General features: G+C 41.5%; 51 protein-coding genes and 5 long non-coding RNA genes across 105 annotated transcripts in view; 26 read left to right on the top strand and 30 right to left on the bottom strand.

Moving 5' to 3' along the window:
• The window catches only part of osbpl3b (oxysterol binding protein-like 3b), an 11,152-nt gene extending 4,509 nt beyond the window's left edge, over positions 1-6,643 (top strand). The window contains exons 9-23 of one of the 3 annotated variants that reach the window (XM_085918440.1): positions 114-206; positions 274-430; positions 753-883; positions 1,761-1,862; positions 2,371-2,502; positions 3,010-3,103; positions 3,171-3,400; positions 3,538-3,675; positions 3,771-3,834; positions 3,916-3,994; positions 4,083-4,227; positions 4,786-4,927; positions 5,005-5,131; positions 5,606-5,728; positions 5,882-6,643. In XM_085918440.1, coding sequence (XP_085774566.1) covers positions 114-206; positions 274-430; positions 753-883; positions 1,761-1,862; positions 2,371-2,502; positions 3,010-3,103; positions 3,171-3,400; positions 3,538-3,675; positions 3,771-3,834; positions 3,916-3,994; positions 4,083-4,227; positions 4,786-4,927; positions 5,005-5,131; positions 5,606-5,728; positions 5,882-5,978 — 1,854 coding nt within the window. In that variant the 3' untranslated portion in view covers positions 5,979-6,643. Of the gene's footprint in view, positions 1-113; positions 207-273; positions 431-752; positions 884-1,760; positions 1,863-2,370; positions 2,503-3,009; positions 3,104-3,170; positions 3,401-3,537; positions 3,676-3,770; positions 3,835-3,915; positions 3,995-4,082; positions 4,228-4,785; positions 4,928-5,004; positions 5,145-5,605; positions 5,730-5,881 lie in introns of those variants that run through there. The other 2 variants (XM_085918441.1, XM_085918442.1) reach the window with 2 other exon arrangements.
• A 335-nt stretch (positions 6,644-6,978) lies between these two features.
• On the top strand, positions 6,979-10,337 carry gsdmeb (gasdermin Eb). Its single transcript, XM_085918317.1, has 10 exons — positions 6,979-7,124; positions 7,332-7,586; positions 8,067-8,259; positions 8,330-8,501; positions 8,632-8,752; positions 8,832-8,951; positions 9,094-9,221; positions 9,282-9,459; positions 9,762-9,835; positions 9,907-10,337. Exons 2-10 carry the CDS (start codon positions 7,382-7,384, stop codon positions 10,138-10,140), a joined length of 1,425 nt encoding a protein of 474 aa, XP_085774443.1. The 5' UTR covers positions 6,979-7,124; positions 7,332-7,381; the 3' UTR covers positions 10,141-10,337.
• A 2,657-nt stretch (positions 10,338-12,994) lies between these two features.
• On the bottom strand, positions 12,995-20,089 carry pals2a (protein associated with LIN7 2, MAGUK p55 family member a). 2 transcript variants are annotated; one of them, XM_085919127.1, is made up of 14 exons: positions 19,722-20,088; positions 18,549-18,621; positions 18,166-18,263; positions 17,764-17,882; positions 17,107-17,259; positions 16,540-16,695; positions 16,199-16,426; positions 15,468-15,599; positions 15,261-15,363; positions 15,130-15,201; positions 14,889-15,050; positions 14,372-14,574; positions 14,175-14,303; positions 12,995-14,093 (listed from the first exon to the last, which is right to left on the bottom strand). In XM_085919127.1, the coding sequence occupies exons 3-14, from the start codon at positions 18,194-18,196 to the stop codon at positions 13,917-13,919; spliced, it is 1,665 nt and encodes a 554-aa protein (XP_085775253.1). In that variant the 5' UTR covers positions 18,197-18,263; positions 18,549-18,621; positions 19,722-20,088; the 3' UTR covers positions 12,995-13,916. The 2 variants fall into 2 exon arrangements, with proteins under 2 accessions (XP_085775253.1, XP_085775254.1); XM_085919128.1 differs by lacking the exon at positions 18,549-18,621 and having other exon boundaries at positions 19,722-20,089.
• A 729-nt stretch (positions 20,090-20,818) lies between these two features.
• On the bottom strand, positions 20,819-22,600 carry LOC147051990 (peptide YY-like). The gene is made up of 4 exons (XM_085917996.1): positions 22,499-22,600; positions 22,215-22,389; positions 22,049-22,138; positions 20,819-21,374 (listed from the first exon to the last, which is right to left on the bottom strand). Exons 2-4 carry the CDS (start codon positions 22,373-22,375, stop codon positions 21,347-21,349), a joined length of 279 nt encoding a protein of 92 aa, XP_085774122.1. The 5' UTR covers positions 22,376-22,389; positions 22,499-22,600; the 3' UTR covers positions 20,819-21,346.
• A 2,232-nt stretch (positions 22,601-24,832) lies between these two features.
• LOC147051989 (mitochondrial assembly of ribosomal large subunit protein 1-like) lies at positions 24,833-26,577 on the bottom strand. Its single transcript, XM_085917995.1, has 4 exons — positions 26,195-26,577; positions 25,415-25,590; positions 25,241-25,322; positions 24,833-25,161 (listed from the first exon to the last, which is right to left on the bottom strand). Exons 1-4 carry the CDS (start codon positions 26,487-26,489, stop codon positions 25,007-25,009), a joined length of 708 nt encoding a protein of 235 aa, XP_085774121.1. The 5' UTR covers positions 26,490-26,577; the 3' UTR covers positions 24,833-25,006.
• A 361-nt stretch (positions 26,578-26,938) lies between these two features.
• Positions 26,939-30,540, bottom strand: smpd5 (sphingomyelin phosphodiesterase 5). The gene is made up of 8 exons (XM_085917993.1): positions 30,391-30,540; positions 28,336-29,424; positions 28,190-28,265; positions 27,982-28,122; positions 27,804-27,893; positions 27,661-27,724; positions 27,425-27,584; positions 26,939-27,333 (listed from the first exon to the last, which is right to left on the bottom strand). Exons 2-8 carry the CDS (start codon positions 29,368-29,370, stop codon positions 27,241-27,243), a joined length of 1,659 nt encoding a protein of 552 aa, XP_085774119.1. The 5' UTR covers positions 29,371-29,424; positions 30,391-30,540; the 3' UTR covers positions 26,939-27,240.
• A 155-nt stretch (positions 30,541-30,695) lies between these two features.
• grinab (glutamate receptor, ionotropic, N-methyl D-aspartate-associated protein 1b (glutamate binding)) lies at positions 30,696-33,071 on the bottom strand. Its single transcript, XM_085917994.1, has 6 exons — positions 32,638-33,071; positions 32,453-32,568; positions 31,890-32,090; positions 31,570-31,698; positions 31,346-31,489; positions 30,696-31,232 (listed from the first exon to the last, which is right to left on the bottom strand). The coding sequence occupies exons 1-6, from the start codon at positions 32,933-32,935 to the stop codon at positions 31,080-31,082; spliced, it is 1,041 nt and encodes a 346-aa protein (XP_085774120.1). The 5' UTR covers positions 32,936-33,071; the 3' UTR covers positions 30,696-31,079.
• Positions 33,072-33,296: 225 nt separating this feature from the next.
• Positions 33,297-39,659, bottom strand: rbm24b (RNA binding motif protein 24b). Its single transcript, XM_085919116.1, has 4 exons — positions 39,056-39,659; positions 38,368-38,491; positions 37,905-37,959; positions 33,297-34,971 (listed from the first exon to the last, which is right to left on the bottom strand). Exons 1-4 carry the CDS (start codon positions 39,221-39,223, stop codon positions 34,608-34,610), a joined length of 711 nt encoding a protein of 236 aa, XP_085775242.1. The 5' UTR covers positions 39,224-39,659; the 3' UTR covers positions 33,297-34,607.
• A 1,229-nt stretch (positions 39,660-40,888) lies between these two features.
• On the bottom strand, positions 40,889-66,577 carry kif13a (kinesin family member 13A). 6 transcript variants are annotated; one of them, XM_085918385.1, is made up of 40 exons: positions 66,035-66,577; positions 65,756-65,846; positions 59,380-59,392; positions 57,350-57,410; positions 56,403-56,495; positions 55,920-56,100; positions 53,944-54,031; positions 53,243-53,377; positions 53,049-53,161; positions 52,651-52,762; positions 52,367-52,579; positions 52,186-52,296; positions 51,969-52,103; positions 51,355-51,485; positions 51,083-51,169; positions 50,840-51,015; positions 50,244-50,463; positions 49,595-49,757; positions 49,365-49,508; positions 49,141-49,290; positions 48,900-49,064; positions 48,614-48,787; positions 48,225-48,376; positions 48,018-48,150; positions 47,758-47,904; positions 47,479-47,511; positions 46,919-47,018; positions 46,705-46,831; positions 46,568-46,623; positions 46,279-46,403; positions 45,989-46,165; positions 45,823-45,915; positions 45,591-45,743; positions 45,217-45,294; positions 45,083-45,142; positions 44,919-45,000; positions 44,655-44,806; positions 44,304-44,441; positions 43,158-44,151; positions 40,889-42,782 (listed from the first exon to the last, which is right to left on the bottom strand). In XM_085918385.1, exons 1-40 carry the CDS (start codon positions 66,087-66,089, stop codon positions 42,649-42,651), a joined length of 5,745 nt encoding a protein of 1,914 aa, XP_085774511.1. In that variant the 5' UTR covers positions 66,090-66,577; the 3' UTR covers positions 40,889-42,648. The 6 variants fall into 6 exon arrangements, with proteins under 6 accessions (XP_085774511.1, XP_085774510.1, XP_085774516.1 ...); XM_085918384.1 differs by having other exon boundaries at positions 59,380-59,395; positions 66,035-66,576; XM_085918390.1 differs by lacking the exon at positions 47,479-47,511.
• A 400-nt stretch (positions 66,578-66,977) lies between these two features.
• On the bottom strand, positions 66,978-68,520 carry LOC147051984 (E3 ubiquitin-protein ligase NHLRC1-like). The gene has a single exon (XM_085918817.1). It carries the CDS (start codon positions 68,380-68,382, stop codon positions 67,186-67,188), a length of 1,197 nt encoding a protein of 398 aa, XP_085774943.1. The 5' UTR covers positions 68,383-68,520; the 3' UTR covers positions 66,978-67,185.
• Positions 68,521-70,196: 1,676 nt separating this feature from the next.
• On the bottom strand, positions 70,197-75,572 carry ptdss1a (phosphatidylserine synthase 1a). The gene is made up of 13 exons (XM_085918098.1): positions 75,171-75,572; positions 74,730-74,821; positions 74,355-74,399; positions 74,139-74,263; positions 73,892-74,050; positions 73,669-73,820; positions 73,108-73,249; positions 72,265-72,377; positions 72,109-72,174; positions 71,793-71,892; positions 71,590-71,658; positions 71,313-71,376; positions 70,197-71,228 (listed from the first exon to the last, which is right to left on the bottom strand). The coding sequence occupies exons 1-13, from the start codon at positions 75,353-75,355 to the stop codon at positions 71,134-71,136; spliced, it is 1,407 nt and encodes a 468-aa protein (XP_085774224.1). The 5' UTR covers positions 75,356-75,572; the 3' UTR covers positions 70,197-71,133.
• Positions 75,573-75,748: 176 nt separating this feature from the next.
• On the bottom strand, positions 75,749-77,399 carry LOC147051982 (uncharacterized). Its single transcript, XM_085918099.1, has 6 exons — positions 76,861-77,399; positions 76,659-76,754; positions 76,507-76,563; positions 76,298-76,411; positions 76,098-76,214; positions 75,749-76,019 (listed from the first exon to the last, which is right to left on the bottom strand). Exons 1-6 carry the CDS (start codon positions 77,017-77,019, stop codon positions 75,990-75,992), a joined length of 573 nt encoding a protein of 190 aa, XP_085774225.1. The 5' UTR covers positions 77,020-77,399; the 3' UTR covers positions 75,749-75,989.
• LOC147051981 (uncharacterized) lies at positions 77,054-78,805 on the top strand. 2 transcript variants are annotated; one of them, XM_085918101.1, is made up of 6 exons: positions 77,054-77,189; positions 77,398-77,573; positions 78,166-78,285; positions 78,388-78,444; positions 78,526-78,630; positions 78,698-78,805. In XM_085918101.1, the coding sequence occupies exons 2-6, from the start codon at positions 77,409-77,411 to the stop codon at positions 78,800-78,802; spliced, it is 552 nt and encodes a 183-aa protein (XP_085774227.1). In that variant the 5' UTR covers positions 77,054-77,189; positions 77,398-77,408; the 3' UTR covers positions 78,803-78,805. The 2 variants fall into 2 exon arrangements, with proteins under 2 accessions (XP_085774227.1, XP_085774226.1); XM_085918100.1 differs by having other exon boundaries at positions 77,108-77,300.
• On the bottom strand, positions 77,654-95,000 carry plekhg4b (pleckstrin homology domain containing, family G (with RhoGef domain) member 4B). Of its 2 annotated transcripts, XM_085918096.1 has the most exons (24): positions 94,858-95,000; positions 91,663-91,860; positions 90,000-91,233; positions 87,791-87,988; positions 87,592-87,715; positions 86,963-87,056; positions 86,431-86,520; positions 86,250-86,366; positions 86,079-86,177; positions 85,870-86,012; positions 85,640-85,778; positions 85,455-85,577; positions 85,127-85,291; positions 84,061-84,926; positions 83,739-83,988; positions 83,498-83,587; positions 82,928-83,152; positions 82,364-82,534; positions 82,120-82,297; positions 81,927-82,043; positions 81,141-81,419; positions 80,737-80,975; positions 79,998-80,061; positions 77,654-79,404 (listed from the first exon to the last, which is right to left on the bottom strand). In XM_085918096.1, exons 1-23 carry the CDS (start codon positions 94,921-94,923, stop codon positions 80,014-80,016), a joined length of 5,253 nt encoding a protein of 1,750 aa, XP_085774222.1. In that variant the 5' UTR covers positions 94,924-95,000; the 3' UTR covers positions 77,654-79,404; positions 79,998-80,013. The 2 variants fall into 2 exon arrangements, with proteins under 2 accessions (XP_085774222.1, XP_085774223.1); XM_085918097.1 differs by lacking the exon at positions 79,998-80,061 and having other exon boundaries at positions 77,656-79,404.
• A 3,915-nt stretch (positions 95,001-98,915) lies between these two features.
• Positions 98,916-103,858, bottom strand: LOC147051979 (uncharacterized). Its single transcript, XR_015066894.1, has 3 exons — positions 103,736-103,858; positions 102,614-102,751; positions 98,916-99,037 (listed from the first exon to the last, which is right to left on the bottom strand). It is a non-coding gene; the product is annotated as an uncharacterized LOC147051979 (long non-coding RNA).
• Positions 103,859-104,277: 419 nt separating this feature from the next.
• nkd2b (NKD inhibitor of WNT signaling pathway 2b) lies at positions 104,278-123,285 on the bottom strand. Of its 3 annotated transcripts, none has more exons than XM_085918514.1 (10): positions 122,888-123,284; positions 122,770-122,796; positions 122,596-122,687; positions 107,151-107,211; positions 106,850-106,962; positions 106,014-106,109; positions 105,728-105,863; positions 105,534-105,591; positions 105,323-105,450; positions 104,278-105,246 (listed from the first exon to the last, which is right to left on the bottom strand). In XM_085918514.1, exons 1-10 carry the CDS (start codon positions 122,910-122,912, stop codon positions 104,675-104,677), a joined length of 1,308 nt encoding a protein of 435 aa, XP_085774640.1. In that variant the 5' UTR covers positions 122,913-123,284; the 3' UTR covers positions 104,278-104,674. The 3 variants fall into 3 exon arrangements, with proteins under 3 accessions (XP_085774640.1, XP_085774641.1, XP_085774642.1); XM_085918515.1 differs by having other exon boundaries at positions 105,323-105,447; positions 122,888-123,283; XM_085918516.1 differs by lacking the exon at positions 106,014-106,109 and having other exon boundaries at positions 122,888-123,285.
• On the top strand, positions 114,395-117,600 carry LOC147051978 (uncharacterized). The gene is made up of 3 exons (XR_015066944.1): positions 114,395-114,529; positions 116,431-116,529; positions 116,794-117,600. It is a non-coding gene; the product is annotated as an uncharacterized LOC147051978 (long non-coding RNA).
• Positions 123,286-126,071: 2,786 nt separating the features above from the next.
• trip13 (thyroid hormone receptor interactor 13) lies at positions 126,072-129,568 on the bottom strand. Of its 2 annotated transcripts, none has more exons than XM_085918887.1 (14): positions 129,421-129,568; positions 129,129-129,201; positions 128,831-128,990; positions 128,629-128,755; positions 128,332-128,387; positions 128,119-128,209; positions 127,965-128,064; positions 127,822-127,885; positions 127,664-127,750; positions 127,393-127,499; positions 127,146-127,299; positions 126,964-127,076; positions 126,824-126,893; positions 126,072-126,744 (listed from the first exon to the last, which is right to left on the bottom strand). In XM_085918887.1, the coding sequence occupies exons 2-14, from the start codon at positions 129,197-129,199 to the stop codon at positions 126,649-126,651; spliced, it is 1,296 nt and encodes a 431-aa protein (XP_085775013.1). In that variant the 5' UTR covers positions 129,200-129,201; positions 129,421-129,568; the 3' UTR covers positions 126,072-126,648. The 2 variants fall into 2 exon arrangements, with proteins under 2 accessions (XP_085775013.1, XP_085775014.1); XM_085918888.1 differs by having other exon boundaries at positions 127,965-128,037.
• brd9 (bromodomain containing 9) lies at positions 129,510-133,695 on the top strand. The gene is made up of 17 exons (XM_085918886.1): positions 129,510-129,684; positions 130,121-130,329; positions 130,418-130,543; positions 130,629-130,758; positions 130,846-130,903; positions 131,011-131,155; positions 131,239-131,349; positions 131,557-131,717; positions 131,816-131,948; positions 132,051-132,126; positions 132,312-132,407; positions 132,468-132,600; positions 132,686-132,797; positions 132,874-132,930; positions 133,005-133,110; positions 133,183-133,353; positions 133,421-133,695. Exons 1-17 carry the CDS (start codon positions 129,636-129,638, stop codon positions 133,501-133,503), a joined length of 1,956 nt encoding a protein of 651 aa, XP_085775012.1. The 5' UTR covers positions 129,510-129,635; the 3' UTR covers positions 133,504-133,695.
• Positions 133,696-134,018: 323 nt separating this feature from the next.
• On the top strand, positions 134,019-137,445 carry zdhhc11 (zDHHC palmitoyltransferase 11). Of its 2 annotated transcripts, none has more exons than XM_085918418.1 (11): positions 134,019-134,247; positions 134,865-135,083; positions 135,322-135,500; positions 135,575-135,676; positions 135,753-135,877; positions 135,972-136,127; positions 136,496-136,614; positions 136,688-136,737; positions 136,816-136,879; positions 136,973-137,048; positions 137,149-137,445. In XM_085918418.1, the coding sequence occupies exons 1-11, from the start codon at positions 134,230-134,232 to the stop codon at positions 137,289-137,291; spliced, it is 1,251 nt and encodes a 416-aa protein (XP_085774544.1). In that variant the 5' UTR covers positions 134,019-134,229; the 3' UTR covers positions 137,292-137,445. The 2 variants fall into 2 exon arrangements, with proteins under 2 accessions (XP_085774544.1, XP_085774545.1); XM_085918419.1 differs by lacking the exon at positions 134,019-134,247 and adding an exon at positions 134,685-134,762.
• Positions 137,446-138,891: 1,446 nt separating this feature from the next.
• Positions 138,892-148,561, top strand: tppp (tubulin polymerization promoting protein). 2 transcript variants are annotated; one of them, XM_085917812.1, is made up of 5 exons: positions 138,892-139,001; positions 143,235-143,315; positions 143,478-143,813; positions 146,567-146,720; positions 146,791-148,561. In XM_085917812.1, exons 2-5 carry the CDS (start codon positions 143,302-143,304, stop codon positions 146,998-147,000), a joined length of 714 nt encoding a protein of 237 aa, XP_085773938.1. In that variant the 5' UTR covers positions 138,892-139,001; positions 143,235-143,301; the 3' UTR covers positions 147,001-148,561. The 2 variants fall into 2 exon arrangements, with proteins under 2 accessions (XP_085773938.1, XP_085773937.1); XM_085917811.1 differs by lacking the exon at positions 138,892-139,001 and having other exon boundaries at positions 143,065-143,315.
• cep72 (centrosomal protein 72) lies at positions 148,352-151,352 on the bottom strand. 2 transcript variants are annotated; one of them, XM_085917809.1, is made up of 10 exons: positions 151,138-151,352; positions 150,791-150,918; positions 150,525-150,717; positions 150,373-150,433; positions 150,111-150,262; positions 149,607-149,701; positions 149,435-149,528; positions 149,201-149,358; positions 148,978-149,106; positions 148,352-148,760 (listed from the first exon to the last, which is right to left on the bottom strand). In XM_085917809.1, exons 1-10 carry the CDS (start codon positions 151,211-151,213, stop codon positions 148,755-148,757), a joined length of 1,092 nt encoding a protein of 363 aa, XP_085773935.1. In that variant the 5' UTR covers positions 151,214-151,352; the 3' UTR covers positions 148,352-148,754. The 2 variants fall into 2 exon arrangements, with proteins under 2 accessions (XP_085773935.1, XP_085773936.1); XM_085917810.1 differs by having other exon boundaries at positions 150,588-150,717; positions 151,138-151,351.
• LOC147051971 (kinesin-like protein KIFC3) lies at positions 151,342-159,474 on the top strand. 3 transcript variants are annotated; one of them, XM_085917807.1, is made up of 21 exons: positions 151,342-151,632; positions 151,740-152,870; positions 152,955-153,076; positions 153,266-153,362; positions 153,434-153,591; positions 153,647-153,893; positions 154,931-155,103; positions 155,168-155,233; positions 155,308-155,445; positions 155,512-155,709; positions 155,789-155,962; positions 156,040-156,187; positions 156,256-156,386; positions 156,664-156,775; positions 156,861-157,042; positions 157,111-157,215; positions 157,303-157,433; positions 157,507-157,627; positions 157,775-157,904; positions 158,000-158,229; positions 158,310-159,474. In XM_085917807.1, the coding sequence occupies exons 3-21, from the start codon at positions 152,975-152,977 to the stop codon at positions 158,433-158,435; spliced, it is 2,769 nt and encodes a 922-aa protein (XP_085773933.1). In that variant the 5' UTR covers positions 151,342-151,632; positions 151,740-152,870; positions 152,955-152,974; the 3' UTR covers positions 158,436-159,474. The 3 variants fall into 3 exon arrangements, with proteins under 3 accessions (XP_085773933.1, XP_085773931.1, XP_085773934.1); XM_085917805.1 differs by having other exon boundaries at positions 154,925-155,103; XM_085917808.1 differs by lacking the exons at positions 151,342-151,632; positions 151,740-152,870; positions 152,955-153,076 and having other exon boundaries at positions 153,336-153,362; positions 153,438-153,591; positions 154,925-155,103.
• On the bottom strand, positions 159,308-162,368 carry ccdc12 (coiled-coil domain containing 12). Its single transcript, XM_085917813.1, has 7 exons — positions 162,214-162,368; positions 161,333-161,409; positions 160,107-160,186; positions 159,967-160,028; positions 159,857-159,891; positions 159,718-159,794; positions 159,308-159,639 (listed from the first exon to the last, which is right to left on the bottom strand). The coding sequence occupies exons 1-7, from the start codon at positions 162,295-162,297 to the stop codon at positions 159,560-159,562; spliced, it is 495 nt and encodes a 164-aa protein (XP_085773939.1). The 5' UTR covers positions 162,298-162,368; the 3' UTR covers positions 159,308-159,559.
• Positions 162,369-163,417: 1,049 nt separating this feature from the next.
• On the top strand, positions 163,418-188,298 carry nbeal2 (neurobeachin-like 2). Of its 3 annotated transcripts, none has more exons than XM_085918172.1 (55): positions 163,418-163,810; positions 170,665-170,753; positions 170,886-171,050; positions 171,463-171,544; positions 171,635-171,747; positions 171,910-171,992; positions 172,215-172,300; positions 172,397-172,700; positions 172,771-172,877; positions 173,070-173,132; positions 174,140-174,223; positions 174,638-174,736; positions 174,871-175,505; positions 175,585-175,717; positions 175,946-176,065; positions 176,152-176,482; positions 176,546-176,628; positions 176,707-176,799; positions 176,902-177,070; positions 177,166-177,299; positions 177,445-177,604; positions 177,715-177,817; positions 177,904-178,054; positions 178,144-178,299; positions 178,372-178,531; positions 178,628-178,716; positions 178,791-179,462; positions 179,531-179,712; positions 179,789-179,945; positions 180,032-180,175; positions 180,324-180,650; positions 180,724-180,873; positions 180,957-181,114; positions 181,335-181,459; positions 181,533-181,647; positions 181,727-181,884; positions 181,998-182,131; positions 182,200-182,307; positions 182,380-182,475; positions 182,558-182,682; positions 182,746-182,886; positions 182,964-183,088; positions 183,151-183,260; positions 183,345-183,462; positions 183,550-183,647; positions 183,762-183,875; positions 184,171-184,257; positions 184,347-184,456; positions 184,837-185,009; positions 185,153-185,247; positions 185,328-185,444; positions 185,526-185,681; positions 185,763-185,911; positions 186,344-186,479; positions 186,717-188,298. In XM_085918172.1, exons 1-55 carry the CDS (start codon positions 163,733-163,735, stop codon positions 186,825-186,827), a joined length of 8,361 nt encoding a protein of 2,786 aa, XP_085774298.1. In that variant the 5' UTR covers positions 163,418-163,732; the 3' UTR covers positions 186,828-188,298. The 3 variants fall into 3 exon arrangements, with proteins under 3 accessions (XP_085774298.1, XP_085774297.1, XP_085774299.1); XM_085918171.1 differs by having other exon boundaries at positions 179,528-179,712; XM_085918173.1 differs by lacking the exon at positions 173,070-173,132 and having other exon boundaries at positions 179,528-179,712.
• A 1,805-nt stretch (positions 188,299-190,103) lies between these two features.
• On the top strand, positions 190,104-200,454 carry nradd (neurotrophin receptor associated death domain). Its single transcript, XM_085919269.1, has 6 exons — positions 190,104-190,489; positions 197,538-197,670; positions 197,763-198,116; positions 198,918-199,116; positions 199,180-199,322; positions 199,429-200,454. Exons 1-6 carry the CDS (start codon positions 190,451-190,453, stop codon positions 199,740-199,742), a joined length of 1,182 nt encoding a protein of 393 aa, XP_085775395.1. The 5' UTR covers positions 190,104-190,450; the 3' UTR covers positions 199,743-200,454.
• Positions 200,455-201,518: 1,064 nt separating this feature from the next.
• On the bottom strand, positions 201,519-224,126 carry setd2 (SET domain containing 2, histone lysine methyltransferase). 6 transcript variants are annotated; one of them, XM_085919530.1, is made up of 23 exons: positions 223,922-224,126; positions 222,137-222,237; positions 216,271-216,575; positions 213,637-213,658; positions 209,639-213,405; positions 209,427-209,558; positions 209,219-209,347; positions 209,006-209,129; positions 208,862-208,939; positions 208,680-208,777; positions 208,151-208,283; positions 207,935-208,069; positions 207,731-207,859; positions 206,603-207,652; positions 206,418-206,466; positions 206,043-206,334; positions 205,193-205,958; positions 204,738-204,863; positions 204,272-204,408; positions 204,064-204,172; positions 203,056-203,130; positions 202,875-202,976; positions 201,519-202,600 (listed from the first exon to the last, which is right to left on the bottom strand). In XM_085919530.1, the coding sequence occupies exons 3-23, from the start codon at positions 216,303-216,305 to the stop codon at positions 202,439-202,441; spliced, it is 7,650 nt and encodes a 2,549-aa protein (XP_085775656.1). In that variant the 5' UTR covers positions 216,306-216,575; positions 222,137-222,237; positions 223,922-224,126; the 3' UTR covers positions 201,519-202,438. The 6 variants fall into 6 exon arrangements, with proteins under 6 accessions (XP_085775656.1, XP_085775658.1, XP_085775659.1 ...); XM_085919532.1 differs by lacking the exon at positions 216,271-216,575 and adding an exon at positions 214,958-215,080; XM_085919533.1 differs by lacking the exon at positions 216,271-216,575.
• On the top strand, positions 217,252-223,167 carry gra (granulito). Of its 3 annotated transcripts, none has more exons than XM_085919543.1 (6): positions 217,252-217,353; positions 222,129-222,240; positions 222,328-222,386; positions 222,453-222,510; positions 222,577-222,683; positions 222,783-223,167. In XM_085919543.1, exons 2-6 carry the CDS (start codon positions 222,141-222,143, stop codon positions 222,807-222,809), a joined length of 351 nt encoding a protein of 116 aa, XP_085775669.1. In that variant the 5' UTR covers positions 217,252-217,353; positions 222,129-222,140; the 3' UTR covers positions 222,810-223,167. The 3 variants fall into 3 exon arrangements, with proteins under 3 accessions (XP_085775669.1, XP_085775667.1, XP_085775668.1); XM_085919541.1 differs by lacking the exon at positions 217,252-217,353 and adding an exon at positions 221,126-221,263; XM_085919542.1 differs by lacking the exon at positions 217,252-217,353 and adding an exon at positions 221,203-221,263 and having other exon boundaries at positions 222,126-222,240.
• On the top strand, positions 217,256-220,990 carry rbm12bb (RNA binding motif protein 12Bb). Its single transcript, XM_085919535.1, has 2 exons — positions 217,256-217,353; positions 218,854-220,990. The coding sequence occupies exon 2, from the start codon at positions 218,864-218,866 to the stop codon at positions 220,703-220,705; it is 1,842 nt and encodes a 613-aa protein (XP_085775661.1). The 5' UTR covers positions 217,256-217,353; positions 218,854-218,863; the 3' UTR covers positions 220,706-220,990.
• Positions 223,711-226,529, top strand: upp1 (uridine phosphorylase 1). 3 transcript variants are annotated; one of them, XM_085919540.1, is made up of 9 exons: positions 223,760-223,777; positions 223,847-223,934; positions 224,342-224,371; positions 224,725-224,836; positions 224,921-225,079; positions 225,156-225,270; positions 225,622-225,831; positions 225,985-226,131; positions 226,226-226,529. In XM_085919540.1, the coding sequence occupies exons 3-9, from the start codon at positions 224,343-224,345 to the stop codon at positions 226,369-226,371; spliced, it is 918 nt and encodes a 305-aa protein (XP_085775666.1). In that variant the 5' UTR covers positions 223,760-223,777; positions 223,847-223,934; position 224,342; the 3' UTR covers positions 226,372-226,529. The 3 variants fall into 3 exon arrangements, with proteins under 3 accessions (XP_085775664.1, XP_085775665.1, XP_085775666.1); XM_085919538.1 differs by having other exon boundaries at positions 223,711-224,148; XM_085919539.1 differs by having other exon boundaries at positions 223,714-223,934.
• A 271-nt stretch (positions 226,530-226,800) lies between these two features.
• Positions 226,801-228,997, top strand: LOC147051963 (uncharacterized). Its single transcript, XM_085919537.1, has 3 exons — positions 226,801-226,940; positions 227,375-227,484; positions 227,647-228,997. The coding sequence occupies exons 2-3, from the start codon at positions 227,382-227,384 to the stop codon at positions 228,930-228,932; spliced, it is 1,389 nt and encodes a 462-aa protein (XP_085775663.1). The 5' UTR covers positions 226,801-226,940; positions 227,375-227,381; the 3' UTR covers positions 228,933-228,997.
• A 1,032-nt stretch (positions 228,998-230,029) lies between these two features.
• Positions 230,030-234,579, top strand: stmn2a (stathmin 2a). Of its 3 annotated transcripts, none has more exons than XM_085918184.1 (5): positions 230,030-230,439; positions 232,613-232,708; positions 232,767-232,948; positions 233,026-233,217; positions 233,325-234,579. In XM_085918184.1, exons 1-5 carry the CDS (start codon positions 230,421-230,423, stop codon positions 233,382-233,384), a joined length of 549 nt encoding a protein of 182 aa, XP_085774310.1. In that variant the 5' UTR covers positions 230,030-230,420; the 3' UTR covers positions 233,385-234,579. The 3 variants fall into 3 exon arrangements, with proteins under 3 accessions (XP_085774310.1, XP_085774311.1, XP_085774312.1); XM_085918185.1 differs by having other exon boundaries at positions 230,035-230,439; positions 232,770-232,948; XM_085918186.1 differs by lacking the exon at positions 230,030-230,439 and adding an exon at positions 231,026-231,144.
• Positions 234,580-236,159: 1,580 nt separating this feature from the next.
• Positions 236,160-239,914, bottom strand: LOC147051961 (hairy/enhancer-of-split related with YRPW motif protein 1-like). The gene is made up of 5 exons (XM_085918326.1): positions 238,283-239,914; positions 238,118-238,193; positions 237,950-238,033; positions 237,776-237,857; positions 236,160-237,161 (listed from the first exon to the last, which is right to left on the bottom strand). The coding sequence occupies exons 1-5, from the start codon at positions 238,366-238,368 to the stop codon at positions 236,593-236,595; spliced, it is 897 nt and encodes a 298-aa protein (XP_085774452.1). The 5' UTR covers positions 238,369-239,914; the 3' UTR covers positions 236,160-236,592.
• Positions 239,915-247,388: 7,474 nt separating this feature from the next.
• Positions 247,389-248,221, top strand: fabp4b (fatty acid binding protein 4b). The gene is made up of 4 exons (XM_085918327.1): positions 247,389-247,574; positions 247,647-247,822; positions 247,895-247,996; positions 248,079-248,221. The coding sequence occupies exons 1-4, from the start codon at positions 247,502-247,504 to the stop codon at positions 248,130-248,132; spliced, it is 405 nt and encodes a 134-aa protein (XP_085774453.1). The 5' UTR covers positions 247,389-247,501; the 3' UTR covers positions 248,133-248,221.
• A 1,093-nt stretch (positions 248,222-249,314) lies between these two features.
• Positions 249,315-251,919, top strand: fam8a1b (family with sequence similarity 8 member A1b). The gene is made up of 5 exons (XM_085918325.1): positions 249,315-249,776; positions 249,931-250,051; positions 250,135-250,258; positions 250,456-250,595; positions 250,681-251,919. The coding sequence occupies exons 1-5, from the start codon at positions 249,338-249,340 to the stop codon at positions 250,823-250,825; spliced, it is 969 nt and encodes a 322-aa protein (XP_085774451.1). The 5' UTR covers positions 249,315-249,337; the 3' UTR covers positions 250,826-251,919.
• Positions 251,920-258,356: 6,437 nt separating this feature from the next.
• Positions 258,357-264,954, top strand: LOC147051958 (ataxin-1-like). 2 transcript variants are annotated; one of them, XM_085918323.1, is made up of 3 exons: positions 258,357-258,598; positions 261,908-263,926; positions 264,026-264,954. In XM_085918323.1, exons 2-3 carry the CDS (start codon positions 262,142-262,144, stop codon positions 264,695-264,697), a joined length of 2,457 nt encoding a protein of 818 aa, XP_085774449.1. In that variant the 5' UTR covers positions 258,357-258,598; positions 261,908-262,141; the 3' UTR covers positions 264,698-264,954. The 2 variants fall into 2 exon arrangements, with proteins under 2 accessions (XP_085774449.1, XP_085774450.1); XM_085918324.1 differs by lacking the exon at positions 258,357-258,598 and having other exon boundaries at positions 259,475-263,926.
• Positions 264,955-265,097: 143 nt separating this feature from the next.
• Positions 265,098-298,705, bottom strand: itga8 (integrin, alpha 8). Its single transcript, XM_085918322.1, has 32 exons — positions 298,382-298,705; positions 297,764-297,894; positions 295,920-296,020; positions 295,095-295,218; positions 294,031-294,092; positions 293,645-293,690; positions 291,214-291,339; positions 290,635-290,679; positions 289,802-289,845; positions 288,203-288,259; positions 288,081-288,133; positions 287,815-288,020; positions 284,363-284,560; positions 280,428-280,473; positions 280,246-280,353; positions 277,750-277,805; positions 277,484-277,641; positions 277,273-277,404; positions 276,732-276,799; positions 276,147-276,294; positions 275,892-275,984; positions 274,354-274,433; positions 273,985-274,065; positions 273,121-273,226; positions 272,247-272,405; positions 271,908-272,024; positions 271,734-271,847; positions 271,455-271,556; positions 271,270-271,392; positions 269,420-271,198; positions 268,321-268,470; positions 265,098-267,479 (listed from the first exon to the last, which is right to left on the bottom strand). The coding sequence occupies exons 1-30, from the start codon at positions 298,549-298,551 to the stop codon at positions 271,109-271,111; spliced, it is 3,144 nt and encodes a 1,047-aa protein (XP_085774448.1). The 5' UTR covers positions 298,552-298,705; the 3' UTR covers positions 265,098-267,479; positions 268,321-268,470; positions 269,420-271,108.
• A 236-nt stretch (positions 298,706-298,941) lies between these two features.
• mindy3 (MINDY lysine 48 deubiquitinase 3) lies at positions 298,942-311,970 on the bottom strand. The gene is made up of 16 exons (XM_085919206.1): positions 311,821-311,970; positions 311,144-311,433; positions 310,957-311,036; positions 310,803-310,863; positions 310,528-310,734; positions 310,107-310,158; positions 309,887-310,001; positions 309,726-309,799; positions 309,526-309,605; positions 309,297-309,367; positions 309,136-309,216; positions 304,057-304,129; positions 303,277-303,349; positions 301,874-301,961; positions 301,107-301,178; positions 298,942-300,181 (listed from the first exon to the last, which is right to left on the bottom strand). The coding sequence occupies exons 2-16, from the start codon at positions 311,235-311,237 to the stop codon at positions 300,032-300,034; spliced, it is 1,371 nt and encodes a 456-aa protein (XP_085775332.1). The 5' UTR covers positions 311,238-311,433; positions 311,821-311,970; the 3' UTR covers positions 298,942-300,031.
• A 272-nt stretch (positions 311,971-312,242) lies between these two features.
• Positions 312,243-333,634, top strand: LOC147051955 (uncharacterized). Of its 3 annotated transcripts, none has more exons than XM_085918234.1 (11): positions 312,244-312,454; positions 312,552-312,661; positions 312,753-312,899; positions 312,974-313,126; positions 313,438-313,547; positions 313,648-313,771; positions 314,850-314,942; positions 321,292-321,354; positions 324,782-324,835; positions 328,478-328,630; positions 332,234-333,634. In XM_085918234.1, the coding sequence occupies exons 1-11, from the start codon at positions 312,388-312,390 to the stop codon at positions 332,405-332,407; spliced, it is 1,248 nt and encodes a 415-aa protein (XP_085774360.1). In that variant the 5' UTR covers positions 312,244-312,387; the 3' UTR covers positions 332,408-333,634. The 3 variants fall into 3 exon arrangements, with proteins under 3 accessions (XP_085774361.1, XP_085774360.1, XP_085774359.1); XM_085918233.1 differs by having other exon boundaries at positions 321,289-321,354; XM_085918235.1 differs by lacking the exon at positions 321,292-321,354 and having other exon boundaries at positions 312,243-312,454.
• A 6,867-nt stretch (positions 333,635-340,501) lies between these two features.
• On the bottom strand, positions 340,502-365,939 carry znf804b (zinc finger protein 804B). Of its 2 annotated transcripts, XM_085918903.1 has the most exons (5): positions 365,787-365,939; positions 348,199-348,336; positions 344,405-344,535; positions 344,270-344,326; positions 340,502-343,880 (listed from the first exon to the last, which is right to left on the bottom strand). In XM_085918903.1, the coding sequence occupies exons 1-5, from the start codon at positions 365,937-365,939 to the stop codon at positions 340,502-340,504; spliced, it is 3,858 nt and encodes a 1,285-aa protein (XP_085775029.1). The 2 variants fall into 2 exon arrangements, with proteins under 2 accessions (XP_085775029.1, XP_085775030.1); XM_085918904.1 differs by lacking the exon at positions 344,270-344,326.
• Positions 349,168-365,568, top strand: LOC147051954 (uncharacterized). The gene is made up of 3 exons (XR_015066946.1): positions 349,168-349,237; positions 350,607-350,655; positions 365,087-365,568. It is a non-coding gene; the product is annotated as an uncharacterized LOC147051954 (long non-coding RNA).
• Positions 365,940-381,994: 16,055 nt separating the features above from the next.
• LOC147051952 (metalloreductase STEAP4-like) lies at positions 381,995-389,215 on the top strand. The gene is made up of 9 exons (XM_085918192.1): positions 381,995-382,231; positions 382,313-382,420; positions 382,781-382,851; positions 383,435-383,519; positions 385,595-385,873; positions 385,939-386,033; positions 386,116-386,269; positions 386,347-386,517; positions 388,335-389,215. Exons 1-9 carry the CDS (start codon positions 381,995-381,997, stop codon positions 388,593-388,595), a joined length of 1,461 nt encoding a protein of 486 aa, XP_085774318.1. The 3' UTR covers positions 388,596-389,215.
• A 1,504-nt stretch (positions 389,216-390,719) lies between these two features.
• LOC147051951 (metalloreductase STEAP4-like) lies at positions 390,720-398,198 on the bottom strand. Its single transcript, XM_085918191.1, has 10 exons — positions 397,810-398,198; positions 397,247-397,354; positions 396,309-396,379; positions 396,158-396,245; positions 394,696-394,974; positions 394,518-394,612; positions 394,337-394,447; positions 393,669-393,711; positions 393,416-393,580; positions 390,720-391,718 (listed from the first exon to the last, which is right to left on the bottom strand). Exons 1-10 carry the CDS (start codon positions 398,014-398,016, stop codon positions 391,467-391,469), a joined length of 1,419 nt encoding a protein of 472 aa, XP_085774317.1. The 5' UTR covers positions 398,017-398,198; the 3' UTR covers positions 390,720-391,466.
• On the top strand, positions 396,331-404,957 carry LOC147051950 (uncharacterized). 5 transcript variants are annotated; one of them, XR_015066909.1, is made up of 5 exons: positions 396,332-396,451; positions 397,220-397,691; positions 397,780-398,295; positions 400,870-400,998; positions 403,469-404,957. It is a non-coding gene; the product is annotated as an uncharacterized LOC147051950 (long non-coding RNA). The 5 variants fall into 5 exon arrangements; XR_015066910.1 differs by lacking the exon at positions 403,469-404,957 and adding an exon at positions 401,313-401,412; XR_015066908.1 differs by lacking the exon at positions 403,469-404,957 and adding an exon at positions 401,313-401,386 and having other exon boundaries at positions 400,870-401,032.
• Positions 404,958-408,641: 3,684 nt separating this feature from the next.
• glipr2l (GLI pathogenesis-related 2, like) lies at positions 408,642-413,341 on the top strand. Its single transcript, XM_085918870.1, has 5 exons — positions 408,642-408,947; positions 409,300-409,408; positions 411,100-411,203; positions 411,614-411,691; positions 412,790-413,341. Exons 1-5 carry the CDS (start codon positions 408,935-408,937, stop codon positions 412,963-412,965), a joined length of 480 nt encoding a protein of 159 aa, XP_085774996.1. The 5' UTR covers positions 408,642-408,934; the 3' UTR covers positions 412,966-413,341.
• Positions 413,342-413,442: 101 nt separating this feature from the next.
• Positions 413,443-422,566, bottom strand: nacad (NAC alpha domain containing). The gene is made up of 10 exons (XM_085918869.1): positions 422,471-422,566; positions 420,644-420,930; positions 415,652-420,569; positions 415,360-415,587; positions 414,807-414,892; positions 414,560-414,628; positions 414,337-414,483; positions 414,134-414,268; positions 413,941-414,063; positions 413,443-413,579 (listed from the first exon to the last, which is right to left on the bottom strand). The coding sequence occupies exons 1-10, from the start codon at positions 422,547-422,549 to the stop codon at positions 413,565-413,567; spliced, it is 6,087 nt and encodes a 2,028-aa protein (XP_085774995.1). The 5' UTR covers positions 422,550-422,566; the 3' UTR covers positions 413,443-413,564.
• Positions 422,567-423,537: 971 nt separating this feature from the next.
• On the bottom strand, positions 423,538-427,665 carry tbrg4 (transforming growth factor beta regulator 4). Its single transcript, XM_085919438.1, has 11 exons — positions 427,442-427,665; positions 426,602-427,090; positions 426,220-426,540; positions 425,863-426,037; positions 425,576-425,733; positions 425,392-425,502; positions 425,117-425,261; positions 424,812-425,045; positions 424,630-424,741; positions 424,438-424,552; positions 423,538-424,097 (listed from the first exon to the last, which is right to left on the bottom strand). The coding sequence occupies exons 2-11, from the start codon at positions 427,004-427,006 to the stop codon at positions 423,996-423,998; spliced, it is 1,878 nt and encodes a 625-aa protein (XP_085775564.1). The 5' UTR covers positions 427,007-427,090; positions 427,442-427,665; the 3' UTR covers positions 423,538-423,995.
• A 282-nt stretch (positions 427,666-427,947) lies between these two features.
• Positions 427,948-435,657, bottom strand: LOC147051946 (DENN domain-containing protein 3-like). The gene is made up of 27 exons (XM_085918300.1): positions 435,568-435,657; positions 435,322-435,499; positions 435,140-435,250; positions 434,961-435,076; positions 434,769-434,878; positions 434,537-434,648; positions 434,341-434,460; positions 434,170-434,268; positions 433,969-434,088; positions 433,764-433,879; positions 433,528-433,683; positions 433,161-433,257; positions 432,974-433,077; positions 432,694-432,884; positions 432,468-432,627; positions 432,105-432,300; positions 431,871-432,039; positions 430,673-430,932; positions 430,429-430,599; positions 430,237-430,366; positions 429,738-429,845; positions 429,485-429,624; positions 429,207-429,367; positions 428,995-429,131; positions 428,816-428,934; positions 428,602-428,739; positions 427,948-428,530 (listed from the first exon to the last, which is right to left on the bottom strand). The coding sequence occupies exons 1-27, from the start codon at positions 435,649-435,651 to the stop codon at positions 428,312-428,314; spliced, it is 3,822 nt and encodes a 1,273-aa protein (XP_085774426.1). The 5' UTR covers positions 435,652-435,657; the 3' UTR covers positions 427,948-428,311.
• Positions 435,658-437,250: 1,593 nt separating this feature from the next.
• Positions 437,251-446,251, bottom strand: LOC147051945 (polyamine-transporter SLC45A4-like). 4 transcript variants are annotated; one of them, XM_085918330.1, is made up of 14 exons: positions 446,059-446,251; positions 444,632-444,917; positions 444,189-444,442; positions 441,756-441,944; positions 441,515-441,694; positions 440,520-441,166; positions 440,276-440,434; positions 439,929-440,195; positions 439,717-439,836; positions 439,340-439,439; positions 439,168-439,248; positions 438,963-439,093; positions 438,796-438,864; positions 437,251-438,722 (listed from the first exon to the last, which is right to left on the bottom strand). In XM_085918330.1, the coding sequence occupies exons 3-14, from the start codon at positions 444,391-444,393 to the stop codon at positions 438,441-438,443; spliced, it is 2,430 nt and encodes an 809-aa protein (XP_085774456.1). In that variant the 5' UTR covers positions 444,394-444,442; positions 444,632-444,917; positions 446,059-446,251; the 3' UTR covers positions 437,251-438,440. The 4 variants fall into 4 exon arrangements, with proteins under 4 accessions (XP_085774456.1, XP_085774458.1, XP_085774457.1 ...); XM_085918332.1 differs by having other exon boundaries at positions 439,929-440,177; XM_085918331.1 differs by having other exon boundaries at positions 440,276-440,431.
• Positions 444,775-448,911, bottom strand: gpr20 (G protein-coupled receptor 20). Its single transcript, XM_085918263.1, has 7 exons — positions 448,708-448,911; positions 448,370-448,636; positions 448,030-448,274; positions 447,886-447,970; positions 447,692-447,817; positions 447,350-447,509; positions 444,775-444,917 (listed from the first exon to the last, which is right to left on the bottom strand). Exons 1-7 carry the CDS (start codon positions 448,909-448,911, stop codon positions 444,775-444,777), a joined length of 1,230 nt encoding a protein of 409 aa, XP_085774389.1.
• A 3,038-nt stretch (positions 448,912-451,949) lies between these two features.
• Positions 451,950-460,002, bottom strand: LOC147051943 (diacylglycerol O-acyltransferase 1-like). Its single transcript, XM_085918334.1, has 17 exons — positions 459,610-460,002; positions 459,101-459,188; positions 457,965-458,005; positions 457,605-457,690; positions 456,732-456,784; positions 456,468-456,573; positions 455,006-455,134; positions 454,813-454,881; positions 454,570-454,673; positions 454,407-454,445; positions 454,291-454,332; positions 454,164-454,208; positions 453,962-454,074; positions 453,650-453,715; positions 453,071-453,158; positions 452,900-452,962; positions 451,950-452,776 (listed from the first exon to the last, which is right to left on the bottom strand). Exons 1-17 carry the CDS (start codon positions 459,837-459,839, stop codon positions 452,627-452,629), a joined length of 1,512 nt encoding a protein of 503 aa, XP_085774460.1. The 5' UTR covers positions 459,840-460,002; the 3' UTR covers positions 451,950-452,626.
• A 2,294-nt stretch (positions 460,003-462,296) lies between these two features.
• LOC147051942 (uncharacterized) lies at positions 462,297-511,973 on the top strand. Its single transcript, XR_015066864.1, has 4 exons — positions 462,297-462,353; positions 464,283-464,330; positions 468,400-468,491; positions 510,816-511,973. It is a non-coding gene; the product is annotated as an uncharacterized LOC147051942 (long non-coding RNA).
• Positions 511,974-513,503: 1,530 nt separating this feature from the next.
• Positions 513,504-517,641, bottom strand: LOC147051941 (transcriptional repressor scratch 1-like). Its single transcript, XM_085918494.1, has 2 exons — positions 517,527-517,641; positions 513,504-514,258 (listed from the first exon to the last, which is right to left on the bottom strand). The coding sequence occupies exons 1-2, from the start codon at positions 517,639-517,641 to the stop codon at positions 513,531-513,533; spliced, it is 843 nt and encodes a 280-aa protein (XP_085774620.1). The 3' UTR covers positions 513,504-513,530.
• A 28,764-nt stretch (positions 517,642-546,405) lies between these two features.
• On the bottom strand, positions 546,406-548,187 carry ino80c (INO80 complex subunit C). The gene is made up of 5 exons (XM_085917824.1): positions 547,916-548,187; positions 547,509-547,637; positions 547,314-547,425; positions 547,060-547,127; positions 546,406-546,989 (listed from the first exon to the last, which is right to left on the bottom strand). The coding sequence occupies exons 1-5, from the start codon at positions 548,087-548,089 to the stop codon at positions 546,858-546,860; spliced, it is 615 nt and encodes a 204-aa protein (XP_085773950.1). The 5' UTR covers positions 548,090-548,187; the 3' UTR covers positions 546,406-546,857.
• galnt1 (UDP-N-acetyl-alpha-D-galactosamine:polypeptide N-acetylgalactosaminyltransferase 1) overlaps positions 546,877-558,261 on the top strand; it is a 26,867-nt gene continuing 15,482 nt past the window's right edge. For 4 of the 8 annotated variants that reach the window (XM_085917818.1, XM_085917816.1, XM_085917819.1 and 1 more), the window contains exons 1-3: positions 546,884-547,482; positions 547,578-547,701; positions 549,263-550,629. The gene's annotated coding sequence lies outside the window, so the exon portion shown is untranslated. Of the gene's footprint in view, positions 547,483-547,577; positions 547,702-549,262; positions 550,630-558,261 lie in introns of those variants that run through there. The other 4 variants (XM_085917822.1, XM_085917820.1, XM_085917821.1 and 1 more) reach the window with 4 other exon arrangements.
• On the top strand, positions 550,738-555,960 carry trim35-29 (tripartite motif containing 35-29). Its single transcript, XM_085917823.1, has one exon. It carries the CDS (start codon positions 552,730-552,732, stop codon positions 554,302-554,304), a length of 1,575 nt encoding a protein of 524 aa, XP_085773949.1. The 5' UTR covers positions 550,738-552,729; the 3' UTR covers positions 554,305-555,960.

Genomic DNA, 558,261 nt, shown 5'->3' with positions numbered 1-558,261 from the left:
CAAATTTGTTCCATTCTCTTGCTATATTTAGATCCTTTCAAATCTATTTTTATTTCAATTGTCTATGATGACAGCTCTTTAGTTAGATCCATCCACTATGTTCTGATCACCAGGCATCTACATTTGACAGCCCTAAAAAAGAAAAGAGGCTTCAGAGAAAATGGCGCACAAAAAACTACAACAAAGACATCAAAACAACTCTGCAGGTAGGCTGAAAACAAAAGCCTGACTTTTTAAAAGTCTTTGGTTAGATCATTTTTCTTCCTGCTGCAGGTTCCCAGTTGCATTTCTGGTTCCATCCGCCTCCATTCCTCGAACCCCAACCTCTCCTCTGCGGCGTTGGCCAATGACAAAGTCGACCAAGAGTCTCTGGATTCTCCTTTTGATGCGGCCAAGCTGCAGGAGGATTTCTGCCGGGTTGCTACGAACCGTGAGTGCGGACTTCGATGCCGTCACGTGCGGGAAAGGAGAGCCATAATTGTCGATATGCTTTTCAGCTTTTTTATTGAACGCCGCTAGAAGATTGAAATCCTCTTTCTGGTTGTTAAATCTATTATCAAATATTTTCCCAAGCTGCTACTAAGTGAAAAGTTTCACTCCGCTCTTACGGGAAATATTTTCGTAATTAGAAAAGTGCCCCCCTTTGGGTACTGTTATTCTTCTGTCAGAGTAGCACTCGTGCTAACACTTTGTTGTTGTCTTCCAAATTGCGATGGCAGCGTGTTATTTTGTTTTTTTTCTCTCCCCCTCAGTGCACACCACCATGAAATCGGCTCTGAGTTCACTAGCGTCGGAGAGGGAGCGATTAAAACAATGTGCCGAGCAAGACACCTGTCCGCCAACCTCCCCACAAGTGGTCGGTTTGAAGAACGCGCTGACAACGGTACGTGGGCTCTGTTAGCGAGGCACTGGAGAATCCTTGAGGGCTTAGCGGCGGAGGGGCACCCGCCTACTAACTCTGACTTGAGTCACCAGTGATCAGGCTTTTTTTTTTTTTTTTCTAAAGTTAATATCGATTGTCACGCTGACACATGGCAACACGTTTCTTTTGACAATAATAGTCTGCTCATGACTCATTCTGCCTACATGACCACACAGCGTGGCAATAATGGGACAGTGATGTCTTCTGTCGTACGTTGTAGGTGGGCTTCCCGTCTACAATAACTTTTTTCAATCAGCCTGCACATTGCAAAATGTTTATTATAATGACAAAATGAATCGAACTCAGTAGAGCACTTCATGGATAATTACCTTCTGCTTGCAATTTTGTTATTCATGTTAATTTATTATTCAGAGAAAAAAAGTAATCATAAGGGAGATGAGGAGCATTACTACTGACATTAGAAGATCATAAATGGTAGACCACCTTGTGTTTGTTCATCTGTTTGCCATTTGCTACTTCCTGTTTCATAGAAGATGATGCAACACTTGGCTTTATTCAATTCATGGCATAGCCAGTCAAAGCGTGACAAATTATATAGAATTTCACAACTTTTATTGAGCCATGGCACATCTTTTAAATGAGAAAAATGCCCCCTGATCATAATACTTTTTTTTTTTTTCATTTTCAATTCCAATCCGAGCGGAGCCGGTGACATTTCTGGGCCGTGTTGACGTTTAACGACTTGACCATTGTACTGTCGTTTTCGCTGATGTTTTATTTTCTAGTTTGACCTCCAACTTGTTGTTCTCAGACTTTTCAAAATTATATTATAAATTGCAAATTGATTCAACATTATTTTGGAATGATTCTTTTTCAGGCTTTAGCGCAGAATTCAGAACTGCGAGAGCGCCTCTGCAGGATTCACGCCGAGTCTCACATCGTAGAACCCTCACTACTCAATCTCGCCGCCCCCGTGCAGGTGGGTGCGTGGGAATGCACTGACTCCCATCCCCCCCCGCCCCCAGCATGATGATTATTCGAATTATTACTTCCCTCCCACATCCTTGAATGAGCTGTCATTTCTTTCATTGTCATGCGTACGCGGCGGCCATGTTGCGCTCCTTCCGCCCCCTTAATGACGATAAGACACCATTAAAAAAAGAAGAGGAACACATTGCGGGTCACGGCGTTATGAATCATTTGCATGCGGCCATGTGTTGAGTGTGATCGCACGGCGTGCTTTTGGCTCATCTGCTATTCTGATTTACTGTTTGCCAATCATGCTAATTTGATGATATTTGATTTTCCTGCTGTTTTTATGCATAGAACTAAATAGAGATAGCAGATGCACAGTCGGATATTAAAAACATAAGTGCCATCAACTCAGTGGTTGTTCATTCGTGTTATCAAGCTTCTAATATTCATTTTTTGCACCCACCGTTGGGCCACTGTTTTTATACTCAACATGCGGATGTGGTATCTCGTAGAAATCGGAGGAGCATGCATCCGAATCCCGTTCTCTGGTGCATCAAGAGTCCAATGAAAGCAGAGCCGAGTCGCTGTCTGAGTTCTTTGACGCGCAGGAGGTTCTGTTGTCCAATAGTTCGTCTGAAAATGAGGTAAAATTGGTGTTTTTTATTTCTTTTACACAAATTAGGGACAATAAATGTCAAATATATCGATATTACATATGCTGTGAAGATCCTCTCATATTTTACAATACTATGATGCAATCAGGTTTGCAATACTTTTTTCACAAATATTTTGAAACTTATTTTGACATGCTTTTTTAATTCAATTTAGTCATCTGTATTTGTGCTGGAGGCTTATCAAAGCCTTTTTAATTTCACTGTCATGAATGCTGCACTCTGGCTGTTATTCATTATTTTATTTTTTTCCTCTTGACTTTATTGTATGTGGCTGGTCAGATAGCGACATGCGCGGAGGTGGTGTAAAAATGGAAGTTAATTACTTTCATCTAAAAATACTGCTGTATTGCGGCTCCTAACGGAACCCATCACCAAATAATGTGACAGCAAGAAACCCGCCCTCATTTTTATTTCAGGTACTTTTTATATTTCTCTCATCACAATAGCTAAAGCTTTGCTCTTTTTTTTTTTCTTCAGGTGTCAGAAGATGACTCGTACAACAGCGACGTTAGTGACAACAACTCCATGGACAACTTTAACAATGAGACTGAAGATGACAGACAAAATTCAGGTAACAAAATCCTTACACATGCTCCAAAAATAGAAGAAGACGTTTTTTTTTTTCTGGTTTCGGCCAGGTTCCGTCCTTTGCCGTCGTCGATCCCGTCTGCCTTCACCCAGCCCCAGCAGCAGCGCCGTCAGCCTGTGGAACATCCTCAGGAACAACATCGGCAAAGACTTGTCCAAAGTGGCCATGCCGGTGCACCTCAACGAGCCGCTTAACACCCTACAGAGGTTGTGTGAGGAGCTGGAGTACAGCGAGTTGCTCGATCAGGCCGCCGGCACGCATGATCCCTTGGAACGCATGGTGAGGAATTTTCTTTTTCCACCTTATTTTTGTATGACACCTTATTTCAAGGGGTGGACAGTGCCCCTGCAGGCCCCCCTCTAGCGCTGCCAGTGATCAAAGCTAGGCATTTTCAAAACTGCATCTGTGATTTTTAGGTGTTCATCGCTACATTTGTGATATCGGGTTACGCATCCAGCTACTACAGAACTGGCGGGAAGCCTTTCAATCCCGTCCTGGGAGAGACTTATGAATGTGACCGGCCAGATAAAGGTTTCCAGTTCATTGCAGAACAGGTGATGATTTAAACAAATGGTCAACTTGGATTGTTTTTAATTGTGCTTGATCTTTTTTGGTTTTTGTTTTGCACAATTGTCATCTCCATCAACAGGTCAGCCATCATCCACCAATCTCAGCTTGCCATGCAGAGTCTAAAAATTTTGTCTTCTGGCAAGGTGTGTTCAGTAGCATATATCGAGCAATTATTTCATAATCGAAATCATTGATTCTAAAAAAAATATATATATATTTTGTAGATGTGAGGTGTAAGAACAAGTTTTGGGGGAAGTCAATGGAGATTGTTCCTGTAGGTAGCACCCACGTAACGCTGCCTGGGTGAGCTTTACCCACCAAAACACAACACCGACGTTCCATAGCAAAAAAAAAAAATGTTTTTTCATCATATTATTTGTCGTTGCTGCAGGTCCGGAGACCACTATGAGTGGAACAAGGTGACGTCGTGCATTCACAACATCCTGAGCGGCCAGCGCTGGATCGAGCACTACGGCGAGATCTCCATCAGAAACTCCAACAGCGACGTCTGCCAATGCAAGATCACTTTTGTCAAAGTGAGCCAGGCTGAATTTAAATTTCAATTTAAATTTAAATAAATAAATATTCTAATAGTATTTCCACCAGATTACATTAAGTACAGTACACCATTTTCACTGTGCAGTAAATAATACAAAAGATATATGAACATATTTTTTGTTGTCATTTGCTAAATGTTTTTTTTGGTCTGTTTCCAAATGCTTAATATACAAATTCGAATGACTCAGTACCATAGTAGGGCTTTTATCACTCACTGACCTTTGCTCACAGTTGGTGATCCTCACCTGAATGCAACTAAATAGCACATATGATGTTTTGGAGGTTTGATGTATGGAGCCTTTTCCTGAGCCGAGAAGGTTAATTGCTTTAGCGCTTCTCATTTGAAAGGTCCCCTAAAGGGAGAGTGAGTCAAGGAAAAAGGCTGATTTATTCATCATCACCTCCTGTTAAGTGCACCTGACAAAGTCATGAGACCAAAAGAGGACATTACCATGAGCTCCTGAATGATGAAGTGTCATCAGCTGCTCCAAAATATTGGCCTTCATTTTGATAAATGTGCTTTTTTTTTGCCACAGGCTAGATGGAACTCAAGTGGCAACGAGGTGGAAGGAACTATCACGGATCAGAAGGGAAACGTGATCCATCGGCTCTTCGGGAAGTGGCACGAAGCTGTTTATTGCGGGGACCCGCCCTCGGCCACGTGCATCTGGAGAGCAAGTATGAGCCTTTTGGTTTTATTCCTAATCGTTCAATGCACGTTTGCTGAATACGAATGATGATTTTTATATTTGCAGATGTCATGCCAGTTGAGCACGAGCAGTACTACGGTTTCACCAAGTTTGCCGTTGAGCTGAATGAGATGGACGCTTCCCTGAAAGAACTGCTACCACCCACTGACACCAGACTACGTGTGGACCAAAGGTGAGAAACAAACGTGAGCTTTAATTGTATTTCTTGCTCCTTATTCTGACACCAAATAGTTTTTTTTTTTGGGAGAAAGTATAATGAACAGAAGAAAATGTATCCATTTTTAGGTGCAAAAAAAAATATTCTAATCAACAGTATTTGACTGCGTGTCTATTTCATTGAACCCAGACACTACTTCAATAAAGGATTAGAAATAGTAACCGCTCTTGTCTCTTCTCTGCATATCTTAAGTTAATTTTAGCTCACATTTGTAAGTTTTACAAGTGAGCAGTCAAAAATGTAGGACATTCAAAAATAACAATCTTGTGGAAACTGAAAAATACATTTTAATTTAATACAATATGAATGACACACTGTGCAATAAAAAAAATCTCGAGTTTAAAAAGTGCCATTTCAATCGAGTTACATTTGAACAGATGTTTCTCCCTTATTTGCATGATAATGATGTCGGTGCTGTATGATGTGCAGACTGCTGGAGGAGGGGAAGGTCGAAGCTGCTGAGGAGCAGAAGCAAAGGATTGAACAGCTGCAGAGAGAAAGACGACGAGTCCTTGAGGAGAGCAACGCCGTACATCAACCAAAATTCTTCCGGTAAAAATCATCTCTATTAGTGTGCCTGGATGCTTTACACATGTGAATATGAGCAGTTTTTATATCCTCCTGCAGAATTTATGAGATCCAATACAAGTGCATCTGTCTTAACAAAGATAACAACAGCCGCTTTTCTCTTCTCTCCATTCATAGGAAGTCAAAGGATGACTCGTGGGTGAGCAACAACACTTACTGGGAGCTGAGGAGCGATCCCGGCTTTGCCCGCACAGATTTTCCGACGTTGTGGTGACCTGAACTGAAACATTCACAGACAGAATTTCAGCGCCGACCGTCTTTCTTTTATCGTTGCCTTAACAACAAGTGCTTATTTAAGTTGTGTAAACATGTTATGCACTCTGAAAATGTTGATCTATACAGTTGGGAGAAATGTGAAAAGGATGACGAGTCCACCTCATTACAAGCGCCGACTCATTTAGAAGGTACTAATTAACTGGTACCTCATTAAAAAAAAAAAAAAAAAGTATTGAGTGACACCTCATCCTGTCATTTAGACAATCTCTACCTCAGAGATACAGTAGCCTTGTTATGCCATTGATTAACATTAACATCAAATATTTATTCTGCACATGCCTGATGCCTTGGTCATTATTTTTTATTTGTTACCATGTCATGTTTTAGATGTTTTTTTTCTTTTAAAAAAAATATATAATTTGTAAGGTGCTCTGAAAAGGAAATCAATCTGTACTGGAAGTTTCTTTTTATTTGATAACTGTACTAATTATTTGATGAAATCTGTGAATGATGCAAACTGGAGAAGCTGTAGCAAATATTCCACACTCATTCATTCGTTCACCTCATCCGATGCGCCTTTGGTTCCACCTGCATGGTGGGTGATGCAGGCCAAGCTGTGCTGCGTCAGCTCAAATAAATGCTGCGATGCTTCCCTCTTGTGGACTCTTGTGTGTGGTCAAGTCTTTTTAAAGAACCGTTCTACTTTTTACAAAAGTATTTATTTACAATAGTATTTAACAGAAATCTTTTTTTGGTTATAGTGCATTGTTTGATCTACATTTGAATTTGAAATTAGCAATAGATTCCGCATTGATAGTTCAGTTCTTTCAAACTATTGCAACTTTCTAAACGTTGCAAATATGTCTGAGTTTCTATATATTTTCATTCAATACAATATGTGTCATTATTGTTATTATTTCATACTTATTAACGAGTGTTTTTCTTATTTTAAAAAAAAAATACGGTAAATAACTGCTCTTTGTTTGCTTCCGGGGTGGGCGTGGCTTAGGTGTGTCCATTGTGATAAAGAAAAATCTTCACATTAACTTTGACGTTGTCGTGAGTCTTTAGTTCTTTAAGATTGTCTTCGCCAAAAGGTCTTCCTTCTTTGCTTCGTCGATTTACCGACTGCTTGGTGAAAACGGTAATTTAACGTAGTCTCCGTTTGTTTTCTACGACTTTCGGATCATATTTAATATTTTACTGTTATTGCTGATGCTAGCGTTTAGCCCATTGTCCGTATGCACGAACGACCAAATGCAGGAAATCCTTCAACTTTGTCATTATTCTTTTTGCACGCTGAAAAAAATGCAAGTTTATAGTCCATATTTAAATTGTTTATGCATTGAAGGGTGTGGGCGAGCGTCTATCTGCGGTGCACTTTGACCTCCTTCCGGGGAGATGTTTGCCACAGCCACCAAGAATTTTGTGGAGGAGGTGGACCCCGGAGGCTTGCTGATCCCAGTGAGAAGCCTCAACGACACCATCGCTCTGCTCACTGTAGTGGTGAGCCAGAAACGCTTCTGGTTCTGGCAGAAAGCCAAATATCTCCCCACTGATTTTACCCTCAACGATATCTTGACAGGAGACATGCCCATCACGCCAGGTAAACAAGCAACACATTATTGCCAATTAAAAAAAAAAAAAAATCCTAGCACATTAGGTTTTTGACATATTTTAATTTTGTATCAACAATGATAATCATCATCTGCAGTGTATTTTATTTTAATATTTAATGTTTGACATGACTTGTGAAAGGCTCATCTACCAGCTGTTATATTTTAATGATTTGAATACACCGGTTTTTTTTTATTACCTAATTATTACAACCCAGTAAATCTTTTGTTATCTGCCTAATCACGGCAAATGTTTCATCGCACAGTGGTGACCTCACAAAAGCGCCGTTTAATTTCTAGCTTAGATGTGGAAGTCTAAACATCTGTTGCTAGTGATTTTATCAACAAACCCCAGGAGCTGTTTTAAATTGTGATAAAAATGCATCATGTTTGTCCTTTATGTACTAACTCAGCGTTTTATTGGCTCACTTATGGTAAGTCTGTTAACTGACGCGAGTCTCTGTGTGTAGTTTTAACAGAGACTGATTTTATCAAATACAATGGGACGTATGGTGACAACATACAAGCGACGCTAGATGCCACCTTCATCCATTCCAACATGAACATGGAAGGCAAAGACTCTTCCAAACTTCAGTTTTCATTTGGCAGTTTGAAGAAAGACGAAATAGATGTGCGGCGGCTTCTGCAAGACTCCAAAAATAGGTTGGCTTCCCTTTCGTACGTGTTTTACTGAATTTTCTTTGTAGGTCATGTATTGTTTATGTCCCACTAGGGTGCTGGACATGTCCCACTGTCTGATTCAGCAGACCAAGAAGAAGCGTCAGGTCTTTGGTGTGGTCAAGGAACGTATTGTGACCAGCCAGCCGTGCAGCGTCGTCGAGGAGATACAGCAGGCGGGACAATGTAGTGGCGCGCTCAGCTTCTGCGGGCCCAAAACACCAAAGGTCAAACAAGAACTCAGCACAAACATATTTACGATGATAGCTAATCTTTCCTTAGGTTTCAGTCGAGATGTTGCTTTTGAAACACTCCAACTTGATGCACCCAGTTGAACCTGTGTGTGTTTTTGTTCAGGTGTCCCTGAAAGACAATGGTAGCCTGAGCAAGGACAGCAACGTTACCATGGAGATTCCCACAAACACCACCCTGGCCTATGCCCTCGTTGACCTCGAGGTGAAGCATGATGGTCGCTACGGTGAGAAGTTTGATTCAGATCACTTTTTCTTTGTTACCGTTGGATGGATTTGAACTGACTGTATGACATGTTTGCAAAGAGCTGTGTCTGATGTCCGCCAAGGGGGGCTTCGAGGTAGACAGCCCCACCCAGAAAGGTCTGGTGGGGGTCACCGGAGCTCCTGAGCAAAACAATCCTGACGTCAGCCATCTTAGACAAGGTCAAGTTTTGCCTAGATTTGATGTAACTAATTGTTTCAGAGCACATATATGAATTATTCAGATTTTTTTTAAGAAGCCACCAGGCAAGCAACACTATTGACTATCTCAATTTTGTTTATTTGATTTTTCTTACTTTTGCAGAACTGGAGAATCTGTGTGCTCACTTCCAGCTGCTGGCAGCTCTTCCCGCCTCCAACAAGTCTTCTTTGCTCAAGAGCATCACAGCACTCATTGAAGACAAAGCAGCTCTCAGTGCTCTTCAAAGTGTGGTGAGATGACTCAAATGGTTTTAAACATTTGATTTTATGCTGACTTTGGACCTCTCTCAGCTGGATCAAATGCTTGTGCAAGAGAGCGATAACGTGAGCGACGTTTCGGACGAGCACAAACAAAGTATCCAGCCTGTGCTGGATGTGCTGAAAGAGGCGGAACGTGTGTCAGCGGAGCCGACGGAACGTCACGTGTCCCTCCTTAGTGCACTTCACCTCATTACTAGTGCTTTGGATGGTGAGCATGTTAAAGTTTTGTGCGACATTTAAATATTACAAGACAGTTATGTATTTTCTCTTAACCCTTCCATAAGTGTGTCAAAAATGACCCATATTAGAATCATTATGTTTTTAATGCCATTTTATGTCATTTTGGTAGTGAGTAAATTCACTTCTATGATATTAGGTATTGTATCTAGGACCACACAACAATGATTTAATGTTTGTCAAAATCTTCATCAATTCTCCTTTGGTGACATTTTTCCATTCTTTTCCTTCGTCCTTCCATGTTTGTATCTTTCACCTTGGTTCTCCTTCCAGAATTGACTTGTGACTCCCTTGCTGCGCTGAGCGTCTGCAGCAGTCCTCATGTGTTGAAAATCATGGAGCTTCTGGTTTGTAAACAGAATCCTAACCAATAGGTTTTTAGTTTTTTTTTTTTAATTTTCACGCACATCTGTTCTAGGTAAAGTGCTTGTCAGGAAGCGGGGAGTCGCCGGCGAATGGTGCAAACATCAACGCGGTGCCGGAGGACGTATTGTCTGGCATGCAACAGCTGTTCACCTTATCTGGCGTGAACCTGCAGCGAGACGGTGACACGGCCAGGAGCCAAATCAACCAGCTGCAGCATGTGGGGAACCGCCCTCTCATCGTGTGTATCGCTCTCAGAGGTCTTCATTCACTGGCCTGCTGTGTTTGACTTCACCCTCACTAACAAGTGTTTTATAATAACAGCTTTTTGCACTGAAGAGCAATTATCCAAATTGTATTAGAAACAAGTTTTTTTTCCTACCCGAACTAGTTCAAAGTTCATTGTTCCAAAAATGAAAAGGTTATAAGTCTTTTCTTTCCTGTAATGAAAAAATAAAGGTTGCTGCGAGCTGTTACCCTCTGGTATATTTGCTTTTTATCATTGTTTCTCATTGTTTATCTAAGAAAAAATGCCTTCTATACATGGTCATTTTTTTAAAGAAAAAATTGCACGGTCATTTTTTCAGAAAAAAAAAAAGCCTTACTATACTTGGTCATTTACATACAGGAGAAAAAAAGTCTTAGTATACTAGTGATGTGCATTCCAATTTTTTTTAAGTGAATTGAATCTTTAGAATCAGTTCACTCAAAAGATTTGTTCAAACAAATCGTTCAACCAGTAGTCCCCCCCCCTGCACACACGCACTGATCCTTTTTTTTTTCAGCTTTGATCATGATTTCTCCCTAATGAAGTGGCCTGTTATTAGGAACACCTAAAAATGGCGGTGTACCTAATAGAGTGTCCAAGTGACGTCACAGATCAAATAGCCAATCAGAAAGTGGGGGGTTGTTTGGGTGTGGCACTTTTCACTTTCATTTAAACTTTTTCCCTAATGAAGTGATTAGGTACACCTGTGTCCGTGTGACGTCACAGATCAACCAGCCAATCAGAAAGTGGGGGGTTGTTTGGGTGTGGCACTTTTCACTTTCATTTAAATTTTGACCATGATTTTTCCCTAATGAAGTGGCCTGTTATTAGGAACACCTAAAAATGGCGGTGTACCTAATAGAGTGTCCAAGTGACGTCACAGATCAACCAGCCAATCAGAAAGTGGGGGGTTGTTTGGGTGTGGCACTTTTCACTTTCATTTAAATTTTGACCATGATTTTTCCCTAATGAAGTGGCCTGTTTTTAGGAACACCTAAAAATGGCGGTGTACCTAATAGAGTGTCCAAGTGACGTCACAGATCAAACAGCCAATCAGAAAGTGGGGGGTTGTTTGGGTGTGGCACTTTTCACTTTCATTTAAATTTTGACCATGATTTTTCCCTAATGAAGTGGCCTGTGATTAGGAACACCTAAAAATGGCGGTGTACCTAATAGAGTGTCCAAGTGACGTCACAGATCAAACAGCCAATCAGAAAGTGGGGGGTTGTTTGGGTGTGGCACTTTTCACTTTCACTTAAACTTTTTCCCTAATGAAGTGATTAGGTACACCTGTGTCCGTGTGACGTCACAGATCAACCAGCCAATCAGAAAGTGGGGGGTTGTTTGGGTGTGGCACTTTTCACTTTCATTTAAATTTTGACCATGATTTTTCCCTAATGAAGTGGCCTGTGATTAGGTACACCTGAAAATGGCGGTGTACCTAATGGAGTGTCCGAGTGACGTCACCGATCAAACAGCCAATCAGAAAGTGGGGGTGAGGGCGGGTGTGGCACTTTTCACTTTCAGTTACTTGGACACTCCATTAGGTACACCGCCATTTTTAGGTGTTCATAATAACAGGTCACTTCATTAGGGAAAAATCATGGTCAAAGCTTAAATGAAAGTGAAAAGTGCCACACCCAAACAACCCCCCACTTTCTGATTGGCTGTTTGATCTGTGACGTCACTCGGACACTCCATTAGGTACACCTTCATTTTTAGGTGTTTCCAATAACAGGTCACTTCATTAGGGAAAAATCATGGTCAAAGCTTAAATGAAAGTGAAAAGTGCCACACCCAAACAACCCCCCACTTTCTGATTGGCTGTTTGATCTGTGACGTCACTCGGACACTCCATTAGGTACACCTTCATTTTTAGGTGTTTCCAATAACAGGTCACTTCATTAGGGAAAAATCATGGTCAAAGCTTAAATGAAAGTAAAAAGTGCCACACCCAAACAACCCCCCACTTTCTGATTGGCTGTTTGATCTGTGACGTCACTCGGACACTCTATTAGGTACACCGCCATTTTTAGGTGTTCCCAATAACAGGCCACTTCATTAGGGAAAAATCATGGTCAAAGCTTAAATGAAAGTGAAAAGTGCCACACCCAAACAACCCCCCACTTTCTGATTGGCTGTTTGATCTGTGACGTCACTCGGACACTCTATTAGGTACACCGCCATTTTTAGGTGTTCCCAATAACAGGCCACTTCATTAGGGAAAAATCATGGTCAAAGCTTAAATGAAAGTGAAAAGTGCCACACCCAAACAACCCCCCACTTTCTGATTGGCTGTTTGATCTGTGACGTCACTCGGACACTCTATTAGGTACACCGCCATTTTTAGGTGTTCCCAATAACAGGCCACTTCATTAGGGAAAAATCATGGTCAAAGCTTAAATGAAAGTGAAAAGTGCCACACCCAAACAACCCCCCACTTTCTGATTGGCTGTTTGATTGGTGACGTCACATGGCCACTACATTAGGTATACCGGCATTTTCAGGTGTTCCTAATAACAGGCCACTTCATTAGGGAAAAAGCTTAAGTGAAAGTGAAAAGTGCCACACCCGCCCTCACCCCCATTTTCTGATTGGCTGTTTGATTTGTGACATTACTCGGACACTCTATTAGGTACACCGCCATTTTCAGGTTTGTTCGCGAAGATTCACGATTGAGTGACAAGTATAGTCATTTTTTTAAGAAAAAAAAACCCCTTACTATACATGTTTTTTTTAAAAGAAAATAAGAGCTGTTTGAGCATGCAAAAATTATACCTTTTTAATTGAACGCTATAGTCTATATTTATCAAATGTCTGTCAAATTTCATTTTTCTTCCATTTCTAGTGTTCAAGCAAAAAGCAGTCAGTGTAGTTCATATCATAAAAAAACATTTATTTAAACATTTGAAAATACATCTTATCAGAAATATAAGTAAAATACACTTTTAAAGTCATCATATTTGTTTTAACAGTTTAAGTGGGGATCACATCAAAAGGGATGGACGGTTTACAGAGACACAGCACCCTGTTTAATCTTATGGTCGATTTTTTTTTTTTTTAAGTCAAATGCAGCACCACAGAGTGAGAGAAACGTTAACAACATTCACATTTGTGTAATTTGTGCTTGGCATAGTATGCACTGGGGGAGCTAGAATTTTCTCAGGGGGTTCTCAAAACCTTTCCTTTTAAAAAAAATTAAAAACACAAAAAGTCTTCATTGATAAGGATTCGGGTGAAAAAAGGGGGGAAGGTTTTCAGAAAAATTGAAAAATACCCAAAGGTCAGTTTGGCACCTGGCATATTTGTAAGGGGGGGCTGCTACGGGGCCCCTTCTAACTCCACCAATGATGGTAAGCGAAATGGTTGATGGACAACCCCTTAATTCAACTGAATTTCCTCTGAACTTAAGCGGAGGCAAAACAAGCATCCTTAATGAAGGTTGGCGACGACTACACAGTACGAGTGGCAAAATGAGATGACAAAAGTGTAAACGCAAACACTGAGGTGAGGTATCATTAATAAGCAAGCCCTCTATTATCTTACCAGAATAAATAGACAAGTAACATTAAATAACAGGACATGGCAATCGTATTAAAAATATGACACAAAAGGAGTCCCAATCCATTTGATGAGACGATTAAAAAAAAAAAAAAAAAAGTTTGCCAATAAATAAGTACACTTTCTGTGTGCTGTGACTTGCATAGTGTGCAGTGCAGTGTCTCCTCCGTTCACATGGCAGGCGTAGCAGCTCAGGACAACCCAGTGTCCAGTCAGATGTTAGCAGGGGGGGGTCATCAGTAGACCCAGCTGACCGGGACCCACTGCGGTTCCACCAATAGTCTCTCGACCGCCTCCTGCAACTGATCGAAGGCCTTGTCCAAGTTGTCGTTGTAAATGGTCAAGTCAAAAAAGTGGCTGTAGGCCCGTCGGATCCTGGCGCTCTCCTCCACTGTTTTTTTCAAATCGTTCTCCTGTGGTGACACGGAAAGGGAAAATTGAAAACAAAACGGTTTCAAAGAAGTGGATGGACTAAATTTCCTTGTCAAACTTACAGTAAGTAGTTTGGTTGTCAGTCCGGCATCCACGACAGCTTTGTGCATATTTCTCAAAGTGTCCAGCTCAGGAGCGGCGATGAAGACCACAAAAGGCATGAACTCAGCAGTCTTTAGCACTTTCAAAGCCTGAACACAATTTTATAGTAAGTCACAAAACGAGGCCCGTGTTTGTCGGGTTGTTGGTCAACGCTCACTTGCGGGTTGACGTCCAGGATGCAGGTGCGGCCGGCCGCCACTACTTGATGTATGGAGTCGATTTTGGTGCCGTAGAGGTTGCCGTCGTACTCGCCGTGCTCCAGGAATCGGCTGTCCTTGATGTCCTGCTCCATCTGATGCCGCGTCACGAAGGAGTAGTTCTGGCCGTCTCGCTCTTCTTCTCGGGGGCTGCGCGATGTGACTGAAATGAGGGCAGCAGACGCAAATAAACACCACACTTCTTCCGTCTACAGTGCTCACTCACAAATTCATTTATAAAAAATCTTTTCTCAAATAAATAACATTTAAATAAAAAAAAATAAAAAAAAAATACAAAATGTAATCTCATGTGTATAAACAATAAAGTGTGATTTTTTAAATATTTTTATGATACATTTTAAATGAGATATTTACATGTCTGCATGTTATTTGTAACAAACTCTCCTGCAAAATGCCCCACTCGAGCGTTTAGCGGCTCATTTGACCAAAGCGTTTCCTGGGCGGAGAATGACTCACAGGGCACAGTGGTTCCATATCGCAGAGGATTCATGACGATGAGTCTGTTTTTCAGGCTCCGCCTCCCAACACCCTGCGCACCGATCAGAACCAGCGTTTTCCTCTGAAAGGGCGGCATCTTGGCTACCTCTTCGTAGATCTGCAGTTCGTAGCGGTCAAATTCTGATGATTTCAAAAGAAGCACAATGTTAGACTTCCTTCTCTCGTCTGCAGAGACTTTGAAGTGAATTTTCAAACACACCCGCATTCTTCGCCATCAGATACATTTTTTTCTTCTTCTTCTTTTTTCCCGTGAGACTCCCACAGAGCATCCCTGGATGGTACACAAACATCATCAGTTGTGCTGCTTGAACGTGCCGTGCTTGAAGTCACCTTTAGCCGACAGATGCCAGTCTTTCTTCACAAAAGCTTTCCTCTTCTCCTCTAAGAACTGACTTGGGATGAGACCGGTTGCTCCGCCTACAACGCTGCGTGCCTACAAGAAAATCACCAGCTTTGACTACACACAGAAATTCAATTCTTATCACCAAAAAGTTTTCTTGTTCATCTGCAAATATCAGAACACAGTATCAAACTCACCTGCCACCAGTTAGGGTCCTCCTTGTTCACAACGTGAAGGATATCTCCCTTAGAGAAGGCAAGTCCCGCCTCTCTACAAGGAATCAGGTTGTCTGAGGTCGGGTTATAGTTGAAATGGGACTTCAGGTAAACCTGACGAGAAATAACGCCTCAATAAATGACAACAAGAAGAAATGAGGAGAAACAGACTTCCATTCGCTTAATTCCAGTACTGAAACTCCTAAAGTAATTATTTAATGACCTACAGAGGAAATTAAGTTGAAAGTTTTTCATTACTTGTACACAATCAGCACAATTATATTTAACAAAAAATGGGTGACATGAATCTAAACAAGTTTCCCTTTTCTATTAAATTCGAAACTATTGGAACGCATGTCATGCTCGCCGATCGATGCGATGACAATAATACAACACTTAATGAACTAATCAGTCAACAATTGTCATAACGAATGACATAACGCTGCATGCCGGCACGTAGCTGCTGTGCTCTTACACTAAGTTCCACTGTACGCGGAAGAGAGGGTCCTATGACCCAGATAGTGTGTGTGTGTGTGTGTGTGCGTGTGTGTGTGTGTGTGTGTGTGTGTGTGTGTGTGTGTGTGTGTGTGTGTGTGTGAAGGTTATTAATAGATGTTGCTCGGCTCAGGAAAGCAACGGCAATCGTCAACTGATACGAGGCCTTCAGCAAAAAGTGGCTAGTGGGACTGCTAGCAATTGATTTCATTCTTCACCTGTGGAAGGGTTGGCGAGTCCTTATAGCTGGGCAGCACCTTGAGGGTGACGCTGCCGCTGCAGTCCCTCAGCAGCTCCTGCAGCTGATGCGGGTCGCCGCCCACCTGCTGGCCGTTCACCTCGCGGATGACGTCGCCCGTGTGCAGCATGCCCTGGCGATCGATGGAGCTGTCGTGCAAGATCCGCGCCACCACCATTTCTCCTTGCTCCACGCGGAAGGTCACCCCCTGAAAGAAAGAAGTGCTTTGTTATCACGTCAGAAATTACTCAGCGGGTCCGACGTGTGGGAGAAGTCATTCGGGTCGGCGGGACGTTACAACCCGCGCGGCTGCTTATTTACCAGCGGTTCTCCGGCTTTCTTCTGGATGCCAATCATCCTGATGGCGTCGGCGGGCACGAGACAGCTGGCCAAGGTTGAGGTGCAGTTTGCAGCAGCAGCAGCGTTGGGCATCTCGTAGGACTTTGCAGCCACTTGGTCATGAGCCTCTATCAAAGACTGCGGAAAACACAAAGGGATTTTTCTGACGTGGTTGTTAATTATGGTTAGTTGCAGCCCTAGTTGTTAGCTTTTTTAAACTTACACCAAATACGCTTTTATGTTCACTGATAAAAATCAAGCCAAAGAATAAAAGCAACGTTCTTACCCAGGAGCGACCACCACATTGGCTGCATCGGTAACTCCAAAGAACTGACACAGTGTGCTCTGCCCTTCTCTTTACCCACAAAACAAGGCCTCCCATTGGTCCAAGGAAATATATCCCCCCTCGACTCCCACTTCCCCCTTACCCCTGCCACAGTGACCACAGCGTGGTGGAGGACAGGGAGTGACGTACAACTTCTGACAAGTGTTTCCATATCATGAGAAACCACAAAAGTGTCTCTATGAGGAAGAGGAATAAAATAGTACCTTAAAATGAGGCCCCTGAAGGATTTGGGTGAGTTCCGCGGTGGCAGTGTCTTTTACACTCAGCTTGTTGAGAGAGTCCAGGATGTCAGAGATCAGCTGAATGTTGTCATCTCGGACCGCTTCTAACTTGACCTCCTCGAGACGCTCGTGGGCCTGTCAACATCAAGGTGCAATGTACGCATTATTTAAACAACCTAAAAAAGAAAAATATTGAACATTTTAGATTTAGATCAACGTAGAGGGGGTAAAAAAAAACAACAACAACAACAACCCTCAACCAGATTATTAACACAGCAAAATCAGCAGATAACACTTGAAGATATGTTGAAGCTGCATACTTTCCAAAATACCAGGAATAAAATATTACATAATAGTGGGGCACAGTTTTCTCAGAGCTACACGCTCCGTTATTCTATTAATAGACTGACCGCGTGGCCTCATTCTGTCCCGGAGAATTATAATGCTGGTGGTCTTATTGACTTCAGTTTATTCAAGCAGGGTAATTAAGTAATGTTCACATTATGTATAAACAGTGGCATTTGTTCATCTGAAGTGAAATGACCGGTGCTTTATTTATTTTCATTTGTGAAGAGTTAATACATCATGATGTAGTGCACTTTGGGAGAAATAGAAACTGGATGGCACGTTTTTACGTACCTTTGCAAGGGAGCGGACGACGCGGCTCTCCATGATGCCTCTTAGGAAGATGAGGTCAATGTCTTTGGCGAGCGAGCCTGTGGGCAGGTCTTTCAGGTTATCCAGGACCTGCTGCATGGCTGTAGAAAAAAAAAAAAAAGAGCGGAACAAAGTGGGACAGTCAATCAATGGAACGGTTCATATTTTCCGAAAAAATTCTTGCATATAGGAAACGCTGCTATTGTATAGAAAGCCTTACGAAACGCAGGAACTAGTCAGGGGTTTCATAATAGTATTTCTAATCATGAATTTCAACACATTCAGTAAGGACAACCCAAAAATGTCATTTCGTACGTCTTTCAGTTTGCAGAATGAAAAGGTTGGTGTGCAAGAGGCCCACTGCAGATTCTGGCGGTAGTTTACCTGAGCCTGATTTTTCATTAGCCACAGTCATGTTGTGTCCTCTTCAGTTTCGGAACGTCAAATTCAGTCCTGCGCCCAGCCTACAGCGACCAGAGCATCTGCGGGGCAAGCAAAAGAGAAGACAGGAAAGCCACTTAATATTGTGGCTAACAATCAAAAATGAAAGCATATCACGGCATCTATCACTAACACGACAGAAGAAAAACGCTGTTACACAAATGTAAATGGAAAAAAAAAAAAGGAGTGGCGCTGAATGACGAATGATGACTTCTGAAAAATATTTGCTCACACTCCACCAAGGCCCAAGCAGGACAGTATAAAATTAAACTTGTCTATCATGCAAAAGAAATCAGGGAAAAAAAAAAAAAAAAAAAGAACCTCACCTACAAACTGTGTTCAAATCATTTGCACGGCACTCCAACGTGGAGTCTGGTCTTCTTCAGGCGTTGGGAACCTCTGCACCATAAAATGAAATGGGTCTCACTTTTATGGGTCGTCTTCATATGCAGCTGAAGTAAAGTAGGTCGCAACCTCCAAAGTTGCGAATAAATATTTAGATTTCAAGTTTGAAATTTTTCATGTTGGTTCCTGGACGTCGTAAAGTTGTTGCAGCCAACTGCTGGACGTATACGTATTATGTGGCAGGACGCAGCCATGCCAAACTATCTGGAACTCAGCTTCTCCATTCCAAAGTAAAATGAGATGTTTATAAATGGGAAGTAAGGAGCAACTGTATCAAGTGCAACACTACGTGACAGGCCTTTTAAATGCAGTTGGAATGTCAAATGTCAAATTGTCGCTCCAAAAGAATTCAAATTTGAATGTACTTCTCTTAAGATTTGATGGGACACGAGTATCTGTGCTTAGTATCTGCGCATACTCAAACTTCAGTAGACGTATTCGTACTTTGTTAAAAGTGATATCAGGACATTCATATCACAATTTAAAAAAAAAAAAAAAGGAACACACCGTTTTGCCACTGAGACACTAGCTAGCTTTCTGTTAAAATAAAAACAAAACTTGGATTATGTCAAGCTATTAATCGACAGTTAAATGAACTTACTTGAATTGCGACCTACTTCTGCCATGCCTGAAAATAGCGGATCCGTACACATTTGTATTTTGTTTCCGTTGTCACGTTAAGGCACTCGCTGCACACACGCAACGGTTTTGCAACAACGCGATGTAGCAACTATCACATCGATTAGGACTTTTATATCACGCAACAATATGTCAACAACCCCGATGGCGCCTGATACATTTCTTGTCACAATTTTACTTAGCATCGGCTAATAGTATTCACCATGTTAGCCTAGCAAGCGTACACTCACGTGCGCGTTCAAGCATTTTATTCATCGCTCCCAGTTTGATAAAGAATATCGACTTGGATAGAAATATAAGAAACGCGCCTGTGTGTGAATAAACTACTGGGTAAATATGTATAAATGTCCTTGACATAGATAAATAAATTAACCGAGGGTACAACGCTTGCTTAATTATACTAGATGCTAGCACTGTGTTGCTAACGTGACTCGAGTGCAACATTTAAACGTTACCTGTTTTCCTTCACTGGAGTGCAGCTACGCTTGCTGAATGAATTTTCTCAAAAACGTCCATTATTGTCGTCTTCTTGCACACTAGTTTACGATGGAATGCTCAGTCTGTCAGCCAAGCGGCCATGCCAGCCACCACCCCCTCTTTTTTTTTTTCCTTCCACTCAACTAACAAAGCTTCACTGTGGATTGCGTCGAATGTCCATCAAAGTTGTGGAGAACACATTCAAACATGTACAAGCGGCCGACTCATATTTGCCCTACAATAAAGCTGTAAAGGGGAAGTTTTTGCTTCCTCATGTCCCCGATTTGATAGATCCATACCTTTTAAAATTTACAGCGGACATTGTGACCGAGCTTCAGTTTAGAAATAATGTTGAATTACCCTATAATTTTGATAAACACCAATGTCCATTTTTTTAATTTTTCACCAATGTTTTTTTTTTTAATCTTTTGCTAGTGTAATAGTTTATCAGCGCATCAATATGGCTTCATATTCACCGTCAGCAATTATTATACTTTCGCACATGATTTAAAACTGCATCTCTTATTTTGTTGACATCGTTGAGCGTTGCTCAGGATTTTTATAATACATAGTTGCCTGTTTTTTTTAATTACACCTCAGTAACAGGTCCCACTACTAGTTCCTCTCCATAAAGGGGTGCCACAGGGTTCTGTATTGGGCCCACTCTTATTTGTAATTTATATCAACGACTTAGGTCTAAATGTGTCTGATGTAAGTTTCCATTTCTATGCTGAATACATCGTTATATACTGCTATGGCTCATCTCTATTTCAGCCATTGAATTGCCGCAGAAAGCTTTTATAGCTGTCCGGGACTCATTCATTTATTTACAGCTTGTTCTTGGGAATGATAAAATAAAGTTTATGTTGTTTTCTAAGTGTTAAAACTTGTCTCAAATGATTCCCACAGTGTTTCCTCTAAAGGGCAATCAAATAAAGGTGATTCATTATTATTATTTAACTGCATTTTATATTTGTTTGTTGCTGCCTCTTGGCCTGCACTCCCTTGAAAAAGTGAAGCATCACAAATAAGTCGTTTACAACGACTACATGGGGGAAATAGAAGATAGGTGCCATTTTGTCTATTTTCACATTTATTTAAACGAAATTCACAGTCGACATGGAACAGTTCTCAAACTTTTTCCACCAAGTGACACCACCAAAAAATAAAACACAGTAGTGTTAAAAAAAAAAGGCATTTCATTCATAACATTATACAGTAAGAGCATTTGCCCTGCACTTAAGTACAGAAAAATAGTTTCTACTAAAATGATTCGTTTCAAATGGATAACATAAAATTTACATTAAAATTATCCAAATAAAAGTTTATTTGTATTCATAACTGTTGGTCATTTTTGGATTTTATTCCTGTCTCAAACACAAAACAATCCAATGGTTTGCTGCAGTACCAAAATATAAAGATACCAAATCCTACCACTAGAGGGCATTGCTTCACAAAAAAACGCTGCAAATTGGACTACCAGAAGACGCGGATAAACATGATTAAATTACAATATACACGTAATTCTCGTGAACACAATGTTTCATGCAACACAATTGACAGCTAAACCCAAATAAAACGTTTTTAAGTAACTCCAGCATCATCACCACCACACCGGCAACTCATCGTACCTACAACACAACAAAAGTTACAAATTATTCCAATTTAACAGAATCAATTGTGGCGAGAACAATAAAGTAGCAACTTGTTTTTAAGCATCAGTTTGTAATCATCACTATATTTCTAATAGGACTATTAAGAGGTTCATAAACACCAGGCAAAAAAAAAAAAAACACTACAGTAGAGCAGCTATAACCTTTTATGATGTTTAATAACAATATAATGTGTGATTAAAAATTAATAATTGAAGTGAAACCTACGTGTCCTCTGAGGGACTCACGTTAATGTATACATTTAAAAAAAAACTTAAATAATGAAAAATGTCCTATACATTTATTTGCAGCTGAAATGAGTCTTTGCTAGTGCAAAAAGTCAAACATCTGTCTGAGAATGAATTACATTTTGTCATTAACAAAAAGCAACAAGATATTGAGAGTAAACCGGAAACTATCTAACAAGCGTCTCTGCCTTTTTTTTTTTTTTATTTCTTAATCTGTCTGCTTCTACATTCCATTTGTTATCTCAAGACCCTGAAATGGTTTGTAATCTTGCAATCAGGAGATGTGTGAATGCTACTTTTAATACTACAAAGTTACAAAATATTGCTCAAGTAACATTTAAAGCAGTGATAACAATAACATTCAATTCTAAAAAAAAAAAAAAAAAAAAGATGCTGTGTTCATACCTGCCATAACTGGACTCGGGGATGGCCTCTGTGCTCTCCTTTACAAACACATCAGAAAACATTGTGTCCGGAATTTCTCGTTTTCCATATCTGCACGAGGATAAGAGCCAAAGCAACATGTCAATATTTCGCTGTCAATAATAACAGAGACCGCATTGTCACTCACCTCTGCCTCGTAATGAGGTTGATGTAGTGTCGGAGTGCACTGTAGTATTTGGCCAATTCCTCCGGGGGTGCTCCTTCTTTGGGGCTGACAGGCTTGCGTGGATACGCATCAATGCCCGAGTGAACGCAAGCCAGCAGGCAGAGGACCACAACCAGCGACATCCCAGCAGAGAATCCTGGATCACATCAAAGAAAACAAAAAAAAACTTTAAAATCAGAATAATCATCCAGTACAAAAAAAAAAAATCCAGAAAGCAAATAAGTGAACATCCCGAAGAACCGTACGTTGTTAGAAGATGAAGATTGTGCCTGGAGGTGACTTGTGATGTTTTCCAAGCTCTTGTGTCAGCTTCCAAGCGCCGCCAGGGTTTTATACTGGGTGTGTCAAATGGGAGGAGGCGGCAAATTTCACTCACCAACGACCCTCCTGAGAAACATTCACAACCTCATTCAATTAGTAATCTCCACCAATGACACGAAAGTCAGCATTTGTCATTTTGTGACTAAATAGTAAATGCGTAAGATGACCTTTGAATATTCTCACATGTTGCACATCATTTCACTTGTGAATCACTGTACACAACTTAACACCATTTTTTTTTCCCCCACATGGAATCAAGCCTAGAATCAAGTCTTTTTTATACAACACCACGAAAATGAATTGAATAATAATCAAAGCCATTTTATGTATATGACCTCCATTTTGAGGGTGTAGTGACAATTGTAAATATAATCAAGGCATAGACTTCTTGATTTCAGGCCAACATTTGATTTGAATTCAACTATTAGAATTTCTGTTGAAATACTATGATCATATGAACATTTTCTTAAAGACGGGTTGTTTTCAAAAAACACACACATTCAAATCTAAAAATGGTATAAAATGAAACAATTATATTTTAAGTGGCTTGTTATGACAGTGTGCAAGTAAGACCACAATGTTTCATTATTCTGATACATTTTTCCTAATGACGACAACAAGGGGCACTTAACAGTGACTACTATCTTTGTCCAAATACGTTTGGACCGCACGATATCCACCAGACAGTAGAAATATTGTGGCTAAGTGCATTAGAGTGCAGGGAGTCTACATGTGCACAAGAGGATCAATACCTTTTGAATTGTACACATCCCCAGCAAATGTTGTGTTTTACAACATGATCGGCTCCTAAGCAGCCGGCGTCCATTAAGCCATTAAACTTAAATGAATTGCACAAACACACACTGGCTGGCGTACAATTGATTTCAATTTCAAGCCTTTAAATATTAAAGAAGAAAATGAATGGGGCGACCTGATCATTACTTGTAACGGTGACAAAAATTAGAGAGGCTTTTTTTTTTTTTTTGTCGAGTTTATAGCAATGGCTGATGATGATATGCTTTCACTTTGTGCACAGAGCCTGTGCGAACAAATAACACGATTAATCTGAGGTAAAAGCAAAATGACATCAATTAAACGAGAGCATGCAAACACATCAGTGCAATTTGAATGGATTGTAAACAGCGGCACTACCACCCACACAAAAAGCAACTTGGCAAAAAAAATAAAGCCCCATAATCATCTAAAAATTGTAAGTACCGAAATGTTTGAGGTGTAGGTCATGGAGGTCTCAAACGCTTTCAGGCCTTAAATGACGGGGCCACTTTAACACAACTATTTGGTGAGAATGAGAAAAGCATTACGGTGGATTACAAAGTTTTTGCAAAGAATGTGCAAAAACTATTTTAAGCCATTTATGTATTTTACAATAAAACAAGCATGAGAGAATAATACATTTGCATTCTATTTTAAGAATACAATAAAAATAATTACATGTATTAATTAAAATAATTAATAATATAAAAATGTTCAAATAAATAATAAATATATAATCATTAAAAGAATATATTATATATATAGATGGATACACACGCTGATGATTATTCACACTCATATTCTCACGTTACTTGGTGACGATCAAAGCCACCCAACCCGAAGCAAAGTCAGGCAAGTGTGCCCACTACTCATTAGTGACTCACCAATAAGTAACAGTGTGAGCAAAAAGTTTGATCAACACTTTTGCTTTAAAATCAGTCGGCTGTCTTTAAAAAAGTAATGAGCTGTGGTGTCCGGAGTGAAGAAACCTCATTTTTCTTTCACAGTATGTAAACACAATGGCCATTAAAGGAGATGACTCGAGCTGGTAGAATAACTGCAGTGGCTAATGACAACACGAGCCACGGTAGGACCGAGGTTCTACTAGTAGGATAACATTTGTTTACCTGTTGTTTTGCATTCTTTCTTCATATTTTCCGTCATGCTGGCCAATGATGTAAGTCATTCATCTTCACATCATCATCCTGTGGGGAATAAATATTGAAGAGCAGAAGGCATTGAGTGGGGGTTCTAATCTCTAAATTCATTACTCGGACATTTTGTTAATGTTCTGATCCAGTGAGACGCACAGCGGGGTAAATGACATCAAACGGTCACTTGCCAGGCCGAGAATTGTTTATGTTCTTCAAAGTTAATGACAAATTTAAGGCATTACTGGTATTTAGTGGAAAGAAAAATGTCAAGGAAAAATACTAAATCATTAAAGGTGACTGCTGTCTTCAGTGGAAAAATTGAGCAAAGAGCGATTTAGAAAAATATGAATTTATTTTAAACCGTCCATATTATTTCACAAGGAATTTCTCAAAGAAAATAAAGAAAATTATACAATAACAATAAAATATGCGAGTCATCCCGAGACTTTTGGCAATCAGTCAAATCCGTACAATAATAAAGCATCCGACTGAAAATGTGTTTTATCATTTTGTGTCTTCTAGGTCATATATGAAGTCCTCGGGCAGCTTCTCTTCAGGAATTCTGCTTAGCTGCTCATCGTAGGAGCGCAGAGTCCACAGTTTGTCCAATTCGTACTCTTCTCTAGCTTCTGGAAGCATGAAGTGAACAACTATATTGCCTGAGGGAATCCAAAAAAAGATGAGAAATTTATACTTGCAAGTGTGACCTTCAAAATAAATAAAGTGAACGTTACATACCAAAGTCAATACACATCCAGTTGTCTGCAGTCTTTCCTTCGAGCTTAACGTGAGCATCGTGATCTTTCTTCATGAATTTGTACTAAAGGATGTAGTGGTGATTGTTGGGAAAAAAAAAAAAAAAAAACTGCTGGCAAGTGTCGGAAGTAAATTGATAAATTGCAGGTCACTTACTACTTTAATGGCATAAAGTGCCATTGCGCGGAGGTGTCTCGGTGATACGCCGCTGACAACGATGAAATACTCGGTGTATTTGATGTGCTCGGGTACTTGAATCACGCAGATGTCAGTGGCGTTTTCTTGACGTAGGAGTGTCACAAGCACGTCCAGGTTGAACGTCTCAGGGGGCCCTGCAGATGAGAACAGTCATCAAAATATTTGTGAACAGGGAAACAAATGACTTTGTAATCACTTGCCATGTGAACTACAACTGCAAGGTCATGTAATGCACAAATGAATGAAAGCTTAAGGACGCTAACATTCTTAAAGACTGTAGTTACGCAACCTAGTGGAGAAGGACTGATTTCATCAATATTGCGAGACATTGACAAATAAGTCATCATATAAAGCTGCTTATTTACTTGAACATGATACAACTAGTTACAAATATTGCACAAATAAAATCTGAACTACAATTAGGTCATTTTTTTTATCCGAAGTCCAATGTTTGATACAATTAATGGCATGAAGGAATATCTCACTCCAGAATTATGAAAGACCCACTTATCCCCGGTTCTCTACATATTGCGATTTATGAAAATATGGGAAATTAGGAAACTGACACCATCCAAATTGAAGCCACTTTAATGTGAATACTGTAATGACTTTTTCAACGCTACTTCAATTCCATAAATCTTTGCAATGAAGGAAATTAGCATCTTTCAAAACGCCGAACGGGATAAAATTACACCCCTCGGTGGATATAATGAAATCAAATGGAAGGTTTTAACTCACTTTGGCTCGGGTGACGCTTGTCATTAGAGTCGCCATCCATCTCGAGTGATTCATCCCGAATAACGTCAGACTTCGTCAGTAAATCACGATGGCCGGAGTCCATTTCCGAAAAGCATCTTTTCTTGTTCAACTGGTGCATATGCGAGCATGCGGTTAAACATGTCAAATGTCGACGAATGTAATGGCGACGATAAGGAACTTTAGCAACCAAACACTGCCTTGTAAAGACACAACTCCGCTCTATTAATAATTTCCTTGCACATACAAGTGGGTTAATGCACTTAAAAATATTCATTGTTTGACATTAGTACAATGCGACGCCGACAACCTTTTACCGGATAAACACGGAAGTTTAATATGTGCTTGGAATTTGATTGGTTCGCAGGTCTTCTTCGTGTGCTGCGATAAACCGTGCAGCTGTACATACCGCCCCCTACCAAGTTCAACCGAATCGTGTTGCAGGTATTTTTATGCATTGATAAATTAAGGGCACAGAATGAATTGTTAGAATAAAAATAAAATATAAAAATACATATAACGCAAGGTATGTTTAAAAAAAAAAAAAAAAACAACTTTCTGTTTCACTTCTGAAGTCTCAACACCAGGTGACGTTGAAATGTAACAAATGGAAACCAGATTTTCTGGTCATCCTGGCTGTAACAGAAATGGTTACAGAAAATGTTCTGGAATTAGATTAGAGGGAAAAAAGTGGGTCACAGTGTCAAGAGGGAAAAAGCAAACGCATTTATAAACAATAATTATTGTTTATTTCTGCACAGAATTCCTGCAATGAAATAAAAACTATGTATTTTAAAAAATCCAGAAGAAGCCTTAATGTGCAGTATTGAATACTAAAGTATTCAGAGAAGCCGATACTAACACCACCTGAGATATTTTTGATATTTCTAGTGTATCAGCATTCCATCTTAAAATTGAAATACACCATGTAAACATAAGATTATTATGGCTATACAGCAATGTACTTTTGGTACATTTTGTTCCCTTTCTCTGAAAAAAAATTTTTTAGCGCTAACTTTTTAACAAAGTCAAGTGTCCATTCGGACATTCAGTCTCAAGCCCACAGGAATATGGTCTGTCAAGCCAGCCAGCTGGGTAATAAATGATACCTCTTCCACTTCCTAAAAGAAGAGAAAAAAAATCAATTTTATACATCAACAATGTACAAGCATATGATATCATATCAAAGGATCATTAATAGTGTTTACATACGGTTTGGCAGTGCTTGGAAATGGACTCTTCCCGAAATAGGATATAATCAATCCTCCGTCCAATCCACGGCTGGTCAATTTCGGGGTAAACCAATGGTGAGCCAGCGGCGGGCACGGGAGGGCAGATGTAACGCTTTCTCAGCATGTCATTTTCCAACGTTCTGCATACAGACACAAAAATTATTTTCTTGGCATGATTTCATTTCTGTTGATATTCAGAGGATTTCCACGTTTTACTTTTGCAGCTTTTCTGGGCTGTTTACAGCATCGTCATACAATGTCGGCTGCTCGAGCAGAGTTCCTGTAACGCAGAAACGACCGTTTATATTATTTTTTGATCATCAAACGACACATGACGTATTTTGGCCAAACGTACGCACCGATGACCCAGGGCTTCTCTTTCCCTGGCCCTGCTCTGCAAGGGTCTTTGTATTCCTCAAAGAGACTGTGATTTTGTTCCAAGGTGTCATCTAACAGACGAGAGAGAACAAGGTTGATATTAAAGTGGATAAATTGGGGAGGGGGGGCAAATGGCACTGGCGGAAGAGTAAAACACACCGGGTGAGCAGTTGTCAAAGTTGAAGTCTCCACAGAGCACATCAAAAAGCACTTCTTCATCCGGCTGCCTATTGGCTGCTTGGAATTCACCGATCCACTTGGTGACCATGTTCAGCTGCTCACAGCGGATCGCTCCTTCACCTTGTTTAAAAAGTCAGTCGTGTTTACATTTCAATTTCCTCAGACTCGTCTGGAAATCTTTCTTTACCTTCTGGTGCATGAAGATGGATACAGTTGAAATAACCAACCAGTTTCGTCTGCTTCGGATTTTTCCCGAGGAACACCTGGGGGGAAAAAAAAAAAATTGATTTTGTTGAATCGATTTGTGGGCCTGATGGAGTCGTTAAAACAAACCTTAGTGGAAAGGAGGCCCTTGGCAGCCAGCGCGTCTTCACCTTTACTGTTGGGAAAGCAGTGGTACTCGGCGTCCACGATGGGGAATCGACTGGCCAGGAAGAGGCCGCTGTTGAAGAACTTAAAAGAGGAACAGCTGCACGGGGGTTGGCAGGCGTACCCCCCGATGTCGTACAGTATGTGCGCAAATAAAGGACTCAGCGCGCGTTTGAGTTTCTGCGCGGCCCTTTTATCAAACACTTCTTCTAAACAGAGAATGTCCACATGGGCGGGAAACATGGTGGACACTTCCCACGGCACTTCGCCCGGTTGGCCGAGTCCCTGAGAGAGCAAAGGATTCTGCCGGTTGGAGTTCTGGTTGGAGTTGTGCTGGATGATATCATGGGAGGGTTCGATTGTGTCATCACAGGGGACGTAAACCACGTCGTTGTTGAGATTCGGGATTGAGGCCTGTCTGTCTGTCGCGCCGTACGTCGAGGCGTTCGATGTGGGAAGTATACTGTTGGAAGAGCTAAGAGGACCGGAGTTGCTGGGAGAGTCGATAACGATACGGATATTGGGTCGGCCCACGCCCCGAGCGATACACTCGCCGATAGCAGCCGCTCTTTTCTGGGTGTGTCCCAGATTGTTGAAGCGAGCCAGACTGTCAGGCAAGAGACACAAGTTGGCCGAGGCGAAGACGAACGACCCCTTCCCCTCAAGTTCCAACCCCGTGTGAGTCTCACTCTGGAGCGACGCCGACTCTCGGTGGTAGCAGAAGGGTCTGCGGCACGCTTGCAGCGGGGCCCACAGTAGGAAGCCCAGCAAGGCCACGGGAGCGGTCACCACAAAGAGTACGAAGAACACGATGGAGCCGAAGACGACTTTGAGGGGGTAGAGGTAGCACGTGTCCTCTCGTCTCCGCTCGAGGGTGGTCAGCTTGCACACGGCGATGAGGCGGTCGAGGAACCAGAAACATGGCAGAATCAACACCCAGCCCGCCGCGTGGGTGACTCCAGCACATCGATTAGAGAATGGGGATGTCTGCAGGGCCATGGTGCAAAGCTCACCGGACTAAATTCAGGTGTCGCTGCATCCCTCCACTGAACACTAAAGAGAAGAAAAAAAAAATACATGTTATGACACGGCTTTAGGATAGAATGTGGTATTACAAGATGAGCCATGGCCGTGCTCACTGACCTTTTCGATAAAACAACGTGCATCATGCTGCCCTACATTATTTATTATTTTGCCATGTTGCATTTTCGAATGCAGGATGCAAACTCCACACAGAAAAGCTGGAGTATTCATTTGAATTTCAAAATGAAACTGTGCAAGATAAGACAAAAAAAAAAGGTGGGCGCCAAGAGACAAAATATACAAAATGACTCATGCATTTATTGACATTTAAATTTATTTAGTAACCTACTATATTGTGCGTCATAAAAACGTGCCAGGAAAAGATAACGTCTTACTTCAACAGTATTACAACGCCTGTAATGGATTTCAAATGAGTCAGCAGAATCCAGGGCGGGCGGAACATTCAAACAACCAGGAAGTTGCATATTGACAGTCATCGGTTGAAAGTAGCTTTCGCTCATGTTGCTGTCCTTTTATTTTCTGTATCACATTCTGCTTTATGACTGGCGATTCAAACTTTTCTTTCGTACTCGTTATACTTCCGACATTTCTTCATCCTTCAGGTGTGTACTCCAGTCATCGCTCTTGTGTAGGTATGCTAAGCTAACATTGTTGTTAACACAATAAAATCAAAATACACTGTTAGATATTGCGGGTATGATGTACGATGACGTGTGTTCAAGTTTCCCGATATAATCCCGATATAATGTGCGAATGTATGTCATGTATGCAGTGATGGTTAGCCTTGACGGCTAACTCAAGACATTCCTACCTTTCGGCAAGAAAACTAGAGCGGACCATTTCGACAGCACGACAAGTTGGAGTAAATCTAACTACTCATTTGTGTGATATTTCAAGTCTTGTATTGGCGTATTCAATAATAAACTTTACGTTTTAAGTAAACGAAGGAGTGATTTCATGAAGTAAAATACTTACCACGTAGTCCCTCATTATGGACCGAGTTTTGCCGATCCGTAATGACGTCACACGGGTGGTTTAAACCCATGTCACGTGATCTCACCTGTGGCCACGTGATGAACATACCTGATCCAGGCAAGGTTGACATTGAGCAACACAGAAACTGACTTTCTTAAGGTGGCAAAGTTATGTAGCTCTGTTTAAGGCAAAATAAAGGCATGTTTTTGTTTCACCTTTGTCACTAAAGGCAAATTGTTGACAAATTGTGATAAGAAATGAATTGTGGTCAAAGTACAAGGTGTAAACTGAACCGCACTACAGTTCAAACAAAGTTTTTCAGGAACACCGCATTAGTGGGTTTGGACAATAATAGTTTATATCTTCATCTGCTATGAAATTATCCATTTTGTTTTTTGGGGGAAAAACGTGCAAATATGATCAATTGGTTAAATGTATGACAACTTTTTGCACAAACTGTGATGTACTTAAAGGTTTAATGAGGACAAATATTACAATCTACATAAACTTTCAGAATAGTATCCCCACTGAATAACATTTAGATTTTTATAAAAGACAAGGTGAAGAAAAAAAAGACAATTTACCACTATGATTTGCAACAAAAACAAAAGTGACAAGAAGATCTCACATCCACCAACACAATCAGCAAAAAGGGCACTCTGATGTCATTTTCTTCCACTTTCTGTGGCTCAGTTGCCCCTGGCCCTTCCCACAATGGTGAGAATGTAGAGAAAGATATTGATGACGTCCATATACAGATTGAGTGCTGCAAAGACATATTCTTCAGGATGCAGGGACAGCTTCTTGTTGCCAAGCAGTAGCTGGGTGTCCACTGCTAAAAACTGGAACAAATGAAAGAACTCTTTCGAAATGCAACTACAAAAGCATTTGTATGACATGAAATGGAAACAACTCATAAGAAATTTCAAAATGGACGTGTGTGAGAATGACTTACACAGGTGAAAAGCAAGGCTCCCAATCCAGCATAGAATATGTGCAGGACCTTGTTCTGCATGATGATGCATAGCAGCCCGAAGAGGATAAGGACAACCAAGCAGACAAACATCACACCATAACAGGAAGTGAAGTCATACTTGGTCTGTGGAGGGATGACAAGCATGGCATTTATAAGTCATGCTGCTCCTCAACTTTGTTGCGCTGCATGTGTCAAATAGAAACCTGGAGAGAGAAGATGACCACTGTGAAGCAGACCACCGCTGTGATACCCAATGCTATGACCACTACGTCCGTTTCATGAAAGCTGGCAATCATTCCCACCATATACGAAAGGCTCAGGGTCAGGATGGACTGAAAACAAGACAATTATGAGAGTGAGAATGATAAAAAATAAATAAATAAACTGAAATAAAGGAAATGCACTAATGCACACAACTGCTTCTTATTGGGATGCACAACCTTGACATAATTTGCATTGTAGAATTTGGTTCAAAAACAAAACATGTATTTAGAATAAACCAAAAAAGTAAAATTTTGCTTACTAATGCAATCAGGTTCCATGGATGCTTCCTGCGGAGGTCTCCAAAGCAGCTGATGGCGCACACGCTCGCAAAGAATATGACGTAGGCCACGATGTATGGCCAGAAGTTCGCTCTGGCGAACAGTTTGATTTCGACTACGAAGGTGAAAACCATCACGAAGCTGAACGTAACTGCCAATTGAGCAGTTAGCACCAAGAACACCTGCAGGGTGAATGCAGCAACACATTTTTTGGGTTATATGAAGTACATTCATTGTGTCAGATTGCCCTTATTCAGGTTTGTGTTTTGACCACAGGGGGGCAGTATAATACAATCATAAAGACACAAACAACGACGACTCTCACAACTAAGCAACCCAGTAAACTGCAGTAATATTATTTGGTGGTGGTTGTTTTTTTTTTGCACAGGTTAAAGAATATATCACATTATTGTGACTATTGTCAGATTACATGTGCTTTGGCTTCATTAAGGATGGGTGACATTGTATTAGGCCACTGATAATAATGTATCTATTGATTAAAAAAATTGAAACATTTGTTTCACTGTAACATTTCTCACCGTACCTTCCGAATGAAAGCTCTTCTTATAGTTTTGTTATCCAGTCCGAAACTTAAATCTTCGTTATCATCAAATGATGGCGGGTCCTCCACACTGTGGTAAGCATCACCTGAAGGATCAGCTACCAACAAGAAGATACAAATAATCATTCATGTACAGTCGGAAATGAAACACACACACGGTTTCTTACCGCATATATCGTCGTGAAAGCCGTAGGAAGGTGGCGAATACGGCGAGGATGTTTTATTGCTCATACCGAAAGCCCCAGGTACCCCAGGCCCAAAAGCAGCCGGTGAAGGTAGAGGGACACCGCCGGGAGAGCCCACGAACTTGTTCGGGCCTGACGTGGTATCAGCATACGACGGCGGAGGTAGAGGGACACCGCCGGGAGAGTCCACGAAAATGTTCGGGCCTGACGCAGTATCCTCATACGACGGCGGAGGTATTTCATCGTCCAGCCGAGTGTATGCAGTTTTATCCGTGGCCATTTTAAGATGCAACTAGTTGTTGAGTCGACGTTCCGTTTGTATGTATGTTTACGAATTACACAAGGACAGTAAAGACAGGCGCTGTGCAGGAGTGTCAGTGACAACAGTGGGTGACGTCACGATCACGTGATTTTCTCACTTCCGGGTCGCGTAATTATTTCATCATCATCTACGATAAAGCGTATTATTTTTAAAATTGGGCGTGATAATTGAAATACTATAAATAGCCTCCTGTTGCAGTAAAATAACTCATATTTCCTCATTAGGCATAGTCTTGAGAGCACTTTTATTTTTCTTCATACAAAATATTACATGAATTCAGAGCCTATTAGAAAAAATAGAACAGAAAAATGAACATTTTGTTGGTAGATTTCCCTTTATTTCACATAAAAATTTCCAGATGTGCTGTTTTTTTTATGCATTGTAAAATGCAAGGCAAAATACCTTTGCACTTTACATTCAGTGTCAAGATGAAATCAGATGTTTCAAGTTCATAAGATTCCTTATCAAAGTGGTCAAGTATAGATATATATATATATATAAAAAAAAGCAACATTAAATAGTTTATATGACAAACATAAATCCACAAAAGTTATTGCTACTGTTCCACTCGTCTTTTGTTCTTTATACAAACTGTAGGCTTTAAACATTCACGGCATGCTCTTCATGAACGTTGCAGTGGACCTAACTAAAAAGCAAACACAAAAATACTTTATTATTTGTAAGCTTCCATAATAAATACATAAATAGCATAATTTAAAAGGCACATTCGGAAAGAAAATTTAAGATTCACAAACACCTTTTTTGTTTTTTGCTGAGCTTGCTTGATGTGCAATTCATGAGTGAGGGAACTAAGTGCCCTCTCCTCCATCTTGATTATTGAAATGAATTTTTTGGTTAAACCTAAAAATGCACTACAAATTTCAGAGGTGAACTCAATTTGACCTTTTTGAATATTTTGACGTCGCAGAAGTCCCGCAGTGCAATCAACGTTTCAGTCCTTTTTTGCACAACCTGCTGCTCTGACAAACTGAATGGCAAAATACACAACGGGTGCTTGATGCATGACCATTTCGAGTATTCCAGCCTGACTCATTTGCAAGCTGCTAACAAAACTGACACTTAACTCAATGCCCTGTTGAGAACCTCCTGTTTGCAGTCTCGTACTGCTGATCATGTATTGATTCAAGTCATGCATTAAAAATTGTACATTTGTGGTTCATCTTAAAATTTCGCCCAGAAGCCCAATATCCCTACGTTTTTTTTTTTTTTTTTAATGTACATACTTAAGGGAAAACGGTCTGCATAGATTCAGCTAATACAAATCCTGAAAAATGCACCATGAGTGACTCGCTCATATTTCTATACACGTTTTGGTATATAGTGTTGGGGAAGACACTTCATCATAAGACCTGAATGCGCTAGGAAACACTTAGAGAATATATATATATATACAAAAATGAATCATGAAGTTCAGTTAGTCTGCTTTAGTTAATCTTTTTTTTTTGTCGATGTATAAATATTAAATAATGAAAAAAAAAAATACTGATCTAATTTGAATAAAACACAGCATTTGTTTGCACGTCCTGTGATTTTCTTCACTTTTTCAAGTTAAAAGCTTGTGCGGATGACCCTCAATGTACAGTAACATCTCAACCACGTCATTTTCTTTTCACTGCATACGATCCGTCTGCAGCTGCTGAGGCTGGTACTGGCTGAAGGCGGCGGCGGCCGCCGCCGCACCCGGGGTGGCGGCGGCGGCCAGCGGCTGCTGGAGCGTGTAGCCGTAGCCGGCTGTGGTCATGTAGCCTGTCGGGGCCGGGGAGGCCGCGTAGGGATACTGCTCATAGGCGGCGGCAGCTGCCGCGGCAGCGGTGGCAGCTGCCGCCGAATACTGAGCATAAGCGGCTCCAGTGTAGTCGAGGTATGGCGAGGTAGCTGCGGCAGCTGTCGCCGTGGCACTTGAGGGTTGAACATGAGGGATCACCATACTGGGCTGGACAAAGGCCTGAGGGTAGACATAGTGAGCTGGGATCCTGTGGGACAAAAAAAGGCAATGATGTCAAAGGTAAGCCGTTGCAGGCGCCACAAATACGTCAATCCAGTCCTCAAAAATAAAAAAAAAAACACAGCAAATCCATTCATTAACAACTGGGGGGGGGAAAAATCCCTATCGAGATAAGAAAAGTTAAGAAAGCAGCAAAAACCACAAGCGCAATAAAAGCACCTGAATCTTAAAACGTCTTAAAACCCGGCGCCGCAACCTGGCCATAAAATGCGAGCCGACCGCACGACACCACGTCAAGAAATGAAGTGGACGTGGTGGTGGCCACACGTCAACAGCACACGTACAAGCATGCCCAAACGTGTTAGGATCCTTCAACACAAACAAAATCAATCAACTGCAAACAAGTCCACTTCACTGATTGGGAAACTGAAGAAATGGTAGGGGCGAAGCTACCTTCTGGAGAGTTGCAACGGTTTGAACGATTGAGCAGTGGAAGCCCTTCTAAAACCTTCAAATGTACTAATAAACACAACATAGCGTCATTTTTCGGACTATAAGGTCCTGTTTTGGGAAATTTCCATATACTGTATACAATGGGAAACAAACCAGTACAGCAAATGAGTCAAACTAGATTCGACTTCAATTTGACGTCCATACCTGAGTAAAAGGCACACTTTCAATGTTAGAGAAAATTAAAGGATTGTAAATGTGCCTTACAGTCCAAAAAATGTAATCAGATGCACCAAAAATGCAAAAATAACAAGTATTAAAATGATCTCATCATAGAATTAAAAACAAAAAAAATAGAAAACATTTGTTTCAGACATTAAACCTTTAAAAGAGCCCTCTTACATTACAACTTATTTGAGCTTTGCTTTTTTTTTTTTTCTCCTTTTGTTTTATGACTTCATCTATAAATGACTTGAACCATCTGTGCAATTTGTAAATTAAATGTGGCAAAAAAAAGTTCAGCCATTCTTAAGTATCCCATACTATGTCATTTCTTTTTGGTCAACTTTATAAAAACTTGTGTGCTTTTCACTTTACTCAAGTGATAAAAGTGGAGCAAGTCAGTCAGAAAAATATATTGAAGAGCAGGTGTGAAAGGGTTATATCTGTCCTTCTTGTGGACATACAAGAGCCCCCCCCCCCCCAAATGTACACATGCCAAGTTGATTGACAGGAGAGGCTGGAGGCAAGGCTATTTTTGCCGCCCTTGTCATGTCCAAAGGACACGCTGATCTCTTTTTCATGGCGGGGCACTCATCAAATGAGGCGACTTGGACGTCTCGCATCGCACGGCTTACACAAAATATCAGATTGGGAAATAATCATCTGGCTATTCTTAGTTTTGACAAACCACCTTGACATTTATATGCCGGGGGGGTAAAAAAATGGCGGTTGTTTTTCTGTATTTTGTGGATGTTTTTTTTTTTTTACATTCATGCCATTGTCACAAAGTTCACTTTCCTTGTTGAAGGTTAGGAAATAAGAAAAGTCTCTTCTTTTACAGTAGTTGTCAAAAGTTTGGAAACAACATTATGTAGAAACTTTAATGGAATTATTTGGTCAACACCCAAAAAAAAGTGAACTAAAACAAAATATAGTTTATAATCTAGATTCTTCAAAGTAAGGCAGGCGCCTTTTGCCCTGATTGGTTTTGATTGTAGTTTAGTTCTTATATTCAGAAGGATTTTTTTATATTGGTTTCGTTATACTACTTCTGATGAGAAAATGACTTTGACCGTCAGTTTTCACAAATGTGGCCCTCGACCGTGACTATGTTTTAATCGGACTGCTTTCGCAAAGAAGCCCGTCCTTGCTTTGATGCATATTTTACAGTTATTCCAGTCAAGTGGGCAGCTAAATAAAGGTGCTTTGTAAGTCGCCAGGACGCATGGATAATCTGCAGCGTGGCACCAAAAGGCTTCCACCTGTTGTCCACAGCTGAGCAGCGAAGCCTATGCTATGCATTATTAACAGGGTTTTGTTTTTTTTCCATCCGAATTTGAGAGGCCGCGGAGATCGTCGTAGGAGACAGCTGCTGCCCGTGAGGCGCGCACAGATCTCGTGTCTGCAGCCCGTAACATTTGTCTATTGACCCAGAGGTCTCCAGTTGGCGGAGTTATTTTCTGCCCGGCATTGTAGGCGTACAACCCAACTCAAAGCGATGGGTTAATTGAAAGGAAACCAAACTCCCGCATGCAGGCCGAGTGTTTGTTTTGTTGCAGGGAATCCGAAAATTGTCTCATCAGAATCCTTTTGTGTCCGTTCACAACAAAACATGAACGTCTTAATGTCAACGTCAAGAAGAAAAAAAAAAAAAAAACTCAAAGGAGGCAGAATAAACAGCAGGCTACACTCAGCACAAAGAATTAAAAATTCAACACCGCGTTCGTAGTTACACCGTCCTAGCAAAAACTCAAATCGTGAACAAAAAATAAACTCCCCAGCCCCAAATAGAAATGAGCACACAAGTTAAGCTGAACACCACATCATACTGAAAACAAGGCACACACCAATCTATGTGCTATGAAAACCAACCCAAAAAAAATAATAAAAACACCAAAAATTAAAATAAAAAGACACCCATGCATCTAATCACCATTTTCAGCTCGTTTGTGTATGTTTACAGGTAACACTTTAGCGCTCTGCCCAATAGTAGACTCAGCTATTCCTCAAATCATCATCTGCTATTTTAACCGTTATCGAGCCTGTCAGATCAGAGAGAGACACAAACATGAAGTCAATCCGGCAGTTGGCTAAAGAGGGGGGGAGGGGGGCGGGGGGGAACACATGTTCAATTCCGTCACAGTGATTGCCGAGAGGAGCGCTCATCATCGCTCACATGTCCTCATTCAACGGGGTTTAAACAGGTGATAATCAATACAAATGGCATGATAAAGTGACAATCCTGTTTTTGTTTTGGGGAAGGGGGGGGGCATAGGTTGTGCAACATACCCATAAGGCCTTTGGATGAATGCTGGGTGGATCTGAGGCATGCCAAATGCAAAGCCTAGAAAAGGCACAAAAAAAGTTAAATATGAGCGCTATAAAAAAACGAACAATAAAAATGACAACACAATAAGGAAAAGGTGGAAAATTCCCTTTGAGTGACATTTTTAATATATTAATAATTAAGCAAAAAAAATAAGCATTTCTAACTCGCTTCACTGGAAAAATAATTCTTTAAAAAAGAGACAATTCAAGTATTTTTGTTGGCATTTTTTTTTTTACACTGCCACCTGTAAAGTGTCAATAGAAAACTGTTTTCATCTCCACTTTATACATAGGAGGACAACAGTTCTAGTTTACAGGATTTTTGTTGTTTTTGTTGACATTTCCTGTTTTGTAGCTTTACGATGATATTGAGTGAGTATCCAAATAAATAGCCCTCCTGGAATGAACAATGAGCACCTCTCACCTGGCTGTATGACCCTGGGCTTGGCTCCAAGGTAGGCCAGGTTCACATTGGCCTTTCTGCCATCTATAATGGGGTTGGGGTCTTTGCAGGCTCGATCAGCAGAAGCCCGGTCTGCCATGGTCACCTGTAGGAAGACAATGAATGATAATTCAAAACAATAACCACGCATTTCTATAAATAATGATTAAACCAGTTGATCCCAAAACCGAAGGACGGTACTTAATAAATTGGGTTTTCAATCTCCACAGATGATTCAATGGGAGGAAAAAAAACAAGATATGGAAACAATTTTGAGTGCAGACATTTTTTTTCTTTGTGCTGACATCAACATACATTGACATATCTTTTCTAATATTTTTTTCTTTTAAAAAAACATCAAAATAAATAAACCTGTGTTTTGGAATTAAAGAGTTCTGCTGTCAGTAGGCCTAATGCAGAGAACTTTTTAAGTTTGGTTTGACTCTTAGTCTCAATACAGTATTCTCCAGAGCTGTAAGTGACAGATTAAAAATATATACATATTTGTATTTATTTTGACTTAAGAGTAACTTTGCCACTTCTGCTTGGTGCTCCCAATTAACTTGACACATGGACACATGTCAACAGGTCACATATTGGCAGCAACTGAGCTAAAGCACATGCTAAAGCAACATTAACACCAACTTTTTTTTTTTAAGTGCACACTTACAAATCCATAACCTCTGGACTTCCCCGTCTGTCGGTCTGTGATGACCACAGCTTCTTCAATGTCCCCGAAGACCTCGAAGTACTTCCTGAGACTCGAGTCGGTGGTATGGTAAGGTAGACCTCCCACGAAGATCTTAGTGAAGGTGGTGTCTTTCTGAGCCGAATGCATATCTTATGGAGTTAATTGACTTAGATAAGTTACAAAATAAACTAGATGGAAAAAGGCACTTGGGAGAGCTAAGAAAAAAAAACGTCTGAGTGGAGGCAGAGTGTGTGCAGAGTGTGGCTTAGACAGGACAAGTCCTCCTGTCGCTAGCGAGGAGGAGGAGAAGGAGGAGGAGGAAGAAGACACCTGTTAGTTTGTTGCCCACTTGTCAAAGTATGCGACACGTCGAAATAATTCCACCCAAGAGCCAAGCATCACGCTACAAGTGCCCCACCGCTAGAAGTACCCCACCGGAGGCCAAAGTGTGTAAAAAGTGCCCCAAATAAAATGAACGTAAAATGTACTCTTGTTTATTACATTGTGGGATTTTGTAGCGTTGAAGTGAGGTGGTACTTGTGTGCTGAGCGCCCCCTGTTGGTTGGAGGTGGTAGAGGTGGTTTTCCTCCTCTGGATAAGGAGCACTGCCAAAGTGTGTTTTGTGTGGTTAGGGGTGACGTCGACTCACCTGTGTACGTTCTCTACTTTAATCTACAGGTAAGAAGAGACGTCATGGTGATTTAGGAGGTTTATTAAAGTCAGCTACAGAGGACAAACACAGCCATATTGGCCATCAGGTAGACCTACACACAGCAGGGAAAATAACTTCATGTTAATCACAATTAGACATTGTCCTCCATTTTTTTTTTAAATAATAATTTCAGGTAATTGTATTATTTGATTCCCAAAAGTATTTTTCATAATGTCTGTGCAAGGCCCACTCGCTGCTGGGCTTCCAGCAGTGACCACAGGCGTATGAGAGGTATTTAGAAAACAGAATATGATCTCTATATAAGTAGGATAATTCCAGATCTCAGTATGATGCAGTAAATTAATACCCAATACCACAGCCAATAAAATATTGGCATTGTTTGTGTTTTTCCTCCCAGTTTTTTGTATTGGATCTCATTAGTGGAAGTGGAGCTTAATGTTGCGGTTCAATGAGCACAATTGCCCCCCCCCCCCCATGGAAATGTGACTCCTTCTCCCAAACACACTCCTGTTACACATTTACACACTCAATATGTACTCATTTAACATTTGTCTAATTTATTTGGATCTATTACCATGACACAGTGTCTACTGTGAATGTCTTTTTTAAACTTGAAGTCAAAATTCCAGGAAAGGGGATTCATTTTAAATAGTAGCCACATTTAGATGTATACAGGTTACAAATACAGGCTGTATCATGTTTTATATGTGTAGTGTGTGTCTCTTGAGTACATTTGAAAAGGTCACACAGGGAAAAGCACAGGTGTGCACGCTAAATAAGAGTTACTGCTGTCAAAGTGTCACGGCACCAAAATAGAATGCAGTCATTGTTAATGTTACATGCCCCACCTGTGCTGTCCCTATATGACAACTTAAATGATAAAGAAATAAATCACCTTATATGACCTTACTGTCCTTTATGGCAGTTGTCGTCCTTTTGTAGAAATCTATTGATGTTTATGCTTGTTTTTACAGTTGTGTGTTTGAAAGTAAAGTTTGTATTGTGTCTTGTTTGGACGTTAGCTTGAGGGGAAAAAAATACACTGCAACATGTTAAAACTGATTTTCACGCTTTCATTTACTACCATTGTTGCTGTTAAATGAAAAGCTTGCTTTGATAAAAAAAAAACATTAAAAATGACATTGTTGGTATGAAAAAGTCAGAATTTACAAAAACATGTCCAGAGAAGTTACTGTCTAATAATAAAAGCATGTATTAACAAATATTGGGACTTTTTTCTTTATAGAAAAACTTTATTTGAACATTTATAGAAAAACTTGATTTGAACATTTTTTGACAAATTATTTTCTTTGTGTTTTGGATTTTAGAACATGAAATAATAATGCCCAAAACCCAAATGTTTGACCAAATTCAACAGAAAAAGTCAACACAGTGGTTTGATTGCAAATGTTCTTTTCGAGAACATTCACGTACCAATGAAAACAATTTTTGCGATACAACATAAATACAAATCTGTACATCATAATAGCGTCAATACTATTAAAAAAAAAAACACTTATATTTACATCTCCAAAAGGGAGAGCAGCTGAAAGATCTTCTATTTACAACTTGAACATATACATTATATATAGATGCATCACAACTTCCTTGTCTGCAGTTCGCCACATGTTCATACCGAACAAGCTCATCCTCCGTAACGAGACACCGTTGATCACACTGTCATTCGATCCTAAATAGGACATAATGCATTATTGAGTACCTGTTAATAACGTGCGGTATTACGTATCAGTCAACATATAAATTTCACATGGACGAAAAAAAAACAAAAAAAAAACAAGGATGCACATCAGTCAAGCCAAATAAGGCCGGCTGGCTTCCGGAAAAGCCATTAGGTGTCGTCAAAATAAACATAGGAACACACTTTGATTTTTTTTAAGGTTATGTGTCCACCTTTATGGAAGCAAAGACAAGGCATCATTGTATTCAAATTCTGGATAAAGGCTATAAAATCCTCATCCAAGTGCTCTATAAAATCTTCAGAGATGACATCATACGGCTTTTGCCCTTCCTCTCAGTTGAAAGCGAGTGAGTGAGAACCCGCTCAGTCAGTTCCTTTCCAGTGCAAGCGTTCAAACAGCACGATTTCTCGTGCTGGATAGGGATTGTTCAATCCACAGTGTTACAGTACTTCAACAGGATAATTCAAGAGTCACAAAGTGAAGGCAATGCAGGTTTTCTTGTTGATCTTGAGGATATGTGGAAATTAGAGACATGGCACGAAACTTTGTGTTCTTCAAACAAAACTTGGTATGCAAAATTTGGGCTATTTTTAAAGATGGGAACTTTACAGGGGAAATCATTGGAATTTATAGAGAGGAATATGGAAAATATTGGATAAAAATATAACCCACACAATTTTTTTTTCCCCTGTTAGATGGGGGAAAAAAAATGTCTGGTTAGGACAGTAAATTTTTTACTTTTATGCTTTGGATTAATTCGCCCAAATTTCCAGTTAACTGCCAATAATCCCCCCACCCCCCAAAAGAAATTGGTTGAATTTCCCTTATAAAGTTTCCACCCTTTGCAAGTCAACTACTAACAGCAGATATGAAACTCTTTGGTTGCCCCTGACATCAACGAAAGGCTTATTGACAGTAGTACATTCGTAATGTTCGTATCCCAGATTAATCATCATATGAGCCTCAGGGGTTGTGATCATAACGCCATACAAAAATATGCTTTCTCAAGAAAAAACAAGTGGGTAATATTTCCATATGGACTCCCAGCTAAGCATTTCCTCTTAAAAATATACCCTTATGGAAAAATGTGCATAATGAGCATGTGCATATTCAGTGATTAGCTTCATTAGATCATAAAAGCCTACAAATGACCAAATCAGAATTTTGGCCAAAGCTGTGGCCCAGACTGTGTCTTTGTCTTATCTGAGGAGAGTGGTTGGTTCCGTTTCCATGGAGGGTGGATCTCGGGTCAGACGAGATGGCTTCACAAACACTCCGTGGCCTGGGGGACATCGGAAGTAAACTCTCCCCTGGACTGTACCATTGTGCTTACCTGAGGGAGGGTTACAATACGACAATTTCAGCAATATTCAAAACACTGGAACATCAGACTTGTTTTACTTGACTATTTTATTTTGAAGATTTTAAGAATGTTATATGTTCTTAAGTATATTAGCATAAACGTAAAGGAGCAGTTTAATGTCCTTTGAATTAGATTACATTTTAAATTATATAATTAACTTAAAAAAAATAATAGGAAAAACTTTTAATTGTATCAGTTCAAAAAAAGATTAAAGTATTTTGACTATAGCAAGGCACCACAGCACTTGTAGTTAAAATAAACAGCGCCCTCTAGTGGATATAATCTTCAACTACTTCACTATTATGCAGTGCAGTATTTCCTTTGCTTCACTTTCAATGAACTCACCCACAGCCAGGTCCAGTTTGACACCAACCCAGATACCCTTGGCGAACTCCACCCCTCCGACGTAATGGACCATTCCTCGCCGTTTACCCACCCACACCATCTCCCCGGGCGCCATCCAGTCGGGGAGCTGGGCGACGGGGGTGCACTCATCCCCGCTGGAGTCACCCGAGGGTTCCGTGCTGCTGGGGTTGGGGCTGGGACAGGGACTCCCGTGGGGAACATCTCCCTGGGCCGGTTCGCGGATGGGAGGGTCTCCTCCTCTGAGAGGCGGGGCTTTGGAGAAGGACGTAACAGCGGACGGGGACGTCGAAGACGGGGCGATGGTGCGAATGACAGTGTTGGTCGAAATTGGATATTTGTGTAAAGCGGCTGAGGCGTTGTCGGAATTGTTCTTCATAATAGCAACAGAGTCACACGTTTCTGTCTTGTTGCTCGTCTTCAGTGTCGCGGTCACGTCAACGACGTCTTGCTCCCATCCGTCTGTAAAATGATGCGAGCCCTCTTCGCCAATGGTATCATCCGCCCCTTTAAAGTCTGTGAACTCCTGACTGCAACTGAGATTGCAAATTGGAGGTGGAGGAAAAGTTCTCAGCTTGCCACAAGGAACACTGATAGGTATGGAAGTTGGTGAGTTGAAGACTTGCTGATCTTCACTTCCAGGGAGAACTTTAATTTGCGTGTAGCCCCTCCCGGTATGATATCCGACGGCGTCTTGCGGATCTCTGCAGCTGAGTTGATCGGAGCTCTCGCTGGAACTGAACGGCAAGTCGGATAGCGTGGCGTTCGAGGCGCTGTGGGAAAAGTAACCGCTGGTGCAGCTACTGGCGGTGGGGCTACGAGACACCTCCTTCCGCTCCTTCGAGTCGCCGCGGTTCTCCAGGGTGGCGTTGTAGATGTCAAAATTGGCAAAGTCCTCAGGGATGTACGCCTGGAAGCCGCCGCCATCGCCGTCGCCGTCTCGGACGTCCGCCGCAACGTCCTCCTCGTCGGATTCCTGCGGAGGTCAAAATATTGATGACTTGGCACATTTTTCATCTTCACAATTAGCAGTATAAAAGTAGCCTCGACAATGCTAACGTGATCTCTCTCACCGTCCCGTGACCATGTGACTTTCACTTCCAATAACGTGTTGTGTGTAGCACTTACAGCGGCACCGTGTGGTAGTGTGCGGCTGAGCGGTCTGCGGGCGGGGGGCTTGCAGTGGCCCTCGCTGCCTGCCCTGGGTCTGCGCCAGGGGCAGGGAGGGGGGAGCAGTGCGGGGTTGTCCACATATGAGCGCATGCTCTGCAGATGGGTCAGAACAACAGCACAGACTTCACGCACAAACACATTGCGTGCATACATGCGGCTAGCCGGCCGGGTCAGTGACTTAGTGGGCATGCGTTTTGGAAATTTGTGGTCAAGCTAGAAAAATTGCATGTTGGTATGAGTGGCACAAATTCATGCGCAAGGAGTGAGGATCACATTGGATTCGAAATTGAACTCATTCCTTCTTGCCTCTTTTCCCAGCAGTGGGCGGGCCTCCAGGACTTTCTTCACCTTATTCTCCTCCTTAACAGGCAGAAGGGACTTAAGGAACTTGGACGGCTGAGGGGATAGAAGCTTGAAAGGACTGGAGTTGAAAAATGTAGGACTCTCCGGAACTGAGCCTGATCAGAGACATTCAGTGATATGATGGGGTGGAAAGGAAAGTCACATATGGATCATTTAGAACGTGAAGAACGTGCAGAACTTCTTGTCAAATTCTCTCATTTGGTTTACCTGATCCTTCTTTGTTTTTGATGGGTGTACTGCAGAGAGAACCGTTCTGAGGATTGCAGCTGTCACCATGATCACAGTTATCCTATAAATCAATACATCGAACATATTAGCTGAAAAAATGAGCCCATCTTTCATAAAAACGACAACACGGTGTTGAAGCATACCTCACATACTTTGCGGTCTTCATCCTCACAGCCAGTCAGGTCGGTTTTACTGCAGGAAGACTGGAGAGCAGGGAAATTTGTTATTCATGACACGTGTCAAAACTATTAGTTACTGAGAGGAATGTGCTCATTACATGCGGGACATTTGGTGTGCTGAGGCTTCTTCTGAGATGTCTTCCCTTCGTAGAGAGTGCTTCCTTCACTGTCACAGCCTGTGGAAAATAATATAATATAATATAATATAATGTAAAAAATATAATATAATTATAATATAATATCATATAATATATACGAATAATTTATATACATTTTATAATAATATAATATAATGATAGGGATGGATGGATATACAATACAATAATAATTGTATTTTAATGACATTATTATACTGAGACGTGAATTTGCCAAAATAAAAAAATACATTGTATTTGTCAAATTGGTCAGAATAAATGAATCAGAATTTAGTATTAGGTTGTGACATGGGCAATCCATATGGCTCTAACTGTACCTGCCGCAGCCTCTCCAAGCTTAAGATATTCTCCACTTGCAAAACTCCCCGAGTGTATTTCTCAATGTAGGTTTCTCCATCCGGAGTCTCCTCGACGTCTGCACGAGCAGCCATGAGGGCCAACGTTTCTCTCTCCTCTGGCTCCTCTGAGGCCTGACATGAGGAACAAGGGGAGTTCATTGCAAGACTTTGAAGAGTGCATTTATTAGAATACATCTCAAACATGTTGCACCTTCGGTATGTTCGAAACAATCTCGTAGATCACGCCGCAGGAGTGAAGCATATTCTTAAGCGACATTCTCCTTTTGAGACTCTGTGTAAAACTCTGAAAGAGAGAAATCAAATGAAGTGAACAAACAAAACGATCAATGGAGTTGTAACATTCCCGACACGCCAACCTGCTTGTTGTAGATGTTGACGGCGATCCTCTTGCGGAGCACCAGCTCCATTGAGGCGGGGTGGCTCAGTTGCACTGTGGTTTTCAAGATCAAGTAGATACGCTCGTGAGGAGACGTGACCCGATTGAGATGCACGGAATCGTGGATGGATGAGTCCCAGGAACACACGGCTGACACCTGAAAAGAATGAAATGTCTTAAAAACTCTCAACGATCCACTTGGGATGCGAGTTAGCTGCGCAGTTCCATCTTTGAACACAAGAGGGCAGTAGACGCACAGCGGTGACTCACTTCTTCCTCGCTGTGCTTGATGATGGGGAGATAGAAAAACTGGCTTCCATGCTCTTTGGGTAGGATAGAGTTAACACCCGCAGCATGAGGACCCGTCAGCTGCTCATTCACTGTCAGATTATCAGCTAGTGGAACAAAACATATCTATATTGAGATTCTAAAATATACAATCGTTAATTGTATCAGCACAGTCTAATCGGCGATAATACCAAAAACAAAAAAAAAAGCTTGTTTTTTAGGACTAATGTGGTGAATCCTGATTCAAATGTCAAGAATGTGTGTGACTCACCATTCAAATCAAGGAAGAGAACTGGGATATGAGCTTCTATTCCGAGAGGCGGAGTCCTAACAGGCAGATGTTTGAAACACGGTTTTAAAAAGCAACAAATCAAATGAATTTGACAGAAATATGCTCCAATTGTATACCAGTCGGCGGGAGCTCCGGGGATTCTGCTTCCAGGCGCAGGTACGAGCACGGCGTTTCTCTCCTCGGTCAGGCCGACCCATTGCTCCACCAGACGGGCTTCACGCTCAATGTCTTCCTCTGACTTCTCTGAATGGATTGAGACCAATCACAATAATAAACCATAAGAACCGAATACAAATAAAAAAACTTTTTCGGGGGAGGTTCTAGACTCACCGTGCTTGTTAATGATCTTTTTGATTTGTTCATCCAGGTACTCCCGTCGTTTGATTAAGGCCTCAGACCATCGCTCTCTTACGCAGCTGAGATCTTCCTCCTAGAAGCAGACGAAGATAAGGTGGACCTGATTGGCTGTATCTATTTTTTTGGACCACATTTGTTAATACTGTATCGCAAAAAACACACTCAAAACCGAACCGCATCACACCTTGTGATATCAGTGCACATCCCTCATGCAAAGTAGTGCCAGCCATGCAACACAAGTGTTTAGGTAGCATGTAGCATCATCTTGCAGCTCTTCAGTAATGGCAAGCAAATTAGTGTGCAAATGTAGGCGACGGACGGGTGGAGCTGTGTTTGGCTGCCAAAGAATGGCCGTTATGTTATTACAGCAACGTGTGTGTTTTGTTTAATAAAGCAACGTTTTGGGGGTTTTTTTTTTTAGTCGGGAGAGGCACAGCCCTCTTCCTCCTCCCTCGTAGGCCCTCAAGCAAGGGCCTGATCGCAAACACGTGATCCTTCATGCTGTGTGTTAAATTACAGCAGGATGAGGGTACCTGATAACTATCCGTATCGTCTTGCACCTCTCTCTGGCAGGGAAGAACACACGCTGTCAGATATGTGTGTGTGTAAGTGTGAGCTGACAGCTCAGAATTTCTCTCTCATGTTTTTACAAGAAACAGATTTTTTTTCTTCCCCTCAATATTCAAGTTGTGTAGCATTATAAACTCATTTACCAGCAGCACAGTTAAAATGAATATTTGACTAGTATAGCCGTCAACGGTAGTGAACGACTTAACATTTTCTATTTTTGGTCCAAAATGTATTTCACGGACCTGGTAGGTGTCGAGGGGTCGCTGCAATTTGGAGGAGCGTAGAGTCACGCAACCGATGGAGACGGACAGCATGGCCTCCACCAGCAGAGGCAGGGTGCCTGACTTTTGGACCGGCTTCACGCTGACCTGAAGCCTTCTCGAATGGCCCTGCTTGGACACGTCAACCTCAGTGTGGTGCTTCTGGCACTGGCTTTTAAAATGTGTTCTTTTTTTTTACATAATTACACCAGTCACTGTGTTTTGTGTTTTTTTTCTCCGACCTGGCGCAGTTGGAAGACTCCTCCCGTGCTGATGTCTTTTCCAGGCTGCAGCTCCACAGCGGCGTACTCTCCCTGTTCATTGAGCTCCTGGATGGAGACCCACAGCTCGATCCTACGAGACACCTCGCTCCACCTTCGTGGAACGTGCATCAAAGGGTTCAAATCCTTCCGTTTTTCTCCTTGAGCGTGAACTCAACTTGTACGTACCTGTCTCGGAGTGTCTGAGTCTTGGATTCCAGAGCGTCTAACTCCCACGGAGAACGTCCGTTCCCAGCACAGCAATGGCCCCATACCTCTATTGCCAACGCTCCATCTGATATGAACTCCAGAAAGTCATCGGTCACATGTACAACATAGTCCTGCAAAAAAATAAATAAATTATAATAATCATAATAAATACAATAAAATAATAATAAAATAAATAAAAAGAATATAAATAAAAAGAAATATGAATAAAATATAAATAAATAAAATATAAATACGATTAAAAATATAGCACACTTGGAGACCTTTGCCAAGGCTCAAAAAATCCATCACCTGCAAAATCAATGAGCGTAATCCTGCAAGCGTGGTAAAAAGCAGTAGGTGGTTCTCACCTTGCAGTGGTCAAACTGGACAGTGAACTGTGCATCTGGGCTCCGAGGGGAAGGTCTATCAGGGCTCACCATTGGGGGGGCCACTGTGGGTTCGCCATGTTCCCAAAAGTTGTACTGACAGAAAACAAAGTTGGACAAGTTGAGGGGCAGCCCCGTCGCCTCCCTGATGCGAACCTGTAACGAGAAAACACACACACACACAGCATGAAACCCGACTTTTTGAATTTTCAAGAGACTCGGGGTCACACGAGTCAAGGTATACGCAAACCAAAAATGCGGCTTCTACCCTGATAATGAGCCTCTTGGCCATGTGGACAATTTCTCCATTGGTGTCCAAGACCTCGTAGCAGCCGCTCTCACTGGAGTTCTCAGAGGAGTCGTCCCCACCGCAAAGGCGCTCGGGCACGGCGCCGCTGACCCGCATCAGCTCCACGTGCAGTCTGCCTGCTAACTGTGCGTACAAACGAACCTCCAGTGTAAAACGAATTAAAAAAAAAAAAACCATCAAATGGATGTAAATAAATTACCTCCCCCTGCTGGCTGATGATGGGAACAGCATATTGTAGTTTGACATCATGGAAAAGGCACTCCAGAAAAATGTTCGCCACTCCTATTAGGTTGTGGTTTTCTTGAGCGTCGTAAAATGGGTCAGAGTGTTTACCGTTTGCCTTGCTGCACTGTTAATTGAATTAAACAAATTAAATCAACAAATGTTTTTTGTTTTTTTACTCTCCTGTCTTGTGTTTCTTACCACTTCTTCTGAGCCTTCTCTCCAGTCTCTGTAGTGATCTCTCATGTCCACCAGTTTGTTTTCCAGCTTCTCAATGGTCCACACCTGAGTTGCCCTCCCCTTCCTGCGCACCTGGATGGCTGGTTCACTGACTATGGCTCCACGCTGAATGAAAACAAACAAGTCAGATAGGCCCGCGAGCAGACGCAACAGTTCAAATGATTTGCTTGGCGTGGGCTCAGCCGGCTGACCTTGCGGTTGGCGCTAAGGTTGGCTGCGGGAATCTGAAGAGTGACTTGATAGTCGGTCAGTTTGCTCATCTCCTCTGCCAAAAAGTTGGCCTCTCGCACCAGGGTGTTAGCTTTCAGAACTTGTTCCCTGAGCCGAGAAAGACTCTGTCTGAAAAGTTCATCCCTGACGCACACAAAGAAAAAAAAAAAAAAACAGTTATCCAAAGAGATCCAACTAAACAGTGAGAAAACCGTTGTGTGAATTGGCAGTGGGCAAAAAAAAAAATCGATGAAGCGCAAAATTGGAATTTCCCCTTGGAGCACATTTAAGCTTGGAGACTAAAGGCAGGACAGTAGAATGCTGCTTGGTGGTTTGACCTAACCAGAACTTTAAGCTTGACTTTTTAAGAGGCGGTTATCTTCACTTTATGAGGGCGGTCGTAATTTTGCATTACTCACTCCTTTAAACACTGTTTTGCACTATCCTCAAGTTTTAGGTTGGGATAGAACCTCGTATTATGGGATAACGCTGTTTGGGGAAAAACTAGCATAGCGGAAACCGACTGTCCTACTTAAAAATGCAATAGACGGATTTTCTGTATTGAGTAGCGAGCGAGTGATGAAAAACAAATATTGACGCTTTTGAATGAGCTCATGGTGTGTCACCAACCGTTCCTCCGTCCAAAGTTGCAGCTTGCCGTGCGGTGTGTGCGTCTGGAACGTGAGGCGCTCGCTGTTGCTGCGGTGGTGTTGTTGCGTTTTCTCGGGAGAAAGTTGTTGCCGAAGAGATTCCAGCTCCCGCTCGTACATCAACCTTTGTTCTTCCAGAGCCGTGCGCTTTTCTTCCAGGTACTGCTTCTCCAAAACCTGGACCACATTCTGCATGGGGTCTAGAAAACCACACGCAATGCTCGAGTCTTGTTTACAATTTTAAAATTAAACATTTCAAAAGTCTACACACCCCTGGTAAAATATATAATATATAAATAAAAGATATGAAGAAGCTGCAGAAAATTCTTGGAAGAATTCAAATTAATTACAATACAGATGATATAAAAAGTCTACACACCCCTGGTAAAATATAATGAATATGAAAATAAAATATGAAGAAGCTACAGGAAATTCTTGGAAGAACTAAAAATGAATTAGAATACAGATGATATAAAAGTCTACACACCCCTGGTAAAATATATAAATATGATATATGGAATTTTTTGGTTGCTATGTGCTGGCGACAGAAATGTATCGAGAGCTGAAAAAAATTACCATTGTTTCCCAGAGTCTTCATTATGACTTCCATTTGGGCAAACTCATAGCTGTAGTCCTGCTCAGAAGATGCTTCACTGGCGGTCTCCACATCCACCTCCACAAAGCTGTCCCTGGGAGAGGTCCTTTCCAGTTCCTTCAAACGGTCCCGCCGTTTTCGTTTTGGCAAATTGATCCTGTGACAGATTCCATTTTTAGCCTTCCAACTCATCCTATTGGGTTCCAAGTCAAAATGCGGCACACCTAAAAAAGTGGTTGTTGCCCCATAAGATCCGATCTCCATGCCAAAGATGAACCAAAGAATCGATCATTGTTCCATTCACACAGGTACTGCGAAGAAAACGTCAAGTCGGATTATTATCTGCATCCTTTCTTGAACAATTCATTTGCGTCTAGAGGGGGGGAAAAAAAACACGCTCGTGCTTTGAAAGCAGAGAACTCAAATTCCTCGACAATGAGCTCATGTGAAGCTTCAACGGACAAAGTCGTTGTAGTTTTTTTTTACTGCAGCTCACCGGGCGTTCCCTATGGGCATCAAGGTGACATCACCATCCGGGCACAATTCCAATACACAGTGCAGCGGTTGGATCCCGATCCCAAACAGCTGGATGTCCTGAGAAGTGTCAGCGCCGACATGCGTGCTCTCCTACACACAGGTGGAAGACATATTAAAAGAGGTCTGAAAGGAATTATCTTCGCCTTCCCCATGTTTGGCCTAATTTATTGAGACAAAATGAGGAAACAAGACTGCGCCTGCAAGGATTCAACCGGGGGGAGGAAAAAAAAAAAGTGAGTGGGCGCTGTTAGACAAACATTTCCTTTTTTTTTTCAAAGGATGTCCAAGCCTGTACAAACGAGTCCATTTCACATTGGAGTGGTCATTCCACATTGAAACGGCAGAAGCTAGACAAAGGCCTGTTGTTGGTGCTTGCTCACACGCCTACAAGTCTGTCTTGCAGGATCGCTCTTCTGTTTACAATACTTTTATCACATTACAAATAGGATTCCCTGGCTTTTGAGGTATTTCTGACTTTGGTAGGAAAAAAAAAAAAATCACCTATGAACTGAGCATGCCAACATTTTTTCTACAACTGAACAAATAAAAGATCTCCCTCGGTAAAATGAGTACCTTCAGATAGTAAACGAGTAGCTCATTTAAGGCAGGATCGGCGTTCAGGTTGACCAGGAAACATTTGTCTTCACCCACTTTAATTCCAGATGTTTCCAGAGAGATGCCCATGCTCTCCAGTTGCTTTTGGCGCTCCTGCAAAAACACAGTATGACTTCCCTGTGAGCAAAGTAGATTTATTTCATGAATATTATGTCATATATATATTTATACACACTGTGGCAATCTCTTCTGTCTTCCTCAGTTTCTCCTCCCAAGTAACGGTCATCTCCATTATGAGTTTTTCGGATTCGTGCAGTTTCTCCTTCAGTTCAGGAGCCTTCAAGGACTTGAGAGCAGATCCGGATCATGTTAGGGTAAAGTGGCCATGCAAGGTTGTGCTGATTTCAAAATCTCACCTCAGCCTGAGATAGCTGCACTTTGAGCTTCTCCACTTCTTCTCGGAGCTCTCGGATGATGCGAGCGTTGGGGTCTTCGTTCACGACCGCGTGGTTGACGATCCTCTTGGCTCGATCGGCGTAACGCAGAGTGGAAAGAGTTTCTTCGTAGTTGTCTGCCGCGGGACTCACTGTGGCGATCATTGCCGTCTTGCTGTTCCCACCCAGGTTGTCCTAAAGAGAAATATTCCTACTCTAAATTTGTTCTGATAGACAATAAGAATCATGAATGTTGGGCTACAAACCTTGAGCAGCCAGGTGAGGACTGAGTCTCTATAAGGCACAAATTTGGCCTTCCCTTTTCCTGCAGACTGATCAGCCAGCGCAGAAATCACACAACCTAACGTGGTCAAGGACCTACAACCAAACGCAAAGTTACATTTAAAGACAAGTGGCCCAATCAAGGGATGATGATACAACCACTGGCGGAGCTAGAGAGGGGGGGGCCGCAGGGACACTGACTCCCCCAATATAAATTGACTTTTGTTTTTCCCCCCCATTTTTACATCAATAAATAAACAAAAAAATAAGACCGTTAATAAATAATAAATAAATAAATAAACTAGCTTTCCCGGGGACAACAACCAAATTTTTTAATGACGTGTCCGATGCACGTTGGCTTTTAATCTCGGAATATACCCACTTGTTGATGTTGCTTCCTTCTTTTAGTCGCTCGCCAGCAGCTCCCGTCTTGGACACCCGTTCACTTCCTGCCAGGTCAACTAGACTCATCTTGCTCACCTTCTCCCCGGAATTCTGATAATAAAGCCAATTCATTGCGAGGTCAATATATTCGTGGAACACTTTAGGTCTTAATGCGGAGTCAAAAAGACCCACCCCGGATTGTAGATCGTATAATGTTTGTGTGACGATAATACTGAAGACGGCGTGAGATCGGCTGCTCTCCTCATTCATGTTGGTGGCTGCCACCGTACGAGATTTGTTCCCTTCCGACATGAGCACTTCAATGTCCTAAAGTTGAGGAAGACAAACGAGAGATAAAAAATATTTTTAAACCACATATGACATCACGCATAGGTCATTTTTGAGTTGCTGTATGTTACAAATTGTGCATCCTAGTTGCTGGTTATTGTCGAAATACTGGCAACAGTTTTACATTTCATAAGTTTTACAGTTTGAAAACTTGGAGCAGATTTCCGTGGATTTGAAGAAAAATGTGCAAACAGATCCTTTTTGAGAACAATAAAAGGCAGCCAATGTTCACACGCATTTTAGCGAGACGGAGCTCTAGGAAATCCAGTCTATTGATATCAAACAAACATGGCCGACAGAAAAAGGGTGGGGATGTTTCAACTTAATTAAGGAAAGCCCCGCCAATGCTTGGCATACGATCCACGCCAAAAAACCACACGGGTGCATTCCACATTCACATTATATGTGTCATTAGGAGCTCATGAGAATTAAAACCACATTGTTAAGCTCAGTGCTATTTGGCTGCAACGATTCGATTTTTTTTTTTTTTTTGCATTTGTGAAATTTGAGTGGATTTTGTTCAGTTGTACAAGACAAGGGTATACCTCAAAGTTGGTCACGGCCAGTTGAGACAAACCATCCACGTATGGACCCAAGACTTTGTGCTCACGAACCTTCAGAGACTGTCGGCTCCTTAAAAGAGAAACGGTCTGGTGAATAAAAGGAGTGTAAATGCCTCTCGTGGCACCGAACACATTTCATTTCCTCATTCTTTAAAGTCGCCCTTTTGTGGCTTTTATGGCAATTTGGAGTGCTGACACCATCAGTTTTACCTCAAGCGTAAAATGGGATTGAAGGACAGAGAAGGACAATTTGGGTGGAGTGTCTGCTCATTCATCTAGCGCCAAATTACACAACCAAATAAATCTGCCAAAGAGCATTTAAGACACATGGGAATTGTTTTCAAATGTTGTATTTAAATCAACACCTATTGCTGAAGAAGGAGGAACTTTTCATCGAGATTCGGGATGTCATCTGGATACAATAAAATAATAACATCATGCATAATAACAATAATACTAAAAAATAATGATATATGATAAGAGAAGGACATGTCTGAACTTTCAGTATGTATGGGAGTTTAAACATTGAATTGAAATTGTTGCCAGATGCGCATTCTGGAGGAGATCCGGAGGAAACATGACTTAACATTTAGAAGCTGATGTTAAAAACACATTTCTCTCTTAACTGACAAGATTTGGCTGGGAACAACATCCTGTTCAAAGAATGGCCGTATAAATATAGGTTGACATGACATAAAGAATCTGAAGTGTGAAAAATAGAGATAAAAACTGTCCAAATGTTTATCACTGTTGTTCACTTGTTTCTAATTAGGTTCATTTTCTGTAATAACTAGCTAGCTACACAGCTAGCTCGCTATTGGACAATGCTAGCTATTGCCCAATGAGAATAGCTTTTGGCTCTTTGAAAGCATAAACAACATTGTTTCCCCATTGGACCTGAATACATTGTTCCCTTAAGAGTGCCTCACTTTTCAGTTTAGAACTGTAACCCCATCACCAGACACTATTTTTTCACTTTAAGGCTGCCTGCTAGTTGTTGAAGAGAAATCCAATAGCTCGGGAGGTCATTCTATCTAACTCAGTTGGGCAGACGTGTCCTCCGGTTAACAGCTCCCAGGTTTCCCCTTTCCATGATGGTGACCTACCACCCGCTGCAAGTGTGTTTTTATTTTGGTTTGAACAGCTAAAGTCAGTTAGCTAGTGATGACATGCACTTTGATTTGATTTTCAACATCTTCTTTGGGGAGAATCTTAATGTTTACATTCTTAACAGAGCCTCAGATGTTAGGAATGAAGAGGGACCTTTTTCTACCCATCTGGGAATGAAAATATATTTTGTAAAGCATTTTAGCTACACAAAATATTTGATGTCGATGAAAATTAAGTTTTTGGGTAACAGGTCAGTGGTTGGACAATTTCTTGAATTCAGCCCAATCGTCGGAATTTGCAAATGCGTTATTGATTTCGTCAGCCAATTTACTGCAGACTGGAAATGACTATTTCGCAAAACCAAAGTCATTTTAAAAAGTGGACATGGGGTCTGAGCCGCGCCGCATTTTAACTTTAGCCATCCATCACCCGTACTTTCAAAAATCACAATGCCACTCCAACATCTCCATTCAAACTACGGGAAAGTTCGTCTTTCCATCCTGAATGGAGACACATTTGTGAGACAAGTCACAACAATGGCAGCGGCTTGAAGACCCGCAAGTGTAAATAGTAAACCAATCAACTGCGGGAAATGGCCGAGGCTTCCTACTTGGCTCCGTTACAGTCCTGAGTCAGGCTGAGCCACGAACAGCCCAAGTGGGAGCAGCAGCCAGCGAGGTCACGGCTCACGCTGGAGTCGGAATGAATCAGGAAAAATGACAAAGTTTGTGCAAGCAGCTGTGTGTCACCGCAAGTCCAAAGCATTAGCTCATTGGCTTCACCGAGCAGATTTAGGTCACGTGTGTTTACTACTCAAGAAAAAGCACAAGACCACCCATCAGACTCACCCTTTGGGATCCAGGAGGTCGCGGACTTTCTCGTTGTAGATTTCCATGTAAGACACTTCAATTTTAAAAGTGTGGCCCTCATTGGACTCTTGGTGGACCCTCTCGAACAGCGTGCAGCACAGTCGAGGGATCAAACCCGGCTGCTCCCCGTTTCCCATCATGGAAAATGATTTGCCAGAACCTATAAAAACAACAAAAGTGCTTTAAATTTATTTGAGTCTCACAAGACGTTCGGGCTGATATGATCATAAAATAAAATCTCTGAAGGCAGATTTAATCGATTTTTTTCTCTCCCCCAAAGGTTTTGACTGAAACCAAAACAAGTTTAGCTTTGTTTTCCCCTAATATGATTTGCTTTATTTCTTGAGATATGAAACAAACTTTGGAAAAAATTTTCCCCCTCCAGGCTATTTTCTCCCAAGCATTAGTCCAACTCAAAACCATCTTTCCAATGAGAACTATTCTGGATAATTCAAAATGTACCTGTTTGTCCATAAGCAAATATGCAGGCATTATATCCCTGGAATGCATTTTCAAGTATTCCCTCTCCAAGGCACTTGAACACCACCTCTTGACCTTTTGGACAAAGACTCAGTTACCAAGGCGATTAGTGTAAACAGATAATCATTGCTTTTCATTGGTGGCAAATGAGAAGAGTTAACGAGAACTCTAAACACAAATCCGGTGAGTGCTTGCTGCCTGGTCATGTCGAAAGTATTTGTCTGTGCCGCGCAGTCTCTTGTGTCGTGCTACTTCTAAATAGAACAGCTGTTTAATAAGCTAAATAAAGCCTCGGCTGTGCCAGCTTCAGGCGGTGCCCCGAGTGGTCATATTGTCCTCTCCGTGTAGATGACATCTCCATCACAAAACCGAGTGGCGAGCAAAAGAGCCACAATCCGAATGAAAAATGTTCCACTTGCACAAATGAACCAATTTTCTTGCGTGAAATGTTGCGTAAAGCATTCATTAGCGATATGAATAGTAGTATCTGATTAGATATGCGCAAGGACGTGAATTAAGAGTGCTAGAAAAATAATGCACATGTAAATATAAACACTTTCATATTGTTCCCACGGCCAAGGAGGTTGTTGATATTTTTGTTAGTTGGCAGGAGAGGAGTGAGGCATTTCATTTGTTTCAAAGATGGATAAAGTGTTCGATTTGTTTATGTTTGTGCGAAATGTAGGTTAAATTATTCTTTTTCTAGTTGTAATGTGAAGCCTTGTAGCCATTATTAAATTATTATTATGATCATTATATTTATAATATACATATTATTTATATATTTACATTTATTATTATATTTAAGTGTTTTTTTAATCCAGCACAAGGACATTTGACTCCCAAAGCGCTAGCAGCCAAATTATTGAAATGTAATGCGTGTTTGGAGCTCTCTAGGGAGGAGCGAAGACTTATCACGTGTGACTCACCGGCATATTTGGGAACGTTGGACTCATCCATGGACCAGAAACAGTGGTCAAAGGCAAACACCTGCGGAGAAGACAGCAAAGAGATCACCGACACATTTTCCACACCTGTCCGAGCGTTTACACTCCGACACGACCTGATCCCGCTTCCATAATCAAGCTTATTGTGCCGTGCCGTGCGAATAAATCAGCGGGATAGAGCATGTCTGCGAGAGTAAGATACAGACAAACTGAGCTTATTGTTCAAAGTAATGCTCATTAAGACGCTCTGTACAAATCCACTGTTAGCGCTTTTGTCATCGTGGTTGCGGCTAAATGAATTCATAAATCAGGGTCAGCGCTCCCCCAAGAAATTCCAGCACTCAGTGACCCTTGTCTCCAAGGAAACGGGGCCGGAGCGCTTCCCGGCGGTGCATGCTGGCTCACAGCCCTAGCTGCTGCCTTTCACAACACGGAATTGAGCAGAAGAAACCCTTTGCTATGTATCCTAGAGGCACCTGCATGAGCTAGCTCTGGACGAGTGACATAGAGAGATGCTCTCTACGAGAAAATAGACTCTTATAGCATAAACCCGTCCGTGTGTGTGTTGACAGAACATTCAAATAGCTCATCATTGTCTCCATAAAATCACATTAAAAGATTGCGCTGCTGTCGTCGTTACAAATTGCTTTCAAAGAACCTCCCTTCCCGAAGTTCTTACAAATCACGATAGGGGCTATTTACTGGGAAGCTTCTGCTTTTGCACAGTCAGCATGAGAAGCTGACACAGATAAACCTGTTCTTGTGACTTCAGTCAAATGAGTTTGCAAGGAACAAAAAGTGCCATCATTCTCAATTAGAGCTGCTTTGCTAGCTACTGACCGAGCAGACTCCTCTGGACTGTCCACCAGCCTGTGTGACGCCATAAAAAAAAAAGTTCTTGATTGGACAATAGAGTCTTTTCAAGTCTCCCGCAGGGGTTAGCTTCATTTCCGCTACCTGTTTTTGCACTTGTAATCAGGCATAATCAAAGTGGCCCAGCGTGTGGTCAAATAAGACGTCAGTCCAACGCTAACAACCAAGCGATCCGACAATAACATTTCAATCAGACCAGTACGGACTAAAGGAAGCAAATAGTTCAAGAAAACCACCTGCTGAGGTTGGAAGATGCTAATCAAGGCAGAGAAGCTAGCTAACTAGCCAAAGGCAACAAAGCAACCATTTCTTATCTTGTCGATTTGACAACAAAATAAAAACTATACTACTGTGTATAAAAACCGCCGTTAAAAAACTGTGACAACATTTTTATTTGAAAATATTAATCTTGGCTGTTTGTAGCCGACAATGCGAATGCTAGCAAACGTCTCATCATTGAGATCCGATTTCTGCTTTGGTTTTACCACATCCAAAAACAGCAAAAAATTGAAATTTCTTTTAGAGAATGGGCCATTAATTTGATAAGCATTTTAATAAAACATGTCAAATCTGATACCGCCTTATACATAATTCCGAGTAATTAGACAAATATTGCATATTGGACTACAACGTATGTTGAAACAGTAAAAATAAAATCAGCAGACACGTGCTGGGTCTAGTGTCAGGGTAAATTCAGGTTACAGGCCCGAGAGACCCGATCCCCCCTGGACCCCGTCAACGAGTGTACTCGACACAAAAGACGATCCTCAATGTATGAACCATCCCCGAACCGGTCAAGCTCAGTAGTGAGGCGTCAAGGAGAAGAAGTGGAGGGGGGGGGGTGCATTTGCAACAATGCAGCTTTCAATGCACGCGCACACACTAGCCCAGTGTCCACGCACATCCTGCTCTCATTGTAGCGCCTTTGTGGGTGCTCAGCACATCTTAAAGCGCTGACACATTCACACGGACATCTATCCGGCGCCTGCTGACCAACCCAGAGACTAAAACGCCCTCAATCACAGCCTTTGTGTAAAGACATACGCAGGATGCTTCTCACATCCTCAAGGAAACCATTTTCAGCGTCTCTGATATGTTCGCATGGTCATTTGAAGAACACAAGACAGTAAGGTACATACCTTCGATTGTTTCCTGCTGAATGACGTGCAAATCCATCATACGCAGGAGGAGTCCAAGGTGGGGAACAAACAGAAGACAAAAAGAGCTGTTAGGAATATTGAGCTTTAATAATAATAACATGCTAAAGACAAATTAAATATTCTTGGATGTGGCCAGGAAACTTGCGCGTGTATACACTAAATCAGTCTTTGTTTTTGCTTCTGTTCACTTCCAAGTAGAACTTCCTGCTGGTCACTGCTGTGATTGGGTTCAGGAGTAGGCCAGTGGAACTAAGCGAGGCAAGAGATTTAGCATTCATCGTCCCACTGACTCTGTTGAGTAAATAGATCTTCTGCCTGTGGACTTAACAAAGAGGCCAAGTTGGGGATGGCTGCACTCAGCATACCCAGATGCAGGAAGTAAGGACAAAAAGTTTGACTCGAGTTATGAACGATTACATTTTTAAACCGCGGGTCCACCCAGATCGAGTTAGCCGCAGTATGATGAAATTAGTCAAAAAAACAACTGGCCATTAAAGCGACATGAAATAAAACAGCTTCTACTCTTTTGGGACACGTTCCACTTGGTGTTGCAAAAGTCATTCTGTGGGAATTTTGAGGAACATTTTCCTTCTGGGTGTACAATATAAACGGCCACATGTGGTATGTGGAGAATCCCGAGCGAGACAATAGAGAGAATTGTATCCATCTTGCTATATATAGGTTTTGTTAACACAATTACTTCCTTACTAAAGACAAACGCAGACTCCATTCATGACTTGTACATTATTTTTTGCAGTTGCTTCGATCACTTTAAGAGCCTTCCCTACATAAATTCCAGCACTACTCAAGCCTCCCAATATAATCTTTTAATCTCACCAGATATTTGTCTCTATCTTAACAATGTGCAAGAAATCACTTTTCAATGCATGCAATATTTATTATTGTTAAAAGTCGTGCAAATGCATTTCAGTGCCGGTCGCGGCGACTCGGTCACAAAGCTCGGAAGGTGCAACCTCGAGGCGATTTGTTTAAAATTTAGCGTGTATGACATGTTAAGGTTGGAGGGCTTATGTTGCGGTTCAGCACACACGAGGCTAACGCTGCTGGTTTTATGCGCTTCATTGTACTTCGTGTGAAGTGTGTCGCCGTGGCCGCACATTGGCTCCCGGCCTTCCAGCCAGCCGTTCCATGATAAGACATCCGGAAAATTTCTCAGCATGGCTGGAAGACAAAAACAGTAACAATTCACCCAACCCCCCCTAAAGCAAGGTGATCTTATCGGCCTTATTGTTAAATTTCAAGTAGAAAATATCTCCCTTGAGACAGACTTTGTTTTTTTTGTTTTTTTTCCATTACGAGCTGGTAGGCACGATTGGTTGATGTCTTCTGTAGAGTTTTAGATACTGTATACTCCCCAAATAAAAATTATGAAGGGTGGGAGTGCCCGCAGCGGGATCCCCCCGTGGATATGGAACAGGATTAAGGCCACTGGGTCATTATGTTGTCAAAAAAATGTCCTCTTCCAGCCCAGCGGGAAACAAACACACAAGATTACATACAGAATGCATCATCCAGCAACACCGCATTTATCATAAAATATTTTTAAAAAGCCTCTCAGGAATTTACAGTCACAGACGAGCACGATATACATGACCATCTTCCAATCTCCCAAATAGAGCGTTCACAAGAGCAGATGTGGTCGCTCCAAATTTACAAATGAAGTAATTTCAGATAAACAGTCTAATGAGATAATCCTGCTTCTTAAATGGACCGATGTCAAGTCACACACACAAAAACAGTCTCACACAAACATTCACCAAAGAGATTCAAATTCCATCTGATTGCTAAATCTCGAGCCCTCCAAACCATTTAACCTCAATTTAACCACACATAAGACTCTTTCCCCTACTCGCCTGTCAACGTGTTTCAGACAATTACAAGTCAGAAGAGATTTGAGCCAAACACAACGTAGTGTGTCAGTTTTGGGTTACAGCAGATTGCGCTGCTCTGGAGGCCAGGCTAACATTTCAAATATTCCCCGAGTATGTTTAGAACGAATCAAGCTCCCACCCACTCAAAGTAGGAGATCACCTTGCTGCACAGACTCAGAAAAAATAATACACTGAGTCTTGTGTGGGATTGTTAAAAAAAAAAAATAATTCCATGAAGTAGGCAAGGACACTCAGTCGAGCAGACAAGGCTGAAATGTCAACAAACGTGAAATGTAAATGTTTGCTGCTTAACAGTGAGGCTGGAAATAACAATTTATTTAAAAATAAATTGGAGAATGTGGTCAATTATGTGTAATTAATCATTGTCGAAATGTCTTAAAGCAACCAGCGGAGGCGCTGTTTGTCCAATTGCAACAACCAAAGAAGAACAATATGTGAGCTATGAAAAGTTGAGTTACATCCACTCCGACCTTAGTTTTGACCCCACTCCCTTGGGCACCATTAATTTATTCAGTATGACACTGGCATTCAAATAGGTTCCACAGAGAATATTTTCCATCCCATTATAGAAATAAAGAGTTTAAAATAGGTCATGAGCAGATAAGAGCTGCTGGATGTGCTTCAAAATTAAACAAAAAGCGTGAACTATAAATTACATGTGAATTATGTAACAGAATTATTTTGCACTTGAGAAAAAAAACGTGCATCATTTATATTTTACAAGTCGGCTTACTCCTGCATGTCTCGGCAACAGTTGTTGCTCGGCAACAACTCTGCAAACACGCGGCCAAGACAAACGACCAGCCTTGTGAGTCAAAGTTCCGACATAAAAGCCAAGTTCAGACTGTCAAAAACAGTCTTAATGAGGAGCAATGCGCCGGATGCTCCTGTTGGGGAATTTTCCTTCGCACATGCCAACAGCGCAGATGAAGCAATTCGGCTCCAATCGTGTCCTCTCAAGCATGTGTGACGCCGCAGTGACGAGGTGGGTCCGCGGGCCTAGCATACTGAATGATACGCCGCCCCAGAAGCATTAAATCACTTTCACAAGCGGCGCTTCAAAGGGAATCCAAGTTAGTCAATTTCGATGCAACTCTCTTTCCCAAAAGATATCAAGTGACATTTACTATCGGGACACACCTCTTTTGACCCTGCCTACTTGTAGATGTCACATGTTTGAATAGGTTTGGCGTATGGCCGCTAAGGACAAAAGGTCACAAAAGAAACAAGATGGCTGAGAAACACACAACGAAAGACATTATTGCTGTCACAATTGATTTCTTTGCCGCTAAAGACCGGAAGCCTGCTCGGTTCGTTTGAGAGAAAACCAAAATTGTTGTGTAAATTCCTAAACACCAACGAGAGAATTCTTTGTTCTCATTGCAAGAGAAACCACATCTGAGCTTGATGAGCCACAGACGCAACAAAGATGGACGACGCCATCTTTTCTCCATTGTGTGTAGAACGATGAAAACAATGGGACAAGCCTTTGAACAAATAGGCCTTTTGTGATTTGGACTACCAAGTCAATTTATGTGAACTGTGTGTTTGATAAATGTATTTGTAAGATAGGAAGATCTCAGAGCATCTTTCTACGTGGAAATGTTGATGAGTGGACACAATCATATCTAGACAAAGGGAACATTCCTGAGGGCAGTCACCGGACAAGGCAGCTTGTCATTTTAGAAAGGCGTGTTTTGAAAAGCCAGAGAGCTGCTCAAATCATATAAAAAGAAAGAATGTTGGATGTATGTTTGAATACATTGACATTTTATTGATACAGACAATGATGTGGGTTTAGCATTTAGCAATTTAGCATTTTACATGATGGAAATGATTATTAGTAAAAACTTTAAGCTCTTTTTTTCAAATTTGGTCATGTGACATTCAAAAGCCGAGCTGTGATTGGTCGATACCTGAGCCCTGAGTACGTGATGTCATTTTACGTCGAGAGCAAGTGGCAAAATGCGTTTTTTTTGTTTTTTAAAGGTGCTAATTGTACAAAAAATTAATTACGTTAACAAATCCATTTTATACAAAATAGTAATGTTTTACTGCTGAAAACATCTAAATGAGTTCGGTATTCTATCAAGGCTTAAAAGTTTAACCTGTCAAGCTAACCGCTACATAAACATCTGGGCGCTGTTATCATTATTGTTGATGGGAAACACACACCCAAGTTTGATCATATCTCGCTTTCAAAAGGTATTTTATAAGTCTTGACAGCTTTGTATTCAGTTGTGTTGGCAGGCAGGTTGGAACATGACGAATTGTGATACGTCCCCCCCCCCCCTCTCGAGGGGTGTTTCCTTGTCATGATGCCCCTCCACTCATCTCCACCACAGACAGCAGCCTCAGGTGTTTCTCAGCCCCCCCCCCCCATTAAACCATTGTGTCGACAGAACATAAGCATTCCCATGTCAAATGTGCTACGTGGTGCCAGCATAACGTGCAGATGAAAGGTGAGAAAGACCATTAGGAATTTAGGGAAAACTTAACCTGCCTCCCCAGCAGCTTAGTGATCACGAGTGTTACCATAATACAGTGAAGTGTAAAGAATCAAGCTCAACCATCAAAGCAATTCTCATTTGCTGTGTGGTCCGTCTGTGGAAAACACAATTTTCAATTTTTGACGCGTCATGAGATCTGAATCCCAAACTTAATTCCACTTCTGTATTTTTAGAAAGACAAAAATCCATCCGTACGTCTTTTACTCTCTGTTCCCATGGGAGAAGAAAAGTTCCCATGACTAAGTCCCCCTGCAGCCATATTTGATAGCCACTAAAACTGACACTTCTCCAACACACAGCAACAGGTGTCCTCAAAACATGGCTGCAGCGGGAGCAAAAAACTTTTCTCGCAGTTCCACCATCAGCAAGAGAGAAAATTATATGCCTTCGCAAAACCACTGTAGTCTAAACACAAGGAACCAAATCACCAGCAGCAAGACTGCTTACTTGGTGTCAAGTCAAAATATATGCAGCAAGGCTGGACAACAAAATTTTACATGATTTGTTACAATGGACATCAAATCTCAAATTAGCATTCCAAATATGATAAAGTCGAAAGAAATAACAAGCAGTTTCACACCAACACCTGTTAAACGTGGCAAAATGCACACTTACTTCAACCTTAAATGGATAGTGAATTTATTTAGCTATTTTCAGCAGTAAAAAGTTAAGATTTAGTCTAAAATTAATTTGATCAAGATTGACCAATCACGGCTCATCTGCTTTTTGTTTGGACATGTGACATTAGCCAGGTGAGTCGTGATTGGTTGCTCCATGAGCCCTCAGCACATGAGATGTCATTTACAGTCAATGGCAAGTGGCAAAATGCACTTTTAAAGATAACAAAAGTATATGAAATTTTACCAAATTAACTGATGAAAATATATAATATCCCTTTTAAAATTTCCTATGGGGAAAATCCCACTATATTGCACCAATGGTAAATCAAAACTGTCTAATGTGACAGCTATAATACATCCACTTAAACGTCATCTTAAGCAGCATTATAATGATGTCACACTTTATTTGCTTTCATAAAGTCTGAGTGTGATCCATAATTTTTTACAGCTTCTATTTCTGACATTAAGTGCCCGTCCTCTACCCCAATGCTCAGCACTGTCGTGTTACCCGGCACCCTTCGCTTAAATTAGCTCAGCGGCAAAACCTTGAGAGATTCATCGGGTAGGTTCAAATGCATTACAATTGTTATACTGAGCTATTGGCTATTGGAAACTTAACATGAATGAGACAACATATCAAGTTGCACATACATTGGACTTCATCATGGGGGTCGCATATCACTTGGTTAGCAATTTTACAAACTACATTCAACGTGACAATTGCAATGCACAATTAACAAGTCACAACTTGCTTTGGTGGCAGGAAAATGACCTATTTAAATGTATTCATATTTTACTTTTGCAAAAGGTCACAATATTGGCTTATATACTTGATTTATGTGAAAGTGTAAACATTTTTTTTTGCTGTAAAAGGTCATAATATTGGCTTATATATATTTGATTAATGTGAAAGTGTGAACCAATTTGTTTAAAGTACATGACACCTTTTTAAAAAACAAACAAACAGGTTGACAAGTAAATATTCACAGAATGGTCAACATTCCATCCCAGAAGCTCCGAACTTTGAGGCAGATGTGTTATGACAACACGGTACAACATGATATGACGAAGTTTTGTTATTGCATACTGCACGACAAGCTCGGTGAAAGTTATTTGTGCACTTGCACTTGGGGTCAGACGTTTACATAACACCTCGGGAGCCCCACGGTGCTTCAAATATTTGGTGACACAGTAATCCAAACTATAAAAGTGAAACATTTTGCAGGGTGGGCAACCACAATTCAAATATAATCTAGTTGGAGTGATAATATTTAAATAACACTATGGAGTTGTATTTTTTTTTTTTTTTTACCTGTTGTCTCCTTTTGCATTGGAGGGTGGCGCGTACAGAACCGTCTGGTTGTCCTCCATATCCACCACGCATTTGGTGTTCAGCTCAATTTCTGTCCGAAGATGTTTGTTTTGGAAAACAAAGTAGAAAAACGACTTGATTTGATTCCGTTAAAACTCCATAAGTCAACCCAAGTGACGCTCTTTGAAAAGCGATGGGATGAAAAGTTAGCGGATTTTTACAACACACACAACGCACTTAAAAAAATAATTAAAAAAAAAAAAAAAAAAAAAGACTTACCTCTCCGGTTCATGGGCCGAACCCTCACGGCAACTTTGACTTTTGTATCCGACATTTTTTGTCTACTTTTCGCTTTTCTGCTGCACTCAACGAGGGGAAAGTCTTCAGACAACAAGTCCGAATCTGTACCGTGTCAAAAGGCGACAGATTGCGACTCAAATCGCCCCTAAAGCGTTCGCGCGTCAAAAAGAAACGTCAGGAAAGCGTCCATGCTTATCCTTTATATCCATCAAGTTCGATTTTTAGATAGAAATCCAGAGCTCGACCCCGCTTCCACACAGCATCCCCACCGCCATCTTCCTCCCTCCACCGACCGTCCGGGAGCTCGACTGCTCTCCTCTGGCGTGCTGTGGAGGCTGCACCAAAGCACCAAAAGAGGGGCAAACCATTTTTTTTTTTGCACTGTGCACTAAACAGGGGCGAGCCCACCCCGCCGCTCATTAGACGAGGGCCAGACAGACATGTGATGGAGAGGGTTTATTTTTCACACAGCCGTGAAATTTCATTTTCACCCAATAATAAATGTTTTTACTCACCGCGGGCACGACATTTAGACATGAGCTACACAGTGGTGACCAACCTGTGGCCTGTGGGCTATTTATGGGCCTACTATCCAATTTTAGCGGTTCGCAGCAGTGGAAAAAAATTACACCATTTTAAAAAATCCGGAATGAATATAAACCCATTTTGTTCTTTGTCAATGTTGATCCAGAGTTCCAAGCAGACATGGTGAATTGGCATTTAGCTGTTATGCTTTGTTTTTGATTTATTTTAGAAAACGACTTTTATTTTTCTACTTTTAAATATCATATCACATATCGCTATCTCTTCCCAACACAAGCCAGACATCAAATCTTGATATTGCAACTGCAACAAACTGCACAAACCAAGAAAAAACATTTTCACCACATCACATTTTCAATAAGCATATCCTTTTATTAAATGTGCATATCAATCAATAAATAAAAAGTTCCAAGTTAAAAAGTCAAACTCATATTGCACTCATTAAACACATGGAAAATACATTTGGGAGGTCTAACTCCTATTTTATTGCTAAATTAAGAATCTAAATAGTTTGCTTAGCCAACTATTTGTCTTGCTAAGCTACTATCCATAGCTAATATTTCAATTTAACTACACAGCCCATCTTCTCAAGAGTATAACTTGACTGTGTGGTCACCACCGTCCACAATGATAAGAGTATTGTTAAGTGGCACCAATCCAACGGGTCGAATGAGGTGCTCTGCTACAATTGGAACGAGGGCAGCACCGTTTTGCACCCTCCCAAAAGTCCAAATCATCCCTCGATGGGAGTCGACGACAAGCAGGTGTCCCTTTTTGTCAAAGGTCACAGCGGACATGTTTATGGTGACCGAGGCTGTCAGGCTAAGACTTAAATTATCCGTCTGATAAAGAATGTGGAAATCTGGAGTGAACACGGTCAGTCTGGAGAAACTTTGTTTCTTTATGTGCTCGGTCACATGCTCCATCACCGCCGTGTGACAGCTCGTCCTGCAGCAAGCCACGGCTTTCGGATTGTCCAATTGCGAAGCCACCGTTCCCTCCTCCAGTGTGACGCCATGTTTGTAGTCCACCTTAATGCGGGACAGCGTTCCCGCCTGGACGTCCGAGACCAGGATACGCCCGCCGCGATCCGTGTCCACTCCCCACGGCAGCGAGAAGCCGGCCTTAACCGTGATCACGTGGTTTCCCCTGGATGTAAACACCTTGACGGCTTTATCGCCCGCGTCGGTCACCACCACGTGACCGCAGGGGGTCACCGCCACATCCACCGGGTAACAAACCTCCTCAGCGGCGTGTCCATTTTTTCCAAAAGCGTGCCGCTTCTTCCCTTGAGGAGTAAATACCACCACCCTCTTCTCACCTTCATGCACCACAAACAAAGTCCCTGAAGATGGCATCACCGCCAATCCAGTAGGATTAATAAGAATCCCCCAGCCGCCAAAAGTCAAAGTGAGTCGTAAGGTTTTGCCACTCACACCTGAGGCTTCTTCTTCATCTTCTTGTTTCTCCTTGTGATGAAAAGCAGGAGTGAACAAGAGCAGCTCCTGCAGGTCACAAAGAGGCTGACAGTGGGAGGTGGCGTCAACGGGGCACAGCTGTCGACAGAAGGGGCACTCCAGCTTCCTCAGGAGAGGGTGGGACAGAGCCCCCACGCATTCCATACACAGAACGTGACCGCACGACAGGTTCTGCGGTCTACGCTCGGCCTGCTGAGTGTTGAACTTTTCAAAGCAGACTTTACACTCAAGCAAGTTGATCCGGATCTCTCGCAACGTGCCCTCGGGTTTTGTAATGTCGCCCTGCCTCTGGCAGCTGTCCGTCATGGCTGCAGATGTTCCTTACCTTTTACTTGAGGTGAAGAAAATGGAGTTGAGCTGCATGGAATGGAGCAGAGATGAAAGGAAACGGAGAGATATGAGAAGAGCACTGCAATATTGTTGTGTTGTGCAGTAGGCCCACGTCACGTGATGAAAGGCAACAGATCGCTGTTCTCTGCTGCCCTCTTCTGGAATTAAATTCCATTACATGCTGACAGTAACCAGCAAAATTCTGTCATTCACTGTTAATAGATTAATTCGATGTGTGGAATAAAATTTAAATCAGTCAGGTATGTTATAAAGTAAGAATTTTAAAGTCTTGTCATTTTGTTTTTGTCTAACTAATTTTTTGATGGACTGTTAAATTTTGATATTGTTTTATTTAAATATAACCAATAGTATTATTATTATTATATACAATTATTGATCATTTTAGAGCTAACTCGATAATAATTAAATACATTTTAAAAAAATGAATTGCAACAAACATTTCATGACTCATGTTCCAGGCCACATGTGTTTTCGGGCCAGTTTTCCCACCACTGTTTTGTATAAATCAAATACTGTGCCTCCCTGTGGATCACAAAACATGGTTTGCTTCTTTAAATCACAGGCGGTTTCAAGCGTTTACACGCTACATGGATACTTACCACGCCTCTCAGGAGATTCCAAATTCCATCATCTCCATGTGAATCCACTTCACAATCCCACAAGACTTTTTGCCCTTCGCCGCAAAGTCACATTTCCTTGCAATGCAGTCGTGACGCCGCTTGACATGAGGAAGCTATTTTAGTTTCATGATGTGCAGTGAAATCGGATCTCACACAAGTCGGTGCTTGGGTCAGCCAATTTTGTTTTTCTTTGCTGAAGGTCACACCTCAAAGGTCGACCAAGGGCGTTTTTGATTTCCTTTGTCAAGAACATAATCTACTAACATGACATTTATACATGATGAAGTTGTTGTTTTTTGCATAATGGACTAGCGGTTAGCATGTCAAGCTCACAATTCTAAAGTTCAGAGTTCAAATCTCAGCTGCAGCTTTCCTGTGTGGAGTTCTTCCAGTGCTTGTGAGGTTTTTCTTTTTGGGTAGTCCAGTTTCCTCCCAAATTCCCAAAACATGCATTTTGATGTTTTTTTCCCCTTCAGATTATTTTAGACTGGCAATATTAACAATTAAGATTTTTAATTTTAAATAATGGACACACAATTCAGTTATACGTTCCATAAAATATATGGCATAGTGAAGACCGGTGGTAATAAAAATGGATTTAGGCTAGTTATTAAGGCTGGAATTAAAGAGTGAGTCTTTAACATGTAAAACATTTTAATGTGATTCAGCAATTCACAGTGATATAGAACGGCGCAAGTAATTTCTCATGATGTTAGAATTTAGGCAAATGACATACACATCCAGGAAAAAATTGCGTACCATAGACAGAAACCTTTTGTCCCAAGCCAGTCGCTGGTCTCAAAAATCTGATTTGTCAGGAATTTTTCATTCGAGGTGCATCATCACTTGAATATCACATCATTCCCAAAATGTAAGTATTTAAAAGAAAATAAAAAATGTAAGTACAGGCATCAGAGTACAAATGCAATAAGTGTCAAAGCGCCATCACAACTGCAGTATTCAGACCACCAACATTGATGTACAAATATCAAGACAAATGTGTTTGTATACTTTGCAAGACTTAAAATAAAGTGAACTTGACGTAAAAAAATGCTAGCGAGCAAGCAAAATTTGGCAAACGGGTCAAATACTGCATGAGCGGATGCCCATGGCACGAAATGTAAATAACTCTTCAATTAGCAAAGATGTAACGCGCAAAGCCCCTTTATTAGTTTGAAGACACACCGAAAGAATTGAAACAAAAGGAATATGAAGACAGGCACAAAAGGTGAATTTAAAAAAGACGATGACAGTGGAGAAAAGAATGCCGCCATCATGCTGTGTGGCCTTCATGTGATGTGTAACATTACAACCACGCATGTGGAACGAGATCATCAGCAATCCTGGTTCAACTATTTCATTATCTGTCCTTCGTACCATCACGGTAAAAACAAAAAAACTAAATAGCAGCCATTAATAAACAAGGCGTAAAAACACTAATAATAAACCCCAAGATACTCAAACATTATAAATGTGCAGTTCTTCAGCGCAAACTTTCTGCAAAGTGCGTTCGATGTGTGCTTTGTTTTGTTCCGGGTCAAAAAAAAAATAAAAAATGGTCTCGCGTGGAAGCCCCGCCCACATTCAAGTTCGAGTCATGGACGTACTCGGCGAAACATTTGTAAACCAACAAAACAGAAAACGCGTAATTATTATAATTAATTAAAAAAAACCTATTGATTCCTTCTGTACCATAAATCACAGAGGCTCAAATGATAATGAGCAAATTCTACATGACGGCTTTAAATAGTGAAATGTCTGGAGTAGTCATAAATGGCGGTCTGGAAATGTTTAGCTACACAAGGCATGCAGTTAAATCGAAAAGTTGGCAGTTATTTATGATCATATCTCCTTTTCACGCGCACCTAAACGTGTACGTAGACACACACACACACACACGCACACACCTGGTAAAGGAGCTTTTTATGAGCGCAGCCCGTTCGTTATGGGTGTGACGCTCCGACAACACTGCACTGACCAGTGGTCTCTCCCAGAGGGAGGGGGGGGGGCAGAGCCTCCTAGAATCATCCGATACCTTAACGCCCCCCGGTTAGAACCTCTTTTGGGTGAGTTCAGGAACCGCTTCCTACTGGTTCTCCACGCCATTAACTGATTTGAGCTTTGCTGATTTCTTTTTTCTCAGTCTACTTTTTGGGCAGTTGCCTCCCACTTCAGTCTCTCCTGAAATACACAAAGGCCTCATCCTCAATACACACTTTGTCGCTATCCTCCGTTGAATCGTAAAAATAAAAAAAATCACTTTACCTTTAAGTTCTTCCGGCGCATCGTCAGAAAACTCAAAATTGGCGTCCTCGCATTCGGATAAGCTCTGCGGAAGGTAACACACAGTTAGCATGAGCCCTTTAAATGCTAGCTTAGCAAACAAAAGATAGTATCATATGTTTTTTTTTCACTTCTTCGGGCCAATCGACTCAATACTTAAATGGGCCTGACCTACAAAAGATGCTGATGTCACTTTTTATGTGTAGATACATTGATGTCTTTCTACTTCTCAAGACAAACAAAGCAAAATAAAGCCTACCTTTCCTCTTGGGCCATAGTTCTCGGCGCACGACACCATCCCAAACAAACACAGGAACGTAATGAAGGCCTAAAAACAGTTCAATTTGGAATATGTAATTAACAAGGCATTTGAAAAATTATAATTGCTTGGAAAGTGAATACTGTCAGCAGCAGAATGTGCTAGTTTACTATTAACGCCCCCCAAAAAAATGCTGATCTTACCAAACACAGCAGCCAGAGGACCACGTAGAGGATCTGGGTTTTGGAAAACAGCTCCTGTCCGAATTTGATACACGCCAGCGCCTCGAGAAAGGCTATAGCCCTGGGCAAGATGAAAAGAACAAAAAAAAAAAAAAGAAATCAGACAACAAGGCTTTTAAACACACAGAAAAAGCAACATTGTGTTGCTTCACAAGCCAGAATGATTTGTGGGCTAGTAATACGGCTAGGTTTACAATTCTCACTCAATCAATTTAACACGATAACACGATATTTTGTTCACATAAATGAAAGAAAGGAACTTTTGTAGCAAACTTACCCAAACACCCAACACTGAGTTCCAACTCTCTTACACTGGGTGTCGGTGAGATACGCGTAATACTGCCTAAAGTCAACAAAACGTCAAGTTAAGAGCGAGAAGAACTAAAAAACCTAAATGTTTTGCGCTATACACACACACGCCAGCGTTTTTCACCTGACTGTTGGCGCGGTGATGATGCCGACGAACAGGATCCGACACCAGCTGAGGGCGTGGCTTGCCGGAAAGACGAATATGTGCTTGAGGAAAAACGTGTTTAGCTCCGTCAGCTGGAAGGCAGACAATAAAAGATTGTTAATATAACGCCGTCGCTAATTTAATGCGGAGTCATTATTTCACAATTAATCATTCAGTCATTATTTATAATTGGTGTGTTGTGGGAAATTCTTCCGATTCATTTACAAGAAATAATGTATCTTTTGAGACGACATCATAAGTCTGCAACAACACACTTTTATTTCGATGGCTGAATGTTACAAAACCGAGCCCAGCTAGCTAGTTAGCTAGCTTCTCTCGCTCCCACGCAAACATAATGCGAGTCGAGGCCCACTGCGGCGTTATTCCCTCATTTGGCTCGGAGCCTTTGAGAGTGGACCGGCTCCGCAGTCCCCATGCTGATCCATTCTTCAAGATTGGTAATTACTGTGTGGCGCCTCCAGAGAGGAGAGGCCAAGTGCGGGATGATAGTGTTCCATTAGTGTGCAAAATAAAAGCGAACCCTCAGCGTGTTGCCATGGCAGTGAAAAACGCCAAAGACAAGGCAGCGTGGCACTGAAAAATCGCACCCTCCTTAATTGCATCTGAGTAATCCGCCCCGGCTTTGCCTCTTTATGGGATTAAGTGTTAATACGCAGACAGCAGGACACCCGTGCGTTAAATAGATCCGAGCGAGGTGGCTTTTCGAGTTCATCCAGGCAGCAATTAGATTAGCCCGGATTTACTACACCGGCTGATCCTCGACTAGCCAGGGTTGAGATGACGAGAAGGGACGCGACCCACCTGCCAGATGATCATGAAGAGATAGACGCCCATCACTCGCTGCAGAGAAGACTTTGGATCCAGCCAGCGTACGTAGGTCCAGCTGGCTGGCGTGAACTGTAGAACCGCTCGCTTGATCTTGCCCGTGGTGGTGTGAATGTCCCTGTTGTGGGAAACAGTTCAAGTTTAGTGTGCACACCATAATTGCAGTGAACAATGAGAATTTAACATCGGGGCAACAGAACGACTATAATTACTGGGGAGTTTTGACTCGTTCTATGTACTACACTGCCCCCGTGTGGTCAAGAACAGAACAGGAGGAGCTAGCACAATGTCTATTGAACTGAAGCAAAAAATGTGGCAAACACTGTTTTATTATTTGCGTTCTATTTAAATACAAATACAGTACTATAGAGTACTGTATTTGTTCTTAAAAAATATTTGAAAATGCATTTTTTGGGCTGGATCAGGTCAATGGCATTCCCATTCATTTTAATAGGGAAAGATGATTGGAGAGTGTTATGAGCTAGGAACATAGTCATGGAACATTTTTGTTTTCATTTTCAACATCCCAGGACATACTTAATACTGGCCCAGTGGTAAGTTCTCATCTCCAGAAAGCGGCACACCGTCATGCCCAGCCAGATACCCCCGCCGTTACACAAGAGGATGTCCAGAATCACCTGGTCCCACCAACACTCGGCAAAGTTAGGCAGCAGATGCATGAAGAAGAGCTGAAGGAACCACACGTGAGATTTAACCTCGCAGATGTAACATTCGTGTAGAATATGACAACATGCGGTACCTCGGTGAGCTCCCAGGTAATACTGATGGTCCAGCAGAGGCCGTAGCTTCGGATCAGGAGGGCCTTCATGCCCCAACCCCAAAAATGGCTGAATGCAAAGATGTCAAAATGGCTGAGAATTCTCTCCCAGGTGATGACATGGCAGTTGACTGCGTACTCCTAAACACACGGCAGCACACACACACTCAGCAAATGCTCACACCTACGGTGGAATTAAATCCGCCATTCCAGCGAAGGTGGACCTCACCATTACGTCTGCCTCCCTCTTGGCGTAGCGCAAGTTCGGATCAAGCCAGTACATTAACTGTTTAACCTGCTGCCAGTTCAGGAAGATGATGAAAACCAGGAAGAGGAAGTACAGCACACTCAGACCTTGAACCACAAAAGGGGATCAGATAACAGAGGCTGTGTGATTTAAAAAAATAAAAATAAATCTTTAATTCTTCCACCAATCAGTACTCACCAAATACTATTCTCCATATCGCTGGATGAGGTCGAGTGAATGGACCTGTAGAGAAAGAATAATGTGAATATACATGCAGTTGTCTAAAGTTGGTTCCTAACCACTGTGCTGCAAGATCATTAGGCATGTCGTGGGAAATTATCCAATTCCAGTTAATTGGTCAGGACTCTTTGTTCATTTAACCGCGTCACATTGGGTTTCTTAACTTTACAAATTTTGAACCAACCTCAAATGCTAGAAACGGCTTGAAATATTTTCTTTTGTCTCCACATGTGGAGCTTAGATGATTGATGGGAAGAAGATGTAACTTCAACCATCCCTTGTAACAACAGATGTTTAACATTCAACAAAACAATATTTTATCTGGAAACTCACCGTTGGGAAATGCCAAAACGCTGATAACAAGGAAGAAAGAAATCACCAGAATCAAACCAACCCAAAGATTACTGTCAGGATTTCCATCATCTCTGTTAAAAAAACAACAACAAACAAAAAAAGTTCAACCTGAAATAAGCAGACAATGTTTCTGTGAATTCATTTTGTTGTATATTGCAGATCTAAACTCATTCGCGATGTAACGGGGGAAGACTGTATTGTCATGTATTTTGCTAATGGAGGCACAGTACTAACACGCCATGGTTTCATCAACGATTCAAAAGCTGTTTTAAAAACACCGTCATGAAATATCCCGCATGTTTTATTGATTTAGTTTGAGACAACGTAATCAGGTTCCTTGACTCTTGTCAGAGCATCACATCCCAGCTAGAGCTAGCCACCTGCTAGCACCCCAAGCTAACCTCTTCCCAGCTCGCTTACCTCACGAAAGCAAAATACGTCAAACAGAGCACCGTGCACGTTAGCAGCGTGATGGTGTGCGGCCGGTAGAAGAATTCTATGGTTATGTCCTCGACCTGCTGCTCGTTTATCATTCGGAAATGCATCCTGTAATTCACGTCATCCTTGCTTAAAGTATGCGACCCTCGGCTGTACATTGACGCCATAGGAGCGCAACACTAAGCGCTGCGCTTCCCCACCCTCCTCCTCACCCAAACAGCACCGGGGTTAGCTACTGGCTATCCCGCAACACAAAAGCGAACGTAATGGGAGGAATAAACACACATTTCTAAAGTAACAAGCAGTGTGCGAGTATGAAGAAAGTATGGAGTCAAATGAAAACACAAATCTAGTGATGACTGAGGACTTTTGATTGGCGTGAACGTAACTGGGAGTGTCCCCGAGAAGGATCATGTGCTGGTTGTTTTGAACGTGACCTCTATATGCAATTTATAAAAAATATTAGGAATTACTCAAGTGTGTAATAGTGATGATGTGGTACAAAAACGTCAAATAATATTTGAATGTCAAATGGTGTTTCACTCCAAATATTCAATGTTTCTTCCGCCTTGCTGTTTCTTCGTGTTTGCTGCCCACTAGTGGTTGTTTATTGATTTGCAGGATAAACAAAACCAAAAAGGATGGGCCATGAGCGATGCAAGCCATTGGGGGCTGTTAAAACTACATTTTATTGCATTTTGTATCATGTAAACTTCTGCCAGGCAAGCAAATTTGATGTGCTAATAATGACTAAAAAAGCAGTCAGTTGATCTCATCGGGTTGTTTTGTTGAATCAAGATGTTAGTCCTCCTGTCTCAGCTGAACAATGGGCTGCAGGGTGAGGGGGGGAATGATCCTTATTAGTTAATCGGTTAATAGATGAAATGCATCAGAGAGAAGGCAACACACCAGCATATTGAAATGTTGCCTGCACACAGCTTTACTCTCCCAATAGATGAGAAATAAGGCAATAAGGCTTTCCATCGAAAGCAGGACGGAAGCGGTCACTTTAATCCCCATTTGCAGCTGTGGGAATAAAAAGAGATGAATCTCATTTTCAGTTTCCAGCATAAGTAAAAAAAAAAAAAAAAATCAAATGCTGAACTCACCTTGGCCTCGTGCTCGGCATCCCCCCCATAAGAGTTATGGATGAGCAAAAAGAAACAAAGTAACACAGTGGACTGCAGGAAGCTTATGATGTTCAGACAGAACGACACCTTGGTCTGACAAGTGCAATAAAAATACTCAAATCCACAAACCCAGAGAAAAAAAAACATCTCAGTCATCCAAAGCAACATTTTCCCCAGAGTTCACTTACCACACACATGTTGGAAACACTTCCTGCCGTATAGGTCAACATTCCATAAAGCACAAACTACCATTGATAAAATAAAGTAGAAGATTCACAAATTAACGCAAAAGTCATTTCAAATGTCAATCAAAATTCAATTCGACTCAAAGGTTACGTACCAAAATGCTCGGTAAAAGGAAAAACATGTTGGCATCTTTGCGATGAAACATCACACCAACACTGAAAAGCGTCACTCCAGCAAGACATTGTGCTGCCTACATATTTAAAAAAAAAAAAAAAAAAAAAAAAAACAATCAGCATCGATTTACAACTATTCTTATCCAATTTCTCTCAATTGTGATAATTTTTTTTTCCACTCACCCCAAGAGGTTTTGGGAATCCATTGTAAGCAAAACTCTTATAAGAGTCTCGGAACACACACTTAAATTCTCGGGGCATAACGTAGCCCCGTCCTTCGTTATCTTTCCTGATGGAAATATTGATGATCATGGAGTCGTCACACGCAAACGTCTTCCTCATTGTTCTTCAAAGATTTAGTGTTGATCCACTGGAACTGATGTTCGACAGGTTTAGCGAAGAAATGATGATGATCAGCAGCCAAGTGAGGAAGTGACAAGTGTGACCTCTTTGTCATGACTCGTGCTTTGAAAAAAAGGGGTTTGTTTGAGAGATGAGCACAGTCTGAGATGGTAAGTGACAAACTGCCTGCAAACTTCAACAGCTTGCTTATTTAACATTTTGCAACCCAATGCAAAAAAAAGAGTTTAGGAAGAATTTCATTTCTAGAAGGAGCTGAACAGGTGGTGACAATACCCAAACTAAACCTTATCATTATTACAAAATACATGAAAATATTGATTTAATGTGTAATTGTATATTTTGATGACGTACTTGCAGCTGAGTGCAGTATGGCTTGTTCGCATGAGAAAATGGAGATCCAAGAAATTGAGCAAGGCCTGTGCGAAGATGTTGAGAAATCGTCGAGGGTGGTACGGTACCAAGTCGCAAAAGTCGAAGAGGATGAGATTTGGACTTTGCATGACTTGCTCCGGAATCGAATGGAGATGTTGGGGGTAAGGCCGAGAAGCATGCTTTGGTTAATTTTAATTAATTATGAAGATTTTTGAATAAGATTTTTTGTTTGTTTTTAAAAATCTTTGATTCCTTTTCAAAAGAGCTTTATTTATTTTTTTTAAATGATATATTTATTTGGAATGTGGCTTAATGACGGTGATTAATTGGAGGACAGCATTTATTAAATGAAAATATATTTTAAAACCTCCTTAAGGAATCTGAGTGAATGTTTTGTACAGTCGACAATACTGCAGGTCGAAGTTTTGCGGTGTTCAGTTAAAGGATGTCCAGCCTGTTCGAAAGTCAGCAACAGGAAACTTGGGTTCTTGTGGTCTTCCTTGTAAATGGTAAAAAGAAAAAAAAAAGTTTTGTATGCATTGTAGACTGAACTAGTTTTTTTATTGTAACAAAAAATAAGCGCATGCAATTTTTTGTTTTCGAAAAATATTCATGTGATGGATAAGCAAATGAATGAAACATATTATTTATTATTTAGCTGTGCGAATAATTTCATACCCTATTTTTTTTCATGCTACCACAATATTTAACATCAATAATTCTAACAAATTGATTATGGATCAATCATTGCAGTCCCTGCAGGTTATCAGCGGAGTGCTCAGTGTTGGAATTGGTCTTACGCTGGCCGTAAGTCTGAATATAAACGAGTCGCTCGCCACGCTCTTCAGAGTTTCTCACATGACCGGAATGCTTGTAAGAAGTCTATTTTTTTAAGTCTATTTATTTATTGATTGATTGATTGATTGATTATTTTTTTTATTTTTCACAATCATTTGAAATTCTCCTGCCTTTCAGTTCATTTTTGCAGGAAGTGTTTCCTGCATGTTGGAAAGATATCCAATATTGCTAAGTGTAAGTAAGCCTTCTTACACTGCATGTGCATGAATATTTCTTTGAAATAATAGCCATGTTTTTTTTTTTGTTTTTTTTCAGGCATCCCTCTTCATCAACAGTGTTTGTGTCATTTTTGCATTACCCGGCCTTGGTTTAATAATCGCTGACCTGACACAATGGGCTCACAGAAAACATGATTTGATGGTGAGAGTAATTATGGAAAAAAAAAAAGGATTGCTTCATAAATCGCCAATTTAAAATGTCTTTGTAGATGGCGTTGGAACTTTGCATGTTGGGATTGCAGCTTTTGGTCAGTATAATTCTCTGCGTGTGGATCTCCATAGTGGAAAGAGGAAATAATAAACCAGTTTGCTAACAATCATTTGGATTTTAAAGACTTCTTAGCACCTCATATTTTTTTTTCCATCTCAAATTTCAGTGGTCAATGTGGTTAAACAACTATTTGAATTTTTTTCATCTCAAACTTAAGGGCATCCACCCCGCTGAAAAAAAATGTGGTCAATGTGTGCCTTTAATGGAAAAAGACACCTCCACCCCCACAACACTGCAAAATGCTACATTGCGGTTGTCATAATGCTCTCTTAGTGTCTGACAATATTACACGCTATTTGCATGCAAGACTCAACTAAATGCAGTAAATAATACATTTAACAAATCTTTTCATACAAACTTTTTTTTAATCATCTGTACAAGTCTCACAATGCTGGACAGCAAACAAAAGCAATAACCTGCGGTTTTTTTTTTCGCCTGCATTGGTCTGCCAGCTATTTGTAAATTACACAACAATGACAAAAAAAGAAAAACATCTACAATATAAACAGAGATGCTTACTGTTCAGGAAATATTACAAACCATATGAGTACCATGACGGTAATGTCTTTTTTTTCTCCAATTCATTTGGATCGAACTTGAAATCACATCTTTGTTGGAATTTTGCTCTTTGTCGGGACTTCACAGCTGCAAAAAAAAAAGGAAAGAAATATTTTGAGCATCTAACCGAGTTAATGACACTGACCTACTTTTTTGGGGGGTGCACACATCACATTCACATTTATAAAGCTGAAGACAATCAAATTATATTTTACAAAAGAAAATACTATCGTGGATATAAAAAGTCTACACACCCTTGTTTAATTCCAGTGTTCTGAAGCAAAAATCAAGACAAATCATTTCAAAACTAATAATGTGACCTATAACCTGTACAATTAACTTTTGATACAGATTATAGCTCACATTTATGTTGAAAAAATGGTTTCTCATGATTCTTACCGGGGTGTGTGGACTTATATCCACTGTACCTTCAAAAAGGCAAATCACTGAGTGCGTTCAAGAGCATGCGTGTGTTCACATTTAGAATCGTTCCAAAATGACATCAATGGACTTGAGAAATGGCAGGCAAAGGGAAACACCCAATAGGAGCAAAGCGTTCAAAGCCATACGGCCATGCATGATTTTCACACGTACTGTATTAGTAACAAGGCCATGTTTAGTCGTCACGGTTTGTCGAACAGGCTGTTAACACGACCACAATGGTGACGCCGAATACTTACTGAGCTAAGTGTTAAGTCACACCACTGTCGACAGGCCTACGGCTACTATATGAGAAGACTGGCTCTGGCAAAAAAATAAAAATAAAAAGCGGCAAAATGGGGAGCTTTTAAATGAAGCTATTAACTTCCGCTTGTCCTTAAGACACCTTGCTAAAATTTATCCTTAATTGCTCATACTTCAGTTGTAATTTGAGAGACTGTATAAGGCATGGGGCAATATTTGGCAACTCAAAATGGATGCCGAACACTCTCTAAATGTAGTATAATGAATGTAATGATGTTAGATTTTTGTTCAAGATTATTTGTTTTACTTATTTGTAAAAAAAAACAAAAAAAACAATCAGACAAAAATTAGAACTACAAAATTAATATGCAACACAAAATGACTACCTCTAACTCAGGTAATTAAATGTTTCCTACTTCGAACAAGAAGCACATTAAAGGAGTCATAATCATTTATTTAATGCATCCCAAATTAATGGAAAAATGAGTTGATGTAAAAGATGAGGACGTTAATATCAATCGACAGTGATTCTCAAAGTGTAGCATAAATTCCACTAGTGCTACTCTGGCTCCCTCTAGTGGGCTGTGAAAGAATTATCAGATAAAATATTCAAGCTTGCTACGTTACATTATTTTTATGTTGGTCATGAAGTTGGCACATAAATATTCTAGGTGGTACTTGGGGAGAATTTTTTTTTTGAAAGATTCAAAACAAGGACGCAGAGCAAAGACTCACTGCTGTGATGAATTTGTTGCTCTGCGGTTGGAGGTCTTCACTTTTGGAGAAGAGGGAGGAGGCCTGCACGGAGGCAGGCCCCACGGAGGAGCACAGGAAAGAGGAGGATTCCTCATTGTTGTTGTTATTGTTGTACGAGTCCAGGAGCCCGTCGGAGGGCCCGGGTAAGGTGAGGGTGCTCAGGCCGCTCATGCTGTCATTGGAAGTGCACTGGGACGACGTCTCGGAACTCTCCGTGACTGACACGCAACACACAAAAGAATTTCTTTCATTATGGCAAATAGTACGAATCATCTTTTGTGCAGTCGAGGCAAGTTGGTTTGCTCATTTTATTTTGTTTTATTTAGTCAGCTAGAATTATGTGATGATTTTGCAATAAAATGAAAGCGGGCATCCCAACTCACGCATGGAAGGTTGGCTCCCACAGTCGTGTTCCAGCTCGTCTTCTTCGATGCAGTCGTAAGGCCACTGGGTGAAGGAGGGAATGCCGGCCAGCGGGTAAGGATGAGCGTGAGGGTGCAAGGGCGAAGAGTACAGGTGGAGGTTGAGCGAGCCCAGCAGGGAGGACGACGACTGGCTGCCCGAGGATGACGTGCTGCTGTTGGAGATTGTGGAGTGCGGTCGCTTGATGGAAGCCGAGTATTCGTACGAGGGCACCGCTATGGAGGCCCTTGTCCTACATTCTGTTGGCAACATAAAGACAGAAAAGTGTGATGTTCTGCTCTCTGCAAGATATATATATGTATATAATTTATTTATTTATTTATTTATTTATTTATTTATTTAGTGTTTTAATTTTATTTATTTATTTATTTATTTATTTACTTATTTGCAAGATATATATATATATATATATACATATATATATATATATATATATATATATATATATATATATATATATATAATTTATTTATTTATTTATTATAAAATAAATAAATTTATTTATTTATTTATTATTTTATTTTGTGTTTTGAATTTAAAAATGAATTTGAAAACTCCCAATCAATCCCATCGATTTTTTATTTTTTTTGGACTTCATGAACCTGGAAAAGTCTTTTTTTTAGATCATTAAAAAGGGACATTTTGGATTGTATTGTTCATTTTTTTTTTCATGAGTTTGCAAGAAAAAATACATAGGAAGAAGACCTTGAAAAAAAACAATAGATTAAATGGCAAGTAAGTCTCACCAGACCCCTTCATGATATAGTCGATGGCTCTGTCATTGATGGCTGCATCACTGGGCTTAATGTCCATGAAAGGCTTGCTCCCAATGCCCATTGACACCATCTCCTGAATGCGCAACTCTGCGAGGCAAAACAAGACAGCCCTCGAAAAAAATACTCAACAATCGATGGAGCCGCTTGACGAAGAAACGCTCACGTCTGTTTCGTAACGCCTGCCTCCACAGGATCTTCCCTATGATGGAAGTCCATACCGCCTTGATCTCCACAGAGCTTGCTTGAAGGATAAACGTGTCTTGGGATTTCCTTCGCCGGAACCAAATCTCAAAGCGCAGACCGCTATCGCCAACATTTTCAGTCATACCAATCTCTGCTGTCTATAAAAAAAATAAAAACGACTCAGTTTCCGAAAGCCCGGCCAACGCTGAAAATAAAACGCTTACTTTGTAGGATTGTTTGTAGATGTAAATGTCATATCCTCCTTCTATCTTTTTGGTCTTGCTGAAGAGGATGAGGTCTTCAAACAAGAAGACGTGACGGAGGTACTTCCTTCGTCCGCACCAGACGATGAACTCATCTTGGCAGCGAAGTTGACCTTGTTCCTTTAGGTTCACCTAGACAGGAAACATCTCGGGTCACATGCGTCACACACAACAATGGAAGCTCTGGTGGGATTCTGACCTCACTACTGTATACAAAAAAGGATGACATCAAGTTCAAAAACATGAGCTTCCTTTAAGAATTTCAAGTTTTTCTCTGTAGACTTTTGTTCTTTTGTCTCAAGTAGCCATGCAATGATTAATGGGCAACTAATCATTTTTAAATTAGTAATCAATCGTGATTTCTGAGAATCAATTAATCATTTAGATATTTTAAAATAATTTTCAAAAGTCCAAATCCTCAAATTTTCATTTTATCAACAGTAACATTGATGAATTTACGTCCATGGTTAGCTTCACGCACAATGCAAAACCACCATAGATAGCATCAATGGACTATGTGCTTACGTCACAGCCCCGAATGGCGTCCATGGCCAGCAGGTCGTTGCCATGGCGAAGCTGGAACTTGACCATCTCCTCGGCGGTGCGAAGGTCACTCAGCTCTTGCGTTTGTGACTGGCCGCACTCCTTGATGAGGTCCTTCAGCAGCAGGGCATATTTACTCATCCTCTGGATGGGCTTCAGCAGGTAGGATGCCAAGTCCATCTTGTCCCCCAGATCCAGCTGTTTATTCTGAGATGCGAGAAGACCGTTAGGACGTGTATGTATCTTACTGCCATGTTTTATCTGTTTATTTTTTTCTGTTGTTTTTTTTTTCTCTTTAATTTACTGAGATATTTTTTTTATTTATTTTTATTTAATTGTCAATTTACTGATATTTATTTTGGATTATTTTTCATTTAGTTTTCTTTAATTGTCAATTTACTGAGAAGTACCGACCGGAGACACATTTTGCACTCTCTTAAATACATTTTAGTTTTTTTCTTTGAACAACACACCTTATACGTCGGCACCATTGTGGGATCAGTGCTGACCTTTTTACCCAGCGAAGAATGTTACCAGAGTTTCCAGACGCACCTTAAAGAATTCGTTCCCATGGCTGCTGAGCAGGGAGTCGGAGCGTGGTTTATTCTTGCTGTACAGGGCATACATTCCAAACTGATCCTCCTGCACGCACGCACACAATTAACAAGTTAAAACACTGCGGAAAATAAACCGGCATGTCAGCATGAGCTCCTTCCCACCATGGAAGTGATTTCAATTACGAGCTGTGTGTTATTAACTGTTTAACTGCAAGACTGGATTGTTTGACGCTCACATGTCGGAGAAAGCAGCTGCTGATGGACAGCGGGGAGTGGGCTCGTGCCTCCAGGTCTTTGAGGAAGTACTGGCTGTGAAAGTCCCACAGCTTCTCCACGTTGCCGAAAATGATGCTACGTTTGCCGCGCAGGTCCTGGGGCAGATCCAGACGCTCCATCTCGGGGAAATAATGCTCAATCACGTAGCTGAGAGAACGAACGTACTCCCTCTCGGTGGAGATCATCTCGTCCATGATGTGCTGCATTTTACTGGGAACCCGAAGCAAAAACATCCAAAGTCAAATTCCAAATTTCTTAGATGAATCATAAAAACTTGCTGACCTGCTCGGTTTCTTGCCATCTCCTTCGTTGTTCCTGATATGGATTCTGGAGGGCGTAGACATACTGCGACTGCGTCCTAACGCTGGGCTCGTGACATCTGGTCTCTGCAGCATCTTCTCTGCAGATACGTTATTGGCCACCTCCAAACCTTTGATGTACACCCCCGTGTAACCATGCACGTGGCTGGAGTCCGAATGACAGCCGTCCCTCGGCGTGAGTTCGTAGCTCATGGTCTTCTTCATGATCTTCTTCATGGGTGATTTGCGGAGTCGAGAAGCTGCGGAGAAGATGGGCTCCGAGTGGCACGAGATAGAGGAGTCGATGGTACAGTCGCTGTCTGTGTCGTCAAACATCGACGGGCTCATTTTGCTGTCGGGCGGGAAAGTGAAGCGTGAGGAGGAAGAGATGGAACCCGAGGGGCTTTTGGAGAAAGGCTCATCGCATTGTGGTTTGGAATTCTCGACAGCGAGTGGCGTAGCGGTCCTGCTGGAACAAGAAGAACCTTCGCATAGAAGTCCACCCCCGCTATTGTCCGCTACACCAATTTGGATCTCCGCGGGCTTGAAAACATCCGTAAATTCTGAGGAAATGGAGTCTGAAGATGCCCTCGTGGCTCGGGCCAAAGTGTCTTCCAGTTGCTGCTTGGTCTGCTGACATTTTTGCCACACGGCGTTCCACTGCTGGACTTGCTGAGGACATTCCAGGGAGAGGACCATATCATTGAGTGGGCTGAAGTTGTCCATGGAGAACTTGCAGGCCTCGGCGCAGTAATCCCGCAGGGTCGGGACCACGGTGGGTGAAAGAGCTTCACCTGAAGTGTTGAGGTGACTGACATAGTCCTGGCAGTGCTCCCGCCATTGATTCACCTACGGATGATTCAAAGACACTGCACCGGTTATTTATTTATTTTTATTTTTAATTTTATTTTTATTATTTTTATTTATTTTTTTATTTTTATTTTTACTGTATATTAAGCCAAATTTAAAGTCAGACTAAATAAGCAGCAGAACGTTTACATAAGAGCTCCCCCCAAAAAATGTTCTCTAACTTTTTTTGGCGCATTTACCGAGTCATAAAATTCATAAAGGTTTCCCAATATGTCCAGGTGTGTCTTCCTCTTCTCCACTCTGCTCAGGATGGAGACAAGATGTTGCTTGAATTCCGAGGAAACGGAGCCAGGAAGAGACTGCGGAGAGTCTTTCACCATCTGCAGGGCATGCCTCTGCTGGTGCTGGCAACCCACACAAGGACAACAGATTGCGTTACACTTCTTGATAAATCACATGACGTTGGCAAAGGTTGTCTTATTTTTTTATATCCAGCGTTTTATTGTTTTGCAGATGCACGCAGTTAGCCCTGGGCGTTTGCGCCGTTGTGGGTATGAACACACTTACCACTGACTCTTTTAGAAATTGGTCCAAGCTCTCCTTCATGTCTTTTATGTTGCTGACAGTCAAAGAGAGTGATTCTAAAGGTGTGAGATGTTTATCTCCCTCCACATCGAACCACAGTTTGACCTGAAATAAAACAAAATCGAATAAAATAAACTCAAATAAAGAAGGAAATAGTAATGGCTCACCTGTTGTGTCTGTTCCTCAAACCTGCGCACCTCCAGGAGACTTTCCAAGTCCTTCTGTGACTTATTGGACAAAATGACAAGCTCATGGACCTCTTCATCTACTTGGTTGTACAGCGCACTCAACATATCGACAGCATCCCTGAAGACAAGCAAAAATATTCACGACACGGTCGGTTTTTGTTTTTTTTGGTGCATTAACAGGAAGTGAAAGATCTCGCCTTCAGCAGTACCTGTAACTTTCGTTCTCACAGGCCTCTTCCTTCCTGATGCGTGCGAGGATGGTGCCACCTTCCAGACGTAACCTATTTAGATGGCTGTCATTCAACACGCACTTCATCAGATGTTTCTGCTGCTCCATCATCTGAGACACCTCCTAAACAAAACAAATATTTTGAGTTGATATCCATTTTTGGATTGAACTAATTCATTCAGGTCCAACCTGAGATGTCTTGAGGTTGCCACTGTCACTTAACGTGGCGATGGACTCCTGGAGGGAAGCGATGGCTTCGCTGCAGCTACTGGCAAATGGTTCTATTTTCTGTATGGATTTAAAAAAATATATGAATATGGCTCGAGAAATATAGTGAGCCACAGCGTTAGTCCCATTCACCTGTCTGAAGAACATCCAGTGGTTGTGGTCGTATTGAAAGGTTCCCTCCAGGTCACGCGTGAGCTGATTTGCTTCAACGTGCTTGAGCAGGGCCTTCAACGATGACAATGTTTCAGTCTGCGGAGGGAAAAACACAAATACGTCGCTGGGTGCACACGTGATAATAACTTTATTTACTCACCTGGATGTTGACAATGTCTCTTTCAGGTTTGGTTGCTGCCTCCTTATCCGCCAGGAAAAGAACCGAGTAAAGTGCATTTGGTACCAGTGTCTGAAGAAACATGCATATTTTCGTGATTATAAAATGATTATATATTTCAACTCATAAAGTTAAAAGAGTGGAGTGCCCTAGAAATGTTTTACATATGTAGACAGATGCTATTAAATCTTTTTTTTTTTTTACAATGTCTGAGCATCTCGGCCTCAGTAAGCCAGACTGAAAACATAATCATATGGTTCTTGCGAGTCTTCTGAAAGTCATGGCTTCAAAACAGACGTGTAAGCACACGTTAGCCCTGAGGCTAGCCTTTTCTCAGAAGAAGTGCAGTCATTACAACTTGAAGGTGTGCCTCTTTTTTTCTGAAACGTCCAGCATTAGGGGAAAAATGGAAAAGAATGCAAAAAAAAGGGAGGAAGATAATTGGCTTTGCTTCAACACGTGAGGCCTGGAAATATTTACGGGGTCTTGGAAAGCAGGTCAGTGCACACCTCACCTGAAATTCAGACAGCGATGACAAGAGAGCTGGAACAGGCGGCTGCCTTCTGCTGTCTATCACAACTGTCAGACCTTCATCACGTTTTTCTTTCCTACAACCACAACGAGCATAATCCAGTCATTAGACAAAAAAAATAGAAAAATGAAAAAAAATAAATAAATACAATTATATTTAAAATGTATATATTATAGTATATATTTTATTATATATATATATATATATTATCTATATTTTATTTATATATACATATATACATAAATATAAAAACTAAACAAATACAAATAAAATATATATATAATATAATATATATAATATATATATATATATATATATATATATATATAATCATATTATTTATATAATATATAAATAATATAATTAAAGTAATAATATAATATAATAAAATAATAATATAATATTTATATAATAATATTATTTATATAATATATATTTATTGTATATATATTATATATATATATAATAAATAAAATATTTATGTGCCGTGGGGGAAATCGGCAACAAGATTAAATACTGTGTATTTATTTTTGTCCAACTGGTTTTGACTTTAAGCTGCGGGCACTTACTGACTAAAAAATGAAAACAACCGGTGACTGTTGTCAACATACCGCAGTGTGGAGTGAAGGTAGACCATTAAACTGCTGAGGTCGTGCACTGAGCAACTTTCGCCTGCCCACACCTGAGCTCTGGTGCACACCTGCAATACCGCCCTCCCACCACGATCTCTGCTTCCTGGAAAACAAAACACCAGCTGGGGTAGAAAACAAAACAAAGACAACGACTATTTTTTTTTGGGCTGCTCCTTACCTGGCAAAATGACAGCGCCGGATACCAGCAGTTCCTGATTGACCTCTGACATCCGTCTAGGGAGGGACAAGTTACTATCATTGGAGGAACTTGACGATGACCCCAACCCGATAGCTGAGCCATTGGCTCTTTTGGGGCTATTGGACTCGTCTTCTCCAAGTCTCGACTTCCTGTCATCGCCGCTGTCCTCCTGCTGCCCTGTAATAATAATAATACAACAAAATTTAATAAAAAAGAGTGAAGCTTCCTTTCACCTCGGTGTGTTATAATCATAGTAACCGACACTGACTCATACCGCAAACCAGATGTACCATCAACGTGGGTAATTTTGCCGTTATTAGACACGTCAGCACTTTGCTCCCCGGGGCCCGTTCAGATATACAACTCAGGCTAACAAAATTTCCACACTTAATCTGGAGTGCGGGTTTGTGAAATTGCATCCGAATAGCATTTCATTGTGTATATCAATTAGCACTCATCTCAAATTACACTTGAGGACGATACAAGAGAAGTTGCCGCTATTATAGCTTGTGTGACTCATTCCGAAATCGAATAGGAAACTAGAAACTTTAGTGATATCACTGAAACTCTGGCTTTGATTGGCCATGAATAATATCAAGTGTGATTACTCCCACAGTGACGCAGCCCTCCCTCTTGCCAGATCCATTGCTGTAATATAAGGATAGTGATACTCATCCTAAGAAAGCAGAGTCATATTAAAGTCTGGATGGGATTTTAAAAACAAACAAGATTGGGTGATGGCGTGTGTGACACTGTTGTGTTTGTGGCCTCTTTTTATAGTCCGGCTCACTTGTGTGGAAGTAAAAAGCAGCCAGCACAGCCTCTATTGTCTTCAAATAGTCCGTGCATTTCCTGTGCCACTGTGTGAGCGGGCTTGTGTTTTCCCCACGTTTCCTAAATTGCTTTGTTTTCACAGGAAGTGACAAACGTCGAGTAAAGCCTCTGGAGTATTGTGAAAAATCTGCTTTTTGTGTCCTACGCTAGACACTGTCGAAGCTAAATTTGGAGCGGTCAGTGGGGATGGGAACTTGATCAGAAAGGAAATGTGTGGTTGCTTCGAGTCTTTCACGGAACTTTTTGAATTTGTGTTGTACCGATGGGCCGCCTCACTGTGGGACATTGAGGTTCTTCTGCTTGGTTTACAAAATCTTTTGTTGTCTATGAAGCAAGCGTTGTGGGAAACCTGTTTTGCAACAGCCGAAATGCAATCCCCTCCTGAGGTCATTTTAGGAATGCAATGGGGATGTGATATTTGATTACTTTGATGATTGTATTGTGATTTTTCTAATATGGTGTTGGACTGATCTGATATTCCAAAGTAAGACAATAAGAAGAAGTAAAAAGTAAGATAATCAGTCACACTTTCATGGTGGACTTAAAAAAAACCATTTCACCATTTTAAATAAAAAAAGATCAAAATAATTAACCAATTAAAAAAAAATTATTATTATGATTATTTGATAAACAAGCTGCTTATTTATCAGTTAATCATTTTACTGCCACAACATTGTTAAACATTTATTGGGCACTTATTGGCATCAAATTATAATATTGAGAGTGAATTAAAACATAAATTAAAATAAAACAATAAAAATAATAATAATAATATTATCAAAATTATCCCCAAAAACCATACGCTTTTTCTCAAAGTGATGCAAGACACCAAATATGGCTTATACACCGACAAAAGCTAAGTTCATATTCCAACCCATGACAAATAAGTTCTGCGGAACAACGACAACAACAAAAAAAGCGCTGGAGACGTCACTCCCGCGTTATCTGTTACCTCAGTTACCTTGCGCGAAACAACACAAAACAAAACACACACTCGCCTCGCTGCAAAAGATCTGTGACTTCACTTTGCGGCCCCACCCCCCCTCGCCCCCACCCCCAGAGGTGCCAAAGAACACAGCAAGTCACCTCTGAAAAGCAATCTGTCAACAGTGACGGCATTAATGTTTCAAAGTTGTGAGCTGTCTCACCCTTGATGAGCTGTTGTAGCGAGTCTTGCTGCGGGCTATCGTTACAAAACCTGCCCACGTTAGCCTGTTCTGTTCTCCAGCCTCAAACTTTGTTTTCAAACCCCTGCAGGTGCGTTATTTGAAAAAATCATGACGATCATACATGGAGCACATTTCTTCAAACTAAAATCAACTACTACCAAGATTGCATGAAGAGTGGCACATACCCGCTACTTCTTTACTGCTCCTCTTTTCGCAACCAGGAAGCGAGGCCTCCACTTCCAACTTCCCAAAGCGTAGAACGTATCCATTCATCAACTTTTTGGTGGAGATGCTCGCCGAGCCGCCGGAAGAAGATCTCTCCCGGTGAGCTTTACCCTGGCCGGCTTTGTTAGTCCTCTCCAATGACTTTGAACGGCGTTCCGCCCGTCTTTCCGCACTCCTCAGTCCCTTCTGTAAATAATGCAAAGGTGTGCCGGGTCTGGAATCGTCCCCACTCAGCCAGCCCCGACTCCCCAATCTCCGGGCTAAGTGTTCTCGAGAAGAAGCGCGAGTGTCCGGGCTGCTGCCCGGTGTGACGGAACCTTCTCTGAGGTTCCCGTGCTCGGGATTTTCTTCCAGGATGGACTCGGTGCTGGAGCCGAGGCTCATGGGGTTCTGCAGGGCTTCCATGTAGGATTTCCTGAAAAGTCTTCTGCTTTCAAAAGCCACCGAGTCTCTGGGCTGACGTCTGCGAGGGCCGGGATTGCTGAGATCTGTGCTGAAGGAGAGCATCTTAGATGTCGGTCCTCTTTCTCTCCCACCGCCGTCCTCCCCTCTGTGTTCCATCCCACGCTCTTCGGTGGAGCTGATCTTAATGACGGGAGTTGTTATGTCTTCTCGAGTCATGCTATGGCTATCGCCGCCGGTCTCCGTGCGGTTTCTGCTCGGCGAGGTCGGTTCCGAGAAAGTGGAGTCGGCTCCCTGAGAATGGAGGGACTCGCGGGAGCTGCGGTGGCTGTCCAGGGTTCCCGTGGATCCGCTGGTGCTGCAGGTGCTGAGTTGTCCTCGGAAGCCCACCCTGCTGCACTGCGCTTGCATGATGGCTTCCGCCGTGCTGCTGACAAACAGAGGGTTGACCACGTTCTTCCACGGGGTCCTGTACACGGATTTGCCGGTTGTAAGCAAGCAGTTCTGGAGCGGGTGTAGGTTCCGTTCCAGCGTTACATTCTGCAGGAACTCAGCGGTGAAGACGCTGCCGTACATGCTCTCCGCTACGGGGATCTCCACGATAGCTTGCCCGCTGGCCGACAAGCATTTTATCGCGAGCTTGGCGGCCTTGCGGCCTAACGGGACAATTTGGAGGTAGAAGTCTCCTTGCTTTAGTCTGACTTTGTGCAAGGGCGACAACTGCAGGACAACTTTGTCGTGAATGCACAGAGGCCAGCCTTCATTATAGAGCAGCAGTCCTCGGAACCTTAACTGGAGAAAAAAAAAAAAAAGGAAGGTACAATTTAATCATAAATCAATAGATAGAGAAATAAATAAACATATCAATAAATTAATAAAACAAAAAGAAAACAAATTCCCTGTCTGAAAAATCGTCAGCATTGTTACAACATATAATTTAACTTTAACTACGCAAATGATGAGTCACTCCCAGTGACGGACTTGTCTGATCAGGCCTGGTTTCCAAACAACAAGACAAAGAAATCTTGGTTGTGCAGAAAAGCTTTTGAGAGAGAATCTTCTCAAGTGGCCCAAAATACCAAAACTTTCCAGGTCGTTCTCGGAACGTCGCTAACGTCATTGTGCGATCAGAAAATGAATCAAGTTTGTTTTGGTCGTACAAGCGGGACCCACAAAAGGCTGCATTGGAGAATATTGACTATGAAAAATGGAACCACTTACGCAAGTTTCTTGTTGGATGATGTGAAGAATCCTCTTGGCGGGAAGCAAGAAATCGATCAAGCAGCGGAGACCGTCTCCTCGGTACTGTCTTTCCACCACGCTGAAAAGTTGCCACAGGACGGTGGAGGCGGTGACGTTGAAAGGTCGGTACAAGGCCGACAAAGTGCTTTGGATACAACTGTCCAAAGATTCAGCGTCCTGTGAGAAAAACATAAATGTTCCGTCGGCTGTTTGGCCTTTTCATAAAGTAGAGCACAGTTCACTTTTTTTTATTATTTATGTGGGCGAGACGGTCACACAGATATTCCCATACCGCCTACACACAAGACAGATAAGTGATGGTAGAACATCATGTGACAAGCTGAACCCAACTTTTGTAGATTATGACAAAAAGCGAGCCTTCAACTACTCGCCAGATCGTTTGACATGAATGACCGTGATTCCAACTGCAGATAAATAGACTTATTTTCAGATTGAACATGATCCCGGAAGTTGTATGACGATAGGAAACCGGAACCACCGATGCTCTTTCCATCAGTTCCAAGGGAAACACCTGGACCGAATGATGTCACTGACAGCGGACATAAACAGCACAATTGGAAAGTCCGCCTACTGCCGAGTGACCTTTTTTTTTTTTTATGATCTGACCTATACGTGATTGGTAAATTGAAGAGCCTGACATGGAACACAGAGAGACCAATCTGGCATGCAGGTTGTGTTCACAGGAGTGGGAGTCAAGGCCAAACATCTTTCTGCTATCTGTCCTTCCCGAACGGAACACAATAGTTGGACGAGACATCTGCCCTCCAACGATAACCGTGCAGATAGACAGAAAAGCCGGGGGGGTGGGGGGGAAAGTCCCACCGTTTGGCAGCCGAACATTTTGCTGCTTTGCATGACAAAGCTAGCGAAAGTCAAGCTAGCGCCGTGTTTCACTCTTTTTGGAACGAAGCGGCTCTTTGTCGCTATTTATTAGAGAAGATTGAGTACAGTTGACCGCGTTGGTTACACATGCCACGACTTTGGCTACAAGGCCTTCATTGTGATCAACGCCCCTTCCTAAGTGGTGTGTGCGGGACAGTGTTGGTCTCCAGAAACAAAAAGCGCCCACTTCCATTTAGTAGTCAGACAGCACTTAGCGAGGGACACAAATGTCTCCAGGGCAGAAGAAGAACAACGAGATGTTTTATGAGGAGAATGCAAACAATGGGAGGAAAGCCTGTGAAGACGGGTCACTAAGTTTCCTCTTTAGGTTCCCAAGGAAGGAAAGAAGTACAAGTAGGGACGTGAGATTTTCAAGCTAGCACATGTTGAAGATTCATCCTAAAGATCTACTGTAGCCATCGCCAAGAAGGTCGTGTCAGCCTGTGTAATGCATAGGCACACCTGCACAAACGAATGACATCAGTTTTTATGAAATAAAATAAGGGATGGGCGAGTATCGGAACCTTATTTTACGGTATCGGTTCTTGCCACGTTGACCGATACCGATATTGTGGACGTGTTATGGAACTAAAAATGCTAAGTAAAAATCTTTACGGTATCGGTACGTGGGATGTTGACCAATACCAATATTGTCCGTCTTACTGTGGCCGTTTTACGGAACTAGAAATGAAAACATTATAAGAAAAATGACATTATTTCATAGCTTTATTGAGGGTATAAAAGTCTTTAAAAAAACATTTCATTGTTTTTTGGAAACATTTTACATCTCAAAAGTACGAATGGTATCGGTGCTCGGTATCGGTCACTACTCAAATATTGAGAACTCAGTGTCGGTCTGAAAAGTATCGAATATCGCTCTTATGAAATATTATTACAGTATCAGTAATTTTCAGGGAAAAAAAGTGACATTACCTTCGTATATTTAACATTTAATAACAGTTTCGCCCTGATTCATCTCATGCAGGTGTCCCTAATATTGTGGCAGGTAAACACACGTGCATGTCTCGCCCGTGACATACTGTACAAACCAAAACGGATAGTCCCACCTTTTCGTGATTCCAGCTCTCCATAGAAAATGGCTGCCGATATGATGGAGAAACTTAATTAGTGGTCTCTGGATCTAGGTGGAATACTTTGTCTCCACCTTCAGCAAACCAGCTGTTACCGAGACGCGTAAAAAAAAGAAGCCAGATGATTCCAAACATCAAATCATTTTTAAATTGGGAAGCCATGAAGAGAATTTTATAAATAAGCATGCACACAAAGGATGAATCAGAGAGAAAGGTGGAGCGAGAGTGATCAAGAGGTGCTCACAGACTCATTTAGTAGGTCACAGGCACAAAAGGCTGCCTACCAGGCGTCCAGTGAAGCATGAAACCACCAAGGGAGTGTAACGGGAGAGCTTCGAGCTAACCGAGAGCTTCACAGGCAGTAGGATGATGCCAAAAGGCCATGGGTCATATTAAAGACCTGATAAACTCTCAAAAGTTTTTGAATTGGAACTGATGGAGAGCTCAAGGGAAGCAAAACTGTGGCTTGGTTCCTCGTAGCCGTTTAAAAAAAAAAAAAAGTCTCGAAAGACTTGATTGATGTCGTCTGCCGACCGATGTCTTTGTCTGACAGGACGTAAACAACACTTGCTGCAGGATATTGTTCTCCAGCAACTCAAGTTGACCTCTTTTAACTTCTTCCCTACATTCTTTAACACACACTTGAGGATGTTGTTGTGCATTTTAAGATCGAGCGACTGCGAGTTATTCTGTTCATGGTGGAAGTAACGACAGAGCCAAAGGCAATCAAGAAAAAAAAAAAAAAAAGTTAATTCCTGTGCGGGGTAAATATAGAGCGGGTGCATACCAAAACAAGTTAGGAGTTGATAAAGGAAAGTTGCTTATCAAGAAGGATACAAAGGAGTGTACTTCGTTGACCCCGATATCCTCCACTTCAAATCTTGTTTTCTTTTATTTGTCCATTAACAACCTCCCAGAATATTTTACAGTCGCTCAGCCCACAAGTTGATCATCGACAGCAAATTCACCCACAGAAAGAGCCGAATTTAATAATGGAATGTTTTTCCATTTCCAATAGAAAACAAACAAATGTGGGGGAAAGCCGCTTTTCATTGGACGGCTCCAATATGCAACATCAGCAACCACATTGTTGCCTCCATTGTTTAATGCAAATACAAAAAAGCGACATTGTCAACACTCTGCACAATAACAACTAGTCAAAAAAGTGACAAGCCCATACCTTAATACACAGGTAGTTGTCACAACTCCTCGACTTGGCTCTGGGGTGCATTTTGCCCGACAGCATGAAAATCCCGCGTCAAGCGATCCGAGCGCTACGATCTGGATCAGCCCTGTCCATTTCCAGCTCTTGTGCTTTGTGGCAGCTGGAGTTGAATAAACTCCTGCTGGGGCGTGAGAGAGGCAGTGCATTGGAGTCCCTGTCACTCACCCGCTCACCCCTCCCATCCCTGTCGAAAGCCCCGTCCAGCCAGATAAAGGCACGCTGCCGCAACTCGGCATTCTTAACACATATACGGAGACTCTACCTGGTCCTGGTCTACAAAACCAGTCCAAAAGGCTTCACCCGGCAGGGGTGGGACTCTGACTTAAGTCCTCTCTGGCCCAGTGACCCCCAAGCAGCTCCCCGCACCCCTCCTGGTCACAATGGGTCCTCTTTTGTCCCGGCAATACAAATGGACTAAGGTTTCAGCTTATTCTGCTGCTTTTCAAAAGGGGCGGCGGAAAGAAAGGAAGACATCAGCACAGGATTGGTGGTTCAGGTCACTCACGACAATTGCATTCCCCGTAAATTTGCTGAGGGGAAAACCCAATCGTTGAAGAGGGGCGTACTTGTGTTGAGGGAGATAAATATGACATCTTTAAAGCAGGAAAGGTCTCGGAAGATAAATTACACACAAAGTGGGGTGAAAGGTGAAAGCATTTGTTCCAGCATGTGTCATTGCCATGATGCTCGCAAATTGACAAAATGAATTTAGCACTTCCAGTTAATATCTGATATCAAATCTGCTCCATTAGAACGAGAATTGCCGTGCTCGGCGTAAAACGACCTCGTCCAAATACTTTACTGTACACAAACGAATGTATCGTTTGTGTTAAAAAAAAAAATCACATTAAGGCAAGTTGCTTAGACAAAGAAGGTAGTGAAGATGGGTAATTAAATTGATTTATATTTAGAACGAGGCCCCGGCTTCCTACAGGGAACTTGTTAAAGCTCGACACACAATAACCGAGACGACGACACGCTGTCTCCTGTGGTAACCTAGCATGGGTTGCATCACGCAAACACGCCTTTGAACTTCCATAGTAGGAAGGTATAAATAAGGATTTGTTATATGCTGTATAATCTTCTGTACAAACAGAAGCAAACATACCTCACATACACACATTCTACAAATACACTCTCCTCCTCTGACACAGTCAACCTGTAATTTGTGCTCGCCGGGCCATTTGCAGTGGCTACACTGTCAGCAAGGGCGGGATTTTTTTTACTTTCATCCCTACTAGTTTTCTCTTTAGCCTCCTTTTTAATCCTCACTTATCTAATTACGTTAGAATTGCTGCACGAGTAGAAAAAAAAAGGAAGGGGGGGGGGAGTGGTTCAAGTGGAAGTCAGCATGAATTCTCGGTGCGGGCTTGAGCGAGAGATGCAATCATGTTACGTCAAGGATGCTCTCTATGGTTTAGTCTCGATGTATAATTTGTGTGAGCGAGGCGTGTCTGCACGGCCACGTGGTAAGAAGTTATGTTTCAGACATTCTGGAGCAGCGAGTGCAGGGAAAAAAATAAATAAAATACAGTTACCAAATGTGGAAAGTTGCCAGTGTGAGTGCTGGAATCATTTTAATCGTGGGATACTAAAATATTGCCTATATTATATGTGATATAGGGCTGTATATTATTATTATTATTATTATTATTATTATTATTATTATTGATGTATGTCAGTTAATATATGATAATGTGCAAAATATAATTTCAGTTTCTCAAAAGTATTATTTATTTATTTATTTTTTATCCTTTATCATTTTATTCCTTTTCTCCTTTATTCCTCTATTTTGGACTGATAGCCCAAATAAGACAAGAGAAAATACAACTAAAGAAAGATAAAAAAAAAAGAAATTTTTATTATCACTATTATTACTGTACAAATGAGGTTTCGCATAATAAAGTGGTTGAATAACTTTTTTTGCTTTGTCATTTCAAGTCACACATAAAGCCTCTTGGTGATTAAAAAACACAACTGATCAAATTGTTCCCATGCATCGAAATTGGCTTCTTAAATCCTACATAGTCTCTCTCGAAGTCCCAAAAGCTATTCACTGCGCATTATAAAATACATGAGATGTATTTTTGGATGCTTCCTATGTGACTTTTGTCTCCCATGTGTCCACTAGAGGAGGCTTGTGGGTCTTCCATGCTCGAATAAACAGCCAACAAGTTTGTGTCTCAAAACTTAAAGCTGCATTTAAATTCAAGATTTATCACTCTTCTGTAAGCTGCGGTGGCACAGGACACCATAATTACCCCAAAATGTTTACATTCAAAGACGTAGGCCACTTGAAGATCTGCTCTCCGAGTAATATTGTTTGTGCGAGTGCAGAAATGAAACTTTTCCTGTTGTTTTTCCAGCCCATTTTAAAATAGCCACGTTTACGCAGACTAAAGATTATTTATGTGATGTGAAGAAGCGATATGCATGTCTCTTGGGTGGTACGCCATCTGATAAAACTAGCATGGGAACAGATTAGCCATTTTGTGCTCGCATCTTACCCAACGAGCACAAATTATAACTACTAGATTTGTGAATATTATCAAACTATGACAACTTTAACATCTTTGTAAAGTTTGATATTTTACTGGATCACTTAAAAAAAAAAATTCAAGTCACTGCTCTGAGAAACAAAAGACATGGATGAATGAGAATTTTTAGACATGTTACATAAATAGTATCTTTTTTTTTTTTTTTTTTAATTAAGGATGCCCAGTGGGACACATTGTGGTAGTTTTTGAGTGAAACATTTCGAATGAACTTAAAGCCTTCTTCGCTGGAAATGGGTTGGGTGGGCATTTGCAATTAAGTACTACACACAGACCCACACACCAAACTGTGGAATGTGACACCTTGGTCCTATCTCACTTCGTACTGACCTCACATTGGCACACAGGCCACCCATCAACAGTAGCCATGAAAACATCTTCTCTTCTTCAAACTTTTTCAAATCACAATCCATGCAGAACCATCTGAATCCAAAATACCATTTTCCAAGGTACCGAGTAACTTTCCATCTCAAAATGAACGGAACCATGTAAGACAGTCTTTGTCCTCTCCTATCTATCTATATAATCAATGCATCTCTACTTACAGGTCACATTTTTGAGAAAAGATCAGACGGCATCAGTCATCGGAGCCTTTAGATCTCGTGCGGACGGACGGACATCATCTTCTGAGTTGGCATCCTACCAGTCCCACTCACTTTAAGATCCCATGTGAACTGTTCCTCCTCTGTTCCCAAGCCCATGATGTCAGCAGTCACCACGCAAAGGCAAACAGCTACGCAAACACAACCCGCCCCGATTCGGCTCCGGTGCACATGTGAGGGATACTCGGATTCAAATTTGGGGGTCTTGTGACGCAGCTGTTGTGACCCCCGAGATGGTGTTGAGGAGGGAGGAGGATGCCACCTGTCACAGCTGCCCCCCCCCCCCAATATCGTACCTTAGCCCCCCCGCTGTGCGGACGTCTCCCTCCCGACACAAAAGCTGGTGTTTTCTCTACGCACGCGAGCACAGGTGGCTAGCTCGAATTACAGTGGCGATTCCCACACTCTTCAAAGTGCAAACTTGGACTGACGGAGTTCATATACACTTGACATAAATGCAGTGGAACTAGGGACTTTCTGTTTACAATTTCAAAATCCCTTCAATATTTTATTTTTTTTGAAATCTTACTGCTGCTCATCACAAAAAAAGTCGAAAGGCTTTTATCGGCGGTTTAGTAAAAGCAATGCCCATACAATCTGTAAACAATGACTCACGGGACAAGTCATTATAATACAGAAAGATCAGGAATGGTAGCTACAGAAAAGCCACATATAATCATATACAATTATAAAACAAATTTCCTTTCCGAAATCAAATTTTCTCTTTGACTGATTATACAGACAGAATATAAACAAAGCAGCAGTCGAGGAAGTCACAGTTTAGAGACTAAGCACTCACCTCCGGCCACAGTTCACTTGTGCAATGTCAGTGTCTGACTCTTTGGGTTGTGCAGGGGTGGGGGTGAGGTGGGGGGGGGCTGGCTGACAGCTGTCTAACCAGAGAAGAAGACCTGCCCCCGAGCTTCTGAGTCCTGCAGGAGCCTGACGTGCTCCATCAGAGACACTGCCGGGAATGGGCTGAAAAAAATAATTGCAAAATTGAGGCGAGACAGAAAGAAAAAGTTCCCCCCCCCCCCCCCCCCCCCCCCCCCCCTCACACACACACACATACCCCCACCCCCTCCAGGCATCCCAATTCCTTGTTGGGGCGTAACCCAGTGTTTTTTTTGTTTTGTTTTTTTATCTTCGCCCATCTCCTCCTTATCGGAGGCCTGAGTGGCACAGCTCAACTGGGCTGCCATGTCAACAAGCTTATATTCCATGTAGGGAAATGTCTTGTGTAAATATTACATTCCGTCATTCCTATGCCTTTGCCATTCACAGGTGCCATATTGTAAAAAAAAAAAAAAAAGAAAGAAAAACATGCCAATAAAATAACTACATTTAAAATAATTGATACGCAGACGCTTTTAATGTCCTGGAATTGTTCTACGGATTATTCCAGCCACTTAGCAAACACTTCCAGGTGTGCATTCCACAGCAGTAAGGAAAGGTGGGAGCCACTCCTGAATCAATAAAAATTGCTGACTTGTCTCTCTCAAACACTAGAAAAGTTGAGCTGAAGGGGAAAAAGCCATTGGCAAGTTTAATTCTTCATGCACATTTCAAGCAAAGCTTCCCAGGCCAGCAATAAAAGCTGCACCTCACACACTTTTGTAAAGTTTGCAGGAGGCGGAGCACCGCACACCACTCGCCCATGTAAGATGAAGGAGAAAATGAGATAGGAGGTTCATCTTTGGTCTGGACCGTACACCTGGTCCTCCTCTGGGTCTTTAATCTTGCTGGGGAAGGAGTAGAAATTAGAGGCTATCCCTCACGCTGGACTGAGTTACCACGCTTGGCGTTCAAACATTCACCGCACATGAATCACTGGCGGGCTCAAGTCGAGGCAGTGTCATACCAGAGGAGGGGTTAGGAATTCCTAAAGTCTCATAAAAGGATCTTGAGTGGTTTTTTTTCAGCTTCTCACACCTGCTCTACATCATTTTGAATCACAGCTAAGTCTAAAATATGATCAAATATCCTGACATGGTCTTTTATATTTTTTTTTCATTTTTTTAAAAATTTTATTTAAATAATAATAATAATTTTAGTTTATTTTAGATATTGTCTTCCACCATGCAAGTTCCTAATGTAACGCTATTGTATTATAAAATATACCTTTATACAGGCAAATGTTTTTTTTTTATTTGGGGGGGGGGGGGGGTAGAACGATAGGGAGGGCGAGGTGTTTCCTGTTTCCATTGCTCTAATTATACCACTCCCAAGGGGACAAAGCCCATCACTTAGAGGAAATTTGTCATTGAGGATCTCCTCCATCCCAAAATGTGTTATGTACATGTCGATCAATAATACACACAAGCCACACATGACAGCTATGGAATTGATTGTTAAAATTCAATACAAATTTCATGATACCGAAGGCTGGGGGGGTTCCGTTCTGTTGTTCTTTCAACTAAACTTGTGCCACATCTGTTTTTGAGTCGTTGTCACGGTAACAAGGGCATCCTGTTTAAAGATGCCACCATAGATAGATCAGTGAAGTGGCGTTTGATTGATGTTGAAGGCACAGACAAAGCTTCTGAATAACAAAAATACATTTGAAAAATATATTTTTGTTTTAGAAAAAAACATTTAGAAAGATCTGGGTGTGTATTGTTTTATAAGTATACTGCCCTCCACTGGTAACAAACATGTACAGCAAATATTGTTTAACTGGAAAAAAGTGTCTTGAAAAAATCTTACATGAATAAACAGTTAAATTAAAAAACATATTTTCTAAGTTTGAGATCACTCAGAAATGTCCTTATTTGAACAAGAAACATATAAGTATAATATACAAAATTAATCATGTGTTCTGAATAAAATACACAATGCAACATTCTCAATTTGAGAGCCGCTTTTTAGTATGCCAAACACTTGCTGAGAGTAGACGTTAGGGGGTTGCTAGACTGAAAAGAAAAATGGAGAGTGAGAAGAAGTCTGAAGGAGGGGAAAGAATCATCTGAGCAGCTTTCATCCAGCAGCTCTCATTGCCTAGCAACCACACTCACAAAGTGTGTTACAATTAAAATTGCTTTTCTGACACAAACTCACGGGATGCAAAATGTTTGATGCCTTTCGCATTAATAAAAGCATGCTTGAAAAAAACATTTGATTAATTGACACATTAGTTGTCAATTCAATTCATTTACAAACCAGTACAAAATTGAGTAGCCCAAAAATAAATAAGCAATATACATGCAGAATCTTAAATTTAATTTTAGAATGTGAGTATTTAGTTCTTATTTTGAACTGTATATTAAAGTCAAATAAGCTTTGAAAGATATCTCAAAACACGAATACAGAATGAGGTAGCAGGAGTTGGAAAATTAGATTTCGCTTACTCGACACATTTAGATATGGATAAAATCTGGGTATTCATTTTGTCCACTTTGTGTCACCATTACAAATCTGTGACTTTGAGTGTGTATGGCTTTAAAAGGTGCGGCCTGGCCCTGGTGTTTGATGACTTGGCTGGATGTAAACAAGTTAGCGTTAGCCAATTAGCATATTGAGTGACTCAGCATGAATCATGGCTATTGACAGCTCTGTATGAATGTGCTTATTGGCCGTTTTTTTTTTCTTTCTCTCAGTAGTCATTCAAAGTGCACTGTAGGCTGCGTGCTCGGACATCAGTTGCAATCATTTTCAGATATTTGAAGAACAATAATAATAATACAATAGACATGTGACCCCTCTCATCCAGCCACCACCTCCTCCTCACCCCGACAGAGCAAACGCTTTCCAACTTACTGAACCGCTCCCAAATTAGAGCGGCGCAAACACTCTTCCTCTTTTGTGTTGCACTTGAGAGTCAGAATTAGGGAACCATTTTCCCTCTACATTCAAGCGGGGCCGCTCAGCTCGGGGCTTAATCAAGTGGAAATGGGAATAGGGGGTTGTGGGAGGGAGGGAGGGAGGGAGGGAGGGGGGAAGGCGTCAGGATTGCGGGGTGCAGGGTAGAATAGCGCAATTGTTCACATAAAGGCCTCATGTTGAGCCCACTTTGAAGTTTCAGTTAGGGAGGGCGGGCAGCGTGTATGCAATGTGGGGGGGGGGGGGGGGGGGGGGGGCTGGGATTTTACAGTAGCGACTGGTTTTGTGCATGGTGTAACACTGCAGGGATGTCCGAATGAGCCTCATACTTTGAGAATAGCATGCAAAAAAAAAAAAAGAAGCACAATATAGCATTATTAAGCTGGTAATATTTCCCAATATTGTTCCTCCAGCAGCAGTAGCATCAACATTCAAGGGAGATTCCCATCCATTTGTCCCAGTCCCATACAAGCAGACAGGCTCCCACTGATCTATTATGTTGCAAAGCCTTTCTCATGCATGTCTTGAATGCTCAGAGGATAATCACGTTTCCCTGAGACAAGCTAAGCTGCGCTAAATAAGCTGCACATAAAGAGAGGGCAAAAAAAAAAAAAAGTTGGGCGGCATGCAAGCGGAATGCTCCAAATGATGCATCGCTGACACTTCAAAAAAAAAAAAAAGACTGAAAAAATTCTATTTATATATATAGTGAGGCTGTTTTAAGATTATTCTTACCTCTGCTCTTCTTCTTACGGCAGGTGTATTTCAGTGATGCTGTATCCAATCTCCAAAGAGAAACTCACAGTAGACATTTCTACTCGTTGCACCTTTAGAAACCTTGCCGGAACTTCTTCAGCAAGAAAGGTGAAAAAGCTGTGTGGAAAAAAAAAAAAGGATGACAAAACTAAGACTAAACTGCAGCGTGCACTTGTTGCTTGGTGGTGGATGTCAGAGTTGAGAGCAGCAGGTCCTCTGGGGGTGCACAAAGTGGATATTTGCATTAGATGGACCCTCCCCTCGCCTTTCATAGCTGCCATTGTTTGTCCCAGTCGGGGCTCGGATTCAGTCCTTCTCTAAATCCCTCACCACTGGAGCAGAGAATGCTGATTTTTTTTTTTCCCTTCTCTCTCTTTCTCTCGCTCTCTCCTGAGCTGTCGGCAATTAACAAAAGATATGTTGATACAATGCCCAACTAGACACTAAATTGCATTTAAAATAATAATAATAATAATAAGAAGAACATTAATGTACATTATATTAGGAGGAATAAATGATTATCACCTTAATAATGTGAATTATCATAGACAAATTAATCAACTTTAACTTTTGTTTCCCCTTAATGGTGTTTGCATACTTTTGACCAAGAGGCGAGTGCAATATTCAAATAAAATACTGATGGACTATTTCACAGTAAAATACAAATACATAAGGTATACTATTATTGGACTAAAATGATTATACTCGCTGCTCCGCTTTATATTAAAACGAAATCAAACTTTAAAAAGCTAGAACCGTGAATTTGGGTCATAAGCAGCAATATAGAGCATTTGCTGCCATCTAGCGGTTTACTGGTATTACTACAAATGTTCCACCAGCTGCGGAATTCGGAACTGCCTCGTTCTGCATGTATTTCAAGTTGTTTTTGCTTCTTAATGGGATTTCTGTTCTTCAAAAAATGGCACAAACGCATACTGTATTGTAATTTCAACAAACTAATTGCAATGACACGAAGTCTATTTTCTACACTAGCGGCTATCAAACCGAGGTCCCAGTTTGTAGCTTGGACACTGCAAAATAATTTGAAAAAAAAATGGCATATGGTTAAAAAAAAAAAAAAAGGAAATAAAAACTCCTTACCTTTGTGTTGGACTAAAATCTCTAAATGAAACGAATGAAAAAAAAAAACATTAACACTCGATTCTTGCAGTGTGAAATTTTGAGACGTCAAGTTTCAGCTTTCGTCACTGCGAAAGATCAGAATTTCCGGACACGCCCTTTGACAAAAAGTCACAGTTCCAGGTAAAGAGCATCGCTTGAAGCTTTAGCAAAAAAAAAAAAAAAATGCAGGTGGATCTGGTTAATCTGCTCGACGCCATACCTTAAAAAGTAAAAGATGACAATTAAAATAAACATACAAACGGACAAATAAATAAATAACGTGAATTTTATCATGTTTATTATATTATATAAAAGACAACATACAGATATGCATAATTATAATCATGATGACATATGCATATACAGCATCATAATTATACAGTAAAATGTGTTTATATTTATATATATTTATATATATTTTATACAGTACATATAGCAAGATTTTTTGGGGCATAAAAACTGGCAGTGGTGATTTTATAAACCCATATTTGAACTCCAAATCCCCCTTAGTCCACGGACAAAGAGGCCTCTGTAGAAAAGCAGCACCTTTACACCTGAGATCCATGTTTTTTTTTGTTTTTTTGAGAGGTCTCCTTAGAAAGTGTCATTTTTCTTCCAGGGATGGCAACAGCATCAGGAGGGGACAAAGTTCTCCTGCTTTTTGACTTTCTGGTATGTGTGTGTGTACTCTTATTACTAAAAAGCTTCAGCAGTCCCAGAAAAGATGATTTATAAAAAACAAAACAAAAAGAAAAATCAAAGCTGAAATTCTTCAGGTCCACAACAGCTGGCCATCACAATAGAAACTCCTCCATACATGTCAGGATATAATCTGTAGACTTTACATGAGGCGAGTACGAAGATCCTCGACTGGGAGTGGTGCTTGGTCCTGTACGCGAGACGTGCATGCGGAAGCGGTCATGTCTGGTGGTAATGATGATAGTGGTGGTGGTGGTGATGTTCGTGGTGATGGTGGTGCTCGTGGCGCTGAACCACAGGAACCACAAAACCCGGGCTCCCCTGAGGGCCGGACATTTGCTCTCTCTCCAAGCCTGGCAGCGCAGAGGGCGCCACCTGGGGGTGAGACTGCGGGGAGAGAGGCGTTTTGCTCGGGGAAAGCGCCTCGCGGGCTTTAGCTCGGACGCGTTTGCTGTGACTGTACTGTAGAGGGTGCTGATGGTGGCCGGACGCTTGGACCTGATGTGGTAAGTGGTAGACATCCTGACCCCCGCCACCGTGCAAAGGCGGATGGTGGCCGTGGCATTTGTTGGATTTGCCGCCGCCGCCGGCGCTATTCCCTCCTTTGTTAGCTCCCTTGGGGGATTTCACAAACTGTGCGCCTTTCCCCCGAAATTCCGCCGGGTTGTAACTGTCGCCGATGACCTGCGAACGCCGCTGGTGGAGGAGTTGTGCTTCCGGCTCGTGGGAACGAGAACGGCTTTGGCTCTGGGAGCTTCGGCCTTGGCTCTCCTGGGGAGGGCTGGTCGTTCCTGAAAAACACGTCACAGCTTGAGGGGGGGGCAAGATGGTATTCAAATGAAAAGTGTCGCTTGTGATGCAAACTACCTTCAAATCTGGAGGTGTAGTTTTCGATACCAGCCAAATCCAGGTAGTGATTCCTCCTCTCTGTGTTCTCATCCACACAGTAATGCTGGCCTTCAGTGGCCGGGGCCTCGTTGCTTTGGCCCCTGCTGCTTTAAATCGGAATGGAAGTATTTTATATATAGAATTGTGAAATATGACTTTTTATGTGATGTGGGAAATTATTATGACTGACCTGATGTAGGCAGACATGCGCTTGACAGATGGACGACTCTCCTCTTGGTGATTGCGATCTAAGAAAAGACACGGAAGGATTCACGATTAATTAATTGACAATTAATGATTAATTGATTTTTTTTTAAGTCATAAAAATTTATTACATTTTATGCTTCGCCAAGACATTACTAGTCTTGAAAATATTTGTCCAACCTGTTTCTTTTTTGTGGCATTTAGGCTCCGGCGTGACAGTCAACTTGACCCGGAGCGTCTTGCTTTTATTATGACAGGAGTGATTAACTGAGGCGTCCACCACATCGTAGATGGTGTGCATCAAGCTGGACATATCCTGTGAGAACAAGAAAAGAAAAAAAACACAGACTTTGGCTGATGATCCAAAATTGGTCACAGTGATAATTAAAAGAAATAAACACAAGTTGTTGTTTTTTAAGACGTGGCAGATTTAAACTTGCCTACCCTGACTTGAAAACACACACACCTCCTTTGTCACTTTGCCACTGTTGTCAAAGTCGTAAAGTGTGAATATCCACTCCTGGCGATTGTCATCCTCCACGGAAACATCACACTCCAAGTCCTGGAGATACATCCGATTATCATAATGACTTATTTTTAATAAAGACAATACACACTGTTTGTCCTCGCTGTATTTGTTTGGAAAACTGCATTATAATATACATCCCACAAGGGGGCAGCAAAGTCTATAGAACTAAAGGGGAAAAGCCACTGCCCTCAGTATTATGGTTCACTCAAGGGATATCCGATTCCACTTTTTTTTTAGACAAAAACCAGTACGAATATTCAATTTTTGAGTCGTCCCACTTTTGATGCATACAATGCAACTGTTATAGAAAATTGATAGGTGGGAAAAATATCATATTCTTCATCTACCAATTTTTGATAGTAGCTTTGATTCACTCAGAAACAATAATAGAAGCTTGAAAACTCCAAGAGGCAAACATCTGGTTTTCTAAAGGCCCAGCGTGCATTTATGAGCGATGGGGCCCTAAGGAGAAGCCGCCCTTTATGGCTATATAATGCGGTCAGGACTGATCACAAAAGCATTTGAAACATGGAAGCCGATCCCAAGTTGTAATTTGTTCTGGAGCGCTTTACTGTACATACAGATGTCCAGGAACCCACAACACATTCCGTTCTTCCTGTAAATAGTTTGAACTGGAGGAAAAAAAACGGAAGCGGTGCTCAAATACAGCTGCAGCGTAAGACCACGTTGGTTTGATTTGAACAACTTTTGCCTTCCTATTGCTTTTCTTGTAACGATGACAATTTGAATTCCTATCACAGTGTAAGACTTACATCCAGACTGATGCGTTTCTTCCCGTTGGCTTTTATTTCTCGCTCCCCGTCCTCCGCGTGAAGGTACTGAAGGTAATTTTCGCAGCCATCCACCTTCTCAGGAGGGAGAGCCACTGTCATGAGATACACAATTAAAACTGATTTATGGACGAAAGTACAAGTTGCTGCCATGACATTAATCCTGGAGTTGACTTACCTTTTTATTTATTTATTTATTTATTTATTTATTTATTTATTTATTTATTTATTTATGTTTATTTCTTTTCCATTCAATTATATGATTGAGTCGTTCCCAACTTACCCTCAAGGGGGCAGTGTTGATCTACGAGGTGTCCTGCTTTCAGATGCCCATTTGAAAACTCCTGGGAGGAAAAGAGGAAGATCAGAGATGTGGAGTGAATATACAGTTCAGACCTCAGACACAGAAAAAATAAACATTTCAGGCAAAAACATTTCCTCGTCAGATGTGTGCAAAAAAAAAAGAAAGACGGCCTACACGGTCGGTCGGTGCTACAGTGCGGCCAAACACTTTGAAACATGCACCACGCTGATTGTGTTTCACTGTCTGGGATATAAGTAAGCGCAGGGAAGGATTTAAAATTTCCCCCCCAAGCCTTCAAACGGGCTCTTGCATCCATCAAAAAAAAAAAAAATCTGCAATTCATCTTGTGAGCGCTCACTCGGCCAACTTTGATTCTTAGAGAAAATGCACAGCGAGAATTTCTTGATGAAAGAGGCGAAAAGTTTAAGCTTTTCTTTTTTTTAACACGCAACGCTTATGTATATTTTGAACGGGGAATCATTTTGTTATTCGATTATTCTGCGTAAGGTAAAATGATAGAAAGTGCAGAGTGAAGCGGGGGAGTGCTGTCATATGGGAATAATCCACATGGTACATAAAACAACCCACACCACATGTGTTAATGCGCACAAGCTCATACACACACTTCAATTACCTCGAGATTGTGGAAAAAAAATGACAATTAAATACAGCAAAAGCCTTAAGCCGTAAGAAATCAAACAACAAATGATTCATCTTATTTACGTCATGGCCCCAGCACTTTGAAATCAAATCTCAAGGAGGCCCACTGCGAGGAGGCAAATAAAAACCAGATAGATGCGAGAAAAACAAAAGAACTGCATGTACTGCGTGTGAGTTTCAACATCTGCATGCGTTTAGGTGAAGGACCTCCACCCCCCCCACCCGAACTCCTCTGTTCTCCCCCCCCTCTCCCCTTCCTCTCTTTCTCCAGCGTAATGGCAACAGCAGGGCCTGTGGTTCTATTTAACAATCTCAGAGACCGTGATTACTCCCCACTTCACAGGACGAGTGCTCCAGCCTGTAATCTAGAGCTGACCTTCACTGCCAATAAGGGGGGGGGCGGGTTGTGGAGCAATCGCAAACACGGGGTCAAGGTTTGAACACCCGCTGCAAATTGGCCACATGAGACTTTTGGGGAGAAATCAACTAAAGATTGGGAGTGAACCATTAGGATGGAGGGGGGGGGGGGGGGGGGAGGAGAGGAAGTAAGGGGATAAAAACAGCGAAGGCACAAAGGAGGAAAGGGATGATAAGAGGAACAAAGATGGGAGAGGACCAGATACCAGAAGAGGATGTGCTTTGCCTAACAGGAGATAGATTGGGACTATCTGCTGCAAACTGGGACCTCTGCCTAAGAACTGGAGGCGGTTTTTGCTCTTTGACGGTCGAGTCAAAAAGCACGACAAAGGCATCTTGGGGCTTTGTTGCCCTGCCCAGTGCCTTATGGGTCATTTGACACAAAATCATCCTTTTTAAAAAAAAAAAAAAAGGAAATGTTTCAAAATAGGTATAAAAAAAAAAAGTTCCTGTGCATTAAATGTTCCGTTTCAATGTCCAGCAGATTGACTGGCTTAATTATAAACAATTATGAAACCGCATACATGCTGACAAAGGGGATTTAAAAAAGACAGTTTGGGAGCAGCGAGTGGTACGCATGAGTGCCATATTTCTTGACAAAGTGACATTTATATTGTAGCATTTGGAGTTATTTTTGGAGTTTGGTGTGGAGAGAGAGAGAGAGAGAGAGAAGAGAGAGCGAGAGAGAGAGAAGAGAGAAAGAAGAGAGCTCAAAGCAACATCAAAAAGTCGTCAGACGCAGCAAAGCACGCTCGAGAGGGGATTGTCATGAAACAAAACAATAAAAACGTCCTCCAATTAAAATGGAGATTCGAGGAGCTGTAACAGACCAACGCAGTCCTCGTTACATCCACCGAGCAAAGTAATGAGAGAGCAGAGCGCCTCTGACCGCCCGCCCGCCCGCCGTCTGCAGTTGAACATCTAAACACACAGCATCGAAATCGCCCACGGTGTCGGCCCTCCGAATCTGCCAGCCACATGTGCAATTAAGCGTCTGGCATCTCGCCTCTGCCATTCTTTGGCTATCAGATCACGGGATGCTAGGTGAGGCTAGGCTAATCTCTGATGGGAGATGACAAGTCGATGCAGTGACGGGACGAACTTGTAAAAAACGCTGTCGTATAAGCGAACGCCTGAAAAGCGTGTGATGTTTGTTCACGCTTTCCGTCGCACCTCTGCCAAGTAGCTTCAGCTTGGACTGGCAGACTTTAATGTGGGTTACCAAAGGGGGGGGGGGCTTTCATTTCTACCTACCAGGTGACATCAGGCACCCCCCCCCCCCCCATCCTCCATACTGGAAAACAGTACACACCTTTGTTCTTCCACACCCGCATTCAACTCACCCACTTAAAACACGCACACATAGTCAGAGTCAGAACGTATCATGTTTTGAAGATCTTCAAAATAAAAACAGGCTAGCAGAAAAGAGTTCTTCTGGCCTCAGGGTAGAAATTACAGCAGTCCAACTATAATGTATGCTGGGGAAAATAAAAAAAATAAAAAAAACAGGATATCATCAAGAGGCTTCCTCATATTTTCCAGTCAATGCGGCTTTTTGAAATTGTGTAATTAGTGTCCGCACAACTTGTACAGTGCAGCTCTTCTTCCCTTATCCAAATAAGATCTCAGTCATTTCCTCAAAAGTGTCTAAGGTGACACATACTCAAAAGTCACCTGACACCTTGAGGAAGGCACCGAGGGAAATCCTTTCAAACTATTCATGGCGTGTGATGGGATGGTAAGCTAATTGCTAACGGAAACACGGCTCCGTCGGTGTCAGCGTAAAGAAAAGGAACCCCATTTTGTAAACATTCGTCACCGCACGATGAAACCGGAGAAGGCGGCAGAACAAGACCTCCGTTCCAGGAGAAACCAAGTTGGCCTTGACTCAAAACCAGATGTGTTTAAACTGAAGAGCTAGCGAAAGGGAAGATGACGTTTGGGTTTGCGAGACGGTAAAAGAACAATAAATGGATGGCAAACACGTCGCCCCCGCCGGTTCACCGAGGCCTCGACCTAATTACGGCGGTGAGTCAACACCGAGTACTCCTTTCTGCTACGTATCGATCGCCGATCCATTCCTGTATTAAAACGACGCGGCGAGTTCGTTCCGTTCTGGAATTTGAAACATACGAGTCATTTCGTGTGGAATTTTATCGACGTATCACTTTGCCGTGGCGTGTCTTTCCCTAAATGGCGCGGAGATGAGAACAGAACACCCGCGCTGTCATCTGGACAGGCTCCATGTGGCTGAGATCGGACTCTTTACGGGCCAGCGGGATTCGGGTTGAGGTCAGACAGGAGGCAGAACCTCTTCTCTTGGCAGGACATGAATCACAAGGGGGGGTGAAAGGCTCTTCGGGCCTTGTATAACAACAGCTGCGAGGGGAGCTTTCGAAGAGAATGCTTCGCCATTGACATAAGCGCACCTAAAGCACTAAAAAGTCACCTGCTTCCCCCCCCCCCCCCCCTCCCCTTCCTGATTATCCTCTCACTTTGATTTGACCTGCTGGACGGCATAAAGTAAGATTAAGCTAGCTACCGCGCATCTGTCAACAATGCTGTCATCAGTTTCGTTAAAGCTAACGATGATAGCAACGTGATGCAACGCTGGACCCGGCGCTACTCGGAAATCACGTTGACACGCACCTCGTCGAAGAAAAAGGAGGAGGCGCCAAGCAAGGAACACGACAGGCGTTTGGCCTCAAACAGGATGTGCCTCTGTTTGTGGCCTCCATGTGAAATTCTGGAAGCTCCCGCGCAGGCCCCTGGCTCTCAAGTCCAGCCAATGGGGAAGCGCATCCAGGCCGATAAAGCTGAACAGATTTGTTCCACATTCCACGGGGGCCTTTAAACAACACAGAAGACCTCAAAGTGCCAGGTTGCGGCTGAGCTGACGCGGACGCCAATCCCACCAGGGCCCGAAGGGACTCCACCTCTTATAAAAAGTCATGCGGAGACTCTCTTGTCTCCTTTTGAAGGGTTTAGTAGAAAACAGCACTTCAATCAACTTGTCTGTCACTCACAGTAAAAATTTTTTCACATTTGATGCACATTCCAAAGCTCTGAGACAGAATTTTCAAAACAAAAAATCTCATTAAAAAGCACTGATGGATGCTAAATGCTAATGCTAACAGCATGACACAGCGTAGCCAGACTGCAAACTTAAGGTGCATAAATAAGCTCATACTCTTTATTAGGCGTGTTTTGATCTCATTTGCTATTCCACCTACCAAGTAGACGTGCGTGGCATGTCTTATTTTTCCATTTGCCCGTAAGACAGATCCTTATAAAGTCTCCCAGGAAGAAAAGTGGAAAAGCTATGAAATGAAAAACAATCTCATATTGGCCTGAATTGCTGCGTCTGCGAGATAGCTTAAATTTTATTTGCGTTATAAAGTTTTATAGTGATTGAATGACGAATTATTTTTGTTGTACGACACTGTCGTTGGAAGAAAAAAGTGGATTTATTATCCAGTAATGTAGTGAACAGTTTTTGATGCCCCACCCAAAAGAAAAGTACATTAGTACTTTAAACCCTCAACGTGACGCTAACTATAATCATAAAACATTTTTATTTCATTTCACCATCTTTCAACATGAATTTTCAAAACAAATTCTGCTTTCATTTTGACAAAAAGATGCCGGAAGTCTAATCGTGTAAAAATTGCTGACTATGACATTTCTATCAAGTACACAAAAATAATTGTGAGCAGTCATATGAGTATCACAAAGTGTAAAATAGAACAAAAGAGGCTACTGTGGAAATCCCAGTAAATTCTGGGATGCTCCAGGCTAAAATTGCTGGTACTCGTACGGGCCCACAGAAAAAAGGAACCACAAGTTGCTGGGGAGGTCATTGTGCTCTCATTTTTACCACAGCGAAATGGTTGGTGAGCCACAAAATGTTTTCATATAAAAATACGACATCTGAGGGATGCTCAAAGTCGGAGTGATTCGTAAAGCGCCCTCTGCTCCGTTTCAACACCATCGTTCTCGCCCAGTTTGTTGTACGTGTCAGCTGTCTGTCTAGCAAAGGAGATGTCACTCGGAATTGCTCTCACCTGCGAGATAAGCGCCGACACTACAGTTTTTTTTTTCCCGTCCCCGCTTGTTTTGTTAAGCTGCGTGGGATTCCACTCTCGGATTTAAAAAAAAGCGGAGCCGGCCGGCACTTCATAGGGGTGAGGCTTTGTGGTTTAGGGGGGGGCTGCCGGGGCCCTTCCAGAGCTCCTGTGGGTGACTGAGAAATGTAAACAAACCACGTCGGGGAAGGACAGCTGCACTCAGAAGAGCAGCAACGGCGCACACTTGAGGGATGCTTGTCCGTGTAATCCACAATGACTTTTTTTTTTTTTTTCGGGTTGCGGCACTCATGCTGTTAACGGCTTGCGGGTTGCTGGATAAGCTTCCCGCTGGGTTTCCGGAACATGCCTTCCAGAGGGATAAGAGCGGCTTCACGGTCAAGACCGCAAGCTCTACAGTCCACTTGTCACCACTCCCCCCGGGCGGGTAAGTTACAAAGAGAAGTGCGGATCCAAATGAGCGCCGATGATGAGAGGCGCTTATGCGGCCGTGACCAATCAGCGAGTAATGTAGCATGAACACTCCACGCTTCTATCTGGGAGGTACACTGGGGCAAACGGTCACGGTCAGATGTTCCGTAGCTTAGTGCCGTATTCGAGAAACGACAAAAGTAGACGAGAAAAGTGCGTGATAAAGAAGAATCTGGTTTTGGAAGACAGCGCAGGAAATGCAACTAATGATTCCTTGCAATGCCGGGTTTTTCAAAATGTCAACCCCCCCCTCCCCCCCAAATATAAATAAATAAATAAATAAATGAATAAAATTTTGGGGCTCATTCCAAGCCTAAAACAAAATGAAATTCAATCATTCATTTAAGTCTTAGTCTTACCATTTCTGTCCACTGTTTAGTTTTATTCGGGCCTTAACCTCAAGCTAACCGTTTCTAGCTAACACACTTCCGGCCACAAATTAGTATTTTGTCCATGTGATATATTTACATTGTGGCCACAGTCTAAAAAAAAATAAAAATTGAACATGTCATGTCTGGGGTACGAAGCTTGCCAGCATGTTTTAGGCAAAATCTCCTAAACACATGTTGCAGCGAACAAAAGAAGTTCCCAGCACCTGTTTTGTGTCTCTCATCTTATTTGGACATGTTGAGTAACTAACTCCCTCCCCGACTGTCTGCCATAGTTGCCAGTTTAGGGAATACCGCAAAAATTCCTGACCCTGCGAGAACAGGCTTGATTCCAAGCTGCGAAGTTCCTCACAAGGCTGGAAGTAGACGAGGGGTCGTAGCGGGGTCAACGGGAAGGGACGAAGAGGCTGTCGTGTTCAGATGATGTGAAGGAATGCCTTGAATGATTTGAAACTTGGACGAACTCCCCCAAAAAAATCGAAATTAACTGTAATGAATAAATGATTCCACGTGGCACACCTCTCAATCTCTCTTGGCTAAATGGTTCGGAATCACCGAACACACGTAGAAAAATTAGAGTGGTGTGTAGGTCGATTTAACAAAGTCATGCGGCGGGCGCAACCAAAATTTTTCATGAATTATTCTCAAAGGAAATTACTGGGGTGGGATGGGGGGGAGCCCATGAGGATAAATGTCTTTGAACTGGCAAGACGGCGTACAAAGTCTACATTCGTCCGATTTTACGCGCTTCTGCTGGCCGTGTCTGCACTTTGCTGACCTGACAGGCAAAAGCTGTGTGTGCACCAAAATACGTTTCCCCAGTGTGAAATTCAGGAACGTAATTCATCCATGGCAAAAGCGGAGATGAAAAGGCAATGGTGCAGAGGGCAGCTCAAGCGCGGCTCCGCCTCCTTCTCAGCTTTTGCAGCAGAGCGCATGGAGAGAGAGAGAGAGCGAGGGGGGGGGGCTGCTTTTTCAAAGCCTCGATTATTGCCAACCGAGTCTACGCTTTTGGATTGGCTCGTGAGTTGCGCTGGAGTATTCTTATCTTATCTCCGATGCTCAATCCGCACGAACGAGCGACCGTGTCTGGCTGTGCAGAAAGTCTGGAGGCAGGCAGTCCCACTTAAAAGCACAAAGTGAGACACTTTGAGTATTGATAAAAAGAAATTGAAAAAAGCCACGAGGTGGTGATGTGCGAGAGGGGCTTGAAAGCGATGAGATAATCGGAGAAGTACCAGGATGGAGGAGTCCTCAAAGACAAGCACGTGACACAGGTCAAGATATTCCGATACATTCTTGATAAGATCAAGCGAGCCCGCATCAACATGCAGAAGTAGGTGCTAGTTATAAGCTTGGTGTCATATTTGCTGTCTTCGAAAACAGTTTTTTGTTTTGTTGTTATTTGTTTTTTTCCGATTTTTTAGCATTTTCTCATTCACATCAATCAGCTGATTTTGATTTCTACATGGGGGACTAAATGTGTAAACAATACAGTTAAAATTAATCATTTTCAGTGAGGAGAGCCTCAAAAACAGAAACTGTAAAATCAAAGACGTACATTCCTATATATATATTTTTTTTCCTTTTGTAATGTGTTGTTTTCCCACTTTGTTTGTGGAGCGCCTCCTGTGAAGCAAATGGCGTCTGGGTGAGGGACGGAGAACTGCTGTTTATTTGAAATGAGCCTTTAGGTAAACACGTTACGTGGCGCAAAGGGGCTCGGGTCAGCTTTTGAAGTGGACGGGCCTCAGGAAAGAAATGGGTGGGGGCGAGAGGGAGGGGGGGGTTAAAGAAGGCCGCCTTCAGAGGAAATGAAAACAGAGACTTCATTCAGCGCTGTTTCATCATCTCGTTTTTGGGGGTATTTTAATGTCATCGGAAACTTTGTAGTCGAATTTCTTCTGAACATGAGTGTAAATTCCAATTTCACATCTCACTTCCTCTTAATGTAAAGTATTGAGGGTTTGGATGACCCCCCCCCTCAAAGAGACTCAATGTGATGTGCAGAAAGCAGTCCAGAGCTGCACTGTCTGCGTAGCCCATTTGCGAGCTTTGAAGCCGTTGGAGTGTTTCGACAGCTAACCACTTTCAGATGGGGCTGTGGCATTTTATGAGGAGAGTAAAAGCGATACTTACACATGTGTAAGTTTGGAAGGGTGGGGGAAGCTCGGAGCAGAGAAGAGGAGAAGTCCTCCAGGGTTTCAAATGGTGGGGTATATGAAAATCGAGGGAAGGAGAATATATCGGCTCACAATGAGGAAACAATGTATGGCCTTTTTTTCATTAAGTCGACAGGAAGTCGAGGGGTTTGTGTCGTGTGTGGTTTCATTCTCCATGCCTCCGACCTAGCAGGGCGTCAGCTTGAGGAATGTGGAGCAAGGATGAAGTTTCGAAGCATTCAAAGGGGGGGGGGACTGTCTGAGGTTTGTTTGTTTTTTTTCCCCCAAAGAATAACAAAGTGGTTGTAAAGAAGTTGGATGCATATTGCATTACAATGTGAAGAGTTACATGACAGGCTGAAAAAAAAAAAAAAAAAAGTAATTGCATACTAAATACTGCAATTGCGGCACTGCTATTTATGCTCTCGACAAGCAACAGAAATGTCTGATCCTACCTAGATTTATGATCAACAATGTTAGTTTCCCCCCCCCTCCCCGGATTGAAAATCTATTGTGAAATATATGTCAGGTCGCTATCTGACCTCAATGGAGACAATCTTAAGTTTCCATTCATAGAAACAAAACCACATTTTGATCCAATAAAGGGGTCCCCAGTCTTTCTAAAAATAAATAAGAGGCCTCCATATACAAATATTTAAAGAGACAACATGCAAGAAGGTTCCGAGCAGCGGCCTTAGTGAGCTCATCGCATTCACAGACATCACTGAAGATGTCGTGTGCGTAATTAGAAATGCCCATAATAACGTCTCCACCGCTCATTAGTGAGGGGAAGAAAAAAAAAAAAAATTCCCCTGACTGATCCAAGGATTGCGAAATAAAGTCCACTTGGAAATGAGAAGCAACTTTCTAAGGAAGAGGCGGGGAGGGGGGACAGGGGGTTTATGTGGAAACATACCTTACACACTAAAATGTAATAACCTTTGAGTCTCCCGGTGTTTTACTTGGCCGGGAGACGCAACAAGATCAAACACAGACTTGGATCCAGATGCTTTTGCCAAAAATGTCAGCATTAAGCACGGGGTTTCAGCTTCAGGTATTTTCTTTCCTCTGGCAGCAAACCAGAGAAGAGAGACAGACCGGCGTTAACCCTCGACGGAGCTGGCATCTTGTCCCCTTGCCTTGCCGCCACGCAAAGCATGCTGGGAAAATGAAGGTAACCTGCTGCTATTGACGTTTAGTCTAAATAGTCAAAAGATTTTTAAAAACGAAGCCTATAAAAGGTGTGATTGGATGAGTTTGGTGTAGAGCAAGGATTGTCAACCATTGGTCCGCGGCCCTCTAGTGGTCCGTGGTGGTGTTGCAAGTGGTCCGTAAAAATTTGAAATGGAAAAATTTGATTTATTATTTAGACTTATTTTTCCCAGTTAATTTTGTGAGTCACATGCAAATGTCTTGCCATTCTGTGGTGTGAACATAGATACTCTCTAAAGTCCGGAAGCGGCAAACGACGTCAACGGCATGAAAAGGAGCGACAAGACGCAAGTGACTTCAAAGCACCGCTGTCGGTCGGCGCAGAAAGAAGGCGACAACTTAATTCCATGAAGATAACAGCTCTGATAATAATGAAAGTGTGTCTCTTGTCTAAAAATATTCCCTTTGAGCTGTCTGAGAACTCGACGCTGATGAAATTCTTTCATGCTCGTCACAAGGCACATTTTTTTTTTGTATTTACTACTCGGTAGATGGACATTAACATCCAACTCAGACATATGCTGAGGAATGCTTAGAAAGCTCTTATTGACAAGTAGCTATTCTTTATTTGGATTTGGTTTGCCACATAAGGTATTCAAACTATCTATGGGACACTTACATACACGCTAAATCCAGCGAGGTTGAAAATAACCAAATATGGGTAAAAAAAACCAACAACCACTATTTGGGTCAAGTTGACCCAACTTTCCAGGATTGTTTTGTACAAATTGAACGAAATCTTTGGGGTTGTTTTGGCTTTTGAACGAGACGTTTTGAACGTATTATTGGCATTTTCATTCATTTCAATGGGAAAAGATGATTTCAGATACGAATGTTTTGAGCAAATTCAACTCATATCTTAAGGCATCAGCGCCACTATATGATCGCAATTGCCTTTAGTTATTTATTTAATAAACATGAACGATGACATAGTGATGTGACCGTTGCTCATCGAGAAGTTTCAACCTACTGGACTGACACTGATTTCTCAATCCACTCAAGTCAGACCAACATGTTTGGGATTGTTGGGCCTTGTCAGAGGTCATTTGCTTTACTGAGAGCTATTTTAAGTGTCAGATGTTTCTGTCCTCCAAAGTGTTACAATGAAGCTGTGTTGAAACTATTCCAAAATACCCTCATGGACATGTAATGCCTCTTTCCATCAAACACACCAAGTGGGTGAGACTCGCCCTCTGACTCAGAGGCGTCGCGGTGACGCTTATGTTGAACGCCAGCGACATGAAAGAGCGGCTAAATAAGCATCTCGTGCTGGTGATGAGTGTAGAAGCCGCCATGGTGATGATGTTTACACTGACGGTGAACTCTGGATTTGGCAATAGGTATCGAAAAAAGATAAACAGACTCGAAAGTGTGGAGTGATGCGCTTGTTGGTTGACGATTAAATGAAGGAAGGGATGGTTGAGATGAAAAGACGTGTTTGTCCTTCAAGAGGTTCGGGAAAGTTCAGCTTGAAATAATAATAATGGTGGCTTCTATTGGGGAAAAAGTCAGTATACGGGAATTGGGTTAGGTACCAAAATGTTTTCATTTGAAGACATTTTATTTCCCGCATTTTCTTGTTTTTCAAAAAAAGCCATTTGTTTCATACAAGACAAAAAAATATTTTCTGCTTTTCAAATCTGTGGTCATTTCAACCAAACTCGACATTTAAGCGACTCATTTTTGGGAACTCTTGTCGCGGCGCAAACGTTAGCTTATCCTGCTAACCGATCATCCAACCAACTAAAACACCAAAACAATCACCAGATCAAAACTCGTACTACGTTCCTCCCTGCCTGCGGTTGGTACCACAAAAAAAAGTGCTTTATTTTAGTCCACAATAGTTCGTGACAAAAAGGGAAAACTTCGCTTTAGTTCTCAGCTAACCTAATTGAACCGAACCGGTGTTGAAGTGAGCGGCTTCCTCCCAAAGCGAGGCAGATGTTGCCCCCCCCACTGCCATCGATACCTCTAAAACCCCTTCGATATCTCCCCGAAGAAAAAAAAAAAACGCTTAAATCCCTACTCCTCCTCTTTTCCTCTTCCACCCCCTTCCCACCGCAGCCCCTTTCCCCGCTCCAGGATTTTTCAGTACAAACCAAGAACAGATGTCTGCCGGGGCCGTGCTGAAAGACCCCGCTGTTCTGGATGCCAGCCACATGCTTTTCATTCAGAGATGAAGGCTCACAGCTCGCCTTCTTGTGAAGCCATTTTAGAGGGGGGGGGGGGTTGGAAAAAAAACAGACCCTCCAAATGCCTTCAAGACTGTTTAAAAAGAGCTACATATATACCAGAGCACACCTTTATGTCTCCTCGCTGCCATTTTCGCGTCTCGGGTGGTGCTTTTTTTTTGTATGTGTGTTTCGGCACTTCAAATCATGTGCAAAGCAGAGTACAAAGATTTTTTTTAATTTTTTTTTTTTAACATCCAGATGGGCAGGAACATCTATGTCCTCTGATTACAATCTCAGGTTAGGTGCTGACTATTTCAGAGTCATGGAAAAACTTTAATGATCTAAATTAAAGCGCCAATATGTTTAAAAAATAAAAAATAAAAGACTGTGCCTTTTAAATGCTAAAGGCGCTAAAAGTGCACCCTGGTCAAATATCAATCAAATACAACTTGGAAAATGGATGCTATGCATCCCCACATGTTGGTACATCCACCCAATGACATCACTGGGAAGCCATTTAAGCCACGCCCCTTTAAAAATCCGAAACAGTATATCTGCACAAAATGTGTAATGTATTTAGAATCTTTCATGTTAAAAATATATATTTTAAATCATTTAAGTTAAGACCTTAATCGCCTGCCGATTCAGTGAAGCTTTGACGGGAATAGTATTAAAAACATTCTTTCATTTGGAAAATTTTTTGCTAAGAAATCAAAACACAGCAGTATTCCAGAATAAGTTTCCGCTATACAGAATAAAAAGGGGGTTTAAAAAAAAAACAAAAAAAACACCTATTCCTGCTTTAAATCAAAATTTTGACAGCAACATTAATGTCACAGTGTATTTACAACGTGATCTCAACTGAAGCCCTTTTTTTTTACTCCAAGTGTATTCCTATTAATCTTTTTTCTAAAGTGGACTACTGAAGGTCTTTTTTGTCATGGAATGTAAAGTGTTGACACTGACTCCCCCACGAGCAACTCTGCGGCAAGACTTGAGACAAAAGGCGGCGCTGAAAGGCCAAATTAGTCTGTCATTATCGGGGCATCCCAGCCAGCCTGTTTGAAGCACTTTACTTGGACCTTGTTGATGTTTCCAAGAGGTGTGACATACAGTGAACCCTCACATGGCTCTGGTGGACACACTTCTCCACACCGGCTTAGGAACTTTAAAGCCTTCATTATGCAAAGACTTGTTACTTGAAGTCAAGGTGTCCACTTCTGCACCCAAAATTGGGATTACACGGCAAAGGCGAGCGGCCAGCGGGGGGAAAAAAAAAAATCAATATTGAAACAAGTTTGATCTGCTGTTATTTCTTCCGAAAGCAAAGCCTCGGCAGATTGCTGGGGTCCAAATTAAAGCTTTATCAAGAAGCTTTTCGAGGTTTACACAGACTCGCGTTGGGCACGGGCCATGTTTGCGCTTCTTTTCCCGGCAGTACATCATCGCTTGACCCCCCCCCCCCTCCCCAAAAAGGGGCAGGATTGGGGGGTTTGGAGGTTCCACTGATATCAGAGCCCTTTTTATAACTCTCAGAGCTGCACTTTGAAGTTGCAGCCAGACAGCTCAGGAATCCTACTCCCCCGTTTGACAATGAGGAGGAAGGGGGGGGGGCAACTAAACAGCATGTTTGGTCAATCTGCTCCTCTTTGGAAGTCACAAGTAATGCTATCTGTCCCTATAGCTCATTAAAGCAGGCCACTGCGAAGACAAAAACCACCTAGTGAGGGCCCAGATGTTTGTTTCTTCTCTTCTTCACTTGCTTCATCAAAATGTTCAGAATTGCAGGCTGTACTTTTCGACGATGTGTTTACTGCCCTTGTGATGTTGACTCGTGATAATCACGTGAAAATCTATCTTAAATGGCCAATTTAAGTACAGCGAGCGTTCAATCCATAAAAAACACCACAAGTCACCCCCCCCCCCCTCACAGTGGAACCTCTGAAGTCAAATGTCCTAGATTTTAATTGAATTTGAATTCCAAATATGCCTCACAAGACTTTTCTTTTGGTCTTCTGCTACGCATTTTCTAAAACGAAAGCGAAGTTGAACCCAACAGATGTGAAACGTGACATGCAAAAGCAAACTCACATTCAAAGCAGTTAGCCGTGTTCCAATACTTTTGTCACCAAACTTCTGTGATTGTTTCTCCGTTTCACTATTAACGATGGCATTTGATTATATTTTTTTAAAAATCCAAAGCTTTGCAAATCGATAACTATAATCATAGATTTTTTTTTTTTTTAAATCCATCCATTTTCTTTCTACCACTTATTCTCTTCAGGCTACTTAAATTTGCCTTGAATTAAAACTAAAGCCACAGACGTTTAATCTAAGAATCGCATTGCCAAAACACGACACTGTCAGATCCTTTCAACTTGAAAATATGCGCCACCAAACTTGCTATGCTACGCTAGATAAATTCTCAACTGAGCTGCGCTGGGACTTAAAAACACCCCGAGGACTTCTTAACATCAAAAAACTTCAACTGTAGCCTCATTTCAAACATGAATATAACGTATGAGCAGGCAGAGCCATTTTTTTTTTTCACTCAATGTATTTCATAGACAACACAATCACGTGAGGGACTTTTTTTTTTTTTGGGGTTGAAAATTGCGACAGCTGACGCGTATAAAGATGGAAAAGGGGCTGAATATGCAGATGTGGTCTCAAGGAGGGGAATGAAAACGCACGGAAAAAAGGATTATTCTTACTTTACCACCGACACTATGGTACATGCGGTCACACGTATATGATGACAAACTCAGTCATGTTTTTTTTTCTCACTTGGACCTATTAAAGTTGTTGTAAAGTATGGCTAGATATTTGGAAAGCACCTTTGGTGGTTTCCCTCCAGGGCGAGTGTGAACTCCAGCCACCCCCCCCCCCTTTAATTTGTACCAGTGGGCGGATAATAACCTGATTTAATCTATGACTTTTGTACTATTACAACCACCCACCCTCATCGAGTGGACTTGCCTCTATACGAGTCACAATTTGTGGGTAGCTCATAAAAAAAAAAAAATGATGTCATGTGATGCTGCTGATTAGCGGGTAGGGCATGATGCCAGCAGCCACATGAGTAAATGTTACACACCACTGTGATAGTGTGTGTGGGGGGGAGGAGGAAGAGGGGGGGGGGGGAGTGAGACGTGTCAGAAAGAATAACAAGACACTTGGCACGGGTCTTCACGCATGGTCGTCAATACACTTTGCCTCCTCTTTTAAGAGTCAAGAAGTGCTCATCTCCTCTTACAAGGAGGGGGGGGGGGGGGGAGGATACAGTTCTGAGCAGACAACTTTGAAGTGCCTGACACTCAACACATCAGCAAATGCACAAGCATCAACTCTCTCTCACACATACAAAGCTGGCTTTTTTTTTTTAAAGCAGGGACTCCAAACTTCACATTTTAGAGCCAAAGTCAACAAATGCATTGAGAAACTCATAAAATAAAATAGAACACAAGGATTTACTACAAACATCAATTTAAAATAATCATTGTTCCAAAAAAAAATAAAAAATCACCGAATTTGGACCACAACCCTAAATTTGGAAAACTTATTGGAAAAATACTAGACTCATACGTTAACGAATTAAAAATTAGAAATACAATTTACTCTTGTGTGACATGTTTCGATTAGACAAATGCCAGATAAGAAAATTATTTCTTCTTGGAAACATTTTTTTTTAAACATCACAGTGGTAAATGTAATACTTCTATATAGAAACAAAAACATAAAATACAATGTTTGTAGAATATATGTGAAACCGGATTTACCTGTATGCTTCTTGCTACTTTATTCTTATTTACTTATAACCACCATATTACATAAATGTTGAATATCCACTCTACCTGCATGTTCTTCATCTTGTGATCCATCCCTCCATAGCGCTCAGACTCGTCCATGCTCCTCCGGAGGAAAGCATTCACAACAAAACTGTCCCCTAGAAGAAAAAGAAAAAAAAAATCAGCATAAAAATGTCATCACTGCAAAATAATCTTGATGCACTTGTTCATTGGACTAACCTTCTGGGTTCTCTCTGCGCTTGCACGCTTTGGATCATGCAAAACAGACATTGTTTTTTAGTACATGTTTTAAAAGCGTTTAGTTAAAATGATGCACCAAAAAAAAAAGTTGTCTTACCGTGTTTGGACTGTAATTTTCCCATTCTTGTAACCCACGTCACTGGATCAATAAAACGGTACCGAGTAAATCCGAAGTGTCTCAGCAAGCGTGGGTCACATTGTGCTGCAGCCGAACTCCAACTTTATCCAAAGTCCGACAATAAAATGTTTGATTCATGGAGGAAGTACCGAGCGTCTTTACTAATAACACGTCAAAAGTGATGGTGGGAGACGTTTTTTTTTTTTTTTTTTTTGCAGAACGTCTCTCCTCTCACATCACCTCAGTCTGACTGGAAGTGCGGCGGTTGGGAAGTGGAACAAATCCACCAGACACGCTCAGCGCTTGTCAAGTGTGACGTCACGACATCAATATACATCCGGTTAAGTCTTTAAAAACAAAAGCATACATCTACAAAATAAATGGATGGTAAATTTTGCTGAGTATTATACAGAGAAGCTTGATTTCGAACTAAACTCGTTTTGTAAGCGCTTTAATTCACGTGAATACATTTCAATAGATTTAGAATAAAAAATAGAATAATGTCCATTCATCCGGTAATTCACAAACACTATGCCAGAGTCACTTGGTCCGAAAAATATTTATTTACAACTAATAAGATTATTTTTGCTCCTCTGTTCATGTATGTACAGTGACAAACACAACCATTAAGATGAAAACAAATCAGGAAGGCTGCCAAGAACAGCAACATTGAACGAGATGCAGGAATTTCTGGCAAGTAGTGGCTAATTTGGTAGCGTTGACAACAATCTCCCATCTGGGCTACCGGGTGTTTTCTTACCAAGAAAAACATCCAAGCTCAACTCCATTTTGCAAATATGCATTTGTGGCATTAAATGTCGATTCAAGCTGTAGAACTTGGACAACAAAATTGGCCTAAGATCAGATCCGATTTTTTTTTACCCCCCTTCTTTCCCGCGATTGATTATGGCGCACTAAAACAATTTTAGAGTCTAAGGAGCGTGCAGCACATGTGCTAAAGATAAACTGCTGTTTGTCGAGGAGAACCTGGAAGAACTCGCTGTACTTTGAACGTTGTGCACTTCAAAAAGCTGCTCCACACTTTTATGGTTTGTTTCTCTTGGCGGGTGTTAAAACGGAGTCTGGGCTGCAGAACACACGCGTCCTAATGTTATGACTATGTAAGGGCCATCGTTGTTGTTGTTTTTTCCCCGCCGCATGAACTCATTAATGTGTATTCTGTACACACCACTCTGCTGCAGAGTATATTCCAAATGATTGGACATGGTTGCAGGAGGTCCTTAGTTCAACAAAAATATGTTACAAATGCCAATAAACTGTTTTCTCCTGAGAGCAGAAGTGTCCAACTCCGGTACTCGAGGGCTACTATCTATAAAAATAAACTGAACCGCTCATGAAAACATGAATCAAATTAAAATGTTATTGTATTTATATATTCTTATTTATTTTTCAATTTTTATTTTGTCCTATATATTTCGTTGGTTTGTATTCTATATATTTTTTTATTCATTTTTCAATTGTTTTTTTTTGTATTTATTTTTGCTTTTATTTACTTGCTTATTTTTTATTTGGACAATTTGGGTCAAAAATTATTCAAATGAGGGTCGGTCCTATGTGTGCAGAGCTTGCTGATGGGCTCATGACCTTATTCCACTACCTGGAATGTTATTGAATGCTATCATTGGAAGTTCTCAGACAGAGGATCTTCACATATGTGCTGCTGGGATGCGCGTCAACATTTCCATATCTCATTGATGTCTGTCTCCCCTCGTTCTGCCTCACCTAATTATTGCCTTTGCTTCACATATCCTAGCTTACGGGATGCAGGCTGCATCCTCCTCGCGTGCCTCTTTTTCTTCGGCAACATCAGACACTTTCCTTGAAAGGATCATAAACATGCGCTGGGAAAATGTCACAATGCAAGGAGAAGAGCCAGGAAACGGAAGCAGGAAATTTCAATAAACAACCAAACTGATCAAGGACGTCGAGGGCATCATCAGATCAGTATCAAAACCTGCCATGTTTTTACTGTAATTATTGAAAAGGTTTCCCATCTTTACGCAAAATACTGACCGGCGTCTCTATTCACGTAACATAATATTTGTATTTGTCATGTTAACAAAGTCAACGACACATTTTTCTTTTGTTTCTGGCTTCTCTGTTACTGGAATAGAAATGAAAGAAAAAAAGTTTGAAACAATATCAATGACTTGTTTTCCTTTCACTTGATTAACTTTTGATAGCTTTGTGAAGATCACAACTTTCTAGCAGAGCAATTATGGTTTTCTTTACTGTAGATGTTCCGGTATTTCTCCACCGCCTCCGTTTTTGATATGAGGGACTTTTGAACTGGAGGGAATCCAATCTAAGATTTCTTTTTAAATCCAGGTTTGGTGATGCATCTATGAGTAAAGTACAAAACCCTCTGTTTGATCCTAATGCCACACTTTGGCTAGTAATGCAGCGTGTCAATGGTTTTTAGTTGTGGCAACCCGAGCAAAGTTGTTTTTAAGGTGACGCTGTGGGGATTAAATATGAACTTTCCTTTTGCCTTCTGCAGGAACCTTTGAAGTTGTGTGAAGGGGAAAAAAAAAAAGTTGCTGGCCGACAAACAAAGAGCCCATTGTTTGGTGTCTGCAGCTGACATCCAAAGAAGCCGAGTATTCACAGAATGTGAGACATGCTCCTATGAACAATGCCACCACTGATCTCTTCATATAAACACTGCTTATGACTGATACGTATCAGGAGCCTCTGTGACAGTTGCACGTTTGGTTCAAGGAGGCAGCAAGCGCCAGACAAGCCCGGAATGTCACTCTGGGTCACACTGTCTGAACTCCTTCTGACAACTTCTTGCGTGAGCAAGTCTGGATAAGTCCCTGCTGCAGATGTTTTAAACGACAACTTGCTCACCTTCATCTATTTGATCAACTCCCAATCAGCAACGACTAGAATTCAATGGGAAATGAATGGCGTTGTGGCATCGGGGCGCCATCTGGTGACGAAAACATGTAACTGCGGCTGTTGTGCATAAACGGAATAAAATATTTTTGGGATTTATGTGCAACAGCTTTGATAGTGTGCGGGAAGTAGTTTGCATGAATATGCAAATATGCAAATGTTTGTGATTGTTTCATATACTGCCTCATAATCAGCATGAGAAATGTTGGAAGCTGTCAGAACACAAAGTAGAAAAAAGTAGTCACGTCAAATGGCTTTACTTTGAAGTGTGGAATTCCACATTTCATTCAAAAAGACAGACCTGAGCGAACAGTTTGGTTGTGCAACCACGCAGTTTCCTCAATACTGAACATGTTAATCAACACCTCTCGGACAGTGTCGATCAAAATTGATCATGACTTTGTTAACTCCGATTCTTTAGGTGCGAACAATAGATTGCGGTCTGTGACGATGAAGGATGTAAACGCGACACAAACAGGTCGACGGCTTGGGTGGATTTCGCATTTGCAGCAGTTGCCGCGGTGCAGCCGAGCAAACATTTTCTTCAATTTCAAATATATACATGTTTGGGGTTTTTTTTCTTACAAATATTGACTTTACAACTATGGTAGCAACAGACAACAATATGTTATTGACAATGGAACCGTCATTAGACGAGGCTAACTCTCAGGCATCTTAAACCAATTAGCAACTGAAAATACAATACAAAATCCACAGACAGCATTTATAACAATAACTTTCTGTGGCTGAATCAATTTGTGTAAACATTCAGCACCAGGTTACCTGATGACGCCTCATGAAAAAACATTTGGTGTGCGTCAGACACCATTTACCAGGTAAGCTCTTTCCTCCTTCTGCATATCCACCGCCTTGTCCATGGCCTGTAGAAACTTTTCTAGGGTCACTCTTGGTGACTGGAGGAGAAAGAGCATGATGAAGAAACATCTTAAGTCCTACTTGTGCGTCTTTTTCGGGTTATACTCCAACGCTTACCTTTACAAAAAGTGCATGAGCTAGAAAGGGTAATTTTCTCAGTGATCTTCCACTCAGGCCTTTGCTTTTTCTGGAAAGAACCAAATGAAATGTTTCAAAGAAAAGCAGGCGGCTGATGCATGGTAGGTATGTGTCCTCACAAGGCGATGTTCCTCAGGGTCAAGCTGTTTTCAGATAGATTACTCTTGGCAAAGCCCATGGTCTCCATCTCCGAGATGGTGAAGATGGGCTGCCGTGGGTAAACGATTTGACACTGCACACATCGGGGAATCTTTATTAATATGCGTGCCTGCATGTGATCACTTTCATTTACTACTCTTACCTTCATAAGCTCCTCAAGGCAGGAAAGAAAAATGTTGTAGATGCCTTTTTCAGACGGAGGTCCGATGTACTGCTTTATGTCCGCTCTGTCTACAAAGGCCAAGTCGATTTTTTCCGTAATGTTAGAGGTCGTCAGGATCACCACGTTGGAATGTCTAAAAAAAAAAAAGAACCTGAACGTTAACAACATGCAGAACAACATGACAAAAACAGAAAAAAATGTGAAATAATGGGTGAATTTTTCTAACTGTTTGATTTGGTCCAGCTGAGTCAGGACAGCGTTGACCACACGGATGGCGTCAGATGGTTCCGTTCCGGCCTGGCAGGCGTTCCTCGCTGCTGTCAGACTCTCCACCTAACGTCAGCGACACAAGACAAACATTAACTGGCCTGGTATCAAACATATTTCAGGGGGGGAGGCATTACCCCTGTGCCCCCCCCCCCTAGCTCCGCCAGTGCCTGCCTTTTACCCAAAATTAGTTGGAAAAAAAACATGACTAATCGATTTGTTTTATTTACCTCATCAATGAGGACAAACACAAGAGCATCTTTGTCATCAATAAGCTGTTGAATCTTCTGAAACATCTTTGTGACCAGTTTTCCACTCTGCAACACAGACATGGGATGAGCGACCAAATTGGATCGGTTCCACAGAAAACTCAAAAAAGCGTTTTTACCTCAGAGAACCACTTTGAGAATAAGCTGTGGCTGTTTATCTCAATAAACTGTCCATATGTGTATCTGCATGGAGAGGGAAGAAATAAAAAGTGCAGTTGCGTTTGAAGGCGAGGTGGCTTTAATTAAATGAAGGTCTTCTCACCGGCTTGACAGTCGGATTGACAGTTTCTGGGCAAGAGCTTTGCACAAGGATGTTTTCCCGGTGCCTGGGGGCCCTGGATGTGTGAACAAGAAGAAAATTCCTGACATCAAAAAAATGGTGATAATCATCAAAATATTGTTCCTGAACTTCTTACCGTGGAGCAGCACGACACGATTCCACGAAATCAAGTTGCTGTCCACGTTTTTGTCCGAGAAGTAGATTGTTGTTGTGACATAATCCAGTAGCTGGAGGAGAACCAGAATGAGCATTTTGTTCTCATGTAAATTTCCATGTAATGATAGTGTATGGTCACAGATGAGTGATTTGACATCTGATTTTATTGAGAGACCAGACTACTTCATTTTACCTTCGTTTTGACTCCATTGTCATATACGAGACTCTCCCATATACCATGGAAATCAGCTGCCAAGAAACAATGACAAAATTACGATTCAATGTTCTAATTATGTGACCATTATACTTCATGGCTATGTAAGAGCAGTTCTTTTACACATGTCAACTGACTAGTTTTCATTTTGCCTCTATTCAAGTATAGTTTATAAATAGCGTTCTTAAATAACGATAATACAACAGAACACAAACACTGGCAATAATACAATCATAACGATTATTCCTAAATATTCCTTGTTTATTGAAGCGTCACCTGCTGGAAGCAACCAGTGGGTAGCCGCTGAGAGCTCCTCATCCTCTTCCAAACTGAGTGTACTAGGCCCATCCTCAATCAGGGTGAAGATGTGGAAGGAAATTGTGCAGCTCGTCAAATCGAGGAGCTGATTCCGGAGAGGCGGAAATGACAAAAGATTAACAAAACAAAAATAACCATTGATCTCGAGGAAACTAACTACCTGTGATGGCATATCCTCCTGATCAACTATAGCCACAGATTCTACATGAGTGTGCAGGAAGCCTTCATCGAACTCTGTCCACTTGAAGTTTCCAAATACCATGTTGTGGCGATTTAGAAGAGCCTGGACATGCATCCTCACCTCAGGCATTTTAGCTGTGCTAGAATATCAAGATACATGGGGGGAGGCGCTATTAACAGGCTTCTATGGTTATTATAGCAAAGAACATCAAGCATACTACTACCAATAATAATATCTGGATCTAGTCATGTCAATTCAATTCATGTATGGGCCATACCTTCGGGATTTAACGTGGACCTCGACATCGATTGTTTTTTTGTTTTCCACATCCATATCGTTGATTTCCATTCCTGATGAGCAAATGAACAAAGGATTTTCAGCTTTCTTGACTACTCTTTTGTTTTGAACGTGACAAATGAAAGACATTTCCCACTTCGAGTTTTGACAAATGGTAGATTACGGTTGGCTCTACCTTACGGTAGCTAGCTAGATACGTTAGCACGACAGCTAAGTGTCGTTGTAGCTGAGAAACAAAACTAAACTAAACTTAACGTAAAAAGTATACATACCGAAATGTACTTCACAGAAGCGAAACTAATACTTTATCAAAGAAATGTCCAAAAGCTTTCGAATCTAGCGCCCTGCTTTTTGAACCGGAAATACTAAACGCCTATCCGTGTCGTCATGTCCGTTTATCATCTCTGTTAATGCTAAAAAACCAATGCTAACGAGAACGCATGATACAGACTGAATAAACCAACGTTTTAACTGTAAAGTTTGCAAAATGGGGAAGAAACACAAGAAACACAAACCGGAGTGGAGAACAGTTGATGGTAATTGAATGTATTTGTGACAGTTTGCCAGTTAACGATCGATACTCTGTTATTGTTGTTGCTATCTTCGTGCTAGTAGTGCTTGCTAGTACTTGCTAGTAATGGCAGCAAATCTAGTTTTTCATTCATAATCGATAATTGAAGAGGCTTTTAATATCTATCATTCATTACACCACTACTACACAGTAGTACAATTTATGACATTGACTTGTAAATGGTGTTGCAATTTGTCCCATCAGATGCAGCGAGAAGCTCATGTGATTTTTTTTTACCCAATTATCATATAAAAAAGCATGACATTAAATCTAATAAAACCATTCACCAGACTATTCCGAGAGCATTCCCAATTGCCCTCTGTCAAATTTCAGCACAAAAACATCTAAAATACATCTACGTGCACAGCAAATGAAAATGTCTTCTCATTTATTTGTTTCAGACTTTGAAGACAAGGCATTGGAGAAGCCACTGAAGCTCGTGCTGAAAGTAGGAGGCAGCGAAGTGACAGAACTCTCGGGTTCGGGCCATGACTCCAGCTACTATGACGACAGATCAGATCACGAACGCCACAAAGAGAAAAAGAAGAAGAAAAAGAAAAAGTCTGATAAGGACAAATATGTGGACGATGAAGAGAGAAAACGAAGAAAGGTCAGTTCTATGAAATGACGCCTACATTTTATTGTCAAATCTAAGCATTTCTTGGGTTCATTTACAAATACTGTCTAACATCTGACAGGAGGAAAAGAGAAAGAAAAGAGAGCGAGAGCAGAATGAATCCGAGGCAATACCTACCACTGCTGTCAGCACTGGCGTGCCCGTCGAACCTTTCACGATATCCAAAACGATGAGTATCAAAATAGAGGTGAGGAATGTCAATTTCAGCCGATAAATTGACTCCGAATTCCTGTTGGTAGTCTGATAATCACACAAATAATATCTTCAATCAGCCAGAAGAGAAGAAAAGGAAGAAGGAGAAGTTTGAGAGTGAGTCTGAGTTTGAGGAATTTCACCCAAGTGTGAAGGTAGATGTCGAGCTCCAGGGAGAAAGACCCGTGCGAGCGTGTCGAACACAACATGGCAAGGACCAAATTAAGTTATCGCCATTATTAAGATCAAAATATGACACAAAATTGAAACATTTTTATTGTCCCCCCCCCAATACAGAGAACGAGTCCACTCCCCGCCAGCTGTTACTTGAGCACTTCCTCCGCCAGCTGCAAAGGTGAGGACAAAAAAATGGAATCGTAGTCCAAGTATGCTCACTTCCTGTCAATCATAAATCCATCTGGGTACGACCGCCCTAACCATGTCTATTTCTTGTCCTCACAGAAAAGATGCCCATGGTTTCTTTGCCTTTCCAGTAACTGATGCGATTGCTCCCAATTACTCAATGATCATCAAACACCCGATGGATTTCAGCACCATGAAAGACAAGATATCAAACAATGAGTACAACACGGTGACAGAATTCAAGGTGAGTAGAAGCCACTGCTCAAAATTGTCACTGTAGCACATCGGAATGACGTCTTGTCTGTCTTAATGCCTTTTGTTCTTTAGGCCGATTTTAAGCTGATGTGTGACAATGCCATGGTTTACAATCGCCCGGAGACGGTCTACTATAAAGCGGCCAAGAAACTTCTCCATACAGGGTTTAAGATGATGAGCAAGGTAATGAGCTTCATGACTCACTTGGTCTTTCCTCTAGCAACTTTTTAGTTACCTCGGAAAACATCCTGTTTCAAATTCAGAGGAGGTCAAATTTTATATTGCATTTTTAGTTTGTGATAACATTTCACCTGTTTGCAAATGTTTTTCTTGCATATTATGCATGAGAATGTCAATTTCATATGTGACGTGTTTATTTCTTGCCGACAGGATCGCCTGTTGGTTTTGAAGCGCAGCATGTCTTTCATGCAAGACATGGCAGCCATTTTGGGAGACGAAGAACTCGCTGCTGATTTACCGCCGACGGAGCTCACTCCTATCCCGGTGGAATCGGCCAGAAAGTCAAAGAAACAACCCGTGAAAGACATGAAGTAAATAACCTTTTATTTTGTTTGTATTTATTTACTTGTCTGCTGAAGGAAACCAACAATTAAGACCTTCACCTCCTGGCTTCCTTCTCTGGTTTCAGCTATCTTTTCGAGCCAGAGGGGAGCGCCTGCAGCCTGACTGACAGCACAGCGGAGGAACACGTTCTCGCTCTGGTGGAACATTCGGCCGATGAAGCCCGAGATCGCATCAACAGATACATGCCAAACTCCAAGGTGCTGTACTTTGCATGATCAATATGTTCCCTGTGCCTCAGTGCTGCTTACGCTGATACGGCTTGCTCATTTGGTTTTTTTTTTGTTTTGTTTTTTTTTTAGATCGGCTACTTGCAGAAAGAGTCCGACACTTCTCTTGTGTACACTGTCGTCAATCAGCTCGATCCCGAGGCGGAAGGTTTGATACCCCAAATTCTTGATATGCAGGGTGATTTAAAAAATGGACACAATTTTAAACAGAAATATACAAGTTACTACATTGTGAGTTATGGTATAAATAATTTATTTATTTATTTATTTATTTTAATAAAAATTGGGGGGGTATGAAATTGACAAAAATAATACTCGCATTCATTTTTGCAGAAGAGGAGACTCTTAAAGTGGACTTGAGTTCATTGTCAAATAAACTCCTTCCTGGATTGACAACGCTGGGCTTCAAAGATGACAGGAGACACAAAGGTACATATTCAGATGTTTGCTCGTGAATTTCTTAACACCTTAGAAATTCCGCCCTTGCAGTGACTTTCCTGAGCAGCGCCTACAACATTCAGAGCCTTCAGAACAACTCGGTCTTTCCAGACCTGCTACCCGAGGAGTCGGACTTGCTGTGCTCGGCGTATGGAGATGAAACGGGGGTGCAATGTGCTCTGAGGTAGACATGGGGAGTTTTTGATATTGGAGAATAGTGACATTTTCTGACAGTCACCAATTTAAGATCGTGTCCTATCTCCTCCAAGCATACTGGACTTTGTGAAAGGATGTGGAAATGCCACCAAGCTTTGGGTGGATGAAATTCTGGATAAGATGACAGGAAACGATCACACAAAAGCTGCCAATCAGATCCGACAGGTATGCCGCTCGCTACATCGTTACACGTAGATCATTACATCTACGCCGATTGTGACCCCTCACGCTAATTTCTCAGAAGAGGAACCTGCTGCTGAAAGCGGACGAAACCAAGACAGGCCTTTGCGACATGCAGGTGGGTTGCGTGAGGGCTTCATCGAAGTCCAACTACAGCCATGCTTTGACTGGGGTTGTCGGTTTTATTTTTAGATGGTGGATGGTCCTGGTCTTGGAGAGAGCAGTTCAGTGTTGGACTTCATGTCTTTGAAGAACTACCCTGACATGTCTCTTGACATATCCATGCTCAACACTTTAGGTATATTTATCCAGCTCATATAAATGTAGCGTATTAAGACATAAAACCGACCTACCTTCGTCTGTATACCAGGTAAAGGTGTGAAGAAGGAGCCAGGAAACGAAGAAAGCCAGCAGAACTTTGATGATGCCGACAAGCTTCTGCAGGAGTTTCAGGAGGCTCAGGTGGACCGAGTCGGCTCCAGGCCTTCTTCCAACCTGTCGTCCCTGTCCAACGCCTCCGAGAGGGATCAACACCACTTGGGTAGTTGTCAATGTTGAGTCGATGTTTCGTCTCGACGCTCAACTAAACAGTTTTGCTCGATCGACAGGGAGCCCATCACAGTCGGAAATGGTTCACGATCCCTACGAGTTCCTCCAGTCGCCAGAGTCAGAGAGCCCAGCCAATAACTGAGCAAATGATTTCATTCTTCACCGGCATCGACATCGCCCGTCACTGTGACGTCGGATCCGTTCGGTACTGTGGCGACGACGCACATCTTGTGACCTCTTCTAAAGAATGTGATTTGTACAGATTGTTTCATTTTTATTTGTATGTTGGTTTTTTTATTTTGTACGAGTGCAACAGTCAAAATAAATGTTTGCACATGTATTTATAAATATGTGTGGTTTCATGTACTGCTGCATAATCGGTATTATGAATCTCAATACACAAAACACAAAGTGAAAATAAGATTTAACGTAAAACGGAGCCACTACACAGTATCATAAAATTCAATATTGGACATGTTAATATCTTTTAGACATAGTCGATCAAAATTGATCATGACTTTGTTAAATCTGATTGTTTGGGTGGTCTGTGACTGAAGGTCGTGAACGCACCACGAGCAGGTCGCGGACTTGGGTAAAGTGCGCATGCGCAACAGTTGCCATGGCGCAGCCGAGCGCCGCTGAGCAAACTGTTTCTTCAAGTTAAAAGTCCATGCAACATCTTTTCTTAGGCCGAGACAACAACGTCAGCAGAGTCGCTTTTATCTTTTCTGTTTTCACGTCTTCCATGTTGCCTTAGTTAGCTGCGCCATTAGCGTGACGTGCTGAGGTTTGACACAGTGAAAAATGAATCGCTCTCTGGAAATCGCCGTGTGCAATGTTTTGATCTCAAATCGATTCGGAGGCTGATATGAACCCTGCAACAAACGTAAGTCATTCTCATTGAAAGGCATTTTACGGGTAATAGATATTTTTACCTACAAGACTTTTCGATTATGTGCATGGTAAACTCGCAACGTGTTTTTCTTTATCATTTGACGCTGCAAAAAGCGCCGATCAAACAGTCTATTTAGGTCACAGAGTTTTAAAATACTAGTTAACAGTCAACATAGTGGAAACAAAAGACAAAAATACAAAGGACCGAGAGCAAAACATGTGAGTCAGATGATTCAAAGAAAGGGATGTAGCTTCTGTGTGATTTTTTTTTTTTAACTCCATAACCACTGATGACTTAAAGACTTTCACCTTTTATTATTTCAGCCTTGATTTCATCTTTTTATTCAAAGCTTTCTATCATGGCTGTCAAAAGACTAAAATAGATTAAAGTTCGCTGTTGTAAGTTTATTTTTATTTTTATTTTTTTAGAAAAGCTAGGAACAGTTGTATATAGTGGACTCTACTAGAATCCCTGCCACAAATCTAACATTTTCAATGGCTCAAAAGGTTTTTATTTTTGTTCGAGGTCAAGTATTCTGTTAAATTTTTCTGAGTTTGCAAATGACATTTGGTCATCAGGACAATTTCTAATGAATGATTTGCATCTAGATGAACGTCCTCAGTGGGAAATTAAGGCGAACTGCCCCCATGCACGGCGGCAGTCGAAACGAGCTGGTCTCGGACAAGACCCCGCGGGCGAACGGTTGGACGTGGCCCCCTCAAATCTTCCAAGTCGTTGCCTGGCTATTGTACAACTACCTCGCCGTGGTGGCCTTTGGAATGTTCATCCCTCTCCTACCTCTACCATGGAACCATGTGCTCTACACCGTATCTTTAACGCTCTGGGCAGATGGTCCAGCTGTCTCTCAGATGGCGAGCGAGCTAACAAATTAGCATTCCCAACCACACAAGGTTTTTCTTGTGTGTTGTTTTTTTTTTTCTATGAGCCTCTTGTTTCAGACATGAATCTCTACTTGTATGTGACTCTATGAAAACTAAATGGGATCGAAACAGCGCCGTTTTTGTCTTATCCCAGCACTTTCCCTTAACGCTAGCGCCATCTAAGTTTACAGGTTTGGCTTTCCTTGTGCACTTGCTCAGTCACATTGCCGCCGTCAGCATAGATCCAGCAGATGCCAGCGTGAGGGCCAAAAAAACCTACACCGGCCCGATGCCTCTTTTTGACCGGACCGTGCAGCTTCATGTCATCCAGGACTTTCACTGTTACCTGTGTGAAGTTAAAGTGTATGTATGCAAGCTAGCCAAACTCGATTTTTTTTGAAGAAACATACGTGATGTTGGTTGTTCCATTTCCTCAGCGGGCCCAAAGTGAAACACTGTAGCATTTGCAACAAGTGCGTGTCGGATTTTGATCACCACTGCAAATGGTTGAACAACTGCGTGGGTGGCAGAAACTACGGGTAAGACCGGCGATACTGTAATTTGGACTCTGATGTTAATTGGCGCAATTATGAGCTCCCCCCGTGTTGCTTTCAGGTACTTCTTTGCAGCCGTGATTTCTGCGGCGGTCGGCACGAGCCTGCTGATCGCTGTCGTCTTGTTTATATTCATCCAACACTATCTCGATCCAAACGCCCTACGAACCAGCCCTCAATTCCACGGTGAGTCATGGCTCTATTGGATAAAGGACACAAATGGATTGTTTGTTATGATAATTTTTCATTCAAGTGTTTTTGTGTGTCCAACATTCTGCAGGTGTGTTGGCAAATGACACCTGGCTGGTGTTTTTACCATCAGCCCCCATAAAGACTAGTTCAGCCGGTCTCCTTATAGTGGCCTTTGTTACAGCCATGCTGAGTCTGGCTTGCCTGGTGCTTCTCTGGCACCTTCTCTGTTTCCATTTCTACCTCAGTAAGTCACACGTATTAAAATCTGTAGTGAATTTGGGGCTCTGATAAAAAAATTAAAAAATGGCGGGTAAATGCTAATTTCCTTAGCATTAGGTAAAAGGATGATATAAGTGCTCTGTTTTGGTGCACTTAAAAGTGAATTTAAAAGCTTTTGTGTCCACAACTTCATGCCTATTATATCAAAAAAAGTAACTTACTAATGTAAATTAAAAAAGTAAAAAACTCAAACTAACCTGCTAACGACCTTAGCATTAGCTAATGGTGAAAGGTATTTAAATCAAGAGATTATATCACGAGGTAAACTTTGAAATGAGATTCTCTGCCTATTATGATTTTATTTTTTATTTTTTTTACTGGATATCATTACAGTGTGTAAAGGACTAAGCACGTATGAGTACATCAAGCTCCAGCGTCAAAAAGAAGCCAAAAGTGGAGACAGTGATGTGGGAAATTCACACAACCTACAAATAATAAACAAAGTTTCACAGGTGACAATTTCCTACTTGCTCCCCCTCTCAATTATCCCTATGTTGTCTTTTAACGCACATTTCTATGCTAAAGAATTCCTTGAGCTCTACGGATTGCGAGCCAACCCATATTCACCGAGCAAGGTAACGACATTAATTGTCGACTGCTCCTGTTGTGCCAGTCCAAACTGCCAAAGTTGAACGATGTGTTTATTTCAATAGTCCCTGCAATCCCGATGATAAAGGACCAATTTCCAACAGACTGCCAGAGCCCATCTGCACCGAGGTAAGGAAATACACTGCAACTTTTTTTTTTTACATGCTTTAATTCTTTCAGACCCATTAAGGGCTATATAAATAAATTTGACTTATGATCTAGATGGAAAACACCAAGAAACCATCAGAAAAGGAAAACACCTTCCATCATGACACACAGAATTCTGCAGAGAAAGAACGTGAGTATTTTTCATCCATCCATTTTATGCAGCTGTTTTATTTGATCCCATATTTCCATTTATGTTGATTGTTCTTTCACATTGAAAATGGCCCAAAAAGGAGAAAGCGGTACGAGCACCTCAAGAAGCTGGAAGCCCGATGCCGGCGACGAATTGCAAAGTGAAAGCGTCAAATCGGTGGAAAGCGTGCCAGAGGTGCAGGATCCCCTCGGAAGCTTGGTGATGACTCCCGATGATACGTAACAGTCAGTCGTGCACTGGGATTATATGTCGCGCTCAGGGACACCTCGTTAAAATGAGTTACCATGGAGCTATTGGTGCAAATGAGGACATCCTCAATATGACACCACCGCTTTCAAAATAGACTCTCTCCTCTTTTTTTTTTTTGTATAATTAACTCCACTTTGTCTTTTGTTATGTTGAAGTACAAGCTTTTCACGTTATATGGCGGTCCATCTTCAATGTCGGCGTCTGTGCCATTAATCTCAGTCGAGTGGATATTTTTTGGCATCTGCAGCGCTTTTATTTATTTTCCAAACCAAACCTGTTCCAAGTACAGGGCAGTCACGCTTATATCATGTAATTTTATCTGCCGGGCCAAAGCAACAACCTTGTATGGTAAAATAGATTCGTGTGTAGAGAATAAGGCACATTCTAGTGGGAGATGAGTATTTAATTGTATTAGCGTAATTTCATTTCAGTAAAGAATTAAGAACAATTATTTTCTCTTATCCTTCTTATGCTTGAGCCTATGTGACCAGAATCTTACATTTAGGGAACTTCTGAAACGTTCTAGAATTTGCTGCATCTTATTAAATGTTAAATATTTCAAAACATTTTTGTGTGCCAGTGAGAGATGGTATTTCATGGAATATACATAAAAGTAAAACTCTTAAGCAGATCTCATTTGGGGGCCCTGCATACTGAGTTTTGAGCCCCCATGTCTCAATTAGCATACGTACATTAATTAGTCTGTACATAACAAATGTGACACAAAATGCCTGAGAAAAAATGCTTCATTTAGCCAGAAAATGTATCCTCTTCTTAAACAGCGCCCTCTAGTGGACTAAGAGCAAAAGTGCTAATCTCGGCCAAAATAGTGCCTCTGACAGAATACAGTAACTAGTAAAAAACAATTGACATCGCCCATAAAAAATATTAATATAAACTGTAAATAAATCACAAACTGTGATACACATTAATATCAATTCAACTTAATAAAATAAATGCCTTAATCTGAATTTTATTTGTCAAGCAATGATAGGACTGCTTTTCTTACACTGCAAACCACAAAATGAGGCAATGCCAGTCTGGACAGATTTTTTCCTTTTTAATCTCCTGTGAGGAATTTACCTTTTCTCCCTGTGCTTGTTCGTTTGTCCATAGCCAGAGGCGTGATTATTTTTTTGGGAATGTCTGCATCATGCACTTGTATGATTTGTCTTCTACTCAAATCTTTTTTATGAAGTGATTTACATTATGACAGGACTACAAGGTTATATAATGTCCATCCGAGTTCAACTCACATTGGTTGTGTAACAGCCTTTAAGGAGAATCCCGTTCCTGTGTGCCATCTTTCACAAAGAACTTTCAATAGCAAATAGTCTCTCCACCTTCACTAGGATGACAAAAGAAAAAATATTTGTTTGTGCATGAAGCAGCTAGTTGTTGTGCCTCCACGAGAAAACAAAACATGATGGTTTGGTTGCTGTTATTATTACGCACAGCACCACGAGCGACAGGAGCTGGTCGCTGGGTCAGGACAGCCAATCAGCGGACTGCTTTCTCTCCAGCATCCTGGGGGAGGGGGATGAAGGAGGGAGGGGGGGGGGGGCAAAGCCATCAACGCTCGACAGGAGCGCGGGCAGCTGATAGAAGAGAAGAGACGGACAGAGGCGCTTCTATTTAACTATGATTTTTAACTGAGACCAAGGTGGGGGATTACGTCACCAGGTGATTGCTTTCATTTATTCCCTTTTTTTTCAATTTCTCTTGCATGTTGAAATCTTGTTAAAAGCAGAAGTAGTCTTGTTTGCTTCTATCAACGCATCCGATCGGAGAAGGTGCGCTTTTTTTTTTTTTTTGCATTCCTTTTCATTTTGCATTTGTGACATGGCTTTTTAAAGCTGCAGCTATTCGAGCTTTAACGTGCACATTTGAGTCAGGCCGATGAGAATTTGACATTTGCGGCTTTATGTAACACTTGTCTCAGGCAACAGCTGCAGCCGCAGCCATGTCTGCGTAACATCAACAACACGAGTGTCTTTCGCTTATGTTTATCTTCCAAATGCACCCCTACGAGCGGGCTGATTAGTCACCGAGAATGACGGACATTTCGATTGGCCTATGGCTGCAGTTCTCCATGCCAAGCTAGTTACATAATTATGCACGCAAGACAAGACGCATGGCCCCATTAATCAGCTTCCTGACGCTTTGGATCGCAAAAAAAAAAAAAAATGCATGCACATGCATGTATGCATTGAGAGTTAAATATGATAAAGCAACACAGTGGACTAGTTAGCACATCTGCTTCACAGTTCAGCGGTTCCGGGTTTGACTCTTGGGCTTGCATGTTCTAAACGTGCTTTTTGCTGGTAGAGAGAGAAAAAAAATCGTGCTTAACTCCACAAATGAAATATTAATCAGAATACCGTGTTTGGGATTCCATAGAACATGTCATAAAGCTTGCTTGTGACTCAACTTCCCCTTTAAACATTTGTGGTTTCACTTCCCCAAGCCAACCCGAACATGAATGTGGCCCACCGAGAATTCAAGTTTGTTCTAAATTGTCCATACGTTTAAATATAATGGGCAATAATTGCTTCTCTATATGTGCGCTGTGATTGGTTGGCAACCAGTAAGGAGCGTACCATACTGGGATAAGCACCAGTTCACCCGTGACCCGAATGAGGACAAGTGTACTAACTGCCAGAGGTGACATTTTCTCCCTATAGGTTGAATCAGACATGCATGGGAGGAACACAGTCATTGGCCCAGTTTTCACCAAGCCTTTTAGCTGACATCACAAACTATGAAAATTATTATTCACTGGAATTTTCTACAAGGGTTCAAATCCAGTCAGTATGAGTCATTCTTCACCAAGGGTTCATAAATAGGTCACCGTAGTGGAACGTCTAAGGTTGAACACAATTCTACCCTGAGTTGTTAGCGTTAAAAAAAAAAAAAAATCAGGTTCTATATTGAATCTGTCCTTCTTCATCACAAAAAACAAATTCACTTGAGTCAGTACTTTAAAAATTGACAGGTTTCAAGTTTTTTAATCTCAGTGGTGTTTGATTTTGGAGGTTCCTTGGAAGCAAAGCTGGATGAAAATACAGTCGGCTAAGAATGGCCACTAGGACTCCCCCCCCCCCCCCTTTTTGCTGTCTATGGCGTCACGCTTTTCTTAGCGCGTTCTCGTTTGGGCTTACCGCCTCTGCCAACAATAACCAACCGCTGTGGCTGACTCGAAGCATCTTGTTACTCTGCAGCTCAGCGCACGCCAACGTGTGATTCAGAGCGGTCGAGAGGAGGCGAAGAGTGATGGAGAGTGTGTGGTGGTGACCACAGGTCTGTGATGATATCATTGTGATGGGGGGGGGGGGGGACGACCAAAACCAAATACAGTATGTCCCTCGGGGTGATTTTTTTAGAACCAATTATCCGCGATAAACGAGGGATTACTGTACGTTAAAATGACTTGGCAGTACACTTTCAAAGTTAAGACTTGTTGACCCAAAAACTGAAATTTATAATACAAAAATAAAAAAAAGAGAGAGAGAGAGAAAATGAGCATCCCGGAATGGTTTGTGTGATGATCACCACTTCATGATTGACGAGTCCTAAACGAGAGCCTCTTCCTGGCAAGGATCGCGATAGAACCCAGATGGCTTTCGCTGTGATTCGCCGACATGTCGTCGTGTAGCCTAAACACCCCCCCCCCCCTTCTTCTCAACGATGTCATCATTTTATGTCACACCGTCTGCCAAACAAACAAATTTTTGGGCAAGCGTGCACCTTGCACATCATCCCCCTTTGCCTGATCTCTTGAGTATGAATAGAATGTTTCCAGCCACGATGGCGTATTGTCACTCTGAATAGATGCACTTGAAATTGGGTCAACTTATGCTCGGCCCGCTCATGTGTGCAGCGTGTTGCCAGAAGGATGTAAGCATGCTGTCATACGCTTACCGGAGTTCTCCCTGGAGAGATGCCCTCAACTTCGTATAAATGGGTTGGAAAAATAACACGATGATGCTTGTGTTGATATTAAAAATACTTTTAATGCAATTTTGATTCAATATTTGAGCTGACATTGTAATGTTTTTATGACTTGGCATGTTGTCTCGTCGAGCCGGACACTTGAGACCGCAGACTATAAATTGAAGAATAATGGAGAAAAGAGGGCTTTGTTCTACAATGATTTGGTTGCATCGCATTAAAATGCAATGAATCGTCACAATCGTCTGAGTGGGAATGTTTTTTTTTACGTTTGAAAATGATTACGACTATTGACACAGTGGTTTTATATTTTGGGAAAAGAGATTATAAAGGGATTAAAGAGTTTGGTTTTAAATCTCTACTAATCATTGATAATTAACACACACTTAGAATCACTGGTGGAGCTAGAGGGGGAGAGGCTGGGGCACTGCCCTCCCTTAAAATATTTTTGACCCTCCCCCCAGGTGCCAGGCAAGACTTTTGGGTATTTTCCGATTTTTCATAAATTTTTGTTCATATTTCCACTCTTTTATCAGCATTTTAAAAGAATTTTGCAAGTTTATAAAAAAAATCTAAAAATACAGAAATATAAATGTATTGTACCCCCCTCGAAAAAAAAAAAAAAAATGCTGCCAAAAACAATGTCCCCGTTTTATTTATTTTTCATACTTGGGCAAAACTGTCTACACCTCCTTTGGAATTTGAGGCTCAAAACATCTCAGTGTGTAAAATGATCTGTTGATATTAAGTAACCAAAACACACTCATAAAACTCACATACAAAATCTACTGTTAAGCTTAACAAAAAGTTCAAGAGTTAGAAAATCCAACATAAGGTAGACGTCAGGGGGTAAAAGAAAGAGATTTTCTGTAGACTCAACTCTGGTGCTGGCCCGAGTCCTCGATGACAAAGTGCCTTGCGTCAATAGTGAGAGTCTACGATGTCGCCATGTGCGTGTGAATAAATGTGCAAGGGTCGTACAGAGAGGGCCCTCCATTTTTTAAACAAAGGCCTCCCAGTGTTTGCAATCTCTGAAAGCCACATTATTCAAACATTTTCAATATCTTCTTTTATGCTTAGCTTTTGTATCCATTCATGTCTTGGCAAGGTTTTTAAAAGTGCTGACTGTCCATAGGCTGATTTAAGTTTACGTGGTGACTTGTTGGTGCGTGAGAGAGGGGGGTGGGGGTCACGTGAACAAAAGAGGTTGTTGCATCAAGCAGACGCGTTAGTTTGTTGGACTCAGCATTTCATACTTAACCTGGTAGTTAGCTACTTTCTGTGTCTTATTTGTCATCATTCTTTAAGGATGTCGTGTTAATTATGGGAACGGCTCAAAGGTGAGCATACAGGATGGATTGATTTTGGGACGGATGACGCTTTACTAGATTTGAGTTTTTAGGTACAGTATATCATTGTTCTGCTTTCTACGTTTAAAGAATTTGAAGCAATGTTTTTTTTTTTTTTTTTCCCCCATGTGTGATGTGAGGTCAAGGTGATGTGCCGCTGCTCTCAGTGTGTAGAGACATTTTGTGAATATTTGTAGTCTGTATGTCATGTTAAATTTGTCCCAAGGTTTGTTCTTCACTATTTTTCTATATCTCATTGCGTGAATGCTAAGAGGTTTTAACGCAGGGTGCATTTTTAAAAAAATTATATCTAGGGACTGATATGTTATGATGGCTTTTCTCACTCTTCAAATTTATATAGTCGATGATGTTATCAGCTAACCCCCCCCCCCTCCCTTTCCTGGAATGATTGTTGAAATATCACAACCTAGTCTGGGATTATTTTAGTCACAATGGATTGTGTGTATGATATTTTTGGGGTGTATCCATCCCAGCATTAAAAACATTTCTACTTTCTTCATTGCATGAAGAAAATAACTTTGAGAAAAGATATATTTTTCTCTATCACATTCACCTGTGGGCACGTCATCCACTTCCATTCTCATCTTTTCCACAGCACAAAGAGAAAACACAAGTCAGCTCATCCAAGCAAGGCACAGAAGGAAGCTAATTCGTGCACAAGCATGGCAGACCAGAAGTAAGTTTGACAAGCTAACGTGTGTACCCATAAGAGGTCACGTCGGTCTATGCTTGTAATCCATCACAACATTTGTCTTTGTTTGTGAAACAAACCACAACAAATTAGATCTTATCCATTGACACTAACGCTCAGGTGATCAATCTTTTTATTTCCTCTCAGAGACCGACTAGAAGACTTTAAAGTCCAGACAGTCAAGAATACCAACATCAACTCGGCCCAACTACGGCCGCACAGTGAACACTCGAGAGACCGCGCCTCCAAAAGGCTTTCCACCGACTCAAATGGGACCAGCGAAGGAGGTGTGGGTTCCTCCACGCCGGTGGAGTTGACAGCTTTAGAAGAAGCCTTCCGGCGTTTCGCCATTCACGGCGACACACGTGCGACCGGCAAAGACATGCACGGGAAGAACTGGTCCAAGCTCTGCAAGGACTGCGGCGTGATCGACGGCAAGAACATCACCCTCACTGACGTCGATATCGTCTTCTCCAAAGTCAAGTAAGAGAGCGGACGTCTTCTTCCGTAAACATAATTTGGGATGTTCGATACCATTCATCGAGTTAATATCTTTGACGTCTATAATCGTCAATGGCACGGAACGAGTTAACCGATACCTATTTTGACATATATTCAAATTAAATTTAACACAATGACACAAAAATGTCCTTCTGATACAGATGATGACTCACCTTGAGTATCAGCGGTTGATATCGACAGCCACGAGGGCTCGATACCTTAAAATGAGCCTCGTATCGACCTGATACTAAGAATTCTAAAAACACGATTCTGGGACTGATATATTTGGAGTAATGCGGTTCACCAAAGATGTGCCGTGACAGGACCACGTCTTCGTTACTAATGCCGAAGCAGCGATGACTTAAGTCTTAGTCACCGAACACTCACGCATGCCCCACAGTCCAACCAAGTGGTACAAACAAACATTACTCGGTTTACAATTACAGGAACAGTATTGGGGGAGGAAAAACACATTTAAATGTGAGAAAACTGCAAAAGAAGATTTGTTTTGTTGTCTTTGGAACAAGCCACTAAGCCAAGCTGCTATCAAAAAGCAGAAGATCTGGGTGGATGACTCCTCATGTATCTCCTCAGGCCAGATCGGTTCATCCTTTGCTGCTTTGATTTAAGTGCACTAGACTCTAATAATAAACGGTGACCTCAATTGCACTAAAGAGGGGAAATGTTTTATTTACAAACCCAACAAAGTGCGCTAGATAGTTGGACGTATCACAACTTGTTCCTGCAATGATGCATCATCAAAACGGTAGTAAGCAAGATAAATGTGAATAAGGAAACAGGAGTGTGTATCTTTGGAAGTTACTGATTATCTTGTGTTGTTGTCGTTGAGTGGGAAAGGCCATGAAATAGGAAATCTCACGCTGATTTTGGGCATACACGGACAGATTTGTGTGTCACTCTTTTGTGTGTCATGATATTCTTTTAGGGGTATATACAGTCGAACGACCGTTAGCGCCATCACCCTCCATTTTGTTAGCATCATGAATAAAATGTCTTCATCAATTCTAAGGTTCACCATCCAATTTCTAAAATAAATAGCCAATCAAAATTTCCCATCGAAAACCACAAAAACAACTTTCCCAATTCCATATATATAAGACATTGTTTTGGTACTCCCAAAGCTAATGCTAAAGCTAAGATGGAATAGGTGCTTAACAGATATCCAACGTTGGTACTTTGGTGAATGGCACAATATCATGACAGCAGACATGTGACTATCAGCCTTGAGGTCAATACAGTAGCATCTGTGTCAAGTGGAGCCGGGTCCAGACTGAAAGGGGTTGGCGTGACGTTCATGTAGCGACTAGCCCCGGGCCTGACTGAAGCAGCGTGAATTTCCTTTTAATCAGCGTCAAGGCTGTTTGCATGCACATGTACATAAAATTAATGAGCGCTGGCTGAGTGATGAGAAGAAACGTGGAGCCTCAACGTAAACTATGAATCTAGAGTAGACTAATTAATTACAAGCATGGTTTAATGGTGGCTTTATTTTCCATGCCGTGGTTTCCCCGTCAGCGAACAATATTGGAAGGCGTGTGTTAAACACATTCTTCCGTCTGCGTTCGTTCTACCGGTCCGCTTCAAGTATGTCAATGAAACAAGGTCAGTTGAATTTTCCAAGGTGAAATAATCTTCCATTCCCTATCCTTCTTCATTGTAACCTCCTTAAATGCTGATATTTATTGACAAAAGCTGAACTATTTAGATATTTGAGGACTATGGTAAGTCCTGTTTGACTCCATCGGACGGGGAACACAGATTTGTCTTCCTTCGACAAGCGGCGGTGGAAGTTTAGCTTCCCGTCTGACATTAGACAGCATGGGAATGATTCCCAGCACGGAACGGACAAATATTCAACACTGATGGACCGCCTAAACAGAACAGGTCAATGGGGTGAGGAAAAAAAATAATGATCAACCCCTAACACCCCCCCCCCCCCCCCTGTTTACTGTGGCTTGTTGCTATGACGGCAGGTTGCCCCGGGAGACGGTGGGGCTGCATATGCTGTTGTTTGGTTGATCCATCTCCACAGCGATGAATGTTTGTGTTTGTTACTATGTGGAAGTGAAAGGGGCACACGGCCAACTAGACAAGTGAAGCACTCACATGGAGCGTGAGTGAACTTATTGCCAGCTGTTACGAGTTGACCTTATGAATGTCAATGCATTTGCTTCCACGTGAACTGGTACAAGTAAAAGCCGCTCTCCTCAGAAACGGCACATGACTGCTGAGAGATGCTGATGTTGAGCCAAATTGCCAAAGAAAGAAAGAAAGAATAATAATCATAAAAAAAATGAATGTAATACCGTATTTTTCGGATTATAAGGCGCACCTAAAAACCTAACATTTTCTCAAAAGCCGACAGTGTGCCTTATATATGGACCAAATTCCTAAATTTAAACTCCCCCGAAGCATTGTGTCGTGAAATCAATCATAAGTGAAGACTATGGATCATTATTTTGTGATTATAATGTAATTTGTTGCGTCTGAAATTGAAATAAAAAAGATAAAATGGAGAATAATTTGATTTGGATTAAAAATCTGACATGATGCATTAATGGTGCGCCTTATAGTCCGGTGCGCCTTATATAAGGACAACGTTTTCAAATGGGCCATTCATTGAAGGTGTGCCTTGTAATCCGGTGCGCCTTATAGTCCGGAAAATACGGTATATATTTTTTTTCCTGTAACAAAACACTGTTTCGCTGTTTCAGGAAGAAATCCTGTCGCACCATCACGTACGATGAGTTCAAGAATGCGCTAGGAGAGCTAGCCAGGAAGAAGTACAAAGAGAAGACTGGAGAGGAGGCCGAGGCTGAAGTATTCAAGTTGATTGAAGGGAAGACACCCGTGATTGCCGGGGTCACGGTAAGACTTCTGTGTACTTTTGGAGGGTGGGTGGTGTTAATGTAAAAAAAAAAAAAAAACTCCGTTGCAGAGGGCCGTCGCTTCCCCCACAGTGAACCGCCTGACAGACACCACCAAGTTCACAGGGTCACACAAGGAGCGCTTTGACGACACGGGACGCGGGAAGGGTAAGGCGGGACGAGTCGACCTGGTCGATACCTCGGGATACGTCTCGGGATACAAGCATCGTGGGACCTATGAAAAGAAGGTCACCAAACCCCCCGGTGCTAAACCCATGTGAGCGTAACGGAGATACAGAAATATGGATCGAGGATCGGCGAGGATCATTTTCTTTGAAAAAAAGTACTCTAAAAAAAAAAAAATAATACATTATCATATATTTTCCCACCCGGTTGTTTTGTGTGTGGAGAGAGTTCCTCCCCTTGTGAAAGTGTGAGAACTGGAAAACTGTTTACATCTATTTTTACAAAGTCTTCACCAGCTGGTACATTCCTGTCCAATAGTGAGTAATTGCCAAGAGGAGAACGCCAATGATGATGATGATGAAGCTCTGTTGTTTTGATCGGGCCTTAAAATATTTATCAAGCACAATGAACAATGAAAGCCAATTCAAACAGCACAAAAAGCTTTTATCTAATAACACTGCACTTTTTTGGGGGTTTTTTTTGCAGGAAAAAAATACTTTCTACACCCATTTTAGGATTTCAATTGGCCGTGTTCCAGATAATTGGCACACATTTGTATATGTATATTTAATATTCTGATTTGTGTCTATTACTTTTCTAGTCTCCCCCACTTTTGCTGTTCATATTCTTTGTTTTATAAGATCAGCCATTTGGTGTCGATAATGGGGCGTCTGATTTTAAACAATTATCACATTTTTAATCGATAAATTTAGGGGTCGAAAGCGCAATTGTGCAAGATTGTATTTTTGAGATAAGATACCCCCCCACCCCCAAAAAAATAAATACCTTTAATATATTTGTGGTTAGATTGTGTATTAACTACTAACCGTAGCCACTTGTTTAATATGGCTTAATATTCCTTTGTGTGTTTCTGTACTTTGTGCATGTTATGATGTATTTTACATTTGAGAAGCACAGAAATGATTTGTTGTATTTGATCTACTGTGCCTGCTGTTAAGGACGGACTACTGGACAGTTGTTTTCTTGCTTAGAAATCTGAAGTGATGATAAAAAAATTTGTCGCTCGAATTGTAATACAATATGTACAAAGTTGGCCTGCCATCAAATGCTGTTATATTTCGTTATCCAGAGAACCTTTAACCGTGTGGTACTGTCCATCTGAGGCATAAATTCAAACTGAAATAAAGGGAATGCCGGTTATATCCTTAAATACTGAAAGCGGGGAAAAAACAAAAAAAAATCCAAACTTTTGTAGAACATTTTTAACATAGTGACAGTGTTTGTTGTCACACTTGCCTGCAATCGCAAAAGTATCGCAGCTTATGTGTGTGATTATTTTGTCCGCTGCAGTCGCTCGAGTAAGCTCCCCGTGCTTAATGCCAAATACTGTGCACCTTTCATGTAGAGGAACGATATGTTTGTATTATTTTTTCATTCATAACATTTTAATGTGCTATTGTGTCCCCCCCCCCCCACCCCACCGGTGCATGCAATGGATCTTTCTACTTGTTCTTTAGAACTCTTAATTGTGTGTTGATGATTTGTAGTGTATTCTTGAGAATAAAACAAAAAAGGGCACATTGAACAAATATTTCTGCAGTGAAAGTGTTATGTAATGACTTCAAAATATTACTTATGTGCTGTGTGTGTGTGTTCGATGCTTCAAGTCAACTCACACTCCTTTAATAAATTATCTCTCAGAGGTTCAAGTTCAAATAAACACTGCTTTTGACATTGTTTTGAAATAATAAATAGGTGGAGCTAGAGAGGGGGGGGGGGTGCACTGCCCCACCTGTAATCTGCTGGGAATTTTGACGTGCATGCAATTTTAAAAATGATGCTTCATCCCTGCAGGAATCTCCTTCATCCCATTCCTGAACACTTCCAGTCAAACCTGTAGCGAGAGAGAAAATTCCCAAAGTGAGTATTTTTGAAGTCCCATCATTTTATCGGCAAAACAAAGATGGTGGAGGATAGTTGAGGATATTCATTCATTTTTCTCCTCAGATCTTCCAACTCCTCCTTCAGCTCTTCCACCCTTCAAGCCTCTATTTATGCAACACACATTAAAAGCTTGCTTGAAATTAATTTCCATTGGCCTTTAAACTCACCTTTGGTGGGGCAAGTGGCAGGTTGCCCCGCCATTGGCATTTGTGTTGCGAGTTTTCTGACTTCAACAAATCTTTTCGAAGAGCGACGTTCTCCTCCATGGCAATTCTCAGCTGGGCATTTAGTTCATCCTGCATTGGTTGGAGCAAAAAACTCATCTGACTCGGAAGAGGACATTCAGTTGTGTGTTGAACAGTATAAAATGTCAAAATTTGTCAAACCCACCAAATCAGCGATGAACCTCTCCACTTCAGCTTTGTGTTCTTTCTCTTGTAAATTCGCAAAATTACACAACTCGCCCATTCCCTCTTTTAAGGTCTTGACCTCTGCATCCTGAGAAGTGATGTGGTTTTCCATCATAGAGAGGATCTGGACAATCTGAGCTGCGGGAGAATGTGAGGATTTTTTTTTTTTATCTCAACTTCCTGTAATTAGACATAATCCCCAAGGCAAACTCACTCAGGAAGTTGGTGTCAAGTTCCAGAGTTTTCTCTCCCACCCAGTGTTTGTCCATGAGGTCCAGTAGGTCCTCCAAGGGCTTCCTGTAACAACCCTGGAAGGAGCATTGAGATGATCAGATAGAACATAAATGTGGCACCGAACAAACAAACCCCTACAGCCAGAAATGTACCTGCTGCTTATTTTCTGCTTGTGCCAGCTTGTTTTCTGCTTGTGCCAAAGCTGCCGGTTTGGTCACCGATGCGGAATTCAAACTGGGAGATTGAGCTTCAATTCAGACACATGGAGAAATGCAAAGAAGATGAATGAGTTGTGACTAGGTGGCGCTGTGCCTTGCTCAACAGATCGTAATCAGTCTGCTGACAATTGGACTGACCTGACACTACACATTAAACACTGAATGCATGCTAAAAATAATCATTCCCAATGGGAGAACTGTTTTAAAACGGCTCTCTGTTGCGACCTAGTGGTGGAATTACGCAACTGAATTTAACATGTAACATGCACAGAATTTTTCTTTTGTAGATTTTGTTCAGATTTCTCTCTGTTGCCTCCTAGTGGTGGAATTACGCAACTGCATTTAACAGATGTAACAGAAGCACATGCACAGAATTTTCCTTTTGTAGATTTTGTTCAGATTTGCTTGTTTAAGAAAGAAAGACAGAATATGTCTCACGGGAGTTCTGATGAGATGACGATTCTTTGTTTGAGTAAGTGCGGCGTCTGTGATTAGCAGCAATGTGGTTCAGTTGAATGAGATTAGCCTCATTCATGAGGGAGAGCTTCATGTTGAGGTGATCCAATAAGGCCTGGCGGTTATCACGACTTCTGAAAAATCACGAGCGAGACAACTAGCAGGATTGCTTCAAGTGATAAACACAACAAAATTGACGACACAAATTAATGTTTGCGCAAATTGAGTTATGATTGCATTCTACCTTTGCTGAGAATATTTCCTCTTGGCAGACTTGCGCTCATCGTCTTTGACTGGACATCCATCTGCAAGCAAAGAAGTGTAAAGAAACACAAAAAATGTAAATGGGGGTTTTGCTTTTAAGTTCATTTTTGAGCAGTCCTTCCGACGTCTTACCTAAATTTTTCAGGCTGATCATGTTATACACCAAAAAATGTCGGTAGTAAGGGTCACTCTTACCCAGAGGATTGAGTCTCAGATCAAGATCCCTCAAAAGTGGCAGCTCAAAGAGGACCTTTACCTCTTCCAGGGAAGGGATGCAGTTATAGTATAAATTTAGATTCTGTAAATGTTTCAGACATTCCAGACCCTAAGGAGGTAGAACAAAAGACATCAAAGTCATGTAACAGCATTAAAACAGATACAAACAAAAACAAACCTACCTCAATGGAGACTAATGAATTATGTGAAAGATTCAGCGATTTCAGGCGCTGAAAATTCTCCAGTCCATTTCCCAGAAATCCAATTTTCTCCTTATAGTTACCAGGGATACTCAGTGAGCGGACATCTCCTGTTCAGAATGTACAGATTAACCCTAATTTTGATAGCAAAGGTAATATCATCATAATAATAATAATAATTATTATTATTAATTATTATTATTATTAATAATCATAATTATTATTATTATTATAAATAGTAGCAGGATAGCAGCATTTTACATAGATTGACTTTGAAATGTACTTTAATAATTCATATGCATCGTCATGATAGAATGAAGGAAAGCTACCAACGCGTTGACGGTTTAATCCCAATTTCTTTATAATCCACTCTTCGGTTAAAGACACCATGGTCAAAGATGACATTTTCTTCCTTCGACGGAGGAAATCAAAACTGATCAAATATTGTTATTGCTATATATTATTGTTCAGGTGACCCGAAAGATAACAGCTCGAATCTAATTTGCGAGTTTACGAGTAATTATGAACGCATCAAATTTGCGCCTGCGCACTGTTGACATCTGGGTGTGTCACGTGTCTAACCAAACGTGCTACTGTTTAGCTCAATTATTCTTGGTTAATCGACATTTTTTATGCCTTAACTACAAGATATATATAATACTATTTGATTTTCTTATGCTATGTTATATCTGTAGGTATTTCCAAACAAATCCCATTTGTCAAAATCACTTTCTTTTGGATTCATGGCGTTCAATGTGTTGATATCAATAATCAATATAATGTTGTTTTCCTCGGCTCTTTTCTCTTCATATAAACTCTTTAAGGTAAGTATCCCAAGTGAATGGAAATATGTCTTAAATATGATCAGGTTATATGTAAATACATATTCCATTAAATGTAGTAGAAACAATGTTTTCATTTTCTTCTGTAGGACCACAGAGCTCCTTCAGTTGGTTTCTTCTTGGTTGGAGTCTCTGCAGGACTTTCTGTTTTGCCTTCATCAAGCACACTCCTCACAACACTCCAGAAAGAAGCAGAATGTGCCGCAGAGGTTCTGGCTCCAGCGCTACTCGCTTTCCACTTCCTTTGGCTCAGTGAAGACCGTAACACAGCATGTGTTCTCCTGTGTGGCTCCTGCCTGTTGCTGGGACTGTGTGACAGATTCTCAGCAGAAACACTCATTGTCCTATGTCGCTGCATTGGCCTGGCATCATTGTCTTGTTGCCTCGTGGTGTGTCTATTGGCAGGAAACCTCATAGGAGCCTTGTCCAGTCTAACGGTCAACCTACCAGTACTTCTGGCACCTACTTTTGGACCACGCACCTTTTCATCGGTTGTCTCTCCGGCCACCAACGAGCTAACCGTGAAGTGTCTTTTGAAAGTCTCCATGTCCATCGGCTGTTTGACCTCAAAACATTCCTTGGATAAACTTCTGTCGGATGTGACTGACCGATATCACTTTAACATGTAGAATGTTGTTCATTTTGGCATTGTTTTGTTTAATAATACTCTCAAAGGCTTACTGGTGTTATTCTAGTTTAATACGGGGATGAATGATGGATTAGCATACCAATAATACAGTTGTCAGGGTTAACCCACATCCATTTTTTTGCCTTTATCTCCATTTATTTATCCTCATATATTTGTTCTATCATATTTTTGTATTTTGGGTGATTTACTGTGTCAGATAATTGTTTGAAATTAAGAAAATTTAGTTTTGCATCAGTATTTTGGCACTGGTATATGTTTTTTTTTGATTTGCTAAAAGAGCTAATCATTTTAGCATTGGGCACTTGAATTATTTTCTGTCAATCCTCCATCGCGGCTGACTCAGGCACCGCACTGAGCATGCTCGCTCCAGCTGCAGCCTGTAAATGGGCCAAGTGTGCAGAGGAGGAGGAGGAGAAAGGGGCGGGGAAAACAATCTGATGGACTGCATGGCATCGGGATGCTGTTGCTTGTATGAGAAAAGAAGCTGCATGGGAAAGATGTGTCACGGATGAAGCGCAAATGACGGGAATGTCGAATCGTTGCCGCAAAGAAGACGACGATATGTGTTAAGGTAAAGAAGACGGGGTGTTCTGCATGGCTATTAAAATCTTCACTGGAAATGACCTCTGCTGCATGATTTGTTTTCACTTCACAGAAACTGTGAACTGCGTGGAGATGTACGCCTTCTACTCTCTTTTAGTCTACATCTTCTACACTGTCTTCAAGAAAGAGGAGGAGGAGGAAGCCTTGGAGGCATCATGTGGAGCTTCCACAGATGTACGTCTTGCCACATCATATTCATCCTTTGTCAAATAATTGCATTTTTGCATGACGGCTGTGCATGAATTAACAAAACCCCGACAATTCAAAACCACAATCTCTTTCTTGGATATAAAACCAGGAGCACAGCGTGTAAATATTGTGATCACATCCCCACCTGACCCTCATTTATCTTACTGTGCTCAGGAGCCAAGACCTGTTTCCATGGAAACAGGGAGAAGAGGGAGTAATGGCCACACCCCCAAAATGAAAAATAAAGCCTCTGCTAGGCTTAGTGACTCAAGTAAGTGTTGAAAATAAAAAAAGTGATGGATATAAATTGTGTGATGTTTACATTCTGATGTGCTCGTGCAGGCAGTAGCAGCGAAAGCGACGATATGTCCTTGAGTGATGAAGATGAACAAGATGAAACTGACATCCCAGCTTGCACACCTCTGGCTGCATTTTTATCCTTTAAGCAGGAGGCTGACAAGAGGAAGAACTCAAAGGGCCATCTGGAAACAACAGGAAAGGTAATAGAGCCATTTTTATTTCGATTCATCTTGTTGATAATCAACATGTGCCCAGTTGGGGGAGTCTCCATTGATGGCCGTCATGTCCCACCTGCTGAGTTTCCTGGAGCAGTACTCCCACTTCCAGCAACTCCAACAGCAGGCCGAACAGTACCGCGTCCAGCTCAAGAGACACCGGGTGCAACATCGCCGACAGATGAAAGCGTTGCGGGCCTCCTACCGCCGACGCCTCAAGGACAAGAAGAGCATCATTTGTAACCTGGAGGAAGCCGTCCAACGACAACTCAGCCCGCAGAGTGACGGTGAGGGAAAGAGGGGGAAGGGGGATGGGATATTTACATATGGGTCTGTAAGCTAGAACTAGACAGCATGGAGCAGATGTGGCTTTTTGACCCGGGAGCAGAAAGGCGGAACTAATTCTAAGCTCTTTTAGTCGTGCGTGTATTTAAAGTACATGTGAATGATTCTGGAAGTGATACCGGTGTTGCAATGTTCATCTCGTGAATATTGATGATTACACTGTAGATGCGGCATCGCTCGTTGAAATCGGTGGGTTAAGTCCAAAAGCGGTTTGGAAGGTGTTTATGAATAATATCTGAGAGTTTGGCTCCCTCGCAAATGCATTTCGAAGTCTGGCACATGCGAGTTGGCACGTGTTGGACTAAAAATAGCCGCGGCGGCCTGGTGTCCTTGGATTGTAAAGCCGTTTGCTTTGTTTTGTTTATCATGCAACATGCAAGGCTTTAGGGAATGCGCCTTCATCCAAAAATTCATTTTTTTTTGTGTTTATCACGAAATCTCCGATGTATTGCTCATTGTGCGTGCAAACTTCTTTTTTTAATGTTCTTCTTCTGCACAGCTTGACTGCAACATGGTGACGCAGCAAAGCTAATTTAACATTAACATGGCCTGCATTGGAGATCAGAGTTGACAGAGCTTGTCTGGTCAATCTTGAAGGTGTGATTATTAAGATGCTGCAGGGCCTGCTTTTTCTGTTCCTTTTAAATTGGATATGGCCGAGGTTGTTGTTTTTTCTGCTTGAGTGAGGCTAACACGTGAGCAGCTTGCCACTACCTGGTGTGTGAAAAAGCTCTAAGTGCATCCCTGATGTTCATTAATATTACACACGCCTTGAAGTATTAAACTAGAGAAATTATTATATAACTATAGAATACATATATCCATCAATTTTCTATAGTACGCGTCCTCCTTAGGCTTAATGAAGGCAAATTAAAGGATTCCTATTTCTGGTTGACCTAATTTGAATATGGGTGAGATGTGACAGAAATGATTAGAGCTCATTCCGATGCTATTAAAGATGCTAATTGTGTAGTTCCAGGCGAGAGCAGCGGTGATGCGGGGGCTCAAGCGGGAGTTCACAGCTTGGTGGAGTCTCTGTACAACCTGCAGGGGGAACGTAGCAAGCTCAGAGGAGAACTGCGTCTCCTGCGCTCGCAGCTCGAACAGAAGGATCGAGACCGACACTCGCGGATACTTGCCTTTCAGCAGCAGGTAACGAAAACTTGAAAACGTCTCTAAGATCTCAGCGTGTCTAAAATGTGGTTTTCCCGCGCAGATCGATGAGCTTAAAAGTGGAATTGAAGAACGCGAAGAGGAGCTTTGCAGACTCAAAACCGCCACCGTGAGTGCAATCAAGTGCAGAAACACGATATGTATATTTCCCCCTGTCCCAATACTTTTGTCCATCATTGTCAGGGTGCCACAGATTCCGAAAAGCGAGCGTTATGTCTTTCGGCGGAAAACGAGACGCTCAAGCAGAGCCTGACTGTTACCCAAGGACTCCTGCAGCAGCTTTCCACCATCCCTTCCCAGTCCAGCACCATGCTCATCAAAGTGAGACGTGCCGTGGCTCAAGTCTATCACGTATTTTTTTTTAATTGTTCCCATCGTCCCGTTTAGGAAAACGAGAATCTGCGAAGCCGAGTGCAGCAACTGGAGGCCTCCCTGCAGCAACGCGCCGAGCGGCTGTCGCAGCTGGAGCAGCAGAGCGAACAGAGCGAGTGGAGGAGGGGGGAGGAGCTGAGAAGACGAGAGGACAGAGTGAGGGAGCTTCAGCTGGAGTTGGATCGAGAGAGGGGCAAGGAGCCGCTGGTCAAGGTACCTAACTGGTTTTTGGGATCATGGATACTTAAAATGCAATTTGAGACAAGTGTTTTTTTTTTGTTTTTTTTCCCAGTATGTTACCCAGACCGTTGAAGTGGAATCTCCAGCCACCGTGAAGCAGCTGACCAAAGCCAGACAGAGGAACGAGCTGCTGTCCGAGAAGTTGTCCAACCAGAACGAGCGCTGCAAACAGCTGGAAGAGCAAATCCGCAAATCGGATGAATACAGCTGTAATCTGCAACACAAGGTACAGCGTAATATCTTGTGCGGTATCATAAAAGAAAACAAATGATATTTGAATCATATCCACGTCCCTTTTCGTAGATTGCAGCTTATGAGCGGGAGATCGGACAGCTGAGGGAGGAGCTCCTGAAGGAGATCGGCCATTTGGAGGAGAGGAAAGAGGAGGCGGTGAAGGCTGCCGCAAATTGTTCGGCAGAACACTTTCAGGACTTGCAGCACCAATTCTTTGGTCAGTTATATCACATGCACAAACTTTTTCACGTCAGCCCATTGAACCTCGTTTATTTTTGCCCGCAGGTTTACAGAAACGTTTGACTGCCCTCCCACCGACTCTGCGCTGCATGAAAACAGACTACGCCAGCCTGAGGAGCCAAGTTCGGAACTTCTCAGAGTTTTATGGAGCGGCGATTAAGGAGGCAAAGAAACAGGTAACTGGCAACACATTACAGTGGCTATGACCTATATTTAATTTAATTTAATCCATGTATTGTCATTCATTTGCATTTATTATTATTTATTTATTATTATGATCATTTTATCATGATTTATTTTAATTTATTATGAATTATTTATTGTTTATTATATTTTATTTATTTGTATTTATTTATCTATCTATCGTGTATTATAATTTAATCCATGTATCCGTTATTTACTATTCACTATATGATCTATGCATACACAAAAATAATGTTTTTTGTTTGGCAGGTTTCCGCAGCAATCTCTGAGATGTCAGAGGCCAACAAAGACCTTCTGGAGAAATACAGAAAGGAGGTTGCACTGCGCAGAAAGTTGCACGAGCAGCTTGTGGAACTAAAAGGTTTGCGACGACGAAAAACGACATCTTTTTACTGATTGTTGTCATAGTAGCGGCAGTATCATATTCTGAGTATTGCGCCCCCTAGGGAACATCCGCGTGCTGTGCCGCGTGAAGCCTGTGCTGAAAGAGGACCAACACGAGGAAGGCCAAGCCGTGGTGGTTACCGCCGACCTCGACAACGAGTCCTCTCTGAGCGTGCTGAGTAAAGGGAAGGGTCGCACTTTTGAATTGGACAAGGTCTTCCATCCTCAGGCTACACAGGAAGAGGTAGCACAGCTGAACATCACAAACAAAAAAGAAGGAATTGTTTAGGAAGCTGTGATGTCATCTTTTAGGTCTTTCAAGAGATTGAGCCGCTGGTGACCTCATGCATCGATGGCTACCACGTTTGTATATTTGCGTACGGACAGACTGGTTCTGGGAAAACGTACACGATGGAGGTAACGATTTTTTGGGGATATAGAGCGTTGCAAATATGAGCTCATTATTCAATCAATTTAATTCAGGCTGTTTGTTTTGGTATTTAGGGCAGTGTGGAGAATCCTGGCATCAACCAGAGGGCCCTGAAACATCTCTTTAGCGGAATAGAAGAGCGGAAGGACATGTGGTCCTACATCGTCACTGTCAGCTCAGTGGAGATCTACAACGAGGTGCTAAGGTAGACATACCTCCCGGGGGAACGGCGAGGATGAGACGACGGCGGTCGGTTCATATCAAATTTTGACCATCAGAGATCTTCTGAGTAAAGACGGAGAAAAACTAGACATCAAAATCAACCCGGACGGAACGGGACAGCTGCACGTGCCGGGCCTCAGGGTCATCGAGGTTAAGAGCTTTCAGCATATCAAGAAGGTAACAGATTTTGAATCTTTAGTATGATACCAAGGGTGTCAAACTCCAAAATATCGTCAATCCCATAAATAATATTACATATATACATCAAACCTTGACTTTGCCACCCCGGGGGGTATTAAAAATACTCAATCTGTTTACGTCCAGATTTTAGCCATGGCCCGCAGGAACAGGATCACATTTGGAACTCAGATGAACCAGCACAGCTCTCGCTCTCACGCTCTGCTCTGCATCAGCGTTCAGGGCACCGACCTCGCCACCGGCTCCAAAACCACCGGTCAATATTTCAACATCCTGATATGATTTGACATTCTCCCGCCTGATGATATTTCAAAGGTCATTTTTTTTTTTTTTTTTTTTCCTCGCCCTCAGGCAAGTTGAACCTCGTCGACCTGGCGGGATCGGAGAGGGTATGGAAGTCGGGCGCGGAGGGCGAAAGGCTGAAGGAGGCTCAGAATATCAACCGCTCCCTGTTGGCCCTCGGGGACGTCATCCAGGCCCTGAGAGCGCGCCAGACTCACATCCCGTTCAGGAACTCTCGCCTTACGTACTTATTGCAGGACTCGCTGGGTAAAGGCAGCAAGACGGCCATGGTGGTGCAGGTAAGACTAGCACGGATTTGGAATTCACCAAAAAAAAGGGCTTTTGTTCAGTAACATGCTTTGCCTTCATTTCCCCAAAGGTGTCTTCTCTGGAGAGCAACGTAGGCGAGACACTCTGCTCGCTGAAGTTTGCCCAAAGGGTGTGCAAAGTGGAGCTCGGACCTGCAGCCAGGAAGATCGAATCAGGCGGCGGCCATTGCGACTGAGCCAGTGACGTTCCCGTAACTACGCAAACACGGTTACACTCGAGGTTTGTTACCTTTCAATAGCAAACAGCTATTTTTTTTTGCTCAAGGGCTAACCAAATCCATCAGCGTCCGACATTATTGACGCGGACAGAAAAGCGAAGTACCCCTTTTGTCATCATTGAGCAGATACAGGAATATTTATACCTTCACTCCGAGTGCCAAAGAAACGTCTGCCTCCACCGTGTACGGTTCTATGCTTCCTTGAGCTACTGTTCTCTCACTTTCCTTTAGAAAAGAAAAAAAAAATAGCCATTCAGGATCTTCTCACCAATCGTCAGCATTTAGAGCAGCATCGGCATTTTTTATTCGACTCCCACAAATGTTATCTTGTGATGTTTTGGCTGATATTTTCCCCTATGTAGTAGATAGTCCATGTTACGTAATGACACTTAATTCATATATTGGGTCATTTATCTGATGGAAGTGACTGAATGCTTAGCTTCTTTTTTTTTTTGCCTTTTAAGAAAGGCAATGGCAGTCGAGTGTGCAGGTGGCCTTGTATTGTCGCGATTAGTGCAAGAGGAGGAAGTTTGGGCCTATATGGACAACAAATGCACTTTATGGTTAACGGATAAGACGCTGTTATTTCAGAGCAGGTTGGCAATAGATATCACTAGTGAATGTCGTACCAAAAAAATATATATAAAAATGTCCCTGTCGTTTCATCATTGTTCCAGTACGTCACCCTGAGAATCGAAGCTCTTTTAATCGATTCACTTGTAGCAAAAGCATCGTGGTCATTTATGAATTAGAGAGTGATCGTTTTCCTAACAAAACTAATGTATTTAAAAAGTGCGTGGATGCTGGTTGACCCAATAAAACACAGGGTTTGGAAAAAACACAAAAGTGTAGTTTACTTCCATTTAAAACATTATCACAACCGCAAATATGAAAGGTTCAACAATTTAACCACATATACAGATTGTACAATTGTATTAGCATGATAAAAAAAAAAAAAAAAAAAAAACACACAGGGCAAGCCGGGACAAAGTTTCCAGCTGTGACAAACAATCCAAAGAATTGCCCCCCCCCCCCCCCCCTTTCCTTGATATTCACATTTTCCACTGTGGCTTATCTTCCAATCAGTCCGAGTCTTCCTGTTCTGCTTGCACCGCTCCCACCGCACCAGCCAACTCCTCCTCGCTGCCTCGCAAACGATCGCCTGAACACCGTGCGCAGATAAAAATGAATATTTCAAAAAAGATCTTCAACAAAAAAGAGGAGTGACAACAATACTAACGAATGAGTTCAGCGATGGCTCTTTGTGTTCTCCTTGACAGTTTCTCCAGTTTCTTTGCCACATCCCGCTTGAGATCCCTTCATACAAAACAACACCGTTAAGTCACAGGTAACTTTTAACTAAACACTGGTTTTCTTACCAGTCTGGTTTCCTTGGAGCCAGGTTAGCCAAATCCTGTGAAAATCAAATTCAACACAATCTGAAAAACTATTTGTGCTTCAGCAATGAAATCAAGAAAAGACAACGCACCACTTCTTCAATGATGGGCTCGGGATTGGCTGCATTTAACTGGTCTTTGACTTTATCCTCCACTGGAAACCAAGAAATCTCTGTCACAGTCGGACCTTACTTAAATTTAGAAGAAAAAAAAAAGACGATTTTGCACAAACCCGATGCCGGTTTGGCTTTGGGGACCTGTCTCTCCTTTAGCACGTCATCCTCTGGAGTGTAGTTTCTCAACTTCAGGTCCCTTAGCAGAATGAGAGACAGCTTCAAGTCAATACAGATGACATCATCCTCATTTTGGGCGACGTGAGACTTGGCTTTGAACATACAAGTGTATCCTTTAACCTCCCAGCAGGGGGTGCTATTGGCTTTAGGTGAAGGTGACAATTTTTTTTTTTTTTTTTTTAAAAAGACCATCTGCATCCCTGTATGGCCTCCTGTTGATTGACTGGAAGCTGGGGAATAAAGTCGCCCTTTTTTCCCCTCCCTGTGAACCCATCCAGTTAACACGTCCCACCTGCTCCCGGGCACACAACCGGCCCGAGGAATGCCGTCCTTGACATTTTAATGACTTTCATCATGTCTCTTCATAGTGGAATTCTTGGCAGACTCAGCTCGAAGACCACACAGGGTCCGAGGGTAAAGTGTGGAACAAGAGGAGAGTTCTCTGAGCTTGTGAGCAAGCTAGCGAGGGCACGTAGTTGACTCATTTACCCCCCCCCCCTCCGCAGCCAACAGATGCGTGCCTTGTATGGCTATAGGCAGGGATGCTGGTCATGTTCTCCTTGCATCTTAAGTCTTTAACGAAGAGGCGATGTGAGTTAAAAACACAAGTCCGCTTGTTTGCTGAATGCACATTTTTTTTCCACATGTCTGTTGCTGGAATTTACCTTGTGGTTAATATAATCTACACTTTTTTTTTTCTTAATCTTTTGCAACCAACATGTTTATTGTGTGGACTCTTCAAGCTCAAAGTGAGCAAAGTGATCCCTCATTAAATTTTTAAGACACGATACATTAGACACTATCCAAAATGGGTGTCTTGGATCGCAAAAAGCGATCAATTTAGCGAGATGATTTTATTTTCTGCCTTTGCTTATTGTCATTTTTATAAAGCTGTCATCGCATTCTCTTGAGTGAAATGACTTCAGTCGGACCGGAGGAAATACAGAGGGCACTCCTTTGGTGTCGTCAGCTCGCAGTCATTAAATATAAACAAAGGAAAAGGTCTTGCAGGACAGGAAAGATGGCTGCTTGCTTGTGCATACCAAATGACGCCAAGCTGCAGGATATTTGAGCCGCTCACAACACCAAGATGTCATTCTAGCCTGAGTTCAATGTGTCACCAATAATTGGTGTTGAGATGGGCAAAAATTTACAGCCAACTAACTTGTGTCTCTGCTCCGGTTCTTCCTCTTCCAATGAAGCTTTTTTATGCTCTGGCTCACCATCTTCCTGTTCTCGCCCCTGATGGAATAAAACAAAACTGAATCGCGTTTGCAGCAGCATTTTTAATCGACCAAAATCACGAGTTGCAACAAAGTAAACAAATAACAAGCTTGCACAAATCCTGGGAAAAAGACAAACTGTAACAAAGGATATCAAATCCCACCCAAGGTGCATTTTCCTGAAGACGCTTCCTGTCTGCATGCTACAACAATTCATAGCTCTGACTCATTCTTGAGGGAGTACAAAAAGGGAAGCATGGAATGTCAACAGTGCTCCATCAAACTTGGCTGCCCATGTCAATGTCTTTCCATTTTGTGACTCCTCAGTGGCATCTTCAGTGACCAGTTAAAAAGCTTCCTACTAGTAATAGTCAAAAACATTGTGGTTTGCAAAATTTGCACAAATTGCATGCAGAGTTAATAATATTTGAATAACTGTCAGATTGCCCATACACGGAAGTGTATGTTGAGGTCAAATAAGTGCAGTTCTGTTTTCTTCTGCTAATCTGCATATACGTCCTCTTTATTTTTCAAAAAGCAACTGGAACTACTCGTCGAGCCGATGACGTCACGACTAGCATCAATGCTAAATCTTACAACTAACAGCAAAGACGAATCGCAGCAAATTCACAGCGTGCATCATGATAATATTTCATAAATATTAGTTATTCATTGCGACATAAAAGTCCAGGAATAGGTATATGACCGGTTAGCACTCAAAAACACGATAGCTACAGGCTAACAATGCTAAACCTAAATTTACAAGAAACCATCTATTTCTGAGCACTTACATTGTGTCTGTCCGACTTATATCTGTACTTACGTGGATTTGTTTATCCCTCAGCGCTTTTAATCTCTCTTTTCGCTTCAGGGCTTGTTCCTGTAGGGACCCGATATTTTTTTCCATGCTTAGCCTTCACACGCTGCTCCGTAGTTCTGTTATCTATTACAAAACCTACGTTAGGTTAGTGTAATCAACTGACGAGCAATCGATTGCATCGACCTGCTGCGCCTTTTTATTTAAATTAATAGCAACATTGCCATAATAGCATAAATAGTAGTACAGATAGATACTAATATTAATATTGATAATAATAGTAATAATAATAACAATAATAGTAATAATAATAATAAAAGCTTAGCTTTATATAGGGCACGTTGAGGAACCCAAGGGAGGGTAACACTTTCTCATGGGGCTCATTAAAATATATGTGTGTGCTGGTTTTTGTGTGTGCATGTGTTTGTGTTTGTAGTAACGTAACAAAATGTGTGTTTTGGTGAACAGAAGGTGCTTAAAAAACTGCATGTATGTTGTTGGACTTGTTGACCACTTGAATTGATTCAACTCTTTGCATACCATGATGTAAAAAAACAAGAGCCATATATAGGACAGAGAGGCGCTTTCCCACCGTCTGGAATGTAGGCCATCAGCATGGAAGTACAGTTGATCCGGTCTTCACCAGTTCCTTCTACAGGTAATAGTCATCACTCAAACTTAGGTAGGGTTAAAGTTCAAAATGACAACACTGTTTACAAATTTAGTTGCTGTCCCAGGTATCAGTTTAATTATTGATCAAAATAGCACCTGTTTCCTGATTTATTTATTACCCACCAGAGTAAAAATACAACACATAGATTGAAATGAGAACATTATGACTCAACAGTGGCATTTGTTGTCTTTGAAGGCGTCTCAATTACTCAAATGGACAGGCTGATAAGAAAGACCATCTTTGTCACCTGATGCGGGTTGTGGAAAATATAAGAACATATTTTTACTTCTTATTTTTACTTCCCAATTCCCAGAACAGTTGTCACCGTATGCACGGTGACCTGGTGATCACTTAGGTCGGGGTTTTAGCTTTGGTTCTGGTCGGGTTTGGAGCTTTGGTTCTGCTTGCTTCCGTGGGAACAGTCTCTCTCTCTCTCTCTCTCTCTCTCTCTCTCTCTCTCTCTCTCTCTCTCTCTCTCTCTCTCTCCCTCTCCCCCCCCCCCCGCAACTCGGAAGCAGCCACTGTGCGATCGCTCACTCGCTTCTCATGGGTGTTCCTCTCCACTCTTTTATATCCACGCAATTTCCCTTCCTAGTTCGACATTATCCTCACGGTGCTCACGTATTGCGCGCATCTACTTTGAGAAGAACTCGTGATAAGTTTTTATAACCTGCACTTTTTTTTTTTTTTGCGGAATAATGAATTGAGGGCAAATGTGGCAGGAATGGTTGACGGCAGGAGCGCGCCGCGTCCTGCTCCCGTGTGTTGGGAACGGTTTGAAGCAGCTCCGGCTTCCCTTTTGACCATGTTGGTCTCTCCTTGGAGTTTGTAATTCAACGTAAACGGGAGTCAATGAGCAACCAGGAGCTTGGAGGAACAATGGCATCGAAGGAGAAGTTGTACGAGCTATGGATGTTGTACTACACTAAGGTAAAGGACGTCACACCTGACGGGGACACCTGTTGTTGTCGTCTTTGCTGTTACTGTAATATTTTGCTTATATCTAACATGTAACATGTTACATGTTACAAGGGTTACTTTTTGTCCTCAGGTGCGCTTTGGCTCGTGTTTTTGACAGACGGTTATAAGCGGAAGTAACTCCACTGTTTGGACATTAGCTTCCCCATTTATAAATTTATTAGTGTGCACTATCAGTTGACTGTTTTGTTGAGAAGTTGAAGCAGTTAAAAGCACAACTCGAGTAAGATTCTGGTACCAGTTTGTTATACCTGACCTGTCACGCAGGTGTAACCCAAACCGTCTACTTCCTGCTTATTGTCGCCACGCCCCCCCAGTGTCACGTGTTTCTCAGGTAGTCAAATAGTGAATGTTTTATTACTAAGGCAAATAAATAACAAAGTTAGTTTGTTAGGTACACCATAAAATCTTTACAGTCTGCTTGAACTGACACTCAATTTAACCTTGTGTTTCGGATTCAGGTAGAACAGTGGGCTTAGGCCTGACAGTTTTGAGGTTTGAAATTTGAATATTTTCTGGAATTTTTTTGTATGGAATTTGCATGATCTCCCTGTGCTTACCTGTGGTTTTTTTTTTGTGTGTGGGCTGTTTTCCTCCCACGTTTCATAAATGTATATACACTGTGTATATACTGTATAGAAAGAGCTGCTTGGTGCAGGGGCGGATCTATCCTGGTGGGATACAGGGCCGCAAGCCACCCCCAAAAAATCCGAAACTATTTGCCGGATCACCTTTTAATAGGAATCTGGATTGTGGTAGTTTTTCATAGTTCGATTAAAATCTATTGCACATAAAAATGAACTAAAAATGTATCTCAAAAAATGTTGCAAAAATATTTATGAAGATTAAATGCAATTTAAAGTTAAGTATGACTTGCAGCATCCTACTCATGGTAGGCGAACCATACTTTGAGACACACCTGTCTAAACTGTCCACACAAATACTGAATGTGAATGGTTGTTTGTCCCTGCCATTAGCTGGCAACCAGTCTCAGGAGTACCCACCTCTTGCTTCACGTCATCTGGGAGAGGCTGCAGCTCCCTTAATTGAGACATGCACTATGAAAATGGATGGATAGATAATTTTAGGTGGAGTTTATAGTAGTGTAGACCTGCACTGCATCACAATGTCATAATATTTAGCTTATTAGTTACATAAGACAGTCAAAATATGAGAAACAGATCTCGGGATGGTGTCACAGCAAACTACATGCAAAATAATAATCCTGGTTTAATTTCTATCGTCTCTAGCGTTTGTCAGGTGGTAAAACTACGTCCCACACATATATGACCCAATTCGTTCTTTAATCCAACCCTCCTTGTATTTACAAGTTTTCTGTAATATTTGTTGCATCCATTTTGCATTTTCTCCCTAGAATTGGCTAATAGAAAATGGAATTGTATTAATTTAATTTTTTATTTAATTCATTTACATTTTTTTCTATTTATTGTAATCTCGTTTTTAACAAGTGCTTTATTAACCATCCATTTTCTTAACCATTTATCTATTATAATTTATAAAATTACAAAGTATTCGTGAAATAAATACTATTACATGTACATTATGTTTGAATGAAATAATAGATTTTTCAGTTATAAGGTAGTTATTTATAATCAATAAATGATTATGAATTATTATTATTATAACTATTATTTTTATGATGAAAATGAATTTATCTGCACATTTTTACACAAGCATTTTCCCTTTTTTCTTTCTTAGCTAATATTCAATTTCAAGTCTTCACTGACAAAGTTAGTTTTGATAACACGCTTTATGTTTACAGTACATTCATTCATGCATTCCACATTTGTATGTGCATACAACAAGAAACAATTAAATCCAAAACCAGATCTGGAACTGTTGAAATAAGTTGCCAGTTTTGTGACATGTCTTTGTGTGCAAGAGCCGAGAGCAACAGAATTTGAATATCGTTTATATCTCAATATTTGCTGTTTTGGAGGACGAGTGTTTGCAAACTTAAAAGTGTGATGACATCTAAATCACGTTGAATGTGTTTGGTCTCGTTAAAGTTCCAGTTGGATGAAGGGGAGCAAAAGTAGACTGATTTTATTATTGTTTACCATTCGAGATGACTTGCCATTTGCGAGGGTGTCGTAATTGTGTTTGTAGGCGAGGGGAGATAAAAGTATTTTGCAATCGAGACATGTCTTTTCTTGACGCGGAACAACAAATTGCCTGCGGATGATATTACTATTTCATGTTTTTGGCAATCTGTTTCAATGCCCGAGGACAGAACAAGATGAGACTTTATGCCCAGTTATGATTAAGTGGGGCAGCGGCTCCTTGTTTCTTATCGCAACAGCTCTATCTGAAAGTCTCGCTCTGTTGACAAGGACGACGTTTTGCCATATACAAGGACATTTGTTGTTGTTGCAAACCTTTGTAAAATTTGGACTGAATTTAAGAGCAGATTTGATCTCAACCTGTCAAAGTCTGAAAAGGCACACAAGATTCAAGTTTATTAATGTGGTTAATACGGACATTTTTTTTATTTTATTTTTTTTTACAATTGAGGAAAAAATACCTTACTGATTCCACATTCCATTCCCATTGTAACACGGGAGTACCAATTCTCCGTCGACCAATTAAGAGACACCCGAGTGTCCGGCTCCACCCTGACACAAACTTTTGTTTGACCTCTCACATAGGCGCCCCCTTCAAATAAACACCTCATAGTCTTTGCAGTTGAGTAAATAAATGAAGAAACTACATCTATCTATGAGGTTGGGTGATTTTTACAATGAAGGTTTTTTTTTTTTTTCTTTGCTCTTTTCTGACTGAATGGAAAAAGAATTGTGAGGTGAAAGGCCGCCGAGCCACTTGAAAGAACAATCACGTTCCTAAAGACTCTCAGTGCCATTGTGTGGTCATGTCCTGCGTACGTGTACCCGAACATAAGCCACAATTGAATTATGTTTGAAAGACAATATTTGAGTGAGGCAAATTAGCACCATTAAAAGACTCCGGTTGGATTCAAAGGCCTTTTGTTTTGACAGTAAATATGACTTTTGACCTGGAACCCTGTTTTGGATAACACACCCAGCCAGATTACAACAGATCTCTCTGTTGTTGTCCATAATCCTTCAGGTTATCCTGAAAAGAATAAAAAGAAAAAAACAGCATTGTTCATCTAAACAAGTTATTCAAAGTCTCATTGCCTTCCTCCAGTATATTTTCTGTCAGAAGAAAAAGTTGCTCTGCCTTGTGTATGATGAAGGAACTTAGCTTCCTCTGATTGTGCAACACATCACATATCCCCCTTTTTTTTTAAGATCAACTTAAGTTCACAGATGAGATAAAACACATCTACAATAATGGATCATCTTAATAATAAACCGGCAGTTGAGTTTTGCCATGTTTTTGTAGCATAGCATGTGATTTGCAATACAAGTTTGTCATCTAAACTTTCCAGTCTCAATTTCAAAGTTTATGCATGTTTAGTAGAGACACATTTGGGTAAGTTAGCTACCAAAATAGAGTCATCAACTAAAATAAAAACCATTGGCTGCATGGATATCATGCGTAAGGAGGCACATGAATGTGTTTTGCCTGCATAGCCAATGTATTGCACACTGCCATGCCCTATTACGTAGTGTTCACATTTTTTCTTGCCCGGGCTGGCAAACAAGTTTTGTATTTGCACTTTTTATTTACTTGTGTGTGCAGTCAAATTTGGTGATATTTTATTATCTGCGTTCATATTTATTATTTAATAAATTTCTCCGGTTTTGCTTCTGGGGTCAAACTGTTGCCATCATAATAAATGAATTTGTTAACTATACATGCAAATATCATTAAAAAAAATCTTAAAATAATAAAAGTAACCCTTTCAATACCACAAAAACAATAGAATAAAGTCTTAAATTATCAGTCATGTACTCTGTGTCCTTTTCATAGAATGACTAATATTAGTGCTGCACTGATGAGTGGATAAAGTTGAGACGTGAATTTCACTTGAGCAGGCAAGACACGCCCCCACTGCAATATGATTGGCTGACTGCAAAGAGGAAATGTCTGCCTAGAACTCAAGTGGGATATAGAATGAACAGCAAATTATTTTTTTCTCATATTGTATTATTATTTTTTTATTTTTAATGTAATGTTTTGTGAGTGCACCCAAGTCAAATTTCCGACCTTCCACATGACAATTTTCCAAACAGAAACAAAGAAAACATCTTTCTAGTGTCTGTGTGACAGCCTGGACTTAATCATAAGGTTTCAGACATAACGCGTAATTATCCGCTGATTATTGGCCTAAGCGGTTGCGAGGGACTAATTAAAGTGAGCTACATGACATCCTGGCTCTGTTCAGCTTCGTAGAAACCTCCTCCAACATCTATAATGACTTGGATTGTGATAAGAGAACCAGTTGCACCGCACAAACCGACATTTCCCATTTGCGGTTCAATTGAATTTTATTTATTGCAATATCAATTTAAAAAAAATATATGCATCAACGTATAGTGACAAGCAGATTTTTGGTAGATGATATCAAAAGGTTCAAAATGTCTTGGTGTGCTGTTTAATTTTTTGAAATGCAAAACATTGGCTTACTTTATAAAAGGTTAGGAAACACTGGATCAGGAAAAACAAGGCCAGCTCACATGACACTTGCGGTTTCTGCACTCTTTACCAGCACGAGGGCCAACAAGCAGGACAGTCAATGTGCTCTTTGCCGCCACTAAGGCAGGGAGACGGACGGAGCCAAACTGAATGTCAAGCAGCAGCTGCATGTCTGGAGTTGACACACCTCATTGGGCGGGCGTGGAAAAGTTGGCAAAGTGCTGATTTTTACAAAATGTAGCATCCACTTGGGTTCTTATTTAAGAAATGAATCATGACTCGACAAAGTACTTCCCCTGCTTTTACTTTTTATCAGCAAACGTTTCCGTTCTATAATCTGATTTTGCATTCTGCAGAAATGTTACAGAAATGTCGAGGAACATGAAAAAGACCTATCCTTGTTCTTCATCATATGTTTTAGTGGGACTTTTGAAGAGGAGCCAAATTTCTAATTTTGTCCGTAATTATTTTGCAGGATGACTGCAAAATTTGATCTGCAAAATGGATGGTGAATTTGTTTCTGAATAATATTTGATTCAAATAAAATACATTTCACAATTTCAAGATTTAATCACATATCAAGTATCTGAGAAGAGAAAAAAAATCTTCATCTGAAACAGCTGAGTCAGCATGTTAACTCAATGCATTTCTGAAACATGCATCAGTGAACTCTTTTTTTTTTTTTTTTTTTTTTTTTTTTTATAACGCGTGCTCATGCAAATGTTTCACTTAATTAGCATAAATAAGTTCCCACAGCTTTTTAAAATTATTTTTATTTTTTTTACACATCAACCTTCCCCGTGTTTGCTCACGCCACGCAGAAGAGGAAGGGGCTTGCTATGTACGAAGGAAACAAGTTAAAGTGGCATGTCATTCATTTCCTGGTTGATGTTGGGACATTTCAAACAAGCTAGTTCGAGTGCTTGCTGTGAAAGAAATGAACTGCCCAGTTGTGGACCGCCATCGGCACATCTGAGACCGGGGTCGCCGGGTTCTGACCTCCCATGCTCAGACTCATACCATGAAAGATGGACTGGCTCATGAGTCCATGTCAGCTGGTAATGTAAATGCCGTCTGAGATGCTTCCTTGCCATCAGAAGCTTTATGCATACTCAGCTAATCTCAAGCGATTGTTTATTCTATCATAGAGCACTTCAAAAAAAAAAAAAAAAAAAAGGTTGTCTCGTGTGTCACTATTTTGACACCAAGGGTTTGCTCGTAAATAATAATTCTGCTGAAACGTTTGACCCACAATCGTGACCTAAAAGACATTGTGTTCTTGATATGAGTAGAAGATGAAGAAGGTGACGTGAGGGTTGAAGACAGGAAGGATGTGGTTTACAAAAAAATATTAAAACAATATTCTAGGTAAATATCATCTATTTAAAACTTCAAATGACTCTGTAATATTTGTGGACAACTCTTGCGTAAATTGATGTTGTGTGGCTCAATCTAAAATAATCAAACCATTTTTTTATATTTTAATGTCTAATCGTGTACATTATCTTGTTTACTTGAACATCTTAGTTTGAAAAAAAAAAAAAAAAAAAAAAAAGATGGCTCATGTCATTCTCCACTTTTGAGTTAAATCTCTTTGCAACATCCTGTTACACAAAATCAGGTTGTGAGGTTGACAAGAGACACAATGTGCCACTTTGTAAAGATATGGACAACTTTGATCTGCATGTACTATATTTTGCAATACTTTCACTTTTGTGACTGGGTCAATTTTATTAGCTGATGTCACATTTTATTGCAAATACAACCTGTTCGAGTTTATTGATTGGCTTGGAGAATTTATACGCTTTTATTGCCTTACAATGTAGCATCCAAGTTTATGGGAGGATTCCTATGTACTTATTGCTTCAACTTTATTATCACCAGATTATATTTGTATTGTTACATAATGATGCCATGCATAGTTCAAATTCGCTGACATTTGCTCTTCATAATATTTGTGTAATGTTAATTATACGGTTGGACTAGCTTGCTTATGACTTCACCACCCGCCACAATGTTATTAATATAAAACTCTGCACTTCTACACCGACACACGTGGCTAAGAATCCATGTTCACTCCCACAACGGCGCCAACCGCCTTTTCTTACAGCGCACGTCTTGAAGCGTTCAGGGCAGAAACTTTCCACAGATCTTGTTGAGATTGCGCAAGTAATCATTAGTTTGTACTTTATTCCATTTACCTTCTCTCCCTCTCCTTCTAGAAAGATGTGGCCTATCTGCAGCAGTGGCTCGAGGCATTCGTGGCGTCCTTTGAAAGGCTCATTGACGTACACTCGCTCGAGCCTCGGAGGTAAGAATTTCTCTCTTTGTTCCAAGTTTTATCTTTGTTCCATCCACCCATCCCACAAAGCAGATTGAACTTTGACCTCTTGCAAGGATACCTTTGTGACAAGTTTATTTTACACTTAAACACTGTCTCTAGGCTGGAGGAGTGCACCTCCGAGGTGCCCCTGCTTCCCAGGGAGGTTCTGGTGTTCCTCAGCACACAGCTTTGGCAAAGTGCGCCGCACCTCGCCGACAGCCATGAGCACAGCATCAACGCCCCCCACCCTCTCCTTCTCATCAAGTTTTTCATCATCATCTGCAGGTTAGTCTACTACGCACGGATGGTGTTGTCTTGAGCATTTACCACCCCACCTAATTTATTTTGTTTGATTTTATTTATTTATTTAATATTTTATTATTTTATTTAATATTTTATTATTTCATTTCATTTATTTATTTTTTTATTTTGTATTTTATTATTTCATTTTATTTCATTTTTATTTTATTGTTTATTCTTTATTTTTCTAATGATGGACTTAAGGGAAGCTGGCAAATTACAGTTATTTTGTTTCTCCTGACATTGCGACATAAATTGTGCAAAGAGGCCGCAAGCCTTGGTCAGGAAGTTCTCCCTTTCATTCTGCGCGTATACTGCGAAGCTACCTTTTCTTTACCATAGATGGCCATCTTGCAGTGTTTTACCTTCCTAATTCTTCTTTTCTCTCAATTTCCAGAAACATGGAGAACATGGAGCCGGAGAAGACCCCCTGTTTTGTTATTGAATCCATAAAGCTTTTGAATTATTGTCTACACCAGGTACGCCATTTATAAACTGAACCAAAAACAAAATATGAACACCACGGTAGCTTTGTCCATTTGTGTCATTGCATTCTTTACGTTCATCAGATAAAAAATGGAGCAGGAGAGCAGTCAACACTGCAGTCGGTGGTGTATTACGGACTCGTGCTGTGGGAGAGCGTCTTTGACCCTTATCAGACGTGGAGGAGACGACTGGCGGGGTGAGCTTATGTTCTGCGGGTGGAATGTATTGACCAAAAACTCCACGAGGTTCGCCATATTATACTTTTAATGTCACTCGTAGGAGATGCGTAATCTTGTCGGAGTGCCTCTTAACGTCAAGCCTCAGTAGAATGGTATTTTCTTGGCATGACTTGTTGCAGGGAGGAGGTGAGCTTGCTGGAGAGGAACAAGTATAAATTCTCTCCGTTGCCTCTGCCAGAAGAGCTGACAGCTCTCTTCCACGGTGAGAAGCTCGACCTTTGCCCTCTGATCTTCATCATTCTATTGTAGCAGAATGCATGTTTTTCTGGACAGCTTTTTTTTTAATTCAACATTTAAACTGTAGTGGTTCTAACAAGGAGCCTTGAGGAACGCCAGTAACCCAGATTCCCTTAAATAGCTACCGCTTGACGTTTTTTTTTATCATTTCCATTTAAACACCGACTTACATATTTGATGTTTACAGAATATCTGCAGGACAGTGAGACAATACCAGAGCTTCTCACACTCAGGCTGGTTCATCTCCAGGGAGCCATCATTAGTGGAGCCAAGGTCTGCCACCATATTTTCTATATCCTCATAATCAGAGGTTATTATTGTCTGGGAATGCGATTACCGTGGATCATATCGGATTATGTATCTTTCCAGAAAAACGGTCTCTTCGCTGTCACTTCTCACGCTGTGGAAGACATCTTCTCCGTGCTGCAAACTTGGTGTTGTCGCGATTCCAATCGGTCGAAGAACACATCGCTCCCTCGGCTGACCTTGCGGTGCCTGAGGGCCATGATCCACCTGCTGCATTTTAGCAGCCCGTCGGAGCGGCAAGTGAACATCAAGACCATACTGCAAAGTTTCTTCCAGCTCCTCAACTGGAACCATCCGCTGAGCACTGAACAGCGAGACAGGCAGAACTCCGAGGAACGTCTCATCTCGCTCCAGAGTCTGATGCTGAGTAAGACGACGGAATCCACGTGGAGGTCAAACGATCGACGTGACGGTGAATCTCACTTTTTGGTTTTTAGCCGAGGTACCTGAGATCCTGCAGTGTTCGGATCGACCCGCCCTCCAGGCCGTCTTCCTGAACAACAACTGCTTCGAGCACATCCTCAGGCTCATACAGAACAGCAAGGTTAGCCGCTGGGCCATCTCCAATATGCCCCTCAGCTTTTAATTCATGTTTAGTCTGCACAGATTTCCCTAAAGATTTTTTCCTCAAATGCTCATTTGATTGCTGTCTGACTTCCCTCAGCAGTGTGTGTCTTTTGAATATAAAAAAAAAAAATTCTGCATTTTGAAATTATATCGTGTGTATGTCCGGTAGCTCTTTCAGAGCAACAGGCCGAAGAGTGAGTGTGACCTTACCACAGAGGTCAAAGAGGACCAGGTACAAAAAAAAAAAATCCTTTGGTGTTGAAATTGATCTGTCAGCAGGAAACTCAGCCTTTCTCTCCACGTGTTCATAGCTATCAGCTGTCGAAAGCGGAAACTTGAGACAGGAAGGCAGGTAGCATGATGTGATAAGTAGCACTCGGGGTGAAACTTATCTTTTACACACATATCCTGAGAACAAATTTTTCACTTTGATATAGTAAGATTGCTCACTGAAGATGAAGAAACATCCTGACCGATGCATTTTTTTTTCAAGCAGTAAAAAAAAAAAAAGGGGGCTAAAATTGTGGAAGAATTTGGAAAACCGGTAGAAAACTTTATTACTGACATCATTCAAAATTAGCAGGCACTTTGCTCTGACGTCTTGCGCAATGATCCTTAATAGTTTGGAGGGGAATGGGAGAAAAATGTTACAGGCAGTGAGCTGAAGAAGATCTCAACCTCTGACCCTAGTTATATTTATTTATTTTTTTATTTATATATTTGTATCCATATATATATATTAATGTATATATTTATATTATTTATATATATATATATTCTATATATTATATATATGTGTGTACAAGTGAAATAAGCTCTAGCTAGATTTGTTTGGGGGAAAAAAAAATCAATATCTTTATAAGTTTTGATGGAAAGAGCGAGCTCATGTGTTTCGTAGTTGGAGGCTGAATTCCCTGTTGATGACACTGGACTAGTTTTTGGACTAGACACTTTGACTAGTGCATGAGATGGTGGTTAATGCATGGCTCTTACTTTCTCGGCTGCTGGTTTGGTGGCACCAACATTAAAAAAAAAAAGTCCTCTCAAGTGTGCTGGGATTGGCTGTCACCTATCTTAATTGTCTGGCTTTCTTTTCTCTGGTTGCCTCTCATAATCTTGGTGTGGACAAAAAAAAAACCTGTCCTCCTTTCCTCCCTCTTCTACTTCAATCCCGTTCTTTCTTCCATTTTAACTTGTTGCACCCGACATGATGAAGCACGTTTCCCTATGTTGACGTAGGTGCTGGAGCGAGGCTCAGACAGCATCACGGTGCATGCTCTTGGAGTCCTGACAGCTATCATGAGTAACTCCCCCACTGCCAAGGTTTGGACTTCAGAAGTCATTGTCTCTAATGTCCTCTTTTATTTTGCTACGCCAGACTAGAATTAGAAATACAGGCCAATATAATAACCGTAAGTTAAACCTGCGATTAGCTTCAAATTTGCAATTTATGGTCATGCAAACAAATCTCTGGATTTATCAATTCAAATTTGGAAATGAATTCAGATTTCTAACTTGATAATGTTGGCATCACACTTGTTTGAATAGTATTTTAAATTGCAATAGTGACTCAACAATATTTGTTTTTATATTTCAAACTCGTTCCGCCGTATCATTTTTCACACAGTATATATTATTGTGACGTTTTCACTGAAACCAATTGGCCTTTTGGAAGTGTGCCAATTTTGCAATTCTCTGGAGTAGCTTTGGAGTATCTATTTCTGTCTCATGCCTCAGGAAATTTTCAAGGAGAGGATCGGCTACTCCCAGCTCTTCGACGTGCTCAAGAGTCAAGGTCGGCCTACCAAAAGGCTGCTGCAGGAGCTGATGAACATGGTGAAAAGCGTTTTCCTCTCATTATCCGCTCACCGCCTACAGCGAGAACTCCATTTTCCCTCACAAACGACCTTTTTTAAACGGCGTCCCGATCTCTTCCTCATTACGAGCCACTCGTGTTTATTCCTTTACAGGCAGTTGAGGGCGAGTATGCCCACGCGCATCACTTGGGCATTAGTAACGACCAGCCTCTTCTGTTGCTTCTGCATTGGCTTCCCGAGTTGCACGGCCACAGGGAGCTCCAACTTCTGGTGGCGCAGTGGCTAGCCAACGTATGCGGCGGCTCGCTAGCTTGCCGGACGGTGGCGGTGGAGGCCGGCATGGTGGGAGCCATCTTGGAGGTGCTCTCGCAGCCGCAGCATTTGGACAGACAGTGTACAGATGCCATGCTGGGCCTCCTGCAGGACTTGGGTTCACTTTGCTTGAAACCCGAGGAGCTGAGAAGCCTCCTGAAATTATTAAAATTGGACCAGGAGAAGGGAACGCATCCCTTCTGCGCTCGTATCATCCAAGTGCTTTCAGCGATGGCGGCTCGAGAAGGTCGTGACAGCGCCTTGCAGTACTTTGATCTCACACCCCCTATGGCGGGTATCATGGTGCCCACGGTCCAACGATGGTCAGGGAGCAGCTTTGCCTTTCACGCTTGGCTCCGCCTCAATATGGACTTCCCCCATTCCCCTCCGTTAGACGACGACAAACCCGCCGCTAGCTTAGTCACGGAAAGTCAACATGACATGGGAAAAGGACCTCGGCGAAAGCAGCTCTACAGGTAGAAGGGCGGGGCCGCTATGAGAAATGACTTTTTGTGTGGTATGTTTGGATTTTTAAAGCTCTTGTCTTCTATGAAGTTTCTTCACAGCTAGTGGAACTGGACTGGAAGCCTTTTTCACAATGGAGGGCGTGCTGGTGGTGGCTGTTTGCACTAAGAAGGATTACATGGCTGTCGCATTGCCGGAACTCCCGCTAGCTGACTCACGTTGGGTGAGTAAAGCGACGACTCGGCCTCTCCCAGAACATGTGGGAAAGTATCCAAAAAAAAAATATTTAAGGCTGGGCTGTGGTCTGGATGTTTGACTTTCAAGTAGGGACGGGATGGTCATCAATCAATTGAACTAGCAGTGCATTACTTGTCGGTGACCACCGGAGGCGCTGTTGATTCATTTTCTTGGTCTAAAGATGGAAATAGTAGTTGAAAATGTTTATTTTCAGCATTCAGTCGCCATCGTCCACGTTCAAGGCCGTCGTCCTTTTGGTCAGAACCTGGTCAACATCTTCATTGACGGAGAGTTGTCCAAAACATCTCAAATTCGCTTTCCATCCTTGAGTGAGGTAAATTACATTTGTTTACCGGAATTGAAATAAATATGCTACTAGCTCATTAATGTTTTTTGGTTTTCTATTTATCTTCCTCGAAGCCTTTCACTTCCTGCTGCATCGGCTCCGCCGGCAACCGGACCACTACCACCACAACCTCACCTAATCTCCCTACAACCTTGTCCTCCGCCCAATCCCCGGAATTCTCCTTTCCCGCCAACACCCCCTCCCTAATCCGCTCGCAATCCTTTCCAGCCAATTTCGCAGGGGGCCGCTGGGGCTCTCTAAACGACTGCACGGTTCAAACCATCCCGGCGGGGTTGCAAGACACAGAATGGGGAACCCCCTCTTCTCTGGATGGACTCTTGGGCACGGCCTTTATTTGCCACGAACCTCTGCAGCAGAGCCAAACAAGAGCTCTGTACGCTGCAGGTAAGCCGCACGGCTTTAATACAAAATGGCGGTCGTCGGTAAACTTGTTGCTTTCTATCACAGGTCCAAATCATGTGCCCTTATTCAAAGCGGATGGCGAGTTATCTGATCTTAATGGCAAACTGGTGCTCTACTACACTCCTCAGGTAAGCACCCGAAAAGGTTGTGAAGTTTTTAATTTTTTAAAAAATATTTAGAATGAATTGCTCATGTCAATGCTTCAGGCATTCAAAAGCCAAATATGTTTGGATTTGGCTCCTAATCATCAACATGATGGCCGGCTAACGGGACACCGAGTCATCAACTGGGACATTAAGGTTAGATTTTTTTTTTGGGGGGGGGGAATATATTAAATTCAATTGCTGTAGATTTGAGATAAATATGTTTGGTTCTAATGTCTGAATGTGATTCTCCTGCAGGATGCCATCAATGTGGTTGGGGGAATGGGCGTCTTGCTGCCTCTGCTTGAGCAAGTTTGTGAGGAAGAGCAGGTGTACAACGGAGCTCAAGAGATCTCAGAACTACTCGGGCCAGAATTGACATCCTCTCGAAGTCCGGCCGCCATGCTGCTGCCACTCAAGTCTTCAGGTTACATTTTGGTTTCTATTCGACTGTTGTATGGTTCATGTAAACTTGATAATGATCATTGTAGGTAAGATTAAAAAAATGTCTTTTGATTCCAGAGGCGAGACTTGAGAGGAATAGCATCGCGGCGTTTTTGCTGATGATGAAGAACATGATCCGTCGTCATCCTGTCAATCAGGAAGGCCTGCTGCAGTGCCACGGGCCAAGCATCATCGGAGCCATGCTAAGCAAAGTAAAAACGGAGAAAATTATGACGTTTTTTTATCATCGGTGGAGTCTTTTGTCGATTTTCACTCTGATTTGCGTTGACTTGATTTAATAAAATGTGCGTGAAGGAGCCAGATGGATGAAAACACCCGCATTTCTCCTCTCTTCAGGTTCCGGGCTCCATGATGGACATGAATGTTTTGATCGCATGTCGGCTGCTACTGGATCAGGTTCTCAACGAGGGGAACGGTCCACTTCTGCAACAGTTGTACCAACACCTGCTCTTTGATTTCCGCATTTGGACCAGGAGCCATTTTGCTGTCTGCCACGGTGAGGCATAAGCAGCTTTTGATGCTTTTAAATGTATAAAGAAATATAAATTAGGGTTATTTATTGATTTCTAATTGTCATATCGAGCAAATGTCATTTTATTTTCCAAGATCACGTCCAGTACATCTCATCTGTAATACACAAAGGAAAACAGCGCTTGAAGAGAAAATATGGCGTTCAATACATTCTGGATACCATTCGCACTTACTACAGGTGAATTTTGATTTGCTTCCAAAAGGGGACTGTGGGTGAATATCAAATCCGCACAATTTACAGTTCTTTCATGTCTCTTACAACAGCACGGAGAAAGATGACAGCTGTCTCTATGACGAGAAGCAGATGATTCAGACGTCTCTGTTTGCCTTGCTCAAAGACTTCCTCAGGTCTCCGACGGCTGAGGAGCTCCACAGTGTCCTGGCTTACATTCTGACTGCTGGAGATGAGCAGCAGGTACTGCAAAAGGAAAAAAAAAAAAGGAGTTTCATTCTATGAGTAGCATTCATTTTTGGAGTCACCTTTATTTCTTTATGTTTTCTCAGGTGATAAAGGCCCTGGATGTGTTGTATGAGCTTTTACGGAGCAGCCCTCCTCGTGAACACGTCCAAGCTGTTCTGTTGGAGTGGGGAGTGGAACAACTTTATAGTCTTCTTCTCAACCCAAGCTTTGGGGACCGGGCCAGGGAGATGGTCTTCAGGGTCAGAGTTTTTTTATTTTTTTTTATTGCTCCATAACTCAGTCGTCATTGAAAGTCTTCAATGCGTCCGCAGGTTTTATACAAAATCCTGAAAAGCGAGCGTGTGTCCGAGCGCAACAAGCAGCGGCTGAAACTTAAGGACTTCGGCTATCTGGGCCTGGTGTTTTTCCTCGAAGATATTCCCGTGACCATGACGACTGTGAGATGTCTGTACGAGCAGGTCCTTGCGACAGGTACTTCAATTCAGGGAGACTTTTAAACCTTTGACTAGGTGTTCATTTTAATCTTAATCCCCAAAAAATAGAAATAATTCAGCTTCCTCTTGTCAGACCCAAGTCCTAACTTCAGAGACCTCCTGGCTGTGGTGTGTCTGTCCCACCGAGCTGACCTGGCAGTCCGCCTGGACATTTGTCGCAAGGTGACTCGGATCTTCTGCTCCTCTTCCGGCATCAGTTTTGATTTGAATCATCTTCATCTTCCCTGTTTTTCCAGCTCTTTCATCTCATCTACCTCAGCGAGGATTACGTGAAACATCTCGCCAAGCAGCCCGGTTGGCAGGATGTTCTCACCAAGCTTTACGTGAAGGAATCCTTCGAAACCTTCGCCGCCAGCATCTCGAGCTCCGCCGAGCAAAAGTTCCGCCCCCCTTTGAATAGAGACCAGAGTCTTCTCATAGAGGACGCACGCAGCGGCATCTTCCTGAACTACGGCACCTCGCAGGAGGAGGACGAAGAGGAAGAGGAGGACGGCGTCCAACGAGATATCTCCGAGGAATATTTATCTCTATCGCCGCCCGGCGGAATGAGCGGCCAGCTGAAGACTTTCAAATCGTTCGATTCCACAGACCAAGAGAGTCACTCGTCCTCTCTGTCTAATTCCATGGCGGTGGATATCGCTTCGTCTCGCCTGGATGAAGACGGGAGAGATTACCAACCTTTCTCCCCGTATGGAACGTCTCCGCCTTTTGATTTGGAACTAGGCAGCATGGGAGAGGTCACCCCAGCTGGTAGCCTCACCAACACACCTTCCCCTCTGGAGTACAGCAAACCCTTTCCACCGTTAAGACCTAGGAAAAGCTCCAGTCTGTCCAACGTTCTGGACCACGCCAGCTACGGGACGGACCCTCCCACCGCTGACAGCATCTCCAACACGTCCAACCTACAGGTTTGGATACAGACACTCCATCTCAGGAGGCTTCAATGTCTTGATTGTTGCTTGATTTTTTTTAGCAGACGCCAGAAGAGGAGCTCTGCAACCTGCTCACCAATATTATCTTCTCCGTGCTTTGGAGCGGCAGCGGGGCGGACGGGCCCGAGGATGTGGTTTGGAGAGAGAGGGGCCAGGTGTTTTCGGTTCTCACCAAACTGGGTTCCTCCTGCCAATTGGTGCGCCCGCCCGATGACATCAAACGCAGGTTAGCTTCTCTCGGTAAATCTATTATTATTTTTTTTTTTTTTTGTGGTGACATCATGTGTTACTGTGTGCAACAGTCTGCTGGAGATGATGCTGGAATCATCTTTGTCTGACCTGAGGGATGCCCAGGGAGTATTCCTCCCTTTCTGTCCCAGCCTAGTGAGGCTCCTCAGGTTGCTGCAGGACTTCCTGTTTGCCGAGGGGACCGACAATCATACACTCTGGAGTGAGAAGGTACATCCCCCGCGGCCACTTGAACTTGTAACGAATGTCTTTGAGGTTTGGAATGAGGTCTAAGCTTTAATTTCGCTGTATCACAGATCTTTGAAGGGGTGGTGAACCTACTGGACAAGTTGCAGGCCTGGCACTGCACTCCCGGCAGCCCCTGCAGCACGGAACTGAAGGAGATGTCCCAGATCGGCCTACGCATCATCACCGGCTATATCCGACAGCAGCAGTCACAGGTGGGTAAGGTGAAGATAACAAAGAGCAGACCTTCTAGGGGTTTGCATTCAAAGACATTCCTTTTGCGTGAAAGGGTAGCTCCTCTCGGAGTTTCGATGATGTAATCATCGATTGAAATGAAATAAAAAAGTCCTCATTTCTTCCCAGGTGTGTGTGATGGCCTTCGTGAAGCTGCACAGCCTGCTGCAGACTGTGTTGTGTCTCAGCTGGGAAGAGGTCTGCTTCCTGCTGGGCCGCATCGGCGCCCCCTTGTGGCCAGACCAAGAGGCGACGGACATCAACAACACTGAACATGCGGAGATGTTCACCCAGGTGGTCCCGGTGGTGCGTGCCCTCCTGGACCAACACGCCGACCCAGTTACGGTCCAACAGCTGCTCCCGAGTCTGCCCATCACCAACGGCAGCACCACTTTTGCCCAGGACCTCAAGGCTTACTGCCACACGCTGGAGTGGCAGAGTTTTTATCAGCAGCAGGTCAGCAGTTTGATCATCAATAAATCAAAATAAGAATAAAAATCCATTTTTGCACTTCTTCACATTTATGCAGGTTCAGCCCACAATGGAGCAGTACGAGCTGGACACTTTTGGGAGGAGTCATGACATCATGTCCAATTTCTGGAATTCCTGTTTCGATGACCTCATGAGTACGGCCTTCAAACGAGACAAAGACAGATCGGAGAGCAAAGCCAAATTTCAGGTAGCCGCAACGTGAAGGACGCTCTTCTACAAGCGCGACATTTGACCTCTCCGTTAAGTTGACGGCGATGTGTGCGATAACAGGAATTGATCGTCGACCCCTACCTGAAGCGGGTTCGAAGTGAGAACGGACGCTACGTCGGCTGGCAAAAGCAAAGCTCCAACCAGCAGGGGGTGGTGTGGCAACACTGGAAGGCTCTTCGAAGGCTCCTAACCAGCGAGAGAGCAGTGTGGGCCAAGAAGTACGACTTCTCTCTCGCCCAATGTTATTTTTATTCACTTTACCCAAACATGCTTTACATTCCATCTAAAAGTGTGCTTTGCCGCTTTCCTCCGGAATCTATTTATGCCTCAAAGCATTCTCCGACTTAACTTTGAACAGCTCCGCCTTCGACTTCATACCACCTTCACTACCCTCTTTGTTATTTTCAGTCAGCTTTTTTTTTTCCATATGTTCTGCAGAAATCAGCCCGAGGTCAAGTGGATACTATCCAGCGCGGAGACGTATTCCAAAATGCGCCTCAAACTTGTTCCTAACCACCTTTATGATCCCCACACTGAAGCCAGCGCTCAGAGGGACAACATGGGTGCGTCACACGATGGACCGTCACGCATTTGGCTCCAAATACAAACTACAAAATGATGTCATTTGTTTTCCAGGAGCGGACAGTCCACGTTCCGAGGCTCTCCCCTTGGCCGTGGCCAAAGAAGCCAAAGTGAGCGATATGGAGGACGACCAGTTAGGAGAAGAGGATCTTGTTATTTTGGATAACAAGTGAGATAAAAAAAAAAAAAAAAGGAATGAAAAGCACAATATCCGATTCAAATCTAACGTTCGGACTTTTTGCGTGTAGCGTGGAGGTGGAAAATGAGAACCAAAAAGAGAAGCTGGTTTTATCCGAAGACTGTGAACTCATCACCATCGTCGCCAAGGTTCCCGGACGATTAGAAGTTACCACGCACCACCTTTACTTCTACGACGCCAGCATTGAGAAAGAAGAAACTGAGGAAGGTGATCAATGTACACAAACCAAAGTCATATATTAAATAGGAAATAATGCGAGTCCAATGAATCCGTTCCAGACAGCAAACAATATATATATATTTTTTTGGGGTCATATCCAGGAATTGGGTTCGACTTCAAGCGACCTCTGTCTCAGCTGCGCGAGGTCCATTTGAGACGCTATAACCTCCGTCGTTCCGCACTGGAGCTCTTCTTCATTGACCAGGCTCACTACTTCATCAACTTCAAGAAGAAGGTGATGCTTATCTCATTGAAAGGCAATTTAAATTCTCCTAACAGCATCTTTATCTTTGTCCTTCTTAGTTGCGCAATAAAGTATATTTAAGGATTCTAGGACTGCGCCCTCCTAACCTTTTCTACTTTGGATCTCGCTCACCCCAAGAGTTACTCAAAGCATCGGGCCTGACGCAGGTGCTAATTTTATTTATTTTTTTACTCAATGCCTCTTACATCATACTGATCTGTTTCTTCCATATTGCCCAGAAATGGGTCTGCAGGGAAATATCCAATTTTGAATATTTAATGCAACTCAACACCATCGCCGGGCGCACTTACAATGACCTATCGCAATATCCTGTGGTGAGACCACACACACGCACGCACACACGAGATGAGAGATAGCCCAAGCCCGCAAATTCACGTCCATGTCGTCTTTTCTCAGTTCCCCTGGATCCTCTGCGACTACACCTCTCCCATTCTAGATCTGGAAGACCCGTCCGTTTTCCGAGACTTGTCCAAACCCGTCGGCGTGGTCAACCCTCGCCATGCACAAGCAGTTAAAGAGAGGTCAGTTTGACCACCAATGGGATTTTTTGCAATTTGGGACTTCACGGCCGTGTTTCCCGCCAGGTACGAAAGCTTTGAGGACCCGACGGGCACCGTCAATAAATTCCACTACGGCACGCACTACTCCAACGGGGCTGGCGTCATGCACTACATGATCCGCATGGAACCGTTCACCACGCTGCACATCCAGCTGCAGAGCGGCAGGTAGGAATGGCGCCAAATCACACCTTTGCGACTTTCCTCCAACCAGCTCTGATCCGTCGTGGTCAACCGCGTTTTAGGTTCGACTGCACTGATCGGCAGTTCCACTCGGTGGCGGCGGCCTGGCAAGCTCGCAGCCCGGCTGATGTCAAGGAGCTCATCCCGGAGTTCTTCTACTTCCCGGAAATCCTGCAGAACATGAATGGTGAGATTCTGATTCACATTTTTTTTACCTAAATTCCATATCTGTCATCTCTTTGATTCCAGGCTTCGATCTGGGATCCTTGCAGATATCTCAGGAGCCAGTGGAGGACGTTTTGTTGCCTCGCTGGGCCGCTTCGAGGGAAGACTTCATCAAAAAGCACCGGGAAGCTCTGGTGAGATGTTGCTGTGAGATCTTGCGCCCCAACCCCTCACCCATCTCATCCCCCGTAAATTGTAATCTATTTATTTTATTTTAGGAAAGTGAACACGTGTCGTGTCATCTGCATGAATGGATCGACCTGATCTTCGGCTACAAGCAGAGAGGCGAAGAGGCAGTGAAAGCCCTCAACGTTTACTACTACTGCACCTATGAAGGTATGACAACTATGAATATTTTTGTCATTGCTGCTAAAAAAAATAAATAAAGGAAACTATTAACGGGCTTTTTTTTTTTTTCCACAGGTGCTGTAGATTTGGATGCCATTGCCGATGAGACGGAACGCAAAGCACTAGAAGGCATCATTCGAGAATTTGGACAAACACCCTGCCAACTGCTCAAGGTGAGACTTTCGAATCAGATCATAAATTCAACATTCACTTTTTTTTTTTTTTTTACCATGAATTGAGGTCCAATCATGTTCTGAGTGAAAAGTTACATTTTCATGTGGAAACAGGAACCTCACCCACCGCGAATGTCAGCCGCAAATGCTTCAAGGCGGCAGTCTCGCCTGGACACTCTGCCAGTTAACATCTTCGATCACCTCGATAAGCTCCGCTCATTTGTGGAGGTAAGATTGAGCTGTGGGCTGGTGAATTGAATTGATCATTATTATTATTGTCATTATTATTGTTGTTTATTTATTTTATTTTTATATTATTATTGTTTTTTTAAGGGTCTAAACATGATCAAAAACTCCAATGCTGTATAAAAAAAAATTGGCCTGTAGAGATTTTGTTGCTGTCTATTTTTTGTAATTAAAATGTACTTGTGGGGCAAACAGTATTTCTCATTTGGATAAATATTTTGAGACTACAGATACATAGAAAAATAATAACTTGATAGATTTTTTTAATCATTCACAGGTGGTGAGCGATGGCATCCCCCTGGTCCAGGCGGTCGTACCAAAGAACCAGAATCGGTCCTCCATCATCCATGGCTCCAATATACTGGTACCATTTTGCTTGACACCATTAGCGAGCTAGGCTAAAAGATAAAACTGCGACTTTTTTTTTTTTTAATCCTGTTTTTGTGTCTCTAGGTGACAGTGAGTTCGAGTGGCTTGATAGGAACACACAGTTGGCTGCCTTACGACAAGAACATCGCCAACTACTTCACCTTCGCCAAGGATCCAACAGTTACTAATCCCAAGTGAGTCCATGTTGTTGTTGTTTTTTATATACTGTAAATATAATATTGGGGAAAAAAATACCCAGAATGTCAAATGATGTTAGATTATTCTATATCACATCTAAACCTCATAAATAAAAATGTAAAATAAATAATCCAAATCTTTTAAGACCGAAGTTTGAGAACATCTGCGTGTTGTTTTTTCGTGAGGAAACATCTGGGATGTTTCAAAGTCAATTGACCTTGAACATGAATAACAAATCCACATTCCATAAAAACTCAAACAATGCGCTTCGGAGCCTTTTGGACATGTCATTTTCCTGGAGTGACATATTTAATGCGCTCATAATAATCACTTTCAGGCTACAGCTCTCATGCACTCTGTGTCTGTTCATTTTCAGGACACAACGTTTTCTAGGCGGACCTTTCTCACCCGGAGTGGAGCTCAGCGCTCAGATTCTGGTGGTGTCCAATGATGGACGGCTGCTGTTTAGTGGAGGACACTGGGACTGCAGTTTGCGGGTCACCCAGTTGGGCAAAGGCAAGCTGGTGGGCAGGATCTGCCGGCACATCGGTAAGTCTGTGGACACTTCATTAGGCACACCTGCACACGGAAAAAAGAAAACCATTTTTTATTTATTTTATATATTTTTTTAAATATATATATATATTTTTTTTTAAATAATCTGGAGATTTTTATTTTTTTTTAATCCAAAGATGTAGTCACATGCCTGGCTCTGGATCTGTGTGGCATCTACCTCATCTCTGGCTCGAGGGACACGTCCTGTATGGTGTGGCAGGTTCTACAGCAGGTAAGAAAAAAAAAAAAAAGGTCAAAATTGTTGATGCATCCAGAGAAGATAAAGGATCCTCATATGAAACCCACTTTTAGGGAGGCCTCTCCAGCACGCTGTCTCCTCGGCCCGTTCAGGTGCTGTGTGGACATGACCAGGAGGTCACGTGTGTGGCCATCAGCACAGAACTGGACATGGCTGTCTCGGGCTCAAAGGTCTCCAAATAGTTGCCGGACAGCTTTACACATTTCATATGTGTGATTTCTCAAACGTTTGTTCCGATTGTTGACTGGCAGGACGGGACGGTGATCGTGCACACGATCAGACGAGGCCACTACCTGAGGACCTTGAGGCCTCCGGGTGAGCCCTCCTACATCTCCAAGCTCCAAGTAGGCATGGAGGGCCACGTGGTAGTGCAGACCTCCAGGGGTGAGCCAACCAATACTACAAAGGTATGTGGACACAGCAAGCAAACTTTGTTTAATGTCAAGTGTCAAATTATTTTTTTCTCTACCGCCGCTGATTCAATCCAGGCCTCGGACTCCGTGCATGTTTACTCGATCAATGGCTGCTTGTTGTCTTCCATCAAAATGGAGGAGCAAGTGTGTGCTCTCCACTTGGTGTCTGAATACATCGTCCTGGGCACCGTACAGGGCGGACTCCACATCCTCCAGCTGTGCAGGTACAGTCTAAACAGCTCAACTAGAAAGATTCAGACATCATTCTGGAAACTTGGAAGCTTAGTTGGGGGAATTTATGAAATGAACCAAAGTTGGATTTCCATTGGAATTAATCAGTCTGACATCACGTGTGTTGTCTGGCTCTCTTGTATTGAATAATAAAGTTTTCCCTCCCTTGATTGTGGTTATAATTAGCATCATATATTTAAAAAAATTCAAATTGTTTGGAAGCTGTAATCAACATGAATGATGAATAAAATAAACATACTTCTTTATGATTGAAAGCAAATGCCCCTAAGTCCTTTTAGGTCTTAATGGATTCCACATGGATTTTCTATGTGATTGATTTATTGGTTAAAATAAAACAGCATTACGTTCATTGCTTTGGATGAGTCTGTCTGTCTATATTATTTTTTTTATTTTTTTTTTTACAGCCTGAAAGCCGCTGTGCCGCCCTTGGCCTTGAAAGTCCCAGTGAGGAGCGTGTTTGTTACCAAAGAGAGCAGCCACATCCTGGTGGGCCTCGAAGACGGGAAGTTGATAGTAGTGGGGGCGGGAAAGCCGGAGGAGGTGAGAACCAGGACTTGAAGTACTTGTGAGAACTGTGAAGAAAGGGGACTGGGAGGGGGGGGGGGGTTCAGTTACTCATATGCAAAGTGAAGGAGTGAATGAAAATAGATTTTTTTTTTTTTTCTCGCATGATAATTGTGTGCCGCTGTCTGCTTCCGCATGTCAAAAAAAAAGTTAGCTTGTAAATGTGGGTCGTTGCTTCCGGTCCAGCCTAACGTTGACTTTTGGTGTCGTCAGGTTCGTCCAGGACAATTCTCCCGCCGATTGTGGGGATCCACTCGCCGCATCTCTCTGGTGTCGGCGGGCGAGACGGAATACAACCCGGCCACCGAGAGCGTCGGCAAATGAGAGCGATTCTCCACCCACACGCTTATTATGGCTTTCTTTTCACAAGCCTGGGAACTTCTGAGACCAACGGAACATTCAGCACTTTTTTTTTTTTCTTTGTTTTTGTTTTCTAATCCGGGAAGAGTTTTGTATTTGATTGTGGACTAGAGTCTGTTTTTAATCAGCATCATTCCAAAGAGTGGCCTTGTTTTTGAAGAGACAGTAAAGCTTGGTGTTTAAGCTTGAAAACTGCTGTCAGACTGTACAAACATTTCAGGAATGAGACACACACAAACATGTACACACCACTTTTTTTTTTTTTTTTTTTTCCAGTTGCTGTGCCAATGCTTCTTAAAAACTCCTGCAAACTTGAAAACCTTTCGAGAGCTGCTTCATGCAATACCGGACGGGGAATGTCGCCGCAGTGCCCTTGCAAATAACCCTTGCTGTGTCTAAAATTGTAATACTGTTACGTTTAAAGCACATAACTGCTTTCATGGTCAAGAAAGTTCATTTTTTTTTATGTCGTAGATGTTGATTGATTGTCATGTTGCGCAATGTGGCCCTTTTTTTTTTTTTTTTACTTCATTTGATCTTCTTTAAACTTTATTTTAAGATATCGGGTATCGCAAAGGTTGCCGATACCAGCCACCGATACTTCAGTCCAAAAAATCTGACATTCTTCCCTAGCAGTTTGACAGTGAATCTTCATTTGTGTCGGAAAGAAATGCCTTTGCCCATATTGTTTCAATTAAATTTTACAAATCAAAAATTACAATTATGGGTACTTAAGTCATTTTGATCTGGGAAAATAAATTGTACCAAAAATGCCGATTCAAAACTTAAGAGAAGGTCAAATCAGGTTCATTTGTAAAGAAAATCGAAAATTCTCAATACTTTTTTTGCCGAGTAGCCAAAATGTGCCTTTTTAAAGACGCTCTTAACGTGATTGCAATGATCTGTCCCAGCTCACCATCTGCCTCTGCTATTAACACATAAGGCATGACTCAAATATCCACAACATTCTTTTAATGACGTGAAGTCAAGTGTTGGCTTCCATTGCGCTGTTTAGAAAACATCTGAAGAGCTTCAGAGAAATTCCTGCGCTGCGGTTGGAAGGCGCTCGTTGTTATGCGGCGTCATGACAAATCAGTTTGGGTCAATGTGAGGAAAAAACAAACCAAAAAAAAAAAAAAAGCATTTGGAAGAACTCATCGAGCCCCCTGTTTCCAAAAAAAGTGGATTGTTTATATAAACGTGTCAAAATTCCAATTTGTCTTTGCGTGTATTGCGAATGTAACATTTCACCTTGCTATGCGTTCATGTTGAAAGTTTCCTCTGGGTTTATTGTAAATACACATTGTACATTTTAACTTAATGCTTTGGACCAGCACTGCCTTCAATTTGAACTCGATTTCTATTCATTCTACCTTTGTATTGATTTTTTTTTTTTTTTTTGTGACTGTTGAAAAATACATTTGAATCTACTTTTCCAAGACTCCAATTGGCTTTTTCTTGGAAATTTAACAAAATTATTCTTCTTCCCTTATCACCAAAGAACAAGACGATGATGATTCGTGCCAAGGGAGGAAGCGGCCGCAGCAACGCGGACCTTGCATGCGTTTGTGATGTGAAGCCCGTCGCAGTTGAAAAGGTCACCGCTGATCACATTTTACTTGAGGAGGACACTTTGATCTCCTGGTGGGCCGAACATCCTGTCGGCCTCCCCGTAAAAACCCCCGGGGTACAATTGAGTGTGTGTGGTGATAAAACCAAGACCCCCCCCCCCCCCCCCTTCCAGTCAAATAGAAACCACATAACAGTGAAGAAGGGAAGTGGTGGATTACAGCCGCTCTGATGTGGCTTTTGACAATGGTGGGAGGGGTCGACACCTTACCGCCAGCGTCTCCGAGTCCTCAGGCCCCCAGACATGAGGGGATGCCGAGGGGTTGCAATTTTAGCGCTGTTCAAATCCAGCAAACAGTTGCAAAACGACCCCCTCGTCACTGACCCCGAAGCCACCATCGCTTGTCTGGCAAATATTTGTTCTTTTATGCTCGCTTTTGTTACTGGGAAGTTAAAGTTGGCAAATGTATTTGATGTGATTTTTATTGGTTTCAAATGGAAAGAAAAACTTGACAACTAAATATAAAATGGAACAGATTCAAACCATTTTTTTTTTTTACTTTAAATTACAATACATTTAAATGTCACGGTTTACAGCAATTACTTTCCAAACATTTCATTAATTTCATTGAACTATATTATGTATATACATTTTAATTGAATTATTGTTGTTATTACTATTAAGTTCAGTTATTATATTATCTTATTGAAGCGCAATGTTAATATTCAAAGTGGCTTTCAAAAATTACAAATAAACCTTTAGGCCTGAAAGGTCTACCCAGGGGTCGCCAACCTTTCTAAGAAACTAATCATTTCTCATAATAATTGGAAAATGGATAAATATCAATATACAACTTTATTTCCTTTAAATCTCTGCCTGATCTACAACATTCAAAGTAAGGAGCAGTAAAAGAAGAAGCAAAATATGGCTGGCGCCTTATCAGAGCCGCAATGTCTTCTTTGGCTTTGAAGTGCAAGTGGTATTGTGTGTGAGGGGTCTCCATTTGTTTGTCTCTGAAGTCTGAGGCCCCCTGCCATGCATTCACTTCACTTTACAAGGTGTGCCACTGAGTGACCCGTGTTGGTTTGCTAATCTTTTCAATTGCAGAGATCAAACATGGACATGTTCTGTAATGGCTGATTTGTGTGCACCTCTTTTGTCTTTCAAGGTGGTGTGGCCCAGTAGTAGAAATTCCATCTCCCAGTTTGAAAGTTGTGGGTTCAATCCTCATAACTTCATTTCATTGTATGCCAATGACAATAAAAGCTTTCTTCTTCTTCTCACCGATAACTAATCACAGGCAATGGCTAACCTGAAGCTTTAATGATATTTAATTCTTACTTCAAAACCCTAGTTTGAAACCCTAACCCTATTTTGAAACCCTAATTTGAAACTCTTAACTGTAGTTTGAAAACCCTAACCCTAGCTTGAAACCCTAATTTCTATAAATTGATTTTTAATGAGAAGCTACATTTATTGTAAACTTTCACGATGCATTGATTCGTTTTCTTCACAGGATGAATGACGTATCCATCATATGCAAAAAATATGAAAGACAAGCAGGAGAGCTGGAGCACAGACCACGCCCCCTTCAGGGATGCAGCCAATCAGCGGGGGCGTGTGATGTCTGAGGGCATGGGAGGAGGAAAATGTTTAAGCAGAGCTCGCAGCAGCTTTTCTCGCCTATGCTGTGGAACAGCAGCAAGAGAGCACTCATACACATGCACACACACGCACACACACACACGGCCGCCGCATCCTGCAAACTGAGACAAAAGAAACTTTGTGCCAGTCCCCCGAAAACTGACGATCCAGAAATGACCGATGGACTTTGAACGCGTCACTGTCTGTCTGAAAAGACAGGAGTGTTGGACTATGAGCGAATTATTGGTCTTCCCTACTAAAATAGTTGTTTTTGAAAACTTTACGTCCTTTTAAACTTTTTTTTTTTTTGGATGAGACTCTGCTGTTTGGGGCTTTTTTTCCCCATCGTTTATCATACAAAAAGTCCAAAAGGATGGCACCATTTCTCATCTGCGGGGTGATTCTACTCAAAGTAAGAAAATTCTCATTCCATTTGACAATTAAACTTGTGTTGTTTTTCTTCCCCCCCTTTAATTTTGAATTGCTTATTAAACATGTTTGTCTACATTTTGGTACAGCAAAAGCTCTCATAGTTTATCTCCAAAAATGCATTTTATTTTTTTTCTTATGACGTGAGAAAAATCGTTACCGTTAACTGCAGCATGGCACTTGAAGTTTTTCAGTCCTTTGTGGCAAACTTCCTGCAAGCACACGCACACACACCACTAAAAGCCTGCTGGGGAGTTTTCATGCCGGAAAACTTTTTTTTTTTTTTTTTTTTCCCCCCCAGGGATAATGTAGTTCATCTGTGAAAAAAAAAAAAAAGAACGCCACATGACACTTTATTTTCCAACCTCAGACATCATCATTGGCAGCATCTAAAATAAAGTAGTTTAATTCGTTCTACTCATTAAAGTCATAAGAATGACGATTTACAAGGAGAAATGAGGCTGTCACATGCAATCACATGTTTTTATTGTTGTTATGAAATCAATTATAGTGTATAGCCAATTAAAAGCGCCCGGGGCTTTTAGTCTTGTCTGGATATGCTCCACAGTTTATCACATCAAAGTGATCTATCTATAGTTAATAAACAATTATGTAAACAATTGTTTTAAGATTTTTTTTTTTTTTTTTACAGTAATTTCTTTCTTTCACTTTGTAAAGCAGAATGGGCAAACGAGTTGCGCGTTCCAGATGGATTAAAGTGTCTTTTTGAACGCGCCCCCCCTGGCGAAAATGTCGACAAACACCCGAACAATGTGGACAAATAGCGTAAATTCTTTCAAAAAAAATTAAATATTGTATACAAAAGCAAAATAAAAAAAAATACTCAAGTCTTTTTCTTTTCAAATTTTAAATGCTCTCAAGAAGAATTTTGATTTACATGCCGCTGTAAATTATTTGTCTGATAGGCTTCATTATAAACAATGAAAATGTGTAACGACACAAAAAATTGTTAATAAAATATATTTTTGCAAAATAAACAAAGATAAAAACTAGAATGTTCATTGGGCCATATTACAGAACGGGTCGTGCTATATTTATCCCTCAGACCATACTTTGCTCACCCCAATCCGAGAAGCAATTTCAAATCTCTCCTTTTTCACAGCTATTGTGGTAATTTCAACAAACTTCCAACCCCGGCTTTCCTATTTTTTCTTCGGGGCATCTCACTGTGAAAATGTGGCCTCACTCTCAGCATCTCGCCATCGCTGGGGTCTGGATATCCGGAGTCGAGTAATTATCCTTATTTTCTCCCACATTGTGGCCCGTATAAAATGTGTTGAGGGTTCTGCTAGTTGGTTTGTTACCACAGCATTTACATTAAGTGGAATTCCCCCACGTGGTAGAAGGGGCTGGATTGTAAATTGCAAGATGCCGGATGATGAGTTTGATTTACTGTCATTATTGCACGACCAAGCATTTTTTAATTTGTGCTCCATGACAGTAATCAGCAAAGCATTATGTGTTAAAAGACGCCTGTCTCGTTGTCATGATAGCGTAGCTCACGGGTCAGTGCGCTCACGTGAAGGCCCGAGTGAGTGCATCCTTTTGTGTATTTATTTTCACGCAGATTAAATGAACTGCAGAAGCCGTCCGTCATGTGTGCTTAAAAGGAGCGCTTTGACTCACTTCAAAGCACACAGAAAATATTTCAGTAAGCTTGGCTGAAGTCTGCGTGTGAGCATGTGTGTGTGTGTGTGTGTGTGTTGACTGAGTGACTCGAGCAGCCGTGCAAGTAGAGAAGCCCCCACATTGTAAGCCCCCGCTCCTCGGTGGTCCGTCTATTCCCAGTGGGGACTCCCTTCAAATTGCAACTTTTTCATATCTTAATAGGAAAAAAAAAAAGCAACTGCGACCCCCGTTGGCTACTTTTTCAACTGGGACTTTCTGGCCCTAAAGGCAACAGATAAGCGTCAGTGTGCTTGAGTGCGTGCCCAGCCACTTTAAGCCTCCTTAAAATGTGCACACAAAGTCACAGCGGGACGTTTAATAGCAGTTCAGAGCTTGATTTGGATCTTTTTTAAGAAGTGGATTGTCAAACCGATGGAAAAAAAAAAAATCTCTTGAATGTTACACTTAAAGTGCAACACAATCCGTTAAAAATGGATTTATGATGGTGACGGTTAACCTCTGGAACTGATTCATCATAAATATGAACAAATTGGTGGTTAGCTTTCCAGAATAGACATCTTATGATGTCGGAGGACTTACGAGACTTTTTATCTTTTCGGGCATAAGATTCTACGATACAAATGGAAAAATGATACAAAATGAAAAAGATACATTGCAACCTCTTTGAATTTGACACGTGAGGAGAGTGTCGCTAAAGTTGCTTGACTGATGACAATTCATGATGGAAATTCCTCAAACAAAAGACTTCAAGCTGTTTACTGTAACATTTTTTTGTCTAACTAAACATTAAAGTCCACTAGCTTAATGCTAACACATAATGGGAAACACCATAGATGTGCTAACAAAATAGCATCCATGTGGCAGTGTTACAAAGCTTCAAGCAACACAAATACAAGCAATGCAGCAACACATGTAGACAAACAATATAAACAATACTTACAGGTATATATTCTTTTTTTTTTTTTACTCAAAATAATATGTTGCCTCACTTCAAATTGTTGCGACTACTTCAAATCAACTTGTCCTCATAACGAACCACCAAACATCTGTCTTGCATTTTAACTCTACCCAACTTGAAATTGCCCATCATGTCTCATCTGCACATTAACAAGTGTTCTCCTCGTCCCATGGTTGGAAAATCCCGCTGGTAAACATTAGCCGCCATTCCATTCATAAAGTGGATAATGGCTTAGTCACCAGTCTGCTGCACAGATGACTGCTTCGACTGTGGATGGGCGCCATCTTTCATTGTGTGCTCTCATCAGCTCTGACCCCATTCTGGCCTCCAGGCGGACCCCGAACTCACTCAGTCGACATGAAACGTGTCAACCCTCCGAACAGAGCCGTCATTTCCAAATATTTATCAAAGTTGAGATTTAACAGGAGTTGAGTCTGTTTTCGGTGCTCCAAACGCGGTCCCGGTGCGGCAAATCCAAACATCTTACTGGATTGTGCCGGATGCCGTGGCCCCTACGTCCTAATACGTCTGATCTGGGTTTTCAGATATCATCAGGCTCCTCTGAAAGGCCTGCACTCAGCCCGGCTGTTGTTTTTGGATCCAGGCAAGCCCCACCGATTCGAAACGCTTTCTCCATTCATATCAGCTGGGAGCTTTTTTTTGGGGGGGGGTCACTGCCTTTGGGTCGTTTGCAGGTTCACGCACGTTTTTTGGCGTTTCTTCAGACTTCACAAAGAGAAGCCATCAGCGCCTTGTTACTTTTTCACCCTTTAGTTGTTAGACATCTGTTTGCTGTCGTCAGACTCCCTTCGGGGCACGGCGGGCCAATCTGCTTTTAAATGTGTGCATGTTTAAGATGCCTGCAGATGGGGAGGAGTGAAATAGTGAGCTTCATCCACACACCTGCAGGGCTCTCCGGGGTGGACTTCAAAGGTCTCGCTCTCCCTCAACCAGACACTCGCATGCTGGGCATCCGCGTGCAAGCGACACCCTCGCCTCAGGCTGGAAGATATGCTCCTCCCCCCCTCCTACCTCCCACGTCTTTCTCTGGAGAAATCACACAAAGTCCGGCCATTGTCATTGGTCGGCCGTGAGCCGGAGGTGTCAAAGCTCTTCTTCCTTCCTCCTTTTTTTTTTTTTGTGGCTCCCCCCCTCCTTATTCTTCTCAGCGCTCCAAAGCCATCTGATTAAAGCCAGCCTCTGCTGTCAGGCGCCAAACCCCAGTGCACAATCTGTTTGGAATGTCTGATCTATCCCTCATGTCATAACTCACGCTGGGCTCGCCATTACCCACTTGTAGATAAGGCCTCCAAGCACTTTAAAGGCCAAAATCATGGCAGATGGAAAGATTAGGCAGGGGAGAAAAAAAAAAAAAAAAAGACCCTATTCTAGTCACCCACTGCCTTGATTTTATTTTTTATTGGTCATGAGTGTGTCATTTCCTCACATGTGGAGCATAGTAAAAAGAAGAGCATTTAAAAAAAAAAAAAATCAAATTGATGAGCAAACAAAAATGGGACTTCATTCAAATTCAACTTGCGGAGGCTGCCGATACCAGTCACCGATACTTTTTGTGTGTGTGTGTGTGTGTGTGTGTGATCTTCCAAGGCAGTAGGTGGCGCTATACTGCGACAGTTTCACACAACAGTAAACATCACCAGAAAAAAAAGGTCTTCACTGATGTTTTTTTTTTTTAATAAATCAAATAATCAAAAATCATGGTCGTGGATGTTCAATCTGTGACGTCACTCATACACTCCATTAGGTACACCGCCATTTTCAGGTGTACCTAATCACAGGCCACTTCATTAGGGAAAAAGCTTAAATGAAAGTGAAAAGTGCCACACCCGCCCTCACCCCCACTTTCTGATTGGCTGGTTGATCTGTGACGTCACACGGACACTCCATTAGGTACACCGCCATTTTCAGGTGTACCTAATCACAGGCCACTTCATAAGGCAAAAATCATGGTCGAAATTTAAATGAAAGTGAAAAGTGCCACACCCAAACAACCCCCCACTTTCTGATTGGCTGGTTGATCTGTGACGTCACTCGGACACTCCATTAGGTACACCGCCATTTTCAGGTGTACCTAATCACAGGCCACTTCATTAGGGAAAAATCATGGTCAAAATTTAAATGAAAGTGAAAAGTGCCACACCCAAACAACCCCCCACTTTCTGATTGGCTGGTTGATCTGTGACGTCACAGGGACACAGGTGTACCTAATCACTTCATTAGGGAAAAAGTTTAAGTGAAAGTGAAAAGTGCCACACCCGCCCTCACCCCCACTTTCTGATTGGCTGTTTGATCTGTGACGTCACACGGACACTCCATTAGGTACACCGCCATTTTCAGGTGTACCTAATCACAGGCCACTTCATTAGGGAAAAATCATGGTCGAAATTTAAATGAAAGTGAAAAGTGCCACACCCAAACAACCCCCCACTTTCTGATTGGCTGGTTGATCTGTGACGTCACACGGACACTCCATTAGGTACACCGCCATTTTCAGGTGTACCTAATCACAGGCCACTTCATTAGGGAAAAATCATGGTCAAAATTTAAATGAAAGTGAAAAGTGCCACACCCAAACAACCCCCCACTTTCTGATTGGCTGGTTGATCTGTGACGTCACACGGACACTCCATTAGGTACACCGCCATTTTTAGGTGTACCTAATCACAGGCCACTTCATTAGGGAAAAATCATGGTCAAAATTTAAATGAAAGTGAAAAGTGCCACACCCAAACAACCCCCCACTTTCTGATTGGCTGGTTGATCTGTGACGTCACACGGACACTCCATTAGGTACACCGCCATTTTCAGGTGTACCTAATCACAGGCCACTTCATTAGGGAAAAATCATGGTCAAAATTTAAATGAAAGTGAAAAGTGCCACACCCAAACAACCCCCCACTTTCTGATTGGCTGGTTGATCTGTGACGTCACACGGACACTCCATTAGGTACACCGCCATTTTCAGGTGTACCTAATCACAGGCCACTTCATTAGGGAAAAATCATGGTCAAAATTTAAATGAAAGTGAAAAGTGCCACACCCAAACAACCCCCCACTTTCTGATTGGCTGGTTGATCTGTGACGTCACAGGGACACAGGTGTACCTAATCACTTCATTAGGGAAAAAGTTTAAGTGAAAGTGAAAAGTGCCACACCCGCCCTCACCCCCACTTTCTGATTGGCTGTTTGATCTGTGACGTCATTCGGACACTCCATTAGGTACACCGCCATTTTCAGGTGTACCTAATCACAGGCCACTTCATTAGGGAAAAATCATGGTCAAAATTTAAATGAAAGTGAAGAGTGCCACACCCAAACAACCCCCCACTTTCTGATTGGCTGGTTGATCTGTGACGTCACACGGACACTCCATTAGGTACATCGCCATTTTCAGGTTCGTTCGCGAAGATTCACGAGACCGTTGCTGCTATGCCAGCCAACACACGTTATGCGGACATTGACACTGATGTTTTAATTTTGTATATGTTGGATTGTAGTTGATGTTATTATACCGAATGTGTTTGTGTTTGAATAAATGGTTGAAAAAAAAATCCGTTATGTTGTCATATAACACATACGTATTGTCATATAAAGCAGTGAACCAAATGTCTGATTTTTATGTTTTAATTGGCAAATATAAAAACAAGCAATAAAACACCAGACAAGTTTTAACATAAATATTTATTAAAATAATAATAATAAAAGTACATTTCAAACCAGCAATCTAATGTGAAATTGCAGGAGATATATTGGACAACAAAATTTATCCGTATACACGTTATTTCAAAATTACTATGTCTTCTAAAATAAATATTACCCAAAGAGAAGCATAATCCCCCCGTTTTTGCATAACGCTTGGAAAAAACGTGCATAAAAGAAGTGGCGTTTCATTGAGTGGTTCTTTCTTTTCTTGTCAAATCGTAAATCGACATTCTGGCTTCCATAGTTCACGCAACACGTTCACTGACTGATCCGTTGACGCACGCACTGGAAGGAAGGCAGTTCACCCATTGGCTCGTTCGTGAACGGGAAAGTCAGGATTTGTTCCCTCACTGATCCGTCCGTTCTCGCGATGAACTGGAAATGCAAATCACTCACTCACTGATTCGTTCACTCACAGATCCGTTCAGTTAGTGAACGGGAAATTCAATTCACGACTCGTTTATGAATGGGAACTTACGTCATTTTCTTCTTTTTTTTGTTTTACGGCAAGGTGGCACCAGCTTCAATGAGCATTACTGACACCTACTGGTTGAAATTATATGAACTGAAAAAAGAAAAAAAATGAACTCTCGTTCATTGAAAAGATTCGTTCTTTTGAACGAATCCTTCACTTACGAGCCAACACTAATGTCCAACGAATATATATAATATTTCTTGCAATGAATTTTTTTTTCTCCAGGTTGTCTTTGGTGATGCTTGCACCAGCGGACAGTTGACTGAATCCGGCAAGTGTTGCAGTGTATGTCCTGCGGGCTTTGGAGTAGCAGTGGAGTGTGGAAAAGAAGATACCAAATGCATACCATGCCCACAGGGTAAGAAATTATCTTCTAAAGTTACCCAAGACCTGTCTAATTATTGCTTTTGTATAAGAGCACTAACATCACGAGTGTCATTTTCCTCACAGGAACTTTCTCCTCCTCCGAAGACCTCAGCCGTTGCGTCCCGTGCTCACGGTGCCCTTTCGCCCTCTCCACGTTGGCTCCGTGCTCCCCCGACGAAGACACGCAATGCGAATGCGGCGTGGGCTTCTTCTTCTTCCGAGACTACGGGTTATGTGCGCCTTGTTCCACATGCAAGCGTGGCGAGGGGGCGGCGCAGCAGTGCGGCCCGAAGGGGGACATTCAGTGCCGACCTTGCGGCCCGGGAACCTTCTCCGAAGAGCACACTCACACCAAACCCTGCCAGCGATGCACCCAGTGCACGGACAGCGAGGTGGAGATCCGAGCGTGCATACCTAACTCGGACACACTCTGCATGGGTAAGTCGAAACGATGTGTGTGTGTGTGTTTTTAATCGGAAATGATAATGATGTTTTGGAAAACAGTTTTCACATGTCCGTTCCAAAGCGCTGACGCCGTGTGAAGGAACAGCCAAAACGACACTTTCCATCACTTGAAACGAGTGTCACGGAAATGGCCTTCGAGAGATAAAAAGAATCGGAGAGTAGTGGGAGGGCTTCAGAAGAAAAAAACACACACATGTGGTCAACATCTGAATCCACACCTCATCAGAACCGCACAATGTCCAAACCAAGAAGCAACAGCAGTGAAGAAAAGAGCAACAGTTAAGCGCTTGGAGGTTAACTGCTCCAAAAAAAAAAAAGAAAAATGCAGACGAGATGGTGGGCTTCCAAATGACTACGCTGGGAGGAAGGTCATAGATGTCGTGACTCTTTGACCTGCCGGGGGTCACCACAGTAGCTGGTGGCCTTTGAGCCTAAAATAGCCAAACCACAGGAGGGAGACAGAAGCTTGGAAAAAGCGGCAATGGAAGGTTTTTAACCCTCAGGGGAGCTCGACAACGACTGAATCTGGTTGATTCAAGGAACAGACTCACTATTAACATCTTGATTCACGAAAGTACGAGTTATTTGGTATTCGAGATGAAAAAGGATCATCGTACTGCAGTTTACGGAGTTACTTGCGAAACTGTCTATTAGTTACATCTGCCCCCTAGTGGCCAAGACGCACATAACAGAAACAGTGCAAAGAGAATCAGAATTCAGATTGTCTTTAGGCCTCTATTAATACAAGTCCAAAAACTCCACTTCTCTCGCCAGATAAAAAGCTGCACATTATCTCCCGAGAAACTACAAGCTTGTCAGGTGTGGAGAATGTCACACCGGGCGGAGAAGGTTTTGCCCTGGTGACGCCCAAGTACACCCCGCAGGGTGAGAAGGGCAACAACAACATCTTGATCTACGTGTCCGTGCTAGCCGCGGTGGTCCTGGGTCTGCTCGTTTACGTGGCTTACAAGTGGTAAGTTCTCATCGGAGAACGGGCTGGTTTGCTTCTACGACCGATTTTCGATGTTCATCGCAGCTGGAGATCGTGTAAGCAGAAGAAGGCCTTGTCCAAGGCACGTGCGGCCGAGTTGGGAGCGTCTCCAGAGGGAGAGAAGCTTCAAAGTGACAGCGGAGTTTTTCTCGACTCGCAGAGCCTTCAAGACAATCAACCTTCCAAAGGTATGCTACGGCGCCAGCAAGTATACAATTATCGTGAGACTTGCCGTCTCAAGAGCCATTCGAGAAAAGGCTTCATATGTTATTTTTTGGCCCCGCCCCCTTCCAGGTACAAAGAGGGACAGCAAGCAGGACACCCGCCTGTATGTCAACCTGCCGCCCCAGAGACAGGAAGAGGTAGAGCGCCTCCTGCAGGAAGGAGCGGGCCGCGGCTGGCGGCACCTGGGCCAGGCGCTGGGGTACGAAACGGAACAGCTGGACCTGTTTGGACACGGCGAGGCCCCCGCCCACACGCTGCTCTCCAACTGGGCCCAGAAAGAAGGCTCCACTTTGGGAGCGCTGTGCTCGGCGTTGGCTCGCATCGAGAGGCCCGACGTGGTCTCGGCTCTAAACTGCCCCGCGCAAGGCGTCTCGGTAGTGTGACACGTCTTTCCTGGACAGGAAAAAAGTATTATTTCCACAAAAAAACGCCATTTTATGTAAAGATCTCCACAAGTGCCTTCATCAGCCAAATCCTAATCATCAATCAGTCCAGTAGTCTATGAAGTCTTTTTTTTTTTTTTATCACTTATAATAACATCCACAGGCCACACAACATATCTACAATCGGGGCTGATAATGTTGACAATTTGTAATATTCTTTTTTTATTTTTATTTCAAGTTTACACAGGAGGCCATTTTAAGTCATACGTGGTCTTTAAAATGATTTGAATTTCTCACAAAGTCAGAAAACTAGCTTGCATGCATCAAGAGGATGACTGTTGACATAAAACACTTAAAATGTTCTTATCTGTGCGTGATATGTTTTATTGTTTTTGTTCATTGTTGGTATGAGAAAATATTAGGAATGAGGCAGTTTAACACTACTTTGAGCTCTTCCTCGCTGTGATTGTAAATATCCGCAGCGCGGTTCACATTATGAGAATTGATGAAAAGGGATTACATTACAACTGAACATTTTTTCCCTTTTCACTTTCTGTATTTATTTTATTACCATTTGGAGTTTGAATCTTCCCACACTACTCTTGTCATTTTTCTAATGCCGGTCATGTACGGTATTGTTTTGTGTATATAGTTCATCTTACTGTGCCTTTTTGTTTGGTGTCATTTAATGAATAAATAATTTGTAATAATATTTAATGCTTGTTTTTTTTTTTCCAACTGTAAATGTAAGTGGAATATAAGCAAGACAAATCAGATCTAAAAATGCTGCAATTAAGCCTTGAGCGATATTAATTCAGCAATATTTATTTTTGTATTTGTAGAAATGAACTGCATCATGTTGATCTAGTTTGAAAAATAATTAACTTTTTCCCCCCTCAATCATTCTGGACCAAAGAAAATGAAGCTTCACATTTGGTTCATGAACCAGTTGCATTTTTTTCTCCCCTTTTAGAGAACACAGTTGGTTTCAAGTGCCATCTAGAGGAGTATAAAAAATACAAAAGCTGATTCATGAAGCAAATTTGAAGCCTCATTTTCCTACCACTTGAAGTCAGTGTTGCCACTTAAGAACTGGTTCCCGGTACCAGCAAAAACTGTTGATGGCCTTGTTTGGACATGACCTTTGACCTTAAGTTACCAAATATGTTTCTTCTCTATTGTTGCTAGAGATCTTATAATAGGTGTCCAATCTAATACTTGCAGGTGAATCAACAGACCCAGTAAGGCTGAGTCACTTTGTTTCAATTGCAGGCTTTAGAGTTAGTCTCTTTTGGGCACTTGCTGAATATTTCAGTGTTTTGTTTTTGTCCTTCAGCCAGCAGCTTCTCCTTCATTTGCTTTGCTGACCTTCTTGAATATGAGAAAGTGATTGTTGAGTTGGCCTTCAGCCTGCAATCACTCTGACTCGATGAATTACATAGTGAGGAGGGGTTGGGCTAAATCCAGACCTTTTTGGACTGTGCTGCCCCATAACAAGAAGCTTAAGTGGTTCAGAACATTTCCTATCCAAAGAGAACCCTGAGGGGGGAAGAGTGGGTTTTTAATAAAGCTGTTATAAAAAGAGTGGAGAAAAGTTTCACACAGCTACAATCTGTTAATGATCTTTTTTCCTTTCGCTTCCAAAAAATACAAAATCTTAACATCGGCGCCTTTTTTTTTTTTTAACTCATATTATTTAGTCTAGGTCCATTAATTAATTTATTTATAAAATAAGTTAATTATAATTCATATTATTATAAATCTCAGCAAAAGGTGTACAAAAGAAACTGTTTTATTTTCTTTTAAAATGTTTGTACACTCGGTATGACAATGTGCTTGCACAATACTTACAGTTGAGTAGGGTGAAAATTACTTTGTACAATTAAAAAAAAAAAGAAAACAAAATTGTCGCCCTACGTTGACAAGAGCCAGCAAGGATACGAAGTCATGACGTAAGTAAGGATCGAGCTGGTCACTTGTGGCTCCTGCATACATATTTGGTAATAATATAACATATTTACACTTGAGAACCATGAAATGATAATTGTTTTACAAAGTTTGCTGTTAATTTAAACATTCCCAAAACTACTATTTAATATATCAACAATTAATGCAACAGGCTGCGATGGTTTGAGAGACAATAAAGGGGATGAATAAAAAGGCCGAGTTCCTTTGTTAAAAACTCAAGTGGATCAGTTAAAACTGCAATGCTACTCTTTTGTTTTGAGTCCAGGTAGAAGAGGAAGTGGATGATGAGGAGGAGGAGGATGGGGGGGGGGGGGGGGCACATCAAACTTAGCAATCAAACCGTGCTCCCGACGTTGTAACCGACGACTAAAAAGACACAATGAACGAGATATGGATGACCAGCACACATGGCGGACCCCCGGAGTGGACCCAAAGCCGCTCTCAAAAGTCCCGCGGGCGTTTTGACGAGTGGAAGCTTGGACCTCCGCGGTTAAAAAGCAGCACCAGAAAATGAAGCAGACTGTTCATTGATCCATTTTCAACAGTGGAAAGTGTCAAAGGAACAACAACAAAAAAACGTTGGCTTGTTCTTGATTCACAGCCGTATAAAAAAAAACACAAAAATAAAATAAAAGGCAAAATCGGTTCTTGGGGATTGTATGTGTTGTCTTCAATGGAGGATCATAAATAAAGCGTAGGTGGGGGGGGGGGAAGGCAAACGCGTGCGCTCAGTAGACGTCCGTGTCCTCCTTGGGTTTATAGACGGCACCGAACCTCTGCATGTACTTCTTAATGTACTCCTTGGTCTTGTGCTTGACGTTTTCGTTGCAGTCTAGGTCCTCGGGATTGGTGCACGCCTTGAGTTCTTTATTCATGACGCCGTGGGTTAGCTGTCGGGCAAAAGGAGAACGCAGTCGGACTCCGGCTCGTTTTTTTTCCCTTTGGTCTTTGATTAAGATTGAATTGTTTACAACAGTAAACTTTGTCCTGAATGAGTGAGGACATTTTCTTTTTTTTTTAATGTGCCAGTGTTTAGTGTCCGCCACAAGTCAGATCTCTCTCTCTCTCTCTTTTTTTTTTTTTTTTAATCATTTCCAAGTACTCATGTTTTAACAATTGTTTTTTTTTTCCCCCAAAATAATTTCCAAACCTGTTCAATCTTACCTTTCTTGCCAGGTGTTTGAAATCTTCCGTGTTGCTGATGCGGCCGTGTTTGCAATCCGGCTTCCGATAAGGATTCAAACATTGTACGATAAACTGGGACATCTGAGTAACAATAACGCACGTATGTGTTTAAAAAGTGACACGACGGGCCAAAAAAAAGCAAATAGGAGCGGATGCCTACCTCTTTACGGAATGTCTCTTTACTTTTTTTCGCCAATTCGCTGGAAGTGTCTGCTTCAGCTGTTTTGGTTGAGAACTGTTATAAAAACAAAACAGCAAGCAACAGCAGCCATTTAATACTATTCTTCAGGTTTATATATATTGGTCTTTAAAGGTGTCATTTGAACTTCCTTCAGGCCTTTTCTCAGCTGCACTGAGTGATGTTCTGACCGCAGAAGAGGCTGTAGTGGCCATCTATAATTAAAATCTCCAAAATGCCCTATATAAACACGGCAGCCGGCAGCTCCAAAAGTGGCCATGGAAGTTAGCTGGGGCACCTGACGAAGCAACAGAACCCCCTCGCAGGATTTCGAAATCACCGTGACCCCAACTCAGACGACAGCTGAGGCGCCAAATGTGATGATGAAAAAAAACAACAACAAGGACAGTAGCTACTTATAATAGGACGAGCATGTGTCACATCTTCCAATGCTGTGACATGATGTGACCTTGTTGCGTTTCTTCACGCAAAGATGCATCTCAGTTTATTCTCACCCCGAAGAGTAACCAAAGACAAAAACGGGACATTTTAGAGAGCGGCCACCGAAGAAACAACAACGACGACTTCTGGCTCGTCCAGATGCTTCTCATTATCTCCGGTGGTGATAGAAGTAAAGAAGGGGAAACAAATGAGGCGGTGGAAAACAAGAAATGCAAATCTCATCCTCACTTTATGACCTCGAGCCCCAGGGGACATGCAGCAAAGTGACGGGACGAGATTTAGCGACCTTCTTTGTCTTTGAGAGACAAATATGCGAAGAGGAGGAGCTCATTAAAGCGGCTGGAGACGATGGCGTGATGACGTTTGTTCCCGTCCATAAAACACAGCTGAAAGTAATCACCAGTGCAAAGAACAAACGCTATAATCATGTTTCGCATCCGACCTCAAAACTTTCTGGGAAACGAATGAAAAAGCATCCTCAAAATGTTTTTTTTTTTTTTTTTGCACAGACATTCATCTAAAACTCACCTTGGAAGGATTTTCATCATAAGTGGGTGTCCCCAGATCCATCTCGGAGTCATGGTCCAGATTAGTTTCGGTGCTTCCATCCCAGGTTGGAGGATCCCACTGAGTTTGCCTAAAAAAATAAAAAAATACAAGTAAATGAATATTAACACTTTAAAATATGAATACATTCACCACCCCCCCACCCTGTGAAAAAGACATTACAAGTCACCTTGTGGTAATGTGGTAATAGTAGATTTTTCCTTCGGGGTCCCGTGCCACTTTCCAGTTAGGGGGTAAGATGATCGTTTTGGGTTTCGGGGGAGAGGGAGGAGGCAGATCTATCACATTGTTGGGTACGATCATTTCCTAGAGGAAAGAAACAGCGGTTCCAATTTACTTCCTGTAATTACTGCTTAGCCTGCCGTGGAAAAGGAGAATCATCATCATCATACAAGAAATATTATGCTTGAGCATTGTGGTTTGAAGTCTTCCATGACTTCATACTAGTCTGGATAGGAATTTAGATGTATACTCCCCTCTTGTGACCAAAGCAGCTTACTACAAAGCACTTTTTTTTTTTTTTTTGCTTTAATTATTTGGGGCAATGTGACCCAGCAGCTCATTTGTTGTGTCGACGCCCTAGATAGAAAAATATAGAAGAGTACATGCGTTGTGTATTAAGGTGGCCTTATTACCTGCTGGACCGTTTGAGAGGTAACGATGGTGGTGACTGTGCCACCCTGCTGCACCACCACGCCCTGCTGATGGCCAGGATACACAGTCTGGCCATGCAAGTAGCTGGCCGAGGGGTCAGAGTACGCCTGCAAAACAGCATGAAATAAACACGGACTTAAAAAAAATAGCCAATTTCTGAGAAGCTTGAAACATAATTATTCCCAATTGATCCTGGTTTCAATTTGCAATCAATTAAATTATTAAAATAAATTATGCTTTTCAATTTAAATAGGCTTTAATGAATAAATTAGATGGATCAGAGACAGTCTACCACCTAGTGGCGAATAGTGTTATTACATCTCAAAACTGATCAGGTATGATAGTCTAATTGTCAAAAATGATCAAGGACTATTCCAAGAGTAGACACCTAGGGTCTAACCCATTGAGAACCTTTGCACTGTGACGACGAGCCCACCTGTATGACTGGTGTGTTGGTCTGAGGGTACGCGGTGGGGATGCTGTAGATGGTTTGGCACGGCTGGCCTTGGTAGTAGATGGCCGTTTGCGTGGGGGCGCCCTGCGCCGGTGCCGAGGCGTACTGCTGCTGCGCCGCCGGCTGCGTCTGCACGGTCACTGCCTGCTGGGTGGCGGGGTCCCACAGAGTGGCGTAGCCCTGCTGGCTCTGGACCTGGGGTGTCGTCTGGGCGGGCACGGAGAGGACAGACACTCTGGAGTCCTGGGCGGCGTCGGCCGGCTGGGCAAACTGCTGGGTGTCTGCAGGCGTGTGGTTGGCCGTGGTGATGTGCTGAGAGATATTGGAAACAGGAGTGGCTTGTGAAGTGGATGAAGGTGAGGGAAGCCCAAGCTCTGAGACAAGTCTTTGGGGAGGAGTCTGCTCATAGGTCATGTTGGGGTCAGCTGTAGGGGTGGGTAGTAGTACTTTGCCTGCGTTGGGGTTGGTGGGGTCCACAAATGTATGGAGAGGGTAACCAGGTGGGTAGGTGATGAAGCCAGAAGTGGAGGCATAGGCCAAGGTGGGGTCATAGGTCATAGGTTGGAGCTGCTGCTGCTGTTGTTGTTGCTGCTGCTGCTGCTGCTGCTGTTGCTGCTGAAGTTGCTGTTGCTGCTTCTGGGCTTCCCGCTGAGCGACCTCCTGCTCAAACAGCTTCCTGCGTTCCTCCGTGGACAATTTGTTGCGCTCTTTGCTGCCAACTCCTCTCGGTGTCTTGGACGGGTCGAACCTGAAACGATTCCACGCGACAAAACAACACTGCTCGACATCCGAGGAAAGTAGGTCAAACGCTCCCGACGGCGGGAATTCTTACCGGTCCTCGGTGCGCCGGCTGCTCCGTTCGTAAGAGGAAGGCGGAGATGTGGACCGTCGCCTCCGTCTTTCAGTGCTGCGCGGTGTTTTGTCTCGATCACGCTCCCTGTCCCGATCCCGGTCTCTGTCCCGATCCCTTTCTCTCTCCCAATCCCTCTCTCGCTCCCTGTCCCTTTCCCAATCTCGGTCATGGTCTCTGTCCCTGTCGCGATCCTTTTCACGCTCCCTTTCACGCTCTCGACTACCGGAGGTGTTGCGCGGAGTCAAAGTTGTGTCACGATCTCGACTGCGATCTGTTTCGGGACAACGCGATTGAGATTAATCACAGCGCATAAATAATTATCAAAATGATGGAAGAGCTATAAAATTCACTTACCATTGGCTTCCTTTTCTACCTGACTCTTCTTTGGTATTCTGTACACCTCCTGAAAGACAAGAAGATAAGTTGATGTCTGGCCATACCGACACAAGGCGACCCATTTTTGTTCCAAGCAGTGGTTGGAAATTAGAACATTGAAATTGAACCTTGGGACTCATTTGTATGACTCCGAGATCGCTCACCTTGAGATCTTTCCAGGTTTCCAACAGCCTGGCTGCCATGCTGCTAATGTCCAAAGCACTGACTTGGGGTTCTTGACTCCGCTCGCTCTCCACATCGGAAACACCTTCCTCTTCATCCTGAGACGGCGTTTCTATGGCTGACGGATCTGTCGGTACTGGTGTGTCTTCAGCGGGCAAACTGACCTCGGGGGTGTCAGAGCTTGGTGGAGCGACAGGTATGGGTTCACCTAGTTGGGCCTCTAGGCCAGTAGGAGAATTTTCAGCCTCCAGTGGTTCTGTCTTGACCACCGTCTCTTCTACAAGCTGCTCAGTTGGAGCCTGAGAAATATCCATTTGAACTGACTCGATCTTTGGGTCTTGAATCTCAACTACAGGCTGGTCACCTTCCACTTCTGTCATTTGTGTTGGTTCCTGGATGGTGAGATCTTCTCCACTAGGTTTGTCAGAAACCTCAAGTTCCTTCTTGGGTTCATCCACGTCCACTTTTACCTCAGAGAGGTTCCCCTCCAACTCAATTTGGTCTTTTACCTCTTCAACGGGAACTTGTTCCAGACTTTCCGAAGCTATTTCCATCTCTTCCTGTTCCTGCACTTTGACGTCTTTCACCTCCTCTTCTGGAGTTTCTTTCACGACATCAGCAGCTTCAATGACCGCGTCTATTTTATGTTGTTTGTCGTCAGCCAGCGCATTCTGAGCAGATTCTTCCTCTTCATCATCATCTTCCTCCTCTTCCTCATCCTTGCCATCAGATGCTTTGCTGGCATCTGAGAGCGCACTATCCAGACTGTTTTCACTGATGATTTTAAGGCGGCGGTCCACAACAGGTTTGGAAGGGTCCCGGTCAGATTCTGGTCCCAATTTGGCGGAAGAACCATCGGGGGTGTTGAGGGGGGTCTGAGCTCGAGAAGTGTTCTCACTGGAGTAACCGTCGATCTCCGTGGGCTGAGGGAGTGTTTTTGTTTGGGCCCATCGCTGAATGAAGGTTAGAACTTTACTCTCTTCCAGCATGTTCTTAGTGGAGATGGGTAAGACAGCCAAGGTCTTCAAAATCTGGAGACAAAGTGATTTTACATTTGAAACATTTGAATTCACAAATGAATTCATGAGAAGACTGCAATGATCTCTCACCTCTGATTGCAGTTTGATGTTATTGGCACTGTTGCCCTTTGCTTCCGAAATCTCCACCATGAAAATCCAAAGCAAAGATAAGCCGTGATGATCTAAGAACTGTTTCAAGCATGACGGATTCTGTGTATCCTGCGTGGCACAAACACCCGACGATGTCAAGCAATTTGCATTTTTTATATTCATATTATTTTAATGTTGATTTACATATATGAGCTTGAGACAGGTGAGTTTCTGCTCCATGTTTTCCACGCGGACCATAAGCCTGCACAGAGACACCACTTGTTTCCCATCGTAGAGCCCTTCGCCGTTCTCTAGCAACGCCTCCAGCTCCTCATCAACCTAAACGATTGATTGGTAAGTGAAAATCATTTTCTATTTGTCCAAATGATATCAAACAATGTCCACAAAATCTGAACTGACTGTGGTGAGAGCATTCTTCCGAGGACGGTCTTTCTTCATCCTCCCTCCAGCCGCACGGACGCTGACTCTGTTCTCCCCTCCCAGGAAACCTCGGCAGCTGGGAGCTCCACAAAAGCACTTCTGGGCTTCTTTCCTAAAATAGAAGAAAATTAAAGTTAGACCATATAAATACTTACGAACGCCTACACTTATGAACCTTTTGAGATACGAACTATAGCCTCTGGATTTTTTTTTTGTTGCACCCAAATAAATAAATACATAACTAAATAAATGAATGAATGAATGAATGAATAAAAGAACAGTTGTTTTATTTTTTTTTGTACATTTTACACAGAGTAATAGAGCAAAAAGTGTGACTATTGAGATAGTCCGGCACGCATGATTTGCTTTTCCATGGATTCCTATGGAAAACGTTCCTTTGGCTTACAAACCTTTCTACTTACAAACCCAATCGCGGAACGAATTAAGTTCATAAGTAGAGGTATCGGTGTACTTTATGATTTGACACATAAATAAAAAGAAGCAATACCCGTATCGTTGAAACTGGTAGTCAAATGTCAGCTCCGTTCCTGCACTGACCGCCTTGGTGGTGAAGAACCCGACTCTAAGCTGACCATTGACCGTCCACTGAAATGAGATGAAAATCAGTAATTAGCAAACGAGCATGTTAACAGAACACTATTAGTAAACTAGTTCCGGTGGTGGATGAACCTTTTGGGTCTCACAGTTGGGCTCGCAGCTGTGGTTCATAAAGCGAGAGCAATTGCCCTTCAGTGTCGCGTCGATGATCTGGAAAGACAATGACAGTCAAGAATTTCTCAATAACACGAAAACACGTTATACATTGAATCTTACCTCATTATTTTTGAGCGCCATAAAATAGTAGTGAATGTTCTTGTTGCGTGCATATTCTTTGACTCTGTTTTTGAATTCTTTATGGTCCAACACTTCCCCACAGTATTCTAGCACAAAGGTATTCCTGTGAGAGAATCACAACACACGTATGTCAAGATCACCCGGGGACCTTCCACGATCCAGATGACACCTCCATATGAATTAAATCCTCACGATGGCAAGTCCTTAGCTGCACGAAGACCCCAACCCTTCTCTTCGGTGAGGATGACTTCAAAGTCAGCGTGCTGCTTCATTTGAAAGCGTCGATTTGAGCAATAGTGTCCATTCAGGCACCTCGATGAGCTAAAGGTCAAACAAATAGTCTTAGGATCTTTCGAGTTCTCTGTCGAGCTTTCTCAAACAACACCAGAGTTTGACTTACCATTCGATCATCAGGAGACGATTTAAACAGTCATCCCCGCACGCCAACATTCCCCTTAAGCGGTCTTGTTTGGGCAGTATCGGGCACTCGCACTGCATCCTCTTGATGTCCCGATGAGATTTGCTCTTCTTTCTACAAACATTCAAAAACGTCTGAAACTGAAACAAAAAAAGTCCGAAACGATCTGACGGTTTGAATTTGTGAAATCTTACCGCTCGGTTAGGTACAGATTCTCTTCAATGAGGTCAAAATAAGGAGGCATCTTCTTTGCCTTGGCAAATTCTTTCCACCGGCCGGTGTCTTGAAAGTGCTGCAGAGTGAGTGATGGACGGACCACCTCATCTTTGACTTGAGTTTCTTTAGACTCTTCGATATCCCCTTGACGTTCCTTCTTGGCGGTAGGTCCAGCCTCTGCTTCATTGTCCGAATCGGATTCGATCTCCGGTCGTCTTTTCTTGGGAGGCCCCCTGCTCCTGAGAGTCCTTAAGCTGTCCTCCCTTGGAGGATCAGGCACGACTGGGCCCTTGCTGTTGCTGCTTATTTCGTGAGCTTGTACAAAACCCAGAGGTCCACTCTGGTCAACGGTCGCTTTGATTTGATCGGATGGTTTAGCTCGGCAGTAATCGTCATGGTCACCGGTGAGTGAATCCGGGTGGATTTCACCTGCGAGATCCTGATACACATGGAGGTAGGGTGTTTTGCTTATCTGCCTGTCTGAGGTTTGGTGGTTCCAAGGGATATTGTGGTGTCCATGTTGCTGTGGACTAGGAAAGGTTTCTGAAAGTTTCGATTGCGGTAACAATGGTCCATGACTGCTGTCTGGCTGTTGATATGTACTACTGGGCTGTTCCAGCTGGGAAAAACTCCAACTTGGGTTGAACCCACGCCCATCGTTGACACTGGCGGCAGAATGTTGGTAATGGGCGAGCATCAGTTCACCAGTGTTGGTAACGTACTGCTGGCCTCGCAATTGGTCGTAATGTCCGGAACCGACGTGGCTGTGTGTGAAATTACTCATACCTTGATGGACGTTGGTAGGACAAGTCACATACTGCTGCGAGACAGCACTGGCGTTGGATCCTTCTAAGTGACTTGTGCTGTCAATCATATTACTTTGGGATTGACAAAGAGCACCGGTGTGGTACGAACTACCCTCTAGTCTTTGTTGAGAGCGGACTTGATATTGGACTCCGTGACTATTCACATTTGTCACTTCATTACTAATATGGGAATCGGAAAGGAACAGACTGCAGGAGGAGGATCCAGTGTCATGTGATTCACTTGTTACGGTAGAATTCTTCGGCACGACGACCACAGAGTGTAGTCGTCTTATTGCCTCGTCGCAATCAGAGTCATAGTCGGAATTGTCGCTATCGCTGGCGTCGCTCTGTCCTCCGCCGGCTTGGTGACTGGCGAATGTATTTCTCGATTCATTCTTGGGGGTATTATCTTCAGATTTCTCTTGAGCATTCCCATTCCAGCTTTCCATTTTTGGACCACTGTTGACTTGTGTTGCATCATTGTTGCAGAGAGAATGTTCTAAATTTGTTTTTAGAGTACGGTCGGTGACAACACCTCGTAAAGACTCGCCTCGATCGTAACTATCTGCTTGCTTTGGCTTTTCCATCTCCTGCCAAGGTATGGAAGATCTTTCAGATTCATGCGAGGCTTGTATCATATCTATTTGACTTTGGTTTTGGGAGAATCCGAATTTGTTCACACAGACCGTCTGCTGAGACTCTTCACTCCCTGGCCCATTCTGCCCAACGATATCCCACCGGGACTTTTTCGTAGAACTGCTCTGTTTAGCGTTGTTCTCAGTTGTACACAATTGCTCTGATTGCAGTTGTGCGTTCGTTTGAGCTAGCTCAGAGGCGGTGGCAACATTACACGCATCTTCCGTCGGTCGACAGGTCTGAGTATCGTACGCGGCAGGTATGTCCATTTTATTAGGTAGAGGCGTTGAACCTTGAGAAGAGTCGACATGTTTCACGTCGATACTGCACTCGATAACGTCCCAGTTATTGAATATACTTTCAGTTGGTGCATTCAAAGCAGAAAGACTATCGTTCACATTGTTTACCTTTTCAAGAGCGACATTTACATGCAGCATGCTCTTGTTTGAGCTTTTAGCTAGCGCAATTTCTTTCTCCACCTCGAGACTTGATTTTGGCCCATCTAATCTGTTACTTGGTGTCTCGCTCAACTCGTTACCCTGGTGGTCATCTTGACTTCTCTTTTGAAAACAATTGACATTGTTTTTGTCCCTGTCACCGAGCAAACTTGGTTTTGCGGTAGTTTCAAATTTTGGTTCGTTATTGGGGCTCTGATATTGGTCTTCTGATTGTCTGTTATGCGCGCTGGTTTCCTCTGACGATCTGGAGCAAGCGTCGGGTTTAAAGTCCAATTGACTAATTTCCTCTTCTTTGCACGAGGCCGCCTGTGATTTTTTCCTTTGATCAGCCTCGTTGTCGCTAAAGACGCCTTTCAGGCGATTTTCACGTTCTTGTTTTTCACTATCCGCATGTTGAGCGGAAGAATTTGATTTTCTGTTGGTGTCTTGTGTATGATGGGTGTTAGTTTTATAATTTCTGGTTTCTACACCAGGGGAGCATTTGCGCTGGGGGTCAGAATTTGCCTGTCGCTTCGAAGTAGTCCTTTCTGACACTGAAGATGTTTGATTTCTTTTAGCTAACTCCGATGAATGCGGCAAATCTGTAGATTTCGATGCTTTGTCGGATTTAGAGTAGGACGAGGACTTTGAATAGGTGGATGATCGACTGGAGTCACTTGTCCTTGTCCTCGTCTTGCGATGGTCGTCTTCAGAGTCCGAACTGTCCCGGGTTCTGTCGTTGCGAGAACGAGATCGCCGTCTGTCTCTTCGTGGGGAACTCCGGTATGATCTGCGATCGGAGTCGTGGTAATAAGACCTTTCCGAGCGGGAGCCTCTATCACCCCTCAATCTTTCTGATCTTGGGTGAGATGAACTGGTTCGAGTGCCTCGTGATTTGGATCTTGATCTCGACCTTGATCTGGATCTCCTGCGATCTTTGTTTGATCGCAGCGAACGCGACGATGTGTATCGAGAATCCCGCTCCGATTTTGTATAGCTAGATGACCTTTCGTGATTCTCAGATCGTTTTGATGAACTTTTTTCCTTTTCTGCCCCTCGTGACCGAGACGGAGATCTTTTTGTTACTGTTTTGCTAGCGCTTTCTGAATTAGTTTTACTTTTGGAGTCGACTGATTTGCGTCTGGAAGACATCGGGACTGGATCTTCGGGCTCAGTTCGTCTGTCAGTTTGCGACCTGGTTTTCCTTTTGTATACATTTTTATCCTGCTCATTACTGGAATTCTCTTCGTCTTTTCCTGAGGATGCAGCAGGTTTGTCGAGACTTGATCCGGTCCGGCTGTCAGAGGAGTGATGGTTGGAATCTTCAGAAGGACAGACACTTACAGGGGTCTGATGTTGCAAAGATGGCAAATTGGTTTCGCTGTTATTTGGTTTCTGCAAAACCAGCAAATTAGAAGTGGGCGTCTCCTCCCGAAAAAAAGATGTTAGTTTTTCTCTAGTCACGGACACACTGAGTATTTGCTTTTTGAAATGCATCTTTGCCAAGTCTATTTTCAGTTTAGCAGCAAAGTTTGGGACTTGGGAAGAAGTCTGCTCCGTTGGAATGGGAACTGCTTGAGCCTGTTTTTGTTCATTATTACTGTCAAAAGCCCTTCCTTTGTCGACGTTGGGCTGTGGTGAGGCAGCGGGAGCTTCAGTGTCAGACTTTTCAGGGCTGGAAGGGATCACGAAAATGCTGTGCAGTGGCTTCTTGGTTTGCGCGAAGCTGAAGGACACTTTCTGACGACTCTGATCCTCGAGGTTGACCTTCATCTTGGTCCCTTTAGGCAAGAGATGGTTGGACAGCATGACTCTAGGAGATAGGCTTTTGATGAGAGCTGCCTTAGAGAGGCCCTCCACCTTTACCTAAAAATCAACAGAGAGACGCAAGCTATAACTGTTTGAATCCATTGACAATTTCAGACAATAAAAAGTTGCAGTGACAAGATTTTCTTAAAGTGATTCTCAAATGGTGGGTCATGGACCCATTTTGGGTGGATTGCGGACATATTTTGATATTTTAAGAATTTCTATGAAATAAATTTCAGGGTGACAACAGTTGAGAAGCACTGGTCTAACAAATTCAAATGTACTTACCGAGGCTCCACTTCCTTCGTCTCTGAGATACATGGCAAGAGCATGGAGACATAAAACAGAGAAGAAGATTTCATTAGTACACTGTACACAGGAGCGGGGGGCACTGCATTATTGTAAAAATAAGACTATTGAACAACAACAACAGACATTGTTGGGCAATCTACAACATCTCTAGTAGAGAGGCCAAATTTTGGCATACACTAAAAGACTATTACTAGAAGCGAACCAACCACGAGCACAGCAATTGATATCATTTTGCATGTTTTAGAGAAGCATAATTCCGTTAACTCAGCTAAGCACAAAAAAGTTGTGTAACTCATCTGAGAAACAAAAAGACGTAAATGCAACTGTCACCTAGAGCGATGACCTCGCCTCAAGAACGCTTTCACTACCTTCAAAGATATGATATTTCTTTCTTTGTACCACACGGGGAAATTCCAGTATGCAAAAGACCAACGTCCATCATCAACACGCAGTGAAAATATGCACATATCTAAGCAACCACACTTTAGAAGCTATATGAACAAACACAAGCTCACTTGTTTGCAGCAGCCTACTCAATACATAATGTGCATACTATTAGGATAGTGGCAAGCCCATGGGTGCATGGAATGTGTATATTTGTATAGTTTCTACAAATATGGCCAAGAAATGCCAACGGTTGTATCTGTCGTGATCTGACACTTTTAAAGGCCAACCTTGAACATCACTGCTAACAACTGACATGAAGATGGTCAACACAAAAAGGACCGCAATTCATTAGATTACGTTGCTTTTGTTCTCATTTGGCTGATAATTGTGCATGAGTGCTTTCCTTGGGGCAAGCTCAATACGTGTGCTTGGTATCTGGGTCATTTGATCATTTGAGCATACATATTAAAAAAATGGGGCACTGAATGACTACAATTGTGAGACAATTTATATTGAAGTAACCAACAGATCACAACAGAGCTGGACACCTACAAGACATTCACTAGTCTTCTCCACTATCCAAAAATAAAAATGAAGTTATCAAATGATGGAAGTCACTCCCCTGGACGAGTTGCTGAGACTTCGTTTCACCACACGAGGCGCTTTGAGGTTGCACAATTAAAAGGCCACCATACAAAATAACACCTTCGGGTGACCTTCAGCAAAATTTGCTCCGATTTGTCTATTTTTTCGTTCTTGACGAATCATAATCCAATCAAGTCCCATCCTAAACAATCTAAATTGAATCAGGAGGTTCTCAACAATACCCTGCCCTAGTGACGTCCACATTTTGTTTTTCAAACTCAGCACCTCACACACAGTGACGTCTGTGTTGTCTGCCATCTAATACCTGATTTCTGACTTGAGCAGAGAGTCCATTGAGAAACTCGTCTAGGATTAGTGGGCCTGCGGACGTTGCTTGGCCAAGAATAATCCAAATCAGAGAAACGAACCCTCCAAAGTGACGCCACACCTGGCAAAAAGAAAGATAGGTTTGCAATCAACTGTGGTGTGTCCAGAATAACTAACAATAAGTCCAACAAGCTTTTTGCCACATCAAACAGAGTTAGCATGGAGGCAGAGCACATGCTGTTGACCGTTGGTTTATCCGACTTCCACTGAAGCCTTCTCTCGAGATGGTTATCAATTTCTGCAAAGAGCAAAGCAGTTGCACACTTTCATGCAGACCTTCTTCTCACTCTATTATGCTTGCTTTTATTCAGTGTGGTTGTGGCTTTGCATCACAACACAATTGAATAAACAAGATTTGTCCATAGACTGAATCAGAAAGAAGAAAAATAAGGACCACACTGTAGTTAGCAAAGTGAAGCAACTCCCACTACAATGTCAAAAGTAATGCTCATTACTCATTATCATATGAAAATAATAGATCGTATCCCTACAGTGGCTGTGAGGAAGCATTTGCAATGAGCAAGGAGGCTCAATGGCCTGGTGCGGGAAGCTTAGGTGCAGCCCAACATGCATGGCCTTTTAAAAGCCAGTTCCTGTTCATTTTCAAAGCTAGTCTGTAATGTACAAGACAATTCATTCATTTCCACTTGATCTTGCTCAGAGAGATTACCTTAACCATACATTAAGTGCGATTACTTAACGGGCAATCATAACCCCATTACCGTAATATATAACGTTCTCACGATTACTTACACAAAAATGCCCAAACCAATAACGCTAACTTGGGTAAGCTAACCTTAGCTGCGATTTGATCAATTCGCTTACTTTCGTTCAAACATGCCCATTAAATCTAATATGTTATCTTTAGAAAAGCGAATTGTGTATGTGTGTTTGACATGGCCGAGGAATGGTACAATCGATTGTCTTTCTGTGCCGGAAAGGCTAATCTTGGGCGAGCATTAGCGGCTAACTAGGTTACATATAAACCAGTAGCATGGAAACTAACATCTCCGTTTGCGACCCTTGTTCTTCATATCGTTTGATTTTAAAGCATTACGTGGCGAATAATTTGCAGAATATGGTCAAAATTGTGTTATAAATAGACTTACACCCTCATTTTATGAAACCGTCCATCCGGCACCAGAAGCATGCTAGCCGGGGGGAGGGTTTGTCTTAGCTTACTTGCGTGTATGGTTCGCTTAAATCTACACAACGTAAGGAAACTAATGCTATCTTTCGTGTGGTACTCACTTTAAAAAGTGTTTCAAGTCAAGAGACTCTTCCATCTTCAAAATTCCCAAGACGGTGTCCTTCGCCGAACATCAATCCCCAATGCGTGCCCGGCGTCAAATCGGTCCGGGGTTGACGGAGGTGATGATCGGCTGACGCTCTGCTGCTCAGTGGCTCCGCTGCGCCTCAATGTTGTGCTATCCAACTAGCATTAGCTCACACTTGTGAGTACACTTACTTACCAGTAGTGCCTATCCACAATCATTGTGTCCACAACGATATCAGGCCCCCACGTTATGTCTCGACCTATCCGACGCTCCGATCCACTTGAAACAGACAAAATAGGCCGAGAAACATGCCTGCTATTTACATTTTCCTCTGCGGCATTTGGCGTGTCTTGTTGCGGCGACGTCACATGATGCACGGACACAGCTGGCCCGGTTTGGCCTGGCGTCAAACACGGAACAGTAAATCGTGTAACAGTGGCCCCGGTTCAACAATGTGGGTCTGGCACATCAAATACGTACGTTAAAAAGGAGGAAATAAACGAGTACATTGTGTGTTTTGTCCACTTTTTAACTTACAGTAGAGATAGTTATCAGAGGTTGTAAAAGGGATCAACTAAATTAGCAAAATTGCTGCAGAAGAAGTTCCAGATTCTATACAAAACCATTTTGTCCGGGAATTCACAACAACGACCCAAAAGCACCAAAGCAAGTCCACAACAGAGTAGTTTCACATAAGACATTCATAGAATATGCAGAAATACCTAAACAATGTGCCAAAATGTCTGAAACATAAACTTAAAAAAACATTAAAATGTTGAACTATTAGGGTTTGGGGCTTGTGATATGAGCTACTCGTCATTAGCTACTTAAATTAACAAAATTTATAATTTGACACGGGCACCTGAAAATACAAGTGTGCGTATTGCGCCTTACGACCAGCAGGCGGTGCTATATACAGTTGTTCCGAGTCGTTGCTCACTTTTTCGGAGCGAAGAAGACGGGCAAAAGCGGCTGTGAAGAAACGAGCGAATCGAGGCTGTGCTAAAATTGTTAGCATTTTTGCAAATACTTGCACAAGAGTCACCTTGTCGCTTGTGTAAGTTGAGTTGCTGGTTAATGTGGGTATTTTATTGTAATAATGAACGCATTATTTGAGTATGGAATGAATTATTTAGGGATGCCTCGGTGGGCCTGTGGCTAACGTTTTAGCATTGTGCTACGTCTTTTTGTCTGACGATTTAGCAGCATTGAAGCATTGGAATTGCTCAAGTAATGTCTTCGACTTTTAGGATGGATGGGTATTGGGAAAACAACATTGCTTTCTGGATGTGTTTGACGGTCTACGGGTGGTCACAATGGTGGGGAACGTGTGTATTGGCGGAGGAACTGACGACAACTTGGCCTGCTTCAAAGCATGGTTGTGGGGTTTCATTGAATGACGCTGGAAAAGCTTGCCGTTTCCTATCGATTGGTGTTAAAATGTTATAATTTCCACAGTTTCGTGTCTCTTTCTCCCTGAGTACAATCACGTGGTGTTTTCTAACCCTTTATGGAGTCAAGGTTTGTATCACATTTGCCCCTCCTTACCAAAAAAAGATATATTTCATCAAATTAAAACCCAATTCTACGACAAAACTGCTCTCTTCCAGCAAATAGTATAATAATTACTTATTGGTCTATATTGCTAGGTGTTGTATTGCAGTACTTGAAATGTTCATGGAATGGGTTTTACTGTTTGTCCCAAATGGTGGATGGCCACATTGAACTGATCCCTTTTATCCCCCTTTTGTGCAGTGACTGACTACATTGGTGAACAAAAGGGAGGGTTACCGCAGTTTGTGAGTGGCCACGGCTGGAATTTTATTTTGTGGTGTGGGACACAGGATACAATATAGTTTTTGTAAAGTAGGCAAGCAATTTAAAGTGGACAAACATTGGTGTAAATGTGTTGTATGGATTAGATTTGCAGTCAGCGTTGATATATTTAAAACACTGAATATATCAAGGTGTTGGATTTTTCTTAGATGGTTTTCCTGTTGTGCTTTTCAAATCAGAATGCAAGATGGAAAGAATGATCTCTCAGAAAAGCAGTTGCAAGCAGGATTATTATTTTTTGGGGGTGATAGCCAGCTTCTAGGTGGTTCATCAATCAATATTGGGTATATAGGAGTTTGTACCGGTGATGGTTATGACTGACTTCTCTGTGGACGGGAGAGTTGGGGGCAAGAGGTTGCTATTAATCACATTGTCTTTCCAAGCTCCATAGTTGTCACGAACAGCAGTGTGATTGGTCGAAATGTTGATTAGTTTCTCAGCCTGTCATTTAATTTGCGCCATAAACAGTGGTCAGAATGTTCTGGTTATGTTGGGTCATTTATGTTTTGATGTACAGTGGTGCTTTGAGAGCCAGTTGTTCACAGCAGTACATGCTGTTGTGTGTGGCGCCGCCATTTTGGGCTTTGATACCTTTTCTGAATTTTTGTCTTAAATGAAATATCTTCTCAGGTTTTTTATGGTGACATGTTGGAATGGCAGGCAGTGTCGAGCTGAGAGGCTCTGAGGGGAATAATGTTGTTCTATACCCTTCTGTCTGCAGGTGCCTCAGCATGGCAGTCGTCATCCGTTTACAGGGATTGAGGATCACTGCCGGTTCGCAGGATATTCGCAAATTCTTCACTGGACTCAAAATTCCAGATGGTGGTGTACACATAATCGGAGGCGAGAAGGAGGAAGCTTTCATTATTTTTGCTTCCGACGAAGACGCGAGAAGAGCCATGACGCGCTCAGGGGGGCAAATCCGTGGGGGATCTGTGACTTTGCTGCTCAGTAGCAAAGCAGAGATGCAGAATGTATTTGAGAAAAGTGCCATCAATGCGGAGTTGGAGAAAAAAAGAAATCTTGAAGATAACGCAAGGCACGCCCGAAGATCCGCGGAGTCCGACTCCAACAAGAGGCCGGCGAGTAAAGCGGACATCAGTCCTCCACCTCGCCAAAAGAGACCAAACTCAAATGAAGACCCCCCGAACGTCGTCTCCCCGTGCGTTTTCCTCAAAGGGCTGCCTTTCAATGTTTCCCAAAGAGAAATTGTGGATTTTTTCAAGGGTTTACACATCGTTGACCTCGTCCTGTTGAAAAACGCAACCGGACGAAACAACGGAATGGGTCTGGTGAAATTCTCAAGCACAGCGGAAGTATCGGAAGCCTTGAAGAGGGACAGGGACTACATCGGTTCGCGCTATGTGGAGATTTGTCCCACCACTGAGGACGACTGGCGACGGTCAACCGGAAGGCCACCCGTGCGGGGCAACCCGGGAGGCGACAGGTTTGAAAGACGTGGATCGCCTTTGCGTGGTCAAATGAGGTCACAGTCACCAATAGGCCAGAGGGGGTCATCGCCCAATGATGAGTTCTGCGTTATGGTGGAGAATCTCTCCTTTGCAGTGGAAACGGCGGACATAAAAAGACTCTTTCACCACGCGAGGCTCGATGATGACCAGATCTTGTTCATGAATTTTGACGAGCGGAAAAGTAGGTCCGCCTTTGTGCTCTTCAAGACCATGCGTGAGTTTCGCGAAGCAACGGAAGAGGAGACGAAGCCCTTTTTCAATCGATTGATTCATATCCGGCCGGTCTCCAGAGAAAAAATGATGGCCATCATGGAGTCTCAAAAAATAGATGTCAGCCCTTGTGGGAACTCGAGAAGAAGTAGAAGTAATGAGAGGATTCCATCCAACCCCAGGGATCATTCTGACACAGAGAAGTGCTTGCTTGTGCAAAATCTGCCTTTCGACGTACGCAAAATGGAGGTCATGGACTTGTTCGTTGGGATGAATCTCTCGGACGATGACGTGCACTTGCTGCGTGACAACACGGGTTCGGGGATCGGCAAGGCTTTGGTTCTCTTCCACTCCGACTCTGCGGCCATGAAGGCCCTGTCTCTCGACGGGCAGAGGTTTCTCGGTGCAAAGCTTGCTCTCAAATACGTCACTCGCGCTCACATGCGGGAGTTGATCGCCGGGCCACAGCAAAGATTCGATGAGTTCCAAGGCGCCGATGACGAGTGCTCCGACTTCAGGGGCTTTCGTGGCGCTAACATGCCAATGAATGCGGGGCCTCAAAACTACGGCGGCTATGATCCTGCCGGCCACCCATTCGACAGAGGCAACGGTGCTCGTAGCAGCGGAGGTCCACCGAGGCACAATTTTAACGAGCCCACGTGCGTGAAGTTAGTTAATTTACCATTCCAAATAAAAATAGAAGAAATCTACGATTTTTGCCACGGATATCGTATTCTTCCGGGATCCATCTCATTGCAGTATGATAGGGGCGGAGCTTTTAAAGGGAGCGCAACTGTAGTATTTGAGACTCGGGAGGAGGCTGTTGTAGCAGTGGAGGAACTCAATGGAAGGCCAATTGGTGCGAGAAAGATTCAACTACTCTTTGTTTAAAAGTGACTTTGGAATTTTGATAGCCAGCGAGCTCAAGTCGTCTAGTTTGGACACTTGAAATGTGAAATATATTTTGGAATAACAGATACTTATGTAGTTGGTTTCCCCCCTGTGTTTTGTTTTTTGACAGTCTGTTTATTCATAGTCCATTTGAATGGCGCATTAGTCGCTGCATTTGAAATTATAGTTTCATTTGGCATAAGTTTTGACTGCATCCAGGGGAAGTCCGATTATGCTATGGTTTGATGTTTGTTTTATACATTTCATTTTACTCTGTATGATTAAAATGATGTTTATTAAAATGGATAATCTTCATTCACTTGTTCTTGGGGGGGGGTTGAATGAAGAGAGTAGTTTCAATTAATAAAAGAAAATTAACATGGATATTAGCTAATTACTAATGTATAGATCAAATTACGAGAGTATTAATGGGTAAGTGAACATAACTTTGAAATTTTTTAATGTTAGCTTTTATTTTGAAAGTACCGGATTTCACAGGATTTAATTTGCTAGCTTTATGCACCAGCGGATGAAGAGCGACCGACATCGAAATTGCAGGTGAATTGGTGGACATTATATTAGAAATATAGAAAGTACTTAATGTGGACTTTTGACTAATAAAACCTCCGCTTAACGTTTTATGACATTTTGAAAAACCGAAGGACGAAGCATTGCTATCAATTAAACCCCTCAAACGTTGTTCCAAGTTAATTGTTAAAATAAATGGCATGGAGTGTAAACTTACTTGTAATCGCTATTTTATGAAGGGTTAAAGTAGTCTTCTCTCGTCGACACCAACTTCACGAGAACTGTCACGTTGTAGTGACAGCTCACACGAAAAAAATACAATGTTTTCCTGTAATAATAGTAAAGTAGTAAACTATCGTCGTAAGCGCTCTACAATGATGGTTAAATATTTTTTTTAACGCGGCGATCGAGTTGTCATTTGCTCCATCCTTTAGCTAACATGGCTACCACATCAGCAATTTTATCGTGCGTAAACAAGTTTTCAACTTTTAGAAAAGAACAATTTCTAGTGTACTCCAAAGTAGTACATCTTAAATGTCAGTTTATCCATCGTCTAACATAAATATTGGTACTTAACTCAAGTACCTAGCTCAAATAATAAAATCGACTATAAACTGACAAAATGTACATTTTTTGCCCACTTGTGTGAAAGTCCTGCTTAGCCTCGAGTTATATAAGGGCTTCATATTTTCCTTTCAGAATCAATATTTCGTATCTAAATGTACTGCAAACTACTTCTAGAAATGTCTACCATCATGACTGCATTTGTCAATCTGCACTCACAGAAAAATTAGAGGTCAAATTCATCCACAAACTTAAATCCCCACTTCTGCATACACACAATGTCAGCTTCTAGAAATGCCAGCTAAAATGTCATGATGAAATCCGAAAGCAGATTTGTACCTGTATGAGAATGGAGGTGTCGAGGCGACGAACTATCCAAAAGCACTTGGAGCCTGCAAGACCACTCCGCCGTCTCCTTCCTGTTGACATCCGTAGCTCAACTGGTAAAACATCAGAAAAGGGCTTGGGTTGATTGTTTGTTTTCCATATTGACTGCAAAACCCACTCTAATGTATAATTTGTCCATCTAGAACCCAAAATAAATCATGCTTCGTGTGTTCAGACATTGATTAACATCGCAGATAAACAGGTAAGAAATGAGAAGTTTCAAATCTGAAGACATATTAAGCAAGATAGACAATTGTGTATTTTGCAGACAAACTTTACAATGGAGCAGTTCCTCGAGATTGTCAATCTCCAGGATGAGAAAAAAGGTACCATCTATAATTTTTGTTTTGCCTCGGCTCTTTTTGTGATGAATTCCCAAAATGTCTTTACAGAGAGATTATCATACTCTCGAGATTTTCTGATTGGACTTGCGAGTTGTCCTGCTGCCAAGATAAGGCCGGAGTGTTTACCAAACCACCCCATAGTCTTACCCAATGCAGTAAGTTCAAATTTCTAGTCGATTATAACCTTGCTGTCTGGATGGAATATTCATGTGAGTGTTTTTTGAGTGATGGTGCCCCTCTCGGTCTTTTTCCAGCGAAAGGTCGACTACACCCTGGACTGATCGCCAGTCACTGCCCACAATAAAGATAGGCAACACTACCACACCACTACATCATTGTTTCCTGTAGTTAACTTATTTTCTTTACGAGAAAACATGTATCATTGTATTATTGTATATTTGGTTGTTTTTTGTTACAACGCTCATTAAAGCATTTGTGGAAAAATGCCCAAGATGGATGCCTGCATACATTTGAATTTTATTTAACCTCATTACAGTTTTTTCCATGTATTTTTTTTGTAATACTTTTTGTTGACTTGACATGTCTAATAAAGTACTTTAGGCCTTTGCATGTGAAACTGAGACGACAGAAGACATTAAGTCTAAATATTAGGGGACTCATTAGAATTTTGAAGCTTTATGTGGGGATACATTCATTTTGAGTTAGTTAGTTAGTTAGTTAGTTAGTTAGTTAGTTAGTTAGTTAGTTAGTTAGTTAGTGAGCATTCAATAAATCTGAAATATTGGGGCCATCCTTGATGTTAATAAAGGTTGAAGTGGCCATAAGTAAATATGTCCTATTAAGAGGACAGCCAGTGACATCTAGTGGTGAATTAGTAGAATGCAAATATACAAATTCAGAGCGTGTGCATTTTGAAACACGCGCACCACGGCACGAGCCTAAAAAAAGACAGATTAATGCGAGAAAACCGCAATCACGTGTCGCCAAAAATGTTTTAACACTTATTTTCAGTGTTTTCGACTGCCATATATCAGTCACTTAAAATAGTGCATCTTCATAGGTCGATGCGTTTAGTGACAGACAGAAAATTAATGCTCTATATTTGGCAAGTTGTTATTCATACTACACCGAGTAAGTACATTTGTGTGTAAATTAAGAAGTAGTAAAAATATAAAAACACATTTTTGTTTGGTGGGATACAGCGAATGTAATAATCGCCGTTGGCATGCTAATTGTTGGTAAACACACTGAGCACGTCTTGGGCTGATGAAACTGATCGAAGAAGCAGGTAATTTTCATTCAACACTGCTCAGAAAAGATGAAAGCTGACTTTCATCAAAGCTCATGGATCATAAAGGTTTCTTTAAAGAGTAACACGAAAGGAAGCAAACAAAACTAACGTGATCAACGTTCCACGTTCAAAACGACTCACCGGCAAACTTCAGGTAGGATCCACGTTGTTTTAATACCCATTGAATGTAAATGATCACTTTAAATGAGTCAATCAATAAAAAAACGTAATTTGTTTTGTTGAAACCGGGCTACACCCCAATTGATTGTTGATATGAGGGCAACCACCTTGAAAGTGGAGGTCAGGTCAGAGGTTGCGAACTTTCTCCATCTTTCCGAGCTGACCATCCGGGTTCACGGTGCATTCAGGTGACCCCATTTTGAATAGGGAAAAGCAAAGATCGCTTTCAACAATGACCTGAAAATACGCCTTTACCTTAATCATTTTCGCTTGGTCGTCACAGATCGCTGTACCTTAAACGGCCTAATATTCTACAAACTATTGTTTGAAATATTTTTTTGTTTTGATTTTTGGTTTATTTCCTCATTTTACCCGAGACAGGATGGACTCGAAGTACACAGAAACGAACAGGTAAGGTGGTCACCCCCCATCAAATCTTCATTTTTTATTAAATAGTCATGTTAGCCTTGAGGGGCAGCTTGTGAACTTCAATGTATGTTTCAGAATATCTAAAGAGAAGTGTACTAATATTTGCATCATAATACTTTTGACCTTAAGTTATGAATGAAAATGATGACTAAAGCTATTATCCTTTTGTTAAATATAGCTTAACAAAACTGCTGTAATTCTGCAGAGAGTCTGAGACTCAAAACTCGAATCATGTCATAAACCGGTTTGGCTGATTACGTATTTAAATAATGAGTAAATAGTGTAAATTTTTCTTGTGGCAGTAATTTATTCCCCCTTAATTTCCCACCTTCAAGTCCCGTTCTTGTACACAACCCTTACCTCTGTGGGCTGAAAGATGACATCTTGTACCACTTCTGTCTGGGAACAGGGACACACAATCTTCCAGCTCTGTTTGGAGATGTCAAAGTAAGAATCATTCATTGTTTTCAAAACAACTTCTATCCACATTTGAATCAATCTTTTTTTTCCTGTGCATTTGTTTTCCTCCAGTTTGTGTGTGTTGGGGGCAGCGCTTGGCGAATGAAAGAGTTCATTGCGTATATTGCTGCAGAACTTGGAATGCAAGACCCCAAATCAGACTACCCGAATATTTGTGCTGGAACAGACCGATATGCCATGTATAAAGTTGGACCTGTACTCTCTGTTAGTGTAAGTCAAAGAAAACTAGAATATTATATTCCAAATTGTGACAAATATTGTAATATGATTTGCTTGATTTTTGCAGCATGGAATGGGAATCCCATCCATGTCGATAATGTTGCATGAACTCATAAAGCTCCTCCATCATGCACGATGCACAGATGTTACAATCATACGCATTGGAACATCAGGTGGTATAGGTAAGCTTGTAAATTATTAGTCAGTATTCATTTTATTGATATTACAGCATAGGATCTTTTTCTTGACGACTTTGCCAGGACTTCAACTAGTTGCCACAAGAGGGCGCGCTTATACTTTAAATGTAAATAGTAGACCACCCCTAAAAAAAAAGTGCCTGTTCAATGTTATAAGGAATTTGTGGGCCCTGTGTAATGTAATTTTTCAGATTGTAAAAAATATAAATATAGGCGGGCAAATGAAAAAAAAATCCTAATCTGTTATTAGTTTAAACATACCTGATATTGATACTTCTTTTTTTTTTTTTTACTGTATTCCACTGCATTAACTTGAATGCCTCATTTGGTATTAAGGTCTTGAACCTGGGACTGTCGTCATTACCAAACAGTCTGTGGATGCCACATTCGTGGCCAAATTTGAGCAGTTGATCTTGGGCGAGTTAGTGGTCCGTGACACTGACCTGGACTACACCCTTGCTGAGGAACTGCTTCAGTGCAGCAAGGAGCTGGGCCAGTTCAAGACTGTGATGGGAAACACCATGTGCACGCTGGATTTCTATGAAGGTCTGATTCGCCCGTGTTGTCATTGTCAATCCCTCTGTGAAAAAAAAAAAAATCAAGTTGTGTCCTCCAATTAGCATAGCAAGTTTGTAATCAGTCAACTGGCCTTTTTAAAGGAGGACAATTAGTCACTGTCCAATTTGTGTTGTTGAGTAGGTCAAGGCCGCTTAGACGGTGCATTCTGCCTGTACACGGAGAAGGACAAGCACAAATACTTGACAAAAGCTAAAGAAGCAGGCGTGTGCAATATTGAGATGGAGTCGACAGTTTTTGCCGCCATGTGTAAACTAAGCGGCCTGCGAGGTGAGGAATGACATTAGTAAGATTTCACAAAAGACCTTTTTATTTTATTTTTGAAATGTAACCTTCCGACTTTTTTTGTTTTGTAACATTAAAGCGGCCGTGGTTTGCACAACATTAGTGGACCGCCTTAAGGGGGACCAGCTGAGCAGCTCCAAGGAGGTTCTCCACAGCTACCAGCAGAGACCTCAGATCCTCGTGGGGTACTACATTAAGAAGCAGGTTGAAGCACTCCACAGATGACCACTTTTTGCCATCATAACTGTGAATTCCTGATGTTTCAACTTCAAATATGAATGCACATTTTACTTGAATTAACTATTTTTGTGCTGGTTCTTTTCTTATTCAAGAGAAACATCACTTTTTCTCAGTATTGTAATACAGTGTTTTTATTTGGCTGTAATTTGTCATTTTAATAAAGCATGCAGCTATGCTCTCTGTTGTTCAGCAAATTAATTCACCATTAATTATTGCATTCTGTATCATAGCCATTATGAATTAATCTCAACAGCCGCACTAAGTAAACAAACACAAAACAATTAGAACTGCCCTCTGAAGAGATTTTTTTTACTAATAAGTAGCAGACAGACATTTCTACAGTTTTTAGGAAAACGTGCATTTTTTCTTTTTCTTTTGCACGCAATGTGGTTTGTTTGCTGGGCAACAAGAACATTGAACGTCCCACGGTCCGTCGCTAGAGGGCATCCGGGACCTCTCTCAGATGACATCATTGGTACGTAAACAGGAAGTAAAGCAAAGACTACAGAACCAGTGGTAACGTTAGTTACACCACAACTGCGACGACGAAAGAGGTAAGTTACAACTGCGGACTTAAGTTATCATATTAGCACCGTTATTTGCAGTACTGCTTGGTTGCAGTGTAGAATTGCGGCCGCTTTCATCACAGTGCTAACTTGATGATATTTAGCTTGATTATTGGCATGATCGTTTAATTCAACGGTCTTTTGTCAAGTAGACACAAAGACTTCTCTGAGCAGCGTCCTCGATGAATGTTGGATTTAAAATGAGCCATCATCATATGATGTACCGAGAGTAATACTGTAACGTGGAAATGACTCAAGATTGAGTTTTAGCAATGGTGGTTGCAGGCAAGCATGCAGGCATGCCCCCGATTTTAAATCTCAAATCTTTCACGCACTCTACCTGATGATAACGCATAATCACGTTTGTAAAAAGTCCAATCCACATGAAATGTCGTTTTTTTTTTTTTGTGTTGTGATTGCAGTGTGAAAATGTTTGCAAGGACCACAGCAGAGTACGTGGAGGAAGAGGACCATAGTCGTCAAGGACTGGAAGATCTTTGGCTGCAGCCATATGTTGTGTTACGCAGAGTTGGTTAGTACTTGCTTAGAAAAGAACTATTTTCTATTATGAATCCTCTTGCAGTGTTTATCAAAATCATATGTGATAGGCAGATTGAAGAAGTCCTGCCAGTTTCTCTTCAACTGTAACTTTCATTGTTAATATACATTGATATGTGTTTGCCTTGTTTTGCAGACATCAGTGAAGCTCTTCGTCCGAAGGAGCAGGAGCCAGAGCGCACATGCATTAAAGAGGAAGATGTGCGCAAAGAGGTCCACCTCATGAATGAACAAATGGTGCAGAGGTTTCTTTGCACCATAAAAGAGGAGGAAGAGCCGGAGCGGCCTTGTATTAAAGAGGAAGATGTGGGCAAAGAGGTCCACCACTTGAATGAACAAATGATGGACACGTCTCTTTGCACCATAAAAGAGGAGGAAGAGCCGGAGTGGCCTTGTATTAAAGAGGAGGGAGAAGACTTCTGCGACATTAAAGAGGAGGATACCTTCAAGATGCCATTGACTGGTGTTGCTGTAAAGAGTTTAGATGAGGGTCAACAGGAGGTAAGCAAAAGGGCGGAGCTGCTAAGCTCCAGCTCAACTCAACAAATGACCAGAGAAGGTGATGGAGATCACTTTGGAGGATCACAAGCTGCTCCATCAGATAGTGATGACGTGACGAAAAACTATTCCTGCTCAGATTGTGGCCAAAAACTTGCTCAAAGGGGAAGTTTAAAAAGACACACAAGAACCCGCACTGGCGAGAAACCCTTTTCATGCTCAGTTTGTGGGCAAAAAGTCTCTGCCGGGGGAGATTTAAAAAGGCGCACAAGAACCCACACTGGACAGAAACATTTTTCATGCTCAGTTTGTGGCCAAAGTTTCAGTTGGAAGGAAACCTTAAAAAGGCACATGAGAACCCACACTGGCGAGAAACCTTTTTCATGCTCAGATTGTGGCGAAAAATTCTCTCGAAGTGATAATTTAAAATTTCACACAAGTATCCACACTGGCGAAAAACATTTTTCATGCTCAGTTTGTGGCCAAAAATTCTGTCATAGGGCAGATTTAAACAAGCACACAAGAATCCACATCAGCGAGAAACCTTTTTCTTGCTCAGTTTGTGGCCAAAAATTCTTTGACAGGGGACATTTAAAATCACACACAAGAATCCACACTGGAGAGAAACCTTTTTCATGCTCAGTTTGTGGCCAAAGATTCCATCGGAATGAAACCTTAAAAAGGCACACGAGAACCCACACTGGCGAGAAACCTTTTTCTTGCTCAGATTGTGGCCAAAGATTCACTCGAAGGGATAGTTTAAAATCTCACACAAGTAGCCACATTGTTGAGAAACCTTTTTCATGCTCAGATTGTGGCCAAAGATTCTCTCAGGAGGGACATTTAATAACACACACAAGAATCCACACTGGACAGACATTTTTCACGCTCTGTGGCCAAATATTTCAGAGGGTAGTCATTTAAAAAGGCACACAATAATCCACACTGGTAAGAAACATTTTCCATGCTCAGTTGGCGGCCAAAAATTGTCTCCGGGGGGGGGCGGGGACGCTAACACTTGTCATATCAGAATCCACACTGGCGAGAACCCTGTTGCCTGCTCAGCCAGAGAATTCCGAGTGTGTTGGGGAGATGAGGAATGATTTGTGAAGTTTTCACCTTCTATTTGAGCAGACTTCACGAGTTTTTGCATCAATGGCAACTCTATTTACGTTTTGATTGGGATGCTGAACTGTTTTCCTTCACCACAGTGAGAAGTTCATATTTTGGTCGTAATGAATTTGAGAATATACTCGTTAACCGACCCCGGGATGATAATAGATTTGTAATTGTCATTATACTTGATGTTTATTTTGTTTTTAGTTATGGATTTTAACTGTAATTCCTTTGAATTCATATTCAGGGCAAGTTGCTTAGTTTCTATTCGGGTTTTGTTAACCTTTTCATGTTCAGGTTTTTGCCCCCATATTTGTTTTGCAGTGAAAATAGATGAAACAGTTTGTGTAGAAATGCTGAATGACAAAATATGAAAACGTGGAATGCTTTGAATCACAAAATAAAATGAAAGTGAAGTATACAGTATGACATTGATCAATGTGGAATCATGTGGAGAATAAATTGAATCATATGGAATTATGTAGAATATTAAAGGATCAATGATGACACGCGTCATGTGATACACCTTAAGAAATGGAGTGCCATGAGATTTGAGTAATTCCTAACATTTTACGACACAAGTCAGGTAAGTATCATAAACAGCATATCATTAGTTCATTTTATACCACGGCATTAATGTTAAAATGATCAAACAGATTATGTATTATGTTTAAGGCAGTCCAACAAAATCCGGACGATTTTTTTTGACAGCACAAAAGTAGGACATGACCGGGAAAAAGAGGACGTCTGGTCACCTTATAACATACATTTAATGTCATCAAACAAGAAACAAGACGCACTTCAACTGCCGACGGGTAAATTTCTAAATAAATAAAAATGTAGCCTAAAAAAAAATAAAAATCTATCCATTTAATTTCGTGAAAATCAAGATGGTGTAGGAATGACCAACAGCCTGTATGCGACTATTTGACACAGTTCCCAGCCACATTGCAGGTGTGCCTAATAATATGACCGGTGACTATAACGCGACAAACGTTTGCCTTTTTTCTAGATTTTAATCGATTTTTATATAGAATCTATCTCCACCTTGTCTACGGCGTGATTGTTAAAAAAGGACTATAGCACTCGGTTCAATGGGTGCATCCCGTGAATGGTGCGCATGCGTCAGATGACATAGGCCCCGCCTCCTCGCCACCACCCGATCCGCCCCTTGGCCACTGCCGCTGACTCAGTGCCTTGCTTTGAGCATTTTCATCAGTCACCTGAACGCAGCACAGCAGCACAGAAGCAGCAAACACTCACATCTTCGCCGTACAACCAACCCTCCCTGCAGCCATGGCCAAAACAGCAACCGGTAAGCATTTTATTTTTCCCTTTCCATCCACGATTTCACACCAAAAAAAAGACAGAAAAAAAAAAAAAGGATTGATGCTTCTTTCTTTGCGTATTTCTACGGGGGTCTAAATCGGCCCGGCCTGTGTTGTCTGTGAGGTGCGTCATGTGACAAATGACCACTTTAGAATCAAATACGAAAGATGCGTGAATATAAACGATGATATTTCAAATCAATGATGGATTTTCTATGTTTGATGAATGCGGTGATATTGCATGATTTCGTCTCCTTGGCGATGCGACGCAAGCATGAACCAATTAGCCATTTTCTCTCCTCCCGTCCACATCAAATGTGTAATTGTGCATTTTGTTTCCTTTTAAAGTCGTCTAAAATATTCACAATAATGCATTTCGAAAGAATTTGACTGTGCTACCTGCGTCTCCATCACTCCATCGGCCCCAATACGCAGCATAATGCAGACGGACCCCACCCAAGATGCTGATGCTGCCCACCATTGAGGCCTCAGAGGGCGTCATCACTTCTTTTCCACTGCTAAGCTCCCAACTTGAACACCTCAAACCTTTCCCCCCCCCCATTCCTTTACTTTAAAATAACCATCATTGTTCGTCGCTATTAATGAAATAAATACTGTAGTGATTCATCATCCTTTGTTAGGGTGTGCGACGGTAACATGTAGCAGCCGTGTTCAACGAAGCTACACGATGAGTGAGTGCATTGTTTGATCATTTCCAATTGCTTTACTTTTAGAAAATTAGGTTTCGCTTTTGTTTTCATGCATTGAAATAGAAAGATAATCAAATATGAGCTGTGTTTGGAGAGATATGCATCTTTTTAGCGTGGTGTGCAACTTCAATTTTTACATGAGGACGTTCAACTTGATGAATTGAATACCTGGCTGGCAATTAAAACGCAATCAAAAACTTATTTTCAATTCTATCCATTCATTTTCTGAACCGCTTTGTCATGGTACAGTCAGGTGGGTCAGGTGCCTTGCTCAAGGAGCCTTAGGTCACAAGATGATGCAAAGGGGTGGTTGCTCCAATGTTCTTTCCTAATTATTTGGCTGACTTCATTGAAATGCATTATTGTGAATATTTTTGCCTAGGAGGGGCCGTTAATTCCCCCCCCCCTCCCCAACTCTGCAGCAATCAAATGAACCTATACTCGAATTATGAGCATATGTGGGCGAACTGGATCAAATCATCTCCTGGGCCATTTTTTCTTGCCCACTCGAGTTTTGTCTAACAGCGGTAAACAGCCAATTTGAATCAAAAATGGCTTTATGTGTCCTTTTTTTGACACAGATTTAAAAAAAACTTTTTCCTAGCACATCAGGCTTTGGAGATTTTTCTTTTTGAAGTTTGACCTCTAAAAGCTTGCGCAATACTGATTTTGGGGTGTAGCTATGACATTTTAGAAAAGAAATTCCACTTGTTGCCTTACTATTCATTTTACATTTCGAAATATACTACAGATGATCTATTATTGATTACTTATTTCCAAAAATATATTTTCTAGTGTAATTCTAGCTGCGTGCAAGTCAAGTTTTTATATTTAGCATTTAGAACAAGGGCGTCATGCAACCTATTTGGATAAAAAAAAAGCAAATAACACAGAAGGCATAGGTTGGGCGCTGGAAGCTAGCCAGAGTCGGCCAGCCGGCCCCGCAGTGAGAACTGCACTTGTATTTGGCAACCTCATCACATACTGTACAAGCTCACAAAAGCGGCAGGTGAAGACAGACCAGACCAGCCCATCAAATTCTACTGCACACCAGGCAGGAAATGAAATTATTTAACACACACACACGCTTATCACTCTAATGGACAGATGTGTGGAAATGAGAAAATGAACTTAATTGGCACTGTCAGCGAGTAATTGATCAGTAGATTTCAGGTTAGTCTCTGAGAAGATGTCAGCGTGTCGAGGTTTTTCTTCTCAGGGAGAACGTCTACTTGACTTTGTTACTTTTCAACTTTGGTGTCACGCCTGCTTCTGGGTCCATATTAAAAGCCAAACGCTTGCTTAAGCCTCTACGTCAACTAATACCATGCAATGAATTATTAAGGGGCTTTTAACAAACTTTTACGAAATGCTTTTGCGGGATGGTGTCATGATTGTTTGACTGTAATGATGACTCACCTGGATGATGTGTTGATGTTCCAACTTGTAGCTTACAAGGAGAAAATGAAGGAGCTCTCCGTCCTATCGCTCATCTGCTCCTGCTTTTACCCGGAACCACGCAACAAGATCCTGAAGGAGTTGGAAGGTAAGAATCAATAATCCAGTTTCATCTTGTTTTAGTCTGACAAAATAAATGTGACTAGCAGCAGATATGGAGGTGAAGCCAATCAACAAGCGGGCCTCCGGGCAAGCCTTTGAGGTCATTCTCAAGCCCCTGTCTCCAGTATCAGATGTCAGCCACAACCTGGCTTCTTCTCCCCCTAAGAGGGACATCTCCTTGGATGACATTGAGAAGAAACTGGAAGCAGCTGAAGAGCGGAGAAAGGTGACTTGCAGAAGACTCCGCCATTTTAAGTCACCTATTATGAATGATTCAATGTGGGTTTTTTTTTTTTTTTTTAGTACCAGGAAACACAGGTGCTGAGGGCTTTGGCCGAAAAGCGAGAGCATGAGAGGGACGTGCTGTTCAAAGCTTTGGAGGAGAACAACAACTTCAGCAAGATGGCTGAGGAGAAGCTCCTAATGAAGATGGAGCAGATTAAGGAAAACCGCGACGCCCATCTGGCAGCCATGATGGAGCGTCTACAGGAGAAGGTGACACAAAATGTTGGAGTAGATATAAAAAGCTTGGTCTTTGTGATATCACACAACTAATTCATGACATGACTTGATGACCTTGGTGTCATGATGTTGTTTCTTAGGAGAGACACGCGGCGTTGGTGCGCAGAAACAAAGAGATGCGGGAAGTGATGACAGCGTGAGCACCGCATTAATGTCCCAACTTCCATCCATTCATCCATCCATCCATCACTTCAACACTCCCTAAAAAAAAAAAAAACATGGAAACCTGGAGCACCCGACAGGTGAAGGACCTCACCACATCAAAACACTCAGCAATCAATCAGTCAAATTCAGTATTACCGATGAAGACAAAAGAAAACAAAAATCTGTGTCATTCATCTTTGAGAGCTGCAAGCATTTCTTGATTTTAGGGATCTGTCTTATTTTGTAAATATTAGTTTTGGCTATCTATCTATCTATCTATCTATCTATCTATCTATCTATCTATCTATCTATCTATCTATCTATCTATCTATCTATCTATCTATCTATCTATCTATCTATCTATCTATCTATCTATCTATCTATCTATCTATCTATCTATCTATCTATCTATCTATCTATCTATCTATCTATCTATCTCTAGCTAACTAGCTATCTATCTATCTATCCATCTAATCTTAGTTAGCTAGCTAACTAGCTAGCTATTGATTTCTCCATACTGCACTGTACAATGTTTTTTGTTGGATGCCGCCACTATTTTCTTGTGAATCGTGAGTTGGATGTAGACAGACGTTTGCTATGTATTCCTGATGACGATACTGACAATGATGTCACAATGACGATGATGTTTTTGTGTCTTTGTGAAGAATGTTGGGTGTAAGGTGTACCTGAGGTAATAAAGTAGACGAAACAAATACAAGCCACCTGCTTCCTCACGCACGCTTGGAATGTATCAAACAAAATGTCCATTTGCAATGAAGCACCAATTGTTAATTGGTGCTTCATTATGGTTCAGAATGTCTTTCCAAAAAAAAAAAAAAAAAAAAGGCCAACTGTTTCTATACATGCAGATTCCCAAGGCCATTTTCCTTATCGAGTCCTTCACCAGAATGTACTGACGCATCGGTACCGTGCATCTCTACTCCGAGACGTTTCTCCGATTGTAATATTGATTACGTGAACAAAAACGATGTGCGTGCTTGCTTGGCTGCAAGAAAAAAGGATGGTAACACGCGGCGTGGTTGGCCTTGAATTTAGGATGCGGGATTGCTATAGTATACATTCAGCACACTGAACTAGTAGTCTCTTTTTAATATACAGCACTGCTGATATCTGCCTGCAACCTCTGCTGCTTGTCTTTTTCTTCCCTGTCCTTCATGATGAATTTCTCTGTGAAAGCTTTGCTTAATAAAGATTTGGGGTTCTGTGAACATGGCATGCACCATCTCGTGAGTTTCCGCTAAGAGACGAGAGAGTGTGTCAACTGCCTAATAAAAGATCAAATGTTATCAATGGTTTTCTGTTGGAGAGTGATTACATTCAAATATAAATAATAATAATAATGAAAGTGATGCTTTTTTTTTTGGCATCCTAGATCCGCCTTTATGGGGAAGTTTTTCCAACCCATTGATAATCAACATCAGATCAACATACTGTCTGTACTAATCAGGTGGTAAACAGGCTCCCTCTAGCGGTATGCAAAAGAATTACTGGCCAAGTTTAGTTTTTAGTTTTGAAGGTCAATGCAGCGGCTTTGAATCTTTAAGAACGGCTTGTTTTCAAACATATGTGCAATGCGTCATAATTGAATCAATAAGTACACTTCTTTATTTGCCTATATTTAATCGCAGTGTTAATTGACTTACAGCTTTTTAATGACCCATATCTAAAGTAACTGCTAAAGTATGTTTTATTTGTATATAGGTATATACCTTTAAAAATAATGTATCATTATTTTTTTGCATTTTATTTTAAGCTTCGCTAATGAACCTCTGACCCAGGTCGTCCACAGACTTGCTATTGCAGACAGCCACCAGCAGGAGGCAGTAAAAGCTTTATCCTGACTATGAACTTCCCAAATGAGGGCAAAAGTTCAGTGTGGCTAATGTTGAGACATAGAGACATAAAAAAAATGTAATTAAAAATTCTGATAATTTAGCATCTGGCAGATATTTTCTTTTTTAAAATGCAACACAACAGGAAGCTTATTTGGTATACAATATCAGGTGGTGCCAATAGTTAGCGCAAATAGATTTACTGCGATGCTACCAATGCCTCCAGAGCAAAAACTGCATCAATCTGTAAAGCTGACATTTAAAAATGACGTATATAAGTGCTGCAGAAAGTGGAGCAAAAGCTGGAAAGCTTCAACAATGAAACCAAAAAATAGCTCTCATTCTACAACAGCTTCAAACAATTGTCTAAGCTTTTCTTCAGTTCAATGAGTTGTCTTTTGAGATTAACATTCAAATCGAAAAAAAAAAAACAATCTCCCCTTGGAGTCGAGCAGTGATTTAGAGGCACAGCTGCCGTGTGTGTGTGTGTGTGTGTGTTGCCTTTACTTGTGACCGCTTCCCTCCAATGTCCGCATCCTGTTCACACTATTGTCTCCGTTTTGGACCAACCCAAGACGGTGAGGTCAGGGCAACATTGTAAAGGATTTCCCGTGGCTCTTAATGATTTCCTGTCTATTCAGAAGGGTAACAATACTCTTGGATTTGGTTACTTACCTGGCACCAAGCAAAGAAATGGCCACTGTAGTCCATAAATGGAACCTCATTACTTTCCTATGAGCTTTTATGAGTTTTTGGGTGACCCCTACGCACACTCATTGAACACTTTGTTAGGTACACCTGCACACTTGAGTGGTGTCAGCAGTTCCTCGTTGCATAAGTAATGAGACTTGTTTGGGATGGTGTCAGGCAGATGTGGGCATGTTCCAACAAATTCCTTGGCCAAAAAAAAAAAGTGCATTCTGATTGGGATTTATTGATACAAAAATATTACAGATATAAAAATGCAAGTGTCCCAATGTGAGAAAGTTAGTTTCCCCAAATAGTTCAGATATAAACAAGCAGACCGAATTATGTCATTCTATATTAAATACGTACATTACGTTGTTCCTGGACAACTGACTTGACTTTTTGCGTCTCGGTCCTCAAACCGTAGAGGGCGCGCGTTAGCTAAATTAGTTGTCGGTTTCAATTTATAAAATACAATCATACCGAGCTCGGTTTTTCTTCTAAACAAATAGGAAACAATGGCCAACAGCAAAAACATTCTTAACAATCAAATAAGGCCAATTTGTTGTATTCACCTGTCTATTAGGGCTAGAAAAACAGATGTTAAAGTGGTCGTGGCCCAGTTCAGCTGTCGCCCCCCCCCCCTTCAGTCCAGTTGCCGTCTTCAAAAAGCTCCAATCTCCGTGCCCCAAGGCCTGTAAGGCTTGGACAGGGTGGAGGGGGGGCCGACTGCGCCGAGGGCCGCCGGGGACACGAGTGGGAAAGCGCCGAAAGAGAGGGGGAAGGCCGACAGCGAGGAGATGGACGACAAGAGGGGCGGCGAGAGCTTGGACGTGGCCACGCTGAGGGGCAGCGAGCTGTTGGGGGGCGCCCTGAGAGACTCCGTCGGGGGCAGGAGTCTGGGTGTCGCCGAGGTCTCTGAGGACGACGTGGAAGGCGGGCGGCTGTTTCCTCTGGATGCCGGTGTCCTGCCCTGGGGGGCTTGCAGGAGGAGAGGGTGGGGCATGGGAGCGGGTGCGCCACCGAAGGCCGAGCCCCAGGCTAAGTGTTCCAGTCCGGCCTGCACCTCCCTCTGAGACGCGTAGTTGCTCAGGTGGGACACCAGACGTATGCGAAGGGGGTCTGCGCTGTCCCTGCCCTCCATGATGCTCAGGAAGCGAGCTGTCTCGGCCAAACACTCCCTGAAGCCGAGACTGCGATAATCCTTCGCCAGGGCGTGTGCCTCAAAGTAACCTGAAAGAGACGTTCACAAAATAAGATGCATATAGGGAGACCCTGATCTAACAATGAATGAGAAGATATACATTTGAATATTGTGGTGCTGCTCCATGTGTGTTAAAGTGGCAGCATTGATTCTCAATGTTTGACTAAAGTATCACAAATGGTACACAGGCTCCCTCTAGCGGTACATGAAAAAAATGCCTGATTGCAGTTAAGTATGCATTTGGATTTAATATGTAAAAAGTTTTTATTTAGGTGCCATATATTCAACTTTTTTTGTGAAATGTATTTAAATTCAATCAATATCTATGTAAATCTATATTTAAGTGCCTGTGTATGTTAGTGGCTTACATCCATTCATCCATTTTCTGAATTACTTATCCTCAGTAGAATAATATTAAAATAGATTTTCAGATGAACGCTTCAGCCTATTTTAATAGTGGTCATTAAGATGGTAGTGTTCATTTGAAAAAAAGTGTGCTGTACTGCATTTAAATGTGTTTAAAGCAAAAAGAGGCCTTAATGAATAGAAATATATTTTATTTAAAGGGTCTCTCTGTATCGCAAATAATCGACAGTCCACTGTATCATGCAATAAGCATATGATAATGTTTGACAGTTCCTACCTTTGCCTCCAGATGCATGAAGCATCTTCAGATGGTCCACAGTCATTTGCAGTATTTCGGCTTTTTCCAATTTCGCTGAACCCTGCACAGCCAAACAAGCAAAAAACAAAAAAAAAAAAACAAAAAAACTTAACCTCAGAGTCCAAAATGTGTACTGGCTCAGTATCATTTTACCTGTTTCTCAAAAGCACTCGGCACCAGTCTCCTCAGCTCAGACAGACTATTATTAATGCGGTCCCGTCTTCTTTTCTCAATGATCTAAAAAAAAAAAAAAAATAATAATAATAATTTGGAGCACTGCGGATAAGTTTAAAAAAAAGAAAAACAAAAAGTACTACTCACTCCTCTGCGTCGTTTTCTGGCTTGAACTTGAGTGGTGGTCGTGGACGGTGACATTGAGCCGTGAGAATCCGCCGGTCTGTAACATGACATCACATTTGAGCAAAAAAACCAACAACAATCACTTGGAGAATGCAAAAAATAACAAAGGTGAATGGAGGAACGGACCCATTTTCGTCTCCGCTGTCTTTCTCCACTTCGATGTTGTCATCCAAGTCGCTGTCGGACGAGCTGTAATTGCTGCTTCGCTTCATGATGTCTTCACTGGAGGTTGACGTTGGAGAAGTGACAACAACTCAACTCCGCGTCACTTTAACTTGGCTCACGTGCTTCTCGAGGGGGCGGGGCACACAAGGTCACGTGAGGGATGTTTCAACAAATTTAAGCCTATTACATTTGAGCAGTTACTGGATGACGTCAGACTATGTAATCTAATCAAGGTGTATATTTTTATATCCAATAATTATTATCATCATTGTGGGCCTGTCTTCTTTTTGACATATCTTTTAAATCTAGCGATTGTGTATCTATAGTAATCTGTCAAAAATAATGATTTAAACAAAAAAAATCTCAAACGCAGTAATTTTTAAAGGCTGATTCTTTTTATTTTATTTTTTTTTTACAGAATTTTGGTGAACATTTTAAAAGCAAGGTACACATGACATTTTAAAGTTGTCATCAAATGTACATTTTGACACTGATTATTGTTGTCATTAAATGGAAGCAGGATTATACACGGACATTATTATGACCACTTTTTTTATTTTTGATTCTCTCGCATAACTGAATGACATCACCAAACCACTAGATAGACAGCTCGACTGGTGTTAAATAATTTAATCATGCTAATAAAACTCTGGAAAGATTGAAGTTCCCACTAACAGTTCCTCCTGGCTTGAAGCCCTCTTTCTCCTGCTGATTGTTGGAGAGGGGGGGGGGGGGGCACATCAGCGGTCGCCCTCTTTACTGTTGTGCAGGACACACGGCCTATTAGCAGAGTGTGTTGTTCATTGTTTGCCGTCAGCTGTGTGATTCCGAATCGGTCGGGAGGCCCGACATTAGTGAGGCGGCGTTGCCGGGCTCTCCTAGGAAACTGCAAACAGGTCAACTGACTTGAGCTTCCCAGGGAATCATTCATCTACAAATCAGAGCGCGTTGGCCCACACTGCAGGGCTGGGAAGGAGTCGGTGAAATGTTTTGAGAAGCTCAAGCTTCACCTAAGTGTGAGCGGAGGTTTTGCTTATGAGCGACATGAACAAACATACACGCCGACTTATGTACACCGTCGACCTATGAAAGCGTGTCAGTCATCTCGTGGCGGTCGGGGGACACGGGTGGTCCAGGGAAGGTGAGAACATTTTGACCCTGCTAATCTGCCGGGGTCAAAGGGCGCACTATATAAAACACAGTAGCTTTCCACGTCTGTGTTCTAAAGTGTAATCGATACACATGAGTTAATGTTGATACATAAACGTGCATATGTATGCAATGCCGAGGTGTTGACCTGCATTGCGCCATGTAGCCTCTTAGTTTGGACACGTGTTTAGAAAGACATTTGGAGGACATGACTGTTTTTGCAATATCGCCACAATTAATTAATTTTCAAATGTTGTCATTCGAAGGAAGATTTTGAGCAAATGGAAGGGTAAACCCTGAAATGGTCACCAGTCCGTTCACCTGATCGATTTTAATAAAATGTATTAATGAAATCACCAAAACTATTAAAACAAAGGTCAAATCTGGTCAACATCAAGCTGTTTTGGTAGCGCTAATCTGGCATCCGCATATGCAGATGATATGCTAATTAGAACCATGCAGATGAGTGTTCATTAATGAGTGGGATTATGCAAAATTTTAAACTGGGGTAGCACATACAAATTATATTTCAATAAATTCAATTTTCACTTTTTGTCCATTGAGTCGATGGCAGTTTACCCCATCCCAAAATGAATATGATACAATCTTCTCATTTATTTAGTTTTGAACTACATGGTCTGTCATTAAATCCACCTAATCTATCATAGAAAGTGGGGCAAGTTGGAGAATCTGGAAAAAAACAACCAAACTCCACATAGGAAGGCTGAAGCCAATATTCAAACTGCAAATATCAAAACTGCAAGGCAGACGTGCCTCCCACTTGTCGGCCGTGCCATCCTCTTTACTCCAATTTACAGTAGCCTGTTCCTGCCAATGTTCCTTTGCTGTACAAAAAGGACGACATCATATTGCAGACAGGTCAATAAAATACGAACGCGATATTGAAAAGTCAAATACCATTTCCCCTTCTGTTGCCATGAAAGACAATGTCAGCACTTAATCCTGCACTGCCAAGTCTGGTAAGGCCATCAGTGGGGGAGGGGCGAGTGTGTGTGTGTGTGTGTGTGTTGACCCTCCTGCTGTCTTCCATTGCAGTAGCTTGTAGAGGAGCAGCTGTTTCCTTGCTGCGTCCACCGCCGGGTCAGTTGTTTTCCAGACAAGTGCAGACGAGAGGGAGCAACTGCAGACCGGCCGCTCGTCCGGCTGGCCTGCACGCTGTTCCCAGAATGTCAGCCAGGTTGCGGCGGTGACAGATACAACTTCCAAGCTTCGTTCGACCTGTTGATGTCGTGAGTAGAGCAGAGAGGGGTTGGGGGGGGGGGGGACCCATCTCTGTCCTGTCAGCACAAACTTTCCCCTAAAAAACATGAACAGCCGCAGCTTTGATTTATTTCTTCACTCCATCTATGGATGACTAATATTTTGTCAATTTATATATTAATATTTGGTCTAAATAACAAAAAATCTGTTTTATATATTTGCCGGAGACGTCACGGCCGTTTGGGATCAAATACGTTCAGACACATTTTGGGAAAAAAAAAAAAAAAAGCTGTGCCATGACAGCATGTGAATCCCATTTTCTTCAATGCCCACTTCCTGTCTAGCCAGGTGTCCCAATACTTTAGAACGCATATATAAAAGGCTAAAACAGCACTTTTCACCCTGAAAAGTCAGCTAGTAATGGGACAAGTTCAACTCCATTAGTGTCTGCCCTCTTCTTGCCCTTCACCCAGTCAAAACCATCAAATGACTTTTCCAGAGGATGAGAGAGAGAGGGGGGGGGGTATGTTGAGTGTATTTGGGAAGACTTCGGTATTATTTTTGATGCTATTATTATACCAAAGCGGTATCAACTCCAATGCAGGGTCATGTGGTATCCATTATATGCAGACACAAACTCACTCTGGTCACACCTGACTGTCAAGGTCCTTCACATTAGTGCTGACATTCCTTCGTCCCATTAAACATAATTAGGATTTTCCCTGCAGAATCCTTGACATTTCACCCCGCCGCATCTAAACATGTTCCCAATCTCCACTTGACTCTTTTTTTTTTTTTTTTCAAAAGAAGCCAAGCGGCCGGCGCCCGTTGACCGCGGCCGAACCGGCGTCTGGTCAAAACCGAGTCGAGGAAGCTAAACGGCATAAGCGAGCATTTGTTTGAAACTGGCGTGTGCCCAGCTGCCTTCCTCCGTCTCCCCTCAGGTTTCCCTTGGTGACCCTTTATAGTGTGTGTGCCGGCGGGTCTGCGTGTGTTTATGTGTGTGCGGTCGCCAGTGTGTTTAGGAGGTGCTGTTTCCCACAGCCCTGATCTAATTCCGTGGTAACTCAATCTCCGTGTGAGCGCTTCCCGGCGAGCGTTCTCCCACCCCGTCGACAGTCCCCCTTCTCTCTGGCCGGCCGAGTGGCTGAGCGTGTCTGACAGAGGCCCGGCTGAGTCCCAACGCACCCTCCCCCCCCTTTTTTCCTTGGCCTCCGTGCTACCCGCCCTCCCATCAGGATTGATTTACTATGTCAACCGTCGAGGCTGTCGGCAGCAGCGGCGCTCGCAGCCGTGCCTGCATCCTGCCTTGCGTGTCATGCTGATATCTTATACCTGTCAGTCAACAACTATGTGTGTGCGCGCGTCGGCCGACACGCTCGATGGAGCGGCGTGTACAAAAGGTGCGCTTTTGAGCGATGGCGCATTATGCAAGAAAAAGCAAATGCCACCCATGCTGGTTGTAAATAGCTGCTCCCCTGCAAAAGGGGAAACGTCTCCCAGACAGCTTCCATACAACAATGTTATCCTATGAAGCACAGTTTCCTGGCTGCCCCCTCTGGTTCCAGCCAGCACCCAAGCTCTATATTGGGCAGGGAAAAGGACCAAGGCTTGAGACCCATTCCAATCGTAACCCCCCCCCCCCCCACCTCCCCCTCCCCTACTTCTCATTCTTTACTTTCCTGCCTTTGTTGGCATCGATTCTCATTGTGCTTTTTGGATAGGTAAGATGTGTTGACTTCCTTGTTTCTTTGTTTTGTTCTCCAAATCTTATTTTTTTTCCCCCTCGTCCTCCTCCTTAAAATGACACGGCTATTTCGACGGCCAGGCGCCCATAACAAAAGTTTTGGGTTACTCGCACTCAATGTAAACAATCGAAAAGCATCCTATGGTGAGCGCTTGTGCCGTCGGGTAGAATGTTGAAACAAAACAACGTTGATTGCTATAAGGAGGTGTTTGCACGCCACGGTTTTTAACCGCTACCAAGACGGGAAATGCAAACATTTGAAATCCAAGAGGATGTTTTTGAAAGGGACGGACATTGTTGTTTCCATGTAAATAGTGTTGTTGAAAATGGAGGATATGTGTGTTCTGCGCTATGCACGACAGTGGTTGGGCACTGCTTCAAAGTGTTATTAAAAGACAAAATCAATTCTCCCCAAAGAGACTGTTGACTCCACAGTTCTGGAAAAAAAACCCAACAACTTCACTTTACGACATCTTTTGAGTCTGAAAGTGCCAACATGAAAAAGGACTTCAAAGTAGATGTTTTTCGAAAACACAGACAGAGAAAAATAAAAATATGCAACAAGGGTGACAATCAAAACAACAAAGCCCTGTTTTTAGTCTTTGTTTTTACCCTAGACAAAAAGTTGTGCACGAAAACATTTTTTTTGATGACCTCGTGCTAATCCGTACAGACATTTCAGTTATTGAGTAAAAATGGGCTCCACTCCATTCCCACAACATAATAATGTTGACGTGAAACTTTTTATACATAGAAGCAAAGCCCCCCAAAAAATTTAAGAAAATATATAAATACACAAATAAAAAAAATAAAATAAATTTGACTGGGTCATTGCACCCATTCCAAGTTCTTTTCCACAATGGTGCACGCTCCTTCAGCAGCGCCCTCACAATGACCGTGCCCATGGCGTTTACAAGTATGCTCCCCATTAACACTTAACTTAGCAAGTCCACAAAGGCGAGATGGCAGATCACAAGGCTGCTTTCCAAATAAGCGCAACAGGAGACAGCACGTGATGCCCCCCCCCCCCCCACCTCCCTTGCCTGGCCCGGCACAGAAAGCGGCACGGTGGAGCCGGCTACTTTTAAGACCACACATTGTATCGCCGCATGAAAACACTGTTTGCATATCAATGGGGTTGTGTGTGTGTGTGTGTGTTTGTGTGTGGCGTGCTGGAGCCTTAATTGAAATGTATCTTCCTCATACAAGGGGGAAAACTTATAAACCCTGAAATGTCAAATCAATCTACTATATGAAGACGATAACCGAGCCGCTCGTAGGCCGAGTTTGAAAGCAGCCGTAACGTTTTGCATGTGGCAAAACAAGGGTGAGTTACGAGTTGATATGAAAACATTTCTTTGGATGCTCAGTGCCAGCTGTCTGCATTGCAGTAAAGCAAGCGCTGCTTTCCCAAGCTCCGATCCTGTGGGAAAATGTGTTGTGGCCAGTAATTGATTCCGCCCTGCCAGCCCCATTACTCTCTGCTGCAGTCAAGCTGCCAGTGAGCTGCAGCAAAAAAGTCCCGTTTAGTTAGCGGCACAGCTTTCCTTTTACCCCAAAATGGCCACTCCTCACTCCGTCGCCATTTTTTATCTCTTGTTCTTCTATTGATTCTTATTTCTGTGCATGCTCTATTTCAAGCTGATGTACATGACAAATAAAGATATGATAGTCATGTGTTCATTATCCATGCTCGTTAATCATCCCTATTATTAGCCGAAAGGAGATTTGCTTTGCTAGTGGGCCTTTAGAATACGCTAAAAATATAAAGCGGATCATACAATTAGGAAATAAGCCTGCAAAGTCACCCAAAACTTTTAAGTCATTTATATCATCACACAAAACCAACGTCAAAGGATTCAAGCTATCTGTATTTTACTTATGTACTTATTTTAAAACTTAAAAGCCGGCCACTTCATGTCGAGTCAAAAAAAAACAACCACAATCGTCCCCCACTTTTGTCACGTCTTGGTAAAAGATTAAACACGTTTGAACGATACACTTGTTCCATCGATCCACAATGAGCGCATGATTGGATTTGACAGGAAAGGTTAGCCAGCACTTGCCACTACACAGAGGAGGGCGTTGCAGACATGCACGATCGCTGTCATCGACTTGAGCACGCACTGATTGCTCCACAAGGCAGCAATAACCCCCCCACCCCCCAAATCCCACCCCCCCTCCCCTGAAAGTGAGTCATGAAATATTAAATGCAGTCATCTGCTGAGACGGCCGAGTCGCTTGTCACGGCCTAACACTTACCACATGTCTAAACAAAGGTAAGTGCCCCCGCTATCCAATTAATCTTCAATTAGGGGTTCTGCTCTGTGCCTTCGCATCTGTGTTTTCCAGTCTGAGCTCAGCAGGTGGGGGTGCGGGGCGGGGAGGTGGGGGGGGGGTCATACGTCTGAGGATTATCATACTCTGGGAGGATAAAGGATGCTTTCTAACATAAATCTTCACATGATAACTCAGACGATGGACACAAACTATATAAAGCTTTGTCAATTAAAAAAATCGCCCCAGAAAATAATGTTTCCATGTGATATGCTAAGAGACATTAGAAGCCGAAAGTGATTCATCAGGGATTGTCATGACTCTGGCAGGCTTTATATAACTAGCAGCTGAATGCTGGACTTTCCCATGTTAGAGGTCATGAGGGCAGCCTCTAAGCGCTGTGGTGGTTGTTTTTCACATAAGAATTCCAGCCCAACTGGTGTGGGGGGATCTAAGAGCATAAAAGAGAATCAGAGAACTGTACAGTATGTGCCCCCCCTCCCCCCCTTAAAACGCCCCCCCCCCCCCCCCCCCTTCCCGCCGCCCACTACAATCTGCGCCCGGTGGCATTACGCCTTGAGCAGGGGTCCCCGTGCCTCGCGCTTTAATGACAGAACAACTAGCTTCTCTGTGAACCCCCCCCCCCCCCCCACCTTGCACCGCCGTCGGTGTGCCACACGAACCAGGAGCCGGAGGCGTGGAAGGATGAAGGGATGAGGAAGATCAAAGCTGGAAAAGCTCAAAGCACACAAGCGAGAGGCACCGCTCTGCCCTCTGTCTGTCGCACACACGCACATGCGGCGCCCACGCTGGCCTCTGGTTCCCCCCCCCACCCCACCCACCCTCCCCTGAATGGAGTGGTCTCATAAAGTCAAAAACAGGGAGGGCACACCACTCAGGTTGTGTGAGCCTTTCAGCAGATGGCTTGGACCTGCTTGGGAGCAAGATTTAAAAGCGATGCCCCCTGTTGGTGGAACCATTCACGTCAATACGGTTTTTTTTTCCTCAGTGTGCAAGGCGCAAGACCAGTAGCGACACAATCGGCGGCATGAGCACACTTCAATTTTCTGGTACGTAAAAAAAAAAGCAGTTCATGTCTACAAGAAGCCAAGCGCAACTTTTCATTTCCCCTTTTTGGCCTGGAGGATCTTCGCTCCATTATTCATGAGTCCCCCAGGTTGGACCCTGGGAACAAGCTGAGCGAGGCCCTGTGTCAATACGCAACACTGGCCGCCACAATGGGCCCGGCCTGCAACTACACTGTTGACAGACACCAACACAAAGGAGCTAAAAGGGGTCCCCCTCCGTTCTCACACAGACTAAAGAATGAGTCAGTGTGCTGCCGCTCAGAGCACTGTTTGTACAGTATATACAGCTTTTGTCCGTAGCCTCTGTTCTACCATCAATGGGGCTTGAAGTGTTGATGAAAACCAGAAGGAAAGGACTTCTCGGGATGGCATCTGGATGGATGCAGATGCGGGACGGCATGCACATTCCATCGTACATCCAGCCCGGCCCCCTGCCTCAATTTATGACATCATAAGTGGATGTCAGTTGATGCTAATGAATATGACATGCGTTAGCATTTAGCACAAGACAACAATTTAGAAACAGTAATCCATGCACACCCGTATGAGGGTAAGCGCAACAGAGAAAGGAAGATTGGATCTCAAGGAGACTTTTTTTTTTAATGTTATTCCAGACTGTAAGGCGTTATATGGCTATTTTTGAACTCCAGAAGAAACTAATAATAAACATAAGTATGTTATCAGGATAGGAATTCTTATCAAGGTTTTGCCTTGAAACTCATGACACGCCATGAGGTTCAGGCCAATGCTTTTCTTACGCCATCTAGTGGTTACATATCGCACCTACAGAATGATGTAAAAAAAAGCTGCATAAACTAAGTTTAAAAGTCACTGCTGAATTAAACAAAATAAAAATCTAAAACATAGAGACATTTTTTTTAACCCCGAACCTAATTATATTATCTAACAGGTATGCAGAGATTTTGCCATTTAGATTTTGTCAGGTCATTTATCAGTGTGGTCCAACAGAATAGCTCAAATGTGTAAGTAATAGTTTATTTTTCTCCTAGCATAAAAATAAATTATTGTTTTTAAATGGCATTTATAAATATTTTAGTTATAGTTAACCAATTACTGTATTTTTTATGCAAAAGGTATCTGTAAATGTTAAATTTTATCATTTGCAATAATGGATGCAAAATATATAGTTTAGCTTTAGTAACACTGAATGAATAAATGTTTCATTCTATCAATTGCAATTAAATTGCAATAAATTATTAAAATAAATAAATCTGTTAAATGTACACGAACCTATACTTTTTTATGTTACTAATATTCAACCAATTATCTAATGAATGTCATGAAATAATTGGTTGAATATTAATAAAGTGGGGCCAGTTTAAAGAACAGAGTGGGCCGTATGTGGCCCCTGGGCTATACTTTGCCCACCACACACATATTAAATGATCGAAACTGCCAACATTAATCTAAGTTAGTCCAAATAACACTACAATTTCCTGTTCCGACCCACACACCAGAATTTGATTTGAAGACACACCTCTTAATCCCATTGCTGCCATGGCAATGGCAGCACCTGCTCCTTATTGGGCGGTTCCGTATCAAGCGTGCGCTCCACTGGGCTTCAAATGTACCATTTCCTCGGAGTGTCCGTTTGTCCTCTCGTCTGCGTCCTGCAACCACAGGGAGACTTGCATTTTTTTGTGTCTCGGAACCACAAAGTCGACTTTAAACTCCACCATGGTTGAGCAATTTGTTGGAACCTGGAAGCTGACTGCCAGTGAGAACTTTGATGAATACATGAAGGCTATTGGTAAGGATATACTTCATTTTAGCATTTGAGCTTTCTTGGTGTTAATTGAAGCAAATGTTGTTTGGTACGGAGGTGTGGGATTTGCTACCCGGCAGATGGGCAACATGGCCAAGCCCAACCTTGTGATCAGCGTGGATGATGCAGGCCTCATAACCATGAGGTCCGAGAGCACTTTCAAGACCAAAGAAATCAAATTCAAGCTCAACGAGGAATTCGATGAGAACACGGCAGATGACCGAAACACCAAGGTGGTTTTTTTTTTTAATATAAATTTGAATAAACTGCATTTTGCCAGCCTCAAAATTAAAATCTGTCCGCAGACCATCTTCACTTTTGAGAATGGCAAACTTGTGCAGAAGCAGACGTGGGATGGCAAGTCTACAACAATGGAACGAGAGATTCACGAAGGCAAACTGGCAGCTGTAAGTTGTTGAAAGCTTTTAAAAACAAAAGTTTTTTTTAATGCGACTTGCAACCTTTTAACTGTGAATTTTGTCTCCATAGAAATGTATCATGGGTGATGTTGTTGCATTGAGGACCTATGAGAAGGAAGCTTAAGTCCAGCCTTGCAATAATGAAATGTATGTTGAACTACAAAGGACATTTGGGGGAAAAAAAAATGTATACAATAAAATCTAAAGAACTGAGCTTGTGTGCAAAATGTGGTTTTGTTTTCCAAAAATTCTGTCGCAAAACGTTTTGCTGAAGTCTATGGAGTTATTTTTTACTTTCAAATTGAAGTCTGTAGCAACAAGAACAGTCATGTCTGCAAACATTCTTCGACCATGTGAACAGTCTTTTCAAGAATTAGGTTTTAAGGCGTCTTTTGTGCTTAGCAGGAATTTAGAATTGTCAGAGGGGAGTGGTTTTGGCTGCAACTTCAGACTTTGTATTAAGGAGGATTTTGTCATTCACTGAGTCACCTTAAGTCACTCTGATGTCTGACTAAACGGGCTGGATTTTTTTGGTGTTTTTGGACAATGGGCTTTTGTTCCGAACAAGGACACATTTTCCTAATACTGTATCGGCAGTCTCCTGAAACAGGCGTGGCCAAATCCCCTCTTGAGGTCAAAGCTGTGACCCCTCACTTGCGAGGCCTCTTGTCTTGGATGCATAGACTGGACTTGTCCTAATTAAGCCTCTTTGGGGCAGTGGGCTCCTGGTGTGCCAGACTTGATGACTGTGAAGCATAATAGCCACAAAATTCATTTTTTCTTTTTTTAAAGACAAAAATCCCCTGTTTAAAGTCTAAAAATCAAGCAGTTTTCCCCTATAACTGGTTAGTTAAAAGTATTTAGTTACAAATGTTCAATTTACTGTAATTGGTTAATGGTTACTGATTGTCTTTAAAAAAAAAAAAAGCAAAAACTATGCAATTATCTGGTTGAAATATTAAATTGTGACTACTAAATTATTTACTTTTACTTATCATTTTGCTTCATCTTTGAATAACTTGGTTTTATAAAGTTGAAAATGTCCAAAATCTATTTTAAGAATTAGTTAAGAGAATACGGCCAGTACCATTTTGTTTTGAAGAGGGAGAGGCGTGTGGGATTTTTTTTTAACCAATAGTTATGGGATTTTTCCCGCCATAAATCAACAGTGAATTTATCTCAACTACATCGTGCACAAACATAAACCGTTTAAAAGGAAATACACTAAATTTACTACACCGTAAATTCCAACAGTTACAAAACACTCCCCCCTCTGGACTCGGAAAATACTATGGGAGTGACGTAAACGTTGCGTCACCTTCGTCCAATATGGCGGACACTGAAAACACAAACATGATGGACTCCGATAAAAGTAAAGCTTCTAATGCGCTTAAACACCGCGGAGGAGAAGATCCACAGAGAAAAGACAAACCCGAAGACGAGAAAGATATACCTGAAAAGTGCACCACCGCGGAGTATTGTGAGAAGTTACAGGCGTGGATGTGCCAATACTCCACCGGCTATGTGACATGGCAGAGCTGGCTGGCGGCGTCAGCAGCCATGTCCTACCCGTGTGTTTTACAGTCAGCAAACGGACCGTCGACATCGCGTCTCGATCCCAGCGGTCAATACTTTGGTGTCCCGTCATCGCTCAATGCAGCCACCTCAGGATCCCCGAGTAGCCGAAGAGGTGAAGCCGCGGGCGGGGCTGCAGTGCCCACTCAGCCGCAGCAGCTGCCACAGGAGAATGGCAACGCACGTAGGCCAGGTAAATAGCTGAAAATTAAAAATGGCTGCAACAAAAAGCTTTACTTTGGGCCATCCAAAAGTACCCTGCGATCGCACGAGCCGCTATTCATAAAAGGTCTATGTGCTTACTCCTACATGAACTATTTAACCCAGCCTACGAATTCATTCTCCAGGTCGAGAGTACACCATCCCTTCACCTCTCCAAAGACTCCTGGCTGAAGTTGTGGACTTTTTCATTTTGTTTTTTATCAAAGCAACCATTATCATTAGTATTATGCACCTGAGTGGAATAAAGTAAGTTCATGGAGTGGCAAAGTTGACACTTGGGGGGTTGTTTTGTTATATGAAATAACCTACCTTGCTTCTCTTTCACTCAGGGATGTATCCAAGTTTGCAATGCATTTTATCATCGATGAAATAGATGAGGAAACGTCGATGGAGGAGTTGCAGAAAATGATGCTGGTTGCTCTCGTGTACCCAATATTAGTTTGTTTTTATGAGGTGAGGAGTCATGACTGGGAATGTTTTGGGTAATATTGTCGTACAAGTCAAGTTACACAAACACTTTAGACATGAAATCAATCAACTACAATTTTCACAATTATAATAACATACAACAATTCAAGTTTCCCCCACCCTCGAAAAAGCAGCGTACATTTTTATAATATTTTTACTTCTAACCTTATTTGTCCCTGCAGATTGTGTGTATTTGGGGAGCTGGAGGAGCCACCCCAGGAAAATTCCTTATTGGACTCCGTGTTGTGACGTGCGACTCTTCGGTTCTGGTTCAGCCCAATCGGGTCCTCGTGGTGCCGGCAACTGATGTGTCTCTGTCTGCGTGAGTTATATTATTAATCGCGGGAGGGAAAGGACGGTTGGAATTTTTGTACCCGCTGCTCTAACGACACAATTTTTCTCCACAGATCAACTGTGCGAGCCCTGAGCAAGAACTTTTCAATCGCCTTCTTCTTCCCAGCTTTTGTCACGCTTCTGTTCTTCCAGCATAACAGGACTGTGTACGACATGGTCGCCGGCACCATTGTTGTCAAGCGATCCAGGGTCAGATGACCCGGATGAGCATTTCCGCCGTCTGCAGAACGCAACTGCGTCAAGTGTTTGATATGAAATGTGTGAAGGACTTATTTCTGGTCACTGTGCACCAGAACTCGACAATGAGGGTCTTATGGATCGGTGCTTCACAATCTTGGTTTGTGTCTCCACAAACAGCTGCATGAGTCTCTGTGCCAAGTTCATGTCTCTCCCTCGAATATGAGGATGAAGGACAGCTCGTGATTTGCCTTCAAAAAAAAATAATAATAATACCGTTTGAAATCAAGGGTGATTGAGAATTGAAACATTAGATTTTTGGACTTGGCTCCTTGTTTCAGGTGCTCAAGTACTTCTCAAAGGCACATTTGGTGTTCTGAAGCCTGAACTCTTCCTCAACTTGGTACGGTCTGGTAATCCACAGGATTTTTGGAGACTTAAAATATTAGAAGAATATGGTTGAAGTACGGACAATGTTTCAGAGTGCAAGTGAACATACGTTGTGGTCGAGGAATGAGTAGAAAACCTTTGTACCAAGTCCAAACTATCGCATTATAAAATCTTCATAAACTGTACAGACAATGTTCTAGGCTATGTTTTAACATTGCTCATGATCATTCAAGTGTTAAATGAAGTGAAGCACACTTAAGTTATAATACTGAAATGTAAAATGACAAAGATGTAGAAGATAGTTCACACACATTTTGTTAACGTTCTTAAAAAGGTTGAAAAAACGAAGTTAATTATTGTTAAAAAATTAAAACGCTCCATTAGTTTTGAGTGATAATTTGGCACTGAAGTCTTACTGTTTTGAATACGAGTCTGCTTACGTCTTAATTTATTTTTTCCTTTGAGAGTTTTCAATCGAAAGCTTGGCAGCCTGGTCTATTTACTTTGCTTTTTGTACAATAAGTAAATAAATATGTATATATACCACTGACTTCAAGATGAGCGCAAATACAGGGAATGTTCTGTTGTCCAAAAGACCACTAAGTGCATGATTAACATCGCCATTTTGTCAAACGGTTGTTTCTCCGATAATTCTTTGGCTCAACAGATGCAAAATTGTTTGCCACAAATGTTATTTAACTAAAATAAACGTATTTGTTTTCAAACTTGTGTCCTACTCTGGCTAATTATGTGAAATATTTGCGATCAAGTAAGATTGTTTTTGGTCTGCTACTCAGTGCGAAAAAAGCTGTCGTGTCATAACGTCAATGATTAATTAAGAGCAAATAAAGATTTACAAATGTTAGCATGACTCACCACACAACCAGACATCTTAGTCGGGAAGAAAAAAAAAGTGGGAAAATATTCTTATATTTGATGTAAATAAAACTTATTAGAATGTTGTTTTATAAAACTTTTGCGCCCGCTTTTTCAGCCCATAACAATTCAGACTTGCGCACAAATCAATCTTAAGAGTATTAAATATGTAGTCACCTGAGCCTTTTCTATCAAATACAAACTTTTAAAAAATATTATTTGGATGTTTTTGTATTTGGCTCCCCCTAGTGTACATTCATCAGTCATCATTGAATCACGCAGCCATACTTGCACATTAATTGATACCTTTCAAATATTGCTATTTTTAATAAGCATCATTTTGACACAACTCTTGAATGTAAAAATAACTAATGAGGACAAGTAGTGGGCCGGTCAAGTTCCCACACGCGCTTCTGAATTTAGTAATCTATTTGTCCGTTGCCATGTCGTGTGGCTCCCATCCAGAGAGAGAAAGAGAAAGAGAGAGAGAGAGAGAGAGAGGGGGGGGGGGAGTTCTGAGAAAAGACCAACTCATCGCTTCAATTTATGACAGACCTTTGTGTTAAAGTACCTCATTGTGCAATGAATCTCTCCGTGGGTTACGCAATTGCCATCGTTCTCCATTGGCGATAGCAATAATTTATATAAACCGTGGTGAGAATCGACCTTGTGTTTGGAAATTAGAGTTATAACGCTTATACAAACATTTGCTCGGATAATTTCTCAGTAGATGGCTAGAGTAATCATACTTGTTCAAAATCTATCACCGGAGATGTCATTGAAGTTAGGATCATATATTACATAACGCTATGGACAAAGTCTAATGAATAAATAAAGCGCTGTGTAATTGTCTTTGCTTCCAAACCAGAATCAATATCAGTACTTTTCAATATACCGCACGGCCATGCTATTATAAATGAACTCATTTCTAGGCTAGTGAATAAATAAATGTTATCAAGCACATTTTCCGAGGCACGCTGCGCTCTCTGCTGCTGTTATAAAAATAGATGTGCGGAAAGTACAAAACTCACCATGAGTGATGTCCAATCATGAAGTTCCCATGCGAGTGTGGGTATTAAATAACCTTTTGGACTTAACCTGCTTTTAGTTCTCTTTGTTTAGTGTTATGTTGATTTTTGAGCAAAACAGTTGTCTTGACAACCACGGAGGAGTATTTCCTCTCTCGCTTTGATGACTTGGCGTGACGTATATTTGCTGCAAATACATTTTTGGGTAAACATGGAAAATATGCTTGACATTTGGTATCTGTTCCATTATTTCCATTTTTATTTAGATTTAATTATATACAACTTAGTTATATACGAGACAATGTTTATTTCAATCTTCTAATTATATATTATCGATTTGAAAATATGCCATAATATATATCAATCTATCTCCATCTAAATCTACACGAGATAAACAATATCATTAAATGAAGAAAACATTGAGTACGATTTTGTATTTCAATTGTATTTAGCGCTGCCCTCTGCTGGTGCAATGCAGTTACTGCAGTGGGGAGGGGGGGGGGGAGGGGGGTCACCGAGGTCATTTAAGTGATGGTTGGGTTCGTCATATGGACACAGGCTATCTGATCACATGACACAGCATGTAAATCAATATGTTACAAACATGCTTTGAATGCGGCGTTGCTTTTATACCAAATGGGAGTTGCCTGCGGATCAAACCAATGATTTACACTCTTTGGCATTTTCCAGATACTTTTGGTTCCCTGCGATTCTGTTACTCCACCCCCACAAATCACTCCCGCCCCGGCACTGCCCAAACTATGTTGTAGAGACGTGCGTAAGCAGTGACTTTCTATTTTGAGCTGAATGAAAAAGGAGTCTTGGCGCTCAGACTCAGCCAAAAAGAAAGCTGATTTATTCCGATGCTTTTTGCTTTCAGTATCTACACGAGAAACTAATTGCGTTTCAGTGTCATCCATGTTGGAAAAGACGTCTTGACTAGAACATATTCCAAAAAAAAACAAACAAACCTTCAGTTACTAAGCCACTGTTTAAAATTCCTTATTCGGTCATTTCAGCCATTTTTCCGCAGGATCTCTAGCCGCAGTTACGTCGTTTTAATGTCATCCAGACACGTCTTCAACTGTGACTAGCGACTGCACTCTGGGCAATTTGGATTGAAAAACATTCAGATCCTAAAAATAACAAAACGTTTCCAAACTTGTTTCCGGATATAAAACGATAAACATCCTCCAGTACAATGACCAGCCAGTGTTATGGGCATTTGTCCATAACCATTTCCTGGAATGTAGAAATGAAATGCCCCAAAGCTTTTAAAGTACTTCAAATGAATTGAAATGCCTTTCTTACAACTTGTTTTCAGCATTAAGAACAGCAGTATTATTCACACACACATTTCAAGCAAGTGTGGAATATTTCATCTCTGCTTGTGAATTACAATTTACTTTTTTAGCCACTGTGATAGAAAAGAAACAACAGAATAACTACTACCTAACAAATGAATACATATAATTAGCATAAATGTCACTATGCACCCGATGTTTGTGATTGTAAATGTAACATTTTAGGGTACTTTAAAGTCCACATGCTCATATATTGCATATTCATGCTCCATTTAATCTGAATCCATTTCATAGCCACTGGCAATATCTATTATTTAACTAACTTTGAATATAGCATGTAGCCGAACCGGATTAGCTAGACTTCAAAGAAGCCAAGCTAATAAATGTACATGCTAAGAACTGTGTCCTAAAATATCATTTTACGATGTGTTAACGTTCATACACACCTCAAAATAACAATGCTAAGAGGGGCGCTAATGCTAACAAGGTGTCCTGGCTGACAAACATATATGATGGACCAAAACAGGTGATCTAAGGACACCACCTGCAATTATATACATGGTTGTTCTTGAATCCTATAAACTGCACAAATAATTGAGTAGTTTTTAATTTCAAATTAATACACGATGTCCCTTTAATTCGTAACGCTAATATCAGTGACCGTCTTCTTACCCCGAGGCACAGTAGAGAAAGCCATGCGGTATAATATTTTCAAACAGCAAAAAAAAAAAAAAAAAAAGAGGTCATCCTCTATTGCCGATTTTGTACTGTGGCCATTAACTAATTGACAAGCTCTCAATAGTCTCTTTCAGCGTGTCATGCTCCCCCGCCATTGAGCCACGGCCACGTTGCTAGCCGTCTTTCTTAACGCAGGACTGGAGACTGTGGAGCGGGCCTTGTTGCCATGGCAGCAAGCACTTTCACATTCTCCCCGCATAGCATTGGAGCGTTGGTGCTGCTACTTCCGAACGGGTGCCCAGCCACAGCCGGAGGACGGTCTGCTCTCAGACAGGACCTCGCCGGAGTGGTTTTACCTCCCACTCTGCTAACACATGCTACCATAATGCTGCCACCCACTCACTATTCTCCATCTTGTATTTTATTAATGCAAAGGATTCCCCCAGGGTGCCCTCCTCATCCCCGTCTTCCCTGGTAGGACAGAACAGAACAGCTTCAGTTGATTCACTTTTGGTTTTTACAGTTCTTCATTTCCAGGAAAGACACGGTTAAAATTCAAACTATCATGTTACATGTCTGATATGCAGAGGCAAAGTAGATGATTTATTCTGAGTCATATAATTTCTTTTTCTCCCTCAAAAGAGTCTCAAATAGTCGCAACTCAGCTCGAAGAATTAATTCTTCGAAAAAAAAAACCCTCAACGTACATGTTTTGAAAATCAATGTAGTTTTTTGCTGTTGCCTTTGAGGAATTATTTCAGGAATGTGTGGCCTCACCGTGTCATGTCCTATTCACAACAAATTCCGCTCTTTTTCTTCATTTCTATATCTACCGTCCTTGAAAAAAAAAAGGTTGTCTGCAAAGAAACTCACGAATAATATCAACGATCCCCGTCTATTCAATTTTAATCACAATTGAGGTGGACCAAAGATTCAAACCCAGAATCTCAGAACTGTGAGACAGATATGCTACCCACTAACACAACAAAACATTCTCTTTCCACTTTAATAACGTCATTGAGTCCAGTGTTCTGAAAGTAAACAAACTCAATTGAAGCGGGCGCTTACGTCATATTGTGCAACAAATCTCAACACACCCCAGTTAATAGTTGTGGGAATGAGCTCCCGAGTCAGCAGGCCCTTTGCTGACATTTTGCCTCGGCGTTACGCCGTAACGCGACAAGTGAAGTCGGAAGCCTCATTTACACCCACCTAGAGTTTGCTGACCTGCTGAATATTCGTCATGAGAACATATCCCTCATTAAATCAGCTCGGGATCCATTCATGTCTGTTTGCATGATGTTTTTTTTTTTCTACTGCTCATGTGTGGATCAGTAAAAACATGTCTGGACATGTCTGCCACACTTATAGGAGGATCTCACAGCATCGCTGCTGTGAAGGAACATAGAAGCCAGAGGCGAGAGAAGATACTTGGGCTTCCATTCATTGTGGACGCCCACACCTTTTTCAAGGTAACTTTTGGTTTGAGTATATTTGTTTTGTTAAAGTGTCGGGTATAGAGATAATGTATGTGGGTGTTGAATAATGGAGGATTGTTAACATTCAGCAGGAAAGTGACTTCTTAAAGAGATGCGATGCTTATTTTTAAAGAACAGCTTAAGTTTGTGGTTATCGTAGCATAGACTGCAGTTGCATAGCAATGGTGGAAGTAGGGCACGGAGTTGTGTTGAAGAAATTACGAGGTTCGGCACTTGTATCCTCGTTCAGCGCAGCGCAACTTTTATGCATCGTGGCTTTCATTGCTAGAATTCCCACTTGAAAGCTTGTTTTAGCTCGCTTGACTGATTCGACTGTTTAATGAGGAAGGAATACTCCAAATCTCTGTGCATGTGTTGAGATGCTAAACTATCCGAAACTACATTTGCATTTCGAAAAGTAACGACAAGTTACTAGAGAAAAGGTCCTTCATTTTAGTCTTTGTTAGTTAAAATCATTCACGAGCTTTTGGATTCATTTTAAATTGCAATTGAAAATGAAAATGTCAATATTTTATTTTGGTATTACTATAAATCATGACACAATATTATTACCTTTTATGTTGTATTTGTAAAATATTCCATGAATTTAAAAAAACTAAAGTTAATATTAAAACCAATAAAAACAAAAGCAAAGCATTTGAAAAATAAAAAAATGAATAAAAACTAAATAAATTAAAAAAATAACAAACCTGTTCTAAAAACTAATTAAAACTAACGAAATTAAAAATAAAATAATCACCAAAAAATAAATAAAACAAACTATAATAAAAAAAATCCCAAACTATTATGCAATGTATCTTTACCACCTTCTGTCCAGGCTCATTCAAAGACACCATTGGAACTATTTGCATTCCGCCAAAGGACCTCTCAGGGTATTTATTAGTCCTCTCTTCGAAGTGTACGATTTTGTTGGATTGTCCCCCTTGCACCCTCCAGCGTGTTGTCAATTGGAAGGGGCCACCCTGCATGTGGCGCCTGCAGAGGAGCAGATAGCAGTCTGTCTTGGCACTAGAGTCCCTGTCTGCAGCCTGGCTCTCTCTCTCTCTCTCTCTCTCTCTCTCTCTCTCTCTCTCTCTCTCTCTCTCTCTCTCTCTCTCTCTCTCTCTCTCTCTCTCTCTCTCTCTGTCTCTCTCTCTCTCTCTGTCTCTCTCTGCCCTGTGCCTAGCAGGGGAAAGAGGTCCGAAGAGAGCCAAGTCAAGTAGCTGGGTGTGGGTGGTAAAATATCTCCGGGGGCAAAAGACAGCGCAGGACTGGTTGTTGGTTACTCTGAGTCATTTTCCATCTGAAGAGCAGCTCAATCATCGCAGTGCAGATTAGATGGAGATTTGCCTCTGGGGGGGGGGGGCAATGCATATGAAAATGAACAAGGGCAGAGCATTACAGGGGCTTTGCTATCACACTCCACAATTTAATCCTCTGTCAGTTTTTACGAACGTGTATCTGCGCCAGTCTCTTTGCCTGAAAATGCCCATGTGAATAGTTCTTTATCTTCATGCACATCCATGTCTGTCTATGCAAACCCTGCTCCAAGTTCGCCTCCCTCCTTCGTCCCTCTCCGTCTGTTGCTCGCTGCCACCCTCCCTCCCTGTGTGAGCGTAGTCTGGGCTCGGAGCCAAGTAGTGTGTGTGTGTGTTTTTTTTTTTTTTTTTTGAATGAATACCTGATGGCTGATGGGGCTGGCGGAGGGGGAGGAGCCATGTCAGTTGGAGTACTGAGGGAGAGAGGCAGGGAGAAAGAGGAGGGAGAGGGAGAGAGGCAGCCAGGCAAAGAGAGTGAGCTGGCGGTCTGGTGGCCTTGCATAACACACGTTGGAGAAGCCTCGCACGCAAGACCTGGCGTGGGCTTTTTGCACAGGAAAGGGGGGGGCCGGCGGAGGGGGGAGACCTCCTCTGCCATCAGGCCGATTGCAGGGGCGACGGAGGGGCAACAGGGTCTTCGCTACTGCACAAAGGACGTCTCCGGGATTTCAGAGGAGGAATCGGTGCACATGTTCTGCAAGCGGTGGCTGTGGAAGAACTGGTGAGCTATTCTTAGTACTTGAACCAGCAGAAGGGTGAGGAGGGAAGAGGGGGGGCGGTGGGAGGAGGAGGCTTGTCTCTAAGCGTTTTGATTTGTGGCATCGTAGTATTTGCTGTCCTGCTACTATACGCTGTCATGCTACGAAAGAAAAGGCTGGAGATGTTGAAATTCGTTCAGATGTTGAGGTGACTGCTCTGAGAGGGGAGGCGGCTTGCATTGTCAGCATGCCCCCCCCAGTGTATGATCTGTGTATGTCCGGCACTGATGCAGAACTCTGGAGTCATTGTGGAGATAAACAGCCTGAGCCCTCAGCCCCAGTGCCTGTTCTTTGGCTGTAGTCAAGCACACGGCTCGGCCCGCCTCTTAAAGGGACACGCACGCGTTTGTTTTACACTGAGAAAAAGGGGGGGGGGGGGGACGACGACAATAAAATGTCTCTTTTGGATAAACCCCCCCAGACTGTATTGTATCAATCTGCCTTGCTGCGATGAAGACGGAGATCTATTTTTGCGCAGAGAATCCCACATGCGTGCCCTTCTCGGTAATTCCCCCCCCGCTGTTTCATGCATAAGCTCAAATTGATGATGGTGATGATGATGTTTTTGTTTTCTAAATATAGCCACTGCTGCACAGGGCTGTGAATCCATGTCTGGTTCTAGCAGGTGAGATATGAAGAAAAGCCTTACTGACATGAATGTCAGTCCAGGGTCATTTTATTTGTGCCGTCTTTTTTTTTATTGGGGGGGGGGCTTTGTAATTGTAGCCGGGACACTCTAGGTACGTAATCACTCCTTCCTTGCGTCTTCCTGCTGCAGAGAGATGTTATTGCTATGAAGTTGAGGATCAATGCGAGCGCAGGAAAGGGTTGGGGGGGGGGGTACTGCTGCGTAAGATAAGACATGTATTTGCCTTTCACCTGGAGACACAACAGCCTCACGCACATAGCGTGCCGTGTGTGTAGATTTTTTTTTTCTCTGGGATTCTCACTCATCATATAAACATGTGTCCCCCTCCGCCCCTCCTTATCTGATGTAATACTTCGCAGAGGGGACAGTCCAGGGCTGGATCCGGAGTGTCCACGGCGTCTTGACTCGCCGTGACATTTGTGTCTTGAAAGCGCGCCTTTGTTCTCTGTAGCACAGGGGGTTGCGTTTGCTAGTCACTGATCTAATAATAGGCGGGAAGATCAAGCGATGATGTTAATGCCTGACCATGTGCGCAGCGGGTAAAAAGACTTGGGTCGTCTTTCGCCTTTTGTGCTGAGATGATGTCATTCCAGGTGTTGCTGAGGTGGGCTTGTTGCCACAGAGTGATGCTGCACGCCGTCTAGCGTGAGTGAGTGAGTGTGTGTGGTGACATCGCAAGGCGGGGGCTGATGCTGCAGGCACTGCTCAATGTGGGTCAGGAGGAGCCGCGCTGTCTTTCTCACCCCGTTCCTCATTCCCAATCCTCTCCCTGCCTTGCTGCCATCCACATCCTACGTTGCCATTTTTTGCTATCCTCCCCCTCACTCGTTGTCTACACCCCTCCTTTGTTACCTCTTGTGGCTGTATGAGGCTTTTTGATCACATACAGTGCGAAGATTTTTTTTTTTTGATTTTTTTTGCTGCTTTCTTGACAAGCTGCAATCTTGTTTTATCTTGGAATAAGCTAATCCAAACAGAAACTGACCAAGGTCCATTTCTGATGACTCTATATTTTATATAGGCCACTTGTGTTTGCTTAGTGTGGCAAACCTCCTATGTAGTATATAAATATATTAAAAAAAAAGCTCATTCCAGAGTAATGCTATGCAGGAATTGTGTGTGTGTGTCATAGTCTCAATCTCTGCGGTGCCTCGAGCTTGTCTTGCAATTTAGCCGTGTCTTGGTCATTGACCCAAAAATAAGCCTGCATAAAAGAACAGAACATCTAGGAAAGCACATTGAACAAGTGGAAAGTTATCCAATGGGAATTTGGATGAAAATCTGCTTCTAAAATGTTGTCTCCCGTCATGCTAATGCATCACGTGTGTCTGTCTCTTGATGCGTTTTCAACTTGGCTTTTTTTTTGGCGGGGCTTTTTTAGGGTTCACTTCTTTTTACATTTTTACATTACATCATTACAAGTGATAATTCGGGTAATGTTGATTTTTATTATTTCACATCTAAAATGTTTTTCCAAATTCTAACAAATCAGAGGTTGAGCAGTGTTTCCTGACATTGTATTTGACAATAGTGGTGAGCGTGAGGTTGTTTCAGAGTTTGAGGCTGCATAGTAAACAAATCTAACAAGGTCGACTCGTGCGTGCGTGCTAACCGTATGCATAGCTATGCAGCTATAAAATATGTCGATTTATGCCTACAGTCAAATATTGACAATGGGCTTGTTGACAAAGATACATACATTATTTTAGTTGACTTTTAGGATTACAACTCTGCAGCAAAACCCAACGGTAATAAAAATTGTTACATCTTACAGAATGTACCTCAATTAAATGTCAGCTAGTTTTGTTCCATCTGTGTAATGTTCCGGTCGATGAAGTCTGCCTGGAATTAATTGTTTATATTTACATTAGCCCTGACTGCAACTCAAGGCCTTGGAGAGTTTATATAAAAAATAAAAAAAAGCAATGTACCACTCTTTACTGTTCTCCTGTAATGTGAGCTAACAGCAATGCACATGCACTGGACATGAGCGTGTTGCCCAGGAAACTCCAATCTCCCAATCATAGATGAGATAAAAATATCATTTCACGGTTTTCCCTCATGGAAAATGCTGAGATGGTTGCAATTTATAGTCTTGCATAAATTTCTGAATGAATGCGTAAACAGTCCCGTCAACAAAATATGCAAAGAATAACATACTCCGGAATGAAACCACCAGTCTGGTAGGATAGTTTTAGTACACGAGTTGTGTTTATACCACCTAGTGGCTAAAACAGGCAGAAACAGTCTTACAAACATGAAAGCAACCACATTTTTCAAGTGGATCACTATTATGACTGCCTTTTTAAGTAGTGACACTCCGCTGTAAGAACCACTTGAGAACCACATGATGGGAATAACTGTCACATATGTCTTCAAAGGGCTGTTTTCAATAGAAAAGCAAAGCAACAAGTGTTGCATAACCAGGATGTTTCTATACAATACTGATGGTATGAAGCCAATAGACAAAGACTCGAAAGCTGTTGCAAATAAAGATTTAGTTGCACATTTTGTTCCCCAGCTTCAAAGGCTGGATCTTTCCTTGCATGGCTAGTGGAAAGATTGAAAACTAGTCAGAGTAAAAATTGATGTATGTACTTACCCATTGTGTTTTCTTTCTCAGTCATCAGATTCCAGCCAACATTGTGGAAGAAGTGGATCCATTAGAGATGATTCCACATGAAGTTTATGGAGCTCATTTTATGAGCTGTCCCTTGTGTGGATTGAGACCTGGAGCTGTATGCTAGTGAGCACTAGCAGAGCCATTGCACCCTGGCAAAGAGAAGACATAAACACTGAGAGTGAGCAGGAGACAATAGAAGCGCTAACAAGAGACACTTAAAACCAATCTGGCACAATGAAATCCAATCAGGAGCGAAGTAATGGATGCCTGCCGCCTAAAAAGCGAGAAATCCTGGCGCTGGAGCAAAGGCCAGTGGCAGTGGCGACGTCAACTCCTCCAGTGGTCCATCAAAATCCCGCTCCACACACTGAGAACCTAGCATGGCTGGCAAGTGTAGCCAGTGAACGCTGCAGGTCCAGAGACTCAGAGAGCCCGAGATGTCCCATCCCGTCTACTTCGTCCTCTTCCCCTCCCACGATTCCGACTTCAGCGACGACTCTTTCAGCAGTGCCGCTGGCCTCGCTACCTGCAGTTTATTCCACAGCCATTCCTCAGCCCACAGGAACCATCCAGTTTGCTCAGCTCGGACCCAATGTTCAGTTCATAAGTTCCGGGCCCTACGCCGGTTACATCTCTTCTCACGTCGTTCCGGCCAACACCAGCCCGATGGGACAGCGCTCTCACCTGGATGGTTACACTACTGCCCTGATCTCGCCTGGCACCAAAGGGGAACAGCAGTTCCAAATCGGCCTCTCTCCCACAGAGCTCACTCCCGTCTCCCTTCCAAGCTCTCCACAAGTCACCAGCCAGTACATCCATCTTGATAGCAGAACACCTTTGACCGTCAGTGGAGCCACTGTCTCGACACCTGGAGCTCACCTCCAGCTCCAGCCTCATCATGCTGTCCTCCCTCAAACGCTCACTCTCGCACCCTCCCAGCTGGTTGTTCAGTATGCAGACGGTTGTGGTGGAAAGAAACCAGAGGTGCACGCTAAGGGTATGCTGAACGGTGAATTAGAAGTAGTCAAACAGATGAAAGCTCCCACCCAACCAGCAAATCATCAGCAGGTTCAGAGCTATGAGGCAAGACACATCCTTGTGCCCGCAGACTATGGCCAGAACCAAACAGGCCTTCAGACCTCCTTAGTACTTGTGGCCCAGCCTAATCATAGCACTGATCAGGAGCATGGCTCGAATAAGATTTCCTTAGTTCAGACTGAAAAGGGAGGCATCTGTTTAGGGAAACCTATATCGAGATCTTCCTCCTACTCTTCCCTCTCGTCATCAGAGGTGATGAGGTCTGTCACACCCCATACGGTCATTCAGACGACTCTAGCCCCCGAGGAGCTGCCAGCAAGTCTTTATTCTTCCACACAAGCCCCCATCATTGGCTATATTACCAGTGGCAACCAGCATGCGGTCAGCTACCACGCGGCACTGCCGCAGCACCTGGTCATTCCCAGTGGTCAGTCCTTGCTTATTCCAGTCAGCAGTGCAAATAACGGCACAGAAATGGAGACCAGCCGCGCTGTCAGCTCGCTGACCGCGACCACAACGCCTCAAATATCCACCGCCATGCCTCATGCCTATCTTGCCACCGCCCTGTCCAAATGTGAGTCTTTAGGCAACGATGGAAATCATGTTCCTTCCTTGATCGGCCCGGCTCCTGCTCTCCCAGCCCCGGTCCCTGCAGCAGTGGCAGCAGCTCCCTCCCCAGTCCCGCCTCCAGTTACTCATCCAGTACATGCTCCAGTCCCTGCTTCCATCCAAGCTTCACCCAACATGTCCTCTCCCTCCTCCCCTGTGGCTCTCCCGCCTTTCTTTATGCGAGGCTCAATCATTCAACTTGCTGATGGGGAGCTGAAGCGTGTGGAGGACCTCAAAACAGAGGACTTCATCCAGAGTGCAGAGATCAGCAGCGAGCTGAAGATTGACTCAAGCACCGTTGAGCGAATCGATAGTGGCCAGAGTCCTAATGCTGTGGTCATACAGTTTTCTGTGGGGGAGCTGAAGGCCCAGGTGGGAGAAACATTTTTCTTCCATGGTGTCTCACTACTGTCCCTTGTAGATAATCACCGCACAACATTAACATTTCGCAACTCTTGTGTGTTTCTGCAGGTGTGTGTGGAGGTGCTGGTGGAATACCCTTTTTTTGTATTCGGACAAGGGTGGTCCTCATGCTGTCCCGACCGGACCACGCAGCTCTTTGAGCTGTCCTGCGCTAAGCTGTGCGTAGGTGATGTTTGCGTGTCATTGACTCTTCGGGGTCTAAGGAATGGTTCGCTAACAGACAGCCAGTCTTTGGGGGCTCGGCTGAAAACCACAAGACTGTCTGACCCTAGCAACAACACAGGCGCAGCTGTCAGCAACAGTCCCAGGCCAAACATTACAGGAATTAACAGCGGTATCGTTATGAAGGCTTCTGGTGCCGAGAGGATAGCTGGATCCGTGTCAGGACGGCAGTTACCAAGCGAAATGCAACTAAATCCAGGATCAGCGGAGGGGATCTGTGGAGGAGAATCTGTGTTGGCAATCTCTGCAAGTGCTGGTAAAAGACAGGGATCAGAGAAAATAGATATGCCCACGCTCTGCAAAATACAGTCCAGAGATCCAGACAGAACCACTGTTCGCAAGAGACGATGGTCCGCTCCGGAGAGGGAACAGACTGAAAGGGTAGACGAGGAGCCTCCGTTGACTCTACTCAAACCCTCCATCATCTCACAGGAGGTGAAAATCAGCATAGAGGGCCACTCCAGCAGTGGCAGAGAAAAATGCTTGATCAAACTATAGACTATGGGAGGGAGCTTATGAGAAATGTTGTTTGTACTGTGTTTATTTACTCTGTGTTCTCTTTGTTCAGACTACTATAACTTAGCAGAGTCTATTTACACAGTATCACTATTTTTATTTCTGCCATAGGTTCAGACACCTTTGAGTACAGTGTGTGGTCACGCACACTACAATCAGTGCAATCAAGCTGTAAGCAAAAATGAGTGCAGTGTGAATGTTGGGGAAGATATACCTTAAAAGTGTGTCATTGATCATGAGCTGGATCTCCGTTGTCACATCGTCCCCAGGACTATCGCGTTCCGGACTAAAACGTGAACAAGCACAGAACCTAGATTCATGTGTAAAAGGCGAGCCATCTGGGTTATTTCTTGAGATGGCGTGACGTGATGTGTGGTAGCGCGTTTAGGAGTCAAAGATCAACCATTGTACGATTTCATGATATTGATTTGGCAATAATCATTGCAGAGATCTTTGTCACCTCACACATGTGTTTATTTTTCAGTTCTCATTCAGTCTTTCATACCACGGAGTGTATGTGCTGTCACCGAGTGTGTGTATGTTTTGTGTGTTTGTCAACAGTAAGGCACTCAAAGTGCACAGGGGTCAGGTATGAATGTCCTCAATACTGACTTATGAAGTCACGGATATGTCGTTTGCTGCACCTTCAATTAGTACAATGCTCGACAATTTGATACAGACGGGTTTGCAATATGTGTGTGACAGCAGTCACACTATCACACATTCCTGTAGGAGTTGAAGTCGAAAGAAAGCAGATGGCCTCAAGATCTTTTTTTTTTTTCTGGGCATTTTTACAAAAACAATCAAAATACCACCAATATATTCATAGCATCAATGGACTCTCTGAAAAAAAAAAAATAACTTTAGGAGTACTATAGCTTGTAAATAGGGTGGTACATACTTCAACCATTGACATTTTTACAATTTGGGAGCACACCTTGGTGTCCATTAGTCCGTTGGGTAAACTAGGGTAGAGTGTTGCTTGATTGTCATAAATGGACTCGCATTGAACTGGCATTTCTGAAACTGTATAGATCTAAACTGCAATATGACCAGAAGCTGGCAATCCAGCAGTAAACAATTGCCTTATTACGCATCCAGCAGACAAGAAGAAACCTCAACCTACGTACATTTGGAGGCAAGCAGAAGCCTGATCAAATTCACTCTCCCTCTTAGCTGTTTGGGTTTCCTGAGGGAAATCCAGTTTGTGGCACCACAGCTAGTAAGTGATCCTCTTGCTCGCTATCAGCTTCCAACTCCCTTTGCAGGCTGGTTACCCTGGGCATCTAATTCCGCAGTTCCACTGCATAGTATTTACTCAACTCAGATTTACTTTTCCGACTTCAGCACTGTTGGTTTTTGGTTCTTGGAAGGGAAGACACGACGGACAATATCAAGATAGTCATGGTGACGTAACTGCGGAGGTATCTGGAAAAATTCTTTGTTGAGGATGGAGCTAAGGTTCTGCAACAGGGTAGGCTAACTTTAGCATTCGTTTGTGTGTTCTATCCATGTATTCTTCTAAACTAGTCAGCAAATGAGTGACCATCAGAATCTCCACCTCATGCGCCAAGTAAGTACTGTGCAGTGGAAATAAGGCATACTGCTCTGTGGGCTTATCAGGTACATTGGGTCCTGCACAACAAATAACACATTATTTAAAATTGTACTTAAAAACAAAAGAGTACCTCCTCTCATTTCATCCATTTTTTTTAATCCAGGTTCTGAATTGTTCAATGTTTGGATAATTTCATCTTTGAAATTCTAGGCCAAATTCTGAGTTGCTCTACGAACAAAATGTTCGTCTTCCGATGGCAAACTGTTTCTGTCTCGGAAAAGAGCCGTATGAGTAATAATCGTGGCGATGCTAAAGCACAATATCCTCTGTTAAGCTACTTAGCTGAAGGCTAGAGAGTGCTCAGTAGAGCCGATGGAGATTGATGAGTCAGGTGATCATATTGTTAGGGACATAACCTGATCAGGTTGTCCTGGTTGAAAAAAAAAAACAGGAGGGGCAGTAGAATAAAAACCTTTTTTCCTCAATGAAGCTCTTGTCTTCAAGTACACACCTGCTACATCAGCGCCACTGCGGCGTTCGTCTTTTTGCTATTTCATTTCCTTTTAAGAATAGAGCCAAAATTCTACAGTTCATTCTCAGGAAGGGTATGTGTGTCCGTACGCATGTGTGTGTGTCTGAGACGGTATGTGGATGATCACTTGTTTTTGTGTACTTTCTGAGCAGCAGCACTTTGATGAAGCATCCGGTGGGTGTTGGGTTGTTGGCAGAGGCGATGGCGGTCATGTTCCCAAACTATCGGTGAGGATAATCAACTGACTGTTTATCATCATGTCCAACGTGTATAATGATAGAATAGTGAGGCCGGGAATGTAAACACCCATTGGACAAACTATCTCACCTTTATTTTTGATGATGGATAGAGCTACTATTTAGAGAAAGAAAGTTACTGAAAGCCAGCTAGCGTTGATTTGTACAGTATATTGTATCTTAGGATGTGTACAGTGTGTGTATAGATATTCTAACCCTTATGTAGCCCACGTACTGTGTGTGCCACGGCGCTCTTTCTTCAATCATTCCATTGATGCAACCATCAAAGTGGTCCTGTTGTTGCTTCAATTCATGAATGTGACATCATCTTTGAATTCGGACTTGACCTTGCACAGTGTAAAATTCAATATGTGATGATCCCATTCATCGTGATAGCCAATGTCCTTTTCTAACTCCTGTAGGTGTTTTCTTGTAATTCTAAAAAAAAAAAAAAAAAAAAAAAAGAAAAAAATTCCAACAACTACAAAAACACAAAAAATGACTGTTCTGCTTGTGTTTTGCTCAGGCTAAATACTGCCCACTGACTGTTGTACATCCAAAATCTCACATTGATCACTTCAAGGCATAATGCAACTACTCCAAATTTTCCATTCTAAGAGAAATGTTTGGTGGCGAAGCTTGCCAATATCGTATAGTATACTGTATTTATGTTGTGTATTGTATGACCCCACTACCTTGCAGTCTGGTTTACTAAAAATGCTTTTAAAAAAAATGCACAAATTCCAAAAGGATGTCATGTTTGAGAAACTACACCCTATTGTTGGAAGCAGCTTATGTGTTTGGACTATTTTCAGTTGGAATTTCTTTCTGCTGACACTAATCTAAAATGGCATCACAGCATGGATAATTTAATAAAATGTGGTGTTGACACCAGAAGAAAGAGTTGTTGAAAAAGGTTTAGAGATTGCATAGAAAATACAATGCCATTCACGCAAAAAAAAAAAAAAAAGAAGGTATATTGTAATGTACCAGACACTTAAAACTTGGGACTATACATGTACCTTTGGGGTCAAGTTACAACACTTAGAGTAGCTACTTGTCCAGCAATTAGCCAGCTGACTCCGAATGACAGTGTAGCTAACAGAGAGTTAGCTTAGCATAGGCAAAAGTAATGCATAAATAAAAGTGAAACCACCTTAAACTCCTCGAAAGAATTTCTCAAGTGAAAATGAAGTATACATGCACACAGTTTTAGTCTCAATAACCATGTAAAATATGATGGTTTGTTTCTTTTAATTAACAAATTGCATTATTTTACCTGGAGATGGCGGCCTTGCAGTTGTCAGGGAAATAGACGTGGCTCAACTCCTTAGTAAACCACATGCCGTTTTTGAATGGGAAGTTTTTTTGTGTGTGTATAAAGGTTGCGGAGTTTGGCAAACGCATCCTCGGCCACTTGCCTGTTGGACTGGCATACACAAACAGACAGACGGGTACACAGACAGACAGACAGATAGCAAGGTGGAAAGATCGATAAATAAATAAACACATGATTCAATAATAATAATAATAGCCAATTCAACTACAATATCCTAGTGAACTAAATTAGATAATCGTACTGAATGATGTCGAGATAATGGAGTACTGGATTGCACTTTGACATATGTATGGGGCCAACTTTTAAATTGTAAATAGTGAAAGTCTTCCAAAATGTTGTTGGAGAGGATAATATAAAAATTTAAAATACCCAATTTACATGATCACGCGATGAGCAGAATCATTCAGCATTTTGCTTCAGTTTACAGCAGTTCAACACCCTCAGTAGGAGCACTTTCTTTTCAAAACATCTGTACGCTGACTTTGTAAAGCAATTTTGTAACAAGGGTCTGTTTGTTGGCTAACTCTCAGCCATCATGCCCTATATCCTACAACACTTTATTATATATCAATAATGTTCCCCTGTTTTGATGGTGTTGAGGTTTGCTAGTCAAAAACTGTTAAATCTTTACTTACAATGTTTGGTTTCAAATTTTATCAAATATATTCAAAGAAATAAAGACTCTAATGTAATTCAGTGGGACTCTTTTTTTTTTTCTTCTTTCTGCCTTTGTTTATCCTGTGAGCAAATATAAGGTTTCCAATTACATTTAAAATTCATTTACGAAGCTACACACCGAAGCTTTTCAATAATTTATGGACCAGTAGCATAATTTTAAAATATTTTCAAAAATATTAATGGGATAATGAATATGGAAACATATTGTGCTACATTTTTCACCAAGAGACAAGAATTCTTCGATACAGATGTTTACTGTGATCTTAATTTGTTTGGACATCACACCGTAGAAATGGTGAGACACATATAAACTTAGATTTACAAAACATACACATTAAATACAAAAGTAAAACATACATACCTCTTTGGCCTGTCAGTGAACAACCGGGTACTTTACTTAAACTGTTTTAACATATTAACTTCCCGATAACGCGTCCTAGGTCGGCCATTAACTATTGCCTTCCCGCTTCTTTCTCAGAAACAGGAAGTGCCCTCGAAGTAGGATTTACTTTCGGTTTCAATTGCAATTTAATATTAACAAGACACTACTATAAACTATAAACAAATAACAAGAAATAAAAATAAATTCACACAAAAATTATTTGAGCATCATGTAAAACTTGGACCATCGTTAAAACTGCAACAGCTCCGCCCAGCGGCGAGAGACACAACTGCGTGCCGACTTCGGCAGTTACACATCTTATTCAAGGTTGTGGTCTTATTTCTATCATGAACACAAAATAATACGTGTGAAATGCCCTTATAATCCGTAATAATTTGCCTTTTTATTTCATTTTTTACTTTAACCACCCCCGTGTTGCCTTTCGAGGGCACCGTTCATCCTCAAACTGGTGTGCTCTTCATCTCTTCTTACCGTTAGAGGGCGCAAGAGTTCTTCCTCTGAAGTGTAGATGTGAAACATCCTTTTTGACAGGCAAACTAAACAAATGGGGATAATTTCATAAAAAATCTTTGACGTCATATTTATTCTCTGTGGTGTGTTTTCCCCATTTACAAAGCAACAAAACATTTTAAACGAAACTCAGATCAATGTCAGAATTTAACATTTACTTTTAAGAGATCACCACATGAATGGTATGCGATAAACCATACATGTATAAAATTAAAAAAAAAGCAAAACCTTGAGCTAGTGAGAGACTGAAACCTCAGATGATCATTTCATATATAACTTATTTCCATCTCCCGTGATTTGGTGTGGCACAAACCATTCAAGACAACTTTTTTTTTTTTTGATTGTGTAGCAAAACTAAAATCTATCATACCCACGACTCACTTCAGTATATACATTAAGCTCTGATAAAATAATGCCAGTGTAAACAAGCTTCAGTATCACGCAATGTACAAATATTGCACGTACATTCATAAATACACACGTTTGCTTTGTGCCTTCATGTTAATGCATCCCGATGTGTGTGACACATCGGACGCACAACACAATATCGGATGAAGAGAAGCCCCTAAATTAACACATACACACCTATAATGTACAGTCCCTGCACACAAATACATATCTACACAAACACCCACCGGTCACAACATTAGGTACACCTCTCATGTTAATCTTTTTGTTATCTAGATGAAAAAATGACCAATAAGTGATCAAAATACAATTTTGGGGGTTACCTAATATCGTGGCTAGCGAGTGTATAAGCTCACATTCACACAAACACAGATCAGGCCTCTGTGTACCTCAGTTCATATAATGTGGATTTGTGAAGAACTTTCTTCACACTGTTCTCCTGTGGTCCTAACTCACCACTGACAACCGATCCCAAAAATGTCTTCCGCTGAAGTGTGCTTTGATCCTGTACTGTCAAAGTTGAGAATCTTTAGTCTCCGCCTGATGCAGATTGTAACAAGTCGTCCCTCCCGCCGTGCCAGTTCATCGACGGGAGAGGCAGAAGATCTGGAGTCGAGAAAACGTCAGGTCCAACAACTCCAGATCTCTGTTTGGATTGGATTCAGTCAGAAGGTGCACATTCTTCTTAAAACCACAATTCCTCCTAATTAGGAAGTGTTCTTAATCATTCTAAGCATCTCCCGTTCGATCCGACGTCAGCTGCTCTTGGTCGGAAACGTTGTCCCCGGCTGGCGGCCTCGCCCGATCGAAGAAACCGCACTGAGAGAAATACCAGCGACACTTTAGCGGACCGACGATAACGATGTTGGAAACGGTGGTAAATAACAAACCTTCCACATGGCGAGCGTTAGCATGGCTAGCACGAGTAGCCCGAGCAGTATCGCTAGGATGATGACCCATAGTGGCACGGCAAAGGACACATCTGGTGTCCCCCATAACACTGGTGTCCCCATCTACAAACAAATAACCATTCAAATTCACATCGAGGCAGAATCGAGCCAAGTCGAGATCTTACCGAGATGGTACGTTGAGGCAAGTTGGGGGGCTGGACCCGATAAGGCACGGCCAGGACCACGAAGGTCACAGTCGAGTTGAGAATGTAGGGGTCATTACGCCGCTGCGGGACAAAATGAAATGTTATTTGAGCAACAATCATAATGAAGCGTGCCAAAGGACATTGACTCAAAGGTCACGGGTATGACTTCAACCTTTTAAGTTTAGTTACGCAGCAAGCCTAGCAGGGGCCCGATAAACAAAGGGTTAATGAAGCAAAGATGTGGAACCAGACACTGACCTGCAGGAAAGTATGCGCCCAAAGTCTTGACCGGATTTTAAGTACAGCGCTCTGGCCACGATCTAAGCGGCCCACCACGCACGTGATTCTCAGGCAGGAGATGTTAGTGCAGTTCTGTGAAAAGACACAACTGGAGTTTTTGGGATTCCCGTGCAGGAAATGTGTTTTTCTTACCAGGGTTTTACCGCTGTGATTATGGGCGGGGCTAGCGGCTCGCTTGTGGCGGCGAAGAGGATCGCTGGTGTTCCTCAAGAAGCCGAGAAGTTCGGGAGTATCTTGGAGGGATGAAATCTAACAAAAATAAAAATGTAGAAAATACTTCTGAAAACCTTCAATGAGTTGCTTTTAGAAAACATTAAAATAAATTCTCATTCTAGATCGCTATTGGCAATTTGGGGTGGACCACTTTTCCTGAGAACAACCCAATTGATGAAGTCACAAGTAGTAATAGATTGATGGTTAAACTAGTACACAACAATATTGTGATTTTCTTTTTTTTTTTTTTAATCTTACCTGTAGCCCAAGTGGGTTGAGGCTGCTATTCGTCCGACAGCTTATTGGCCCATCAGTTCTAATCTCCATGGCATACAGCAGGTTCTCGTCACGGAAGCGGGAAGGCCATCCGACCTCAACCTCGGCCTCTCGAATACTACTGGGACCCGAGTTATGGAGCTGTAGACGTTAGAAGTGGTGGAGAAGTTAGTGGTTTTATTGCTGTGGGCCTCAAGTGACTATCGGCTATAATTGGGTTATCATAACTGTGGCGTGATGACACGGGCCACCTGTGTTTTTTTTGGGCCGCGCACTAATAGGCCTTCACTCAGTGGGGATTGGAGACATAGACAAGACAAATCTACAACTCCAACCCTCGTTTGGGCGACGGGGGAATGAATCGAGAACTTAAATGAACCATCAATTCAACAAAGCCACCTTTCCACTCACTCACACATTCTCACATAGACACACACGGTCATTAACAGTGAGGTAAGTCATCCAAACAGGACATGATCCTGATGCTGCGGGGCAGGAATTCTGGCTCAAGGAGCCCCAAAATAAAAAAAAATGTCCTCCTTAAGTAGAAGCAGCTGCCAAGTGGGAAAAGTACCGCCAATGAAAATCATTATCAGCTGCAGGAGAGGGCCAGAAACTTTAAAACTTAAAGACATCACATGTACAGCACATGGACAAGCACACAACATACACTCATTGTAAACTGTCGCCAGTGTGTCTGCCAATTTCCCTCCTTTTATCTGTCGTCTGTGACCTTGTTTTGGTTCTGGCTAATTATCCCATGTTGGGACAAAAAAAAAAAAATCACACTAATCCTGAATCTTACCTGACTCCACAGTAGTAATTACACCTAATGACTGACTTGGTCGGTGTTTACCTCGTAGATGTGGGTCACTTGCGGACCAACGTCGTCTTCCTTGACGGGTTTCTCTTTGGGTTCCCAACGTGGGAATGGCAAAACCACCTGAGAGGGATGAGACACCCTGTGGAGATGAGGGAGAAAGGAAGCGTGATTAGTTAATTCATGATAATATTGGTTTAAGATAACTACTGAAAATAGGGCAACTTTAAAGTGAGGCTTGGTAATATATTTAAATACGCTTTGGTGCTAATGAAAAGAGAAAATAAAAGAATAATTGGAGACTGGAGACCTTTGCCTGGGTTGAAACATTTCTCATTGACAAACTCAAACTAGCACTTGGAATGTTTACATTTGGCACTTTTGGAGTCAGAATCAATTCTGGCTCTTCACAAAAGATTGAGTTTTTGTTTGAGCAATTCCGATCTCATGAAAGCATTGCAAATTACAACTCGACAACGAGATGTAAACAGCTGAGCACTTGTTAAATAAAATTTTCTGTGTTCCATTTAAAATGCTGCCAAAAAAGCTTCATCTGGATCGGCCTGGATTAGTTTGACAATAACGTTTCTTTAACCCTGCATAGAATAGAAATTAGTATTATTATTATATTTTTTCATTTCAACTGCTGAACGCAAAGTATTTTTCAGAGTTTTCATGTTTGTACATATATCAGTGTGCCCGCCGAGGGCTCTCAATTAACCCATGTGCACATGATTACAGCAGATGTATTTTTTTTTTTTTTACATTTTTTTTTTAATGCACTGTGGTGTAACAAAAAACAAAACAAAAAAACAGAGGACATAAATTGCTCCAAGCACCCAAAGCATAAAAGCAGATCGTTTGTATGTCAGAGAGGAGAAAGAAAATGCAAGGACTCACCCTCGTAAATCAATTTGAGCTTTAGCGACGATGGCCAGATTCAGGCTGATTTGGTTGCTATCTGGGTTGTCTTTGTTGGAGCTGACGGGTGAGGAAGAGCGGGAGGGGGGGGGGGGTGTTAAAGAAATAAAAACACATGCCGTAAAACTGTGACTTAATATAAGTGACAGGAATGTCTTAGATCATTTTTATTCTGTCGTCGTGTTTAACCAATGTGCTGTCCTATGCAGACTGTGTGGGATAAATAATTTCATTTGTCAACACAAAAGCCACACACTGCTTTTTTTTTTTTTATTCCACAAAATCCACCAAACATTATTTTCTTCAGTATTCTACATGTTGGTATGTATCATGGTGTGTGTGTCTCACCTGTGGATCTGTAGCTCAAAGCTAATTTTTGGTCCAGCATTTTCAAGCCTTTGGACTGAAAAGCGCAAGCCCACAGACATCTGTGGAGAGTGAATAAAAAAAAAAAATCCAAATCAATTTTTAATAATCAACAAGTCACATGATACCCTGGTGTCCATTAATGAGGCAGGAAAGGCCCAATCAACGAGGTCATTCCTCTGCTATTATGTGAGTAGAAGATCCAGTTTGTAGTGTTGACAAGACGTACACTGAGATGCTCGTGAGACCCCCCCCCCATGTCCTCTAACGCAGAACACATGCAAGCAAGTGTGTGCTCATCGCAAAACTACACAAAAGTGAGCGTACACAAATACACGTGGACATCATCTTGTGAAAATGACAGCGAGCAGGAGGAGCAGCCCCGTGGGAGATTTGAGGCCGTCTATATGGAACGCATTAGTGAGGCGATGAAGATCCAAAGAGGGCAAGCGGGTACGTCACAGAGGGTCCGAGCTATTCAATCTTTTTATTCCTCAGAGCATCTGGAGCTAGAATAAAAAAAAAAGAGCTCATTTTCAAGCTACATGTTGTTGATATATGCTTAGGATGGCAACATGTGATTGTCATGCCAATTTATAACTCAGGATACGCTTTTATCCACATTAAAGCTCTCACTAGTTCATGTTTTCATTTTATCCATAGTCTTGTTAAAATGCTGATTGAGTAAAATAACATACAAAAATCAAATATATAAAAATCCCACCACTAACGAGACCATGAACGTATCACTTACAGAAGAAAGTTAAGACTGAAAATACTCAGCGGTGAACCTTAAATGGAGAAGTTGAAAGCCACTACTGTTCTGGATTTCCTCACGTCTTTCAATACATTATACATGTAGAAAAGAAAACGATTAAAAAATCCTTCAAACTGGAATTCCAAGATAGAAGATGTTTGGCTGACAATGCCAATGTGATAAAAATCGAGACTAAGTTGGGTAACTAATTCAGACTTGTGACATGAAGCAGGACGAATGACCCAATTCCATGGATGACACTATTATGTGCATGTGAGTATGTTCGCCACAAGCCTGTGGATTCCTGAGCAAGGGGAAAGTTAATAACTCTCATCTGGACCGCCTGGACCCCCACCCCCACCCCCCCCACACACATATACTCACACCTTCTGCACTCTCTTTCTTCCCCTGAGCAGTGTAACGTGACCACATAATTGATTTATAACAATGCGGGGTGTCACATCTCCATTGACACCTTCACACATGATAATGCGACATGAGGTCCAGATAGCAAATGACGACGGATTCTTTTTTTTTTTTAAACAAAGCCTTGGATCCTTGCACGTCAGTCATCCGGGTATTAATTGGTGATCGGAGTCAAGGCGAACGAAATTTAGTGGGATGGAATGAGAGTCGAGGAGATGATGGCGAAGCATTGGAAACAATCTATCAGAATGTGTTAAAGTTGAGGAGAAGCAGGAATGGGGTGACCAAAAAAAAAAAAAAATAGTGCTTGATGGATTTGGAGTGTGTATCCGCTCACCTCAGTTTGGGCCACCATGGGATTGCCCAGGTCACACACTACGAGCCTGGAGTCATTCACCATGTTGTATTCGCAGTCCAGAAGATCCAGAGACTGGAAGGGGGGGAAAAAAAAAATCATCAACAGGACACAACAGGAAGTGATGTCACACTTTGTCGCACTTGGTGTTTTAATCATGACGGGATAATTGCTTCATTGTGAGGCTTCTATTTTCAGAACTGGTGTGTGTGTAGCACGTGTGCGATTTTCTTTCACCTCAACTTTTCTCTCCACGCCGATATAGTCGGCTTCCGATGGGAGCAAGACATGTAGTTCCGTCTCGTAGGCTCCCTCTCCTCGATTCGTCGCCGTGATGGTCAACATAAACAAATTGTCATCTCCGATCACCAGTTCAGAGTGGTCCCTGTTGGAGGGGGGAGGGATTTCATTTTTTTTTCATTTTCATCCTAAAAATGGACCCAAGTAGCAAGTCAGTCAAATGTTTTTGGAGTGATGCATTTGTGGAATTAAATGTCCTTGACCTCTGCTTGTATGCATGTATGTGTCAGTCAGTAGTGGTTGACAGGATGTTTGTATAATGTTGCCATGGTGATGGCGTGCATCTGGAAGCACTACAGAGAGAAGGCTGGTTCACACACACACACACACACACACACACACACACACACACACACACACACACACACACACACACACACACACACACACACACACACATGATAGACTTGAATACAATGCACAACTCTGATGTAAACCTTTCCCTTTGTTTGACGAGTAACAGATTTTTTTTTTTGTCTTGGCTGAGTTCCATGTTTTTTTTGTTGTTGTCAGAGGTCTTACATGCTGGCAGTGAGCTGAAGGTCCGGGATGCAAATATTGTCGTCACCGCAGTCCAGGAGAATGTAGGCCTGAGAGGAAGAAAAGGATTGTTATGAGGAAATATTGGAAGGACACTGGACATGATCCCACCATGAAGTGTTTGTAAACATGCGGACATAGTATATACCAAATGGACATTACATTAGGTACACCTCTGCAAATCTCTGACAAGATCCAATAAAGGAGCTGTATCAAGTAATGTCAATTAAAAAAAATATTTTTCTTATTTTTTAAATCATAAAAAAAAAGTGAATACAATAAAATGCTGTTGTGGGGGGGGGGGGGGGGACGAGCAAGCCCTTCCTGAGCCTTTTTTTTTTTTTTTTTTCAAGGAATGTGGGAGGAAGTCAAATACCAGGAGAAAACCCACACAAGCATGAAGAGAACACACAGGCCTAAATTTCTAGTTTGGCATATTTTAACAACAAGTTTGAGTTTGTTATCCCTGTTGATCGGCTTTATAAAATATTCTTCATTCATTTATTAGCCTACGTGTCCATACATGCTCTTGCAGGAAAGTGCTGCTGTAGTAGTTGAGGACCGGTGGGAGCGTCTGGCCCTGAGAGGGAGGAGCTAAGCTGTAGTTCAAAGCTAATGAGATGGGAGTCAATTTGTCACGGAACTCGTCTTCCTCCTGTGAAGAAACAAAGGAGTATATGGTCAAAAGTGACGGGAAACAGAACAGGTGGGATTCTATGGTGGGGTCTGCTCACTCGTAGGTAAATAGTGTAATTGAGGCAAGCCTGCGGATGGCTGTGGCCCAGCGTTAGGAGTCCGCTCCGCTGAGGTTGCTGGTTATCCAAAAAGAGGACTCGCTTCACGCCCCCTCGGATGCCTTTCAACCAATCCAAATGCACCTCTGCTCTCAAGTCTGATGGGAGAGAGATGCATGGAGGAAATGATTATTATTATTATTTTTTTTTAAATACATAAGGAGGGGGGCAATCAATGAATTGAAAACAGAATAGTTCTTGCTTACCCACAGAGCTGGGGATGCCGATTCCGCTCACTTCTGCACACACATCCACCTTCAGGCTGCGAGATAAGAGTAGCCCAGTTAATGTTGCGTATCGCGCTCAATGTGCACAGGCTAATAGACGTAATCCAGGTAATTTCTTTCTTAGGGCGGTGAATTCCTTAGGGAGCATTCTTTTACATAAACAGACATGGGAGCTTGGGCAAATGCACTACTTTCTCATATTTATTTATTTATTTATTTATTTATTTATTTATTTATTTATTTATATCTATTATTATATATTGATTTATTATTTATTTCCTTGTTTTTTTAATTGATCAATTTAAGAGTATGTGCCTGTGTGTTATCGCCTCTTTAAATCAAGGAAATGGTAAAGTGAATGAAAACTACAAAACATTAGGCCAAGTTTGTTTGGTTTCACTTCAACAACTGGTAATGACTTCAATGACCTCATCGGAGTTGGTGCCAAACTCAGTAATTATGAGGTGCGTTTCCCGAATATAATAAATTAATGCTTTAATGTTTGTAGTAAAACACAAACAACCCCCTCTGGAGTTATTTGGACGTCCCCCCCAGATGGTTTTGTGAGATGTTGCATGTGTTTTATATTTCATGTATCTGGGTTATTATATGCAATGTGTTTATGGTATAGTCTACATATGCAGCAAACAGCCTTTCTTAGTCATGACAATGGAATTATTCCCAAAAATAAAATAAATGCATGTGTGCTTTAACCAGCAAACACATTGTTGTTATTATTACATGCTTACTGTAGGCCCCCCAAGTTACATTTAATGGGTGAGAACTTTTAAGACATTTTACACCACAGCTTCATCCTCAATCCATCATTCATGGCCTAACTTCTGTAAAACATTAGATAAGCCATTTAAAAAAAAAAAATAAAAATTTTTAGATACTGTGAACAGTATTCATTGCCTGGCCTCAAGCTGTTTTGCTTTAAAAAGTACAGTGAGTAAAAGGACAACGGGGAATTTATGCTTGTAAGCATAAAAAAAATAGATATAAAACAATGACACTTAATTGGAACATTTTTTTTGCAAGATGGAGGGAAAAAAAATGGAATGCATTGTTTGGAAATTGGGCACAAAAAAGAAATAGGGGTGTCAATGTCTGCATTTTTTGTGGTGAGACCACAAACTTGGAAGAAAAAAAAAAAAAACATCTCCGAGGGAGTCAACAGCAGTTGAATAGCTTGTTCGCGCTACAATATGTTTTTAATAAATATAAATATTAAGTTGGATGTATCACTGATGTAAACTCTTTTTTTTTTTTTACTTTATGACTTGAGCTGAAGTTCCCATAACAATAAATAATGCAAAGCAAATTTACGACAAGTTGCTAGAATATGATTGGCTGGGGAAAAAAAAAATCACATGTCCTACTTAACGAAAAACTGCCTAATGTTAAAAACTCACGACACAAACCGGGCCTGCTTTCGCAACAAAACGTTCACCCCTTGACCCACGGCGTCACTTAATTCTGTTTGATTTTGTGTCATAGCATATCTGGTTCAATACCTCCGTACCAACTTTGCGTCTGTTTATTTGAATCAGCCGAGTATTATTATGACACAGCGCCATAGTTTAGTGCTTTTTGTCAATCAGGCTCAAATCTGCGTTCCCAGCCGCGGCACGGCGGTGGCAGCGAGCCCAGCACACTTTTCTTGTCTAAACATTCCCACTTCCATCTTGAATATGTTCAACGTTGGTCAAGCAGCGAGAGAATTTTAGACTTATTCAACTTTTTCAAATTGACCCAGGGGGGGGTAAAAACAAATAAGATTATACGGTTTCAAATGAATTGAATCCCTTAAGGTTATATGAAATATAATTTGTGATTGCTATGTGTGATGGCAGATGTGAAATATATGTGTATGCCTGTGATTGTGTTAGATTTCCGGATTCCAGCCACAGATTGGGGATTCATTACAGCAGCAGTAGATCTCATTAGTCTCATATTTGGTTAAAACTTTTATCCTTTTAGTTTGAAATCACCGGCACAGATGATAAAACAAAACAAAAATATTTTAAAATTTGTCTTTCTATAAGCACAGGGGGAGGTTTAATATACTTTTCCAGATTGACAGGGATGTGATGATACTAGAGAGAGAGATCCAGACTAAACACTTTTATTCACTGCCAGCAAAATTACAAATTGACGTCTATAGCCGTCAATGGCAGTGAATGAGTTAAGCCGTCCATACAAAACACTCAAAATGAAATCCGGAAAGTATGATGATAACTGAGATTGCTTTCTTAGCGGTAGTTCATAGCTCAAGACCTCAAAGAGTTTCCGCTGAACCCAAAACACGGCTGACGACCGCAATGAGGTCATAGTTTACTTTGTTTTTGCTTACATAATGGATGTCAGACGTCTGGACAACAAAGTCAATCTTTTTTTAAGAAATAACTTCAACCTGCTAGTCTGCATATTTCATAAACTCTAAATTAGCGATAGTATGCACGGAGATTTTACCAGGTCACCGTGACGTCGCTGAACGGTAGACGACACTGTCGATCATCCGGATTCAGGATTCTGGGGGTCAGGATCATCGCCGCATCCACAGACACGACCGCTCGAGCCCTAAACCAAAACATGCGATTCAATTCGAGCCTTGACTTGAAAAGAATAAAAAAATAAAATAAAATTGGCATTACCTGTATACAGACACCTCTCCGGCGCCAAACGACCCCACGATCAAGTCTGCGAAAGGGAGAAAGCGAGGAGACGGCTTTCTAAAGAGGCTCACAGATGGGATTGATTTGCAGCCCTCAATTTTCAAACAATCCTCATCAACACACACTCCTCGTGTTTAAAGCACAAGGACACAGTGTGAGGGTGAGCGGCATTCACTCTACCCATGACCCAGACTAAATTCAGACACCCCCTTAAAAAATTTCCCAAATGTCTGTTTATATTTTGGCTACATGGGTCTACATTGTTAAGGAGCAAAACATGGCAACACGAGGTCATTGTCAGCATCTATTTGGGATGAGCTCCTAACTTTTAATTGGCTCTTGCACTTTTTTGGGGAATTGCTGGTATTTATTGCTTGTGGGTTATCGGGACACATGCCGATGGAAAAACACGTACGCAGACATATGTGCGTAGACACTGATTAGAACAATCTGTCAATTGTAAAAAGAAGCAAGATTGTATACAAGCGACCAAAGTTAACCTGATCCAGGGAAAGAAAAGCCCATCAGGAGAAGGGCAACTAATTAGGGTTCTATTTTCATGGTCGATTAATCATTTGTGTTTTTACAATTGGCTGATGGATTTTTTTTGGTGAACCACATGAGATGGTGTGATTGTCAGATGTTATGGGTACTTGCAATTACAATTTGTTTGATAAATGATGTTTATATGAATGGATATTAAATATACAAGCATGGTGGACTCTTGTCTGTATTTCAAATATTTGGTATAAAATACATTTAAAAAAAAAAAAAAAAGTGGACTAGTTAACAGACACAAAAATATTGTATTAATTGGAAATTGGTTTGTTGGTCGATTGGTTGGTATTGTTGTGACCGAAAGTTGCAAAAATTATCTCACGAAAATTTGGATTGTAACGTTTTTGCTTTCAAGCCCTCAAAACCAAACATTATCCAACTTTTATTCGAATTATCATCAGTTCAAAATGATCTAAAAATTGTAGCTAGTCGAAGCATCGAAACTAGTCAGAAAGCAACAAATGAGTCCGCTGTAAAAAGTGCCTTGGCCTCATGAAATCTGCTGTTTTAGCTGTTTCTAACAATTTGGACTTTTCAACCAAACCCAAAGGACATCAAGAAAACTTGCCCGTATAGTTTAACGGTACCCATGTCGCCATTCTTTGTGTGTGTCCCTTCTTACATATGAAAAAAAGGGGACCAATTGACTTGCAAAGACTCACATCTGTTTCTGCCTTTCCCTAAAACCACTACGTTAAACATTTGGGCCCCCCCCACCCCCCACGATGGCGGGCGGGTGGCGCTATGTACGTCTCTGACAAGAAAGGACCTCTCGATGTGACTTTTTGAGCAGAGTACGATGAAAAGGGAGGGGGAGGGGCTGGTGTACTTGGATTTTAATAGGCTGCAATCTGTCAAAGCCATCAGAAGCAAGGTGTGTTTTTCACCAGATGGTGTGTGATGGATAGAAACCACCTTGCTCCAAAGTTTTGGGAGGAAATTTCTCAATTGGCAGGATATCTTATTTTACGCCTAATATTAAAAACAATGTCCGCTGCAAAGTATTTGATCGGATGGCTTTCTTTGCAACCCAGCCTCCCGAGTTGATGTCCACCTATTGCTAAGAAAACACGATTTCAGCGCAGAGTTTAGACAGACTGTCAAACTGTCACTGGCTGGAATACGCCGACTGCCGGCGAAACTGCGGGAGACCGGCCGCGATGAGGCGAGGTCAAAAGTCAATGGGACTCGGTGGAAAAGATGCTCGGGATTTGTTCGTTCTCGGGTGTCTGCGGGGCGCTCGGAGTTTTTCTCTGCGAGGTTATTTGCGCAAGTGCATTGGGAGATGGGCTTTCCATATGATTTGCAACATTATACCGTAATGAATCGCTGACTAATATTATTTCTGGAGGATTTCCCCCCTTATTTTTGCAAGTTGAGGGAACTTTGCAATAAATTCAGACTTGATGACAAACGGAACGACCCGCACGCATTGATGAACGCTGTCGGTAAATCGGGCCGGCTCGTGTGACTGGCAGGTAAATGTTGTCCGTTTTTCACCTTTGACCCCTGAGGTGGCATCCGTAGGGAATGTGAGCTTGATTCAGTGTCTGACCTTCACCCTGTGTCCACGTTTGATGAAATATCATCTGTGTCTAAAAAAAACAAATGTAACCTCAATTGAAGCTAGCTTGGGCTAAACGCTAACGACGACTCGCAGGTCTCCTGGTTCCTTCATGAGGCTGATCAAAGATTTTTTGTGTCCTTTGAACAGTGTGACTTTACTAGCCTGCAAACGACTCGCCATGTGTGCGTGCCTCACTTCCGTCTACCGACTTCTAATGATAGGCGACACGGGCCGCGCTCCGCACACATATAGCGGACGACTATTTTGCCACCCATCGACTTCCTGCTTCACCGACCTGCTACCCTTGTATTTGCATTTACTGCGCATTGCTTCTAATTGCTAGATTTCTAATTAGCAGTTACACAAGGTCTTACTTGGACCAGGATCCGGAATACACTCCCTAGACCGCTAATGAAACAAATCAAAAGCCGTATTTAGGGGTGTAGCTTCAATCCACATGTGGTGGTGTAAGTTAAGAAAAGGTGAAGTTAATTGTGGTGTTATTCTTAAAACAGAGTGGTTTCAAATTGGAAAGAAAATGAGCTAATAAAATGGAATTTTACAGCCCTTGCTTTGTTTCTAAAGGCGTATATTCCCCCCCCAGACGTAAATAAGCGGCTTTACACTTAAAGAAATTTACTTCTCAATCGGATTAAATGGCATCTTAATGTAAAAATGGTAATTTAATTCGGCTCTGCTTTAATGGATAAACCTTATTGAGAAAATGCATTTTATGGAGGGGAGCGGCAGGGGGGGGGGGGGCGGCAGAGTGGGTGTGAGGGAAGGATGAATAGACGGATAGAAAAGAAGGAATGGATAGCAGTTGAATGGACTGCAATAGAAATAGAAAGCGATGGAAGGAGGTATTGAACGAATGACAGATGGAGTGAGAAATGTGGAGTGGATGGAGGGATGATGGATTGACAGATAAGTGCGAAAGAGAGAGGGCCGGAAGGAGTGATAGATGAATGAAAAGACAGATGGATAGATGGATGGATGTATAGATGGATGTATAGATGGATGTATAGATGGATGTATAGATAGATAGATAGATAGATAGATAGATAGATAGATAGATAGATAGATAGATAGATAGATAGATAGATAGATAGATAGATAGATAGATAGATAGATAGATAGATAGATAGATAGATAGATAGATAGATAGATAGATAGATAGATAGATAGATAGATAGATAGATAGATAGATAGATAGATAGATAGATAGATAGATAGATAGATAGATAGATAGATAGATAGATAGATAGATAGATAGATAGATAGATAGATAGATAGATAGATAGATAGATAGATAGATAGATAGATAGATAGATAGATAGATAGATAGATAGATAAATAGATAGATAGATAGATAGATAGATAGATAGATAGATAGATAGATAGATAGATAGATAGATAGATAGATAGATAGATAGATAGATAGATAGATAGATAGATAGATAGATAGATAGATAGATAGATAGATAGATAGATAGTGCTTGCTTGCATTTTTTGATAGTTACATAAATTGCGAGGAATGTCTTCATTTCATTGGCACAGCTCCTTGTAAATAATGACTTTAGCAGAGCGACCAGAGGGAGGCAACAGAGGAGAACATGGCAAAAGGAGGACGGATGAAATGTGGAGGTCAAGAATGAAGAGGAGGGAGGATGTAATAAGAGCAGCTGGAAACCAAGTGGAAAGTGGAGGATTTGCAACTTTACAGAGGAATTTTGATGATACAAACACAGGCAGCGTGCAGAACCAGACGGGCTCCTTGAGTCTTTACCAGGGTATTGGTTGTGGTCCAGGTCCTGGCCTCCTCGTAAGGTGAAGCCGTAACCGGGCAGCCCGCCGGCAGAGGCGGAGGCCGCTTTCAACTCTTGGCTCAGCGTCAGGCCTCGCGTCGTTACATCTCTGCGTCCGTTAAAGATCAATACTCGTCCTCCGTGATCCTCTCCGCCAAATGGACAACCCACCGCCACGTCTGAGAGATGACACACACACGCACATGGTTTCAACATCAGCACGGTTCTGGTCCCTTTGCGAGCAAAGCAGGGGGAAACATTCCCAGCGACCTTCGTCTACCTGCCCCCGTGACGATGTCGCTAAGCTCTTCAGCATCCTTTCAAACCATTGCCGTTGGTTTTTGCTATTACTTATTTATTTTTCTGACGTATTTAGGTCACTGTAGGTATGTCAGTATTCGAGCCAGATTTGATTTGGAAATCTCATCCCAACTGTCTCAGAAGAATTGAACAGAAATCAAAAATGCAAGTACTTTTCCACAACGTGACTGTGTCACTCTTCTGCTAAAAATGGCGTCCTGCTTCAACTAATTCCATAGCCATAGCACAAATACTTCTGAGAAGAAGTGACAATGTTATATTTGACCATGCTAAGGCATAAAATAAAACTCATATATATCCATTAAGGTTGGAATAATAATGCAAGATAATGGTAGAGTCCATCCACCTAGCTTAGCATACAGCAGCTAGCATAAAGCCACTTATTGTACATTCAAAAGGGGAGCTCTCTTATTAAATAATGCAAAAGTGTAATGGCAACAGGAACAGGAACACACATAATGCTTATTTAGCTCAGCATGACGACTAGAAGAAGTGATTTCCTTTCCTCGTCCAGGAAGTTATTGTTGTTTCCGCATCACTTTCTGTTTTCTTTTCACCACCACCTGAGCGCTAATTTATTCCCCGTCATCCTTGACTATTTTTCACTGCAGTGCACAATAACAACAATCTAAGCTCTTGTTTCAATTTTGCAGAATGCGGGGTTAACTATTTCTGTCTTCTAGATTAGCCAAACGTCTCTTGGCTCCATATCGTCAGGATAAACGCGAGAGCCCCGCTGATCTTCTCATCTAAATCTTGGCGGGACGGCAGGTAAGCATATTTCCATAAAAGGTCAAACTATGACCTCAAACTGCTTTGACAGTTTCCAGGCATATATATATATAAACAGCACCAAAAAAATAATAAATCGCTCATCATATAAAATCCGATTTTGCCGCATATTTGCATGAAACTACGGAAGCAAACGAGTCGATCTTGTCGTACATAAACACCTCGAGACATCCTGTTTGTCTGTGGACCCCCTCAGCCTAAATCACTCTAAACAAGTAGTTCCACATGAAGCAAGCTAGAGAAGAGTGGATAAGTGCAGCCATGTGTGTATAATGTATACAGTATATGTGTACATTTATGTATGTACAGTATATTTTCTCTATGGAATTAGGATTGTAATCTGGGTTAGTTTTTAGCATTAGCCTTAATACTGTAGATAACTTTTTAATTTTGTAGATGGTCAGAATGCGGTCCAATTGTAAATCAATTGACTTTAAAGTCACATCATTGATATTTTCTAGATTCACTAGATTATCGTTGAAGAAGATAAGAAGCATTTTCCGAAACACAGGTATCGATTTTGTATAACTCACAAAATTCGGAGTGACATGTTTTTCACTGCTCCAACACAAATTGTTATTATTAAAAAAATCTGCAACACAACCACAAAAATGACTATACCTCCTAATAACAGATGACTAAAATCCCAATATTCATAGTAATATGATTATTTTAACCCCGATAATGATCAGTAGAGTACCGTAGTTTTTGTGCCTTTCTTTTCACAAAACACCAATGCGATGATGTCACACTCATCACCTAGTTGAGGATAAGTGACAGTAAGTTAGTTGAGATGATTAAAAATCAAAACCTCAAAGACCTCAGCTCAACTCAGCTGATTCTAAACCAAACAGAATCAACAGCTGATTCTAAACCAAACATACGAGGATGAGCCAAAAACGTGGACGCCTCGCTTTCTTGGAGGAATGTACAAACACCGTGATGACATCTGCCAGTGATTACACGCAGATGGAAAAAAATAAAATAAAAAAAATGAGGCTACAGGTAAAAGAGTCAATCACAACCTAAATTGCAAAGTTGCCATGACGATTGTGATGTCATGCTAAATAACGAAATCCCGCAGACACGGGCGTACGCTCATTAGATTAAAAAAAAAAAAAAAAAAAAAATCCACATATGTCACTAAGAGCTTCCTCTGCTGGGTCATATCCCAATGGACAGCTTGATGTGATTTTATGTCACTCGCCTGTGAAAGCCTTGCTATTGATCTACCGGCTATCGATCTGATAGTTTAACGAGGTGGAACGAACACGAACAGACCGCTGTCAGTTAATAAGTTAAACATAAATCACTTGGATGGATGTAGCACGTAAGAGGCCAGATGTAGACCTCGGAACTTCAGGCTGGTGTGCATGTGTGTGAGTCCAATCAATGTGAGGATAAAACAAACAGGAAAAAAAAAAACCTCTGGGCTCCAGGACAGAAATTCATTCCCAGATGATTTTTATCTCCAGGCACATGTGGAGAGTTAAAAATAACTCGGACAACGAGTCAACCTTGGACATCACGACCGGAAAACGTGTTCACGAGCCTTCGTGGCGGAACGTCCGACGTTCACGTTTGAGCTTTACATAGATTTCCTTTGCCACAGACCAAACAATCCAGAATTGACAGGAAATGCAGATCTGCTTGTCATCAGATTTACCTTTGTCCCAAAATTGGCAGACAGACAAATCCCTTTAACATCAATTTCAATCCGAGCACCACTCTGAAACTGTAAACAGCCATTCAGCCAGCTTTGGAGAACACTCCAAACGGAAACAATGGCCGGAGCTTAGGAGAAGGGGAGCCGCTTTGTGTTTATTGTTGCAATTTTAAACAAAGACAGACATTCTAAATAAAACCTTGGACCTACTTTTAGTAGAACCAAAACAAAGTACAACTTAAATAGTAATAGACGAAGCGTGACGGAAATACTATGTGAATTAGTACACCGTTCCGGGTCTCTCTTCTTTTGAAAGAGGGAGGGCTGCGCCATTGTGGGAGTTGTCTTTGAGAAATTCGAGAACAGACCTCATTTGACTACATACTAAATCAGTATTTTCAGTTTAATTGAAGCCTGCATGAAACCCCGATAAGGATACTGACTATGAAAGATTATTTTTAAAATTGACGTAACAATAATAAGGTCAAGTTTTATGTTATTTTCTGCCATCAGCCTCAAACCAAAAAAAGCCAAATACTGTCAAGTATGCGAGGAGTTATTTTTCTTCTCACATTTGTTTGTATTACTCAGCTAAGTTTCATTCATATTAATTTCCGTTATATCCCCACAATTCTACCCCCCCCCCCTCCTTACCGTTGTATCCATCGTTGTCGACGTCTCCCAGAGGCGCTATAGCCGTGCCGAAGCGCCCGAAGGTGTGCGTACCGGTGATGGCGACGGCTTTGGAGAAGGTAAGTGGAGCCTTCTGCAGGTACAGGTAGACCCTCCCCACCTCTTTAGGCTTACTCTCCATCTCCCTCTCCATGTAGAGGGGGGCTCCGACCAGAACGTCATCCGTCCTGAATGCACAAGGTGGAATTTAGGCGATACATTTGATGCAAATACGATGGTCCACTTACCCATCTCCGTTCAGATCGCTCACAGCCACTGAGTAGCCAAAATAAGAGGCCATCTGAAGGATTGACAAAAAAATGACGAGTCAGCAGCCATTTAGGTAGAACAGCTTTTTGAATGCTCTTACCTGTTCTCCCGTGAAATTCTGGATGAAGGTCAGGTTAGTGGAGTTGATCATCACCACCTAAAAGAAGCAGAAGGACCAATTGTGATGACTCAGCAGGTTTTGTCCTTACCGCATAGCAAACCAGACGAACAAAACAATAAGGGGGGGTAAAAAAAAAAGACAGACACCACAAAACTTAAATGCCTTTCTTTTTTACCCTGCCTTTCCCCCCCATTACCATCTTTTGGGCTCCCCTTTAACTCCCCCCCTCCCTTACCCTAAAAGTAACCCTGCTTGTGGGGAGGGATGGGGGGGCTGCAAATTCCTTCATAAGACCTAAAATAACAACCACATGGGGACAGCCGGGGGCTTAACACACACACACACACACACGCACACACACACACACACACACACACACACACACACACACACACACACACACGAGGATACTGCTCGACCCATTGGCAGATGCTGCAAAGACACACTAACCCAGGATTGATTTACAAACACAAAGAAAGATGAAGATAAACACAAATATCAGATTCATAACGTTATATGTTAACTAGTCCCGATGGGGCGCTTGTCTGGGGGACGAAAACAACCAACCTGCATAACCTGATTAGACTCATTACGCCAATGAAGCATTTTCTCCCAGCCCTAAAAACACATTGTTGCGTGTGTGTGTGTGTGTGTGTACTGTGATTGCAGGTTAAGGGGGGGGGCAGGAGCGGGGTGACGCAAGGTCAGCGCCCTCCACATGCGGCGGAAGCTGTGTGTCATTAGGGAGGATGGACACAGTCAGCCCCGGGGACAAGTTCCCATAAGAGCACCGAATGTCCGTTTTGTTCTCTGGTTCCTTGTCGTGCTTCTTTTCCAAATGGCGACCATGCTTGACAAGTTCAAGGCTCGGTCGGGTCTGAACGTGGTGAACCGCAAGCATCCACCAGAGTCCATGTATTGTTCAACAGACTCAAAAAAAAAAAAAAAAAAATGATAGTGGGAGCAGGGTGCTGTGTAACGCGGTGAGGTGAAATGTCTGTGGTAAAATATGGAATTGGTTTTCCGTGCGTTTGTCACACGGTTCAACCAGTGGCGTAGCAACGCTTGCAATAATAATAAAAAAAATAAGAAAAACAAAAATAAAAAAATAAAAAATAAATTAAATTAAAATTAAAATACAAAAAAAATAAAAATAATAAATATAATAATCTAATAATATCCTATATTCCTGTAATGCACTCAAGCTCAACGCTTGCAATAATAATAATATAAATAAGAAAACCAAAAAATAAAAATAAAAAAACAAATTAAATTAAAATTAAAAAACAAAAAAATACAAATAATAAATATAATAATCTTAAGAATATCCTATAATCCTGTAATGCACTAAAGCTCACAGCAATGAGCTAAATGCTTTGAGCACTGCATGTCTGCGGAGTACATTTTTCTCCCTTGGGGGGGTTTGCACACGAGTTCAGAGGTCATTCAAATGCATTGGGGCCCCTTTGATCGTAAAAGTTCTCAACGTATTGTATGATTTCCTCCCAAATCCCTGCAAAAACACACAAATCTAAAGCACTTTTTTTTTTTTTTTTGCATTCCCGTGTCCGTACTCACATATCCAAAGTTCTGCGCTCCTCTCGGCACTCCGGCGAGGAGCTCTGCAAAATTTCAAAACAGTCTTGAATTAGCGGGCGTGTGGGAAAAGACTTACAATCAAAGACGTGGCTCGACAGAAGTTTGTCAAAGGCTTCAAACTCTAAACAGTGCAGCAACTGTGAGAAAAGACAAGCTAAATGATGAACTGATGAGTGCGGTGCAATTAACATCTCAGGGTGATCAGAGAGACCCCTCTACTTTGCTTTCCTGTCCTCCAGCTCTTCTTTATAACCACAAGGTCATAAAGCTCAACTTCCCAGCCCCCCACAGAACTTTTTGTTACGACCAGTTCTTCACTGTGAAGAAGACTCACCAAACCACCGCAACACTTGGATTTAAAAGCTTGGGTAAGACTTTCATGTGTTGTGCTGGTAAAAGGGGGAGGAGCTTTTTTTTCCCGCCTGAAATTTTTTCAAGAAACCCAAAATGAAGTTCTTCTCAGATGAAATCCCTACTAAATCCATCCAGCCCTATCAATTTTGCTCAAGTCCAAAAGAAACTCAAAACCTCCAGAGGTCTGCCACTAATCATTCTAATCAGTCAAAACGGAGCGCAGGAAATCCCGTTATCAGTAATTCCCAAAGACGTGTCCCCTCGGGGGGTCGTGACCCAGACATTCAGAGACACTTCTCATTATTGCCTGCGAGTTTAGAGCTGCATATTGTCACCCAGCTGTGCGCTCGCTCCCTTTGGGTCACCTGATCACACGCCATAGCGGTGTTAGCATCTCAAGTGCCAAGGAGACAAGTTGTATTATTGCTGCTGCATTTGTTCTGTCTTGGGTTTCTCACCTTGTTCTGAATCGCCGGTAAACTCCCCCACTGCTACGGAGTAACCTAACGGGAGAAATCATTTTGCAATTACAACAAAATAATAATAATAATTATATATATATATATATATATATATATATATATATTATTATTATTATTATTTTTTTTAAATTAAAAATAATAATAATAAATACAAATTATTTTTTCATTTTAATAATAAATACATATATATAATATATATATTTTACATATATTATATATATATTTTTTTTATTAAAATGACAAATTATTTATAAATGGCTCTTTTAAACACATCTTAAACCGTCCCCCCCTCCCACAACTTTGAGGTCCGACATCATCCTTCAATCCCTGAAGGGAAATAAAAGAATCATGGCAAAGTTGACAGTGCCGTGAGAGGAGGCTTTAAAGAAGATTCGAGATCACTGGGACAAAATGTTTGATGACGGTCACAATTTGAGGATTCCCAGGGCCAATCTGTATGGAATCTAGTGACAAAGGTTGGACTGAGAGGTCACTTGAGGGGAAATAGACGTCTGAAGACTCGGAAGAAACAAGTTGATAGAAGCTGCTTTTTACCCAGGTAACTGTCATCGTGTGTGTCTTCAGCAGCGGCGGTATGTTTCTCTCCTGGAACTCGTCTCAGAACAGCTTTCAAGGAATAGCCGTTCAGTATCTCAGCTACGCCTGCTGTCATCACCTGACCTACACACACGGGAGTTATGATTTACACACACTTGCATGGACACAAACAACACCTTTGCTCTGACGTTGAACAGCAGGTCAAACAAACAAACCGTTTTATCTACAGCCGTACTCGACCTTCCATAAATCCTCATTTTATGTGCACGTGAGCGCGTGTTTGGAAGAAACGGTGCACTCTTAACCCTCCCGGCATCTCAACGTTGCCGACTTGGCCTGACTTTATCTCTCAAAATAACACATCAACACATTAAACTCACCATTAAACTTGATTCCTGACTCATCGTTTTATAATGGAAGGGGGCTGAGCGTATAGTTGTTGGCCACAATATTAGGAACACCACAAAATGGATTGATGGAGAACTGCACACAATCATACTGACAGATGTTTATAATACGTCGGTCTCGGTACGATTCGCAAAATTTCTCCCTCGCTGCAAAAAATAATAAACAACTTGCCAAACGAACAATCAAAGCGATCATTTTTTGATACAGGGTTTTGTATTGGCTATCATGTGAGTGTACCTAATGAAGTGTCCGGGGAGTATACAAGGCTTCACCGCTGATGATGATTGTTTCATATAGTCTATAAAATCCAGGCAAAGTGCTTTTATAAACATACAGAGGAAGTATTTTAACTGGAGGTGGAGACCAGGGCACCGAGACGAGAGGGAGCAGTCCATTAGTGGAGTCTGCTCTGGCTTTTATGTGCTAAGTAACAACAGCACCAATAACAAACAACAAACCGGAAGAATAGAAATATTGTTGGTGGGTTCACTACAGCTGTTTCTCATCTTTATTTATTTATTTTTTTTAAAAATCTCAACCAAATGGTTGTGTGTTGTTTTTAATCGCCAGTTCTTTCTCTTCCAGTTCTGTCTTAAGATGGAAACAAATATGGGGTGTCAGACTTTACACTTTAAATTAACCCCCCCCCCCCCCACACTGAATAAAAAAGTAGACCAGTCCGTTCTATTGAATACTTAAGTCCTACGAATGTCGGAACTGTGCAACTATTCGTTTCCTTTTTTTTTTTTTTGCCATTTGGGTCACAAAGGGACATTCCCACCACCCCGGACTGCAAATGAACAAACACCAATATGACATTCCATCATGTAAGCGGAATTTATTTTTCTTCTCACGACCAAAAATCCCCCGCCGTAATTGTAACAGAAACAAAAATTGTGTGACTTCCCGTTATCATCAACAAAATGATGAACAAACAAATGCTTTGCTGTGCGATTTTTTTTTTTTTTTTTTGGTGTGCTTTTGCTGATTTATTTACTTTTTCCTATGTTTGAGTCACAGGGGGAATATTCCACCAACACTCCCCCATGGTAAAGTCCCATTGTCGTCAATCCGACGTAAACCAGGAAGTAGCCTTCAAACCCAAAAAAATGGACCAACCAAACTGTAGCATGTGCCATTTTGAATAAACGAGACGCCGCCCGATGACACAAACAGGAAATAAGAGCCGAACAAGCATCTGCAGAACAATGTTTTTACTTTTTTAGAATAAATAAAGAGGCAAGAAGGGAACACCTGGAATAGTGGGAGTACCGGCACACTTCTATGATATTCCGGCATTCTGCACAAACTCCACATCCTGAACGCAATCCATCCAGCAGGAAATCTATCCATGCTGTCCAAAATCCTTAACCTCTTCTCTCACCTCGCATCCCTCTCGTAGCCTTCTGCAACACGTTACTGTCATCTCCTTAATGACCGGCGATCACAACCCCGCCACCTTTCCTTCTCAAAACCTCCTCCTCCTGCCAGCTTTATCATGGAGCGGAGGGGCCCTCATTCCTCGCTCCATTACCGCCTGGAGATCAGCTCATTATGGAAGGCCAAACACCCACTTCCTGTCGCATTGTTACTGACGTGAAGTAGCAGTGGTGACCTTTCTATTTGTAAGGTCAGATTTTTATCCCATTGGAATTAATTTGTCCCTGAATCCACTTAAAAAAAAATCCTGTAAATTGTCTGCGACCACTGCCACAGCGGCGCAGCCCTCCCTCTTGCGACAACATCAGGTCTAATGGGCCTCAAGAATTGGAACCCTTGTCTGTGGGTGTAAATATGTCTGTGACTAGTTTTTTTTTTTTTTCACTTGTGCCTTGCGATGGGATAGGATGAAAGGATAATTCATGGATTAGAGTTACAGTACAATTCGGACCCTCATTAAAAGTCTCTGTTTACATTCCAGTCACCTTTTAGAGACTTTATGGATGGATGTTTGGTTAAAATTGAACTCATTTGACTTGCGAGCTTCCACTCTATCACTTTAGTGTGTTACTGCATTTACCTTGCCAGTAAAAGCTTCCAGGGCCTCCGACCACCAACCTTCCTTCCTGGAATAAATACAATTACTTGCGGTCAGTCATGTGACAGGAACTTGTGAGCGCATGTGACTATTTACCGCACGGCAAAAAAAAACAAAAGTGCATTTGTTTGATTCCTGCTGTCAAACGTGTCGACAACTTTTTGTAGAGTGAGAGCTTCCTGTACAGGAGGGTTACGACGGACCGTGAGATGGAGGTCAAAGGTCGCGCTGAGTTTACAGTGAAAGAATGCAAGTGTGTGTGGATTTAGCCTATTGTGTTAAGGGTTAAACGGGCTCCAAACTTTCAGTATAAATCTTAAAAGAGAATGGTTGTGATGCGTTCAGGGAGTCTTTGAGTTCATTTATACCTTGGTGAAATCCACACTGAAGCCCGCCTGGCAGAAGCCTTGCCCCTCTGGGTCCGGGTCATCTGCAAACCACACACACACACACAATTGAGAAGCAGCACGTCATTTGTTTTAATCAGTGCAAACGTTTGTTTTCTGTAGCTACACGCTCATCTGACACGGGAGAGTATTACTCATATCAGATGCAAGAATTTAATGACCAAAAAAATAAAAAATAAAAACACGATGGTAGAAAGCGTGTTTTTATTTGAATTACATCGCCTAACTGTGCATGAAAATGAAAAGGATGGATTGTTCCCGATGTCGGAGGCACCCCGAGGTGAAGCTTGATGATGTGTAACAACGCACGAGTGTATAAACACAAAATGATTTATGGAATGTAGGGAGGGTGCATGTTCCAGTGTTGGAGGAGGCGTAGAAATTCGACATATGATAGGAAATATAACGCGGCTTTATGTCCCCCTGGGGAACGACGTGGTTCATTTTGTTAAGTGGGGCTTTTGTTTGAACTGACCCAAAATGCATATCTAACTGGAGGTTGTATGTTTGAGTGTGAACAGTAAGGGGATTTGTTACTGACGATAAAGACGGCATTAGATTTATTGTTTATGACGTGTCACTTGATAGCCTCCATGTGTCCTTATCATGCTCATATCACCCTGCAGGGAGGGGCGAAGGTATGAATAACCTGGATGTGAGGGCGGAAGGGTTAAGGGTGCAAGGCAGGAAAACCTCTACAAGTCCATTAAGATAACAGAAAAAAAAAAGATACAGATATACTATCAGTGGGGAGAAGACTTGAAAGTGAGACGTGAAGTAGCAACTCCATTTACCTTGGACAGCAGGAGACATCAGATCTTTTGATGGACACTGAGTCAGATGCATCAAGAACCACACTATTATTATTATTATTTTTTAGATTTCTTACATCACAAAATTATTATCTAAAGGCATCGCGAATGCACGCTCGACATTTGAATTTGTACCGACAGCTGCAAAGGTAGACAAAAAAAAAATAGGTGAGGCGAATAGGAAAGCAGAGGCGGAATTGTCGAATGACTCACTGGTCCGACATGGCGAGTATTCTGCGTAGGCACTAAAGTTCTGGACGGCCACGTAGCAGGTACCCACGGGATCCATCTCCCCGCTCAGCTTCACCGTACGCCAGTGGTAGAGAGGAGCGCATGCCTGGAGAATACATCAAGTGTTTCGTTTTTTTGGAAAAACAATCTTAAAAGCAGAAGAGGAGCAGAAAATCTAATCAACTTGATATCAGATATAACAAATAATATTATGCTGTTTATATGTATTATTTTATTCCACTGGATTACAACCAGTAGCGGAGCTGGGAGGGGAGGGCACTGACCCCCTGAAATTTACTAGGACCGCCCCTGGTCCCAGACTAGATAACTGACTTCTAGGTAACTTTCTGGGAATTTTTTTTTCGTTTCCACATTTCCACCCATCCCCATAAAGGAACATAAAATGAATTGTTCTTTTGTGAAGTATTACTGAAGAATTTATTTGCGGACCCCCTGAGAAATCCCCACCCCTAGCTCCGTCAATGATAAGTACAACCTTTGAATTCAAACGCCCTGCATATTTTTCCAACTTTGACATCCCACCAGTAAATAGTATTGTCATACTCTATTTCATGATTATCATAAACTATTGTCATACTGATACTCATATTACAAAGCACGAATCGTGATTCCTTTTCTACTGAAGCAAATCCCTGACATCCATGATGTACTTCGTTGCACATCGTTTGCTGTGATATATAGTCTGGCGTGCTACTAAACTCAGAGCTGCTAAACTGCTTTTCTTTTTTTTTTTTTTTGCAACTATGACCTTTTCTTTTCTTTTTTTTTTTTCTAGAGACGACTTACCACCACTTTGCCTTTGTGCGTCCTTACCGATGCTCCAAACCACTGACGTGACTTAAACTCCAAAGTTTCTCTGCTGCCATTTACCTTTATCATGCGGTTATCTGTGGAAAAAAAAAAAAAATCGCAAAAATTAATCAAAATAATTCTTAATGTCATCAACATTCCTGGAGTCTAAGATAATGGAAACACATTTGTTCTTAATAAAAACAAAATCTTAAATAAAAACATTTGCTCCACAGAAAAAAAAGACATTTGTGAGGATGTTAGTGTTCCTTTTTTTTTTTAAGTCGCTAAAGCTGTTCTCATAAAATATAACAACACCACATCTCGCCGCTGACCCAACTAAATTGTGTTACAATTGGCAAAATGTGTGTATTTGCAACATTATTGCAGCTGGCTCTTCCGGAATGTGCACCCCGCATCCTTGTTAAACACCTTCGTTCAACACTTCTTGACTCAAACTGCTCCAACCGGACGTCATGTTGTTCCTCTTTGGACATTCCAAATCTCTCTTTCTGTATACTTAGGTGTCTCAATACTTTTGTCCCTAGAGTCTATCTGCCCCACTAATCGGCTTCAGTCTCCCACCGACATGACACGACAAGTCTGCCTTTTGTCACGGCTAGCAGGTACTTCCACTTAATCAAGTGCGTATGAAAATTGCCGTGTGGATAATAACACACACGCACACACACACACACAAACACACACACACACAGATATTTGCCACATTATTGTGTACATGTGTGCTTCTTTCCCTGTCTGGTTTGTACCTGTAATAATGGAGCTGGTGTAACTCTAGAAAAATCCACCATGGCCTTGGTCATCAATCACCAAGTATAGTGGTGCACAAAGAGATGCATACACTGGTATTTAGATTACGACACACGTGTAAAAAGTCCAACATGACACCAGCGATGAAAAACGAGGAACAATAATGTTTCTACCCATTATAACAGCAGCTGAAGCATGAATGCAAAATATTTCCCATATTTAAATAAATAAATAATGTAAAATAAATAAATAAAATGATATAACTAAAATAAATAAATACATATATATATAAATAATTAAATATAATAAATAATCATAATTCATTAAATAGTTTAAATGATTGACTGTTAATATTGACTGGAAAATGACATCACTAGACACACATTGCCTCAGTATTGTGTGTACAGTATATAATGTAGGATTTGATTTCCATATGTGGTCATAAGTTTTCTCTCCAAAGCCTTCAAATTCGATGCTACTCAGACGCTGATTTAAAGCCGCTTCCTCCAGCCAAGTGGGCATGAAAAAGTCATTTTTTTGCCCTCTCATTTTAAGGATGTTGAGTCATCTCAAAGAGAAAGGGGGTGGATTGATGGAAGAGAAGGGGAGACAAGAGGAGGGGAAAGGAGACAGGGATACATTTTCAAGATGTAATGAAAAGCAGACCTCACCCAATCCCCCTTCTTTCTTCCGTAAGGGAACTCAATTCCCACGTGCATACCCCCCCCCCCCCCTCCCCTACCCACACACTCCCCGCCTTTCTTGTGTTCTCACTTGTTCTGGATTTTAACCTCCATCCACAACCTTAGAGATGGTACGGAGGTTGATTGGATACTTTGCATATCAAAACTCTTCAGTCTTGCACCAGCAAAGCTGCCAGCCATTTTTTTAAATCAAAGCCGTATGTCTTATCTCTCTTGTTTTTCTTCCCCATGCAAAACAACAATGGTGCCAGCTCACATACATTGCTTCCAAATGTAACAACTGAGGTCACCTTTAGCTGACGTATGTATGTACACAAACTATTTCTCAAATATATCAGAAAGAAAAAAAAAATGAAGGAAACTTACTGGCATTGTCGAAGGGTATTTGTCTGCAGCTGTCAGGCAGGCCCGGCCAGGGGCAGTAGTAGACGGACCCGGCTTCCACAATGCCAGGCTGGGAGGTGTTGGCCTTTGGAGCACCTACTAACACGCTGAACCTGAGACACAAATGCATCTTACAAGAAATACAAGGAAGAGCAATGCGTGGTGCAAAAGATCATATTTGGTGATCAAATAAGATGTGAGTCAGGCATCTGATAGCATATTTGGAGATAACAGATGATTGTTGTACTCATTTAATATCTCTAAATAAATAAATACATTTTAAAAAGTCAAAATTGCATATCAGTATTTAACACGTGTGTATTAAGTCCTACCACAAGAAAAAATATGAATATTTTTCTCATCCACTGTCCACAAGAAATAAAATAAAAAAAAAGCTGTATTTGGTTACCTGATGAGCCACTTGAGATTAAAAATAGCATTAAATAACTGTCAATATGATACAGTGCAGCTCTGTACAGATTATTATATTTAAAAGAAAGTGAGTATTGTATCATGCCAACAGAAGATGTTTTGATGATTACCTGAACTAATGGACCTCATGATCTTATGCAAGTTTCAATTTTGCGGTGGACCACTCACGTTTTGCTGTTGGCGCTGGGCTGGTAGAAGTCCACGGAGTACCCGAAATAACTCCCACTGGGTCCGCGGTACACTGTTGGATGCTGTGCGTAAAGGTTGAAGCTCCATAGCCCACTTGGCGCGCACCAGAGGAGGAAGAGTAGCCGGAATGTGTCCTGTGCACGCTCCATCCCTGCTGCTTCCAATCCCCGGTTCAACTTTGAGAAGCAGGCGATGGAGTTTCCGCCGTTTGCAGGTGACGTCGCTTCTTGTGGCGGCTGGCTGGAGTCCGTCTGGATCACCGCGCTCCTCCCCCCTTGGATCTTCTCCCTCTTCTGACCCCTTTCAAGCCAGCAGCAGGTCTAATGCTTGAGAAATGGGAACCTCCACTATGCAACACAGTGACACAGTCCCACCCCCCGCCCCCTGCTCAAAACTTTGAACCCCCCCCTCTACTCACACACGCGCAAAATCAAACCACAACTAAGCGCGCAAAAAGTGCGTCATCGCTCCTTTTATGGTGAGTTTCGCCGAAAGGGGGAATTAATCCATCGTTTTAAGTGCTTGAACAATAAACGAAATCAAAGTAAGACATTTAAATGTGCACATTGGTGGAAACTAACAAATTAGGAAACTTAAGCGTGCGAGTCAAACATCCACAGTGCTATAATTAACACAATGTTTTCTGCCATTTTGAGTCTCCCTTTTGAAAAAAAAAACAAAAACAAATTTTTAAATGATCAAAAATTCATTCAATTATAAGAATTGTCAAATGCGTGCATCTTGCATCACTCACTGGCCTTGTCATCATCATGCAAAAAAAAAAAGTGAAGACAGTACAGGTGCCTCTTGACCCAAACCAACTAAATGGGTACAAGACGTAAAATCTGAATTGAAGTGAGAACACATCACGTTACACGATTTTCATCACACGTTTAACTCACCACCCCGGCCGGCGATGTTATGAAAAATGGCTTGCGATTCTCTACAGAGTGCAAACATGTGCCGTGAGTTAATGATGAAGGGACGCAGATGGGCCTGGAAACTCCATGTTTCCTGATGTTGGCTAGAGGAGCATTTCCCATTCAAACAACAGAGTAGGATGCCCCGCAAAAAAAAAAGAAAAAAAAAAGTGTTTATTCCAGAATGTGAACTGTGAGCGTGTTAATAAATACATGAGCGCCTGGCCAACTTTTTTTTAAACATGATGTGCATGTCTTACGTGACCGTGAAGACATTGAGGGAAACCTTCACAGTTGGTTGAGCACCTAACGTTGGTCCTAACATTGTAAACGTTTTGCTGTGAGAGTGGAAAGTCCGTGTGTTCTCACGTGGAAGGCTTTGGTTGTTTTTGTTTTTTTTCTGTCCTTCAGTTGCCGTTAACAACTCGAATATACGCTCCGGCCACAGTTCGACATGATAAACATCCCGCGTGCGACAAACGTCAAGCCGTGCTGAACAGACAATCGTAAAAGTGAAAAGGATGAATCTCAAGCGTATTACATTTGTCGGGAGTCTTTTGTGTGCATTTGTGAAGATCTCATTCATCAAAGTGTGTGGTTGTGGTCCCGGTCTCTAAAAAAGCCCACTGGAGCAGAACCGTCTGCGAATGTGTGTGTGTACACGTGTGAGATGGAGGCAGTAGTGGTCCGTTGCACGTACAAAACGAGACTAGTTGAGTGACGGCGAGCGTTCGGTGGTCCACAGCAGCTCGATGTAGGGCCACTTGGTCTGTAGGCAACGCTTGACTGGAGTGTCGTCGGTTCGTACCATGGGGTCCTCGAACCCGAGCACCAGAGCCGTTCCTTCCACGTACTCGACCTGAAACACACATTGATAGAAATTTCTTATGCAATCCAAAATTAAAACTTTTTTATTTTACTATTAGTTTTTTTTTTTTAATTCTCTGCCGGAATAGAGCAGCACTAATTTGAGCGACATTACTCCTTCTCTACCTACCTTGAAGATATTTGTCTGGTCGCTAATGTGGTATCAGTGTCATAGTATCGGAACATACTAAATACTACAAACATATAACATTGGCACTGGAAATATATAATTTTGTGTTGTGCTAATCATCTGAAGACCACACACTATGAAGGCATTTTTTTCTCTCCTCATGACCACTCACATTTTATAAATCGCTACTTGAGTAACCCTGAACGACACAAACGAGAAAAATCTCTGCGGTGGCGGATAAACAACGAATTACTTTTCTTCAGGGGGTGGGAATAATATTTAAAAATACTTTTAGGAGCTGTTATACTCATTTGAGTTAATGGAAACCTAATTGCCTCTGCAATCTTAGCGGCGCCTTGGCGTGCATATCTACATGTTTTGTCCAACTTGTGGTACAGCTTCAACTTCAGGTATGGGATGTTGAAAAAAAAAAAAAAAAAAACGCTGACATCTGCAAAAAAGTGATATTCCCGTGTACCAGGCTGGTGCGCGGCCACAGACGAGCGTAGCGCACTGACACCCATCCGTCACGCTAAGAGGTCCGCCCCGACCCGCCGCTCACCATTTATCACAGCCGTGCTGTTGACACTCGCTTCTCTTCCCGTAATGACTTTGAGGAACACGAGGTTTTTTTGGATGACTGAACAGGCTATTAGGCTTGCAATGGCTACTGTTTATCCTGGAAAGGGGGGGGGGGGGGGGTGAAGACTACCGCTAACAGTTTCTGTATGTATGTGTGTGTGTTGGCAAGGAATGGCGAGACGCAACACGGATGAAGACGACTTACCCTTTCGTTGTGGTTGGACTGTTTGAGTCCGTTGTAGTGGTACACGGGAAACGAGTCCGGGATTCCTGAATCCTGAAACACAAGTCGTGGAACAAGAGTTAAAAAACATACTTGGAGAGTCTCTGGCTAGTGTTCAACTGGAGGTTAAGAACATTTTTGGACTGAAAAGTCCTGGCAGCGTTCCTGCAGTGTTACATTGAAGTGTGTTTTGAATGCGTTGGAGATAAAGTGTAAACTCCAATTTCGATATAACAGCCATAAAAGGGAGAAACGCGATGACAGTCGTGCTGATTTTGGCGTCAAGGTGCGGGATGCTAACGGGGTGTGTTGTCTGAGCGTGGCGTCCATTGTCTCATGTTTGTGTGTCTGGATGTGAAACACAAACCCTTGACCCAATCCCACGTGTGTGTGTGTGTGTGTGTGTGTCTGCGTGTGTGTCCACTTGGCTAATGGCGGTATAATTTCTTTGCAGCTCTGAGTTGCTCCTCTGGTGAGTCCCTAAAGCCCTGATCACTTTAACACAGTTCTTTCTATCTCTGCTTCATGAAAAAAAAAAAAGGCTTAACTGCGCTCTCTCCGTCATGTGAACATAGATTTCGCATGAGACACCGCAAGAATGTTTTGCCGCAAAAAAAAAAAAGCCTTTGATTAGCTTAAACGGGGACTTGGCGGCGATGCTAATGTGAAGGTGACCCCGAGCTGATTGTTTTTTTTGAATCACACAAATAAAATGGAAAGAATTTATGCGTCCACCTTTGCACACGTACCTGATCAGGAAAGAATTCCATGAGGAACGGGCCCAGAAGAATTATACCCAGGTTTTCTGGATCCAGCTTGTTCTTCACCAGAGTAACACTGAAGGGGGCAGAAAAAAAAAAAAAAGGGGGGGGGGCATGATGTCAGCTCCTGATGAAGCCATGTTTTTAGAAAGACTGTGGTGCAACTAAATATAGCGCTTTCCAGACATTCCTGTGTGTTAGATCAGGGTTGCTATTATTATTACCGAAAAAAAAATATGTTCGATTGCCCTTTTAAGGTAGGAGTAGAGCGTGCGTGCAATTTCGTTTCTTTTTTTTCTCGCGCTCATTCAATCAGCTGATGTTTTTTTTTTTTTTTTTCCCCCCCTCTGGAACGGCTTTCTGATTTACAGCCCTTTTGCGTCAATCCGTTTCAATGCCAAGACATCGCGTGCTTTTATCTGGCAGCAATCTAGAAGAAGTCATGCTAATTTGGACAGAACATTCGCCGGGCTTGTTTGAAAAAGGACCGATGATGATATTAGCAGCTTTCTGTCAAGAATAGAGACATAACTTGTAAAATTCAACATTCATTCATTCATATGCTGCTGGTGAATTGACCCAAATTCTAATCGGCAAATGTAAAAGGTAGAAACATTCCATATTGATGGGCTTATTTGACTTTTAACTCAATACAAGCCCTCAGTAGGCCAAGAAACCATATTTGGATATCGGACTCAAAATGAGCGCGTTAAAGTTTAATCATCAGTTGCTGTAAAAAAGATATAACTATTAAACACGCTTTACAGGCCGAATAGAAGTGAATGACCTCAAATGAAATAAAAATAAAATCGCAGAATACAAGTGGCCACAAGAAACAATAAAAAAAATAATCCAGACATTGTGAGGTTTATGGAAAGAGAACTTCATGTCCTCGTTATCTTTGTAATAAAAATACAAAACGGGTTGTTTGAGACCGGCACTAAGAAAGCACCAATTAACCAAATCTGATTCAATCTGCCCCCCCTACACACACACAGTGTGCTCAGTAATGTCGTGATGCTTTGGCCATCTGGGGCTCTGCAGAGCACATCAACGGTCCGAACGCTGGGCTTTGCCCGTTCAGGGCTTAACGCTCCTCAGTGGGAAAACGTGCTCCTGTTTGAAGCAATGCTTTTAAGTGTTTCCTCTCTTACGGGCTTTCTTCCTGTCGTTAATGCTCTCCCTCTGAGCCTTAGATTCTACCATGCTTTTTTTTTTTTTCTTCTCCTCACAATGACTTAGCTCTAGATTCACTTTATAGCAGCCTTGTAGTGAAACCTAAACTGGGCTGCTGACCTGACCTGGCCGTGACTTTGGGAGTGGGAATTTTAGAAGAGCTACAGGTGCCACATGGACACACACACACATGCAAGGGGCATGCAAGCACTTACTAATCTGGCTCGGAGACAAGGTCAAGGGATTTCATCACATCCTGCAGCAGAGAATCTGGGATGAAGCCGTTATCTGGACACACACAAAAGATGGATGAACAAATTGGACCAAGTGTAGCTAAAAAGAATCATAATAATAATAATAATAAAGGAGACCTTCACCTATTCATATGGACTTGTGATGCAAGTTAAAAACGAACCACACACATACACACCTTGCCCTTTCTCTCTGACCTACATTCCATGGACATGATGATCACTTTACCTGCGAGGTGACGCTTTAAATGCTAACATGTGCTTTTTGAAGGCGGTCCCGGTCTGAATTTGGAATGCGACTTGCTCAAACATGACCATGTTGAGCTTATACGGGCTTTTTATTTAGATGCAGATCTCGCTTTGTTTTGACTTCTTCTCTCAAACTTTCACCAAGTAGTATTTATTAAGCCACCTACACAGACTACTGTCGTACGTGGGAAACTTTCCAAAAGCAATTCTTCCTGTTATCACTATTGCATCACTCTATTTGTCCTTTACCCCAGTAACAAAAAAAGAAAGATGGTTGACTCAGCTGGAAGAAGAAGCTGAGCTCACCAACCTAAACAACAACAATGGAGATGAGAGAGAGAAAAGTCGTTCTGCTTGATGAAGAAGAAAAATATTTAAAAAAAAAAAAAAATGGGGAGGGGTGAATTGAGGAAGAAGCAACGGGGGCGGTTATACATCACAAGACACACGAGGAATGCGATGGCGTGTAAGCAATACGCTGCAACAATTGATTACCTTCAGGATCAAATGACTGGAAGACCCTCCTTGCCTGCTCTGATGGACTTTCTGGACCAACCAGGGACATCTCCTATAGACAAGAAGATTGTATATGTTGGACTTTTACATGTTTCAGATTTGAGAATGTGTGGGAAATTGAAATAAAATGGATGTCGAGCGTCTGGCGACGAAAGCAATAACCTGTAGAAACAGCTGTGTGTGTGTGTGTGTGTGTGTGTGTGTGTGTGTGTGTGTGTGTGTGTGTGTGTGTGTGTGTGTGTGTGTGTGTGTGTGTGTGTGTGTGTAAGGGGGGGCCTGTGTAATCACTGGAGTCTGCCAGGCTATTAAGTGATTTTTGTGATAAAGTCTGACGACTTGTTTTTACTGCAAACACACAATCAGGTAATCAAGTCCTACACATAAACATGATTCATGAGAAACTCGCCACTTTTGTTTGTTGGTGAATTTCACCCGGATAAGATTAGCAGGAAGCCAATAAGACAACTGTAATTTTTGGACGTTGGTTCATTTTGATAGCTTCAGGAGGATATTAAATATGAAGCACTAGAATGCTGCTGCAATTTTTGGAGGTTTTCTAAACTTGGGTATCAGATATACAGCAATTTATTGTTTTATTTTCTGATGTAAAAATAAAATGAGAACATAATAAATCACTTGGTGGAGCAGGGGACTGAATAGCTCCAAATACCTTTCCATTTTGGCAACATAGCAAGAGGAATGTTTAGCTTCCAACAAGACAAAGAACCTCAAGAAAAGAGGAATATGAAGGTTTTAAAAACTTGTAGGGACAAAAAGACAATTTTGTTCATGAAGCAACAGAATAAGCTCCTAATAGTTTGAATAAATTCAATTGAAATTGGATGTGTTAGTTTCGATTGTTTAATGCCGTAGAATTCAGCTGTAGACTAGATTTAAAAATTCTGTGACTGGTTGCTAAAATGGTTTAGGTCCCGAATATATATATATATATATTTTTTTTTTTAAAAAGCATGTATATGAATTATAATATAATAATAATTAATTTAAAATAAATAATTTTGTACAACTACTTGCAGACAGGAAGAGTTGAAAAAAAAAAAAAATTAAATAAAAGGTCCTTTTTGTCATCTTTGTCACAGCCATTTCTAACACATGTTGTTGCTGCAGGGCAAAGGAGCCACGGCCATCTTAGTTATACTTGGCCTTCATTAAAGCTTGATCCAGGCGGGCTGCTAAGGTTTCACTGTCCACTTATTAGCGTGCTCGCCATTCGCTCGGGACGCAAGACGGAGCAGAGATGACTCCCAGCTGCTTTTGCCTCAGATACAAAGAAAACAGAGCAGTGGACACGGTGATCTGTCACACGTACGACAGCCTGCCCTGATTTGTTAACATTATTGGCTTCATAAATCTGCGGGGAGATTTATCAGTACCTAAAAGTGTCTTTTCCCACAAGGAGTATAAAAGCTGAGAAAAGTCATTTTTATTGTTCTAAATAAGGCCACCGCTGGAGTTGACTATGTTGATAAGACATTAGTTATTTTAAGACAATTGGTCTTTTTTTGGCAGGACCCAGAGGTGCAATGAACATCATAGAAGTTCAGCTAACGGCGGCTAACGCTAAGAAAATGGCGGGCAAAAAATGACACGACTCTGCGTGATGACAGGCCAGTTCGCTTGTCTTTGATCTGCGTTTTATGACAAGCCCGAGGAAGATGCTGCTGAGTTGGGAAACATGGAGCAAACATACTCCGCAGGGATACTCGCGTAACGACACTTTGGCTTATTTGCTTGAAAAGAGAACAACGATATTCGAGTCTACGAATAGCACTTAAAAGAAGACATAATATCAACAGGGCAAAGTGTGTGTGTGTGTGTGTGGCCTTGAGCAACACATTCCATTCCCCACAGTCCAACATCTTGGCTGAAATCCTTGACCCTCTTCACAGAGCAACAACAAGCTTCTCAACACAGGAACAAAGTTACGAAAACAAGCTAAAAAAATCAAGCAAGTCCTTTTAAGCTGACGTCAGAAAAAAAAAGAAAAAACTTCTCTGATCCTCATTTGATCAGATCTGACAACATACTGGTACCAAAAAAAAAAAAAAAAGTCAAATCTTCAGAGCACCTGTTTTACGTTCTCCCTCACTCCACCTGAGTTCTTTTACCTGCACTACAAAGGTACTTGAAATTTTGGAGTACTTCCTCTTTTGTCTTCCATGCTTCCTTTTTCTTATCTTCACATGCAGGAAGCTTTGTGAGTAATTTCCCCTCCGGTCCGCCCAAAAAGAGCTATTGTATGTTCTGAGAAGGCTTTTTGAGTGCCTATGGAGCAAATGTGAAGGAGATCCGTTTCAAGACAACAAAGCTGAGATCACAACACAGACGGACTGAAACGTTCCATTGAGATATTCTGAATGCAAACCAACTCTATTCTCGCTCGCTGTACTCGTTTTTTTTTTTTTTTTTTTGGGGGGTGTCTTACATGTTAACCTGACTAGAAAATACAAGTGACACCGCCGAATGGTTCTACAGCATTTTGCCGGATCCGGTAACAAAGAACGATCCACGGGGGAGAAAGGACGACTAATGCAAACGCACACACAGCCTTTCAGTCGTTTACAATGGACCTTTGGTCTAACCTGTCAAAGATTATAAATGACTGTTCATGTACACCGCTTTGCTACTTTGCGCTTCGACATTGCCCTCGAGTCACATCTCGTCGAAAGCGCCATATTTAGAGGAGCTTATTTTAATGTTATGGACCATAAAAAGTCATAAAAGACGAAAAAAATAAGTAAAAATACATGCAGAACAAAAAAAAAAAGGACTGACTGAATCATAATAGTCTTCAATATTGCTTCATCTATCAAGATTGCGCAATAGCACAGCTCTGTTATTAAAAGGGGTGAACCCCACAGCTCTCTACCGAGCCATTTTACATTTCACATCCTCCAGTCCTGATGGCATGGCTTTTATAACCTTTTTGTAAGTTCTGCCAACAACACAGGGGAGGGAACGTTGACATCAACTCTGTTTGCACTCTGCACATGTGTTTTCTGTGTCTTGTACCAATCCTTGAAGAAAACTTCCAGTGTGTGAGTATTCTCAGGACACAGAGCGCCAGTGAGGCTTTTCCTTCTGCTTGTAAATCACAAAACCAGAACATGACTACTGTACTACCACACACGCATCTGTAACTCCCTCAAGAAGAAATACTGCAACCTTCGTCATTCACCACAGAGGTTAAAGGTCGAGGAAAAATGTCACCCACACAGACGTTTTGGTTTCCTGGCTGACCAAGGCACTGTTCCTTGAAGGACATCCTCCAGACCCAATTGGGACCAATATACTGAAGATGTTTGTCTTTTTTTTTGGGGGGGGGGAGGGCAAAAATAAATCCTTTGAGAAAGAAAAACAAAATATATAAAAATATAAAACCTCATTTATCAGCTTCACCTGCTATTTTTCCCAGCATGGCAAAAACAGATCCAGTTACATTCTATCAAACATTTCTCGCAAGCACACACACACAAGAGAGATGTCGGAATGGCCTTTATGAAAGTAGATTAGATAAAAACAAAACCAAAAAAAACTAATGCTATTAAACTGATGGTCTAAAAAGCCACACACTGGTGACAACTCGGGGGAATACGCAAGCCGTCCCTAATGGCGAGACGGACACATCAGAAGCAGGGATCGGATTTTCTGCTTTTGTGACGATCTCTCTATATTGGGACTAAAAGCTCCTTTTAGTATCACAATGCCTGGGAAATCTTCAAATAGGACCTGAAAGCAGATTTACTGGCAAGCAGGAGGCGTTTTAGCCTCGGTGAGGTCGAGCATGAAAATGGCGGCAAAGCGTAGAGAAAGTCGTTGAGCGTACGTCAGAAAACACGCATGTGCATACATTCAGGTTCGGACTCTCCAGAGTGCAAACGGATCCAGATGGGAATTTTGGAATCACTTTCACTCGCAGGAAGTCATCCACTTGAACCCCCCCCCCCCCCCCACACACACACACACACACACAAACGCTAATCAGGATTAAATTCCCGGCGCTCGGTGTGCGACTGTATATGTTTGCGAATATGTCACTAACACAGCTGAAGCAATCGGGAAGCGTGCAGAACCACGTCTGATCCGTGTAACTGAGCTTTTAATCAATGGCCAATTACGGGTGTGGCGTTGTAATAAAGATGATTGTTTTTTTCTTGTCTCCGGAATTGATTTGATCCAAGTCAGCCGGCCAGTTAAATACACAAGACACTACAATATCGATAAATGTTAAGTTATTGTTATCATAAATTTAAGTGTGAGTAGAAAAAGAATACAAATGGACATTTTTAATCAAGTGATGTGGATCTTAAAATTGAAAACCTAAAAAAAAAAGGCTACCGCAGAAGCAGTTGTTTGGCCTTTCTGGAGTCATCAGCTCCACAAATGAACTCCAAACAAATATGCCCATCTCGTTAAAACAAACTCAGCTGAGTTTTTGCATCACTAAAATGAAATTCCTTCCTTTATAATTCCTCCTCTGACAGTTCAGCAAAAATAATACTGTCTGAGTGTAATTTTGGAAGACAAGAGTTTATTTGACTGACATTGACAACCGGTGCCTCTCGAAGGCTTCACTAAGAAGCGCCGATTGAATCCCTTACATCAGAACGGCTTTGGAGAAAAATGCCTTTGTGGTCGCTACGACCGCAAGTAATTATTACCGCAATCAATTACGCTTATATGTACCGGGCATATGTACGCCAGACATGAGGATGACACAATCATTTTTTCGTTTTGGTTACGGGTGTGCACTGTGTTGAGCTTGTGTGTTTCCACATGCATGTTCAGCGCACACTCCATTTAAGAAAAAAAAAAAGAAAAGAAAAGGGGATTAGCTGGAAGCCAAGAAACAGTACAGGCCATATATGTCTCTTACACTCACTTTTCCCTCCCTTGCACTGATATTTGACCTCCCTTTATTAAATCTGTTAAGTGGGTTCCATATTTTGGTTTTCCTAACCTGTCAAGGAGTCTGGATTTTATTAAACACGGCGTGACATGTGTTTAGACAATTATGGAGCGGTGTATTGAACTTGCCTTTGTGAAAAAAACAGAAAGGTGAGTTTCGCTGCCAATGATCCATATTGGGAACTTGGGCGACTTCAGGAAAGTCCCCACCTGAAATAAACAACAAGACACAATCATTTGTTATTCTTATTAAGAGTTTTGTCTTGAGAGTGTGTTGACAGTAATTGTACCTTGCAGTAGCGGAGTGACTCCATGAGCGTGAGGAAGCCAACCGATGCTTGCTTATGAATACCGTGTAGTTCTGAACATGAGCACACAGACAAGACAATAAATTACAGACTGTCAAATACTGCCCTCTGGTGGACAAAGACAAAACTACGTTTTGGGAGTGACACTTGTAAATCAAAGTCTTGTACTGTTTTCTAGAACTCTGAGGATGTTAAATATTTGCTGTCTTACTCATTCCAGAACATTCTCGATCTCCATCCCAGACATTAGAGACGGCATGGCCCGTTACAAGAAGGTTCACCAAACTCTGACTGCAAAACGAACAAAAAAAACTGTTTTCATGAAAATATTAATTAGCCTTTTGTGCCATTATGGAAATGACAATTATCTATCAATCTTTTGTGGTCAAATTTAAAAATATGTTCTGTTACCTTCCATGGCCATGTACTGGGTCTATTAGTGGTTCCAATGTATCCTGGATCTCATTTTTAATGTTCTCAATCCCCTGTAGAGACCAACAGATTGACTTTCACTCTTTATATGATCCAAGTAAATACATTCCCTCATTAATTGGGTCTATAATCAATTATACCTTAGTAAGAATGACAGAGTAGAGGAAAAGCAAAACTCCACAGCAACCCCTCCAGGTATGGAAGAGAGACAACACCTCAGCTTGGAGATCTGACACAGACATCACGACTCGCTTTCTATAGGTGGGGAAGTTAACACATCAAAAAAGCATGATTCAAATTGTTTTCATTTGTATTTAAATGTCAAGTATTGTTTTCGAGGGAAGACAAAGTGTCACTTACTGAAGAACACTGTGAAATCGCTCAAACCCAAGGTCTTCAGCAGCCAAAGCAGCTAAGTACAAGAAAATGAACACACAGTGGATACAAAAAGTTGACACACCCCTGATCAAATTCCCAGTTTTTGTGAAAACAATTAAAAATGCACTTTATAATTCAATTGAAAAAAAAAAAATCTTAAGGGGTTTATTACAGGTAATAAAATAATACATAATACAATTATAAATTAATGATAAAAATAAAATTAATAAAATTATAATAAAATGACATGCAATTTTTTGTGTGGATATAGTCGATAGTCAATTGATTGTCTATGTGAAGCCCTTTGAGACTGCTTGTGATTTAGGGCTATACAAATAAACTTGACTTGACTTGATAGTATAGGTTTGAAATCCGATCATGGACAAGAGACGTTAAGACTCACTGGGTTGCTCCCCCTCTAGTGGTTGGCTGCTCTCTGGCACTGGGATGTCCTGCGTTTGCGACTGGGTCTGTGCTTTCGTATGCGTGTGGATAGGTGGGCTCTGTCCCTTAGCCCACGACACAAGGCAGAAGCCTGTGGAGGAGCTGGAACAGGCTGACTCCAGAATTTCACTTAGCGCAAAGCACAGGATGGTTTTCTGCTCCTCCTCTATAAAAAAACAAATATTCACATGATTTCATAAGCATGCAGAAATAATGGATGTTGGTTTGATGTACCTGTCATGTGTCTCCAGATTGAAGTCTCTCGGTTAAAGAGAATAGTCTTCAAGAGGAAGGCCTGCAAGGAGAACACAAATGCAATAAGATGGTCAATCGAGTCCATATTTATGCAGCCCACATATTATATCAAGAAATTTCAAAATGATCCTACCTGTACAGGTACAATGACAGCACATGGCCCCCCTTCAAACTGCTCCAGAGCCGTGTGCTCATGCTCACTGAACACAAACCCTGTGATCAAGACAAAACAAAAATGGAGGAATCACATGACATATTTTGCAAACATTGATGTACTACAAAATAATATAAAACAATTTTCAAACAGGAACGCATCCTACCTTGTGTCCATCTGCGAAAAATAGAGGCTGAAACTGCCCCGGTTGTTGGTCTCCCCCACACTAAATCCACCAGCTCTTTATTTAAGTCTGACATGACCAAGTTCTTAGCAGGCAGATGCACAACCACTCACTAACTAGGCCAACTTGCAAAATATTTTAGTCTGAATGATAGTCCACTTTCCTGGGCAGGTAGAGCCTGTGGCATTGGCCACAAGCTACCTGTGGAACAAGGCAGTATTCCTCTCTGCACTGGCAGGACCTTGGTTGGTACGTGGTTCCATCAGCTTGAGCTAGCATGAAAAACAAACATGTTCAACAGGAGCTTGATAAACAGAAGCAAGCGGATTGCATGCAACTAGAACTACACTTAAGAGCGGCATAAACATCTGGAAAGCTAGCTAATCGTTACAAGGGATGAATAACGAAAAAAATGACGACACTTGACAGGGGGAAAACGATTGCGTGGCTACCTTGTTTCATGTTTGTGCATTTACTACGCGTGTGAGACATTTTTAAGCCTAAATGTGTTTGATAGGTAATGAGAACGAAAGCTAGCAATAGCATTACTACGAGAATCAGCTTACTCTAGTATTGATTAGCAAAATAATTGAATGACAATACGGGTATTTTGTTTTAGATCGTCCGTCAATAGTCATATCATGTAAAAGATCACTTACCTGAAATACAAAATCGAGTGATGTTTCCTTATTGACTGTGCAATGTCAATAATAACGTCTCTGTCATTCGTATTTACAACGGAGTGAGAAAAAAAAACGGTACGTAAATACAACGTGCTTGTTCATTGGTTGAAATCTATAATCGTCCCCATTGCGTCAGGGGTACGTTCTCAAAACGTTGTGCCATTGGTCCACACGCTTGTCAAGTATGCGAATCCCACTCTGACTGAAGAGTTCTAATAAAATCTCATCTCATTCTTATAAACACCAATTGGAGATTATACTATTCATTAATTATATTAATGAATAATATATGATGAGGGGGGAATTCATATATTCACGACCGATTACAATCAGGACGACATTCAGTAGTTGTTTCGTAACACATGGCATAATCTGTCAAATATGTCTACTGTGGACTTCCGTAGCTATCAGGAAGTCTTCTCTTTGCGCATGCGCATCACGTAAAGTTTCTTGCATCGGCTTTCCATGTGTTTTGTGCTCATCTGGGGAGAATCTGCTCTTACAGTCCGAATTATTGAAACGTAAGGCATCGTATTCCTAATTATGGGAGGGCAGGCAAAGGCTAAAAAGAAAAACAAAGCAAAGAAGAAAGAAAATCAACCAAGCAATGGTAAGGTAGTGATTATTATCATCGGATGATGATAGCCTGTCATTATCATGAAAATAAAAATCACCAAACTTGATGTACCTCAATTTTACAACTCTAGATACCGGCATAGTGGGCTTGACACCTCAGGAGAGGATGAAAGTGAGAATGCATGAAAAGGCAAAGAAGAAAACAGCTGCCAAGTACTCTGTTGACCAATTACTAGAGAAGGTTACTGCACAGCAACTGGCAAAACACAACAAACCTTAACATGAACTGTTTCCTCCATGTTCATTTTATCATGCCGTCTTATATTGTACAGACTGAAGAATGCATGGACAGTTTTGACTTTGAGATGGCTGGACTCTACTGTCAGCGTGCCCTAGACGTGGAGTCCACAAACCTCCAAGCTCTTGACATGCTGGGACACATTTCCTTAGAGCTTGGAAACACAGAGAAAGCTAAAGAAATATCCTTTACTGTGTGTTTCATCTTTTTTTTTTTCTCTACCTGTTCCTGGAGTTTCCTTGACTGATCATGCACGTTTTTCTGCGGGCTGTAGAGCTGAGCCCAGATGTAGGTCACAGTAAGTACATGTACCTGGGACAGCTCCACACAGGTCAGGAAGCTGTTGGCTACTACACCAAAGGAATACAAATCTTGCTCTCCGCTTTGGACGAACAACCACAGACCACAGTGAGTGCACGCTGATTAAAATACATGTCCGATATTAAATCAGCCGGTCCCTCCGTTGATCTGTCTATCTATTTTATCCATTTATCATTTATTCATTCCCTTCATCCATTGATCGTCACCCACATTCTGGTACATTCTACGTTTCAGGCGCAAGGTGGTGCTGTGAAAGTATTGCTTTACTTAAAGATAATCTGACATTGACTACAAAGAATGTCGTGATGGTTGTTGAAAGCGTGAACGTGTCGTAAATTGTGTAATTTTGACTTAATACATATTTTGTTCAAATGTACTTTTCTGGTGTTTTAAAATAGGCCCAGGCGGAAGCTGCCACGTCTGTCGACGAGGATTCTGACCTCCCGACGATGAAGGATGTTAGCACGGCCTACTGCTCCATCGCTGAACTTTATCTAACCGATCTCTGGTAAGTGAGAACATAATATGACTAAATTGGACATCTCTAAGATCTCTTCATCCCTCCAATTTTTTTTTTAATGAGTTGAGATTCGTGGATGTGTGTGCAGCATGGAGGAGGGAGCCGCTGATAAGTGCAGAGAGTTCATTGAGAAAGCGTTGCAGTATCACCCTGGCAACCCTGAAGGCCTCCAGCTCATGGCCAGCTACTTGTTCAGCACGGAGAAAAATCAGGTCAGGTCATACTCGCTCAGCATATTAAAGTTAGAATTTGCTGAGTTAATTATTCTCAGCGAATTGAATCGTATGCCATTAATCAGCAGATTGACACTTGAATTATCACTTAAGCGCGCACACAGCAGGTCATGCGGATGGGCATTCTAATTATCGAGATCTTTGAAGTCATGTAATTGAGAGAGGTAATCAGGAGCAACTGATTGGGATGAAGACAAAATGTCTCCAGACAAGTCATTCAATTTGTTTGAAAAAATGACTGGATGACTTTTTACTGTTCAGTCAGCCATGAATTTCAAATAGTCATCATAAGAATTTCATAGCTTGGTAGCTCGATTGAGCAAGTTACTTTCTAATTCTTCTCCATTTTTGAACAATTTCTTGCAAAGTGAGTTAGAGACAGTCCACATATCAAGTGAAAGGTCACAGGCTGACCTTTCCTGGAAATGTCTTTTCTATGTGGTGATAAAACTATTTTGAATTTGCATTTAATTAAATGCTAATGAAGGGTCCTCCCAACCTTTCTACACACCTTTCTCTTGTTGACATTTTAATTTCACATTAATAAGAAAGAAAGTGGAACTCATCCATTGGAGTGGATTTAGTCATGAATGTACATGTCATATTACTGCAAAATTATATTTGCACAAATGTGGACATGACTGTGCGGTGCAGAAAAGTAATTTCGTTTTTTCATTTTGAATAGCTATTCACTGAATTCCTGGAATAAGATCAAATCCTTGGATTATGCGAAACATACATTTTAAATATCTTAATGATGTTTCATTGGGCTCAGGTCATGTTCGTGTCGGAAAAGAAAATGAACTTCCTCAGACAACACCTTTTTTATTTAAGTTTACTGGAATTGTATCTAAAATAGCAGTTGATATCCTCTAGGGGGCAGGCCAGCTCCATTAACACGATCCTATAGCAAGGTTTTTGATGCCTCTACCAGAAACCACTGTGGATTTTAATGAATATGATAAAGATGGCAGACACAATCAACAATGATAGCAAATCACATGTTTATATCATGAATGATTAGCATCCTTCAATTTCAATGTTGTGGCGTCTTCAGGAAGGCAAAGAATACTTGTTGAAGAGTGTCAGACTGTGGCTGACTGCCCAGAAACAGACAGAAGCGTCCTCCAGCCTAGAAGATGAGGCGCAGGTGAGTTGGAGTGTCTCTCGTCACCAGCCGACGGTTTTATGCCTCACTTTTATTTCGAAAAACAATGCGGCCTAAAAGGAGCGCTTTGCCGCCAGCACAAACACCCGCAAGGGATACAGAGTAGAAGATGATGGAAAAAAAAGGATAATCAAAACGTGGAGGAGACATGATGTGAGGAGGGTGCAAATAAAGGCAAAAAGTAGAATAATGATTCCAGATGATGAGATTTGAGAATAGAACGAATTCCACATATGACCTGCGTACATAAATGGAGCAAATGTGCTCATGATGCAACAATCCCACAATGGCGCCATCATTGTGTCCCTTATCTTCCGCAGCAGCTTTATCCACATTCGGACTGCTGTCATCTTCGCCGTGATTAACCGCAGAACGTCCCGTACCTTGAAATTGGATCTCGCCATTATCGGACATTGTGCGGGATTTGTGCTTGTGTAAAATGTTCAACGTAGACTGTTAGGTTTAAACATGATCAGACATTAAATCACATGCTGGAACAAAGAGGAGAAGACAACCAGGATGAGTTTACTCGCGAGGAGAACGATAGAGAAAGGAAGCTCAGTTACAATCTCCACCAGTTCTGAGTTCCTCCCCCACGTGCTCCTCCTTTTAATGTCTTGGGTGCCCTGGTTACAGAGGCGTTGCTACACTAAAGGGAGGGGAGATAGTGGCTGTAGCAACGCTGATTAGCTAAGGAATGTAGTGTAGTGTGAATTGATATTCTCGACCCCCACATTGGGAGTGCAGAATCTGCTTTCTTCCCCCCAACCAGTTGTCCTCTCCACAGGTGGCCGACTCCTCCTCGACTGTGATCAGATAACTTGAAGCACGTTGAATCTCGCTTACCTGTGAAACAATGCAACTAAACCCTTGCTAAGTTTAACTTCTTAGTAAACTAACACAACACATAATAATAATAATAATAATAATAATATCTAACCTTACTTAAACCTTTCAACACATATTAAGTAAATGTAAGGTAACTGATATACAGTTCCTTAAACGAACATTGAGTAAATATGGGATAACTTTAATGTGACTACTTCAAACTATATATATCTAGTTTCTATCATCTACAATCTATGAATCAAAGCTACAGTTAACTAAAAGGAATAAAGTCCCTTTAAACTGACAAAGAACATTTCGCCTATGCAAAGAAGCTCTGCTCATTGTCATTGAAGACTTCTTACAAAACAAACACAAAAGTAACATAAGGACAGGAAGGAAACATAAGGCTGACGGGGATCAAAAGACATTCCTTGAACCACATAGAAAGCATTTAGTTTAAAGTAGAGTCGTAAACTCATAAAGATAAGGCCTCCTGGTCTGGCAGGCCAAGGCTTCCCCCGAGATTATTCCAACATTTCCCTCCTGTTTATCACATATTTGCTCAATTTTTACATCACCAAAAATCAACCACTTCTCAAGATTTTCAGTTGTCGGATCACAAGTATGAGCACAAACATGTTCACATCAAAAAAGGATAACGTTACGACATCATCATTCAGAAACACACAGATCTGGGAAAAAGTCTGTAAACTTAAATGCAAGAATTCCATCATCATCACCGTTATCATCAATTTGCTGGCGTTCAGACATTAGGCATCTTGTCTTCCATGGGCGATATTGCTGTAGTGATAAGACGATTAAACAGAGCACGCAGACATGAAATACAACAACATCCACATAAAGTGAGTATAGCAGCAAATACTGCAATTAACACTATAATTGATATCATAATTGAGGACACAAGGGGCTTATACTTCCCAAAGGCATCCATCCAGTTGTCCCACATTGATGTGTCCACACCAGAGTGCTCTTTCATCCTCATGTTGAGGGACCGCAGGCCTGCAATGGCCTTCGTCAGGCTCCCATCAGGGGCAGTGTTGTTGGGGATGAAGGTACAGCATTGTTCTCCGAACATTGCGCAGACCCCCCCCCTTTCTCAGACAACAACATATCAAGAGCAATGCGATTCTGGAAAGCCATTAGGGAAGGCTAGCTGTTCATGCCCTGCCTCAAATCCCGCTTGTGTCCGTTTGCCCAATTTCAGCATGTTGCAATGGATGTAATTTATCCTGTCAACATTCTTGTTCATCGTTCACCAGCAGCAAATGGAGGACTCCCATCCTACTGCAATTTGGTCAATTACTTCTTATTAATCAGGAACTCCTCTTGGGACTTCAATTGCATCTATTTCAGTCAGATCATCGTTGTTACTCAAATATTAAAGGCATTTTAGTTTTTACCAGCTTTTTCCCCAGATCTTGGCATGTCGATACATATACAATTTCGCTTGACTACATTCACTGAAAGCAATGTTGTTGTTGTTTTTTTTTTTTTTCTCAACAGATACATCTCTGTCGCACATTTCACAATCAGTAGACGTGACAGATTTCTCACATTCTTTGGTCAATGGCAACGGTACAACATAAAGCTATTAATTTCATTCTTTAACATCTACATTGGTTGTTGACAAAGTACACAAATAAGCATCATACTTACTCCATGGCCAGATGCAACACAGCGGATCACACTGCAAAGGCCAAATTTATCTTTTTTAAATCAACACAATGCAGCCTGTTCTATATAAGTTGCCAACACATCTCTCCCCTATTCATTATGACTCTTAGTTCCCACAAATACCATATTGTTAAAGTTAACAAAACGGCAACCAAGATGGCCACCCAGCATGCAATAACGTCATTGTTTCTTTACATTACGTTTTTGCCACTGTTAAGGCATTCAGTGTTAATTTTGAAACAATTCAATCCATTTTAGCACATGTCAAACAAGCTCTACGATTTTTTTTTTTTTATAAGTGTTTTGAATATGAATCAAATCCATATGTTGTATAAAGCTGACTTGCCCCACCATCCCTCCTCTTGAGCCATGTGACACACACCATGGCTCAATATTACTGCCCATTTTATCATGTTTTTTTTTTATTTTGGTAGGATAGGTCAGTCTTCTGGTCATCTATAGATGCCATTCTCGACTCTTGCCCCTCTTTTCGTCCATAATTGAATTTCAGTCTATGGATTTTGCCGCTGCACATTTTTAAAAACGTTTCAGTAATTTAATCTGCTTCCTGTGTGTATAAAAGTTTGAAGTGACTTTTGCGTTGCAGTTATGCGGTTCTGTCAGCAAGCCCGTTACCTCATGACACCTTATCAATCTCGTACGTGTGCCCTGCACACGTGCATATAGCTACTTTTTGAGGCAATTGGATTGCTTCCACAACTAGCTTAGCAAATAAATGGATGGCTTCCCCGCATGGGGAGCGATCCAGCTATCAAATGATAAGACATTTTCACTTTCTTGTACCTTCTTTAGTTACTTTGCAATCATCTTTTCATCATTTATCACAAGAATCTTAGACATTTGAATAAAAATCAAAATGTATGTTTTAATAACTTAGAGAACCCATATGTAGTAAGGTGTTGTATTACTACATATGATTCCATTATTATTTAATTTGACACATCTTTCAAAATTGCTTTTGTTTTGCAGCGCAAATCAGATAGACTACAGTCTAACAAAACAATTTTTGCACCTATTTTAGCCAATTTCATCCTTTTAACACATAACACTGACAGCACACAGACAACACAAAAAACAGCAAAGACACAGCTCACAAACAATACCAACAAACAACGCTGCGCAAACGTCATAGAGGACGACGTTTTGGTTATACTTTTTTCTTCATCAGTGCCTTTTATCCTTCATGCAAATTGTCACCACTTCCTTAAGCATCACTCTTCTTCAAACATTCTCTGACTTTCTCTGCCTCACCCAGCCATAGCACACTACGTGCGAGGGGGGGACGCGGCATCAATGTTGATTGCACACAGGCTGGCCATTTCCTGCAACAACCATGATGCCGGCCCACCACCCACACGAGCATAGCACAGGCCCACGTGCACAGCCCAGACCTGCGACTACGCGCAAGCGCAGGCACGCTCCTCAATCTCACCCTCTCAAAGGGCAGGCCTACTTTACTGTTCCCCCTTCATCGTGTTCACATTCAACATCTTTCACTGTCTTCGACACAACATTTGTTCTCTCTTATTCTCATCCTATCAAGCCACCTTTCTAGTCACTTTCTGTCACACACTTTATATTCTCTACTGCCACACACCTTCTTTTCTCTACTGCCACACCTCAATCATCTTAGTTTCTCCAACCAACTTAAACATACCATTGTCTCTCTACTTCTCAACTTCCCTATTATCGCTCAACAGGCTCCTGCACTTTCTCCATGACTAATTTCTTCCATAGGACACACATCTCACTCACACACATACACACACACACACACTCATTCATGAGGATCCTCTGCGCGCACACGCACGCACACACACACGCTAGCACACAACATAAAAGACCACAAAGAGCACACTAAGAACACCTTTTTGCTCATCTTACTTATGTAATTTATTCTCTATTTTACTTTTACTAAGATCTTTTGTTTCGAATTTGTAGCCTGTGTTTTTTCCTCCCGCTCTTGTATTTCTTTTAGCTCTCCCTCAAATTTGTATTTTTTTTTAACCCATTTATCGAGATTTTTAAGTCGATCGGGATCCTGTCTTTCAATTATTTTCCAATCTTTACATTTTAGATTATCTCGGATATTAATTTTGCTTTTTCCATTCCCCATTTTAATCAATTTGGTCCCAACTGTAAAACCATAGGGGTTTCTAAAGTCTGGTGTTTCCAGTGGGATAACGAAAAGATCCTGTGGTGATTCTCACTTCTACCAGCGTACTGGTGGAGAATCCTTGCCTATTGCGTCCACAGAACCACGTTATGTGTTCCCCACTGCTTTAATATGGAATACTATATCTAGTGATACGTATTCCCATTCACACTCTCAATCATTCACTATTACGGTTTCCCGGGCACTCCGCCAACCCTTTTTGACGGACTTCTCCGTCTTGTTACATCTCCGTCGTGTAACTTTATTACGGTTTCCTGGGCACTCCGCTAACCCCTTTTTGACGGACTTCTCCGTCTTGTTACATCTCCGTTGTGTAACTTTATTGCGGTTTCCTGGGCACTCCGCTAACCCCTTCTTGACGGACTTCTCCGTCTCAACCTAGGACTGGTACCTTTAGACGGACTTCTCCGTTCTAACCTAGGACTTTTATAGGAAGAAAGAAAAAAAGAAAAAAACTCACCCCCTGGTTCTCCTCACCTCTGCACCTCGGACTGCCTTCAACCATCAGATCCCAGCTGACGAGCAGACAGCCAGCCTTTGAAAAGGATTCTAGGATCTCACCTATGGAGTTCCTCCCGCGCGCGGTCTTTCTGGATCTCTGCTGTCAGCTGGAATATAATATAGTATATTGGCATCCGGCTCGAAGGACCAATTAAATGTTAGGTTTAAACATGATCAGACATTAAATCACATGCTGGAACAAAGAGGAGAAGACAACCAGGATGAGTTTACTCGCGAGGAGAACGATAGAGAAAGGAAGCTCAGTTACAATCTCCACCAGTTCTGAGTTCCTCCCCCACGTGCTCCTCCTTTTAATGTCTTGGGTGCCCTGGTTACAGAGGCGTTGCTACACTAAAGGGAGGGGAGATAGTGGCTGTAGCAACGCTGATTAGCTAAGGAATGTAGTGTAGTGTGAATTGATATTCTCGACCCCCACATTGGGAGTGCAGAATCTGCTTTCTTCCCCCCAACCAGTTGTCCTCTCCACAGGTGGCCGACTCCTCCTCGACTGTGATCAGATAACTTGAAGCACGTTGAATCTCGCTTACCTGTGAAACAATGCAACTAAACCCTTGCTAAGTTTAACTTCTTAGTAAACTAACACAACACATAATAATAATAATAATAATAATAATATCTAACCTTACTTAAACCTTTCAACACATATTAAGTAAATGTAAGGTAACTGATATACAGTTCCTTAAACGAACATTGAGTAAATATGGGATAACTTTAATGTGACTACTTCAAACTATATATATCTAGTTTCTATCATCTACAATCTATGAATCAAAGCTACAGTTAACTAAAAGGAATAAAGTCCCTTTAAACTGACAAAGAACATTTCGCCTATGCAAAGAAGCTCTGCTCATTGTCATTGAAGACTTCTTACAAAACAAACACAAAAGTAACATAAGGACAGGAAGGAAACATAAGGCTGACGGGGATCAAAAGACATTCCTTGAACCACATAGAAAGCATTTAGTTTAAAGTAGAGTCGTAAACTCATAAAGATAAGGCCTCCTGGTCTGGCAGGCCAAGGCTTCCCCCGAGATTATTCCAACATAGACGTTGCAATCTTCTCCTTTTTTTTGTCTGCTCTCTCAGCAGATCCCGCCGTATGAATCCCGCATCACAACAGCCAAGCTTCTGGTCGAAGGCGAGGAGTACGAGGTAAAAAAAAAAAAAAAAAAAAAGAGATGTGTGCCGAGTTTAAACGTTTCTGCTCTGGTTGTCACCCCGTTTGGGTTTTAGTGGCAGGAGGGCGCCAAAGCACTTTTGCTTTCAAGTGAATAGCTTGGTAGGTGGCAAGGTCATGGCTGGTCTTTATCCCCTTCAGAGTCCCGTGTCAATAATTGAAGACTGGTATTTGCCATGTGGGCCAATGCTGGAGGAGAAAAAGAACTTAGAAAATCCAGAGCGGTACTCGGTCAAGCAAAGACCTCCACCAAGGTCGAACAATCAATTACAATGTCGGTCGGACTGAAACGTCACAACAAGCTGGCCGGAAACTCCAGCTGAGTCGTAACTGGGGGTGATGCAAACTGGGAGGCAACTGCCATCACGCACTTGGAAGATTTTATTTATCTCATCTATGGGAGGGGGAGTCGGTGCCACAATGGTATGCTCCAAAACAAATTACTGAGCTGATTTTTTAAATAAAATTATTTAACAGTGCAAAGTCACCAACTATTTTTATTTTTTATTTTTTTCGATCAATGCAGGTTTGGTACACACTTCTGACCGTACACCTAATTTGTTACTTCTTCCTCGGAAATCACAATCTCTCATCGCTAGCACGGACTAATAATTAGTTACCTGGTGCCCGCCGTCACCATGTCAGCGACACGTGCCTTAATGAGTCTCGCTCAGCGGAGGTGTAAATAAAGCTCGAATGTGTTGCTGCCATGATATCGTTACTCTGGCACACATCAATTTCTCATGTTAATTTTTTGCAGGCTAAACGCTTGTCGTTTCAGTGCAGAACCTCACGCTCATTAGCGTTTGAAGTCATACTCTGTGATTTCCGCCACGCTAGCAGCGCTTTGGCTATTTTCTTTTTCTGATCCACTGACTAATTTCGCTCACGCTTGTTGATAGCTTTACGGTTATTACAAGAGGCGGGGGTGGGAGGGGGAGGAGGACGGGGGGGTGGGTTGTCAGGTGTGGAAGCAAAATGACAGCGTCTCAGTTCACAGTTTGTGACATGTCATTTATCTTCATCCGGCTGTCGTTGTCACCAGCCGCCAGACACTTGTGACTGCTTCATAAATAATAACATCAGCGTTTTGCTGCGTGAGCAATGTATACATTTATATTCATTTACACCTCCCTCGCAGTATTTTTTTTCTTTCGCCATCTATTTCGCAATTTGGAAAACTCGCGACGGAAATCTTTTGTTGTTGTCCGTCTTCGCCCAGTCTGAGGCTAATCCGGATTGAATGGGAACACACAACACTGGGAAAACTTTTGTCAGCTGTCTGTAAAGTTTTTTTAGTTTGAAGGCAATCTCTCTTGCATGTTGCCAGAAAGTGACCATTTGTCCGTGTTATCCGCCATCATGTGTTTTTGCGGAACAGTGCCAACGCTTTGAAATATTCACGGGTAAAACATTTGCCAGAGAAAGCACGGTGCGTTTTGGAAGAGCAACGGTGTTAAGGAAAAAAACACCTGTTTGTGTTCAGCTCTTTGTCTGATGGATCCAGTTTGGCTTTCCACTAATGTGTGACTTGGAACGGGAGTGAATGAAGGCTTTGCCAAAACAAACAAATCAACCGACATTATCTCAATCATAATTATTTTAATAGCCTAAAATGTATCAAAAGACACTTGCTATTTTGCCATTATGAGTGGATTGAATATCATTTTATTTTAATACCAAGTCTTAAAGTGAAGCTAACTAATTAATTTTTTTGTCATTATGCCTCAACTACTTAATACTTTCTAATAAGTTCCACCTGCCGAATTTATTTACTTCAGCATTACTCTTCGTGCATACGAGTATTCACGTGTTACAAATTTCGCTCGCCGAGCGATTCGTCTTTCACGACACCCCGCTGCTACACCCCGCTAAAATGCTTCTGTTAAACCAAATTGCCTCCGTATTACTCAAAACGATATTAAAAATGGCTTCCTCCTCTACTGATGATTCTTTTTTTTTTCTCATGGACATAAAGGCGCTGGAAATAAAGAGGTCAGAGCTACGTAGCGACTTTGAGGCGTGCGCATTTATCTTTGCTGACCACATTTTTGTGTTTCTTCCTTTCGCCCCATCTTTTCAGCAAGCGCCCCCCCCATAGCGATGCGGATGTATTAATCTTCTTGCTTGTTGTTGTTTAGTGTGAAGCAGCTTAAGAAGATCTGAATCTTTAATCACGGGGCCCCCAGGGTTGACCAATGTAGTTAGGAAGCTCGGCACTCGGCCATGATAGAACGGTTATCGCCGCTCGCTTATCATAGCTCCCGGATATCTCTTGTTCTATTTTTGTTGCTCCAAAAAAAAAATAACGCTTTGTCTAAGGCCACCTCAAATTAATACGACGGTGAAATGACGACAGCGTTATTTCCCAATCTGGCCGAGAATCCATCTGTCATCTTCTGGGATGAAATGTTTTTGTTTGGCTATTTTTTTTTTTTAAATTAGACATCAATTAATTAAAGGCGGCGAGTTTACATCCGATAATTGGTCCAACCGAAACGGGCATTTGCACACTCCTAACGAGATATTCTCAATTAACCCGTCTCTCCCTCTGTGCATCCTGACAGCGCACCTCTTTATTGCCTCCGGAACTGCGCACGATTAATGAAAAGAGAACGCCAAAGAGCACGAGGAAAAGCTGTTGGAATCCGACGGCCATAACGAGAGCTTGCCTGCTTTTTTTGTGTGTCGTGCGTGCACGCCGACGCTCTCGACTATGCCAGCCTTTTATTCTTGCCCTTCACCACGGGTGATTGGCTAACAGTCGCCTCCAACCTCAAGTTGACAAAAATCAATAAATCATCACCCGGGGCCCTCTCAAGCTCATACAGCACAAACGCTCGATCCACAGGAAGAGAGCGAGAGCAAAACAAACACAGCCTACCTGAGTCCTCGGCTCTCTTTTCGGTAATAGAACCTCCCCGCAGCAATTGACTCAAACAATGACGCCCTCCAGCAAAAGGTCAGCTAACATTCAACGCCTTTCGTAGCTCAAAGGGGCGCCAAAAAAAAATTCGGAAAAATATGCTTAAGTGGGTAGAAAAGTGGAGTCGGGGCTCACACTGCTGTTTCGATTTATCAGTGGCGAGACGGGCAGTGGATTGACTCCAAATGTCATTAAATAGATTAAAAAGGCTATCGGGTGGAGCGGCTAAAGGGCCTATTGATTGCGCAATAAGCACTGCCGAGCGTGTCTGTCGATGGCGATGCCCGCTGTCTTGTTTTTGTATCTACAGCCTCGTCCATATCGGACTAGATGATTCTGATTGATCTGACTGTTGAGGACATTCAACAGTTTGTGTGTTTGTTCCGGAGGGGATTTTTTTTTTTTTCTGTCTTTGCAAAGTTCGTTTGTAACTCTTCATTCTAACCGCGTCTCATTTTATTTGTCTCTATGCTCAGTTGGCTGTAGAAGTACTCGAGGGGCTCCTGGAAGAGGACGACGAAGTCGTTCAGGTAAGCACTGAAGCCGAGGTAATCGAACTCCACGAGGATCTGCAAAAAAGCTTTCGCTGAGGAATAATGTTCCAAATATTTATTCCTTCAAATGTGGTTTGTTCATTCATTACAGCGAGAGCTATTAGTAACCGTGACAACATTTTTCTTTTTGGTCCACATTTTATCATTCTACTCTCACCGCATGAGCAATTTGTGTGTTGAACGACTTTGACAAGAATTTAGCAGAATAAGGCTTTTTTTTTTTTTTTTTAATTCCTCCAATTTATTTTTTTCCTTATTGTATAATCCGAACTATCGTGGTTAGCATAATCTGTGTTCTAAAACACCCAGATTCTTCTCCTATTTTCTTCCACGCCACACATTTGATTGTTTTTTCCCGCCTTCCTTCCCCTCAACAGTCAGCAGTCAAGCAGACAGACAAACCACCCACAGAGCAAACATTACCTTTTTTTGGCAGAGGCGGGCGACGCTATTGGGAGTCACTCCACTTGTGTTTTGCAGCCGACTCGAAATTGCAGTTCACTTTGCGGGTCGGCTCTCCATATCGACTGCTGTTTCCTCTCGCTTGTGCGAGCAATCCAACGGACAGGAGTGCATGGCGAAATATCAAGGAGGACGAAAAATGGCGTTAAGAATTCTATATTTGTCGTTTTTTTTATAGAAACATTGAGAGGAGACTTTAAATGAGTCGCTGTGGTCTCACGTGGTGTGCGTACAAACGTCTTTTTTTTTTTTTTTTTTCCCCCTCCTGAGTTTGAAACTGCAGGTTTATTAGCGAGGGGGGCATGAGTGGCAGTATTTTGATTCGTTCTCGTAGTCCCTCCGCACTTGAAATCCCCACAGTGAGCAGCAGAGAAAGCGAAGGTGCGCCACTGAGTGTCAAAGAGCAGCGCGGTGTGTCTCCCACACTTCCCCCTCGGGCTCTTCCTCCCACACAAACAAACGCAAAGCCTCGGCTGACAGATTGAGAGCAGTCATCAGGGGGGCTGAACTTTCTAACTTAGAGATTTAGCCGTGACATTGCGGGCATTTGGCTATTTGCAAATGCAGACGATTCGGTTTTAAGTTCTTTGCATATTTCAACGTGGCTTGTCAGAAAGCTGGAGACGAGCAACCAAACGCAAGTTATTGTTCCTCCCAAATGTTGTTTCAAAGGTGTTGAGTTGATTCATGAATCTCTTGTTGTTTCCTTGGAGGCGCCGTATGGGAGTTAAGACGGGCCTCGGCTTTGAAGTGACGAGCGAGTTGATTGACAGAAGCGGCATTTATTAAATTGAATTGCGTGCGCCTTTGTTTTGGGTTGTGGAAGGGGAAAGGAGAGCCTATGAAAGTCTTAATTAGACAGCTTGCTTGGCAGGCTTCTTTGTTTTCTGCTTGAGATTTTTTTTTTTAAATCTTGAAAGTGTTTTAGGATTGTGTGTGTTACTTATCATGGCTGAAAAATATTCCATCAAATTATTGCCTTTTTTTTTAATCATAGAAGTGATTCTCAAAAGTACAATTTTCTAAAAAATAGACTAACATTTCCCAATTTAAAAAAGTCAATCAATCAATAAATAAATATAGTGTCACAACACATTCCAAAAAAATAAATACATTTTTTTTTTATATATATATATATATATATATATATATATATATATATATATATATATATATATATATATATATATAATTTTTTATTTTTTTTCTTAATTGACTCAAATATACACAAATAACACATTGCGTAATAGCGCCCAACCATAACATTTGTATTTGTAAATTCCTCCTGACCAGAAATCCGTCTTGGCAAAAGTTGCTGCAAATTTTGAACAAATCAAAAATGTAGTCGGGTTTCAACAAAAGCAATTGTTCTTCGGGGTTCTTCCTTGTCAGGAAATGGTTCCTTGATTAGAAATGAAATCCTGCTGGCACTGCCATCTTTTTATCTAGCACTGCTGATCTTCTGGTGAGTGTGGCTGCAGGGGGTTTAACATGAAGCTTCCCACTCAGCATATTTTACAATCATTCCAAATTCGTCATGTGTTTGTTTGCAAAGTGGTCAAGGAAATCTGCACCTTCTGCTTTTGACTCCATTGAAACATGCTAGTATTTGTTTCATAATGCTTTGTTGATCTTTGGCACACCTCCAAGTTCATAGCGAGGTGGAAAAGACACTTGTGATTATTCTTTCAACTGGTTTGTACGTGATCAGCCCAAAAATCTCATTTCAACTCGGCTCAGTTTTTTTTTTATTTTTTTTTTTTTAGGAAGAAGCTGCTTCTGCCTCGTCATCAGTAATCACAGAATAATAATCCTATTTCCACAAAGTATAGATAGTGTCACAACACAGTCCATATTACACACGTATTATTCACTCCATTTTTGTCTGCTTCCCAGATTTTGCTGAAATATAACAAAATGTAATAAGTGTCATCTTCCTCACCGATTCTTGGCAGCGGAAGCTTGATTAATCCAAATGGAAATGGAAGTCACAGAAGTTGTTTACGCTCCAACTTGGAGACCCTTGTGGAATGTCGATTTTTATTATTATTTTTTTGTGTAAGTAAGTCAAGTCGCACTTTGAGGGTTTGTTCAAATTTTGCGTTAAACTGGTATACAAAAAAAGTATGGATATGTATAATGTAAATAATTATATTAAATTATGTTAAAGTCAGCAGCTGGCCATTTCACCAAATCACTCAGAGCGCAGTTCATTATAATTGTAATGATGTCGTCTTTTTTTTTTTTTTTTTTTTTCCTCAACTGAGCATAATTCAACCCATCCATAAGCATTTTAATTGAAAAGTAGCGTGAAGCCGGATTGCGGGAGAAAATTGCAGGTGCCGTCAATGTGAAAGCTTATCTTGGCTCTCCCTGAACACATAAATCATACTTTTTAACGCAACGTCGTGTTGTGTTAACATTTTCCGCCCATTTTGTCGCCTTTGTGTTTTCCGTGAATAGCCGACATTAAACGCCTCTCTCATTATTTCTGGATATTTTGAAACGCTTGTTAAATGCTTTTAACTCATTTTGTTGTGCTTCTTTAATTAGTATAATGATGTTCCAAGAGAAATTAGTATTTAAAAATAAAAGAGTGACATGTGATACTTTAACCTTGATTTTCACATCGATGGCAAATCGTTGTCATTTCCATAGCAACCCTGCATCACCTCTTGTGCTGTGTTAGCACAAGCACCGGTGCTAAAATGGGTTCAGTTCTATTCTATCATTATTTTTATGTTGTTTTTAATATGGCTCTAAATAAAGATAGAACACCAATGCTGCAATTTTATAATCCATATTGGGACTAGGTAATAATGATTGAAAATGATAGATTATTAACTTTATTTTTTATTTTTTTTACTCTGGCAAAAGTCAGGGTACAACCTGATGGTTTTTATTACAGCTCAGTTATTGTCCCGAGGGAAATTCATTTGCATTGTAATGCATTTTGTTTTTGTTTTGGTGCCATTATTTCATAGCTGTTGCACTTTTTGTTTACAGATCTAAGAAAGTAGCATCAGCAAATGTGGGCCCCAGTGAGCATTGCAAGTCAGGCAACATAGTGAAAATAATCAAATTGCAATCCCCCTCTTCTGTTTTCTAAAATAAAAAATAAACGACCCTCCCGCCTCCCTTCATGTGTTTCCCCAGGTGTGGTATCTCTCCGGCTGGGTTTGCTACCTGCAGTTAGAGAAAGCCAAAGAGCAGCAAGAAAAAGACGGGAGACAACTCACCGACGTGGAGGAAGAAGAGAGGTCAGCGCTCAAGGAGACGGCCCGAATGCATTTGACCAATGCTAAGAAGGTGACTCATAAACATCACATTTGTGTTTGCTAGCTATGTTACAATACACAAATAACCCCCCCCCCCAAGAAAAAAAAAAGTATTGATGGTGAAGAGAATAAATAAACCCAGCGACAGTCGGGCAGAAGCAGGGAGAATAACAACGAAAGAAACAGAATCGTGCTACGTGATGGCGACGTGTCGCTGTGCATGTTTTGTTGCGTGGGTGGAAAGGAGTCGCAATGGCGTACATGAAATCAATTGTCAAGCCGACGTGAAATGGAATTTCAGTCTCAGTCGGATGGAGCTAAGATTCCGGGAGGATCTGCTATGCATTCATGAAGGACGATGGGAATAGATGAATATATATACTAGAAAGTACAAAAGCAAATGGGGCAAACGGAGGTCAAAGGTTTTACTATTTGATGTTGCTGTGTGGATTGTGGGGAGGCTTGGACCAAGGTGGGCTCATGTCATCAAACTTTAATAACTTTCTCCAACAAAAATGGGACTGGGGGACTGGAGTAAATATGTGTGCGTCTTATTTGAACCATGCCGGAGAAAGTTGCGCAATATTGTGTCACAATAGAGCCTAAATGATTTGCGCGTGCGATCGATGCAATGAAAAATGGTAGTCATGCGCTTTAATAGGGAGTTTTGTGAAATCGTCTTTGTCATGGCCAAGGTGAGTCTGGCACATCTGAAATCAATTGTAAATGCAATACGGATGGAGTCTAGTACCACAATTGCAGTTGTTATAATGAAATTAAAATATGTGGAAAGTTACTGCACAAAGAACTGGTTTCTTTTCAACTTAAATTCTTCAACTTTTTTTTTTATATAATTCCCTACTTTATATAGAGCTTGCCGATTGCATGTTGAGAACTACTGTATAAATATTTCAATTGGAGTGCTTGGAATTGTAATACAGCAATTTATTCCATGAGCCGTAGCTATCAATCTGAAAACAGCCAAGGTCGAACACGACTTATTGCGCCAGTCATTTTCCCTTTCAGATATAATGGGAATTAAATGAATCTGGTTTTGGGTAAAACCATCGCTAGCAAAAAAAAAAAAGAAAAAAAAGTTAACATTACTGTCTTACAGTGTAAAAAGAAATTGTTTTTGTTTGTAGATTTTTTTTTTCTGTTAGTAGAATTTTGAGTTGAAAAGCCCTTAAAGTGTTTAAAAGTGACTTTGAAAAAAACAAATTGTTGATGGCCTATCGACTGCCATTTTTATTTTTCCACTTGGGGCCTCTTTAAATCAAGTGTGATATTTCAAACCATTTCTCGGTTTCATTTCATTCGACTCAGCAGGGCTCCTCTCAAGTGTTGCTGAGTGGCTTCTTTTTCTCAAAGCGAACCAATGTCATAAAATGTAAATACATAATATTAGTGGATTTTGACGCTCTTAAATGAAGCACACAATTGAATTGATTTTCACTTCGACTCCAATCGCTGACATATTGCATTGCGACTCAACCGCTCTTGAATTCTTTCCCCTAATCAATAGCTACTTTTATTAAAACTACTTTATAGATATTTCTTACCGGTCCACACAAATGAATATCTGACCAATATTGACACACAAGCCAAGAAAAAAATATCCTCCACTTGCTTTGCTTTGTTCCTTATGATAATATTTCTTTTTCATGATGCTTTTTTTTTTTTTGGACGGGTACGACTCCCCCGCCGTACTTTTTGACACGGGGCTACCATAAACATACTCCTCGCCGTCATATTCAACCTTATGGATTAAGAATGAGCCACTCCACTACTTTTGTCATTATAGTCTGTCTTTTGTCCTCCATGCAACCTGTGATATGCAATGAGTAAGACTCAACCCTCAAGGCAGCAAGATGCAATTATTCATTATATCGAACCCCAGCGGCTGTGAGCGCGGCCAACTTTTATTCGAAGACGATAGACATCTCCGAGGGCTTGTGTGAGTGACAATCAATGTTTTTTTTTGTTGTTATTCTTCTCCCCATTGTGTTGAACGGGTGGTGTGTCGCTAAGCCGGCTGAAAAGGTGGGAGTGTGTTAGACCTTGTGGCTGGATCATGCATTTCCCCCTGTCATCTTTTTTTTTTTTTTTTTGCCCCTTAGGAGCCCCAATCTGCGGAGAAAGCATCCTCTTGAATACACACACATACACACACATGCTGCAAGTGCACATTGTTACGCTCCAAATGAGTTCCCTTGACAGTGCGTGTCAGGATGTTGCTCGGAGCCCGCCTGCTTTTTGCGAGACAGTCGCACACAATTGTCTCCTCTCTTCTGGACTCGTGACCCTGCACTTGTATACTAGCTAGTACTCTTTTTTTTACGATGCGCTATTACAACTTCTCTTTAGTTTTGTGTCTCTCTTTAAAAAAAAAAAAAAAAAAAAAAAGGGAGGGGATGGGTTGTTAGCGTAAATCTCTGCAGCCGCTCTGCTTACTCTGCATTTGCACGCTGAGAATTACAGCTCTATGCTTCCTGTCCTCAGTGGCAGGGGAAGCAGTTTTATCACCCCGCTCTCCCTTTGAGTTCAGTAATTACACACAAGCGGAGTATTTTACAGAGATAAATCTGCTGGCTGCGTAGGGAACTTTTTGGGCTCTTGCCTGCAATATTTCATTGAGATAGGGTGTCGCATATGTGCTTAGAAGCTCCAACTGTTTGGGTTATTATTTTATCCGTTTCCAGTGAAGATTAGAATAATTTTGGGGGATGGTTAGATTTAGCCTGCGGTTGGAATTTTGTTTAAATGTGGTGCTTTTTTGTTTTTTCATTGGTGTGTACAGGTAGTCCTCAATTTAGGAACAAAGCATTGGCGGCGCTAGAGTGGGGGCTGCAGGGGCACTGCCTCCCCAAAAATATGCCAGGTTCCATTCCAAATAATTGATGATTGGGTATTTCAGTTTTTTGCAGAAATTTCTTTCCCCACATTTCCCCATCCGCCAAAGAAAACATATTTTGATTGCTTATTAATATTTTCAGAAGATGTTTTGGGGTTTTGTAAAAAAAAAAAAAATATATATATATATCCATTACTAAGCTATATAAAGAATGTAATATATATTTTTTTATTGTATTTGGTATACTCATTTATGTTGAGCCTCCACATTGCCGACCGCATGCAGCAGCAGTAGGAAGATGTTCTTTTTTCCCTTCTCTTTGTGTAACCAAGTGTTCCAACAAAGAAGCTAATTTGCTAAATGAAGGGGAAAAAAAAAAACTGTTTACCAGCATTTTGCGAGCTGTGCCGGGCCTCGCTGACAGCCTGCAAGCTGCTCTCGGATAATTCAACCGTCCGAACTGGCACTTAGAGACTTAAAACACCAAAGCTGCACACTTCCCTTTGCTCCAAGTGGTTGTTTGTTGACATCTTAATGTTGCACTGTGAAGTTGAGTGGCCAAGTGTGAGAGCATGGAGAGACTTTTTAGCTCAGAGTCAAGAAACATGTTATTGCAATGATCCAAAATCTTCATATCAATACAGAGACATTTGAATCTGTTTGTCCTAGCTGTCTGCAAGAATATTCATGTACTGCATGACTGAACCTTCTTTCTTTTACTCTCACTTATTTATTTTCTTCCCTTATTTGTTTATTAATTTTTTTGTATGTGATTTGCAGCTGCACAGCAAGCTCGGCTGTGACGACCAACCCATGTTGGAGCACGTGGAGCAGCTGCTGGGTGAGCTGGGAGGAGAGTTGGAGGGCGAAGAAGCTCAAGTCGGGGTCGATGACGACTATGAGCCAGCTAGTGACGAAGAAGAAAACAAGGAGGATACGCCGATGGAATACTGATGACACCCCCTTTTTTTTTGGTAGCTATATATGATGCCAAATTGTTCTTTTGAATTCCTCGTTAGTGCCTTTTGATTGGTCAAAGGTCACATCTTTTTATCCGAGAACTGTTGATTCATGTATTTTTCTTCACCAATCTTGTAAAGCTTTTTTTTTTTTTTTTTTTTAAATAAATTTGACTAGATTGTCAAAGTGGCCTGCAAAAACATTACCCATTGACCCATTAGATTGAGAAATTGGTCACGATTGGTTACGCTTGGCAAGCACACATTTTTAAGGTCAGAGAATGAAGCAGGTTCCATTGAAAGTGTGGCTTTAATAGCAAAGTGACAGTTGTGTCACTAAAGAGGTCACAAGCGGATTTAAATGATTCACAGTTTGTCATAGCGGATGCCAATCAGCAGCCGTTTAACATGATAGCTCACTCGCACTATCCGGAATATAAACTACGAGCAAGAAGTGAGATATAACGGGCTTGTGGGAGGAAATTTCAGGATGAAACCTAAATAAACTCAGACAGTTGAACTTGATTTGACCTCAGAATGAATGCAGACTGTTTAATTTTTCAGTACTGTCTGTTCTTCCCAAAAAGAGCAAAGCAGAAAAAAATCAGAATTGATGTTTGAGTCATATATCCACCATGTAACCTTTTTGTAATGATTTGGATTTCTGCTCCAATTGGTTTTGAAATGTAATCTGATCGCGACATACACAAACACACCTTTTGGGGCCGCTTTGCTAAAACAGACACGGACGAGACACAAATCACACTTTTTGCTTGAAGAATTTTGACCAAACTATTTCAGCAATATACACTCTGTATGATCAATTCGATAAAATACCAAAAAATTACACAAAATAGATTTTTCTGGAATTCTGACACCTTTCTGTGATTGTACAGCAAAATTGTGTGATCCATACAAAAGATTGTCGTCTAAAAACCTACATCTTAATTCCAAACTATGCCAAAGTGTGAGACCAAACCCATTTCATATCCCCTACAGACCATTTCATATGCATATCACACACACAAACAGACACCCGCGCCCGTTGAATCCTCTTTGAAGGATTCCATAACCGCTAAACGAGAACGTTATCTGAGATGGCGGTCTTGATTGTGTTCTGGCTGCAAGCTGAACAACCTGTTTTGGTATATGAAGGTTGGGATGTGCTGCTCTAGTGCTGTGTGACTAAGGAGATGTCAAATAAAGCTGGAGAGGAAAAGCACAGATCCGAGTCTTAGATGTGTGATACATTTTATCAGCACCTAATGAGATGTGATGTGTTGTTAGGAGTGTTGAGGCCTTTTTGCAATAGTGTTTTTGTTGATGTGTGTTTGTGTGTGGCTTCGAGTGTTTGATAATGCTGCAGGAGTGCAAGCTTGAAGGACCGACTACCTGCAGCGAGGCTGTCATCCAGCATTTGGCTGCATAATTACAACAAGCTCTGGTGTGTCGGCCTTTTCAGTGCGTGTCTGTGTGTGTGTGTGTGTGTGTGTGTCGCCTCATCTGCACAGTTGTGTGATTAATGACTCCAGGGGTGACTGAACATGGTCGGTCAGCCTTTTCTAGTTATTCTGAGCTGACCTATTGTGAGTTGGCCATGGTGGACGCACAAAGCCTGGGGTAATCTCCAAATCCTTGGCCATTCTCTCACCTGTACGTCTGCATCAGCACCACCACTGTTCTTTTTTTTTTTTTTCCCCGAACTCCCTGAAAGGGGAAAATGTGCTTTTCTCACAAGGACACACATTCAATCACGGAGAAAGGACACTATACAGGCTAGCTTGATTCTATCCAAAATCTTTCCAGGAATGGGGGTCTTGAGACCGAGAGCAGTGACATGTTAATAAATAATGATATAGTAATAGATAATAAATAATAATTGTTATAGGTTACTACAATGTTGACCTAACATGTAAAAAATTATTTTGATGGACTGGCATAAAAACACGTAAAACAAAATCTCGTTATAATTAGTATGTTACTAATTTCACTTCAGCAAACAGGGCGGTCTTATTTTACATGCTAGATAGCCTAGCATGTTGTACGATGAGAAATTATAACGAGGCTCCCAAAAAATCATTTTATTATAAATTTTAAAATATAAATTTGAGTGTTTTTATTTCACTTATTTTTCTATTGTATTTGAGGATAGATATATGTGCATATTTTCCAATTAATATTATGGCACCAACAACACCGTCATTATTAAGCACCTGATTATTGTAAAATCAGTGTTTTAAAAAATAATAATAATAATCCACCATGATGAGATGAATAGAAGGAAGAAAAATCCTGGATTAACAGTTTTGTAATGCATGTATCTTAAGTGCAAATGAATCACTGACAGTTGCACAAAGCAAAGCACGCACACGCATATACGCCAACACAGCCGCGGGGTGTTTTCTCCTCGCTGAAAGCACAAGCATGTTTTTTTATAGTGGCTTGGGATCTGTCCATGTGGGTGACTTAATTAAAAAGGTTTACTCCACTTGAAGGTTTTAAAGAAAAACAGTAAGAGACTTCTTACACTGAAACAGTTTATTGGAAATGAGAGGGAGGGAGGTCAACCTTGAGGGAAACTCCGTTTTTACAGTCGTTGTCTTTTTTATGACCTTTTCCAAGCATGTTATATATTTGTTACATTGACATTTGTTTGACGTTGGAAAAGTTCGGAAGTGTGCCAAGGAAAAGCCCATTAAATGTTGGTTGGGAGCCCAGGTTTGGTTTCACTTTTGTATGGCTTTGCAAGATTCTTCTCAACATTCTCAGCACATAATGCATCCTAACGACAACATCTTGGCATTTGCACAGATTGCATTTTTTTTTTTAAAGGTGACTTACTCGTGAAAATTGATTTTTTTTCAACTTATTCACTGCCAGCCCAGTTACAAATCGACGTCTATAGCCGTCATTGGGAGTGAATGAGTTAAAAATAAAAATATCCCCTCAATCCAACACGTTAATGCATTAGCTAAAGCTAATACTATCTACTTTGGCCAATCATTCTGGGTACGTGATCAGTAAAACACCCCTGGCCACCCCCTTACGCCGCCCCTGACAAAAATTGCCGTCCTTACCTAAACCTAAAAATCATAAAGCTTTAATAATCTATTTCACTATATGAAAATAATGTTCACAGTTTTACATCACGAGGGTAAAAAAAACGTTTCTTCCGAGGCCGAAGAGCCACTCTAGTCTGAACTCTTTCCTTTCAATGTCACGCTTTACTTCCCTGCAAGGTCATCCGTCTTTCTGACCCTTCCTCGGTTGCTCTTGAGTGGCAGCCTTCTGGAAAGCTCCACAAAAGAATTGAGGCCGTTTCCTTCGCTGACCATTGACAGGCAGGAAGTGCACGCCAGTCATTTGTGCGATATCCCGGCCGTGACCGTGCATTAATGACATAATTGAAGGCTTGGGTTTGTGACCCATGGGTTCTTCTGACAACCACAGTGGGACGCCATTAATCATGCGACCTTTCTCATATGCTGAGAAACCATTTCCTGCATTGGATGGATTAAGCCGGCTGAATGGATGCAGTGTGTTTGACCTCGCCAAAAGATTTGCTGTCCTTGTCGCCGACTGACGTGATGGGTTCATACTCGCCGTGAAGCTTAAGGTGATCATTAAATCGCATTTGGATTTGTCTCAAAAGTAGTCCTATTGCGGCATTTTTCCTTTTCTTATTTTACCTTCCAATCGATAGATACCAAAGTCAAAATCGATGGTGTGTTACAAATGAAACTTTACGGGACTAAAAACAAACTTTCTTTTTGGATTCTTCCAAGACCTCATTACATCTTCAAATTGACCCTGAGAAAAAGAAAAAAAAAAATCATTATTTTGACACAGTCTATTTTCTGAGGATTGAATGTGTTTATGGATTTCTGTGCGTGCTAATCCATATTGTAATCTTTGCTCGGGACATCTGTCTCTCTGAGATAACATAACCAGGGAATTAGCCATGCTTTCTTACGACGAGCGTCGAGTCTTACGATTATTAAACCCTAATACACCTCCATCTATGTGCAATACACTTGTGTGTGTGTGTTTGTGTGTGTACATGTGCAAATAAGTGTAAGTAGTACGCCGCCTGTCATGTCCTTGGGTAACTGCAAATTTTAAGCGTATCACCGAGCCCACGGCCTCCTCTAATCCTTAAATCCATTATAAAATATCCAACTTGCAGTCTGTAAAAGAAGAGTCTTATGCAAACAAAAAAAAAACTATATAAAGACAATCAAGAAATGTGCTAGCGGACTTTAGCGTCAAGGCGTTAAGTTATTCTTTGTCATGTATTCTGCATCGTGACTTTTTTGATATAAAAGTTTTAAACATCCCGGAGCAAGTCATTTTGTTTGTGTTGTAGTATTCCCTCTTGACACAAAAGTGTTTTACTCTTTGATCTGTACCTCAAATTCTTCTCCAAAGTAAGCTCAGTGATGTCATCAAAGTATCAAACAGCATTTTGTTTTTTATGCATATAACTTTTACCTCTTAAACATTATTTGTGCACTTTGTTATTGATCCCTATTTAAATTCACTTTATGAATTAGAAATGGGGATTTCGCTTCCGAGTCTTGCGGATAATTTATCATGTTGTGATAAGTATTTACTAATTCTGATGAGGTAAAAATGTATTTTCCCAATCAGGTTAACATTTTCGCAAACCATTTTTAAGTGACAGTACAGGACAAAATGGCCGCCCCCGCTGAGCTGGATAAAAACAGGCATTTTTTTTTTTTTTCCATCTTAATTCAGATTCCTCAAAGGCAGTATTAATCAGAAAACCATGTTTAGACTAGTGTGGGTGAAAATTCATGAGCCGACTTCCATTTTTGGTGCAGCCACGTCCTACATCGTAATGACCTGGTGGACATCAGCAAAATGTTTAATATGATTATCAAAATTGAATATACATGATGGAAATTAGTCATTAATACGTTTTGGTGGACTATAAAAAAGAACGACATTTTAACAAATATACCGGTGCGCTGGTGAGTGTGCAAATGATTGACCACTTATAAATTTTCATTATTCATCCTTTTTTTTTAAAAAGATGAATAACAGTGATTCTGATCAGAACACCAAAGGCACTGTATAATGATATTGACCCAGCGACTACATTTTCATTTCAGAAAGAACTTTTCTCACACTGGCAGAGTTGTATTAAAAAGATGTGAAGAATATTGAAGTATAGCTGCCTGTAATTTTATGCTTTCGCCTAACACATTTCGTGGAAAATGTCAAATGTCTCTCACACACACACACACACACACACACACACACACACACACACACACACACACACACACACACACACACACCATAAATGCACAATGTTCCATGAACATCTGAAGCCTTTTAGCGCCATTCTCGGAGTTTTTGTCATCATGGTGTCTGCGTCTATTTTTCGGCGAATACGGAGCATACAAAGCCTAATTGTGCCTTTTGTGCCTTTTCTTTCGCACCAGCCGAGGGGGTGAGCTGAATGCGGCATTGCTGACCTGCTTGAATTAAAGAGGCGGCTTGGAGTAGCACAAACAAAAATAGAGGTTGAAAGACTTATTTTTTTCGAACGTCCCAATTTAGGTCGATGAGTCGCCTCAGTAACCACCGGGGCTTTTTTTATTATTATTTTTTTTATGTATACACAATCACGTCGGTGTTGCCAATCGTTATCCTGCGGCAAGCTCTCGGTGGCTGCCGAGGTATTTGACTGAGTGCCAGCCTTAGTTTTTATACCTCATTAATTCACAGGAGAGATTGAGAGAGAAAACCATTCGCTCCCCCCCTTCATAAATCAACTCGTGGACACGCACACACACGTAAACATACACGCTTCGACACGCCAGCAGGCAAATCTCAAGGCTTCGGAAATGATTTAATCAGTCAATGACAGAAAATGCTGTGATTAATTTCCACGTGGCTCCAGAGTGTTGCTCTCTTGTGTGCTCTTTGTTATAAAGTAGAACTCCTTCAACGTGGATGACACTTATTAACAAGCTCAAGTCATATCGTGGCTTTATCGTGTTTACTGCTTTTTTTCCGCAGGGGAGGGAAACAAATGGAGGTCAATCCTGGTAGCTCTTGGAAGATGGAGAGGTTGGAGCCAAAAACACCCCCCCCCCCCAAAAAAAAATAATCTGGGAATTAGACTAGGGGATAAGGACAGAGAGAGTGGAAGAGATGAGGAGGTTTGATGTTGTAACAGCTGCTAATTATTGCCGCTCCAAATTTCACACAGTCCGTTTGATCTCCTGTCTCGGCGAAAAAAGATAAAGATTCCATCTCGCTCTTCCTAAATTTTACACATGCAATTGGATACTCTGGCTCACAAAAGACTATAGACATATTGTAAAAAAAAAAAAGGACTATTTAATAGTTTGCAAACAATTGTCTGGTCTCTGGAGTGCCTGCCCACCCATCAAGTGTGAAATTGACAAATAAACCTGAGCTGCGGAATTTCTGCATCTGTGAGAGAAGGTGTTCTGAATTTGCTGGATTGTGACACAATTTGGCTAATTTACTGTCCATTTGGATTGCCCCCCCCACCCAGCACGGCATTCAAGCGCCAATGATTTGCCGGCACTTTAGCTCCTCCATTGTCAAGCGATGGCTGGCAATTACGTTTTTATGAGTACGCGCTATATAGCGAGGTATTAGCTAGTAAATTAGCTAGCGTGGCTTCGGGCCAGAAGCGTTCATTTGCAATCTGGATGTGGAGGTCTTCTATTTGAATAAGAAATAGAAACAAAAATAAATAACAGAGGTAAAGATAATAAAACACTTGAAGGTTACATCGCAGATGCGCCTCACGCGTTTCACTTTTTAATATTCTCAGTTGTCACACAAGTAATGAATAAATAAAACACGTAGCCTCAAGTTGCTTCTGAAGTTTGAAAATGTTTTTCATAAAATGTTGCTTCTGAAGTTCTAAACTGTACAACCTCCAGGGAATTTAATTACGGGACGGCTGCAAAGCTTATTTTGTAGAGAATTCATCTGATTTATAGAATCGCATGTATAAGGTATCAAAAGATGTCCGACTTTGTTTGTTTCTTTCGGATTCTATTTTTCTTTTTAAAAGACATTTCAAAATGTTCAAATAGTTCTCACCATAAAACCTTTGCAAAAGCAGCCTAAAGTCCCAGTCAAAATTACAGTGAGGGGTTTGTAATTTGAGATATTCCAACGTCATTAGATCATGAAATAAATTTATTTGCTGAATTCCAACTCTATAGGGGATTTTTTTGATTGTGTTGAAAATTATTTTATAACTATCGTCATCATCCCAATCAAATAAAACAAAAAACATTTCGATTTTTTCAAGATGCGCTTTATTTGAGCACCGATCAGACCGCTGCCGTAACAACTTTCATAAATACATATGTGTGTGTAGGGGAAATGTGACATTGGCAACAAAGCCAGACAGTATTTTGAAGTATTTGGAAATATTTACAAAATACAAAAAAAACCCCACATGTGACACCTACTGAAATCCAGTTCATAGACGCTACCTCTATAGTGCAACATGCTCTTACAAGAATTTAGTCAATTAATGTCTTGAAATTTGAGTTCTATATCAAACTTTGTAAAATTAAGGATTACATTTGAAATACCTTTGTTCATTCTCTAAAATGAAGAGAAGCATATTCAAGCACCTCTGACAAATATCCACCTGAATTTAGAAATTCCAATGTGAACCAAGTTAAAGCTTGTGCTACATTTTCATTACCGATTGTTCAAAGGCATACTTTTTAACCCTTGTGGTTTCCTTTGTGGCTCTTTGTCAGGGAGCATGCAGGGCTCCACTTCAAAGGTAGCGTAGCAATGCTAACACAAGCCCAGCATGTCTTTGAATAGCAGGTGCACCTTTCTCTTTATTATAAGCTTGAATAATCGAGAAAGCGCAAATGATCAAAGTTGCTTGTCTCACTGTCGGCTGCCACGCGGCAGGGGATTAATGGAGAAATGTATTTTCAATCGAAAAATGGTCAATAGGTGGCTCATTGTAGGAACTCCAATGGATTCCATACCAGCACAGGTACAACAAAAATGTGCTCTCGCCATGGATATTTAATAAACACGGTTACAAGGCCTTCTGTTGGAACCTCACTGGCCATACCGTGTCCAAGAAAGGTCGTAGATTGTTTGGAGGCTGCAGGGCGAGCGTGGATAGCGGTGCGAGAGGGTTTGCCTGGAAGGCGGACACTGGGGGAGGCGGTGGAAGGGGGAGGAAAGGGTGAGCGAGGAGGATGGAGGGAAAGAGAGATGAGAGAGGGATGGGAGAGGGGTGAAGGTAATGAGGTAGGTGAGGATGGGCGAGCTGAGCTGGGTGGACGTCGGGAGAGGGGCCTGAGGCCGGGGAACGGACTGCGGAGAAGGCCGGGTGCTGTAAAATTAAATGATGGAGGTTGGCCAAAGGGGGGGTGAGTGCAAGGGGAGGAAGGTTGGGGACAGCCAAAAGCCGTGGAAAATCCTCTTGCGGGTTCATGTGTTGGAGTCTTTCTTGAAGGTTGTGACCCGTTTGCACTGTGTGAGGATTCTGCGGAGGCTTGAGTGAGGCCGCAGGCGTGTACGCCTCCCCTTGAGTCCCACACTCGTTTGTCTGGGCGGTGCTAGTGAGAGTTGTCTCCATGGGAACATCTGTGCTCTCTTCACCTTGTTCCAGAACTTTCTGCATGTGCTCTCTGGCCTGTTCCTGGAGGAGTCGATACTTGTCCATCTCCTCTGCGCTAAAGCTGATTGGCTGAGGTGTCTTCTTGTCATCAGACCTAATCTCCACTGCACACAGATTTGGCATACTGCTTTGGTTGGATTGAACCAAAGCCAATGGATGTTCACCGTCCAATTTCTGACTCGCTTCTTCATCGCCACCGTCTTTCTGAATCCGTTCCAATTGTTCTTTCCGCCTTCTTGCTTTTTTTTGGATTGCAGGGAGCTTCCCAATGAGGGGGAGCTGTAATGTCCGCATTGGTTTCTGTGGTACGGGATCACTTTGGCACGGGATGCTTTTGTCTGTGGTCCTAGAAACAGGAAGTTCCTGGTCACAGTCTGACAGTGACTTGGTTCTTTCAAGCTGAGATGTGTTGCTCACCCTACAACGATGTTCATTGGGGTCTGGTGAACATTCTCCAGCATTGAAGGTAAGGTCAGGTGAAAGAGATGTCAAGTCACTTTGCGAGTTTACCTCGGACGGGGGCCTTCTGTATGTCATACCTGAGCAGGTGCTGCTCTTGCTCCATTCCCAGCTGAGCTCAGACACCCTGCTGCTGCAAGGGCTGCATGAACGTGGGCTGTGACCTCTACTGGTCGACTCTCTTGACGGGCTGTACATCTGCTTACTCGTCCACCATTCAGGGCTGGGCACATACCTAGAGTGTCCCGTTCCTGCAGATCCCCACGCACAACTCGGGCTCCACCTACTGTCAGGACCAGTTCTAGACCCGGAGGTAGACCTGCGTGTCCGACTTTCCTCCCAACTGTCGCTACTTCCCAATGTCCACTTGTCCCAATCTGCATCTTCCATGCTTGCTCTCCTGTTGCTTGGACTTAGGCTGGCCCTACTGCCCCACTCCCACCCCAAAGCCTTGTTTCTCCATCTCCATCCAGAATCCAGCCTATCATTCTCCCCAAGCCACTCCCATTGGTCTGAGAACAAACCTCGGTCTTTGCAACCCATCCGCCGCCCTCTGTCTGTCTCCCCATAGTATCTTAAACTACTCCCGTTACCGTGAATGAATCTCCTGTCCCCGTGGACGACTTTTCTCTTTCTCGCCGGGCTGCCGCCACAGCTGTTGTCAGGGTAACTGCAGTCAATGAAACTCCTGGGGTTGCTATGGTGACCCGATTCCCAAAACAGCTTTGTGTTACATCTCGGTGAGAAAGAGTTTAAGGAGCAGCGAGATCGCCCGGGAATATGCTCCCCTTCGGTGTCAGGTATACGTCTGGCAAACTGGGAGAAACTACGGCACGGTTCCCCCCGCTCTCCGCCGAGCACGAACTGAGATGTCGAACTCCTGCGAGGTCGCCTCTTCCCGACAGAAACGTAAACTCTCTCGGCCTCTGTTCTCCCTTGGAGACAGCTGCTCCTCCACACTTTTGCCTCCTGGTGTCCCTTATTGTCTCCCCAACTGTCTCCAGTCTCTCCTCCTCTGGGGCTAACATTGTAGACAGCAGAGACAACACTCTTCACTTTACACCTTCGTGATTGGCGCCCATTTGCGGCCCTTTCCTTCCCCCTCCTTTTTCTCTTTCCCAACTTTGACTTCTTTACGCCGTGTTTACTCTTTTTGCACGAGATGCCCCCTCGCGGGTGAGTATCGCCGGCACCCTCGCACGCCACCTCGTTCTCACACCTGTGCGGGCTTACGCATGTCCTGTGTTCGCTAAACTGGGTGACAGATTCTAATTTACAGTTTAGAGTTCCTTCCTGAATGTTCCCTAAGCTGTCTCCCGGAGGAATTGCGAGGTTCGTGTCAGAGCTGTCACTATGAGTGGGGTCAAACGGAAAGGAGGACGCCCTCACATGATGATCTATACTTAGCATGCGCGACGGCCCTTCTGATGCACCCCCTGACGATGAAAGGTTTTTGTTCTCGTCTAACAGGTGTGCTTCCGCTTTGACATTCTCCTCAGCTTTTTTCGGCTCGTGCGCCAGACTCATCCCTTTTTGTAAACAGTAACGAGTGTCTGGTGTAAGAATAGCCGGCTTCGATTCATCGAGGGGATCGCCTGGTTGATCCTGTGCCAGTTGTTCTACCGTTTGCTTTGTACAGTTTGGGTTACAGCTATAAGAAATACACGGCTCACACTTGGTGAACTTCAGCAAACCGACAGGCCGCCCGACACAGGTTGACCCATCCTTACGCAAAACGGACACCGCTTCCGATCCCTCCTTCAGCTCACCGTTCTGATTATCTTTCACCGTCTCCTTTATTTCGGTGTCCTCTGCGCAATTTCCTCTCGTATTACCTGGACCAACACCTTCAATTTCCCTTTCAATGTCTTCCAAAATGCCCTTAATCCGCTCTCTCATTTGCTCCCGCCTCTCTCTCTCCTCCTCCTCCTGGTCAGAAAAAAACGATGCAGAGGGCTCCAGCCGTGGCCCCCTGCGTGAGAAACAGAAGGACACCCCACGCCTGCCTCCAGCTCTCCCCCGCTCCTCCAGAGGCAGCTGGCAGCCCACTTGCTGATTCACTGCAAAAGGACCTTGATCGGACTCTAGATGAGTGATTAGCGGGGACTCGACCGGAGTAACCAGTGGTGTTTGGGGGAGAGGCCGGCATAGATTTTCTCGCTGGCGGCTCAATGGAGATGTACCGCCGTGTTTGGCTGGGGGCCTGTGTGTGTGTTTTAAGGCTTCAAATTTGTCCACAGGGCTGCGGGCTTTGTGCTCCGTGTCTTTGTCTTGCTGCTGGCTGACAAGCCTGACAGCACTCCGTAGCTCAAATGTCCTTCCTTGGCCACTGTAATAAAATACACAACATATTCAATTTCACATTGCTGTCCAAAAGAAACCGAATTAAAAAAAAACATCCAGTAGTGTTAAACTTGTTGCAATTTGCAATTTGTGGATACCCTCAGGGAGTTGTTTGACAGGAAGACCAAATAAGTGTTTTATCATTTCATATTATCATACAAAAAGTGAAATGTCAAAGTTATTTATTACACAAAACAAACATTTTGGGACATATTTTAGTGAGGGTCATGGAATATAACAAACATCATTTTCTTCCAAGGGCCATATAAAATGATGTGGCGGACCAGATCTGGCCCCCACGCCTTATCTTTGGGCATGTACTTATAAATCTTAATTCACAAAATTCCCCCTTTTTTTTTTTCCTTTCATATTCACCTGTGGCCCACGGACGGCAACTGAGTGCTCCCACATCTGCGGCTGCATCCATCAAATCTAAGAAACGTTGAATAGATGTGACGCACTCAAACCTCTACAGTGGCGATTTAATTTTACACGCACACACATACTCACCGCTGGCGTTCCTGCTGCAGCTGTGCTCTCTGGTGGAGGCGTCGGAGAGCTTTCTCCTGCTTGCGTTGATCCTTCCAGGACTTAGAGGCCACATTGCGAGCAAACTCCCTCTGCTTGAGTTCCTTCAGCCTCTGCAGTAAACACACATTAGGGAAGGTTGATTTTTAAACCGTATTTGCATTTGCAGATTTTTCTCTGCAAAATGCGCTCAGTTCATTCCATTCAACTGAGACAAAAGCGCTTTTTTTGATTAATGCCCAGCTTGAGAGCAATATCTGGTGAATTCTCGATTAGGGACACAGTTTGAGTGGCAGACTTTGATGTCAATGCTGAGCTGTTTGGACACCAAGAGTGAAATTTATGCGGGGACGGTCTGATTTTCGTGACAGTTTAGGAGTTACGCCTTTTAATTTACTATTTGGTCTCGACTGGCTTAGAATAATTTATGAGATAGGTTAAGGTGGACAATTTTAACAATATTTTATTTATTTACATTTTATATTATTTAGATTCAATTACATTTATTATTTATTGTATTTTTTTTCATCATAAAATTATTATTAATTAATTTGAACAATTTTGTCATATTGCTAAAAAAAAATAATCATGCTACCACGATGCATTCACAGGGCTTTTTTAAAAATAACAACCAACCGCGCTTTGTCGGCGAAAACACGTCCGTCAATGGAGCTGGGTCGATTCTCTCAAGGATTCACGACGCTCTTCTCCGATTTCCTTTTCTGACACACGCTAATCCTTCCTTTATCCACGCTTGGCAGGTGTGTACATGTGCCTGTCTTTGTCTGCTCGTCTGCATCTTGAGGCTAAGGAGGGACTCGGGAGTTGCTGCTCCATTGTCCTCCGACATCTCTCTCTAGTCTCTTTGTCATGCATCCAAACATCTTGGCCATTTGCTGTTTACGTGATATATTATTTTGCAGCATACCTGGCAGAATAATTATTACACACTCATCCCCCCTCCTCCTCCATCATGATGTTACTCATTCCCACCTATCATCCAGAATATATCACATCCACTTGCATGCACACACATCAGATTAGCCCCAAAGACATTGGATCTATTTATACACTGGCATTCTTTTCACACCTAGATCTCGCGCAGGGGATGACAGACGTCAGGTTAATCTGTGCCGAGTCTTACACATGCGCTTGTCGTTTTACATTATCATTTGATGCTTAACATCCCACTATCAGCTCACTGAGGACGTTAATGCGGAAGCACTTGTGTGTTGTGGGAGCTGATTGATGCAAGCGCCGGGATCAACATTTGTTACTTCTGCATCGAGCTAATAAGAACCAAAAATCATTTGTCTGTTTGTTAACCTGCTACTTCCTGCTTTGTTGAATGTGGCATATGTTAGGAACAGGTGGGTGGTGCCATCTTTTTTTCTTTTTTTTTTTAGTATTTTTACTCAAACTTCAAAAATATTTCTTTACAAAATTTGAAGGCATATTTATTTATTTATTGATCACATTTCTCCTTTAACCACAGGAAATGGACAAAATAATAAAAATAAAATTCAGATCACTAAGTGATAAACAAATTACTTATTCTTCATGAACTGTATAGGTTTCTTATTTAAAATAAATATAGATATATCTTGAAATATTTTTTTAATTCTTATTCTTTTTTTTTACTTTTATTTTCACACACCGGCACAGTGGAAACTGGGTGATTTTGATTAAAATATTTAAAATTTCAAATAACTCCATCTGCATATTTATCTTGGTCTACATGTAGGTTATTTTACCACCCTCAGAAATGTTATGAAAACGATTTGCATATAATAAGGTGGAGGTCATTGACATTTCTCATATGGTGTCAATCAAAAATAATCTTCAATTCAATCACACTGGACAAGGAGTCAGTGTTTGACTCGATGGCTTGTGTCAAGTTCCTTTAACGGCAGATCTCTGAGTAATATTCAACATATTCAAGCATGGAGGGGCGTACGTAATGAACCGCAGCGAACAAGAAGCGGAAGACGGGCGGAGGACGAAATCAGAGTTGGCATGCTCAAAGCTGTCCATGATGATGAAGAGCCGGAAGGAACAAGCCAAGTTGCGCCTCCTTCCTACTGGAATCTCAGTGCCAGGTTACTCTTCGCTCCTAAAAACCAAAGCCGGCGCTATATTTAGCGTGGGCAACAACATCACAGGTGCCCTCTTTCTTCCTTTAAATCTCAGATATCATGCCCGACATGTCCATCCCGCCGCGTGCCGTCAAGCGATCGATATTCCTTCAGACGTGCGACACTTCCGAGCTCTTTGGTGCCTCGCATCATTTTGAAAAAATATATCCATGCAAATGTCTCTTGATTTAAATGAGACCATTTATGTCCTAATGAGCAATCTCAGCTATCAACGGAAAACGCTGAGCACGGCTCTTATGTGGACGTTTAACCCTGAATCAATGGGAAAGGGGTTGAGAGACAGCGTAAATGCAATCAGCTTCCATTCTCCAAAGCCAATACTCCTGCAGGGAAGCCATCTTCAGCTGGAATTTCATCTGCTGTCTGCTTGCTCGGCAGTGAACACGCATGCCACGCTGTGTGTGTGTGTTCTCAGCGCCAGTGGCTACTGTCAGCTCACAGCCTCGTGTAGCTTGTTTCCTGCGCCTGCCGCTGGCTAAAACAAAGCATTAACATTGGCCTGCAGTTGCTTCAATCCATTTCTAAAGAACAATGACAGTGGCGGGGAAATAGTCTTATTTAATGTTCATTCCGTTGCCCCGGTGTGGGCGTCTGGAAGCCATAGGCGGGCTGGCTCGGTTTCGGAGATTGCTCGTGCGCGCTACGCCGTCTGTATGTTTATTCTACGACTTGGCAGGACAACACAAAGCCCAACGAGAGTGCGCTAACCGAGGAACTTTCAGCTTGTTAGTTCCAAAGTAGAGCTCGTGTATAAAAATGAGAGCACAGGAGGGGGAACCTGCTGCCGGGCCTTTTCCTAACGCTCCATTGGTCTCATCTTGTCCAAACTGGAATAATACAATCATACTTGAGTCATGACTAATAGTTTTTGTTTTATTGGTGTGTGTGTGTGTGTGTGTGTGTGTGTGTGTTGTCTGCTACTCTGTGGTTCTTTGGGAGGAAATAAGAATAGAAAGCTAAATGGAAAAAAAAAAGAAAAAGAACAGGTTAACTCATTCACTGACAGCCCAATTACAAATTGACGTCTATAGCCACGTGTCGGCTACTGCGGTTGTTTTTTGGAAGGAAATAAGAATGGAAAGCCAAACGGAAAAAAAAAAAAAAAAAAAGACCAGGTTAACTCATTCACTGACAGCCCAATTACAAATTGACGTCTATAGCCGTCAATGGTAGCGAACGAGTCAATCACATCTGGAAGATCCATGTATACCTAAGCATCTAAGATTTAAGCTCGCAACATGAACATTTTTGACCATCAGTGCAAATGCCGTGCTTATTAATTTACATCTCTGCCCGGAGGCTCATTCTTCATCAGTGATGTCATCACCCCTTCACATCAGAAACCCATAAGATGTCATCCCAAGTTCATGTGCTTCCCGCTAACATCTAAATACCAGTCTATTCCTCCTGTTCACATCAAATATGAATTACCCTTCGTTATTTTTCATCCTTTTCATTTTCTTATTCGTGATTGAAATTGAAATCTGATGAGTGTGTGTGTGTGTGTGTGTGTGTGTGCCAGGCGCATTGCAGCAATCTTGAAGACCACCGTTTTACGTCAACACAATTCCACAACATCATAAGAAATGCCCCTTTTGAGTTTTTCATCTCGTCATGTACCTGTTTGTGCGCGTGGTCGTAGGAATTGATGTGGTTGTCAAACTCCTGGTGGCGCAGGTACTGCTTGTCACACAGCTCGCAGTAGAAAAGAGACTTCAGATCCTCCACTGAGCAACCCAATGCTCGCTCGCCGCGTTCCTGCCGAACGCACGCGGGAAAAAAAATTGAAGTAAGGCAGAGACACGACGAGAGATGGAGGCAGTAAAGTGACAATAACCTAAAGGCTTAAAGCAGAGCGGTAGCCGTTTATAGCAAATCTGCATCCCGGAGATGTTCTCCCATCGTAATAACCGGGACATCTGCTCTGTGTAGAGACGTTTAACGGCGCACCATTAAAGTACTTTGCGGTAGCATTAGCTTGAGGTTAACAAATGGATCGGGCCCACGTGAACCCGTTGACACCCTCCGACGAGCGAGTGGATAAAATATTGCAATCCATTCGCTGCTGTCTGCCTTTGATTATTCATATATTATTTTTGATTTGTGATATTTTTTTATTATTTATTATTTTAAAAATCTGCAGTTTTTTTTTTTTACACCTTACAAAAACATTCCTGTTCAATTCATTAAAGACTTTAAATTGCCTTTTTTTTATTTATTATTTTAAAAATCTTCAGTTTTTTTTTTTAAACCTTACAAATACATTCCTGTTCAATTCATTCAAGACTTTAAATTGTCTTTTTGTCTATGTCTTGACTGGCAACCAGCCCAGCTCTGGTAAGCTGGGGTTGTCTCTTGGTGACCTTTGACCCTCATGATGATTTGGATCGATGGAGTTAAACTGAGGTCATCATAAAATTGGATACATTTCTCATAAAATTTTGAATCGAGATGAATTTGATGCAAGACAAATGCATCAGAGTTTACATGGAGTCAGTGGCAAGGATAAAGACATTTTAAATTTGGAGAAAAAAGGGGCGGGGCTAAGTTAATTGCATGATCAGGGAAATGGGGTGGCACAGGTGAGCACAAGAACAGGAGAAGAGGCGGCGCCCATGGACTACTCAGGCGTGTTGACAGAAAATGGAGAAACATAAAGGTAAAGGTCTACTTTGTGCAAACTTTCATTTTCATCTTTTATCGATTGTTAAAATCTGAGAAGAACATGCCAGCTGTTCATCTATAATTTGAAACTTGGATTTGGGAAAAAAAAAAACTTGAGTTTTATATAATGTTCAGCAGTAGTAGTTAATCCACTTAAATTTCATTTAATGCCGACTCAGCGACTTTCTGAATCAATGTTAAATCTGGCTTTTCAGTTTTCAAACTACCCGACCCAGAAAATACCTACCATGCCAAAAGTGCATTTTTCTTTCAAATAACTTCTATTTATTTTTCCGTACAAAAAGTCCCCGAGTCACATCAAAGTCAAATCTACAGAAAAAAAAAAAAAAACGACAATCGTGGGAGGGGGATGAAAAAAAAAAAAAAAAAAAACAGCAGTATGGATCATCCATAATGCACCACTTGGACTTTTGCGTGTGAATATGTATGCGTGTCCCGGTTGATGTTTTTGTGTGAAGATAAGAATCAGAGAAACAAACTTGCAGCAGATGTGTGTGCAGAACAAGGACAGACTGTACACAAATGGCACGTGGACCCCGGGGGTTACATCACTAGCTCCCATCTGCCGATGGATAACCCCCAACCCCCCCCGCCCCCCCTCCCATCTGAGAATATTCAAAATTGTGCACAGTAGATGTTTGTGCGTGTGCACATTCATTCCATGCTCGGCTTCAGAATGTAATTTCCCCCAGGCTAGGGTCTGCCAATAAACACTATTGAATTCTGTTCTACACTGACATGATGGGAATTTAATTTGAGCTTGTCACTTCTTTCTATACTTCTTTTTCCAACTCCATCCTCTTGCCGTAGTCGTTACCACCCCCCTCTCTCTTTTATAGCCCCCCGCCCCTCTTCCCGTTTGCCCTTTTCTCCTTCTGTCAAACGCCTCGTCTGTGAAGCGAGGCCGGGTCAGGCAGTCTGACAGTGCATATCACAGCTCCACATTATTGTATTATTACCATTGAGACTAATGATCCCTGATGTGCATATGAAGGTGATTTTAATTAAAACAAGATGGATAAAATGACTTTCTTTTGCAACCTCGCTCAGTCTGCAGGTATGCAAGGGGTGGGCAAATGTATTGGGACGGGAGACCCATTTAAAAACAAAACAAAAAAATAGTTATGAATAAAAGGTTGCTTGATTAATCAATGTCCCAATACTTTTGTCCATATTCTATTTGATCATACAGTATATATTTTTGGGCTCGCTCTTTCTGCAGGTATACTAGGGTCGGGGAAATGAATTGGGACGTAAGACCGATTTAAAAAAAAAATACAATAAAATTGGTTTTGTGTTGGCTGCTTGATTAAACAATGTCCCAATACTTTTGTCCATATTAGATTTGGAGTCAGAGTGGGTGAGCTGGCTGACAGGATTTTCAACAGAAAGGTAAGTAATAAATATTGATCCTGCGTGCCTGTGAGTGTGTGTGTGTATTTTATCGATCCATCTTGTCAACCTAAAGCCATGACCAGGAAATGATCCAATCACCCACAACGGCCTTTTCTCTGAGTGCTGCCTCAGTGATGAGATTGAAAGGAGTGTGTGTGTGTATACGTGTGTGTGTGTACTTGTCCCTCATTTAGCTTGACGCAAGCTAATACAGTCCAATTATCTATCGAGAAGTCGTTGGGATGTTTACGAGAAAAAGAAGCGCTCCAAGTCATAACTTGCCATTCTGCTAAATTCCAACCCTAAATGTGATTTCTCCTTGACTGTTATGCGTCGACAGCCATATGCAAATACAACTTTGAAAAAAAAAAAAAAAAAAGTACAATGATGACCATGAGCTTGAATGAGTTCGTGTTTGCTTATGGCTTCAGCCATGCCGCAAATAGGAAGGACTTCTCAAGCAAAAAGTGGAAGGATGTAATTGAATCTGTTGCGGCAAGAAAGTCACACTTAAAATGTTTTCCACATGGCCCGTCTGCTTTTTGGACTATGCGCACGCTAATGATATACAATATATTCATGAAAAAGCTCCCGCGAGAGAACTTTGCTTGTGCAGCAGATTGAATGTGTGCAGTGGAGAATGTATCCTCCTTTTCACCACCTTCATACATCTTCATTAATTTTGTGTATGTGTTCACTTTTGTAAAAGAATAAAAATGCCAGTCGCAAATGCATAGCAAATATTTTTGGATTTTTTATATTTTTTTTTCTTCCTCTGCAGCTGCTTGCCTTTTATTAGTTAGTTGATGGCAGCCTGAATAACATTTTAATGGACAATTTGTGCCTCTTTAAAGAACTTTGACATGAAGTGATGTTCTGAAACAAACATGCAAAAAAAAAAAAAAAGAAGTTGGACCGAACAAAACTCTGTAAGCATAAACAAATCAAAACCTCCACAAAAAAAAAAATCTTCTGTCCAAATATATCGATATGGACTGTCGAGAAGAGAAAAAAAAACATCCTTAAATTAAGGAAGACTTTTTGTTGCTATTGTTAAAATTCATTCCAAAAGTATTGGAACAACACAGACTAAAACCACATTACAATTACACCCAAAAATTGAAACCGATGCAGTTTCCGAAGCTCCACGTCACATGCTCGGCTAATTACAATTAATTTCTAACCCTAGACTGATGAATAAAATCCTTAAAATGACAAAAGTAATTCACAGTTCACAGAAATATTCCAGGTTCATGTTTGCTTTTTCTAATTAGATATCAATTCAATTTGTCTTGCTTGTATTAGAAAGTATTGGGTTCATTTTTTTTGTTAGACTGTGATGATTCATCCAATAATCACGTTTACTTTTCATTTCCCGCACTACATTCTAAACTATGTTGAGTTTGCCAACACGATCGCAAAAATGACAGAAAAACAATCTTCCTCAACTCTTGCCAAATAGTACGACAAAGATTAACCAAAACGTTTGTTGAATTGTGATGATTCCTAATTTGGCTTGGGCCTTGTCATAGCAAATCGGCATGCAAATTTATAATTGTTTATCATGCCCAATTAGGTGTTTAATTATCTTAATCCATAATTAGCATCCTAGCCTGGACACTCTAATGAATAGAAACAATTCTATTTACTCTGCCAAATTTGTTTACGCTCTTAATCTATTTCTAGGTATCTGTCACGTTTATTTATACATTCCCAAAAACTTTTTTTTTTTTTTTCTTTCCCTTTTGTCTTTCACTCTGCCCTATGAAGCTAATGACACGTTTGCTACTGTAATGACCTAAAGATCTCCGTTAGACAAAGTCACGCGCACACGGCTCCAAAGGAGACAGCAAAGCGATAATGAGCTGATATTTACAACCTTAATGTATCTCCCTTGACTGCCTTTATTATTCCTTCATGGCCACTGCCCCCCCCCCCACCCCCCCACCCCCGGTTATTTATTTGACTGATGCATGAGTATCTGCATGCCCTTACTAGTCAATGTCTGTGTGCTTCTTTCTGTCTGCTACTGTTTTACATGTTTGTGCAAAATATCATTCGGGTCCATTTGCAAATACTGCACCGTCGAAACGTGTACGAAATGGCAAATGTGAGATTGCAGTAGTTAGTTTATAGGTTATTATGCCATGTAATGTTTATGCCACAGGTGTGCTAAAGAAACAATTATTCAAATCATTTTTCCAAATATTTATCATATAAATAAATTAGGAATTAATTATAAATGTATAAGTTTTTTTTTTAAATTTTTATCGAAAAAATTAATTAATTATAAATGGATCAAATTGCCACAAAATATTTCTGAATAGTGTCATGTGACAAGTTGAATGCCCAAGAACTGAAGAAGAACAAATGTTGGCAGGGCAAGCTTAAAAAAATAAATAAATAAAAATAAAAGTGACAGGATGATGGAAAAAAAGACATTTGCACTTTGATCAATCGCTCTCGACGGCCGAGGTGAAAGATGAAGCCACGCCAAAGTTGATCATTCCAAGCTCGGCGAGTGCGATAAATGCTTCGTTTGCATAAATCGTTTCTTCGTGCCGCTTGTTTGATATTCGTAAGCATGCGGAAACGCAACGAGCGTTCTGTGACCATTCTGAACGTCACTCAGCAGTTCATCTCGATTTGTCACTAATTCCAAAAATGGCTTCAATACGTTGATGATGATGAAACGTCCCGAACAGCGGCACAAACCTCATTGCTCACGTCTTCTGTTTTGTTGTTTCTTGGCCGACATCATAAAAACATTGTGCTTCTCGCTGACCTTTGAGGTTGAGCGGCATGCATGAAACAAACTGAATGAATAAATGATGAGCAGATTATATTTGCTAATGCTCACTGTGCCCTTTGTAGTCGGGTGCGCCTCTTCAGATTTGATCTTTAAACTTTGCATCGGAGTACAGTTGTGATGATGCATATTCTATGCAATTCATTTTAAATGTACTTTCTTCTGTATCTTCAGGCCATCTGGGCCATGTGGCTCTCTCTATGTTGAATTGAAAGGTTGCTTCCCTTGGATGGCAGAAAAGTCATGTGTTACTCCCCACAACGGCGCAAACTCCCCTTTCTCCATCCATGTTCATAGATAGACTGCACCTTGGGCTTTATTTTCCATGGCTCACCCAAATAGTGACTTTTTTTTTTTGGTTTTGAACATATGAACTTATTTCAATAAAGCTCTGTTACAAACTACAACCACAATACTAAACATATTGTAAATAAAATTGCGGCATTATTATATATATAAAAAAAAGATTGGGTTTGTTTCTGCATTAGATCTGACAAGATCCAATGCGGTTCACTACAAATGCGAAAAGTGGCCCAAAAAAAAAATTTGCCTTTTCCTTGTTGTGCCAGGCTGAAGCACAAATCATAAATCCCTGATAAGTCCCAAGGCCCCGACTGAAACGATCGTTGCGATACGGCCATCAACATTTAATTCCATGTCCATCAAAAGGTGAGTCGAAAGAACCTTTCTAGTGAGCCACGGATCTTTTTCCCCCCCATCCCATTGCCTTCTTTTTCGTCCGAGGGAACATCCAGCTTTATCTCTTCTCTACAGGTGCCTTCTATATGCAGTGCACCCTGTCATTGATCAGCGCTGTTATGTGCCAAAATTCACTGCCCAGAGTGTGTGCGTGCGTGGGGGCAAGGTGAACACGCTTGACTCTTCAGTTGGAGTGGATGCCCCCTTTTTTTTTTTGCTTGCATGGTGCAAAAAGCAAGGTTATTATAATTAAAGAAAATGAATGGAATCAGTAAAAGTAAAATTGTAAAATAATCCAGGTAATATGAATAAAATAGAATAGCATCAGATTTCATACAAATAAATAAATAAATAATTAAAATAAAAAAAAAAAGAACTTCATTTTAGGCCAAATGAATTAAAACAGACTACATCTGAAAAAAACAAGTCAAAATAAAATTGACCAGTGTAATCCAAAAATCTCCAACTATTAAAGCCCAGGTGCAAACTTGACTAACTTGACTGGTGCAAAGTATCCAAATTCCTAAACTACCCCAAACTATAGTCTACTTTTTTTTTTTTTAACTATATATTTATCATTTCCTCCCTCCCCTCTCTCACTGCGCTCTTTAGGGACTTGTATTTGTTTCTCTGAAAGGCAATTTTTGCTTTTCTTTGCCCTTCTCTGAGCACATTAAGGCTCACACCATAAAAGCAATTACAGGAAGACAAAGGACGGCGATTGTAAAGGATGTAGCCGTGAGCTTGTCTCTTGGTCTCTCAGACAGAACATGTATCCGGTAATTATGCGCCGCATGGAGCCTGTTTTCCTTCTTGTTTTCCCCCTGGTGCTCCCTCCGCCGTAGATCTGAGGCAGGAGAAAGACGGGCAACTCTAGTCAATTGAAAACCGTTCCTCTTTAGATGCTTTGGAGATTTTTTGTATTCGTCCACACCGTTTCTCCTCCTCAACAACACTCTGTTCTCTCGGGTACGCTCAGTGTCAGCTCTTGACAGGACTTGTCCATTCACTGTCCTTCCTTCTTTCTTAAAATACCATCTCTGGTATCAAGTACTTTCTGGTAAATGGCAAGAAATGGAGCACACCCTCCTGTTATTTACACTAAAGGCATACTTTCCATCAGCGAACGTGTGCTCTTATCTTTTTCTGATTTAACACCCTCGGATGAGGATTGCGTCCGTTTTTGTGGCTCGATCAAACTCTGACTTTAATCTGACATCCAAGAATGATGAGACCAATGAAATAGACAAGTTAAGAAGATGGAGGTAATCAGTGTTGGAGGCAGAGGAGATTTAGGAAACAAGATTTTCAGATTGCATGCTACATCCTTAACGTTCATCTAAATTCCTAAAAACACACATGCACAACAGTCCAACTTTGTCCTAGCCACACTCTGAGATTGAAGCTGTTAAAACCCTGTGGTGGCTCAGGGACTAAAATCCCAGCAGGACTCGCACAGCAGCTCACTTTCTCAGCATCTCGCGCCACATCTCGTTGCATCTCCCGGGTACGGCTGCATTAGTATGTATGGTCGCTGAGCGCTCGGGGTTTTGAGCTTTATGTCGCCTATTAGATGAAGATTTGACACCCGCGTGCAGCTGTAAAAACTCCCCTCTTGTCGCCGTGTTCATATTCCATCCCCAGAGAGATGCTGCGTGAAGTGAGCCAAGTCTTGAAAGACATTGTTTTGCTTAGTGAGGTAATTTTGCGAATCAATGATTTCGTTAGAGGAGTAACTTTAATTTCTTGGAACGATTTCAGGGTTTTTTTTTTCCTGGCAGGTTAATCCCAGGGACCTGAAGCAATCTTTTTTTTTTTTTAATACCGTCAAGAGGTTTTTTTTTTTTTAAATTGACATTGTGTATAACAGCAAATTTTCTTTTCTTGTCTAAAAGCAGTTTAGTTTATTCTGGAAAACTAAATCTACTCGAATTAATTTGAGAACATTTATTGTGGAGACATTGAAAATCAAAACTTGTTGTGAAAGCAAACAAATATTACTGATATTATAAATATTTTACACTACATTCATATAATTTGTGTACTATGTAGCAAACTGTAATTCATTCCTAGTTTTGTGCAGCGAGTAGATTTTAGATTAATTTTATATCTTGTTAGCCACGCGGAATATTTAGTCACTATTGTAGCTACATCACTACACTTAGCTAGCTGCTGCAGCGTGAATAGCCCCAAGCTACTCAAACCTCTGACTTACTTCACTTCTTGTGCATCCAGCTCAGCCAAGCTTGATGCGACCTCGACAGTTGATTTGTAATTTTGCAATTCGATGTGTTTTCATGAGGCACAAAATGTAAAATGCCCGTCACAAACTGCAACGCGACACCGCTTATTTTGAGAGCTAGCATTCATTTGTTTTATCTCTTTGCCTTTCCATCCAGCTTTTCTTTTTTATTTTGCTATGACTGGATTAAAACCAAAGAAACAGAGGCAGGGGGATGAAAAGCGGACAAAAGCTTATTAAATATATGTGAGATGTGATGACATTAAGCTATATGAAAATAAATTAAGGACGAGGCGCGTGAGGGTGCCCGTGGATGGCGTTTTATTTATTCTTGAGAGTGAGGGGTGAGAAAAGGCGAGAAGTGTGGCGTTGGGTTGTGGAGCACTTTAATCAAGGGGCGAGAAATCCTGCATGTCCCTCTCTGTCATCCATTATTGATGCCTGCCTGAGCTAGCCTGATGAATCATTAAGCTACTCATCAGGCCTGGGAATTCCGCCTCCTCCATGGCCGATGACACTCATTTACATAAATAACTCACAGTCATTTTTTTTTTTGCCCACATTCAAAAACATGTACGGATTCGCCTTGTTTTGTGATTCGTCATGGCTCGGATTGGTCGTTCTTTTTATCTATTCCAACGCGCTTATTGTTACACCTCGGTAGGATAAGTGAACTTGAGATGGAGAAGTGGTCCTTGGTGCCTCGTTTGTGCGTGTGGCTTTTTCTAGATCACAGCAGGAAGGATTTTGTATATGCATTCTGAAGAAAAGCACACAAAAAAAAAACATGCTAGTTGAGAAAGAGAGCGAGGTAGCAGAAATGTCAGAGAGGGAAAAATAAGTAGCAAAGGGAACTATGTTTATGGCTTGCCTGTGGATTTGGAGGAAAAAGTGGAGGAAGTAATGAATACCCATGAAATGATGATGCACACAAACATGCAAACACATTTATTCTCAAGTGTTGGGTTTCCCTTTCACTCCATCATTATAGTGAGAACTCCTCTCAGCATGCACCGGTGCATTGGAGCGACTTATCGAAACCCAATCACGCCAAAGTGACATCGGCAAATAGACAGAAGGAGCAGGAGAAAGGAGGAAGCCAAGTCTTGGTAGCTGGGGGGGGGGGGGACATGCGGACCACTGCGAGGCTGTAGTCCTTGCGGTGCACTGCAAACACTTTCTGTGCTAAAATGAGCGCCTGGCAGCTTCAATCTGCATAAAGATAAAAAAAATCCTGCTGCGGCTCATGATAATTGCAGTGGATTGTTGACTCCATTGTGGCTCATGTAAAAGAGCTGGTTGGGACAAACGGAATGAATTATTAGGATCTTGTGTTTTGATTCCTCGTCAAGATCGTTACTGATACACCAGCAGCTCGACGCTATGGCAAACTTCTAGCGGGATGTTGTAATACATTTGAGAACACCCCATAATGATGGAACTTGTTTTTTTTCTTTGTCCTTCCAACAATTTTATATACTATCTGCATTGTAAACACTGCACAAAATATTTTCACAATATCACAAAATCGGCCTTTACTACTGTACTTCAGACTTTATATGGCTTGATAAATGTAAAATTGGCCGATTCTTTTTTTTTTTGATATGCACACACAGTTGTTTGACAATGGCAGCTTGAGATTCAAGTGTGCTATCATCATAGACAAAGGGTTGAGCAACACATGTAGACAGATATGATAATGCCAGCATGCATAAATTCTTTATCCTGTGCAAAGAATGAGCAGCTCAGAGACGTGTCTGTATTATATCGCCCCCTGGTGGCCAAGGCACAAACTACAAAAGAAGGAGCACAGGAGATGTGGTTGCATACTACAGGTGTGTGACTATTGAACATATATATGAATAAAAAAAACATAATTCATAAAGTCCACTATGTTTTTTGACAACTATGATTTAATGATGTGATGGTTCTGAAATTGCCTTTTCATCTATAAATCCTTCACCCGGCAATGACCCTTTCTCCACACGCCAGGAGTTCCCCTCAGGGACATCTGATGTTGGGCAGAGGGGGAAAATTCAAGGTTAAGAGGTCAATTTAACCGTGACAGTCAGTAAATTTGAAAATAAAAACATTACATTTTTATTTCCTATACCACATATTCTCATGAGGGTTGCTGGTAACTGACCGTCAATACCAACCTGCTTGCCAGTCAATCGAAGGGCTCCATGCCAAAAAAAAAATAGAATCCTGAGTCGGAATTAACTTGTTTTTTTTGCACTAGTATGATAAATGAAAGTGTCCCATTTTTTTTTCCTTCAACTCACACCTCCAGATCCAATTTTTTTAGGGAAAGACTATTTTAAGTATATAAGCCAATTTGGAATGTGCATGCCACAGTTTGAATAATTATTCTTCCTTTCGCTTGAGCTTTTAAACTGTAACATTTTGAATTAATGCCAGCACTGCAAAAAAGATGGCAAAGTAAAGCAACACACTTTAATCTTATGTTTTTAGGAAGGTGAGATGCAGGAAATTCTTCATCCTCTTTGATCTGTGAATAGAAAATGCCTTCTAGTTATTATTTTCATAAAGCCTACAAATGTAGCATGCTTCTATGAGCAAAGCGGATCTAAAGATCAAACTGAAAATAAATTCCAGGTTGCTTTATTCCGACCCGGGTCTCTTCTGGTCCTGGAGTAATTTGTTGGCTTGTGCTCAACCAGAAGGTGCTGGTTCACAGCGTCTCGCTCTCTCAATGAATCATCCCTCCTCTAGAGAAGAGATAATTAATTTGTCTGAGCTGCTTTTAACCCGAGCAGCATGTCAGCCGTGGAATGGTACGCACCGCCGGCATTTGAAAACATGGGTACAACGTGGCCGACCTATAAGTGCATGTTGGAGCTAATGCATAAATCCATCTCCATGCAGTCTACAAACATTGATGCATGAATCCAGTCAGAGAGGCAGAATAAGGAATCAATAAAAAAAAAAGGGGGAAATTATCGAATGGCAAGTTCCTTGAAAGATTTTCCCTCACTATGCCTCAGTAATATTCCATCAATATTTCCATCACACAAAACACACACCAACTTCAATATAGGGCTGGTGTACACACAAACATGCGCACTTGCGCACACACCCACACGCGACCGTTAGGGGTCGAAGGTTATATTCCTGAAAAATGAATGTGTTGGAGAAATGAGAAGGAGAGCAATGTGAAATGGCTGAAGGAAGATGAGGGTCACCAATGTGGTGACCTCAGACAAGGAGCACATTAATAGCAGACTGTCCCACTCTTGAAAAAAAAAAAAATATATATAAATATATATATATATATATATATATAATTTATTCACAATATATATATAATTATATTATATTACAAATATATATATATATATATATATATATATATTTCTTCATTAATTTATATTTTTATATTTTAACACAATTTTTTGGGTGCTGTGTTTCACTTGATTCTTCAACATGTGTCATTCACTTTGAAACCGAGCTGCTGCTCCAGATGGTTGGCCAAATCGTCTTGTAATTATCAAACACGCGTTAATTGCGTTGGGGATAGTGTTTCTTTTTATGTGCTGGTGTGACCCCAGGTAATTATCTGATGCTGAGATCACTAATGACCACATAGGCAAACATCTGTCCCCAGGTAATGTATAAACAGAGTTAGAACATCTGTTTTGTGTGTGTGTGTGTGGGGGGGGGGGGGTAGAAAATTTTAGTCGGCGCAAACGTTATCGTTATTATAACAAAATAATTTCCATGTCTGATGTCTTAATTGGCTTTAGTTATGAATTCCATTTGATCAAAAACAGGAAAAGTGTGAAACAACTCATTAAAACCAAATCAAGAAAAATACATTGTACAGTACATTGATACGGATGACAAAAATTGTTGTGTATGATCACAAAAGTTGAAGGAAACTTTATGAGGACTTTATGGATCCCAGTGGGGACATGTAAGTGTTCCAGCAGCATTGATTCATGTCAGACAAAACAAATATGAGAGAAATAAAGTGAAATTAAAATAAAATAACAACAATAAAACAATAATGTATGTTCTCCTGGAGAAGCCCACGGGCCTTGAAGGCTAAAGCAGAATGACCGAGGAGAGGTCCGAAATTAACGGCCTGGAGCGAAGGTGCCTTTGAGTGCCCATAAAACTTTTATGTCTTTTTTTTTTTCTTTTTATTTTTCTTATAAACTCAAACTTTTTTTTTCTCACTCCCCCAGGCTGCCAATAAAGTGTATTCTCTCTTGCGCAATATGTTATTATTAGGGAGCAATTCCAAGTGTTGAAAATAACCATTTTGCATGTATATGTGAAATTGTATTTATGGATAAATTTACTATTTAATAAAGGAAGGTTTTGTATGTTCAAAAAAAAAATTTTTTTAAATCACACTGGTGGTTACGCATCATGAATCCAATCTGATGACATATTGTGTGCTGCCACCACCCCTCCCTTTCTGTTTTATCACCCGCCGCCCTCCCTGTGCTGGAAGAAATAATTTATCAAAAGACTCAAATGGTCTTTCAAGTCATGTAAGTTCAGCCTTTGTGCTAGTGTGTGTATACAGCAGTAAACCGTAGGTCAAAGGTCAAATAGATAAGCTCCAGTGACTCATTCATCAGTTAAGTAAATAAATAACATCTCAATCCAGCAGATGAGCAAGGGTCACACAAAACGAAAACACAAACTCCAAAAGCGCTTGTCGTCAACGCCGCTCGTGCTTCTATTTGCGGTTTGTAAACAAACAGAAGTTAAACGTGTCAGGTAAAAAAAAAAAATTAAAAAAAGATAAGAAACGGGGACACTGGGGAGAAAAGCAAATCAAAGAAAGCCCAGATTGAGTTTGGAAAAGAAAACGGCAAAGAGCCATAACGTAAACATAGCGTATTTCCTCGGGGGAACCATCCTGGCTATCAAGTGGAGGTTATTATGCTATGAAGCGCTAATGAATTCATTAGCTAAATGAAATGTCAATAAAGAGCTTGAGAGAGTGCGAAAATCAATGCAGAGCGTCTCATTCGCTCGCCCCCTCCTCTTTGGCTTTGTCCCGGCTTACCCATCCATCCCAATTATCCCCCCCCCATATGGTCACAGTGAGTATGATGGAGGACATAAGTGGTGATCAGCACGAGCACTTTGCAGTGGTCAGCAAGATCGAGCCATTCTTACACTACTTTAGCATTCAGCCATACTCACCTGCCCACTTTGAAACGGTTTTACTTTGCTGACTGTGTGTGTCTGTGTGTGTCTTTGTGTGTCTTTGTGATTGTGAGTGACCGCAGCATTAGAAACCTTTATTCCATAACAACCTTTCAAGTGTTCAAGCAACAACTCGATGGCTGCGTTTATTTCATTTCAACCTTGTGTAAACCCTTTAAATTGTACCATAAAGTATAATCTACTTCTAAGCCGCTGAGCTAAAGACAACTCAGATGTGGTAAACAATGTCGGCGGTGACAAGCTAAAAAAAAAAATATTAAAGAAAAAGAGCTTGAGGAAAAGGGCGCTATTTAAGCTAGCAGAAAGAGCTTGAGAAAACGGCGCAATTTAAGATAGCAGGATCGCGTACTCAAAAGTGCTCAATTAATTTTTCAAGTAGGCCTTGCAATTTAATTGTTAAAAATAAATGTTATGTATAAATCAGTAAATTGTATTGATTTAATAAAAGCCCTTGTTTAGCCCTCGTATACGGTGTAATTAGGAAATAAAAACAGAATAGTTTATGCCATTATATTAAAATGACAGCTGCACACATTGACGCTAAAAGTTGATGGGTCGGGAAAAAAAAATAAAGCACCATATGACTGATGCTCATTCAAAAACCACCCCCAAATTTTTATGTGTTATTTAACGAGGAAGATGAATTATGATGACAGGGCTGTACCATGTTTGGTGGGGCGGGGAGAAGGTGCTTGCCTGGTGGAAGGAATGTTTCAATCATGAATAAATCATCCAAAATATTAAACAAATATCAAATTAGATTTTTCCACATCTCTCTGTTCTGGATGATCAATTGCCTAAGATGTTGACACCAAGGGGAATGACAAAACCGGGCTTTCTTACGTTTTCCTCGAGGCTTCAAATCTCATCTCCCCAACTTCCAACTATTCTCGTGCTCCTTTGTCGCATTGCAATGTGACAAAGATTGCGAGGAAAGTATCGAAACAATCGGCTTGTCTCTGTTCATTTGTATTGTATTTATTTGTTTTCCCACATCTAAATTGTTGGGGGGCATATGTTTAAACGTCAAGTCATTTCCATAAAAACTGCTCTCACCCCCCCTCGGTGTCGCACGCCCATCTGCGTTGGCACTTATTCTGACACCGGGCACCGATTCATCTGTTTTCTGCAACGGCAGTTAAATATACATCAAAGCGGATGTTCATTTTAGTATGCATGCACAAGGCTATATAATATTCTACTGGAGGAGGGAGAGGGAACAGTGGGGTGTTTCCAAAAGTCCCATGAACATAAATCAATTCAAAAATGGGGCCACTGTCCTCTTGTGTTGCTTTTGTCTCACCTTCCTGTCGTCATTAAAAGACATTCAAAGCGCCAATGAGATTTTGAAGACCGACTCATCGGTGACTGTTAAGCGTAAATGGAATTAGGGGGATGGCAGTCATAGGGGCTAATTGGCGACAAGTATGAACGTGTAATGTCGACATAGCGGGCAGTCATAGCGACATATCTTTCTGACTCATTCCTTGATGAGAAAATGAGATTTCTAATAAATCTCATTTTGTGGAATGGTGCGCCAAATGTTTGATTTGTAAAGAGTCACGTTTTAAAAATACTAACTTTAACTAGCAACATGTAGCGGCTGCAATCTGATTGGACCCACAAAAAACAACTCGCTGACACAAACATATTTGAAGCTACAAAATGAAGAAACTAAAAAGAAACTAAACTTTGTGTCACTTTTGGTATCTTGAAATGTAAGCGGTCAGATATTGTTGAAGAAAGGTGTTTGCTAAATGCTACAAGCTAGTCACTAACTCAATTCATGTTGGTTGCATGCTACTTCCATGTAGCTTTTAATTTGATAGCATTATCGTTTGTGTTCGTGATCATGAATATATTTCAGGTTTTTGCGAGATTTTTGTTTGCTGAATTAAGATTTCATACCAATTCTCTTTCCTTAATGACTTAAGAGGCATTTGATCATGCTTGTGTCCTCTTCAATGTGAAGGACAAATTGGCACTCACCTTGTCTGAGAAGATGTCTCACCAAGGTGCAATATTTCAACAAACACAAACCATTCCATCCAAACAGGCTTGACCACAACACTGTTTATCCTTCTGACAGGCACATAAATTGGGCCGTGTCCACATGGACGCGGATAAATATGGAAGCGTGTATATTTGTCTGACCTTCCCCGATACCCTCTTAGTCAGCTTTTATCGAACTTTCAAGCTTTGCGCATGTAGATTTGTCTTTATCAGCGCCAAGGCGGGCCTTATCTTCTTCAAGCCGCAACTCGGACAGAATTCAAATGATCTCTTCCACTTTACAACTTAATAACACTAAAGCGTTACCTCGGACTAAATAGGTGCTTGATGCCTCATTACTTTGTGGTAATCATCCATCCTGTTTTTGCTTCCTGTTAAATTAAGTAAAGCATCCTCATGCCAGGAAATTATTTGAACTTGATTACAAATCAGAGGTGGCACAATCCAAATTATGTACATATATTTTCCTCCTCCGTTCCTTTTAACCTGATCATTAATTTGAAAAACTAATTTCTTGCAAGAAGAGTGAACTGACAAAACAAACTTTTTAAGGTTATGTAAATGCTTGTAATCTATTAAAAGGGAAAACATCCAATGCTCTGTCAAAAAACAACTTTTGTGGCTTAAACTTTTACAGTTAACTTTTGAGTCTTTGTCAGCGGCAGAGTAGGTGTTCATAATAAAAGCGCTTTTTTTTTTTTTTTTTTAAATGATTTGATAGCTTGTCGCGTGATTGTTTGCATGTGGCGAACAGAAGAGCTAAGGGAGCGTAGCAACAGACGGATGAGACATCAAAAGAGCGAGTGGAGAGGTGAAGGCAGACGGATGAAACGCACACTTAATACAACGTGTCACCGTTCAATATTTCAGCAATGACATTTCAACACATGTAAGTTTGTCAAGAAAGATGTTGCGCAATGTGATGGATTAACATTGTGTCATGTCTCTTTTTTTTCCCCGAGCGCCATCAGGGAATAATTGCTGCCTGCGTGCAAAACCAAATTAGTCCTAATGAGAACTGTGGTTTTATCCAAGTAGTATTTTAGACAAAAAAAAAAACCAAACTTATATTGAATCAGTCTCCTTATAGTTAAAAGTTCCAAAGGGGCCAATTAAAAAAATATTGAGGTGTGTAATTGTGTAACATTGTACCGATTACTCTGTTTACTGTTAACAAAGCCTTTCCCCCCCCAAAATAACTCATCTCACAATATACACGCATTATCAAATTATAAAATCAAACACTTTTTTGTAGCCGTAAAAATCAGGATGACAGAGGATGACGTTAGGTAATTCTCAAACCAAATTGTATGCCGCCATCTAGTGGTTGACAGTGTAATTACACCCAAATCCAAATATAATTATCCCCCCAAAAATCTACAAAAATGCAGTCCTCTAAGCCTGTTTTCAGAAGAGGCAAGTTTCCAGGTGTTGAATCCAACTATCTCTTCCAGGCTTGGTACCATCACCTAGCGAGAGTGGGCCAAACGTGACAGAATGCTAATGACTCCAAAGAGAACACAAGGATGAATACCAGCTGCTGTTTTCTGCTTTACGCAGCAAACTTTTCATAACTTCCAACACTTGATCTTGTCTCACATTAGGCGCTCATGAGAAAATGCATGATGAGGGCACTTGCACACACACACACTTGCACAAACACGCACACACACCGTTTGACACCAAATGCCATTGTAGTGGCTGAAAAGAACCAGTGGCACTAAGAAAAGGTTACAGAGTTCTTCAAGTAGGCTAGACTGGTCCCACCACACACACACACACAAATACACACAACCTATTAGTAACACACCTCAGGTAATTAGTGCTATTTACAACAAGGCAACTCATCTCATCCCCAAAGCACTCTAATGCAATTCCATTTGTTTAATTCTCATTGCCTTGGGAAGCAAAATTAGCATGCGGAGACAATGACTTTTTGCTTGAATACCCAATTCTGGCATTTACATTCTTATCCCCCCCCCCCCCCCAACAATAATAATAAAAAACAATAAAAGCAATAGAGCTCAGTCATCAAGTCATTAAGGAGGTTTGCCTGTGGCTGGAAGACTTTCCTACCACTTTAATGTGAGGCAGCATTTTCCATAAAGCACAACTGTATAAGATACATTCGGGAGAGGGGTGGGGGGTACCTACCGGTGACTCACACGCTGCTGTGGTGCACAACGGCCCCCTGAAGACCCCCTTGACGCGCCGAAAGTGTCCATTGCTGAGGTGCGTGGAGCTGATCACCAGGTAGTAACAAGCGCCGCACGCCATCCCGGGGGAATCGCGGGGCTTGGGGCCCATCCGCGGCCGCTTTTTCCGTCCCCTCCCTGCGGCGTCCCAAAGTGCGTCAAAGTCGGCGCAGGTGAGGACCCGCTCCCTCCTCACACTGCTACTCACTCGTAAGTGCGCACATGGTCAGTAAGAATAAGAAGTCACATGTGGGAGAGAAAGCAAAAAAAAAAAAAAGCTGAGTGTCTGGAAAGCCGCGCTTGACATGCTGTCCTCGGTCAGGGAGAGATGAATGAATGCGCGCCTCTTTTGGAGGGGGCTCCGGTTTGTGTCTCACCTCCCCCCTCCAACCTCTGCGCCCCTCACCCCTTCTTCCTCTCGGGTTAATGCACTTTTGCAGCTTCTACTCCGCGCACGGAAAGATGTTGGAGGAGGAGGAGGAGGAGGAGGTGTGACGCTTTTCCCTCCTCCCCCTACTCTTCTCCGCTTTTTTGATGGCTTCTATTGATTGGCACCAGATTTAAGATGTCCCCCGTGCTATGAATTAAATCCAGAGGTGTGCGAGGTGGCGGAGGCGTAAATCCATCCACAGGAGTTATGGTCGAGGCTCCAGCCGATCAAGGCAGGCTGATGTGGATCAAATTCTTTCCCACGGAAGAAATATACACACTCTCTCTCTCTTCTCCTCATCCTCTCTCTCTCTCTCTCTCTCTCGCTTGCTCTCAGCTTTCTCTCTCTCGCTCTCTCTCTCTTTCTCGCTTCCCCTGATCTATTCTGTGTCAGCATGTGCGTATGGATGAAATTCCGCTCAGTGTGAATGGATTGCTTTCCACTCGTGTGTGTGTGTGTGTGTGTGTGTGTGTGTGTGTGTGTGTGTGTGTGTGTGTGTGTGTGTGTGTGTGTGTGTGTGTGTGTGTGTGTTTGGGGTGTGGGGGGGGGGGGTATGGTTGTGGGTTTGTTTGGGATTTTCTTTATTAATCTGACATGAATTCAATAATGCGTTTTAAGTTTTTAAGATGAGGCGTTGAGTCGTAGCGGGAGCTGTTCACTCACCCAGTGCTGAAACTGAGGCAGGCACAGCCAAGTTGACGAGACATATATTGATCATCCCTTCCTCCCCGCCCACTACGATTTTGAACAGTTTGAGTTAATACACCACAAGGATTAAGAATTATAGCACACTTTATTCAACCTATTTCTGGTTTGTTGAAATTAGCCCATTGGAGAGAATTACCCTGTGACTATAAAACTTGCCCCTTAAACTGCTGGGCTGCAAAACAAACAAACAAACAAACAAACAACTGCTGGGTTATAGGCGAGTATGAATTTCATTAGCATGATAAGCTAAAAGATCGACAAGCAGGCAAGAGTTAACTTGATGGTGTGTGATAGATATATACAACATGATAAACATATTTTGTATAACCTTGATACTAAAACGATAAAAATTGTGTCAATACCTTTTTCAGAGTTTGGAATTCAAGCAGCATGTTATTGTGGCTAAAGCTGAAGTTATCATTTTGAATATAATTAGAATGTGTAGGTGTACTGTACGTGACGATCGGGCCAGAGTGCACATATTGCTTGCCTCTAAGCCCAGCGACTTGTTAGCGGAAGGCGTCTGACACTCTGACAGACATAATATTTAATGGCTTTGCAAACACACACTCAGGCAGGTTTAATAGAACTGCATAAACTGATTTTTTTTGTTTTATTGCTTATTTTTATTCACTTGAGTGACAATCGGCACAAACTTTTCACTTAAAAGGTTTTCTTGTAACATAATTGTCACTTTGTGTGAAATCTGTCTCTAGATAAATGGTTGAATAATACCCCTACATCCTTTAGACTTTAAAGACAGATAGTTCTGGGTTTGAATCTCAGCTTACACGACATTTCTCTGGCTTCCTCTCACATTCCAAAATCATAAAATCATACCTTCTAAATTCATTGAGACGAGGAAAGGACAACTTAAATGATGGATCCTGGTGAAAAGCCAATACAATGCCCTCTAGTGGTGTTTACTGTTATTGCAACTTAAAACTGCTCAACTATCAGTCAGATTATTCTTTTTTTTAAATAATAATTATGAAAATTATTTTTCTACATGTGCACTGCAACTAGATCGTGCCCCTCCCTCAAAATCAGCTCACCTAAGACCCTAACAAAGGTAACCGGTATCAAAAAATAGATACGGATAGATGTTTGCTCAAGGGGAAGAAAATCTTGCACTCCACTGATTGCATCGAGTACCTTCGTAGTCCTCTGCCTGGTCTCTCTCTTGTGCTCAAGGTCAGGGCAAGTCACGTCCAAGTCAGGAGCTTTCTAAAGTCTCATCTCTTTGAAGCTGACATTACAACTCGCTCCCGGCCACATGCTCGATGATTCAAAGTCAGGCTGCAAGTCAGCGACCGTGTGATGGCCCTCAACTTTGTCTTTGTACTCATCTGGGATTCTTTCACCTTTTCAAGTTCCACAAAAGAAGAAATGACGAATGAAAATCTATGCTGGAGTGCCTTTCTTTGAAACGCACATGTAATGGTTATTGAAGATGTGATTGATGCTATCTTTGAATTAGCTATTGAATTTTTTACTGGCCTGTGATTGGCCAGGGAGCACTTCCCGCCCCCACGTCGGTTTCAATAAGCCGTTGCGCATCCTCACGAGGACGAACGATGTAAAAAATGTATGCGCGGATGAATCATTTGTGTCGGTGTATGCTCATAAAATTTATTTAATTCTTTATTTTTTTTTTTTCAGTCAAACATTCCAATTTTAACAGTTATCAGCAAACGCAACAGACCAAAATGTCTCTTTGAGACAATGTTAACAATCAATTTTTAATGTGCAAAAACTTTCCCTCGTTGAGTTATGGCTTTTGTTCATTTCATTAAAAAAAATTTTTTTCCCGGGTGGAGAGTCATTGAATTATTATTCATCTTCATGACTGGTTTAGTGGGAGAAAGTTATATGGCTCATTCGTGCACTATTATTAAGGACATCGAATTCAGCCGAGCTATTTTCGCTTTCTTTTATTATTTGTGCTAACTCAAGGTTGAATTTCAGGCGAATTCTTATTTGGTGAACCTCACCATGTTCCATTTTTGTTTAATTCTAAGAAAAGTCACTTTTTAATGGCTGTTTTGATTTTTAAATAATCGGAGTCACTGGCTCCGCCCACAAGCAAGTCTACTTTTAAAGAGGATTTCAACCACACAAGAGTTTTTTTTGTGTTGACAATTTGGACAATTTACTCCATCAAAGCCAAAATCTAAGTAGAGCTGCAAGGTTGTTGGATGCACACATTACGTCTGAGCCAAGTGAAATCACTTCTTGTGTGTGATGGAAACAGACCAGCTTTCATTGGCAACATTGTTGTCGTTGGTGGAAACCACTAGAGCGAAGGTTTATTTGCAGACAAAGCCGATTTCTTCTAACTGCTGTTATTAAGTGAGAATGAAGTGTGTAGTTAGTTTCGCTTTTGACCAAAACATTTCACGGGCATTGTACTAGGATTTAATTGAATTAAGTGGAGCCTCCTTTAAAGTTAGTCTAAGGACATTTCCTTTATGCAGCTAGGAAATATTTATTTGAAGTCTAGCCAAGTACTTTTCTTTCTACTTATGTTCTTCTAAAAGCCAACAATTCACTGAGGGTGTTGTGTACATTAATGTCGTCAAAGTGCTGCCTCCCTGCTTTTGTAAACAAACATCAACGCAATGACAAAAGACCACGCAATAAATATACTGTGCTTATTTCTGCAGTAATGGGAACATTTATTGATGACTGGAGTTTTTTTCACATTTTTATGAACTACAATCCATAGTCCACAGTGAAATAGTTGTATTATTTAAAATTTTTCATTTATTTAAAAAACGATATTTAATTTTCTAAATCTTTTTGTTCATTTATTTTTTGAAATTTAATTTTAAATGTATTTGTTTTAGATTAAGGACTCATTTGTTGGAGTTACATGCACTGTAAACAAATCGGCACTCAATGGCTATGTTCAATTTTTTTTGTGGGATCTGTTCAATTTCCACTTTTGCTAGGTGGCTCTTCCACTATAGTTTCAGCGAACCTCCTCAAGCCCAATATAGTTGCATAACAGGCTCACAGGTTATGCTGGTGTCCCCGCTGCGAACGTGCCGGTGAGTGCATGAGATCAGAGAACGACTCATCTCTTGTCAGTCATGCAATCGGTCTCTCTGATTGGTTGTTTTTCCTCAGGCGCTGTGGTTTAAAAATCAAATCAGAGATAGATGGAACCAGAGAGGTTGGTTTTTTTTTAATTTTCCACATACCATTTCACCAATATAATAATTTGAACCAAAATATTTAAAGTGAATTATGTTTACACGTAGAAACTCCCCCTTTATTGAACACTATTACTGTGTCCCGTTTTAAATAACATTCCCCACTTCTCGGAAAAGGAAATTACCTCCATACACCCTTTTGCTTTAGTTAATGTCTGCTCCACTTAAGGCCATCCACATGATATACTTCTATGTACCCGAGAGCCACCGTGAACCTTGCATCAGTAATGAATGCAGCCTAAACAATGCAAACCACATACGCAAATATAACTCAGCCTGCGGAATGATGAAAAGAAAATGCTCACTTGAGTTTTTCATCATGTTTTTTCAGATAAGGTTGACGGTCTTTATTGAGTATCTTTGAAAATATATGAATTGAAGTTCAGGGTGGATATTTGCACTGGAGGAAACCTTTAGGTATGTTTTAAAGACTCTAATTCCCTTAAGTACCGCCTCGTTTCATATCTCCCTTCCTGCTCCTGCTGCACTCATTACCACTGGAAATGATGCAGTACAGTACATGCAGGAGAAAAAAAAATAAAAAGGAAAAAGGCAGGGTGTGGGGGTCTGTCTCAGTGGGTGGGAGACACAGACGAAAAAAAAAAAAAAATCATGGTGGTATCTGTTTTCCCCAGTTGCTGCCTCTGGCTCTCTTCCCTGCTTGTCTCTGCTTATAAGCTGCAGAAATATTTCAGTTGGGCTCCATATTGCTTTCGTAGGCCCTGTGCTTAAGAGTCACGTTTACTATTAGGATCCAGAAGCTGGGATGAGTGTGCGAGTCATGATATATGTGTGTCCCTGATCCCCTTCCAAAGAACCCCCCCGATAAGTTGCAGATGACAACGTGACGTCTTCTAGACTTACCTCTTGCATTCTAATACATAAATATCCGAATTGTCGCGCATACTATTTTTACCCATTGTTATTCAAATAGGTCATCATTATTCAAACTCGGATCATAAAACCCTTTTCACAATGCACTTAGTCGAGTACGATCCCAGCTGACTTTGGGCGGTAGGTGGGGGACACCCTGAAAAGCAATTCTGGTAATAATAATAATAATTCTAATAATGGCCACAGTTTGACCCTGAAAGCGATGGATGCAATTTCCAATGGGTATAATTTTAATGATGAGCACAAAATATTGGATCAGTGAAATTGTAGATGTCATGATAACATCAGAGGGGAGAGGAGAACAGAATGCAGCCAGTGGAATTAGGATTTAGGTGTCTCATATGTGCTCCCGTCATTGAGATTTATTGCCGTGTTTGAGAGGGAACACTCTGTATGTTCTCCATCGCTAACATATTTATGTTTCTGTGCACGCAAATGCAATGGAGGCAATCTAAAAACGTCACAAGCAGTTGCTTCCGTCTACCTACTGTACGGCCCCAGCAACACACGTATGGCGTTCACGCCATCGATTGAAAGAAGTGAAATATTCTGTAATCTAAATGTAAATGGAAGGTACATTTACCGGTGGCTTCCGCGTAATTACTGATGCCGCAATTTATTGCAAATGTGTTTGTGGAAGAAAGAATATTATCTAGCGACTGTTTTTTTTTTATTTTATTTTTTTTATTATAAATAAAATGCTGGAACGGTTCAATTTTTTTTTTTATTAATTAATTTATTTGACCTTACTAGTGCCAGTGAGAACTGAGACGTACTGGAACGCTTTAAAAAAATGATTTATTTATTTATTTATTTATTTAACCTAACAAGTGCCAGCGAGAATTGAGACGTGTCCTTTTTACCAGCTGATGTTTATGGATGTAAAATATTACGAGCAAGGGAAGAATACAAAGAACACATGAGTGTACAAGAAAAAAAAAAAAATGTATGTAGGGGACGGGTTATGCGAACTGTCAGCGTGTGAAAAAGATGAAAACATAAAAGGGAGTATCATATATGTAGCTTCACAGACCACATAGCGCTCGGGCTCTCGATGCCGCGGCATGCTTGGCATCACGAGTCGGCAGGTCATCTCTTCTCAATGAGTTACTCCGCCTTCCCTGCTGTGTTGTCTTTTCATGCCAAATTTTATATTGCGGCAATAATAGACGATGAAACGATACTTCATATGCTCAAGACTAAAGAAGACAAAAGAAAAAAAGCTCAAGTTAATCTTTGCTGATGTCTACTGTGACTTCATGCGCAGTCGTGAAGTGTTGAACATTAAGAAGCCATTTTAATACCCTTTGACAGCAATTCATTTCCTCCTCCATGATTCATATGCTACCTGAAATGTAATCAGCATATATTCAGCTGCAGAAGAAAGTAATTGAGCATCACCAATGCATATGCAAGATAAGTTCCCTTTTCAGATGAAAATTTTTAATTTGATACTTTCTTGTCATCAGGCTGAACGGTAACAGGATTATTATTATGAATTAATTACTCCGCTGACATTATTTGTACATTTTTGTGTGTAATACTGCTTGTGACAAAGTATTTGTGTGTTTCCATCTCCATCGCTCATGGGCTTGTTTGCCTTTTTGCAAAGCCTCATTAAAAATGCTTCGCCTGAGATCAAAAGGCACTGACGGAATGGTAGAAATCACATGACTATATTTTCCCTTGTTTGTGACGACAGACAGGTGGTTTGATACGGCCATTCTGACTATTTAGTGAAATGCCCGCCGAGATGAGTAAATAATAGATGAGTTCTGCTCGTGATGCCTTTGGTCGGTCCCATCGGACGCTCCAGGCAACACACTTTGTTCAGCTAATTTGAGTCAAACGGGAGAACACACAAGAGTACGCTCAACTTTAGTTATTGTGCTTCAATGCAGCGATAAAATGTGGTTTTGGAGGGAGCAGAAAATACCATTTTTGCGTTTCCCTGCAAAAAAATTGTCAATTGTTCTGTTCTTTGGGGTCATTGATGAATATAGCTGTGTCATTTGCATAACCAACAATGGTGTTCTGAAACATTTGACCAAAGGGTAACATACAATGATTGAAAAAAAAAAAAAAAAAAAAAAAGGGGTCCAAGGGTTGAGCCTTGAGGGATCCCACAAAATAACAGTTCCTCCAAGGAGAACTTTCTGTACTGGCTCCCTATAAAAATGTTCATTCTATATAAAATTACGTTCTATTTAAAATCCTTCTTCTTAATTACAAAGCTCTCCATGACCAGGCACCGTCGTAACTTAAAGAGCTTCTGTTGGATTATCAACCGATTAAACCCCTCCTCACCCAGAGCTTACATTTACTTATGGTTCCAAACTTTTTTTTTTCTAAAGTAAAATGGAGGTCCAAGCCTTTAGCTACCAGGCTCTTCTCCTGTGGAATCATCTTCTCGACACAGTCCAGAGGGTTTTAGTCAAGAGTAAACTCCAACAGTTCATCTCTGGTGAATCGTATAGTGAAGGATTACAGGCTTGTCCTGGCTCAACTTTTAGTCATCCCGACACTAGCGAGGATCTCAACCTTTTCTCTTCTCTCTATCCTTCTCATGGACTATCATCTAAAAACATGGACTGCATGGATGACATAACGAGACTTGACATCCTCACAATCGTCAAATGGAGACTTGATATCTTCTTCTTTCCACTTTACCGCACACATCGACATGTTTTCATACCAACAAAGTCACGTTGGACGTGAATTAATCCGAGGCCAGACTCCAATGGTGCCCTATCTTCTTAACGGCGGCAGACTGTGGAGCCGGAAAACCAGCGCAATGAGCACTTTAATTGAATCAGTCTCAGTTCCTTCCCAACGGCTGCTTTCTGGACCGTCTGTTCTCCTCTTTTGTTTTCATTCAACGTTTACTTCTGGTCCTACTGTCTTCTCGAGAACGCATTTGGTCTGTTCATGTACATGTGTGTGTTGGTTCTTTTGTTTTAATGTGCATGGCTGAGGCTTTTTTAATTTAATCTGGTCATCATGGTGACTTGAAATGATTTGCGGCTGACCTCAGCACTCCGACTCAATGCGCTATGCAGCGTTTGTGTTTTTGTGTGCGTGTGTGTGTCGTGTACAGTATATAAATGCGTGTCAAGCATACTCGTATGTCAATACAAGCATGTTATGCATAGATAGACGATAAACGTGATAGTGTGACACGGTCCCACCTTGACTTTGCCTTTACACACACACACACACACACTCACTTACACACACACACTCACTTACACACACACACATACACACCCGCACACTCATACACACACGCTTCTATTTAACCTTCAGTTTGAATTTATTGAAGTAACCTTCATTCCCATAAACAGCCCACGAGGCTCCTTCTCGCTCTTTCTTCATTCACACACTCAAACGCACATTCATACAGATGCGCACACACATACACACACACACACACACACACTGCTTATTGGATTCATAACTAGGAAACTCCTATCCCTCTTCTCTGTGTGCAGGATGAGAGGTGATGAAATGAAATTCTCCCACAGAAAAGCTTTGCACTTACCTGGGATTTAGGAAAGCTCTCGTAGGTCTCTCTCTCTTTTTTTTCTCTCTGCTCATACACACACACACACACACACACACCCTGCAGCCAGACGTTGCTGTACACTGACAGAGCGAGAGGAGAATTCCGAATAAGTGAAGTGAGCGCGAGGGAGCCGGCGAGGGATTAAAAACGGCTCCGTTAGGAATGGTGTCACAGGGCCAGGGAAGTGGAAGGCGAGACGGGGGCGGAGAGTTTGAGAAGAATTTGATCCATCTGTCACTCAAAAGTAAAAAGAAGTACTTTCTTTGATAAAGTTGATTTTTTTTTTTTTGGGTGCAGTTGCGGGAAAAGGTAGGTGTGGATCCAGGAAAGAGTCACATGAACATGAAGAAAATAGAAAGTTGATATTTTACATTCTACCGTACAAGTATTGTGGTCTCAAGACACCGTTATTATAATGCCGATAACTTGGTTCAAGGACTTTTTTTTGTTCCCATTTTGCAACACAGTGACAAGAGCGCTTTTCAAAACATTGTAAAGAGATTGTGTAAAATGTGTGTCATAGTTTCTGCGTGTATTCATGTGTACATTTTTACTATAAGCGCTAATCTATAATTAATCAATGTCAGTGACCCAGAATTGCAGCGTTTTGTGTCTCAAATGCGAGCCTACTCAACCATCGTTTCCCCCCCCCCCCCCCCTTTTGGGAATTGTCTATTTTCAGATCCTCATGTTCTATGACAGCTTTCACACAATCCTCTGTGGCCCTGACATTGTGAAAGGTGCACAAAAGCACAACAGCACACCACGTTTGAATACGTATATATATACTCTGCTGTTGCAAAAGCAGAGTCTCTGAAAATATCCCCACTCTCACCTTTCTTCTCTTTCAATTACTATAACACAACTAAACAGGCCAGGGCAATCCACTTCTTTCTTGGCAATCACGCCATGCTGTGTGGTTCAATAAAACATGTGGCGCGTGAAAACTTCTTTCAGGGATTGCTGTTTTTCCCATTTACGAGGGTCAATCCCAACATATGCAGATGTGATTCGCTGACTGTAATTTGTGTGGCGATCTTAAGAGTTGTGTGTGAAGAGAGGAATGTGTATTAAGACACACACACACACAGAGTTGTGGAGAAATACACGTTAGCGGCACTTAAATGTCAATCCATGGCAGAGTAAGTCATGGACTAATTACACTCTCTGACATTCGTCTGGCTATTTCGTGGAATTTCTAAGGCGACCTGGCAGAATACGTGACCAGGCCAATGCCAGAGAGGATTTGTGTTCACTATATGAAGTGCACACACACACACACACACGTCGTCCTCACTTCACTTCAGGGAATCCTAAGCTAGTGGCTTGCCAACACTTACCTCACACATACGTTTGTTGGGCTCCATCTCAACAAAACACATTTTGTCCAACTTCATTCTCCACAATCGAATCACTTCAAGTCCTAAAATGAATGATACATCAATTTCCGTCATGTCCTATTGGAATTTTTTTTTCTCAAATATCCTACACGACCGCATCTGCAGGATCCTTCACTCTGCTCAAGTCGAAGGACATCAGCAAGGACGTGCTATGTAATTATTCATTTTTCTCTTCCGCAAGGCCGTGCTCTACACTCGATAGGTCAGAGGTCGCTGCTCTCAGTTTGGTCACATAGCAATTAACCTTCGCGCACTGTAAGGAAAAACACGCACACACACACATTCAAATAATCTCATACACACATTCATGAAGTACAATTGATGTACATTGGATATTTGACTCCTTTGCCCTTTTACAAGGTCAGTTGTGGCAAATGGACTGTTCATTGAAATAAACCAAACAAACGCAACAATAGAGACTCTAAAAAAGCGCCATTGGATAAATCATAGAAATGTTAGTATCACTTACACGTGAGGGATTGCACACATCACTATTTACGGTATGACTTTTTTTTTTTTTTTTAATCCTATAGCAGCTTCTGCAAGCGTGCATGAACTGCTTTCTTCAAAAAGACATTGTGTCGTGTGCGCACCCACGAAATGAAATTCTAATATGTGATATCTGCAAGCCATCAATTATTTGCACCTTCCGGGACGACATTGCAGATGCTTACTCGCTTCCATCAGTCTTTCAAATATGCTGACACATTCACATGCACGCGCACCCACTTACATTCAGATGGCGTGAAAGTAAAGCAACACAAGAGGTTTGGAACTCTTAAACTTTCTACTTAACCTCCTCCCACATTTGAAATTTGAGTCGTCACTTAAGTCACTGCGCCCCCTCGTTTTGTGTGTGTGGTTGTGTGACAGCAGCAAATCTATTTTTTTTTCTAAATGTTTCATAATATACACATTTGGAAATTATAACACATAATAGAAACCCACGGAATAGCAAACAGCGGTGTGTTTGTTTTTTTTTTCCCCTTGCTTTACAGACATGAGAGATTAGCGTAGGAGACAATGAATAATTCTTTTTCCTATTACAAACCTACAGTAACGTGTCTTATCAGCTCTGACAGGATGTATCCTTGTGTTCTCTTCTGAGGAACGCAAGACAAAGAATTGGAGAATGGGTTCGACTTACTGGATTTTTCTAATTATGTTGCAAGGTTCGGTCTAATTAGGTTGCAAGCTAATCAGAGGATAGCATTGTACTGAATTGGGTAGAGTAGCCATAAATTGTAGTCAAGTAAGAAAAATGTAGCTGTCAAATTAATGAATGAATCGAATTGATTCTCAAAATAATTAATTAATTGTTTTGAGCCGTTGTTAAAGTTGAAATCCTTGATGTTCTGCCTTTTAATAATTCTCAGATTTCTTCATGACAGCAGACTGATCTGATTTGATCTTTTGTGTTTTGATCAAACAAGACATTTGCAAAAATCTGCTTCCAACTATTGAGCCAGTCATCTCATTATTTTCAACAAGCCTAGTGAGTTGAGCCAGCAATTTAATTATTTTCAACAAGGCTGATGAGTACAAAATCAATCCGCTCGTGTGATATTTCTTCATGATTATTTCGTTTTTTTTAAATCACTAAATGAACAGCAATTGGTTAAAAATGTTTTCGTAATATAACTCAATACAAAATACTATTATCTAATTATTCGATTAATCGACGGAATAATTGAGAGAATAACTGGTTCTAAAAATAAAATAATAAATAAAATAATAATAAATAAATACAAATAAAAGTGGTCTTGACGAAGTTCTCAGTAAAAAAAAAAAAAAAAAAACAACTTTGAAAACTTGACTCCACTGTGAGTTCACCAAGACCTTTTGTACAATCACGTGCCTCCATTTGATTTTTAAACCTCGCATTTCTGATCATCGTGACCAACTAGGCAACCCGAGCCATGCCTGCGTTCACGCTTTGTTACCATGATGCTGATCTAAGAGGCCTGCTGGCACGTCATTATCTTTCACCAATCTGTAGTCCACGTCAGGGCCTTGTCTCCCACTGGGCCCTTTTAATGAGATCAAATGCCATCCGGTCATTAGCACATTTGGGCCTTGTTAACTTTATAATGAAAAAAAAAAAAAAAACGTTTTCCAAATCACCGTCAATCACCCACACTCGCTTTTCCCCTCCACCAGCAGAAAGAAATCTCACCTGCGATGAGGTTCTCATTCCGGTCGCCTTCTGCGTCAGCACTTTCTCCCGGCGTCAGCTCTTTCGCTCCAGCGAAGGTAAGGCTGAGGAGACGGAGCGAAAAATCCTGTAGGCCCATTCAGCCTCGTAATGGGGCTGACGATTACCCCGCAGTCACAGGGGGAGATGAGCGGTGTGGACGCTCGCCATTTGCAGAGCACAGCTGTTTGTCAAGGATACGATTATACGCAATGACATGGATACATGGCAGATTTTAATCTCTAATCTGTCGGCGCGGCGGCCAAAATGCCTTTTGTTCGCTCGCATTCATCGGGAGGTAAAAAAGAATGTCATGAGCCTGGAAGCCAAAAGAAGTGAGAGGAGGCGAGTAGACAATCAAGGCCTGTTTCCAGAAGAGAAGCCATTGTCTGACAGACCAAACCTCCAAAGTCAAACACAATATGGTGTTCTGGTCGACCTACATTTATTTTAGAAATTCTACCCAGGAGAATTAATAGCAAGAAAAAGTATCTGTTGTGTTTGTGGCAATTGTATAATGTTTTTTTTTAACTGAAATCATTGGCGTAGCTAGAGGGGGGGCTGTGGGGGCACTGCCACCCATCATGAAATATACTTAAGGTATATAATTGATTTTTTTTGGGGGGGGGACATTTTTTTTCTTACATTTCCCTTCCAAAAATAAGTAAATAATGAACATCCCATTCGTGTCTGTTTGAATATTTGCTAATTGGATGTTCCTTGTGTCCTCCATAGCAGTAAAGGTCACAAAGAAGACTTTTTAGTCTATTTAGTTGTGCTTAGACGTCATCTTCCATTACAGGGGGAAGATTCGACATAGCTTTGGAAGAACTTTTCACAGGTGCAAATTCATTTTGACATTTTCAAAATGAGAGCACGAGCTTGTGTTAGACGCGATTTCCCTCCCACTGCACATCCCCCTTTTAAATGTCGCAAGATGTCTGCAGGTAAGCGCAAAATACTCAGTTGGTTTAAAAACTCTCCCTGGATTTCTTGTGAGAATCTTCAGAGGATTCATATCTTGAAGAACAGAGTGTCTGTGTGTGCGTGCGTGCGTGTGTGTGTGTGTGAGCGGGCGAGAGAGAGAGAGAGAGAGAGAGAGAGAGAGAGAGAGAGAGAAAAAATCATCTCTGTATCCTTGATATCGTACACAAAGATATTGATGTTTCTCTTCTGTTTATTGTTTATTCATTTTCTCAGTATAGAAGCCTATTAAGCCACACTTAATAGGATCAAGATCAATCGGATCATCATAACAAGCAAGCATGACAGAACTGGAAGAAGCGCTAAGTCGAAATTCTCGTAAACACAACTTGCATATTGCAGAAGGCAAATATGTATTTTCTAATTAATACAGAGTAGCCATCCAAATTGATAAATATGCTCTAATACGGTCATCCTCACAGTGGTCTGAGCATTTTGCCGTCCCTACAGAGTCTGTCTATGGGCGTATTGGAATGAGACACTAATTGGCCTTTCAAACAACCTAGACGAAAAAAAAAAGCAAATGTCGTTTTCTTATCGGTCATATGAACTCAACCTAGCAACAAACTTGAGGGGGAAAAAATGGGAGCAATTATTGTCACAATGTTTTAACCAGGGGCAGTACAACAATGATATTTTAATCAAATTCACTCTATTTGTCTATCTATCTATCTATCTATCTATCTATCTATCTATCTATCTATCTATCTATCTCGCTCTCTCTCTCTCTCTCTCTCTCTCTCTCTCTCTCTCTCTCTCTCTCTCTCTCTCTCTCTCTCTCTCTCTCTCTATCTTTTTTCTATCTATCTATCTTTTTTCTATTTTTCTTTTCTTATTTTTCTTATCTTTCTTTTTTATCTTTCTTTTTTTTTATCTTTCTTTCATTTTTTTCTTTCTTTCTTATCTACCCATCCATCCATCCATCCGTCAATCCACTTTAGTGCAGCAGTCGCAATTATCTCGTCACCAGACTGCCGGGCCCAATTTTCAGAATTACATACGACCTTTGAGACAAGACTAGAGTTCCTCTATCCTTTATATTTCAACTTCACTTGAGTTTGCTCAGCGAATTGAACGTCTTTTCATTTACAGAAGAGTGGCCTGGAAAAAAAAAAAAAGAACACACAAGATGAGATTTTTTTTCTTAGGAAAGACTAGGTGAAGAAAAAGGAAGATGGCCCTAAGGAAGAGTCAAGTGAATCTTCTATCTATCACTTCTATTGGAACAGCGCGACAAGCGAACGAATGCCTTGAAGGTTAAACATGAAATGATTTCCCATTTTGCTGCGATCCGCCCTCAGGTAGACATTAACGTTTTGGTTATGGACTTCAGTGTTAAAGCTCCCGAGGTAATGCACACTCCGCGGCGTACTGTAAATTTTGCTTAGTATGCAAATGGATCTTTGTGTTTTGAATGTAAGGAGCAAATTGTCAGGGAAGGTGATGTCATGCAACACTTTTAGGCTTCAATCTTTTAGCCCACGTGCAAGTAAACACACACATGCACAGTCGAGTAAAACGATGTGTTCACACGAAGTAGCTACATATGTGCCACGCTTCGTTTCTGCACCGCTGCATCTGTGTCGTGTCACAACTTTGCAAATGCGCTCGCCGTGGGGACACGAGTACTAAAATTTGCACAAATTCTTTTTTTTTTTTTTCCTCAGCCGCTTGGGTGGAAGAATGGGTTTTGAAATGATAATGAATCTGCGGGCCAAGATCTCCAACGTGTCAACGTGTCGAGAGTTGAGGAGCGGGTGGGTGGGAATAGAAAAAGGCGGCACTGGAAACCAGAAGAACTTTTTTTTTTTGCAAAATGGGAAAATTGATTTTAGAATGACTTATATTCACATAAAGCACAAGTGACTGTGTAAAAAAGGACCGAAATATATTCACCCTCATGAATTAATGATTTTTTTTTTCAGTGACACAAATGTAGTGTATCATAACAACGTTAAAGTTTTATCATGCGCAATCTACAACCACATTTAAAAAAAAAAAAAACACACACACACCAATCAAATTAAACGTGCAGTTCTTTGACAGGGTCAACGGCGAATATAATTAACCACACGGGAAGATTGTTTTTAAATATGAAAGACTCTGACAGTAGTTTTTAATTAGCCTGTCATTCTTTACGACATCAGGGAATTCTTTCAAGGATGTTCACAAGACCCAGAAATTGTCATTATTTCAAATATATTATGAATGATTAGATTCTCAGAAGCTAATTTGGCTTCCCCGTGTTTAAGAAACTCTCATCATAGATGTTTAGATCTATATTTAATGTTCTTCAATTATATTGCCGGATACAAAAAAGCAAAAATAGCAAATATATTTGACAAATAACAAATATAAACTTGAGTAAAGGGTTGTCCCTTTCATATTTCTCTCCTTATCTTTGCAACAGCATAATTATCCACACAACTTGTTTTGAAGCTCATTAAATAGCCACGATATACCGAGGAGCGTATAAAAGTCAATAACGATGTTTCCATTCCATCTGATTGCCGTTCAAAGTCTGGCGAAATAAAAAACATCCCTCAGTGTCAATTAAAACCAACTTAAACCATTGGAAATGGGAGTGTTGAGTCACACCAAATGAGATAATACATGCTCGCTACAATACACGTGAAGGAGGATGTTGATTAGTGGTGTAATAAACCTTTATCACAACTCGGTGGTCACATGTTGTTGACACCATAAAAACGGGTGAGGCAAGTCCATGTTGCAATATAAAACAACGTAGGGAGATAACCCAATAGTGCTTCAACATGACAGTGACGAGCGGTTTAAGTGAAGATTCCAAAATCGAGAGCGTTTCCCTTCATGCTCTTGGAGGAAGTGGGGCACAAATGGCTTTGCCCCAGGAGCAGGAACCGCCGCTGTGTATTTTTGGGACGGGAGATTTGGGACGCTCCCTGGGCCTGAGAATGCTCCAGACGGGATGGAGGGTCGTATACGGCAGCAGAAGACCTCACAGCTGCGGCCCTTTGCCTCAAGGAGCTCAGGTGAAACTCACCAGGCGCTTAGCGACGACCACCAAGATGGAACGATTGTGATTTACCTCGGCGAATGTTTGTGCCACGCAGGTGATGAGCCATGAGGCGGCAGCCAAGGCAGCTCGACTCATCTTCATTTGTGTTCACAGAGAGCATTACACATTCATGGAGACGCTGGCCCCTTATTTGGAAGGAAAGGTAAATTGATGGTTTGTGTGTGTTATGTAATCATGCCACGCGCATAATATTGATAACATTGACTTAGCAGCTGGATAGCATATTTTACATAAATAATATAAATGATTTGTGCCTCATCTACTGCTTTCAGAATACAGTATATATATATATATATATATATATATATATATATATATATATATATATATATGAATAATAAATCTGAAAAATATTAAAGAAATAAATAAAATAAATGATAAATGATTTGTGCCTCATCTACTGCTTTCAGAATACAGTATATATATATATATATATGAATAATAAATCTGAAAAATATTAAATAAATAAATAAAATAATGAGATTTTTTTTCTCATTCTCAGGTTTTGGTGGATCTCAGTAATAATTTGAAAAAAGACATGTATGCAGAAGCTAACGCTGCCTACTTGCAGAGGTCAGTGTCTATTTTCCTTCTGGCATTCTAATTTTTTTATTTTTTTGGGGGGGTGTTCAGAGTTGAATGTACGGTTATATACTGTAAGCCCACCATTTCTCAAGTATTACGTTAGCCACTGTGGTTTACAGTGATGGTGCCAGTTGTGAGAGCCCGTAGGTGTGCTAGGAATGCTTTTGAATAATGTATTGTGTCTGCCACTGTTTCAAACTATGCCATCTGTTCTGGATTCAAAATTGAATTTCTATATTCAATAAGCTTACACTTACTTTTTCATATTTAATACAGTTTTTTACTAGAAAATCATAAAATCCTCAGGACACTGAACCCACAAAAACTGATATAAACAACTCGAGTATATACTCTATGTGTATTTATTAAAAACATTTCATGTCGGAAATGTCCCGCGAGCCCATTTGAAAAGAAAGGAAAACTTCGACGGGACAGCCCGCCGAGTTTCGATCCAGTCGAAGTGGATTGTCTGTGACATTCACACCCTTTCCAGTTCTATTTTTTTTTCCCCCTTTCTTTTTTTGGTGTTGAAAAAATGTCAGCTATAAAGTCTTTGCTGTGTGTTCTCCAGACTGGTCCCTGGAGCAACTGTGGTGAAAGGTCTTAACACATTGTCGGCCTGGACTCTGCAGAATGGTCTTTTGTCAGGAAAACAGGTGAGTGGGGGTAAGAGAGAAAATCAAGGTCAATTCTATTCAATACATTAACGGCAAGCCCTTGAAACCGAACAAAAAATAAAAAAAAGCTTAGTGTGTTCCAGTCTAATCTGTTTTCATGAAGCCCAAAATTCTCCTATAGCATCTAAGAAGCCAAGAGGAAGAAAACGTCGGATGGTCGCAATGCCTTATTGATTCCATGTACACCGGTGCACGTTATTGATTTTTCCGTCTTTTCGTATCAATGCGAGCAAAAACGAGGGCGCTACTTGTAAAAACACACAAGCTAACACACTTTAGCATGTTACAAAGTTGAAAGACCAGTGTTTATTTCAGCTTTCGCTTCGCAGCTACAAAGGAAAAACACAAACATGTGGGAACCTCTGGAGACCAAACCTGAATCTGCCTCAAATCCTCCGCAACATAAACAAGCTGCATGCACACACACACACACACACACACACACACACACAAACACACACACACACACACACACACATCCACAAATATCCTTGTACTTGCTGATACTACTGCGGTGCTCCATTTTCTTTAAAAAAAAAAAAAAAAAAAGGTAAACTGCAGTATCCTTCCACCGGTGCAACTATAGTTTGAATGAAGACATTATCATGTTTTAGTTTTTGTGATAAATGCAATAAGTGTGTCAAAATGTGAGCATGTATGGGTAGAGTTTTCTTTTGTGTGGTGGGAAGGGGCGTCTGCGGCGTTGTGGGAGTGAACGCAGCACGACTTGTTGAAGCGTCTCACTTCATTTTCTTGAATTTGCATGCAGAATAAGCGTAGCAATAAAACGCATGATGAATTCTGATAGCAAACCGCCTGGATTTGAAACTGATACAACAGCGCCTCTGCTGGTCAGAAGCAAACACTGCAGCCTATTTTTTTTTTCTCAATTGCTATCAACACGATTCATCAATATTCAATTCGCATCATCAAAAGACAATTGTCTAAAGAACAATTATGCATAAGTTGATGACGTGCGTAAGTAATAGCTGCGCGATTGGACATTTATTTATTTTTTTTTGAGCGTGTGTGTGATTGTGTCACATTTATATTCCGATGGAGATTTAGTCTGTCGGCTGTCCCCCGCTGTTACGCCGCAGTAATGTAAGGAGACATGGCTGGCTGCCCGGTCCACTTACACACACCTGGGGGAAAACTGTTCAGTTGACTTGCCTGTCAAACTTGCCTCTCGGCCTCCAACACACACACACACACATCTCCCACTAACACACACACACGTTTGTTTTTAATCACCTTATCACAGGTTTGATAATAAACTCCACCATACAAGATGAGATGCTGCTCTGAGAAAAATGTTCTTTTTTAATTATTAGCCTGAATGAATCGTCATTGTATCCCACTGATAATAATATTTTGGATGTTTTTGAAGATAAAAGAAGAATATTTGGGGGTTGTAATTAGGGATTGGTGTGTAACGATACCAGGTATCGGTGTTGCTACCAGCCTTATTTCAAAATATCGGAACTTGATGCAAGTATTGGGTGCCCTCTTGTTTTGTTTTTTTGGGGAGAAAATCTAATGTAAATCAAAAATATTTGTGGTATCAGTACTTGGTATCGGTATACTCAAGAGCGTGATCATCAATACCACTGGGGAGACAATAGTTATTTGCTTTGAAGGGCAGATTTTTTTTTTTTCCTAAATGTTTTAAAATAGAAAGACACCATTCATTTTAGCCTCTGAATACAATCTGGCTTGTTTTCGTTTTCGCACTTGACGTTCATCACTTTGCACTGTCCCTTCAAATCAATAAAATGAAACAAAATAAAACTGAAGTAATCATCTTATTATTAGTAGCTAACATAAAAAAAACGACTTTGAGTCAGTCTGATCCCTCTTTACAAGTCCAAAACAAAAAAAATGGCAACAATAAATGTTCTGTGTAGATTTAAAAATCAATTTGACTTTATTAAAGACCAAATTGAGTCATTTAAAGCACTCTCGAAGCGGCTTAAAATATTCTTTTCATTGTAACAAAATAACACGCCATTATTACTTTTTTTTTCTCATTCTAAAATCAAATCTCTCGCCAGGTTTACCTTTGCGGCAACAGCGCAGAGGCAAAGCAGGCTGTCGCTGAGGTGGCCACCAAGATGGGGCTAACAATTTTGGACAGGGGCTCTCTGTCCGCTGCTCAAGATCTGGAGGACTTCCCCCTGAGGCTGTTCCCCGAGTGGAAGCTGCCTCTTCAAATTGCTTTGGGCCTCGCCGCTTTCTTCTATTTCTATCTGCTCATCAGAGACGTCATTTACGCTTACGTCGAGCAGAGGAAGGACATCTCCTATAGAATCATGGTGTCCCTGGCCAACAAGGTGAAGACTCGCCTTTTGAGTTCACCGTGATGTGCTTTTTTTTTTTATCTTTGGCCATTTTCCAGGTGTTTCCCATCGTGTCGCTTGTCATGTTGGCGCTGTGCTACCTGCCCGGAGTTGTGGCCGCTTTCTTTCAGCTCTACAGAGGAACTAAGTACAAGTAGGTTATCAAATCATTTGAGGGAAACGACTTTGGACTCGCCACATTGCTTCAAGTTAAATGAGTTTCTCTTGTTTTGTAGGCGATTCCCAAACTGCCTGGATCGTTGGATGCTGTGTAGGAAGCAAATGGGCCTGGTTGCTTTGGGCTTTGCTTTTCTCCACGTCATCTATACATTCATTATTCCTATTCGCTACTCTGTGAGACATAAACTTATCTCCCGTGTGGTGGACGAGGTACGGTAAAATTGACGGTGTGAGAAATTTGTTCCTGGATGTTAAAGTTGTTCTCCCCCAATTCTCTATCGCTTTAGATGAAGAACAACAAAACCACCCCCTTTGATTTTAATTATACAGAAGCATGGGGAACAGACTCGTTCTACGTCCTGGGCATCTTGGGCTTCTTTCTTTACGTTCTACTCGGCCTGACGTCGCTGCCCTCTGTGGGAGGCTCGCTCAGCTGGAGGGAGTTCAGCTTCATTCAGGTCAGAGCACGCTTGCACGTCTTTTTTTATGGTCATAGAGGGAAGGAGTGAGCTGAGGATTTATTTATTTATTTATTTATTTATTTATTTATTTATTTATTTTTAGCAACACATTTAGCCAAACATTTGAAGAAAAAAATATATTTATAGTTACATTATATACATAGTTATATTAGTATACATTGTCAGAAATGACGTTTAAGAATCTAATCTCTTATGGACACACGAAGCAGTAAGATCTAAAGATAACGTACTTTTTTTCCTCGTTTTTTTTTTCCATTATAAAAGACAATGCAGTATCTACTGAAAATAAAACTGATAAGTTTTTTTTTTTTTAGGTGCCTCATTATCATTGTTCTCTTCCTGTGCTTCCTATCAGTAAAATCTCTTTTTAAGGCCTTTTTTTTTATTTTTTTATGATAAAGCGCAATTATTTCCAAGTTTCCATCGGAGTTATTAAAGTGCTGTAAAAGCAATGCGTCACGGGCACTTTCCTCCCAAGTGACTAGTTAAGTAACTCCCTAACACAGGGGCCCACACAATGGATGACTGCTTGCTATGGCTCAGCATTTTAAATGTTAAGATATTCATTAAACTGAATTATGGTAGCAGGTATAAATCCCACGTGAGTAGATTTGCTAATACAGGTCAAGGGTGCGTGTGTGAAAAGGTTGTGCGCACAGATGGACTGATGGGAAAAGATATTTGACGATGGAGGTCAAGATAATTGATCTTTTGAGTAAGGAAGAAAGAGACGACACAACCGAGTCCTATTTGCATAGATTACCGTCGTGATCGCGCTTGTCAACAAGGGAACCCGTCGGATTTTAATATCCATGGCCGCGAAAAGGCTTTGAGGCTCTCACTTGTGATTAAAAATAAAATCCTTTATTATTCTCGTCTGAGGATGCAACTGTACTAGAATCCAGCCGGCGTCGTGTTGGAAATGCTCTCGACTAAGTGATTAACAATAACCAAACAACGGGAAGACACGGGGGTCCCAAATACAATTATTCTGTAACAGCTGTGGAAAAACAAAAGAAACCTTTTGAGAATGTTTTCACTATAAAACTTAATGTGACAATTTCTATTCATGGAGTCACCAGGGGAGTCGTTATATCCATCGACAAAAACACAAATGATGAGCCACATTTGCACTGCGTACATTATTTGTATAAATGAGTGCCTGAGATTTTTGCTCATTGAGTAAAAATGGTTTGCTTCTGAGCTTTTTGCTCCAAAACTCCAGTTCGGCTTAAAATGTTGACATTCAATTTGCTCCTGATTATTTTCTGTATGGGAAATAACACAAGGGTGCTGTAATATTCCGAATTATCATAATAGGGCTGGGTGATACTGGCCAGCCTTATTTCATACTGGTATCAGCCGCCTTCATGGTCATTTTTCAATCAGGAATTTAGAAATATTTAGAATAAATATTACATCTTTCATACCAATTTAAGGAAATTTGCAATATTCAAGGAAAATCCGTACAGCTTTGATTAAAAATGTTTTTTTGAGGGGTGTTATATAATAAACATACTAGTGGTATCGGCACTTGGTATCGGTGACCACATAAGATTTTTCTTTAAATTACCGAACATTGTGTTCAAATAATTCAAAAACATTGCAATGTGAAATTTGGAGATATGTCGGAATACGATTACTGAAAATGTGCAAATACTGACAACAATGTGGTGAAAAGGTTTATCACTTTTATTGATTTTTGTGTAGTGTGCGGCTAAATCAGCACCAGAGTTATTTTTTTGCTAATGACATGCCTTTGTTTTTGTTTTTCCCCCTCTTTTTTTTCCCAGTCCAAATTAGGCCACCTGACACTGTTCATATGCACGGCCCACGGCTACATTTACGGCTGGAATAAATTCCTCCGGCCTTCAACATACAAGTGGTACACACCTCCAGGCTACATGCTGTGTCTGATCGTGCCCTCGGTGGTGCTGGTGCTCAAAATGCTCATCTTGCTACCGTGCGTGGATCGAACTCTCACCCGGATCCGGCAGGGCTGGGAACGGACCCCGAACGTGGAGACGGGCCATGGCAATGCCACCAATTTGTGAACACTGGATTCATCTGAGGTGAACCATCAGGGTTGGAGAACACTGAGGATTTGAGTTATTCTTTTTTTGATGTGCTTGTTGTTCCTCGTTCAACAAAATGTGTCAAAAAGTAGACTTCCATCCCTCGCCGACAAACATTGTTTTGATAAACTGAGGCAATCATTCCCCCCCACCCCCTCCTTCCCAAATGGAGCAGCCCCCAAAGCTGCTTCTTCTCAAATCTTCCTCCCTCTCAAGGGCAACGCAGGCATCAAATTAGAATAAAGTGGTCGCCCCGGTGTAGCGCGCTCCCTCAGCTGGTTTGATTAAACACACTTCAACCAGTCTAAATTGGTGCTACAAGGAGAGACGGGTTTAGCAAACAGAGCGTGAAAACATTTCGCTGTGTTGTGCTTATACGAATCAGTGCGGCTGGAGTTAAGTGTTTTCCAAGTGCTGTCCCCTGTCATCCTTTCTCATCGATGTCATAAATATGTCCGGGCTGCATGTAAGGGAACCTAAAGAACAAATGTGTCGGCTATCTTCCCGTAATCTAGATTACATGGCAGTAAATTATTTTAAAAAATCTGTTATCATGAAGATATCTGTTAATTTTATTTGAGGTCCTAAGCTTGTCGGGTTAGGAGGAGGACTGTCAAACTCATGATGATGTAAATTAGCATCATTGTGAGCAAAAATAAAGAAACAATTCTCAAAATGAAAACGTTATTATTTCATCACGCGTCCCCTTTAAAATCCCAAAAAAATGACAAATTTCTCCTCAGTGTCCTTTTTTTTCTTCTAATTTTTTCCCGATGCCAACTAGATTTAACTGCAAAACATTTTTTTCTCCATTTTTAATATGATGATGATAAATCATTAAATACTAATTAGTTAAAATGAACCCGTGTTCACTGATAAAATACTTTCTAGCAACTCTTATGTGAGTGTCTGGCTAATAAAAAAAAAAAGGCTGATAAGAGCAGACGAGTCGAATCAGCGGGCGATTTGATTGAGCAATTTTCTCTGCGTGGTGTGCTCAGCAGTGACAGCTGGTGGCCAGGTGAGGAGTGACAGGCAAGGGAAGTTAATCGGATAACAGAAGCCTCGGTGGCAAAAACAGCAGCTGTCATGATCAGATTCTCGTTGGCCCTCGAGCAGAACATTTATGCAAAAAAAAAAAAAACTTGGTTATCCAGCATCTAATAGCATTATCTGTTCCCACAATCTGTAATCTCTACGCCCTCGCCCACTCTTGTATTATCCTCACTTTACCAAAGAACTGATGTTGATTTTAGCCTCCTCTGGATTCCGTGTTGGCGTAAGCGTGTGTGCTGAGATTTAAACGAGATTCAAATATTGCCCCGGGAAGCGATGAATCTAGTAATGCACAGAGAAACTGTGAAACAAGCTGGTTTGTGGATTGTAATTTCCACTCGCGTTGAAATTTCACACACCTAGACGACTGCGATACGCATAAACGCGATTATGTCTCGCTAGGAAAAGTAAATAAACTGCTGCATCGTGGGTAAAGATATACATCATGTACTGTCATGAAGAAATCCACTTGAGCTAATCTGTGAAATGTAAAATCCACCCAAAAATATGTTTTCACATTAGTTTTCAGGAGTATAAACACCTGTTTAACAAACTGTTAGCTACTCATAGCTTGCTAACTATGCTACCATGCATTCAAAAGCATACCTTTCTCGTCATTACTGAACTATTCAAAAATATATTTAAAAAAAACATTCACTGTCTCAATTTTCTCTAAAAAATCCTTTATGTTTCCCAAGGTCATCAATATTTCCGTTCATTGCGCTAGTTTGATGGTTGCAAAATGCGTACACCTGCTGTGCATATATATTGAAGTTCTACCACGATAGTTTTGCTTCCCAAGAACCTATTTCGTCTGTACTCTCACAAGTGATATAATATTCCCTGGGGTCTTCGTCTGATGAAGCACTTCACACGCGAAGATGCGATGTAAAAGTCAAAAAAATGCAAGAGGAGAAGAAGTCGGCAATTCTGAGCAAATGTTTCCCAGAGAAAGACTTCAGACAAACTCTGGAGAAGGATCTGATTCTTCTGAGAGGTTTTGGGAGTTCACGGACAGGAGTCACGGGAATATGAAAGACACGGCAATGCAATTCTATAACTGGTGTAGCTTTTAATTGGAAGCATTGGTGGTTCAGTTCCTTTGAGAACGACAAAGACAAAGTCAAATCTGAGAGCGTAAATGTATAGACCTGAATGAAAACAATAGAATGTTATAGTTGTAGGGTATACTGAAAACAAAAGTACAAGTAAAAATAGACTTTGATCTTGCTAACTAAATACTGTATGGCTCAATAGTGAATGTGAGTGCAAGCTATAAACCTCCTGGGATTTCTGGAACAACAACAAAAAAATGCAGTTTATGTACAACTCAGCTCATCAGCTATAGATAATGAACTTTTTATGTGTCTCCATAACAGCTTGGCTATGTCCCAATTTATTCTTGATTTCTTTTCGCCGCAAATCAGAAAAACATTTTGGGGCAAACATGGAATTTTTCATTACCACAGATATTTCCCTAATTATCTTTTTTTCTCTCTGCACTTTGATGACAAATATTTGGAGAGCAATCATAATACACCTCATGACAAAGGTTCAATGACGAGATCGAACATTTGGAATATTTTATACATGACTACAAAACCAAACCAAAGTCTTTAAGTCTAATCTACTTTAAAATTAAATCATAATTTTATTTACACACATATTTCACAACTGAATCCAGACAAAAAAAAAAAACAGTCACCCAAGTGCAATCCGCGGGAATTGGTGGAGGCAAATTAGCCAGAAGCTCAATCTGTTATCAAAGTAATGCCCGTTAATTCCAATCCACGTCTATGTTAGAAGTGTTTTCTCCTCATCACGTTCCTTCCTCTCCCAGCCCCGTCGAATCCGAGTGACGCGCCGGTCCACGCAAGGCAGGAGGAGCAGCAGCTTTAGCCCCAGCACCAGCGAAGGCACCACCAGGCTGAGCATATACCCCGGAGGTGTGTACCACTTGTATGTGGAAGCCCACAAAAACCTGTCCCAGCCGTACAGGTAAGTGTGAAGGGTACACAGGAACAAAGTCACGTGGCCCAGCTTTGACTGGAAAACAAGAATGTGGGTCATCACACACACAGAAGCAGATTTATGGGGTCAATGGGCTACGGTGTTAAACACAAACCTCTTAACCTTTGATTTCTCATCGGTATATTTACTGTACATATAGTAGATACCTTAAATGTTAACACACACACAATGTACTTGTAAATCCAAGCCAGTGACCAAGGATAAGCCGTTGCCTCTAAATTATATTTGATGAATATCATTAACATTTAAACTACGGTTCTAATTTGTGCTGGAGTAAAGAGAAGGGGTGTGGAATGTGAAGATGAGCTTCACATGACCCAGTTACATTTATGAATGCTAGTGAGGCGGATTATATTTTACATTGATCAAAGTTGGAAAAGGCCAAATAGCTCGGAATAAATAAAATTTGAAAAAAGCCTCAAAGTGTTGTTTTGGAATGCTAATGAAAGTTTTACTTTCTAAAACTAACTTTGTTTTTTTCTTCTAATTCTTAGCTTACTGACAGAAGTCATTAGTATGGACTACAAGTTCTGTCCTACAAGTTCTTGCAAGTTCAATAGTTTCTCTAATTTTCCACATCATGAGAACCTCAGCCCGAATAGCATGTATACTAATAGTATCAATTATATGTGTCAATATAGATGTTTTTTTTTTTGTTTTTTTTTAGCCACGCTGTAAAATAACAGCATCAGGCAAATTCAAACTGCAGACCAACTGCCCCATTTTAAATGATTTTCAGCATGGTTGCATTTGGTGAATCATCAGGCTTGTTGTGGCTCGCAGTTTTCCAAGGTGCAGATCCAAGCTGGCTCATGTAGCATTACACTAAATCGTTCTAACCGACTCTTATTTCATCCTCGGTGACTGCCAATTCTGTTGGCTGCAGAAAGATATGAAACATATTGTCTGCTTCACTTTTTATAAGTCACTGCAAATTTAAGAGGAGCAATGCCTCAATGGCACTTCATAAGGTAAGTGGTTGCCTGAAAGGCCCGACTGTCTGTCAACCGATCAAGCTTTTCCAAATTTCAGGCGGAGAGCTTTTTGTACGGAAATTGTGGTACAAAGTGACAAATATCAGAAAACCATCAGAAGAGAGCCATGATGGCAAGAGTAGATTACAATCTACTAATAATCGATTACTACTCTAAAGCATCAATAAATAAATACATTGATAATAAATAAAAATAAATAAATGAATAATATTAATGAGGTTGTAAAAATATATACAATTCAAATGAGTTATGAAAGATTTTCTAATTAAAAAAATCACAAATTGGAACCATATTAATTTGACACATATTTCCATTCGTTCATTCGTGAGTCAATGCGTGTCTAATGAAATGACACACGTTAGCCTTTAAGACCTGTTTGATTCATGAGGAAAGCTTCCAACTGAACTCACGTTGGACTGGCAGACGCATAATATGAGATTATGTTGATACACACAAACACACACACACACACATATGCAGGCACAAACAGTTGCATAATGAGAAGTCTGTTGGGGAGCTGCTGAGCGAAGTAACAGCTTGAGTTTGGTCGGAAAAAAATCCACAGACATATTCCTCCAGTTATGACTGCCAATGTTTAAGGTAAACAAGACGCAGGGATTTTGCCCCCACGCTCGCACAGCACCAGTACACATGCTCCACACTGGACCTCTGTATTGAGAGTCAACAAATATTCAAATGTACACGCTAAGTGACTACCTGTACAAAGTTGAATTCTCTCCAGCTGAGCGCGTTGCTAACGGAAGGCAAGGATGTAATTCCCAGCAGAAGGTACAAGGCAAATCCCAGAATGCCTACAGAGAAGTAGGAGTCAGTCCTCCAGGCCACGGTTGTATCAAATTTAATCGTTTGGTTCTCCTTGATCTAAATAAGAAAAAGCACAAGCTGAGAGAAAGAAAAAAAAAAAATCTGATGATGCTTCTCACAACCAGGCTTCAAAAATATATCTTACCTGTGTGATAACGTATTCCCATCCCTTGAATCTTACATAGTATCTGTCAATTTGAAAAATAATGAATTATTTCTTATTCCCACAAATAAGTGATATTTTGAAGCACTATCAAAAGCTTCATAGATATTAGAGGAATTATTTATTTTAAACTCAAAAGTGGATTTAGGTAGTAGTCAGACACTTGATAATTTTAAACACTGGGCGACTGCAACTGAAATAGGCAGTAAACATTTCATTAAATGAATAAAGGCCATTTTTAAATAATATAATCATTTAACAGTAAAATAAAATATTTTTTTTGTAAATAATAATTGATTATGGATAAAATGGTTTCTTTGCAAATATATATCACGGTTATCGGGGCTTCATCGCTTACATAATATTTTGATTAAATCTGCATTATTATTATTTTTTAAACATATAAGGAATTTAAAAACGAATTAGTAAAAGTATTTGTATTTTTATTCAAGTTTTAGATCTGGTCTCGGCAGTATCGCTATTTCATTATTGATCCGCACATCACTAGTTTGTAATACACATTTTTTTCATTTCTATTATTATAGATTATTACAGCTACCTGAGTCATTATTTATAAATGTTTTGATTTCTTTTCTTTTTTGAGGACACTGTTAAAAAGGGCCATCATGATAATATTAACGACAAAGCACCTTATGGGTATGACCAGCGTGTAGAGCACATGTAGAAAGGCGAAGGCGAGCGCCAACAGTCCCAGCTGCTTCCTACACAGCATCCAGCGGTCCAGCCAATTAGGGAAGCGCCTGAAAGACCCATACACATGTAACAGTACGGTCCAATTTTGGAACAATAATCATTTCAATCCTGTCTTACTTGTACTTGGTCCCTCTGTAGAGCTGAAGAAAGCCAGCCATGACACCAGGCAAGTAGCACAACGATAACATGATGAGTGACACAATTGGAAACACCTAAAGGATAAGCCATGCACGCAACCACACATCAGTTTTGCACTCGAAAGCTCCATCTTAAAAAAATAAGTAAAAAAGTAGACCTTGTTGGCCAATGACACCATGATTCTGAAGGAGATGTCTTTGCCCTGAACCACATAAGCGTAAACGACATCTCTGATGAGCACGTAGAAGAAGAAAAAGGCGGTAAGGCCGATGGCAATTTGGAGTGAAAGCTTCCACTCGGGGAAGAGCTGCAGGGGGAAGTCCTCCAGCTCCTGGGCTGACGACAGAGACCCCCTGTCCAAAACTGTCAAGCCCATCTTGGTGGCCACCTCGGAGACAGCCTGCTTGGCCTCTGCGCTGTTGCCGCACAAGTAGACCTATGATGTCACAATTGACAATGATAATCAAAGAAAAATATATATAATCCTATCAAAATAAAACCTCTTTTAAGAATGACAAATACAATTTGAACATTTAAATTTAATTTAAATATAAAAAAGTGATTTTCAAAATCGCATTTTTCATAAATGAGGTTTTCATAATTAAAGCAATAACATAAAATGTAACTATAATATAATCTAAACTATACTCATTGTAAAATTTATAGATAGAGTTAGGTTCAGCAACAGGTGGGTTGCTATTTTTTTTTTGTTCTGAAACGTCCTAGCTATAAATTAAAAACAATAAAGAAAATTTAAAGCGGTAGTCTTCTTCCACACTGTGTAAAGTTGAAATTAATAATGATTATGTCATTATTAAACAAAAATAATAGTACCACAAGAAAATATTTGGAACATAATGTTTTTTTTTTCTCATTATTAGTGATTTGTTTTGTTGCTAGCTTTGTTCTTGTTGTCCCTAATGTGTGCTTTGTACAATAATATAATGTTTAATTATGATCCTGTTTCCTTTTCGAACTTAACATAAATTCATTGATACATCTTCAAGGATTTGTTGAAGAAAGCCAATTAATGAACAGCAATCGGCCCAATGCTACTCCAAATATTTGAACAAACACACACACGCTTATGCACACATACACACTCGCATATGTGCTTTGCGCTCCTCTGGGAGAGTTCAAACGGATTAATATGAAACAAAAATAAAATAGCCACATATGCTGCAGTTTTGGAGTACAGAGGGATAAAGCCAAACGTGTGATGGGACACTTAGATCCAAGAGTGACTTTGAGTTAATTGATTCAAGGATACATCAGACATGGCTCTGGTAGAAAAAAAAACACAAGGCCGACTCGTCAAATTTGGCCGCCGTCGCACGGAATTAGTTTGATCCGAGCTTCAAAATGAGTTAATAATATAATTTGGACTGAGATTCTTTCCATTATTTTTAACTTGTTGGTCAGCACCCCACTGTGGGAACACATCAGACATTTGCCAAAGGCTTGTAGCTCTGCAAAACCAGTGGAATGACTGAATAAATCAATACGGTTAACATTTTAAAACATCTGAAAAATGTGGAGGAATATTGATTCCTTTCAACTTGCTGTGAAATACCGCTTTGAAAATTTCAGATGGTGTTTTTTTTTTTTTTTTTTTTTACCTGTCTACAAGCGTCAGCGGGTCCATTCTGAATAGCCCAGGCAGACAAGGTGTTAAAAGCTTTCACCACGTGAGATCCAGGAAGTAGTCTGTAAAGTAAATATTGTTGATGATTGCTGAACTTATGAATGAAAGATTCAGGTGGCGCTCACTTCTGCAGATATGCAGCGTTGGCCTCCGGATACAGATTCTGCTCAGGGTTGTTGCTGACATCCACCAGCACCTGTGGACCAAAAGTGAGAGAGGAAAGTTAGCAAATAGATGTCAGACTGCGCGCAAGAAAAAATATCATGAGGTAACAACTATTAGGAAAATAGCACAGAATCATGAGATTGCTTCTTAGTACTACCAGTTTTTCGGTTTTATTTTTATTTATTTTTTATAATGAGTTGATTTTAGTATGTAAGCCCTACAAAACTACACAAATGAAATATAGCTTCTTTTTCATTTTTTTTTTTAAATATTTATTTATTTATTAATTTTTACCTGGTATCAGTACCAGCCTTAATTCCAGGTATCGGTACTGGTGACGGCAGTCCATACTGATATGGGTCATGTGACCATTCTATGATCAGGAACTAGAAATTTCAGATTACGAGAATAGAAACACGCCATTCGTCTCTTGTAAAAAAAAAAAAGAAAATAAATAATAATAATAATAATAAAATGATATGTTGGGATGCATACAGTAGGTCTTTAAAAAATTCTGGTACTGTTTTAGGAGAAAATTTTATGTATAAAAAAGGACTTGTAGTATCGGTACTTAGTATCGGTATCGTGACTACTCAAGAATTGAGCACTGTTATCACTCTGATAAAAAAAAAAAATAGTCGTATTGAATGTCCTTAATCTTTTTAAACTTAACCCGCACTCTTCTCTTTGGATTTCAAAATATATCTTGAGAATTTTAATGGAAAAAATATAATTTTTGCCTTTACTTCAGTAGCTGTATTCACTAAAAGCCTTTTGTAAAAGGGCATCTGACAATTCATGTATGTATTATTCCAGGAAGAATAACGGATGTATTTTCTTCTGTAATGGTGTTTCTCTTTCTTTTTCAAAGCAGACACACATTAGTCACGATAAATACCTTCCCCTTCAGTTGTGAGGTGAGTTTCTCCATGAAGCCATAATGTTCCCTGTGTACACATACGAAAATCACGTTGGCCGACTGGGCCGCGTCTGCATAGCTCATCACCTACAACACACAATCAAGATCATCTCTGAAGAACTTCTTGTACAGGTCACATGATCCAGAACCTCTGCAATGCCATGGTAAGCTAAAAAAAAGTTGACTCATTTATTTTTCTACATATTTGATTACACAACATCAAATTTAAAATGTGACCTCATTTCTTTTTCATGTTGATTTTAAAATGCTATTTTGTGTTTAGCATCAATGTCACATTTTTTTGTAACTCCTCTTCGGTTCAACAACCATTTGTCAACACCGGGACGAAAACAAAATACTCTTGAAGCAGGAGACAGGCAGACAAACAGTGATTTTATCAGCGACCTTCAACTCAACTGATAAGGTTTCACTTTTATGTTTGTTTGTTTTGTTTTTCCCCGCCTACGAGACAGGGCATAATTTCAACTCACTTTTTTTTTTTTTAACTCCAGAACCAACACGCTGCTCACGAACCACATTACCTGAGCTCCTTGAGGCGCGGGGCCGCAGCCGTGGGGTCTGCGGCTCCCGTACGTGACCTTGTAGCCCGTCTGCAGCAGGCGTTGGCCCAGAGAGCGTCCCATGTCTCCCGTCCCAAAAACGCACAAGGGCTCTTGGTCCGAGATGACCTCTGCTCCTCCTCCCAGAGGATGCAGAGACATGTTCACTAGCTTCACCTCTTTTGACATTGACCCAGCGTGTATAAATTCTGATCAAGTCCGAGGTGAGCTTTTAAAGCTAAAGTAAACAAAATTCTCCTCCAAAAAATCTTTTTTCCTCTGGATGGGGACAAAAAAAAATCAGATCTATCCGTGGTGTCTGTGAAAGTCTTCTTCTACCACATCACACTGTGGACTTTTTTTTGGTGGAGAAGTATTTGTATTTGTTTTTCTCCCCCCCCTCCCTCCCATTTCAGGACGGGCTATGGGTGGAAGTCTTTGCCAACAGGGACATTCAGAGGCAAAAAGGTGGGAGGTTTCAAATTGCTTCTGGGAAACCAAAAATTCTCCGAACTTTGTATTCTGGAATTTTCATGTTTTGCGAAATCACAAAAAAAAAAAAGATTTCACTCTGGGGTTTTGAACTTGCCTCATATCGGCAAATCCCCAAAAGCAGGTCATCCTGAACCTTAGCAAACTAGTATAACATGCACAGTAACTGGAATGCTCCCAACCCCCTCTTCTCAGTGATCACACACACACACACACACACACACACACACACACACACACACACACACACACACACATAAACACGACTATTTTACCACATGTGGGCAAACACTTCAGTAGCAGAGGCCAAGCAAATCCTCCCTAAATGAATACTTTTCACTTTAAACCCCAAATTTGCAGATTAATTAGAATTTTTATATTTGCCCCCTTAATAGATGATGTTCTTACACTCAACGTTGAATATGGCCTTTTTTATTTCCCAAGCGGTTCAAAAGTGTTTTAGAGTTAAGGTGAAAGGCTGACCTTGTGACCTGTCCAACACTGTAATTACTCCCTCCGTTCTGCTGCCGCTTTAGCAAAGGTGTGCATTGGCATGTGTGTGTGTGTGTGTGGATTGAAATTATTGCTGATGTGCTTTCCTGCACTGCAATTAGCCTGGGACCTGAACAGCAATTAACTGGCTATTAAGCAAGAAAAATTTATTCATATATTACACCTCCTGCACAAATGAATGGAAACAACCAGAGGAAAAATAGAATGACCATGTATTGATGTATATTAAAATTGGTGTCTCATAAAATATTAAAATAAATCAATGCTACCAAATCTGCTCATGAAAACATGTATCAGTTGGAACATTGGTTCTAAACATCAAATATTTGAAAAAAAAAAAAAGCAAAGTTCAAATATTGCATCAGTCATTTAGAGCAAACAACAGCTAAATGGAATGTCCTTGTTGCCATGTAATTATCACGTTGCTTTGTGGTTATTTTCCTAGACCAGCTTCTCACTTGTGTGGTTCAAATTGTCTTGTTGTTGTACCCCCCTCTCAAGTTAAGTTCAAAGATCAGCAAAGCACAAAGACGAACTTCAGTCGTTTTTTTAGTCCCCCTCGAAACGATCCTCAAATGGATTTCTGGTGATTAAAAACAAAAGTGAAAGGAAGCAGTCATTGTTTAAAATGTGATTGGGAAAAAAAAAAAAATGTGGTGACACTTGTTACCATGGCAACGAGGTCATCAAATGACGTTTGGTAATATGCTGAAAAAAAAAAATACTGTGAGGTGCAATGATGAAAAGTTCTCCATGATGCCAGGCCTAACAGGGCACATGTTCCAGAGATAAATGTGCTATCAAATACATGGAAAATTCTAGTAATTATTCATTGGAGAGCATAGGCAGAGCTTTTAAATATTCATAGACTACAATGAAATAATGTGCAGCAGAGTATGATTTGATGTCAAAAAGAAAGAGAGGGGGGGCGGGGGTTGTTGTGCTGCATTCCGGATAATCGTCAAGTCAGGAATGTCAGGCCTCAAACCACGAGAAATGCAATGTGGAAGCTTAAAGGTCCAATAACATTCGCATTTGGGAACAGTTGTCTTGCATGAGGAATAATGGATATGGAAATAAGCAATTCCAAAATCAAGCTGGACATGGAACATTTTTTTATAACCATGCTAGCACTGTATTAGAAAACATTGTAGATATCATCTAACAGTCTCTCAAGTGTAGTAATAAAAATAAATAAATAAATAAATAAATACATAAATACATAAATAAAAATGAAATAAAAAATAACTGCTGTACATGTAAAAGTTTGAGTTTGAATGGCACCCAAATAAATAAAGAAATACTTCACCCAGGGTGGATCTTAGCTGACGCACTACAGAGTTTCAAACTCTGATTTTTGTTTTTTCTACAACTTCAAGGGGACACATAATAGAATATTGACATTTTAATTGCTTGGTGGCTCTCTCTGGAATGCAAGCCTGCCCATCTAGCGTGAAATTCAACACCCAAGTAAATCTTTTTCTTGGTTGCCTATTCAGAAGGCGTCTGAACTGCCAGTAAGCCATTCTGAATTTTCATGCAACGGCCGGAGAAGCACCGTCATGTCAAAGTCCACCAGAAATTGAGACAGGGAGGGGATTGACAGAATGGACATATCGTGAAGAGTGGACATTTTGACTAAAATGCTGTGTTGCTATTCTCTTTGCATTATTTACTAAAAACCTAAAGTAGAGCTGGATATGGACAAAAATCTGTATCTCAATATGTTCTTTTTTTTTTTTTTTTACTAAAAATTAAATGCAATTATTTTCTCAGATGTTTCTTTTATTTTATGTAGACCCGTGATCAAATTAAAAAAATATATTTAGAAAATTAAATGAACAACAAATATTCAAATGTTAAATAAATATTACTGAAAATATTTTATCATCTCTTGATTTGGTTTTGATTCAATTCATAATTTCCAGTTTTGTCTGTGCATTTTTCACATATTTCTACCTCCAAGTGTTTCTCTATTGCTCTGTTTTTCAAAATGCACCATCACAAATCTTACATGCTTCTTCCACTTTGTTACAGTGGATTAGTGGTTCTTCGATGAGACCGAGCAGGAGACCCAGCACCGCAGGGAGAAAACAAAGATAAAGCTGACCCTGAGCCTTAAGTGACAGCCATATCTGCTTCTTGTGTCAACGTCATCTTCTGAAGGTTGGATTTCACGTGCAAAATCTTTTGACCCAAAGTAGGTGTATAAAAACACGGCCTCTTTTCACACTTCATTTGTTCTAAAAATGTGAATGTAGTGAGAGGGAGGGAAATGGGGGCTCTTTTCTTGTTGAGTGCTTTAAATGGATTACAGAAGAAAATAAAGTCCAGCTGGCACCTTGGCAGCACATGATATCCTCGACTTTGTTGGCTTTGGACAAGCTTTGAGAACAGTGTTGCAATCTGTGCTTTCCCGACAGGAAGGAAGCATGCTACTGTTCAACTTAACCCTCCCCTCCCCTCCTCTCCCCTTGCAGTATATCACCGTGATGCTTTTTAAAGCTTTACAGTGAAATCTTCTGACTGACCCCCACTGCGACGCTACTCAATGAGTGGGCTATAAAGTTAATGGCTCAGGTACAATCTATCCTTAGAAGACACCTCCAGCCAGCCACACACACACGAGCACACACGCAGAGACACACAAATCGCAACTCCGACTGTAAAAGTGGAGCATCGAGAAATTAGATTTCAGTCTTACATGGGTTCTGCTCCAAGCGGCTGTAAAACTGAACCTATTAGAGCACCACGTTGGATATTGATCTTTTTATTTTTCAAAATCCATTTCCATTACACAAATTTATTTATCTATTTGTTTATCCACATTGATGGATATTTATTTATTTATTTATTTATTTATTTATTTATCCACATTGATGGATATTTATTTATTCATTTGTTTGTATTTTTATTTTTTTATTTTTTTATTTATTGGGGTGGCTATGCTACTTTAACATACACAATGCAACAAACCTACAACAACAGTCACTGGGGTATTCTGCAGGAACAATAACTTTTATTGGAGTCCAGTTGGGGACTTTTGTTCTTGTTCTTAATTACAATCCAATTCTTCCATGAGACCTCAGAAGCGTTTTCACGGGATGGCACGGATGACGACAACCCCGTTTGAATTGTGTGATTTTTGTTGAAATTCTAAACACTAAATTCCAATGTCAAGGGCTTTCCATTCGAGGTTACGCCGCCACGAAGAGAAAAGCATGCTGTGGTGTTTCAGAAATGAGATAAAGCAAGCAGTAATGATCCTCATGATCGTGGTAATGAGACTTAATGGGAGTTAATGGGGTTACACTGATCAGGAGAGTAGGGAGACCCCAGGTTAATACAGCTACTAACAGGACAGAGACAGAGAGGAGCCAAACACACACACACACACACACACACACACACCCATAGCAGAGACTTTTTACTGATATTATTACAGTATGTAAAAAATGAAAAATAATCAGTTTCAGGAATTATACATGAGCCTTTTCCGGCGATCCTCTCTTTTGAAGTTCTTGTCCTAAACTACAGTTAGCCGTGCGAGTGAGCATAGTGTGTTACTTTGTGTGTGTTTGAAAAGCGCACTCTTTCAAGTCTTGCATGCTTAGCGACGCTTAATGAGATCATCGGGAGTTTTACCTGTTTGATGAAATATATTTTTTGATAAGAAAGGGAAAACCGGAAGCCGGGTCATAGAGAGGTTGATAAGAGCGAGAAAGGAAGACTGGATCAGGGCATGTAGACTGCACACATGTAAGATACACACATGGTTGTGTGAGTGTGTGTGTGTGTTGTGTAGAGGTGATGGATAGAGGTGACCTGCAGAAAATAAAGAAGCTTTATTGACGGGAGGCATCGCAGTGAAAAACAGGGAGCAGCCCCACAAGTGACACAGAGTAGACGGGTGCATTCATTTTTAATGGAGAGGAAAAGTCAGCTTGAGCGACGGATAGTTACTTGAAAAGTTTTTGTGTTTGGCGTGTTGCATTTGAATGCGCGTTTTGTAGTGGAATAGTGTTTGGGTTATAGTTATTCTCACTCCTCCTTTTTAGGTATAAAAATAATTGAGGAATAAGCGGCTCCACTGTATACTGTACACCACCTTCAGAAAATAAAACACAAACTGGAATTATTATTTTTTTTACCACCAATTAAAAGACTAGAAGAGCCAAACTTTAATTTATCTGAGTAACTATAAAATGGTTTGCCGAATCTGTTCACGTACCTAATTACAGAAGGGTGTGCACACTTTTGCAACCACATGATTTCAGGTATTTATTTTTATTTTCCCTAGTACCGTATAATGATTTTTCTTTTACCTTTTTTTTTCTTCTTTCAATTGAGTTGCATTTATGTTCTCTTTCTGCTTTTTCCAGACAATTCCATTGACAAAAACATGTTCCAATTGGGGAGAAGGTGTGAGGGGGGGGGCCCATTAACAACAATCAGTAGTTCCTCACAGAAGAATCCTCTTGTTCGGTTCCCAGCAGGATCTAACGTCGTTTGTCTGACCACCGACCGGCTAGGATTTTATTTCAGAAGTGATGTGACCATAAAGCTGAACAAGAGCGATGTTTTCTCCTCTCGCTCTCTCTGGCCGTCTTGTTCTTATCGCTATTTCTCTCTCCAGATTGGAGCGCTTTCATCCAATTCCCACAAGCGAGGAGACGCACAACACTGGGAGGGAGAAAGGCACAAAAAGCTAAGTTAGACAACTACACACATGCTTACACACCAATAGGTGGATGAAACGACACACACACTGGAGCACACACGCTTTTGTGTATATACAGACACAGAAGGCCTTATTTCCAGATGCTGTCAGCGGGAGGGCTGGAGCTGGAGGAAGCACAGGATGAATTCTCCTCTGCCTCATTCCATCAAAGTGCCGTGACACCCCTATTTACCGCCTCCATCCATCTCCGCAATGACTGTCTACAACCTCGGTCTGCGTGTGTGTGAGAGCGAGGGGGGGGGGGGGGGTTGATGTTGCGCCCTTTTGCTGCTCCAACACGGCGGTCTTAAGGAAGAATGTCTGTGTTTAACTCCAATCACTTCCGCCAAGTCCCATCAGACAAAGTGAGGAAGTTACTCGACTCAAGTTTAAACTGGTGTTGAAGCTCAACTTCAGCAAGAAAGTCTTTTTTTTTTCCATTGATTCCCCCATTAGATGGCCGCTTTTTTTTTTTGCTTCTCATACTGCAGGACATTGCGCTGGCTTTTCTTCCCAGCGTTTTTCATCTCTGTCCAATTCCCCGACCTCATTTTGTCTCGGAGAGAAATAGTTGATTTGGCACACACGCAGCCTCTCTTACACCGCTGTCCTTCTGCTCCCCGAAGGCTGCGGTCATGCATTTTCTGCTTCAAATTATTACTTTTTTTTTTTTGGGGTGTTTGTTATCACCGGCCACCTCTGATCCATGACTGGAGGAATAGAAGGAGAGCACAGTGAATGGAATGAAATGGATATTAGCAGCAGCGGCCTGCTTAGTGGAGCTTGGCAACAGTACTTCTCAAACCATTACTTGTGCTGCTTCTTTTTTTTTTTTTTTTTCAACCACAACTTTAGTTGAATTTACATGAAATAAAACTATCGGGTACAATATTACAACCTTGCAAGTGTGATGAGATCCAATACAAGATTATTTTAATTTTTAATATCAAACCGTTGTTAAAAACCTGAATTAATAAATTACTAACTAACCCCAACCCTAGGCCCAACCCTCGCCCTCACCTCAGCTTTGGGGAGGTGTCTGTTTTTTTTTATTTTTCCATGATAAAATATTTTAGGCTCCACTGGGATTTAAATTCAGGTCACTGGGGTGAGAGTCCAGAGCACTAACCACTACACTATGGAAGGTTCGTATATAGTTTCACAGAGCAGCTCACAAGCGACTGGTATAGACCATAAATGGAATCAGGCTGTTAACGTGACTTTTTTTTTTTTTCCCATTCAATTCCACTGCCTACTTAATTATGTCTCATGCCACGAGGAGGCAGGATGCTTGTTTAAATTGCTCAGCCGGGTGAGAAAACGACAAGCTGCATTCCGAAGCGCCGACGACTTACATAACAACAGTATGTTCCACTTTGTTCCAAATGTTATTTAATATGTTTTTTAATATGACCGCTGCATATGTTTGGTAGCAGAATAATGTAAGCTGCTTTTTTATTCCCTGCATCAAGTAAATGTTGTGATTCCAAACTAGAAACAGCAACCATATTAAAATGTCCAAACTTTCAACTTCACTCCCAGACAAATGAATGTGGCACCAACAAACACCCCCCCCCCCCCTATGCTTGAGACTAACATTTATCTTCTACAATAAAAAAAAAACCCAAGCCAAGAATTCCCAAAGGCCAAGATGAAGTTGTGCTCCCACTAAATCTGTGAAGTTGCTTGCTTGCAGCAACATCAGAAAAAAACGGGAAAAAAAAAACACACTCAATAAAAGTTTAGATGACTAGCCTCTTAAAAACGTCCAAATGTAATGGACTTGCTTGAAATTTGCAATTTAATCACATTGATTTGCAGAAATGAGCTGGTTGAAGTTTTAACTGGATTTTTTTTTTTTCTCTCCTCTGACTTGGCTTTGTTGGCTTATTCCATCATAAATTCAGTTTGAGGCAAATCAGTACTGCTTAAGCAGCAATCCTCGTCTTATGTCATCACGAGTCGTGACAGGATATACGGCTGTAGTCCCTGTGCGCTTCTTTTTGGGTTCACATTGTTGAAAAACTAACATGGATTCTATTTTCGACCCAAAAGAGGCAATCTGCCACATCAAAAAACACTTACTGGACATTTTTTTGACCAAAATTGCTTAAAGGGTTTGCCCCGCATAATGTTCAAGGCTGATTAGCCATTTTCGGATGCGATAATTAGCCTATGCGATGTCAAGATTTCTCAGTGGCTCCGCACAGACTATTTGGTCTGACATCTATTAAACGGCATTAAATTGTCTTGAAGTGCTTATTCGTTATGCCACTTGAACATAATTCATATTAAAAAAATGCAACATGCTGTATGGAGGGAAAAAATGGAGAATTGCGAGTGGTAAGCAATGAGATCATTTTGGGAGATAAAAATATGAATAAATTGATTTAAAATGGAGGAAATTATGGTCCCCTGAGATTTCTTTGAAAAGAAAAATTATGAGAGAATGATGACCATTTCCTGTTCTCTGGTTATCATCACATTTTTCCTCTTAATCATGACTAAAATGCAACACCAAAAAATTTCCAGAAATTTTACATGATGTCATACATGCTGACTATAATTTTCCACAAAATGGCCGTTCGGAAAATTGCCGTTTGTACTGGGTGTAAAAAAAATCTGCTTGTGTGCCTTTGAAGAAGCATGTGAGGATAATTTAATTACAAAGCCGATAAAGAAGGTTGCTGGGGTTAATATCCCTGCATGCACTCTGCTCTTCCCTGGACTCACTAATTACTTTAAACACATTAGGAACTTTATTGACTGTGTGGCCTTTTAAGGCATTATGTTTCCTTTCTCTCTCTTTCTTCATCCATCCTTTCCCCGAATGTCTTTAATTGAAAGCTGTGTACATATGATGAGATTTTGTATATTAATGCTCTTCATCAGTGGATACAACTTGATGAAGTTTGATTGACAGGTGATTAACTCCTCTTAACCCACAAAAATCTTTCGTCTCGTTCATGAGAACGGCGGCGCTCGGGTTTCACTCGATGTGTCAAGTTCTAGAGAAAGAGCTTCTAACATTTTGTTCAAGGGAGGAGAAATGGAACCCCATCACTTTCCATTTTCACACATCTGGACAGAGGAACGAAAGGAGTTATTAAAAAGTCTTCACCTTCTTCCCGGGGACTGCTAAAGAGGAATTATATGCAACTAAGTGCACTGTTAGGAGTTACTTCACATTTCTGTCACTATAAATCCACATTCTTTGCCGTGATCGCAGCAGGAGAAAATATTTTCTGGGTTGCACCCCGCCTCTCGATCCTCTGGTATATTGCTGGGGGATTTTCATTAAAGGCTTTAGGACAAAGAAAATGAAAATAGATTGTGAGGCAGCATAGATGGGATTGGGAGGAAAGAGGTGGGAGATGTAGTAGTGGTTGAAAATGTGAAGATATGTTCACAGATTTACATGTATAACGATAATATATCTCAAATTTACAAAAGGCACACAAACGCATCACAATCTCCTGAATTAAACCGTATGACCGAGAAATGTCCTGTTATAAAATGTCTTCTTCCAGCTGTCCAGTCTAATCACTTTGCACAATTTGTAATGGAGGGTAGCTGGGGGCTAACAAATGTACTACAATAGCGCCACGCCGCTAATGAGAAATGAAGAAGCTTAACTTTTCACATGCAGACCATCATGTCTGTTCAATGGGTGGACACCAAGATGTCATTAGCAGGGGCTTAGAGGAAACTCTTGAGTCTATTTGCAACTAGCCCCATCTAGCGGTCAATGGAGGCACTGCGACAATAACGACACTGAAGGAGAGTCGTCAAAAAGGACTAAGAAATTTTGGGAATGTGGGAGGAAGCCTTTTGTACGGAGAGCACGTAAATGTCACGGAGGGAAGCCAAAACCCACAATCGAATGGCCAACATCAGAACTGTGAGATGAATGTATGACAATTCGTTCAAATGCTTTCAAATCCTACATCCATCCATCCATCCATCCATCCATCTTCTTCTGCTTATCCGGGGTCGGGTCGCAGGGTCAGCAGCTTTGGGAGGGACTCCCAGACTTCCTTCTCCCGAGCCACTTCATCCAGCTCGTCCCGGGGGATCCCAAGGCGTTCCCTGGCCAGCTGAGAGACATAGTCTCTCCAGCGCATCCTGGGTCGGGGTCTCCTACCGGTGGGACATGCCCAGAACACCTCCCCAGGGAGGCGTCCAGGAGGCATCCTGATGAGATGCCCGAGCCACCTCAAATGGCTTCTCAGTTAACAAAAATTACAATTAAATGGGTTTTTTTTCTGTGAAAAATCAGCTTCACCAGACAAATAATTATTATTATTGTTAGTTATGCTTTTTCAGTGGCAAATGGATCCACTGGAGGTATTTATTTTCGATTTGTTCACAACATAATTATTTGTATATTTGCCTGCGTCTACACACGTAATTTATAGTTAAACCAAATACAGATTTATGTGACTTTAATCACATGCAATTTTTTTTTTTTTTTTTTTACCTTTGCAGCAATACTCACAATAAGGTTAAGTCATGCTGCTCACACTTGAGATGGGCAGCACCGTGCTGTGATGACTTCATTTGGAATTCGATGTCTAGAAGGTCTCGGAGGGCAAGCCAGAACATATGAATATGCTAACAACCTTCAACTGGCGGCATTCTAACAGCTGGAAACAAGACTTCTCTGATGTTGGAAAGTACAGTGCCCTAAAGGCAACATGTTTTCATTATTTTATAATACCTGTGATGGTTTTTGACAGAATTTCAAATCTACTTGGTATTTTTCCTATTAAATATCTATGCAGCTTCAATCTTTTAAATCTAATATTGCTTATTTGAGAAAGAAATTGCAGCACCGGTTGCTACAACAATTAAAAATATATATATTTACTTGATTAGATTACAAGCACCGGATTGTGGCAGGATTTTTATTTTATTTTTTGTAACTTTCTGGATCTGGATTTGACATCTTACAGATGTTTTAGTATCCGGGCCCAAAAAGATCTTAGCACCTTAAATGGGCATGTCTCCTAGTGATGATGTCATGTAGTGTCATGTCTATATCAATGGAGGGGGGGGGGGGCAGTGGGCGTGTTTTCCCAGGCCACGAAAGACACACTCAAGGCAGATGTCTACAACTTGACAAACAGCCATGTGAAGTTATGCAGGAAGGTGTTTCAACCAGATAAACAGCTCGGGGGCAAATTTGCATAGCAGCAGAATTTAAAGAGAACCGACATTAGACTGAAAGCCTGGCTAGACTTGAAACTTCAAGCAGCTGCTTTTGGGGGGGATATTTGCATGAGAAACAGCTGCATCAAGGCAGCAGCATAAAATCATTCTTTTTTCCGCCAGTAAGGAAGTCAGTTAGTGGACTAACTGAACATTTCCTGTGTCGACAAGATGGGGAAGTCAGGTAAGTACCAAAACCTCGGCAAACTCTGCAAAGATGTAAACCAAATTGTTTGTTTCCTTTTTGGAGTCAATGCTGGCTTGTGAGGCAGCACTGGCATTTGTGTGACTGTGCATTACTGCATGAATGTGCCCATTGTGTTGGAGTAACATTGAAAAGAGCAGTGAGTGATGGCACCACACTTTGGCGACAATCACTGGTAATCTCCGTCTGGCCTTTAAACGACCACACTTGAGCTCCAGTATGGATTGTGCAATAACATTTATTGAACTCGGTGCTCAATAGTTGTGTCTCCGTTTTGGCCAGGGCTGATGTCTGACATTCCCCTGCTGTCTCTCCTTGATGTGTCTCTCAGCCTCAAAGCAATTTGCAGAGGAGGTGCTGCGGTGCCATAACGAGTACAGGAAGAAGCACCAAGCTCCCGCACTCAAATTGAGCAGCAAGCTGAGCAGAGAGGCTGCCCGGTGGGTCCAAACGGTCATACACAATGGGAAAAGTGTCAAACTCATTTGGAACTATCGACAAATGCAATACCAACAAACTCTTGTCAAATATCCTTTGTATCTTTGAAGTTGATGTTGTAACTATGGAGAGCAGACTGTGATGATTCATGTGCATTATATTTTTGCAGAAACAACCACATCTAGCTTAAGCGTCATCTCATTTCCTCAAGCGACATCCAGAACCATATAAATAACCTTTAATGATAGGCACTTATATTGTACAAGGACTAGATTGTCATGCTCAACACATAATTGAGTCCAGGTTGCAAAATAACACGTTTGTAGAACGAGATGCAATCATAAATAACAAAATGAGAAAAGATGAAGGATGTGATATAGAGCAGAGGTCCCCAACCATCGGGCCGCAGACCGGTCCGTGGGTTACTTGGTATTGGGCCAAGCCGCACAGGAAAAAAAACATACATTGGTACAATTTCGTGTAGTATAAGGCAAGGTTCCATAGTGTATTGGTTGGTGCTCTGGACTGTCCCACCGGTGACCTGAGTTCAAATCCCAATTGGACCTATAATATTTTATCATGGAAAGATTTGCAACACAGTTACTCGTGTGCTGATCCATAAAAAGGTTGGGGACCACTGATCTAGTCACATGAACTGCGCCATAAAACCATCCCTTGGTACAATTTCATGTAGTACAAGGCAGGGCTCCTTAGTGTAGTGGTAGTTAGGGTCTGGCCTAGGGTTAGGGTTGGGCCTATGGTTAGGGTTAGGCTAGGGTTAGGGTTGCATTAGGGTTGGGGTTACGGTTGGACCTAGGGTTAGGTTTAAGGTTGGGCCTAGGGTTAGGGTCGGGCCTAGGGTTAGGGTCAGGCCTAGGGTTAGGGTCAGGCCTAGGGTTAGGGTTGGGCCTAGGGTTAGGGTTGGGGCTAGGGTTAGGGTCAGGCCTAGGATTAGGGTTGGGACTAGGGTTAGGTTTGGGGCTAGGGTTAGGGGTAGGGTTAGGATCAGGCCTAGGATTAGGGTTGGGCCTGTGGTTGGTGTTAGGGTTGGGGTTAGGGTTAAGGTTGGGCCTAGTGTTAGGTTAGGGTTAGTATTAGGGTTGGTGCTAGGGTTAGGGTTGGGCCAAGGGCTAGGGTTGGGGCTAGGGTTAGGGTTGGGCCTATGGTTAGGGTTGGGTTTGGGGTTAGGGTTGGGGTTTGGGGTTAGGGGTTAGGGTTAAGATTAGGGTTGGGGCTAGGGTTGGGGTTAGGGTTGGATCTAAGGGTTACCAGGAAAGTACCGGACCCTAACTCCAGCCCGAGCCCTAACCCTAATCCTCTAACCCTAGGCCCAACCCTAACCCCAACCCTAACCCCAACCCTAGCCCCAACCCTTTTTTGTTCTCAAGCAGTTGTTTGTTTTGCCTTGAGAGCAGTTTGTTATTGAACTAAAATACTGAACGGTGCAGCAATAAAATGACAAAATCAAAATTAGGGTACTAAGATGTTAGCTAAAAAGCCTATCTGCTATATTGGCTTCTTTTCACCCTTAATGGGTTTTTTATTATTTGTGTTTTGCTTGTTGTGTCGAGTGTTTCGATAGTTTCAATATATTATTGGTTGTCTTTGTTCTTCTTTAGTTATGCTGAGAGTTTGGCTCGCACTTTGGTTGAATAATTTCAAGGTATGATCAACTGTCTTTGTCCTTCTCCAGTTATGCTGAGAGTCTGGCTAGCACACGCATCCTAAAACACAGCGAGGAGTCGAGTAGGGGGAGCTGTGGCGAGAACCTGGCATGGGCTTCCTATGACCAATCAGGTACATAAAAAATGAGCAAATATGATGTAAACCAAACAAGGTCTCGCTAATGTCTGCTGACGAATGAGAAGCGGCCATCTAATATTTCCTGTCATCCGTTTACATTTGAAGTAAACCGCTAAAGCACATTCTTCTATTGAGAACCTTGAATCCTTTTTATTCTCTTCCATGTTGGAGCTTAGAACGTGTGATTCAGTGCCGGGAAAATGCGTCAGTGTGAGTCATAAAGTATCTCCATTGGAGCCGCACGGGGGTGACCAAAAGTGCAGGATTGTAAATAAAAATGTCGCCTGTAGGGATTTGTGCTGATCAAAAAAAAAAAGATTCCATGACAATGCTGTCATTGTGATTACGGTGTGTGACAGAAGAGCGATTTGATGGCGCCTAAATTGAGGTTACTCTGCGTGCAGGAAAGGATGTGGCCGACCGCTGGTACGATGAAGTGAAACAGTACAACTTCAGTTCTCCTGGATTCTCCTCCGGCACCGGTGAGGAGCGCATCCATCATTCTTAACAAAACAGAAAGGCGGCAATTTACATACTGATGATTGAGTCGATTTTTGTTTGTTATTTGCAACCTTTCGTTTTACCTATACATTTCTCACCCATTAGCCGAGGTACGCCTGAGGTTGTCGTTGTTGTCATGCTGATGTCACGGCTCAATTAGAATGCAAGCATCTGCCTCAGACAGTCAATAGTTTGAGATAAATCACATTCCTGGCCTTTATGGCAGTTTCAGTGTGGCGCAATAATTCTGGGTGTTTCTTTTTTTGTAGACTTCGGTTTGTTGACATGACTTGACTGCAGTTGATTTGACACTCCTAGTATGTCGATTCATGCTCAAGTAATGGGGGGGAAAGATAAACCAAGAGAGATCGAGGTTAGGATTCCTATGTGTGTAAATATTTGAAAGAACTTCCATTTGTTTTATCGTTGAAGTAAAAGGCTTGGTCTATCAACAACAAAGTTACTCTTACATTCAAATGTTCAAGTCAGCTCTAATTTAAAAAAAAAAAGAAAGAAAAAAAAAAGAGGAACTTTGGTCCATTCATTTCTGTTGGGAAATCTGAGTATGTCGACATTGTATGAACACAGTCTCACGACATTTTCTTCAAAGGAAGTCTAAAATGAGGCGAGACAGGCACGCTGCAAAAGATGAAGAGACTTTGTTCAAGAATAAACTGTCAGTATCATAAAATCAGTTTAATACAGGTTTTACTCAAGTGTAAAAAGGTAAAGATTTTTTTTTTTTTTTTTAAATGATTAAAAAAAACCTTAATCATATTAGTTTCAAATTGTATGGGCAGCAGTCATGGATCAATTGCGCCCTCTGCTTGTTGCTACCCTGTAGTAAAACCCACCAGGCTTATATTTTCTTATCCTGCAAAAGCCAGAGGTGTGTAAACTTTTCATATAACACAAAAACGAGACATAAGGAGCTTCATTCTTAAATATGTTTTGAATGCTATTTTAGTGATTTCTGCATGTTTACTAGAATACAAAATGTTTTTTTAAAAAAGATAAGGAATATCAAAGTGTGAACAGCGTGAAACTTTGTGTGTGAATTGATTTTCCTTGTCTTCTAGGCCATTTCACTGCAATGGTTTGGAAGAACAGCAAGACGCTGGGTGTGGGTAAGGCCATTGCATCAGATGGTTCTTCCTTCGTGGTGGCCAGATACTTTCCAGCTGGCAATATCACCAACCAAGGGCATTTTGACTCCAACGTACTACCCGCTAAGGCTCCAGGCTCGCCCTCCTAAATACGCCAGGGACTCCACTTAAACCCAAAGTATCAGAGTTCTCAGGGGAACGCCACTTATTGCCTTGTACTGCCATCCTGCGTTGGAATTACTGTAAGGAACCACTTCCTCCTTGGAAAAAGGATTTATGAATGGCACGGTGTTGGAAGAGATGCTACTGTTTGCTAACACACGGGGACTCGATGTGCTTTGACAAATTAAAACAAATTAATGGTCAGAAGCAATCCATGTTTAACATCCATCCACGATTCAATATGTTTTGTATTTTTACATTTTCTCCTCATATGGGCTGAGAATCTTGTGTGTGTCTGTTTACCAATATTATGTAATTAAAGTGAAAATTTGTCAGTTTGTTGTAATCTGTCAATTAAACGTAACCAGAAAACTATCATTGGCTTTAGACCATATTGTTTGTTTGATTTGCACTTGAATCATTGTTTTTAAAAATGTCGACAAAGGAGACAAAAAGCCCTTGCATCCTAAAAGGCTATTTATTCAGCAGGTATTGGACACGCAACATACAGTAGCAGCAATACGGGGTTGTGTTTGGGCTTTAGGGTTGACGAGGAGGAGGTCAAGCTTCAAACGACCCACATCACTCACATGGTCAGCTCCTGGATGGAAAAAAAACACAAAGATAAAAAGAGATTCAAGTTTAAATAGTGCTTTGCTGCCACCTTGTGGCATTTTGATGCAGAGGAATTATGCTAAAAGTGAAATTAGGAGATTAATTTCGATAAAAGTCCTGCTTTGGCATCATCTTAGAGCATCTATAGGGAATTAAAAACCTTTTGGCGTGCTTCAATTACTCCAGATATTTTGTAATAAGGCAGTTTGGTGTTTAGCTTATACTGACATCTAGTGGTGATGAGAGAAGAGTTACTGGGGAGAAATTCAACTTGACCTTCATTGTTCCCCCCCCCCTCCTCGCTCTCTCTGTGACTCATTAATTTATTTCCCATCTGCCATCCTCACCATGATCGCGTTCACGATGTCATTCTTGTTATGTTTCAGCGCACGCACTGCCTTGGCTCGAGACACGTTGGCCTGAGCCATCACCAGCTCGATGTCCCTCTGCTCCAGACCCCCGTTGTCCACCTGCAAAGACAGCATCTGGATCGTCATGGGTTCAAAAAGAGCCTTAAGCCACGCCCCCTTCCTTCTATACCTCCTCTTCCTCCTCTTCACTCTCCTCCTTGATGCTCAGGCTGGGTGGCACAGGGGGCGCCAAGGGAGTGGAGGTCACAGGCACCTTGAATTTCTCTGCAGCAGCTTTGTGAGCCTGTTGAGAAAGATCCTCAATCTGGCAGAGGGAGAGAGGAATCAGAAATGATGCAATCATTGGAAATCCGCATCACAGATGAGACTTACCTTGGCCTCCCCAAATACAATATAAATATCCGACGCAGGGCTTTTGAACACATCTGGTCGGCTAATGACAAACAGGATACTCTTGGACTTCTTGATGGTTATTCTGGTCACACCGTGGACCGGCTTCAGACCTAATTTCGACATGGCCTATATGCGGAGTAGCGGAAGAAATTTCATGAGATACTGCCGTCCATATTTTTGAAGGAAACATTGCTAGTCTGACCTTGCGGGCCTTTTTCTCACTGCGGCTCTGTTTTGTTCTGTTCGGGCCTTCGTCTGCTGAGGAGAAGGACTGCAGGAGAAGCCAGTTGGTATTAGGAGACTATTTTAAGAAGCGTGGCACCAAAACCAGCAAAACCTCCTTTGAATGTTATCTTAAAACTACTCAAGCAAAGTAATTAGCCGAAAAGTAGGGCAGGTTATATTTGCACAGAAGAATCAGTTGAGGCAAAAATAACATCCAGACTCACCTGCGGTTGAGGAGGTCTCACTGGCTCCTCCTCCAGCTCAAGGACCGAGCCCTCACTATCGGACTCGTTACAGGACACTAGAGAACCTGGACAAGCACACGCAAAAAACACGCAAACAGTAAATTTGGTGTATTTTTGTGAATCTGAATTTTATTTGATTTGATTTTATTTATTTATTTATTTATTTATTTATTTATTTATTTATTTATTTATTTATTTATTTATTTATTTATTTATTTTATTTATCCATCCAGCTGCATTCCGTTGAAATTGCTGGAGCAACTTATTCAAATTCTGCATTTTTACATTATCCTCCAAAGGAGTACTGACCAATCACGACAAAAAAAAAACAATCTAGGTCAATGTTTCAAAAGCATAGAGAGTTTCACGGGTAAGGCGTCACTGGCAGGCAGCAATCAAGAAATCTTAATGCCTTACCTTATTATTTAAGCTCTCGAAAGATTGTGTAATGTATAGTAAGACTACAAACAGAATGAGAAATATAATGGTGCAATCGAATGAAATGTCGGCGGGGGTGTTGAAAAAACTCAGCTGTTTTTGAAGTCTTCAGAAATTGCGTGGTTGGGGTTGACTGAATAGCCCGACTCTTTGTCGCTTAGCCGATGAGAAGCGAACGGGTGGCTTTCCTTTTGATTAGATGTGGCACTTCTCTCCGCGGATCCACTTCGGTTTGCCGCTGCTTTGAGCACAGACCCTTGAACACATCTGGGGAGTCCGCAATCTTCCTCACTGTCTGTTCTTCTTTCCACTAAACTGGAATCTTAGTGGGAAAATACTAAAGAGTCAAGATTTTGTGATGGGAGTGTAAAATATGTGATGCTTACCTTTGAACATGTTTGTGATGCCTTGTTTGGGGTAATGGTGTGAAGAGATGGAAGAAGATTCCTGGGTTGGCTTGGATACGGTAAAAGATGGTGAAGGTGAAGCAACGCTTGAGTCGGACTGAGTCGTCGGATGGGTGGCGCTTTTGTTGTCGGGAGGAAATTGGCGGGAATTTGTGGCGGCTGGAGAAGATGTGATGAGGGGAGGGAGTTGGTGAGCAGGTTGGGATTCTTGCACAGGTGTGGGAAGGTCACGTGGTGGCTCTTTGGAAGCTTGAGGGAGGGGGGAAGAAAACGAAGTGCATAGTGCGATAGCCTCCGGTGGGGAATTCCGGTCATGGTCGATGTTGTTGTCGTTAATGTCCACTCGGATTCTTCTCTCGCCGCTTGTCGGCGGTCGGTATTCGAGCATTTCTCGACTGTTGTGGAGAACTTCCTGTCTGTTGTCGAGCACTTCCTGTCTGTTATTGAGCACTTCCTGTCTGTTGTCGAGCACTTCCTGTCTGTTGTTGAGCACTTCCTGTCTGTTGTTGAGCACTTCCGGTCTGTCGCCAAGTACTTCCTGTCTGTTGCTGAGCACTTCCTGTCTGTTGTTGAGCACTTCCGGTCTGTCGCCAAGTACTTCCTGTCTGTTGCTGAGCATTTCCTGTCTGTTGTTGAGCACTTCCGGTCTGTCGCCAAGTACTTCCTGTTTGTTGCTGAGCACTTCCTGTCTGTTGTTGAGCACTTCCTGTCTGTCGCCGAGCACTTCCTGTCTGTTGCAGAGCACTTCCTGTCTGTTGTCGAGAATTTCCTGTCTGTCGCCAAGCACTTCCTGTCTGTTGTCAGGCACTTCCTGTCGGCCAGCTTGTTCTTTGTTGGTTTCTACTGGATCTTTGAGGTTGATTGGAGCGTTGGTGTCACCGTTGTGACTCTTTTGAACCTGTGATCCAGTTTTGTCTTTCTTTTGTTGACACTGGACTGACAAAGTTTTTTTGTTTTTGCCCTTAATTGTTACTGAAAGGCCGTCGGCTGCATTTGATCTTGCATCTTTGGAAGCAAGGGGAATTATTTCTTCATCAAGAATATCAAGGCCGGACTCCAAATTTGCGGTCAACTTCAAGGCCTTGTTTTGTTTCCGTCTTCGGCCTTTCTTACTGGCGCCAACTTTCTCTGTGCAAAGTGCTCCTTCCGTATCGTCTTGTGCAAAACCATCCAAGGTAGTCTGTGGAGAAGAAGGACTTTCTTTAATCTTTTTATCATTCTTTTCACATCTCTTCTTTAATTTCTTTGTATTTTCTTCCATCCCTGAGTTCAAACGATCACACGGCTGTCCCGTCAAGGCATCTTGAATCTTTGGTTCATCGGTAAGTTTGTCAGTCGCAGAACTGGCATCCATGGCTCTCTGGCTTCCAGTTTCAGGCTCCTCCATCCATCTCTCGTCTGATTCGGATTGCGAAACCTTTTTTGCACCTTCATCTGCATTCGATTTACATCTCGGGTTAAAGTAACCAAAGTAGCCGTCGAGTAAGGTTAGTGTTATGTTATGATCCGGGGTGATTGTCTGATCGCCTTGACTTCTTTTCAGATGTTGGCTTGCTGAAGGTTTGCCCACGTCGGCGTGCGTTGTTTCCGATCCAGACGCGTCTTTCGCTACTTGTTTGTCCCCAAACGGCATCTCCTCAAGTGGAATATTAGAAACGGATTCTCTGACTTTGACACTCACACAATCGGGTCTGGCGTCTTCAGACAGAGCATTCAGTCCTTCGCGCATTGCTAATTGCAGGCAATCAAAAGTAGCGTCGTTATTATTGTTGGAATCCATCCATGTTATTCGTTCTGGTGTGTCTGCGTTATCTCCATCGTGATTTAAATTGCTGACATCGTCGTTCAGGAATCTTCTTTCCCCTCCACCGGCTTCTGAGAGCTCCTCAATGGACTTCCAACCAACCAAATTGGACACGGACGTCCCCTGGAGTTCATTCTCTTCTTCCCGATGGCTTTTTCCATCCATTCTGTTATCTTTCATATCCAGAACATGACCAAAAGCATCGCCATAGTTTTGGTAAGCTTCACTACTCACGTTGAGCGTCTCCGTCCTTGGACCTCGTGTGTCACACACGAGTACGCTGTCAGCCTCAAAGTCATACTTCTTCCCGAGAGACAAGGAAAGCGACTCCCCTGCTCCCCAAACCTCAAATTCAGACACGGATCCAGAATGTAATTCTGTTTTATCATCGCGCCAAATCCCGACTTCAGGATCATTTCCCCGTCTGGTATCTGTTTCTGAGTTCTCCCTTTTGGGCGAGATGGCAAGAGGAGTGTGAGGGGATCCTGACGCTCCGAGTATCCTCTCGTCGGTACTTAGGTTCTCCTGACCGGAGTCACCGGGACAATGTTCAGGAGTCAGAGTCAGATTGTCTGCAAGGCCGAGAATAACTTCTGGAGATGTGGAGATCGGGATGTTACTTGGGTTGGGACTCGGGTCTTTAGGATTGGAGAGAGGAAGGACACCTTTGTTCAGGTCATTAGTAGCCGTGGTCAAGGAAGCCAAATCGGTAACTCTGCAATGGACAATCTCTCCTCTGCCATTTTCATTCTTCTTGTTCCGATCTTCTCGCTCAGACTTATCAGAGGACCAATGTGATGATAAAATTCTCCTCGCCCCGCCATCCGCATCGCTTCCCGACACAAAACGACTCGGCTTAATGAGCAATTTATAAGAATCCCTTTCTGGAGTGGAATCTTCGGGCTGCTTGGGACTGACGTCGTTCAGAAGTTCCTCATCTGTTGATTGGTTTTGAAGAACCAGGTTACTTGGGTTGGTCATCTCTGGTGTCCCAAAAGACTTGGATTGCGGAGATGGATTGTGTTTGGAGTCCTGGAGAAAGGTTGTACATTGTTTTGCCGAGATCTCATCTTTTGTTTGGTCTAACGGACCGGAACATCCTACGTCTTCTGCAGGTTTGTGTTCTATTTCATCCGTCTCGGCGGATTTATCTGCAGAAAGACAAGTTGTGTCCGGGTGATCTGTCATCGGACTCTGCCGGGTGGGAAAAGTTTCCGTTTGACCAGTGGCAGACTCCTGTTGCGGTTCTGATTGCTTCTCTGTAGAATCGAGCGTTGGTTCTAACGACTGTGCGTGCCTCTCGGTGCTGTACAGGCGTTCGTCTTCCTCGCCGTTATAGGAAGCGGAATCTAATGAGTCATCCGTATCATCTTGGTAGCAGAAGAAGTCATCTAGGCCGTCATTTATTGATGTCTCTGAGAGCGTATGAAGAAACGAGCCTGAACTTTCCTCGTCGCCGGCGCTGGCGGCCTCTCTGACGTGCTCTCCCTCTTCATCATCTTGCTCTTCTTCATCTTCTTCCTCCTCGACGACTTTGACTTCCACGTTAGCTTCCTCAACCACCTCACCGCTGTCATCCAAATCGTTGCTATCCTCTACAATTTTTGGACCATTGACGGCATAGTCGTCGTCTTCATCATCATCATCGTCATCATCTTCAACATCCGCTTCCTCCTCCCCGGCCGCGTACGCGTCGACGTCCTCGCCTTCATTTCTGTCCATGGCTACTTCGTTGTCATCCTCTGTAGGGAAAAGAGTGATTTCAAAGGAATCGGCTTTAAAGATGAGGCTGGTGTGAGGAGGAAATGGGATGAGGGAGACGGGGATCATCCTTTCTTCTTCTGCCATATCCTCAGCGCAAGCTGCCGGAGAGAACATAAAAGAACCGGCGGAGCCAAACCTAGCAAAGTCTTCGGAATCGAGAGAGTCACAGAGAAGGACAGGAGGGTCACGATTCGGGTTAGATGAAGATCGAGCAGGACTAACCGTCGCCGTTTCTTCTCCATCACTTTTGGGTCCGTCAGATGCCCTTGGATCCAGTTTGAGAGGTGAATGCTCGCTAGCCTCCTCTAGTGGACAGAGGGAGCTCTCAGACTCTCCGTCATCCTCCTGGGAGTCACTGGTGTGGCCGCTACTGCTCCTCACCCAACAAGAACGACTTTCTCCACTAATCCTGCTCTCATCTTCATCAATTTGAGCCTCTTCTTCTTCAAGGATTGTTGTACCTGTTATCCCAAGTCGTGGATTTATAGTATCCTCAGGAGATTGGCCTACCTTCTCCCGTTCTGGACTAATTTTATCCTCGCCAACTTCATCTCCAATCTCGGATAAAGACCCAACGAAGCAAGCGCGGGCCTCCTGTGCGTCTTCTGCGAGCAGAGGGTTGGGGGAAGTGGAGGGGGAGGCCGAGGATGCATAGGAGGAGGTCCAGCTTCCACCCTCAGCTGTCATATAAGAGCCAGAAGGGGAGGTCACTGGGGAGCAGAGGTCATCGCTGTCTGAGGGTAAGCCCGGTGACGGGGAGAAAGCAGGAGAGCCGGGATAGGAATGATGTTTAAGATGTGAAGAGCGTGACGCCATTTTGATGGGAGTGGAAGGGGCTGTGTAGTACAAGTCCGGGTCCAGGGACGAGGGTACGCCCACTCGGAGCGGATCTACCGAATAAGTCGGCTCGGAAAAGGACAGAGTCACAGGACAGGCCTGCTCGTGGACTGACTGGGAAGGCACTTCAACACTAGCAAAGCTTTGATCCTCTTTTTTGATCATCAAATGCTCATTTGTGAATTCAGGCTCCAAACATGAGGAAGGTAATGCTGGGGGCGGAGCCTGTTTTATTTGTTGATCTTCTTTGTCTGGCTTTTTCATTTTGCACTCTTCATTGCTCATTTCCATTTGGGTCTTATTTACTTTTGGCTGAGCTTCAGAAAAGCTTTTGCTAACTGATGACGGGCTAGCTTGATCGCGGCAGCTACGAGACCGTGCCCCTTTCAGGATCTCTGAGGGTTTAAGGAGGGTCTCCTGACCCATCACCACTCGAGTGTCCATGGTCTGTGATTCTGGATAATCACTCTCCACCTCGGAACCGGTCAAAACCTGGGGGCGATACACGCATATTAATATCATATCATTATCATAAGAAAAATATGTCTCACAAGCCTAACACAGACTTTGATTCTCTCCATTTTAACAGGGACAAGGCGGCCGCAAGGTCCATGACCGCCTAACTTTACGGACAATCTCGGCAGGTTATTCTGCCGATGGTCAGATCCTTCAGGTTGAGGTCTTGGAGTCCCGCTGGAGTTTGATGCTGCATGAAATAGTCGGGGTCCAAACGGGGACGTGTGTGACGGTAGAAGCTTCTGAGGGGTGCTGGGAGAAGGGCTTGAACCGCTTTCCGAAGGAGAAGAGCCACAGTCGCTAGGCGTGGATGCTGTGGATGGGTGTCTGCTTTTTCCTGGAAAGCAAAAAAAATCATTTTACACGGTTAAAAGCTGTCAACAAATCTTCGTAACAATCTTCGTGAAGAAGATTCAACTGGAGTGAGTCTCTCTCTCTCTGTGACACAGAAGGAACAGAGGCTTCATTTTAACTAGGCCGTTGCCACCATGACCTCAATCCGCATGCTGATTGGCCATTTTGACACACAAGTGGCTCAGCTCTGTGCCAGCCACCGACACACACATGCGTCACCCTGGCGGTTATCACTGTCACCATGTTTCCTCAGTAGCACTCGTAGCTGTAGCAAGTGCAAGCATCAGCACTTAGCATCTCTGCTTGATCTCCACCCCAACAATAAGCTCTGAAGTGTGTTTGAGCTGAGTCATGCCTTGACCCTGTTATGCATAATCACAACTCAGTTAACACAATGTAGCCGAACAGGACAACGAATGCTCACTGTGGTTAAATTCAAAGGTAACTGTAGCCTAAATGTTTGCTAGCTAGCATATCTCAGCAGCAGTTTCTTAAATAGCTGTATGTTGCCCCTTTGGGAGAAGGCAGTGAAACAATAAATGGAGCAGAATCACTCAGGCTGCAGCACTTTCTCGACGGGCTTGAGGGGAGTTAGCTAGTGCTCTGACGAAGAATAGAAAAAAAACAAAAACCATTGACTCTGGGCCACTTCCACTGCCAGAAGAACATTTTTCATTTTGACATGGATATAGTCTTCTTAGACCCCTTGGTACCCTTCTACAATCATTTATTTTATTTTAATAATAATAATAATAATAATAATAATAATAATACTTCAAATGATCTAAAAAGAAACTAAAAAAAATGTGTTCCAGTAAAGAACAACATCAAAATTAGTTTTTACTTTCTATTTTTTTTATTTAGACCTGCCTGTATTATGAGTGGGTTGGGCACAATTCCTAATGTGTGCATTTTATTTCATGAAACCCGATTGTGGCTGTTCTAAGTTACAGAGAGAGATATAAGAAAGCAGTTTGGCCACCCCTAAGTGCCACCCTGGCCACCCCAGAAAATGTTCTGGCTACGCCCCTGGGTGTAACTATTGTCAACAGTTTGTCAACCTTCCACAACATCCCAAAGTTTTAGAATCCAGCAGCCAAGCCTGTTCTTGCCATTGTGCACATTTGATTTCTGCCATGCTGCTGTGTCATGATCCAGCTAAAGTACTCAGAGAGGGAAGGGCGGAGCCATAGCTCATCCGACAGTTCCCAAAACTGCATGCTGCATGAGGATGAAACTGCATGCGCATGAAGACATGGCGCAGAGGATGAGGCGGTGCACCGAGGGGCAGGGTTCCGGAAGGGGCAGAAAAGCCCCCCCCAAAAAAAACATCCTTTGCAAGTCCCATTTCTGCAAGTCACGGGGTTAAGGGCGGGGGAGTTTCTAACCGTAACTATCATCCGGTTTTGTGATGACAAGCAAGTGCATCACGGAATGAGAGATCTTATTAGCAAATAGTCGACATTGTGGTTTTATACCCGATCACATCCTCCCGGTGTATTGAAAAGCCCTAGAGGTCCTACCTGGTCCGGGTAGCCCGGTATCATCCTCTCCCAGCCCCGGATTCTCGTTGACGGATCTGTGAGCGCTCTCCCCCGGCATGCTTGTCTCGTGGCTGCCTCTCTTTGGCTCTGACGCAACAATAAAAGCCAGAAGAGACAAGGTGAACAAGGGGAGGAGGGATGGCGATGGAGGAAGAGGAGAAGAGGAGGAGGGGGGGGGGGGGCGGAGTACTCAGTGACTCGCTTCTTGTCCGCAGCACATGTTTGTGGATGGCTGATTTGTTTTTGATGCTGCTTTGGTGTGTTGAACTCAAACTCTAACCGTCTCGTATGCGCCTGTTTATATGCATGTCGAATCCGCAGTCTCATGTGCAATTCTTCCTCTCCTCCCTCCCTTTCTATCCGCTTCTCTGCCAGCCAAGCGCTGACTGGATCTTGGGGAGATGATGTCAGCAGATTTTCATGCATCCCTCTCAGTGCTGCCCTCAACTGCGAAGAAAGATATTGCAAAAACAAGACAACCAAGTGAAATCTAGGAGAGGAAAGAAAAACTCACATGGAGCCAATGTGTCTAATTACACCCTTTCAGCCTCGTGCAAGGATCGCATCTCTAATGAGCCCCCTAAGGCCAGTGAGAGCATCTGTTTACCCCCCCACCCCAACCCACCCCAACCTTACAGTATCTGCCTCCTCCTTTTCATATTTTGGCAGATAAGTGAATCCATAGGCGCTAATGGAAAGAGAAAGACAGAGGAGGCTGCAAAGCTCAGCCGCATGATCAGCAAGAGCAGTTTCTATGGCAACCCAAAACTTCCCACGGCATTGTTAAGTGTTACAGAGCAGAGCAGAAGTCATGACAAACATACAAATGCGTCTAATGACTTCAAATACACAACACAGTATCATTAAATGTGATTATTTATATTGGTAGACTGTGCTACACATAGTGCAACTGTCAAAGAGCTAAACACAAGTAAGAGTTTCAATTGAGTGAATTGCTGACATGACTATGGTGTCCAAATAATGATTTTTTTGGGGGGGGCTTTGGACTAAAATATGAAGTAGTGTCCACACGACAGCAGAAACAATTAACAATAAAACATTTTCTTTTTTTTTATTCCATCACATGATGACTCAAACACATTCATAAATTATTAACCATCAATTGAATGCTTTCATAGATCACATCTTAGCTAAATGTTCTGTATTCCTTACAGATGCTGCGACTCAGAGCTGAGCGTATCCAGAACAAGTGAAGACCTTGCTGCTGTTTTTTCTGAACTCCGGACCTCTTGCTCAGCATCTCCATGGAAACAGGGAAAGCCCCCAAACACGTTGCCACGGGAACAACAGTCAATATATATATATATATATATATATATATATGATATTTAGTTGGGTTTGTTTTCGGTGCAAGCGCACTCCTCTGCAATGCTGCACTCTTCAATGTATGTGTGTGTTTGTTGACTGCATTCCCCGGGCTCCCGTTTGTGAGGGAAAGCTTCTGATTTAGCCGAGTTTGCAATTGTGATCAAGGTGAGCCAGTTCACTTGGCCATGTCCTCGGCTACAGCCTTGCCCATCTTGTCCTTTAAATAGGCCAACTTCTGATGTTCCGTCTTCAGCTCCAACCACTCGTAATAAGGAACCTGAAACAGTAACGCGCATTTCGGTATTTTGCCGAGCTGCCGCAGATTGGTTGGACAAAGGAAAAGTGTGATGATCCTCAAAGAACCAGAACTTGTTGCAATCAAGGAAAAAAACTACCAAACGTTGACCTCAATAAGGAAGAATGAAAATCACAGCAGAGCTCCCCCTGCTGGTTTGCCAACGCGTCACCAAAGTTAATAGTGAGCAGATCAGTTGTAGAAATTTCAAAATCATAAAAAAAAATTCTTAAAAAAAAAACCGATGAGATGTCAATTTTGTTAGATAAAGTATCCTAAGATATATTAATTGAGACACAACTTTTTTTTCAACTTTTCTTACGTCAACTAAGATGAACCCGGCAAGTTGCAAGTGTCGCTTCATCATGGTGAAGCGCCCCAGAAGGTCTTTACTCTTGGAGCCAAAGTTGGGGAAATCCCACGCTAGAAAAGCCATACTTAACAGGAAGCACAACAACTTTAGCAAGTAAAGACTACAACAACAACAACAAAAATACTATTTTCCCTAACTCACCGCCGTGCCCCTTCAGGTAACGCCTGCTTCCCGCCACCGTTCGGAAGATGAGGAGCTCTCAGCTGGGATAAGTCGATGGGCTTGTTGTCACTATCCACGACCACTTCACCCTCTGAAGAGTGGAAAGATATTCACAGTGGTCTTAAAAACTAGTCATGCATTCTGTGTGACCACAATCTTACCGATAGTCCAACCATACACAGTGCTGACGCCCGTGCGAAGCATCTCCGGCCTCTTCACCAAAATATCCAAAGTCTCTCTCAGGTTGTTCTGCAGTGGGGAGAGGGTGGATGTACTGGCCGGGACAGGTGGAACGTCCATGCGGGATGAGGATAATTCAGAATGCTCCAGGTGCAGCGTGGCGGCGACGTGGAGCAGTTTCAGTCGGTAGTTCCCCACTCGAACCGGATTGCCATCTGCGGTGGGGTGACGGAAAAATACGATGGATATGTTTTGGGACTACTCGCACTGGAGACGTGCTTCTCACTTGACAACTTGGCGACGTATTCCGGTTGGAGGAGCGGGCTGAGATAATGAGGCTTGGCCTGCTGGAGTACGCACAGGGACCACGCCACATCGGTGCGAAGAAAAGGCTCCATGTCCGAGAGGGAGCTCTCCAGCACGGGATGAACCTGAACGCAACACATAAAAACTATTAGTTGAGGGTGAAAATAGTTACAAATGGATTTTATTATTTTCTGGCAGACACACTCAAGTTGCGGCCGCACTTTAAAAACCAGCGATGTGGTAGCATCATCTTACTTTTGCGTAGAACTCGTCTCCTTTGCTAGGCTGAAAGTTCAGTCTGGCAAACGTCATGAGCAAGTTACACAGCTGCAGAGTGCTGTATTTGTCACTGTGCTCCACATAGTGCTGGAGAACAAAAAATAAATAAATCATGACGCATTTGAACAAGATGGCAAGGTGCGGCATTAGAAGGACCGACCTCGGCAAAGGCCTCAAAGAGCGGGATGTGGAGCCATTTGAGGAAGCCCATTGATTTTGAAAATCGCATGATGTCGGCGGAGGTCAGTACAGACACTCTCGGCAGCAACTCGGACGCCATTCGCTGAAACACTTGCGACTGATGGAAATTCAGCTTACCTGGAAAAGCACAATGAGGAAAGAACTGCCATTTCGAGTCAACTTTTCAAATCGAATCAAATACCAGAGCATAAAACAACAATTCTGCCATGTACTTGATGTGAGACCAAACATCAAAAGTATTACTACCAAACGCAAAGGCCATATGGAGTATAAGCGGAGTGGTGAACTCTGCCGAAGGTCTCTGCAGGAGATGGTAGGACAGCGCCCTGAGAAGGGGCACCGATCTGCGGCCCAGCACAGCTAAAGACACGGAAACTTTGCGAATTTCTTCAGCTGAAAAGACTTCGGCGAGTTCCAAAGCCTTGGAGAAGGAAAAAGAAAAGAAAATGGTGGAATATACATAAAGGATTTAGGGCATTTATTTACTGCACTGCGCAGTGTGTACATTTTCAGCGTTGCCACTAGAAGGCAGCATAATACAGTCCTGGCAATATAAAGAGAATTAAAAATGACACATTTAATAATGTAGACCACTCAATGTACCTTGTCTTCTAGTCTGTCCATTAGTACAGGTGACAGGTGTTGGCCTTTGGAAATGAGCGCACAGACGGTTTTGGCATCAGAGATTTCAGTCCAGCGCAGTTCCAGCTGTTTTAGCGCAGCCGTCACGATGGCTACATCCTGCGCCGCCTTTCTGCCGCTCCCCCACTCGGCCAGGAAGGCCAGCTGCTTGTAGCCGAAGCGGCGGATTCGCCACAGGACCTCCGTTTGTATAGAAGCCAACACCGGATCTGTGCCGGGGACGCCCATCACCCAGAGAGCCCGCAAGACGGACACGAGACTGCCGTTCCACACAGTCGATATCTGGAAGATAGAGAAATGGCTCGGTCATCCTCTCGGTTTTGACATCTGGCAGATTCCTCACCTGCTGAGTTATAGTGTCCATGATGTCCCGCAACCTCGAGTCCTTGGTGTGCAGTTGGTGAGTATTACCCTGCGTCTTCAGCGTCATCCTCGTCCATGCCAACAGAGTAGAAGCTGCTTGATTACCGTTTCCTCCATGTTGTTCCCAGGCAACGAGGATGTCCTCGGGCGCCGCGGCCTTTTCCATAATCTCATCCAGTTGGGTGCGAGTCGGCATGTTTAAATACACCTCGTCTTTTGTCAGCACCCGCCTCTCACATAGCGACCTCTCCAAAGTCCACGGCCGGCAACGATTCTTCTGCACGTCAACCAGGCCGGTTGCTGATGGAGGCAGGCGAGCGGATGAGGTTCGAGAGGACGCCCTGCATAGCAGAGGGACATATCTGCCCAAGAAACGAGTGGCCATCGGGCTTCGGAGGAGAGACCGCAGCAGAAAGACGAGACTATGATCTCAGTTGTCAGCAGCCAAGTCCACCATTCCACATTTGTCCTAAAATGACATTGGACGATATAGTGAGTCTTACACACAGACGGTGAAATGGACCTTTGTGTTGTTATGACCAGTGATACGAAGTATAAAGTAGACAAAACAGGAAAGCTATTTTTTGACTCAGTAAATGGATTCAGAACTTCACCTTTTGTGAATCCCTTATTTTTACACAATATTACATAAGTACAGCGTGTGCGTACTATCGTCATTGCTCCTATTTTGCGACTAGCCTAAAAAGTCAACTAGTAAGCGTCACTTGTCCGGGTCCGCAATTGACAAGTAGTACCGTGAGACAGGACGTGCGTGCAAAGGCAGCGGTGATCTAGCTATCGAGAAAAATGAAATGCTGACCTTGTCGCGGAGACGAAAGAGGACTCAATCAGTAGTTTCTTCTCCTCTCACGGGTCTATTTGCAAAAGGCAGTAGCCCGGCATGTATCGTGGCACCATTGATTGTCATAAACAACGCACAACATAAATTACAATATATACTTAATGGAAATGGTGCTTCACATGGAAATTCATGATGCTGACGCCGGTCGCAGGAAAAATACGTCAGAGGTCATGCGTAATGGACCTAACGTCATATCCGGATAATCATGTTTGAATTTTCTCGTACATATCTGTTGTTATTTTGTGTAATTTATTGTCAAATGTTTTCAATTAAGAAGTTAACTAAACATTAAAGTTCAGAAAATATAAAAATAGTCAAATAAAAATTAAAGAAAATAAGTCGACTGGTTAGAAAACAAGCACATTACCGCCACCTATAGGATAAGAACGCCCCCTTGAGTGAGCAATTGAAACTGCAATTTAGTTATTTTTATGTTTGGTTTCGCCGAGATATTTCTTCTAGAAAGGTTTTTACACCAAAATACAAAGACTCAAACAGAATAGTAAGCCATCTGTGAAGAATGTATGGCTGTAGGTAGACAGATAGGCTCCATCTGTTTGTATGAATAGTTTTTATAGTTTATCAAATGGAACTTACAAAAAACAAGCATGCAGATAAAAGTAAACCAACAGTTTCAAAATTCTGTTAATTATTCACCCGCGCTTCGACCAAGGAAATATCTTGAAAATATTTAAAAATTGGCAAAATATTAGCAAGCAAAAAAAAGTTACAATTCCAAAAAGCAATGAAAAAAAATCACTTCATCACAAACACATTTGAAGTTGTTTTTTTTTTTCAATCAAAATACTGTCCTACTGGAATACTGTCCTACTCTACTTTCCAAATGGCTATTTTGCCATCACGCCGCGCAGATCCGCTCAGGACATAGCGGTCCTCGGCAGAGCAGAGCGTCCGGATGCTGTCCGAATGGGCCTGCAGCTCCTTTGCCACGGTCAGACTCTCCGGGTGAACCACCACCAGCTGACCTCTCAGATGACCATCGCAATGACCTCCCACACTGCTCTCCCCACAGGAACCCACCCAGATCTGCGGTAAAGAATATCATCCATCATTTTTCCTCTTTCTTTCAATAAACGCGATAACCAAACACGGCTCACCTGGTCCTTGACTCGGATCATGCAGGTGACCCCTGAGGAGCCTGTCAGGGAGATCTTCTTGAAAGCAGCTTTCTGGCCATCAGCATGCCAAACATAGAGCTCACCTGAATTCGCCAAGCCTGTCCAAAGCTCACCTCTCTGGATCGCACACACAGAAAAAAATTAACAAGTCCGAGTTTAGCTGACCTAAGGCAAGGGCACGAGGAAGAGTCACCTCTGGGATGACAATAAAGCTGTTGATTGTATTTGTTGGTCCTCGAAGATGCTCAGGCAGTAGCAGTCTTCTCTGTGGCATCCCGCTATTTTTTAGCTCCACAATGCTGTCACCGCAGCCTGTAAATATCAACAAAATCAAGACTCCTCGACGTCCGCCATTATGAAAGACGCACTTACAGCACCACAGGGTATCGCCGTGGATCTGGATGGAGGAGAGACGCTTGCAGTTGATGTGGAACTGTCGCTTCACCTTAAGGTTGGAGGAATCCCACTGCAATATTGTCCCATCACAGCTGCACGAGTACATCTCCGAACTGCGAAGAAAGAGTCTTTACATGAAATCCTCACAAAATATTGAAAATAAATCCAAATTGAGAAAGCATCTGCACCTTCTGCGTTGTTCTCCCGCGTCCAGCGTGAGGCCAGTCACCTCGTGCCTGTGCTCGGTCAGCTGTTTGTTGCAAGACAGGGTGTGGGTGTCGATGATGTAGATGACCGAGTCCCGGGAGCCGATCCACACCTGGTCGTGGACCAATCCCAGCATGCAGTTCTGTCGGGGGGGGGACAGCAAGGCTTCGATTCAGTACATCCAAAAACGATTCATTCCCGATTAGAATGTTGTTAGATTCTACGAGGCGGGATGCAATTTTGAAATCAGCGTGATCACCAGTTGTGACTCGCCAACATGGATGGAGTCCTGCAACATGGACCAGCTCACAGCATCAAACACAACCACTCGGCCTCCGCTTAAGGCCACCCACAGCTTGGGATTCATCTCATTCTTTGAGTCATCGCATGTTAGCTGACCTGTACAAGATAAGATCTGATCTCAGTGTTTGAAAAAAAATATATCCAATAAAGAAATGTACAATACTTTGAATCCATACATGGGAATTATCTAAAAGTCTACAAAGAGGTACCTGGAGTGTAGAGCAGTACATGGACAGTCTGTGGTTCTGGGAGGTCCAAGGAAGGGTTAATTTTGTGTTTTAGTGTCTCGGAGGTAGTTTTAGGCACCATCATGGGGACTGTTCAGAAATAAATGACAATAATTTAACGACGCTAACAACAAGACAATATTATAACAAAGTTTCCGATTTGGAAAGAATGAAGATATCAAAGAATCAAGTCAATGTAGTTTTAATCTTTTGATCCACCCGTCAACCTAGGAAATGTCATGATCCGATGCAATTTGTTTTTTTACTGAGTTTGCTCATTAACTCATTCACTGCCATTGACGGCTAAAGACATCAAATATGCATTTCAACTGGTTTGACAGTGAATTAATTAAATTAGTACTTACCAAATTACATGAAAAAAATTCAAAGAAATAGCATGCTTGCATGATTCATGACAACTGTTGACTAAAGGTTAGCATTAGCTTTAGCATTCGTGTCAAGTAAAGGAGGATGACCTCACCTTCATGTCTGACCTTGTCAAAATAGGCCAGTTTTGACGCAGCACAGATTGACTTTTGGCTCTGCACGCAACCCACCACGGCATCCATCAGCAGGACATTGGTCAAAGCCTGAGTCACGTACTGAGGATCCTAAAAAAGGACATCAGGTCTCTCACTGGTGCTCCTACGCATGAAATACTCGTTGTCCTTACCTTATGTTGGTCGGCCATTTTGCGCCCGGCCCACATCTCTTTGACCACAAGGTTCCAGAGTTCAGTTTCCGTCTTCAGGTTGGCTTCGAACGTCTCCAGCCTACCGGAAGTTCGAATACGCAGAGATGGAATGCGGACCAGGAGAAAAGGGGCCAAAGCTATCTTCACCTCCTGTAAAGACGAGTCGCTTAGGCGGATTCTTGTAGACAACATAATTTGGTTGTTTTTTCACTGACGCAGTTACCTGTATGTCTCGGAACATTGTGATTTCCAGGAAGCCCGGCTGACCCTCTGGGAGCAAGAAGAGACGTTTCTGGGTCATGGCGATTTTGCCCACGCCGTGAGAGGTCTTGACGCAGGACGACAACTTGTAGATGCATTCGCTGTGGTACAGGTGGTCGATGACCTCGGTGGGGAAATTGACGTCCTGAGCTTCGGCTTCAGTTTCCTTCCAGAAGGTGTAGAAGCTTTTGAAGAGCTCAGGGTCCACGAGCTCGGACTCACCTAAACATACAGTGCATGTACAAATAAGTGTTTGCACAAAAAATATATATATAGCGCTTCTAACTTTCTTTTTTTCTTTTACTGTAAATTTCTTTCCATATTTCCATCCATCCCCCTTAAAGGAACACCTAATGAATCTTTATCGAAAATTTTTGAGAGGGGTTGTAATTTTTATTTTCCTGACCATATCCTGGCCCCCCATGGCCCCCCCCCAGGGAAAAAAATGCTAGCTCCGCCAGTGATCCTGACCCACCATGCAAATCTAAAAAGCTCAAAGGAGAAAATGCTTCGAAACCACTTTAAGCCACAAATTATCATGTGGCTTGTTTAAAAAACAACATTTATTTAAACTGTTACATAAACGAAACAAAGTTTGGCCCTCGGTGGACTTTTCCAACATCCTTTGATCCAAAGCAATTTCAGATACTCGTAATGTAAAAATGTTCTTGCTCGTCAAAAGTTCCCTTGTTGTTCTTGTTTTATAAATAGAACATGACAGAAATATTATGATGTAATTATAATGTGACCAATGTGCTCTACTTCAGACTCCAAGTTGGGAAAGAGTAATTCAATAGGATGTGCATACTGTACATTTCAGCGTACAATTTACTATATATTGCATTTCACGCCAAATACGGAACAAATTATGAAACAGTCGCTTCAATCCACCATGACAACAATTTGTACCATGAGGACTGTAAATAACTTGAGTCTTAATGAAATCAAGCTGGATGATTTTTGTAGTCGGTGGCCTTCAAATCCAAATGTGTGGCAAATATAATGAATTAACATTCAATATGGTAGTTATCGAAACTCAAGTCAGTGAAACAATCTGAGTATTATTATTATTATTATAAATAGCTAGCAGCAAACCATAAAAAAATGGGTTAATGTTATCTTACACGAATGTGTAAAAATAAGCGTCCTTCATGACTCACCGCCAGTGAGAGCATCGAATAAACGGTGTATGGTCGCCACATCTTTAACGATCCCGCCCTCTTGGACGCAACGCACAAATTCCTCTCGATCCAGATGTTTCTGGGGCAGCTCAAACTTCTTGATATCGTCATCGGCCTGCACGGACTGCTTCTCGTTTTCCGTCTTCACCTGGTGATAGATTGGGAGCAGTGATGTCATCATCTTGGACTTGATAATGGTGTGAAGATGCTCACCTTGAGGATGAGTCGTTTAAGATCAGGCCATCGATTGGCTTGCTGTTGTTCTTCCTGTATGAGCGATTCCACCAGCCATGTGACCACTTGCATAGGGAAAATTGATGTGTCCGTCTTGGAGAGTGTTTGGAAGTCGCCCAGAGCGTTGAGCCGACGCGAACACAGCAGATTGGTGAAAGCGCGCAGGTAGAAGTATCTTAGGAATGAGATTTTAGTTCCTGTTTAAAATCCAGCCACTTGACACAAAAAAAAAAATGCTGAATTGATCCAAAATAAATGTGTAGACACAAAAAGTATATATTTTCCAAGTCTGCTGTCTACTTGCACTGGGGCCTAGTGGATTAGTTTGATAAAAAAAAATACCTGGCGAGTAGAGTGGAGTTGTCATTTTGGACCGAGTCGATCGCTTTGCCAAGAAGATGGATCAGCTCGGCGTAATAACTTTGGACAGCGTGGAAGGACAAACAATCTGGGAATTCTGGGAGCTTGAATATCTTCACAGGCTTAGGAAGCATTCTTGGTGCTAGAATAAAAGATGCATTTTGAGATCAACCATATGTTTTGATTGAAATGTTCTTTCGGGTCTTACCAGGTTCACACAAGATGATTCTGGGCACTAGTGAATTTCGGTGTAAGTTCATAGTTGGGTCTTGATCACCCAAGTTGGGAAGGCTGACTCCTTGTCGAGAAATCGGCTTGTTCTCAAGGATGGAGCTCTTTCTCCGGGCTTGAATCTCCTGCATGGTGGGCCTGCGTGGACTTTCCACCGATGCCTTCCTCCTAGTGGAAACAGACATTTGTTGTAAGAACCAAAAAGATTTCACTCCAAATTAATACAATAAGATAAGACGCAGGAGTTAAAAGCTGACTTTTGCGTCTCTGATCGAGTGCTGAGTTCCATGCGTGCAAAATTGTCCATCTTCCTGTTGAGACGATCCCTGAGGAAAGAATGGAAGATGTTTGTCTCCAAAACCTGCAACAAAGTCATATCCAGATGTCAACACAAGAATATGTCCAAGAAGGAATAAACCATTCCAAATAAAGGGGAAGTTTTACATTTTTATAGAAAAGTTGTTCCGCTGGTTCTCGGCTTTTCAGGAACTCTTCACTGTTAAATACTCGATGTTCGTAGTTCAAGTGGCTGCTAACATGCCTGCGTGGAAAATAATTAAAATTAGTAAAAGTTGATCCAACAGCAAATAACTCGCATGTTGGTTGCTATCACATTGTGAAGGCTTAGCTAATGTTAGCTAATGTTAAGCTAATGTTAGCTAATGTTAATGCTAATGTTAATGCTAATATGAATGCTAATATGAATGCTAATGTTGTCTTAGCTAATGTTGTCTTAGCTAATGTATTCAAATGGCGTACTGGAAAGCGATTTATGGAATCATTACAAGTCGATCGTTGGACTTTGGAGCACCTGAATATGTTGACAATGAGCTCAGTGGTGATTCTCTGGATGTCGCGGTTGAGATTGCGCTGCCACTCCCTTCTCATGGCACGTTGATCCTCGATATCAGTGCAGCTCGCACGCTTGCATTGATCCAAATCAAAGTGGATTTGTAGAGATTGACACCTATGCGAAAAAAATGCTGGTTATCAATCAAAATCTGTTTTTAAAATTTTGTAGTATTCCTCTGTATGTTGTTTACTTACCTTTGCGTGAAGCAGTCCGCTGCAAACGCCGGAATATCTGGTAGATCAACAATCTCCGAACAAGAAGTAGACACAGTTCCATTATCAATGTTGATGAGGATCAGATCAGCAGTTTCCTGCATGGATAGAAATAACACAACATTTTGAATGAATCCAAAAAATTGCATTCTGTTTCATTGACCACATTTTGCTAGCTAGCGCTTACCGCAGCAACTTCTTCAAAATGGCAAAGGTGGCAACCCATGAGGAAAGCGGTCGGTGCCATGAGGAAGTCCAACATGCCTCTGGCCAGGACGGGAACGTAAGGATGCTGCCACGATAGAGGCTGCAAAAAAAACAACAACATAGATGAACTTGAATTGTATTTACATATCGCCATAAAAAAAAACAAATATTTATTTGCCACCTGTAGAAAAAGCAGCAAGCTTTCTGCCACCAGCGTCAGCCGGGCCCAACTGGCAGAAAAGAGGACGACCCTTTGCTCCTGGAGGAGGCAAGATAAAACCTGCATAGAGAAGACAAGGCGACATTTGCAGCCTAGCATGCCTGCAGCCGGAATAGTGTCGTGAAGGTCTACCTGCAGGAGAGGATGCGGGCGGAAGCAGATCAAAGGCAGATGAAGTTCTAAATCCACAGTTGGGCAATCTTTATCTTCTCTGGATGGTAATTCAATCATCAGGGGATGTAAGGTAAACATCTTGGAGGAGGGGACATAGCATTTAGTTACAATCAAGTCAAGCAATGTGAGATTTTTGTTTTATCATGACAGGTACCAAATGAAGTTGTCCAGGAGGAGGGATGGGCACCAGCGCCAATTTGGCCGCAAACTCCTTTACCTTCTCCTCAATGTCCGGAGAATGACAATTGCTGAGTTCCATTAGAAGACTGAGAGGGGAAAGGAATTTATTTATTTGATTTGATTCGTTTGACTTGGATTTTAGATTGTTTTGGTTATCGTCATGCATTTGTATGACTGGATTTTTCAATTGAATGATTCCCACTCACCATGACAGACAGTCTTTGAGGGCGGTGAAGTATGGATACTTGGAGATCACACAGAAAGCGTAGGTAGAGAACAGTTTAGAGTCAGTTCCGTTCTGACAGGAAGATGTCAACTAACACCAAAAAAAAACAGAAACAAAAAATGCATCTCGACTTCATCTCATATGTGTCAGATTCACGTTTAGCACTTCCAACCTGGACGGGACGAGAACATTGCATGACGATGCCGTGTGACTTGTTGCCAAAGACATCAGTGAAGACCAGGAAGTGGAACTGTTCTTCTAACTTTACGTTGGTCACTTGCAGCCCGCCTGGGGAGATAAAATCATTTTATAATATCAAAGTTTTGTGTCTTTTCTCATAATGTTGAATACCAGGGAAGCAGAGTTGAGGTAAAGCTGTGAGGTCAATGTCTTTTGGGACGATGACATCATCGCTGTTTTTTCTCCTGGTTGCTGCATCTTCACCTGCACAGTTGTGACGGGCTACAGCAATAATTATGAGAAATGAAATTTGCTACATTTTTTTTTATTTAATTTCAAGGACAACATCACACCTTGGGCAACTGATGAAGATCTCTTCCTCCTCTTCCTCAGCAAGGAGCGATGCTTCCGCCCATGTGACCTCACCGCTTCACTCTCAGCTCGCGGCCTGCTGACAAAGGGAGGCGCCAGGACGTGCAGGACCTCCGGCTCCAAAATGACGTGCTCCAGACTTCTGTGACACTTCACCGCCTTGGAGCAAAGTTGTCATAAAAACAGTCGGTCCAACCAATTGTGGAGGCTTTAGATGTGCAAAGTACCTGGCAGACCTCCTGGAGCTTCTCACTGGATGCTCCCACAACTACGCAGGCCTCCAGAAGAGGAGAAGGAAGATGGTCCGACATGGCTGACACGGGTTCAGATCTTGAAGAACCAGTGAGCTTCAAGAGTGGAAAGGGTTAGACACAAATTATTGCTTTAACCAGAGATGAAAAATATTTGAACGCACATTAAACTTCTTCTCATTATAATAATAAGCGTTTTTTTGTCTCTCAATAGAAGCGCATGACTGCGTTAATTGAATCGCACGCCACAGCTGCACTTACGTAACGTGCTTTTTGTTGAACACATTTTGATGCGTAATCCGTTTACGTCTTTGGCAGGCGATGGTACTTTTTTTTTTATTACGAGCTTATGTGTCTTCCTTAAATAGCCCCCTTTCTAAGAAACAGTCATACGTCCATTTTCCATGCTGCTTATCTTATTAAGACCCTTACCATCAAGTTAAGATAATTTAATTGTTCTGCCTGAATATATATAATATGTAGTAATTAAGTCAACACTTTTTTTTTTTTAAATGGAAATAGCATTTAAAATTTTCAATTGGACAATTGCCCGCTGAACATCTTGTGTTCTCTCGGAACGTTATGTCTTGTTCAGAAATTAAATGTTCTAGTTGGATTTCTGACTGCTGCACAATGTCAGTAGTTCACATCTGGTATGTTTAGAGACAAACACTGACCATAAATTATTTTTTTGTACAAAAATGCATACTGGTAGTAAAAAAAAAAGTACACGAGACCCGTACTTTCAATTGATTTTCTGAACATGGAATATGCATCGACAATAAAAGCATGTGGTCAAGCTCAATAAATACCATGCAAAAAAACATTTTGTTCTCCACATTATGTACGTTAATAATAATAAACTGGAATATTTGTAAAGTCTTCAAAAGGCAAAGTAAAGAATCATTATTTTAAATCATTTTAGATTAAGTTAAAACAATATTTACATCATATAATTGTTGAATACATTAATCTACATATATAGAGCGCTGTAACTATTCAACATGTAATATAGTTAGAAATTAATAATAAATTGAGTGTACAACCAGATACAATTGCCTTTCCTAATCCTGCTTTCAAATCTTAAAATAATAGTGTAAATTGTTTTTCACATGACTACATATTAGAAAATGTCTCAATGAGATTATTCATAGTTTTAGGTACATATTTGACACGTGACGCCACAAGTAAGACGCATTATAGAATCCTATTTTGATAAAAAAGTGCATCACTCACCTCTTCATCAAACATCAAGACCAGTGCGTGCAGCAAGCCCTCAAGACAGCAGGCAGAGTGACTGACGACTGACAGTAAAGGAAAATAAGGAAGCTTCTCCCGGCTTGTCTGTGGCCAATCACGCAGTCCGTAGCAATTCGCATGCCAATTAGCGATAGAAGTTAAACAAACTTGATTTCAATCGAATAAATTGGCATATTTTTGATGAGATATCAAGTCATTTACCTGACGAAAAAATTTCGTGCCGCATTTGGACATAAATTAGGTGAGTAAACGATGTTGTAAAATTTCACGCTGTTCCCTAATTGACCACCAGGGGTCGGGCTTTTCTAAGCCTGCAGTTATGCCTTCCAAACAAAGTGCTCATAATGTGTGCAGATGGGAGGTGCTGTAAAGAATGACAAATGACAATTGTTGATGGATTTAGCCTTATTTTCTTCAAAGTATTTGTTTTGAAAACAGTTTAAATCTTTGATATAAAAATCTGTACAGCAGCAAAAAAACAAAACCACCCTAAATGGTGGTGATTACCTTTCAACTCAAAACGGGAACGGAATCCAAGTACAAATCTTAAAAGTTCTTGACATGTACATAAAATCCAAACTACTTTCACTCACAGAAAAAAAAATAAAAACAGCCTGCCTCAGGCTTCAACGTACCATCTGTATCAGTAAGATAAACAAAAGTCCTTTGGTAGTTCACAGCAAGGAATTTTCTTTTTTTAAATATTAATCGGCGTCATGTCCTGAGGCTTGCCGAGTTTAAACGTTGCATAACCCAAATCATGACTTGAATACTCACTGCTTTGCCTACGTTGACCTTTCTGCACTAAGAGGCACTTAACAGTAACTTATCAGCCTGCATAGTTGAATGACAACTCCTGAAACAAAATTGCATATTTGCGCTGCCCAAGGTTAGCTTATATTAATCCAAAAATATCATTAAAAAAATCACAATGGGAGGTTAAAAAAAAGAAAAAGGCCCTTATGAACTAAAAGTCACTCAGCCTAGTTGACTTCCAAGTCAGTACTTGAAGATGTGAGCTGGGAAATGAACAATAATGAGCATCGTTTAAAAAAAAAAAAAAGTATTTGTGGTTGCGTAAAACTGGCATAAAGTATCATTTCAAAATGCCACTTGGGGTCACAGCATAAGAGAGCCTGGCACTCCCATCACAAAAAAACAGAAACTGGTTATGTAAATGTAAATCAATGTGATCGCAGTGAATTAAGATCAAGAGTCAAACCTGCCGCTGAGTGAAATCTAAATGTTAGCTATTTGGAAAACAAGACAGGAACACAAATGTATTTTCCTCCTGAGCTGAATTGCAGGAGAGGTGACAATTAAACAGCATCGCCATCATTATTGAAGTAGTTGGAAGGTATTACTGCAGCATTATCAATTTAGGAATGAGACACAAAGTGCTAGAAATGCTTCTTGTCACACGCATTCAGTCAGTCTAGTCCACTTTGAGGTAGCAATGGGACGTGCAGAACACAAAAGAGACCTATCTGTGCAAATCCGACCCCCACCATAACGCTGTGGTGATTTTTTTTTTTTTTCCTCCCCCAAATACGTCTGCCTCATTTCTTCCTCTTGTGTTTTGTTTGGGCTCAGGCGATTGTAGTATTCCTAAGGCCTTCTCTGTCGGTCAGCTTCTCATCACCGTCTTCTCCATTGTGGTCGAGCTCAACCGATAAACGGGCCAATTCCCGGTTTCTGGAATCTTCGTCCGAGCCCTCGGGTTCCTCGTCGGGGTAAATGACGAGGAAACTGGCGGCCAGGAAGCCGAGGAAGGAGCTGGCGGAGGCCACCATGGGAACGACTCGCACGCTGCCGACGGCTTCGACGACTGCTCCCAGCGCAGATGCCACCAGAATCTGGCTGATGTAAACCTGGAAAGATACAAAAAAAAAATGAGACATCCATCCATTTTCCATCAAAGATGAAGTCGGGACACTGACTCACTTGGCATGATAAGATTGCGCAATCAATGCCGAAACCTCTTCTTGTGTTGGCCGGACTGTGATGGATGAACTGAGAAAAGCAAAGGAAGATGAGAATCGAACTTCAATACAAATATGTTTTTTCATACACTGTTAATGCCAAGAGATTCCATTTTGACAAATCTGTACCTCTTTAATTTCATGATACTGCCCTAGTAAGGCATAAGGACAGTAGGACATGCTCATGGAGATGATGCCCATGCTGCTGATCATCACCATGGCGACGTAGACATTAGGAAAGAGAGCCATCACCGCGGTTCCTAAAAGAGTAGAAAGGCAAAATTGTAAACGCGACATACGTAGCTGCTGTCGTTTTTTGTCAGGCATTCTTTACCTGCTGCAAAACACAGAGTGCCCATCATGTAGATGACCTTGATGCTCAGGTCAAAGTTATCCAGGTACTTCTGAAGGACGGCTGGTTTGAAAATAGAACACACGGGGGAGGAGAAGGGTTATTATTGGAGCATTACTCCATTTTGTAGCAATTGAGTCTTGTGTATTTGTACCTGAGCAGAGAGCTGCAGTTGCCGCATTGACCACCAGCCCCCAACACCCCATCTGGACCCCGCTGTTATAATTCTGAAACTCTGTGGTATTGGCCGGTGCCTGGAAAAACAACATCATAAAGAGATGAATTGGTATTTCAAATAGACTGATGATTTGAGTGCCACATTCCCAAACGCATTATGAAGCAGTAATGAGTGAGAGCCCTGAGCTTGTTTTTTTTTTTTTTTTTAAACAAGCCAATCTCATCTCAAAGTATCTAAAAAAAATTAAATAACATTTTATTAAAAAAATTTAAATACATTTTTATTTTAAAATTTTCAAATAAAATAAAAAAATAAAAATATAAAATTTTAAATGAAATTGTGCGCGTGTGTACCTTGGGGTCACCATTGAAGATGACTTGTCCCATGAAATCTGTGTAGAAGATGGCTTGAGCTATGTAGGAAAACCATGTGACCAGGTGACAGACACACAACCTCCACAGCGGCTTTGGCATCTGCACAGTATAAAAATCAGAAGAAAACTAACGAGAAATCTTATTTGATCTTTGCGATTCGTATTTGAAAAAATACCGCAATGGTCCTTCACCTTCAGCATTGACAACCAGAGCAGTCGTACGGTGGTGCCCCTGCTGGGTCCGTCATCGCTGCTGGAGCCTTTTGAAGACAAACTGCATTCGGACAACTGAAACTCCCGCCTGTAGGCGTGCAGCTGCAAATCACTCAGATCATTCAGGCTGCGGGACGTAGCGATGGGCGCGGGGCTTGAAGTGGTTGCCCGTCGCAGTCGGTGACGCTGGCATCTCACTCGTCCGTAATAGGAGAATGTGAAGGAAGGCTGAAGAAACAGGGACAACTAATTTGGAACCACAGGCTTTTTTTTTGGGGTTTGGCACTCACAATACTTCACAGGAGACATTCAGGAATGTGTTTTACTTGTCGGTAGAAGGTATGTTTGTGCGGCCGTGGAGAAGCGGTGGCGCTGAGGAGTCGAGTACCGGCTTTGTTGGAGGTGTGGTTTTTGTTGGCGTTGCAGTTCTCGGTAGGGGACGAGCCAGCGTTGATGGCAGAAACCCCGTTAGCTTGTTTGGTCTGCTTCACAAAAAACATGAAAGTCTCACAGCTCTTTAGGGAAAAAAAAGAAAGCCAAAAATCCTCTAATATGAAAGCTGTACTTTACCTTTGGTTTCATATGTGAGCCCTCAGAGGCAGGACTAACTTCAGGAGGACCATTCAAAAGGCCATTGACTTCAGATAAGGCAGAATCTCCAGATTCCACAACTCCATCTGTAAATTTGGGCGGTTCCCCAGGACTCAATGACCCAATATTCTGGTTTGAAGGCTCGAAGCAGTCTTCCAGCCCTACCTGGATTTCAGGTAAAGCCTGCTGTACCTCTGGTAAGAAAAGTTGGAGGTCAAGGTCAGGATCCAGCTTGATTTTGGTGTCTGGCATGGCTAAGACTGAGTCGCTTTTACTCCGCATTCGCTCCATGACCAGAAAGTCCATTTCCTTGGCCTCGTGTTCTGATTTCTGGTTCTCTCGGCAAGGCGGGTCCTCTTCTACGATAGCTTGAAGAAGCAGAGGCGTGTGACTAACAAGTCGGAAAGACGACTGACTGGTGGAATCTCTTCTCGGCGCGTTGTTAAGATACTGAGTTGGCACAAACTGCTGCTCCGGGATGCTGAACATGTGCAGGATGACGGAGACGATGAAGATGATGGCAGCGAAAAGGAAAAGTACTTGTTGCTGGGACTTGAAGGCTTGGCCCAGAGCCGTGCCGGTCCAGTCGAGACCGCCTAGCATGTAGCCCAAAGCACCGCCAAGACCTGTAGTGACACACAAATTAGTACAATCATCAAAAAATAGTTTGGATACTTTTAAAATTTTAAATTGTCTAAATGATTGAAATTTCAGCTTCTCAACAGTCAATGTGATCCAATTTGTATGATTATTTATTTTTATTATTTTTATTATCATCATCATTATTATTATTATAATTATTTCTGTATTTTCTGTATGTGTCTTGTTTTTGAATAAATATGCTCTTTAAAAATATCTGATGAATTAATCGACAAACTAATCGACCGATTAATCGATTATTGAAATAATCCAAGCTGAGATACGGGTCCTTCGGAAAGATGTTCCCACATACGGGAAGACGTGGGAATGGTTACCTGCTGAGAAGGCGTGGATATTTAGCGCCATATCTTGCTCCTCCGTGTCGGCAACATCGAGTAGGTAAGCTCTGATGGGTCCGTCGCACGCATCGGCGCAAAAGTCCAGCACCACCACTCCCAGAATGGTGAGGACGATCCCCATGGGCTGGCTACTTGGGCTATCGCCGATGGAAAGGCCTGAAAGGTGATATCGTTTGGTGAACTCTCATTCTTTTTAGCAATAACCTCTTGACCTCACCGATTAACGATCCGTTTAGGAACAACGCCATGCCGAGCAGCACGCCGACACACAACGCCAGTATGAATGGCCTCCTCCGGCCCCATCTCAGCGTACATCGGTCGCTGGCCGAGCCCATCACAGGTGTGAGGATGAGACCGAGGACGGGACTGAGGAACCAAGTTAGACTGTAATATTGCTCGGGCAAACCTAGGACAGACACACAAACGCACACATGTTGTATTCACACACACAATAGAATCGATTCATTCAAAAGACATTTTCGACTCAAGGAGGGGGTCACAGGACACTCAACGGTTCACTTTGACAAAAGAACCTTCTAACTTTAGTCTCCAGCACAGTCGAGAGTTGTGATCGTTTGTAAAATGATTCACTGTCATGAATCGGTTCTTTATGAGGCAGCTTTGTGCTGCCGTTTTGGAACGAATGCTCTTAAATGACAGCATTCATATTTCTGTCATGCATCGACTTGCATTTCAGCTGGGGACGCGTTAAGACGTCGGTCGCGTTTCTTAGTTTCGAGTTAGCTGGCGCTAACCGATGACTATTATTATTAAAGCACACAATTTAGCAACCGCAATAAGACTTCTAGGTGAACTTGTGACCTGCACACATTTGGTTAGTTTGAAGTACACACATTCATGTCGGTCTGCCTTGAAAACAACGGCTGAGATTTTTCCATCCCTTGTAGAGAAGTAGAGCTTTGTTTTCGTCTCCATTGGATTCCGAGCCAGTCAGCTGGCCGGTTCTCACGGGAAGAACATGTTACCCACGCCGCCTTCCTCTGCTGAGGTTTTCAATACCCTCTTAAGTCAACACAATTGCGGCTACAGTTGCAAAGCATGCAAGGAGGGGGGGGGGGCAGGAAAGTAGTTAGTATACATTCAGCAGTTTAGGAAAATTTGATTGTAATTTTTTTTTTTTTCAAATAGGTGATTTAGACTTTAGATGGAAAAGCGGGAATGTGACAAAATATATGTTCCGCTTTTCTGAGAGTTAATTAAAACATTTTATTGCTTAAAGAAAAGTTCAAAGTTCATCTCGCTAAAATACATATTGTCGGAAAACCTATCGTAAAGCAAATTTCTTGCCGTTGCATCGTTTTAAACCGCTGAATTATATCAGAAGGCGATTAAAAAAAAAAATGGAGCGCAGTACTTGACTGCAACCAGCAGAGGTGCTATTGCGCTCAAACGGAGCCATTGTGACTTCGACTAGGCTAAATTGTGAAAGAGAAAAAAATATTTCTGACCTGTTTGTCTGTTTGCAAATGCATTTTTAGCACTGGGAAATTGTATAGCCAAACAGGCTTGAAGGCAAATAACACAACTCGTAGGACGGGCCCAAGAAAAACACAACAAAACAAAACCGACCGCATCTGCATTTTCAACAGATTGGGAAACAGCACTGCAAAGCGGGACGCTTAGAAAATGCAAATACCTCCAGAACGCCCTGAATAGGCTCGTAAACCTAATCTTTCTCTCAATATTGCAAACGCGGAGAAAGACGGTGAAGCTGAAATGTGCTGCGCTGGACATTCTTGACATACCAGGAAAACGTGCCTTTGTTCCATTTGCCATTGACATTGCTGAGAGCTATTGGCGGCCGGGAACGCGGGGTTACGTGACACTATTCTGCAACGCGTCCCAAATACCGACCCGCTTCCCAAAACAGTTTGCCCGTTCCTGTCGCAGGAAATTTGAAGATGGCCATTGCTAAAAGCAGCTAGTGCAATAAAAAGGTTGATGCTTGGTGAAATGGAAAAGCGAGGCCTTGCCGTTTTATGATTTTACTAAGTGAGCGGTGCAAACAGAGGATTTCACATGCTGCTTTCAAGCTAAAGTAAATACAGTAAGGGCCGTTAGATTACATAACGCAAGAGTGTTGACTTAACAACCTTACAATGAGAGTTCTGATTTTGTAACAGCAAACATAAGGAGACGCTCGCGCTAACTTGTTCTTTTTATTTTTTTATTTTATCACCGACTTGTTAACGAGTGCCTTCGTTTGTGAATGCTAAATGCAGAAAGTGTTTTTTTGACACGTTTCAAAAACAGGAAACTCATATAATTCATATGCAGATTTTCGCTATTCGCTGGCAGGCCCTGCAAATGGTGTTCTGTTTTGATTTGACATAAATTCATATTTTGGACTCTCTGGCAAAAACTGCACCAGATCACCAAAATATTAGGAACATCTCATTATGATTCCGTCAATTATTAGGTCAGTTAAGTGTTTGTTTTCCATGAGTGGATATCCCACACATCATCCATCAACCATCAACCTGATCATGTTAATATTTGACTCTCAAAACTTAAATCATTAAACTAGTTTATTGTTGTTGGCAATATATAGTGCCAGCCCACTAATTCAAGTAGCTTAGCAAGTGCGGAACTTTAAATGATCTTTATCATTACTGAAATGTCTTCTTACCTATCTGAAGCAAAACAGGTGTGACCAAGGCAGTTTCCATAGCGTAGCAGAATTCTCGACCAAACATCACGGCTCCGTGCATGACCCAGCGGTGGAGGGGGATCTGCTGCATGCCTCGCCCCGATGCTTCCTCCGGCTCACTTTCGTTGCCGTCTTCCATCGGCCTCCTCTTCTTGTCGAGCTCGGAGGGTGACAGTTCTCCCATTGCTGCTTTGCTATGTGCTTCTTTGGTGAATTAAATTGCAGTTGTAGTTCTAGAAGTGATTACAAGCCGAGTCATTAGCTGAAATAAATAAATAAAATAAATAAAATAATAATAAAAATATATATATATGTAAAATAAAATATTAGATGTATTAATTTTATATTATATATATTAAATTTATATTTTATATATATATTTTTATAGATATTTTGCTTACTTGTAATACTCCACCACTTACCTACAAATGTCTGATGATGAAAATCCCATCCTGTCCATCCCGTTTTCTGAAGGTTTGAAAAAGATCCCGTAGCTCAGCAGGGAAGCGGCAATGTTCCTCAGTATGCTAAAAAAATCTGGGTTGTCCTGGGTAAAGGTTTGGAGTTACACTAACTGCAGTAACAGCGGCAGCATGGGGTAGTGGAAGCTTTTGGATTGTGCAAGATTTGTCAGCAGAGCGTGTCCAGGCAGAAGCAAAGGCTGCTCGGGGTCAAAATGCATGCGGGTTCCTCGATAAATACGGCGACCTGCAGAGAAACAGGGCAAAAACAGGATTGCATAGACTACCTGTATTGATTTGAACTCATCCTCCACATGCAGACATTTTTTTTTTTAACTAAGTGCACTGACACGTGATCTGTTTAAGGCAAGATTGCAAATCAAATTTATCTGGACTAACAATCAACCTTCAGGCAAATAAAGTGAGAAAATAAAGTAGCATTCGTAAAGAACCCGAGCTGATCTGGAGCCTCCACGTTACAGTATATCATGTTTTGATCACCACTACTCTCATGTGTGACTGCTCAATGATGCAGTGAATAAACAGAAGAACTGAATTCATGCAACGGCGGCATTGTAATATAGTTTATCCCAAGATAACCACGCAAGTATGCCCCCTGAGGAGCTTTGAACATTGGGATGATGACAAGTAATTTGTTGATGCAAAGATTTTCTGATGAAGCCACATTTGTCATCAGTAGTGTCAAGAAGGATATGGAAAATTCTAGTTTAACAACACACTATGTTTTGTGACATCATAATAATTTGAATAGATTTGGAACTAAGATTAACCCTCACTTTATGTGGTGTGGATTTTAAAATCGTTGCTCTAACATCATGACTTTTTCTGCTAATTCATATTCTGAGCAACATTTGATGCAAATGCCTTGAGAAAACTTCACAGGAATTTGACTTTATGCCAAAAATGATGACACCACGTCTGACTCACCAGACTTTGACGATGAACTCTTTGGCAAAACGCCATAGGCGACTAAAATGATGAGCTGTCATCATAAATCAACTTGGCTTTGTCAGCATCCAAACGGATGCAGTTGCATCATACGTGAACGTGAAAAGCGCAATATCTACGTAAATAGCACCTTCTAAATTCATGTTTCCCCACCTTGGAATGAATGGTATTAGTGGAAATTGTTGAGCCAGTCGGGGCATGTTTTTAGTAGGCTGTCTCTACCTGTTGACATGCTCCCCTTTTACTCTTTGGTGTGCATTTAACACTGACAACAATCAGAAAAAAAGCATGAAAGCATTGATACGTCAAGTCCAGCTGCACTGAACGATTTGACTTGTTGGCGAGAAACGCTAACCTGTCGTTAAACGGTAACTCAAGTAATCTCACTTTTAGAAATGAATAACGATGCAGAAACATACCTGAGGGATGTTATTCCATAAACACGCCGGTTCTTTGTCGCGAATTGTCTTCGATACCGCGGACAGCGAAGCGCTTAGTTTGGGCTAGCGGGCTTGGCTAACCTTTGGCAGCTAAAGCAAGTAGGTTTTAACGCTTCACTTGCAACTACAGTACGGCCCCCCTTCAATCTCACCGGTTTCCACAGTAACAAAGAGAGGCGTGGCCAGAAAAACGAGTGAGTTGGGTCATCATACGTTTTATTGCCGGAAGGTGACGACATAATAAAAATCAACGAATCAAATGTATATAAATGATTACTAATCAGTCCACTGAAAATCCATTTAATTAAAAAAAACAATAGTGGAATATAAAAATAGAATCCCGTACAGTCTATTAAATAGCCCATAATTGAAATTGTTTTAAAAATAGGTGGTGTCAGACCAATGATCCGAAATTTAAAACACACCCATATTTATCACAAAATTATTTCTTATGCTAAATTGATTTGAGCAAATATAGTTAGTTTTTTTTTTAAAAATGAATCATCAATTTTATCAACATTACATATTGACACTGTATTAATTTTCCTGCGATCATGTTCATGTTAATATTGCAATATCTTACGATTTGTAGTCCATCATTATTTCTGACGTCAAATTATAGTAACGTATTCACTTGGGTTACGTTCAATGTTTGCTTCATTAATCTCTGCTTTCTCAAAGAAGCCCTGTGCGTCAGATTTGGGTATTTTGCGAATTTTGTTTGAAATTCCTCATCCCTGTCCAAAACAATAAAACGTCAATGAAATCGAAAAAAAAGTCCACATCAAAGTGCTGTTTAATGCTGGATGGACCTTTTATGTGGCGTTTATGACAAGTAGTTTGTTAAAAGTGTTGCACTGAACAATATATTAAAAGCTCTACAGAATGTTTCTCCCAGCAATGCTGCCCTCTGCTGTTCAAAAGGCATCATCGTTCCTTGGCGCTGTCTTGAACTCTTCTGAGGTAATCCAAGCCATAAAATGATTTATCCAAACAGTGACAGGTGTAGTCTGTCTCATTTTAAAATTGCTGTATTTCATCCTTCTTTCTCATTCCTATCGAGCTCCTTTGTTAATGGCAACATTTGATTTGTGACCATTAAAGTCCTCCGTTTTGTAAAATGTCAACCCAGAAGCGAGTCCTTATCATCTCAATGATGAATTGTATTCGTTTTATCAATTCTGTTCAATGATGTCCAATATGCTAGCTGTTCCACAGTTGATGTTGTAAATTCCTCATGTGATTTACAATTTGTGAATCCCCTCAGTGCCTTTCTGTGATGAAGGGGGAATCGTGCTCATCATGATCACATTATTAGGGACGGCGGTGGCGGCCTCCCCTCCTGAGGCCTTGGAGCTGTGCTGCATGCTGATGATATCACCGCTGCTTTGCTCGGCCTCGGCGCGACGGAAAATATTCCTCATAGTCGCCTGCGCGGAAAAATAAAACTCTGTTATAACTAAATGACTCAATAAAGGCTGCTTTAATTTTTGGGGGGGAAAAACCTGTCCTGGGGTGTGCAAAATTATGCAACCACATTATTTCCATCTTTCATTTTTGAACTTTCCATCTCACATTGATAATAATCGAAAAAGTTTTCAAATCCATATACCTGGAAGTTGTTTGTCACAAAGCAGTAGACCACGGGATCCATGCAACTATTCAGACTGCTGAGTGTGACGGTCAAATGGTAGACGATGGCTTGGTGAGGCATATCGGGGTAGAAATGCACCACCACCTACGTGACAGAGGCACAATTCAATATCTGTTCCACTTTTGATATCGATAAGAGCGTGCCAGCTCCACCTGTCGTACGTGGAATGGCGTGAAGCAGACGGTGAAGATGATCAACACCGTGGTCAGCAGCTGGATGGCCCTCCTTCGTCTCTTCCTGCACGACATGACTCATCATGCCGTTTCCACCAAATGGAGGCAGAATTTGCGTTGTACCTGCTCTGCTGCATCAGGTGTTGATCGGCGAGCGCCCATACGATCCGCAGGGTGAACACAACGATGACGACGAGGGGTAGAAAGAACTCGGTGAGGGTGAGGAAGAGGAGCTTGGAGAAGAAGCAGCCTGTATGTTGGAAGGCCGTGGACAGGAAGGAATAAGTGACCACGATGGCGAAAAGCCACACGCAGACACAAACGCATTTAGCCACGCCGCAGTTGCGCCACCGACGGGATGCTTCAACCTGCGAGGATATGAAAATGACTACTTTTATTCATCAGATAACTAGAATCAATCTGATTCTTAATTCAAACCAACTAAGAAGTGACTACGACTCACCTGCACTATGGCGAGGTATCGGTCCACACATATGCAGGTGAGGAAAAGGATGCTGCAGTACATGTTGACAAAGTAGCTGAAGACGTGCAAGTAGGAACATGTGAGGCAAGCCCCTCCGCTATAGTAAAGCAGGATACGTGTCGGAAGGGAGAGGTTGACCAACAGGTCAGTCACGGCCAGATTGATGGTGAAGATCACCGAAGTGCTTTTTTGCTTAGTGCGGAAACAGAACACATAGAGAGCCAACGTGTTGAGCACCATGCCCACCTGAAATTGGAGACGTTCTCGTCAATAAGACAATCAGCAAATATGCGGATTCAAAAATCATATTTACATACCAGGAAAATAAGGACGTTTATGACCATAAGCGCGATCCATAGTCCGTAGAAGTCCTTGTAAAGACCTTCGTCCAAATGAGCTATTTTTTGAAGATAGGCTTCCATGCCACTTGCGTTGCTGACACTGGACACGTCCGCGTGGCCGACAAGGGAAGTGTTGCTAACAGTCCGGGATGTGCTGCTGTTTGCACACATGGTGATCATGATGGACATGGATGATGCTGCTGATGATGACAGCAGAGTGTAAATGAAACACTCCATGGGTTCAAGATTACATGCAGACAATGTGAAAAAGGTTTTCTTACATTTATCTAGGGGTCCAATTTTGAAACCTGCTTAATGAATGAATCTGTGCAGAATATATTTATTGTGAATATGAGCGATATAATAGTTGCGCTACATGTTATAGTTAACAAGAACTAATGAAATCAGAAAAACTAAATTTGAAAATAAATAAATGAATAAATATAAGAAATAGAAAATAAAGAAAAAATAAAGAAATAATAAATAAAATAAATGCAAGGGCACCTAAAAAAACCTAATTAATGTAAACACTTAATGCCTAATTAAATATGAACATAAATTGAAACTATGTCTGGCACAATGTCAGTCCTCAACCTCCGTATGGCTGTTTATGTTGGCATGGCTACAACAACAACCGAAAAAATGGAAAGCCATCTTCAGTTTATTTATGCTATCTATTTATAATGTTATTTATTGCCACAGCGCAAAGGGAATACATATACAAATTATTCATTCTCATCAAAAGAAACCTTTTTGATATGAGCTCATCTATTTAACTATTCAATGTCTCAATTTTTGTTTATACTGCCTGCGTATTTCAATAATTGCCTGCTGTTAGTGGATTTTTTTTTAAAAAAAGTACAATTTCTTATCCATCTATCATCCATCTATCTATCCAATCTAGATCTATGTAGATATATTCCCTGCTCCACAAAACTAAAAGGATTACACACCTTTTTCTTTCTAAGCAACCTAATGTGCCAGCTGATGAATTTTATCCTGACTTGATGAGACACTCACATGCTGCACTGTATAAAGTGAGACGTGAATAATGTGCCTTGTCTATGAGACAAAACAAAGGTGGGAAGAAAAAAAAAAAGAAATGATGCAACAATGACATTTACTTCTTGTCTAAATTGAATTTTTTCATCTCTACCGGGCTGTGTACTCCTTCATTGTAAAAAGGAGCAACAATGTTCAGAGAGCAATAACAACCATAAGTAATACATCATGGCGACCTTTACCTATTGCACAGCACGGAAAAAAAAGTGGCCAGCTACAAGACATTATTTTTTGCAGCTATCCTAAGCAGATGTCTCAGCTCCACTATTTGTAAAGATCTACAATGTTTTTCCACAGCCAGTGAAAAATTAGCTAATTTCCTTTTTTTTTTTTTGTGATCCCACCACAGTTTAACCATTAGACACACTCTCCGAGTCCATATATTCTCTCTCTCTCTTTTTTTTTTTTTTTTTCAAAACATGCTTGTGTGGTCGTCCTAATGGACTCTCTCAATTTATTTAGTGCATATTTCTAACCAATACATCAATGCATACTGTCAGCATGTTGCTGTATATATAATACATCAAATATAGTGCTGATGCAACGACTGCAAAAAGTCTCGGCGAGGAATCCGGAGGGATTCAGAGGCGCATCACAAATAAATTCTAGCAGCGTGGGAGTCTCTATAAGCTTGTGCATGTGTGTGTTGGTGAGGACTATAGCAAAAGGGAGTGATGCTCAACAGTATATATTTTTATAAACACTCAAATAAATTGGATCCCAAAGTGATTATTGTGCTGTCATATAAAAATCAGTAATTGCGAGTATTTCTTTCAACTTACCTTGAGAGAAAACCAAAATAGCCCAACAGGAGATTCACGCAGTCCCTAAGGAGGCTTCAAATCCTTGATGCAGTGATGTTTTCCACGCAGGGCTTTGCATTCATTGTCCTGGTTCACCTTGCCCTACAAAATTTCACACAAAGTGTCATTATCATCATTATCATTTGGTGTCCCTGTAGCTTCTTTGCTCCATGCATGGTTCCTCAATTCACCAAAAGGCCTCAATTGCTTTTCTATTGCTCCTTCTCTCTTCTGTCTTTCTCCACCTATTCAATTCTCATCCCCCTCTTGAAATGTATTCCAACATCCCGCCCTCCCTCCCTTTCACAAACTGGCCACTATCCCCTCCGTTTGGCCCTCAGACAGGAAGTCCGAGTATCTGTTTACATTTTGATCAGACATGCGTGCCCATGTGAATCGTATGCACACACAGAAATACACAGACACACACACATGCACTGGTCGCATAGTTCTGAGGTTGGGGGTTCAAATCTGGGCTTCAGAGGCGGAGCTAGCTGGTGGCCAGCGGTGGCCGTGGCCACCCCACTTATGGAGGACATTTTAGAATGAATGGCAAAGACAAAATTAATTAAGGATAAATCAGACATGAAGGCAATTTATGCAAACTTAAAAGCCAAATAATAATTAGCATTAGCATATTTGCCTTTAAACGGCTAACATGTATTGATTTGTAAAATATCTAGAGTCTTTTTAAGCCTCACCCCAAGGTCTCTGCTACAGCCCATCTGACAAACGGAAGACAGGTTTTTGTCTGCTGGTTTCCTGTTGAGAGGATCATCATCACTCACAGCTTGGCAACGTTCCTCGGAAACATCCGGAAAAACGGATGTCTGGACAAGGGGCCATGGATCAACCTGTTACTGAGAAACGACACGGAGAAAAGACACAGGACACGGCAGACAGAAAAGAGGCGAAGGACGACCCAAAAAAAAAAAAAAAGTCCGAGCGAGTAAATGAAGGCTATGATTGTGTTTGTATGTATGAACACAGAAATGACAGGTTGATGAGAGTATGATGTGTTTTTTGTGTGGGACTGTGAGGGTCACTAATGACGTTCCAGGGTGTGAGTCAAGCAAGGAGAAGTGAAAGACTGTTCACGTCAGGATGAAGCAGATGATGGACGACAGACGGCAAAGTTTCGGCACCTTTTATGTCGCTCCATCCGTTCTCATGATGCATGACGTGTTACATTTGTCATGGATGAGAGGACGATATATGGATTTGTCTGTCCTTCACTTGTCTCATTTTGTAGCATGATGACTTTTTTTTTTTTTGATGGAATGTTAAGATGTTTGTTCTTTTTGCAGATATTATTTAATCTTACATTGAAAAAAAAAAAATCAAGAGACATGGTGATTGCTGAAGGTGTTCTATTTATTTCAATGTCACCGTGAAGGAAAGCAGGCTTGTCTTCCTGTCATGGTGATGAGAACACGTACAAAGTCGGTTGAACTTTTTGAGGTTGGTATTGATTTTTTTTTTTTTTTTGAAACTGTGGTTGGTTTACAACGTAACGTGTTGTGCATTTATGAAGTCGGAGCAAATGGTAAATAGAAGAAACAACCTGAGACTGTTGCTCAAGTCAAATTCACATTTATTTCTTTAAACGCTTGACAGCACAGCAAGATGACTTTTGTATAAACATGATTAAAAAATAACAAAAATCTCAACAGAATGTTTTTTTTTTTTCCTGCGCTTATTTCACAGTAACATTTTGATAAAGCTGGATGACAACAACACTATGAAGTCACTTCAAGGAAAGGCGAAGTAGGTTTTTTCAAAAAAAGAAGTATATCGACGGAATCAAAAACTGTTTTTCTTGCAAAATATAGTGTTTTTGTGCAGGATATTTTGAGGTTTGCAGTAGTAAAAAAAAAAAAAAAAATCCTATTTGTACCAAGTTGCATAAAGATACTGGCAAAAAAAAATTACCTGAAAATATTTTCATTTAATAATAATTCCTATTTTTAAAGGACAATAAACTAAAAGTCATTTCCCTGGCATATAAAGCAACATATAAATATAAAATATTAATCAGTTTCTTGTCTGTAATGCAAAACGTAGTAGTCATGAACATACATCAGGACAGCGGTTGGTTGACCAATTATGAGTGACATCCACACTGCGGCGTTGCCATAGTTACCACGCAGGTAATGGCCGACGAACCAGGCTAATGGAAGCTAATGAAGAACAGGAAAAAACCATGTTCATTAGGATTGCATATTTCTAATAATAAATGATTATTTTAAGATGATTTTTAAACATCACAAAATATATATAAATACTTTTCCAAATCAACTTACCTGAGCCATCATGCCCGTAAAGGACCACAGTCGGAACATCCTCAGAGGGACACTCACCAGATACTAACACAGAGATTGGAAGAATAAAACAAAAAACAACAACAGATGGCATGATATCTATTTCTAAAAGTCTGGATGAGCAGAGGGTTCGTTTCAAGGGCTCAGCTGTACCTCGTGAAAGAACGCCGACAAGAAGAAGACTGCGGACTGGCTGACTATCTTACTAAAACCTCTCCTTAGCAGCGGCTTGTAAAAGTGCCTGGAAGAAGAATATTTGACGTGTTGAATGAAAAAAACAAAACAAAAAAAACCCACAGACCAACTCATTTTGTTTATTTTAATTATCATGGTACAGACATATGGGTAATTTTTGTTTTGTTTTATACATGTCTGTAAATATTAGTATTTTATCTGTCTGCATGTGTTGCTCCACCGTGTGTGTTCAAATATTCATTGCTTAAAGGATTATAAAACAATGACATTGATTTTGCATTATTTGCTAGCATGAAGCTATGTGGTCGGTTTAAATCCACAATGTGTCATTTTTAATTGGACTAGAATGCTCATATCTTAAATTTGCTGAGTTTGATCTTCTTACTTCATGTTTTGGACTTCTCTTTGGAGTCACTATCCAAACACGTCACAGTGTCATGTACAGTGTGCTCGCATCAAACCAAACGCTCCCCCCCGGAGTTTACGTCGAGAAATTTCACTGCTCTGTCTCCAACTTTAAGTGTGTGAATAACTCACCGGAGACACCACTTGTGAACGGGGATGTTCCAGTTCTGCCAAAAATATGTCACCGACTCCGAGTTCCTGAAAGATGAGTCAGGAAAAAATCGACACAGAGGCTTTACAGAGTCTAAATAATGGATCACTGGGTATGACACTTTCATTAATACTGATGGAAAACTCTATCAGACACTTTAAATACCCTCTCACACCCGCTAGGCTTTTCAAAATGATCAACCGCCACTCACCTCATTCACAGCCACGAATAATAGTAACCAGTCCGATGAAAACCTCCAACAAATAAAAAGACTCCAAGAAACAAATATTTACCACCAGTCTTTGTAGAACTGCCGGTCTCCGAAGCGCAGAAGCTCTGCTGTGAAGTTCAAAGACGAGTGGAAGAACCAGTAGAAAAACATCAACCAAAGCAAGTGGTTGGGAACCTATAGAGAGACATGAGAAGAATGAAATACCATCAAAATGAATAGCTTGCCATCTGTTATCAGAAAAGCATTTTTTTTTTTTTACTCACAGCCAGTCTTAAGAGTCTCTCAGTCATCCGAGATAGATCCATGTCCTACAATACAAGAGTGGAAAGAGGAGAAAACGATTACACACTCAAAACTATTTTAAACCTGCCTGACGTGCTCGACGCTCACCTCCAGTGGCTTCATGGAGCTTTGAATAATGGGAATCATCCACTAGAAGAGAGATGATAAAAATAGTGGGAGGATATTCTCAGATCTGCACCATGATGAGAGACACTGAAGTGTACCTGTTGAGTGAGACCCACTAACATCTGGATGAGGAAGAGCTAAAGATAAACATATCAAGTTAAAATGTTGTTAGGGGACAACACGCTGAAGATCATACTTTACAAAAAAAAAAAAGTTGAGTAATGAATAATATTTGCTGATGGATGAAAAAACTCTTCTTACCATCTCAAAAAGTCTCCTTACGAGGAAACTCATGCGGATCTTAGGCGAGCGAGGAAAGTTGAGCTCGTAGCATAGAGTCGGCGCGAAAGCAAAGTAGTACAGGTCTAAGCAAACACAATGTGACGTTCGGAATAGTATTTTACAGGAAGAGGGGAAAAAAACCCAGCAATGAACACACAAATAAAATAAATAAACAAACAAAAATAAGTAAATATATATATAAATTAAAAAAAAAGTACGTACCTCTGATTGTAAGGTTGCCAGGGTAACACACTTTTTGGTCATCTCCATTGAAGTACTTTGATGATGGACCTGTGGACACAAAAGAACCCAATCTCTGAAATTCCACAGGCTGCAGTAACATACGCTTGTCTATAGATGTCACTGTAAGAACACAAGCAGGGAATAGAACCAGCCGTTTGTGTGTTTAACTTACATGACAGTGACCTTGCCAGTTTCTTAGCCTTAATGAAGCTCAGCTCCCGACACCACATGTTGACGTCCTTATAAGAGTAAAGCTTTAGGAAGAGAATCGTGTACGAACCGAGTGCAAATGCACCTCCGACTGAAAGAGAGGAAGACAGGGATGGCACGTGAATGGCACCGAGACAAGCAAGTTGTGATACTGATATACTTTAACGCACAAATACAATTGCACGCACAAATTGAGAGTGTTGTGCCAGCAGGGTAAGGTGCAGGTCGGAGCACCTGGCGTCAAATCACAGCCCATCCTATTCATATGCCATCTGTCTCTCTGGCTAATGTAGCCTCCAGACAGATACCGGTGATCAGAGTGACTTTCTATCCAAGTCATAAAACTGCCATTAAGCTCACAAATATTTTCTCTGATACGTCCCTATTTAAAAAAAATAATAATAATTCTGCACTTAATTAGCTCGATATCTGTCAACGACCCAATCGTAAGTTAAAAAGGAACCGATGAAATGTTGAGGTGGATGGGATTGCAAAAAAAAAAAAAACCCTGCAGTTTTGTTGTTTTTATTGGCCACTGTGGAGTCCGGTTTGTGTGTATACACACTTGGTGGTCTTGTATACACGCACACACCTGCCCTCTCGTACTGCCCTTCCGGTGTGAACAGCCGAGCTAGGGAGGAGAACGGACAGATGGGCTGACTCCTTTCCTCATTCACCTCCCAGTAAGAGGAGAGGACAGGACCAGAGGGGGAGGGGAGAGAGAGGTGGTGGGGACACAAATTATAAAAAAGCAGAAGTGACACTTTTTTTTTTCCCCCTTTTATGATGTTTGGACATCAAACTCATCTCAATGCCAAGTCAACATCTCAGCCTAATACATGCAATAGATGGAGTCAATTACCATGCATTTGCAAGAAACCCATTATCAGCCTCATAATATGTCTCATAAAATTATACATGGCTGAACTAGACCGATGACTAAAAAGGACAGAAGCCATGCCAAGAATCTGCACTCACCGTACTGTATTATGTTAATGATGTGAAACTTTTTGGGGGTTAAGTGACAACAGTGACCTTGATGGGGATTTTATTTACTGATTATGGTGAAGGGTAAAACGACTTCAAAAGCAGCCTGAAGAATATTCTATGGTGTTTTGCGGTAGGTCGCTCCCAGGAAGACTGTGAACCCGTGATGACCCCGTCTTGCAAACCATACACACTTTGACAACACTCGCCTTCTCTTCCTTCGCCAGCTGGATTCGATCCAGATATGACCAACTGCTCCATTAGCACTAACCGACTCCAATTATGACAGGTTTATAGGAGACGTCTTTTAGTGCACAATCAAATGGGACGACTGCGTCTTTGAAGGACAAAGATACTGTAGGAATGCTCTCTTAATCTTTACTGCAATGACATCATTTTCAATTGCATGTAAAAGACTTTTTTTTTTTTTTTTTTACCTGGGGTTGTGGAGGGCACCAGGAGGACCACTGCGGCAGGGAATGTCAGCATAACAGACAAATTAACAGTATGGATAAGAAAGCCGACACGCTCACTGAATGAACCCTAAGCAGGAGCAGGGACAGAAACAGACACAGGGTCAGCGGAGTTGGTTGTAAGAAATATGCTAGCGATGTCAAATATTGCATTCTTCGACAATAACAATGATATTTGAGAAAAAATAATGAAAATATATGCAGGATATTTTTTTGGTTGCCACTTACCTTTGACAACTGTCTCTCTGTATAAAGAGCCACCATGATAAACACATTGGACACTGTTGAAAACAACATATAGATTTCAGCAACCAGTTTGGTGGCCAAACTAATTTTTTCTCCAGAATTTTTCCAACTGGATGTCCCTCGCTTAAATCAAGCACACAAAGCCTCTTGGCTTTGGTTTCACAGACACGATCACACTCAATTTAACAGCAATCCTGCCAAAAGAACTGAGCTAGCACTAACAGACCGTGCGTACGGGTTGCCTGCCATGCTACATCCACAAATATTACAAGGAATTAATTTCTTTTGTTTTGCTTGACTGCAGAAGGTTTATTAAAGGCTGACATTTATAATAAGAAACGATACATCAGGCTTGGATGGAAACCATGAGGTTGAAATCCTCAAAAACACTTTAAAAGTATATAAAGATGTGTTATAGTATTTGGTTTTTTTTCTTGCTACACTTGGCGAATGGGAGTGATGACGACTAGAAAATAAAGTTGAGTCAGGATAGTCCAAAAGCAGCGTATGTTGCTTTTTTTTTTTTTTTCCCCAGCACAATACCTATGCGGTATATCAGTATGTAGGCCAAGTGGGCAAAACTGCAGGAGACAAATTGAGCTGCACCACTGCGGACTTTCACCTATTACAAAAAAAAAACAAAAAAACGTGCCTCTGTGACTCTTTCTTATGGTTGGGGGTTGCGTTAACAGCTAATTCGATAATTACGCAAAGCAAAATTTCCCTATGTGTAATAGCCCATGATAATAAATAGACTGAATTAGGATTCATATTTTTTAAGGACATCCTTTTAAGTATTTTACAATGATTTTTTTCCTTCCAGGGTTACCCAAGCTGTACATTTATAGTGCTTACCAATTATCAGGCACATTGCTGGCCAGCTATAGGGGTCCTTCAAGAATAAGGAAATTACTTGAATAGGGTCAACCAGAATCCCATACCTGTGAAAAAAAGAATAAAAAAATAAAGAATTTATACATAATAACAATAATAATAAATAAATAATAAATAAAAAGAAATAACATTAGAAGTCGGATTAAAGTGAAACGCTCCAACCATTTAGCATAGCAGTTTAAAAAAAAAAAAACACTATTGAATTTCATTTAACATTTCTTTCAATGACCCAATAAAATAGAAAGATGTAATGGAATGAAAATATTAAACAGTAAAAGTTGTAAGTAATACCGACGGAATTTAAAAGTAAATCTTGCTCACCTCAACAGGTTTTCTAAGAAGAGTCGAGCATTACTAAGTACCTGCAACAACAACAAAAAAAGAGTTACAAGATAGTTACATGTGTTTCTTTGGCAAAATGTCACTTTTTACTTGCTCTAGGTCACATTTTTTTCCATTTACGAGACAAATCCTCCGTTTTCTTCACCATTCTTCCTCACCTCTACTTTTTCTTCTACTTCATCATACTTTTTTCTCATCATTTTTTTTTTCTTATATATCTTTCTCTGGCTCACTCTCTGTATTTGTGAATGGATGGTGATATCTCATTACCCCACACAAAGACTCCATTCCATGCCTGGGGATGGGACAGAAGTTCAGTAGGAAAGAAGGGGAAAACCTCTTGTGATGAACACAACGATTTGTGTTCAAAGGCTGGATTAGCAGCAGGCAGGCTTTGCTACAGCCTCATCCTTGCTTCTATTCTCACACATTCAGTCCCTTATTCCATCAGAGAAAACGGAATTTGGTCAAATGAGTTAATATCACATTTTGCTATACCTGGAAATAATCTGAGTTGAGAGTACATAAAGTGCATTTTATTTTGACTGAGGTGGATTTGAGCACACTGTCAAATTTACTCACAGCACATTAAGGGGACTATCGATTGAAAAGACAACACCTTGCCAAGATGTATATTTATAGTGTTCAAGTTGGCAAAAGATCAATTCTGACAATGAAAAGGACAATGCGAGTGTTTATTTCCTTTTTCTTTTAATCACTCAGGGTGTAATACTTTTGAATTTAAAATACAAACCAAACTCATTCATCGAAACATGGTTAGTAAAGGAATACAATAGTGGAAATTTATTATGTTTTTTAATAATTTTCCTCACTGAAGTCCGAATTCGGTCCCGAACAGCCGTTGCTTGTTTTCCACGTCTCTCTGCTGCAACATACCTGATGCAAACAATGAGCCCATGGGCAAGCTCTGAAGAAGCTTGCAGCAGGGAGACATAGAAAACAGGCAGGACAGCGACCAAACAGGAACAGGGACATGTCTGCACTAAATTATCCATAGGTGTGACTTTCATCGTAAAATCACCTGCAACCTAAGGACAAGCAATATTAAAGTCACATGTCCAAAAATGTCTCCACGACGTGCAGCATGATCTTACCAGCATAATCACACACCAGTTTAGAATCCCCCTGTAGTTACTGAAACCACTGGATGATGTCAGCAGGGACTCTTGTGTCTTGTGACAGCTTGATGAGGTAAGAATAAAAATGATAGTTGGATGAATGACACGTCATTTGGGTGTGGTTTCATTAGAACTATGACACTTTGATTGCAAAATGTTGCTACAACTTCTGGCAAACTCTGACTGTTCAAACAGCAAGGAGGCGATAGTTGTAGTTTACTCAAGTTCTTGAATGCCACATCGCTGAGACAATGTTGATAGTAGAAATTGATTGGAACTCATCAATATGCACAGTGCAGATTTTGGATAACAATTTGGTTTACACGCTTAGCTTTTAAACACGTATATCTTCTCAAACATTTATGTCTCCCGGACTGTAGCGAACATGTACATAAACTTCCAGCCTAGTGACGTCATGGGCGCGCAAGATCGTAAACAACGTAACATACTTAGAAAGTTTTTTTTCCCGGCTAAAAAAAACTTACCTTAAACTGTCATTTATATCATGTTTTCTTTTCTTTTGGTCACCCTTTGTTGTGGGCCACAAGCGGTCAACTTTGCTTGGATTGCTGTTTGCCTTTTTGCCGTCAGCGACCACCAAAAGCTGGGTGGCTGACATACACTTATGCGTCGGCTGCAGACTCGCTCCTTTCCCCGCCGCGAACGTACCCCTTCGCCTGCGAGCGGAGGCCCCGGTAGTGTCCGTATCTCCCATGGTGGCCGGGGAATAAACCCAAAAGTTTAAGAATAAAGTTTGCTTCGCTTGTTCACTTCGAGAATTAGCATACTTGATGCCGGATTGAGTCCCGTGGGTGTGTAAACCAAACGGAAACGGGAAGTTGTCAAACAAATCCGCCCAAAGGTCGCATTTCCGTACAGTCACGAAACAGGTAGGGGTGTCGTGACGTCACGAATAGTGACGTAAAAGGCCGCGCTGGAGTCTGACCCTGTAACCCACTGGCCGTTTCTGATAATAATAATAATAATAATAATAATAATAATAATAATAATAATAATAAGTTATTATTAACTTGCCTTCGCTCTATGATACATATTTGCATATCTTTTAATTTAATGACCATTCCAATGAGAAAAGTTGCACTTCGAATTTCATTATCGTCCTTATCGTGATGAAACTACTTCAGAGTTCATTCAATGAGACTGACCCCTTTTGTCGTTTCTTCTTCAGTGCGCTTTTACATATCATGGTGGCAAGTGATCACTGGCATTGATTCAGCTTTATCAGTCCTCTCTGTCGAAACGGTTGTCTTTAAGAGTAATGAGCTTTGGGTGCCTGTGGTTGTTGGGATAAGAGAACCAAGATCATAGATCGATTGAAACTTTATAACTTATCGTACATGCAACTCTTTAAAGTGTAACTTCTGCAACATACAATTTCAGCATCCTGGTTGACCTCAATCTAACTTCTTCATAGCTTCATCCATTCATTTCTCCACTTTATCCTAACCTGTTCATATTTTGATTTTAAAAAAAATGCTGGATGTTTATCACACTTTTCCTCTTTCTTAAAATAGCCAAAAGAAAATGTTAAATATACTTAGTGTTAATCCCTTCAGTCCTCAATGCATTTGAGCTGAGCTCTCACAAGATTTGCAAAAGTCTCAAGTAATAGGCTGATGTCTCGGTCCAAAGATTATTTGACCTTCAAGTTTCTGTGTGACTTTGAGACCAAGTATATTGCTCTTGCTGGAATAGTTTTTGTAAAAGCATTGCACTACGACAACAGAAAAAAGTTAGCGAGTTGTACTTTAGCCCAATAAGCCCCTCAGACTAGAAACCACTCTGTTGCGTGCAAGTCTGCTAACGCGCCACCGATCCGGTTATTTTTGATAACAGCTAGCCATATAAAATTGAGAGAATAAGAGGTTTTTAGCAATCCATTATTTATGCCTTACCCCAGGGCCTCAAGACGCAAAAAAAAAAAGCTGTGCCTCTGAGCAGAACACAATCTCGCTCTTTGCCTTTTAGAAAATATCATTCTTATTGTATCCATTCACCTTTCATCTCTTCGTTAAGCTATACTCATGTCATCCCTAACAGATTAAAAACCCGTCTAGTTGTGGCTTACATCTTTCTTGGAAACCTCTCCTCCACATTTGGGGTGGGGTGGGGGGATTTAGATCCTCTTCGGCTAAAGCAGAAATATGGGACAGTGAGGCAGTGCTGCTCCAAAAAGCCTTTTGCATTGCAGTCAAGTCTGCAACTTTTTAGGGGGTTAAACTATTGACATTTAGCTACTGAAACATCCCAACACTCTCTCAAGGTATTTGTTGAAAGAGGGCAGTGAGCGTGATTGAAAACATAGATAGAAAGCAATAGATGTGGAGACAGGAGATAAATATAGAGAAAAGCAAGATGAAGGTGGGGGAGCCGATACGGAAGACAGAGCGATATCACACTTTCTACCTACTGTATATCTCCATCTCTCTGCCTCCAGCTGGGGCGGCAGAAGGAGCGGGAGATAGCGTTTGCCCTTGCAGGCTGTAATGAAGCAGCGGCAGGATAGATGAGTCACTTGAACACGGGCGCAGGAGAACTCCACACTCCAACATCATTCAGGTCAGCTGAGTGATGTTGCATGAACTTGTGTTTGTGCGTGGGGGTGAATCTGAGCCAGAGCGCGTGTGTGTTTGAGTCAGTGATGGCTTGCTGGTGGTTGGTATTGGTTAGTGTTAGTGTGAGGGACAACTGAGACAGATGCTGATTATATAGGAGACTTGATGGAGTAATAAAGATGCTGCAAGATAAGCAGTGTGTGATAGATGACGATCATGCTGTAACATGAATGATGCTACTTGGTCATTTTGCCACCTTGAAAAATGTATAAATATTCATCTTGGTAGGTCAAAACCAAACCTTTTATTTATATGTTCAATACCAGGAGTGCTCATTACATCGATCGCTACTACTGATTGTATGATATTAAAAAATAAAAAATAAATTATATATATATAAATATATATATATATATACATATATATATGTATATATTTATATGTAATTAAAAAAAATATATATATATTTATATATACAATATATTTTTTTCTCTAATCATCCCATCACTTGATTGACAGACAGGTAAGCCAATCACAGGGAATTACACGTCCGCAATAGACAGTGACCACACCCCCTCACCGCATGGCTGCGCATACACAAATCTGGCGCCAAAACGAACAAGCTAATCAACACTACGCATCAAGCACGGAAGGTAAGCGCTCGTTTTTTTTTTTTAATTTTAAAATAAAGGAAGTTTATGACCACCATTGCTGTCCCAAGTAAGAAGCTAAAATGTATCACTTTCATACAAAATGGGAGTTGTACTTTTTTTCCCCGCCACAATGTCATTTATGTCAATTATGCGTCAGTGGTTGATTCACTTCAGTGCAAGTCTTCAAACAACTAAACTCGGATAATTACAAAAATACACGCACAATATATCTAAATCTATATGAATCATCCGTGTTCTATACAGTCCCACCAGTTTAAACACGGTGGTGTTGAGTTTTGAGTAGCTAAATCCACCTGTTAAGCTATCTCAGGGGCGGCCATTTTGTAATTTTCTAGACTGAAAATGACATGGCAGTTGCGACCAATGAGGGCTCAGCTTGTGAATGTCACATGACCAAACTCTGAAAACTGCTTAGCTGGTGTCCATTGTACAGTAAAATGTCTATATTTTTCTTGGATTCCGTGAGGCGGGGTATGTCATGGGGAGACGGATAGAGACGTCATCATGCTGTTAGTGGGACTGGCGCCACATCAGCACTTTTACAGTTCAGCCAAGGACTCCTGCATCCATCTCTCACCCAGGGAAAGCAAGAGGGGCAGATGCGCTTTCTGTGACTGAGCTCAAATAAATAATAGGATGTCGAAATGGGAGATGGTGGGTGTGGCACCGGGTTTTATGAACAGCTGGGTGCCAGGATGTGTGCAAACTTTGTAAAAAAATTGCTCTTGAACAGATTTCACAAACATACAATAATATGTAAAAAAATATTTGTATTATTATTTGATAATGCTATTTTACCATGACATATCGATTCTTTAGTTGCTCATTTTAAAAGTGAGATAAAGGTCATCACAGTGCTTGCAAACATCTGCCAATGTGAACCTTTTACTGTCATGCACGGTGCATTTTGACGATAAATGTTTGTGTCACATTGGCTGCAACCACATGCTACACGTTGACAATGTTGTCATCCTGACTATGAATCAAAGTTGTCACATGACATTCCCCCTCATCTAAACTCTTGCCTCATTACCTCCCTTGCCTCTATGTTGTAATTTTCAAGTACAAAGGTGACAAAATATTGAACTCATAGATTATCATCTCATGTTGAAAGCCTCGCGGTAATGTTGTGATGTCCCCTGGAGACTTATGGCAATTTAAGCAGCAAGTGGAATTGAAGAGCACCGAAAATAGTTTGACTTGGTTGGGAATATAAAAGGGCATGAGAGAGGGAGGGAGAGCTGCATGTGTTTCCATGCACATGCTTTTATTTTGCGTGTCGAGCCAAGAGCAGGCCTGGGGAAATGTCCTTCACTACTCTCTCACTGAATTTGGGGATGTAGGAGGTAAATGAGTTTGCACTGAGCTCCATGGAGAAGCTTTTCATCCGTGTTGCATTTACAGGCCCCGTCTTTAACCCAATGTCAAAATGGTCATCGTCCGAAACTTCTCTAAAGTTGAACTGCCCGTCATCATGCGTGGGTGCCACATAATTTGAGAGACCAACTTTGGTTTTTCCACTGGCTTAAGAGGAAGAAGAATATATTAAAAAACTTAACTCATTCACTGCCTACCCAGTTAATATCTTTGACGACTATAACCGTCAATGGCACTGAATGAGTTCATTTCTAATTTAATGAAGTTTTTTATGCAGCACACACCCACAATACAATCAAGCCAAGGGATCAAATATTTTTGACACTGAAACTTTTTATTTCCTACACCTAGTGGATTTTAATATCATGTAATTAGGGTAGAGAATTTGAATAGAAAATTTTAAAATAGATTTTGACCTGACCTTTGCAGACAATGTCATGTTTTTTTTCTTTTTTTTTTTTAAATCTCAAACACACTGGTCAGATCAGACCGTGACTACAAATAAGAGTTTTTCTTTTTTTTGTATTTCAGTGGGTGCTTGCTCAAGGAGACTGCAAAAAAGAAAAAAAGAAAAATGAGGTAAGATTGCGTTTTGAAGCGTAACCGGAAAAAGAGGTGTTGTGTCCTTTAAGCCACAAGGTTATGCAGCATTTTATCAAATCTCCTCTGACATTATCTTCCTTTCCCGCCTTGTGAAAGCTAAACCCTGGTTGCAAAAATTGCCATACTGCAGTCTTCAAACGTTTTCACATCCCCGAGCATTTTGTAGCCCCGACTGTCTTTGTATGCACATCTAGAACCCGTTCTGTTTTGATGGAGGGAAATGTACAAGTTCAGTTTGGGAGCTCCTGTTGTTTACACTGTGCTCCACTTTTTAACAGCTTCATAATCAAAAGCTCCCTCTCGCTCGACTATGTGTTGAACTCCGAGTCGTAATGGAGGAATAAATTGAACTTTCTGGCATTTCCGCATATGATTTATGTTTTTATACGCTGCTCATTATTTCACACACAGACACATGTTGGCAGACGCGTTTTGAAAAGAATGTGTGTTGGATTTACGGGGAGTTCAAAGCATTTTGCTTTTATCATTCTGATGTAATTTAGGCAAAGTCGGCGCTTTTGTAATTACACTTAAACTGCAGATTGCAATTAATGAAAGCAGATCTTTGTTGTCGTCTGCGTTGTTGCCAGCTGTTACAAAATTGTTATCCGTTATTGACACGGTTCAAGAAGCGCCGATATTGTTGATCATCAAACGGCCCTGTAGTATTAGGAAGTGACCAAATTCTCGTGGAATATATTTCTCAGAATCCATTGGTTCAATTTTGATGACATTCTCATGTGAGATTTCTGTAAAACTCAGTAAAATTTATTTTAAAGGAATTACGCAAGTACGTTTGAACCCATTTTCCAGTGAAACATTTTTCCATACTTCGGTAGTTCCATTCTTACTATGTTTGGCAAAATTTTAAGATAAGAGCTAAAAAAAAAATTGCCTTCAATTTAATATCAACAGATAAGATTTTACCTTTGCTAAATTTTCAATACAATAGAAATAAGATATTCAACAAGTTGACATCAACAGACCCATTCAAGTATGAATAAAATAACCAGAGTATCATAATCTGCAATTAATTATATATTTATGTTCTGTCTTTTCAACAATATAGAATACATTTGCATATTTATCCATGCCAGCATGGACAGAACTATCCGGTTGAAGCATGTGTTGCTGCTGCTGCTGCTGCTGCTGCTGCTGTGTTTGTGGTAATGAAGGCTGAAGATGGTGTTTATTTGGAGCTGCTTAATTAGCAGAAACAGTAATGAAGCCACATGGGACACAGTGTTGGGATCTGAACAGCCAGGACGGGATGATTATTTAGACTGGATTTGTCCAAGAAGCTGTTCTTTTTACTTTGTACACAACACACATACACACACACACATTCATTTGTTGATCTTCTGCCAGAAAAGGTACGTGCACAGACACCTCGCCCCATGTGTGAACGTTATGCACATGTTTGTTTCTGCTTCGCTATTCAAAATATATACACGTGTGTGTGTGTGTGTGTGTGTGTGCAGCTTAAAGCAAAGCTTTCAGAGATTATTTGCTGTTTGTTTTTATGAGGGGCAACTTGATCAGAGAGGTTTTGTTGCTAACGGCCTCAAATTTGCAGGAATTATTTTTGAAAATTATTTTCATCATCTTTAAATTGCCAATTAAATCAGCACCAAAGGGGATTTGTGTATACAGTTAGTCAAATCAGACTAAGGGAAGGTAAACACTAGGGCTGAATAATGTTGATCCAGAGTGACACATAACACTCGTTTAAATTGCTTTGGAAAGTCGCGTGACGTAAACAGGTCACTTTATTTTAACCGCCATGTTTGTCAGAAGTGACTCCTAAATGCTGTTATGCTAGCTGTTATGCTAGCAGTAGTTCAATTGGTGTTAATATAAACGCAATAGCTCATTCTTTTAGCTAACTTGCTATTGTCACTCTCTCATTGTAGTTTTTTTTTAGATGGGTCTCTTTGTGTTTGTTGCTGCCTCAGATGTCAATTTCAACATTTTAGCAGACACAAGCTGACAAGCAAGATGCTGAAACGGCAATAAGACTGACAACACACACGTTCTCGTTTGTTTCCCACCCCCTGCCCTCTGTCGGTTTCACACGCAAACACTTTCTTCCTCTCCCCTCCTCCTTTTCCCAAGGTTACCAAACTAGCTTATGGAGCAGAATGATGTATCTATCTTTGTATGTACGAACGGTTTTTATTCGTCATGCTGTGAGTAAGTTCATGTCATCACCTAAGGGTGGCGGTATTGAGCTCTGTCGAGTTTCGTTTTCTCACTCTGTTGCTCCAACCTGAGGAAACAACTGTAGCTTGTTGGTTAACATTTGTTGCAATGCGGGAGATGCAACTTTCACGGCCCATGGCCTTCCCATTCAATTTTATTTTTTTGTAGAATGCTGTATTGTACAGTTAAGAAGCTTTTGCAAAATCCTCCAAAGAAATAAACAAAACATTCTGGATCGTCTCCCAAATTTAATGGGTTGTTCTTTGGGGGATTATATTTCTTAGTTTTTACACAAACTAAAACATTAGCTTTGGGCAGAGGTGTTAAAATGAAACCATTGGGTGGACAAGGCAGGATGAGTGAAATATAAACTGATGATAGAAAAAAAAAAAAGCTATAGTGAAGCAAAAAAAAAAAAAAAAAAATCAATACTTGACTACTGGGTGTTGACGCGGTGGTGCCAACTGTTTCCTCCAACTTCCTTCACAGCTCGAGACACACATACACAGATGCGCATATTTTAAAGAGCGTGTCAACAGTTGTTAAGACATTGGGATTACCGACTGTCTGAATGTTAAGCAGCCGGACTCCATTTGCCTGTTAATGCCTTCTGTGTAAAAAAAAACAAAACCTGTGTAAATGACAGCAATATAAACAGAAGAGAGCACATACCGCTGGGAAGGTGTCACCTGAATGATTTATGAGTGAGCAACTCAGACAGGTGTCAACCAGATAAAGACTTGAACATAAAGTTGAAGAGTTGAAGAGCTGGACTTAGTTCTACTCCAGTCCTCAAGGAGGCTGTAATCACTGGCAGAGCTAGGTCCAAGAATATCTCAAGTGGTCCACAAAACAAAATAAATGTACAAAAAAGCAAAAAATTATTCCAAAACACTAAATCCTATGGGGGCCAGGTGGAAATGCTGAAAAATAAAATCCCCAAAATAATGGGAAAATTGAAAAAGCATATTTCAAGGGGGAACCCCCCTCTAGCTCCGCCAGTGGCTGTAATGAGGAAAACAAATTTTTATTTAGTCTTACTTATGGAGTTAATTCTTAAATTGCTAACTGAATGGAAGCCTCATAAGATACATTGAGGCTTTAACCTTCTGTACAATTTTCACAAAATTGTGGCTCAAATTCCACATTGTTCAACATCAGGGTCATTTGACTAAGAGGTATGCAACATTTCTCATGTGAAGGAGTGTGTGAGGGAAAATAGATTTCTATTACTTTAATTCCTGCCTTGACACTCATCGTAGAGTTGCCATCGATTTAATTGGGGGCGGGGGGCGCACATCTTTTTCACTCTTATCATTGATAGCAGTAGTACAGCCTAGGGCAGATACACTTCTTGATTTGACGCCCATTATTTTTTCTGTATATAAAGCTTCTATCCAGCATGTATCGGCAATCTTGCGAGGAGCATTGAATAGCTCCACAATAGAATTTCCTAGCAAATTGGGAAAATTGATTTGCCAGGTAAGGGAAAAAAAAAAGATTTTTCATGATCAATATTAGTCACAAGCAATTCTCGCAGCTCCTACAGTACGAGAGTACATATAAATTGAGACTTCTTACAAAGTTACTAATATGCAATGTAACGTGAAGAACAGAGGACAAACCTGTAGGACAGCCCACCCGGTGAATATCTACAGAGTGTGCCATGACAGTCCAAAGCAATTAAGTCAGTCAGTGCTGTCAGCTCCACTGTAGCTTGGGGTTGCATTATTGATCTTAAGCCAGTTTAAAGTTGTCAGAGAACACCGCCGCCGCCGCCGCCGCCGCCGCCGCCACCCCTCCGTTTTCATGCACATCACCTTCTTTCTCATTTGTGTTTCAGAGGTGACTTGAAAGCGAAATACCAAGCCCTCCTATCGGAGTTGATGAGCTGGAAAGATGAAGGTTGAAAGCGCACACGAGGGCCTTCGCAGGGTGAGTGTGAGAAAAGTGCCCACCTGTAACGCAAGTGCTTCGACATTTGTGTCACAGGCGATATATTTCACACCGGTTTGACACTTGGTCTGTTATTGTTTCTTTTAAGTCGCTGTTATTCACTCACATAAATGCAAAATTGTATGTTGCATAATATCACAGACTTGAATGGCATTTATTTAATGACAGCAAAACATTCTGCAGGAAATATCAACATTACATTCAACCAGAAATGAGACGCGCCCTTTGTAACTCTGTTATCACTAATCGTAATGTAGCTTTAAAAAAAAAAAAAATCTTTAATTTTGTTGCCGATAAACGAGGCCCAATCAGGAAACTAAGGATGTAGAACAAATATAAAGATGCCTTAGCTCTAAATATCCTAAATGTTCCAGATGAATTTAGAAATAAATAAAAATAAATTTAAAAAAAGACTTAATTCATTTTTTTCAATTAATCATTTGCTACAATTTCAGGTGGATGCCTTGATTTACTTTTGTTTCAAATATTTTATCATTGACTCCATCCATTCTAGTATGCACGTACCTGTGAAATTGTTTTGTTTACTGCTTGTACCTTGTGTTGATATTGCTTTAATTATTTATTTATAATGTTTGCTTGCGCGGCACTGACTAAAAAAATAAAGGCTGAACCGAAGAAAAGAATTAAAAGCAAAAAATAATATGCATCACCTGAAGTTATTTGCTACGCGGTAATTCCGAGCCTTCTCTCAATGCAAGCCTGGAGCAGAGGGAATTTACATAAACCTGCAACAGCGGCGCTTTATCATTTAATTGCTCCCCAGTGTAAAAGACACCTTAACATGCAAATAATACAGAAATTCTGAATTAAAATCCCAATACAGAGAGTCTTGAATGGGGCATTTGTGAGTAGTTGACAACTGCAGCCCCTCTTTGCTTCGACTTTTCAATTTTCTGCAGGCTGATAGCACAAGTGACATCCGAGCTTTTAAGTGGGACTCTACAAATGGCAGGTGTGTTGAGGAGTCTGCTGTGAGCTACGGATCGTGAGCCTTTCGGGAAAATAGTTAACATTAATGGGCAAAGCTATTATGGAGAGAATTTTGTAGGATTATATACCATTAGGAAGGCATTATATTTCATAGGCAAGGGTTTAACAGTCGAATGATTGATTGCTAAGAAGTGGGTCTGTTGATGATTTGCATCTCTCATCAACTGAGTCAAAATGGGGTGCAGTACTCTGCAATTGGTCACGGGGACGCTGTTGAGTTCATCCTAATGGAAAAATATATATTTTAAATAATTATCATTTCTGCTATTAGCTGCGGTTTTCATAAAATCTATACTAGTATAGTATAATATATATCAGTATATTGTTAGGTTAGTTTGATGAGTTTGCAGAATAATTTTTCCTACTGTGCAGGATTGCCGAATGTGATTGAAAATATATCCGGGTAAAAAATATTAAAAAAAAAAAAAAGTTTTTTAGTTGGAGATGAATTGGAAAAAAAATCTAAATATCTGATCACTATTTGGTGCAGTTTTTGTAAAAAATGACTGAGACCATTATTTTAGGAAGGTGATGATATGAATGCGTCAAAGCTAAAGAAGGAGATTGTTGATGCTGAATACTATTAGGAACACTTAAAATGGGAATAATTTGTCCACACCTATAGTTTTCTGCATATACATATCGTTTTAGTCAGCATATCCGCCATTTTTATCGAGTGCACACGATGAGTTCAGTCTTACTTCCATTAACGTTCTTGTGAGACAGTGTAATGCAATGTGAATGATGTCATGTCCGGATCGGCTCTCCCTGAAAAGCCTCTTAATGAGTGTAATATTCGTCCAAAATTCAATTCAGGGTTGACAAAGCACATTAATTAACAAGAACCGGGGTTGTTGCCTCTCCTTTGAGTGCCTGCGTAGACCCAGGAAGGCTTAACAGTGTCGTTTACCTGCATACCAAGACATGCTGAGTAAGTCCTTCTCTGAACACTGATTGGTCCCCGTGGACACGTGGACTCGCTGATTGGTCCTCGCTATACACAGGGCAGCAGGAAGACAGTCCTCATAAAGAGAGATGGATGTTTAATAACTTGCGGCTCCCACGATGTGTGTTTGGCCCCGTGTCTCTTATGTGTTGTTGTTGATCACACTGTTGAAGCGTGTTTTTTTTTTTTTTTTCGCGGTCTCTATTGCTTTTGTCTGTAAAACTTCCTTGACTCTTTTTCTGTCCTTCCCCCCCCCCCTCCCCTTTTCCTCTTTGTTTCCTCCAATGGTAACTTTCATCAAATGCTCTTCTGTGTGAAATGAGACGGAGGAGATTGGCTTGGAGTATTAGCGCTAGAGAGGGGGAGAGAGAGATTCAGTAAGGAGGTTGTAAAAATGAGTCCTCCGCGGGGAAATGCCCACAGCTGTATTAAGATCTGTCTCCTTGTCTTTTAAATGGCTCCCATTCTCCAACTAATTGTTTTGAAGCCAGTCTTGTAAATCCCTGGCGAGATCTGGCGCTACTTGCAGAATTAGCCCGGAGTTACAGAAATATCTCCCTTTTATCAATCTTTGAGAGGGAAATCTATCTAGTACACTCCCCCTTGTCCTCCCTCAATATGAAAAAGTCTGTCTGCGAATCTTCTATTATACGATTGATAAAAAGCTTTCATTCATTTCACCAGCAACAGGAAATGGACAATGTGGCAGATGTTGACAAACCGCGGCGATAATTAGAAAGAATGTCAGCCAGACCTCAGCGAAATTGGGTGGAATTATATATTTTTTTCATTGTTACAGTGGCTTTCGACAAAATATATCGTACAGCATTGTGTTACAATAATTTAGACACTCATAAATGTAGTTTTCTTGTTCCTCTGAATTTTATGCAGATATAGAAGTGACATTTCTAATTTGGTGATCTCATTTGTTCTGTTCACTTCACACAATTCTGCAAAATTAAATATTTTTTTGTGGGGGCAAATAATTTTCAATGAATAAAATAGACTAGAGTCAACCAGTTGCTTCATGTTCAAAATTAAGCTACTTTTAATTTAAAAAGATCCCACTTAAGAATGACCTCAACACAAAGCTGACTTAATATTTTATACTCCTCTTAACTCTACAGTAATATATCTTTTCATATTAAATAACTTTGTCTGTCACGAATCGTCTTTAAATATTTTCTTTCCTGGAGTTCAACCTCAAGGCGCTAACGAGTTAAAGTTTCCAATTAAAAAACTCCCAAAGCGCTAAACAACCTTGGGCAACCATGTTGTATGGCGCAGTCAAGCCAAGGTGAAGGGACTGTACATCAGAAGGTAGAGATAGTAGCAAGGAAACAAGAGAATTAAAGTATTAAATTGTTGCTTTGCGAGCATGACTCAATGTCAGCCCTGAATCAACAACCTTGTCAACTTGCTATATTTATCCCACACAATGTGACTTTGGAGGAAAGTACGGCCTTCCCTTTTGTATGCAAGTCAAATGAAGCCAAGTTAGTTTGACTGATATGGATATTACCGAGCTGGATATTACCACCGAAGCAGCTTTTTCCATATTCATGCTGATTATTTTTGGTCTTTTTTTTTTCTTCCACACAAAGCGGGATTAAATGCTGCCTTCTGAACAGTCAGAAACCAATCAGTGGCTTTGATGTGAAGCCTTGGCAGACGAAGGGTTGGGAGAAGTGAAAGGGGAGGGAAGCGAGCGGCTGTTTGGGGGAGAAGTAGAGTTGAGAGAGCGGGGGGTGGTGGGAAAAAAAAAAAAGGCTGTAAACAGATGAAGGAAACGAGAGAGAAAAGCCAGCACACTTGAGAAGGACCCGGAGAGAGACGCAGAGTTGAAAGAGCGTCCGTTCTGGTCAAGATGAGATGGTTGATTGCGTATGGATGCCATCCAGGAAGTATCCGCAGCGGATTGGAAGTCCTTTGAGAGCTTGTCTTTTAATCATGGCTGGCGGGGCTTTGGGAACCCGTCTCAGCGAGGAGAGGATACTCTTAATTAGACAGCATACACGTTGAAGCAACACCCTGCACAACAATGATTACACTTTGTTTCTCGCTCACGCCAAACAAATGTATCGAAAGTTAGGCTAGCCTTGGGTGACCTTCTCACACATATGTAACATTAAACAGTTTGCAATAAGTGGAAACACTTTGGTGTCTATTAAAAGCAGAGGAGTGTGCGTCTTGATTTTCAGTTTTGACACCAGATCATCATTTCAGATGTCTTTTTAAGAAAAAAAAAAATTTAATCAGCATTTTAAAAAAACTGGCTTCGGTGTGGGGCCACTGAGCCTTTTGGTTGTCATGTGACTGCAAGGATGGTGCCAGGGTTTTTTTTTCTCTCTCTCTCGAGGCAAAACGAAGGCTTGACCAGAACTCGGAAAATGATTAATGAATATATTTCTGAATGTCAAGTAAAATACATCACAAACTTCTCACAGGGCTGTTGATTGATGAATTAACACACAGATTTGTCTGTCAAAAAAAATAGTTGCAAGAAAAAGGCAACTGATGAATAATAGCTGAATGATTAAAAATAAATTTGAATATCTTAGATTAGTTTAGAGTTAGATCACTATCATATTTTTTTAATCAATGTTTTTAGAAGTTTCGGGGGAAGTTATGAATTTTCATAGTTATTCATAGTTTCAAAATGTCGGCCAAGTTTGTATTGCGGTATAGCGGTCGATTCATACAGTAATGCACAGCGTGTACTCAACCTGCTCCGCAAATGTGACAAGGCTAAATATGCTAAACGTCGTAGCTGCAATCTCGGCAGTTTGGGGTCGGACTCTGAGGCAAAGTTTTCAGCCAGAGCTTGCCCTCTAAGCCAAGAGCTGCCCCAAAGCCAGGCAGGCACTGACAATGTGACTGATGCTGGCTGGCAGCTGGCTACACACTCCTACAGTTAGAGAGGTGAAAAAGATAGAGAGAGACAGCGGGGGAGAGATGAATGATTCAGGTCATGTGTCAGAACCGGATTGATTTGGATCCCGACCAAAAAACACTGATGGCTTACGTAGACGTAAAGATGGATGGAAGTGACAAAGAACGAATGACTAATAGATTTTGGATACCACAAGTTGCCAGCTGGCTCCTGTTGAATGGAGGAGGTCACTGGGAATTAGCCGGACGTATCCCCGTCGCGGGATTGCTCGTGCTGGCGAGATTGGGATCTGTTGCTATTTCAGCACTCGGGGTGAACTATACAGCTTCATGTCTCAACAAAGAGCTCACATCTCACGCACAATGCAAAACGGCACAAAGCCTTGCAGATTTTCAGAGTCGTGGAGCTTTAAGTCCATGCTAGCTGCCTCATCCCTGTGTACTGCAGAGTATCTCATCAATTCTCCAAGCATTGTCTCACTCCGCATTGTCCTCTAAAGCGGCCAGATGCCCACAAGCCACCAAACACCGGAGCAGACACAATAGACCAACACAGACAGAAGCAGAGTTTTGGCACAGGGAAGCTGCACGTAGTCACAATTAACACATGCACAAACTCACCTATGGCGCACACATGCTCATGCATACTCGCGGAAGGCTCAGAGGCAAAAAAAAAAAAAGCTGGCGCAACAACAGCAGAGGGCCCGGGTTCCTATACGAGCCTCGTGGGGTTTAGGATGGACACACATTGCAACATCATTCCAGAGGCCGCTTCCTGAAGGCTTGGACGAGCGATGCAGGGAGAGATGTTCCTCGGCCAGGAGGATCACATCAAATGAAATAAATGATGTTGATGTGGAGTAGAAAGAAAGGGAAGAATGGTGTCCATTCAAAATTAGACTGTCGAAAAATGTCATGACCCTTAGCTATCGTAACACGTGTGATTAAAAAAGAAAAGAAAAGGCAGAAAATGCCCACGGCAAAAAAACATGGGGGACATGTTATTCAACTGTGATGTCAGAAAATGTTAAATTTGTCTGATGAATGTCATTTTTGATTTGCAGTCGGACTCTGACACGCTTGTTTTTGTTTTCCTTTTGCATAGATGTTGAAAATTTTTGGAAGGAAATGGATTTAGTCTCAGAACTGGATGTAGCGTTTTTGGTGCCCTTGCCCTGACATTTTGCTGTGGTTTAATGTTTGAGAGTTTTTATATCCATTGTTTGTTTTGTGTTATTGTCCTCGTTATGCAAAATGAATGTTCGTTTAAAAAAAAAAAAGGTCAACTTGGGGGGGGGCACAAAATATCCCGCGAACCAAAAAATAGCACCCGAGTCTCATGTTTGACACCACAGAAGTAGACCATAGTAAAACTGAGGCTCTTTTGACTAAACAATGACAGGGACTCATGTTGGTAGTGGATTTTGCAGCTCAGTGCCGTGACGTGGTGTGTTTGGTTGTGCGACAGACGGACTATGTGTGTACTCAGTTGTGGTACCATGGCTAGGCAAGGCGACTTTATTTATGCATGTTGCTTCTAAAATACAAACTTAATGAATGCATTTATTTGACATAATTATAATGGGTCAGTATGACTGACCTTATGCCTGGGAACGTTACATTTTCATACATAAAGAAATGTACCCTCAGGGAGAGTCAGTAGAAATTGATGCTACAAGTGATATTTCTGGTATGAAAGTGAGGTAGTGACATTTCAGCCAGACAGCCATGAGACCACCCGTCTGGTGTCTGGCTTTGTGAATATTTGCCGCCGCATCAGCTAATAAAGATCAACACTTGACAATCTGCTTGATGTCTGCAAGGAGACACTTTTTCTAAATAAGGCAATTGGCAGGGCAATACGCTGCAAGCTGTGACACGTCTTCCAAAAAGATGATGTGGAAGAGTGTGTGGAAGTGTGACATTGGTTCATTGGGTAATAAATATTCGTTGTTATTGGGCAACGCTTCCAAAAATATCTGAGTGCGTATTTACAACAACAGGCAATAAACCTAAGCAGAGTAATTGCAGCAGTGTGTATTGTGAATCCCGCCATTTTATCTACCATAAAACAACTGCAGTATACGTGTATCAATAAATAAGCGGTTGAGAATGGAATTTAATGTGCTTAGGAAGTATTCCACAAGCATATTTTTATTTCAATTCTCTGTTGACCAATCAACGGAGAGCAGAATGTTTAGTACCGCTATACGCAAGCTATTCATAACAATGCAACCGGTGCCTAGTGTGCTGAAACTGTATTTAAGAACCATTTACAATAGAGACTGAAAAACAAAATGGCAGCCTGTGTAGTCTTTTTTTTAGTAAGAAATGAAGCTAAATCCAGAAATATTGAATTTATCCACTGTAGGAATGGGCAAGTATCGGTATCAAGTGGATAGCGGTATTTCAAGGTTTTGTTATTGGCTGATAAGTTTTTCTGGTATCAGTACTTGGTATCATTACTCGATGACATATCAAATCCTGGCCGATCACATTGTATGATGCAAAAAATTCATTTCGGAACGGTTTAAATTCCAATGCAGACCAAAACAATGGCCGATACTTTCGTGCCAGGCACGCTCAAGAAGTTCATCGCTGTTTTCACGTTTTTTGGAGGTGTCTGGTTTGTTTCTCTGTGCGGTGTGCAACAAAAACTACAAACGGGAGTGGAAGTTGAAATCCCCTTTGAGGCCTTCTAATAATAATGCTGTGCCCAAAGGTTCAGGATGACATGCAGGATTATCTTCCTTCTCTCTGTACTTATCATGTATGTGCTTACCTGTCCATCTCTCCATCACCCCCCCACCCCCCCCCATCCGTGCCTGTTAGCGACAGCTCCAGCGCGGGATACTTTGGGCAGGAAATTCTGTGTCTTGACTAGCTGTCTTCTCGGTTGACAGCGGAGTAGCTGAGAGCTGAAGAATCAGGAAGCATCTTTTATCTTGTCTGTCTCCTGCCTTTTGCTCCCAACTCTGCATCTGAAACTGTTGGGTGTGTGCTTGTTGGCTGCTGCTGATGATGTCGGGAGTTAGAGGGGGGGGGTGGCGGTGATAAAAGCAGGACAGAGCAGGGAAATAATATTACACAGAGAGAAATGAGAGAAAGTCAGACGGAAAGCCGATGGCGGCGGCGACGGCGCTCTAAGAAAATGCTTTGTTTCCTCTTCTGGCTTTTTATTTTTTTCATGTATCCAGACAAACCCACAATGCTCCGATGGCGAAACAGGCGCGGCAACTCCAGATGAAGAATGTCAGCTGGTGGTTAGGAAGCTCACGCAGGCTGCTTATCTGCCGCTTTCTCCCCAAATGCCTTCCAACTTGCTCCTTCACTCTCTCTTTTGTCTTGCTCGTCTTCCTTCCCTCCTGGCTGAGCTGTGGCGGGGAACTCGAGATGAATGATCCCGCCAAACATCTGATCACTAACAGAAAATTGCCAGGCAGGATGTGTTGAGCCCGAGAGTTTGAACCACTGCCACGGATTCTAGCATGTGAAACTCTACACGAGGGGACTAGTCAATTAAGGACTTAAAATAGATCGATCGTAATTGACACATCTTTGCCTCTCTGACTAATGTAGAAAAATGTTTTACATTTTTTTTTGAAAACAAATCGTATAAAATGTTTTAAAAAAAAATCTAAATAATAATAATTTAAAAAAAAATCAACATGTTGCACTTTTTGAAAAAAATAAATGGTTGCAGCATTAAAAGTCCCAGACATGTTTAGAAAGCACAGTGACTTCTTCCACCCGACCGAGATTTAGCACCGCTAATCTCCAGTCAGCACTTCTGTCTGAAGCTTAATGGTTTTACTGTGCTGTGGTGTGGCTGCAGTATTGTATTTGACATTCACACACACGTACACACACGTACACACACGCACACACACACACACGCGCACACACACACACTCATTCAGTACATGCATATGCACAGACGCCCAAATGCATAGACTGACCTTGACTAAGAAGCTCTCTAAAGTCTAATAGACTTTTGGAGCATTTGCACTGCCTTTTCTCGCTTCTCCCGGCATACACGTAATTTAATGTTGGCTGTTGGAAATGTTCACCCTTTACTGTCTAATCAGTGAACACGTTCTCGATGAATAGAGTCCGGGAAATAGAAAGCAAATCAGAGCACGGAGTATGCATCTAAGGACGTAAAAAAAAACTCCAATGGTGGCTTAATGTCTGATTGGTGATATCAGGAATACTGTAACGTGATTGGTCAACATAAGGCTTCACAATTACTAATCAGAAGAAGTGTAGACTTTTTTTTCCCCCTGTCAATATGAATCAAAAGTAGATTATTTCTTTTGTAAAGCACAGATTGGAACCTTTTTTTAAATTTGTCAGCCTTCAGCGCTCGCAACATTAATTTTACACTATCATCTGATTTCATCCGTACGGAAAGGATTTAGATTTATTTCATGACTCCTTAAAAGGCAATTGATCAATTAGTGATCATGCGGCTCCATTTACTGTGTCATTTGGGTTTGACTACTATCGGGTGATAATAAGTCTTGGCGGGAAAACTTTTTCCTTGTTCGTGCTCGCGACATTAGTTTTATTTTCATATCGTTTATTCCTCTGTGTGATGCGTGCAGCGCTAATTTGATGTCAGTGCTTGGTTTCCCCCCAGCGTGATGATTCCCCTCCGTCAGCAAACCACGAGCTGGAAAATCGACCTCCATTATTATGAGATTAACTCGAATGGTCAAGGATTCCGAGATCTCCTCGGCAAAGTCGGCGAAGATTAAAAACAGGTTTCGTCAAACTGGAGTAAACTGGGAGTCTCCTGTGCCATATCCCCCATCACAATGTTAATTCCTGATTTTTGTTTTCTTTTATTTCTTTTTTTTTAATTGGAGCTGTAAGGAAATGTTGTTTTATTGGTCATGTACTCTTGGTGCATTTATCCATTTTCCATACTGGTTATCGAGTTGAGGGTCAGGAGGTTTGGAGCCTATCTCAGCTGTCTTGGGGTGAAAGGCAGGCTGCATCCTGGACTGATCTCCTGTCACTGACATGCAGAGACAGACCAATCACCCCCAATTTAGAGTTGGACCTATTCCTGAGAAAGCACTCCTCCATCTTGTTGGTCAAAGAATGAATCAAATTTTTTTTGTCTCCAATTCCAAACGATCCAATCTACGCAAACTCACATGATTGCAATACACTTCTACCTTCCCCAATTTGCCGTTATCTGAAAGAACAGTTATATTTTTCCCTTGCCGATAGTGGGTAGAGAAGATTAAAGAAATCTTGTCTTGACAAGTGAGAAAAAAGGGAGAACAAACTTGAAAAGACTTAACAAAACCCATCGCTGAAAAAGGGAACTTCAAACAGAATCAGAACGTGCAGACGGTGAAGGAAAGATGCAAATGTACCACCTCGGGCAGGATGTCTGCCTCCATAGCTGACTGTCAATCTGTCTTTACATCTACGGTGAATTTCTTTTTCCTGCAAAAAGTGGCATTTATCCCGGCATCATCATCATCACGGCTGCAACCGCCGCAATCTTTGATTAGCCTCGTCTTGTTGTCATGTCATCAAATGCCTCTTTTCGTTCGCACACTACCCGCGTGACTTCCCATTGCACGGCAACAATAGTGCGGGGAGAAAAAAAAGACATCTAAAAATAGTACTTTTTAAGGTTGGATCACAATGAGGTTTGATCAGCGCTGATGGGTTTGTGTATCTGACGCTTTACTGGCGGACAAGCTGTCACAGTCGCCTGCTCTGCAAGTCCCCGTGGACTGATTATTATAGAGCTGTTATCTCTGTCTTGCACTAACACACACACACACACACACACACACACACACACACACACACACACACACACACACACACACACACACACACACACACACACACACACACACACACTCAAATCTCCGTCATCACAACCACTTTAATTAGAACACAGCAGAAGTTTGCATGCATGTGTTTGTGCGAGTGGTCCCGCTCATGCTGTGTTTTCCCACCCAGTGTTAAAGAAGAGAGGAGGGAAAAAAAAAAATCCCCGAAAAAGGGCCCAGTATATGCATGAAAATTACGTAATCCTAATTCCTCACCACAGATTTTGAATACGTGGAGCTCTTTTTTTTTTGCCCCCCTTTTTCAGACGCCACACTCATTATTTTTTTTATTTTTTTTTATTCTCCACCTTGTTCTCTCTTCTTTCTGACATCAGAAGCCAGAGCACAGGCTCGCATGTTGCGCTATGTGTGGGTAATTCCCACTGACAACGGTGTTAATGGATGACAATAGCAGAGAGGAGAGCGCCATATGTCGGAGCCTGGGGCGGCACGGAGAGTGGCAGAGCGCACAAAGGCGAACAAAGACGAGAAGGAAAGAATGAATCAGGGGAGTGGGAGAAAGAAAACATAACCAAAGAGAGCTAGATAGAAGGTACGAATAGGAGGTAGGGCGTAGAGGGAGCAGGGGACAGGTAGAGCGTCGCAGAACAACATTGGCGGGGTAAACAAAGTGATACAGGACTGATAATGACAGAAAAGGAGTCAAACCTAAGATTCTCTTTGCACTAATATGAACGATCACTTTGGGATCAGTCCTGATTCGTGATTTGAATCAACTTGCATTCCTATTATGGAACTGTGGTGACATTCAGTTTCATTGTCGTTTTTTTTTCTCGACGTAAACTTTGTAAGTAGCATTGCTAGTTTGGACTAGTTTCGCCTTTTGGAATTGTTCACTTCCTGTTGTGAAGTGAGATGAAAAATGATGTGATCACTGTAAGTTTATTCTGTTAACAGTGAAACATTATTTGAACACTTACATTGCATTTTGACATGAAAAGAAAATGAACAATCTGTTATTATTTTAAAAATATATATGTTCTGAACGATGGTTCTATTTTGTATATTAACGCTAAGATGTTGCCTGGGCGGAGTTTTTTGTGGACAGAGCTCAACTTTCTTTAGCTGACAATGTTGTGTTTTGCTAGTTTTCAAAGTGGTTGAATAAACACTGCCTCTGCTGGTTGGAGACTAGTATTGCACTTCAGTTTTAATTGTACAAACAAAAATGTACCTGTTAACAGTAGCAGCATACCGATTGGGGGTGGAAGCTATCGGCTAATATTAGCCTTTGACGTCTTTTACTGCTTTTCCAGCGTTTTGTCCTTGTGCTTTCACTTTCTCTTTCTGCATGTGTGTGTATGAAGCCATCTGTGATGTCTTCATATATAAAGATGTCTTCACATATGTAGATTCAAATCCTCAAGTTAATGGTCCCCGTGATGTAAAGAGATAAAAGAGACACGTCAAATATGGCACAGGAATGCATGAGAACGGCGGAGGGGACAGCAAGGGAAGTCGAAGTTATGATGAAAGGGGTGGGGCTATCTTATTGATATGGAAATAGAACGAGCCAATTAAAAAAAAAAATTCACAAGGAGCTTGTTTGTATCTCCAGCTCTCATAGATGATATATACAGCACATTATGACAAAATGAATATGTATCAACCAAACTTCTGAATTATTTTTCCGAGTCGCAAAATGTCCTTTTGGCTCCACAGTCACAGAGAAAAACGTACAAATGTATTTCTCGCTCTTATCGTTCAATGTCACCCCATATGATGAGAATGACAATAGCGTAAACAATGCAACAAGTGTAAACGGTTTATTCACTGACTTTCTCTGAGTGTAGCGACATAGATGAGCAAATATACATATATGTTAATGAAGAATGTTTTTTCGACCCATTAAGCGAAACTCGATTCTTCTCCGTAGCACCAATGATGATCTTTCATTGCACACTAATTGCGCATTAAGATAAAAGGTTAATTATTACGTTTATAATCCGACAATATATTGGATTGTATATTATATGCATCAAAATATTATATTATGTATGGAAAATAAAATGTTTTTGTAGGTGTTATTATATTTTTCTTGGTATTCAATTAAAACGTTTGGCCCAAAATAATTCGATTAAATAAAAAAAATATATTTTCTTGTTTTAACTTTCCATCCTAAAAATCAAATGGCCAAATTCCCCAAATTATTCAATTCCCTTTTCAATCACGGAAAAACTGGCAAAAATTGATTTACCCAAAATGTAACTTAGCGTGACCAGAAATATTTGTGGAGGAGGCTGTGTGGAAACAGAAGGCGAGCAGGTTGCAGACAAAAACAAGCAGCCAAAGTGATTATCCAGCATGTCTGTCTTCACTTCCAGGCCAGTTTGTGTTGCACTCGCCTCTCTTCCTCCTCCTATTTTTACATCAAAAGTGTCTCGCTGTGAAGCCGAATTATGTTTGCGTTGGTCCCCGGAGGAATTCAACTTTTCAAAGTCTACCTGTAAGTGTTCCCAGAATACAGTCCAACTGGTCCAGCCCTAAAGTCATTGAAGCCTTCAGCCACTAGTTGGATGAGAGAAACCCCCCTGTTGCCCAAATCAGCCTTTCGCTAACACACTGAAGGACGATGCATCTCCCAGGACCTCATTTGCTGTCATGCGATGCTCTACTGCACCTTCACTCCAAGCGGGTGAAACCGCAGCCGATATAACGAAGCTTCTCGGCGAACACCATCTTTGTCTCTCCTGTGTTTTCGCTTTCTGTCTCCTTTGAAAGCGCGAGGGTCGTGATTCCTCACGCGGGCCCGAAGCTCCGAGATGGGGGAATCTCATGAAGATCTCCACCCTCTAGATTCTGCCTTTGATTTTGTCATCTTCTCTGTGCCCTTTGGACTTGGGTGAGTGGATGACACATTGCAGGGAGAGGGCAGTTCAAACGGCTTTGCTGTGTTCGTACATACGTACGCCCCGGAGCGGGACATGCTGCAATAGTATCTCTATCGAGTGACATACAAAGATGAACAAAGATGGCTGCTTGAGGTGTTAAAGGGTACCTGGCTGTTTGAGTTTTTCTTTCTCATAAGATATTTGTTTGATTTATTTATTTTTATTTTATATAAAAATGCTTATATTTTATGTTATTTTATAATTTTTGATTTAAATATTTTCCACCCCAAATATTTTTTATATTTATATTGGTTTTTACTCCCAAATTCTATTAAAATAAAACAATTCATACTGTCAAATCACATTTTCCCATTGAAATAAATTGAAACGCCATTAATCTGTTCCAGGCTCACCCAAAGAAAATATTTTCTGAAAGATTTTTCACAGTCTGTCAAACTTCTGCTTGCTGTGAAGTATAAAACATATGTTAGATTTTTAATGATGGATGTACACAGTGATGTTAAAGATATCATCACTCAGTAAACTAGACTGCTGATGCAAAACCTCAATTGACCATTTTACTTATTTTAAAAAAAGACATATATATATATATACATTGAGATACATCGACATTTACTACTTTCCAAGGTGCAACATAGTGGACATTGATTGTTATCTACATGACATTGCTGATTCAACTAGCAAGCATTAGGATTGGATGGGTTTGTTCCCTGAGGTTCTTACTCGAAATGAACTGTAATCATCGTGCTGCTCGGGTCACTTCCTGCTTAAAGTGCGACTTTGCCTCGAGGTCAACAAGCGCAACCCTCATTATAAGCTTGCACTCGGCTACACTAACACTGCAGTAAGTTGCGGCTAATTGTTAATTGCCGAGCGTGAGTCATTTAGTTGAAATCCAACGGCTCGTTATTTATATACAAACTCATTGAGCACTTCATTAAATGCGCTGGCGGAATCTAATTGCATTAACTATAAGAGCTGAAATAAAAAAATAAAAAAAAATTCCACCCTTTCAATACATATGGCGATTTTTTTTTTAGCTTGCGGATGCATACGTAGCATGTCAACTGTAAAGTTGCTGTCTTCATGAGTGATTGTTGATTTTTTTTTGTTTTGTTTTTTCACACAAGTCTGACTTGGAAAAAAAAAAATAATGCAGCCATGAGACCTCTGCTCTCTGTCACAATCTCTGACAGCCTCTCAGATGAATGCTCGCTGCTCTCTGCAGCTGACTTTGTTGTTTTCCCAGGCAGCCATGTGCAACTAGGCTAATGAGTACATTTAGCGGGAAAATGCTGAGGTAACACTTTCATCATACTGTGCTGTGTGTGTGTGTTTGTGTGTGTGTGTGTGTATCCCATCGGTTTATTAAGGTCACTGTGAGCCACTGAAAGTTTGAGCTGAAAAAACTCATTAGAGACTCATCGTGGCTCTTTCATCACACCTTTCTGCGCCCTCCCTGTCCAACTGGCTCCACCCCCTTCCCCTCTGCTTCTTTGTTTTTGCTTCAGCTATCCATTCCACTGTTGCATTTTGGCTCACTTCTTTTTGAAGTCGCCTTTATTTTGTTGTCTTGAAACATGACGCTGAACATTCAACTTTTATTTTAGATATAAGTAAAGATTTGAAGGAAATGCAACATTTGACGTTCAATGTTACTACAAAATGACAACACATAAATGATTGTATCCTTCCCTCTAAAATTCAGAACAAACTCTGGGATGAATTAGTCCTTGGAAGATTTGTTTGCCCATGTCTTACTTTCTGTGAGTACTCTCTATCAATGTCCAACATTTGGCCCATTATAAGCCTATTAATAGTGAAAACAAAACATTCAGCACAAATATTTTTTTTTCCCCATTAGACACACAGAGGACAAATTTGCGTCGCTGTTCTTCAGCACTAGCGATAAAGACAAACAGAGACTTGCTTGTTTCGGCACTTATTTTTTCCTGATGAGTGTAATTATTTTGATTGCTAATTGACGGAAGCTAGCACTGCACGTTAGTTCTATTTGTCCTGATGAGTCAAATAAAATGTAATATATTGAATTTATGAAAGTGGAAACATCCTTTGAAAAAAAAAAAATAATCTGGATGAAATATATGTATATTATATATATAAATATTCTTTATCTTCCCTGTTCGACTTTATGTTCTTCATCACAACCCCAGTGTTCACTTTCATTGTTACTGTCTGAATTTTCTTCCCACAAACTAAATCACGGTCGCGTCTGGCCCTATAAAACAACGCAGATGGCCGCCATAGGGCTGATTCAGGTTTTCCTCAGCAGCTTATAAAATCACAATCATTCTTCTATTAAAGTCAACGTCGCAGTCATTAAGTCTCTTGACGTGGTCGTACATCATTCTAATAAACGTGTCGGCGTATGATATTTAAATATTTCAGCTTCCCGGTTAACTTTATTATGAACGCAAAGTTCATTACACCCACTGCGAAAACTTATTTGGACTTCAATGCGGAACGAGCACAATTTGTCCAATTATCATCATCGCAGGTAGAAAATAACAGTTGCAGCGGTTACAAAGCACTCTTCAGATTGAAAAAAAATAATTTATATCTTTTTTGGGGAAGTGATGGGTAAAATTGATGCAAAGGCAGAGCTTTGCTATTGATTAACATAATTCATCATTCCAATGTAAGGAGTCAAGCAGCCCTCAGTTCGCCCCCCCCCCCCCGGGTGACCTCAGAGCAGAAGCCACTCGTCGGCAATAAACGCATTTAAACTACAGCAAATGTTGTTATTGCACTTCCATCTGTGGGTTTTAAAACCTCATGTGTGATGGAAGACAGAAATACATACTTCATAAAAATATTAGCGCCGCTTTCAACTCAGGCTGCAGATTGCTTCAGAGGCTTCCCCCCCCCCCCCCCCTCATTCCCCCCCCCCTCCCTCCCCCACCCAAATATACCCACACAAGTGCTGTTTTAATCAGCTTTGTTCCCAGATGGAAAAGTGAAAAAAAGATGTTAGGGATTAACAATAACGACAGAGTAATTCCGCAACCGGTTTGTGTACGTGTGTGTGTGTGGTTTGTTTACGTAGTGTGTAAATGGAAATTGTTTGGGCTGGTCTTCTTTGCATTTTGTGTAATAAGGGCGGGAAGGGCAATGTCACGCATGTATACAAACGTCGTCATACGCATAGTCGGAGATGTAATGTTACACATGAAGGGTGTCAGTAATGGGATTCTGCTCAGGCCCATGTGACCGCGCCGCACTGGGCTAAGGTCATTGTTAGCATGTCTGAGAAGAGCGGTGGGATATGGATGTTGAAGGCAGAAGGAGAAAAACAGCTATTTTTTTGTGTTGTTGTTTCTCCATAATTGATGTGAAACACTATTTTTGATTTGACAGGACTTAGTTTATTCTGTCAAACAGGTACAAATATTTTTGGAATATTTCTCCCGGTACCGCTTGGCCTTTTCATTCAAATTGACAGTGATAGTTTGACCTTGGAACATGATTATTTCTAGTTTTTTTAATTTTCCTACGAGGAGGATATTTTCTTTTCTTGCATCTGAGCAAAACTTGGGTCAACCCACACCGCGGAACAGATTTTGGTTCTTTTGTAAGGGATCTAATTAGAACTCTTTGGCACTCACAAGGGTTTATCCATTTTCTTTTCCCATCACTTGTTGTTTCTTTTACCCTTCAAAGAACTCATGTTACAAATTACAAGAGTACTTCTCTGCTTTTAAATTGCTTCCTACCTTTAATGATCTCTTAAGGGATGACGTCAACTCATCATTTTTTGTCTTTTTATTAAATGCAACGAGAAAGCTATTTTGAAAATCACCACTTATACACTTTCTATATGGTTCTTATTTTCAGAAGAAAAAAAAAAATCTACTCCCAGTGAGTTCACAACTTTAAACCTCATCAGTTTTTCATTCCTTAAAAGGTTTATAGCCAAGTGTTTGTTAAAAGCCTGGCCCCCCCCACCCCCCCTCGCTCTCCATGCCTAATGTAAAGGAGCAAAGGGGTCTACAAATGTGTACTTACTGACTCGATGACTTTGTTTTCAACAAAAATAGAACCAATAAAGTGTTTGTTAAAGGTCAAAAAGGCCCTCTTTCCATTTCCCTCTCCCCAATTTCCTCCCCTCTTTGAAAAGGGACTCTTTTTCTGCCTGTCCAGCAGTTTACCGAGAAGCATCGTTTTACACCCCGGAGAGCCTCTTTTCTCAGTATGTGTTTCGTCTTGTACAAGTGGCCGCATGATTCATGTTCACGACTGTGCGCTTTTGTGTGTGCGCGTGAGCGAGTATTTAATAACGGCCATTTGCTTCCTTCGCCACTGTGTGTTGATGTGCACGTGTGTTCCCCCTGTTGTGACAGTGCTGAAATCCGAGCTGACATCCCCACCTCCCTCCCCCCTCTGTGCAACAGCATATGCCCCTCAGCAAGACCACTGGGAGACTTCAGAGCGAGAACAAGGGCGAGGGAGGGGGGGGGGGGTAGTTTTTGAGGGAAGGAGGGGGGGGTAATGGGTAATTGGTTGAAATAAGAAGCGGCGAATGGTAGTGAGAGGAGAGAAGCCGGCAGAGACGACGCGGGAACGAACGCCCTCCCGTCGCGCAACTGTTCAGTCCCGCTAGCGTCGGCATGTGTTAAATGTAAAGCCGGCGGCTGACTCACCACGCTCCCGGATCGTATTCCGCACTCGACTGCTCTTGTCTGACAGGGAGGCAACGCGGTCCCAATCGCTGATGGAAGCCCCCTTCTAATGATCATCTTGCTTTCGTTCTCCTTTACATACTTTGGCACCACGGGGTCACAATCACTGGAGCGATATCACGCTGAACTGAACTTTATGTAAAAAAGCTCAAGACATGGAATTGTGCTAGTTCCACTTCAGATCATAATGCGGCTCAGATCTTCTTTTGAAGGCATCAGACAGGACATGTGACCTCCTTGAGGTGCTCGATGATTCCGAATCCCCTTTAAAACTGATCTGCTACATCCTGCAGTTTATTCCCAAACGCCAAGCCTTGTCGTGATGATGCAACATATGCTAATTAGTACAAAAATAATAACACAATATTTCTGTCTTTGTGAACTGAACAAAGCATTCCGGACCAGAAAACCCAATTAAAGATTGAACTATCGGCAGATAAGTAAGTCTAGACCACAAAAAGCAGCGCAAGGCCGCAGAATTAATAGCAGCGGGATTGCTTGTTTGAATACGGTGATGCAATCTTGCTTCTCAAAGGAACTTAAAAAAAGAATAACGAGGACGGGGAACCTTTAAGCTCAGATGAGTCAAGTCTGACAAGAAAAATGTTCTTATATTCGTCTTATTAAAAAAATGACAGTTGTATAAAGCTGGATGGATTAAGCAGTTTAAAGTGATCTGCCTAGCGATTCATTTCGTATATGTCTGGTGTTGAATGTCAGCTACTTTGGAAATGTTTCTTTTTGAGCAACAAGTCTGAGAAAATCACAAAACTCAAATTGGACTTTTTTTTTTATCATCACTAGACTAAAATTTTGCTTCAAACCAAATTTGACCAGAATGTGATTCTTAAAAAAAAATAAGCTTGCAAGCGCAGCTTGTCCAGTCTTTGCTAAGAATTAAATCAACATTTATTGTACGATTGCAGATTATTATTTTTTTTGTTTAGCTCGTTGTGTGTGCGCAACAAATAAAATGACATTTTAATTAGCATGAATAAAAAAAAAGGTTTCCGAGTCGCATAAACACTATGTGATGTTTAGAAAAAAATCCAGACAGCAGGTTCAAGAAGACCAATGTAATTGCGCTTTACAAAGATTCAAGATTGTTTTTAGCTCGCCGCTTCGACCTCTAGCTTTCCGATTCCTTCTCTTTCCCGCTTTCTCGTCTCCTCCGGCTGCCTCCTTTTATTTGTTTCAGCACTTTTGGAGAGCTTTTCACAGCGGGACCTGCTGATCGCAGACCTCCGTGTAAAATGATTTCACTTGCATCAGTAAAATGTCATGCGCACTGTGTTGTGGGAATGAAAGAATCCAATGCGGTCGTCACGCGGCATGATTGATGACAACTGCGAAGAATAGTTGTGTGATACATTAATTATTATGCAAGTACGCATCCATCCATTATCCAAACTGCTTATTCCGCATAGGAAGGCCTGCAGGTGGACAGTTTGTAGTCAGTCGCCTCTGACAAAAGAGAAGCAATTTGCAATTACAAGCATAGGAAATAGAAACAAAGATGGGGGCTTAGAGTACGAAAAGGCAAGAGTAGGGAAACTACAATCCGTGGCCCATCTACGGCCTGCGAAAACATGCATTTTGAAATTAAATCATACCTTAAATTCACCATTTAGCTGGGGGGGGGGCATTGCATCCCCCACTTGGACCACACAGGTGCCTTTTGGGTATTTTTCATTTATCTCTGGAATTCTTTTGAAATTTCAATATAGAAAATATATAATAATTATTAATATTTAATATATAATGTTTATTATATATTTTTTTTAATTCTCAGTTTTCTGAACAATTTTGCAAACTCCCTGAAATATTTGTACCCCACCCCTACCAAGGAAAAAAAAAAGAAAGTTCTGCCAGTGACTACGAGTAGCATAACCATAAATCAATAAGTCACAATTTATATTCCGTCAATAATTCAAACCAATCTGTGGTTTTATTCACTTCTCTGTATTTAGAAAGTGGCAAAAGATTGCCCAAAAGTTTGTCAGCCATGTTTTTTGTTTTCATTTGCCCTTCTAAACTCCAAGTGGGGATAGTGGGACTTCCCCGTAGTCTCAAATGCACCATAAGAAGTCCTTCTCAACCGTGCGCGATGCATATGTTGCATTTCCATTCGATAAAAACAACATAATGCACCCGTGTCCTGTAATTATCTTCAGGGCAGCAGACAGCCTAGCTTATATTTTGCTGCATTAGCGTCTATCACTGTTTCTGACTTGGTACAATCTAAGTGAATTAATTCAATCCCGTCTTCCAAAACGATATGCCGTTGTCAGCTTTTTGTCACATTGTTCAGGACAAAAATAATAATGTGACTTTGTGAATACACTTACGGAAGCTAATGTTTAGCGCAAAGATGGACGACAAACATTCCAATAAGCATTCCGCTTGTGGAATCAGGGCTTAGTTTGCATAAGCCTCTTCGTCTAATGGGCTGATTATTCAAGGACAGACTAGCTAGCAGGTTTGTTTTGAAAACAAATGGCGCTCGAAAAAGAATCCACGTGTTGCAGGCACCAGTAAACGGCACCGATTTTTCCTTTCCTTCTCGCTTGGTTTGACAAAGCCACGGGTGATCTTCACACCCACTTCAACAAAGCTCTTCTCATGAGGCCTGATCCCCCCCCTCAACCCATCTCAGTCGCTCTTTTGCTCACTCGCTCGCTGTCTGTCTCTCGCCCATCTTTCAGCTAACCATCACGCTCTTCCCTTTTTTTTTTTTTTTTTTCCTCCGCTCTCCTGCTGGCTCCCTCCGCTTCCATCCCCATCTCGCTTTGTTCTAAGGATCAAACAGGTTTCTCACTTTCTCACCATCACCTGGGAGGAAACACACATCCACACATCGGCCTTTACTTTGCAATGTTCACGGCTTCTGCTCTAGATTCTCGAGTTGTCCCGGTCAAAGTAGGAACTAACCTTTCAACTCACCTATTGCTTTGGATCAGAGGAAACGGGAGAAAGGCAAAATCGAATGATGTCAGATAGGATGAATGATGATACTAACTTTCAAAAAATAACCTGTGAACACACACACACACAAAAAAGTTGGATGTGAATTCATTATATCATAAATCAAACATATTTGGCATCATAGATAGATCTCGATAAATACATTTTTTTTTATTATGACTACCTGTCGGGGTGAATCAGTACTGAGCATTATCAGGCGCGTTGTAATTTTTTTAGGTAATTAAATGATTTTAAGTGTGCCTTATAGCACGAAAAATATGGCATAATAACAAAATGTATTTTATTTTATATTATATTATGAACAAAGTCTGAAGCTGACCCCAAAGTTACTCCTATAACCCATGAATCCAGTTTATCCGCACCCCAGGAACCCGAATAAATTAATCACGTCAATAAGATTTTCATCATCTCTCCAGGCCGGTCCCGCTCAGTTCAGCTCCGTCCCGCGTCCATTTAATCTGGCGCTGACCGTCTGGGAACGAAACAGGTGGTACGTGACAGCAGGTATGAGCCGACTTCAAAGCAGCCGGAGTGAGATTCGGGAGAGTGGGGGAAAAAAAAAATAAAAAATGGCTGCGACAGATCTGTAAACAAACAGACCCCAAAAAAGAAATTAGGAGAGTGAAGGGAAAAGTTGGTGACTGTTTGAGACCAACAGCTTGAATAACAATTTATCTGCAGGGAAACACGACAGTCCTGCAATAAAGTAAAAAAAAATGAATCATTTCGCCATATGCGTGCATCGCTGTGTGTCTGTTACTCTCGCTTATTATTAATCTCCCAAAGCCGCGGATCCCGTGAATATTCAATCTTATACGAGCCTGCGACGTACTGTTACCTTTATTGGCTCGTCTCTGAGGATCATGTAAGGTGAATGTGGACATTGTTAAACGAGCCCTGGGACTGGGAACGAGGGTTGGGGGCGGGGAGTGAGATAGAGGACGAGCTGGAAGGAGAAGGAGCCAGAGAAGGCAAAAAAAAGTAGTGTGGAGGGTAAGCGGTCATATGGAGGGGGGGGGGGGTGATGAGAGCAAGTGTGTTTAGAGGAGAAGCAGGGTAATGTATGTGATACGTAGCCTGAGGAGGAGGGAAAAAAAGGGGGATGGAATAAAGACAGGAGGAGAAACCAAGTAGAGTGGAAACGACATCTAGCCTGGAGAAACCTTCATCCAAGGTGGGACAGACGTGAGTGCGGGTTGAAGGTCGGGTCGCCATCCTCTTCCTCTGTAACACTAGACGACACAGCAGAGCAAGGGAAAAGCTCCATGTCAGCTCTTCTCTTTGCTCTTCTTCTCTTATCCAAGGTCGGCAAGGCAAGCGCCGTGTGCAAGTCACGTCGGGAGGTCAGGACATGTTGCGCCGGGCTTTTATTTTTTTTGGACAAGCTAATGTAAATGCGTCGGCAGCTGTGAGAATCCAATTGTTTTTGTTGTCTGAACCTTTTCAGACCTCAGCTCTCCGGTGCTGATGTTTTATTTTAGAGGCCTTGTCACCGGTACTCATGGTCGCTTGCTTTTGTGCGGTGGAAAAATGGGAAAGTCATCCATCCATTTCGAATCGGGCGGGGGAAAAAAAAAAAAAACGTTAAAGTCAGCTACATATCAAAACTGTATTTGTAAATTTGAGTTGTCTGTGATAATGATGATAAAACCTAAAGAAATAAATTGATGATGTCACTACTCTGTATTAAATATAAATGACATAATACACCGAAAGAAAACTTTCCATTACAGTGTGACGTTTTCCGCACTAATCCAGCCCCATTAAAAAAAAAAAAATGTTGCCGCTATCCATTCCACCACGCTGCTCTCCACTCCACGTGGGCTTTTTGTTCTCCGATTTTCAAATGTATTGAATTCCTTCCTTCCAAACAAAAAGTCCAGTGTGTGCCATCGCGCTAAAGATTGGATTAAGTCGACCACCTACCGTCGCATAAGGCTTGAGAGAAAGCATCAGTGTGGGCCCGCAATAAAAAGCCATTGAGATTTCTTCCTCCTCGCTCATTGAAATGATACTGCGGCGTTCTCTGTGCTCACAAACTGGAACATGTTGCAGATTCTATTGATCTTAATTAACCGCTTTTCTACCCCTGGAGTTTCTGATTTCATTCAAATGATCTGCTTTAAAATTAAAGTCATGATCAAAGCTACATTTTTTTTTTATTTTTCCCTCCACTTTTTTTTAAACTGACAACTATTAATTTGAGATAAATGCTTTTTCTATGACAATCAATCCAATCATGCGCCGGATTAGAGTTGCTGTGTTTTAATGGATTCGGAGGAACCGAGTCTGTTTTGGTTATTCCTCTTTGGAGAGACTTTGAACATCGCTGGTCAATCTGGTAGTTGTAGATTGTGCTACTTTGCATAGGCGTCATTCACGCCACTCCACATATGCAGTACTTATAAATCTGAAAAACAACTTATATTTCAACTCAAGCAAAACACATCAACCAAAACTTACATGCATATATTCTTTATCCTCTGAAAAACTCCCTCTTCTGTTTTTGTACGTATTATAACGCCTCCTGGTGGCCAAGGTGTGCACACCATAAGGAGCACCACAATGAATTTTGTTTATGTACAGGAAATCATGGTGCACCAACATTCATTCATTAATTTATTATTTTTATTATTTCTTTTTTTATTATTCTTATTTATTTTATAGAGTACAATATATTGAATACCGTTTAAAACATGCCACAGAAATATGGGGGCGGGGCTAGAACAGATTAATGACATATTTAGAAAGCTAGTTTGAGATGTTCTGAGTCAAGGCCTCAGTGTATCATATTTAGCCTAATGAGAAGAAACTTAAAGGAGGCACAGAGCATCTCGTGGTAATGAAGCCAGACATGCCTCTGCAAATATTCCCATCACAAGCACAAAAAACAGAAAAACACAAAGCGCCCACATTAACGTCTAGACAAAGCTCCACAATGTAGCGTATGTTTATTTCATGATGAATCCACATCTCAAACCGCTGCGGTCTCATGACCTCCCTTTGTTCATTTTTATTTTTTTATTTTTACCCAACACTCGCAGCGGCTCCGTCATTGAATGCAACATTGGAACGCAGGCATGCGTGCGCGTGTTCAGTATCGAAAGTGGACTCTTTTTTTTCCATCCTCGAGCATCAAGTGCGTTCCTCTGCCCGTCTCTGAAAGTAAACTGTCACTCAGTCTGTTAAACACTCCACCTGCATGCCGAGTACGCAGACGCCGGTTCATATAGTATTTCTATGCGTGTGCGAAGCTGTCAATTTGTCATGCCGAGCTCCATCCAAAGAGACAGACAGCCCGTTGAGGCGTTTGCTGCCGAGACAAAACAACACAAAAACAACGGCAAACTGACAAACACGCTTTAGTCGGCGCGCCAACACTGAATTACTGGCACACACATCAACACGTGCCCGTGACAGACAGACGAGGCGTTGCATTTAAAATGTGAATGCTCTCGCTCTACGTTGTAGTCTTTGTTAGCGTGTCACCGCGAGTGTGATCATTGTTTATGCACATTTTTGATGAACGATGCAATGAGAACGACATGCGCTCTGATGAAGCGTCTGAAAATTAACTAATTAACAATTAAAAATGAACACAAAGGAGATTATCCTCACTGCTTTTTCATTTGACTAAAAATGACATTATTGACTCTATTGTGTTCTAGTCCAGACTCGTTTTTTTTTTTTTTTTAGTATTCAAAGTGAATTTGCTGCTTTACACAATTTTTTTTTTTCCCCCAGGGAGAGCAGGTATATGAATATTAAACTCATCAGAGGATGGCAGCGTTTGTTGATTGTAAACACATCTGTCACTACTGTTTAATTGGTAAACAAGTCTGAACGCTTTCTGTTTGTTCGTAAACAACTATGTTCCCCGGATGATATGAAAGGGCATCAGAAAAGGTCGTACCAACCTGTCTGATTGTTTGCTCGTCTCGGTGGTCTCTAACAAACTGCGTTTACGTTTAAAGCTGGACTTTTTTTCTTGCAATTTTTGTCTTGGAATATTGAGATTTAATTTTCACAAATTTCCTAAATTTTCTTGAAATTTTATGAGCATATCTACATATTTAATTTATGATATTTATAGTACATATTTAGGTGTTTATATATCTAAATATATATATATATATATATATATATATATATATATATATTACTATATTTACAATATATAGAATTTAATATATTATTTTATTTATATATATATATTTTAATATATTATAATATATATTTAATATAAAAAAATTCCACCCCCCCCCCCATTTCTCTAACATTTTAGCCATAAACCAGTGAATTCAATATGATGTGTGGTTGAAAGTCCTCTATAACAAAATAGTTCTTTTGTCACACCCCAACCCAAACAAACAAAAGTGCAAGTCTAGTTTTCTACCCCAGGGCCCAAGCCAATTTAAAACATATTAGTGCTGTTGTCGTGTGGGGACCCAACGTGAGAAAAGTGTCCACATCAAATATGCTGCAACAAACAGGATTAGGAAGCATCCATCAAATGGCAAAAAAGCTGTTCTTTCCTTGCAGTTGTGCGCAGCCTAGTGTTACGACCCATACAGTAGATCGTCTCAGTCTCTCTCTCTGTCTCTCTCTCTCTCTCATGTTATTGAAATCCAGTGTCACTTCTAATCCAGCTGAGTGGATGCAAAGAAGTGCTTTAGCAGTGTTTGTATTTGTGTGTCAATGCACTGCAAAGGATCCATAATGAATAGCAGTACCGAAGCGACACGAGTGTGTCAACACTCAACTGTTTGAGAGTTTGACACTGTGTGCACATGCAAAACCACCGCATATTTTAGTAGCAGTGTATTGTCTCACCGCGCATGTGTGTGTGTGTGTGTGTGTGTCAGTGTAGCAATGATCCACTGACCTGACAGCTCTTCCCAAGGGAGTGCACACAGCTCTGTCATTCCAGCTCCTGGACTGCTCTTAACAGTGCTCAGGAGAGCAAAGACTAAACACTGACTCGGTGCAATCACTTGGTGTCGCTTAAGGGGACTTTATTATTGTTTCATCATCGGTTTGTAGCGCTGTTACATGAGATGACCTATGAACTAAAAAGGTACATATCATCAGTTGCAGGATTTAGCTCTATCGTACTGCATCAAGACTTGTTTGTATTAATCATTAGGAAATGGTACATGATAAAGACCTTTATTATCCTTCAAAATGACATCCAATACTTGGGTTAGACATATATTGTGCATTTGTTGACCATTTCAAACTCGAGACACCCAGATCTGCATCGTTGCTGATACGGATATGTCTGGCCCGTACTCGGACTCATAAAAATGCTCCGATACTACCGCATCCGATACTGGCCTGATAGCAGGCAGTTCTTCAACAACAACAAAATATGCATGAGTTAAGTTATTTACACAAAGCTAACACAAAAGAAAGAGGATTATACTTAAATAATATATTGAAATAAGTTTGCATTTTCTTCATGTTTTCAGTAAACAGACCCAACAGTTGGTTTAAAAAGGAATTTGAGAAATTGTTGCCCCAGAGCCTCAGGTTACATTGTTTTTGCCTGTAATCGAGAACTTGAAAAATCCAATAAATGATTGATCACCATTTGTGTGGTCATTAACTTTCCTCGTGAAAATGTACAGCTTAAACCAAACGGAATAATAATAATAATAAACTGTCAGTCTACGCAAAATAAAATGACTTTATTGTGTACATTTCATTAATTTTACATGCCAACGACATCAGGTGAGCACTTGGTATTTATGATCGCATTTTCAGCGCCCTTTCAACACCATCATAAAATATACTTTCAACTGTTTTTTTTCAATCAACAATTTATGGTGCATGCGAATAAAACCAGAGTCCCACTCAAGCGCGTACACACTGGGTGTGTGTTGAAGTGCGGCCTTGTAAAGGATTGTTCTGCTCAGCACCTTCACATCTGATTAATTGACTTGTCAGCACTGTATTTTTATCCTGCTCCCCTGTGTATGAATGTACTGTATGCGAGAAACCGCATGTGTGTGTGTGTGTGTGTGTCTGATTGTGTGTGTGCAGTCCTTCCCAGTGTCCTTTCACTACTGGTGTAACTCCCTAGGCGCTATGGCAACACAATCCATGTGCGTGTCTGTGTGTGTATGAACATTGTGGGCAAACCTTACCGTGGTTCTGCTGTTATAGACTGAGCGGCCGTGGCCTGTAGCCACATCCTGCTCTTCCTTCCTGTGTCCTAAAGGTGTGCGTGTGTAACTCTTGTTGCAAATAGGACAAAGTAAAAACGACGTCCAGAATGACCTGCCCCAAACAAAATCATTTGTTCTTTAACGATGGAATTTGTTCTCATGGTATATTTCTATTTTTAAACAGCCCGTTGGTGACTCGAAGGCTAATTTGGGGTAAAATCAGTCAAAGAAAACCAATTCACACTCGTATACGAACTTTAATTAAGCTAACGTCTTTATTTTTGGAAATGTAGGAATGCCTGGGGAAAAAAAAAAAAAAAATCATCATGAAACGACAGTTTCGTCAAATTAGCTTTCCAGTCAATGTTCATAGATTGGGGTCATGCTAGCTAGCATCGCGCTGAACATTTCCGCGGTACTTCCTGAGAAGTAGGAAAAACAAAAAGATGCAAGATGGCAACTCTAACGCTATTTTACACCGAGTTGGTTACGACGAATAGCGGTTATAAGTTTTCCTTTTACCAAAGTGACTCGTTCAACTATTTTCCTAATTCTGCTGCAGCTAGCTGTGCTTAACTGCAAAAAATATGACCGGTATAATCAAGAGTTATACAATACGATAGCATCTTCTCGAGGCAATTAGTAGTGTATAAGTTCAAGTCGTATGCATAAGGACATGAATTCAAGTGTCTCGGGCACAGCGGAGAGCAAAAGCAAGGAGATGCGTCATTTGTGTAGTCGAGAGCGCAAACACAGTAGGCAACGTGCGGCACCGACGGAGATCTCCGCCATTAAACTATTAAAAACAATAAACATCTGCTTTCTGTCTACCACACATTGCCACAATGTGTCACAGCATTTGCTAATTAAAAACTTCACAGAAGCTTTCGCCGCATACACACTCGCACGCATTGAAGAGTTTAAGGACATTAACAGAAACATATAAAGAAGTTGAAAAGTGCCGTCTTCTAACCTCCCACTGGGGCAATTTCAGCTCTTTTCTTACCTCCGGAGCCAATCAGGAAAAAGCTAATTGAGCCTCAGTCGTCAGAGGACTGACTTGATTGGTTTGGGCTTTTGTGGATGTGATAGGCCCTCTCAGGAAACACATTTCTCTCAGAAGGCAAAGCAAGATTTCTCTTTCTTTCTTTTTTTTTTTCAAGCATTCCGTTTACACAGGCACATTATTTAATGGCAAGTGGTTGAATGACAGGTGGGAATGCAAGACAGCAACATTGTTGCTGCTGTTACTGTAATTCGACTCTCCTTAAATATTACGGGTCTAATTGACCCATTCTTAAAGTTTCCAAATAAATGCAGAAAATATATAACCACTTGTGTTTGCTAACGAGGTCATCCATAAATAAATAGTGGAATACATAGTTAAATAAAGAAAGAAAGAAATACATAATATAAATACATTCAGGTACACTTTATTATGTAAAGGTTGTACATTGATTAGAGCCAAAGACAAAAATAAGAGTCGCAAGAATAGTATAGAATAGTCTGGTGGCTTTATAAAGCCTATTGGTCAGGCTGATGAAATAGTATCAGTTGTCTAGTATTGGTGCTTTTTTATGAGAATGAGTTCCATCTACTAGTTGCAAACATCATTAGCAATGAACTGACTCCAATTGGAATTGCGTTCATGTTTATGTGCCAACGTCCTTGTAGCATTAGCCATGCTCAGTGCGTCTCCTGCTTTGAGGTGTTAGCAAGGCAGCGTTAAGAGCGGGAACTCTCGTCATACTGTATCAACTTCGTGAAGGCGTCACAGGGCCAAGTTGGAATGGATGTTTTCCCTCCCCTGGGTGCTCCTGGGAGGATAAACAGGCCATCCATAATTAAGCGCCACTCCCGCCTGCATCGCGATCGGCTTCGCTTTAAAAAGAACAGCCGTCACCACCGGTTAGAGAGTTGGAGAGCGGCAGACACGAGCGAGTTAAGGGGGGGGGGGGGGGGGTCCACGCTCAGGCTTGTTGGATGTGACAGACACCTACGCACGCCCATAGTGTACAAACGCACATAGACAAAACACAAGCACATGCAAATGTCACCTATCATGAAGGAGAAGATATCACCTGAATGGAATGTGTATCATGCTTGGCACTTGCTGTCTGTGGGATGTGTCACTAGGAAGAAGTTACAAAAAAAAAAAACCCTCATATAAGAAGCGAAATTGTTGTTATTGGAGTTTGCAGTGGCATCATTTCTAATATTATTATATTAGATCTCCATTATAGCTGGAGGCGATAGACAAACTGTAGCGTCTGTGTTATTTTCTTTCGGGGGATATTGCAACTATGTTGGAGACAAACGTGTTAAGTGTAAGACAGAATCAAAGTGAGGAGAACTTGGCAGAACACACGGCGAGTCGGGTTCATCTGTTATTTTATTCTCTAAGAATCGCCAATTTTACACGTACAATCAAAAACCATGAAGTGGAATTTTTTTTTCCCGCTTCGGGCTGGTGGAAATATACTCGCAGTGTTATGAATGTGACACCTTTGATTTGGACTGCTCTGTTTTATGCCATGTCTGATTTGGAGTTGCTTTATTGTCAATGTGTGTTGTTATAAGAGATGGCACAAATCAGAATCCAGGACAGTTGTCATGGGGACCGGTCTGATGGTGAAACAACAACACTTGATTGTGCTGAGTGTGTCTGGCAAGAAAAACTAGTCCTGTTCCTTAGTGTCTTCTCTCTTCCATCTCGCTTATCCTGTGCCTTCCCCCTCCATTCCTCCTTTCCTTATTCCCCCCGCATCTTTCCCTCAGTAACCCCCCTCTAATCCCCCCCCCCCCCCCCCCACCCACCCACCATGCAATGAAATCGTCCCACTGCAGCAGTCTAATTTAAATGTGGATGTGACAGACTGAAACTGGATAGAGGTCCTCATCCGCAGTGTGAGAAGTGACACAAACTCATTGGGAGTTTTCTTGCTAGTACCCAACTTTTTTGGTTTCTCAGTGTTCATTTTGCCTCAAAATTCTCCTCAATCAAACAGCCTGGGACGTGTAGATTACCTTTACGTCACACCGCATCATAAAAATGGGGATAAGGATTCTTTATCATCCCAGAAATAGGCTGAAAGGGGCGTCTGCGCCGTTATGGGAGTGAACACAGCCAATTTAGGTTTTGGCCAATGAATGTGACACCACTCATTCCCTTTAAAGTCAAAGCACGAGAGGCGCACAGGAAGCTATAGGAAGCAATCGCGAGGCTGGGAACTCAGGATGAAAAGTCTGACAGCAGTCAAGCTGAGCGACTGAAAGCAAAAAAAAAAAAAAACACAATCAACCAGCAGTATTGCAATGTTAAAACAGGACTGGAACATTTTAAAAGAGCTGAAAATCAATGACTGCAAGTTCCTCCAAAGTCCGCACTATTCTAATTTGCGTTGTTAGTCGCAAGTTTTTCGAGGTCATTCACTGTGAATATTTTAAATTGCAACTTTTACAATACCATCACATCAATGTTTAATATCCTGCGATGTGGAGATGAGGCTCCTAATCGTCCTACCAGGATGGAAAACGTGGACTTTCTACAGGTCAATGATTAAGTTCAAACAACAATCATTAGCGCATGTATGATCAATAAATAAAAACCATCATCATCAATGATGTTTTACTTTTTGCAAAACATCCTTCCTAGTCAAGTTGCTATTTCTGTTCCTCCCTGAGCTGATTGCCAATCCTGTTTCATAACAATGTGATGCATCTTGCCAACAGGGACAGTGATAAGACAACTGATGTGTGCTGCCAAGTCCTCATAGAGCACACACAGGCCCCCACATGAAACAATCAGCACAAATTGGCAACTGGATTTTTTTTTTCTTTTATTTAAAATAAATCAATTAGATGTACAGTGCCAGGAATAAGGAAATCTTCCAAGGCTTTGGGCCCATTTTCTGGTTCAAGGCAGTCGGTGCTATTACAAAACACAGCTCATTTGGATACAAAACCCAAACAAGGACGCTGAATTTCCATAAAAATGAATAATGTGCATAATCGACAGTGTCTTCAGTTCAGTCAGGTTAGGAGCAAATTGGATGTTATTTCCTCTAAGTTCTGCAATCAACATTTTGTCAGTGTCCTATTTGGTTTGAAAAGATAAACAACCCACTCACAGTTCTCGGTTTTATTTACAAAAGTTGTATTAATTAAAGAAAAAAAAAAAAGATGGATTCCTACACTGCGCCAAAGCCTTTTTAAACATGTTGGCTATATGTGGGGAAAGGTCAGTGTTGATCGAAGTACAACAGAGCGTAAAGGTTGTTTCATCTTGGGGATTAATAATACAGACTTGGTTGAAGAAAGTTCAAAAGTATACACTGTGAGGTAAACACCTTCCCACTGACCCCCCTAAAATATACTTAGACCCTGCTAGGTGCCAAGCCAGATAATTAGGTATTTATTTATTTATTTATTTATTTATTTATTATTTGCATCTCTTTATTGATTTTATGTTTATTTATTTAATATTAATTCATTATTTTTATTTATTTGTTTATTTATTTCTTTTTTCCCAAGAATTCTGATCCACATTTTCTCCCATCCCCTGCAGGGAACATATAAAGAATGGTAATTAGCATTTTGTGAAGAATTTGTGTGGCTGAAACATTATTTTTTTTTGTTTCATTTCAAGTCTCTCCTCCACAAGTGTCGCCTCCCACTTGCTTACTAACCACTGAGAAGCCTTCAAATGCGGTCGAGTCACAGATCAATTTGAGCCAGCAACCCCCTTTTTTTTTTTTTGTGTCCTCCTCCTCTGCCCTCAACATTCTTCTCTCATCTCATGGCCTCTTTTTTCTCATTCATAGCATCTTTCCTCCTTCGCTCCGTCTGCCTCCTTTCTTTCTTCTCACTTTCCTCCTCTTTCTCTTGCTTGTCTTCTAATCCCTCCGCTCCACCCTAATTTAAACTCTTTGAAGCCTTCAATAAGGCTCCATAATAAGCTTTTCCCTCTCCAGGCAAGACAAGGGAGAAGCCTCCCAGTTGCATTCTAACCGCACGTGTGTGTATTTACGCGCCGACGTGTGAGTGCGTGCGCGAGTGTTTATTCGCATCCCTCCTTGTCAGCTTTCATGGCCGCCTTTTGGATGTAGCACGCGCGCACGCCGGCGCCCGTGAACACAAAATGCTGAGCAGAAAGCCGATAGGGGAGCAGAGGAGCTTATTGTGGAACTCATCAGAATTGGAGTCGGCCGCCAATGAAACTGCTTAAGTAGGTTATACATGCAAAGTGCTCAGCAACAGTTTGAATGCAGGCACCTGTTATTGATTAGATTAGCGGGGAGGTGAATTCACGGCGAATCGAACATTTCTTCAAACGATGTCATATGTCGACCGTTCGGCAGGACAGATCTAGCGGTGAGGTATGACGATTTAGAATCGAAGGAAAACTACTCCCTCGAATAGATGTCGGATGTTTGAAGTCATTTGCTAACCAAAACAGAAGCGCCTGTCAAGTTACGTGTTGACACGCGCTCTTCGATTAAATGTTCAGGACTTTAACTTGTAGCGCTAACCAACGCATGTTGCCGTTCTGCAGCTGGAGAAAGCACCAGGCTACTTCCTGTTTGGTTGCCTAGCAACCAGCCCTAACTATAGACAGGCTTGCTTGAAAACGCCTTGAACTTGCTATAACACACAAACACACATAACATAGGCTTATGAAAATGCAAAATATTTTTCCAGATGGATAATCGCCACCCAAATAGTGATATATTTTGGTCTTTCAAGGCAACAGGCTGCAGAAACTCAAGCAAGTCCACCTTGATGAAAAAAAGAATCTATCCTTTATTCATCTTTCAGCGGAATCAACTGAAAATGGAGCATCAGTGAGCCTGAGGATATTGGAAGGGGGGGGAGAAAAAAAAAAAACATCCTGTGACACAGTTTGTCGTCCGATAACAGCGATAACTCCGTCACCGTTTTAAAGGAAAAAAAAAAAAAATTGGCAAAAGAAGCATCACATCTGTGCGCTGACATTTTGAGATCTCAAGATGGAGCGCTTGTTTACTGTCACTCTTTCATGGCGGGAATTTGTCATTTCTGAGCAGTGCATATTGTCATTCTTTGGGAGCTATTAAAGATTAGAAACTGAAACACACACACACACATATACACACACACACTGTAAAGATATGCATCACTGACCGCATAACACCACAGCTCCATGGGTTTATTTTCATGATGATAGTAATCAGCAGAAGAAGCCCACTGGCTACAACAGCAGGCTTCTTGCTTGTCATTACCACTTGCTTAACTGCTTCCCCCCCATTAATCAAATTAGCAAGAACACAAATGCGGGTAAAAATATCAACACATTTGTAACACACACACACACACACACACACACACACACACACACACACACACACACACACACACACACACACACACACACACACACACGCGTAAAGATGGAGACAGGCTCTCTAGCCTCTTCTGAATCATCTGTCGCTAAGAAGAGACACAGGTGGCGGGAGAAGTGTGCGAGGAGATCCAACGTCTCTCCAGGTAGACATATTTAAACTCCATAAACACGGCAATATGACAAGGATGGAGGAAAGGGAAAGAGACAAGGGATGTAGGGTGTGTGGCAGACAGCGAGTCGGTGAGGAATATACATGGCAGGAGTTTGAACTTCTTAAAATATGCATCAGGAAGGTAGTAACGCTATCAAATATAAAAGAGATGAGCGGTGACAAGCAGAACAGGAAGCCCGGAGGCAATAAGGAGAGCTTCCGGCATCGAGATGTGCGTGCACGTGTTGTCTTGAGGCCATTTATTTGATGCAATAGAGACAACAAGTTTTCTTTCCAGTTAGAGTTGCAGAAAATCAATAAAAAATTCAATATTTTACCCAAAATATATTTCATTTAATCAGACACTTGCTTGTTGCTTTAATATTTTTATTTACTTATTCATTTTTGTATTTATTTATCTTTTATTTATTTATCATATCATTATAATTATTATTGTATATTATCATGAAACTTTCACTTCTTTAGTGACAGATGGCATGGATTTTGGAATTCTCTAGAATATCCTGCCCCCTCGTGGCCTGGAGTGTCAGCTACTTATCCATCAATACAGTATTTTCTTTTAAACTTTGTCGATATTTGTTACAGTCACAAAAAATATATATATACATATTGCCAGACAGTGAAGTTATGACCTGTGAAGAGAAAGAGGCCCAGTGGGCTTCATAAAACATCTCCTAATGTGCGCATTACACAGGCAGAGTCCTGCGGAAAAAAAAAAGGGACACATTGCACAAATTGGCACTTTGAATGCAGCGGTATTGTGTGTCTGTTTACCGATTGCTCGATTTTCCGTTGAGCAATAGACGCATGATACTTTGCAGAGAAAGTGCACGTCAGCATAATATGAGGAGGAATAAAAGCATCCGTCACAGCTTGTCAGCATCTTATCAGGGAGCTTTGTACATCTCGCAAAGGCGAAACAATCAGTTTGGCCAGCGACTCAATCCAATAACAAAAACAGAATTTAAGCGTTCTATATTTTCGACAGCGTTGCGAGAGGGAGCGAAAAATGGATTTTAATTGTTTTGCAAAAAAAAAGGAAAAATAATTAGGCGCATTTCCACTGTCATGCTGTCCAAGATGGTGACGCATCAGTTTAGTGCCAATATGGAAAGTTACTCAATAGAAGAACTCTGGCTGACTTCGACACATTTCCGCTTTACATTTCAGATATCGACTGCACTCGGTGGTTTTGCGTTCGTATGTAACGTGCAGACTACGGCCAACCAAAGCTGCTCAAACTCCAGATTAGCAGGCATCTTTCTTCTCTGTGACTTTCTCATCATATATTAGGAACACACACAAACACGCAGCCTAGACATTCATTTGTGATCCAATCTGTTTATCCATTACTCTGTGCATTGATTTTCAATGACGCTGCCAGACTGCAAAATCCATTCCCTAAAATAATACTAATCTATTCTCAACACCAACTTGGAAGTACACATGAAGAGACTCAAACTGCATAGCATGATGTCGTACTCTACTCTACTCTACTCTACTCTACTCTACTCTACTCTACTCTACTCTACTCTACTCTACTCTACTCTACTCTACTCTACTCTACTCTACTCTACTCTACTCTACTCTACTCGACATAAAAATAGTAGCTCTGTTCTAAAGTGTGATTGGTGCAAGAAAATTCGATCAAAATTCATTCGGATCAATATTTGAACTTTGGAGGAGAGGCAAACCTTTTCGCCACTACTAGCTGACAAAGAGGAGCTGAGACAACATATCGCTGCCAAACGTGGCTTTTGTTTTCCAAGAGCATAGCCAAGCGCTTCATCGCCATTGTTCAAACGTCCGGCGGTAGGTGGCGGTCACAGAGACGTTTTGCTAATTGCGTGCCCCCCGCTGTGGCTGGAAATGAGATCCTAAAAATAATAACTTCCTGGTTCTATTTTCAGCTGAGGTCAGCGGCGGAGGAGTACGCCGCACTAAAAAAAAAAGGTGTGACATGGCGCACTGGGTTTGACCCTCCACCTGCTGCGTACTCTGCGCTCTAGCGTTGGCGTGCGTGTCCAGATAAGTGTGAGAATGCAGGTGTTAGCTACGTGTCCGCATACTCGGGTGACCTTGACGAGAAGCACAAATACACAAAAGATGAATCTCCTCCTCCAACCTTTCAAATTGTCGTGGGCGAAAGTTACAAGTTGCTCTTTTCCCTTTCTAAATACAACACAAGTGAGTCATGATAGCACTTCAAGCTCATCCTCTAATAATTGATGCACTTTACGCCTTGCTAGCCAAGCTGACACACATACATATGTTAACATAAATATGCAGTGGACATAAGGAATATGCGTGAATTTTCTCGCGGTACTTTGTTGCGTATGTATTATATTTTTTGCATCATTTATCTGTGTGTGTGTGTTGCTGTAAGGGGGCCTTGCTTTCCTCCCCTGCAGGCTGGTTTGAATCAATAGAGCTGGAAAGTGCTGAAATAGCAGCCACACAGTCATACACGCACACGCAGGCAGGCAGGCAGGCAGGCAGGCAGGCAGGGGTGACTCACTAGGACTGAAAACATGAACAAGTGCTGACTTCTGAAATGAGGCTCAAAGAAGGAAAGAGAATCTCACAATCGTCTTTAATATCCAGTAATAAAGACGGGGGGGGGATATATTTTGGATTTGTCACTTAGTAGTAGAAGTTCTGAATGCTTTTATTTACCTACTTGTAAGTTACAATACAGAAAATGTATGCAATGTTTAATTGTATGGAATTGGGTCAGAATATGTATGGCGGGAAAAAAAATGATTGAATGCCTCAAGAGGAAAAAAAAACTGCCTACTTTAATCGAGGTGACTATATTGCTTTTGTGCTTGTTTACATTACAAAATATATTACGAGTATTCAAACAATATTCCTCCAAAACACACAAAAAATATACATAAAACACACTTTTGTGCCGTCTGCCAGAACGAATGCGACGTCATAAAACAGAATGACTTAAGAATATAGCATCGTTCATAACCCGCTTGTTTAACAATCACCTCTCGCTCGGAAAAACGCGCCGAAAATTTCCCCTGGAGCATTATATTCACATTTGAATATTATTGCATCTCATTATCATATCACCGTGACTTTTTTTTTTATCGCCAATATAACGATAATGGCATTACTGCAATTCAACAGGTCTGAACTGAACTCCAGCAACAAGAGTCCCAGTCAACAGCATGTGTGTGTTCGCGTGTGTGTCAAAGCTATTAAACATTCACCGGCTCACTCGGCTGCTGCTGCTGCTGCCGCTGTTGCTGTTGGGCTTCCAATCTGGGTCAAGTCTCCTTCCTCTCCCCCCTGAGCTACCTCCATCCCTCCATCCTCCTCCTCTTTCCCTCGCTTGCCCATTTGTGTCGTTCTCGTTCGGCTCAACTCCCCGAGTGTTTTCTCTCTCTCTCTCTCGCTCTCACTCACTTTCTATGTCGTTTGCCTTTTAATCTCATTTCCTATTCTCCTCCCACATTCTCTCTTTTCTTCCCTTCTGCCTCTGTGTCTGTCTGTCTCCCTCTCTCGCTGGCTCTCGGCGGGAGTATTTGCTTAGCTACACAGCTCGCAGGCGGACCCCTGCTCCCATCCATTCTCCAAGTCAAATAAAGAGGCCTATAAATTTTTGAGGGATGATGAATAATTACCGTTATTTTTAAGTGTGCATGCGTGCGTGACCCCAATAGCTGGTAATCGTTCATGTTATGTTGTTTTCATCTCTCATCTAGCAAAAGAATCAAAAGCCCTTATAGCACGATGGGATTATGATATTGGCGTCGTGGCTCTCGGGATTAGAGGTTCATCCATCAACTGCTTGGCCAACCACTGACTTGTGTCCATACAGGTGTGCAAGGCAGTCATGCGCTATGTGCTATTACTCATGATGACAATACCCACCTCTCAGTTTTTTTTTTCCCTTTGCATGGATACATACACAAAATTATTCAATTACATGAGGAATTGTTTTATGGTGGAATAAAACCAAGTTGGACTTTTCATGTTATAATATAAATTATAATATGCATAAATATATATATATATATATATATATATATATATATATATATATATATATATATATATATATATATATATATATATATTTTTTTTTTTTTTTTTAAGTAAATATTTATTATATTTATTTATGAATTTATTTATTCATTTTTAAAGCCTACTAAAACTTTTGGGGTTAATCAGAGGAATTTAAAATATAAATGAATGGAGGTAGGTGCTGACTTAACCTCAATTTGAATGTTAATTTTATATTTTCAAGGGTGTTGTAAAAGTCTTATTAATGGTGTGAAATTACGTTTATATTTTCACGTAATGAAAACCTGGCTTCTGAACAGGGGTGTGTAGACTTTTAACATTGAAAACCAACAAGGACATTTATAGTATTTGGAACATTTTGTAGACTGTATTTACAATATACTATAATATTTTTTTCAAAATGCTTAAAAGCATAACATTTACGAACACTACACTACAACCTTGAATTCTTAGGTTTGTTTGTATTTATGACATGTTGTTTCGCTACGTTGTAGCATTGATGAAAAACAAATCCCATTGTGATTATTCCCTTGCTTATTAGAATGCATGAGAAAATCAAATGGGTCCCTATTGGGATGCATTCTGGTCCTCTAAGGCCATGCATTTCTAATTTCTTCCCAAGGTAAAAGCTTGAAAATCATTTTGATGCCACACTTGGTTATAACAAGGAGAATCACATTTTGCTGTAGATGGCAGATGCTCTACTCCCGTCATCCATAATGGTGTCGGACCAGCCGAGACATCGCTAGCGCTAGCGTCAGAGCTAACGATCCTGTCGATAACGAGAGGTGTGCGGCATTTGTATAAAATTTGCTCGAAAAGAAAACAATCAGAGCATATTTAATTTAACTTTGAAGCATGAACTGTACTCATGGGTGGGGCTACGGGTGGGGTCATAGACACCCCCCCTCAGGTATTTTCCGATTTTTGCCGGAATTTCTTTCAAACGTTCCACATGTTCTCCATTGGAAAACATGTAATGAATATTCTCAGCATTTTCTTAAGAATTTTGGGAGATTGTAAAAATAAAAAGATCCTTGGCCCCCCCACCATCTCCCAAGGAAAAAAAATCCTAGCTCCGCCAGTGACTATGCTGACTTAATTGTTTCCATCTGCTCATCACCATTTTTTTTGCTGATTTGAGTGGAGGCAGCTGGACTTCTTCAAACCGTGGACTAAAATGGGCCACTAGAAGCACCCCCCCCCCCCAAAAAAAATCTTGAACATTGAAGAGCATGCAGCACACAAAATGAAAGGCGCAGAAATCTCCCGTACGCCTTGCCCTGTCTTGTTAGCACTACTGAAGAGGAAAACAGTCGAACGAAAGCTTCTCTCCAATATATCAGGCCTGTTGCCACCCAAACTAGAAGTGGCTGCTATTTTTAAAGTGCGACGTGGTTCTTTGCAGCTTTTGACATCCCTTTCAACAAATCTTTTGCAGAAGAAGCAATGCTGTTGGGCTTTTGTTCAGCATCTCTGCCCATTGCTCCTGAAAATATTCTCCTGTAAATGCTTTTTCCCAGGGAACAAAGCGAGTCTTTTTGACAAGTAAGGCTGGAATTAGCATGCGCATCTACCATCCTACTGCGACGGCCATTGGGGGAATGTAAAAAGTGGCATGTGCTTGCAACAATAAAGTCGCAGAAATGCTTCTTCTCAAATGATTAAAAAAAAGTGGCAAAACAGTCCACACTTCCGCCAGAGCTGTGAGCAGCACTTGTTGATGCTTCTGATGACAGCAGCCATCTCCACAAATAGCCTAGAATGTGGTGAAAATATTCACAGCCTTGTCCTTTATACCTCATTGCTCCCAACATCCCGCACAAAAAAAAATGGCGGGATGATAATGCAAATGCCGTAAAGCTAAATTCTTTGATATTTCCTTTTAAAACCGTGACGATAACTCACCGGCAACACTTCATGCAAGTAAAAGTCCTTAAAACTGTCTTGTCTCGGATGAAAAATTTTTCAGGAGAAGGGGTGGGAAAAGGTCACATAGTCATTAGATTGCTGTTCCCTCAACCTGCACTGATCACATACAAGCGGAGGTCATCACCATGACATCACATTATTACACGTCTTTGCCCTTTCACGCCCGACGTGACCCCGATTTAATATCATTTTCACTTGAGTGGCCATTTTTTTTTGCCTCGATGTCCTTTTATTCATTAGTGATACTGCTGCATAAGTATTTGCTAAATTTGAGTCCTTTAGCTGGACTGCTGATGAAGCATCGAAAACCTTATACGACTTTATAAATTCACCGCAAAAAATAACCATTCAATAAAACACTTGTGGAGTTGTTAAATGACACAGGTGTCCTCACAATCCTTACTTAACCGTTACTTGTTGGATTTTATTTTGCACCCTGGGCACTGTCTTCAATCCTTGCTAATCTCACACACACACACACTCGCACACCGACAGTGTTAATTTGACTTGCCAGGAAGGAAATGGTGTGATTCGCTTGACTTGGTCCCTGGACAGGAATCTAAAGACAGTGGGGAGAGTGCAAAGCAATCAAGCGATAAAGCTTATTATCTGAGGGGAGCTATATTCTAAGACTTATTATCTAGCAGGAGTTAAATGACTTGCAGGTCCTCAAAGGCCTGATGCCCTGGTTCAACTTGGCAGTAGAGGAGAGGAGAGCTTGGAGGCAGAAGGGTAAAAGAAGATGTGATGATGATGATGATGATGGGGGGGGTGAAGGTGATTCATAGGTGTGGACAGCCACTGCTGTGAAACCAATTTTCTAGTTGAAGTCGTGAGATGTACTCAAGTTGATAAAGCTGCAAAACGCCGCTGCATTGTCTTTTGTTTTGAAACCGCTCAGCTCCTATAGATAGCCGAGATTGTTTTTAGCGTCAAATGCTACACGTGTTGACAGCAACGACAACAGAGAGGTTTTTTTTTTTTTTTTTCTTTGTAGAAGGAAAAAAAAAACAGCCACATTGGATCATTATGACAAAAAAGGAGACGCCTGAAGCACCCTCAAGGTCAGGCGTCGGTAAATAATAAGTGTAATGAAAAAGCACAAAAATCAACAAAGCGGAAAAGCAAGGAGGTTATTTAATTTCCTGCAACAAACAGAAAGTCTTGTGGAGGGAAGGCTTTGGTCTGAATCATAACAAAGTACGTCAAAACAAATCTTTTTTTGGGTTACATTGTTCCATCAAATTAAACAAAAATTACTCAGATTAAAAAAAATGGTGATTAAGAATTAATTATTTCTCTTTCAGGGGCCAGGTGAAAATGTAGGACAAATATCTCAGAAAAATCGGAAAATATCCAAAAGTCAATTATCTGGCCTATTACCTGGTGGGCATCCAAGCATATATTTTATTTGGGGGGGGCAGTTCCCCTGCGGCCAGCTTTTTATAAAAAATATCAATCAAACAAATTCCCTATAAATGAATCATACGAAAAGATCCCATTGATCACATTCCTTCCCACAACGTCACACTACATTAACATTCATCAATGATTGATTAAAAAAAAAATCCCACAAACATCCTAAAAATAATTCCTTTTCAAGTTTCCCCTCTTTTTAGCAGACGAACAGCTGAAGGTCAAGCGTTCAACTGAGCTAACCGAAAAGAAAATACACTTGAAAGTGAAAGGGGACTCTGCGTCACTCCAGCTAACCGCCGCTAAATGTCCACATATTGATTTAGGAAACTGCAGTGTTTGTTTAAGCAAAGAAAAGCAGCCCATTACCGGCGGGCAGCTCGCAGCCTTAAGAGTGCTAATGAGCCCACTGTGCCCTCTCGCTATCTCTTTTAAACACACAATATTAGCTCAACCAATATCAGATGGGGTCCAGAAAGAAGCATCCTTCTATGTAAAAATCCCTCCGGCACTCAACATGAACGGAAAAAATAAATAAATAAGACAACAAAGCATCTTTGTTGGTTAAGATAGTTCTTTATTATGAAGTGCCACAAAATGCTTTGTGTTCATTGTGCTTACATTGTCTAAATACTGGCTCGAAAAAGACCTAGGAGATCCTTTCCCTCTGCACCAGAGAGCCCAGAACCTCCTGAGATAAAGTGTGTCGGATATCACTGTACAGCGGTTAAAAACGCCTCAAGTCCTTTTACAAACTCTCGTCCAAGAAGTGATTAGTTCGGTCAACGTAGCGCCCTTCAGCTCGGTAATACAAAAAAAAATAATAATAATAATAAAGGAGAGGTCAAGCTAGTACAAGTTTTTCAATTCTTCTCTACCTGAATTCTAGTTAGTTTCATTGTGCTACTTTTCTTTGAAGGTGGACGTGATTTCCAATGGAAGTGCTTGGAGAGCAATAGATCCGGAGCTCACGTGGAGAGACACACAACTGCCGTCGGGATTGAAAAACACTGCAGGTCGGTAGATTATTGCTCTTAAAGACCCTGTCAAGACGTGCTTGAAGATAATTTGATGGAATTACATAGTGGTCATTTGTGATTTTTTAGGGGGCGGGACTAAAGTGATGTATGTGTAGGCACAAGGAAGATGCTAGCTGAGGTAGCATCCATTTTTCAGGTCGTAGGATTGACAGTTGAGTGGAAAGTATTCGAAGCGCATCCAAAACATTTTTACAAATTTGATGCCTTGTCCATTCAAACTCCATCAACTGTCAGTGAGGATGTTATATTTTAAAGTTTTTTTTTTTTAACTAACGTGGGAAGTTTGTGAAGTGGTTGTTAGGTTGGATATGACTTAATATGGAATATCCCGTTGAAAATTTTCTGGACTTTTGTAGAGTCAAGCGAATCAGCGTTTCTTTTGTTTATTCCTGCAATACTCGCTGTTGCCACCTACAGGACGGGAGTGTAACAATACTGACTACATTGTTTACGAGTTTCATTCAAATTCTTCCTGCGCATGTTCTTCACATTATTCTCTCACTTCTTATCTTTTATTAAGCTCCTTTACGCTATTGCATTTTGGATTTTTGACCCAATTCCCGGGTAAAAATATTTCTTCTATTGAGACTCATTTTTCAAAGAGCTCAAGATTAGATTGACGGCTTCAGCAAAACAACACCTTGATACAAAATGTCTGCCTTCAGAATATTCTGCTATTAGTTTATATCTGAGATGAAGGTAAAAGTAGGTCAGAAGTGCATGTTCAGTGCAAATTCTCCTTTTATCTTCATCATCCTAAAATATCACGTCGTAGAAGGCTAAAATCACTAATTGAATAATCTTATTAAATTCGGGGATCTTCATCTCAACGTTGTTCTTAAATAAAGATTACACACGTCTGAGGAAGCGCCGTAATTATCACAAGTCCTTTTGAAAAGAATCACTTGTTCATATTAAACCTATTATTTCCAATTGTCGGAAGCTTGACTGTGGGGCGTGGAGTTTAATCAGACGCCCCAGATGTTTTCCCCGGGTCGCTCCGAATGCGTGCGTGCGTGCGTGCGCGTCTCGCCAAGGTTACGTAACGCCAATCGTCATTACCGAGCACAAATGTTTTGTGCGCAGTTGTGTGTGTTTTGCGAATGTCTCCAGGGAAGCTCCAGGAATCTACAGCGGATTTTATTCAAAAGGGGGGGGGGGGGCTTTGAGAGCTGGGTTCAGCCGCTATCAGTCGTATGGATCGACGTATTGTTCCGGGCTCTTATATGACTCGTGGGTTAATCCGATCGGTCGGCTCGAGAGGAATGGACAAAGCCTGCTGGAGAATCCTATGGTGTTGTAACCATAAAGGTGGCAGGCAGGCCATCCAGCTATAAGTGCAGGCCTTTTTTCCATGGTCTCAGAATGCACACTTGATGTGTGGTTGAATAATGCATTGCATTTAAAGTTGACCACAGCGCAACTCGGACGATAGCATGCATCAGCCTTCACTTCAGGTGGATGCACCTGCACGTCACCCTTTCGACTCCAGCTTATACTGTTGTTTGAATTTTTCAAAAGAGCTGTTAAACTTTTTTTTTTTTGTTCAGAACTGCGGCAAGCCGCTGATCCCAGCCCCCCCCCCTCCCTCCTCCAGAATCCTACATTAGTTCTACTCACTAAGAGGCAGGCAGTGCATAACGAGAGAGGAAAGACTTTTTGTTTCTTTTTGTTTTGCTAACACTACATTGGCATGTTCCCTGATGTCTGCAATATTTGTCTTTTTCTGTTTATAACTATAGGTGAAGTAAAACATACCTGATTTTTAAAACTGCTATACAGTAGTAGGTAATACTTCGTAAGTTCATCATAAAATACCATGCATTAGTGTGATTATTGCTTTGAAAAAAGTCCTACGGAGGCTCCAAGAGAAAAATATTGCCCTCGTCTATTCAATTTTGGCAACAAAAAAAAAAGTAAAAAAAAAAAAAAGCTTTATAAGATGTTGGCATAGATTTTTTTTTGCATGCAAATAAGTTGAACAAAATAATTAGAAAAAAATCGCACTTAAAAAGTGGCATATGCTTTGGCCTGTGGTGGTAGAAATACGAAATAACAAAAAAAAAATAAAGTGCAACATAAAAAAATACATGACAAATCAGTAAATAAATAAATAAATAAATAAATAAATAAATAAATAAATAAATACATTTCTACCTCAGTAGTGGCGAGAATATGGTCACTTGGTGCAGAAGAACATTAGCGTTATTATCATTATTACTATAATTATTACTATTCTTCCTCCGAAAGCAAAAGAAAGAACTCTTTGTCTACGCGTGGTAGTGCAGAGAGGAAGCCAGCAGCCGTTAGCGCGCCGTTGCTAGCGTCGTCCTTGTGAAAGTCTCAACGGCGTCTGGATGGCGCCTTTGCGTTATTCTCGTCTCTATCCGGAACAGGAAGAACTCGTCGACAGTTTGTCGTTGTCGGGAAGTGCATGCGTAAAACAGTTCCATCCAGGAAAAATTGTGCTATCGCCGTGGATCGGCCGCAAGGGAAAGCGAGGTGCAGAATGTGAGCGAGGAAGCCGGGTCAGAGCACAAAATCGACGGTTTGCGGGGGGGTGTTTTTGTTTTTTTGTTCTCGTCGCGAGCGGGTCACGCATCCAGGGGCCCGAGAGGAGAGAAGGGGCCTTTGAAGCAAGCCGACTCGTAGTGCTTGTTCAGGTAACTCTTGAGCGCGAAGGTCTTGTCGCAGCGTTTGCATTTGAAGTGCTTGAAGGCCGAGTGCGTCTGCATGTGAGCGCGCAGGTTGGAGCGGTCCGCGAAGGCTTTGCCGCAATGGGCGCAGCCGAAAGGCTTCTCGCCCGTGTGCGAGCGCATGTGGCCCTGCAAGAGCCACGGCCGGCTGAAGGCTTTGCCGCACACGTCGCACTTGTGTTTGAGGTCGTGCGTGAGCAGGTGCATGGCCATGGCGGGCATGGACACGTACACCTTGCCGCAGGTGGGGCATTTTTTAGCTAGCTTGCTATCCAGCGAGCGGTGCGTCTGTTTGTGTCGGCTCAGGTTGGACGAGGTGGCGTAGGTCTTGCCGCACTCGTTGCAGGTGTGCCGCTGGATGCTGCGCGGGCTCCCCATGGCTTTCCTCCTGGAGCGCCCGTCCGTGATGTAGAAGGCGTCCACCGAGTAGCCGTCGCTAACCGCCGCGTCGCCGTTGATGTAACCGTCGGTGAGTTCCGAGCCCGGGCTGTCCGGAGACTCCGAATCCGGGGCGCCGTAGTCGCTGTGGATGCCGTCGTAGAGGGGGTCCGGCGAGGGCACCTTGATCCCACCGTCGCTCTCGCCATCGTACGCCGACGGGCTGATGTAGTCGCTGATGTAGCCGGCTGCCGGGCGACAAGAAAACAATGCGCTTTGAGTCCTCCCCATGACCTTTTTGACCTTTCTGATATGATGAAACTCCAGAAATGTAAAGTAACAGACAGGGATTGGGTTGTTGTTTTTTTTTTTTTAATCTGGTCAGCAATCTTTCCAAGCAGGCCAAGTCAATACAACAGGATGTTTTGTAAGTTGGTGTCACTTTACATTGAGGAAGTAAAATTGGGAATACATTGGTCATCAATATTTCAGATTCATCCTTTTTTTTGTGTGTGTAAAATGTCTGCCTTGGGTCGATAAATGTTTGGAAATTTATGTTCACTACTTTTGGACACCATCTTGTCCGTTTTGCTGCACCCAAAGCCACATCCATTGTTGTTATTTGTTAGCACGTTAGCATTAATGCAACATACTTTTCTTCCATATTGTGTTGAAATGGAAAACCGAAACATCCCAAATTGGAAATCGAAAGAGCAGCATTGTTCCAAATCAAGAGCCATGAAGCTAGCAATTAAAACTCAAATGCTTTGATGGCTGTTTTGTGGAAATATTCTTATAGAAAAGTGTTAGCAATGTTAGCAAACGTTAGTTTTCTGCATTCAACATGAGTGTCACAGCTTAATTTGAACAAAAACTGAAATGGCCCCAGGAAGAAGAGCATGAAAACAAAGCGCGACTGTATCCTTAGATATAATTTAACGCCTGAAAATACCTCCTCTGGCTCTTGAGAGTTCCCTCCCCTAATGTCTTTTTAAAGAAAATCGTCCTGTCGTGTTTTCAGGGCACTGCCATGACTTTGAAGAAATTGCCCTAAAAAAAAATTGAACTTAAATACATCCTCTTCATAATTTTCAAATATTTCTTTTTTTTTATTTTATTTGACTGTTTCGACCCAGCATGAAGTCATCTTAGTTTTATGTGGCTGTTATTCTGAAGAGCCAACCTCTGCATGACTTTGTTTATATCCGCGGGCTTCCCCTCCGATCCGAGTAGTCCCATTCCACAAAGCAACACAAGTAGGAAAACAATTATTCCCAACTCTTACCCCCCCAAAAAAAAAAGTGGCTGCTAAATCCTGCACTGCGGTGAGCGTTACGACCACGTCAAGCTTTCCGGATTGGAGGAGGAAGTAGAAAAAGGTCGCGTGTGAAGCCACACAGGGCTTGTTAGCCTCGACATGATGAATACACCCGCCACTGACAGATTATTTTATTTTATTTTTTCTGTCTTCGCCGACGCGCAAACACAAGTGAGGGGTCAGGCGCGGGAAGCGCACGCTGATGCAACAACGTGTCAGTGGCGCCCGCCCGGGCGCAGGAGGAAGGGAAAGGAAACGCCGAGACGTCTGTTCAAGGGTGGATTGAAGTTCACCGTGTACAACAATGAGTCACGCTGCCGCCACTTGACGATGTGTCGGCAATGAGGGCCGTTAAACACCGCGAGCGGAAATATCATCGTCTGTGACTCAGAGACGGTCACACGTCGAACTTGTTGAGTCAATTGATTGTTCCGTGCTAACTGATAGAGAGCGTCATGCAAAACAAAATAGCTTTTAGGGAAGGTGGATGGTGAAGGTATGTAAAAAGAAAAAGATCGACACATCGATAGTCCCGCCTTCTCTTGGTGATTGGTTGTTTTTCCTCAGGCGTGGTGGTTTCTTACATGAAAGTAAAGGCACAAAACGAAAGCAGGAAGAGGGACAGATGATTTTTTTATTCTCACAAATCATATTTATCACTAATGCCAAGTCATAATGCCTGTTTTAAAAATTTGACCTTTTTAAAAAAAAGAATACTTAGAATAGTAATATCATAAAATATCAACAGCATCAACTTTGTTCCTAGTCAATTTATCTAAATCATAAAATGTAACCTTTTTTTTAACTATTAACTCTACTGGAGTTGTTTTGAGTAACATTTTATCTACAATGTATGAAATTGAGTCAAAATCCTCAAAAGTAAAAGTGACCCACAAGGTTCAAAGCCTTATACTCGTTACTATTCTTGACAACAGAAACCGTTTTTGAGCGAGCACTATTTTTAGCAGGGATGACAGTTTGAATTTCACATGTTTGGATTGTACATGTGTACTTTGAAATAATATGAATATATTAGATGGCTATAAATATCCATCCATCTTATTTGATTTTTTCTGGGAAACTGGAGCCTATCCCAAACTTATGCACTCTGAACTCTGCTTGCCCCAAAGTCAAGTAAACGTGATCTACCTGTTTCTCCATTATTCCGTAACTGATATTTCGGATGGACACAATGCTTGGAGGTTGTTTCACCTAAAAATCAATTTCCATAATCTACAAACATATAAAGCAGCTGGCACATAAAGGCATCGAAAGGTTGAAATTGCTCAAGGACAAAAAGATGTTAATATATTTGAAGGTAGCAAGAGGTTAACCACTGTTCTTAAAATCTTATGATGCTAATAATAATAGCGCTTAGTCTTAAATGACCAAGGTATAAAAAGAAGGTGTGCCATGAATAATCTTAATTAAAAGAAGTTAATTGCTGTAAAAAGAGGCAAACAACAAAACATTGCGTAATCACCCCCTCTTAAGACAACTCTACTTTTCAGATGAACGACATTTAATCCTTTGACACTCATTAAAATGACGTCACAGACGACGTTTCCAAACAAAGCCATCTGAAAAGGTTCAAATTCCAAAATGCACAAGCTCGAGGATGCTTACAGTTTTTACTTGATCCCTCGTATTCGTAACCTCAAAAAGCATCAATATCACTGGCAGAAGCCTGTTGAGTTTTTTTTTTTGGACTTTCAATGACCTATAAAGTCAAAAGTTGAAAGGTTAGATGCCACCTCTTATGCCCAGTTTATTTCCTTTAACCTTACTTAGCTTGTGTGGGAGGAAGCACATTGGGGAGGGGGGGGCTGGCTGTTGACTATCAGCTCAAAATCAATAAAACATGGGACGGATTGAGTTCATGCGACCTTCTCGCTAACATCCGCTTGAAAATAGCTCAGCGGGGAGAGAGTGCGTCCGGGACAGTCGCAGCCGAGTGAGTGCTCAGGAATGTGAAGGTTCCATTTCGGCCTGTGAGCAAGGCAGGCGAGCCCTCAAAATGGAAAACAGCTTCACTATGTTAAATGCAGAGGTGAAGTTTGGGGCAAAAAAATAAATAAATAATCCTGCTTGTAAAGGAGCAAATGCATCCTCAGCACATTCCGTCACGGGCTGCGGTCGCAGTGCACACTTTGTGGAGCAACAACCGCACACACCTGTTCAAGCTGAGCCCGACCTACCTTTGTCATGTAGCCGCAGGCTGAGCTCCGTCCTGGGCCGGTAGGCGCTCTCCAAATCATCCGCGGTGGAGAAATCATCCAATTTCACCTTTTTCACCAAGAAAGACCTCGGCATGGTGGTGCAACACACACACACACACACTCAGACACACGAGTCCGCACGCACGCAAACACAACAGACCGGCGTGGCCAGCTTGCCCACCAGGAGCAATCTCGTTAAATAGTTGCGAAGGTCTTTTAGTCTGTAGAAATTCCACCACTGGCTCCTCCTCGGCAGAGCCAGAGCAAGTTCAGCACCGGACAGCTCCCCCCTCCTCCTCGCTCAGCTTCCTGTGCAGCAGACAAGCGGAAGTCTACTCGCCGCCACCCTCACGTGCGATGTCGAATAAATAGATCAGCGTTTGTCTTGAAAGATGAGGAGAGGAGAAAGAGGGAGGGAGGGGAGAGTGGAATCGGGAAGCGTTGTGGAAGGAGACCTCCGCTCCGGGGTCTCGGGTGGAAGTAGTCCTCAAGTCCGCCCGGCGACTCGTTGGCTCATCGCAATCCCCCCCCACCCCCTGCCCTGCGGCTCCTCTTCTCTTACTGCTGCTTCCCTCTCTCTTCTCTCCTCTCCCGCTTTGTGCGACGAGCTGTTCCGTGCCTGTGTCGTCTGACGATCAGCTGACTGCATTTATAAGCGTGGGGGGGCATCAAGAGAGAGGGAGGGGTGGGGGAGAGCGAGAGAGAGAGAGAGAGAGAGAGAGAGAGAGGGGCACGAAGGAGTGCTTAATTTAATCCATCCCTCCTCTCCAGGGAGCGGTGACTGGCCCGGATGATTTATTGAAGCTGTTAACCCCCCCACACACACTCCCCCCTAGCCTTCTTTTTGTCTTTTTTCTATCTTTCATCACTCTCTTTAATTTTTTTTGTCTGGAAGAAGTCAGCATATTTGGAAGTGATGGAAAGATGTCGTTACGTTGGGAATTCGTGAACCCTTGTCAAGGTCAATTATGAGCACATTCAAGTTTATATTTTCCATATTTTTTTTTAGTAACCGTGTTTCTTGTGTACATCTCGGGTGACGCCAATTTTCCAGGCGAATATGAGCAATCATACTCGGAGCGCCTTGTCATTATCATTATTGTATGCGAATGTGGCCCCCGGAGGCAAATAGATGTGAAGTGTTGCTCGGCGCCTTGCGTGACAACTGTGAACGATCCGGGGTCACGTCTTCCCCCCCCCCCCCCAAAAAAAAAACGAGGACTGTCTCGCCTCTGTGCGCGTTGCGTAACAACAGCAACACCAAGACAGAAAAAGAGAATCATTGGCGAGAACAAAAGAGGAAGTGTTCGTCCATCTCGGTTTTCCATTTCTTTTCACAACTATCACTCAATTTCATCAACATCTTTTGTGGTTGATGAGGACGTTTGAGGACCTTACGCAATCGTAAAGAAACATTCTTACCAATAAAAAAAAAAAAAACGCCTGATCTAGGTGATATCCATCTAATAAAAATGAATCTTGCCGTAGGTTTAACGAGGCAGCACCGTGGCTCATAATTGCAGGGCCGGGAAAGTTGGTGGTCATCTGTTAAGGCTCAGATTAATTTCAGCGCACGTCTTTGATCTGCAGGGAAACCACTTAAAGATGAAGAATTTGCGAAAATGTGAAAGTTTGTGCATAGGAGCAACTTCAAAAAAAGTTTGACTTGTCACTTTCCTCACCTCACCGAGTGTTTCCATCAAATATGACCCATATTTTTGTTCAACCAGTACTTTTGCTTTCTTCTTGTTTAAATGAATGCGTTTCGATTCAATAGAAAGTCAATGAAAGAAGAATTAGGGGCCTTGCTGTAAGACCTGTAAGTCAGATGTTCAAACCATTTAACCAGGCTGTTAAAACACTAACTAGTTTTTGGTCATTGAACTTAACCACCTTCAGTGTGTCCGTGTGTGTGTGTGTGGCCTGTTTGTGTGTTGCTACCAGTCCATCTGTTGTCCTTAATCAGAAAAAGAGCAGATGAGGTTCATCACCTGGAGACTAGCTCAAGGAGGTCCAATTAAACACACACACTAACACACACACACACACACACAAAATGCACACGCCACTAAATCACCTGTCAGCTAACTAAAATAACTTACATTAGCAACATATTTCACATTGGAGCTTTTATACAAGATATATATTTATAAAGATATATTTTTCAATATATATTTATATATTTATATATAATTTTTTGATGTGTATATTAATATATATATATATATACATATATTTTTATATATTTTTTCAACATATATTTATATACATATAGATATAATAATACATTTTAAGGCAAATATTTGTAAATATATTAGTGCGATGATGCCTAAATTCCAGTTCCAAGCAGGGAAAGCGCAATCATTTGACATTTTCAACAATGTTTTATTTATCCTGAGAAAAGCGAGAAGAGACAGCGATGAATAGTTAACACTGACTTACATTAATGATTTCAAATACCTGTGAGAAGAGAATGTTCTCTCTTTGGTAGGCACTCCGTGATGGTTCCCCACACGTGTTGTATGCCGTTCAGCTGGTCAGTGTGTGTGTGTGTGTGTGTGTGTGTGTGTGTGTGTGTGTGTGTGTGTGTGTGTGTGTGTGTGTGTGTGTGTTTGTGGTGTATATGACAGCCCAACAGCTGCTGCAGGCCAGTTTTGACACAATCTAATGACGTCCATTGTTTTGAAACAGCTTATGTTGTATTGTTATGCAAAAAACAAACATGCGTTAACATAACACAAAGTAAGTCAAGGTTCATAAATGTCATTAAAATGCTCATAGAATGAATCATTGAAAAAAAAAATCCCCTTCCCTGCCTTTTCTATCTATCTATTTTACGATATTATATTTCTGGATCGTGTCTGTCGAATTCACACCCAAATATGTGATTTTGTTCAGTTCTGCATCAATAGTGTGCTTTTTTTTTTTTTTTTTCCTCTTTTGTGGAGGTGAGCTGTGTTCTGTACTAAAGCCGCCTTGCTCTGCAGCGATGCTAAATATTGCTGAGCAGTTCTTCTCATCAGGCACAACAACAACACACAAAGCCAGTCGCAGACACACACACAAACCAAAAACTGCTGGTCTAGGGGAGAAATGTGGCCTGTTTCTTTGCCGTTTTGATGACTTGCGTTGTACTCGAATGTAGCGTACGTTAGCACAGCAAAGTGATGATGATTTGATAAAAGACCTTGAGCTGAAATATTTGGGTGTGCAGCTGCTGCGGTATTAAGGTGAGCATTTCAATCCAGGCCGGTGTCCTAGCGCCCTCTATTGGCCAGTCACCTCTGACCGGATGCACTAAAAATCGATTCTCAAATCAAAATATCGATTCTTTTGATACTTCGGTTCCTTTGACATAATTTGCGGAAATACTGAAAGAACTAAAACATGTTGCATACATGTCCGATTTTTCTTTTTTTTTTTTGGTCACGACCTCGGATGAAACATTAAAATCCAAACCTTGAGTGAATCGGGCCTTACAATATGCCAGCGAGTGGATTCATCCCGCCTGAGCGGCCTTGGAACAAATGAATATGTTCATTTTCCACATGGTGGAAGTTGTAATCGCTGTCACTGTCTGACCCAGTGGACACGCTGCATTATTCACCATGTGATGATGAATCATAAGATTTATTGGTCGTTTAAGAGGGGCTTCGCTCCGGTTAAGAGTGGATAATCTAAATGTATAATCTTTGTAATAAATCCTTTGCAGGGGGGGGGAATTCATTGGCTCCCCCTTTGCACAAAAATGGACTAGTTCTGGTGCAAAAGTGAAGATTAGACACGAGACACGACATTAGCTCTTCCCACTGAGCGATGTCGCTAAATACGACAGGAATGGACAGTCAGCAATTCACACCTGCAAAACTGACATTTAACATTCGCACACATCAAATTGCTGCGACAAAACTGAAAAAAAAAATGCAATCCTTGGTGTTCTTACCTGGAAACATTTTGATTTTGACATATTTTATTGAACCACCAACAATATGGTGTGATTGTCAAGGAAGGAGCAGATTTACCTGCAAGCTGTTGCTGGTTTTTTTTTTTTAATGTCTCTAGATGTTGTCTGCTTCCCACTCAAGAAAAAAGCAATGCCAGTAAACTTTTCTACAAGTACATAATTTCTTTCGGGCTTGATCTGCCCTTATGTTTTTACTAGGACATCAGGTTATAATAATAATAATAATAATAATAATTTATCATTTTAATTTATATATTATGATTAAATATATATAATAAAATAAATATAAATAATTATAATTTAGTAATATTTTTGAATAAAAGATTAGGTTTAGTAGCAGGTGATTTTCTTTTAAACATCTCCAATTTACAACACATGGTAAAATCCGTATCGCTTAAGCTTTAATAGGTCAATCTTAAAAGCATAAAAATGAAAATGTCTTATGAACCAGACATGCTTGAAAAAGGGATACATTATTCACACATAAATCAAAGCGTTAACTCCCGAGCCTATGTGAAGTCTGTTGCTAACCAAAACAGGAGCACCCGCCGAGGTACGAGACCAGTCTGGAATGAATTGAAAGTGTGTACCGCTTAGTGGAAATAAACTGCCTGTAGACATATACCCTCTTAACTGTTAAATTTATTGTAACTACGGCAAATATCCATTCCTTAATGCTTGTACGCTTCAAGAAAATGGCCGTCCGCTCTGGCAAAAGCACCGGAGGTGTCTTTGTGTATTTCCTTAAACTCCCGGTGACCCACAGCGAGAGGGCTATTCCTCTTCCTCTCGCCATCTTGGGGTAATTGTGTGAATCAGGGCAGATTGCATTTAGTCAGACAGCTGAGTGGTGAGCTGGCAGGGTAATAAATGGCCTGATAACCAGCACCACGCAGATCCCTCTCAACACTGAAATAAGAAGAAGAAAAAAATCATTACGTGCCCCGGACAGGCCTATCCCGCCGTGTCACATGCGATAAAGAGGGACATATTTCGGCAGGGAAAGCGGAGAGGGAGCCGCGCTCGCCGCTGAAGGGAGGGGAAGAAAAATGAAGGAAGGGATAAAAGAGTGATGGAGTAAGTAAGAGACTTGTGGAAACATTGCGGGTGACATTTTTATTTGTCTCGGAGATTGATCCATTTATTGGCTCTTCCTGGAGGATGGAGCAGAAATGAGGCAGATAGAGCCGAGTTAAACATTACAATGGAATTCTATCAGAGGAGTGAGCCGAGCGCCGAGTCTTTACGACGACACGGCATTTGCAAGGAAACGCTTTCGATTATTTTGCTGACATGAGTTCGTCCGAGTCTTGACATTGTATTCGTAGGTGGTAATAAGCCGGGGTCAAATTTTGCATTTTAAGATATGACGCTATTCTTTTTTTCAGGCCTGATAGTCATTTCCAATCATTTTATTTTGTCAATGATAAAACAGAAAATATTATCATTACTTAATCTTTATCCATTGCTTTAGAATTATTTTTTTTATCACATTTTCAAACACTAATTAGATTCTTTTTCTTTTCAGTGTGGCCTTTGTATTATTTATTGACAGTAAGGGGGCTGCACACATTACAAATAGGTCAAAGGGAAAAAAAGCAATTCTTCCTCTTTTCCATCCTCTTCACCAGGTCTGAGTGTATCCATTAATATCTAAGATTTCATTCCTTGATTTCATTCACGTGTGTTGCATCTCTGTCTTACACACTCTGTCTCCTTTTCTCACACACACACACGCATCCGTTTTTAACCACTTCAGAGGACATTTCATTTATTTATATTCCTCTCCAAGATTAACTCTTCTCTATACCCCAAAGCTTTCATCATAAAAATGAATAAGTTGAAAAAAAAGACTTTTGTGTCTCCAAAAGTGGGACAAACCACAACATAACGATTTCTACTGATTTATGTCCTCACAATCTCTGTAAAAAAAGAAAAAAAAAAACACACACACACACACAGCATGGGTGTAGTATGGAACCCTGAGGCAGCCCTTTAGCACCAGTCGCGATGTTCCATCAGCAGAACGAACCGTAACTATTCCAGCACACCGCACCACTATGGAAATGCTCTCATGTTTTGTCAATACTGCTAAATCAGCTTTATTAAACCCCAGAGGACAGAGAGCTTCTAAACACACTTCTGTTATGAAGTAATGACGTGAACCCACAATGAACCCATTACTCGATCCTATATATTTTATGTTCATCGAATGCGCTTTTAAAATAAAGCGATAAGTTGTTTCGGTTTCTGTGTTTTTATGTTGCTTCTGAAGTTGAAGCGATAGAAGAGTTTGCGCACTTGAGCCCCTGAGGCATCACATGCCTGGTATGCCTTTTATTTATCTATCTGTAAAGGATATAAAAAAAAAAAAACCAGGAGATATAGTTATAGAAATTATCTACAGCAGTGCAGCTTTTATAAGCTGTAAAAAAAATCGTTTGCCATCAATTGCTCAGTTTTAGCTAGCAACAGCAGCAAAAATATTCCTCTCAGTCAAATCTTATAATCGCACGGTCACTTGTTGCCAGGAAGAGATCACATGGCTCAATTATAGCTGCACCAGTGATCAATTTTAAAAAAAAAAAAGCTTTCCTGTTTGAAATGAGCAACAGCCATCCTAGCCAAACAGCAAACACGAAATCAGCACATGTTGAGCAAACTGTTGCATCTTTATTGGAAATAAAATAGATGTTGGAAAACTATTCATCTGTATCTGGTCAGTTGCATAAATGAAGTTGAGCGGGACTGGAGAGATAGATGCAGCGAGGTTGTCCCCGGGGTTCCTGCTCGTGTTTGTTGTGTGAAAACGTTGCTGCCGTATGTTTCACTTGGCTGTGACCTTTTAGAGATGTCGGAGATGCGGGAGTTGCGTGGGCACATGGGAAAATCTCTGTTACAAGTAAATCATCTTTAGGTCCAAGCCACCAGATATGGCATGCTAACCTATGCAAAGGTCATTCCCCCTGTTTACTCTTAAAGGTACAAGTAAAAAAAAATATATATATATATATTATCACGGAATGCCATGCTAACAAGAATGATAAATACAAAAAACAAAATCACTAATCATTACATTTTGATCGATAAGTGAGTCATGTAGGTCAGTCGTGTAGGTCAGTATTTAATCGGTTGATCAGATTTCTTCGCAGCTTTAAAAAGAAAATATGTTTTTTACTTTTCCAGGTGTGATACAGAATTAAATATAATACATTTGATCAGGGAAAGAAAGTAGGTGTATTCCAATTAACAGACAAATAATGTCTCTAAGACTCTGCCATGTGGGACCCCACAATGGTCATGTACGATGTCACCAGCTGGTTAAATGAAAAATAATGGAAGTTCTGTTTCTGAACTTCAGCACCCTCCCCACTCTTCCGTCTTTTGAAAAGCACCTACTGTATCAGGAATAGGAAACAAATATAATATTTAAAAGACGGGGAAAAAAACTGATGCATATCTCTTGTGTTTGATGAATAACAATGTCCTGAAGGCACCACAGTGAATTATTCATCTTTATGGAATCATTGTTTACCTTAACGAGAGCTGATTGCATCTAGTCCCTTTCTTCAGTTTTCTTGTTTATCTATGATTCAATGACTTTGATAAATAGATGAGGGGAATGGCACAGATGAATAAAATGCTTGCAAACCACAGAGATCGTAATTGGAGTCACACTGCATATTCTATAACTTGCTCACATAAAATGTGTTAATTACATTTTTATTGCTACCTAAACAAAAGAGCAGTTATTCTTCTCAGTGGTGCGGGAATGAGTTTATTTTCTTCAAACGTTAACACAACAGTAGGTAAGACAAATGTGAGGGGGGGAAAAAAAACTCGTTTGTGTTGTTTACATCCTGGAGAAATAATCCTATTGAGTATTTGACGTGCCGAAGGAACTTGATATAAGACAACAATTAGATTAGGCCGTAATTAGATGAAAGTAACAAAGTGAAAGCCGCATTGTAAATTGTATTTTGCTTGGTATTATCAGTGAATTGATTTAAATTACCCTTTAAAGAGCCATTTGTGAATCAACTGACATTTTGTTTACATTTATTCTCTTGTTTTATAGAAGTGTTCTATTTTAAAATGCTGCTAATTATAACATTACCATATGATCATCCATATGGCTTCTTCTAATTGCTTCTCATCTGTCATTCCACACTGATAACAAGCTGTTTTTTTTTTTAGACTTTTTTTTTTTTTTTTGTCTCCACAGTCCACTGTGCATGCTCAAACCTGAATGGAACAAACACAATTAAACATATAAAAATATTACCTGGACAGTTTCCATTGTCACACTCTCTCGGTTGCCAACTTAATCACTGTCTTTCCTTTCAAGCGTGTTTATTGAGTTAGTTTGCCCAAGATTCTGTGCTTAATCTGCCAAGACAACATTATTATCATATCAAATGAATGCCAGGAACCTGTAGAGATTAATTGTTGCATTGAAGTTGAAAGTAGCTAACTTTAAGTATGCGGAAGACTCTAATAGCTTTGGACTACCATTAAACTAAGCTAACAAGCTATATTAGATATGTTAAAATAGATTATACGGTAAAGTTAACATATTTTTGCAAGTAAGCCATTTTAAATGAATTATAACCAAACTCGGTTGACATCCTGCCCATTTAGATGCCGCTAAAATAAAAAATTGAATTAGCTAATTCTTGTTAGCAACTAAGCTAGTCTTAACATGCGAGCACAAATTCATCCTTATTACAATAACATTAAAGTTTATTATTGTTATATTGTACCAAACAAAGTTGATAGGCTTTAAAATATCTGTTTATTCATATTTTTTGTCAATTTTATTTACAAAGACCTTAATCACAGAATTTTGTCATTTTATGGAACTCACACTTTCCAAGTCTGTGTTTTACTCTCAACAAACCACTCATAACTGAACTGTACATGAGTTAACTTTTTTTTTTTAAATAAATGCATATGCCACAGAGTCAATTTATAGGCTTGATATTTATCCCGAGACATTTTCAAGCGCTTGGCGAGCTCCTCGATGAGCAATAAACAACAATATTACAAGCTAGTCATAAAATCACAGTCTCGTAACATATTTATCTACCATCCATTTGCTCGTGTGACGTGCAAACAGTACTTCCAAATATGTCCAAGTGCAAAAGGATAATCCTGTTCACGCCCCCTTTGCATGTACTCTTTGTCCCCACCCGTGTTGCCCTTCCCCGCTCACTGTGCGCGCACCTCACTCGCTTCCCATCTGTCGCTCCCTTGAAGATGGATGGCCGCGTGTCCGTCACCAGTAGTATCACACAATGAGAATGTATCGTCTGCTGTCGCCCGTAATAAATGCTTCTATCCGCGCGACTGTTCCCACTCATAATAGATGGCCCGTATCTTCACAGCTTCTGTTTATAAGATTATCGCAGCCCTCCGTCGTCCCTTAAACCCCGACAGGAGATGGAGAAATTACTTTATGGCTTGGCCCGAAAGTTATCATTTGTGAGGGAATTTGAGGAGCTTGGCGAATTGGCGTGTGCTTATGCGAGCGTGCGAGGAGAGGTTAAATTGGCGGTTGATTGCTCCGTTATGCTCTTTGAATGGCTGATGTGTTATTGAGAGAGGCCACCTGAAGGAAGGAGAACAAGATAAGCATCAAACACTTCTCCCTCGTCCTCATACCGCATCTCCATTCATCACCTTTTTATCTGGTCATTTATGTGAGCGTGCGCGAGTCATCTCGTGGACCTTTGCTTCACATCCGGATCGTTTTTTTTCGACTGTAGCCAGTTCTTAACGTAATTATGTGAATAATCGAGAGGTGATCAGTGGAGTAATATCAATATTACTTGAAAGTGTCAGTCCATAATCTACTGGCAAAATTTCAGGAGTTGACCTTTTAATGTGGAGATGATTCAATCTGGTTGAATATACTAAAAAAAGGATACTGCAGTAGTTTTCTTCCATATAAAGTGCTGACGTTACAGAATTCATTGTTCATGTGATTTATGGTGGGAAAAAGTAGAAAAAGTCTTTCACCTGCAATGATTTGTGTATATTTTTGGGCTACAGTAGTCGGTAGAGTATAAAGCATGTAACAGTCATTGGGGGGAAAAAAACAATCTGTCCTTTTAGTCGCAAATGAATGAGCTGCTCTTGCCGTTTAATCAGAGAAGAGCTTGTCATGTGATAAGGGAACGTCTAGCCCGACAGAGAAAATCAGTCACCGCTCACCATGCCAGTCATTATGAGTGCATGCGTGCCTCGATGACATTTATTACTGTTGGTCACCGAGGGAGTCTGTTGACATTTGACCTCAGGCATGACCACCTGACCTTAGCCCGACCTCGCTGTCTGGCTCGACCGGCGGAGCAGAGGGTCTCATTGGCTCGCACCAATGACTGATGGCCCTCTTCTGCTCACTTGGCTAAAAGCCTCGACCCGTTCGCTCCAAAACAGGATGAGGAGACACGAGAGGTGAACGCCTTGCTAAAAACTGACATTTACAGGCTTTTTTTGCGAGCTACCGCTAATTTACGAGCGTTACCAGACACTCGGCGCCAATGAATGCAAAAGCAGATGCATGTTGAAATAAAACACAGTCGTTTGTTTTGAGAGCAGAAGGCCAGCAGCTGACCAACCATGCGTTCACCATCGTGCACTTTTGGCAAAAAAAAAAAAACATGACCAATATCTCATACTTGTCCAGCGTTCTGCCCAATGGCTCTAATTGGCCCACAACCTGAACACGGCTTAAATTGGCTGTTGGCCTCGGCTGTATGAGCAGAAGGGACACTTGGCTCTAGGCCATACCGCCTGCTCTGCTGCACTTGTCTATTAATGTCAACCTCTGTAGAGGTTTGCAGGAAATTCACGCAGAGAATCCAATGTTGGGAAAGACTACTTGAGACTAATGATATAGTGCCATTTAGTTAAGTACATAACGTGATGCAATTATTGCATTGGACAACAGTTAAATGAAATCAGCCTGTTCCGATGTTAGCACACGTTAAGCATATGAAGCCGCAAGCAGATTGCTTGTGTCTATCCAGTCATGCATCTCACATCATTTAACTACACATCACGCCAGTTAGTCTTTGTCCTTGACCTGACTGATGGAACCTCCTTTTCCACTTGCTGGATTGGAGTGAAAACTGGCAACTCACCTCATAAATCCTGCAAGGTGTCACCATGTTCTTTTTCTGTCTCAAAGTCTTTGCTAGCCTCAGGCCAGACTGGCTAAACTAACATGGTGGGCAGTGAGGCGCTTGTGTTTGACATCCTACGCCTCCAAAAACTTTTTAGCTTCTACTTATTATTACAGTACTTTATTCCCTTTTTTGTCTGGGTAAGTGTTTTGTTTTATTTTACATGCATTGATGGAATTTCTTTTTTTTTAAATCCAGGTTTTGTCATTTGCATTAGGAACTGAAGGAATCATTTAACATAGCAAAATATTGCATTTTCTTAAAATAGCCGTCTTGTACTGATCACTGGAAATATTCAATTCAAGTATAGTAGTGTGACCATGTGAAGAAACTATACTGTAACATGGGGCAGAGTACAGATCCCTGTGGAACTCCATATTTGACGACCTCAATTTTTTTAATACAGAGAAGGATGTGTTAGAGGCATGCAATTTTTAAAACAACCCAAAGACATAAGCTGTGGTGTCAAGCTCTTCATTCTTTTTTTTTTCTCACCGTGTACCATAAAAAAAAAGTATTTCCGTTCCAGTGTGTTCAACTAGTGGTAGTGTTGGTCTTCTGAAAACAGCACAGCTGCAGCTTTTCTCTCTTAAGACGCTTGCGCGCCAGCGTAATGAAACATCTGCGTGAAAGTATTGCAGGGAAGCCCTGCCTCCTTGCCTTCCCGGCGTTTCCCCGATGAATGACGCTCTTTCAGGCAGAAATCACTCTTCCGAGCGGCCGTGCGTTCTCAAGTGCTCCCCTGATCAAGGTCATTGTGCCGCGGTTACCGAGGCCGCCTCAGCCTCCACGCGGCGAGCCGAGCGCTCTCCGGCCTCGAGGCGGCAGTAAATTGAAGGCGTGTTGGCGTCGCTTTTCAAGCAAGGAAAACTTTTAGTCTCTGTTAAGCGCTTCTATTGAGCGTTATGCTTTTAATGCCCTGCCAGAGCGCCACTAGCGTCCCATTCCATGCAGAGGTAACGCTGCCAGGGGAGCCTCCACCGCCAGATGGGCTTTCATAAAAACAACTTGTGTGATGTGTCTTAATCCATGGGAACTTCAATGACTTTAACTAGGCTTTTTTTTTTAAAGGTGAACTATACTTCATTAATTAAGATGCAAACTGATTTTGGACGGAGACAACTTTGATACATTTTAATCAATTTTGTCATGGACGCCCTCCCAATTTTTTTTTAAATTGATTTATTATTTACGTTTCATTCCATCCATACAGTATTATTCCCTTCTTGCTCTATTTTACATATTGGAGCATGTGGTGAGCACGTCTGCCTCACAGGCAAAGGATCCGTTTTTTGTTTTGTTTTGTTTTTTTCGTTTTTTTTTAAATCTCATCTACCAATAACCTGGCCCATCTGTTCTTTTTTTTTTTAATCAAATGTCTGTTTATCTTCAAATGATTGCAATTGACTAACGACCCGATGATATTTGATTTCACATTCAAATAATGTGTGTTAGTAATATTTGATAGGCCAAAAAAAGTATCTTGTTATTGTTCCTCAGAATATCTCACCCCCCCAAAAAATGGAGGACACGTTGCAGTGTGCTCCTGGCATGCTCTTGTCATTTCCTGTATCTTCAGGTTTTCACGATATTTTAGAATCAAATGAAATAGCTGATTTGTCAGCAGTGTATCACATAAAAACAAATCTTTTTTTTTTTTTTTTATACGTGTAGTATATTTGTGTATGCTGCTTCCCTGAATTGATGGATTACCTTGGTCCTTGCATGTGCACACAAACACACCTCCAAGCATGTAACCGAGACAGGAACACAGGTGTGAGATGTAGGCTGTGATTATGTTTGTAATGAACACATAAACCCGCGTGTGTGTGTGCGTGTGTGTGTGTGTGTGCGTGTGTGTGTGTGTGTGTGTGTGTGTGTGTGTGTGTGTGTTGAAGCATGCGGGGGTGGTAGTTGTCTGTGTGTTTTGAGAGAACCCCCTTTGCGTCTCAACATGCTTCTGCACTCTCTCTCCTATATACCCCAGATGGTGTTGGTGACTCACTGACACACACACACACACACACACACACACACACACACACACACACACACACACACACACACACACACACACACACACACACACACACACACACATAGACGACGACCAAGCAGACATCCAGTTTAGTAAGCAGCACGTTGCAGTGATGTAAATGCTTACAGATTGGTGACAGGATTTGATTAATTACGCCTGATGACTGGAGCAGTTTTGCATTGGTGTTGAACAAAATGCATGATGGCAGATCTTGAATGGAAGTCATTTTTGTTCTGGTTTAATCAACTCAACACTGACTCACCAGTTAAAGCCAGGGTAGACATGAACATTATTAGTAGTCGATGGAATGTGTGCTGCCGGGCCCTGTTTGTGCACAAAGAGGAATTCAATTCAAAAGTGTGAGACAAAGTGGAAAAATTATTTGACGACATCGTGGCAAAGAGTAGTAACTGTTATCCGGCTGCGTGCACTCTGAAAGAGATATGAGGTAGTCGAAATGGCTGAAGACATTGTGAGCATACAGATACTCAGAACAGAAACGGCGCAGCAACACATATAGACCGACAATTTTTTTTTTTTTATCCTCAGCAAAAAAAAAGATTGCTGCAGCTCACTGAGTCACTTAGTTGTGAAACTCTTCTTTGTCAGATTTAGGGGATTACTTTTGTGAGGTTCCACTGTAATCGGTCCCACGACGGTCACGCCGTAGGCCTCAACTGATGATATTTTCTGATTGTGTTTTTTTTTTTTTTTTAACAAGCCAAACAAATATATTGTGCTGTTTATTTGCTTTGCGCAGACAGCGTGAAAACCAACCACAGAAAATAACCAATGGAAAAGTACGCTTTTAACAAGACACAAGCCTATAACACTTCCTGTTTGTCCGACCAAGCTTGCCAGTTTCTCGGGGGGTATTACAGAGAGCAGCAAGTCTGACGCTAAGAAAAGTTCCTTCTTCCAATATATTTCACTGCAAATCCAACAATTGCCGCTCAAAGTAAGAATTACCGTGGCCTCTATTTGTTGGTCCTAGTGAGTAAATGGCTCCCTAAAGGCCGAGCGGAAGCCACTGCCGAGACAATGGAGTATTTTACAACTCCCTCCAGCCATTGGCAGGGCTATTTCTAAAGCAGTGGCCGCCACTTTAGGCCACCGGCTCCCACATGGCTTGGTGGGCGGATATGGACGGACAAGGCAATTACAGTGTAATGCCATTTCTCCCCCTTTTCTTTCCACGCGCTCGCTCACACGCATTCTAATCGCTGGGCTCTCGTAGCGCAAACACATACGCTGCCCTTTGTCTCGGCTTAATCTGTCGTGTCATTAACCACGCGTAATTAACAGGTTATTACTAAACGCATTATTTACCGTTGGATATTTTAAGCCTTTTGATTGGCCAGCCCACCTTAGTATTAAACTCCTCCAGTCCAATGAGGATTTTAATGTCAAAATGTGATCTGATTGTTACATAGATTTAAAAACGGTGAGTAAAGATGACATTGTGGCTGTCGGGGGGGGGGGGCTTTCTGGGTGAGTATCTGTGGGTGGTTTAGATCATCCCCGGACCCCTGCTGCTGCAGACTGCAGCCTGATAATGATTGTGTTGAATAGCTGCATGATTATACCTCTTTCTGGGATATGTGGGCCCCTCGCCTCCCCTCTGCTTTTTGTCTCTGTGGAACTCTTTCTTTCATTTGTTCTCCTGTTTTTTTTTTATGTTTCTTCTCTCAGTTGGACTCCCAATCATCCGCATCTTCAGATTTGAACCGCACTTTACGGCTGGATTTACACTGCGGGTCTTTTTCCGTCGTCGAGTCGGTTTATGTTGACTGTCGACCACAAGCGCCCCATTTGGGATATCACTGCGTTTACGTTTACTGTACAACTATAAAACCCTTGCTTGCGTGGCAATTTATTTATTCATTTTTTTTAAGAATGAATGTAGAAGTCCAGATTATAGTTTGACGGGGGAATCGTGTATCGTAAATGTCGAACGACATATTTTGCCTTACATCGATCACATAACACACATTTATTGAAATTAGTCAAATATGCATTACAAGAAGGTTGTAAAAAAATATATATAAATAGATATTTAAAAAATATCTGAAAAAACCTTTTAATAATCTGCTTGCAGTAGCTGATTTGACAACTTAAATATCATAGCCAGAAAAGGAATATTATTCAATAACACAAATCAAAACCCTGTCCGCCTCCACTTGCCTTAATATGGAATATAATGTAATATACATTTATTTCTTGCAAGTTGACCTTGTTATATCTTATAAGACAATGATAGATTCTGTTTGGTGAGCTCTGCTTTAACAAATGCATGCTGTGGTAAAGCCCCTCACCTGATTGGACCTTCATTGTCCTTTGTCTAATGTCTGCTGTAACCTTCTATTGTGGCTCTATGATCTAATGCCTCACACACACACACACATGCACACACGCAGGTTTTGATCACAGGTTTTTGTATACCAATGCTGCGTTCTCCACACTGTCCTGCATAATGCATGCTACGGTATTGAAATAAACTAATGCTAATCTTACAGCATGGCATTATTAGTTGCTAATGTATTCGGGGACACTATGAGCTGCTAACACTAATGCCCGGCCACTATTAATGCTTAATGCTAATGCAGTAACAGTGAGAATCCTGAGCCAGCCCGCCCATCCAGGATTACGTGAAGCTTTATAATCCCTTGTTAGCAAGCGGCGGAGGCATACATCACACCTCCAAGATAATCTGTGTGACAGCTACACACCTCGACGTGTCCTCATCTACTTCTCTAATCTACTCCTTCGGGATGGGGAGATGCTCCGTCAGCTACTTTGCTTCATGATATGTACACATCAAGTTTCATTGAAACTACTGCGTGCTGTTTTTTTTTTGCCAGAAGGCTCTTACGGAGGCAACACGTACTTGACGTTTGGGTGGCGATTACTGTAAATTCTCTGAAGTGTTTTAGTGTGGTCAAAGAGAAACGGAGCCTTTCATTACCGGGTTTTATTGAACAGAGCTCATTTATGTAGCTACACCATGTTCCTGTGCGGTTTATCGGTGTCGTAAATCTAACCTCAATATAAGAGCTGTTTCATAACTAGACTTGATCATAAGAATATTTAAAAAAAATGGGAAAAGGGTGTTTAGCGCCGTCGTATTGGTTTATTTGTTCATTTAGCGCAGCAGTCAATTTACAAGGCTCAAACATTTTTGGATTGCTCGATCGTATGTCTGTGTAGTGCCAGCAAGCTGCTTTCTGGTTCACAACAGATGATGTAAGGACTGAGTAATCATCTTTTTTTAATTTTATTTATTATTTTTGTGAAATAAGATAATAAACACCATTGGTTAAACCTTTGACTTTGTAGCGCCATGATTATATTGCCTCAAATGGCAAAGACAAAAGCTTCAAAATCAAATCAATATACAGATACAGCAAATGATTTCATTTCTAGAGTAATATTGCGTATCTTAGCTAAATAGCAACATGCTAATTCCCAAAAGATTTTTTTCTTTACACAATAATAAATAATTCCCTTATGTACATCCATAAACTAGCAAGCTAAACTTTTAGTATCTGACTAGACACAAACGCAGTTTTCTGAGCCGCGATAACAAATCGGTGCATGGAAAGCTGAGGAGGGTGATAGGAAGGGAGGGGAGAGGAGGAGAGGTGAAAGAGGGGTGATGCTAGGGATGAGAGGAGGTAAAAAGGAGGGAGAGGCGAGATAATGTACTGTAGGCTGATTAATGTCAAAGGCACTGAGGGCTGAATACTTATGAAGCCGATGTCAATGGAGCCCCCCCCCCCCCCCCCCCCCCCCCCGCAAGGTTACACCGGGGAAGGCTTGCGAGGAAAAGGTGGATCTGAAAGAGAAAGAAGGCGATGCGGAAATGACCATGGCGGGCATCCTTGGTGTTCCCGGCTGACATACGTCACAAAGACAGACAGACAATAAAAGCAAGCGTGGAAGTGATGTTGAAAATCCGAGCACAGGGCTGCCCGAGTGCTCCATCCATTGTCTTCATCCAGTAATGTCTTCAGTCAAGGATGTTTTTTAGGTGTCAGCAGAATGATGTAAACAGTACATAATTTATGTCAAGAAATTTTTTGGAAGGGCCAAGAAGAAATCCATTCAATGTCAATTGATAGTACAGTTGAGGAGGTTCCGGGTTACAATCTTCCTACAATTCAAAAACACACGTTAGCATGAAGATTCTAAATTGCACATACATGTGTGACAAAATGACATGGATATTAACTCATTCACTGCCAGTTCATATATTTGACGTCTATAACCGTCGATGGCACTGAATGAGTTTGTTTGAAAATGGTGTCTTGACAAATTCCGAAAAGGTGGAAAAAAAACAGAACCGCAGCATCATAAGTTAGAGAACTATCCTATCTGAAGACTAATAAATACTGTTCTCCTCACAGTTCGATTAAAAAAAAAAAAACTCTTGCGGTAATCTGTGCTTTTTGTATGTACGTTATGTCTCCACTGAAAGGCATGTGTCTTTTTTCGGAGCTCGGGCAAGACAACGTAGCTCGGGGCGATACAACACTGTATGCAGCTTTGCGCCGCTTCTGAAGCTTCTTACTTTACACAGAGTGAGCAGGAATAGCAAACTGTGCCAGCGAGACGTTTTTGGATGTTTGAGTGAACCCTGCATCACCTGAGATCAAACGGTACCCATGTGTCAGCACTTTTCAAAAGCTCTGTTGCTCTATCCAAATAAAGACCGCGCGTGTGTGTGCGTGCTTACCCATGTGTGTGTGTGTGTCCGTAAATAAAAAAAATAAAAAAAACATGAAACCTGTGGACTGAGTCAATGCGTGCCTGAAAAAAACAAGCGAGGACGGCTCACAAGATTCATCAGTCAACACGGAAAGGGCATCTGCCGTTCTCGGTGTCAAATCAGGACAGGAACAAAAAATAAATAAATTAACTGATGACTTGGAGGCAACAAAAAAACATGACCTTTCAACTTTGACCTCTCATCTAATGATCAATCCAAGGTCAAGAGCAGATGTTGCGCAAGCACGAAAGAACCAAATTTGCGATGAAATCTTAAACAGTGATTTTTTTGGGGGGCTAAAAAAATGTCTTAATCTTTTTTTTTTTTTTTTTTTCAGATTTTCCATCACCATCTCAGATGATGTCATCATCACCCCAAGTACATTAGCACCACACGAGCACAGTCGTCCACCACAAAGTATTCCAGCTACAGGTGCGCCATTGTGACAGTTTCTCAATGTTCCGATGACATTGCGAGATAAAACGAGGCTCCGTTGACATTGCTAGTCATCTCACATCTTCTCTTTTGCTATCTCTCCTCTACTGTCCTCCTCCTCACCACTCCTCTAATCGCTCACTCTATTAGTAGTCTATTTACAGCCTGCCAACATTTTCCTACTCTCCAGAGTTTTATCAAACCATTGATAAACTACAACACACATATTTGCATCCGGGGTATAGGAATCGAATGTACACGATGTGTTTTGCAGATGTGAGCTCAATCGTGTTTAAGAGCTCGGTAAGTGCCGAGCTAAGTTGTAGGTCTACTGTATGTAAACGAGCGTGTGTGTGTGTGTCGACGCTTGCATTTGCACGTGTGTCAGTGCACACGGGTATATGTTATCAGCGCTGTCCCAGTGTGCTCGCCGAGGGCCAGTCTATTTAGTGTTCATAACAAAGCCTTTTACTCAGGCTCCAATCAGGATTAAACCCTTATCAGCGCACACAGACCACAGGACACAGCCAGCTAGCGCCCGTGTGTGCGTGGATGTCTACGTGTGCGTGTGTAACTGGGGGGGGGGGTGCTTGCGGGTGTGTAAGGGATTATTTAGCATGTTTGGCTTGTACCGTTGTTTTTTTTTATCCATTTGTTTATAGTTTTTATTTCTTAATTTGACCGTTTGATGCAAGTGTTCACACATGCAGGTAGTGTTGACAAGAGGGTGTGTGTTTTTGTCTTGTTGTAACAGTGTGTGTGTCAGCAGAGGGGAAATTGTGAAGCGGTATTAAATGCAGATCCAAAGCTGTAACATCCCCCCCCCCCCCCCCGTGGGTTAGATAATTATCATCACTGTATGTGAGATTGTTTATTTGAGGGCACTATGAATCATATCTTTGCCTCATTGAACCTTTTGCACAGTGAGGTGAAGAGGTGGAAAGGAAGGATGGAGGAGGAAAACAATAAAAAAAAAGTGAGCGCTAAAGTATATAAGGGATGAAACAAAGTAGGAAGGTGAGATGAAACACTGGATGGGAAAAAAAAATGGAGTAAGAAGGCAATGAAAATTGAAAGGCGGACAAAAGAGTCAAGAGAACGAATAAACAAGGATGGAGAGAATGAATGAATTTCCAAAGGTGGTAAATAAAGGAAGTAAGCGGGAATGATTCGGAAGGAGAGAAAGAAAATTAAAAAATGTAATCTAAATTATAAAGGGAGAAGGAGGAACGAATTAAGGATAAGGATAGAAATAGAAAGAAATGTAAACAAAAAGAGGAAAAGAAAAGAAAGAGCAAAACCAGTAAAGGAAAGAAATTGTAGATTTTTCCAAATGCAGTAGTACTAGTTGTAGTCCTAGTAGTATGTCGTACATAAAGATGAGCAAAGTTTAGCACGTTAAGTTGACCCCGGTCACAACCACACAGAGTCCAACCATCTTTGTTCCTATTTTTCTGCTTCAAACTGGAGAGGAGCTCCGATTGGCTGCTTCGGCCTCTTTATGTCATAGCAAAACCTTTGTTGTTATGATAACAGCGTGTCTAATTATGCAAATTGGCCTCATTCATATTAATGAGCCACGCCGCCGCCAGGGAGGAGTCACCGCAACAGACACAACAATGAGCTGGCAAAATGAAGACCACACTGAATCTATGAATACAAAGCGGGAGGCCACGTCCATCTGTCTACTGTAACGCGTGTCACCCAAAATCATACATACTCATCTTCATTAGTCCAAATCATGTTCCTCGCCAAGAATATGACCTCGGTTCATCAAAGTTATGCCAATAAATGGACTTTTTGATATGGTTGGTCAACAGTCATGATGTTCAAATCCATGAAAAGAAACCATTCTTGAACTCAATCGATCAATGATGATATAAATCTATCAACGTCTCTTCTCAGTAGTCAAGACAGGAGCTTCCCCATGAGAAACCGATGACGAAAATGTCACATGACACGTCCGTGTCGGCTCACGCTACCTGACGAACAGTAAAGCTACATCAAAAGTGAGCCGCCCATCGCTAGACATTTGGATAGAGGCTGGAAATGAGGCTGAAGTGAATCCATGAATAAATATGACAGTCCTCAGAGGATCATTAACATCGTTCTGCTTGCTCACAACCACTACGCTATGCTAATGCTTCTAACCAAGTAACCTGCCTCCAGATTTTATATATTCACTATGACAAAAATCACGTGTGTGTCAAGAAGCACTTTGAGTGCAAATGTCTTGGAAAAAAAAAAAAAATTATCATTATGAGGATTTGCTATGAAAAAGTTTTAATGATGTGGCGATGACCCGCATTATCGCACGGATTTACTTTTCAAAATATTATTGTTGCACATTGTCCACTTCACATAAGAATAACTTTTGAGAAAAATCTGCAGAGCGGAAGTTGAACTTTTCCTCCGAGAAGAACTTATTATCAGCTGCGAATGTGTGCCTGTTTGTTCTAATGAGCATCTGTCAGTACAGACCCAATAACCATGGTAACACCCTGGGGTTATTTTCAGCCCGTTGTTAGAGCAGCTGTAGGGCTGTTAAGCAAGGTCAACATCTGGAGTTAAAAGAGGAACTCTCACAACCGGCAACACTTTTATCTCGCTGGTCATTAAATTGTTCTCTCCGTCCAGCAACACAATTTGCTGATTTCTGATAAAAGGTCAGTCAGGCTGAGCTCAGCTCGAACTGTTACTTAACTGTTCTATTTTTCAGGTGCACTGCAACAGTTGCTAACATTGGCGTCAATATTTGACTTTGAAAATGTGTTGTGCAAAAAAGGAATGGTAGGAAAAGCCTACTAGAACATCTAAATTGTATTCGGGGTTAATCAGAGGCATTTTCAATGGTAGCAGGTGCGCACTGACAACCATTTAACGCGAGTCCAAGCGTGATCGGCTAATTCTGACCTCGATCGGTATAGGGGGTGTGCACACTTGTGCAACCACATTCTCAGTTGTTTATTTTTATTTCCTCTCTTTCTTTTTTTCCAATTGAGTTGCACAGTTTGATGCTTAGAACCAATTTGAAAATGCTGTTGTTGTTTTTTTTAGATCACATACACCTGGCTTAATCGGGGGTGTGTAGACTTTTTATATCCACTGTAAAGATGTTGAGTGAGGAACATAAAACATCTTTTTTTTTTGCTTCATCCATTCCCCAAATTGTGAACGTATTTCATACAGATTCATTATGTCAGTAAAATATGCACGTCAATATTGACAGCAAAAGATACTTGACAACAAAAAATGGGCGGGGAGGAGCTTCACTTTCAGGAAGGAGATCCTTTTACATTTTCTAGGTGAAGGTGTGTCCTCTGAAGTGATGGATAAAAGTGTGAAGAATTTGCAGTCGTAGATTTTTTGATGTGTTCATGGGTGTAAATGTGCTACTTTACGGTTATAGTGGCACATTAGAGTGAACAACACAAAACATCTGTCAGATGGAAACATCACAGGGGACACTGTGTGTGGGTGTACGTGTGTGTGTGTGTGTGTGTGTGTGTGTGTGTGTGTGTGTGTGTGTGTGTGTGTGTGTGTGTGTGTGTGTGTGTGTACGTGTGTGTGTGTGTCGGCTCCCAAAGGTACGTACGTCATTCGGAGTGCACGTTTGAGAGGCACGGGAAGGTCACCTGACGTGCACGGCTCAGCGTAACAGCGTCCGGCGAGCGTGCGCGAACAGCCAAGCACCAGCAGTCTCTCAAGGACAACAAAGTGCTTAGCCGTCAGAAAAAAATAGGTAGTGTGAAGATACACACACACACACACCTCAGTGACTTGTCGCTGTATGGTGTAAAACAAACCTTTTAGGTTTAATGCACACAAGTGAATTACGCGGCTTTGTTGATCTTGTCTCATTCTCAGTCTTCTCAGTGGTTGCTGAAAGGTGGGTTTTTTGATTTATCTATTAATCGACGATAAATCGATTATCAAATGAACGCTTTGTTTTTTTTAACAGTGGAGTAATCATTTAGAGACATTTTTCTTTTAAAGATTGTCCTAACCTTCCCATTTCCGGCTCTGAAAAGTAATATTTCTCTAGTCCTACAGAAAAGCTGATTTAATTTTTGCGTTGAATCAAAATAAGACGTTTGCAAACATCTGCTTTTACTTTTTGGAAAGCAATGACTATCAATCTTTCTTCTGTGACATTGCTCATCTGTTGCTTAGCTGATTTTTAAAGAATACCATGAAACCAAAAATAATTAGTTCATAAACTGTAATCACTGTAACTGTAATCATAATAATCGATTATAAAAAAAATAATTTTTAATTTTTTAACATTAAGATTTTTTTGATTTACTTTTAGTGGGGTGCCAGAAATCAGTTAAGCAATTTGCAACTGGACAAGAAAAATGTTTGCCCTCACGTGGCACCGTTTGCACCTGACAAATAAAATGTTCCATTCGGAAATGAGAACAAGCGGAACCGATTGTATTCAACCTAAACCTCCATTGGAATATATGCCAACTAGTTTTCTCAGAAAAAGTCCAACTCGGTTTACATAACGCCATAAACATCATCCATTGCACTCCACCTTTTGGTCAGAGATGCATTTAGCACCTTCCATCTGTTACTTGATTTCACAAAGTATCACGTAGCAATGTTGTGATTGGGCGCAGAGCCTCGTCGCCTACTGTAAGTGGAGCTCTCCGTTGCCTCCAACCTCGCTCGTTGTCTCCTCCGCCATTGGTGCTTCAGCTGTTGTTTCTCATTAGAAAAACGGTGTGTTTCTTATTATCCCAGAATGCTTGGAGCCACTTGTGTGTGTGTGTGTGTGTGTGTGTGTGTGTACAGTAGCTGCCAAACGCAGCCTTTGTCTTCCCTGTTTGTCTCTTCTGTCCCCTCATTATAAAAGACACCTTACCTTGCTCTTTCCTCCCCGTTCCCTATCGCTCCCTTTCCGCCCGCGCCGGGCTGTCACTCATTATCCGACAGCTTGAAGCAAGCAGTCAGCCATATGAGAATGAAACCTGACGCCTCACACGCCCGTTAGCTTGTATTACCGTATATGGGCTCAGCTCTTCACGCCTTCAACTTTTGCCCTAAAACCTTTGGCGAGTTTGCTTCTTTTTTTTTTTTTTTCAACACTGGAGCTAATTAACCCAGCAGCCAGCAACCTGCCATATGTGAACATCATCTCAGGGTTGTCGCTTCACTTTGTTTTATGTTTTATTACGGTACGCTGCAAAGTTGTAAGACTAATTAAGGAATGAGTTCATCATCAGCGTTGCATGAAGCGTACGCCGTTGCTTGGTTCGCCGGTCGAGATGATGACAAAAAAAGGCTCGCTTATGTAAAAAAACAAACAAAACAAAAAAAACGTCTTATCTGTACAGCCGGTTGTTTGTTTATTTGCTATACTTGCATGCGTTTAAAACAATAGCCAAAGATCACGTGATCTGAAATGATCATTATGGTCATTCAGTGAATTATTTATTCTTTTTTGTTTTCTGTGACTCAAATATGGCACTTTTTTATTGTATTTCATTTTATTTGATCTTTTTTCTCTTTGGACTTTTGTCCGGGACGTGTGGAGAAACCTCCAGCCACATAACCATTTAAAAAAAAAAAAAAAAAGTTAGAAAATGTCCGAACTTGCAAAAACTACCGCCAGCTAATCAATATATAAGGACTTTATCCCTATGAATCTCTCCCAGTGTTTATTTTCAAATAACCCTTGATTATCACCATGTATGATCACTGGTGAGCTATTTTTAGAACAAGTCTGTGTGCAACTCATGTGGTCCTTAGGGGCTACCTGGTGTCAAAGGGCACCACATTGGACCCTTGCTTTGAGCTTTCCATTTGTGTGGTTGATATGGACCAATAACAGTATGTCTCGGTGCTCCCCGTTACCCACCAGCCAGCCAATTGGATTGTTTTGTCGTTGATTATGGGTAGCCATGTCTCGGGGGCCCCCCTTCAGCTGGAGGCCGTAGGCCGTTACCCGGGTCTCTCGCCCCCGTTGCGATGTCTCCGCTCACGCCATTGTCTAACGTCCAAACTCTTTAATTCACTTTGTCCTCTGACAGAATCAGTCAAGCAAAGCTACGATTCAATTTACTGCCGGGCGGGTTAACGAGATGATACGTTTTATTAAACAAGCGAGTCAGCATTCCTTTTAAACGTCCTTCCAACAACCATGACAAGGCAATAATTCACCTTCTCCGTCCCAGAGGTCCCAGTTCAGAAAGCGTGCCAATTAGACGCCTCGACTGGCACTTAATTGCCACTCGGAAGAGGATGATGGGCCATTAATTAGCAGGACATTAACAAGACTGATTATTCATTAACAGCAGAGCATATTAGAGCAGATAAGAGGCGATTGTAATGGACTCTATCGGTGGAAAGAAAGGCAGTAGCTGTCTTCGGTAGTATTAGGTGACCTGCTATGGCACTCAAGACTGGCATAATTGTGTTAGCAGTGGTCATTAAAGGAGAAAACATTTTAGAGTTGCACTATGCTCCTCATTGCTCAGTTTATATTACATCTCCTCAGATGAACATGATCATCAGAAAATACTATTTGAGTTAACGATAAAACTAAAATGCCAGAGGTAGGGAGCAGAAAGTAAACAGTCCGCAACTAAAACTAGTTTCACAACAGGTGACGCAAAATAAATCGTTCAGCGGGTGTTAAGCGGCATCACTCGATATGGTGCACCACAGGGAACCTGTTTTAGCCCCCTTGTAATTGTTGCAATGCCTGTTTGTCCACTAGGGGGGGGTGCGGTGAGTTGATTGTCTCGATGTAGTCCGTTGACCTGGCTGCTGTCAATCTTCTGTGGAAGTTCCCCAGAGATGGTCTGTTCTTACACCTCCGACTCCTCATTTCACGCTTCATTTACCATCACTCTGTCCCTCAAAACTCCCAACTGTGTGTGTTTGAGGTCATCATTTCCCCCCCCTCCGCGCAATGTTATTACCAAACAAAATCATAAACTCTTGCTTATATAAGCTAAATGAGAGAGTGTCTTGTATCTGAAAAAGCGCAGCAAGGACAATGATAGCGTTAGCCCTCTGCACAGTGACACAGACAAACTTGTTTTACTTGCAAAGCCAATGCAATTACCTCTCTAATGCAAAGAGCGTTATGCAAGGTATTAGGAGGCCCAGTTGTAGTTATTGGAGGTACAGCAGCTCATAAAGCCACCACAGTATCAATAAAAAAGGTTTTCTACGGTCACACAATGGATTTTTATTGCTAGGGCTTTTCATTTTCACGCCGCAGACCAACTTATTTTTGTAATATAGTGATAAAAATGTTATGGATGGAAAAAGTTTAAGGGGGGAAAAAAACAACAATAAATTCATCACTTACCTGAGTTTGTTCTAATCTGAGATTGCAATTGACATTTATAGCGACATCAGATATCACATTGGATGGCCGAGTTGGTGGTAAAATATCAGGTGGGAGACACACACACACCTGACAGCACATAAATCCACTCATGATTTGTAATAGCTTTTAAGCAGACACCGAGTTGCAGCTTCAGCTATCATTACACACACACACGCAAGGATAGTAGGCAAGTATGAATAGAATAGATGGTGTGTCTGGAAATGGCGAGATTGGTTCAATCTGGCGGGGAGAAGATCACAGGGTCACGTTCCTTTTGCTAGCACTCGTGCGATGGATGGATGGATGGATGGATGGATGGATGGATGGATGGATGGATGGATGGATGGATGGATGGATGGATGGATGGATGGATGACAATGTCTGATAATGATACCATTATGATGTGATAACTAAATGAATGCTCGTCAATGAAATGAAATGAATTGATGTGATACAGGATCCAATTGCGATATTTTTCAATACGATTTCGTCAACATTCATACTGGACAACCTTTTAAAGTAGTAAAAGCTCTCTTCATATTATTGCAAGAAAACAAAGAGAGGGGGAAGGGAAAGAGTGGCAGAAGTGTTATCAATCAAAGCCTGAAGCCGCGTGTTAATCCCCAAGCCAGCAGCAATGGCGGGAAGGAGGGCAAAAAGTCTTTCACAGAGAGAGAGAGAGAGAGAGGACAGTGCTGCAAAATGAAGAGAAGGACAGAGAGGGGAGACACCAAATGTGGTCATGCGGTTGAAGGACAATCGTTGTCTATCAACATGAAGAATTACTTTTCGGGCCTGTCCGTATGCCCACATGTGAGCGCCAGCGCACACACACACACACATGAGGAACAAGTCTCAACCTGTGTGAGAGGATACTTATTGGATCTTCAATGGGATTAGCAGGCTTTTATCCCTTCAAGTTTAATGATATGTGAATGACTTGATTAGAGCTATCTGATGACACTTTGCTGGTTGACCTCCAAAGCCCAACAATAACAACAGGTCACCTTTCACATTGACTTTACAGCTTGACTGAATCGGTAATGACTCATCAGTCATTTCTTTTATAAAGAAGATGCGCTCACCAGCATGATATCTAACGAGGGTCCAATTGACTTGTTAATAGATTGTTTTCTGGGTTTGGTCACGTGACGTTACTGCGGTGTCATTTTTAGCAAGTGGCTGTGCAGGACAAAACCACTGCTGGTTAGATGATGGATTCAAAACTGGGTGGATTTGTCATCTTAATTGACATTTTCATTTGGAAAATAACCGTTTTGTTTTTGTACTGTACAAGTTCAGTCGAATGGTGTTGTGGATCTACTGCTTAAAACCTTAATTTATGTCTACCCTGTGTCAGTAGCAAAAGGAAATCAATGATGGTTCTCCGCAAGGCCAGGCGAGTATTTCTTAAAGGAGACATATGCGCTTTTTTATTTTTTTTTTCCATCAATTTAAAACAATTCAGCAGGTGCCTTCACGGCACATTTGTCAGTGGATTTTGTCAAAGTACCTCAAGGATAAAGAATAAGCTCACGTTACACTCCTTATTTCTTGTTTTGCAATCAATTGAGCCACCCCTCATCCCGAGTTCTCCCCGAGCAAGCTCAGTGTGCATCCATATTTTGTAACAGTGAGCCAACGCAGGTCATTAGAATGACACAAGAAAGAAATACGACATTGTATTTGGATGGGCATGCACTCCAAACTCGCAACCAATTGTTGTATACAAACACCTAGAAAGTCAATTCGTGCAAGATTTGAGCGAGGCCAAGTAAAGATACCTGAATTGCGGCTATAATTAGGAATAATATGCCCGGCTACTTGTGAAAGTCGTCAACTACGAGCTGTACAAAGCCAGAAAAGCCCCTTTACACTGTGTCAGCACAGACAGCATCTTCTCCCTCATTAGGCAGCATAACAGTGACAAGAAAAGAGGGAATATCGGGGACCAAATGAGCAGCGGAATGGCACTCATTTGTATCACGTGCTTCCCAAGACACATGTTCTAGACTATCGTCTTCTCAAGAAAAGCATGATGAGACACTATTAGCTCCTTAATGATGCTAGGCTTACTATGTTGTACAATATGCTACAAAATACTGTGTTGTGTATCCAATTTAATGCCAATAATGTGGCTAGCCTTTTTTTTTTTTGCTATATGAACTTGAGCAATTGGGTTTATATTGATTGTTTCACTAACACTGATTGATATTACTGCCATCCGGGTCTATGTGGAAGTGGTATAAACGGATTTCTACCGCACTCTAGTGGTGAAAAGTGGATTTGCAAGAAAGACTTTGGATTACGTTCTCTGGCGAAAATACACCCCCCTTGTTGGTAAGTAGTACAGATACCTGTATGAAATCCAATACATGTTAAATTGGGGGGAAACAAGTTAAATTAAAAATTTACTAAAAAAAAAGTACAAATAATTTGTACTGTTGATTAGGCTACAGTCTGAAAACAGTTGAATAAAAAATAATCCAAATGTCGACAGTATTTAGGTCAATTGGATTTTTCTGTGATTTTTCTGTACAAAATGTGAATAGATTGATGGTCATAGTTGTTGTGATAGAACTTCACTGAGTCACTCTTGTGTACTTTATGAAACAAAACCGATTCCGAATCAGTTATGATGAAGTGTAGTTTTTACAGCACTGCAAACTTCAACCACAATTATAATTCATCCGCTATAATTTGTTGGCTGCAAATCCCTAGCACAGCAACCCTAAAATGTGTACGCACGCAACACAGACGAGCGATCTGGTGGCATGCTGTGTTGGCACAACCTGTCCTGCCCCCTCATTAATCACCGCGTTGAGGTTTTGATGCCACAGCAGGAATGAAAGTGCTGCTGGAACGTGAACAGATGTACTAGAGTGCCACCATCAGCTTGGCCTGAGGGCCCACAGCAGTAAGACAGTGACCACTGCTGCTGACGACAATACCTAATACTTCAACTTCATTAACAGTGGGGATGCTGTAAAATGTTGCTTTTCGGTGTATGATGTGACAAGTTGGAATGATTATTGGTAACCATTACATGTTAAATGAAATCCCATTAGTGTGAAAATTAGCTGTGAAGATTTTTTTTTTCATGTGATATTTTACAATCCTAAAACCTGCACCAAAATTCAGGAATTCACTTTTATTTTATTTTTTTAACTGTTAAACAATTCACGAAACATTCCAAATTGACTAACATCATGAATGGATGTGAACTTGTTTCATCAGAAAGAGCCAAAGCGTGTGTTTTATTTGGACTTATGTACAGTTTTTTTTTTTCCACAGTGAACATTCACCAGATCCACCAGGGGGCGCACATAGCATTGCAAGTGTCCCATCTCGCCTTGGTGCGTGAACTGATGAAGCCTGCAGGAATAGAGGGAAGACAGCCACAACTTGCCCAGTTGCCATCTATTCAAATCACGGATGAAATTAACAGAACAGGGCGAATGAAACAGGAAAAGAAGGTAAAAATCTTCTTGTCCTCTGTCCTTTCTGTGCTGCTCCGCTGGTTGGGAATATCCCGGCGATCTTAAGCATCCAATTGTGACTTGTCTGTCAGGGTACAATGCAAGTTGCCTTCCGCAGGGCCAGGTAACCTGTGACAACATCTGTGGGAAGGAGGCGGATGTAGGAGAATTCCTCTGTGGATGTGAAGCGAAGTTTGGTCTGCGGGTCTGTGTAACTTGCCTGAGCAAAAGTCGGAAATAGTAAGTCACTCTCTTAAGGCTCAGCAATATGAGCCAGGAAAGTTACTCACGGGTAGTCCTGAGATGTCCGAGTATTTTTTGGATGGTTTCAGAGAGGGAGGAGCATCAATGTTGTAGTCTGTAAATTGAAATGGTACATTATTGGTTAGTAATTTTTTTTTTTTTATTGCAATGTTCAATCTGTTTGAATGTGATCAAACAAAACTGTGATGGACCACGATGAATCTAATGCATTCTCTAGGTTCTAATATGAAATTGTTATCACCACCACTATGAGTAGAATTAAATCAAGTGATTCAGTTACAGTTCGGGTCATCTAGCGTCCAGGGTAGAGTACGTTCCAGAACCAGAATTTGTTTGAGATTCTTCCAGGTTCTGTTCTTTTTGCCTGCTGCCGCTCCACCGATCCCGGAGTGCTGTCAAGATGGAAAGATAACACGATCATTCTAAGATGTGGCCACAAGATCATACAGGTATTGAATAACAAAATGGCACTCACCATAAATGAGGGATCTTTGAAAGGTGGTGGCTTAACAGTGCCTTCTGTGCTGGTGCTGATGCTTGTTAGCGGCGTGCTCTCCACCAATCCAACCGGCTTCATGTCAGGAACAACTTCGACCACTGACATCTGATGGGAACACAGAATTTGGAACGTCAACAGAAATAGAAACGACATCGAGGGAGAGTGTAAGGTAAAGGGAGGGGATTGGCATTTAATCAACATTGATTGACATGAAATTACATGATTGTGCAATCGGTACAAATGAAGTTATTCATTCCAATGGTTGTGGAAAGATAACAAACAAGGCGATAGCAGGAAAGTCGAGTGTTATTTACCTGAGAAATGAAAAACTAAATACACACAAAGTGTAAGAAGATCAAGTTAGATCGCTTCTCTGTTTCTACCTGATTCGGTGCAAGTTGTGTCATTATTAGCGGAGCTTTCTTCTTCTTGGTGCCCCCACCGGGCGCCTGGGCGGCGGACACCGCCGGACTACCGGGACGTTTCTTCCCCCGCAGTGCTGCAGGGCCGGCGGCCAACTGCTGGGTCTTGATCGTAATAGGAATCTGAGATGCCATGTGTTGGGATACAGTCTATTTACATGTTGTGTTCGAACTCGAGGATGAGCAGTAGCATTAGCTTAAGCCGCGCAACGACGGTTCACCCGGATGTTGATTAATTTAACTTCCGTTGAAGCGCACACCAGTGACACCGGCAAGTTTTTTTTTTATGTGCAGAAATTTAATATCGTGATATTTTAGATTTAAAGCACTACGGTCATAACAAAAACCACTAATTACTTAAGTTGTATAAATTTAAAAAATAATAATTATGAAGTTCGGGAGGTGCGTGGTCAGTGGGATAGGCTCCGCCCACGAGCCAAGAGTTTATTTATTTACTGCTTCCATCTAAAGGAATGTACCACAACATTGACAAAATATGAAAAAGTAAATTAAATGAGTTGCATTAAATGACAATAATTTGTATTGTTTTCCCCAAATTACTCTTTTTTTGTTTTGTTTCATTTTTTACTGTGTAAATTGTAAAAGTAAACTGACCAAGTGGGTGTGGTGCAGCAAGATAGTGACATTTACTTTGACCCGTAAACCATTAAACAAGACAAGTCGATTTCGCTTAAAGCAAACTTGAGAGATAAACTAAAACAAGCCATACCTGTCAGGACACCTTTGAAGGATTCGATTGCCTCCGGTAATGTGCCGATTGGTTAGAGTAGGACGCCATGCCTCGGAGCTATATGTGGGCCCTCTCTTGTCAATCTGACAGCGTTCCACACAAACACCTCTGACGTCAAAGCGCCTTTAGTGCATCTCTAACCCTGCACTTGGGAAAGAACCTGTCAGGTTTCGGACTCACACTACAATGAAGCACCACATCCAAATTCAACACAGCATCCCTTAACAACTGCAGGGACCTTGATTAACGAAGAGCTACTGCTGTCATTTGGGTGACTTAGTGTGACTCAGTGTGAATACAGAAGAATTGAGAATTGAGTTGCATGCAAAATGCTGATGAAAAAGCACTTTTTTTTTGATAAGATGGCTTATTCATTTTTAAACGTGCTGCTGTGAATAATAAATGATATATAGTTGGGCACAGTTGGATAACAAATGCTAATGTATTATGGATCATGTTTAACTTTCATACAAAACTGCAGATCTTCCACCTACACCAAGATAATCCAAGGAAGCAAAGGATCAGTTAGAACAATCGCTTTCATTTTTTTGCTGCAGCTCTCCTAAAGCCGACAGTTTTTAATTGTCGCCGGATGCCATACCGAGCTCGGCGTTATCTCGTCCTTCAAAACCGAGCGACAGCATTTCACTTGGATTCGTCACGCACACTGTACGTGCTGTTACATTTAAAAGCACATTATGTAAAAGGTTTGTATATTTTTCATGCTCTAGTGACTCAGGAGGCAAACATACAAGCCAAGGCCTAAAGCCACCTATTGATCTGCGTGTTGACTCATGCTGGATGTGTGTCAATGTTTATAATAGGGATGGATAGTCTGCGCCTCTTCTATGAAATGTCAAAAGACGGTTTTAAATCTACCGCCCACCTCAAAATAGGAGGCCTCCTTTGAATGCATAATTGTTGTTCCTGCATGATTTTATGTATGAAGTGTGTATTTGGTCCTCTTTTTTTTATTATTTGTTTCATAAGGTAATTATAGTTTGTCCCTTATTTCATTTAGATAATCGTGAATTTGGATCGTTCTGAACAATTATCTGGACCGGTTTTCCTCACGTGGGTTACGGGATTGTTTTTAGTCCCCTCTCAAAAATATCTAATTTTTCAAGTGAGTTATGCAGATATTAGGGTCATAGTGGGAAAGTTTTGCATTGTCAATTGTTGCAAATAACAGAAAGAATACTTTAACATTTATTTCTGTGCCTTCAGAATCATTTATTTTCGTCTACTCTAGTGAGGATAAGTATGGAGAATGGATGGAGAGCCTAAATGGAATTCCTCAAATCCAGTTCCATAAAAGTCAGATAGATATGTTTCTTTTTTTGGGGGGAAAAAATATGAATCCGATTATGGGCTCAATCATGTTTTTTTTTTCTTCCGGGTTGAGAGCGCGAAGGGAGGGATGAGCAATGATGCTGGCAGCCTGCACATCGCTCCGCACATCATCAGCAGCAGCAGCCAAGTCCTTCCTTTTCTTCCCTCCCTCCCTCACAAGAACCCGGCCAGCCAGAGTCTGCACGTCCGCCCCCCCAGGCCGCCGCGAGGGACGGACCTCAGTCAGCCGCGGACTCCTCTCCCCCTGCGACCCTCCGTATCCGCCCGTCTCCCCTCATGGATGTCCCGACTCATTACGGCTCTAGTCAACGGACGCCACCCCCGTCGATGTGTGTGTGAGACGGCCCAACGCCTTACGTTAAGCTTCTTTTTATTTTTTCCCCCCCCCTTCATGCGGTAACCAGTTCGACGGCAAAGAGGAGGAGCAGCGCGCCCCCCATCGTTAGCCGGAGAAGCTAACCGAGCTAGCTAACTTTAGCCCCGACACTTGGTACCCTAGTCGGGGGAGTTTTGTGGCTCACAAGCTAAGCTGGGGCGGACTTGGGCTACCCCGTCACTCTTTTAAATTAAGGTAAGCTGTTTTTCTTTTACATGAACGACCTTGCCCCCCCTGTTCTCGCCACATTAACCACGCGCCGGGGAACGGAATATGTTCGTAGCCGAGGACGGGCGCTTATGGCAGCGGGCTTCTTGTTGACAGAAGCAGCCCAGTTAAGGGAGGGAGGATGCGACCACCCTTGAAACGCAAATTGCCACTTTTCCTGACTGCTACTCAGCCTTCAATTACCACGGCACTAACTGTCAGATTTATTGTAAGAAATGATGCCTGTACTTCAAGTACTTTACACCCCCCAAAAAAAAATTGCTTGCTGATATGGCAGAAACAGATGCAGCTTTGTGATGGGACATGAATTCCGTTATTGTTAAAATTGGTATAATACTGCACAATTTCTTGTTGAATCTTGGACTCACTAAAATCTTTGGAATCTTATCATTGCATCATTTTATATTTTGTGTAGCATAACTTTATTTACTACGTTCCATTGAATAGCCACTTGGAGCTCTTTTTTTACTGGTTGGTTAGTTCTAACAGGGCTGAAATTTAGTGACTCGAAAATGGATTGTCATCATTGCAAATGAAGACGGCAATCTGTCATGTTCTTTGAAGCAAAGATGCCAAACCGCTGTTAACGTACTGTAAGAATATTCTGCCACAGGATCCATAATGAACCTTGAAATAATGTTTTCCGCACCTGAGACTTGTGTGAAGGCATGACTAGCCAACATAAGGAGGAAATGATTCATGTTCCTCATTTCAAGGCCTTGGACTGGACATGATGTGTTTCCTGCACTGTGTGTGTGTTGACAGTGTGTTCTGGCCTCAGCATATTTGCTTGCTTGCATTTCCAACCATAGAGCTCTTCGGGGTGCACTTATCTTGTTGATTACACTAATATGTTTGTTCATCTTTCTATGATGCCGACATATATTGACAGACAATTCAATATTCTTCAATTACATGTCAGAAGGTACAATGAACCTTTCTATCCACCTGTTGCTGTTCATTCAACAGTCATGGCTTTCTGAACAAGTGAGCAAAATCAACGTGTAAGTCTCAGCAAACTTTTGTTTGTCATCCGTGGCAATTTTGGTGCATTTTTTTGTTGTTGCCCTCAGCTTGTCAGGAATAACAATAGGTCCATTCTGGCACGGCTCTGGAGGGAGGCTGCAGCATTCCCGGCCGGCCACTCCGTGTGCCAGCCAGGCTTGCTTTTTAAGATTGGGTTTCCACAGCCACCTGGAGCTAGCAGCACAGGAATGCCATTGTTCCAAACTTTTGGACTATAGCGGGATCAGAGCTACTTGCGTGCACACACACACACAGATTCAAGTACACACGCTTTGTTGTTACTGTTTATAAGCTTCGGCCTCGTTGGGGGTAAATACGAGAACGTAACAAGTGGCTGTAAATTAAAATAGGCTGTTTGTTACTTGATTTGTGTGCAGTTAATTTGAGTGTTTGCATTTATCAAAAAGTGAAAAACAGTCCTTCATTTTTGTTTGTATTTTAAATGCTTCGGGAAGTTGATTAAATTGTTATGCTGTCAGAGAGATGAACAAGTTTGTTATTCGCTTGGGGACTTGAACTGGACTTGTTTTCAGACGTTGGTGAGCAGGCAGCCTATTAATCAGTCTTGCAAAGCACTAGCGGATCATTAAATGATGAAAACGTAATCCCTGCCACTTCAATCAATTAATGTTGATCGACATAGCGTGTTTAGCTCCTTTTTTGTCGCATTATTAATCTCTTTGTGTGTATTTGTTGTTGTGAGGTGGAAGGAGGGCTGAACGATTATTTTTATATCCAAATTGCAATTTCGTTGCCCTGACACACCCTGAACTGGGTCGTTATCTCGTTTAGCAGTGCACTTTGGCACCGTGCATTTTGTAATTAAGCAATAATACAGCCATGTATGTAGATAGCGTTAGTCTAGTGACCCGTGTCACGGGTTGAAGACTGACAATAAAACCTGAAACTTGGATCTTGGACTCTCGGACTTATTGGATATAAAGACGATCCTTTCACTAGTCACTCAGGCAGACGTACTGAGGCTCTCTGTGAGTGAACATTTGAAAGCTTGAAGGCTAAGGCGGTATCTTCATCAGGACCATGGCAAGCTTCGTTGAGGCCAGTCTCGAATGTCCGGCCTGTTTGGAGATCTTTAAAGATCCTGTCATGCTGCCGTGTGCTCACAGCATCTGCAAAGAGTGTCTCCAGAAATGGCAGGAACAGAAAAACGGTTACTCCTGTCCAGTTTGTAGAACCGAGTTTAAGTCCCTGGATTTTCCTCCGAACTTGGCACTGAGGAACGCGTGTGAGGCTTTTTCACAAGCCTCAATCGAGTCAAAGGACATCTCCAGCTTCTGCCAAGACTGTCTCAAAAAATGGTCGGAGCAGAAAGGCGGTCACTCCTGTCCAGGCTGTAGGACAAAGGTTCGCTCCATCGATGTGCCTTTGAACTTGACACTGAGGAACGTGTGTGAGGCTTTTTCACAAGCCTCAATCGAGTCAAAGGACATCTGCAGCTTGCACAAGGAGAAACTCAAACTCTTCTGTTTGGACCACCGGGAGCTTGTGTGCATCATCTGCAAAGATTCAGAAATCCACGATGGGCACAAGATCCGTCCCATTGATGAAGTTGCAAAAGGTGACAAAGAGAAACTCCAGGAAGTCCTGCAGGATGCAAAGAAAAGTCTGGAAGTTTATGACAAGAAAAGGGACAAGTGGAATCACTGCTCCCAGTACATCAAGGTTCAGAGGGAGCGTGTGGAAAGCAAGATCAAGAACGATTTTGAGGAGCTTCGTCGCTTCCTGCAGGTTGAGGAGGAGATCAGGTTGTCTGCTGTGAGGGAGGAAGAGAAGAACAAGACTCAGAGGATGAAGAAGGAAATTGAGGCTCTCAGCACACACATGGTTGCCCTTTCAGACCTGATCAAAACCGCAGAGGAGCTGCTATTGTCTGATGTTTTCTTCACGAAGAACATCCGAACTGCAATGAGCAGATTCCAGTTACCCGTCTTGCCCAAGCAGCTCGTAAGGGGATCTCTCCTGGATGAAGCCAAACACGTGGGCAACCTCAAGTTCACTGCGTGGGAAAAAATGAAGGAGATTGTTTCCTACAGTCCCGTCATTCTGGACCCTAACACAGCTGGTGTAAGACTCAGTCTGTCTGAAGACCTGACCAGCATGAGTGCCGATGAACAAAAGCAGCATCACCAAAATCCAGAGTGGTTTTCGGAGAACCTTCAGCGTCCCCCAAATCCAGAGTGGTTTTCGGAGAACCTTGTACGCGGTTCTGCTTTGGCCCTGCGTACTTGTACAAGTATTTGGGATTTTGAGGTGAGAGACAACACTGACTGGAAGCTGGGAGCGTTTTGGGGAAAGTCGTCAGATGATTTTTTTTTGGTCGCATTTCGAAATGATGAATACAGAATTTTCTCAGAACAAACCAAAAGATGGTATCCGCCAGTGAAACCGAAGAGGATCCGAGTTCACGTGGACATTAACAAAAGATCACTTTCAGTCACCGAATCTCTGACAAATACTCTTTTGTATCAAAAGAATATTTCCAATTGGACACATTCATCCGGCGGCATGAAAATAGTCCCCTACTTTTTCACCAAGGATAAAATTCCTCTGAAAATACTTCCAGTTCCGCTCTGTGTTACAATTCCAAATCAGTGATGATGTCAGAGATTTTTGATGGGACTGTCCGATGTTTTCCTGACGTTACGAGGTGGGACTGGCGAAATTAGAATCTCCCTCATGATCATGCTTCCTTCTCCAGAGTGTTAACGTTGTGCCGGTGTAGAAGGCGAGAAAAATGTTTGAAATCTTGTTAGATAATTAACGAGCAGCATCTATCATTTTTATTTGTTTGTTTAGACTATTAGAAAGTGTGTGGCGAAAGCAAGCTGAAGAATAGGTGATTACATTGTCAATGTCACAACTGTTTGCTCACGAGTTTACCATTTGCCATTTTGTAATTAAAAAGAGGAAGCATGACTCAAGTGAATGCGACATACTTTGCATTCAAAAAACAAAACAAAAAAACAACAAGATGGTAAATAGTTAGGTGTTTATTTTGGGGGATGACAAAGCTCGTAATTATTAATTAAAGCACAGTATTTCAACTCGAAACTGAAAGTATGACAAAGAAAAATAAAGATAAGGTTTATTGCTGAATCACCGCGATACAGAGGTTCAGTCGTAAAACTTTATAACTGCCTTGTGGGTTTTTTTTTTCCACGAACTGTGAGAAGTTTTTTAATGATGTACTGAAAGGAAGCAAACCATTATTACCATTACTAATTGGTCTTCTATCGGCGCTGAGTGCCATGTATCTTTTATTTGCACCAATAAATGTGTACATTTGGTATTGGGGAAAACAAATTGTTTACAGTTGTTTCTAGTCTTGGCGTGACATCGGATGGCTCTTTAGCTAAATCAGATAGTGGGATCATAAGGGCTGATGGTCTGATGAAGAGAAAAGAAAACAAGAAACCGGGAGAGATCGCTATCAACGGCATTTAGTGAAGCAGTTTGTGTTGTCATGCGCATGTAAGTTTGTAGCAGTATTTGTACAGTATGTTTGCTTGCGTGTGTGTGTGTGCATTTGTAGTCGTGCGCGTGTGTGTGTGGCCTCTGGTTTTCCTCTGAGTCACGTCAGGGATAGAGTTGCGTAGAAGTGGGTCAGCCAGTGCCACCAGGGAGTATTTCCAGCTCCCTCTTTGGCTCGAGCCCACTAAAGGCCAATGTCAACATTTACATCCTCGTTATTTGTGCACACAGCCTGCTTACCACGCAATAGTTGTGTGTGTGTGTGTATGTGTGTGTGTTTCAACTCTGGTTCTGTCCGATTTTAAGTTTTAGCTTATTTTAACTTTGTCATACCCTGAGCCATCAGTAGAATCCAGAAAGAATCCAGTGTTGCACCAGCTAACTAGCTAGCTATCTGTCGTTCTCAATTCGACTCCTGCCCTCGTGGCCAAACGTTCTTTGTATGCCGCTGTGTCGGCTCGACAGTCCAGCAGTGAAGTACCAAAGGCATTGATCCGCTGCCTAGCTGGTCCTTATCGACCGACTGTTTAACAGTTTAATTTAATGCTCATCAGCCAGCTAAATATTCCGATACGCGTCCATGTGGACATTCATCCGCCGTTCGTTTTTAACGGCCAGGTGGAGTCACCGCAACTCTCCTTGGCCACTTCATGCGTGAAGCTTTTTGCTCAAGATGTCATCAGATGACTGACAAGTTCATCCCCCCCCCCCCCCCCCTCATGACTTCATACGGACGAATGCGCATTACAGAATATGACGCCGCCGGCTACACATGGAACATTTGAAGAGTGGGAACCAACGCGGAGATCAGCTGCCAGGCGAGGTCGCGCCCAGTAACCCTTTCCAGTTGCGTGGAGTTTCCTGCTTCGTGACAGTTCGTAGCGTCCAAGCGCATCTGTATGTTGCTCGCGACAGCTGTTTCATTCCTGAGATAGGAGCCGATTGGAAAATGGCATAGTTTCCATAGCGACAGCCTTGCTGTTTCCCACCCCCCCCATTTGATTTTCTATGTCGAATATATCCACTTTCGGCTGACTCTGGGCGAAAGTAACGGCTGAGTGACACACACGGTCGCACAGATGTCTCCGTTTACCTTCAACGCTTGCGTGCCCATTTGAATAGCTCCCATTGACACTGAGGTCATGATTTATTTTCACCTTTCTTCGACACACCCATTGCCAGATACTTTTGCTCTAATCTGTCCACATGTACTGTAGTAAATGTAGTTGAATTTATTATTATTACACTTTAAGGCAAAAAAGATTTTTTACCGTATTGGCCCGAATATAAGATGAGGTTGTTTTTTTTTCATTGAAATAAAACTGAAAAAGGAAGGGGGGCGTCTTACATTCGGGGGCTAGACAAAGCTTTTTTCAAACTTGAGTCTTGAAAAAGTGGGGGTTGTCTTATATTCGGGCCAATACGGTCTTATAAATTAATAAATTGGAATTCATAAGAAAATCCCATGCGCCTATTTCCACTCACGTTGAGTTTGATTCATCATATTTAATGGTTTTTTAAATTCTATCAAAAACTACACATATATTTATAGATATATATTTTTAATCAAATTACCTTCTGTTTTTTCGTAGATTCATTTTTGTCATTGCTGTGCAGCTTTCTCCACAAAAGTTAATGTTGCCACTGATTAATTTAAGCCCGTGTGGTCTCCCATGCTTCTGATTTACTTCCGTTGATGTCGTGGCCCTTTTGGAAAACAAAGCGTCTCATAACCAAAGCTCTCACATAAATCTCTGAATTTATTGCAGCTTGCCTCAGAGTAATGATCAAAGGCTTCACCTAGTTACAATATTCAATATAATGCCCAGACTTGACTGCAATGTGCAAAGAATATATATATATTTTTTGTAGCATTTTGGAGTCAACGTGACTATTAAGCAGCTGCCACGTTGCAGAGCTCCATCTTGTGACGCCAAGGTCAAGTCCAGAGGCAGAAATGCCGCTCAGGGCTGGATTGAAACTCGCTTGCCAGTAGCAGCAGGAGCAGGAACACTTAACAAACACCGAGGCACTCCGCCGCTTATCTGCACAGAAACTCAATCTGGAAAAGCCCGAGAGGATTTATTGAGATTCTCACTTTGAAGCTGAAAACGAATCGTGTTCGTAACTGGCTGGCAGCTTTTAAACACTCTGCTTTTCAACTTTGTGTCGCCGTCGGTACATTCACTTTTGTTCTGATCGAAACTAATTGGTTTTGTTTTCATGCTACATTTTCAGTATGACGTACAATATTTGCAGAATTGCATTGCGGTCTCCTTCAAAGCCATCAAACTTTATGCATTTTTGTTTCATAATTTCTCCAGGAAAAAAAAAGTGCTTTTTCCAAAGTTCTAATATTCGACCCCATACAGCTAAAACTCTTTTTAATTAGCTGTTCAAGGAACAAGTGTGTTGCTCCCTTTGTTTACCTCTCCCGGGTTGCTTCTAATTAGGCTTTGTAAACCCAAACAACTACTTTCCATGATGTAACTACTCTCCTCCAAGGTACACTCGTGAGGCTGTTTAGCTCCTCGTGTGTCTTTTCTGTAACTTTAATCGCTTTCCATTTAGCTTTACTTTAAACAATATATGTCAGCAGGATTCCTTCATAGAGGAAAATGAGAAAGAGAGACGATGAGAGCAGAGGAAAAAAGACCCCAGCTGTGGCCAAAATTCAACTTTCCTTGTTGGACCCACATGGGCCTTTTATTCACTTCTAGCGAGAGCAGCAATTTACATCTGGCTGTGTCCACTCCCACAACGGCGCAAATGGCCCTTTGGAACTGTAGCCATGTTTATATTTGATAAATTTCCAACAAGCCTGGCTTTACGAATCACTGCCAATACCTTCTGTGTGCAATAAGCCATATTTTATAACAAACCCCTGAAATAAAATGCTGCATAATAAATAATTTTTTTCCATCATTTCATTGTTTTATCCTGGAGCTTACCTGCTGTCTTTGAATTTGTATGAATTTGCTTATAGCTCATTTAGAAGGCAGAGCAGTGCTTCTCATCAAAGCTTATGTGTGGGGATGATATCGACCTCATGATGGACCTGCTTAAATGGAATATTGGAGA

The sequence above is a fragment of the Syngnathus leptorhynchus genome, chromosome 8 (genome assembly GCF_054491065.1).
Source record: "Syngnathus leptorhynchus isolate UIUO chromosome 8, UIUO_Slep, whole genome shotgun sequence".
In the NCBI taxonomy this organism is placed as follows: domain Eukaryota; kingdom Metazoa; phylum Chordata; class Actinopteri; order Syngnathiformes; family Syngnathidae; genus Syngnathus; species Syngnathus leptorhynchus.
Note: the sequence above shows the minus strand (reverse complement) of the source record. Positions and strands in the feature narration are given on the sequence as shown.

Bases quoted from the DNA above. Each gene is read 5' to 3' on its own strand.
- plekhg4b (XM_085918096.1), bottom strand. From the start codon at position 94,923: ATGCTGTCGGGCAAAATGCACCCCAGAGCCAAGTCGAGGAGTTGTGAC. The intron at 87,057-87,591 runs GTATGTTGACAA...TTGTGGTTGTAG, and splicing joins TACCTTCACTCCACACTGCG to GAAAGAAAAACGTGATGAAG. The intron at 85,779-85,869 runs GTACTGCTGAAG...GCTTGTCTTCAG, and splicing joins TGTGAGAACGAAAGTTACAG to GGATGCTGTCGATATGTTGA.
- LOC147051984 (XM_085918817.1), bottom strand. From the start codon at position 68,382: ATGACGGACAGCTGCCAGAGGCAGGGCGACATTACAAAACCCGAGGGC.
- cep72 (XM_085917809.1), bottom strand. From the start codon at position 151,213: ATGTCATCTTTGACCATGGTGTCTTTAACCGAAGAGTGGATTATAAAG. The intron at 149,702-150,110 runs GTGAGACATATT...TCTGAATTGAAG, and splicing joins GTCATCTCATCAGAACTCCC to CTCAATCTCCCAGTTTGAAT. The intron at 149,529-149,606 runs GTACATTTCTGG...TGCTCCTTCCAG, and splicing joins AAGCAGAAAATAAGCAGCAG to GGTTGTTACAGGAAGCCCTT.
- upp1 (XM_085919538.1), top strand. From the start codon at position 224,054: ATGAGGGCAACCACCTTGAAAGTGGAGGTCAGGTCAGAGGTTGCGAAC. The intron at 224,372-224,724 runs GTAAGGTGGTCA...CCCACCTTCAAG, and splicing joins AAGTACACAGAAACGAACAG to TCCCGTTCTTGTACACAACC. The intron at 225,080-225,155 runs GTAAGTCAAAGA...TGATTTTTGCAG, and splicing joins GACCTGTACTCTCTGTTAGT to CATGGAATGGGAATCCCATC.
- LOC147051945 (XM_085918330.1), bottom strand. From the start codon at position 444,393: ATGGGAGAACTGTCACCCTCCGAGCTCGACAAGAAGAGGAGGCCGATG. The intron at 441,945-444,188 runs GTAAGAAGACAT...TGTCTGTCCTAG, and splicing joins ACCTGTTTTGCTTCAGATAG to GTTTGCCCGAGCAATATTAC. The intron at 441,695-441,755 runs GTGAGGTCAAGA...ATCACCTTTCAG, and splicing joins CCTAAACGGATCGTTAATCG to GCCTTTCCATCGGCGATAGC.
- rbm12bb (XM_085919535.1), top strand. From the start codon at position 218,864: ATGGCAGTCGTCATCCGTTTACAGGGATTGAGGATCACTGCCGGTTCG.
- setd2 (XM_085919530.1), bottom strand. From the start codon at position 216,305: ATGGAAGAGTCTCTTGACTTGAAACACTTTTTAAA. The intron at 213,659-216,270 runs GTGAGTACCACA...CATGTATCTCAG, and splicing joins GACTTGAAACACTTTTTAAA to AGACGAAGGAAGTGGAGCCT. The intron at 202,977-203,055 runs GTAGGCATCCGC...ATTGTTACTCAG, and splicing joins AAGAGACATTCCGTAAAGAG to ATGTCCCAGTTTATCGTACA.
- LOC147051982 (XM_085918099.1), bottom strand. From the start codon at position 77,019: ATGAGGAAGACGTTTGCGTGTGACGACTCCATGATCATCAATATTTCC. The intron at 76,412-76,506 runs GTAAGTGAACTC...TGCACTTGTCAG, and splicing joins GTGTTTCCAACATGTGTGTG to ACCAAGGTGTCGTTCTGTCT. The intron at 76,215-76,297 runs GTGAGTTCAGCA...TTATTCCCACAG, and splicing joins ATGCCGAGCACGAGGCCAAG to CTGCAAATGGGGATTAAAGT.
- LOC147051958 (XM_085918323.1), top strand. From the start codon at position 262,142: ATGAAATCCAATCAGGAGCGAAGTAATGGATGCCTGCCGCCTAAAAAG. The intron at 263,927-264,025 runs GTGGGAGAAACA...GTGTTTCTGCAG, and splicing joins TGGGGGAGCTGAAGGCCCAG to GTGTGTGTGGAGGTGCTGGT.
- rbm24b (XM_085919116.1), bottom strand. From the start codon at position 39,223: ATGCATTCGGCTCAGAAAGACACCACCTTCACTAAGATCTTCGTGGGA. The intron at 38,492-39,055 runs GTAAGTGTGCAC...GTCTTCCTACAG, and splicing joins AGTCCAGAGGTTATGGATTT to GTGACCATGGCAGACCGGGC. The intron at 37,960-38,367 runs GTGAGAGGTGCT...TGCCTTTTCTAG, and splicing joins GCCCAGGGTCATACAGCCAG to GCTTTGCATTTGGCATGCCT.
- LOC147051989 (XM_085917995.1), bottom strand. From the start codon at position 26,489: ATGAATATTTTTAAGTGCATTAACCCACTTGTATGTGCAAGGAAATTA. The intron at 25,323-25,414 runs GTAAGTGACCTG...TACATCCTTTAG, and splicing joins CACTTTATGCCATTAAAGTA to TACAAATTCATGAAGAAAGA. The intron at 25,162-25,240 runs GTATGTAACGTT...GGATTCCCTCAG, and splicing joins CTGGATGTGTATTGACTTTG to GCAATATAGTTGTTCACTTC.
- LOC147051961 (XM_085918326.1), bottom strand. From the start codon at position 238,368: ATGAAGCGAAGCAGCAATTACAGCTCGTCCGACAGCGACTTGGATGAC. The intron at 238,034-238,117 runs GTGAGTAGTACT...TTTTTTTTTTAG, and splicing joins CCAGAAAACGACGCAGAGGA to ATCATTGAGAAAAGAAGACG. The intron at 237,162-237,775 runs GTAGGAACTGTC...CGTCTCTTTCAG, and splicing joins TCATGCATCTGGAGGCAAAG to GTTACTTTGAGGCACACGCC.
- nbeal2 (XM_085918171.1), top strand. From the start codon at position 163,733: ATGAGCAACCAGGAGCTTGGAGGAACAATGGCATCGAAGGAGAAGTTG. The intron at 176,483-176,545 runs GTAAGCCGCACG...TTTCTATCACAG, and splicing joins AAGAGCTCTGTACGCTGCAG to GTCCAAATCATGTGCCCTTA. The intron at 178,532-178,627 runs GTACTTCAATTC...TCCTCTTGTCAG, and splicing joins CGAGCAGGTCCTTGCGACAG to ACCCAAGTCCTAACTTCAGA.
- gra (XM_085919543.1), top strand. From the start codon at position 222,141: ATGAGAATGGAGGTGTCGAGGCGACGAACTATCCAAAAGCACTTGGAG. The intron at 222,387-222,452 runs GTAAGAAATGAG...TGTATTTTGCAG, and splicing joins TTAACATCGCAGATAAACAG to ACAAACTTTACAATGGAGCA. The intron at 222,684-222,782 runs GTAAGTTCAAAT...GTCTTTTTCCAG, and splicing joins CCATAGTCTTACCCAATGCA to CGAAAGGTCGACTACACCCT.
- smpd5 (XM_085917993.1), bottom strand. From the start codon at position 29,370: ATGGCCCTGCAGACATCCCCATTCTCTAATCGATGTGCTGGAGTCACC. The intron at 27,894-27,981 runs GTGTGTTTTACT...CTCGTCTGTTAG, and splicing joins CTTTGACAACTGCTCACCCG to ATGACACCTTGGAACAAAAT. The intron at 27,725-27,803 runs GTGCGTACGTTT...TCTGCGTTACAG, and splicing joins AGAGAAGCCCTGGGTCATCG to GAACTCTGCTCGAGCAGCCG.
- brd9 (XM_085918886.1), top strand. From the start codon at position 129,636: ATGGGGAAGAAACACAAGAAACACAAACCGGAGTGGAGAACAGTTGAT. The intron at 130,330-130,417 runs GTCAGTTCTATG...AACATCTGACAG, and splicing joins AAGAGAGAAAACGAAGAAAG to GAGGAAAAGAGAAAGAAAAG. The intron at 132,798-132,873 runs GTATGCCGCTCG...CTAATTTCTCAG, and splicing joins CTGCCAATCAGATCCGACAG to AAGAGGAACCTGCTGCTGAA.
- nradd (XM_085919269.1), top strand. From the start codon at position 190,451: ATGGCACCATTTCTCATCTGCGGGGTGATTCTACTCAAA. The intron at 197,671-197,762 runs GTAAGAAATTAT...TTTTCCTCACAG, and splicing joins ATGCATACCATGCCCACAGG to GAACTTTCTCCTCCTCCGAA. The intron at 199,323-199,428 runs GTATGCTACGGC...GCCCCCTTCCAG, and splicing joins AGACAATCAACCTTCCAAAG to GTACAAAGAGGGACAGCAAG.
- stmn2a (XM_085918184.1), top strand. The intron at 232,709-232,766 runs GTAAGAATCAAT...AAATGTGACTAG, and splicing joins GATCCTGAAGGAGTTGGAAG to CAGCAGATATGGAGGTGAAG. The intron at 233,218-233,324 runs GTGACACAAAAT...GTTGTTTCTTAG, and splicing joins TGGAGCGTCTACAGGAGAAG to GAGAGACACGCGGCGTTGGT.
- LOC147051946 (XM_085918300.1), bottom strand. From the start codon at position 435,651: ATGTCGGACCATCTTCCTTCTCCTCTTCTGGAGGCCTGCGTAGTTGTG. The intron at 434,461-434,536 runs GTACCTGTCATG...CCCTCCTCCAAG, and splicing joins CTCCTGGACAACTTCATTTG to ATGTTTACCTTACATCCCCT. The intron at 432,040-432,104 runs GTGAGCATCTTC...ATCTATCACCAG, and splicing joins TTAAACGACTCATCCTCAAG to GTGAAGACGGAAAACGAGAA.
- zdhhc11 (XM_085918418.1), top strand. The intron at 135,878-135,971 runs GTGAGTCATGGC...AACATTCTGCAG, and splicing joins AACCAGCCCTCAATTCCACG to GTGTGTTGGCAAATGACACC. The intron at 136,615-136,687 runs GTGACAATTTCC...TCTATGCTAAAG, and splicing joins TAATAAACAAAGTTTCACAG to AATTCCTTGAGCTCTACGGA.
- ccdc12 (XM_085917813.1), bottom strand. From the start codon at position 162,297: ATGGAAAAAAATATCGGGTCCCTACAGGAACAAGCCCTGAAGCGAAAA. The intron at 160,029-160,106 runs GTTTGTGCAAAA...CTTGGTTTCCAG, and splicing joins CAAAGCCAAACCGGCATCGG to TGGAGGATAAAGTCAAAGAC. The intron at 159,640-159,717 runs GTTAGTATTGTT...CACGGTGTTCAG, and splicing joins AGCCATCGCTGAACTCATTC to GCGATCGTTTGCGAGGCAGC.
- tbrg4 (XM_085919438.1), bottom strand. From the start codon at position 427,006: ATGGCCACTCGTTTCTTGGGCAGATATGTCCCTCTGCTATGCAGGGCG. The intron at 426,038-426,219 runs GTACATTGAGTG...TCCTTCTCCAAG, and splicing joins TGGACAGACTAGAAGACAAG to GCTTTGGAACTCGCCGAAGT. The intron at 425,262-425,391 runs GTAAGATGATGC...TGTTGCGTTCAG, and splicing joins GAGACGAGTTCTACGCAAAA to GTTCATCCCGTGCTGGAGAG.
- gpr20 (XM_085918263.1), bottom strand. From the start codon at position 448,911: ATGATCACCATGTGTGCAAACAGCAGCACATCCCGGACTGTTAGCAAC. The intron at 447,818-447,885 runs GTGGAGCTGGCA...TCTGTCACGTAG, and splicing joins CGCCATTCCACGTACGACAG to GTGGTGGTGCATTTCTACCC. The intron at 444,918-447,349 runs GCACTGAGGGGA...GTTTCTCTGCAG, and splicing joins TCCCCCTTCATCACAGAAAG to GTCGCCGTATTTATCGAGGA.
- ptdss1a (XM_085918098.1), bottom strand. From the start codon at position 75,355: ATGGCGTCAATGTACAGCCGAGGGTCGCATACTTTAAGCAAGGATGAC. The intron at 71,377-71,589 runs GTAGGCTTTATT...TACCTTCCGCAG, and splicing joins ACTATGGCCCAAGAGGAAAG to AGCTTATCCGAATGCGAGGA. The intron at 71,229-71,312 runs GTAAAGTGATTT...TGTGTATTTCAG, and splicing joins TGCGCCGGAAGAACTTAAAG to GAGAGACTGAAGTGGGAGGC.
- trip13 (XM_085918887.1), bottom strand. From the start codon at position 129,199: ATGGAAATCAACGATATGGATGTGGAAAACAAAAAAACAATCGATGTC. The intron at 128,065-128,118 runs GTAAGAAGTTCA...TTTTGATGTCAG, and splicing joins TCGTGTCGTGCTGCTCCACG to GAATTTTCTTCTTGTTCACA. The intron at 127,751-127,821 runs GTAAAAACGCTT...TCTGTGTTGCAG, and splicing joins TCTCAAAGTGGTTCTCTGAG to AGTGGAAAACTGGTCACAAA.
- LOC147051971 (XM_085917805.1), top strand. From the start codon at position 152,975: ATGTACGCCTTCTACTCTCTTTTAGTCTACATCTTCTACACTGTCTTC. The intron at 153,894-154,924 runs GTGAGGGAAAGA...CTAATTGTGTAG, and splicing joins ACTCAGCCCGCAGAGTGACG to TTCCAGGCGAGAGCAGCGGT. The intron at 155,234-155,307 runs GTGAGTGCAATC...CATCATTGTCAG, and splicing joins GCAGACTCAAAACCGCCACC to GGTGCCACAGATTCCGAAAA.
- fabp4b (XM_085918327.1), top strand. From the start codon at position 247,502: ATGGTTGAGCAATTTGTTGGAACCTGGAAGCTGACTGCCAGTGAGAAC. The intron at 247,823-247,894 runs GTGGTTTTTTTT...ATCTGTCCGCAG, and splicing joins CAGATGACCGAAACACCAAG to ACCATCTTCACTTTTGAGAA. The intron at 247,997-248,078 runs GTAAGTTGTTGA...TTGTCTCCATAG, and splicing joins ACGAAGGCAAACTGGCAGCT to AAATGTATCATGGGTGATGT.
- trim35-29 (XM_085917823.1), top strand. From the start codon at position 552,730: ATGGCAAGCTTCGTTGAGGCCAGTCTCGAATGTCCGGCCTGTTTGGAG.
- LOC147051951 (XM_085918191.1), bottom strand. From the start codon at position 398,016: ATGTCAAAAGAGGTGAAGCTAGTGAACATGTCTCTGCATCCTCTGGGA. The intron at 396,380-397,246 runs GTATTTATCGTG...TTTGGTCCACAG, and splicing joins CCTCACAACTGAAGGGGAAG to GTGCTGGTGGATGTCAGCAA. The intron at 396,246-396,308 runs GTGAGCGCCACC...TTTACTTTACAG, and splicing joins AACGCTGCATATCTGCAGAA to ACTACTTCCTGGATCTCACG.
- LOC147051981 (XM_085918101.1), top strand. From the start codon at position 77,409: ATGGCTTGTTCGCATGAGAAAATGGAGATCCAAGAAATTGAGCAAGGC. The intron at 77,574-78,165 runs GTAAGGCCGAGA...CAATCATTGCAG, and splicing joins ATCGAATGGAGATGTTGGGG to TCCCTGCAGGTTATCAGCGG. The intron at 78,286-78,387 runs GTAAGAAGTCTA...CCTGCCTTTCAG, and splicing joins CTCACATGACCGGAATGCTT to TTCATTTTTGCAGGAAGTGT.
- itga8 (XM_085918322.1), bottom strand. From the start codon at position 298,551: ATGGAGCGTGCACAGGACACATTCCGGCTACTCTTCCTCCTCTGGTGC. The intron at 293,691-294,030 runs GTATAAATGAAC...TATTTATTCCAG, and splicing joins TCAGTGTGGATTTCACCAAG to GAAGGAAGGTTGGTGGTCGG. The intron at 290,680-291,213 runs GTAAAAAGCAGC...TTCTCCCGTTAG, and splicing joins ACACGATGACAGTTACCTGG to GTTACTCCGTAGCAGTGGGG.
- LOC147051943 (XM_085918334.1), bottom strand. From the start codon at position 459,839: ATGGGAGATACGGACACTACCGGGGCCTCCGCTCGCAGGCGAAGGGGT. The intron at 459,189-459,609 runs GTAAGTTTTTTT...TACCTCATCAAG, and splicing joins GATATAAATGACAGTTTAAG to CTGTCACAAGACACAAGAGT. The intron at 454,446-454,569 runs GTAAGAAGAGTT...GTTTATCTTTAG, and splicing joins TAAGGAGACTTTTTGAGATG to CTCTTCCTCATCCAGATGTT.
- gsdmeb (XM_085918317.1), top strand. From the start codon at position 7,382: ATGTTTGCCACAGCCACCAAGAATTTTGTGGAGGAGGTGGACCCCGGA. The intron at 7,587-8,066 runs GTAAACAAGCAA...CTCTGTGTGTAG, and splicing joins AGACATGCCCATCACGCCAG to TTTTAACAGAGACTGATTTT. The intron at 8,502-8,631 runs GTCAAACAAGAA...GTTTTTGTTCAG, and splicing joins GCGGGCCCAAAACACCAAAG to GTGTCCCTGAAAGACAATGG.
- nacad (XM_085918869.1), bottom strand. From the start codon at position 422,549: ATGCCGGGGGAGAGCGCTCACAGATCCGTCAACGAGAATCCGGGGCTG. The intron at 415,588-415,651 runs GTAAGCATCACA...TTTCCCACTAAG, and splicing joins CATCACAAACATGTTCAAAG to ATTCCAGTTTAGTGGAAAGA. The intron at 414,893-415,359 runs GCTGAGTTTTTT...GTGCTTGTCCAG, and splicing joins TTCTGAAGACTTCAAAAACA to GTTCTCTAGTGTCCTGTAAC.
- pals2a (XM_085919128.1), bottom strand. From the start codon at position 18,196: ATGACTGTGGCTAATGAAAAATCAGGCTCAG. The intron at 16,427-16,539 runs GTAAATAAGCAG...TCTTTCTTTCAG, and splicing joins AGAAAGCCGGAGAACCGCTG to GGGGTGACCTTCCGCGTGGA. The intron at 14,094-14,174 runs GTAAGTTTGACA...GTGTCACCACAG, and splicing joins TGACAACCAAACTACTTACT to GAGAACGATTTGAAAAAAAC.
- ino80c (XM_085917824.1), bottom strand. From the start codon at position 548,089: ATGGCATCTCAGATTCCTATTACGATCAAGACCCAGCAGTTGGCCGCC. The intron at 547,638-547,915 runs GTAGAAACAGAG...TGTTCCCATCAG, and splicing joins CACAACTTGCACCGAATCAG to ATGTCAGTGGTCGAAGTTGT. The intron at 547,426-547,508 runs GTGAGTGCCATT...CCATCTTGACAG, and splicing joins TCAAAGATCCCTCATTTATG to CACTCCGGGATCGGTGGAGC.
- glipr2l (XM_085918870.1), top strand. The intron at 411,204-411,613 runs GTACATAAAAAA...CTCTGCGTGCAG, and splicing joins GGCTTCCTATGACCAATCAG to GAAAGGATGTGGCCGACCGC. The intron at 411,692-412,789 runs GTGAGGAGCGCA...CTTGTCTTCTAG, and splicing joins TGGATTCTCCTCCGGCACCG to GCCATTTCACTGCAATGGTT.
- LOC147051990 (XM_085917996.1), bottom strand. From the start codon at position 22,375: ATGTCGCTGGTTGTGGTCCTCTGCCTGCTGGCTTGCGTTCACTCGGGC. The intron at 22,139-22,214 runs GTGAGTGACAAT...ATCCTCGTGCAG, and splicing joins AACCTCATTACGAGGCAGAG to ATATGGAAAACGAGAAATTC. The intron at 21,375-22,048 runs GTATGAACACAG...GTTGTGTTGTAG, and splicing joins CCCGAGTCCAGTTATGGCAG to GTACGATGAGTTGCCGGTGT.
- fam8a1b (XM_085918325.1), top strand. From the start codon at position 249,338: ATGGCGGACACTGAAAACACAAACATGATGGACTCCGATAAAAGTAAA. The intron at 250,052-250,134 runs GTAAGTTCATGG...TCTTTCACTCAG, and splicing joins ATGCACCTGAGTGGAATAAA to GGATGTATCCAAGTTTGCAA. The intron at 250,259-250,455 runs GTGAGGAGTCAT...TTGTCCCTGCAG, and splicing joins TATTAGTTTGTTTTTATGAG to ATTGTGTGTATTTGGGGAGC.
- LOC147051952 (XM_085918192.1), top strand. From the start codon at position 381,995: ATGACAGTGACGAGCGGTTTAAGTGAAGATTCCAAAATCGAGAGCGTT. The intron at 382,421-382,780 runs GTAAATTGATGG...TCTCATTCTCAG, and splicing joins CCCCTTATTTGGAAGGAAAG to GTTTTGGTGGATCTCAGTAA. The intron at 383,520-385,594 runs GTGAGTGGGGGT...ATCTCTCGCCAG, and splicing joins GTCTTTTGTCAGGAAAACAG to GTTTACCTTTGCGGCAACAG.
- LOC147051955 (XM_085918233.1), top strand. From the start codon at position 312,388: ATGGGAGGGCAGGCAAAGGCTAAAAAGAAAAACAAAGCAAAGAAGAAA. The intron at 313,548-313,647 runs GTAAGTGAGAAC...ATGTGTGTGCAG, and splicing joins CTTTATCTAACCGATCTCTG to CATGGAGGAGGGAGCCGCTG. The intron at 324,836-328,477 runs GTAAGCACTGAA...GTGTTTCCCCAG, and splicing joins AGGACGACGAAGTCGTTCAG to GTGTGGTATCTCTCCGGCTG.
- znf804b (XM_085918903.1), bottom strand. From the start codon at position 365,939: ATGGGCCCCAAGCCCCGCGATTCCCCCGGGATGGCGTGCGGCGCTTGT. The intron at 344,536-348,198 runs GTACATGACGAG...TGTTTACTGCAG, and splicing joins ACGACCACGCGCACAAACAG to AGGCTGAAGGAACTCAAGCA. The intron at 344,327-344,404 runs GTGAGTATGTGT...AACGTTTCTTAG, and splicing joins CTGCAGCAGGAACGCCAGCG to ATTTGATGGATGCAGCCGCA.
- tppp (XM_085917811.1), top strand. From the start codon at position 143,143: ATGAAGAAAATAACTTTGAGAAAAGATATATTTTTCTCTATCACATTC. The intron at 143,814-146,566 runs GTAAGAGAGCGG...TCGCTGTTTCAG, and splicing joins ATCGTCTTCTCCAAAGTCAA to GAAGAAATCCTGTCGCACCA. The intron at 146,721-146,790 runs GTAAGACTTCTG...ACTCCGTTGCAG, and splicing joins CCGTGATTGCCGGGGTCACG to AGGGCCGTCGCTTCCCCCAC.
- kif13a (XM_085918384.1), bottom strand. From the start codon at position 66,089: ATGTCGGATACAAAAGTCAAAGTTGCCGTGAGGGTTCGGCCCATGAAC. The intron at 52,763-53,048 runs GTGGGTATATTC...GTTTGGTTGTAG, and splicing joins GAAGGAAGCAACATCAACAA to GTCCTTGACCACGTTAGGTT. The intron at 51,016-51,082 runs GTGTGCCGCATT...AATCTGTCACAG, and splicing joins GGCAACAACCACTTTTTTAG to GATCAATTTGCCAAAACGAA.
- nkd2b (XM_085918514.1), bottom strand. From the start codon at position 122,912: ATGGGAAAATTACAGTCCAAACACG. The intron at 106,110-106,849 runs GTAAGTCTTACA...ATGTATCTCCAG, and splicing joins AGAAACGCATCAGTCTGGAT to GACTTGGAGTGTGATGTTTC. The intron at 105,592-105,727 runs GTTGGACAAATA...GTCTTTTCTTAG, and splicing joins ATGCCACAAAAAAGAAACAG to ATCGCAATCACCAAGAGGAG.
- grinab (XM_085917994.1), bottom strand. From the start codon at position 32,935: ATGGCCACGGATAAAACTGCATACACTCGGCTGGACGATGAAATACCT. The intron at 32,569-32,637 runs GTAAGAAACCGT...TCTTGTTGGTAG, and splicing joins CTTTCACGACGATATATGCG to CTGATCCTTCAGGTGATGCT. The intron at 32,091-32,452 runs GTACGGTGAGAA...TTCACCCTGCAG, and splicing joins GAAGAGCTTTCATTCGGAAG to GTGTTCTTGGTGCTAACTGC.
- LOC147051963 (XM_085919537.1), top strand. From the start codon at position 227,382: ATGTTTGCAAGGACCACAGCAGAGTACGTGGAGGAAGAGGACCATAGT. The intron at 227,485-227,646 runs GTTAGTACTTGC...CTTGTTTTGCAG, and splicing joins TGTTGTGTTACGCAGAGTTG to ACATCAGTGAAGCTCTTCGT.
- LOC147051941 (XM_085918494.1), bottom strand. From the start codon at position 517,641: ATGCCGAGGTCTTTCTTGGTGAAAAAGGTGAAATTGGATGATTTCTCC. The intron at 514,259-517,526 runs GTAGGTCGGGCT...GTCGCCCGGCAG, and splicing joins CCTGCGGCTACATGACAAAG to CCGGCTACATCAGCGACTAC.
- mindy3 (XM_085919206.1), bottom strand. From the start codon at position 311,237: ATGTCAGACTTAAATAAAGAGCTGGTGGATTTAGTGTGGGGGAGACCA. The intron at 310,735-310,802 runs GTACATCAAACC...GTTTTTTTATAG, and splicing joins AATCTGGAGACACATGACAG to AGGAGGAGCAGAAAACCATC. The intron at 301,962-303,276 runs GTAAGTGCTTGC...TGCCCCCTTCAG, and splicing joins CTTGTCTCCGAGCCAGATTA to TGTTACTCTGGTGAAGAACA.